Source organism: Hemitrygon akajei, chromosome 8, assembly GCF_048418815.1.
Source record: "Hemitrygon akajei chromosome 8, sHemAka1.3, whole genome shotgun sequence".
Classification (NCBI taxonomy): Eukaryota; Metazoa; Chordata; class Chondrichthyes; order Myliobatiformes; family Dasyatidae; genus Hemitrygon; species Hemitrygon akajei.
In genome coordinates this window covers 102004210-102506240 of record NC_133131.1, presented here as the reverse complement: position 1 = coordinate 102506240, position 502031 = coordinate 102004210, and the positions used below count along the sequence as shown (strand labels likewise).

The window sequence follows — 502031 nt, the reverse complement described above, 5'->3', positions numbered from 1 at the left end:
CCCACTAGTCACTGCCTGCCATTCTGAAAAGGTCCCGTTAACTCCCACTCTTTGCTTCCTGTCTGCCAACCAATTCTCTATCCACATCAATACCATACCCCCAATACCGTGTGCTTTAAGTTTGCACACTAATCTCCTATGTGGGACCTTGTCAAAAGCCTTTTGAAAATCTAAATATACCACATCCACTGGCTCTCCCCTATCCACTCTACTAGTTACATCTTCAAAAAATTCTATAAGATTCATCAGACATGATTTTCCTTTCACAAATCCATGCTGACTTTGTCCGATGATTTCACCTCTTTCCAAATGTGCTGTTATCACATCTTTGGTAACCGACTCTAGCATTTTCCCCACCACCGATGTCAGACTAACCGGTCCATAATTCCCTGGTTTCTCTCTCCCTCCTTTTTTTAAAAAAGTGGGGTTACATTAGCCACCCTCCAATCCTCAGGAAGTAATCTAGAATCCTAGGAGTTTTGAAAAATAATCACTAATGCATCCACTATTTCTTGGGCTACTTCCTTAAGCACTCTGAGATGCAGACCATCTGGCCCTGGGGATTTATCTGCCTTTAATCCCTTCAATTTACCTAATACCACTTCCCTACTAACATGTATTTCCCTCAGTTCCTCCATCTCACTAGACCCTCGGTCCCTTACTATTTCTGGAAGATTATTTATGTCCTCCTTAGTGAAGACAGAACCAAAGTAGTTATTCAATTGGTCTGCCATGTCTTTGTTCCCTATGATCAATTCACCTGTTTCTGACTGTAAAGGACCTACATTTGTCTTGACCAATCTTTCTCTTTTCATGTATCTATAAAAGCTCCGTGTCCATCGCTCCGTGCCCTCCTGAAGTCAACAACCATCTCTTTTGTTTTGTTCACATTCAGAGACAGGTTGTTGGCTCTGCACCAGTCTGTTAGCCGCTGCACCTCCTTTCTGTAAGCTGTCTCATTGTTCTTGCTGATGAGACCCACCACGGTCGTGTCATCGGCAAACTTGATGATATGGTTCCAGTTGTGTGTTGCAGCGCAGTCGTGGGTCAGCAGAGTGAACAGCAGTGGACTGAGCACACAGCCCTGGGGAGCCCCCGTGCTCAGTGTGATGGTGTTGCAGATGCTGCTCTCAATCTGGACTGACTGAGATCTCCCAGTCAGGAAGTCTAGGATCCAGTTACAGAGGGAGGTGTTCAGGCCCAGTAGGCTCAGCTTTCCAATCAGTTTCTGAGGGATGATTGTGTTGAATGCTGAACTGAAGTCTATGAACAGCATCTGAACGTATGTGTCTTTTTTGTTCAGGTGGGTTAGGGCCAGGTGGAGGGTGATGGCAATGGCGTCGTCTGTTGAGCGGTTGGGATGGTACACAAACTGCAGGGGGTCCAGTGAGGGGTGCAACAGGGTCTTGATGTGCCTCATGACGAGCCTCTCGAAACACTTCACGATGATGGATGTGGGTGCAATGGGACAGTAGTCATTTAGGCACGACATTGAAGACTTCTTCGGCACGGGGACGATGGTGGTGGCCTTGAAGCATGTTGGAATGGTGGCGCTGCTCAGGGAGATGTTGAAGATGTCAGTGAGAACATCTGCTAGCAGGTTTGCACATCCTCTGAGCACTCTACCAGGAATGTTGTCTGGTCCAGCAGCCTTCCATGGGTTGACCCTGCACCTGGTCCTTTGTAAGAGGGGTGGACTTCCTCGTTGCCATGTCATTTTCCGCCTCAAAACGGGTGTAGAAGTTATTCAGCGCATCTTTTTTGCTCACATTTTGCAGGAGCCAAAACCCAGGAGTGGGCTGTGGAGTCCGGCATTTTGTGAGTATTCCACATCCCATATCACAGGCAGCAGAGCTGATCGGGTGTATGAATGGACTATTGAAATAGGAAAATATGTTATTGACTCCCAGGTAAATGTCAATCTTATCTGTTCACTGAAAGCTGCTCCCCAGTGCTTACTAGGGAGTGGCCTATTTAAGGAGTGTTGCAAGCCTTCCACTGGCTGCTGTAAGGCATCATAGTACTGGTAGATCCTCTGAAATGATTACACCAAGGAATTTGAAGGTGCTGACCCTATTCACCTCTGATCTCCTGATGAGGACTGTCTAATGGACCTCTGGTTTCCTCCTCCTGAAGTCAAAATTCAACTTACTGGTCTTGCTGACATTGAGTGAGAGGTTGTTGTTGTGACAAGCTCTTCCTCAATTCCCCTCCCATCTGCTGATTAATCACCACCATTGATTCAGCCTACGACAGCGGTGTCGTCAGCAAACTTAAACATGGCTTTGCAGCTGTGCTTAGCTACACAGTCATAAGAGTAAAGTGAGCACAGCAGGAAGCTACGCACACAGCCTCGTGGTGCCCCTGTGGTGATGGAATTTTGTTGCCAATCCAAATTGACTGGGGTCTGCAAGTGAGGAAATTGAAGATCCAATTGCATAAGGAAGTATTGAGGCCAAGGTCTTGAAGCTTATTGATTAGTATTGAGGGGATGACAGTATTGAATGTTGATAGAGAGCATCCTGATGTATGCACCTTTGCTGTCCAGATGTTCCAGGGTTGAGTGAAGAGCCATTAAGATAGCAACTGCTCTAGATCTGTTGTGCCCATAGGCAAATTGGAGCAGATCCAAGTCACTTCTTAGGCAGGAAATGTTATGTTTCATCACAAATATCTCAAAACACTTCATTGATGTGGAGGCAGGTTACCATGTTCTTTAGCACTGGTACAGTATAATCGAAGCCTACTTGAAGCAGGTGGGTACCTCAGAGTGCTGAAGTGAAAAGTGAAAAATCTTTGTGAATATTCCAGCCAGATGATCAGCACAGACCATTTAGCCCATCTAGTTCAGATGCTTTCTGTGGGTTCACCCACCTGAAGGATGCTCTCACATCAGCCTAAGAGTCTACAATCACAGGATCTTTGGGGGTTGTGGGAGTTTGTTGATGGTTCCTCCATGTTACGATGGTCAAAGTAATCATAGAAGGCATTGAGCTCATCTGAATGCAGAGCGTTGTTGTCACCCATGTCACTTGATTTTACTGAGGTGGTAGTATTCAAGCCTTTCCACAAACGTTGAGCATCCTTCGTTGAATCAGGTTTAGTCTGGAATTGCCACTTCATCTGTGAGATGGCTTTTGTACCTGTTGCAACTTACTTGGTCATCGGGCTTGTAGCCTCTGATCTGGCCATCACCAGACTATGGCTCTCATAGTTCATCCGTTTGGGGAAGACTCTGAATGATAATGAGGGGACACACTCGTCTACAATTGTTTTTATAAAACCCATTACAACCATGGTGTATTCATTCAGATCCAAAGATGAGTCCTTGAACACGGCCCAGTCAACTGACTTAAAGTAATCCCATAGCCACTCCTCCTCCTCCTGTTACCTCTATTGTCCTAATCACTGGAGCTTTCTCTTTAGTTTCTGCCTGTATACAGGTAGGAGAAGAACAGTCAAGTGATCAGATTCCCCAAAATGTGGTCTGGGCATGGAACAGTAGGTATTCCTCATCTTAGTATAACAGTGGTCTGGTGTGTTGAGACCTCTGGTCCTATGGGTTATATGCTGATGGTAACTAGGCAGGGATTTCTTCAAACAAGCCTGATTGAAATCCCCAACTATGATATGAAATGTGCCAGGATGGATTGTTTCTTGTTTGGAGATGGCACCATGCAGTATCTCAAGTGTTTGATTATAGTTGGCTGCTGGTGGTATGTAAACTGGAGTCAGGATCATGGATGAGAACTCCCTTGGTAAATAAAACGGACAGCATTTGATTGTTAGCTGTTCACAGTCAGGGAAACAGGGGTTCAACAAAACCACCACATCAGAGCACCACAGAAAGTTTATCATGAAACATACACCTCCATCTTTTGCCTTTTCCAAATCAGCAGTTTGGTCCATCCTGTGCATCAAGAATCCTTTGGCTCTGATTGCCATACTTGGCATACTTTGAGTAACGCAGATCACAAAAATCTCTCATTTCTCTTCGATCCTCAATATTGTTCTCCAGCGGAGAACATTTGCCAACAAGATGCTGGATAGAGACAGTCTCATTCCTCTGTATTTCAGTCTGGCTTGGAGTCCCTCTATCCGCGCCCCACCCCCCCACCTTGCTTCAGGCCAGGGCGATAAACCTTCATCCGCTTAAAGGTACTGTATCTGCTTGCTTGAGATTCAAGTCAGCCAAGTCCTTCAGAAGATCGTGAAATCTGTAGTTCATTAAGTCAATTTAAAAGAACATGGCTTCAAGGGCAGTTCCATGCCACAGGTTGCAGTGAGAGCAATTTAAGAGGTATATTTAGAATTATTGTACGTAGCCTGCAGAGCATCACTGGCACCATCATTGAGCTCGACCATTAACTGTGCTGCCACTTTCAGATCCCTTTGTTCCTCAGTACTCCCGAGAGCCCCATCTTCATTCATCCTCACAAAATTCATCACATCACACACATCAGCATTAACTTCTATCTGCTATTGTTCTGCCTGCCCTGTCAACTCGTTAACACTATCCTAGATTCTAAGCACATACTTCAGACCGTCCATGCACACTGCCAATTCGCGTGTCATCCCTTTTGGTTAGAGAATTCCAGTGAATCACTAACTTTTAGATGAAGAAATCTCATGCCTATTCGAAATTCTTCTCTTTATTTGAAACTTGACCCCTGGTTCTTGACATTCTGGCCTGGGGAAACTTTTTTTACATTTTTTTAATTAGTTTTTCAAAACATTTTACAATCCCAATGAGGAGCATTAATACAGTGCAAAATTAAGCATACGATAACAATATGCTACAAAGGAAGAGAATTTAACAAAAAAGCACCTAAAGTAAAGACAAGTAAGCTTAGTGTCCTCCCCAAGCCCCACAACACAAGATAAAAAACAACTCCAGTCCGACCACAACACAGTATAAAGAGTATAGGTCAGGACAGTCAAACTCCCAGACTGTGAATACACTTAGCAACAGAGGATAATAATGCCTACTACCAGAAAAAAAAGGGAGCTGAAAGCAAGGGGCAAAAAAAAAGAAAAAAAACCCTAGTCAAGAGGAAGGTTATGAAAGTACTCAATAAAAGGTCCCCAGACCTTATGGAACTTTAGATCCGAATTAAGAACTGAATAATGAATTTTTTCGAGGTCCAAGCAGGCCATAATGTCGTTAAGGCATTGCGCATGAGTGGGCAGGGCAACATCTCTCCATCTAAGGAGGATCAAGCGTCTAGCCAGGAGAGAGGCAAAGGATAATATTCGGCATTTGGTCGAACTCAGATGTAAATCTGTCTCGCCCCAGAAACCGAACAAAGCAATTAAGGGGTTTGGTTCTAGGTGCTGATTCAGAATATACGATAACGTAGTGAAGACATCTTTCCAGAATTTCTCCATGCTAGGACAGAGCCAGTACATATGGATGAGAGAGGCCTCGCCCCTCTTGCATTTATCACAGAGCGGGCTAATGCCAGGGTAGAATCGAGATAGTTTAGATTTAGACATATGGGCTCTATGAACAATCTTAAACTGTAAAAGGCAATGGCGAGCACAAAGAGAGGTTGAGTTAACCGATTTGAGAACTGAGTCCCAGCTCTCCTCAGATAAGGAGATATTTAAATCCTGCTCCCAGGCCATTTTAATTTGATCCACAGGGGCCCGTCGTATGGCTGCTAGTTTATCTCGGATAATTGATATTAAACATTTACCTAGTAGATTAATGGAAAGAAATAGGTCCATAGCATTTTTCACAGGCATTTCAGGAAAGTTAGGAATTAAAGGAGCAATAAAGTGTCGGATTTGGAGATATCTGAAAAAGTGAGCGTTAGGCAGGTTGAACTTAACAGAGAGCTGCTGAAAAGAAGCGAAGCGATTATCAATGAAAAGATCTTCAAAATGTCTAATGCCCTTCCTATACCAAACATGGAATACTGAATCGTACGTAGTAGGTAAAAAAAGGTGATTATGTGCGACAGGGCTAGAAACGGAAAACCCCTGGAAACCATAGCATTTCCTAAACTGAGCCCATATACGCAAAGTGTGTCTAACAAGAGGATTAGCTATTGATCTGGGCAGACTGCTAGGGAGTGCAGAGCCAAGAAGTGCAGAGATAGATAATTCTTTAGTGGAGCTCAACTCCATTGCCACCCAGTTAGGGCACTCGGGCTGGCCGTGGAAGAAAGACCAGAAGGTAGCACAACGTATATTAGCTGCCCAATAATATAAACAAAAGTTAGGTAAAGCCATGCCACCCTCTTTTTTAGATTTTTGGAGATGGATTTTATTAATTCTAGAGTGCTTATTCTTCCACAGATATGACAAAATAATAGTCTAAGGAACCAAAAAAGATTTAGGAATAAAAATTGGGATAGATTGAAATAAGTATAAAACTTTGGGGAGAACATACATTTTAACAACATTAATATGACCTACCAAAGACATAGATAGAGGTGACCATTGTACCAGACTCTGTTTTATAGTATATGGAAGATTGGCAAAGTTTTCGCGAAAGAGATCTTTAAACTTCCTTGTGACTGTAATTCCAAGATAAGTAAATTGATTATGGACTACTTTAAAAGGGAGATCACGAAATGTTAGTTCTTGTGCTTCTTTATTAATTGGGAAAAGTTCACTCTTATGTAAATTAAGTTTATAGCCAGAGATCTGGCTAAACTGGTCAAGAAGTGAAAACATTAGAGGTAAGGATGTAGACGAATTTGAGAGAAAGAGTAATAAGTCATCAGCATAGAGAGAAACTTTATGCTCAACACCCCCTCTCCAAATCCCAGTCAATTCAGGACAATTTCGAAATGCTATCGCCAAAGGTTCTATAGCCAAATCAAAGAGAAAGGGACTTAAGGGGCATCCCTGACGGGTGCCACGTTTGAGATTAAATGCCTGGGATTTCTGAAAATTAGTTAAAACAGAAGCAGTAGGACACAGGTACAGCAATTGGATCCAAGAGATGAAACTTTGACCGAGGTCAAATTTTTCTAAGACTGCAAAAAGGTAGTTCCACTCTATACGATCAAATGCTTTCTCCGCATCGAGGGAAATAACACATTCAGGAATCCCAGTTGGAGGTGAGTATAAGATATTAAATAAACGCCGAATGTTAAAAAAAGGGAGACGGTTTTTAATAAAACCTGATTGGTCATCAGAGATAATGGAGGGAATAACAGTTTCTAATCTATGAGCCAAAACTTTAGCTAAGATCTTTACATCAACATTGAGCAAAGAAATCGGCTTATACGAGGAACACTCTGTTGGGTCTTTGCCCTTTTTTAATAGAAGAATAATAGATGCCTCATTGAAAGAGGGTGGCAATTTGCCATAATTAAACGAGTCAGATAATACTGAAAGTAACTGAGGAGAAAGAAGTGAAGAGAATGATTTATAAAATTCTACAGGGAACCCATCAGGTCCAGGAGATTTCCCTGAGGACAGTGCAGAAATTGCAAAAGATATTTCTTCTGATGATATAGGTGCATTGAGTTTGGCTTTGAAATCAGATGAAAATCAGGGGATATTCAGCTTCTGTAAAAATTGATCAACAGAGATATTGTCATTCAGAGATTCAGAGGAATAAAGCTGAGAATAAAAAATTTTAAATGCGTCATTAATTTCTAAATGATCCGATGTAAAGTCTCCGTTCTCCTTCCGGATCTTTGTAATATGTTGTTTGGCTTTGGAACGCCTCAGCTGATTGGCTAGAAATTTACCAGACTTATCCCCATGAATGTAAAAGCGACTCTTGCTTTCAAGAAGTTGGCGTTCGACAGGTTGAGTAGACAGAAGATTAAATTTAGTTTGGAGTTCAACACGCTTCTTGTATAGTTCAGGGTTCTTAGTTTGAGCATATAGTTGATCCAATTCTTTAATCTGGTTAATGAGGTCTAATCGATCTGCGCAGGATCTTCTGTTGAGATTTGCTGTGTAAGAGATTATTTGACCCCTCAGATATGCTTTCATGGCATCCCAGACAATCTGGGATGACACTTCAGGTGATGTATTAGTGTTAAAATAAAAGGTTATCTGATCCTTAATAAATTTTACAAAATCATCATCCGATAATAAAGTTGAATCAAACCGCCAGTGTTTATTCCTCTGAGGGAGACCAGGAAAGTTCAGAGAGAGAGTAATTGGGGCATGGTCAGAAATCAGTATACTCTGATAGTCACAAGAGTAGGCAAATGGAATAAGTTGGTTATCGAGTAAGAAATAGTCAATTCTAGTGAAGGTATGGTGAACATGTGAAAAAAAAGAATAATCTCTCTCCGTAGGATGGAGGAAACGCCATATATCAGAGATACCAAGATTAGAGAGAAACGATTGGATAGCTAAGGCAGATTTAGTAGGTGATCTGGTAACAGAGGACGATCGATCCAGATTAGGATCTAACCAACAGTTGAAGTCACCACCCAGTATAAAAGAGTATGAGTTTAAGTCTGGTAGTGAGGAAAAAAAAATTCAAAAAAGTTAACATCATCAAAGTTGGGGGCATACAGGTTTGCTAGTGCAACTTTAGTGTTATATAGTTTACCAGAAACAATAATAAAACGGCCATTTGTATCAGATATTTTATTATGGAGTTCAAAAGGAATATTTGAGTTAATAAGAATGGAGACTCCCCTAGCTTTAGCGGCAAAGGATGAATGAAAATGCTGACCCGCCCACTTTGACAGAAGCCGGGAGTTATCAAAACAACGAATATGAGTTTCTTGAAGGAAAGCATGGTCAGCTTTGAGTTGTTTGATATGTGAGAATACCTTCCTCCTTTTAACAGGGTGATTCAATCCCTTTACATTCCAGCTCACGAATTTAAGTGCACTAGCCATTATCAATTACTAATGCATAAAAGGCAGCAGGCATATAAAAAGTCAAGCAGTACAATAGCAGTCTGGGAGCAAAGATGTAAACATAGATTCGTAAAATCAAAACATATACATGTCCTGAGCAATAAAAAGAAACAATAAATACAGTGAGTGATGTTGGAACTGGAAAACCCACCCCACCCACACAACCAAACCTAGACGGCTACCAAAACAAGTAGCTAGCTCTACCAAAAAAATTAACCCAAATACAACTTCTAGATCTGTGTCACTAACAACAGTTCCGTATAAATACTATAGCAGATAGTAACTAGTTTATGCACTAGAAAACATAACTACAGATTAGAACACCTTCTGCAGAAATATAAAACGTAATACAGAGAAAATCGGAAGAAAACCAAAACTAACCTACCCGCGAAAAATTATAGAAGAATAAAGTAAGAGAAAGGGGGAAAAAAGGTAGAAAATAAAAGAAAAAAAGGAGAGGAAGGGGAAAATTATAAATTCAAGACGAGTATTTATCAACCATTTAAAGAGAGAGAGAAAAATTCAGAGATTAGAAAAAAGGGGTGAAGAAAAGAAAAAAAAAGATAAAATAAATAAATATAAAAAAGGAAAAATAAATCAGCAATTAAACTGAACCAACAAACAGGGAGGCCTTCACTAAAGACTTCGAACCTCCAAAACAAGTTAGAGTTAGTTGTAGAACTCTGTAGATAAAGTTATACAAGAATAAAAATAGATTACACACGCACCAAATCCCGGGAGAGATTGTCAGCAGCCCTTAGGGTTTCAATGAATAATGTCTGAGTGATTCAAGTGAAGTCTGAGTCCAGAAAAAGTAATTTTACTACGAGGAGTACTTATCCACCATTTTAGGAGGTCCGATCAGATTCCGAAGATCAAAACATAAACATGTCCTGAGCAATAAAGAAAAACAATAAATACAGTGAGTGATGTTGGAACTGGAAAACCCACCCCACCCACACAATCCAAAACTAGACGGCTACCAAAAAAAGCAGCTAGCTCTACCAAAAAAATTAACCCAAATATAACTTCCAGATCTGTGTCATTAACAGCAGTTCCGTATAAATACTGTAGCAAATAGTAACTAGTTTATGCACTAGAAAACATAACTACAAATTGGAACATCTTCTGCAGAAATATAAAACTTAATACAGAGAAAATCGGAAGAAAACCAAAACTAACCTGTCCGCGAAAAATTATGGAAGAATAAAGTAAGAGAAAGGGGGGGGGGAAAGGAAGGAAGGGGAAAATTATAAATTCAAGAAGAGTACTTCTCTCATTTACAGAGAGGAGAGAAAAAAAATCAAAGATTTTTTTTAAAGAAAAAAAATCAAAAAAAACATCAGCAATTAAACTGTGAACCAACAAACAGGGAGGCCTTCAATAAAGACTTCAAACCTCCAAAACAAGTTAGAGTCAGTTGTAGAACTCTATAGATAAAGTTATACAAGAATAAAATAGATTACACAAGTACTATTTAAACATCCATAGGGAAACATTAAGCACAGAATGTCTATTTAAAAAAGACACACCAAATCCAGGGAGAGATTGTCAACAGCCCTTAGAGTTTCAATGAATAATGTCTGAGTGATTCAAGTAAAGTCTGAGTCCAGGAAAAAGTAATTTTACTACGAGAAGTACTTATCCACCATTTTAGGAGGTCCGATCGGGTTCCGAAGATGACTGGATAGCCGGAAGACTTGCCACAAATGCTTCAGCTTCCTTCACTGACTTAAACCACTTATATTTTCCAGTATTAAGCGTGATTCATAAATCGGCAGGAGTGCGAAGAGAGGGTTTAAAACCACGATCATAAAGCACTTTTATTATGCCTTTAAACTCAGTGCGCATCTTTAAGGTCTGGGGTGCAAAATCTTCCACAAAGCGAATGGTTGTATTTTGGAAAGTAAAAGTACCTCTGCGACGTGCCTCCATAATCAGACGGTGTTTTACCTGGTATTGATGAAAACACAAAATTACCGGTCGCGGGCGGGAGCCCAGAATTCCGGGGGGAACGTAGACCCTGTGTGCCCTTTCGAGCTCAGGCGGGTTCGGAAGCAAATCTTTCCCGAATATCTCACAGAGAAACTCGGCGAAAAACTTCACGATTGATCCCTGTTCGGTGGTCTCTGGCAACCCAAGAATTCAAAGGTTACAACGTCTGCTGCGATTTACGAGATCCACCATTTTGGAAAGGAGTTTGTTACATTTTTCCTCTAGGCTGGAACAGAGAGTCTCCAAGTATCGAACACGACTTTCTAAATCTTCAGAAGTCCAATCGATGCAAGATAAGTGTTCAGCATGTTCATCCACTCTATCGTTGATCCGATCCAGTTTAGCTTCCAGCTGTTTGAAAGCGGTTCTAAATTCCTTTAAAATATCGTCTCGGAGTTGTTCCAGCGCAGTGAGGGTCTCAGCCGACAGAGCCGGAACTTCCTTTCTCCCGGATTTAGAACTCTTGCTAGACATTGTAAGGTAGATGTGTTCACAGGCAAGTAAAAGAAACCAAAAAAGTTCCTAACTAAGGTTTAAAAAATGGAGACATTTAGTGCAAAGATGGCGACAATAACGGAATAAAAGTTCGGAGCAGCTAAGCAATCGCCATCTTACCGGAAGTCCCCCGGTGTGCAGTTCTGATCGCACCAAAAAGGGTGCAGAGGAGGTTCACCAGGATGTTTTCTGGAATGGACAGCTTCAGTTATGAGGGCTAAAGTAACACACACAAAATGCTGGAGGAACTTAGCAGGTCAGGAACCATCTATGGAAAGGGATGAAGAGTCAATGACTCAGGCCAAGACTTATTTTGAGTGTGTTACTCAGGATTTCCAGCATCTGCAGAATCTCTTGTGTTTTCTGAGGATCAGGTTGGGGTTGTTTCCCTCAGAGTGAAGAAGGCTGAGGCTGGACCTGATGAAATATGTAGATTTATGGTATGTGTGGGTAATGTATTCATTTATTTAGAGACACAGCATGGAACAGGCCCTTCTGGCTCAATGAGATGCATCGCCCACCCACCCTACTATTTAACACTAGCCCAATCACAGGATAATTTATATTGACCGGCATGTCTTTGGATGGTGGGAGCAAGACCGGAGCACCAGGAGTAAATGCCCCTGGTCACAGGGAGTACATAAAACCTCCTTACAGTCAGCGATGTAATTAAACTCTGAACTCCAGCGCCCCAAGCTGTAATGGCATCGTACTAAGCACACTATCGTGACACCCTATTTGATAGCAAATTTCTCCCATAGCAAAGGTGCATGAAATGAAACGGCATAGGTGTAAGGTAACGGGTGAGAGTTTTCAAGAGGATCTGAGGGCAAGTTGGAATCAGAAATTTGCAGCATGAATGAATGGTGTATCAGATATCTTACAATATTTAATAAGTGTCAGGATGAGTTACCGAGGCAAAGAAAGATTGGACTAAATTTACATTACTGGGATTACTATAGATGGCAACTTGATGGTTGGTAGGAGCAGGGAGTGCAAGAGGATTGTTTTTGGTCATATTACTTTATCCCTGAATAAGGAAGCTCAATTGCTGAGTATATGCATGACAGAGACTGACAGATTTTAGGACTTCAAGAGATACCGGATTCGCCCAGCAAAGTGGTGCTGATGCAAGAGCTCAGCCACGATTTTATTGTAAGGTAGAATAGCTATGAACAACATCAATTTAAAATAAGAATAGGAATTGCTGGAAGTGCACAGTAGGTCAGACAGCATCTATGGAAAGAGAAAGTAAGTTAATGTTTACCTCTGATGACCCTTCATGATACTAGATCAATATCTGCTGAAGGGCAATTCTGTTTCTCTTTCCACAGATCACCTGCTGAGTATTTCCAGCATTTTATGTTTTTTTTCAGATTTCCTGTTTCTATTATTTCTGTTTTTGTGTCCTTGCAATATTATGTTACAAGAGTATCACCCTCTTTTTTCAAAATTAGAAAGGGATACTTCCCACCAAGATACTTGGGTTGAATCATAAGTTTTTATTATTACACTCTGCCCTTACTATATGTACCTCTGCAGGTAGGGGGAGTGCAACATTTGGCTTTTTAACTCCCCCCCCCCCTTTCAGCTGGACAGAAGCATACTACCAAGATAAATCAGAAATTTATGTTTAATGAAGTGTACTAAAAATGGCAGAACATAGATTGATGACTGTATGCAAATTGGGTGGCCATATTAAACAAAATGTCCTTTTTGCCTGCACATGGATCTTCTGATCACGATTGCTAGAATTCTCCTCCTCACTTGTATCAACCTTGCTCTCGATATTGCATTGAACCACTTGGTTGTTACACTGCTGTGTAAGGTCCTCCATCTTTGTATAGAAGGATTCTTCATTGGTGTTTCCATAAGAATTGTTTTTTGACCAGGCAGGGTTGTTAGCCCTGAGCACAATCCCCAAACCTGGAAGACCAGTGGGCCACTCTGTCTGGCCTCTGCCCTTTGACCTCTTTGGCATGGGTGGCCCTACCAAGAGCCAAGCACAAGGCCCTGACTCCAGCCAACATAGCTCCCCAGGTCATTGCAAGCCTCAAAACCCTACCACAAGGCTGTGGTCCTCCTGGAGGATTGCATTGAAGCTGACCGAGAAATGCATTCCTCGAGCCAATTACAGCTTTGTATCTCAAATTGGAGGTCTACAATTTGACACTACGATTACTGACCCTATTTTTATGTTATTGGTAATAACTCTGTTCCTGTTTAAACCTGAGCTAGACCACTCTTCTTTATATTATCCATTACTATTCCTTTGTTCATTAAGCCATCTTCCCTCATAAATTCACTTATTTTCTGGCCTCTTCAATGTTTCCCCTCTTCACTTCCTGTCTGAGTATTTTCTGCATTTTTGTTTTTAGTTCAGATTTCCAGCATCTGCAGTTATTTCCAGGCTTGACCTATTTGTCCCTTTGCCAATTATCTGTAACAGGTTCTAATGTATCCAGTAGATATGTCACACAGAATGTCTCAAGGTAGAGACAGTTCCCAAGGAAGTGATCATCCAGCATGGTTTGGATGCTTATAAATTTTTTAAGTCATGTAGTGCGTGACATATTCAGCATAGATAGATTCCTTCATTGTGGCATTTCTCCAAACACTGTTAAAATGACAATCTGCCAGAGGTACTGGGCTGAGTAGCATCTGTGGGAGGAAAGGAAACACATACCAATAGTTTGGGTGAAAACCCTTCAATAGGACTGATGTAGAATTTCAGCCCGAAACAATGCAAATTCCTTTCCTCCCACAGATGCTGCCTGGCCCACTGAGTTACTCCAACAGATTGTCTGTCATTCCACATTTGCAGCACCTGCAGCTTCATACGTCTACATTCTTGAAACAGAATGTGTTTCCCATCACACTGAGAGCACGTATTCAGCGTTTAAAACCATATTTTCTACAGACAGTAGATCTATATCCATTTGTCCTTCATTCCATCCACAATGTATTTCACTGAAAATGGCAGCAGTTATTTTTGAACAATGTCATTCTGAAGTTATTTCATCCTATACGAGTGTCAGATATTAATCCTTGGATGCCAAAAACATCAGTGTAGCTGTATTCTATGTGATATGTGCAGGGAAATCTGTACTTCAGTCAATAATCCACTGGTGTTATTATCTGTACAACGTTGCATGAAATGTTTTTATGCTGAGCTGCTTCAGTCTTTTTATCAAATCGTATTTTCTATTCTCCATTACTGGTGACTTGTGATAGGTTTATGTAGTACACCATTGAAATCAACCTTGATCTAATAAAATTCTTTGGAAATTGCTGTAAATGGCAGATTTCTTCCAAGCAAGCGCAACACCTCAATGTGTGTGTGAGAGAACATGAACTGCATTTACTGCAGGTGATGTGGCAGTCTTCCAGTACAAATGTCAAATGGAAATGCAGTTGCTATGTGCTCTTTGCATATACCTTCATTTGGAATTGTAACTTTAGGATAACTGCATTTTGGATTCAGATATAAATTTAATCTTTACTCTTTTGTTTAAAATCAAAATGCAGACAAGATACCTTTGTTAGAAGGTGTCCAACCTTTTAAAAATATAATGTATTACTGGGTACATTGCAGGTAAATCAATAATATGTTTAAAGCAGGATAGAATTCAAACTTTCATGGAAATTGAACTGTCTCCTGCTTTAAACAATTGGAAAGTTGGGAGAACGCACACCAGTCATTGAGGGCTCAGCTCAATCACAAACAAAAGGGAATCTGCAGAGGCCGGAAATCCAAGCAACACACAAAATGCTGGAGGAACTCAGCAAGCCAGGCAGCATTTATGGAAAAGATAAAACAGTCAATGTTTCAGGCCAAGACCCTTCATCTGGACTGGGAAAAAAAGATAAGTCAAGCTTCTTTTGACTTCTCATCTTTTTTTCCCAGTCCTGATGAAGGGTCCTGGCCCCAAATGTCAGCTGTTTACTCTTTTTCATTGATGCTGCCTGGCCTGCTGAGTTTCTCCAACATTTTGTGTGTGCTGGTCAGCTTTAAGTATTTGGTTGTCAACATCTCTTAGGATCTGTCCTGGGCTCAACAGATCAATGCAATCACAAACAAGGTATGTCAGTGGCACTAATTTGTTAAGAGTTTTGAGGAAATCTGGTATGTCAAAAACTCTTGTAACTTTATATAGATGTATGGTGCAGAACATTCGGATTGGTTGCATCACTGCCTGGTATAGAAGCTCCAATACACAGGATCCCAAGAGGCTGCAGAGGATTGTAGACTCAACCAGCTGCTTCATAGGCACAACCCTACCCATCATCAAGGACATCTTCAAGAAGAGGTGCTTCCAATAGGTAGCATCCTTCATTAAGGACCCCGCCATCTGGGATACACCCTTTTCTCATTATTACAATTAAAGAGAAGGTACAGGAGCCTGAAAATCCAACAATTCAGGAAGAGTTTTTTCCTCTCTTTCATCAGATTTCTGAATCGTCCATGAGACTATGAACACTACATCATTATTCCTCTTTTTTGTTTGCACTACTAATGTTATAATTTATACTATTTTTAACCTTTGCCCTGTATTGATGCCACAAAACAACAAATTTCACATCATTTCAGGCAGCAGTAATAGACCCGACTCTGATTCTGGTAGGTATCAGCTTGCAGTGTGGAAACCTTCCAGGAATAATTGAAAACACAGCGGTGAACTCAGGCTTGTTTCATGTAAATTGCGTTCAATCCAAGGGAGTGTGTCTTTTGTCAACCATTTATCTCATAATGTTGCTGAGGAACAGGCAAGGAAGAAAGAGGAAGCCAAAGATTTATCTTTGGGGGAAATCCAGAGGTAAAGGCTGAAGCAGGAAGGGACCAAATGCTGGAGATAGACGGTTAGATAGATGGTTGATGCAAACTAGTAACAGCAACTCCTCTGGGCTAGTTGAAATACCAGAGATTTGTTCACCATGCTGCATTTCACTTCGCATTTGTCCTAATTTTAAGTTAATATTTATATTACCTTCATTCCAAATTCTTGATTTTAAAGATTCCTATAATAAATTCCCATCAGTTTGGAACCTATTACCTAACATTTACTGAGCATTTCCCCTCCTTTTTCACAAAAGTAAACAATTTGTAGCATTCATGTGTTCTTATATTCTGTTCAGAACTCTAAGTAACCAGGAGTTTCATGACCGTTTACACAGTTGCACTCTGCTGTTTCACAATATCAACCCCCTATTTCCCTAACGCTGCCAAGTAACAACATCACTCCAGTCTGCCACCCTCAAAGACCTTGCTCTTTGTACATCACTGCTATCATTCTCCATTATTTCTTACTCTCTGATGCTGCTAACCCTTACAATCTCTCAGTCCTAAATACTTGACTGAACCACTGATCCTAAATGTACGCTGCTATTGAAGCAGACAACAACTAATCTACGGGAATTCAGTGGCATGTTTCAGCTTTCTTTGGGAGTTGGGCCTCAGCCTGCTCCAGTCAAAGCCTTTGGCGTAACAGCAGTCCTGTGACACCACTGTCAATGGCCGAATCAAAGGTGGCGACAAATCAGCATTTAGGAGGGAGACTGAAAGTCTGGCTGAGTGGTGCCACAACAACAACTTCTCATGCAATATCAGAAAGACCAAGGATCTGATTATTGAGTTCAGGAGAAGGAAACCAGAGGTCCTCAAAGGAGAATCAGAGGTTGAGGGGGTTGGCAACTTTAAATTCCTAGGTGTTATCATTTAACAGGACCTGTCCTGGGCCCAGGTTGTAACTGAAAGTACAAAGAAAACATGACAGCACCTTTACTTCCTTAGAAATTGTGAAGATTCAGCATGACATATAAAACTTTGACAAATTTCTATAGATGAGTGGTGGAGAGTCTATTGTTTGGCTGCATCACAACTTGGTAATGCCCTTGAACAAAAAAATGCTACAAAAGGTAGTGGATACAGCTCAGTCCATCATGGGCAAAGCACTCCACACCACACATCTACACAGAGTATTGTCACAGGAAAGCAACATCCATCACCAGGGACTCCAACCATCCAAGTCATGCTCTGTTCTCACTGCTACCATCAGGTAGAAGGTACAGGAGCCTCAGGACCCACGTCACCAGTTCAGGAACAGTTAGTACCCCTCAACCATCAGGCTCTTGAACAAGAGGGGATAACTTCACTCACCCTATCACTGAACTGTTCCCACAACCTATGGATTCATTTTCAAGGACCCTTCATCCTGAGTTCTTGATATTTATTGCTTATTTATTTATTATTATTTCTTTCTTTCCCCATTTGTATTTGCACAGTTTGTTGTCTTTTGCAAACTAGTTGTCCGCCCTATTGGGTGTGGTCTTCCATTAATTTTATTATGGTTAATGGATTTATTGTGTATGTCCACAAGAAAATAAATCTCAAGGTTGTATATGGTGACAAATATGTACTTTGATAATAAATTTACTTTGAAGTTATTTGAACCTTGCCCAGCACATGATTACAAGCTGCAATGCGCAGTGAGGTGACGTGTGCTCGTCTTCAGAGAGTGGAAATGTGAAGTCCAGGCTGAGGTTAGCTTTTGAAAAGCTTTTAGGCTTTGGGTCATAATTCTTTGCGTTCATATTCATTTGGCTATCTAAACTATTCTTTCAAAGAAACGTATCATATTATACCCAATAAAGAGATTGTTGGCTTTATGGGTCATGCAGTGCTCCCTGGTGATTGCTACAGAGCTGCTGAAATGTCACGGAGGAAGCTGTGGATGGCCCTGAGGCATAACCCCGAGCAACTCAAGGAAAAGAAGGCCTGGTTCTGGATTACCTCTGAATGAGCAGAAGCAATACTTCGGTAACAAATTACTGCAAAAGCATGAATATACAGGGAGTGGTGAGATCACAAATTCTATAATCCTGAGAGAGTGTAAAGAACTTGTGCTCTTCACGGCAAATATTCCCCTCCATAGACGTTGCTGACATGCTGAGTTCCTCCAGCATTTTGCGTGTGAATCTCTTGTGTTTATGATGGACAGATGTAACACCCTCATTCTCCCTTTGAGCACCAGCCTCAAAAGGTAGTGACACTTTGAACAGTTTGTCGTGCTGATTTTGTCTGCTTATGAGAACTCCATAATGGAGTCTTTAGTTATAGACGTAATACTTGTTGGAAAAGCTGACTTCTGGTAAATTAATGCAGATTTCTAATACATTATCTAATTGTAATATTCAAAATCAGAGTCATGTGGCACAGAGAAAGACCAGGGTGACATCTGTATTGGCTCTAAGAAGGAGTTTTACAACTCAAGTAAGGGCCCTCTCCTAGTATTCACTACTTGTTCATTTCCTTATCATGCAGAATTATCCCATCCCATACTACTATCCTCTTCCCTCAGTAAGGAAGTGGTGTCCAAGACAATTACAGAATTCCCCCTCACTTTGGCTGCTAACCATTGTACTCAGTGTTTTATTGAGAGTTACTTTCCAGCTACTTGATGGTATAAACAGTTTGTTCTCGTATATTTTTTACATTTTCCCACTATATGAACATTTTCTGTGTTCAGAAAAAGAACAGACTTGTGTTGACAGGTTTGCACATTATTATTCAACAACAAATTCATCAACTGAGCAATCAATACCACAATCAATAAAGTCTACATAAAGACTGTTTTGTGCTGCAAAAACTGGAATCTATTGTTCAGTAGGAATGCAGCAATAAGTGAGTTCTTTCACAAGAACTACTGCTCGCAAATAAAAAAGTTTTCAACTACACAGACCAGGTTAGATATCAGTGTTGGTACTAATTAGATGTAATAGTAAAGTGATTCTTCAGGAGTTAGGAAAAAGATTAAGATTGGGACCTCTAAAAAGTAATCTCCAGATCACTCCCTGTACCATGCACCCATAGGAATACGGCAAAGATCACTGCATGGTGGAAGAAGTGGTGCACGAGGTGGGGCTGCAAATTCCTATGACACAGAGACCAGATTTAGTAACGACAAACCCATACAGGCTAAATGGATTGCACTCAGCTGAGATGAAACCAATTACTGGGGCTGGTTACTTGTGCTGTCAGTGGAGGTGATGTTAAATTAATTTAGTATGGGGATCGGCACATAAAAGTATCAATGAAGACAACATTGTGCCAAAAGAAAATTAGCACAAAAACAAGAAATAGGAAGTTTTTTTAAGATTGGACTGGACAAAAAGAGTGCAAGCAGGTCTGAATACACCATTAATATCATCATGGACAAAAAAAAACGTTGCTAGGCCAACCATATATCGCATGTGTGGGGTGGGGTTGTGAATGGGAGAAAGAACAGTACAGCACAGGAACAGGACCTTCATCCAGTGATGTCACTGTTGAATGTTATGCAGAATTAAACTCAGTATCTTCTGCCTGTAATTGATTCATAGTCTTCCATTTCCGTGTCTCCTTCTAAAAGCCTCTTAAATACCAATAACGTTTCTGCTTCCACCACTAACCTAGCAGCCAATTCCAGGCACTCACCGCTGTGTATAAAGAACCTGCCCTGCACATCTCCTTTGACTTTTCCACTCTCACCTTAAATACATGACCAGCCCTTAGGGAAAAGAGTCTGATTTCTATCTCTCATAGTCTTATAAAATTCTATCAGGGCTCCCCTCAGTTTTTGAGGCTCCAAAGTTTGTCTCATACCCTCTAATCCAGACGGCATCCTGATTAACTTATTTTGTACTCATTTCAAAGCCTCCACATCCTTCCTCTATTGTGGTTATCGGAAATGCACACAATGCTCCAAGTGCAGCCCAACCATTGTTTTATATAGTTGCAACATGACTTCCTTACTGTTACACTCAGTGCAATGACCAATGAAGGAAAGCAAGCCATGTGCCTTCATTACTGCTCTACCTACTCGCACGGCCACTTTCAGACTCGAACCCCAGGATACCTCTGTACATCAATACTTTCAAGTGTCCTAACATTAACTGAATACCTTCCGCTTACTTTAGATCTCCCAAAATGCAACACTTCACACGTTTGATCGGATTAAATTCCATCCGCCATTTCTTTGCCCATCCTTGTATTTCGTGTTGTGTATATAACAGAAAGGTCTTGCTATCAGACCCCATGGAACACACTAGTCACAGACCTCTAGCCAAACTAACACCTTTCCGACCACCATCTGCCTTCTATGGGCAAGCCAGTTCTAAATCCAAAATACCAAGACTCCATGGATCCCATGCATTTTTATCTTCTAGATCAGCCTAACATGAAGGACCTTGTTAAATTTTCACCTTATTATAATATATACAGACAGCATCCACTGCCATTATTCACATCAATCTCCTATGTCACCTCCTTAAAAAACGCAAGTTTAAGAACTGACCTGCTCTGCACAAAGCCATCCTGACTGTCCCTAATCAGACTCATTTTCTAAATGCACATAAATTTTGTCCCTAAAAATCCTCTCTAATTGCTTCCCTATCAATGATGTGAGCCTCAAAGGCCTATTGCCTTTCTTGAATAAAGGAACATTATCTTCTTCAGAGACTAGTGATATAAAAATCTAAGTCAAGACTCCAACAACCTCCTTTTTGTTTCCTTCAATAATCTAGACTATATCCCATAAAGCCCTGGAATTTACCCCCCTTGGTTCCCTTAAAAAAATCCATTTCCACCTCCTCATTGATCTCAAAATGTCCTGGCAGATTTCTCACCCTGTACCCCATGTTGTTCTCCTTGGTGAATGTGAAGACAAAGTACTCATCACCTTGTCTATATTCTCTGACTTCAACCATAAACCCCCTCCTTTATCCTTGAGTGATTCTACCTTCTCCCTGGTTATCCCATTGTTTTTAATGCAAATATAAAATACCTCAGGGTTCTCTCTAATCCTACCTACTATGGATATTTCATGGCCATGATTACGTTCTTTCCTACTATCTTTATGGTAGTTCAGAGTTTGAGTATCTTGCAGTGAATGACTCACCTCACCATTGCCAAAACTTTCCCTTCACCATCAAAGCACAGATCAGGAACGCAATACTCTCTCCTTGCCTGATTGAATGCAGCTGCAAATAATAATCAAGGCTCAAAGGAGATGAAGACAAAGCAGGTGATTTGTTTTAAAGTTGCTCCTCTAAACACTCATTCCACCTACCAGCAATGAATTGAGCTGCAGAACATATAATTAACAAACTTCACTCCAGCAACTAACTATGCCTTTCCCAACAGCTTCCCTCAAATCTTCAGTTCCTACAATTTGGAAAGACACAAACAGCAGGGCCATGATGAGACCACTATCTACAAATTTCTCTCAAGCATTATCTGAACTTTCATGTATGTCACCTTTCCTTCAAGTAGAAACAAAAAGGTAGACATTGTTGGCAGTTCATGCAGCATTTGTAGAGAATAAAACAAATTGATGTTTCAGATCAATGATAGCCATTCATGACTTTTCCTTGATTTTTACTAATCTGGAACTCTCCACTTAACAGGAACTTTAACTTACAAGCTATTGTAGTTTACAATGGGCACTCCCCATAACCTTTGAAATGAGCAATAAATGCCACCCTTATCAAGAAACAGAGAGTTCATAAATATTACCGGAAAATATTCTTTTGATAACAAACAAATCTGAAGATTACACATTTTATGTTCAAGTTTTGGCATATTGTATTGCCTGTTGTTTGACTCTTTAGCTACTATTTTGTATTCACTTTGACAACTCATTTTTGCCTGAAGTCATGTATACTATACCTTACAAGTAAAGATTTAGTTGCATCAGCAGGAAAATCAAATTCATTCAATATGCAGTCCTCCTGTCCTATTTAAAGGGATTTGCACTTGGTTACTAAGTTATTTTGATGGATTGCTGTTTCAAGCAAACTATTGGGTGTTTCAACACACCAGATTTATGGCACACAGTGGTTAGTAATTGAAGAAACCTAGGTTCTCTTTAACACTCTGCATTACCTAATTTCACCTCCATGTGGGTGATTTTGATTTATAAATGTGATGATAGGATTACTCATCTTTTTCGTGCGAAAGGAAAGGTGATATGGAGCAATTAAATGCTTGTTCTGTGCTGAATTAATGAATAAGGTGTGTGGTACATTGGTCAGTATTTAAAGTTCGGCATGGCTAAAGGGAGCAGAAGGGCCTATTCCACGTTGGAAATGGTTTTTGATTGTGCAGTCAGCGAGCCTGGTGGTGCTTATAAACTTAGAACTCCTCTGTTGTCCTTGATATTCATCTCCTCAGTATTTCTGCCCATATTTCCTGCATACCGACCTCATCACTCTTCCTTCCTGCCTATCATTTCAGAAAAATAAAGACAAACTTGTGTTGTCCAATACTATTTCTTACTAGTTTATATTCACACTATGTTCCTTCCCTGTTAAGAGGTGTAATTTGGCATTAGAAGGTGATAGAGAGGCTTCAAATGGCTGCAGGCATTCACAAAACTGTGGCTTCCTGCTGAGGTGGGAATCAACTTAATAGGGTGATTTGTGGTATCTGAATAATACAATCATGTAAAGGAGTGTGTTTCATAAAGATTTGAATGAGTGCATGCAAATTGTAATCAATACACTTCTACTGGTACTATACAATTTAAGAACCACACTCCATCCTCAACTTTTCCTCATTTTCTCCATTAAACTAATCAAACTCCAAGACCTTGGCTTCAATACCCCCTTCTACAATTGAATGCTTGAGTTCCTCATTTGCCAGGTTCCAGTCAGTTTGGATTGGCAAGAACATCTCCTCCACAATCTCTATCAGCACAGGTGCACCACAAGGCTGTATGCTTGGCCTCCTGCTCTACACACTTCATTCTTATGTTGGTGAGGATAAGCACATCTCCAACACTATATTTATGTTTGCCAACAACACCACTGTCGCTGGCCAAGTTAAAGCTGGTGATGATTCAGCATATAGGAGGGAGATTGAAAATCTGGTTGATTGGTGCTACAAAAACCTCTCACTCAATGTCAGCAACACCAAGGAGCTGATTATTGACTTCAGGAGTCCATGAGACAGTTCTCGTTGAGGGATCAGAGGTGGAGAGGGTCTGCAACTGTAAATTTGTCAGTGTTATCATTTCAGAGGATCTGCACTGGGTTCCAGCAAATAAGTGCAATTACGAAGAAAGCACAGCAGCGCCTCTACTTCCTTAGAAGTTTGCGAAGATTCAGAATGACATCTAAAACTTTCAGGAAAGTCTATAGATGTCTGGTGCAGAGTATGTTGACTGGTTGCATGATGGCCTGGTATTGAAACACCAATGCTCTTGAATGAAAAATCCTTCAAAAAGTAGTGGATACTGTTCAGTCCATGAAAGGTAAAGGCTTCCCTACCATTGAGCACATCTACAAAGAAAACCTACAGCACAATACAAGCCCTTTGGCCCACAAAACAGAACATGTCCTTACCATAGAAATTACCTAGGGTTACCCATAGCCCTCTATTTTTCTGAGCTCCATGTACCTGTCCAAGGGTCTCTTAAAAGACCCAATCATATCCACCTCCACCAGTGTCACCGGCAGCCCATTCCACGCACTCACCACTCTCTGCGTAAAAAGCTTACCCCGACATCTCCTCTGTACCTATTTCCAAGCACCTTAAAACTGTACCCTCTCATGCAAGCCATTTCAGCCCTGGGAAAAAGCCTCTGACTAGCCACACTATCAATGCCTCTCATCATCTTATACACCTCCATCAGGTCACCTCTCATCCTCCATCGCTCCAAGGAGAAAAGGCTGAGTTCACTCAACCTATTCTCATAAGGCATGCTGCCCAATCCAGGCAACGTCCTTGTAAATCTCCTCTAATGTGAAGGGTTTTCTGTAGCAGCAGTGTCTGGGTTATGGCTAGAGATAACGGAATGTGCACCGTCCAATGAAGGGAGTGTTTTTTTGTTGTTGTGTGTCTGAGAGCAAGGTGATCTGGGTCTTTTGTTCAGCGGAAGATGAGGAGAGAAGATGCCAGAAAGGAGAGGTTATAATCACCAGGACGGAGTGGACTTGGAGTGCGGCTGGGGTCGACGAAGCCCGGGGAAATCGATGGAGGACCAACGGAAGGGAAACCGTGAGCTCCAACATGCACATTAGACAGTTTCATTAAATGGGCCCTTTTCTTTTTGTTTTACTTTACTAACGCTTTAGCCAAATTAAGAATTATAAAGCTAAATTGTTTAATTGTATATGGTGTACTGTCTGCTATTTCATGGAACTGATTTGTGACAGGGTAACACATCACGCAGCATCCACACAAACAGGAGGTTTTAAGTCTGTGCTAAATTATTGTCCGGTAAAGTGATCACGATACGTAGGTATGGCTGCTGCCAGGGTTGAGAAGTGATGTGCATCTACGGGGTTACCGATAACAAATGCGTGCGTGTTGAGTGGAGTAGGTATTCGTACTCTGGATGAATTGTTAATTCGACTTTTAAGTACTGTTAAAGCTGTCTGCAAAGTTACGATTGTGGGACAGAGGTTTGATAAAATGGCAGGCACATACGTTGTCTTAGTTCAGAGTGGCGCTGACGTAACAGCAGTGGAACTGCCTGGTACTATTGGGGCCCCAGGAGAGGGGGGCCGTTGACTGTCCATACCTTCTGGGAGGAAGAGAGTGTAGGTGGGCAGGCCGAATCACAAGTCATAGCTGGAGGCGTAGACTTCAAAGACAGGATTTTCATGTTTCTGCTTAGTGAGGGAAAGGAGTGACCTTAAGACCATAAGAGCAGAATTAGGCCATCTGGCCCAACAAGACTGCTCCACAATTCAATCATGGCTCATCCTTTTTTTCTATCAGAGTGGTCTGATTCGGAATGTCTAATTAGTCCCTGTCCCCCGGTGAAGAGTGAGAGTTCTGAGTTGGAATCAGCCCTTGCCTCTCCGGCGAATAAATGGCCCAGTGCACAGGCAGAGGGTCCTAGTTATCGGAAACTAAGAATATTCTCTGGAATAACGCCCACCCCCGAGGGAGAAGAGGAGTATGAGACTTGGGCGGAGCAGACCTCTCAGTTGCTAGGTGAGTGACAGTGCTCTGATGACGTAAAGAGACAGAGATTGGTTGAAAGCTCGAGGTGATGGGCTGTGACCTTGTGAGAGCCATGAAGTCCCAGTACCCCCTTGCCACTGCTGCCACTTACCTGCAGACACTGGAAGATGTGTTTGGCATGACAGAAGGCCCAATGGAGCTCAAGACAGGGTTTCCAAACGTGTCAGAAGAAGGGAGAGAAGCTTTCTGTCCACATCTTTCAGCTGGAAAGGCAGCTAAATTACTTGTGCCATACAGAGGCAATTCAGGCATCAGAGGTGGATCAGTTAAGAATGGACCAAATAGCAAAGGGTGCCCAGTCCCAGGACCTGATCTGACTATTGAACTGATCAGAGAAGTACGAGAGAAGGAGAACGTGTTGGAGGCGCAGGAAGCTTCTGTCAGCAGGGTACAGTCCTCAGTAGTGGGCCCCCGCATTGAAGTGATCGTGGATAGCCTGCCCCAGGGAGAGGTAGAGGAGATCATGGCAGAGTTGAGAACTGAGATGTGCCGGTTGTTGTCAGCGGGTGTGCCCACCCCCCATATGATGGAATGGATAGAGAGGAGGACCCCCTAAGGGGATGGACTACGCAGGCGACTGCAGGTAACAGGGTTGCACGAGAAGGGGAACAGCTGGTATTGTCTGTTATAACTGTGGTGAAGAGGGACACTTCAGACGGGAGTGTGAATGATGGGAAACCCCTCGGACAGTGAGACCCCAAGTATCTAAGCAGAGAGAGACGTTGGAAAACTTAAAAGAGACCCAGTGCAGGGACACCCTGGTGTATCGGGGGAAACACATTCCCAGCAATATATCGAGGAACACCCTAAAGCAAAAAACCATATTCCTTAAGGCTTAATGGGGCCAAGCTCCAGTGAGAGAGGGTATTTATGCTTGAGCCATACTTGACACAGGGTCACAGTTCACTTTGCTGTGCCGTTCATTTTACAACCAGTATTTGATGCATTTACCATTGATGCCATTCAGTGCACTAGAGATCTGGGGTCTTGGTTCTGGGGATTATCCACATGATGGTTAGTTGTCAGTGAAGCTGGAGTTTTCCGAGGCCGATGTGGGAGAGTCTGAGGTACTTCATACATTAGCGCTGGTTTGTCCAGACCCTGTTGAGATGGGCGGCATTTCAATTCTAGTGGGGAGGAGTCTCATTGGGGCTTGCAAGGAGAAAGCTAGAGAGAGCTTTCTGAGAACATTGTCCATTCACCCAGTGTTTCGATCTGCTTTTGAAGAAATGCGTGGCTGCAGATACTGAATTTGGACAAGGGACTGTGTGGTTCACCCAGTCCAAGCCAATCATGTTGCAGCCCAGGGAAGTAGCGAGAGTAATGGGGACCCCCAAATTTCCTGGAAAGCCTGAGGCAAGGCCCTCTTAGTGGATGCTCCGGAAGACCACGAGGAGGAGACGGGATTTCCTGCTGGGGTACTGGTGAGGCCCGAGTTGCAGAAGCCCTCGGTTGTACAGGCGAGCAGGATGGCAGTGATTGGTTGTCAGGAACACCGTGAAGACGGAGGTCACCTTCAAGCGGGGATGCCCCTGGTGCATCTCTTCCCGGTGACGGTAATGTCTAGCCTCCCGTTGAGACAAGCTGGGGAGGAACCATCTGCAAAAGGGGGAAAATTGACCACTGAGTCATTCAACTTCAGGGACTCCCTGGTACCTGCGAGTAGGAAGAGGAGGTTGATAGAGAAGATGGTGAAGCTGGAAGGTGTCTTTTCCACTGACAAGTTTGATGTGAATTGTACCAAGAGCACTTGTCACACTATCCGGATGACCAAAGACACCTCATTCAGAGAGAGGTCGTGGCAACTGGCCCCTGCAGAGGAGAAAGACATTCGGCACCATTTGTGTAAGTTGAAGGAAGCTGGGATCATCTCTGAGTCCTGAAGCCACTATGCATCCCCAATAGTGGCAGCCAGGAAGAAGTAGATGAGAGGGTACGGAGGTCTCAAGGGATCAGGAGACCACCGGATAGGCACCGGGGGAACAGAGTGTAGCTCCCACTGCTTTGGGGAGCTATGACATTGCCTTTTCCACCTGGGTTGGACTTTGTGCTTTGCAGGAAGGGTTGACAAATTATCTAAATGTCATGAGGACATGACTAAATTTGGTGGGGGGTGGGGGAAGAGTGTAACGCCCTAGGAAAGGTGTCTCTGCTAACATAATGGGTTTTTCTGTAGAAGCATTGTTTGGGTTATGGCTAGAGATAACGGGGCTTTGGAATGTGTACCGCCCAATGAAGGGTGTGTTTGGCGGAAGATGGGGAGAGAAGATGCCAGAAAGGAGAAGTGGTAGACGCCAGGACGGAGTGGACTTGGAGTGTGGTCACGAGTCGACGAAGCCTGGGGAAATCATTGGAGGACCAGCTGAAGGGAAACCGTGAGCTCCAACTTGTGCACATTAGACTCTTTCATTAAATAGCCCTTTTCTTTCAGTTTTACTTTACTAACCCTTTAGCCAAATTAAGAATTATAAAGCTAAATCACTTAAGTGCATATGGTGTACTGTCTGTTATTTCAATAGACAATAGACAATAGGTGTAGAAGTAGACCATTCGGCCCTTCGAGCCTGCACCGCCATTTTGAGATCATGGCTGATCAATTACTATCAATACCCGGTTCCTGCCTTGTCCCCATATCCCTTGATTCCCCTATCCATAAGATACCTATCTAGCTCCTTCTTGAAAGCATCCAGAGAATTGGCCTCCACTACCTTCCGAGGCAGTGCATTCCAGACCCCCACAACTCTCTGGGAGAAGAAGTTTTTCTTTAACTCTGTCCTAAATGACCTACCCCTTACTCTCAAACCATGCCCTCTGGTACTGGACTCTCCCAGCATCTGGAACATATTTCCTGCCTCTATCTTGTCCAATCCCTTAATAATCTTATATGTTTCAATCAGATCCCCTCTCAATCTCCTTAATTCCAGCATGTACAAGCCCAGTCTCTCTAACCTCTCTGCATAAGACAGTCCAGACATCCCAGGAATTAACCTCGTGAATCTATGCTGCACTTCCTCTACAGCCAGGATGTCCTTCCTTAACCCTGGAGACCAAAACTGTACACAATACTCCAGGTGTGGTCTCACCAGGGCTCTGTACAAATGCAAGAGGATTTCCTTGCTCTTGTACTCAATTCCCTTTGTAATAAAGGCCAACATTCCATTAGCCTTCTTCACTGCCTGCTGCACTTGCTCATTCACCTTCAGTGACTGATGAACAAGGACTCCGAGATCTCTTTGTATTTCTCCCTTACCCAACTCTACACCGTTCAGATAATAATCTCACTTCCTGTTCTTACTCCCAAAGTGGATAACCTCACACTTATTCACATTAAACGCTATCTGCCAAGTATCTGCCCACTCACCCAGCCTATCCAAGTCACCCTGAATTCTCCTAACATCCTCATCACATGTCACACTGCCACCCAGCTTAGTATAATCAGCAAATTTGCTGATGTTATTTTCTATGCCTTCATCCAAATCGTTAACGTAAATGGTAAACAGCTGCGGTCACAATACCGAGCCCTGTGGCACCCCACTAGTCACCACCTGCCATTCCGAGAAACACCCATTCACCGCTACCCTTTGCTTTCTATCTGCCAACCAGTTTTCTATCCATGTCAATGCCTTCCCCCCGATGCCCTGAGCTTTGATTTAACCCACCAATCTTCTATGTGGGACCTTATCAAATGCCTTCTGAAAATCGAGGTACGCTACATCCACTGGATCTCCCTTGTCTAACTTCCTGGTTACATCCTCGAAAAACTCCAACAGATTAGTCAAGCATGATTTACCCTTGGTAAATCCATGCTGGCTCGGCCCAATCCTATCACTGCTATCTAGATATGCCACTATTTCATCCTTAATAATGGACTCTAGCATCTTTCCCACCACCGATGTCAGGCTGACAGGTCGATAGTTCTCTGTTTTCTCCCTCCCTCCTTTCTTAAAAAGTGGGATAACATTAGCCATTCTCCAATCCTCAGGGACTGATCCTGAATCTAAGGAACATTGGAAAATGATTACCAATGCATCCGCAATTTCCAGGGCCACCTCCTTTAGTACCCTAGGATGCAGACCATCTGGACCTGGGGATTTGTCAGCCTTCAGTCCCATCAGTCTTCTCATCACCGTTTCCTTCCGAATGTCAATCTGTTTCATTTCCTCTGAAACCCTATGTCCTTGGCCCATCCATACATCTGGGAGATTGCTTGTGTCTTCCGAGGTACTGATTTGTGACAGGGAACACATCATGCAGCATCCACACAAACGGGTGGAGCCAGAGATTCTCTTCCCTAGAGGAACGCCACTAGCCCAAACTGAGGGTTACATTTAAATAGAATATTTGTATTGTATATTCAACAACACTAACCTCTACTGATTGACAAACTGCATGACACTTTGCCTTGGTGAGGTATGTGTCATTATATGGTTTTTCTTCTTAAAAAACATTTCCTTTCAAGCTACCTGATTCAGGAACTAATGACAGAAATCCCCCCCCCCTCCCCAGGAAGAGGACATGATTCATAACACGAGGTTCTAAAATGCTAAAATGTGCCTAATTCAGTTGAGACCAAATGAGAATGGAAGAGATGCTTACCAGCTGATGACACATAGTACATGAATTCTGGGAAGGGTCCTTCAAATGAACAGACATCCTATAACAAATGAATCATTCAATGACACAATGTTGACTTTCTTCTAAACTCTTTGTATAAAGGGCAACAGAAAGGAGGAAAGTCTCTGGCTTTGACATCAAAGAGCTTCATTCTTAGAACAAATCTGGTAAGAAAAGCAATTTTATTCAAGAACTAATTAAAACACAATTTAAGAACTTTACTGGTTAAGCGTAATGCATCATAAACAAAAATAACCACTAGGAAATAAAAATATTGCAAATAGTAGTATTTTCTGAATCACTTAGGGCCCTGGAACATTAATGGTACTTCAGCTATTCTATTTCCCAAGTTTCAAAAGGGGCCAGGTATAGAAAAAATAATAAATCACATTTAAGAAGTATGTTTCCTGAGCTTAGGACATCTCAAAGCCCATTTGCTTTGCTATGGTAAAGTGAGAGAATGTGACTGCTAATTTGCAAATGGTGGCCAACAAATATCTGAGGGAAAAGTGACAGTAAAACTCTCTTACCTAGCTGGCCCAGGACATTGGTGCTGGGCATGCAGATTTTTCAGATAATTGCATGGACAGCACTGGAACAGACCCTTTCACCCATAATCAGGTGCTAAATTAATTAAATTAGTAATCAAATACCCAAATTAACTTATCCATTTTGTCCACAACGTTCACATTCCTATCCAAGAGCCTCCTGAATGTCACCATTGTATTTGCCTCCACCACCACCCCAAGCAATGCATTCCAGAGACCAACCACTCTCAGTGTATAGAAAAATTGCCCTGCACACCTCCTCCTACCCCCCTCACCTGAAATGCATGCCCTCTGGTATTAAACATTTCAATCCTGGGCAAAGATGCTGGCCATCTACTTCATCTCTGCCTCTCCTAATCTTATAAACCTCTATCAGATCTCCCCTCAGCCTCTCCCATTCCATTCTCCTTATGGTGTGTGCCCTCTAATCCAGGCAGTATCCTGGTAAACTTCTTCACCATCCACTCCAAAGCCTCCATATTCTTTCTAGAATGGAGTGACCAGAACTAAGTACAATAGAGTCATAGCATCATGCAGTATAGAAACAGGCTGCTCAGACCAACTGATTACAGCATTCTCCCTTCTAATCCCAAATTTCTGCATTTGGTCCAGAATTATCCAAGCTTTCCCCTTGTACCTATCCATTTTCGTCTTAGATAGAAAACATAGAAACATAGAAAACCTACAGCACAATACAGGCTCTTCGGCCCACAAAGCTGTGCCAAACATATCCCTACCTTAGAGATTACCTAGGGTTATGCATAGCTCTCTATTTTTCTGAGCTCCATGTACCTGTCCAGGAGTCTCTAAAAAGACCCTATTGTATCCACCTCCACCACCGTTGCCAGCTGCCCATTCTACGCATTCACCAATCTCTGCATAAAAAACTTACTCCTGACATCTCCTCTGTACCTACTCCCAAGCACCTTAAACCTGTGCCCTCTCATGCTAGCCATTCTGGCCCTGGGAAAATGCCTCTGACTAGCCACACGATCAATGCCTCTCATCATCTTATACACCTCTATCAGGTCACCTCTCATCCTCCATCACTCCAAGGAGAAAAGGTTAAGTTCACTCAACCTATCCTCATAAGCCATGTTTCCCAATCCAGACAACATCCTTGTAAATCTCCTCTGCAGCCTTTCTATGGTTTCCATATCCTTCATATAGTGAGGTGACCAAAAATGAGCACAGTACTCCAAGTGAGGTCTGACTAAGGTCCTACATAGCTGCAACATTACCTCTCAGCTCCTAAACTCAATCCCACGAATAATGAAGGCCAATACACCATATGCCTTCTTAACCAGAGTCAATCTGCGCAGCAGCTTTGAGTGTCCTATGGACTCAGACCCCAAGACCCTCTGATCCTCCACAGTGCCAAGAGTCTTAACATTAATACTATATTCTGCCATCATATCTGACCTACCAAAATGAACCACCTCACACTTATCAGGGTTGAACTCCATCTGCCACTTCTCAACCCAGTTTTGCATCCTATCAATGTCCCGCTGTAACCTCTGACCGCCCTCCACAAATATCCACAACACCCCCAACCTTTGTGTCATCAGAAAATTTACTAACCCATTCCTCTACTTCCTCATCCAGGTCATTTATAAAAATTGCGAAAAGGTCTCAGAACAGATCCCTGAGGCACACCACTGGTGACTGACCTCCATGCAGAATATGACCCATCTACAACCACACTTTGCCTACTGTGGGCAAGCCAATTCTGGTTCTACAAAGCAATGTACCCTTGGATCCCATGCCTCCTTATTTTCTCAATAAGCCTTACATGGGGTAAATGCCTTGCTAAAATCCATATACACTACATCTGCTGCTCTACCTTCATCTATGTGTTTAGTCACATCATCAAATAATTCATTCAGGCTTGTAAGACATGACCTGCCTTTCTCAAAGCCATGCTGACAATTCCTAGTCATATTATGCCTCTCCAAATGTTCATAAATCCCACCTCTCAGGATCTTCTCCATCAATTTACCAACCACTGAAGTTAGACCCACTGGTCTATAATTTACTGAGCTGTCTCTAATCCCTTTCTTGAATAAGGGAACAACATCTGCAACCCTTCAATCCTCCGGAAACTCTCCCATCCCCATTGATGATGCATAGATCATCACCTCCCTGATCTCAGCAAGCCCCTCCCTTGGCTCCCACAGTCGTCTGGGGTACATCTCATCCGGTCCCGGAGACTTATCTTATTTGATGCTTTCAAAAGCTCCAGCACATCCTCTTTCTTAAAAACTACATGCTCAAGCTTTTCAATCCACTGCAAGTCATCCCTCCAATCACCAAGATCCTTTTCCATAGTGAATACTGAAGCAAAGTATTCATTAAGTACCTCTGCTATCTCCTCTGGTTCCATACACACTTGCCAACTGTCACACTTGATTGGTCCTATTCTCTCATGTCTTATCCTCTTGCTCTTCACATACTTGTAGAAGGCCTTGCAGTTTTCCTTAATCCTGCTCGCCAAGGCCTTCTCATGGCCCCTTCTGGCTCTCCTAATTTCCTCCTTAAGCTCCTTCCTGCTAGCCTTATAATCTTATGGATCGCTATTATGAACCACTACAGTGCATCTTCAACATGAGCCTGGAGCAGAGAAGAGTACCCAGACAGTGGAAATCATCCTGTATTGTCCCAGTACCGAAGAAACCACAACCAAAGGAGTTGAATGACTTCAGACCTGTTGCCTTGACGTCGCACGTGATGAAGACCATGGAGCGGCTGATAACACAGAATCTGAGGCCACAAACCAGGCACGCCCAGGATCCTCTTCAGTTTGCGTATAAGGAGAAGGTGGGAGTGGAGGATGCTATCACGTATTTGCTGCACAAATCACTCTCTCACCTAGATGGGGTCAGTTGTGCTGTGAGGATTACATTCCTTGACTTCTCTAGTGCCTTTAACACCATCCAGCCCAAGATCTTAAGGCACAAACTAACGGTGATGGGAGTAGACTCTCACATGATGGATTGGATAGTGGACTACTTGACAGATAGACCTCAGTATGTGCGGTTGGGAGACTGTAGGTCTGACACGGTGGTCAGCAGCACAGGAGCGCCGCAGGGAACCGTACTCTCTCCGGTCCTGTTCACCCTGTACACATCAGACTTCCAATATAACTCGGAGTCCTGCCATGTGCAGAAGTTCGCTGATGACACGGCCATAGTGGGGTGTGTCAGGAATGGACAGGAGGAGGAGTATAGGAAACTGATACAGGACTTTGTGATATGGTGCAACTCAAACTACCTGCGTCTCAATATCACCAAGACCAAGGAGATGGTGGTGGACTTTAGGAGATCTAGGCCTCATATGGAGCCAGTGATCATTAATGGAGAATGTGTGGAGCAGGTTAAGACCTACAAGTATCTGGGAGTACAGTTAGACGAGAAGCTAGACTGGACTGCCAACACAGATGCCTTGTGCAGGAAGGCACAGAGTCGACTGTACTTCCTTAGAAGGTTGGCGTCATTCAATGTCTGTAGTGAGATGCTGAAGATGTTCTATAGGTCAGTTGTGGAGAGCGCCCTCTTCTTTGTGGTGGCGTGTTGGGGAGGAAGCATTAAGAAGAGGGACGCCTCACGTCTTAATAAGCTGGTAAGGAAGGCGGGCTCTGTCATGGGCAAAGTACTGGAGAGTTTAACATCGGTAGCTGAGCGAAGGGCGCTGAGTAGGCTACGGTCAATTATGGAAAACTCTGAACATCCTCTACATAGCACCATCCAGAGACAGAGAAGCAGTTTCAGCGACAGGTTACTATCGATGCGATGCTCCTCAGACAGGATGAAGAGGTCAATACTCCCCAATGCCATTAGGCTTTACAACTCAACCGCCAGGACTTAAGAACTTTTTAAAAGCTATTATTAATGCTTTTTGAGATAGTGATTTAGATGCATATCATATTTTTTACTGAGTTAAGTATTGTATGTAATTAGTTTTGCTACAACAAGTGTATGGGACATTGGAAAAAAAAGTTGAATTTCCCCATGGGGATGAATAAAGTATCTATCTATCTATCTATCTATCTATCTAGTTTTTTGAACCTTTTGTAAGCTTTTCTTTTCTTCTTGACTAGATTTACAACAGCCTTTGTATATCACAGTTCCTGTATCCTACCATCCTTTCCCTGTCTCATTGGAACGTACCTATGCAGAATGCCACGCAAATATCCCCTGAACATTTGCCACATTTCTTCCGTACATTTCCCTGAGAACATCTGTTCCCAATTTATGCTTCCAAGTTCCTTCCTGATAGTCTCATATTTTCCCTTATTCCAATTAAACACTTTCCTAACTTCTCTGTTCCTACCTCTCTCCAAAGCTATGGTAAAGGAGATAGAATTGTGATCACCATCTCCAAAATGCTCTCCCACTGAGAGATCTGATACCTGACCAGTTTCATTTCCCAATACCAGATCAAGTAGCCTCTCCTCTTGTAGGCTTATCCACATACTGTGTCAGGAAACCTTCTTGAACACTCCTAACAAACTGCACCCCATCTAAACCCCTCGCTCTAGGAACATGCTAATGGATATTTGGGAAATTAAAATCTCCCACCACAACAACCCTGTTATTATTGCACCTTTCCAGAATCTGTCTCCCCATCTGCTCCTCGATGTCCCTGTTACTATTGGGTGGTCTATAAAAAACACCCAGTAGAGTTATCGACCCCTTCCTGTTCCTAACTTCCACCCACAGAGACTCCGTAGACAATCCCTCCATGTCTTCCTCCTTTTCTGCAGCTGTGACACTACCTCTGATCAACAGTGCCACTCCCCCACCTCTTTTGCCTCCTTCCCTGTCCTTTCTGAAACATCTAAAGTAACTATTCCTGCCCCTGAGCCACCCAAGTCTCTGTAATGGCCACCACATCATAGCTCCAAGTACTGATCCACGCTCTAAGCTCATCCACTTTGCAATTGTACCTGTCTCAACTACTTCCTCCTGCAGCTCACTCCAGGTACTGACTGCCCTCTTTGTAAAGAAGTTAACTCTCAGGTCTCTTTGAAATCTCTCTCCTCTTATCTTCTGTCAGTGCCCTTTAGAACTTCCTCTACAACAGACGACCTTATCCATACTCCTCAAAATTTTATAAACTTCTATGAACTTTCTTTCATTTTTCTATACTTCAAGGAATGAAGATATAGCATGGCCAACAGTTCCCTATATCTCAAAGTCCAGGCAGCATCCTTCTAAATCTCTTCTACACCCTCTCCAGCTTGACAGTGTCTTTCTTATAATAGGGTGACTAAACCTGTTCATCGTATTCCAACTGCTGTCTCAACTTGTATAACTGCAAACTAATGTCACTACTTCTAAAATTGATGTCATAATTAATCAAGACCATCATGCTAAGCACCTTCTTCATCACCCTGTTTACTTGCACAGCTGCTTTCAGTAAACTGTGTTTTTATACTCTGAGGTTGCTCTGTTCCACCACACTTGTTAGTGCCCTGCCGTCCACAGTTTGGGACCAACCCTGGTTTGAATGTCCAAAATGCATTTCTTCTGAATGCATCACTTTATCTAATCTGAAATCCAGATGCAGTCTAACTCAAGTTTTATAAAGCTGCAACATAACTTCCCAAACTCAATTGACTCTTGAACTCAATTTCCCAACTAAAGGCAAATATGCTATATGCCTTTGTTCCCATCCTACCAACCTGTGTAGCCACTTTCAAAGATCTATGCACTTGGATCCCAAGACCCCTCTGCACCTCAACACTGTTAAGGGTCTGGACAGTAACAAATACTGTCTCTTTATATTTGATCTCCCACAGTGCAACACTTCACACTTGGCCAAGTTAATCTCCATCTACCTTTTCTCTGCCTATATCTGCAACTGATCTATATGCCTCTGTATCATTTACCATCCTTCTATGTTATCCATGGCACCACTAATACTCATATTATTTGCAAACTTACTAACCTACCCATTTACATTTTCATCCAGGTCATTGATATCACAACAGTAGAGGTCCCAGTGTAGATCCTTGTGGAATACCACTAGTCCTCGAGCCAGAATAAATCCCATTGACCACCACTCTGTCTTCTATGGTAAGCCACTTCTAAATCCAAATGGTCAATTCATGCACTTTAATCTTCTGGAGAAGCCTCCCATGAGGGACTTTGTCAAACACCTTTCTAAAACCCAAGTGGACAACATCCATAGCTGTACCTTTATCAATCACCTTTGTCACCTCCTCTAAAAATTCAATCAAGTTAGTAAGACATGCCTTGCCCTGCTGTCCCAAATTATGACATGGTTTTCTAAATGATCATAAATCCTATCCCAAAAAGTCCTCTCCAGGAACTTCCCTGCCACTGATAGAAGACTTATTGGTCCATGGTTTCCTGGAATATCCTTATTTCTTTTCTTTGATCATGGAACAACATTACATACCTGCCAGTCCTCTGGGCCTTCCCCTGTAGCTAGAGAGGTATTGGGAAACGCCCAGCAATCTCAGTTCTTGCCTCTCTCAAAAACCTGGGATATAGTCCATCAGGTCCTGGAGACTTATCTACCTTAATGTTCCTTAAGAGGTCCAACACTACCTCCTCTATCTCAAACTGCCCTAGCACATTAGCACACTCCACACTGATCTCCCTATCCTCCATGCCTGGTTCTTTGGTAGATACTAATGCAAGTTAGGACATTGAGTACCTCCTCCAGCTCCAAGCTCATGTTCTCCCTTTTCTATCAGGAGCAGGTCATATCTGCTCCTAGTTATCCACTTGCTCTTGATGTATGTATATAATACCCTGGGATTCTCTCAATCTTACTTGTCAAGGACTTTTCATAGTCCCTCCTGTAATGTATGGAGCAATAACTCTCCTTAGCACTACTTATGGGCTGATAACTTACCCATGCACATTGATCTGTTGTCTACACATGCACATTGATCTGCTGTCTCTCACTGCAAAGTGAATATGAGTTACCTTCACCTCCCGTGTTCATGCTTTTATTTAATTGAGATGTAGTTGTAGAAATGCCGCAAAGTGGTGATGAGCATGAACCTGAATGTCAGTGGATATCACCAACTGCACCAACCATTACAAGATGACAGAATTTGGAGGAAGAGAGAGACTGCGAGAGGAAAGAGTGAATCAGTACAGAGAAAGCTGTCACAGACGCTAACAAAGGGATGTGTGAGTAATAGTGCATGTATATGGTGAGAGGCGCACAACTAGCAACGTTAAAATGAAAATAATGTGATGATCGCCTTAGTCAGGAAAGTTGATAAAATTGACAGTGTTAATGAGGACTGGGAATTGTATATCAAGACGGCTGAACTGTATTGTAATGTAATGTGAACAACATGGATGAGGTAAAGGAAGTCTCCACACTTCTTAGTTTGATGGGTGCTAAGATGTACAGACTCTTATGCAACTTAGTAACTCCTGAAAAGCCAACAAGCAAGACATTCAATGAAATTGTTGCAATTTTGCTAAATCATTGGAGCCCCAAACTGCCAGTAATAGCTGAGAGATTTAGATTTCACAAAAGGAACCAGTAAAAGGATGAAAGCATTTCTGAATACATTGCAGAACTGCACAAACTTTCCCAATATTGTGACTTTGGAGATGGACTTTCTGATGCATTAGGGACAGGCTTGTACGTGGCATGCATAGTCAAGGCATCAAAAGAGGCTACTGTCAGAAAGAGACCTAACCTTAGAACAGGCATTGACCATCACAATACCATTGGAGACTTCAGAAATGGATGTGCCAGAACTACAGAAAAATAGTTTAATACAGGGTTTCTCAACCGAGATTGATAGGGGTTCTGTGAGAGATCGCGATTTAAAAAATAAACATCATTTTTGGACTTTGCACCATGTGCGATGCTAGGGCTTGCAGTGGTGGGCGGTGACCGAGCAGCCCCATTAGCAATCTCATTAGAGATCCCTCTGTCCTGTACAGCAGTGCGCAGTAGGATCGTGTTTATTTGGTTAAGACCATTCTCAGTATTTGACACGAGATAGTGGAGGCTGTTGATAATTGGTGAGTGCTGTAATGCTCAGAGGGGAGGACAGTAGGCTGATGAGGGGCGTGAAGTGCATTTTCCAAGCTTTGAATGGTCTCACCCAGCTTGGGCTGTGACATCAGCCTCTCCCTCCTGAATTACCTCCCCCAACTTCCCCTTTTGTTACCCCCTGAGTTTTACAGATATGTCTGATGGTCCAGATTGGAGATTTTTGAAGAGGAGGTGTGAGATGGAAGAGGAGGATTCTAGGCATAGGCCTATGGACAATTCTGATAAGGTTAATGAAGAAGAATAACAATCTTCTGAGTCATTTCATTGCACTAGTGCAACAGTGGACACAAAGCAAGTCAGTCTTTACAAAGAAATCTACTTATACATGGACTGGTGATCCAAGTTGTCCTATTCCATTGTGCCTAGTCTGTGGCAAACAACTTACAAATGCAGCAATGGATCCAGCAAAATTGAAAAGACACTTAAGTACAAATCACAGCTATGTGACACATAAAAGGGCTGATTATTTTGAACGGCTATCGGAATCTCAAAACAAACAGAATAAAGCTTTTGCTAATAAATTCACAGTCAGTAAAAAAATTTCATGAAGCAAATTATTTAGTGGCAGAACTTATTATCCAGAAATGGAAAAGTCACACAGTTGATGAGATTCTAATAATGCCAGGATGTAAAATTATAGTGGGTAAAATGTTAGGACAAGGTGTGTATGAGATATTGAAAAGGTTTCATTCTCAAACAGTACAACAAGCAAACATATTGATAACATGTCACATGATGCTGAAGAGGTTTTGTGTGATAAACTGAAAAACAACAGATTCTCTATCCAGGTTGATGAGTCAACAGATTTCACCAATAAATGTCATGTTGTAGCATTTGTAAGATTTGTAAATTATGGTGAAATTCTAGAAAACTTTCAGTGGCAAAGAAACAAGCAAAGGCCAAGATATATTGAATGTTTGGTATTCATATATGGAGACAAAAGGTCTGTCTTGGAGGAACTGTGTTGGCATCTGTACTGATGGTGTCCCATCAATAGTTGGTTCCATGAGAGGTTTCGTTTCTCTAATAAAAAAAGAAAATCCTTATGTTGTCACAACACACTGCTTGCTTTACAGAGAGGTGCTGATGTCAAAAACTCTTGGAGATGAAATGAAAATAGTTCTGGATGATGCTACAAAAATGGTTAACTTTATTAAACAAAGAGCAGTTCACTTAAGGATGTTTAAAAACTGTGTGAAAGCTAAGCTTAACTTTATTCATGGAAGGTTGGCTAAAAATCTATTCTCTACTCAAAGAACCATTGATAATTACTTCTGGATTATTATATCTACAACTTACTGATCAGTCTAACATACCATGAACTGTAGATATAATAATTTTTATGCAGGGGTTACCTGAGACCCAAAAATTATTTCAAGGGTTCCTCCAGGGCAAAAAGGTTGAGAAAGGCTGGTTTAGAAAGTGAAATGCACAAAATGTCCCTGAATGGTGCAAAAAGCCCAAGATGCTATTGATGTGGCAAATCCTCCCATGATGCAAATGACTGTTGGTTCAAAGAAAGTGTCACAGATGAGGTCACATAGAAAGAGTGAGCAAGTCAGACAAAAAGCACAACCAAAGAGAAAAAACACACGGAGTGAGAAGTTTCAAACACAAAATTAAGCAAATGCATAAAGTGATTGAATGTGGAACTGAATCAGATACCTCAGAGTCTGAAAAAGGTGAGCTATCATGCCTAGAATTGCAGAGCATTACTGAAGCAGATGATAAAATCCTATGGATCATAATAGATGCGTCTGCTGTAAAAATTAAAATGGAGCTGGATACAGGGTCAACTCTGTCTATAATTTCAGGGGCTGACTACAACAGACTGTTTTCTAAGCTACCTTTTGAAAAAGACCTTGATGATGCTAAAGCACTAAACAAGTGAAAACATGTCTCCCAAAGGCAAACCGAAAGTGAATGTGATGTACGGAGGCAAAACACAGCTGTTAGAATTTTATGTGTTGAAGAGTGGAGGGTCAATCAGCATATTTTGAAAGTGAATGGTTGAGAAAAATCCAACTAGACTGGCACACAATCAAAGCTCCCAATGTGTCATCAACAGGCAACTGCAGCCCAAACTGTAGCACTAATTGGAGATTGCCACACTTGCATAATGCTATTGAGAAGGTGTCTGAGGAAAGCATTAGTAAACTCAAAGACACGAAGGCTAGAATGAACTGTATGAAGCAGCAACACTAAGATTCCATAAAGTGATTCCAGAGTCTTATGCACTATGTCGTATAGTGAACTGCAGAGCTTAGATGCGTCTGGCATTCTCTTCAAGGTTGGGTGGAGCAACTGGACCATAGCCATTATCCCAGAGATCAAGAAAGGGAAGGCCAGAGCTGTTTGCATATGTGGTGACTTCAAAGTGAACATCAACCCTGTGCTGCATACTATATCATGAATAGAAGACAAGACATGACATGACAATAGAAGACAAGACATGACAATAACCCTGTGATGAATAGAAGACATTTTTGCATCTTTGACAGGCAGGGAGAGGGTTTCAAAGATTGACTTGTCATAAGCCTATCTGCAAATGGAGATTGCAGAGTCAAGCAGGAAGTTCCTCACAATCAACACTCTCCAGGGTGTTCCAGTATAATTATCTCGTCTTTGGTGTCACATCAGCGACAACAATTTGGCAAAGAGCAATGGACCAAGTACTCCTAGGTATCCCAGGAACACAATGTTACCATAATGACATCATTGTGACTGACAAGAACGATGAAGAGAACCTCCAGAACCTTGGTCAACTGCTTACCAGGCTGAGTGAGTATGGTCCGTGTGCAATGAGAGAGAAATGTGAGTTTTTCAAAAATAAAATCTCATGTTGTGGACATGTTGTTAACAAGCATGGATTAAATATGTCACAAGAGAAGATTGAAGCAGTGCTGCAGGCACCCAAACTGAAAAATGTGTCACAACTCAGGTCAACTTGGGCCTTGTAAACTATTGCCACCGGCTTCTCCCAAACATTGCTACTGTGCTGCATCTATTGAATGCACTGTTACAGACAGGAGCGAAGTGGAAATAGTCAGCAAGATGTGAAAGAGCATTCAAGGAAATAAACAGACTAATAACCTCAGATGAACTGTTCACCCATCATGACCCATCCCTGCCCATCAGACTGGTGTGTGATGAGTCCCCTTACGGCATTGGAGCCATTTTGTCACACACTATGAAAGATGGATCTGAATGTCAATTGTGTTTGCTTCAAGATCACTGATGCGTGCAGAACGTAATTACACACAGATTGACTGTGAGGCCCTTAGTTTAGTATGGGGAATAAAGAAGTTACACCACTACCTCTACAGACAAAAGTTTACTTTAATGACAGACCACCAGACCCTTGTGTCCATTTTCAATCCCAGGAAGGGAATCCCAGTGATGTCTACAACCCAGTTGCAATGTTGGGCACTTTCCCTAGGAGCCCACTCTTATGACATGGAGTTCAAAGGTACCAAACAACACAGTAAAGCTGACCGCCTGTCATATTTTCCACTGTCGGCAACTGAAGAAGAAATCTTCATACTGTGACTCAGCAGAGATGTTCCAAACAACATCGGTGGACCAGTTGCTGGTCACTGTTACGAATGTGGAGCAACTCTGATGGGCCGAAGGGTGCAAAGTCGCCCCCTCCTTTTGGAGAATTGCAAATTGCTACTATTCCGATGCTGTTATCAAGGGAGATGAGAGAGACACAGGATAACAGGCAGTTGTTATAGACAACGCAGAATACACAAGGTGGAATGTCTCCTATCGACAAAGAGAGAGATTACTGCTATTGTCTCTTGAAGGAGGAATTGTGTATTGAGTACTGTACTATTCATTGAACCCCCTCAGGGGGCAGCCAGAGTGGTCTGGTTGAGGGATTGCATCATCCCAACCTGATAGACACCTCAGACCCCTTGAGTGGGGATAAAAGTAGGGTCTGGGGAACACCCCTCAGACGCACCAGGAGAGACGCTACGAGACCGGTGGGGGCTTGTGTGTGTGTCCATCCTTGCCTGGGTGATGAGTCCTCCATGGACCGGTCTAGCTAAAGGTCGGATACGGATCAAAATCGTAACAAGGAAAGTCGGCAAGTTTTTCTCTCTCTCTATCTCTCTCCAACAATTGCCACACGGTGATCAGCAACGACTGCAGCCTGAATGAACTGAACTGAACTTTATATTTCCATCGGACAATTCATTATCCCCTAGACAACGATAGAGCTTATTTCTTATTGATGATTTTTATACCCGCACTTTTAGGTTTAGTATTGATGACGTATATTATCTGTATATTTGCATTGATATGATTTTTGTGTATTTTTACTAATAAATACTGTTAAGACTTCAATGGCTACTCCTATCTTTGCTGGTAAGACACCCAGTTACGGGGTTCGTAACATAACAAATACGGAAATTCAAAGAGAAACAAGAGATGACCCAACATTGTCAAACGTCTATGACATCACCATGCAAGGATGGCCAGCTCGTGGTAATCCCATGTTTCCAGAGTTTGCAGTGAGATGAGACCAACTGTCTGTATGTCAAAGAATGCTGATTGTGGATCTCATATTGTGCTTCCCTCTAAACTGTACTCCAGAGTGTCAGAAAATCTGCATGAAGGACAGTTGGGTACATTCAAGATGAAAAGTCTCACCCGCAGCTACGTGTGGTGGTTGGGAACAGATAGACAGTTTGTAGACTTGACGAAAAACTGTTTGGAATGCCACAAAGTTCAAAACGCACCCCCACAGACACCATTACACCCATGGCAGTCGCCATCTTCACCATGGCAAAGAGTACACATTGGCTTTGCTGGTCCATTCATGGACTCCATGTTTCTTATTGCTGTGGATGCTCATTTCAATGAAGTCAACCACCTCAGAAAAGACTGTTTCTGCTCTAAGGACTATCTTCTCCAGAAATGGCTTACTGGAACAAATTGTGAGTGACAACAGACCACAATTTAAGGAAGTGCCTCCAAAGAATGACTGACAGTTAAATGTGAGAACCCCTCAGCTCCCACCCCCATGTGTAAGCAGCAGCAAAGCAATAATCCCCCCTCCACCACCAGCAAAAAAAAGCATCGGCACCCACCACCGAGCACTCAAGTGTGCAGCAAAGCATCAGCAAAGACACAGACTTACAGTACCCCACCTGAGATAAAAAGGTCATGTTTAAACACCAGAACATCAAGAAAACTTACTTGTTGATGTTCATTGGACTTGGCTTGAACTATGATCTGGATGGGAAACTGCATTTGAAGAAGGTAATCTTCTGCTTGGACCACACGTTTAGAGGACAATCAGCTGGGTCTTCATTCTTTCTAGCCGTGAAGTGTGGTAAAGCTTGTATTCTTATTGTGTGAACTATACACTAGTTTCGCATATACTTTACATGATGGGAGGTGACTGATAGCAGCGGCGTATAGGGCAGATTGACAGCTGACCAGAAACAAGATAATTATTCCTGGCACACCTAAGAAGATTGGGAAGCAGCTGAGGTGGTGGGTGGGGGAAGTAAACCAGAAATTTACAGAGGGAAGGACTTGTATTCGATTTGAGCAGGTACTGCATATTGCCAAGGAATTTACAATATTATTACCAGTTAATTCTGGGAAAAAAATTGTTAATTTTTTTCATGATTCATCAACCCAAATCATCGTTTAATACCCAAGGCAGCTTCCTGGAGTTAATTTAACATTAGTCAAGATGAGACAGTACAATGAAAAAGCTATTTTTAACAACTAATAATTACTTGGAGCCTTTTCTATGTGTTTCCAGGGTAGCAGAGAATATGGTAAAAAGCCTGCAAAATACACACCAATCAAATGTCTTTTGCTACAGCGAAGTGTTAGATATCTGTATCTCTGCATTTTAAAAGTTTTTAAAGATTGCAAAAATCCTAACATTTTACGGATGTGTCTTATGGTTCATAAATAATTGATGATTACTAAAACGGCAGAGGTTGTTAGGATTGTGGCCAAGTTTGTTTTTATTTAACTTATTTTCTATTATAGCATCATCTGCATCATGTTTAAAGAGCTCATACCTCCCTTAACCCTAAATATTGTAAATGTATTCATTCAAATTTTCACTTTAAGCTTTATCACTTGAAGGTATCTTTTGCAGAATTAATTTCTACAACTATTTTAATTAAGTATCCTTTTGTTGCCATCTGCATTTCTCCCATTCCATTGAATTGCTACACAACGCAGCATTTGGTCTTTTTATTTACCTAGTAGGGTGATCACACAAAGGGTAGAAATCCTGCCCTTTAGAGATATGCATTGATCGACCATCATACAACATATATCTTTGTAATCATTGTCACTTTTTTTCTAGGTTCATTGTTGACTATTCAATTCATTGTTGACTAATATGTTCTGCCTGCTTTACCATTAAAGTCAAATTTAAAACTCTGTGCAATCTCTGCCATATGAAAATTGAACAATACGACAAAAAGAACAAAGCAACGCCCACAAAATGCTGGAGGAACTCAGCTGGTCAGGCAGCATCTCTGGAGATGAATAAACAGTCGACATTTTGGGCCAAGACCCTTCTTCAGAATTGGAAAAGTGGGGGAAGATGCCAGAATGAAACGGTGGGTGGAGGGGAAGGAGGACTATTGGGATGGTGATTGGTGAAGCTAGGTGGGAGAGAAAGGTAAAGGGCTGGAGAAGAAAGAATCTGGTATTAGAGGTGAGAGGGAAGAAGGAGGGCACCTGGAGTGGATTGATAGGCAGGTAAGGAGAAGAGTTAAGAAGCAAGAGTGGGGAATGGATGAAGAGGGAAAGGGGTGGGGAAAATTACCGGAAGGAGAAATCAATGTTCATGCCATCAGGTTGGAGGCAACCTAGATGGAATATGAGGCGTCACTACTCCACACTGCGAGTGGCCTCATTGTGGCACAAGCGGAGGCCACAGACCGACATGTCAGAATAGGAAAGGGGATAGGAAATGCCGCTTGGTAGTTGGAGAGGAAGTAGAACAAAAAGAACAGGCCCTTTATCCAACCATGGTGCCGATCAAAGATAATTCCATCTGCCATGAGAAGTCATGTACAAGTAAACCATTAAATTTTACCAGTCAGCAACACACACAAAATGCTGGTGGAACATAGCAGGCCAGGCAGCATCTTTAGGGAGAAACGCTGTCGACGTTTCGGGCCGAGACCCTTCGTCAGGACTAACCGAAAGGAAAGATAGTAAGAGATTTGAAAGTAGTGGGGGGAGGGGGAAATGTGAAATGATAGGAGAAGACCGGAGGGGGTGGGATGAAGCTAAGAGCTGGAAAGGTGATTGGCAAAAGTGACACAGAGCTGGAGAAGGGAAAGGATCATGGGACGGGAGGCCTCAGGAGAAAGAAAGGAGGTGGGGGGGGAGCAACAGAGAGAGATGGAGAACAGGCAAACAACTAAATATGTCAGGGATGGGGTAAGAAGGGGAGGAGAAGCATTAACAGAAGTTAGAGAAGTCAATGTTCATGCCATCAGGTTGGAGGCTACCCAGCCGGTATATAAGGTGTTGTTCCTCCAACCTGAGTTTGGATTCATTTTGACAATAGAGGAGGCCATGGATAGACATATCAGAATGGAAATGGGACGTGGAATTAAAATGTGCGGCCACTGGGAGATCCTGCTTTTTCTGGCGGACCGAGCGTAGGTGTTCAGCGAAACGGTCTCCCAGTCTGCGTCGAGTCTCACCAATATATAAAAGGCCACACCAGGAGCACTGGATGCAGCATACCACACCAGCCGACTCACAGGTGAAGTGTCATCTCACCTGGAAGAACTGTCTGGGGCCCTGAATGGTGGTAAGGAAGGAAGTGTAAGGGCAGGTGTAGCACTTGTTCCGCTTACAAGGATAAGTGCCAGGAGGGAGATCGGTGGGAAGGGATGGGGGGGGGGACGAGTGGACAAGGGAGTCGCATAGGGAGCAATCCCTGCGAAAAGCAGAAAGGGGGGGGGGGGAGCGTCGACAGTGCTTCTCCCTATAGATGCTGCCTGGCCTGATGTGTTCCACCAGCATTTTGTGTGTGTTGCAGTTTGAATTTCCAGCATCTGCATATTTCCTCGTGTTTGCTCTTTAAATTTTACCAGTCACTTTCTCCTCTCTGTGCTGGTCACATTGTCAGTTCTGATGCAGGGTTTCAACCCAAAACATCAACAATGTCTTCTTATACGTTCTCTCCGTGACTACGTGGGTTTCCTCTGAGTACTCCAGTTTCCTCCCACAGTCTAAAGTCATACTGGTTGGTGAGTTCATTGGTCATTGTACCTCGTCCCATGATTAAGCTAGAAATAAATTGGGGAATTGTGGGGCAGTGTGGCTCGAAGAGCCAAAAAGGCCTATTCCGCACTGTATCACAATCAATAAATAATTAACTAAACTAATCCCATCTGCCTGCACGTGGTCTATATCTCTCTATTCTTTACCGCTGTCTGGGAGGGTGAAAAAATTCATGCCTTGCAAATCTCTAAATCTCCTTTAAGTTTACCCCTCTCACCTTAAACTGATGCCTTGCAGAGTTTGACGTTTCCACCGCAGGAAAAAGACTTGACTGTGAGTGACCTGGATGGCTCAGGGGCAGGAATGGTTACTCAGAGTGTCAGGCTTTAGATAGAAACGTAGAAAACCTACAGCACAATACAGGCCTTTCGGCCCACAAAGCTGTGCCAGACGTGTCCTTACCTTAGAAATTACCTAGGCTTACCCATAGCCCTCTATTTTTCTAAGCTCCATGTACCTATCCAGGAGTCTCTTAAAAGACCCTATTGTATCCACCTCCACCACCGTTGCCGGCAGTCCATTCCACACACTCACCACTCTATGTAAAAAACTTACCACTGACATCTCCTGTCTACCTACTTCTGAGCACCTTAAAACTGTGCCCTCTTGTGTTAGCCATTTCAGCCCTGGAAAAAAGCCTCTGACTATCCACACGATCAATGCCTCTCATCATCTTATACACCTCTATCAGGTCACCTCTCATCCTCCGTCGCTCCAAGGAGAAAAGGTTGAGTTCACGCAACCTATCCTCATAAGGCATGCTTCCCAATCCAGACAACATCCTTGTAAATCTCCTCTGCAGCCTTTCTATGGTTTCCATATCCTTCCTATAGTGAGGTGACCAAAAATGAGCACAGTACTCCAAGTGAGGTCTGACTAAGGTCCTACATAGCTGCAACATTACCTCTCAGCTCCTAAACCCAATCCCACGAATAATGAAGGCCAATACACCATATGCCTTCTTAACCAGAGTCAACCTGCGCAGCAGCTTTGAGTGTCCTATGGACTCAGACCCCAAGACCCTCTGATCCTCCACACTGCCAGGAGTCTTACCATTAATACTATATTCTGCCATCATATTTGTTACATACACCGTGGGTATCTTGTGACTGTCTCATGACCATGATGTAATTGAGTATCTAGTGAGCATGATGTAATGGTCTTGTGATGGTGGGGTGATGTAATATCCCACCAGTGTAATGTCACATGATATAATTTTCCCGTCAGTGTGAGTTCATGTGATGGCCTGTTCCAACAGGTATAAAACGGGGAAAGCCTGCTATGATGCAGGAGTTTTTGTTGGGGCGTTGTTTAAGTCGTCCATTACTCCGCTATGCTGCGTATTTGGTTTCATGACGCAGTTTTGTTTTAAAGTGGAGTTTTACCTTCTACTCTAAGTTGTGCCGGCAGTTTTGAAAATCACTGCCAGTTATGTTTGATGTACCTTTGACTTAATTTTAAAGTCTAAGTATTGGAGAATGAAGACTTCAACAAAGTACGGGAACCCGAAAGATCGAGTAAAGTTCGGCGGTTTAATACAGGATTGACCTTATTGGATCTTCGTTCAAGGAAATAGTAACCTGCATCCGAGATAACCCCTGCTGTAAGAGCAGAAAGGGTTGGGGGCAGTGTTATTCACCAAGGAAAAGGTCAGTTCCTTTAAGCCATTTTTATTTCCTTCATCGTGAGTCTTTCAGGCAAGGCATATTTCAACTAGGATCAGCAGTAACGTCATGTCGCGAGGAATTCATTACTTCAGGAAAGTCTCTCCTAATTGACTGTATAAATCATTTAGACTTTCGCTTTTACCACTTGAAGAACTGTGTTCGCATTTATCGCTTTAAGAACTGTTCAAGTTGCCGTATAGCAGTTAACTTCCCGTTAAGTTAGTTGTTTGTTTACTTTTTATTTTTGTTGAACAGATTTAAGTGAAATGTTTATTTGTTTATAAAAAAAATTGTCTCAATTCTATATTCATTGTTGCCGGAGACATACCGTAACATATTTGACTACCAAAATGAACCACTTCACACTTATCAGGGTCAAACTACATCTGCCACTTCTCAGCCCAGTTTTGCATCCTATCAATTTCCCACTGTAACCTCTGACAGCCCTCCACACTATCCACAATAGCCCCTTTGTGTCATCAGCAAATTTACTAACCCATCACTCCACTTCCTCATCCAGGTCATTTATAAAAATCATGAAGGGTAGGGGTCCCAGAACAGATCCCTGAGGCACTCCAGTGGTCACCAGCCTCCATGCAGAATATTACCCGTCTACAACCACTCTTTGCCTTCTGTGGGCAAGCCAGTTCTGGATCCACAAAGCAATGTCCCATTGGATTCCATGCCTCCTTACTTTCTCAATAAGCCTTGCATGGGGTACCTTATCAAATACTTTGCTGAAATCCATACACACTACATCTACTACTCTACCTTCATCATCGTGTTTCATTACATCCTCAAAAAATTCAATCAGGCTCGTAAGGCACGACCTGCCTTTGACAAAGCTATGCTGACTATTCCTAATCATATTAACCCTCTCCAAATGTTCATAAATCCTGCTTCTCAGAATCTTCTCCATCACCTTACCAACCACTGAAGTAAGACTCACAAGGATGTTTCAGAAAGGACAGGGAGGGACGCAAAAGAGGTGGGGTCATGGACTGCTGAACAGAGTTAGTGTCACGCCTGCAGAAAAGGAGGAAGTCATGGAGGATTGTCTACTGAGTCTCTCTGGGTGGAAATTAGAACCAGGAAGGGGTCAATAACTCTACTGGGTGTTTTTTATAGACCACGCAATAGTAATAGGGACAAGGAGGAGCAGATAGGGAAACAGATTTTAGAAAGGTGTAATAATAACAGGGTTGTCGTGGTGGGAGATTTTAATTTCCCAAATATTGATTGGGATCTCCATAAAGCAAAGGATTTAGATGGTGTGGAGTTTGTTAGGTGTGTTTAGGAAGGTTTCTTGACACAATATTTAGCTAAACCTACAAGAGGAGAGGTTGTACTTGATTTGGTATTTGGAAATGAACTAGGTCAGGTGTCAGGTCTCTCATTGGGAGAGCATTTTGAAGATAGTGATCACAATTCTATCTCCTTTACAATAGCATTGGAGAGGGAGAGGAACAGAGAAGTTAGGAAAGTGTTTAATTGGAGTAAGAGGAAATATGAAGCTATCAGGCAGGGACTTGGAGGCAGAAACTGGGAGCAGATATTCTCAGGGAAATGTACAGCAGAAATGTGGCAAATATTCAGGGGATATTTGAGTGGTGTTTCGCATAGGTACAGGGGTGGATGGTAGGGTACAGGAACTGTGGTATACAAAGGCTATTGAAAATCTAGTCAAGAAGAAAAGAAAAGCTTACAAAGGGTCAAAAACCTAGGTGATGATAGAGATCTAGAAGATTATAAGGCTAGTAGGAAGGAGTTTAATAATGAAATTAGGAGAGCCAAAAGGGGCCATGAGAAGCCCTTGCAAGCAGTATTAAAGAAAACCCCAAGGCATTCTGCAAGTATGTGAAGAGCAAAAGGATAAGATGTGAGAGAATAGGACCAATCAAGTGTGACAGTGGAAAAGTGTGTATGGGACCGGAGGAGATAGCAGAGGTTCTTAATGAATACTTTGCTTCCGTATTCACTATGGAAAAGGATCTTGGTGATTGTAGGGATGAGTTACAGTGTAGTAATTAAGAAAGAGGATGCACTGGAGCTTTTGAAAAGCAACAAGTTGGATAAGTCACTGGGACTGGGCAAGATGTACCCTAGGTTACTGTGGGAGGCAAGGGAGGAGATTGCTGAGCCACTGGCTATGATCTTTGCATCATCAATGGGGACCGGAGAGGTTACAGAGGATTGGAGGGTTACAGATGTTGTTCCCTTATTCAAGAAAGGGAGTAGAGATAGCCCAGGAAATTATAAACCAGTGAGTCTTACCTCAGTGGTTGGTAAGTTGATGGAAAAGATCTTGAGAGGCAGCATTTATGAACATTTGGAAAGGTATAATATGATTAGGAGTAGTCAACATGGCTTTGTCAAGGGCAGGTCGTGCCTTACGTGCCTGATTGAATTTTTTGAAGATGTGACTAAACACATTGATGATGGTAGAGCAATAGATGTAGTGTATATGGATTTCAGCAAGGCATTTGATAAGGTACCCCAAGCAAGACTTATTGAGGAAGTAAGGAGGCATGGGATCCAAGGGGACATTGCTTTGTGGATCCTGAACTGACTTGCCCACAGAAGGCAAAGAGTGGTTGTAGACAGGTCATATTCTGCATGGAGGTTGGTGATTAGTGATGTGCCTCAGGGATCTGTTCTGGGACCCCTTCCCTTCATGATTTTTATCAATGACCTGGATGAGGAAGTGTAGTGATGGGTTAGTAAATTTGCTGATGACACAAAAGTTGGGGGTGTTGTGGATATTTGAGGAGGGCTGTCAGAGGTAACAGGGGGACATTGATAGGATGCAAAACTGGGCTGAGAAGTGGCAGATGGATTTGAACCCAGATAAGTGTGAAGTGCTTCATTTTGGTAGCTCAAATATGATGGCAGAATATAGTATTAATGGTAAGACTCTAGGCAATGTAGAAGATCAGAGGTATCTTGGGATCCAAGTCCACAGGACACTCAAAGCTGCTGCACAGGTTGACTCTGTGGTTAAGAAGGCATACGATGCATTGGCCTTCATCACCCGTGGGATTAAGTTTAAGAGCCGAGAGGTAATGTTACAGCTGTATAAGGCCCTGGTCAGAACCCACGTGGAGTACTGTGCTCAGTGCTGGTGTTGGAGGTGGAAATGATGGGGTCTTTTAAGAGACTCCTGGACAGGTACATGGAATTTAGATAAATAGAGGGGTGTGGGTAACCCGAGGTAATTTCTAAAGTAAGTACATGTTCAGCACAGCATTGTGAGCCAAAGGGCTTGTATTGTGCTGTAGGTTTTCCATGTTTCCATGACTCTCATAATTTTATATATTTCTATCAGATCACCCCTCAGCCTATGAAGTTCCAGAGGAATCAATTCAAGTCTGTCCAAACAGTCTTTGTCATTACTGCTTTCAAATTGAGGCAACATCATAGTGAAACTCCCCCTTGTCAAATTCATTGTTAATTGTTTGCAAGACAATTAATCAGATTAATTAGTTCAGAGTCATTACAAAGTCAATTATGGCCTGTTCCTAATCAGTTTGAAAATGGTGATTCCTGGTAAAGGAGGAAAATAATGTGACAGCCTGGTTAATTCCCAAAACATCACCACAAATGGAAAATGGAACACCAATTCACCACCACTAGTTTTACACTACAGTACAGAAATCAAAATTTTTAAGGAAAAAAGTCTGTGCAGAATGCACTTTTTATATACTGTACATACAGTACCTTGCTATAGGCTGTTTTATATTATATCTCTAGTGCAACTATTAAAATCTCCAGTTCTAACGCTTTGCCTTGGCTAAGTGTTGTCTGATCTCCATTTGAAAAGAAAAGAAACATTTGCACTCTTCTGAGCATTTGAACAAAATGGGTCATTTGACACCACATTTATATGGAACAGTTCAAATAGACAGTTCTGAGTTTTATCAATCTATAAACCCTCTAAAGAGCCCCAAATCTATTTTAGGGGGTAAAATTAATCTCTATTCTACGAGAGTAGAGTTAATAATATGACACAATAATATAATTTCAAAATTAATACATTTTTGAAACATTGAACCTAAATCAGTAAGAGGTTCTGGTGATAATTGTTGAGCAGATTTACAATTAATTAAATAGCAGTTAAGTATTTGTAGAACACTAAAATCCTAGACATCATTTCCATCCTTTTCGACACCATGGATTATTTTTAACTGTACATTGCAGTATTACCACAACTGACATCTATTAAATTTAAATGTTATCATAAAAGATGAATGTATAGTTAACTAACTCAGAAATATGAATTAAAATGAATCATTTTAGCAAGTGCAGAATTTTTTGATCAGGGAACTTGAACATCTATAAAAATAGTCAATTTAACACTAATTAAGACCAGAAGGGAGGAATATAAAAATACTCACAGAACAACAAATTCTCTGTGGGATATAATCATTTCTAAGCTAAATGGATCATGGAATTGTGTCAAAAATATTAACTGCTAAATAATTAACTTCATACTGTTGAACAAGTATTGCTCTTGCACTTGATCACCAATATCCTTGCATTTGAATCTGAGGGGTACCAAAATCCTGGCAGGGAGGTTTGCTAAGGATATTGGGGAAAGTTTAAACTAGAATTCATAGGGGGGTGGGAAGCGAACTGAAGAGACAGAGGAAGGGGCGGTTGGCACACAAATAGAGAAAGCTTGGAGACAGTGCGAGAGAGAGGATAGGCTGGTGATAGAGAAGGGATGCACTGATGGTTTGAGATGAGTCTATTTCAATGTAAAAAGCATCATGAACAAAGCAGATGAGCTTAGAGCGAGGATCAGTTCTTGGAGCTATGATGTTGTAGCCATTACAGAGACTTGGATGGCTCAGGGGCAGGAATAGCAACTGGAGTGCCAGGCTTTAGAAGTTTCAGAAAGGGCAGGGAGGGAGGCAAAAGAAGAGGTAGCATGTCACTGCTGATCAGATAGTGTCACGACTGTAGTAGAGGAGGAAGTCATGGAGGGATTATCTTCTGAGTCTCTGTGGGTGGAAGTTAGAAACAGGAAGGGGTTAATAACTCTATTAGGTGTTTTTTTATAGACCACCCAATAGTAAACAGGGACATCGAGGAGCAGATAGGGAGACAGTTTCTGGAATGGTGCAGTAATAACAGAGTTGTCGTGGTGGGAGATTTTAATTTCCCCAATATTGATTGGCATCTTCCTAGAGTGAGGGGTTTAGAAGGGAGGAGTTTGTTAGGTGTGTTCAGAAGGATTACTGACACAATATGTAGATAAGCCTACAAGAGAAAAGGCTGTACTTGATATGGTTTTGGGAAATGAACCTGGTCAGGTGTCAGGTCTCTCAATGGGAGAGCATTTTGGAGATAATGAACACAATTCTATCTCCTTTACTAAAGCATTGGAGAGGGATAGGAACAGACAAGTTAGGAAAGCGTTTAATTGGAGTAAGGGGAAATATGAAGCTATCAGGCTGGAACTTGGAAACATAAATTGGGAGCAGATGTTCTTGGAAATGTATGGCAGAAATGTAGCAAATGTTCAGGGGATATTTGAGTGGCATTCTGCATAGGTATGTTCCACTGAGACAGGGAAAGAAAGGTAGGGTACAGTAACTGTGGTGTACAAAGTCTGTTGAAAATCTAGTCAAGAAGAAAAGAAAATCTTACAAAAGGTTCAAAAAACTAGGTAATGATAGAGATCTAGGAGATTATAAGGCCAGCAGGAAGGAGTTTAAGAATGAAATTGGAAGAGCCAGAAGGGGCCATGAGAAGGCCTTGGCGAGCAGGATTAAGGAAAACCCCAAGGCATTCTACAAGTTTGTGAAGAGTAAGAGGATAAGACATGAGAGAATAGGACCAATCAAGTGTGACAGTGAAAAACTGTGTATGGAACTGGAGGAGATACTTAAAGAACACTTTGCTTCAGTATTCACTATGGAAAAGGACCTTGGCAATTGTAGGGATGACCTACAATGGACTGAAAAGCTTGAGCAAATAGTCATTAAGAAAGAGGATGTGCTGGAGCTTTTGGAAAGAAAGTACATGTTCAGTGCCGCATTGTGGGCTGAAGGGCCTGTATTGTGCTGTAGGTTTTCCATATTTCTATATTTCTATTGTATTGTTTCCAACAACAAAGAAGGAAATGCTTTTTTTGCTGTATAGACTTGCTGTACATTCCCAAATCATAAGCCATGGATGAACCATGAGGTATGTTGTCTGCTGAAGGCTAGATCTGTGGCATTCAAGGCTGGTGACCTAGGTCTGTACCAGAAAACCAGGTATGACATGCAGAGGGCTATTTCAAGGGCGACAAGACAATTTCGAACAAGACTGGAGGCGACTAAGATGTACAACAACTCTGATGGGGTTTGCGATACATTACTTCCGACAAAGCGAAACCCAATAGCATGAATGGCAGCGATGCTTCACTACCAGATAACTCAAAGCCTTCTTTGCCCACTTTGATAGGGAGAATATAACTACAGCTGTGAAGATTCCTGCTGCAGCCGGTGACCTTATGACCTCTGTCTCAGAAGTCAATGTTAGGCTGTCTTTAAAGAGGGGGAACCCTCACATGGCGGAAGGTCCTGATGGAGTACCTGGTAAGGCTCTGAAAACTTGTGCCAACCAACTAGCAGGGGTATTCAAGAACATTTTCCACATCTCACGGTGATGGGCAGAAGTTCCCACTTGCTTCAAAAAGGCAACAATTATACCAGTGCCTAAGAAGAATAGTGTGAGCTGCCTTAATGCCTATCAGCTGGTAGCACTCACGTCTACAGTGATGAAATGTTTTAGGAGGCTGGTCATGACTAGACTGAACTCCTGTCTCAGCAAGGAGCTGGACCCACTGCAATTTACCTATCGTCACAGTAGATCAATGGCTCTTTACACAGCCTTAGACCACCTGGACAATACAAACACCTATATCAGGGTGCTGTTCATCGACTATAGCTCAGCACTTAACACCATCATTCCCACAATCCTGATTGAGAAGTTACAGAACCTGGGCCTCTGTACCTCCCTCTGTAATTGGATCCTCAGTTTCCTAACTGAAAGACCACAATCTGTGCAGATTGATGATAGTATCTCCTCCTTGCTGACAATCAAAACTGGTGCACCTCAGGGGTGTGTGCTTAGCCCACTGATCTACTCGCTCTAAACCCATGACTGTGTGGCTAGGCACAGCTCAAATACTATCTATAAATTTGCTGATGATACAACCATTGTTGGTAGAATCTCAGATGGAGACAAGAGGGTGTACAGGAGCGAGATATGCCAACTAGTGGAGTGGTGTCACAGCAACAACCTGGCACTCAACATCAGTAAGATGAAAGAGCTGATTGTGGACTTCAGGAAGGGTAAGACAAAGGAACACATACCAATCCTCACAGGGGGATCAGAAGTGGAAAGAGTGAGCAGTTTAAAGTTCCTGGGTGTCAAGATCTCTGAGGACCTAGCCTGGTCCCAACATATCGATGCAACTATGAAGAAGGTAAGACAGCGACTGTACTTTATTAGGAGTTTGAAGAGAATTGGCATATCAAAAAAAAACACTCAAAAACTTCTATAGTTGTAAAGTGGATAGTACTCTGACAGGTTTCATCACTGTCTGGTATGGGGCGCTACTGCATAAGACTGAAAGAAGCTGCAGAGGGTCATAAATTTAGTCAGTTCCATCTTGGGTACTAGCCTACGAAGTACCCAGGATACTTTCAAGGAATTGTGTCTCAGAAAGGCAGCGTCCATTATTAAGGACCCCCGCCACCCAGGGCATGCTCTTACCTCACTGTTACCATCAGTTAGGAGGTACAGAAGCCTGAAGGCACACACTCAGCGATTCAGGAACAATTTCTCCTCTGCCCTCCGATTCCTAAATGGACATTGATCCCGTAAGCACTACCTCACTCTTTTAATATATATTTTTTCTGTTTTTTGTATGATTTTTAATCTACTCAATATACATATACTGTAATTTATTTATTATTTTTTTCCCTTCTTTTATATTACGTATTGCATTGAACTGCTGCTGCTGCTAAGTTAACAAATTTCACAACACTTGCCAGTGATAATAAGTCTGATTCTGATTGAGATAATGGGCAGATGAAGCCAAGTGATTGGGGGAGGGAGGGAAAGTGCTTGAGGCAGAAACAGAGACTGGAAGGTGATAAGTGGAATCTGAAAAGTAAGGAAGGTGATAAATGGAATCAGATAAGGGAGGAATGATTGACAGATAGATCATCCTGAGGGAGGAGAACTAGAAGTTGTGCAGGTGATAGAGTATGGAACCAGCTAGTGGAAGAGAATGGAAGAAAAAGCAGAAAGAAGGACAGGGAATGTGGGTTACCTGAGATTGATTAATTCAATGTCCATACCTTTGGATTGTAGATTACACAGGCAAAACATGAGATTCTCTTCTTCGAGTTTATGTTGGAGAAGGCTGAGGATAGACAAATCGGTGAGTGAATGGGAAGGGGAATTGAAATGGATGCAAGTGGGGGTTCAGAGTAGCAATTTAGTATATGTATAGTCAGAGCATAGGTGCTCATCGAGGTCTCATTAACATTGAAAAGGGAACAGCAAATGCAGTGGACAAGGTTGGAGGAGATGCACATAAATCTTTATCTGATGGAGAAAGGATGATTTGGGTCCCTGCAGGTGATGAAGGTGGTGGGGTTCAGACAAGTGTCTCACCTCATAAAGTTGCAGGGGAAAGCACGAGGAGACAAGGTGGGTAAGGATGAGCAAACCATGGAGTCACTGAGTGTGGTCTCTGCAGAGAGCTGATAAGGGGATGGGGGTGGTGGTGGGGTTGGGTTAGAGGAGAGGTGTGACTAGTGGTGGAAACATAACTTGCGATTTGCTGCTAATGTTCTAGTTGTATCACAGGTCTTAAGTGTCTATTTATGGGGTCATTTTAGGTGGTTGAATCCACTTTACATTAACATATCTCTATACGAGCGAAGTTTGTGTGCATATAGGTGGCATATGATATTTGCCTGGACAGACAGTTCTGTGGGCAAGAACGAGATTCCCGATGGTATGTTGCCTTCCGGGTGCCAGGGTCCAGAATACCTTGGATTGAGTCGTCAGTATTCTTAAGTGAGAGAGTGAACAGCCAGAATTTATGGTCCATATAGGTACCAATGACAAGGATAGGATGAGTGACAAGGTTCTGCATGGGGATTTCAGGGAGTTAGGTGCTAAGTTAAAGGGCAGGACCTCCAGGGTTGTGATCTCAGGATTGCTACCCGTGCCATGTGCTAGTGAGGCCAGAACTAGGAAGATTATACAGTTTATATGTGGCTAAGGAGTTGGTGTAGGATGGAGGGCTAAAAATTTTTAGATCATTGGGCTCACTTCCAGGGAAGGAGGGACCTGTAAAGAAGGGATGGTTTGCACCTGAACTGGAGGGGGAACTGATATCCTAGCAGGAAAGTTTACTAATGCTGCACAGTGGGGTTTAAGCTAGAGTTGCGAGACGATGGGAACCAAAGTGCCAGAACAGTTAATGGAGAGGTTGGTAAGACTACAGATAAAGTTAGGAATCAAATGGTTGTGCAAGGTACGACTAGCATCCTGAGCTGCACATATTTCAATAATACAAGAAGTATCGTACGAAAGTGCTGAAGATAAAGTAGATGGTTTAAAACAGAGGCAACATGTAGTGAGGAGAGGCAAATTTACAGTGACCAGGATGATAAAGTACCAACAAAATTGAAAAGGGTGAATACAGGACCAAAGTTGTTATACTATATTTGAATGTGTACAGTATACAGAATAAGGTAGATAAATTTGCAACACAGTTGCCAATTGGTATGATGTTATGGGCATCATTGAATCATGGATGAAAGAAGACTATAGCTGGGAGTTTAATATCCAAGGATACACACTGTATCGAAAGGACAGGCGGGAAAGCAGAAGGGGCGGTGTTGCTCTGTAGGTAAAAAATGAAATCAAATCATTAGAAAGAGGTGACAAGGGGTTGGAAGGTGCTGAATCATTGTGGATAGAGCTAAGGAAATGCAAGAGTAAAAAGACCCTGATGGGAGTTGTATACAGACCCCTAACAGTAGTAAGGATGTGGTCTACAAATTACAACCGGAGATAGAAAATGTGTGCCCAAAGAGCAATGTTATAATAGTCATGAGTGACTTCAATATGCAGGCTGATTGGGGAAATCAGGTTGTGCTGGATTCCAAGTTGTGGAACTTCTAGATTGCCTATGAGATGGCTTTTTAGAGCAGCTCATGGTTGAGCCCACTAGGTGATCAGCTATTCTAGATTGGGTATTGTGCAATGAACCAAAATTAATTGGAGAGCTTAAAGCAAGATAACCCTTAGGGGTGAGTGATCATAATATGATCAAATTCACCCTGAAATTTGAGAAGAAGAAGCTAAAGTCAGACGTATCAGTATTACAGTGGAGTAAAGGGAATTACAGAGGCATGAGGGAGGAGTTGGCCAGAATTGATTGGAAAAGAACACTGGCAGAGATGAAAACAGAACAACAATGGAAGCAATTCAGAAAGCACAGTATATATACAGTCAAAAAAGGAAGAGGTTTTCTAAAGGAAAGATGACATAACCCTGGCTAACAAGAGAAGTCAAAGCCAACATAAAAGGGCATATAATAGAGCAAAAATTAGTGGGAAGTTTGAGGACTGTGAAGCATTTAAAAATCAACAGAAGGCTACTAAAAATGTCATTAAGAAGGTAAAGATGGAATATAAAAGTAAGTTAGCCAATAATATTAAAGGCAAATGTCACTCCACTGTTCAAGAAGGGAAAAGAGCAAAGGAAAGAAAACACTAGGCTAATTAGTCTGACCTCAGTGGCTGGGAAGATATTGGCATCAATTATTAAGGATATGGATTTGGGGTACTTGGAGGCACATGATAAAATAGGCCATAGTCAGCATGGTTTCCTCAAGTAAAAATCTTGTCTGACAAATTTATTGGAAATCTTTGAAAAAATAACAAGCAGGATAGACAAAGGAGAATCAGTTGATGTTGTCTACATGGATTTTCAGAAGGCCTTTGACAAGGTGCCACACATGGGGCTGCTTAACAAACTACAAGCCCACAGTATTACAGGAAAGATTCCAGCATTGATAAAGCAGTGGCTGATTGGCAAGGGGCAAAGAGTGGGAACAAAGGGAGCCTTTTCTCACTGGCTGCTGGTGTCTAGTGGTATTTCACAGGGGTCTGTGTGGCAACCAATTCTTTTCACATTAAATGTCAATGATGGAACTGATGGCTTTGTTGCAAAGTTTGCAGACAATATGATGATAGGTGGAGGGGCAGATAGTTTTGAGAAAGTAGAGAAGCTACAGAAGGACTTGGACAGATTAGGAGAATGGGTCAAGAAATGGCAGATGGAATATAGGGTCGGGAAGTGTAGTGTCATACACTTTGGTACAAGAAATGAAAGGGTTGACTATTTTCTAAATGGAGAGAAAATACATAAAGCTATGGTGCAAAGAGACTTGGGAGCCCTTGTGCAGGATTCCCTAAATATGAATTTGCAGGTTGAGTCTGTGGTGAGGAAGGCAAATGCAATGTTAGCATTCAGTTTAAGAGGTTTAGAATACTTAAGCACGGATGTAACATTGAGACTTTATAAAGCACTGGTGAGGCCTCACTTGGAGTATTGTGAGCAGTTTTGAGCCCCTTATCTCAGAAAGGATGTGCTGACACTGGAGAGGGTTCAGAGGAGGTTCACGAAAATGATTCCAGGATTAAACGGCTTGTCACTTGCAGAGTGTTTGATGGCTCTGGGTCTGTATTCACTGTAATTCAGAAGACTGAGGGGTGACTTCATTGAAACCTATGGAATGGTGAAAGGCTTGATAGAGTGGATGTGGAAAAGATGTTTCCTATGGTGGGGGAGTCTAAGACCAGAGAACACAACCTTAGAATTAAGGGGCATTCTTTTAGAACAGAGATGAGGAGGAATTTCTTTAGCCAGAGAGTGATGAATCCATGGGATTCTTTGCCACAGGCAGCTGCGGAGGCTAAGTCTTTAATATATAGTTTAGGCAGGGGCTGATAGATTCTTGACTGGTGGAGACGAAGAGTTATGGGGAGAAGGCAGGAGATTGGAGCTGAGAGGAAAATTGGATTAGCCATGATGAAATGGTGGAATAGACTCAATGAACCAAATGGCCTAATTCTGCTCTTATATCTTATAGTCTTATGGTCTAAATTACTGAGAAACCAATACTAAGGGTGAAGGCCTTCTGCACGTTTGCACATCTGCACAAGGGACTTCATGTCTGTGAACATAAACATGGTCAAGTTAAGGTTTAGAAATTCAGCAGTTACTGGAGAAAGATAAGATGGAGCAATAGTAAGGAATTCTGAATTACAAAACTACAGAAATTTGAAGATGATGAAATACTTTCCATAATTTGAGAATGTACTGAGATAAAGACAGCAGAGTCTGTGTTGAAAAGATTACAAGGATCTGGAATTATGGGAGATCTTCGCCCAGCTCTTAAAAAATTTATATAAATGAGAAATAAATGTTTTTTTCATCTTTCCAGGAGCAAACAAATGTGGTCCAGATAAAGACAACACATAGAAAGATACAGCAGAGAAACAAACCCTTCAGCTGTGTGAGTCCATGAGGACCAGAAAGCACCCATTTTCATTAATCCTAACCTGACTCAGTGTATTATCTGCACATTCCTTAAATTTCCACCCCACTCCACACCCATCACTCTGGCACATACACACCTCCCACTCATCTAAACACCAGTGGTAAGTTACAGATGTTAAGTAACCTACCAACCTGTATGTGAGTGGAAACCAGAGCCCCCAAAGGAAACCCATAGCACTTAACCTATGTTTAACCATCATTATAGGTGTACCAATAATATAATGCTTCTTCATAGCTTTGGGATGCTTCAGATTGCTTCACTGCTAATAAATATATTAAAAATGAAAATCTCTACCATTATTCTTTAAGTAAAAGTAGCAGAGGCAAGTTAAAATAAATAAATAATTTCAAAGAGGAGTAACAAGGTAGTGTTCTTGGACTCTTCAGAAACCTGCTGGCAGAGGGGAAGAAGCTGTCCCTAAAATGCCAAATGTGTGTCTACAGTCTCCTGTACCTCTTTCCCAATGGTAGTAATGAGAAGAGGGCATGTCTCAAATGATAAGTGCCCTTAATGATGGATGCTGCCTTCGTGAGGCACTGCCTTTTCATGATGTTGTTGATATTGGGGAAGGATGTGCTTGTGACTGAGTTGGTTGAGTGTACAATCCTTTGCAGCTTCTTTCAATCCTCACGTTGGATCCTCCATACCAGGTGGTCATGCAACCAGTAAGAATGCTCTCCACTGCACCTTTGTGAGAAATCCACCAGAATTTTCGGTGACATAACAAATCTCTTCAAACTGCTTAGCTGTTGGTGTGCCTTCTTTGTGATCACATCAACATGTTGGACACAGGATAGATTCTTCAAGAAACTGACACACAGGAACTAGAAGCTGCTCACCGTTTTCACCGCTAACCCTTCATTGAGGATTGGTGTGTGTTCTCCCGACTTCTTTTTCCTGAAGTTCATGATCAATTCCTTGGTCTTGCTGACATTGAGTGCAAGGTTGTTGTTGCGATAGTTTCCATTCATTTGGATTCACTCCCCATGAATCTTGAAATGGCTGAGGGGACTGTATAGAGCAAAGACTACAGGTCTAGACAATGATCCCGTGGTGGTGCTGAACACCTGAACTCCAGAATGAGCTGTTCTCTATCCAAGTGACTCCAGTGCCGTTACAATCTGACAATGGCAGAAGATTGCCTAACCAAGTTCCATTCATAAACGTAAGACAAATGTATGTTTACTGTCACCCTGTTAGGGTGTATTCTGGAGTTATGGAATATACCAAATATTAATTTCAATAGCAACCAGTCTTCAGATCTGATCATGGATTGTAGATTGAATTTATAATGCAGCTCAGAACAATGGTGTTCTTGGAGCTGCTTACTGGGGTTGATTGCAAAATAAGAAACACCCCATTGACCTGAGATTTCTGCATATGCATGAATGCAGCTCAGAGGCAGCAGTGATTAGCGTTCAGTTTGGGGCGTCTTGAGTGTTGGTGTGAAGATCTGGGTGTTTGAAAATTATGTGTAACTCAAAGGAAGCATTATGAATACGGTGTAACTATAGAATTGTCCAGTTGTTACCTTTGATCTTTAACATATAAAAATGTCATATAATATTGGGTCAGCTTATCTCCAGAGTGACTCCAAATGCTGTCAGCTTGCATGTGCTGAATAAAGACTTTCATATTACCAGCTGCATGTGTTTCCAGTGGCTTTCATTGACTTTCACAAAAGCCCCATCAGTCCACTCTCAAGTGATGGAAGCCAACATCAAAAGATAATCAAATGGCATTTACTCACCAGTGACCTGCTCGTTGTTGCACAATTCAGGTGATGCCAGGATGGTTCTGCTCCAGCCCTCAGTCCAAACATGGGGTAAAGAGTTGAGTTCCTGAGACTGGTGAGAGTAATATCAAGGCAGCACTGGACCTAAGGAACACACATAAAATGCTGGAAGAACTCAGCAGGTCAGGTAGTATCTGTGGGAATAAATAATCAGTTGATGTTTCAGGCAAAGACCCTTCATCAACACCACATTAGCACTTGACCTAATGTAGTTTTAAGATGTCCTGATGAGACAAAAGTCAATGGGCATCAAAGGAGAAACACGCCAGAGGCTGGAGTCATGAAGTGCATAAAAGAAGATTGTTGTGGTTATCGGAGGTCTGTTATCCCAGCAGCAGAAGTTCTTCAGGGAAGTATCCTATGCTCAACTATTTCAGCTGCATCATCAGTGACCTACTTTCCAAAATAAGATCAGAAGTGGTGATGCTCATTGAGGATTGCACAATGTTTAACTCCTTTCACAACTCCTCAACAAATAAAGTAACCTGCCTGCATGCAACAAACTAGGCAACATTCAGGCAAGGGCTGATAAATGGCAAGTAACACAAATGCACCTCAAATACACCATCTCTAACACCGTAGATACAATTGCAGATCTGAGGCTGGGTATCCTGTGGGAGCTGATTGATGTTCTTACATCCCTGTCACAGAATAGATCTAGAGCAAGATCTGCAGACCCATTCATTTGAACGGTGATTGTATGGCTATGAAGTAGAACAGTAACAAAGGAGTTTCATTGCTGAAGCTTGTTCTGGACTCTGTACTTTGCCCAGTACCACTGTTACAGGGCCAATCAGCAAGATCAGCTGTATCTATTCAGTCAGGTAACTTCAGGGCAAAGAGCAGAACAAACACTGAGTGCACCCAACAGGACTCACTGAGAAAACTCCAATGTACAATCTTTAATGTCATTGACATTATCTTCATCAGTAGATTCTTGGAATTGAGGATGTCTTGCTTCCGCTCTGGTTTTGTGGGTTCTGAGCTGACTAATAAGGCTAACTGGGGAACAATAAGTTCTTCCACAGATGGAGCAGGAGCTGTCTAATTGGGTGTATAATTAGTGATATTGTGTCCTCCTTCTAACCCCTAAGCAGGACTTTGAAGCGCTCCTGTCAAATGGACTCAATGTCATCCTGAATTTCTTTCTTCATTTTAAGTATGAACCAGAAAGTCCTACAAGTTGGTGGAAATACAGATTTCTTCAACGAGGTTTCATCCCTGAATCTTTTTCTCTGTCTGCATGGTAGTATTTTCCCCTGATAAAGCATGAAGGAGAGTGTCTGTTTGATCTAGTAACATACAGAAAAACAACCTCAAAGCAGTAAAGAAAATGCTCAATATATTGTTTGATTAAACATTCTTTATTGTTTACATAATTCATTATGGGTTATATGTAAATGTACGGGAGTGGCAGAAGTCATTACGCCACCACATTTTATGTCTGCACCTTGCTAAAGTAAAAAATGTTCTCCTGATCTCTCCGTGTTCTTCTTTCAATTAGTTTCATGTTTTGGAGTTACAAAACATAATAAAGCCCATGATAGTAAAAGGACAAAGCCAGCTTCTGTAAGAAATTGGCTTGGTGGACCAGTGTAGGAAATCTTGATATACAGTTGCCACGCAGACTGAAGTGGCAGAAACAATGAACATCCCCAGGAACTGGTAGTAGAGATACCACTATTTAATACAATTCTGTAACTTTTTCATATTAGTACAATTAACACATTTGTGAATGGTATAATTCAGAACTGTAGTAAAGTGCAAGTTTGAACGTAATCGATCAAGAGGATGTAGCCTGTTGATGAAAGTAGGCTGATGCAAAGTCAATGAAATTTTATTCAGTGGAATACAAAGAGATTAATCTTAGAAGGAAGAATGGGGGAACGTAAAATTCTTCCTCAAGTTAAGAGCAGAGGTTTTTTTTTCTTTCTCATTTCTTTTTCCTAACAGCAGGAAGGCTAATATCAATGACATGAAAATTAAACTTCCTCATAAATCACAGAAATAGGATCTTCACCTCTACCACGTCCAGACTCACCAATGAGTACCAATTCATGTTAATTCCATTTTCCAGCACTTGATCTATGGTCTTCTACAGTACATATTGCAGTTTAAGTACTCAAACAGGAATTTATTAATTGTGTGTGAGTCTGTCCCCATCAAGCTTCCAGGCAATGAGATCCATATTCCAGCCACACTCTGCAGGAGAAAATTTTTGCTCAGATCCATTCTGAACCTCCTACCTCTTAATTTATATTGATGGTTTCTCACTTTATACACCTCTGATATGGGAAAAGCTTCTTAGCATCTGCTCTCCGCCCCCACCAGATTTGTTCTTTTTGTTCCAAAGAACAGAATTACAAAATAATAATTATGTATGGAAATTGATTAACCAGACAATTTATTTTCCTGTTGTCCTAATTAGAGTTTTAACCTTAACAGCTGCAAATGAAAAGAAAATATGAAAGAGAAAAAAAACACTTCAGAAAATGAAATGAATGCCTTGACTGGTTGCTTTTCTGAAGAGCTACAAATACAGGCAAAGCTAAAGTTCAAACACAAAAATTTTTCCACAAAGTTAAAAGAATACAACAAATAATAGAATATATGTCAGGCAAATCTAGTGGTTACCCTAAGGCAGGGGTTCTCGACCTTTTTTATGCCATGGACCCCCTAGCATTAATTGAGGAGTCCGTAGACCCCAGGAGGGAAACCCTGTCCTAAAGCATACAAGACAATTCCATTAGCTGCGTCCATTTCTTGCTCCTCTAAAAAACAGTGCTTCTTAAAAGTCTGGAATGAAATGCTTGCTTACTGTAGATCTTTATAATTAATGGAATGTACTGTTTTGTTTGTTATTATACCTGTTATTGTTTATAAGATGTTGGTCTTGCTCCCAACTCCATTTTGTTTCCATAGAAGTAATTGCAATAGTTTGAATAGGCTAGTGTTGCTAAAATGGATCTTAGATTACCTTTTAACTCTAACCACTTAACAACTGCACTGTACTTTTAGTATAGCTTAATGTAACAGTCAATATTTAAAGACCTTGCTGAGGTTTTCTTTGTGAGAATATAATTAATGGAAAAGAACTAAGAGTAAGAAGACTCATATTAAATATACTTAGCCAGACAAACAAAGGTAAATCAGATTTTCAGCTGCCATGAAATTTGTGCAAATAATGGTGCCCATTCCTGTTTTCCCTAAATTTCCAGCTTTGCGCTTGACATTAACAGCATAATTGCATTAGATCCGAAATAACAATCATTTTGTTCTCCTTTACGCTGTGCACTGAAGAATGGCAATAAACAATCCTGAATCTTGAATACAAATGCAATGGTTACAATGACCCCCCCCCCCCCCCCGGAAGAAAAAACAAGTCAATCGAAGTACAAAATGGATAGATGAAATGGGAAATAATACCACACCTTCAAAAGTAATTAAATAGTGTGTTAATCCGGAAGGAGGTTTGATTATGTGTCAACTTTACCAAAATAAATCAATGACACTCCCATACTTCCCTAGGACATAGAATGAGGTCATACAGCCTGTCAAGTTGCAAAGCTCTCCAAGGAATCCAGAAATCCCAATCCTTTGGGAAGTGGAAGCATTCGGGGGAAGCCAATGTGATCAGAGGGAGAATGTACAAAATCCACAGATTCAACACACAGGGCCAGGATTGAACTCAGATTGTAGAAACAATGAGACAGCTACACTGCTCACAGCTCCACTGTACCACCCTCTTGCAACTTCAGTCATTTTAAAGTTAGTTTATGCCAATGATCAGTAAACATTTAGATTCTGTTCAGCAGTAATTGTGATATTAGTTATAATGCCAGAGAGAGCTGCAAATATATTATTATATTTATTATATCATTATTCTTCAACTTACTGCTCATTCTTCAATGTGATGAAAAATATTCATAAACATTATTTCTGGATTCAATGACTGTTCAAATAATTGATTGATTTCATTTGCGTGGCTGGCCTTAATTAATATTTTATTTACTTATTGAGGAGCAATGAAGCAGACAAATAGCATGGAATCACATGATCAAAACTGCACATAAGTATAAAACTAGTTAATCCAGTTTTGCATAGATCCTTGTCACAGAGCTAACATAAATTAGAAGTATAACTATTATGAGCAAAGTGAAATCATTTGCGCCCCAGGCTGATGTTGTTTTTGCTCTCTCCTTCCGTTCATAAACCATTGCAATAGTTCCTTTTCTTCCCAATACTAAATACATTTTCAGTTGATTAACTATTCATTGCCTTTTTGAATGCAGCAATTGATTTAGAATTTCTCTGCTGTTTGTCATTCAGGCATTCATTATTATACTTGTTTCCATTTTATAATGCAGCTCGTTCTGTTTATGCAACATTTACTGGAAATCCAAGTAATCCACTTCCTGTGTGTTGGGCAAAAAATGAGAATCATTTACTTTTATATAGTGCCTTTCAGGACATCCCTAATTGTTTTACAACCAATTTAGTTCTCTTGTAGTGGTGTTGCAACCTCCAGCATCCATAAATAGTTTAACACGATCAGTATCTATGACATGTACGCACCAGAAATATTCAGAGTAGGTAGATCATGATGTCAATCTTTGTGCAACATTATCTGATGTTAATGCTGTTAAATTCATCTCTGGTTCTCTTCCACCACTATTAATTAAGCTTACATGGGCAACTCAGGATTTAGCTGCAAGTGCAAGGAGCCATTAACTGCATAGATGTAACAATATGCAAAATAGTGATAACTCACAGACCCTTTGCCCCTGCTCCATTGCATATAAAGGCCATCCTTGACCTACACTTTAGTACCACCAACTCCACAAGTCTTGATGCATGGTTTTCACCCAAAATGTCAACCATCCTCTTCTCCACAGATGCTGCATGACCCATTGAGTTCCTCCAGCATTTTGGTTTTTAGCTCTAAATTCCATCATCAGCAGTTTCATTTGTTTCATAATTATTGAAGGTATTTTTTTAAATATCCAAATATCGATTGATACCTGTTTTGAATATATTCAGAAACTGAGCCTAGACAACCCACTTGGACTGAGAATTAGACAATAGACAATAGGTGCAGAAGTAGACCATTCGGCCCCTCGAGCCTGCACCGCCATTTTGAGATCATGGCTGATCAACTACTATCAATACCCGGTTCCTGCCTTGTCCCCATATCCCTTGATTCCCCTATCCATAAGATACCTACCTAGCTCCTTCTTGAAAGCATCCAGAAAATTGGCCTCCACTACCTTCCGAGGCAGTGCATTCCAGACCCCCACAACTCTCTGGGAGAAGAAGTTTTTCCTTAACTCTGTCCTAAATGACCTACCCCTTATTCTCAAACCATGCCCTCTGGTACTGGACTCTCCCAGCATCTGGAACATATTTCCTGCCTCTATCTTGTCCAATCCCTTAATAATCTTATATGTTTCAATCAGATCCCCTCTCAATCTCCAAAGACCCTCCACACTCTGGATGATAAAATTTTTGTTGATAATGCTTTTAAATGTCAACATCAACTTGGCATCTACATTGTCAGCCACCTTAAAATTTCTTAAGGATCTCTTTTATATTTGCCAGTTTAATTTGATGAAGAGGCTGAGGACTTTCAATATGCCACCACTCTTGCAACTTTCTACAGATGTACGGTGGAGTGCACTCTGACTGGCTCCAATACAGTCTGGTATAGAGGCTCCAATGCACAGGGTTGCAGACTCAGCCAGCTCCATCACAGGCACAACCCTCCCCACATCTTCAAGATGTGCCTCAGGAAGGCAGCATTCATCATTAATGCCCTCTTCCTGTTACTATCACTGAGAAGGGCTGCAGGAGTCTGAAGACCCAGACTCAGCAATTCAGGAATATATTCTTCCCTCCATCATCAGATTCCTGAACAACCTATGAACCCATGAACTCTACCTCGTTATTCTTTTTTTTCACTATTTATTGTATTTAATTTTTTTAATTTAATGTGATTTTATGCCTTTGCACTGCAAAACAACAAATTTCACACCATATGAGACAGTGGTAAACATGATTCCGATACTAAAAAGTAAAATGCTCTCCCAGTCTGCTGAAACCTTTCCTCTTTTTTCAGTCTCATTGTTTTTTTTGTATTCTGTGTTTTTTGCCTAACCTTTCTCGTTTTTTTTGTTTCCGGGGATGGGGGGTATATTTGACAGTTGATGTGTCTGTTCCATTTTTGTTCGGTTTCTGTGTGGGAGGGGGGATTTGGGGGCCTTCCTTTTCTTTCTTAGTTTGATGGCTACCCGGAGAAGAAACATTTTAGAGTTGTGTTCTCTGATAATAAATTGAACCTTTGAATGATAAACCTGACATCCCAGATATCAATCTAGTGAATATTTGCTATAGATGCAGCTTCACTTGTGCTCTGTATAACTGGAATAAGATGTCTTACACTCAATCTTGTATTCAAATCTTCTTGCAATAAAGACAAACATATTATGTGCCTTGCTAATTGCTTTCTGAACCCAATTAACTTCGGTACTTTGCATGCAAGAATACCCTTGTCATTCAAAACTCTAATTCTTTTCAGTCTCTCATCTTTTAAAAATAATTCTTTGTTCCCCACCCCCCCATGGATGAGCTCACATTGTTCCACATCACACTCCATCTGCCAAGCACCTTGCCCGTACATTTAGCCTGACTATGTCTTCCTGTATCCTTCTATCTATCTGGTGTGCTCCTCTTTAGATAGGGGCACAAGATGGTATGTTAGAGAGAACTACAGCCCAGAAGCATGCCCTTCAGCCCATCTTGTCTATGGTGAACTATTATCCCTCTAGTCCAGGGGTTCTCAATCTGGGGTCCATGGACCCTTTGCTTAATGTTATTGGTCCATGGTAAAAAAAAGGGTTGGAGACCCCTGCTCTAGTCCCATCGACTCACACCTGGACCATAGCCCTCCATATTCCTCCCGTCCATGTATCTTTCCAAATTTAGCTTAAATGTTACAATCAGGCTCACATTCACCACTTCCACTGGCAGCTCGTTCCATACACTCACCATCTGAGCCAAGGCATCCCCCTCATTCTCTCCTTAAAAATTTCTCCTTTTACCCTTAATCCATGACCTCATGTTCTAGTCTTCACAAACTCAATGGAAAATGCCTGTTTGCATTTATCCTAGCTATATCCTACATAATTTTGCATTCCTCTGTCAAATCTCTCCTTAATCTCCAATGCTCAAGTCCTCAAGACTCAGCAATATCCTTATAAATTTCTCTGAGCTCTTTCAATCATATTGATATCTCTGCTGTAGGTAGGTAACCAGACAGAACACCATACTCCAAATTAGGCCTCAAGAATTTCTTATACTACTCCAACATAACACCCCAAATTCTGAACTCAATACTTATGGCATATGAAGGCTAATGCACCAAAAGCTCTCTTTACAGCCCTAACTACTTGTGGCACGACTTTCAAGGAATTATGGCTCTACATTCCAAAACCCTTGTACTACCATACTCCTCAGTGCCGTACCATTCACTGTGCAAGTCCCATCGTGGTTTGTTCACCACATACTAGTCTGCATTAATTGACCTCCTTGACCAAACAGCCATATGGGACCTTGTTAAAAGCTAGCTAATGTTCATGTAGACAACATCCACTGCCTTTCCTTCATCAGTTCTTACTGTGAGCTGTTTTGGGCCTCTTATTTTAGAAAGGATATTCTAAAACTGGAGAGGGTTCAAAGGAGGTTCACAAAAATGATTCCAGGATTGAATGGCTTGTCATGTAAAGAGTGTTTGATGGCTCTGGGCCTGTATTCACTGGAATTCAGAAGAATGAGGGGTGACTGCATTGAAACCTATTGAATAGTGAAAGGCCTTGATAGAGTGGATGCGGAGAGGATGTTTCTTCTGGTGAGAGAGTCTAAGACCAGAGGTCACAGCCTCAGAATAGAGGGGTATCATATTAGAATGAAGATGAGGAGGAATTTCTTTAGCCAGAGAGTGGTGAATCTATGGAATTCTTTGCCACAGGCAGCTGCAGAAGCCAAGTCTTTATGTAAATGTAAGGCAATAGTTGATAGATTCTTGATTGGTCAGGGCATGAAGGGAGAAAGGGAAAAAGCAGGAGATTGGTGCTGAGAGGAAAATTGTATTAGCTATGATGAAATGGTGGAGCAGACTCGTTGGGCCAAATGAGCTAATTCTGCTTCAATATCTTATGATCACATCAACTTTCTTGATAACCTCTTCAAAAAACCATACATAAAGCCATGTGACTATCTCTAGTCAGTCCCTGTCTATCCAAATACTTATATATCGGGTCCTTTAGAATGTCTTCCAGTCTATACCTACAATGCACTTTCTTCTGCTTCTTATCCAGGGCCTCACTATCTCTTAAAAATGAAGGTTCCCTATCCTTACCTTTTATTCTGACAGGAACATACAAATCTTTACTTTCAAAATGTCACTTTTGAAGGCCTCCCACTTACCAAGCACAGCTTTTCCAGAAAACAACCTGTCCAAATCGACACTTGCCAGATCTTTTCTGATACTATCGATATTGGCCTTTCTCCAATTTATTGAATTGAATTTCGGTTTATTGTCATTTAGAAACCACAACTGCAATGCAGTTAACAAATGCAACAACGTTCCTCCAGAATAATAACACAAAAGCACACGACAAAACAGACTACACCAGAAAATCCACATAACGTTTGGCAATCCCCAAATCCAGAGTCTGGAGAGACTGCTGCGTATTAATATCGTGCTATCGTCTTAGCGCGTTCTCCGGAAAGGAGCTCCAAACCCACAAGACTACCCAGACACACCAAGTCAGGAGATCAACTCTACCACCCAACAAACCAAAAACTAAAGCTACAAGACCTACACAAAACCACATAGTTACATATAGTTATAGTTAACATATAGTTACAACAGTGCAAACAATACCATAATTGATAAAAAAAAAAAACAGACCATGGGCACAGTAAAAATAGTCCAAAGATGTTAAAAGACTATAAGTTCAAAAGAAACCACCACACAGTTTCCACAAGTCCTCAGAGTCCCGATAGACTCGTCATCCCACGCAGGTGGCAGAAGGGAATACCCCCGCTATGGACTTCCACGCCGCTGGACTTAGCCTCGCAGATGCAGCACACAGTGAAAGCGCCCAACCGCAGCGGACTCCGAGTCCGTTGAACCTCTGAGCCTCTGACCATCCCCTCCGGTACTGCTTCTCCAAGCTCCATTCTCTGCCGAGCGCACTACGATGCCCCTGCCACCAGCCACCGGCAACGCGACCCCAAAGACTGAGGGCCTGTTCTTCCCAGCAGAGACCTGGACCTCACAACAGCAGTAGCAATGAAGGAGGTCTTCCTGGAGATTTCCAGATGTTCCTCCGTGCTCCCGCGTCCGTTTTTCATCAGATTAGGATTGTGCACGGCACCCCGCTTGACAAATAACAGATATCAACTCCAGAGAGGCCACTGCAAATTGCGTCACGACGCCATCTTGAAGTCTTGAATTTAGAAACTCAGCCAAGGACCAGTCCTGTACTTCTCCATATTTATCTGTAAGTTAATGGAATTATACTCACTAGATCCAAACTGATCTCCTAAAATACACTTCTACTGTCTCATTCCCTAATAATTGGAGATCTGTTATTGTGTTGCTCCCACTGCCAGGGTGAAGGAAATCACTAAGTGGGTAATGACATTCCAAAAGGAGAGGGTGTGCAGTCAGAGGCTGTGGTCCATGCTAGTACTAACAATAGATACAGGAAGACAGGTGAGGTCTTGTAAAGAAAATTTAGCGAGCTTGGCTGAAGTTTGAAATGCATGATTTCTGTTACTGTAATCTTGAGATTATTCCCATCAGCATGTGCTTGTGAGGCAAGAAGTAACAATGTAATACCATTCAGTGCATGGCTAAGGAACCAATGCAGAAGGGAAGCTTCAGGTACACAAGTCATTGGGTTCTCATCCAGGGCACGTAGGACAGTACGAGGGGCTTGGAATGCGCTAATATCTTCACCTGAAGGCCTTGATAATGCTTCTAGGGAGGGTGAGAACCACAGCAAGTAAATGGATCTAAGGGAAAATAGAAATTAGGTCAAGTGAGCAGAAGGGAAGGACAAACAGGTTAATGAAATTGGTGGGGCAGATAGACTGGTGTATTTGTTCAGACAAGGCCTCAATTAGCATGGAACTACAACCCTGTAGCCATTACAAAAACTTAGTTAAGAGAAGGGCAAAACTGGCAGCTCAGTGTTCCAGTATTCTGATGTTTCAGATGTGATAGAGAGGGATCTAGAACTGGGGTGATTGAATTACTGATCAGGGAGAACTGAAGCTTAGAAAGAACATCCTAGAGGAGTTATTCAGTGAAATAAAATGGTAGAGCTCAGAAATATGAAAGGTGCAATGTCTATGATGAATAGGCTTCCCAATAGGCAACAGGAGATACAGAAAAAAATATGCAGGTGGATTATGGAAAGATGTAAAATAATCAGGATGGTTGTAGTGGGTGACTTTAATTTCACCAATACTGACTGGGAGTCCCTTAGTGTCAGAAGCCTAGATGGGGTAGAATCTGTTAGGTGCATCCAGGAGGGTACAGTGTGTTGATAACCCAACAGGGAAGTGGCCATACCAGATCTTGTACTGGGAGATGAGCCTGGCAGATAATCAAAACTTTGGTGGAAATGCATTTTAGGAACAGCGATCAGAACTCCTTAAGCTCTCAGATAGTTATGAATAGGTTTGGAGACCTCTGGGGGAAATGAGTAAGATACTAAACAACTATTTTGCATCATTTATTCACCCTGAAGGCTCTGATATCCTAAGGCATTTTCATATTAAGAAGGAGACTCGGCTGGGGCACTTGAAAAACATTAAATTGTGATAGACAGAATTTATCCCAGGTTACTGAAGGGCAAGAGAAAAGATTGTGGAGGCCTTGACAGATCTTAGAAACCTCTTTAGCCAGAGGTGATGTCTCTAAGGTCTGGGGAACAGCTAATGTTGTTCCTCACTTTAAAAGGGGCAATAGATATAAACCAGGAAATTATGGGCTGATGAGTATCAGTGCTAGGGGAATTATTGGAGAAGATTCATAGGATAGGATTTACTCCCATCCAGAAAAGGATAGACTTATTAGGGATAGTCAGCATGACTTTGTGTGGGAAAGGTCACTCTTTACAAACTTGATCAATTTTACTGTTGTGCAAGATAATTTCTCAAAAAAATTAGTCAAGTTTGTAACATATGACCAAGTTGACTGGTGAGTGTAGAACTGTGGATGTTGTATACATGGACTTCAGTAAAGTTTAAACATGGTAGGCTGATCCAAATGAAAGTCAAATCCATTGAGACTCAATAGATAGGATTCAAAATTTAGACTAGATAATTGTCATATATACCAGGGCACAATGAACTGTCTTGCTTGTGTGATGCTTAAAGAGTAAACAGTACACATTTGAATAATCAAATTAGTGCAGTGTCAAATGTGAAAATTATGGAATTGTGCCAAGTATGGTAGTGCAGAAAGAAATGCTGAAGTAACAATAATGAAAGAGGTAGAGTTAAGGGTTTGAGAATGTGCCAGCATCACTTGGAAGGGGATGTGAATGAGGTGAGAAGCTGGATAACAGTAGGCAAGAAGCTGTTCTTCAGTCTTGTTGTCTGGGGTTTCAAGCTCTTATGTGTTGCTCTAAAGGTAGAAGAGGGAAAGGGAATGGCTAGTGTGGTAAACATCCTTGATGATGCTGTGGTGGTGGGGGGGGGGGGGTACTATACTGACTCAAGGTCTATGACCAAAGGTGATTCTCAAGGATCAGTGCTGCGATCTCTGTTGTTTGTGATATAGATTAAAATAAAGGTGTGTTCAGTAGTAAGTTTGCAGATGACACAAGAATTGGTAGAGATGCGGAAAGTGAGAAAGGTTGTCAAAGAATTCACTAGAATTCAGACCAGTTAAATAGATGTGGAGAGAAATGGCAGGTGGAGTCTAACTTATTCAATTGTGAGGTGTTGAACTTTGGAAAGTCAAATGTTAAAGGAAAGTATGCAGTAAACAGCAAGACCCTTAGGAGCTTTGAGGTACAGATCAATCTTGGGGTGCAAATCCATGGATCCCTAAAAATACCAACAATTAGATAGGTTGAGAAGGCATTTGGCAAGCTTGCCTCCCTTAGACAGACTGCTGAGCATAAAAGTCATGAGGGTATATTGCAGCTGTTGGTTCAGTCACATCAGCGATATTGTGTGGAGTTTTAGAACCTGAGTGTTAGAGCAGATAGTGAGGTGGAGGAGGATTAAGGTCATGCGAGAGCTGCAAGTTTAGTGCATGGAGTAAAGCCAGATCTAACATATAAAGAGGCTTTGAGGAAAGAGAAATAGAATAAAGGGTGTAAAGGTAGTAAGACAGAAGGGCTAAAGTGTGTGTACTTCAATGCAATTGAATTGAATTCAATTCAATGCAAGAAGCATCAGAAACAAAGGTGATGAACTGAGAGCTTGGATACATACATGGAATTATGATGTAGTGGCCATTACAGAGACTCAATATTCCTGCCCTGGTGCCAGCCAAGTCTCAATATTCTTGGATTTCAGTGCTTTGAAAGAGATGGGAGGGGGAAGGGGAGGAGGAGTGGCATTACAATTCTGGGATACTATTACAGCTACAGAAAGGGTGGGTAATGTAACAGGATCCTCTTTTGAGTCAGTATGGGTGGAAGTCAGGAACAGGAAGGGAGCAGTTACTCTACTGGGGGTATTCTATAAGCCCCCTGGTAGCAGCAGAGATACCAAGAAGCAGACTGAGAGGCAGATTTTGGAAAGGTGCAAAAATAACAGGGTTGTTATCATGGATGACTTTAACTTCCCTAATATTGATTGGCACCTGATTAGTTCCAATCGTTTAGACGGGGCAGAGTTTGTTAAATGTGTCCAGAGGGGTTCCTGTTACAGTATGTTGACAGGCCGACTAGGGGGAATGCCATACTAGATCTAGTATTAGGTAACAAACCAGATCAGGTCACAGATCTCTCAGTGGGTGAGCATCTGGGGGACAGTGACCACTGCTCCCTGGCCTTTAACATTATCATGGAAAAGGATAGAATCAGAGAGGACAGGAAAATCTTTAATTGGGGAAGGGCAAATTATGAGGCTATAAGGCTAGAACTTGCGGGTGTGAATTGGGATGATGTTTTTGCAAGGAAATGTACTATGGACATGTGGTCGTTGTTTAAGGATCTCTTGCAGGATGTTAGGGATAAATTTGTCCCGGTGAGGAAGATAAAGAATGGTAGGGTGAAGGAACCACGGGTGACAAGTGAGGTGGAGAATCTAGTCAGATGGAAGAAGGCAGCATATGTGAGGTTTAGGAAACAAGGATCAGATGAGCCTATTGAGGAATATAGGGTAGCAAGAAAGGAGCTTAAGAAGGAGCTGAGGAGAGCAAGAAGGGGGCATGAGAAGGCCTTGGCGAGTAGGGAAAGGAAAACCCCAAGGCATTTTTCAATTATGTGAAGAACAAAAGGTTGACAGGAGTGAAGATAGGACCGATTAGAGTTAAAGGTGGGAAGATGTGCCTGGAGGCTGTGGAGGTGAGCGAGGTCCTCAATGAATACTTCTCTTCAGTATTCACCAATGAGAGGGAACTTGGTGACAGTGAGGACAATATGAGTGAGGTTGATGTTCTGGAGCATGTTGATATTAAGGGAGAGGTGTTGGAGTTGTTAAAATACATTAAGATGGATAAGTCCCAGGGGCCTGACGGAATATTCCCCAGGCTGCTCCACGAGGCAAGAGAAGAGATTGCTGAGCCTCTGGCTAGGATCTTTATGTCCTCGTTGTCCATGGGAATGGTACTGGAGGATTGGAAGGAGGCAAATGTTGTCCCCTTGTTCAAAAAAGATAGTAGGGATAGTTTGGGTAATTGTAGACCAGTGAGCCTTACGTCTGTGGTGGGAAAGCTGCTGTTTGAAAAGATTCTTAGAGATAGAATCTATGGGCATCTAGAGAATCATGATCTGATCGGGGACAGTCAGCATGGCTTTGAGAAGGACAGATTATGTCTAGCAAGCCTGATAGAGTTCTTTGAGGAGGTGACCAGGCATATAGATGAGGGTAGTGCAGTGGATGTGATCTACATGGATTTTAGTCAGGCATTTGACAAGGTACCACATGGTAGGCTTATTCAGAAAGTCAGAAGGCATGGGATCCAGAGAAGTTTGGCCAGGTGGATTCAGAATTGGCTTGCCTGCAGAAAGCAGAGGGTCGTGGTGGAGGGAGTATATTCAGATTGGAGGGTTGTGACTAGTGGTGTCCCACAGGGATTGGTTCTGGGACCTCTACTTTTCGTGATTTTTATTAATGACTTGGATGTGTGTGTAGAAGGGTGGGTTGGCAAGTTTTCAGATGACACAAACGTTGGTGGTGCTGTGGATAGTGTTGAGGATTGTTGAAGATTGCAGAGAGACATTGATAGGATGCAGGAGTGGGCTGAGAAGTGGCAGATGGAGTTCAACCCGGAGAAGTGTGAGGTGCTACACTTTGGAAGGACGAACTCCAAGGCAGAGTACAAAGTAAATGGCAGGATACTTGGGAATGTGGAGGAGCAGAGGGATCTGGGGGTACAGGTCCATATATCCCTGAAAGTTGCCTCACAGGTAGATAGGGTAGTTAAGAAAGCTTATGGAGTGTTAGCTTTCATAAGTCAAAGGATAGAGTTTAAGAGTCGTGGGGTAATGATGCAGCTCTATAAAACTCTGGTTAGGCTACACTTGGAGTACTGTGTCCAATTCTGGTCACGTCAGTGCAGGAAGGATGTGGAAGCTTTGGAAAGGGTACAGAGGAGACTTACCAGGATGCTGCCTGGTTTAGAGAGTATGCATTATGATCAGAGATTAAGGGAGCTAGGGCTTTACTCTTTGGAGAGAAGGAGGATGAGAGGAGACATGATAGAGGTATACAAGATATTAAGAGGAACAGATAGAGTGGACAGCCAGTGCCTCTTTCCCAAGACATCACTGCTCAATTCAAGAGGATGTGGCTTTAAGGTAAGGGGTGGGAAGTTCAAAGGGGATATTAGAGGAAGATTTTTTACTCAGTGGTTGGTGTGTGGAAAGCACTGCCTGAGTCTGTGGTGGAGGCAGATACACTAGTAAAATTTAAGAGACTACTAGACAGGCATATGGAGGAATTTAAGGTGAGGGGTTATATGGGAGGCAGGGTTTAAGGGTCAGCACAGCATTGTGGGCTGAAGGGCCTGTACTGTGCTGTACTGTTCTATGTTCTATAACTTTAAGGTGAAAAAGGGAAATTTGAAGATTTGAGCCAAGTTTTTGTTTTCACATAGTTAGTGATAGGTGCCTGTAAAGTGGTGCTATGGAATGTGGTATTTGGTACTAGTATTGGTTTATTATTGTCACATACACTAAGGCACAGTGAAAAACTTGTTTTGCATACTATTTATACAGTTCAAATCATTTACACAGAGCTTTGCCTTAGAATAAGGTACAACAATAACAATGCAGAATAAAGTGTAAAAGCTACTGAAAAAGTGCAGTGCAGGTAAATGATGAAGTGTAAGATCACAACGAGGTAGACTGTAAGGCCAGGAGTGCATCTATTTGGACAAGAAGCCCAATCAAGAGCCTGATAACAGTGGGATAGAAGTTGTCCTTGACCCTGGTGGTACATGTTTTCAGGCTTTTGTATCTTCTGCCATGAGAGCAGGGGGGTGGAGGGGGGAGAAGAGGGAATATCTGGGATGGATAGTCACTCTGGTTATACTGGTTGCTTTACTGAGGCAGTGAAAAGTATATGACATGAGAGCAAGTTTGAGAGACATTTAGACAGACACAGGAACAGGCAGGGAACAGATGTGCAGGTGGATGGGATTGGTTTAAATTCTCATCGTGGTTGGGATAAACATCATAGACCAAGGTGCCTGTTGTGTGCTGTTCTCGGTATCATCCTCACAACCCACACTGTCATCTAACTTTGGCTTATCAGCAAACTTGACACCTTCATCGAAATTATCAGCATGGATGGTGAGCAGCTTCAATATTGAAACCCGTGGCACCCCGCTGATCATGGTTCCCTAACTTGAAAAATCCCATTTAATGCCTGTTTTCTATTCAGTAATCAATCTTCAATACTCTACACTCTTTCATAATTTCCTGTGAGATTCCTTAAGCTAGCCAATAATAATGGAGGACAAGGAAATGGCGGATGAACTGACTAAGTATTTTGCATTAGTTTTCACTGTGGAAGACACTGGCAGTATGCTGGCAGTTCCACATATCAGGCTTCATGAAGTGTGTGAAGTTACCATTTCCATAGAGAAGGTTCTTGGGAAACTGAAAGGTCTGAAGGTAGATAAGTCACCTGGACCTGATGGACTACAACACAGGATTCTGAAAGAGATGGCTGAAGAGATCGTGAAAGTATTAGTAATGGTCTTTCAAGAATCACTATATTCTGGAATGGTTCTGGAAGATTAGAAAATTTTACATGTCACTCCACTCTTCAAGAAGGGAGAGAGGCAGAAGAAAGGACATGAGAGGTCAGTTAGACTGACCTCAGTGTTTGGGATGATGTTGGAGTTGATTATTAAGGATGAGGACACAGTGTACTTGGAGGCATATGATAAAATATACTGTAATTAGCATGGTTTCCTCAAGAGAACATCTTACTTGACAAATTTGTTGGAATTCTGTGAAGCAATAACAAGCAGGATAGACAAAGGAGAGCTGGTTGATGTTATATACTTGGATTTTCAGAAGGCCTTTGACAAGGTGTCACACATGAGGCTGCTTAACAAGCAAGGAGCCCATGGTATTACAGGAAGAGATTTTAGAATGGATAAAACAATGGTTGATTGGCAGGAAGCAAAAAGCGGGAATAAAGAGAGCCTTTCCTGGTTGGCTGCTGGTGACTAGTGGTGTTCCACAGGAGTCTGTGATAGGACAAATTCTTTTTATGTTATATGTCAATGATTTGGATGATGACTTTGTTGCAAAATTTTCAGACTATGCAAAGATAGGTGGAGAGGAAGGAAGGTTTGAGGAAGTAGAAAGGCTAGAGAAGGATTTAGACAGATTAGGAGAATGGGTCAAGGAATGGCAGATGGAATACAGTGTTGGGAAAGTGTATGGCCATGCACTTTGCTAGAAGAAATGAAAGGGTTGACTATTTTCTAAGTGAGGAGAAAATACAAAAAAAAACTGAGTCCAAAAGGACTTGAGAGTCCTTTTGCAAGATCCCCTAAAGTTTAAGTTGCAGTTTGAGTCTGTGGTGAGGAAGACAAATGTGATGTTAGTATTCATTTCAATAGAACTAGTACATAAAAAAAGCAGAACATAATCTTATAAAGCATGGGTGAGGCCTCACTTAGAGTATTGTGAGCAGTTTTGAGCCCCTTGTCTTAGAAAGGATGTGTTGACACCAGAGAGGGTTCATAGGATGTTCATAAAAAATGATTCCAGGATTGAATGGTTTGTCATATGAAGAGCATTTTATGGTTCTGGGCCTGTATTCACTAGAATTCAGATGAATGAGGGGAGATCTAATTGAAACCTATCGAATGATGAAAGGGCTCTATAAAGTGTACGTGGAGAGGATGTTTCCTGTGGTGGGAGAACCTAAAACCAGAGGACACAGTCTCAGAATAGAGGAGCTTTGTTTTAGAATCCAGATGAGGAGTAGTTTACTTAGCCAGAGAGTAGTGAATCTGTGGAATTCTTTGTCACAGGCAGCTGTGGAGGCCATGTCTTTATATATATTTAAGGCAGAGATACTTGATTGGTCAGAGCATGAAGAGAGATGGGGCGAAGATAGATTGGGGCTGAGAGGAAAATTGGATCAACCGTGATGAAATGGTGGAGTAGACTCAATGGGCCAAATGGCCTAATTCTGCTCCTATATCTTATGGTCTCATGGTCTTATCAAAGGCAATTTGACAATCCAAACATATACCAACATTTGGTTTGGCCCTACTTTAATAACTTATAACCTCAATTAATTCCGCAGATGGGAGACTGAGGGTGAGAACACCATGATGTTCTGATAGCACTGGTTGAATGAGCTGTGCAATTCATTTGCAAGCATCGGTAGATCTATTTTCCAGACTTTACATGAGAGACATCTTAAAATCAGCAAGTAGATTAGCATCATACAATTAAACGTTCATCAGCTTGATGGCCTACAAGAGAGCGTTTTGGCCATTATTAGAGGGGCTGGAACTGAGATTGTGACTGTGATAGGGAAGTTACTAGATGGACTTCTGAGGGACAGAATCTAGTAGCATTTGGATGAACAGATTTTAATTTGATAGGAAGAGCAGGTGCTGTCACGAACACCTTTAACATATGCAGAAGAAAGTAATCTCAAGAATTTAGCAAGGTCCAACACAACGATAAAGCAGGAAGTGGCATATTGGCCTTAACTGCAAAAGGGGTGGAGTTTTAAAACAGGGAGGTTTTGATATAACTGTACAGGAAGAGGGTCAAAATCAAAGTTGAGTTTGTTGTCTTATGCACAATACATGTATGCACCAATGCAATGAAAAAACTTATGTGATAGTATCACGGACACATAGCATCATATAAGCAGCATTCACAACAAAAAAACATAAGAAAACATAATTAGAACAGGCCAGAATTGTTAAGTTGTACTGATTGGGATTTTGCCAGTTGGTTCAAGAACAGAATGGTTGAAGGGAAGTGGCTGTTCTTTAACCTGGTGGTATAGAACTTCAGGCTTCTATACAAACTGCCCTTTAGGAGCTATGAAAAGATGGCGTGGACCAGATGGTGGAAATATTTGATGATAGATGTTGCCTTTTTGAGGCAATGCCTCCTGTAGATACTATCTATGGTGGGGAAGGACCTTCCTTTGATGTATGAGACAGAGTCCACTGCTCTCTGCAGGTTCCTGCATTCATATTGCCAGACAATGATGCAGTCAGGGTATCTTCAACAATAATCTGTAGGTTTATTTATGATTATGATTGCTTCTATGTGCTGACCCAGGGACATTCATCCAATTATGTTCAACCCAGAAATTTACAACTGTTGACTCTCTCCACCACTGATTCCCTTAATGTAGACTGGAATATGTTCACCCTTCTTCCCCTTCCGGAAGTCAAAAAATCAGCACTTTAGTTTTGCTGACGTTGACTGAGAGATTGTTTTTGCGGCAACTCAGCCAGATGACCTATCTTCTTTTTTATTTATTCATTTATGGGATGTGGGCATCACCAGCTAAGCCATCATTTATTGCCCATCCCTAGTTGCCCTTGAGAAGGGCAATGCAGTAAGGCCAGGATTCGTTAGCAATGCTGGTGATTCTTGGGAGATTTTCCAGGAATGAGAGGGTTATCCTGGCAAGGGAGTCTATACAGTTTAGATTTCCATTTTTTGGAGATTAAAAGAAAGAAAGGTGACCCCATTCAAACATACAAGATCTTCAGGGGGCTTGACAAGGTAGATGTTATGGTGTTATTTTTTTCATGGGAGACTCATAAACAAGAGGGTACAGCTACAATAAGTGGCCTGTCATTTAAAATTGTTGGTTGTAGAACTTTGTCCTCTCATCGGGTACTGAATCTCCAGAATTTGCAGCTTTTACAGATGGTGGGGGCAAAATCATTGGACAGATTTAAGGTAGAGATAGATAAATATTTGAAAGATTGAGAAATTGAGGGTTATGGGGAACTGGTATAAAAGAGAAATTGAGGCTAGCATATCAAAATCAGAATCAGGTTTAATATCACCAGCATATGTCATGAAATTTGTTAAGTGGCAGCAGTACAGTGCAATAAATAATAATAAAAACTGTGTTTTACAGTATACATATATATCTAAATAAATAATAAACTCATTAAATTAAATAAGTAGTGCAAAAAAATGTAGTATCCATGGGTTCAATGTCCATTCAGAAATCTGATGGCAGAGGGGAAGAAGTTGTTCCTGATTCATTGAGTGTGTGCCTTCAGGCTCTTGTACCTCTTCCCTAATGGTAGCAATGAGAAGAGGGCATGTCCCTGCGTGGTGGGGGTCCTTAATGATGCATGCTGCCTTTTTAAGGCATCGCTTCCTGAAGATGTCCTGGATGCTACGGAGGCTAGTGCCCATGATGGAGCTGAGAGTTCACAACTTTCTGTAGATTCTATTGATTCTGTGCAACAGGTCCCCCCCCCCCCCCCACCACCAGACAGTGATGCAGCCAGTTAGAATGCTCTTCACAGTATATTCATAGAAATTTGCCAGCATCTTTGGTGACATAACAAATCTCCTCACTCCTAATGAAATATAGCCACTGTCATGCCTTCTTTGTAACTGAACCAAAATGGACCCAGGATAAATCCTCAGGGATGTTGAGACACAGGAACTTGAAATTGCTACTCTTTCCACTTCTGATCCCTTTATGAGGACTGGTGCATGTTCCCACATCTTACCCTTTCTCAAGTTCTTTGGTCTTACTGATGTTGAGTGCTAGGTTATTGCTGTAACAACATTCAACTAGCTGATATATCTTGCTCCTGTCAGCAAATTTATAGATGGTATTTGAGCTGTGCCTAGCCACACAGTTATGGAGAGTAGAGCAGTGGGCTAAGTACACATCCCTGAGGTATGCCACTGTTGATTATCAGCGAGGTGGAGATGTTATTTCTGACCTGCACAGACTGTGGTCTTCCAGTGAGTAAGTTGCAGATCCAGTTGCAAACAGAGGTACTAAGGTCCAGGTTTTGGAGCCTTTCGATCAGAACTGTAGGAATAATTGTGTCAATTGCTGAACTGTAGTCAATAAACAGCATTCTGACATAAGTATTAGTATTGTCTAGGTGATCCAAGGCCGCGTGAATAGCCAATAACCTATTGTGGTGATATGCATATTGCAGCAAATCCAGATTCTTGCTGAGGCAGGAGTTGATTCTAGCCACAACCAACCTCTCAAATCACTTCATCACTGTAGATGTGAGTGCTACTGGATGATAGTTGTTAAGGCAGCTCACCCTGCTCTTCTTGGGTACTGGTATGATTGGTGCTCTTTTGAAGCAGGTGGGAACAGCTAGCTATAGCAATGAGAGTTGATGATGTTATAGAATGGAAAGGTAGGTTTGAGGAGCTGAGTAGCCCTCTCTTGCTCCTATTGTCTAGTGCTCCTGACAAACTAATAGTATGTCTTCAGTGGCAATTGCTCCTCACAGAAATCCCATGTGCAGACTTGGAAAATATTCAGGTATAGGCTGATAAGGAACAAAAAATATTAATGCTATTAGTATAAGCCAATGTCCATCTCCAACAAGCATGATTTAACCAATTCCAAATGGCTTACACACCCAGGGCTGTGGCTGGGATGAACCTGTCACAATCAACCAGAAAACTAACCAGACTTAATCATACAAATATATAACTCCATGAGCAATTCAGAGGCTTTTTTCTTCTTCAGCAAATGACTCACCCACTGACTTCCCAAAGCCTTCCTTTCTTTTACAAATCAGAAATAACAGAATTGCAATCCAGATTCCAGCTCCTGCAGTCTCATGTTTCCACAGAAATAGGAGTGTGAGGGAATTCATCATATTTTTAATATCAAGAGAACTTAGTGTGTTGCTACTTTATTCCAGAGGGAACTATTGGTGAGGAATGGTTCCAAATTTTAAACAGATATATGAAATATAAAATATTAATTTCATATTTTCATGATGTGGACAAATAAATGTTTGGATGCAATAGTAAACGTTTGTAGATACGGTGTTGTGCCATACTGTCAACCACACATATGAAGATGCACATTGTAAATAGGCAGAAAAGTAGTGCTAAAAATAAAATAACAACTGCTGGATAAGTAGCAAACTGCACAAAAAGCCTTAGCCATTGATCATACTCCCTTTCTGCTAAGTGAAGAGACAGGACCATAGTAACAGCATTGTCTGCTTTATACAAAACTTTGATGGATCCTTATAGTAAGCATTTTGCCAATAATCCACGAACATAGAGAGGATTCCCATATATTTTTCATCAAAGTAAACCATCATTTAATCAAAAACAATCTCAACTGATGCTTACAGGTTTACTGGATTATTTACCCCAGCCTACTTTATGGGCTCACCAAACTTAACCTACTTTTACAAAGAAATTATAAGTTTTCATCACACAATTTTTGCTCAGATGATAAAATCCCACATGCTATTTTAGTAACATTGCAGATGCTGGAGAGGCTCAGATTTGCAGAAAATACAGGGAAAGAAAAACAATTAATTTTGCCAAAATCTATTTTCAGAATATTGTGTAGGAAAGGTCAATATGGGTATGAGGCTGAAAGAGAATTTGATTAACTCTGCTGGTGACTATTTTGAGAGATAAATTTGAAGTCATGCTTCTTCATCAGAGTTCTGGCTGCGAATTCATAAAGAATTCCTCAAATTGTCCTTGAATTGTTAAATTGTTTCAATGTTCTGTTTCAATATGTGTGTAATAATAGGATTTTCTACAATTGCTAACATCAATAAAATATAGTGTTCTGCTTGAATCTATGGAAACTGATTTTTGGTTTGTTTAAATTTGATTGGTTCTCTGAATTTAAAATCATCTTCCACAAACTGTATTGCTCACAGGAAGCAGACTCATTGTATTAACGGAGATAAGGATGAGTCATCAACTATTCTTTTATCTCTCAATGTATTCAGCAGCATTATATCAGTAATGCTCTATTTATGTTCCCTGTTTATCTTAAGCAATTTGTAAATAAGCCAGGGAAATAAAATCCTCCTGTACCATCTGCATATTATGTATAGAAAAATATGCATAGTGAAGAGATAGCAGTGAAGGTGGCATTAAATTTCAGGAGTCAGCAAAAGAAGTCACACTGGGAGAAGGAGGTTCATTGAATAAGCTATTGGTATGCTGCAGGAGCACAGGAGTCTGTCCACAATACACATTCAACAGATAACAGATTGCAGTCTGCAATACCTTTCTCAATTTTGTCCTCGGGTAAAGTCTGAAGCTAGAGTTCTGAAAAAAATTGGGGTATACAATGGCACAGTAAAATTAGACCCAAGCCATAAGATCAAAATGTGACAGAATCAATGGAAATAACAAAATGTGTTTTGAACTTTCCGTGTTCTCTAATTCACTTTCTGTTAAAGCTCATCACTCATTAACAGCATTAACAGCTTTATCCAGTGCTTCACTAAATTTCTATAATTCACATTGTATCCAACAAGGTCAAGAAGCATCTCTACTAAACCGTAACAATAAATACATTAACTCTGCACGTTCATTCTCTTACTTCACCTTATCTGCACTGCAGGAAGAAAAGGAAAGGAAAACAAAAATGTTGCTAGATGCAACACACACAAAATGCTGGATGAACACTGCAGGTCAGGCAGCATCTATGGAGGGAAATGAACAGTCAAAGTTTCACACTGAGATCCTTTGCAGGACTAGAAAGGAAGAGAGCTGAAGTCAAAATAAAAAGGTGGGGTGGGGGGAAGTAGGAATACAAGCTGGCAGGTGATAGATGAGTCCAGGTGAGGGAGAAGGTAAGTGGCTGGGTAAGGAAGGATGAAAGGGAATGATGTGAGCAGCTAGGAGGTGAGAGGTTGAACAGGTAAAGGAATGGAGAAGGAGGAATCTGAAAGGAGAGGAGAGTAGACCATGGAATAAAAGGGAAGGAGGTGGGGGAATGGGAGAGGTGGTGAGCAAGTCAAAAAAATGGGTGAGGGAAAGAGGAGTGAGAGAGCCATCAGAATGAGGGAAAACAAAATGGGTGGGGGAGCAGAAGATAGGGAGTAACATAGAAATCTACAGCACATTACAGGCCCTTTGGCCCACAGTGTCCTGCTGACCATGTAACCTGCACTAGAAACTGCCTAGAATTTCCCTACCACATAGCCCTGTATTTTCCTAAGCTCCATGTACCTATTTAAGAATCTCTTAAAAAACCCTATTGCATCCGCCTCTACCACCTTTGTTCTACCACATTCCACACACCCACCAGAATCAGAATCAGGTATATTATCAACGCTATGTTACATGAAATTTGTTAACTTAGCAGCAGCAGTTCAATGCAATACATAATGTAGAAGAGAAAAAATAATAATAATAATTAAATCAATCAATTACAGTATATGTATATTGAATAGATTAAAATTCATGCAAAAACAGAAATAATATATATTCAAAAAGTGAGGTAGTGTTCACGGGTTCAATATCCATTTAGGATCGGAAGGCAGAGGGGAAGAAGAGGTTTCTGAATCACTAAAGGTGTGCCTTCAGGCTTCTGTACCTCCTGGCTGCTGGAGGCCCTTAATAATGGATGCTGCCTTTCTGAGACACTGATCCTTGAGAATATCCTGGGTACTTTGTAGGCTAGTACCCAAGATGGAGCTGACTAAGTTTATAACCTTCTGCAGCTTCTTTCAGTCCTGTGCAGTAGCAACCCCCATACCAGACAGTGATGCAGCCTGTCAAAATGCTCTCCACAGCACATTTTTAGAAATTTTTGAGCGTATTTGTTGACATGCCAGATCTCATCAAATTCCTAACAAAGTATAGTCCCTGTCTTGCCTTCTTTATAACTGCATTGGTATGTTGTGACCAGGTTCGGTAACTTCTCAATCAGGATTGTGTGAATGACGGTGTTAAATGCTGAGCTATAGTCGATAAACAGTATCCTGACATAGGTGTTTGTATTGTCCAGGTGGTCTAAGGCTGTGTAAAGAGCCATTGAGATTGCATCTGCCATTGACCTATTGTGGTGATAGGCAAATTTCAATAGGTCCAGGTCCTTGCTGAGGCAGGAGTTCAGTCTAGTCATGACCAACTTCTCAAAGCATTTCATCACTGTAGATCTGAGTGCTACTGAGTGATAGTCATTAAGGCAGCTCACATTATACTTCTTAGGCACTGGTATAATTGTTGCCTTTTTGAAGCAAGTGGGAACTTCTGCCCATAGCAGTGAGAGGTTGAAAATGTCCTTGAATACGCCCACCAGTTGGTTGGCACAAGTTTCAGAGCCTTACCACGTACTCCATCAGCATCTTCCACTTGGAGGTTCGCCCTCTTTAAAGACAGCCTAACATTGGCCTCTGAGACAGAGATCACAGGGTCACTGGGTGCAGTAGGGATCTTCACTTTCTGTGTGAAAAACTTACCTCTGACATCCACCTTGTACCTTCTTCCAAGCACCTTAAAACTATGCCCCCTTGTGTAAGCCATTTCAGCCCTGGGAAAAAGCCTCTGGCTATCCACACGATCAATGCCTCTCATCCACTGTTGCTCCAAGGAGAAAAGGCCAAGTTCACTCAACCTATTCTCATAAGGCATGCCCTCCAATTCAGGCAACATCCTTGTAAATCTCCTCTGCACTCTCTCTATAGTATCCACATCCTTCCTGTAATGAGGTGACCAGAACTGAACAGAGTTCTCCAAAAGGGGTCTAACTAAGGTCTTACATAGCTGTATCATTACCTCACTGCTCTTGAACTCAATCGCACGATTGATGAAGGCCAACACCCCCACTATACACCTTCTTAATAATACTGTCAACTTGCGCAGCAGCTTTGAATGTCATATGGACACAGACCCCAAGATCTCGCTGATTTTCCACATTGCCAAGAGATTTACCATTAATACTATATTTGGTCTTCAAACTTGACCTACAAAAATGAACCATTTCACACTTATCTGGGTTGAAGTCCATCTGCCACTTCTCAGCCCAGTTTGCATCCTATTGGTGTCCTGCTTTAACCTCTGACAACCCTCCAGACTATTCACAACACCTCCAACCTTTGTGTCATGAGCAAACTCACCCTTCTACTTCCTCAGCCAGGTCATTTATAAAAATCACAAAGAGGAGGGGTCACAGAACATATCCCTGTGGAACATCACTGGTCATCATCCTCCATGTAGAATACGAACCATCTACAACCACCCTTTGCATACTGTGGGCAAACCATTTTTGGATCCACAAAACAAGGTCTCCTTGGATCCCATGCCTCATTACTTTCTGAATAAGCCTTGCATGGGGAACCTTATCAAATGCCTTACTGAAATCCATATACACTACATCCACTGCTCTACCTTCATCAATGTGTTTTGTTACATCCTCAAAGAATTTAATCAGGCTCGTAAGGCACGACCTGCCCTTGACAAAGCCATGCTGACTATCCCTAATCAAATTATGTCTCTCCAAATGCTCATAAATCCTGCCTCTCAGTATATTCTCCAACAACTTGCCCACCACTGAAGTAAGACTCACTGATCTATAATTTCTTGGGTTATCTCTACTGCCTTTCTAAACAAGGGAACAACGTTTGTAACTTTCCAATCCTCTGGTGCTTCTCTAGTCATTAGTTACCAGAAGTTATTAAAATCAATGTTCTTGCTGTCAGGTTCCAAACTATCAAGGCGGAACATGATGTCTTGTAATTATCCTTTTCAAATGATTTGGAAAGGTAGAGAAAGAACTAAGGTGAGTAAACATCCCAGGACAGTGAAAATTTTACAACAGCACACTGCTAAAAACAAATTAGTGAAACACATTGTATACTGGTTTTTTTTATTGCTATTTCTTCCCAATCTGTAGGAATGAGTTCAAGGGGTGGAGCACAGAAGTCAGATTTGGCAGAAACCTTGTCAAGAATAATTGACTAATCTTAAAAAAGGACTGCAACAATACAAGTCCTTTGGCCTTGGTGCATCCAGCAAAGGTTAAATTTTCTCAGCATATTTGTGTAATCCTTGTGCATCACTGATGTGACCACAGTAAATGATGCTTAGTTTGAAGAATTCATACTTGTCATGTCATTCTCTGGGCCCATAATCTTCTAAACTTTTTGACATAGCTTTGAGATTTTGAAGATCTTCCTTCTCATCCTCACCAGTAATAATGATGTCATCTAGGTAACACTGAGTGCCTGAGCAGCCTTGCAGTACCTGGACCATGTCTTTCTGCCAGACTGTGGGTGTAGATGCTACTCCAAAAATAAGTCTATTATAGTGATAAAGCCCTCTGTGGGAGTTTATGGTGAGTTACACTTTGGACTCTTCTTCTATCTCAATCTGTAGGTAGTCTTCAGCTGAGTCTATGTGGTTGAAATGTTTCATTTCCAAAAGGTTTCCAAAGAAGTCCTCTATTCTGGGCAGAGGACATTGATCGACTTTCAGGACTTTATTGATAGTGACATTAAAATCACTGCAAATCGTGACAGACCCATTCTTCTTGGCTACTGGGACCACTGGTACTGCCCATGGGCTCCACTCAACCTTGGAAATAATTCCTTCAAACTCCATGCGAACTCGCTCAATGGCTACTTTATCATAAGGAATTAGACGAGATTAGTAAAACCTTGGTGTGGCATTTTCATTTAAGGATAACTGTTTTACCCCTCGTATTTTTGAGTTTTCCAATCCCATCCTTGAATAATGCTGTGCCATCACCCTGTACCATTTTTAAAATTAGCTTTCAGTTGACTCTATTGCAGGGAATGTGGCATGCAAATTGTAATGGATGTCCAATCAAGTTGTAGTTGTATTAGCCAATCATGGCCCCAGACTGTTTTTACCACACGCAAGCTCAATGTGGCTGGTTGGGTGTTGTATTTCACTATTATGAATGTCATTCCCACAGGAGTTATCATTTCTACAGTACAAGTTCTTGGTTGGATGTCTGCAGGCTTTCGTATCTTTGAAATGCTGTTCAAACTCATTTTGTGGAATGACTGAAAGTCGAGCCAGTGTCAAACTCCATTTTAATTAATTTGATGCTCACTTCTGGTGTGAGCCATACTGCTTGTCTCTTGTTAGTTTTCACATTACAAATCTTAAGGCTACCCAGTCCTATTTTGCTGTCATTATTATCAGATTTTTCATCAACAGCATGCTGATTAGTGGTCTTTTTGAAACTGCAACTTGACTTCTTGTATTTTTCTCATCTCTGTGCAGACCATTTATTTCTGTCTGCCCGACATGCTCCTTGTATATGTCATACTTCGAAGCAATTTCTGCAAGTTTTGTCTTTAAACCTGCATTAGTCAGGTGTATGTGAGATCCTGCCATAAAGTTAACACAATTTGTTCAGCCAAGCAGGTTTCTGTTTAGACCATGGATCTCCAACCTTTATTACGCCATGGACCCTTACCATTAACCAAGGGGTCCATGGATCCCAGGTTGGGAACCTCTGGTTTAGACAGTGCAACTTTGTTCATGCTAACTTTTATTCCTGACTGCAACTCAGTTGCATTTCTGGCTGCTGTTTCCATTGATACAGTGATTTCAACTGCTCTTTTAAATGTGAGCTATGCTTCAGTTAGGAGCCTTTTTTAAATGCTTTCTTGCAAGATTCCACAAACTAAATGATCTCTCAGTACATCACTAAACCCACACTGTATTGACAATGCTCGGACAATTTCTTCAATTTAAAATGAAATGGACTCCCCTTCTTTATGATTCCAATTATGAAACTTGAAGCATTATGCAATCAATAATAATTTCAGTTCTAGATGTTCCTCAGTTACGCTCATGATATCAGCAAAGCTTATTTTGGCTGGTTTGGTTGGAGCAGTTAGCTTCTATGTGAACCATATGCCTTTCCACCTATTGCACTCAGTGGTACTTGCTTTGCATTGGTTATTTCCTTTGCTTCAAAATAACGCTCAATTTTTTTTCAGCATACATCATCGTTATCTGTTCTGCAATCAAACATGTCTATCTTTCTAATGTGGCCAGCCATTTCTACTGTTTTTTTATTATTATTTTCACCTGATGCTCACTGTTTATGAACTTGTGAACTTTATCTGTTTTCTGTCTTTGAAAAAAAATGACTTTCTCTCTCCCCTTCCCAAGAAAAAATTGTGCTGTGTTGTTATTTTAGCTCAAACATTTCTCTCTCTCCTTCTCCCCTTCTGAAGAAATGCATGTGGTGATTTTTAAATTTTAATTCACCAATAATCATATCAACTATTAGTTTATAACTACCTGGGTAGAAAATTTTCATGGAGATTTGAGTTTTGGCTAAATTGCTACTTTTAAAATCAGAAGTCATTTTTTATGTGTAGCTCTGGATTTCCAACATTTGCAGAATCTTGTTTACAATGTTCAGTAATTTGCTTGTTGCTCTGTGATTAACAAGTTACTTGGGCATTTTAATCTTTAAATGTGTGACGGGTTCTCTGGGGCCTGCTTATTTCCAACATGCACTCCAATATCAAGCTCCTACCTACACCTCAGCATAACCTTACACCAGCTCATGAACTGCTATGTTGATGAGTTCACAACTGCAGTTGGCTTGAAAGCCACAGGGACCACCAACATATTTCATCGATCATTAGCTCAAATGTCACTCTCAACCTCTTTTAAAATGCCACAGGAAAAGCAGTTTCTCTACTGGCTAATGATTACAGTATTATTCAGCAGCTGCTAAAATTTGTTTTGCTACTATTTAAGTCATGATTCTTGCAAGGAATGGTAGCGGCATTACAATGACTCTGGGATCTAAGTATACTCAAAGTGTACTTAATGAGAGATAACAAATATGAAATTCATAAAACTGAATATATTGCTTTGTCCAAATGCTGCAAAACATCAGCACAGTGGGGTTGATGATGAGCTTGATAAGCTGCAAAATGAAATTATAGATTCTTACCACTGATCAATGAATAAGTTTCCCTCCCTTGTTTGTAGGTTGGAATGCAACTTTTCCAATTTCCTGTTCATCAGCTGTATTTCAGAGTTTAATTTACACCTGTTCTGTAAAACTAACAACCTTCACCCAAAATTGGCTTCTGTTTGGCAAAAAATGAGAATTGACTTTTATATAGTTGCAATTTAACTTTTTTTAAATGTTGTAGCCTTCATATGCAAACCAACTGGTTCCCATCAGAATAAGATTTTAAATTTGAAGCGTTCCAGCATCAATAACCTTACTATTTCAGAATATGTCAGATTAATCTTCCTAAAGGTAGCTTTTAAGGAGCACTTAAAGGCTGAAAGGTTTACAAAGATACAAACAATGTTTGAGAAAGAAATCCAGAGCTTAGTGTTTAGCTGATGAGGACTTGGCTATCAACGGTATAGCAATTCAATTTGAGCTGCAAAAGCATTGATAATTGATTAAATACATTGCATGACTGAAAGAGATCACAGAACAGACAAGGGCAATGTTTGGAAGGATTTTAAAACAGGGATGAGAAATTTACCCTGTCTAACCAATATGTGATTTCAGACCCAGTCACTGTTAAATGCCTAAAGGCTGATTTATACTTATGCATACAGGCTACGCCACAACCTATGCCATAGCCCTGATTTTCACTTCTGCGTCGCTCTACGCCATAGCGAGCATGCGTTGGTGTGCACCAAAATGCTAGTTGGCGGTGGGGTTTCTATGCCACCGTGTTGAGCTTCTTCGTGAGAGACATGGACGAGGAAATGCATTTCAAACATTTTTGCATGTCAGCAGGTAGATTTGACGATTTGGTTAATCTATTTCGTATTGGTGTACGCACAGCCTACAAACATGGCAGAGAAGAAGCAACTGGAAATGCATAGGAGGAAATGTGATGCTACCAAGCGGACCAATCACAGTTGTTGCGGTCTGCGTCGCTGCGACGCGTGAGTAACTTTTCTGGAGAGGTACACATCACCCTATGGCGTAGGGTACACAATACCTATGGTGTAGATGCGACGCCCAAGTATAAATCAGTCTTTATGAATTGGTTTAGCAACCTGATAACTGATAGCAGTGAAGAAATAAAACTGTACACATCACCTGCATGGCAAAGTCATTACCTACCCTGTCAATGTTGTGGCTACCTCCTCACAAATCCCTAGAGATTGGTGTTACTCAGTCAAGTAACAACCAGACAGAGTCATACACACAGAATTATGCCCTTTCAGATTCCTTGATCTCAGCCCTGGGGACATATTGACCGACCAGTAGCATACAGATGGTCCTCAACTTTGACTCCAGATCCTGTGAATCAAATTTGGACAAATTAACCTTTTTATAATTACTATAGAATATTTCTGCTCAGCCAATGAGACAGACCTCCTTCATGTTGAAAACATTTAGAAAAAAACCCACCGAAAATAGCAATGGCACAGAAGCAGTCTGGGCTGAGGACTTCAATGCCCATCAATGACAGATTTGGTTGCAGCACCATGGACCAAGCTGGCCACAGAAGGACTCAGCTGCCAGGTGGGGTTTGTGGCAGACAGTAGGTAAGCTAACTCAAGAGAGAAACCTATTTGGTCTTGTTCTCTCCAATTTACCTGTAGTAGATGCACAAGTCCATGCTAACCTCAGTCCTTGTAGAGATAGTCCTGTATTCACACTGAGGACATCCTCCATCGGGTTATGTGGCACTATAAATGTGTTATATGGGATAGACTCAGAAGATAGTTATGACTGTTGGTGATTAATCGTTATAGCCCAGGATATTACTGCAGACCTAAACATCAACAACTTAAAATACCTTCCATCATGTAAAAATTGATGTTCACTTATCATGTTCAGTTCCACTTGTAACGCATCAGCAAATAAAAAATAGTCCATGCCTGCATGCAGCAAATGCCTGTCAACATTCAAATAAGGGATGGTAAACATCAGGTAACACTCACAACAGACATACTTTATTGATCCCGAGGGAAATTGGGTTTTGTTACAGCTGCACCAAGAATAGTGTAGAAATATAGCAATATAAAACCATAAATAATTAAATAATAATAAGTTAATCATGCCAAGTGGAAATAAGTCCAGGACCAGCCTATTGGCTCAGGGTGTCTGACACTCCGAGGGAGGAGTTGTAAAGTTTGATGGCCACAGGCAGGAATGACTTCCTATGATGCTCAGTGTTACATCTCGGTGGAATGAGTCTCTGGCTGAATGTACTCCTGTGCCTAACCAGTACATTATGGAGTGGATGGGAGTCATTGTCCAAGATGGCATGCAACTTGGACAGCATCCTTTTTTCAGACACCACTGTCAGAGAGTCCAGTTCCACCCCCACAACATCACCGGCCTTACGAATGAGTTTGTTGATTCTATTGGTGTCTGCTACTCTCAGCCTACTGCCCCAGCACACAACAACAAACATGATAGCACTGGCCACCACAGCCTTGTAGAACATCCTCAGCATCGTCCGGCAGGTGTTAAAGGACCTCAATCTCCTCAGGAAATAGAGACGGCTCTGACCCTTCTTGTAGACAACCTCAGTGTTCTTTGACCAGTCCAGTTTATTGTCCATTCGTATCCCCAGGTATTTGTAATCCTCCACTATGTCCACACTGACCCCTTGGATGGAAACGGGGTCACCGGTGCCTTAGCCCTCCTCAGGTCCACCACCAGCTCCTTAGTCTTTTTCACATTAAGCTACAGATGATTCTGCTTGTACCATGTGACAAAGTTTCCCACCGTAGCCCTGTACTCAGCCTCATCTCCCTTGCTGATGCATCCAACTATGGCAGAGTCATCAGAAAACTTCTGAAAACAGCAAGACTCTGTGTTGTAGTTGAAGTCCGAGGTGCAGATGGTGAAGAGAAAGGGAGACAGGACAGTCCCCTGTGGAGCCCCAGTGCTGCTGACCACTCTGTCTGACACACAGTGTTGCAAGCACATGTACTGTGGTCTGCCAGTCAGGTAATCAATAATCCATGACAATCTAGCATCCAATAGCACTACCATTGCCAGATTCCCCCACCGACAACATCTTCAAAGGCATCACTGAACAGAAACTCAACCAAAACAGCCACAAATTACCCTGGCAATGAGAGCAGCTCTGAGGCAGAGAATCCCATGGCAAATGATGTCCTTTCACCAGCTGAAGTAACATCAGAATTGTGATGGAAGACTAATCAATAGAAAATAGCAACTTCAATGAGACTGAACACTCATCACCATCCAAGAACCTCATTTGATTTTGTATCTCTTCTACAACCTCAAACTTCCCTTCCTCTTATCACCAGACCACTCTGTTTTAAGTGTGTATTATCTAACTACAGTTACCCACTTGCTGACTTCAGCCACACCTTCCAAACCAATGATCTCCACCAGGAAGGACAAGTCCTTCAAGTGCATGGGAACCACAAAGTACATGTTCCACTTCAAGGCACACAATATAACCTGAAACATACTGCCCAACTTATGATGTTAATTAGGGAAAATCTTTGAACTTGCCACTCAACAGCATTGCAGGGGTCCCCTAATCAGAAAGAGAACCTTCTTAAGGGCAAATATAATGCCGACTTTTCCCAATCACCTAGAACCTGATAATGAATAAATAACAGGTTGCTCCTCTCCTTTCAGCTACTTGTCCAGGTGAGCACCATGTACGTCATTTCCTATCCATGCAAGGAAGGTGAACGTGAAACCTGTGCCACGTTCGCACATGCTTAGCTGGGTGCCGAGAGGAAAGGCGGGATGGTGGGGTGTTGAAGGGGTTGGGAGGCGGGGAGATGGAGGCGTCGTCTCCAGTCGGAAGCGCATGCTCAGTGCGACTCCGTGTGTAGGTGCGCGCATGCCTGCTGCGGGTGCCTGAGTGTAGGTACGCGCATGCTCGGTGTCGCACGGTTTTTGGCGTCTGCCTCTCACCTGGGCGTGCTCGGTGCTCGCTCCTCGCGCTGTCGGTAAATGCTCGGACCGTGGCCGCACTCGCTCAACGACACCGAGGCGCGCGGGAGCCGCCAGTGACAGCCGATCGGCCAGTCGCGAGGCGGCGGGGTGGGCAACGGTGGTGGTGCTGGGGGCGAGAAACACCAAGCGGACGAAAATGATGAGGTTTTTGCGGAGGACATTCGGACGCCGCTCAGTTCGCCGCTACATGGACGAACGGGATGGCGGAAGAAGTGGTGGTCACGGAGGAGACCGGGACGCCGCAACTGTTGCTGGAGCCGTCGCTGGAGTTCATGCGGCCACACCTGTGCCCACTGGGACCATGGTCCACATTCCCGCGGCTGGCAATAGTAAGTCGATCCTGACCTGCAGAGTGCAGCTTCTGGATGGAACGGACATCAGCGTGGAATTGCCGGTGAGTTTCTGGAGCGTCAGTTCCTAAGCAGATGGAAATCTGAGTCCACCTGTGCGCAGGTTAGGTTGTAAACTCTTCCTACCCATGCAGGTTCGCCTTGGTTTCGTAGAAGATCTGCTTTCTATCAGTGTAGCTGTAAGTTCCATTCTGTGTATTGCTCAATTTAATACCTGTTATTTGCATCTACAGTATGTTTGTCTTGGTTTGATTCTATAACCATGTGAACCGTAGCTGCGTTTGAGAAAAAAGCGTTAGAGGATCGTTCCAGTTCTCAGTGAACAGATGCGTTGAAGGGGAGCAATCGTGCGTGTTGTCTTCCTGCTTCCTTAAACAAGAGTATTGTATCCTGTGCAGTTCGTTCTTGTTTGACTATTTTCATATCATCCCGAGATCTGTGATTGCGTTTACAATAGGGGCAAATGAGAACAGACCTTGGTTTGTCATCATCCCGTGGGAAAAGACGTATCAGAATGCGAAAGTGCAGGAGAATTTTGCAGCGGGGGGAATGAAAGGAAATAAACCGCCGATCGGGTATGGGGAAGAAAGTGCTTGTGAGCCACCTGTGGGGGGGGGGGGGGGGGGGGGGAGAGAAGAATAACCAGACTGAAATGTGGTTAGTTATGTAATTAGTTGACTTAATGTTTATGCAGTCTAATGCAAATACAGCTAATAACATAAATACATCCTTCTCTGAAAATGCAGAAAGGAAACAGGCAGACTAGAAGTTAAGAACTGTGACGGCTTAGACTCCAAATAGCAACTGATTTCAGGTGAAAGTTTGAAGGATGTTCCTGAATTCACACCAGTGGGTAAACTGCTGCTGAGCCACACACGGAAGTTGTACGCGATGGGGCACAAAATAGGGTTTGGCGGATCTGGTAACGCAATCGAAACTCAGCTACTTGGTTTCTGAGTAAATCTTGGAGCTGTCATGAACCATTTCATTCTGATTTGTATTTGATCAGTGAATCTGAAAACTATTGCAAGTAGCACTATACAGACATGTTGTTTTGCAGCGACGTTTATTACCTCTATTGTCTGCCATTTTCTTCCTTTTGTGTTTTTTGTTTGCAAATATATGCTTTCTTTTAAAATTAATAGATTTTGAAATGGATAAAGTGAAAAACTGCCCGCCGCTAAAGAAAATCCTTAATTATCTTTGGAACCAGAGGTCAGTTTAAGATGCAGTATTTGATTTAGAAGCTTAACCTCGAAATGGAGCCCGCATTCATGTTATTGAATAGAGTCTGAACGTCTCCAAAAAGTTTTTAACCAGAAACTCACAATATCCTCTTCCGCAGAATAATCTCGTTTTTGTGATATCTCATTCGTTCACTTTTGTGGGGGAGTGCTTGTGTTTAAGAGGGTTATATATCCTTTGACAGTTTGATTCATTGCTTGCCTCAAATGTGGCCACTGAACAGTCAAGACCCAGCTAAATGAAGCTAGTTTGAGGATAAGGATGACCTGGTTCTCAGGAAAATTTTCAGTGATTAACTGGAAAAAATACTGCCTAAGATGTTTCCTTTCTGCCATGCAATTTGATGATCTAAGTAAATAAAAATACTCAATGATTTGGCCTCCACAGCTGTCTGTGGCAATAAATTCTACAGATTCACCACTCTCTGGCTGAAGAAATTCCTCATCTCTTTTGTAAATGGACATCCCTCTGTTCTGAGTCTGTGCCCTCTGGTCCTAGACTCACCCACAATAGGAAATAACCCCTCCTCAATCACTCTCTAAGCCTTTCAATAGGTTTCAATGAGACCCCCCCCCCCAAACTCATTTATAGGCTTAGAGCCATCAAACATTAACCCTTTCATTCCTAGGATAATTCTTTTGAATCTCCTCTAGACCCCCTCCAATACCAGCACATCTTAACTTAGATAAGTCATCTAGAACTTCTCACAATACTCCCAAGTGTAGTCTGACCAATGCCTTAAAAAGCCTCAGCATTAGATTCATGTTTTATCTTCTACTCCTTTGTTTTTGCATTTGCCTTAGTTACCACTGACTCAACCTGCATGTTAAACTTTAGGGAATCCATCACAGGGACTCCAGATCCCTTTGCACTTCTGATTTTTGATTTTTCTCCCTATTTAGAAAATAGTCTATGTCTCTATTCCTTTTACTAAAGAGGATGACCATACACTTCCCTACACTATATTCCATCTGCACTACTTTGTCCATTCTCTCAATTTGTCCAAATCTTTTTGCAGACTGCCTGCTTTCTCAATACTACCTGGCCCTCCACCTGTCTTTGTATCATCTGCAAACTTGGCCATAAAGCCATCAATTCTGTCATCCAAATCGTTGGCATATAACGTGGAAAGAAGCGGTCTCAGTACTGACCACTCGTCACCAGCTGTCATATGACGTAGTAGCCACATTTGGCCCATCGAGTCTTCTCTATTTTATTATGGAGACTCTAACCAGAATAGGTCCCCTTTATTCCAGCTCCTGCCAATTAGCCAATCTTCGAACCATGCTGGTATCTTTTCTGTAATGCCATGAGCTCTTGTTAATCAGCCTCATGTGTGGTACCTTGTCAAAGGCCGCCTGAAAATCCAAATAAACAACATGCACTGACTCACCTTTGCCTATCCTGCCTGTTAGTTCTTAAAAACATTTTCTGCCTCGCTCCTTTCAATTTTCCTGTGTTCTCTGGAACCACACCAGAATCTAGTGATTCTTGAAAGATCATTACTAATCCCTCCACAGTCTCTTCAGCTACCCCTTGCAGAACACTGGGGTGCAGTCCATCTGATCCAGGTGACTTACCTACCTTCAGACCTCTCAACTTCACAAGCACCTTTTCTTTGTAATAGCAACTGCACTCACTTCTGCTCCCCCAATTCTCTCAAACTTCCAGCTTACTGCTAGTGTCTTCCACAGTGAAAACTGGGGCAAAATACTTACCGGGTAAGTTCATCTGCCATTTCTTTGTCCTGCTCCAGCATTATTTTCCAGTGGTCCAATATCCACTCTCGCTTCTCTTTTTCTATTTTTATCCTGTGTCTGAAAAAATTTCTGGTATCCTCTTTGATTTTTTTGGTTAGCTTACCTTCATGTATCATCTTTTCTGTTTTTTTTTCAGCTGCCTTCGAGTTTTAAATGCTTCCCAATCCTCTTAAGTTCCCACTATTTTTAGTGATATTATATGTTCTCTCCTTTGGTTTTATGCTGTCGTTGGTTTCTGTTGTTACCCACCGTTGCCTCCTCCCTTTACAATACTACTTCATCTTTAGAATGTATCTATCCTTGGCCTTCTGAATTACAGCAAAAACTCTAGCCATTGCTGTATTGCCATCATCCCTGCCAGTGCCCCCTTCCAATCAACTTTGGCCAACTCCTCTCTCATGCTTCTATAATTCCTTTTACTCCACTGTAATACTGATACATCTGACTTTGTCTTCTTTCCATCTGCAGGGCAAGTTCTATCATATTATGATAACTGCCTTCTAAGGGTTCTTCTACCTTAAGTTTCCTAATCAAATCTGGTTTGCTACGCAACACTCAGTCCAGAATTGCCTTTCCACTAGTGGTCTCAACTACAAGCTGCTATAAAAGCCATCTCATAACAATATATTCCCCCTCTTGGGATCTGGCACCCACTTGATTTTCCCAATCTATCTGCAGAATGAAATCCCTCATCATTTTCATAACATTGCCTTTTCTATTACCCATTGAAATTTATGTCCCACATAATGGCTGTTTGGGTGCCTACGTATAACCTCTTCAGGGTCTTATTACCTGTGCAGTTTCTACCTACAAGAATTCTACATCTTCTAATCATGTGTAACCTCCTTCTAAGGGTTTGATTTAATTTGTTATCAACAGAGCCAATCCACACTGTCTGCCTACCTACCTGTCCTTTTGATACAAGTTATATTCTTGATTGTTAAGCTCCCAACTATGATCTTATCAGTTATGTCTCAGTAATGCCTACGACATCATACCAGCCAATCTTAACTGTGCTACAAGATCACATACTGCACGCATTCAAATATACCACCTTCTGTCCTGTATTCATCACTCTTCTTGATTTTTGCTCCATTGAACACTGTACCTCATTTGACTGACAGCAATTTTGCCCTATCATCTGCCTGTCCATTCTCACAATCTCAGTACACACTTGTTTTCCAGCCTATCACTCCAGTTCCCATCTCTCTGCTAACTTAAACCTTCCCCAGCAACTCTAGCAAATCTGCCCGCAAGGATGTTGGTACCCTCGGGTTCAGGTGTAACCTGTTCTTTTTGTACAGGCCATACCTTTCCCAGAAGAGATCTCATTGATCTAGAAATCTGAAACCCTGCCCCAGTGACCATTTCAAGGTGCTACACAGAAGCAAGATAAGATACAAAATAGGAGAGAGGGGAGATAACCAAAAGCATGATCAAAGATCTGAATTTTAGGAATGTACAAATTAGGAGTAGATTACAGTCCCTCAAGCTAATTTTGGTAAGATCATGACTAACCATTGTAACTTCACCATTTCACTTTTTGATCTCCAGGTGTTAAAGTTTAGTCTGTCCTACATTTCCTCATAATTAGAATGAGCAGTTTGTCTTATTTGACTTGTAAACCTGGGAAGTTCTTCCAAGAATATTTATGACATCTGTACATAAGTTGTAAGTAGTTTGCGTGCACACCAAATTTGGTTTTACCAAGCCCTCTGCTTGTGAACATAGCTTCGCTATTTTTGTGTTGTATTTTTGTATTGTATTTTTGTATTCAACAATAAATGTTCTGTTAGTTTTTGTAATTACTTGATGTACTGTATCTGTATATTAGTGTTTAGTGAATTGTACACTAAGATACGGAGACCACCTTGAAATCTCTCAGCATTCAATATCTTTATTTTCATATTTTTCTGACTATTGTGGTACATATTTGTTATATTTTGCCATCTAGATAAAATCCTATTTATGTCTGTATTGTATCTTGTTAATCAGGAAATTTTTGTTTATTACTGATATTTTCCAGAGGAACAACTGTTGCTGCACCTTATCAAATGCTTTCTTGAAATCTAACTCATGATTACTACCTTGTTACTTTTTGCATCCTTCCAAAATCTGCCTCCCACTGTGCACCTCAGTGTCTCTGTTGCAATTGGGGGAAGAGGTCTATAGAATACTATTGAAAGAGTGATTGCTCCCTTCCTGTTTCTGACTTGCACCCACACTGACTCAGTAGATGATCCCTTCAGTTTGTTTTCCCCTTCAGCAGCTGCGATACTATCCTTGATCAGAAATGCCACTCCCGCAGCTCTGTTACCTCCCTCCCTGTTCCTTTTGAAACATCTAATCTCCAGAACATCCAGCAGCCATTCCTGCCCTTGTGGCCATTACAAAGAGTGGGTTGTCACAACATTGTAGATCCAAGTACTGACTTATGTCCAAAGTTCATCACCCTCGCTCCTGATTCTTCTTGCATTAAAATAGACACGTTTCAACACATCCGACTGACTGCAATTATGCCCTTTCCACTGTTTGTTTCTCACAATTTCTCTACATGCTGCATCTACGTTTACAACAACTGTCCCATTCAACTTGCCTATCACTTTGGTTCCCACCTCCATTTAGATTAGAAAGAAACAGAAAGCAGCATACTAAAGGCATATTGGCTTAACATCTGCCAAAAGGAAAATGTAAGGGACATCATGCGTAACCAAAATGCGGAAGGTGTTTCAGTTGCACCTGCATGGGGTTCTGTAGAGGTTTGTTCCATTGTGGCAGATAGAGTGAAGGAACCTGGAGCATCTAGTCAAGAGGAAGAAAGAAGTGTACTTAAAGTTTAGGAAGCTTGGATCTGACAGGGTTCTGAGTTACAAGATAGCCAGAAAGGAACTGAAGAATGGACTTAGGAAAGCTAGAAGGAGACATGAGAAGGCCTTGATGAATAGGATTAAGGAAAACTCCAAGGTGTTCTATGTGTATGTGAAGTACAGATGTAGTAGGACTGAGTGGGGATTGAAGAAGAAATATGTGCCAGGGGTCAGAGGAGATGGGGGAGGTCCTTAATGAATACTTTGCTTCAATATTCATTAGTGATGAATGTGACATCAGTGTAGAATAGGCTGGAACATGTCAGTGTTAAGAAACAGAATGTGCTGGAACTTGTGAAAAGCATTAGGATAGGTAAGTCCCCAGGACCAGAAGGGATATCCAACGAATTACTGAGGGGAGCGATTGCTGTGCCAGTGGTGATGACTTTTTTGTCCTCACTGGTCACAGGAGTAGTTATCAGATGAGGGTGGCAAAATGCTATTTCTTTGTTCAAGAAAGGTGTTAAGGATAACTGGGAATAAAAATCCTTGAGTCATTTATCAGTGGTGGGCAAACTATTGGAGAAGATTCTTAAGGATATGATTTATGAGCATTCAGATAAGCATAGCCTGATTAAGGATGGTCAACACAGGAGCAGAATTGGACCATTCAACCTATTAAGTCTACTCCTTCATTTCATCTTGGCTGATTTATCATCCCTCTCATTTGATGCCCTTAATAATCAAGAACCTATCAACCCTTGCTTTAAATATACCCAATACTTGACCTCTGCAGCCATCTGTGGCAATAAATGTCACAGATTCAGTTCCTCTTCATCTGTTCCAAAGCACCATCCTTCAATTCTGAGGCTGTGTCCTCTGGTTCTATACTCCCCACTACAGGAAACGTCCTTTCCACGCCTGCCCTGTTGCGGCCTTTTCTATATTCAATAGGTTTCAATGAGATATCTCCTTTTTCCTCTGAAGCCCAGTGAGTATGTGGCCAGAGCCATCACATGCTCCTCATGCATTAATTCTCACTTCTGGGATCATTCTTGTGAATCTCCCCTGGCCCCTCTCCAATGTTGGCAATCCTTTCTTGGATAAGGGGCACAGAACTGCTTACAGTACTCTAATTGCAGTCTGACCAATGCCTTAAAAAGCCTCAGCATTACAACCGTGCTTTATATGCTAATTCTCTGGAAATGATTGTTTACTTTTCATTTGCCTTCCTTACTACCAAATTGACAAGCAAATGAACTTTTAAGGAATCATGCACGAGGACTGCTAAGTTCCTTTGCACCTCAGATTTTTAATTTGCTCCCCATTTAGAAAATATTCTGTGTCTTCATTCCTTTTACCAAAGGAATAAAGGCACAGTCCATACACTTCCCTACTCTGTATTCCATCTGCCACCTTTTTGTCCATTTTCCTAATCTGCCCAAGTATTTCTACTTACTCCATTTCCACAATGCTACCTGCCCCTTCATCTATTTTTGTATCATCTGCAAACTTGGCAATAAAGCCATCAATTCCATCATCCAAGTCATTGACATATAATGTGAAAAGAAGCGGTTCCAACACTGATCCTTGCAGAAACCTACTAGTCACCAGCAGACAGCCAGAAAATTCCCAATTTTCCCACTCTTTGCCTGCTGCCAGTAGGTCAATCTGTTATCCATTCTACTATCTTTCCTATAATACAATGAGCTCTTAACTTGTTAAGCAGCCTCATGTGTAGCACCTTGTCAAAGGTCCTCTGAAAATCCAAGAAAACAGCATCCCCTGACTCTCCTTTGACTATCCTGCCTGTTATTTCCTCAAGGAATTCCAACAGATTTGTTCATCAAGATTTCTCCTTGAGGAAACCATGATGGCCTTAGCCAATTTTATTATGTGCCTCCAAGTACCCTGAATTTTCATCCTTAATAATGGACTCCAACATCTTCCCAACCATTGAAGGTAAGCTAACCAGCCAATAATTTCTTGTCTTTTGCCTCTCTCCCTTCTTAAAGAGTGGAGTGACATTTGCAATTTTCAAGTCCTCTGGAACCATTCCAGAATCTAGTGATTCTTAAAAGATTGCTACTGATGTATCCACAGTCTCTTCAGCTACTTCTTTCAGAATTATTGCAGGGTTATTGCTGAAGACAGAGCAGTGGATGTAGTGTGTATGGATTTTAGTAAGGCATTTCACATGGTTCTCCATGGCTGGCTCATTCAGAAAATTAGGAGGCACGAGATTCAGGAAACTTGGCCGCATAGATTCAGAATTGGCTTGTCCATGGAAGGAATAGGGTGATTGTAGGTGTGGACACTAGAGAGGGTGCAAAGGAATTTTACTAGAATGCTGCCTGGATTAAAGAACATACCGTTTCAACAGTGTCGTGAAGTGTATGGTCATGCACTTTGGTGGAAGGAACAAGAGCATAGCCAATTTTCCAAATGGGCACAGAATTCAACAATCCAAGGTGCAAAGAGACTCGGAAGTCCTTGTGCAGGATTCCCTAAAGGTTAACTTGCAGGTTGAGTTGGTGGTGAGGAAGGCCATTGTAATGTTTGCGTTCATTTTGAGGGGACTAGAATATAAAAGCAAGGATCTAATGCTGAGGCTTTATAAGGAACTGGTGAGACATCACTTGGAGTACAGTTATTGGAAGGAAGAGCAGAATGCTGCATAGTGGAAATCTAAAATAGGAGAATACTGGAACTGCTCAGCAAGTTGAGCAGCATCTGTGAAGAGATGAACAAAGTTAATGCTTCGGCTTCATGACCTTCCATAAGAGCTTTTTTTGTTTCTCTTTCTGCAATTGTTGCCATATCTGACTATTTCCAGCACCTGTGTTTTAAGTCGAGACCAATGAGAAATTCCATAAACAAAATAGGATTATTTGCCTGAGAAAATAAGGGAATGGTTAATGTTGAATAGTTGACCTGGATTTGTATTGAACAGTGAAGATGTGACAGTTTGCTGCTGACCTTGAGGAGAGCTAGCTACATGATCTAGCTAAGGTGATAATGGAATCTATCTTTTCTAACAGACGGACAGTAAACCAGGAAGACAATAGCTTAGTTTTTAGTACTATTTTCAATTAAGTTTGGAATGTGCATTAACTGAAATATAACAGTTTTATTTTTTTAGATACATTATATCTTGTTTATTTGGGGGAATAATAATTTTGCATAAATTTGATAATCTTAAAATTTTTCACATGATATGCCACTTGAACTTGCTTGTGCCATTTATAAACTCCCTATACTTTATATAATTATCTTTTCAGGCTATTTTATGTTGAGTAATTCATTCATCAATTTGCTGATTTTCCTCAGTTGCAACAGAGAAGCTTACAGAGAGCACAGTCTATAGACATGGACTTAATTGACCGCTGCCTGTAAGGAGTTTGTACGTTCTCCCTGTGACCGCGTGAGTTTTCTCCTGGTGTATGTTCCAAAGATGTACCAGTTGGTAGGTTAATTGGTCATTGTAAATTGCCCTGTGATTAGGCTAGGATTAAATTAGGGAATTGCTGGGTGAGTGGCTGGAAGGGCATACTCTGTGCTGTATGTCAATAAATTAAAAAAATTCATCTTCAGAAACCTTGTGATTTTTATCAAGTCAAGTTTACTGTCATTTCGACCATAGACTGCTGGTACAGTACACAGTAAAAACAAAACAACGTTCTTCCAGGACCCTGGTGCTACATGAAACAACACAAAACTACACTAGACTATGTGAGACAGCACAAGGCTACACTAGACTACGTAAAACAAAATAAAAACTGCACTAGACTACAGACCTGCACAGGACTACATAAAGTGCACAAAACAGTGCAGGGCAGTACAATAATTAATAAACAAGACAATAGGCACAGTAGAGGACAAATTACAATATAATAATAAATGATGTAGATGTCAGTCTAGACTGAGTATTAAGGAGTCTGATGGCTTGGGGGAAGAAACTGTTGCATAGTCTGGTCGTGAGAGCCCGAATGCTTTGGTACCTTTTGCCAGATGGCAGGAGGGAGAAGAGTTTGTGTGAGGGGTGCGTGGGGTCCTTCTCAATGCTGTTAGCTTTGCGGGTGCAGCGTGTGGTGTAAATGTCTGTAAAAGCAGGAAGAGAGACCCCGATGATCTTCTCAGCTGACTGCACTATCCGCTGCAGGGTCTTGTGATCCGAGATGGTGCAATTCCTGAACCAGGCAGTGATGCATCTGCTCCCGATGCTCTCGATACATCCTCTGTAGGATGTGATGAGGATGGGGGGTGGGAGATGGACTTTCCTCAGCCTTCACCGAAAGTAGAGACGCTGATGGGCTTTCTTTGCTATGGAGCTGGTGTTGAGGAACAAGGTGAGATTCTCAGCCAGGTGAACATCAAGAAATTGGGTGCTCTTAATGATCTCAACAGAGGAGCCGTTGGTGTTTAGCGGAGAGTGGTCGTTCCGTGCTCTCCTGAAGTCAACAACCATCTCTTTTGTTTAACTAATTGTGTAAAGTAGGAAGTTCCATTCATTTCAAAGTATTCTAATCACAAAGCCAATATTTAATTTTCATTTTGCATCTAGTTGTAGGTCATTCTGTCCTTCAGGCCTGCTCACACGATTGCAGCTGATCATCTTCTATGCTGCCCTGTTCCTCCTTTTTATTCCATGTGCATTGATCCCTTCAGCTTAAAATGTGTCTCCTTCCTTTTTCGATCCAGAGACTCCCCAGGTTATGGAAGACCTGACTTAAGGAAATCTGATTTAATTCAAATTCTCCCATATGTTTTCAAGCAATTTTTAGGACAGGAAAGTTGGTAACAAATGCAAGCGTTTTTGGGAATTAATGAATAGGAGTAGCAGCTAGTTAATTCAAAAGACAACCAGTCTTCAAGATCCATCTGTTCACATGTAATCTCCCTGCAGTTATCAGATATATTGACTTTAAGAATGTAGCTACTGATTCTCAGCAGGCCTCTTGAAAACAATTTCCTTTGGAAACTGACAAGGCAAATCTCTTATATAGATTGTACAATACTTCTGTCAAAACAATATTAGAAGCACTGATATTTTAGCAATTTGAATCCAGCCATTGGATGTGGGATGTGTTATTCTGCACCACTAACTACTTGTGCAAGGACAGTAAATAAAACTTAATGCTAATCAGTCCTCATTGAAAATGCTTTGTTTCTGACTGATAGAAAAATCAGGGAAAAAAGGAACTGCCTGCATGTTTAACTCCAATGTAGCCTTTGGTATAGAATTTCAGAGGTTTATCATCTTTTGTTAAACATTTCTCATAATCTCATTTTTAACAGCATTAGCCATGCCCTGTGCCTGTGGTTCTTTGGTCAAAGGGAAGAATCTGCTCTGCACTTAAGCTGTTATTGCCTGATGGAATGTTGTAGGTTTGTGTAAGTTCACCTGTTGTTCTTCTACATTATAGTCAATATAGAAGCAACTTTTACATGTCAGTCCTGCTGTCCTTGTATCTGTCTGATAAACCTTTGTTCCACTTCTCCCATGGAGACCAAAAGTTCCTGCTGACTTTGTACAGGGGTACAATTGAGAGCATCCTGACTGGCTGCATCACTGCCTAGCATGGGAACTGTATTTCCCTCAATTGCAGGACTCTGTTCAGAGAGTGGTGTGGACAGCCCAGTGCATCTGTAGATGTGAACTTCCCACTATTCAGGCCATTTACAGAGACAGGTGTGTAAAAAGGGCCTGAAGGATCACTAGGGACCTGAGTCACCCCAACCACAGACTGTTCCAGCTGCTACCATCCGGGGAACGGTACTGCAGCATAAAAGCCAGGATCAACAGGCTTCGGGACAGCTTCTTCCACCAGGCCATCAGACTGATTAATTCATGCTGCTACAAATGTACTTCTATGCTATATTGACTGTCCTGTTGTACATACTATTTATTACAAATGACTATAAATTGCACATTTAGACAGAGACACAACATAAAGATATTTACTCAGTATGTGAAGGATGTAAGTAATAATGTCAATTCAATTCAATTTAACTGTAGAAATGTTCTTCAAGGTTGTGTACAGTTGTTGCAAGACATCCTAGGCCCAGTATTTAAATCCTCTTACTGTGAAGGCCAAAATGGTTGCTGCACTTTCTGTGATTGAATGTCTGCTTTTCGACAGTGGTGTAGCAGTACACCCATCTCACCCACTTTAAACTGCATCTGTTGGTTTTCTTGCTTACCCAACTTGTTTGGATCTGGGTGCAATCTAGGTAGTGAAATAATGAGAAGTATGGGATCAGGAGATTTTCAGGGGTTCATGTGGGTATGTTAATTAAATATAATAAATACAAAATAATCAGAAAACATTTTTTTGTGAGTGGCCAGTGAGTGAGTGGGCCAGTGAAGGAGTGGAGATTTGAGGCTTTGACTCGAGAGATTCTGGCAGTTTTGGCAGTTGGACTGTGCAATCAAGTCAATCAAGATTTGAATAGCTCAGCAGAAAGCCGTTGATTAGACAATCAAGATTTGAATAGTTCAGACTCAGCAGAAAGCAGCTGATTGGGCAATCGAGGTCAGGTCACCAAGCAGTTTGAAAGGCTCAAACAAATAAATAGAGGGTTATCTCAAGCGGAGCAGCCTGTGGAAAGTGGCCAGTGAAGGAGTGGAGATTTGAGGCTTTGACTCGAGAGGCTGAGGACGAGCTTCACTCCAAGTGCGGTAAGGCCGAGTAAGTTCCTTTCAAAGGAGAAAGTTTCAAAAGTTGAGGTAAGTATTGGGTAGGTCATGGCAGCTGAGATCGGCCCTGTGGTTTGTTCATCCTGCAGCATGTGGGAAATCAGGGATACTTCCAGTGTCCCTGACGACTATGTGTGCAGGAAGTGTGTCCAACTGCGGCTTCTGGCAGACCGCATTGTGCATCTGGAGCTGCGATTGGATTCATACTGGAGCATCCGCGATGCTGAGAAAGTCGTGTATAGCATGTTCAGTGAGTTGGCCACACCACAGGTAAAGGCTACACAGGCAGAAAGGGAAGGGGTGGCCACTAGACAGCGTAGCAGTAGGCAGGTAGTGCAGGAGTCCCCTGAGGTCATCTCCCGCCTAAACAGATATACTGTTTTGGATACTGTTGGGGGAGATGTCTCATCAAGAGAAGGCAGCTGCAGCCGAGTTCATTGCACCATGGGTGGCTCTGCGGCACAGGAGGGAGGGAAAAGGAGTGGGAGAGCTATAGTGATAGGGGATTGGATTGTAAGGGGAATAGATAGGCGTTTCTGTGGCCGCAAAAGAGACTCCAGGATGGTATGTTGCCTCCCTGGTGCAAGGGTCAAGGATGTCTCTGAGCAGCTGCAGGACATTCTGGAATGGGAGGGTGAACAGCCAGTGGTCATGGTGCACATAGGTACCAACGATATAGGTAAAAAACGGGATGAGGTCCTACAAGGTGAATTTAGGGAGTCAGGGGATAAACTAAAAAGTAGGACCACAAAGATAATAATCTCTGGATTATTACCAGTGCCACGTGCTGGTCAGAGTAGAAATAGGAGGATATTTCAGATGAATACATGGCTTGAAAAATGGTGCAAGGGGGAGGGATTCAAATTTCTGGGGCATGGGAACCAATTCTGGGGGAGGTGGGACCGGTATAAACAGGACGGTTTGCACCTGGGCTGGTCTGGAACCAATGTCCTAGGGGGAGCATTTGCTACTGCTGTTCAGGAGGCTTTAAACTAATGTGGCAGGGGGATGGGAACAAGTGCAGAGAGACAGAGGAGTGTAAAATGAGGGTAGAAGCAAAAAGTAGTAAGGTGAAAAGTAAAAGTGGCAGGCAGGCAAATCCAGGGCAAAAAGCAAAAAGGGCCAGTTTTCAACATAATTGTATAAGGGCTAAGGGTGTTGTAAAAACAAGTCTGAAGGCTTTGTGTGTCAATGCGAGGAGCATTCGTAACAAGGTGGATGAATTGAATGTGCAGATAGTTATTAATGAATATGATATAGTTGGGATCACAGAGACATGGCTCCAGAGCGACCAAGGATGGGAGCTCAACATCCAGGGATATTCAATATTCAGGAGGGATAGACAGGAAAGAAAAGGAGGTGGGGTAGCATTGCTGGTTAGAGAAGAGATTAACGCAATAGAAAGGAAGGACATTAGCCTGGAGGATGTGGAATCGATATGGGTAGAGCTGCATAACACTAAGGGGCAGAAAACATTGGTGGGAGTTGTGTACAGACCACCTAACAGTAGTAGTGAGGTTGGGGGTGGCATTAAACGGGAAATTAGAAATGTGTGCAATAAAGGAACAGTCGTTATAATGGGTAACTTCAATCTACATATAGATTGAGTGAACCAAATTGGTAAGGGTGCTGAGGAAGAGGATTTCTTGGAATGTATGCGGGATGGTTTTCTGAACCAACTAGAGAGCAGGCCATTCTAGACTGGGTATTGAGCAATGAGGAAGGATTAGTTAGCAATCTTGTTGTGCGAGGCCCCTTGGGTAAGAGTGACCATAATATGGTGGAATTCTTCATTAAGATGGAGAGTGACATAGTTAATTCAGAAACAAAGGTTCTGAACTTAAAGAAGGGTAACTTTGAAGGTATGAGACGTGAATTAGCTAAGATAGACTGGCAAATGATACTTAAAGGGTTGACGGTGGATATGCAATGGCAAGCATTTGAAGATCGCATGGATGAACTACAACAATTGTTCATCCCAGTTTGGCAAAAGAATAAACCAAGGAAGGTAGTGCCCCCGTGGCTGACAAGGGAAATTAGGGATAGTATCAAGTCCAAAGAAGAAACATATAAATTAGCAAAAAAAAAAGCGGCACACCTGAGGACTGGGAGAAATTCAGAGACCAGCAGAGGAGGACAAAGGGCTTAATTAGGAAAGGGAAAAAAGATTATGAGAGAAAGCTGGCAGGGAACATAAAAACTGACTGTAAAAGCTTTTACAGATGCGTGAAAAGAAAAAGATTGGTCAAGACAAATGTAGGTCCTTTACAGTCAGAAACAGGTGAATTGATCATAGGGAACAAAGACATGGCAGACCAATTGAATAACTACTTTGGTTCTGTCTTCACTAAGGAGGACATAAATAATCTTCCGGAAATAGTAAGGGACCGAACGTCTAGTGAGATGGAGGAACTGAGGGAAATACATGTTAGTAGGGAAATGGTGTTAGGTAAATTGAAAGGATTAAAGGCAGATAAATCCCCAGGGCCAGATGGCCTGCATCCCAGAGTGCTTAAGGAAGTAGCCCAAGAAATAGTGGATGCATTAGTGATAATTTTTCGAATCTCCTTAGATTCTGGATTAGTTCCTGAGGATTGGAAGGTGGCTAATGTAACCCCACTTTTTAAAAAAGGAGGGAGAGAGAAACCGGGGGATTATAGACCGGTTAGTCTGACATTGGTGGTGGGGAAAATGCTAGAGTCGGTTATCAAAGATGTGATAACAGCACATTTGGAAAGAGGTGAAATCATCGGACAAAGTCAGCATGGATCTGAAAGGAAAATCATGTCTGATGAATCTTATAGAATTTTTTGAAGATGTAACTAGTAGAGTGGATAGGGGAGAGCCAGTGGATGTGGTATATTTAGATTTTCAAAAGGCTTTTGACAAGGTCCCACACAGGAGATTAGTGTGCAAACTTAAAGCACACGGTATTGGGGGTATGGTATTGATGTGGATAGAGAATTGGTTGGCAGATAGGAAGGAAAGAGTGGGAGTAAACGGGACCTTTTCAGAATGGCAGGCAGTGACTAGTGGGGTACCGCAAGGCTCAGTGCTGGGACCCCAGTTGTTTACAATATATATTAATGATTTAGACGAGGGAATTAAATGCAGCATCTCCAAGTTTGTGGATGACACGAAGCTGGGCGGCGGTGTTAGCTGTGAGGAGGATGCTAAGAGGATGCAGGGTGACTTGGATAGGTTAGGTGAGTGGGCAAATTCATGGCAGATGCAATTTAATGTGGATAAATGTGAGGTTATCCACTTTGGTTGCAAGAACAGGAAAACAGATTATTATCTGAACGGTGGCCGATTAGGAAAAGGGGAGATGCAACAAGACCTGGGTGTCATTGTACACCAGTCATTGAAGGTGGGCATGCAGGTACAGCAGGCGGTGAAAAAGGCAAATGGAATGTTGGCATTCATAGCAAAAGGATTTGAGTACAGGAGCAGGGAGGTTCTACTGCAGTTGTACAAGGCCTTGGTGAGACAGCACCTAGAATATTGTGTGCAGTTTTGGTCCCCTATTCTGAGGAAAGACATTCTTGCCAAAGAGGGAGTACAGAGAAGGTTCACCAGATTGATTCCTGGGATGGCAGGACTTTCATATGAAGAAAGACTGGATCGTCTAGGCTTATACTCACTGGAATTTAGAAGATTGAGGGGGGATCTTATTGAAACGTATAAAATTCTAAAGGGATTGGACAGGCTAGATGCAGGAAGATTGTTTCCGATGTTGGGGAAGTCCAGAACGAGGGGTCAAAGTTTAAGGATAAAGGGGAAGCCTTTTAGGACCGAGATGAGGAAAACTTCTTCACACAGAGAGTGGTGAATCTGTGGAATTCTCTGCCACAGGAAACAGTTGAAGCCGGTTCATTGGCTATATTTAAGAGGAAGTTAGATATAGCCCTTGTGGCTAAAGGGATCAGGGGATATGGAGAGAAAGCAGGTACGGGGTTTTGAGTTGGATGATCAGCCATGATCATACTGAATGGTGGTGCAGGTTCGAAGGGCCGAATGACCTACTCTGCACCTATTTTCTATGTTTCTAAATGGATGGAATGTTTGGATTTTTTGAACTTGAAAAAAGGGAAGGAGGTTTGATAGTTACTGTATAATGGCCTGATTAGACTATGTTCAGAGTATTCTAGCCTATTTGGACACCCCACTTGAGGGTTGGCCTTGAAAGGATTGCTTTGCTGATTAATCTGAATGTTGCTGTGGCTACAAGAGGTTGGCTGAGATATGAGAGTACATAAACCAAGATTAAGAGATGACTTGATTAATGTCTTTAATGTCCTAGAAGAAAATGATAAGATAAATAGTCTTTCTGTTGATACACTTTCTAGGGCAAGGAGCCCTTGTTATATTCTGACTAAAAAGGGGAATTTTGTTTAAAAAACCTTTTTTTTTAAAAAAAACTCTTAAAGTTACAGGTGTGGGACTATCCGCTGAAATTAGTCTGTCAGCTCAAATTTTAAATTGAAGAAATCCCTCTAGCTAAGGTATGAAAAAGTTAAAGATCACGGGCGAACTAAGATACCTGATCATTGGCAATGGAGAGGTTTCTACATACTGAATGGCCTATTTTCTGAGTGTGCCTTTGTGTTTGTAATGTGCACATTGATGCTGTTTGAATTTTCTTCCCTATGTTAAACACTATGCAGGAAGGTAGGCCTGTCCACCTTGGTAACCCTATGTCAATGCAGTGTTCTGAAAATTTTGTATTTTTCCTTTAAAAGACAACATTGCTAGTCAGATTTTTAATAATGGTTTCCAAATTTTAACTAACAGCAACTGCAAAAAGTGCCTGAAGAAGAGTGGGGAATAATATTATGGAAAGACATTAAAATGTGTTCTATTCACTGTAATTTATAACAAAAAGGGAAAAGTAACAGATAAAAATGTCATTATCTGAGTTTGTGATCTTACGATTATTTATAGAACAATACAGCACAGGAACAAGCCCTTCGCCCACAATGTTGTGTCAAACTAATTAAAATAGTAATTAAATGCCCAACTAAACTAAGCCTTCTACCTACACAGTGTCCATAATCCCTTCTACACGATGAAGTCTCGGCCTGAAGCTGTGACTGTTTATTCCCCTCCATAGAGGCTGGCTGAATTGCTGAATTCCTCCAGTATTTTGTGAATGTTGCTCAAAGTTTTCAGCATCTGCAACATATCTTGTGTTTGTAATACAGGTAGTCCCCAAGTTACGAACGTCCGACTTACGGACAACTCATACTTACAAACCGAGGAAGGAGAACACTGTCCGCCATTTTAAGTCGTTGCCGTTGACACTGTGTTGAGTGTGTAACTTTGTATTTGGCTTGAATTTTTCTTAGCCAGATTCACCCTGACTCTCTCCCCCCCCCCCCCCCCCCCCCCCGGTTCTGGTCGGCTGGTGGCGCAGTGAGATAAGCGCCGGGCTCAAGAACAGAGGTTACTGAGTTCGATCCAGTGACAGAGTGCTCCCGTGACGGGTTGATGTCAATTCATTGACTCCTGTACCATCCGTGCCGGGTTGATGTCGAGCTCGCAACTCAACCTCATTAAAAAACACTGCCACCTCCAGTTTAAATTCCCATGCGGAATATTGTGGAGGATCAAATACCCAAACCCAGCACAGCCCCCACTTGTCCCATTTAACCTGTCTCAGTGCGGTGGAGTTTAGGGCCCGGAGAATTCAGTGCGGTGGTCCTTAGGACCTAGCAGACCTCAGGACCCGGCAGAGACCGGGACCCACCGCCCGCAGTGTTTCTTTTCCATTGATGGGAAGTGATCGCAATTGAAAATGAAGTGATAATAATAAAGCGTTTGGAAAGAGGTGAAATGTCATCAGTCATTGGACAAGCGTTAGGCTGCAGTCGGTCAACGATCGGAACAATTTTAAAGGATAAAGTGAGAATAATGAAGCATGTGAAAGGCTGTGCCCTGATGAAAGATACAATTATTACTAAGCAACGCGGTGGTTTAATTATTGGAATACATACGTTTCTTAAGTGTTTTATATGCATAGAAAGGTAAAATATATACTATATACTGACAAACGTTTGACTAACTGACGCTAAATAATACTGGATGTACTTGTTCCAACTTGCGTACAAATCCAACTTAAAGATGGACTCAGGAATGGAACTTGCTCGTAACCCGGGGACTGCCTGTATTCCAGGATAGCATTTTTGTGGATATTTGTTCATAGTTTCCTGTGTAGGTATCCCTTAAATTTGCTGGCAAGAAAAGCAAAGACTATCAGCATTGAGACACAAATTGCAATCAGCTCCTCCTATGCAGGCCGTATGATCAACATCCTAAAATAGGCTGTCTCAAGCACTGTCACAGCCAGCGATTACAAAGGAGGCAGTAGAAACTACTCAACAATGTTTTCAAAGCCTCCTTTGGAAAACATCAACACCCCCACCATTTCATGAGAATCCCTTGCCTATGACTTTTCAAACTAGAGAATGAATGTCTCAGGTGGCAGTGAGACTCTTGAGTATCTTTGGAATCATGTGAAATACCAACATAAATGTCAGGAAGATACACAACCTCATAATACATGCTTGACTATCTTGACGAGCTCAACTTACCTACCTGTAGCTGCATTGGATTCATTGACCTCATTAGCCATCAAAGAATTCACAGGAAAGTGAGAACAACTTGTGAGTGAAAGTAAACTGTTCTCAACTTTGAGGTTTGGCCAAGTAACAAAATTGCATTGTATAAGTTATTACCCAGAGGCTGTATGGCTTTTGTGCTTATGTTAGAGGTTTGATCAGCAAAGCCTGTATACAGTTCTTTGCCATTTAACAATTACTAAGTCTTTGCTATAATGAGGGAGTTTTATTTTGCTGTTTAAAAATGTTTCGTTCACTTCATCATAGGGTAGGTAAGATATTTTGCATCTGACACAGTATCTACTCCCAACAGAAGACATTGTTTCTTGATTTAATCTGTTTACACAACTTAATCTCAGAGCATCACTTTACAGCTCTTCAGTGTTCCATATACATCTGAAACTAAGCAGTATTCTTACATATTTTTCTAACCACAACCAATAAGTATGATATTCCAGATGCCCATCATTGTCTGTCCCAGCCAAGAAAAGGAAAGCCATAATATGGGAGATGAAGCTGGATATTGTGTGAACGAAGAAAGAAGGGGAAAAGGAACCTATTATGGTCCAGACATTTGGCATGGTGAAATCTATCATCTCTATCGTGTGCTACTCGATGCACTTTCAGTAGATGAAAATAAGAGGAGTTCCAAAGTAAGAACAAAGAGGTTGCACACCCCAGTTTTCTTTATGGATGATTTGAGTCATTAATTGTGAGACTGTGACAGTGTTATTCCTTTCCTTTTAAATCTTGTCTGGAGGATATTGTTTGTCTGGGTAGTGAAAGCATTGAAGTTTTAAAAAAAAACACTTTTTAAAAAATATCAGATAGACCTGAGTATGACATCAGTATTACAGATTTAGGTATTATTCATATAGTGATTAACTATTTAGCCAGTTATATTCTTAACTGGATATTTCTTGTACACATTGATAGAGGAATGCATGTGTCCATTTGTGAACAATCGTGCATAAGCACAATAGTTCTAAGGAATGCTAGCTCAGATGACTGAGATCACTGCAGATCCCAGCCATCTGACATATGGCATATTTTCAGTAATTTTTTTTGTAATTCATGTTCCAAATGCTTTAGTTGTTTGTAAAATTGATATTTCAAACTCTACTTGGTTTAACTTTATTGCATTGTTTTGATGTCTCAACATTGGAATCTTGGTATTGTGTGCCCTTCTGCTTGTCATAATTGGTGAAATGCAACCTAACTTTCAAAGTATTAAATTGTGACTCAAAATTGTTTGCTTCAAATACCTTCATTGAAATTATCAATATTTCTGAAATCCTAACTGGAAGTTGGGTCATGTGTTAACTACTGATTGAAAATTGTTTGATTGGTTCAGCTGCTAATCATGTAGTTAATTTGACAATAGCACTGTACAGTACCACGGAAATCATATTTTGCCAGTCATTGTGAACATTTAATAACCTAGTTGCTAGGTCATACATCCTGATTTTGGTTTTACAATGCTTTGTTTCTTGCTAAGTTAGAATTTTTGATGGGGGTGTGTTCCTTTTGTATCTCTGCTTGCAAAGGTGTGCTCCGAATTTGCAGACCAAATTTGTTGACTCGCCAATTTTCTCAATGAAGAAATTAAATTTGATGCCATGTGAAATTTATCTCCAAATTTAAGTCCCATTAAATAGTTTGATGGTGTTATGTTTGTGCACATAGTTTATTCCTCAGGTTGGAAGCTTCTCAATGTACTTACCGTAGTTTCAATTGATATAGGAAAAATAAAGATCTGGCTAAATATTTTTACATGTTGTGATATGATTAAATTGAATTATGGTTTTTATATTTTCCTGGTCAGCTACCAAAGCCCTGTTTTTTTTTCTTTGGATAGTTCTGAAGAATAAGAAATTAAATCTGCAAATTAATCTGGGGTAAATGGAAAGGAAATGGTATACTAACAAAAGTGGGAGGGAAATTGTTGAATGGTTTAAGCCACTTTGTCAATAAAAACTATTTATTTGATAGGAAGTATCCACTAAAAGTTTAAATTTAGGTTTGGCAGAAATTTTATATTTTGCATAAGCACTACCTTAATTAGTATTAATTTGAGAATTGTGCACAGTGTTGGAAATGCAGGATGGTGGTTTGTTTAGATTTTATTGTTCAACCGGAGAAATTAAGATGATGTGAGTACAACATAAAATAAAATTTCAAAAAAACTTTCAGGATTGTTGGATGGACTAACTGTGATATGCCATTTGTCCTAAATTATGCTCTATATGAAAAAATAAGTTTGGTTAAACTACTTGTTCATTAGTTCTTTCTGGTTTTTATTCACATGAAGTGGGAAAGGAAATTGTGGATTGTTAATCAGCAGCAATTCATGATCTCCTTGTGTTTGTGTACTTCAAGTAGGATGTTACAAATGAACAATCACAGCTGGAAACATTTGATTTTGTGGGTGATGATAGCTAAGCCTAATAGTTCTGCTTTTAATTTGGCTCTCATTAGTTAAATTAACCCAAATCAAACATGGAATAACTTGGATTCTAATGATTACAATTGATAAGTATTTCATTTGTTATTTCAAAGGGAAAATATAATTGCTCTCTATCACTTAACAAATCTTAGCAAAGTGCATGTTTTATTTTTGGATGTTTTGGGGATGACAGCATTGCAAACAAAATTGTTGAAATATTCAGGCAGCATGTGTAAAGATGAAAAAAGCTTTAAGTTCAATTAACTTTTCATCAGTTGAAGTCATTGATCTGAAGCAATAATGGAATACTGTATATATTTTGTATAATTGGCTATAGATGGAGGATATGCTATACAGGAAAAGAATATACAAGGAAAGTGCAGATAAGTATTCTTCCTAAAATTGCAATCACTGAAATTGGGCATACACAATTGGGCAAGACATCAACTATATTTCATTTGGAGTTTGAAAAGATTTGGCATGTCAACAAATACACTCAAAAACTTCTATAGATATACTGTAGAGAGCATTCTGACAGGCTGCATCACTGTCTGGTATGGGGGGGGGCTACTGCTCAGGGCTGAAAAGCTGCAGAGGGTTGTAAATTTAGTCGGGTCCATCTTGGGTACTTCCCTACAAAGTACCCAGGATGTCTTCAAAGAGTGGTAATTCAGAAAGGCAGCTTCCATTATTAAGGACCTCCAGCACAGACGCCTGAAGGCACGCACTTAGTGATTCAGGAACAGCTTCTTCCCCTCTGCCATCTGATACCTGAATGGGCATTGAACCCTTGGATACCACCTCACTTTTTAAGTATATATTATTTGTTTTTTTTGCATGATTTTTAATCTATACAATATATGTATGCTATCATTGATTTATTATTATTATTTTTTTCTTCTCTATTATGTATTGCATTGAACTGCTGCTACTAAGTTAACAAATTTCATGACACTTGCTGGTGATAATAAACCTAATTCTGATTCTGATTCATTGAACCTGTGTTGGCTAGGCCCTGGCACTTAACACACAGCATGGTAGGAATAGTTGGAACTTGTTTATCAAACAATTACAAAGTGCATCTCACTTGGATTAATCTGACTTCAAAAGACAATTGTAGATTGAGTTGATCACATCCAATCAATTGAGGGAAAACCTGCTGATTGAACTCGTGCAGTCCGATTTTATAAGTTAATCGTGTTGATAAACAACTTTTGTTTAAGAAACCAGACAGAATAGGTAAACACTGTAAAGGGAATAGAATTTTACATAGAATTTATTTTTATTATGCAAACTATACATGCAGAAATGGTGAAATAATAGAGCAACTTTCTTTTTTTTGTAATTTTTTTTATTGAAGTTCATCATCAAACATTTCCATAAGATGTATTTCAGACATTGTACATATATATCATATAATCATATATCACAAATCTCCACAAAGTATTTATCTGAGGTACATATAGAAAAGAGTGGAAAGAAAAAACAAGCAAAAGGAAAACTAAGTACAAGTAGGGAGTGATCTTTTTTTTTTACGACAGATTCATTGATTTGTGAGAATAAAATCGGGCCTATGAGGCATTATTTAGATAAACCATTTTTCCCAGTATGAATCAAATTGTTCCAGCTTATGATTAACAGATGCTGTTATCTTCTCCATTTTGTAAATGTTCATTGTAATTTCCATCCATGTATTTAAAGTTGGGCTCTCCTGTGATAACCATTTGCTAGTAAGAGTCTTTTTACCAGCCACCAACAGTATATTCATTAAATATTTATCTCTTTTCAACCATTCTTGAGGTATATATCCAAAATATATGGTCTTACTCTCTAAGGGTATTTCACATTTAAAGATGTCTTGTAGGGCATTGTATATCCCCCTCCAATACTTTTTGATAACAGGGCAGTTCCATAAGCAATTGAAAGAGGACTAAATGAGAAGTTTCTGACTGTCTCCAGATTGACAAGGTACTCTATTACCTGATGTTGGGGCTCATGATGTATTTCAGCTATCATTGGGTTTATTGAGGTTATGAAAATGAACAGGGAAGAATCCCAAGTCAAGAGAGTGCAATGAAGGTTGTTGCTTTCGTGAATTGAAAAAGAAATTGGTGTAAGTAGATTAGAAACAAACATTGAGATAATTTACCTCTAAGGTTCCTTCAAAACAGAGACTTTTTAGATACATACCAGACACATTTCTGAGGATGAGTGGGAAAATACATTCACAGTTAGAGAATCGTAGATAATCAAAGGTACTGAGATCAAAATGTTTTTTTTTGCAAAAGGACAAAGGTATCAAAGTGGGGAATATACCGTGTAACAGGCTAGAGTATAATAGATCCTCATAAAAGGCAGTGAAAGCAAAGAAGATATATGACATACTATTTGTGGGTAACATCAGGAGAGCTTTTTGTACAAGTCTGCGAATAATAAAAAGATATAAAAAGAAGGATGGGATTGGTTAGGTACTACAAAGATGAAGTATGGAAACAACATGGCTGATGTACTTGTGAGTACTTTATACATCTTGACAAAACCTGGGACAGAAAAGTTAGAGAAATTATAAAGTTTATAAAAAGGCAAAGAGGTACAGTAATCATTAGAGGATTTCAATGTAAAAAAAAAATTGAGTGTAATTCAGAATACTGAATAAATGGGGGGAGAAGTGGAAACTCTATGCACAGAATTTTTCAGACCTGCTTTGATGTGGGCATGTTCTTAGAGGACTGGATGATTGCATCTTCCTGTTCACAAAAGGAGGATGATAAACTTGGGTGGTTGCCAACATTGGTTCGGAAAAGCCGCAGTGGTTTGTAAACTCGGCCAGTTCCATTATGGGCACTAGCCTGTCAACCATTGAAGACATCTTCAAAGCACAGTGCCTTACAAAGGCGGTGTCCATCATTAAGGACCCCCACCACCTAGAATGTGCCCTCTTCTCAAATCTTCCAGCAGATGCCCAAAGACAAACACTCAATGTTTTAGAAACAGCCATATATCATCAGTTTCAGAATGGACAATGAGCCCAGGAACACTAACTTTAACCAGATAACATATAACCATATAACAATTACAGCACAGAAACAGGCCATCTCGGCCCTTCTAGTCCTTGCCAAACGCTTACTCTCACCTCGTCCCACTGACCCGCACTCAGCCCATAACCCTCCATTCCTTTCCTGTCCATTATTTTATTAACTTTATTTATTTATTTATTATTTATTTTATAAAGTCCATTACTTTATTCTCATTTTTTATTGTTATATTTTGTAGTATATTTTATGTATTGCACTATACTGTCAGTGATAGTAAATCTGATTTTGACATGCCATACAGTTATTTGTGAAATAGAAATTCAGATGGCTATTTGGGACAAAATATGTTTTACTTGGGAAATTTGTGTGTGAGTATGCGAAAGCCCTCTCAAATGTACTAAAAACATATTGTGCCAGACAAACTTGAGATTTATTTTTCTTAAATTATAATTTTGAGGGCAAGTTAAAATATATTTGCATATTCAAAAAGATTTGATAAAATGTCATATAATAGATGCTGGAAAAATTGAACCTGTAAGGTTTTAGGGGCACTGATGGTGTGGATCAGGATGTGGCAAAGAGAGACAAAAACACTTTTGTTTGTTAGCCCAGCCAGATGGTAAAATGTTGGTGACATTGCCTGGAGAGTATGAGGACTAATGCCTTTTCAGCTTTTCTTAGATATATACACTATTACTGCCTTCTGCACCTCAGTTCATGACGCAATACTTTGAACTGTGGTAAACAGACCTCATGACAAAAAAAAATTTAAAAACAAAAGCATATAGAAAATGAGATGCAGAGAAATGTGAAGTGATGGATTTTAGTACAACAAACGAGGAGTGCTGATTTGAAATTAATGGTTAGAGATAAAGTGAGTGCAGGAATACGGAGGTTTAGAAATGGCAAAGGCTGAAGCAAAGTATTTACTTTGACAAGCTAGAAAGTATCTGGTGTATTGCATTTAATTCTAGCCTACTACCCTTATGAAGATTGTTAATATGCAAGATTAGTTGGTTTGTTTGAATTGGAATGTATTGGGTTAGGGACACGTTTTTGTGGAAGATTAGGGAAATTAGAATTTTTAATAAAACTGAGAAGGTTAAGTGAAGTTTGATAGAAATGTGTGGATGGGAAGAAATTGCTTTTACTATAATTTACTGTTAATTTATGGGCAGTTTTATTTGTTGAAAAGTTGTAGATGAATATGAAAAGTTTTATTTTAGGAAATGTCTTTATATTATCTGCAGTCGAAAATAATCTGGAAAAATCTGTAAGATTATTCAATTCCTTCTTTTGACAAGGGACACTGTTTGGAAAAATCTATTTGACAAATTCTTTTTCTCTAAAACCAAAAAGAGAGTAATTTTTGTGCACTGAACAATACGTTGTCTAGTTTTATCATTTAATTCATTGTATTTTAAATCTGCTCCTTATTCTAAGTTTGTAATTGATACTGTAATTTTCAAGTCTATTTGGAGTTTTATAAGAAAATTATATCTATGGCCAGCTTAGTTGTCACTCTCAGCTTGATTAAAAAAAAAGACCAACCAAATAAACAAATATTGATGCATGTCATTGCAAATATTTTGTATGAACATTCATACCTTGGTGATAGGATTTGACTAATTTTTAATGCCAAACCAGTTTAGAGTGTCATCACCAAACAAAATTCATTAAAAACTTGATGCAATATGTATTCCATTAGTTTACCGTAGATTTCGCACTACAGAGCGCACCTGATTAAAAGCCACTGGCTCTAATTTTAGAAAGAAAATCAATTTTGTACTTGTACAAGCTGCACCGGATTTTAGGCCACACCGGATTTTCGGCCGCAGGTGTCCCACGTTGTAATATGAGATATTTACACAGAAAGATATTACACGTGAGGATTTTTTAACTTTTAATTAAATCCATATGGTAACATAAACAAATACATATTGCAAATGCTTTTTTTCGAACCGTGCCTGTAACGCGGCTACTTTTAAATATACGTTGCGTATACTTTTTTACTGAACAACATTCCAATATCTCCTAACGACTGGTAAAAAATATATATACTGCAGCCTACCAGGAAAAGTTATTGATCGCCTTTAACTTAAAAGCAGCGTTCGCTCAGATCTAATGCCGCTCGCCCCCACCTTCCCGTTTATCTCAAACCGGTATTTCCCACAAGATGCGGCGAAACTGGGTGTGACGTCATAGCATCCCGCGATGTAGTACAGAAAACAAATATAGTTAAAACACTTCTAACTTTAACTAGAAATGACTAACAAATGAATTACTGAGCGAAAATATTATAAACTAAATAACTGCCATAAAGGCAGCACAATGCTTTTCTTCGAGTGTTTTCCATGTTGATGAGGGTGAGTACAAATGACTGATTTACAATAATTTAATTGAGAAAGTGCGCTTGATTTATCGTACAATTTCATTGGACCTCTGTGAACTACTCATCAATTTTATTGGTCTACTGTTACGAGGCAAAATGTTTTTGGCGGCATGAAAAAAAATCATGCATTAGCCGCACCGTAGTAAAGGCCGCAGTGTTCAAAGCTGTTCAAAATGTGGGAAAAAAGTAGCGGCTTATAATCCGACATCTACGGTAATTATGGGTTTTATTCAGTGAGCATTTGATAAAATGAAAGAATGCAGATTAATACAATATGGATAGCTATAGAAAACAGATATTTCTGACATGGAAAAGACAGTTTATGGGCAGCTCCCAGGAGTGGATCTTTATATAGCTCAGGGACTGCCTGTATTGGTGTTTTTAAAAAAAATGGTCAAGCTATCAAATGGCACTTAGGCTGTCAATTTGATTTGATAGATATATTTGTAATTGGATTATTTGAAGGAAAGAGGCAGGAAAATACTTTGATGATTCATAGAAACTATAGCAATTTTTAGTTTAATGTTGTGGATACTTTTTATTCACTAAAATGAGGTTATGCATTTACCTCAAAGGATTTCAGATTCTTATTTCTTTCTTTCAGGCTAGTCAAGCACAGCATTAATATTTTGTTGAAGGGTAATGCTGCAGTGATTTTCATTTCTTTCATTAGTGCTTTACAGCAATTTTTATTTTGGGTTTTTCGATGATTGAAGTACTTTCGATTTAAATAAAAACTACAAATTGTATTGTGAGCAGAACAAAAATATTTATTCTTATGTACATCTGTTTTCTGTTTCTCAAACGTACAGAATTTTGTTTATTTTTCAATAACTGCGTGTGACTGATTTATACTTAGGAACTTATTTTGAGTCTTGTGCTTTGTGTTCACAAAATTTCTGCTGCAGGGAAGTATTTCTACACTGTCACCACTGTACATAATATTTAGTGACACTTTCAGAAGGGATTTTCTCTTGTGGGTATGTTCCTCTTCTTCCCCACCACCCCTACCTCCTGCATCGCAAATTATCAATGGCTTGCATGCTAGTCCTCAGTTGATTCAGATTCTCAGAGAAATCATTTTGCAGTGCTTTCCTGCATTTTTTAAAGAAATATTACGGCTGAATTTTCCCCTCTATGTGATACAATTTGATCGTTAAAATGTTACCACCTATTTCAGGATTGCTTTTAAAATCAAGGTTTTTTAAATTCCAATGATTGTAAACCTAATGTAATGGTATCTAGAGGGGCAACATTTAACTTAATTGTATTACAGAGATAGGTTTACTAATAATTTTTAAGTATGGGTAATTTACTTGTATATACAACAGTGATGTGATCAAATTATGAAGCTTAAGTATTTAGAGCAGAAGAGTATGCAGCATGGATGTAAATGAAAGGCTAAAAATTTTTTTGTATTTTCCACAAAGGAAAACTGAGGCTATTAAAGCAAATGGATGAATAAAGAGTAAACTAAATTGTGTGAATCATATGTATCATAAATTTGCATTTTGTGAAGGGGGAGAGAGAAATTCTGCAATGTAAAAACAGAAAGAGACTGGTTCTTGGAATAGAAGTTTTATTTTAAATTATAGAATTATACACCACTGAAACATGCCCTTTGGCCCAGGTTGTTCACAGCAACCAACTTTAGGCTTATTGTTATGGGCATACACACCCAGGGTACAAGTGCCATGAAAATTAACTTTTTATATAGCAGCACTTTACATTACAAACATGTGAAACATAAATTAGAAAGCTATTTGTAGCCAACATGAGTTAGAATTACGATTTTACAGGTTTGCTCAAGAACCTGAGGGCACTGGGAAACAGGTCATTGTTGGAACTTGAGGTGTGAATTTTCAGGCTTCCTGTTGGCAGCCATGACCGGGAGGGCATGACTCAAATGGCAGGGATGCCGCCTTCCTGAGATATCAACTCTTATAGATGTCCACGATCGTGGTGGGAGCTGTACCCATGATGGAACTGGTGAAGCCTCTTTTATTCCTGTGTATTGGAGTTTCCATTCCAGTCTGTGATTGAACCACTCAGAATTCTTTCTACTGTACATCTGTAGATGTTTGTAAGAGAATTAGGTGACATGCCAAATCTCATTAAACGTATAAGAAAGTAGAGAGATGGTACCCTGTCTTTATGGTTTTAGCTATGTGCTGGGCCCTGGAAAGATGTTGACATTCAGGGATTTCAAGCTGTTTACCCTTTCCACTGCAGACCCTTCAATGGTGTGAGTTTGCCTGACTTCCTCTTTCTAAAACCCACAATCAGTTTTGGTTGTGCTGATGTTGAGTGGAAGGTTGTTGTTACGACACCATTTGGCAAGCTGATGTATCTCACTCCTGTACAGACCTCATAACCATTGTGATTTTTTTCCAATAACAGTAATGTTACTGGTAAATTTGTAGCTGACATTGAAGCTATGCTTAGATACACCAGTCTTGTGTGTAGAGCAAGGGTAAAGCAGGGGACTACATTGCCTCCTTCAACTAGTCCCATTTGTCTACATTTGGCTTAGATCCCTCTAAATCTTTCCTATCTATGTACCTGTATTAAATGTTTTCCAAGAATTGCGATTGTACCCATCTTTTCCATTTTTTTTTCTGGTAGGTAGGACCAATGCTCATCACTCTCTGGAAAAGCTTGTCCTTCAGTTCCCCTTTAAATTTTTCCCATCTCACATTAACACTATGCCCTTTACTTTTAGTCTTTCCTACCCAGGAAAAAAGGCTGTGACCTTATTTATGTTCCTCTTGATTTTTATGTATCTTAGTCTTCTGTGCTTCATGGAAAAATTAACCAGCATATCCAGTTTATCCTTGTAACTCAAGCACTCGTGTTATAATAACATCAGTGTGAATCTTTTCTGCACCATTTCCAGCTTAATTATGCTCTTTGTATAACTAGGCAAAAAAACTACTTACAATATTCCAAGTGCACTCTTATCAATGTCTCATTCAGTTGTAACATAACATTTCAACTCTTGCACTTTGTACTCAATGTTCTGAATGATGAAGGCAAGTGTGTCAGTGCCTTCACACAATTTTCCTGTGTTTCCACTTTCAGAGAACTACTATATATCTCTGTATCCTTGGGTCTTTCTGTTCTGAAACACTCTCCAGGGTCCTTCCATTGTATAAGACATGCCATGGTTTAACTTGCCAAAATGCAACACCGCACACCATAACAACACACACAAAATGCTGGTGGAACACAGCAGGCCAGGCAGCATCTATAAGGAGAAGCACTGTCGATGTTTCAGGCTGAGACCCTTCGTCAGGACTGACTGCTGTGTTCCACCAGCATTTTGTGTGTGTTGTTGGAATTTCCAGCATCTTCAGATTTCCTCGTGACCGCACACCATAAGATGTAAGAGCAGAATTAGGCCATCTGGCCCATTGAGTCTTCTCTGCCAATTAATCATGGCTGATACTTTTTTTCTTTCTCTTCCTCAACCCCAGTACCCAGCCTTCTCCCCGTAACCTTTGATGCCAAGTCCAATCAAAAACCTATCAATCTCTGCTTTAAATACACCTAACAACCTGGCCTCCACTGCTGCATGTGGCAACAAATTCACCACCCTTTGGCAAAAGAAATTTCTCTGCATCTCTGTTTTGAAAGGGTGCCCCTCTATCCTGAGGTTGTGCCCTCTTGTCCTAGACTCTCCCACCATGTGAAACATCTTTTCCACATCTACTCTGTCTAGGCTTTTCAGTGTCCAAAAGGTTTCAGTGAGATTTCTCCTCATTCCAATCCTTCTGAATTCCAGCAAGTACAGACCTAGAGCCATCAAACGTTCCTCATACGGTAATCCCTTCATTCCTGGAATCATCCTTATGAACCATCTCTGGACCCTCTCCAATTCCAGTGCATGTTTTTTCAGAAGAGGGGCACAAAACTATTCACAATACTCAAGGTGAGGCCTCACCAGTACCTTATAAAGCCTCAGCATCACATCCTTGCTCTTGTATTCTGGACCTCTTCGAATGAATGCAAACATGGCATTTCCCTTCCTCACCATCAACTCAACCTGCAAGTTAACCTTTAGAGTGTTCTGCACAAGGTCTCCCAAGTCCCTCTGCATCTCTTCTACTACCAAAGTGCATAACCATGCATTTTGCAACATTGTATTTCATTTGCCATTTTCTTGCCCATTCTCCTAATCTGTCGAATCTGCATCCTACCTGTTTCCTCAACACTACCTGCCCCTCCACCAATCTTTGTATCATCTGCAAATTTGGCAACAAAATAATCTATTCCACCATCTAAATCATGTAATACAGCATAAAAAGAAGTGGTCCCAACACCGACCCCTGTGGAACACCACTAGTTACTGGCAGCCAACCAGAAAAGGATCCTTTTATTCTCACTTGCTACCTCCTACCAATCAGCCAATGCTCTAACATGTTAGTAATTTTTCTGTAATACCATGGGCTCTTAACTTGGTAAGCAGCCTCGTGTGGTGCCTTATCAAAGGCCTTCTGAAAGTCCAAATATACAACATCCACTGCATCTCCTTCATCTGTCCTCTTTGTAATCTCCTCAAAGAATTTCTAAAGTTCATCAGGCATGATTTTCCCTGAAGGAAACCATGCTGACTTTGTACTATCTTGTCCTGTGTCACCAAGTATTCCATCACCTCATCCTTTAACAATTGACTCCAACATCTTCCCAGCCACTGAGGTCAGGCAAACTGGTCTATAATTTCCTTTCTGCTGCCTTCCTCCTTTGTTCAAGAGTGGAGTAACATTTGCAATTTTCCAGTCCTTTGGCAGCATGCCAGAATCCAGTGATTTTTGAAAGATCATTTCTAATGCCACATTTTCTAGCGGTCCTATATCCACTCTCATTTCTCTTTTATTGTTAACATACTTGCAAAAAGTTTTACTATTTACTTTGATATTATTTGCTAGCTCGCTTTCATACTTCATCTTTTCCCTTCTCATGATTCTTTTAGTTGCTCTCTCTAGGTGTTTAAAAGCTTCCCAAATCCTCTATCTCACCACTAATTTTTGCTTTGTTGTATGGCCCTTTCTTTTGCTTTTACAATAGCTTTGACTTCCCTTGTCAGCCAGAAATGAGTATTTCTTAATTTTTGGAATACACATGTCCTGCACCTTCCTCATTTTTCCTAGAAATGCACGCCATTGCTGCTCTGCTAATATCCCTCCCAGCAACTCCTTCCAATTTACTTTGGCCAACTCCTCTCTCATACCACCGTAATTTCCCTTACTCCAGTGAAATACTGCTTCATCAGACTTTACTTTCTGCCTATCAAATTCCAAGTTGAACACAATCGTGATTACTGGTTCCTAAGTGTTCTTTTACCTTAAGCTCCCTAATCACCTCCAGTTCATTACATAACATCCAATCCTGTATAGCTGCTCCCTGAGTAGGGTCATTGACAAACTTCACTAAAATGCTGTCTCTTAGGCATTCACCAAACTCTCTCTTGAGATCCATTACCAACCTGATTTTCCCCAATAGACCTGCATGTTGAAACCTCCCATGACTACCATATCATTGTCCTTTTGACTTGCCTTTTCTATTTTGTGTTGCAATCTGTGGTCTATCTCCCAGCCACTGTTGGGTGGCCTGTATTTTATTGCCATCAATGTTCTTTTACCCTTGCAGTTTCTTAACTCAACCCACAACGATTCAACATCTTTCTACTGATTTGATGCCATTCTTTACCAGTAGAGCCACACCATTTCCTCTGCCTACCTTCCTGTCCCTCCGATATAACATGTAATCTTGGAATTCAGCTCCCAATCTGAATGAAAATATAGTGGAAATAATAAAGCGTTTGGAAAGAAGTGAAACGCCATCGGTCATTGGAAAAGTGTTAGCCTACAGTTGGTCAACGATCGGAACAATTTTAAAGGATAAAGTGAGAATAATGGAGCCTGTGAAAGGCCCTGCCCTGAAGAAAGCTACAATTATTACTAAGCAACGCAGTGGTTTAATTATTGGAATACATACGTTTCTTAAGTGTTTTATATGCATAGAAAGGTAAAATATATACTATATACTAAGACAAACGTTTGACTAACTGACGCTAAATAATACCGGATGTATTTGTTCCGACTTACTTACAAATCTGACTTAAAGGTGGACTTGGGAACGGAATTCGTTCATAACCCAGGACTGCCTGTACAATGCACATTTAGTTCCACCTTGAGTACCATATTTGCTGTCCTTTCTGACTCTGCATCTCTAAAGATTTGATACTCAGCCTGTTGACTGCAATTAAGTCCCATCACCTGCCCACCCTTCCTTACAATCTGACTGTATGCTATCTTTACTTTTTTACTGTCCATCCTATCCTGAGTCCCTTTACTCCAGTTCTCACCCCCCTGCCAAGTTAGTTCAAACCCTCCCCAACAGCTCTAACAAAGTTGCCTGCGAGAATATTGGTCCCCTTTGGATTCAGGTGCAACCCATCACTTTTGAGCAGGTCATACCTCCCCCAGAAGAGATCCCAATTATCCAAGAACCTGAAGCCCTGCCCCCTGCACCAGCTTCTCAGCCACGCATTTATCTGCCGGATCATCCTGTTTCTACCCTCACTGGCACGTGGCACAGGCATTAATCCAGAAATTACGACCCAGAAGGTCCTGAGGTCCACACGTCAGAGTTAAATTCAGTTGGCATTTCTTGATCCACTTTTTCAGTTGATCTCAATCCTGTTCTAATTTTTGGATGGCTGCCTTCACTATCCACTATACCACCAACTTTGGTGTCACATGCAAACTTCGTAATCATGCCACCTAAACTCTCATCAAATTTGTTAAATTCAATGGCAAATAATGGTGGACTCAGCAAACAATCCTTGTGACACATCACTGGTCACATGCCTTCAAGCTGAAAAGTAGCTGTAATGTCACCAAGTCAATTTTGCATCCAATTAGCTAGCTCACTCTGGATCCCATATGATCTAACCTTCAGGGAATTTTTTTTTTGCCCTTTGTAATAATAGAGTAGTTTGCAATATATTGTGCTCAAACTATATTATTTTGTTGACTGTGCTTCTTAGAACTAGAGAGCCTCCAATTTAGTTTTGCTGCTAGTTAACAATATAAAATCTGTGGCATTTAGTCTTGATAATCAAGTTGTTATTTTAAATGTTTCAATACATATCTGAAAGTGAAATGTTGCCAGCAGGCCTTTTAACGCAAATTGTAGTGTAGCCTCTCCACTCAATGTGAAGGATTTGGTTTGGGTATGAAAAATTGTAATTTCTGCAGTTTGGGTCAAGTTGTATTGCTGTGTTTAGGTCAGATTTTAATTTTATACCTGGAAAGATAGCTAAGGCAAATCCTAGCTTTTGTTTACATCATGACTGAGGTAAGATGTGGTTTACGTAGGAAAGGTATTGTTTAGAAAGAGTCTTGTAATGTGTTGCTGTATAAGATATATCTTGTTACTGGCTCATTTGTTGTAATTCGGTACTAAAATTATGGAAAATGTAAATCAGTTTAGTCTGAGAAAAGTCAGAGGAAAACATCTCTAGTGGAACATTCAAGTCAAACCACATCAAAAACTGCTAAACCTAATTACTTCAGTATCTGCTTAATCTTGTTATGTGTGGAAGTCAGCAAATGAAAGGTTTGACCTTGTTCAAGATTCAAATTTAGTTATCACGTGTACATCGAAACAACATACAGTGAATTATGGCGTTTGTGTTAACAGCCAACACACCTGAGAGTATGCTAGGGATAGCCTGTAAGTGTCACCACAGAGTCTGCTGCTGTCATAAATAGACAAATGGATCTGGGAATACAGGTCCATAATTCATTGAAAATGGTGTCACAGGCAGATAGGGGTATAAAGAACATTTTTGGCACATTGGCCTCAATAGATCAAAATTTTGAGTACAGGAGTGGGATATTATGTTGAGGTGGTGAGGCCTAATTTGGAGTACTGTGTGCAGTTTTGGTCACCTACCTCCAGGAAAGATGGAAATTTTCTCTGTACTCTTTCAATCTGATTTACAAAGATATTGCTGGAACTAGAGGACCTGAATTATAAGGAAAGATACGTTAGAACTTTATTCCCTAGAATGTCAAAGATTGAGGGGAGATTTGATCAAGGTTTACAAATTAAGAGGGGCATAGATAGGGTAAATGCAAGCAGGCTTTTTCCATGAAGGTTGGGTGAAACTGCAATTAGAGGTCATGGGTTAAGGGTGAAAGGTGAAATATTTAGGCAGAACATGAGGGGAAATCTCGTCACTCAGAGGGTGGTGAGAGTGTGGAACAAACTGCCAGTGCAAGTGGTGAATATGATTTTGATTTCAACATTTAAGAGAAGTTTTGATAGGAACATGAATGGGAAGGGTATGGGGGGGGGGGGTGATATTCCAGGAACATGTTGATAGGGTGAGGCAGTTTGAATGACTTGGCACTGACTAAATGTGCTAAAGGGCCTGTTTCTGTGCTGTAGTTATTCTATGACTTTCTCAAAATACGTTCTTTCAGTGATCATGTTTATTTCATCTATGCTCTGGTTTCCTCCCACATTCTAAAGACACATGGGTTAGTAGGTTAATTGGTCACATGGGTGTAATTGGGCAGCAATGGGCTTGTTGGGCCAGAAGGGCCTGTTAACGTGCTGTATCTCTAAATAAAATAAAATAAATAACAGCACAAAAACAAACACAATTCATTCTGCCCACCCACACATATACTCAGTCCTTTAACCCTAGGACAGGCCTCCAGCAAAGTCAGACCCACAGACATGGGGCCTCACCTTCCCCAGCAGACCCACAAAAATTCACAGACTATGCTCCGACCAACTGGCCTTGACTTCTGGACTTCCAATTCAACCCTTGGACCACAATCTATGGCATTGATTCCAGGACACACTGATCACTGAACATCAAGCCTTGTCAATTACCAAACCCCAACAATGGGCCTCAAACTCGGGTCTTGCTGATCTGCAAACTCGGGTCCAGTGGACCTCATTCCTCCAGAACCTGTGGACATCTTGCTGACCCGGGGGAGCCCTTGTCAATTTTCGGCCAGCCCGACATCCAACCACGCATGTTTCATGTCCAGATCATTTGAATGCGGAGCGGATGCTTAGATTTCAGCCGGACCTCTAATTCCCCCACATCCCTGTCTCTAAACCCTAACACCCCTTTCTGTCCCTACAACAATCCTTATGAACCTTAAAAAAAAATCAAAGAACTACTAAATCTGAGCTGCAATCAATGGATGTCGCAGCTCTGTGTCATCTTGGATTGCTTCAGTGAGGTTATAGCAGCTGTTGGAATCGGCTGATCAAAGCAGAATTGCAAAGTTGCCATTGCAAAAGAAATCTGACTATTTGGAGCGCAAATTTTGGATCCAAGAAGTTGTATTTTTGAAAAATTTTAATTTTAACGGTCAAATACCATTAGATTATCAACCATGTCTATTACGAGAGCACACCTGGCATCCCATATGGACATAGGTTCATATGCTATTGACGTTCAAGCTGAGAACCAATGCAGGATGAAGCAAAGGGCACAAATTGAAATAAACATTGCAACATAATGCATCACTACCGATCAACGTATAAAAGGGAGATTGAAAATCTGGCTCACAAAGACCAAGGAGCTGATTATTGACTTGAGGAGGAGGAAACCTGAGATCCTTGAGCCAGTCCTCAGCAACTTTAAATTCCTCAGTGTTATTATTTTAGAGGACCTGTCCTGGGCCCAGCATGTAAGAGCAGTTATGAAGAAAGCACAGCAGTGCCTCTGCTTCCTTGGGAGTTTGTAAAGATTCAGCATGACTTCTTTGGGAGTTTGTCAAACTTCTATAGATGTGTGGTAGGGAGTATATTGACTGGCTGCATTGCAGCCTGGTACAGAAACACCAAAACCCTTGAATGGAAAATCCTCCAAAAAGCATGGATGCAGCCCAGTCCATCATGGATAAAGCCCACCCCACCATTGAGCAGATCTATATGAAATGTTGTCACAGGAAAGCAGCATTTATCATCAGTGATTTCTACCATCTCAGGATATGCTGTCTTCTCACTGCTGCCATTAGAAAGAAGATACAGGAGCCTCCGGACTCGCACCTCCAGGTTCAGGAATAGTTATTATCCCAACTGTCAGGCTCTTAAACCAAAGGGCATAAGTTCATCAAGGGGCTGTTCATCTCATGTTCTTGATATTTATTGCTTATTTATTTATCATTATTCTTTCTTTTTTATATTTACATAGTTTATGTCTCTTGCACACTGGTTGAATGCCCAAGTAGGTGTAGTCCAGTGGTCACCAACCTTTTTAAGCCCATAATCCCCTACCTCGGCCTTAGTGAAAGGCAAGATCAACCTACTAAATTGGTTAGTCACACGCATGCACACCGGGCAGAAAAGACCGGAAGTAAAACCCCGCAACCCAGAAGTAGAAATAATGTATGTACACCAAGGGTCACCACCCTTTTTTGCACCGCGGACCGGTTTATTATTGACAATATTCTTGTGGACCGGCTGACGGGGTGGGGGGGCGGTGTTAAACACCACTGGAATACAGCGACACTCGAAGCAGGTTTCTTATGTCCAGTCTATTCTGCAATTTAGTTTATGTGGCTCTCAGCGCTTGGCTTCTGTTCTACTTGCTCACGTTTTACTGAATGAGCTGTCAGAGGAAGTGGCTGAAGCAGTTTTAATGGTATCATTTAAGAATCACTTGGAAAGGTACGTGGAGAGATGGGTCTTAGAGGGATATGGGCCGTACACAGGAAATTGGGTCAGGTTGTCAGCATGGGCCTTTTGGGCTGGTGAGCTTTATCCATGCTGTACTGCTCTAAAAGATCTCTAATGTTGACAGCAGTACTGGGGGGGGGGAGAGGAGGAAATAATTTTAGAAAGGATAAATGTCATGAGTAATACACATTAAATGCTGAGGAAATGTTGAGCATATGGAAAGGAAGAAACAGTGAATGTTTCGGACCAAGGGCCTTCATCGGGATTAAAAAGCAAGGGGGGAAGAAGCCAGAGTAAGAAGGTGGGGGAGGGGGGAGGTGAAGGAGCACAAGCTAGCAGGTGATAGGTGAAGCCAGGTGAGTGCTATAATACTTTTTGCCAGTCACATATGGCTTGGTGTCTTGTCTCAGATCTTGGAGACCTTGTTCCTGAATCAAGCTGGATGGCCCCTCAGTTGCACCATCAAGACCATCAGCACAGGTGGTGCAGGTGTTAACTGAAATGATTAGCTGACATCCAGATGGCAGCTTTAGGCCTGAATTCTAACTTCCTACCAATAAAGTACTTTGTGCTGGGAGTATGGATTGAAGGAGCTCACGTGAAGGTGAAGCAGAAGCTGATTGCCAAGGTGACATACTCTCTTGATTGCAGAGTAGTACTTGGTCATTGACAATAAAATGCTCTCCATTCTTGCTGTGCCATCCCAGCCTCCTTCCATTTTATCCAGAAATCGAATGTAGCTTGTGTTGGCAAAAAGCAATATTCAAAAGTCCAGACAGAAGTGGAGGAACTGGCACTTAACCCTTGCAAGTGGAAGAAGTGCCACACTTGTTCCTATACCACCTCCTTCATTACAATTCAGGGCCCCAAACAGTCCTTCCAGGTGAGGTGACACTTCACCTGCAAGTCTGTTAGGATCAACTACTGTATCTGGTGCTCCTGGTGCGGCCTCCTGCATATTGGTGAGACCCAATGTAATTGGGAGACTGCTTTGTTGAGCACCTTTGCTTCATCTGCCTCAAAAAGCAGGATTTCCCGGTGGCTAGCCATTCCAGATCTACCTCCCATTCCCACTTGGACATGTTGGTTCATGGTCTCCTCTATAGCCGCAATGATGCCACACTCAGGTTGGAGGAGTAACACCTCGTATTCTATCTGGATAGCCTCCCAGCTGATGGCACCCACATCGATTTCTTAAATTTCCAGTAATTGCCTTCTTCCCTCCCCCCCCCCACCCCATTCTCCATGCTTGTTTCTCTCTCACATCTTCTCTTCTTACAGGCCCATCACCTCCCTCTGGTGCTCCTCCCCTTTCTTCCATGGTCTTCTGTCCTCTCTATCTATCTCTTTCACCAGACAAATTTTCAGCTCTCTACGAGCCAGCCCATCTCCTGATTTCATCCATCGCCTACCATGTTGTACTACTTCCTCCCCTCCTCCCACCTTCTTATTCTGACTTCTTTTCCCTTTCCTTTACAGTCCTGATGAGGGCCTCAGCCCGAAATATTGATTGTTTACTCTTCCCTGTAGATGCTGTCTGGGTTGCTGAGTTCCTGCAGTATTTTGTGTGTGTTGGAGGAACTGAGAGAGGTAATATGCCCTTTGTGGTCCTTATCACAGTAATTATCTTTCTTTGGCTGTGTCAGATTCACAGGCCTTGTGATATGCAAACACCTAACATCACTATGTAATGAGGTTAATTTTATCATGTGTTGTGAAGAGTGGTTCAGATTATGTTGGTGCAGAATGTTCCATTCAGCTGCAGTCTCTTCCTCAAATTATATAAGCAGAAAAGTATCTTTGTGGTCAATCAGGAGTGTTTTGCATGGAATGCTCTTGAGCCTGATGTGAAGTAATGTGAACGTTATTGTATAGCTCCCAAGCTGACTATCTTCAATTATTTGACAGAATGCCTCATAACTGAAATCTCTGAATTCGAATCAAGACTTGCTTGACTGTCAGAAGGAGTCTCCCTGTTAGACCTTTCATGCATAACTGGAGTCTAGGGTCCACTGCATCCAAACCATAAATTGACTGTGAGAAATCTGAGACCATTATCTGTCTCTTCTGGAATGTGTATTTGCCATGGAGGTTTGGAAAGAAATGGTTGTCTTTGTTGAGGTTCAACTCATCAGCTCTTTGTGATATGCTCAGGAACATGCTTTGAGATGATTGCCAACTGTTGGAAGCTTATCAACTTGTAAGAGACGCCCTTTATCCTACCTTGTTGTCTGCCTCAAATCAGAATCAAATTTATTAGCACCAACTTGTATGACATGAAATTTGTTGTTTTGTGGCAATGGTACAGTGCAAAAACATAAAAATTACTATAGATTACAAAATTCTGCAAGAAAAAAGAATTTCAAGGGACTGTTAAGAAATCTGATGATGGAGGAGAAGAAGCTGTTCCTGAAACATTGAGTGTGAGTCTGCAGGCTCCTATAAATCTTCCCCAAAGCCTGTAACAAAAAGAGGCATGACCCGGATGGTAAGGCTCTTTAATGATGGATATTTCATTCTCGAGGCCTCGCCTTTTGGAGATGTTGATGGTAGATAGAGTTGTGCATGTAATGGAACTGGCTGAGTCTATAACCCTTTACAACTGCTTGTGATTCTACAGCATTGTCTGTGATGCAGGTACTATGCATTTACAAATATATGACGCACCCTTCTGTACATTTATAGAAATTTATAAGAGATATGATTTGCACATATCAAATTATCAATAAGATTTGTACATACTAAATCTCCTCAAACTCCTAATGAAGTGGAGGCACTGGTGTGTCGTCTTCATGATTGCGTTAATATGTTAGGTTCAGGATAGGTCTTCTGAGATGCTTGTTCCCCAGGAATTTGAAGCCTCTTGCCCTTTCCACCTTACTGAGAACTAATATGTATTCTGACTTCCCCTTTCTGAAACCAACAATCAATTCCTTTGTCTTGCTGATGTTGATTGGGAGAAGGTTGTTGCAACACTGCTGAATTATCTCACTCTTGTACACTTTCTCATCGCCTTCTGATATTTTCCAAAACAACTGTAGTGGCATCTGCAAATTTATACATGGCATTTGATTCTAGTGGTTATAAATTGCAAGGAGTTGTCTGTGTCCGAAGTATGCAGACCAAAACATTGTCAGATCCAGTTCTACATGGTGAAGGATAGACCAAAGATTATTACAGTTGCCTCAAGAGGTTCCATGGGAAAGGACAGTCAAAGACCAACTCTCTGCTGTTTGCTGAGAGACTAGAATCCATGTTTTTTTAAAAAGAAATCTTTTGTACTATTGGTCTTAGAACATATGGAAAGGAAAAACTGAAGTGCTAAGAAAGTACTTTTAATCTTATGTGGAATGATACGTCTTACCATGGGAACATGAGTATATTCTAGCTAGTTTTTTAATAAATTGTGTTTTTTAAAAAATAAGCTGCTATTGGACAAGTCAGCAGGCAGTCGTCTTAGGATAGGGTGGTAAAGGGAGCGATGGGAGGTGTGCAGCAAAAGTCCAACCACTTAGCAAAAGACCTAACTCCACTACTGTAATCGTTAAACGGTTTCATCCATTGCTCTCGCCAGTCACTGGCTCAGCAATAATCCCAAAACCCCTGCTTCCTTCATTTGCCCATTTCTCGCTCGGTTGTCCTTTGCATGCATATAAACTTATTGGCACTCTCGTCTCCGGATAATGCGCTGTCTTACTCTCAGTAATAAGTTATTTTCATTGAGGCATTCAAATGTATTGATGTTCTCTAGTTATTTGACTGGAATTGTTTTATTATTGTCACATGTACTGTGATACAGTGAAAAGTTTGTTTTGTATACTGTTCATACAGATCATATCATTATACTGCATTGAGGAGACGGTAGAACAATAACAATGCAAAATAAACTCTAATAGCTATAAAGAAAGTGCTCTGAGGATAAACAATGAGGTGCAAAATCATAATGAGGTCAAGAGTCTATCCTGTCATACTTGGGAGCCATTTAATAGTCTTGTAACAGCAGGGTAGAAGCTGTCCTTGAGGTTTTTGTATCCTCTGGAAGAGGAAAAACAAGAAAATGTCCGAGTTGGTTGGTGTCTTTGATTATGCTGGCTGCTTTACTGAAGCAGTGAAAAATATAGACAGAGTCCATGAAAGGGAGGCTGGTTTCTGTGATGTGCTGTGTTGTGTCCAGAATTCTGTAGTTTCTTGTAGACTTTCTGCAAGACGGTAGTAAATTTTATTGATCATAATTTTCAACACTGAAATGTTTGCATCTACTTGATTATGTTGTTGAACCAGCTGCATAAGTTTTGGTGACCATGTTTTGGAGTTTAAGTGATGCTTTGTAAGGTTTACCAAATGTGTTTCTCAGAAACCATAGATGAACTCCCAGATCCAGTTCTTAATCAAGTCTAGCAGGGTGGTGTTTGTCAGGTAACCCTTACCTATACAAGAAATTGAGATACAGTCTTTCTATAGCTATTGGGGATGCAAAAAGGTAAAACCAGTTATAAATAGAGTCCCAGACCAGCTGCTAGTTGTGACAGGGCTTACGTGTCATAAAATGAAGTTGGACAGCATTGCCAGTAACTTATGCAGCCCTTCCTGATGAGCTTGCATGTCTTAAGCACGGGGAATAGAATGTCACCACCTGCTCCAGCAGTCTCCAATGCACCTATACCCACAGTCACTGTTGTGGAACATCAGACTAATCTTCCTGAGAGTGAACCTGCAGAAAGCATCTGGTCTAACAAGTGATTCTGGCTGTGTCCTTTGATCCTGAGCAGATTAGCTGGCAGGGAGTATAAACAGACATTTTTAACCTGTCTACTTCAATCTGAGGCTTCCATTTGCTAGAAGACCACAATCAGAGTCCGGTTTACTGTCATTGTCATATCTCATGAAATTGGTTGTTTTTCTGCAGTAAGACAGTGCATTACATAAAAAATGCTACAAATAAGCAATGCAAAAGAGAACAAAAATGATCAGAATCAAGTTTATTAATTGGTGACATATGTTGTGAAATTTGTTGTTTTGCGGCAGCAGTACATTGCAATGCAGAATATTAAAATAACCTATACATTTAATAAGTGATGCACCATCAATAACTCACTCTGAGACGTAAGAAGTGAGATATCGGCTTTTATTGACTGGAAGAATGAACAACACAACATCCTGGAGAATGAGGGCCGGCCTCAGGCCTCATTCGCCTTTATACAGGGGTTTGTGGGAGGAGCCACAGGAGCAGTCAGCAGGGGTCTGTTGGGAGCAAACCACTCTGGTATATGTAGTTCACCACAATAAGTATATGGAAAAAATAAAATAAAGTAGTGAAAAAAAGGGAGGGGGGAAAATAGTAGGGTGGTGTTCATGGATTCAGTGACCATTCTGAAATTTGATGGCAGAGGGGAAGAAGCTGTTCCTGACAATTCAACTGTGTGTCTTCAGGATCCTGTACCATTTCCTTGATGCAGCAATGAGAAGAGGGCATGTCCTGGATGATGGGGTCCTAAATGATGGATGTCGCCTTTTTGGGTCTTTGCCTTTTGAAGGTGTTCTCTATGCTGGGGAGGCTAGTGCCTATGATGAAGCTGGCTGAGTTTAAAACTTATTGCGTCTTCCCTTCTAGTCCATGGTGGGTGGTTTTCTGACTTATAAACTCTGTGAGTTGTTTAACTGAGTAGCTGATAGGTAGTGTCGTACCCCACCCCCTCTGTTAAGGGATGGGTTTTCCAGTTTGACAAAGATGGCTTCTTCCCAGCCCTGAACAGAGAGGGTGGGTACGACACCACCGACTTACAGTGCAGTCCCAACGTCTCTACCCTGGTGTCTCCACAACAATTCACATCTGCATTGCTGCAAAGATATGACTAATGACCCTCTCATTACCGCTGTGACCCTTAATGACCTTCATGTGATTGTTATACCTTTAAACAATGCACAGACTTTATAAGCCGGAAAACTACCCACCATGGATCAGAACTGAAGAAGAAAAATATGTTCTATACAACACAGCAAGTTCAGTTGACTTGATTTACTACTGCTTGATGTACAATGACCTGGATGACTAAGAACCTTCATAAACAAAATACCGGTCACTTCCTTGGTCAAGGGACCCCACTTAGTACTTGCCCTTGCCTTGGTACATCCCACCTGTGGGTCCAGTTTCCTATGTCATGCTTGGTGGCAGCAGCATCTAATATCATCTGAAATACTTCACCCCTCAGATCTTTCATGACATCCTGCCAAACCCCTGGTTGTGTGGCATCAGGGGTCGCTTTAGCAACAGAGGCTACTACTGAGGACTTTGCCCTGTTGACAGAGGTCTTTTACTCCTTCTCTCCAGCTTCTCTGATTAACTTGGTAAAAGATGGAGGAGGGCACATTTTGTGGGTCATTCGAATATGTAGAGCAATCACATCATGTGACAACATTCCCTTCACAACTTGCTCCATCCTCTGCAGTCTCTCTCAGTTGAATGCCACCTTTGTGGAACAAACAGTGCAGCAGCTTCTCTAACCTGAAAATGTAGGCAACTTTTCTCCTTCCTCCTGAATGTGTGCCTAAACTTCATCCCAAGATCAGCTACAAGAGCATCTTCCATGGCCCTACCTCTCCCAGGTCAGATCCAATCTCATCGTGTCATCATTAGTCTAAACTAAAACCACATCTTTGGCCATCGTTAGGTTGAATGGCTGTTCCATGATCGCAACTCTCCCTAATATGATAACGGTACTTAAATCTCTGATCAACAATTCATCTGGGCTGCGTATATCCACACCACTCAGAACACAAGCAATAGTTATAGGTATTCTTTGTGAAACACACCAATGCTTAACCCCTGTGGTGAGTATATCACGTATCTTAATCACTTTCCCAGGCTTAAACACACAAACCACTTCATTAATTCTTAGAACAATCACACAGTATTCAATGAATTCAATCCAGGATGATAACCCCCTTTTTTACCAGGCATCTCTAGAGGTGTGGGTTGTTAGCCCCTTGCTAATAGCCACCGGACCCAGTGATGAGAAAACCACCTTTCTCAGACTCCATATGTCTAAAGTAGATATGACTTGAGTCCTGCCAAATTCACGAGGTTGGGACGTCTCGTTCACCTGAACCCCAATATGTGTGAAAACTGTAACTTACTGCTCCCATCCAGTTGCCCAGCAGCAAGAAATAACAGACCATACACTGCATAAAATTATATAAAAAGTATATTTATGAATGTTAACTAAACAGTTATTAAAGAAAGAAAAACAAAAAGGCCCATCATAATTAAACAGTCAAATGTACACATAAGTTGGAGCTCTTCTTGAAGCTGTCTTTAACTCGCATGCTGGACCCGCAGTCTGCGTGAAAGCACACGCCACGTTTTGAATGTCGCTTGAAATCCATCTCGAACAAACGGGCTCTCCTAGCGGAGTATTGCTCCTTCCTCCTTGAAGCCATTGATCTACAAAGCACCTTGTGCAACATGGACAACATCCTCAGCTATCTTTCCTCCTGTCTTCTCCCAGTTCCTGCCAAAAAGACCTTAACCCACACCAGTGTCCCATCACAAAAACCTCTCCGCCCAGCTTTCTCTAGAATCTTCTCCCAATCCCACCATCCTGATTGGCTGACACAACATTCCTAAGCTAAACAACAAAGCCCCTCATCTTAGCTCATACTTAAACAGACTGAAAGCCGAACAGACTGGTCTTACAGAACTGCTAAAATGAATATCTACAGCATAGCAGTAAAAATCTTAACCAGGGAATTTAATTACTAGGAATTATTATATAACAGTTTTTTTTTGGTAAAAAAAATCACCATCTGAAAGCTTGGCTTTTTAATTTATTCTTTACTATAAGTTAAGTAAAATTATGGAGCCTTTGACAGGGATGTTTTTACACATCCTGATATTTTCATTAACCACAGTTGTTTCTTAATTCCCACAGAATGTAGTATTGATGGGATGGAGATGGTTAATGGCAGGAAGAGTTTTCCTTCAGAAAGTGAAATTATGTATGATAGTGTTTTATGTACAGTCACCAGATATTTGAGTGTGGTTACTTTTGTAAAGAAAAATGGAAAAATGTTGACGTTCAGTCAAGGTTATTTATCAGCACCTAGTGAATGTCTAGTGTCTTTCCAGATTAAGTGAGTAATTGAATGTTTCTGCTAAATTTATGAATGCATTGATGAGCAATATTTTTTTTTACATAGGAATCTTTGAATTATTCAGTGCTGATGATTCAGTCATGGAAGCTGATTTTTTTAGAGCTGCAGAGAGAGACATAAATGTCAGTTGGTATGTTATATCAGTTATGATATCAGTTGAAGCAATGTGATTATTGACAGTACTTGTACTTTCAGTCTGAAGTAGCTTTAGGTCTGTTGTACGGCTATACCAAGACAATTCCTTGGATAAAATCAACTCTTGATTTGTTGAAATCTGTTAAAAAAAAATAAAAATAAAAATAAAAAAAAATAGAGAATCCATTGTTCACCAAATTTATGTGGCTGTGTGGTAATTTTCCCAACCAGCTTTTATCTATTTTCAGGAAGATAGTGAAGATAATTATGATAATGAATAAAGACATCACAAGGTTTTGGACCTCAGCAGAACACTAAAGTATTGGAAACATTATGCTATGAATATATGTCCCGTTCCAGTAACTTCAGCACATAGTCCGAGGTGACCAAGCATACCGCTAAAATACCACTGTTTGAAGTGGTATTTTCCAAACCAGATTTTGAGCTGTTGTCTGCTCTATTAAGTGGACATAAAATACTGAATGTCACTATTCCATGGCATGTTTATGGCCTCCTACAGTATTTAACCAAGGCCTAACAAAAAAAGCAGGAACATGAGGTCTTGCTCCGCTAACCTGAGTTTGGCCTCATCGTGGCAGTAGAGGAGGCCTTGAGCTAACATGTTGGAATGGGAAGTAGAATTGAAATGGCTGGCCACTGGGACATCCCTGTTTTTGGTGCTACATCTGGGTAGCCTCCAACCTGATGGCATGAACATTGATTTCTCAAAATTTTGGTAACTTCTCCCCATCCTGCCCTTCACCATTACCCATTCCTGTTTTTCTCTCTCACCTTACCTCTGGCCCATTACCTCCCTCTGGTGCTCCTCCCCTTCCCTTTCTTTTGTGGTCTTTTTATTCTGTCCTATCAGATTCCCCCGTCTCCAGTTCTTTATCTCTTTCACCAATCAACTTCCCACCTCTTCACCTCCTCCCTCTCTCCCAGTTTCACCTATCACATGTTACCTTGTACTTCTTCCTCCCTCCCCCCCCCCTTTATTCTGACTTCACCCCTTCCTTTCCAGTGCTTTCCTTGGCCCGAAACATCAACAGTTTACTCTTTTTCATAGATGCTCCCAGGTCTGCTGAGTTCCTCCAGCATTTTGTGTGTGTTGCTTTGCATTTCTAGTATCTGCAGATTTTCTCGTGTTAAGGAATAAAGAGAATCTTTTTTAGCTGCCTGTGTTGGTAATTCATTTTGATGCATTTGTGCAGCTACTGACTACTAATTTGATAAAATAATACATACAAAATGCTTGAGGAACTCAGCATGTCAGGCAGTATCTATGGAATTGAATAAGTAGTCAATGTTTTGGGCTGAGACCCTTTATCAGGACTGGGAAGGAAGGGAGAAGAAGCCAGAATAAGATAGTGGGGGAGAGGGGAAAGGGTACAAGCTTACAAGGTAATTGGTGAAGCTAGGTGGATGGGGAAGGGAATGATGTAAGAAGCTGGTAGGTGATAGTTGGAAAAGGGCCATAGAAGAAGGAATTGGAGAGGAGAGTGGACCATGGGAGAAAGGGTAAAAATTACCGGAAGTTAGAAATCAATGCTCATGCCATCAAGCTGATGTTACCCAGAAGGAATATGAAGTGTTGCACCTCCAATCTGAGAGTGGCCTCATCATGGCAGTAGAGGCAGCCATGGACCGACATGTTGGGATGGGTATGGGAATTGGAATTGGCCAGTGGAAAATTCTGTTCGTTGCAGATGGAGTGAAGATGTATGACAAAGTGGTCCCCAAATTTGTGTTGGGCTAGAGAAGCCATATTGGGCCTTCTGGATACGGTAGATGACCCCCATAGACAGGTGAAATGTTGTCTCAACTGGAAGGACTGTTTGAGGCACTGAATGGAGGTGAGGGAGGAAGTGAATGGGTAGGTGTAGTACTTCTGTTTGCAAGGATGTGCCAAGAGAGAGATTAGTGAGGAGGGACAAAAGGGCAAGGGAATCATGGAAGGAGTGATCTGTGCAGAAAGTGGAGTGTGTGGTGGGGGGGGGGGTGCGGGATGAGGAATCCCGTTGAAGATGGTGGAAGTTGCAGAGAGTAATGTGCTGGATGAGTAGGTTCATGAGTGGCAGGTGAGGTCAAGAGAAATTCTAACCCTGTGAAGGACATGGAATAATGGGGTTAAGATGGATTATCTGAGAAATGGAAGAGATGTTTTTGAGGGCAGTATCAATGGTGGAGGAGGGGAACCCCTCTCTTTGAGGGAGGACATCTCTGATGTTCTGGAAAGGAAGCATTCTCCAATGTGTTTTTAAAATAATTTGTTATTGAGGATAGACAGTGTTTAAGAATAGTGCTTGTTATTTTGCAGTTAGCATTGAAGTAATGGCACTTATTGTTCAATGTACTTAAGCTTGCCTACAGATTTTCTGTAAGCTTTGAGTCTGAGATTTGTGATGATTAGAGAAAACAGAACAGCATCCTTCACAGGAATCTGGGACCTCAGTGAAAAGGGCAAGCAAAGGCATGTGTCATCAGTGAATCAGATCATAAAAATCTGTTCTGGAAAGGTCAATTACCATGTATAAATTGATGTAGAATCAACTACTGAGAGAACAATAAAAGATATAAAAGAGTACAGAGACAGAAGCAAAATGTTAAAGAAATTACTTTATTTAAATTGCCATCTTTGAGATGGCAGTTATTAGGATTCACAAGTATTAAACATACACTTGCAGTAAATGGAGTATCAGAATCAGGTTGGCAAATGTCATGAAATTTGTTCTTTTGTGGCAGCAGTACAATGTAAAGCATAGAAGTTTCTGTAAGTTGCAGAAACTAAATGGGGCAAAAGAGGAATAGTGAGGTTATGTACATGGATTTATGATCACTTCAGCAATCTGGCAGAGGGAAAGAAGCTGTCCTTAAAACATTGATTGTGGGTCTTCAGGCTCCTGTGTTTCCTTTCCAGTGGCAGTAATGAGAAATGGGCACATGCTTGAATAGTGAGGGTCTTTAATAATGGGTACTGCCTTCTTGAGGCGCTGGCCTCAAGAAGGTAGTAAACGTGCTCGTTGTTGGGGAGAGTTGTGCCCATGATGGATCTAGCTGATTCTACAACCCATTGTATGTAGCCTCTTTCCATTTTGCACATTGGAGCTTCCACACCAGTCAATGAGTCACAATCAGAATTCTCTTCATCGTATATCTGTAGAAAATTCTTAGAGTCTTTAGTGACACACTAACTCTCCTTAATCTCCTAATGAAGTGAGCAGCCAGAGGTCGTGGTCCCATGTCAGTACCAATGACATGGGTAGGAGGGGTGATGAGGTCCTGCAAAGTGAGTTCAGGAGTTAGGTACGAAGTTAAAGGACAGGTCTACATGCTAGTGAGTGCAGAAATAGGAACATCATACAGTTCAGCACACTGTTAAGAGATGTTGCAGAAGGGAGGATATCAGTTTTTGGAATCATTGGGCTCTCTTCCTAGGAAGGTGGGACCTGCACAGAAGGTTTTGCACCTGAACAGGTGGGGTACGAATATTCTAGTGGGAAGGTTTGCTATGCTGCATCTGGTGGGGGTGGTGGAGAAATGTGTTGTTAAGCCTACATGTAAAGTCAGGAATCAAAAGTTTGAGCAAGGTGGGACTAATGTTCTGAGCTGCATATATTTCAATTCATGGAGTATTGTAGGAAAGACGGATGAGTTAAGAGCATGGGTCAACAAGTGGATTTATGACATTGTAGCCATTAGTGAGACCTGCTTATGGGAGGGGTAGCACTGTCAGCTCAATTTTCCGGGGTTACGTTGTTTTAGCTGTGATAAAGTGGGAGGGATTAAAGGGAGAGGGGTGTTATCTATAGTTAGGGAAAATGTCATGACAGTTCAGGCAGGATAGATTGGAGAGCTTGTCTAGTGAGGCTTTATGGGAAGAAATGGGGAATAAGAAAGGTATGACCAGGTTAATGGGCTTATATTATAGACCCCCTAACAGTCCATTGGATTTAGAGGAGCAAATTTGTAGAGAGAGCGCAATCTGTTGGAAGAAACGTCAAGTGGTAATAGTAAGTGATTTTAACTTTTTATAGGCAGGAACTTCCATCCTGTAAAATCGCTGGATGGGAAAGTGTTTATCAAATGTGTTCAGGCCCCAACTAGAGAGAATGCGATACTAGATCTCCTATTAGGGAATAAGACAGATCAGATGATAGAAGTGTCTGTAGGGAAACACTTTGCATATAGTGATCATAATGCCATTAGTTTCAAGGTAATTATGGAAAAGGATAGGTCTGGTCCTTGGGTTGAGAATCTAAATTGGAAAAATGCCAATTTTGATGGTGTCAGAAAGGATCTGGCAAATGCAGATTGAGACATGCTGTTTTGTGGCACAGGTGTACTTGGTAAGGAGCAGACCTTCAAAAGTGAAATTTTGCGAGTACAATGTTTGTATGTTCCTGTCACAATAAAAGGCATGGATAGTGGGTTCAGGGAACCTCGGGATTTCAAAAGATATTGAGACCCTGATTAAGAAAAAGAAGAGGTGCCCAGGAGGTATACGTAGGCAGGAACAAATGAGGTGTGTAAGAAATGCAAAAGAACATTTAAGAAGGAAATCAGGAGGGCTGAAAGAAGTCACGAGGTTACTTTACCAGAAAATGTGAAGCTAAGGGCTTTAACTGATATATTAAGAGGAAAAAGATAGCAAGGGACAAAATTGGTCCTCTGGAAGATCAGAGTGGCAATTGATGTGTGGAGCCAAAAGAGGTGGGGGAGATCTTAAATGGATTTTTTGCATATATTTTCACGGGAAATGGATACTGTCTATAGAAGTGAGGTAAAGCAGCTGTGAGGTCGAGGATCGTATGCATATTACTGAGAAGGAGATGCTTGCTATCTTGAGGCAAATTAGAGTGTATAAATCCCCAGGGACTGACAAGGTGTTCCCCTAGACCATGTGGGAGTCTAGTGAAGAAATTTCAGGGCCCTAGCAGAGATATTTCAAACATCTTTAGGTGAGTTGCTGGAGGATTGGTGGATAGCTAATATTGTCCTATTGTTTAAGCAAGATTCTGAGTTGAAACCAGGAATTATAGGCCGGAGAGCCTAATATTAGTAGTAGGAAAGTTATTGGAAGGTATTCTAAGGGATCGGTATTTAAGTATCGTATTTGGATAGACAGAGACTGATTTGGGAGAGTCAATATAGCTTTGTGCATGGTAGGTTGTGTCTAATCAATCTTATAGAGTTTTTTGAGGAAGGTACCAGGAAGGTTGATAAAGGGAAGGCAGTGGATATTGTCCACATGTACTTTACAAGGCCTTTGGGAGGTTAATCAGGAAGTCTGTTAGTATTCAAGATGAGGTAGTAAATTGGATTAGACATTGGCTTAGTGGGAGAAACCCGAGAGTGGTAGTAGACTGTTGCCTCTATAACTGGAGGCCTGTGACTAGTGTTGTGTCACAGGGATCAGTGCTGGGTCTGTTATTGTTTGTCATCTATACTAACACTCTAGATGATAATATGGTAAACTGGATCAGCAAATTTCTGATGACACCAAGATTGGGGGTGTAGTGGACAGCTAGGAAGATTATGAAAGTCTGCAGTGGGATCTGGACCAGCTAGGAAAATGGGCTGAAAGTGACAGATGGAATGTAATGCAGACGAGTGTGAGTGTTGCACTTTGCGAGGACCAACCAGGGTAGGTCTTGCATGATGAGTGGTAGGTCACAGACCACTGTGGTAGAGTGATCTGGGAATACAGATCCATAATTCCTTCAAAGTGGCATCACAGGTAGATAGGGTCATAAAGAAAGCTTTTGGCAGATTGTCCTTCATAAATCAAAATATTGAGTACAGGAGTTGGGATGTTATGTTGAAATTGTAGAAGATGGTGAGTGAGAAATTGTTGCAGCACCATTCAACCAGATTTTAAATATTGCTCCTATATGCTGATTCATCACCAGCTTTGATTTAGCTTCCAGTCAAAGAACTGTGCTTTGATCCTGCATGTTTAATTGACCATATGCACCTGTCAGAATTTGCAAGCCAATGTATTGCCTGTTATGAGTATTGCTAGTCTTATTATTCTTAGACAAAATGCATGTCATTGACTGTATTTACATTTGGTTGGAAAGTAAAATTTGATTATCCTCAGTTTTGCTTAGCCCACTGCCATGCAGTTTATTTCATAAAACAGCATTAGCGGTTTGGAACTGGTCCTGGTGTCATCTATGGTAAAGGGGGCTATGGGAACATGGTATTGGAAATTAGACTTGCATGGCTCCATTTTTCTGCCATGCACTCTTTCCAGTTTTGGGTTACTGTCGGAACCCTCCATCGCATTTTACTGAACTCCAGTATTCTGTTATCAATCTTCCACTTTTCACCATGTTACTGAAACTGAAACAAAGTGTATCTAAAAATGATCTCTTAACTGTATTATGAAATCTAGTCTAATCCATTTTGAGTTGATTGTAGATTTAGGACTGTAGAATGTTAAGTACTTGCACATGGCAAGTCTATTTAAAATGATTGGATTTGGGTATTAGATTAATATACAAAATCCTAGTTTGAGACTGCTTCTTTTGGTTAAAATTGTTTTAAAATCTGCTTTTGGAGTATTATAAACTGAGTGAACATTAAGTTGCTGCCTAGCCTTATTTTAAGCTAGAATTGACACTCTGCAGTTATTTCAGATGGCAGGTAGCAAAGTTGTTGATCTGCAGTATTTGTACAACAAACAAACTGTGAGGTAATCACCAATTTGGAAGTATTTTGAAGGTCAGGGAGTGGTTCAGTGTGAGACCCAATAAAAATTTCAATATTTAACAAAGTTATGTTTAGTAAATTGACATTCCTAACCACATACTTTGCTATAGTTCTTGGCTTATTTTGCCAGCTAGAAAGCTTGTTATCAGCTAAGATTCTTCTGGAATGTTAATAGAATCAGAGTAACTTAAAGCAATGTATTTAATTATTTCTTGGAGAAAATGAGCAGTAGAGTCACATTGGTTGTACCCAAGGGGCTTTCATGCAGAGATTCAATGTTTTCCTCCACAGCAGCCTTCTTCGTACAGCCTGTAAAAGCAGACAAATTGGTATCAAGGGGAAAAGGAGAAGAATGTACCTTGAAGATATCCTGTTTATTTTCATTGAAGTATCTGTTCTTTTTATGTAACTTGCTTCTATTAGGAGAGACTATTCAGTACCCCAAAGTGCAATGTGTTAGACTTGTGGTACCATGGAGTGAACATACTTTTGTAAAAGAATGTATGAATATCTGAGATTACATGATTGATTGCTGATTTGAAGTTTGGATAAATAATGTTCTCACCTCAGTTCCCTTCTGCAGTTTTGGATTTTGGCTGTAAAGACTAAGAGGCATTGGAACATTTTATTAGCTCACAGTTCTCCCACACATCACTGCTTCAAGGTGGACTGGACCTGTAAGCCACATATGAGGCAGAACCAATTTTGATTGAAGGATGAACATCCGAGATTACTGGTATTGATGCTAAATCTTACGGAAATCAAGAACATGTTTAAGATGGGTGAATAAATAAAGTTTGTTGAATGGAATTAAGAGTTTCATAGGAAAACAAAACAGGCGAAAGTAAAGCTATTTACTGAAGTACATTTGTGCATTGTACTAATAACGCAGACAAAATGCTGGAGAATCTCAGCAGGTTAGGCAGTATCTATGGAGGGAAGTGAATAGATGACGTTATGGACCAAGACACTTTATCAGGATTGGAAAGAACGAGGGTAGAAGCTGACCATTTATGCAAAATAAATATGATTTGCTATGCTTATAATTTAGATTCTGAATTGCTTTAGATTCTGAAATGTACTAATTTGGGCTCATTTTTATCCTTGACCCCCATTATTACCTCTCCAGCATCATTTTCCAGTGGTCAATATCTGCTCTCACCTCTCTTTTACCCTTTATGTATCTGAAGAAACTTCTGGTTTTCTCTTTAATATTATTGGCTAACTTACCTACATATTGCATTTTTACCTTAATGACTTTTTTAGTTGCCTTCTGTTGGTTTTTAAAAGTTTCTGAATCCCAAACAGTAGCATGGATATTGGGTGCAAGTTGAATAGGGAGTTAACATTGGCATGTGGCAAAGGTAATGTCGCAGTAGTTATGGGGGATTTCAACATGCAGGTGAAATGGGAGGATCAGGTTGGTGCTGGACCCCAGGATAGGGAGTTTGTAGAGTGCCTACGGGATGCATTCTTGGAACAGCTTGTACGAGAGCCGACCAGGGACAAGGCTATTCTGGATTTAGTGTTGTGTGATGAGCAGGATTTGATAAGCGATCTTGAAGTAAAGGAGCCATTAGGAGGTAGTGACCATAATATGATAAGTTTTTATCTGCAATTTGAGAAGGATAAGGGCAGATCGGAGGTGTCAGTGTTGCAGTTGAACAAAGGAGACTATGGAGCCTTGAGGGAGGAGCTGGCCAAAGTTAACTGGACGGATATCCTAGCAGAAAAGTCAGTGGAACAGCAATGGCAGGTATTCTTGGGAATAATGCACAAGGTGCAAAATCAGTTCATCCCCTGGAGAAGGAAGGATTCGAAGGGGGGAAAGGGGCCACAGTGGTTGACAAAGGAAGTCAGAGATTGCATAGCATTAAAAAAAAAAGGAAATATGACAGAGCTAAGGTGAGTGGGAGGACAGATGATTGGGAAATTTTTAAGGAACAACAGAACTTAACTAAAAAGGCAATACGGGGAGAAAAAATGAGGTACGAACGCAAGCTAGCCAGGAATATAAAGGAGGATAGAAAAAGCTTTTTTAGGTATGTGAGGAGAAAGAAGATAGTTAAGAACAATGTTGGGCCCTTGAAGAATGAATTGGGTGAAATTGTTATGGGAAACAGAGAAATGGCAGAAGAATTTAATAAGTACTTTAGATCTGTCTTCACTAGGGAAGACACAAGCAATCTCCCAGATGTATGGATGGGCCAAGGACATAGGGTAACAGAGGAAATGAAACATATTGACATTAGGAAAGAAACGGTGATGAGTAGACTAATGGGACTGAAGGCTGACAAATCCCCAGGTCCAGATGGTCTGCATCCTAGGGTACTAAAGGAGGTGGCTCTGGAAATTGTGGATGCATTGGTAATCATTTTCCAATATTCCTTAGGTTCAGGATCAGTTCCTGAGGATTGGAGAATGGCTAATGTTATCCCACTCTTTAAGAAAGGAGGGAGGGAGAAAACAGAGAACTATCATCCTGTCAACCTAACATCAGTAGTGGGGAAGATGCTAGAGTCCATTATTAAAGATGAAATAGTGGCATATCTAGATAGCAGTGATAGGATTGGGCCGAGCCAGCATTGATTTACCAAGGGCAAATCATGCTTGACTAATCTATTGGAGTTTCTGGAGGATGTGACCAGGAAGTTAGACAGAGGAGATCCGGTGGATGTAGTATACCTCGATTTTCAGAAGGCATTTGATAAGGTCCCACATAGGAGATAGGTGGGTAAAATCAGAGCTCATGGCATTGGGGGGAAGATATTGACGTGGATAGAAAACTGGTTGGCAGATTGAAAGCAAAGGGTAATGGTGAATGGGTGTTTCTCGGAATGGCAGGTGGTGACTAGTGGGGTGCCACAGAGCTCGGGATTGGGACCACAGCTGTTTACGATTTACATCAACGATTTAGATGAAGGCATTGAGAATAACATCAGCAAGTTTGCTGATGATACTAAGCTGGGTGGCAGTGTGACATGTGATGAGGATGTTATGAGAATTCAGGGTGACTTGGATAGGCTGAGTGAGTGGGCAGATACTTGGCAGATGATGTTCAATGTGAATAAGTGTGAGGTTATCCACTTCGGGAGTAAGAACAGGAAGGCAGATTATTATCTGAACTGTGTAGAGTTAGGTAAGGGAGAAATACAAAGAGATCTAGGAGTCCTTGTTCATCAGTCACTGAAGGTGAATGAGCAAGTGCAGCAGGCAGTGAAGAAGGCTAATGGAATGTTAGCCTTTATTACAAAGGGAATTGAGTACAAGAGCAAGGAAATTCTTTTGCATTTGTACAGGGCCCTGGTGAGACCACACCTGGAGTATTGTGTACAGTTTTGGTCTCCAGGGTTAAGGAAGGACATCCTGGCTGTAGAGGAAGTGCAGCGTAGATTCACGAGGTTAATTCCTGGGATGTCTGGACTGTCTTACGCAGAGAGGTTAGAGAGACTGGGCTTGTACATGCTGGAATTAAGGAGATTGAGAGGGGATCTGATTGCAACATATAAGATTATTAAGGGATTGGACAAGATAGAGGCAGGAAATATGTTCCAGATGCTGGGAGAGTCCAGTACCAGAGGGCATGGTTTGAGAATAAGGGGTAGGTCATTTAGGACAGAGTTAAGGAATAACTTCTTCTCCCAGAGAGTTGTGGGGGTCTGGAATGCACTGCCTCGGAAGGCAGTGGAGGCCAATTCTCTGGATGCTTTCAAGAAGGAGCTAGATAGGTATCTTATGGATAGGGGAATCAAGGGATATGGGGTCAAGGCAGGAACCGGGTATTGATAGTAGATGATCTGCCATGATCTCAGAATGGCGGTGCAAGCTTGAAGGGCTGAACGGTCTACTTCTGCACCTATTGTCTATAATCCTCTAACTTCCCACTAATTTTTGCTCTATTATATACCCTCTCTTTGGCTCTTATTGTGGCTGAAAATTGAGCTGACATTTCTGATTCTTGGCCCATTTTCAGAACTGGAGGGAAGATAGTTAAAATGTTATTTATTTTCAGCAAGTTTGAAGACAGGGAAGGGACAGAATTGTTGAGAAAAAAATTGAGAAAAGTGTGATGGTGGGAAGTTGGACTGATTAAGTAATGAGTGGGCAAGGCAAAGGTAAATGGCAATGGGACGAAAGGAGCAAGAAATAAGAATATCTGGATGCAATACTGTGAGCAGTGACTATGACAAGAAATTGTTAAAATGCGTAATATAAACTGGAAACTTCTAATTAAAAGACAATTTGATATTCATTGAATTTGTTTGAAACAATGTAGGTTAATGGACCAAACAAGTAGAGTGCCAGAGAACTGGATAATTCAAAAGATGTTGAACACCGCCCCCCCCCCCCCCCCCAAATTCCCTCAACCTTATGGCCAGCCCTCAATAATCCCTTAAGTCATTGGACCAACCCCATCCCATGAATCCCTTCACAGCAAGCTGAAGGTCAATGGAGGAGCAAGTTCAATTGATAGTTTCAATCAAACATTAGTCACATTCGTTCATATGTGAAATAATCTTTATCTCCTGCCATTATAAGGGCATTAATTAGTGTTAAGATGAACTTGCAGTTCAAAGGCACCTTCCTTTTTCCATGCTTTTTCCCAGCCTTTAATTAAATTCAGTATTTATTTAAAGTTGGAAGGCCAATAGACAAGTTGGTTTCATTCTGAGTTTTCTAATAATGACTGTGCAAACAGTTATCAAAATTGTATAGGGCCAAAAATGTAAGAATAAACTCTTGTTTATACCCTGGGTACAGGGTATCAAAGGAGTTGAATGACTTCAGACCTGTTGCCTTGACGTCGCACGTTATGAAGACCATGGAGCGGCTGATAATACAGAATCTGAGGCCACAAACCAGGCACGCCCAGGATCCTCTTCAGTTTGCGTATAAGGAGAAGATGGGAGTGGAGGATGCTATCACGTATTTGCTGCACAAATCACTCTCTCACCTAGAGGGGGTCAGTTGTGCTGTGAGGATTACATTCCTTGACTTCTCTAGTGCCTTTAACACCATCCAGCCCAAGATCTTAAGGCACAAACTAACGGAGATGGGAGTAGACTCTCACATGGTGGATTGGATAGTGGACTACTTGACAGATAGACCTCAGTATGTGCGGTTGGGAGACTGTAGGTCTGACACGGTGGTCAGCAGCACAGGGGCGCCGCAGGGAACCGTACTCTCTCCGGTCCTGTTCACCCTGTACACATCAGACTTCCAATATAACTCGGAGTCCTGCCATGTGCAGAAGTTCGCTGATGACACGGCCATAGTGGGGTGTGTCAGGAATGGACAGGAGGAGGAGTATAGGAAAATGATACAGGACTTTGTGATATGGTGCAACTCAAACTACCTGCGTCTCAATATCACCAAGACCAAGGAGATGGTGGTGGACTTTAGGAGATCTAGGCCTCATATGGAGCCAGTGATCATTAATGGAGAATGTGTGGAGCAGGTTAAGACCTACAAGTATCTGGGAGTACAGTTAGACGAGAAGCTAGACTGGACTGCCAACACAGATGCCTTGTGCAGGAAGGCACAGAGTCGACTGTACTTCCTAAGAAGGTTGGCGTCATTCAATGTCTGTAGTGAGATGCTGAAGATGTTCTATAGGTCAGTTGTGGAGAGCGCCCTCTTCTTTGTGGTGGCGTGTTGGGGAGGAAGTATTAAGAAGAGGGACGCCTCACGTCTTAATAAGCTGGTAAGGAAGGCGGGCTCTGTCGTGGGCAAAGTACTGGAGGGTTTAACATCGGTAGCTGAGCGAAGGGCGCTGAGTAGGCTACGGTCAATTATGGAAAACTCTGAACATCCTCTACATAGCACCATCCAGAGACAGAGAAGCAGTTTCAGCGACAAGTTACTATCGATGCAATGCTCCTCAGACAGGATGAAGAGGTCAATACTCCCCAATGCCATTAGGCTTTACAATTCTACCGCCAGGACTTAAGAACTTTTTAAAAGCTATTATTAATGCTTTTTGAGATAGTGATTTAGATGCATATCATATTTTTTTACTGAGTTAAGTATTGTATGTAATTAGTTTTGCTACAACAAGTGTATGGGACATTGGAAAAAAGTTGAATTTCCCCATGGGGATGAATAAAGTATCTATCTATCTATCAATGATAACTAATGTTTCGATGACAACTCTGTCATCCTCTTGAAGGAAAATGGCAGAGTTTGTCATCAAAGCTTCGATTATAATTGACACCTGTACCCAGCTGTAAGCCCGAGAAGAGTTTATTTGTCAAATACTCTGGGAAAGCACTAGATTCTTTTTTCAGTCCTAATAGATTTTGAATGAAATTTTATTTCAACTGTAATATAACTGGATATTATTATTACAGAATTTGAAAAGAGTTAGATCTTCAATATGATTTAATTGTTGAGTTAAATGCCTCTAATCTAATACACTATGTATTACAAGATGTATTCTAACAGATTCTTGTAAGGATATTTGAAGATTCATTATTACCATTAGGTGAAAATCAACATGTTGTGGCGACCCACTTCCTAGCACACTCGAACCGGCTCACAATTAGCCAGCGTGCAGGCACAAAGGCTAGGTCCGCAACAAAGAGAGAAAAGCCTGCGGGGGTTTGTGAGTACGTGTTTCTTGGAGCATCCGCGCCCGGGGGGGGGGGGGGGGGGGGGATGAGGGAGGCTTTAAAGCAAGGCTGTGAAGTTCAAATAAAATTAACTTTGACTGCAGTTTACCGACTCCATTACCATTAGGTGAAAATCAACATGTCACTATTTTCATTGGAGGTGAATTGGTAGCAGGCCGGTAAACAATGGGTGCATCCCAGCATAACCTGGTAATTTTGCCTCTCAGTAGTTATTTACGTTGATTAATATTTATGATGATTGATAGGGGTTAAAATTTCAGTTACTCTTCAGCCCTTAAACTGTCCAGGAACATTGATCTAATGTTTATAAGCCTATTACATCCCATGCTGAGATTACAGGTGTCCCCGCTTTATGAAAGTTAGCTTTACGCCACTTTGCTTTTACAAAAGATCTACATTAGTACCTGTTTTCGCTAACCGAAAGAAATCCAAAGAGGTTTTTCGCTTTTATGAAAAAATGTGCCGCTTTAAACTTTAGTTTACCCTGAAAAAGACGACCATGACTGTGAAGCCTTGCACGGCCAGGTGTGTGGGCATGTGTGTACGTTCCGATTTTTTTTCTCTACAAATTGGTTTTTGTGCTATTTGATATGATTTGGTAGGTTATTTTTTGGGTCTGGGAATGCTTAAAAAATTTTTGTCATATAAATTAATGGTAATTGCTTCTTTGCTTTAAGCCATTTCGGCTTATGAAAGGTTTCATAGGAATGGTCTACTTTCGGATAGTGGCAGAAACCTGTACAATATTAAAGATCATCTTTATTTGTTACATTACATCAAAATATATTTTGCATCAGTGACCAACATAATTTGAGCAAGTGTCATCATGCCTCTAGCATGCTGACAACTCACTAACCCAAACTTGAATTGTACATCTTTGGAATGTGGGAGGAAGTTGGAGCACCTGGAGGTCATGGTAAGAACATGCAGACTCTTCACAGGGAGTGGAGTGAATTGAACCTCAGCTGGTGATCACTGGCTTCGCAAAGATGTTGAAAGATACTTGATACATTATCAGAGCTTTGTTTTGCTGGATTTAAATGGCTCACCTGTCAGCTTTAACTAGATAAATTTAATGCATTATACAAGGCATGAGGAAGTACTACTTTGAATTACCCTGTGCTCCTGTTTCCTTTTTGCTTGGAGACTAATCTTGATACAGTCCACTTTCTTTCAGTGGAAACCTAGAAACAGCAACTCCATATCATGATTTCACTCAGAGCTTTGTTCAGAATTCCTGGTACAAATCTTCAATTTGCCAAATAAAATAATACAATGGTGAAGAATAAAAGAAAAGAACTGATTGCAGTATTGGTATATCAAACCACTAGTTAGCTCAGCATGCAGATGCAATATTCTAGAAATATTCATGATAGTCTAATTTCAGGAAAGACTTTTGGATAAAAGAAGAAGCAGAAATCTTGTTGCAGGAATACGCCCCAGTGTCTGGATGAAATATGTTTCATGTAGGGTTGCCTTGGTGATGTGGCCAGATTCAATCATAAGGCTGTTTGCAAAGGCAGCTCAAGGATTTTTTGAAGTAGTTTTATTTTTCACTAAATCAAAAATAAGATGTCTGATATGTCTGATATCTTCTGTTCATAAATGTATTCAGGTAAAATATTTTAATTAGATTTTAATATTTATGAAGGAATTGAGAAACTGGCTATCTAATGTGCTTGGCAGTATTTAATTCTATTTTATCGACCATAAAATGCAAGAAATGATCCTTTAAGTCTGTGATGCACTGTTTTAATTAGCTGCAGTAGTATGGGTATTGTTAAGTGCACATTTTCATTGTTGGGTTTTTCATCAGCTTTATTTCATTGCTATAATCTTGCAAGTGTTCCCTTATCAATATCCACTTCAAATTCCTGTAAGTTTATGCGTTTAATAATCTTGCAGTTATTTTAAGTCTGAAGCTCCATTTCATGTTATTATTTTCAGCACTTGGATGTTTGACATTGAACAACTTCCCTGATTCTGTATGACACTCAGCATTAAAGCACAAAAATATGACTGTTCCGCATGTGTTAGCACCACATGTGTGCCGAATAAGTTGTTGTGGAGATTTTTTTCAGTGAGTCATCAGAGTTATAAGTGCTGTTTTAGAAACAAATGGGTTCAGGCAGCAGTTATGGAAAAAGTTGGAGACATGTAACCATTAAAGCACGCTAAAGAGGACAACACTTGGAAAGAATTCACAGAACAAAAACACAATTGGAGGTTAAAAATACCCCTTGATGATGAGAAAGTTATTCATCTTTTTTGTTTACATGTAACGCAAATAACTTGTTGGATCTTCTGTTTTATCCATTATGCCACTTTCTGTGTATTCCAGCATTTTGTTTCTATTTCAGATTTGCGGTATATGTAGCTTTTTGTTTTTGTGAAATCATGAATGGTGCCAGTTGCCTGGGTTTGATGCTGGGAGGGATGAAATTTGGTCGTGTAAATGATGGTGATTCCAAAGTCAGAAGTACTACAAGAGGCTGTGGTAGTGTAACAGTAAGTGTAACGGTTTACTGCACCAGTGGTTGGGATTCACTTCCTGCTGAAGGAGTTTGCCCTGTGACTGTGTGAATTTCCTTTGGCTGCTCTATTTTCCCCTCTCAAACATTCCGAAGATGCATGGGCATGAAGTGTGGGCATGCTTCGTTGGCATTGGAAGCACAGCAACACTCTTGGACTGTCCCCCGCACATCCTAGACTATCGGTCGTTGATGCAAACAGCATATTTCACTGTATGTTTCGATGTGCATGTGACAAAGCCAATCTTTTTAAAAAATCTAGTATTAATGGGTAATGGATGAAAATGGATGTTAATGAATGATTGCACAGAGAACTTGAAGAGAGTGCTGTCATAACCGTGTTATTGTGGGAAATTGGTCAATATGGGAATTTGTCATTTTGTGGATATCAATTTGAAATTCAGTTCAGTATCCTAAATTTAATGGAAATTTTACTTGTGATAAAATTTGGTTTTGGGCAGTTACTTTGTAAGACACCTGTTGTTGATAGCTGACAGTTAAGCCCTCAATCATCTGTAACTGGTGAAATGTTAGAGGATGTTTGCAAGGGACTAGCCCAGGACTTGTGAACTTGCATGTGGTTTAAAAGAAAAACGAAAAACATTGTTGTTGATTTGGATTGATCATGGAATGAAACTTAGCAGAATATCGATTTTGTCAGTGTGGGGACTTAGTGCAGGATGAGGGAGTTACTGCTTTATATTTGTAATTTTTGTTCTGATTCATGGGAAGTATAAATAATATGTATTTGCATTTTATCAAGTGATATTGCGTTAGTGTTACTCCTTTTTTAAAAGAAGATCTCTTGCCAAATCAGAAGTGAATGGAAGTAACATCAGCTATTTTTAATAGATAAACTACTGCCTTAAGATTATTAAGTGATTTGAAACCTCAACTATTTCAATTAGTGTGATGGATAGAGGCAAGGCAGGGCATCTCAAATCTATTAAATGCTTATCTTTTACTGTGTTAGGAGAGCTAACTCTATAGAAAGGTTGTCAGTTTGACAAACTCAAGCTTCACATTTCAAAGCCTGTGCTGAAGCTGGCACCTTGTAAATGCATGCTGCAGCAATCTTTGTGGCTAACACAATTAAGGAATTGTTTGTTATCCTGCATTGAAGCATTTGTGGACAAATAGAAAAGTAGTGACCGGTTGAAATCCATGTTGTCAAAGTGAGTGTGGCAGCATTGATAAAGAGTGGTTGCTGATCGTCCTGGATGAAGTGCCAGTGTGCTTAGTGCTAGAACCATTCTTTATTCTGATGTATGTCACTAGTTTGTTTTCACATAAGGTACAGCTTAAAAAATCTAGATGAGTCCAGGCATAAATTGTGGAATTGATGGTGTTGAGCCTGGGATGGCACAAGTGAAATAGTGAACTTTGATGGTGAATGAATAAACTCTTCTCTGGCTTCCAGCTGAGTACAAGTACCAATTATAACGAATGTTTTGATGACAAACTCAACCATCTTCATAGGGATGTTGCCTGATGCCTGATGAAGATAGCAGTGTTTGTCATCAAAAGGTTGCTTATAATCAATACCTGTACCTGGCTAGAAGCTTGGAAAGAGTTTATTCATCATGTACACTGGGAAAGCACTAGATCTTTTTTGAATGGTGAATGACTATCGTCCAGTAGCACTCACATCTATGGTGATGAAATGTTTCAGAGGCTGGTCATGTATCACCTGGACACTACGGATACCTTTATCAGGATGCTGTTCATTGACTATACCTCAGCATTTAACACCATCATTTCTATTCTCCTGATTGAAAAGCAAAAGAAACTGTTCCTCTGTACCTACCCCTGCAATTGGATCCTTGACTTCCTAACCAGAAGACTACAATCTGTGCAGATTGCTAATAAAATCTCCACCTTGCTGACAATCAATATTAGTGCACCTAAGGAATGTGTGCTTAGCCCACAGCTCTACTCTCTGTGTACCCATGACTGCAGTTCGGCATAGCTCAAATGCCATCTATAAATTTGCAGATGAAACAACCATTGTTGGTAGAATCTCAGATGGAGAGTGCGTACTGGACTGAGGTATACCAACTAATTGAGTGGTCTCGCAGCAATGACCTTGCACTCAACATCAGTTGAGACCAAAGAATTTGGTTATGGACTTCAGAAAGGGTAACTCAAGGGAATACTAATCAATCCTTGTAGAAGGATCAAAAATGAAGAGAGTGAGCAATTTCAAGTTCCTGGGTGTCAATATCTCTGAGGATCTAGCCTGGTCCCAACATATCGATGCAACTAGAAAGAAGGCAAGACAGTGGCTATCTTTCATTAGGTGTTTGAGGAGATCTGATTTGTTACCTAAAACATTCAAACTTCTGCAGATGTACCGTGAAGAGCATTCTGACTAGCTGCATCACTGTCTGGTATGGGGTTGGGTAGCTACTTCACAGGATCGAAAGAACCTACAGAGAGATGTAAAAAAAAAAGTCAGCTCCGTTGTGGGTACTAGTCTCCATAGTATCCGAGATGTCTTCAAGGAGCAGTGCCTCAGAAAAGTGGTGTCCAACGTTAAGGACCCCCACCATCCAGGACATGCTCTCTTCTTATTGTTACATCAGGAAGGAGGTATAGAAGCCTGAAGGCACACATTCAGCGATTCAGGAACAGCGTCTTCTTCACTGGCATCTGATTTCTAAATGGCAATTGAAACCATGAACACTACCTCACTACTTTTTATTATAGTTTTTGCACTACTTATTTTAACTACCTAGTATATACATATACTTAGTGTAATTCAGCTTTTTTACTGTTGTACTGCTGCTGCAACATTAACAAATTTTATGAAATATGCTGGTGATATTAAACCTGGTTCTGATTCAACATTAAAAAATACAACTGATGTGTCTTAGTTAAAAGAACAATGTCTTAGAAGACAAGGAGTATTATTAAATTTAATGATTTGCTTAGAGACAGAAAGCAACTATCTTTCAGTTACCCAAAAATATTATAAAAGTTACATTTTTATACTGTAGGATATGTGGGATTATACATTTTTGATTGTAGTTTACATCAGTAATTTAGCTGTAATTCAATTTTTAGCTTATGACCCTGCAATGCACTCCCAAGCTATCAAATATTAAATCATCCATCTTGAAAAGTGGTGTATCAGCAGTGTATCTAGTATGTCAATGAGATCACCTCTCTCTCTCTTCTGAACTCTAGTAAATAATTGCCTCCTTGACCTAATTTCATAAAGTTATCCTGCAGTACCAAGCATCAGTATGGAGAACCTTCAAAGCAATAAGAACTGCACAAAGTTCTCCACTGCTCAAGGTCCTTCATAAGTGTAACATCTGATCCCTTTGTGTATTGGTATTTCAAGTGAAAGTACTGTTGTGTCCGTGCAACTACACATATCACTTAAATAAAAGCACGCATACGGGACATGGCTTTAACTGGTTTATTCACATTGCAGCGAGGGGGGAGAGAGAGAGAGAGCAGAATGTGCATAAATAGACAACAGATTAACGTGCATGCGTAGACAACAGTCCATAAATTACACTTCCTCCCCCTTTAGATTAATGCAACATAAAACTGTATATGTACAAAATATTCAATTTCCCTTTCATAAACTATATTCCAAATAAACAAGCTTTCACAGTAATGGTCCATGACTAACTTCACTATACTAAAGATTTAGTCTTTTGGGTGGTGCTCTGTTTCTTTCAGGATAGCGCCTCTGGACCTGTGGAGTGGCACCAGGTTTGGGTGGTTTCTTGTCTAAAACAATGCTCTCGGTTGCCTGTGCCACATTGCTCTCAGTGACATGATCATCCCTGAGAGGTAAGTCCGGTGGCTGTAACGTGTCAAGTCTCATTGGATGCAGTTGACTGGTGTGTGTTCTTCAGTTGAGCATCAAGTATCTGGTCCACATGACATCTCCTTGTATGATTTCCAACATCCATTGTGTACATCAGTGGTTTAGTTCTTGTAGCTATCCTATTGGGTGTCCACTTGTCTTCTCGGTAATCAAGTGCTGGGACTTCCTGCCCAATCTTGAAGTTCCTTGCTGCTTCACTTGGAAACTAATTGAACTGTTTATCCTGCACTTCCCTCCGTAGATCTGGTTCCAGGAGGGATATGTGAGTTCTCAAATTCCTGCTCAAGAACAGCATTGCAGGTATTTAATTTGTCGTCACATGATCAGAGTTCTGAAATTGTCCACCTTGTGCTGTAGAGAAATGTCCTCCTGGTCTGTAGTTTTAATGGACTACTTAAAGGTTTGGATAAACCTTCCAGCTAACCCGTTCGTTGTTGGATGGTGAGGAGCTGTCTTGAAAGGTCTGATGCCATTTTTCTTCATGTCTGAATTCTTCTGACGTGTATTATGGTCTATTGCCACTCATAATTTGTTCAGGTAGTCAATTCTGGTGAAAATAGTCCTCAGGGTAGAGACAGGTGGTTGACTTCACTGGTATAATCTCAGGTCACCTTGAATGAGCATCTTCAGCAATCAGAAACATGGAGTCAGTGAATGGACCAGCAAAGTCCAGATGCACTCTTTGCTATGGTGACAACAGCTATTCATGTGGGTGTAATGGTGCCTGTAGGGGTGCATTTTGAACTTTGTGGCATCCCAGAAGCTTTTGGCCAAGTCTTCAGATTGTTTATCTATTCCTAGCCAGCACATGTAACTTCGTGTGAGACTCTTCATCTTGTCTGTACCCGAGTGTTCTTCATGCAGATTATCTAAATGCTATGTAGTTTAGAGTGAACCGTAACGCAAAATCCGTACATCAGCTTTCTTTGATATTCTCTGAGTTGGTCTTGTCTTGCTGAGAACTCTGGAAACATAGGGTTACCATGAGCTGGCCATCCATGCATGGTGATGTCATAGACTTTAGGCAATGTCTGGTCATTCCTGGTTTCTCTTTGTATTTCCGAATTTGTTACTGGTGCCTGGTCTACCAATGCTGTGTGGAACACTTTTTTTGCTGGGTCACAGTATGAAGAATTTTCTTCTTCAGTTGCCAACAGTGAAAGACATGACAAGCCATCAGCATTTCTGTGTTGTTTGGTACCCTTGAACTCTATGGAGTGGGCTAGAAGTGGGCTCCTAGGAACAGTGCCCAAAGTTGTAACTGGATAGCAGGCATCACTGGAATTCCCTTCCTGGGATTGAAAAGGGACACAAGGGGCTGGTGATCTGGTCACTAGTGTAAACTTTTGTCTGTAGAGGTAGTGGTGGAACAACTTTATTCCCCATACTAGACTAAGGAAATGTCAATCAATCTGCATGTAGTTGCATTCAGTGCTTATCAATGATTTTGAAGCAAATGCAATCAGATGTTCAGATTCCTATTTCATAATATGTGACAAAATGGCTTCAATGTCATAAGGAGATGCATCGCACGCCAGTCTGATGGGTAGTGATAGGTCATAATGGGTGAGCAGTTCATCTGAGGTTATTAGTCTTTGTTTCCTTGAATGCTCTTTCACATCTTTCTGACCATTCCCATTTTTCCCCTGTCTGCAACAGTGCATTCAATGGGTACAGCACTACAGCAATGTTCGAGAGAAACCGGTGGTAGTAGGTCACAAGACCCAAGTATGTCCTGAGTTGTGACACATTTTCTGGTTTGGGAGCCTGGCACACTGCTTCAATCTTCTCTTATGACTTATGTAAGCCCTGCTTGTCAGTAACATGTCCCCAATATGAGATTCCATTCTTGAAAAGTTCACATTTCTCTCTCTTTGCACGCAGAGCATACTCAATCAGCCTGATAAGGCTTGACCAAGGTTCTGGAAGTGCTCTTCATCATTCTTGCCAGTTATGATGATATCATAAAGGGAACATTGTGTTCCTGGGATGTTTTGGAACACTTAGTCCATTGCTCTTTGTCAAGTTGCTGGAACTGATGCGACGTCAGAGGTGAGACAATTGGGAAGGACCACAGTTCAAGGTTCATCACCAGCAGGAGTGGGAGGGGTCGGGTGGGGAGGAAAATATCTTTCATCAGCATTGTGGATAGATGAGTCAACATGGTGCCCCAAGAGTGGCTGGAAATGTATATACCGTAAAGAAACTTCGGTAAAAGAATTAGAGTCAACGCCTGGATGTTTATTGTTAATAATTTTTATTTTATTGTAAATAAGTCTTTAATCCTTGCCTAAAGTTTGAGTCAATGAATGGTTTATTGTAAACATCTTAAATTTGAATAGGAACAGAGAGCCAACACATAATTTATTGTAAATAACTTTATTGTATAAGGACTCAGATTTAACGAATGATTTTTTCTATGTAAATAACTTTATTTTGTAATATTCCTGAATAAAGTATTTTTGAAGAAAAAAAAATAAATTATACTGTAACAGTCCCTTGTGGGTAATTGTGAGGAACTTCCTGCTTGACTCCTCAGTCTTCATTTGCAGATAGGCATGTGACAAGTCAATCTTAGAAAACCTCTCTTTTTGTGTGTGGGGAGTGGGGGTTTTTGGGGTCATTTGTGCCTGTTCTATCTTTGTTTTTTTGTGCAGGGAGGAGGGATTTGGGGATTGATGGTCGTGATGCCATTCTTTACTTTCTTGCCTTTGTGGCTATCTGGAGAAGATGAATTTCAGAGTTGTAGTAGTGGACAGCTGTTGATCCCAGGGGATCATCGGTTTGTGCCTTTGGTTGGACTGTGTCCACTCCAGGGCGCAAGCCTGGGTGGGAAGATTTGAAGAACCGGCTGTTGCCCATGCAGCAGGCTCCCCCTCTCCACATCACTGATGTAGTCCAAGGGAAGGGCAGGTGTCGATTCAGATTAGCACCAGTGCCATCACAGAGGTTGCCAGAATGAAGCTGTAAACAATATCAAACTGCTTTAGGGACCCTAGCTCCAGATTTATTCCTCGGGCTTTACTCCTGAAGCCTTTCCCATGGGTGGGTATGGCCGCAAGGCAGTGGAGGTTTAAAGTCAGTTTTCCTTTTCTGAGGCGGGCTGTCATCCAAGGCTGACGAGCCCCACTTGTAGTCCACCTTAGCCCCTTCTCTTGTCAGTGGAAACAGTTTCACCAGGCCAGGCCTAGTAGCTGAGCCACACATGAAGGCCAAGAGTTGGACTTGGTTGTCAGAGGCTGTTAGAGTCACATACCATTTGGAGCATTTTATAGGTAGTGGGAGCTTATCCCCACTATCACTCTGGCTATGACAACCTTAGGAACCTTCAGAGTTCTATACTTTGCTAATAAAATGAACTTTTGAACCTTTACACTGTTGTGCAGTTTTACAAGAAAATTAACTTGGCAGGTTGTTCCAGACATCTTGGAGAACTTGCTGCAATTCTTCTGCAGATTTTAGCTGTTTTTAGCTGCTTCTGTCTCTCTAGGTAATCCCAGACAGCCTCGAAGATGTTGAGATCAAGGGTCTGTGGAGGCCATACTATCAGAAACAGAAAAAATCTAGGGTGTACAGTAAGACTTTTGCAGTCTTGTATGGCTGCATGGATATTGAAGCCAGATTCATGCAATAGGTGTAAAGTATTCAATCACACTTCCCATTTTATGTGTTCTTCAGACCAATGAAGATATGAAAGGAAATTCAGTACAATTTAATATTGTACAAATTTCAATTCGATGAAGTGTGAGTACTTATTCCACAAATTGGAAAATTACTGAATAGGGCTCAAGAATTTGAAGAACAATTAAAGAAGTTATAAGAGCATGTAACATTGTCATGGATGGTAGTTGAGGAAGGGATTAATGCTCATCTCACTGCCTTTGAAGAAACAGTGAAAGCTATCAAACAATACACTGTATGCAGGTTAGTGTGATTCATTTCAGATTACAGTACCAAACTGTCAGCAATGATTAAATGGAATCCCTCTTCCATGTAAACTTCTGTAGTTCTATATTACTGTGACTCTGAAAGAGATACTGTACATTGTGCAACATCTGGATTTCTGATGGGTTTGTTTTGTGGCACGCTTATCACTTTAGAACATAGAACATAGGAAATCTACAGTGCACAATGGCACACAATGGTGTGCCGACCATGTAACCTACTCTAGAAGCAGCCTAGAATTTCCCTACTGCATTTCCCTATTTTTCTAAGCTCCATGTACCTATCTAAGAGACTCTTAAAACACCCTATTGTATTCGCCTCTATCACCTTCGCTGGCAGTGAATTCCATGCACCTACCACTCTCTGTGTGAAAAACTTCCCTCTGACATCCCCCTTGTGCCTACTTCCAAGCACCTTAAAACTGTGTCCCTTCTGTTAGCCATTTCAGCTCTGGGGGGAAAACCTCTGGTTATCCACACGACTAATGCCTCTCATCCTCTGTCGCTCCAAGGAGAAAAGGTCAAGTTCACGCAACCTATTCTCATAAGGCATGCTCTCCAATTCAGGCAACATCTTTGTAAATCTGCTCTGCACCTTCGCTATAGCATCCACATCCTTCCTGTAATGAGGTGACCAGAATTAAACACAGTACTCCCAAGTGGGGTCTAAATAAGGTGTTGTATAACTGTAACATTACCTCATGGCTCTTGAACTCAGTCCCATGTTGATGAAGGCCAACACACCATATGCCTTCTTAACAACACTGTCAAACTGTGCAGCAGCTTTGAGTGTCCTATGGACATGAACCCCAAGACCTTGCTGATCGTCCACACTGCCAAGAGTCTTGTCATTAATATTATATTCTGTCTTCAAATTTGAACTTCTGAAATGAACCACTTCACACTTACCTGGGTTGAAGGCTATCTGCCACTTCTCAGCCCAGTTCTGCATCCTATTGATGTCCCACTGTAACCTCTGACAACCCTCCAGACTACCCACTTACTAACCCACCCTTCTACTTCCTCATCCAGTTCATTTATAAAGGTCAAAAAGAGGAGGAGTCCCAGAACAGATCCCTGCAGAACACCACTGGTCACTGTCCTCCAAGAAGAATACGAACCATCCACAGCCACCCTTTGCCTTCTGTGATGAAGCCAATTCTGGATCCACAAAACAAGGTCTCCTTCAATCCCATGCATCATTACTTTCTGTATGAGCTTTGCATGGGGTACCTTATCAAATGCCTTTCTGAACTCCATATACACTACATCCACTGCTCTTCCTTCATCAATGTGTTTTGTTACATCATCAAAGAATTCAATCAGGTTCGTAAGGCATGACCTGCCCTTGACAAAGCCATGCTGACTATCCCTAATCAGATTATGTCTTTCCAAATGCTCATAAATCCTGCCTTTCAGGATCTTCTCCAGCAACTTGCCTACCACTGAAGTAAGATTGACTGGTCTATAATTTCTTGGGTTATCTCTACTGCCTTTCTTGAACAAGGGAACAATATTTGCAACCTTGCAATCCTCTGGTACTTTTCCCATCCCAAATGATGATACAAAGATCATTGCCAGAGGCTCAGCAATCTCCTACCTCACTTCCCACAGTAGCCTGGGGTATATCTTGAATATCCTGGCAACTTAACAAACTGAATGTCTTCCAAATGTTCCAGCACATCCTCCATGCACATGTTTCTACTCTCATTCCTGATTGGTCCTATTCTCACATGGCTCATCCTCTTGCTCTTCACATACTTGTAGAATGCTGTGGGTTTTTCCTTAATCCCGTTCGCCAAGGCCTTCTCATGGCCTAGTTCTCTTAATTTCATTCTTGAGCTCCTTCCTGGCACCTTTGTAATTTTCTAGAGTTCTAGCCACCTAGTTTCTTGAACCTTTTGTAAGTGTTTCTTATTAACCAGATTTTCTGCATCCTCTGTACACCATGGTTCTTTTATCCTACTATCCTATTCCTGCCTCAATGGATCATTGATGTCCAATGTCGATGGAATAATGTCTGAAATAAAAATAGAAAAAGCTGAAAATACTGTAAATGGATATCATTATATCAGAATTAGTCAGTTTGATGCAAACAGAAAAAGAAAATGACCTGAAATTGCTGGACATAAAGAATATCTATATTAATCTTTATTTTTGATCTCAAGCACTGCCTGTTTTGCTGGGCAATTTTTAACATGCTCATTTTTGTTTTAGCATTCAACAATAACTTTGATCTGCATTTGACAGCTTTTACATGTCCTATTATTTGTTTGCTTTTCTGTAACTTCCCCCATTAACATACCAACCAGATGGCTCCATAAACAGTGTAATCTCCCAGGCAACTCTGACCTCGCCCTATCAGACATGCTCTCTTTGTGCTGTACATCCCTTCTCTCTGGAACTGCCACCACCCTGTTTTCTTGTTTTCCCTGCTCTCATGAAAGGTCTCTGATCTGAAAAGCAAACTGTCTCTTTGGATTATGCCTGACTTGCTGAGTGTTTCTTATTTTTTTAACATCTATTTTGGAGATGACCTGTCGTTTGGCTATCAATCCAGTTTGTAGACTTGATCTAAATGTGGTAAACCAATGAATGTGATTTTTATGTACTTACCTTCCATTCACAGCAAATTGTTTGATTTTCATGATTTGTATGCTCTGCCTAGCCTCCCAATTCATTATTGACATAGAGCATTCAACAACTACTCTGTTCTGAAACAGTGTGTAAGAGTCAGCCTAATTTGGATGAATGCACATCAAAAAGTCTTATTCTGGGAGTTTAGTATTTAAAATAATTTAATTGAAGGATAATAGAGACCATTGTTAAAGTGAATAATTCAAGATATTTAGATTAAAAAGTGATGCAGATATGATCAGAGCAATTTTGTTGCATAATCTGCATTCATGTATGCCTTTGTATGGAAATGTATTAATTTTAATGTCATCATATTTCATTATTCTGTGGCAAGAGTTAAGAAAATTGCTAATAAGAGGAATGTTGGGGCTGTGGGATTAGACAGTCATTCCCGTTTAACAGATGTAGAGTACATGAGAAATAGTCTGGATAATTTAGTACTGCGGTTCCAACCCAATGGAAAATTCATTGCCTTTCAAATTGGCAAGGCAAGAGGAATGAATAATAATGCAGCCTTTGGGCTAAAAAAAGAAAACAAGTGATAAGCTGAATTTGATAAGGGAATATACTGCCTGTACAATAATTGCGAGTCAGAACCAAAAGAAATGTTGTACTTTGTGTGTGATGGTATTGGGTTTGCTGACTATGATGTTCTAAAACTCAAAGGAAGACCTTAAGTCCTATCCAATATAAATAGCCACCCGTACTCTTCCTAAAGGAAGGTTATATTGTAACTATATAACCATAGAACAGAGTGATCTAGGAATAATGGTGCATAGTTCCCTGAAGGTGGAATCTCATGTGGATAGGGTGGTGAAGAAAGCTTTTGGTATGTTGGCCTTTATAAATCAGAGCATTGAGTATAGGAGTTGGGATGTAATGTTAAAATTGTACAAGGCATTGGTAAGGCTGAATTTGGAGTATCGTGTACAGTTCTGGTGACCGAATTATAAGAAAGATGTCAACAAATTAGAGAGAGTACAGAAAAGATTTACTAGAATGTTACCTGGGTTTCAGCACCTAAGTTACAGGGAAAGATTGAACAAGTTAGGTTTTTATTCTTTGGAGCATAGAAGATTGAGGGGGGACTTGATAGAGGTATTTAAAATTATGAGGGGGATAGATAGAGTTGACGTGGATAGGCTTTTTCCATTGAGAGTAGGGGAGATTCAAACAAGAGGACATGAGTTGAGAGTTAGGGGGCAAAAGTTTAAGGGTAACACGAGGGGGAATTTCTTTACTCAGAGAGTGGTAGCTATGTGGAACGAGCTTCCAGTAGAAGGAGTAGAGGCAGGTTCGGTATTGTCATTTAAAGTAAAATTGGATAGGTATATGGACAGGAAAGGAATGTGGGGGGTAATGGGCTGAGTACGGGTCAGTGGGACTAGGTGAGAGTAAGCGTTCGGCACGGACTAGAAGGGCCGAGATGGCCTGTTTCCGTGCTGTAATTGTTATATGGTTTTATGATACACGTTTAAATCCAAACAACATTCTTGAAGCACATTTAAAATTCACAGAGGATATCTATCATAAAAGATTTCCAAACTATAAACCATTTCTAAAACACAAGGATCTCCAAATCACAAATCCAATTTGTATAAGCTAAAGAGACGTGCCCATGAGCTACAGATGAACAAGGTCATCCATTGCAGAAATTGAAGGCAGCGTAATAGATTCTAGATCACCCTGTGTTTTTATCATTCTTCTTGATGTTTCTGGACCATTCCTAAAAAGCATGAACCGCTCTCTTCATGTATACTGTCTTTTTACCTTGGGTGATTTCACACACATGTGGAGTCTTTTCCAGATACCTTTTAACACAAGTGGTCTAAAAGCTTTGGGAGACAGAGGTCCTAGGTACCCACTGTGATGCTATGAAGCTGACTGAGTATATAAACCTTCCAACTGTTAACAGATCACCTATTGCTACGCTGAATATAATATCAATATGGTCTGCAAGCTTCCTTGAACTAAACAATTTAGCCAGCATTGTCTAGTTTGAAGTGAGGCAAATTAACATACTCGTTTTCTTAAATTGCACATCATGAGCAATTAGCCCAGGTGCTTTGGTGTCAGCATATCTGTGGCTCTATAGACAGTGTTGTTTGTCAAGCTGTCTTCTCAACTTCAAACTGATTATTGCTTGTCATTTACATTAAGAAATAAAGACAAGCTCCCATTTACAACCAGCAGCTAAACAAAGAATTTTGGTTGGAGATTAACTTGCTCAAAAACAACACTTTGATATTTGGAAGTGTCAGCTGTCTTGTTTAGAAAGCTGAGTTTGGCAAAAAATATAAGGCCCCTTTGATGGTAAATCTCCATCACTTAAGCAGAAAGTTGACTAATAAATCAGGATGCAGATTAGGAAATAAAATTATAATCAGATTTATTTAACTGTAGGACACTACCTCCTCCTTCTTCATCCACTTGTAATAGAAGCCAATAAAATTCATCTGATTAACATACATAGATCTAAAGCATTAACTTTTTGTCTCTCCGTGGAGACTGCCTAATCAGCTAGGTCTTTAAAAGATTTTCTGTTTTATTTCAGGTTTCCTGTATCCAGCAATTTTCTTTTGGATGCCCTATCTCATCCATTTCCTTATTTGATCCTCACATTCTCTGGTTTGAATGCCCAAAAGTCTTTTGATCCCTTCTTTATATGTAGTCAATGACTGAGTTTACTCACTCCTCTGATATCAAGTGTTATGAAGTCTTACAAACCTCTATGTGAAATAGATTTTTCCCCAGTCCTTTCAAAATGTCCCACCCCATAGGACCAAAGCTCCCTAGTTCTAGACCCTCCATTGAGAGGATATGACTTCTTGCCTTAAGTGCTTTAATTCATCTCAGAATCTTGTGTTTTGATGAGATCAATTCTCAATCTGCTGAATTTCAACAAATAACAGAAACTTGTTCTCAGTCTATGCTTAGGATAGTCCCATCATCCCAATAATTTATTCAGTGGATTTGTACACCAGTAACTCCACAGCAGGCATATACTTGCTCACAATACCAATTTAAGGAGTTCAGTGGCTAGTTACACATAATCATGCAAGTGAGATCTGGCCATACTTCTGTATAACCTCAGAAAGGCTTCTTTACCCTGCCTTTCCAAACCGCTTAGAGCAAAGGCAGACTTAATCTGAACTAGCACGTGACAATCTATCTGCACATCAGCATTTATCAATTTTCTATTAATTATAATGTTCAATAAATTGGGTCAGCAACCCTATGGATTCAGATCTCAAAACCTATCATCAAGTTATTAAAGTTAATTCATTATCAATTCATGGATTGCTGGACTGAAAATTCTGATTATTGTAAAACTCTTTATCAGGCTCACTATTCCCATTTAAGGAGGGCTCCTAAAACTTCTATTTAATCTGACTGTTAAGCATCTTTAAACCTTTGTACGTGGTTTGAATCTGTATGGCTGTAAAGACAGTCTCTTAAGCAAGCGCTTGTTTTATTTGCTAATTTCATTGCGTGTACACTTTGAACTAATGTGTTCAAGTTTATTGTTATCATAGGCATACTCATACACAATATAAATGGCATTAAAATTAGATATTGCAGCAGCATCATATTATATTACAAAATGACAAACATAAATTCGTATAATTTTTAATAGCCAATCCTTTTAAACTCTTGGAAACGCTTACTGCTTCATTCTGTCAAATATACTGCAATTTAATATGTAATCCATGCTTGTCTCTTCTTACTAAGCTCCAGAACTTTGGACTTCCTGCATTTGTCCATTGACCTAGATGATCTGTACTCTTTGGATTATGCTCCACTCATTAATATCACTGACCATTTTCATTTCCTGTTAATACAGTTTGGATCAGAGGAGCAGCGCCTCTAAGGTAGGATTCACTGGATTACTTCCAGTGCCTGAATGTGCTGCCTCTGGTGCTGGTAGAGGCAGAAACATTAGGGACCTTTAAGAGACATTTAAATAGGGATATGAATGCAAGAAAAATTGAAGAATCTGGACATTGTGTGGAGATCAAAAGAGATGAGTTTAGTTAGCAATTTGATTAGTAATTGAATTGGTTTAGCATAAGATTATGTGCCGAAGGGCCTGTTTCTGTGCTGTACTGTCTACGTTCTTTGTTTTATCCTCTATCCCATCTGTCCTCTGTCATTTATACAAAGTTGTACTTTGTGATTCCAATACTGACCCCTGTGGAATTGTAAAAGCTTTGCTTCTGAGGTTATTCCACATATAATGTCTCTAAAAGGTATCAATAAATCTCTCTACTTTGCCATTTTATTCATTGGCATACGCTTTGTGAATTTGCATGTAGTAACCCGTCCTAAGGTTTTGGAATAGAACATCAACAGTCTGACCAGAGTAGAGCTTCTCCAAGAAAGTAAGTACATATTTTAATTCCTTCAGAAAATATGTTCTTCCTCTTTACCTGACCTGATCTTCCCCTTGTCAGAGTTTCCACTGCTTCCTTACAAATGATCATATGTTTATAATTTGTAACTTCACCTCTTGTTTCTGGTGAAGTGGGTACAGATGAGAAAGACAAGCTAGATAAAGACCACTGTGTGAAGGGTGAAAAGTTATGATATGTAGAACAAAGGTGAAAGAACTAAAAGTGGCATGTGAAAAGTCTTCTTTAGGCAAGGTTTGGAATGCACAATTGCAATGATGGTGTTTAGAGACAAAGTCAGTTGTTTCAAATAGGAATTGGATGGTGCTAGAAAACAAAGAATTTAAAGAGTTATAGGCAAAAGACGAGAGTGGGACAAGCTATATTGTTATTGTAGAGAGATAGTATAAACACAATGGGCTGAATAGACTTCCTTCTGTACTCTTAATTTATGATTTTAATAGCTGACACTCAAATTTGATAATTTGCGCTATTCTTTTGCGAGGTTTACAATTGTTTTCTAATCTCTATAGCATCTAGTGCAAAATTAAATGGGACTGTAAGGACCTAGAATATTGTTTATGTTATGCTTTGTAACTCCAAAACACAAAATTAATTCAAAAGGAGTCCGAAATGTGAGCCTAACTTAGCTTTTACTTCAAGGTTGGTTATATGGGTCACGAGGTAGTGTCATGACATATTCAATTCATGTATTTTTACATATAATCTGTGATAAATTATTTAAGTAAAAAATGCTGAGTCAACAACATATTTATGTTACTTAAATAATACTGAAATATTAAATACACAACATTCCTCCCTGCTTAACTTTAAACTCCAACTCAATTTAGAATTCATCTTAACTGTATGCACAGTATACTATATAATACAACTGCTATACGGACATCCACAGCATAGTCAATTTTTAAATTGTCCTATTCTGACTGTAAGGTTTAATTGCTCTGGAGGATTTCTTATTCTTGTTGGATAATGTCTTTCCTGACAAAGGAGTTCACACTACTTGGCAGATGAGACTTGTAGCTGTGAAGCAATCTCAGGTTCTGGGTCTCCTCTATGGTGGTTGCAGGAGTTGACTCTGAGACTGCAGAAAGTAGTTCTGACAGCTCTGGACACCCTTTTCCTCCTTCCTTTTTCTTCTAGTCTATGCATCCTGATCTTGATAAAGTCCATTTAGTTCACTGGAGTATTCTTTTGTTAATCCTTCTATTGCTTCCTTTGTGATCTGACCTCATCTGATGAATGCTCTGTATTGATATCTCCATTGACTCCTTGCATTTTGACCTTCCATTCATACATCTGGGCTTTGGTCTTAGTGTCTGCTTTTGCAAGCAACTTTTTGTCTTCCACTTGAAGTTCATGCAATAAACTTAATGCATGCAGAGTAAATTCTGGTTCCTTATACTCACAAAAACCAAATGCTTGCAACTTTCCTGAAGCTCCTTGAACCCTCTTCCACTTTAAAACTAAGCCATGTGTTGCAAGTAATTGCCTGATTAACATATCAGAAGCTTTCTCAGATATATTGCCTACAAAAACTGTTGTGGTTGGGCTACTGCTTTTGTCACTTTCTTGATCCCATGGGGTGCATGGGGGGGTAGCACCTCTAGATGGGGGGCTTGTCGCACTCCTTGGAGTGGCTTGTCATCTTTTGGTCCCCACCAATGCCCAGCTCTCACCTGAGGCTCCTCGTAGCTGTTTGCATGCGACAGCGGCCACACCCCAGGCAACGACTTTGACAGGCCGGCTAAACCAAGTGAGGATAGCCAATGGGTTTGAAACCCTTGGTGAGATAGGAATTTGCTTATCCTAGCATGCGAAGACTGCTTCGGTGGATCAGGTGGAGGAAACCCCGGGGGTTCAGTGGCTCAGAAGGAGTTGCGGCAGTGCATTGTGGAGTGCTTAGGGCACGGCAGAGCACTTAAGAAGATGCAGCCAAGGAAGTTGCCAGACGTAATGTTTCTTCGTGCCACTAGATCCTGACTTCTGAGGCCGAGAGAGTGGGATCGTCTCTGTGCAAGGCTTTTCCACTTTTTCACGCACTGGTTACATTGTGCATATATATGATCCCTCTGAGCATCATAGCCCTTACTTGGTTCAATATGCTTTTCAACCAGAGGCATAGAGGTTGGCACTATCACCTGTTTGCCCCCTGTTGGCAACAGTTCATGGTGTGTAGCATGGACACAGTTGTGGCATTATCCAGTACCTTCCTTAATTGGCTTCCAGTTTATTCTGTCACAGGGGATGTGGCATGCAAATAATGGCAGATGGATCTGCAATCAAGTTGTAGTTGTCTCAACCAGTTATGCTCCCACAATGCTGGCCCTCCTGTTTTAATCACATATGATGTGGCTGGTTGGATATTTACAGGCATCAGTTTAGTGTCTTTGAAATGCCATTCAAACTCATTTTGTAGAATGACTGAACCAGCTGAGCCCATGACCAGTTCCATTTTAATGAATTTGCCATTCACTTCTGGTATAAGCCATATTGTGTCTGTTATTAATTTTCACATTGTAAATCACAAGACGAATCAGTCTTGTGACACTCTCATCACTAGCAGATTTCTAACAATAATAATTACTTTATTGATCCCAAGTGGAAAATTCTTTCATTAACAGCAGCAATATTTAAAAACACAGCAGTGTGCAGACATAACTAACAATAACATAATAATAATATACATAATAATGTAACAATGTGCAATAATATGCAATAATGTTCGAAATAATAAAGCAGAGACTATTGTACTGTGTTGCATGTTCTCTTGTCACTCAGAGATGAACTGTTGTACAGTCGGCCCTCCTTATCCACAGGTTCCGCATGCACAGATTCAACCAACCGCGGATCGGGAAAACCCGGAAGTGCTCCTCCAGCACTTGTTGTTTGAGCATGTACAGACTTTTTTCCCTTATCATTATTCCCTAAACAATGCAGTATAACAACTATTTACATAGCATTTACATTGTATTAAGTATTATAAGAAATCTAGAGATGATTTAAAGTATACGGGAGGATGTGCATAGGTTACCGCAGGTCGGGAATCAAAAAAAATCCAGAAGTTCTCTAAGTTGGAACAGGTACATCTGGTATTATTTAGCGTCAGTTAGTTTCTATGCATATAAAAAACTTAAACGCGTGTATTTCAATAATTAAACCACTGCGTTGCTTAGTAATATTTGTAGCTTTCATCAGGGCAGGGCCTTCACATGCTCCATTATTCTCACTTTATCCATTAAAATTGTTCCGATCGTTGACTGACTGTAGCCTAATGCTTTTCCAGTGACCGATAACATTTCACCTCTTTCCGATTGCTTTATAATTTCCACTTTATTTTCAATTGTGATCGTTTTCCGGAACAGAAACACTCTGGGTGGCGGGTCCCGAGCTCCGCTGGGTCCTAAAGTCCACCTACTTGAGCATCTGCGTTTCTTGGTATCCGCAGGCGGGAGGGGTCCCGGAATCAATTTCCCGCGGATAAGGAGGACCGACTGTATATGTTTATTGCATTTGGTAGGAAAGATTTTCTGTAATGATCCTTATGACAGCGGAGCTGAATGAGTCTTTTTGAAAAGGTGCTCTGCTGCTTATTCAGTAGGTCATGGAGAGAATGTGCCAAATCATCCATAATGGATAGCAGATTGTATCCAAGGACAAAACCAGCCTTCCTGAGGATTTTATTTTGTCTTTTTGCTTCAATGACATGCAGAATAGTGCTGTTTTTGAAATTGCAACTTGACTTTTATCTTTCCCTCTCCTCTGTGCAGCCTGTTTATTTTTGTCTGCCTAATATGCTCTTTGAGTGTGACCCACTTTGTTACATTTTCTGCAAGTTTCACCTTTAACCTGCATTGATCTGGTGTTTGTGAGCCCCTGCCACAATGGTAACACAATTTGTTCAGCCAGGCTGGTTTCTGTTTAGACATTGCAATTTTGTTCATGCTCACTTTCATTCCTGACTGCAACTCAGTTGCGCATCTGCTGTTTCTATTGATACAGCTATTTCAACTGCTCTTAAATGTAAGGTGTGCTTCAATTGGGAACTGTTTTTGAATGTTTTCTTTAAGATTCCACAAACTAAATGATTTTTCAGTGCATCAGTTTCAAATGTGTCAGTGCATCAAGTTGATAGTTACCCGATTGGTCAGGGCATCAAAGGATATGGTGAGAAGGCAGGTGTATGTGGTTGAGTGACATCTGGGATCAGCCATGATGGAATGGCAGAGCAGACTCAGTGGGCTGAATGGCCTAATTCAGCTCCTATCTTTAATGGTCTTATGATCTTTAAGCCCATCATTGCACTGATAATGAGACGATAAGATTAGAGGAACAGAATTAGGCCATTTGGCCCATCGATTCTGTTCTGCCATTTCATTATGGCTGACCAAATTTTTTCCTCATTCCCAGTCTCCTGCCTTCTCTCTGTATCCCTTCAAACTCTGACCAGTCAAAAATCTATCAACCTCTGCCTTAAATATACATAAAGACTTGGCCTCCACAGCTGCCTATGGCAAAGAATTCCACAGATTCGCCACTCTCTGGCTGAACAAATTCCTCCACATCTCCATTCTAAAAGGATGCTCCGCTATTCTGAGGTGTGTCCTCTGATCTTAGACTCTCTCACTATAGGAAACATCCTCTCCACATCCACTCTATCAAGGCCTTCCACCATTCAGTAGGTTTCAATGAGGTCACCCCTCATTCTTTTGAATTCCAGTGAATACAGGCCCAGAGCCATCAAATACTCTTCATATGACAAGCTATTCAATCCTGGAATTATTTCTGTGAACCTCCTTTGAGCTTTCACCAGTTTCAGCACATCTTTTTTAACATAAGGTGACCAAAACTGCTCCAGTGAGGCAGCAGTAGTGCTTTATAAAGTCTTAATATTACATCCTTGCTTTTATATTTTAGTCCTCTTGAAATGAATGGTAATGCTGCACTTGCCTTCCCCATGACAGACTCAACCTGTAAATTAACCTTGATGGAATCCTGCACAAGGACTCCCAAATCCTTTGCACCTCAGATTTTTGTATTTTATCTCCATTTACAAAATAGTCAACCCTCTCATTTCTTCTACTGAAGTGCATGACCATACATATCCGAACACTGTATTCAATCTGCCACATTTTTGCCCATTCTCCTAATCTGTCTGTCCTTCTGTAGCCTCTCTACTTCCTCAAAATTACCTACCCCTCCACCTATCTTCATATCAATTTAATATGTAATCCAAACTTTGCTACAAAGCCATCAATTTCATCATCCAAATCATTGACATGTAATGTAAAAAGAAGTGGTCCCAGCTCGGATTTCCAGCATCTGCAGATTTTCTCTTGTTTGAAACTTCATAATACAACAGCAGGGTTAGACAACAGCAGGGTAAAGTAGAATGTTTGATTGGTGCTCAATCTGTTAGTTCTAAAATGTTAATGTTTCACTAATTTCTCTGCTATCACTCTTCATGTCTTCTATATCATTCTAACCATCTGTTTTCTTAACCTTGCATCCATTCAACCTTTGTCCACCTGGTCTTGATGACAGGTAATGTCAGCAATCCTCTTGGATGTGTTTCACCCCTCTTTCCACTTTTGATTTATGCTCACTTCAAGAAGAAAAATAAATGACATTTCTGTCCTCGGTGTATATTAAATAGTTCCTTTTTTTTGTAATTTATTTTTTTATTGAAGTTCATCATCAAACAAACCTTTCCATAAGATGTATTTTAGATATTGTACATGTATATCATAGTCATATGCCACAAATCTCCACATAATATTTATGAGTTATAGACTTAGAGGAAAGAGAGGAAACAAAGAACAAGCAAAAGGAGTGAAAACTATGTACAAGTAAGGAGTAATCTTTTTTTTACAACATATTCATTGATTTGTGAGAATAAAATCAGGCCTATGAGGCATTATGTAGTTAAACCATTTTTCCCAGTATGAATCAAATTGTTCCAACTTATGATTAACAGATGCTGTTATCTTCTCCATTTTGCAAATGTCCATTGTAATTTCCATCAATGCATTTAAGGTTGGGCTCTCCTGTGATAGCCATTTCCTGGTAAGAGTCTTTTTACCAGCCAGCACCAGTATATTCATTAAATATTTATCTCTTTTCAACCATTCTTGATATGGTCTTACTTTTTAAGGGTATTTCACATTTAAAGATGTCTTGTAGGGCATTTATCCCACTCCAATAGTATTTGAAAACGGGGCATTCCCAGAAAATATGATAATGGTTTGCATTTTGACTGCCACAATTTCTCCAGCAAACAGGGAGGTTGCTATCATAATGGGATTTCTGAGAGGGTGTAATAAAATATGTTATCAAGTTTTTCCATCTGAACTCCCTCCATTTCTGTGAACTGGTACACTTCCATTGATACCTTCATATTATTGTCCATTCTTCCTCAGATATAATTATCCCTTCTTCCTTCTCCCATTTTGTTTTAACGTATGAAGTCGAATGTGTTTTAAGATTTGACAAACCCTTATACACGCTTGAAATTATTCTACAACCGTTATCTGAATTATATGCTTTTCTAAATAGCTCTATCAAACATGTTCTTGCCTTGGTTACATTTTTAACCATCCTATTAACATACTGTCGCATCTGTAAATATCAATAAAAGTCTTGTTTTTCTAATAACTGTTTCTCTTTAAGCATTTCAAAACTGAACAGTGTTCCTTTGTTCAATATATTGCAAAGAACTGTTATTCTTTTAGTTGTCCAGTCCTTAAATCTAGCATCCAGTTTATTTGGCGTAAAATCTTGAGTCATGTGCACACCATTTAAGAATTGAAATATCTCCCTCTAGTTTATTTTCTTTTATAATAGTTTTCCATATTTTAAGAGTCCATTTCACCCGTGGGTTATCAATTGTACTTATGTAACTTTGTAGTTTGTTATCAGCCAAAATTGCCTGTATGGGGATGGAAAGTATCCTCTCTTCATTGTTTTTCCATTGAGCATCATATGACGGGTTACACCAGAATATCACAGCTTGCAACTGTGCTGCAAAATAATCTCTAAGAGAAGGTTAAAAGGTTATCCCCCCTTTTCCTTGGCTAATCCGCAAAGTTTTGAGACGAACACTAGGCCTTTTACCTTGCCGTATATATCTTGATAACATTTTATTCCATTCATTGAATTGATTTTGATTAATCTCTATTAGTAGGTTTTGAAAGAGATATAATAGTCTGGGCAGTATGTTCATTTTAATAGATTCAATCCTTGAACTGAGACTAAAAAAAGGAATTAGGTTCCATCTTGTTAGAGCTTCCTTAATTTTTTTATATATAGGCAAATAATTGCATTCTGATAATTTTGCCAAATCTTTTGGCATAATGATACCCAAATATTTGAAAGACATTGTGTGCTATGCCCAGGGATATCTACTTCCAGTTTCTCTTGGTGGGCTATAGTTATATAAAAGTACTTGGGTTTTATCTATGTTGATCTTCTATCCTGATAATTGACCATATTGTTCAAAGGCTTGCATCAATTTAGGTAAAGAGTATGATGGTTGCCCTAGATAGATCAAAATGTCATCTGCGTAACAGGCCAATTTATGCTCTGCCTCTTTAATAGTAATTCCCCTGATATCTTCATTTTGTCTTATATATTGAGCTAATGGTTCCAGATATAATGCGAAGAGTAGCGGTGACCATGCACAACCCTGTCTCATGCCCCTTTCTAAAACTATTAGATAAATATCCATTGATTTTAATCCTAGCAGTAGGGTTGTCATACAGTGCCTGTATAGTTTTAATAATTGTGTCATGGAAACCAAATCTATGTAAAACTCTGTAAAGAAAATTCCAGTTAACCGAATCAAATGCCTTTTCAGCGTCCACGCTTATCACTATTGCTTCGATTTTATTTTTTTGTATATGATCCATAATGTGAAGTGTTCTTCATATATTGTCTTGTGTTTGGTGTTGTCGTATAAAACCTGTCTGATCCTTATGTATCAGTATGGGTAGAAACTCTTCTAATCTTTTGGCCATGATGGAGGTAAATAATCTATAATCTACATTAAGAACGGATATTGGTCTAAATGTCCTTTTTCTTTTCTAAAGTCTTTGAATGTGTTGCAGGTTACAAATTTGTGCCACTTTTATACGTGAATTCCTCCCCTGTAAGATTTTAAGCCTTCCCACCAAAATAATTCTAATTTTTGTTGCATATTATTTCAGTATTGATGAGATAACTTTAATCATTTCATTGTTGTGGGGACAGCAGAGGAGCGCTGAGTACTCGACCATGTTCTCATACAAATGGGGGGTGGCAGGATTTTGTACAAGGTCCCCAGCAGAACATTCCTATCAGTAATGTGCTCTCTCCCTTTCACTTTCTTTCCCCCCCTTGCCTCCTCCCCTGCTCCCCTCAATCCCCATTCTCCCCCCATCTCTCTTCTTCCAACCTGCTCCTTCCCCAATCCCAGGCTTCCCCACAACCGTTCTGCATACCCCAAATGCTCTGCTGACAACTCCATCCCCCCTCCCCCCATCAGCCATGACTCCCAAAAGGCTAGAATCCGGGCATTGTTAATGTTCCCTTTATTTGGAATCTTATCGTATGTTGCTGAGGGAGTTGGAAGATTATGCATCAGGTTTCTTGGGCATTAGTGAGGCTACATCTGGAGTACCTGGAGTACTGTGTACAGTATTGGTCTCCTTATTTGAGGAAAGATATTTGTGTATTAGAAGTACTTCAAAGATTGCTTACCAGACCAACACCTGAAATGAATAACTTGCCTTGAGGATATGTTGATTCTGCTAGAATTTATAAAATTGAGAAGAGTTTTTTTTATTAGTTTTTTCTTTTTTTAAATTAGTTTTTCAAAACATTTTACAAATTAAAAACCCCAAATCCCAATGAGGGACATTAATACAGTGCAAAATTAAGCATACTATGACAATATGCTACAAAGGAAGAGAATTTTACAAAAAAGCACCTAAATTAAAGACAAGTAAACTTAGTATCCTCCCCAAGCCCCACAACACAAAAAAAAACTCCAGACCAACCACAACACAATATAGAGAATATAAATCAGGACAATCAAACTCCCAGACTGTGAATACACTTAGCAACAGAGGATAATAATACCTACTACCAGAAAAAAAAGGGAGCTGAAAGCAAGGGACCGAAAAGAAAAAAAAACCCTAGTCAAGAGGAAGGTTATGAAAGTACTCGATAAAAGGTCCCCAGACCTTATGGAACTTTAGATCCGAATTAAGAACTGAATAATGAATTTTTTCGAGGTCCAAGCAGGCCATAATGTCGTTAAGCCATTGAGCATGGGTGGGCGGGGCAGCATCTCTCCATCTAAGGAGGATCAAGCGTCTAGCCAGGAGAGAGGCAAAGGATAATATTCGGCATTTGGTCGAACTCAGACGTAAATCTGTCTCGCCCCAGAAACCGAACAAAGCAATTAAGGTGTTTGGTTCTAGGTGCTGATTCAGAATATACGATAACGTAGTGAAGACATCTTTCCAAAATTTCTCCAAGCTAGGACAGAACCAGTACATATGAATGAGAGAGGCCACGCCCCTCTTGCATTTATCACAGAGCGGACTAATGTTAGGGTAGAATCGAGATAGTTTAGATTTAGACATATGGGCTCTATGAACAATCTTAAACTGTAAAAGGCAATGGCGAGCACAAAGAGAGGTTGAGTTAACCGATTTGAGAATCGAGTCCCAGCTCTCATCAGATAAGGAGGTATTTAAATCCTGCTCCCAGGCCATTTTAATTTTATCCACAGGGGCCCGTCGTAAGGCTGCTAATTTATCTCGAATAATTGATATTAAACCTTTACCTAGTGGATTAATGGAAAGAAATAAGTCCATAGCATTTTTCGCAGGCAATTCAGGAAAGTTAGGAATTAAAGGAGCAATAAAGTGTCGAATTTGGAGATATCTAAAAAAAATGAGCATTGGGCAGATTGAACTTAACAGAGAGCTGCTGAAAGGAAGCGAAGCAATTATCAATGAAAAGATCTTCAAAATGTCTAATGCCCTTCCTATACCAAACATGGAATGCTGAATCGTACGTAGTAGGTAAAAAAAAAAGGTGATTATGTACAACAGGGCTGGAAACAGAAAAACCATGGAAACCATAGCATTTCCTAAACTGAGCCCATATACGCAAAGTGTGTCTAACAAGAGGATTAGCTATTAATCTGGACAGACTACTAGGGAGTGCAGAGCCAAGAAGTGCAGAGATAGATAATTCTTTAGTGGAGCTCAACTCCATTGCCACCCAATTAGGGCACTCGGGTTGGCCATGGAAGAAAGACCAAAAGGTAGCACAACGTATATTAGCTGCCCAATAATATAATGAAAGTTAGATAATGCCATGCCACCCTCTTTTTTAGATTTTTGGAGATGGATTTTATTAATTCTAGAGCGCTTATTCTTCCACAGATAATAGCTTATTCTTCCACAAAATAATAGAGTCTAAGGAATCAAAAAAAGATTTAGGAATAAAAATTGGGATAGATTGAAATAAGTATAAGAATTTGGGGAGAACATACATTTTAACAACATTAATACGACCTACCAAAGACATAGATAGAGGTGACCATTGTACCAGACTCTGTTTTATAGTATACGAAAGATTGGCAAAGTTTTCACGAAAGAGATCTTTAAACTTCCTTGTGACTGTAATTCCAAGATAAGTAAATTGATTATGGACTACTTTAAAAGGGAGATCACGAAATGTTAGTTCTTGTGCTTCTTTATTAATTGGGAAAAGTTCACTCTTATGTAAATTAAGTTTATAGCCAGAGATCTGGCTAAACTGGTCAAGAAGTGAAAACATTAGAGGTAAGGATGTAGACGGATTTGAGAGAAAGAGTAATAAGTCATCAGCATAGAGAGAAACTTTATGTTCAACACCCCCTCTCCAAATCCCGGTCAATTCAGGACAGTTTCGAAATGCTATCGCCCAAGGTTCTATAGCCAAATCAAAGAGAAAGGGACTTAAGGGGCATCCCTGACGGGTGCCACGTTTGAGATTAAATGCCTGGGATTTCTGAAAATTAGTTAAAACAGAAGCAGTAGGACACAGGTACAGCAATTTGATCCAAGGGATGAAACTTTGACCAAGGTCAAATTTTTCTAAGACTGCAAAAAGGTAGTTCCACTCTATACGATCAAATGCTTTCTCCGCATCGAGGGAAATAACACATTCAGGAATCCCAGTTGGAGGTGAGTATAAGATATTAAATAAACGCTGAATGTTAAAAAAAGGGAGACGGTTTTTAATAAAACCTGATTGGTCATCAGAGATAATGGAGGGAATAACGGTTTCTAATCTATGAGCCAAAACTTTAGCTAAGATCTTTACATCAACATTGAGCAAAGAAATCGGCCTATACGAGGAACACTCTGTTGGGTCTTTGCCCTTTTTTAATAGAAGAATAATAGATGCCTCATTGAAAGAGGGTGGCAATTTGCCGTAATTAAACGAGTCGGATAATACTGAAAGTAACTGAGGAGAAAGAAGTGAAGAGAATGATTTATAAAATTCTACAGGGAACCCATCAGGTCCAGGAGATTTCCCTGAGGATAGTGCAGAGATTACAAAAGATATTTCTTCTGATGATATAGGCGCATTGAGTTTGGCTTTGAAATCAGATGAAAGAGAGGGAATATTCAGATTCTTTAAAAATTGATCAACAGAGATATTGTCATTCAAAGATTCAGAGGAATAAAGCCGAGATTAAAAATTTTTAAATGCGTCATTAATTTCTAAATGATCCGATGTAAAGTCTCCGTTCTCCTTCCGGATCTTTGTAATATGCTGTTTGGCTTTGTAATGCCTCAGCTGATTGGCTAGAAGTTTACCAGACTTATCCCCATGAATGTAAAAGTGACTCTTGCTTTCGAGAAGTTGGCGTTCGACAGGTTGAGTAGACAGAAGATTAAATTTAGTTTGGAGTTCAACACGCTTCTTGTATAGTTCAGGGTTCTTAGTTGGAGCATATAGTTGATCCAATTCTTTTATCTGGTTAATGAGGTCTAATCGATCTGCACAGGATCTTCTGTTGAGATTTGCTGTGTAAGAAATTATTTAACCCCTCAGATATGCTTTCATGGCATCCCAGACAATCTGGGATGACATTTCAGGTGATGTATTAGTGTTAAAATAAAAGGTTATCTGATCCTTAATAAATTTTAGAAAATCATCATCCGTTAATAAAGTTGAATCAAACCGCCAGTGTTTATTCCTCTGAGGGAGACCAGGAAAGTTCAGAGAGAGAATAATTGGGGCATGGTCAGAAATCAGTATACTCTGATAGTCACAAGAGTAGGCAAATGGAATAAGTTGGTTATCAAGTAAGAAATAGTCAATTCTAGTGAAGGTATGGTGAACATGTGAAAAAAAAGAATAATCTCTCTCAGTAGGATGAAGGAAACGCCATATATCAGAGATATCAAAATTAGAGAGAAACGATTGGATAGCTAAGGCAGATTTAGTAGGTGATCTGGTAACAGAGGACGATCGATCCAGATTAGGATCTAACCAACAGTTGAAGTCACCACCCAGTATAAGAGAGTATGAGTTTAAGTCTGGTAGTGAGGAAAAAAAACGTTCAAAAAAGTTAACATCATCAAAGTTGGGGGCATACAGGTTTGCTAGTGCAACTTTAGTGTTATACAGTTTACCAGAAACAATAATAAATCGGCCATTTGTATCAGATATTTTATTATGGAGTTCAAAAGGAATATTTGAGTTAATAAGAATGGAGACTCCCCTAGCTTTAGCGGCAAAGGATGAATGAAAATGCTGACCCGCACACTTTGACAGAAGCCGGGAGTTATCAAAACAACGAATATGAGTTTCTTGAAGGAAAGCAATGTCAGCTTTGAGTTGTTTAATATGTGGGAATACCTTCCTCCTTTTAACAGGGTGATTCAATCCCTTTACATTCCAGCTCACGAATTTAAGTGCACTAGCCATTATCAATTACTAATGCATAAAAGGCAGCAGGCATATAAAAAGTCAAGCAATACAATAGCAGTCTGGGGGCAGAAATGTAAACATAGATTCGTAAAGTCAAAACATAAACATGTCCTGAACAATAAAGAAAAACAATAAATACAGTGAGTGATGTTGGAACTGGAAAATCCACCCCACCCACACAACCCAAAACTAGACAGCTCCCAAAAAAAGCAGCTAGCTCTACCAAAAAAATTAACCCAAATATAACTTCCAGATCTATGTCATTAACAGCAGTTCCGTATAAATACTGTAGCAAATAGTAACTAGTTTATGCACTAGAAAACATAACTACAAATTGGAACATCTTCTGCAGAAATATAAAACTTAATACAGAGAAAATCGGAAGAAAACCAAAGCTAACCTGTCCGCGAAAAATTATGGAAGAATAAAGTAAGAGAAAGGGGGGGAAAAAGGAAGGAAGGGGAAAATTATAAATTCAAGAAGAGTACTTATCGACCATTTACAGAGAGGAGAGAAAAAAAATCAAAGATTTTTTAAAAAGTGAAAAAAAAAAATCAAAAAAAAAATCAGCAATTAAACTGTGAACCAACAAACAGGGAGGCCTTCAATAAAGACTTCAAACCTCCAAAACAAGTTAGAGTCAGTTGTAGAACTCTATAGATAAAGTTATACAAGAATAAAATAGATTACACAAGTACTATTTAAACGTCCATAGGGAAACATTAAGCACAGAATGTCTATTTAAAAAAGACACACCAAATCCAGGGAGAGATTGTCAACAGCCCTTAGAGTTTCAATGAATAATGTCTGAGTGATTCAAGTAAAGTCTGAGTCCAGAAAAAGTAATTTTACTACGAGAAGTACTTATCCACCATTTTAGGAGGTCCGATCGGGTTCCGAAGATGATTGGATAGCCGGAAGACTTGCAACAAATGCCTCAGCCTCCTTCACTGACTTAAGCCACTTATATTTTTCAGTATTAAGCGTGATTCGTAAATCGGCAGGAGTGCGAAGAGAGGGTTTAAAACCACGATCATAAAGCACTTTCATTACGCCTTTAAACTCAGTGCGCATCTTTAAGGTCTGGGGTGCAAAATCTTCCACAAAGCGAATGATTGTATTTTGGAAAGTAAAAGTACCTCTGCGACGTGCCTCCATAATCAGACGGTGTTTTACCTGGTATTGATGAAAACACAAAATTACCGGTCGCGGGTGGGAGCCCAGAATTCCGGGGGGAATGTAGACCCTGTGTGCCCTTTCGAGCTCAGGCGGGTTCGGAAGCAAATCTTTCCCGAATATCTCACAGAGAAACTCGGCGAAAAACTTCACGTTTGATCCCTGTTCGGTGGCCTCTGGCAACCCAAGAATTCGGAGGTTACAACGTCTGCTGCGATTTTCGAGATCAACCATTTTGGAAAGGAGTTTGTTACATTTTTCCTCTAGGCTGGAACAGAGAGTCTCCAAGTATCGAACACGACTTTCTAAATCTTCAGAAGTCGAATCGATGTGAGATAAGTGCATGTTTGTCCACTGTATCGTTGATCCGATCCAGTTTGGCTTCCAGCTGTTTGAAAGCGGTTCTAAATTCCTTTAAAATATCGTCTCGGAGTTGTTCCAGCACAGCGAGGGTCTCAGCCGACAGAGCCGGAACTTCCTTTCTCCCGGATTTAGAACTCTTGCTAGACATTGTAAGGTAGATGTGGTCACAGGCAAGTAAAAGAAACCAAAAAAGTTCCTAACTAAGGTTTAAAAAAATGGAGACATTTAGTGCAAAGATAGCGACAAGATCAGAACAAAAGTTCGGAGCAGCTAAGCAATCGCCATCTTATCGGAAGTCCTCAAAATTGAGAAGAGTCTTGATTAAAGCAGACAAGATTCAAAGGAATCTTTGCAGGGTAGATACGGAAGGGGTGTTTCCTGTTGTGAGAGAAACGGGAGCTTGGGGGGGGGGGGGGGTCACCGGTCAACAAAGCCACTATTGATATGTGACCCTCAAAAAAAACATGAACTTTAAGATTTGAGGCAGTTTTTTTCTGAGTTTTATGAGTCAACAGCACTTCCTTGAATAAATCTGGAAGCAGAATCTTTGAATATTTTAAGCAGGAGGAAGTACAGTAGATACTAAGTAAACAAGGAGATGAAAGGCTGCTATCTCTCGTGTTGATTTTTGTTCTGTAATTTCTCTTCAGTCTTGTTTTTCCATTTCTTTAAAATTTTACATACCACTATAAATACCAGTGATAACTGCAATTCTGACCTCTTGTGTATCTCCAATTTTGTTTGCTGTCGTCCATTGAGTTGCCTTCCTGAATCTCTCAATCATTCACCCCTTATGTTATGCCACTTTTAGACTTATCCCTGTGACATTTAATTTCTTCTGTTACATTTCCTTCCCCGGTTTAGTGTCAGATTATTTTTACCCTCTTCCAAAGCTTACCACATGTCAGTAAGGTGATAAATATATTTAAACTGGTGTTAGCTAACTAGCATGTACATCCACTGTTCGTTAATTTATAGGTGTTATATGTGTCATAGATACACAGACATGTAAGTGTCATGACATAGCTATTATAGCTAGGTTTTCCTGGTGGTCCTATTTGAACCTAGAGATATTAGCACTGTTACTGCAACAATCATTCCATTATCCAGATGAGGAAAGGTAATTTCCCAGGTATCAGCAGTGGTTTGCATCTTGGTGATCTGGTCCTCTACTTCAAATGGCTGCCTATGGTTCCCATAAGCTGTATGGTGGTCTGAGTCATCTTGGCAGTATAGTAGCAGGGTCTTTTAACAGCACAGCATGAAGACACTCAAAATTCTTAAGGGACACGATAGGTAGATGCACAAAATGCTAGAGATACTCAGTAGGTCAAGCAGCATCCTTTCCATAGATAAAGAGCTGATATTTTCTCTTAATGGGGTGTCCAGAAACAGGGACTGCAGTCTCAAACAAAAAAGATATGGCCATTCAAAACAGAAGAGCAAAAATGTATTCATGATGAGGGCAATGGATCTTTAGAACTGCTTCTCAAGATTGTTGGGAGCTCAGTTGCTACATATGTTTGAAATGGAAATTGATGGAAGTTGAAATATTAAGTGTCATGGGCTAGAAATGTGGTAATGAGGTTAAAGATTATCCCTGGTCTATGTGAATGTTGGATAAGGAATGAGGGCTGCTGAAAAGTCTACTACAGTTTCCTGTGTTTTTGTGCTGAACCCAAACATCTATAAAAGCTGTGACTGATTTTCATTGGTTTTAAATATTTCTATTATACAGATGCTTTTAAAAGCTACTTTAATGAATATTAAATGTAAGAAAAATATCCTTTATCTTCTAAATGCCTCAGCAATCCTCACTGACAAAGAGGTTTCCACTTTTTGATAGGTCTAACTTTGCACAGGATCTGAGAAGCATATTTTTCTCCTCAGTGTAATGTTGGGAATGTTAGGAAGGCTGAACTTTATGCTGTCTAGTGGCAGAGTAGGCAGATAGATTTAAAATTCTGAATTCTTTAAGTCTGAGAGTTTAGCATTGGACAACAAATGTACAGTAATGCTAATCTTCCATCTACAGGGCTAAATATCAGTGATTCCATTTGGACTACTGGATAAGCACCTTACCCATGCTAGTCAGCATAGTAAATAGACTAGGACAGAGGAAGGAAGATTTTGAATGATAGCTTAGATTACCTGCTCACAAAGTGGCACTTGTGCTGTTATTGGTTAAGAATGCTGGACCGACATTCTTGATGGGTCAAGAAGTATCACTCACCTGGCTGTTCACATCAGAGAGTTGGTGTATAAGATTTAAGTAGGGGACCAGCTTATTGGCATTTACACTCCATGGGAGGCTGGTGGATTACTGTAGAACACTGGGAAGTGACTTTTGGGTTTCCTGTACTGGGTATTGTACCTGTGTTTTATATGTAGTTTAGCAGCAAGTTTACAAGGGTCATGCGAGTCTGAGGGCCAGATCGTCACGGTATTGCGACTTTTGAGAGGTGTATGTATCTTATTTGCCATTCACTAGCCGCTTCTGTTATGCTGGTCAGTGATTGATTTGTTTAAAATCGTGAAGCTCTTTTCCCATTAGTTGGCTTGCGTGCCTTGCGTTTCCATTTTCAGGTGTCTTGAGGTGTGAAAAATAGCACGTGTAAGAGGCTTGCCTTCTCTCTCCTTTGAGGCATGCTGCACAGAGCCCTTGGGGAAAATATGCTCAGCATGCACTTTTGACTAAGTGTCTGTTGAATATTTAGTTCTGCAGTTTGTGTGACTTGGGGGAGCTTAAGTGTTTGGTTGATTTTTTTTTACCATTTGTAAATAAACGATTTATGTACTTATTCGTAATCAGTGTTTTCTGCCCCACTCACCAAACCCATGAACCTGCTTCAACCTTACATTCATACACAATTTTAATGTGTCAAAATTGTTGCAAAGGCTTTTGAGATATGTAGAATAGGTTAGATTTTTTTCTCTGGCAAAGGCTAAAACCATTTGTTATCTTCAAGCATTAGTGAAAGAATTTTGTGATGCTGATCACAAACAAGAAAGGAACTCCCAGGGGCGCAGTGTTTATTACTGACGTGGGAATATGTTCTCATTTTTTGACAGGGCATGCAGAGACCTAACAGATTTTGAAGCCACACTCAGGTTGGAGGAACAACACCTTGTATACTGGCTGGGTAGCCTCCAACCTGATGGCATGAACATTGACTTCTCTAACTTCCGTTAATGCCCCTCTTCCCCTTCTTACCCCATCCCTGACATATTTAGTTGTTTGTTTTTTTTTCTCTCTCTGCCCATCACTCTGCCTATTCTCCATCTCCCTCTGGTGCTCCGCTCCCCTTTTCTTTCTCCGTAGGCCTCCAGTCCCATGATCCTTTCCCTTCTCCAGCTCTGTATCCCTTTTGCCAATCACCTTTCCAGCTCTTAGCTTCATCCCACCCCCTCTGGTCTTCTATCATTTTGCATTTCCCCCTCCCCCTCCTACTTTCAAATCTCTTAGTATCTTTCCTTTCAGTTAGGCCTGACGAAGGGTCTCGGCCCGAAACGTCGACAGCACCTCTCCCTATAGATGCTGCCTGGCCTGCTGTGTTCCACCAGCATTTTGTGTGTGTGGTACAGATTTTATATGATGGATTTTGAAGTTTAGCCATTCCAGTTTTCTGAATTGAATTGACTTCATTACTTACATCCTTCATATACATGAGGAGTAAAAATCTTTGTTACGTCTCCATCTAAATGTGCATTGTGTAATTTATAGTAATTTATAATAAATAGTATGTACAACAGGATAGTCAATATAACATAGAAATACCGTTGTGTCAGCATGAATTAATCAATCTGGTGACGTGGTGGAAAAAGCTGTCCTGGAGCCTGTTGATCCTGGCTCTTATGCTGCAGTACAGTTTCCCAGATGGTAGCAGCTGGACATCCGGCTGATACCAAGTCATAGTTGGGTTGACTCAGGTCGTCAGTTATCCTTTGGGCCCTTTTTTTGCACCTGTCTCTATAAATGTCCTGAATAGTGGGAAGTTCACATCTACAGATTCGCTGGTCAGTCCACACCACCTTCTGCAGAGTCCTGCAATTGAGGGAAATACAATTCCTACATCAGGCAGTGATGCAGCCAGTCAGGATGCTCTCAATTGTGCCCCTGTAGAAAGTTCTTAGGATTTGGGGCCCACACCAAATTTCTTCTGTTGTCTGAGGTGAAAGAGATGTTGTTGTGCCTTTTTCGCCACACAGCCGGTATGCACAGACCATGCAAGATCCTCGGTGATGTTTATGCTAAGGAATTTAAGCTGTTCACCCACTCAACCCCAGATCCATTGATGTCAATAGGGGCTAGCCTGTCTCCATTCCTCATGTAGTCCACAACCAGCTCCTTTGTTTTTTGCGACATTGAGAGAAGGGTTGTTTTCCTGACACTACTGTGTCACTGTTGGAGATCAGTTAGGACATGACACTGAGTTTGGAATTAGCAAAATATGTTGATTAATGTTAAAGAAATTACTTGGGTATATATTGGTGTCTTCCTAAAGCTAGTCAGTGGCAGTTTGCAATTTGTATATGGATTGGAGAAGTTTATAAGGTTATGGACTAAATGCTGCAATGGGCACCTTGATCGCATGAACTGTTTCTGAGGTGTACAACTCCATGACAATGGGAAAATAATTTTGACTATTTACTCTATTGATGCTCCTCATAATCTTGCTTACTTTTATATGGATAGCTACAACCTTTGAAAATGGTGAAAAGTATTAAATGAAAGTGAAACTTAGCAGGTCATGAGGTGTGACCCATTTGATTACATTTAAGGAGCAAGGGCCATGTTCTGATTCCCTTGCTTATTACTGCTTATAAGAATCAGTGCTTTCAGGACAAAAGGCAAAACAAAACATTGATAATGTGTAGCTTCCCATCTACCATTTAGTTTAATTGTATTGCCACTACATCTCCAATGACCTGGATTTACGATATTGTGATGTGAGTTCAATTTCATCATGGCATTTGTGGAACTTAGGCTTGATTAAATCAGTTATTTTTGGACAGTATTAGGCAATCATAGAACAAATCAATTTTTGTTTTAAAGTATGTGATTCACTGGTGTTCTTAGGAAAAAAAACATATCACAATTTCTGGGCCATATTTGCCTCCAGACTCACTGCAGTGGCCTTCTGTCATGGACTCAATAGTACATTCTATTTTATCTGTCTATCATCTGATATATCCATTTTTCCATTTGTTCATTATTTATTGGCACAAGATGATTGAAATACCGATTCCTTGTATGTAGCTCTCATGGGCAATGGGTACAATTCTAGACAAACCACCTTCGATAGATAAATAAATGCATATGTGGAGAGTAGGGTGTGATTGTTTGTAGAAAACGGATGTCAAGGGCTCCAGGATATCTTGCGCTTGATTGCTTTTGGATCAGAATATTTCCCATGATTAAATAGGACAAAACATAATAAGAGAATTAAATTGAAAATGAGATAAAAATGTAAAATAGATGAATAGGTCTTATTTTGTACCTTCTCTTGACAAGCAAGTCACAACAGCTTATCAACTGCAGTGAAAACAACAGTTCATTGTGACACTGGATGCACTCTGTTTTATCCGACAGTGTGATGGGACATAGTTAAAATGTATTTAATTGTACAAAGCAAGCAAAGAACATAGCCGAACGAACCAAGGAAAAAGAAATTTGAAATATTGTTTATCCAGATAAACACTGCAGCATTGTTACAGTATCACATATTTCATTTGAAGAGCACTATTTTGATAATTGCCGTCAGTTATTAAATCGATCAGCCTTTAAAGAATTTTTGAAATTCAAAGTATAATGTCAGAGTCCTCAACATTTGACTAGGTTTGTGATAAAGATTTTGACGTCAATTTCTGGCAAGACTTTTAAAAAGCTTTTGTTCATCACGTGGTTAATAGAAGATGCATAAAGAGAATGTAAAATCTTCTTGATATAGTAAACACAAGAAATTCTGCAGATGCTGGAGATTCAAAGCAACATACACAAAATGTTGGAGGAACTCAGCAGGTCAGGCAGAATCCATGGAAATGAATAAGCAGAAGACATTTGTTGGCCTGGAACGTCAACTGTTTGTCTATTTCCCTGGATGCTGCTTGGCCTGCTGAGTTCCTCAGCATTTTGCGTGTGTGGTTCTGGATGTAGTGCTTCATTCCAAATAGACTAGGAGCAACACACACAAAATGCTGGTTGAACACAGCAGGCCAGGCAGCATCTATAAGGAGAAGCACTGTCGATGTTTCGGGCCGAGGCCCTTCGTAGTTTGTCAGTGTCCCCCTTGAATCTGTTGCATCATTTAATGCGATGATGGATGCTCTTATTGTAACCTCTGTAATCCTGAATACCCTTGATAGCCTATCAGTCCTTGGGTTGTCGAGCATCTAGGTAGGGCTATACTCATACTGTACTTGATGGAAATGGACCTTTCAGCCTACTGAGTCTTAGAAGTTTGCAAAGATTTGGCACGTCATCTCAAACTTTGTCAAACTTCAATAGACAAAGTGAATAGTATACTGACTGATTGCATCATGGCAATACCAATGACCTTGAATGGAAAAGGAAAAACAAAAGATATGGATACAGCCCAGTCCGTCGTGGTAAAGCGCTCCCCACCATTGAACATATCTACAAAGAGTTCTGTTACAGGGAAGGAGCATCCATCATCAGGGACTCCCCCTATCCAGGTGTCTGTTCTCACTGCTGTCATCAGGAAGGAGGTACAGGAGCCTCAGGCCCCGCACCATCAAGTTCAGGAGCATTATTTTTCCTTAAACCACCAATGGTTTCTTCAACCATTAACCATCAAATTAGGATTTGAACCATCCTAATTCAAAGAGGATGACTTCACTCAACTTCACTCAACTTCACTCACCCCAACACTGATCTGATTCCAAAATTTATGGACTCAACTTTTGTGTTGCACAGTTTGCTGTTATTTGCACATTGGTTATTTGTCTGTTGATGTTTGCCTATTTTCTTTGATTCTATTGTGTGTTTTTATTTACTGTGAATGTCCGCAAGAAAATGAATCTTAGGATAGTATATGGTGACACATACGTACTTTAGTAATAAATTTACTTTGAACTTTGAAACCATACAGACCACCAACATCCATTTATAGCAATTCCATTGACTACTACCTCCCTGCACAAGCCATCCATCTACACGAAGATAAATTGATGGTAGCAAATTATTTGGAAAGAAACTGGTGCATAAGGAGGAAATCCATGCATTTAAAGACAGAATGTGGTAGCGTGGTGATTAGCACAACACTTTACTGTACTGGTGAACTGGGTTCAATTTCTGCCACTACCTGAAAGTTTCTACATTCTCCCTGTGATCACCTGGGTTTCCTCCCAGTACTCCAGTTTCCTCCCACAGTCCAAAGACATACTGGTTGGTAGGAACAATGTAAGAACATAAGAAATTGGAGCAGGAGTAGGCCATCTGGCCAATCGAGCCTGCATCGCCATTCAATAAGCTCAAGGCTGATCTGGCCATGGATTCATCTTCACCTACCTGCTCTCCAACATAACCTTTAATTCCCCTACTGTGCAAAAATCTACCCTCCACTGCTTCATTGGGCAGAGAATTTCATAGATTCACCACTCTTTGGGACAAGCATTTCCTCCTCATCTCCATCCTAAATCTACTCCCCCGAATCTTGAGGTTATGTCCCCTAGTTCTGGTCTCACCTACCAATGGAAACAACTTTTCTGCCTGTATCTTATCTATCTCCTTTCATAATTGTTTCTATAAGATCTCCTCTCATTCTTCTGAATTCCAGCGAGTACAGTCCCAGGCGACTCAATCTCTCCTCATAGCCTAACCCCCTCATCACTGGAATCAACCTGGTGAACCTCGCCTGTACCACCTCCTAAGCCAATATATCCTTCTTCAAGTAAGGAGACCAGAACTGTATGCAGTTCTCCAGGTGCGGCCTCACCAGTACCCAGTACGGTTGCAGCATAACCTCCCTGCTCTTAAATTCAATCCCTCTAGCAATGAAGGCCAACATTCCATTTGCCTTCTTGATAGCCTGCTGCACCTGCAAACCAACCTTCTATGATTTATGCACAAGCACTCCTGTCCCTCTGCACAGCAGCTTGCTGCAATGTTTTATCGTTTAAATAATAATCTGCTCTTGCATTTTTCCTTCCAAAGTGGATGATCTCGCATTTATCAACATTGTACTCCATCTGCCAGATGCTTGCCCACTCACTTAACCTATCTATATCTCTCTGCAGACTCTCCGTATTTTCTGTGCAATTTGCTTTTCCACTCAGTACATTGCAATGCATAATAAAAATTGTAAATTACAGTAAGAAGTATGTATCGTTGAGTGTGTGCCTTCAGGCTCCTGTACCTCCTTGCTGATGTTAGCAATGAGAAGAGGGCACATCCTGAGTAATAGGGATCCTTAAAGATGGATGCCGCCATTTTGAGACATTTCTACTTGAAGATGTCCTTGACGCTGGGGAGGCTGGTGCCCATGATGGAGCTGACTAAGTTTACAACTTTTTGCAACTTGTTTTGATCCTGTGCAGTGCCCCTCCCCCATACCAGATGGTGATGCAGCCAGTTAGAATGCTTTTCATGGTATATCCGTAAGAAGGGAGGTGTTATGACCCCAGCCCCCTCCTTTGTGAGATTCGCAAGAGCCCTAGTCAAGGGGGGGTCAAATGACCCAAGAGGGGGAGAGACGTGCTGAATAGACACAGGAAAATGGGAGAGAGAGCGGGAGACGTGCTGAAGACCACGTTCCCCCGGGAAGCAGAATAAAGCGACTCTTTGACTATTGTCTCATGAAGACCACGTGTAAAGCCCTCGGGCAAAGTGGGCTGGTTGAGAGAGAGATTGGCACCGGCGAGACCGTGAGGAAGTATAAAGGAGGGTCTGGGGGGGGGAGGACCCCTTCAGACGCACCAGAAGACACGCTAGAGATCCTGTGACAGCGTTTTGATAGCATCAGCCGGTGGTGGGGTTCGTGTGCGTCTTTTCCTTGCCTGGGATTGGCGACCCCACAACGGAAGAACGGCTTAGCTACAGGGGAGGCCACCAATGAGCGTTCATTCCCCCAACGAGGCTCCGACAAACCAAACTCCTACAGGTTGGAAAACCTGTCGGGTAACTGTTTCATTCAATTCTCTCTCTCTCTTTCTAACAAAAGTGCACCAACGCGACACCACAACGACGGCAGCTGGTGGAACTGCAGTGACCGCAAAAGACTTTTAGATATCCAGTAAACAATATATATCTACATTACCCCTAGACAACGATAGAGTTTATTTCTGATTGATTATTACTGTACCTGTGCTTTAGATTGAGTTGTGACGACGTATATGATCTGAATGTTTTGTATTAACCATACGTTTGTGCCCCTTTATAAATAAAAACGTTTGAAAATAGTAGCATCAGGCTTCAGCGGACCTATCTATCTTTGCTGATTAGTCACCCGGTTACTGGGGAACGTAACAATCCGTAGACGTTTTTAAATGACTTTTGTGACATACCAAATCTCTTCAAACTCCTAATGAAATATAGTCACAGCTGTGCATCAGAATGTTGGGCCCAGGGTAGATCCTCAAAGATGTTGACACCCAGAAACTTGAAACTGCTCACCCTTTCCACTGCCAATCAATCACTTGATGAGGACTGGTGTGTGTTCCCTTGTCTTACCCATTCTGAAGTCTACAATCAATTCCTTGGTGTTCATGACAGTGAGAGCAAGGTTGTTGCTGTGACACTCGCTGATCTATCACACACCTGTGAGCTTTCTCATCACCATCTGAAATTCTGCCAACAGTAGTTGTGTCATTAGCAAATTTATAGATGGCATTTGGGCTGTGCCAAAATGGTTGTAGAGGGAGTAGAGCAGAGAATAAGCACAACGTTGACTATCAATGAGGTGGAGATATTATTTCCAATGCGGACAGACTTGTCTTCTAGTGAGGAAGACAAGGATCAAGTTGCAGAGAGAGGTACAGAGGCCTAGGTTTTGGAGCTTTTTGATCAGACTGTCAGAAGGATTTGTTAGAGACCTTGAAGGAATCCTTAGGCAGTGATCACATTCTGACAGAATTCATCCTGTTGTTTGCGAGAGTGAAGATTAAGTTAACCACAGAGGTTTGAGAAGTTTGCTGGCCAGATGATTGGAAGGCATGGCAGTAAAGCAGCAATGGCTGGAGTTTCTGGGAGGAAGATGCAAGATCGGTTTGTCTTTAAGCATTCTAAAGGAAGGATGAGATACCGGTAATTGTGACTGGCCTGAGAAGTGAATGACAGCATAAAAGTAAAACAGAGGGCATATAATATAGCAATAATTAATGTAAAAAGCTTGAGGTTTGGAAAGCTTTTAAAAAAAGCAGAAAGCTACTACAGTGCCATGAGAAAAGATGAAACATGAAAGTAATGATCAATGGATGTTATTCCAACAAACATGTCAACATACTTTCAGTTCACTTATTTAAGGATATTCCAGAGTAATATTATACGTCAGCCATCCTTATCTGTGAGGGATTGGTTCCGGGACCCCTCATGGATACCAAAATTCACAGATGCTCAAGTCCCTTATTCAACCTGTCTCAATGTGGTGGACTTTAGGACCCAGCATAACCCCAGACCTTATTTAACCTGTCTCAGTGCATTGGACATTAGGACCCGGCGCCAGAGCTCTGAATCCGCAGTGTTTCTGTTCACGAAAATAATCACAATCACGATTGAAAATAAAGTGGAAATAATAAAGCGATCGGAAAGAAGTGAAACGCCATTGGTCACTGGAAAAGCATTAGGCTACGTCGGTCAACGATTGGAACAATTTTAAAGGACAAAGTTGAGAAAGGCTGTGCCCCGATGAAAGCTACAATTATTACTAAGCAATGCAGTGGTTTAATTATTGGGTTTTGGGTTTTTGATCCTCCACATCACAGTGTGGAGAGTGCACTTGAAAGCAGTCTGTCACTAGATCGAACTTGGACTTCTGTTCCTGAGCCCGGTGCTGAAACATATGTTCTTAAACGTTTTATATGCATAGAAAGGTAAAATATATACTATATTCTAAGACAAATGTTTGACTAACTGACGCTAAATAATACTGGATGTACCTGTTCCGACTTACTTAGTAAGAGAACTTCAATTTTTTTTCGTTCCCGATCCACGATAACCCACGCACATCCTCCCGTATACTTTAAATCATCTCTCGATTACTTATAATAGCTAATACAATGTAAATGCTATGTAAAATAGTTGTTATACTGCATTGTTTAGAGAATAATGACAAGAAAAATAAAGTCTGTACTAGCTCGAACAACACGTGCTGGGAAGCACTTCCAGGTTTTCACGATTCGCGGATGTGAAATTCGCGGGTAAGGAGGGCTGACTGTACTTTTCCTATTGAATGCTGTAAGTTTAAAAGAAGGACTGGATATAGGGCCAGGTGAGTTTCAAGAGAGCACAGGAACTGGGGCCTCAGAGTTTTGTAGGGGTGCAGAAACCAGTGCCTGGTGTTTGTGGGGGGATCTTAACCACATCAGAGTTTTTTTATATTTGAAGGAACATAGTTGAGTCATAAGGGAAACTATTATATATGAGAACACAAAACCAGTCAGATGGAGAGAGATTTTTTATGTCTACATTAGTAAATAGGCATTCTATGTTGGCTGACTCATCTTATGACCCTAAACCCCTTATATCACCTTAAATGCATAATTCAAGCATAAAATAAAGCATTCAAATACAATTAGTATGTATTTCTGGCATTGTGTTCCAGGTAATCATGGCCCTCAGCGTGGAAAAGGTCCTTCTCAGATCCACTCTTAAAAGCTGTCATTCCATGCATTAAATCTGTGTCCCCTGGTGTTGGTTACATTGGATGTGGGGAAATGTTTCCTGCAGTGTACCCTTAATAATATATACCTCAATCATATCCCCTTTTAATTTCCTGCATTCGAGGGAAAACATACTTGACCTCTGCTCCGCATGAACATGCGTAAAGCAAATGCATGCTGCAAAGCAAATATTTATCAGTGGGCTCTGATCAGAGTGTATTTGTACTTATTGAGGAAAAGAACATGTTAGTCTGAATTGCTTGTGTTTACAGATCTTAACATTTGATGCATTTCTTGATTAAACCTTCTGAACAATGAGTAAATACTGACTTGAAGCAAAAATGGAAATAAAATATTTTAGAATCAGAATTAGGTTTATTATCATTGGCCTGTGAAATTTGTTAACTTAGCAGCAACAGTCCAATGCAATACATATTGTAGAAGAAAAAAAATAATAATAAGTGAATCAATTACAGTATTCATATATTGAATAGATTAAAAATTGTGGAAAAATTAGAAATAATATGTATTTAAAAAGTGAGGTAGTGTTCATGGGTTCAATGTCCATTTAGGAATCGGATGGCAGAGAGGAAGAAGCTGTTCCTGAATAGCTGAGAGTGTGCCTTTAGGCGTCTGTACTCCTACCTGATAGTAACAGTGAGAAAAGGGCATGTCCTGGGTGCTGGAGGTCCTTAATAATGGATGCTTCCTTTGTGAAACACTGCCCCTTGACGATGTCCTGGGTACTTTGTAGGCTAGTACCCAAGATGAGCCGATTAAATTTGCAACCCTCTGCAGCTTCTTTCCATTAAATTTCCAATTTAAAGGTAATCCCATATCAGTATTTCCCTTTATGTTAAAAGTATTTTGAACTGATTACTGGATCATTATGAAATCATTTATATGCTTAATGTATGCTTAAGGCCATTTTTGCTCACTTGCAGGAAATGGTTAGTAGCTGCAGTTTGCATTTTACATTTCATAATTTGATTAGGAGACAACTTTTGATCAAGTATCAATAAACTGTGTCAACTAACCTAAATAAACCATAGGATTTTGGGTCCTGTGTAACTGTATAAGCAAATACTTGTCCCATCAACCATGAAATTAAAAAGTAAACATTAAAAGCCCAAGTTGAAAAATAATAGAATATATAATTAACTGCTACAATATGTACAAAAAGGTAAATGGGAAAGAAAGAACTGAATATAAGAGAGAGGACATGAAAAACTTTTATAAAATATATATAATTTTTTACGTGGTCAGTGCTAATTAAAAAGTTGAGTTAAACTTATTAGTGTTGTTTTTCAGTGGTAGGGAGATTGTTTAGTGCTAAATAATACTTGTGATACGGTTTAAAATTAGCTTGAGTTTGAACAAACAAGTTGTAATTTATTTCTGGCAACGTTGGTCTGCATCAAACGTCATGTCATTTCGTGTATTTTCAATGCCAAGCCTTTTAGCAAAATGCCGGTAAAGCATGGAGTTCAGAGGAGCCACTCACTGTCACCTTAATGATTTTCACATTTAACTATGTTAAGTGGCTGTTTGAAAAAATAGTAACTGCTAACGGCCTCACCACTCTGAACATTAGTTTAACTGTAGCTTCATGGCCATTAAGTTAGCCAGCTTAGAGCATCACAATTTGAAATAAGACCTCTTAGAATCGTAGACTAACTATGGTATGGAAACATGTCCTGTAGCCCGACTCATCCATGCGGACCATGCTTCCCGCCAAGCTAAATCCATTCGCTCGCATTTGGCTTGTACCTCTCCAAAGCCCTCCTATCCATGCACTTTCTCTAAAATGTCTCTTTTACTGTATTGCTAATCTTCCCAGACAAATAGAGCCACAAGCTTGCAGACACTGTTAGCTGATGCAGGGTCTTCATCTGAATTGTCAGTCCTCTTGCTATTACCATAGTGGCTGCTTCACCAATTGAGTTCCGCCAATGGTTTGTTTTTTTTCGCTCCTTCCTAGGTGAGAATGGGTGAATTTTTGCAGAGTTATTTTAATTACTGAAACTTTAGAGGAAGAGCTGTAGAAACCCAAAAAATTGTATAAACCTCAATTTGTTCTCATTATGCTTATGGTCATATCAGATCTTACTACTGTCTTGCATCTATAATGTGTTACTTTAATCTTAATATAGTCAGGTGGTAATTTTTCTTTTTCTTCCCTTCGCTTCCATCCTTCTTCTGTTCTCTGCATCCTAATATCTATTTTCTCCAGCTTTTTCTTGTTTTGATGTTTCAAAGATGCTACTTGATTTGCTGACTATTTCTTTACTATTTCCAGTTTGTATTCTGCATTTCTAGTATACACGGTTTGCTTTTGTTTTATTAAGACACTATATTGTCTTGACTTGTAATTGGAGTATAATTAGAGGCAGCTTGTATTCTTCAAAATGAAATCTTCGAAGACTTGCCTACTTTGACGTAATTTGTTAATTAATTGGTTTTTAATTATAATGATAAAACAAATGATTTACCGAAGTATCTAATTTAATTCTTTTTGTTAAAATCATTAATGATAAGCTCATGCATTTTAATGGTAAGTATTTCTAATCCATTTATATTTGAGTAACATAGCTTTTGAATACAACGTTATTTAAATAAAAATGAAACTAACCAAGTTAGATTGGGACATCAAACTGGGAGAAATCTTTTGTTACACAATTTCAATACATCTGACATACTGCCCAATTTTGTGTTTTTTAAGTTAATTTGCTTTGTTTATGATGTTTTATTCATAGTTGTTTTGGAACATTAAAAATATTGTAATGCTTCTGTGTTAACTGTATTTAAGGTTGGGGAAAAGTTGTGTCTTTGTTGCAGTGTTCTTAAGGTGTTTTCTTAATTTGTTGCTGTTTCCGCAAATATACAGAATTCTCTGAAGCAGATGTAAGAAATAATCTGAAAGATAATTTAGGTGATGACTGAAGTAAGTTTGGTGCAAGAATGGAAAAGGAAAAATAAAGATCAGAATTTTGACTTGAAATAATAGAATCCTGTCCAGATTAGGTGGAAGAAAAAGTAGGAAATTTTTAAGGTGATAAAATAAGTGTAAAGCAGGTACATTTCAGGAGACAAAAAGGGAATATTAAAGCTAAGCTTTCTTGATATAAGAGGAGGCACAAGATACTGCAGATGTTGTAATCAGAAGTGGGGAAAAAAAACTAACTGCGGGAGAAACTCAACAGGTCTACCAGGAATGGCATATATTCTGATTCAGGGTGTTCACCTGAAACATTGACCATCCCTCTGCCTTCATTGTTGCTGTTTAATATAACAGGCTCTGCCAGCAGTCTGTTTTCTGTTTCTTTAACATAACCTTCTTTTGGAACTATTGAGTTGAATTTTTAGCACTTGCAGAAAACCGTTGAAATCTTGAGGCTAACAACCACTCCAATGCCATCTTCAAGTTTGCTGACGACACTGCTGTTGGCCAAATCAAAGGAGATATCAAATTGGCAGATAGGAGGGTGATTGAAAGGTGCCATAACAGCAGCCTCTGACCGAATGGCAGTAAAGCCAAGGAGCTGATTATTCACTGTAGAAGGAAACTGGAGGTCCATGAGCCAGTCCTCATTAAGGGAGCGGTGATGGAGAGGGATAATAACTTTTTTCGCATTATCATTTGAGAGGATCTATCCTTGGACCAATGTGTAAGCGCAATTATAAAGAAAGCATTTCAGCACCTCTAGAAGTTTGCAAATTTAGCATGTTATCTAAAACTTAGAGAAATTTCTATAAATGCACAGTAGAGAGTATCCTGACTGGCTGCATCACAGCTTGGTATTTTAACACCAATGCCCATAAATGGAAAAACCTGCAAAAAGTAGTGGACACAGCCCAATCCATCACAGAAAATATCCTCCCTATCATTGAACACATCTACAAGGAGGGCTGCCACAGAAAAGCAGCATCCATCATCAAGGTTGTACATCATCCAGGCCATGCTCTCTTCTTGCTGCTGTCATCAGGAAGGAGGTACAGGGGCCTTAGGACCCACACCCCAGATTCAGGAACTGTTATTACCCTTCAACCATCAGGCTCTTGAACCAGCGTGGATAACTTCACTCGCCTTAACACTGAACTAATTCCACAACGTATGGATTCACTTTCAAGGACTCTACTTCTTATGTTCTTGTATTATTTAGTACTTATTTATTATTATATTTGCACAGTTTGTCTTCTTTTGCACATTGGTTGTTTGTTGGTCTTTGCTTGTATGTAATTATTCATTGATTTGTATCGACTCTGAATGCCCACAAGAAAATGAATCTCAGGGTAGTATATGGTGACATACACTGTGCATACTTTTATAATAAATTTCCTTTGAACTTCGAAAGATAGTAGATCGATAGCCAGAGTCCCATTTGTGGCTACACAGTTGGAAAAATTAAAAAGCTGATAGTTGTTGTAAAATAGTAGTTGTAGTAGAATTGTCAGGAAATAAGAGGCATTGTGAAAAATGAGACAATACCAGAAATAGTGGGAAGGGAATATTGGGATTAAGATTTATAGTTCTGTTAAAGATTCTAAAGTAAGTTACAGAAGAAGTACAGTAATTTACGTTTTAGCTAAAATTGCTCAAAATTAATTAGAGAGAAAAATTGCTCCAGAGAATTCGAGGTTATAAGAAGTGTTTCCTATATAGGTATCTACCTGTATCATAGGGAAAAAGTAAAAACTAAATTCAGGACAGTAATTTTTGAGATATTGGTCAAATAACAAACTAATATTCCCAATTTTTAGACTGTCATTGAATCAGAGTATTGCAGAGTGGGTAAAATGTGCAAATTTCATGCTCCATTAAAGAACCTCCAGTAGTATTAGTGCCTGCTTGTGACAGGCAGTAAATATCTGAGCATTTGAGGGCAGTTTGGTTCATTGCAGTGTGAAAGTCAGTGGTTTTGGATGGTAAAGGCACTTCACAATATGCCAGGAGAGGTTGGCATGGGTTGCGTGAGTGGGATCTTGATAAAAATGTAGGTGCTTTAGAAAAGTAGTTTTCTTGTTTCAATTGTACTTCCAAATTACTTCTTAATATTTTAAACTTTCTTGTGAAGTGATTATTATCTTTTTAATCATCCTGTTTCAATTATTTAGCTCTATTTAAACTGTCTTTAAATGTTTTGGATTGTCAAAAATATTTAAAGTTAGTTCAAAGTTGTTTTGACAGCAGTGAGCTTTCGGAAGGCATATGACATTCCAAGAATAGGCTCTCTGGTTTTGTTGTCTGTAGGGCTGTTTCAGCACCTATGCCTGGAGCTTGATTGGTTGGTGCACATAGTCGCAAGTTATTCTTATTTTGCATTTGTGGATAAGTAATTTAAGTGACTATTGATTGGATCAGTGAACATTGTTGTACACTTTGTTGTAATTGTGGTGGTACCTCAACATATCATCAACATAAAATTACAAGTAGACTTGCGCATACTATTAAAAGATGATGGCGGCATCATTGCATAAGGAATAGTGTGTGAGATAATTTAATAGCCTTTATCCATAATATTACAAGATGGGAGTTTAGATGCATCTGCATCAAAGCTACATTGGGGCATCTTGTTATCATAGTAGTAAGCATGGTGCTATTACAACGTTGGGCATCGAAGTTCAATTTTGGGTGCTCTCCCCATGAGTGCATCTGTTTCCACTGCGTGCTCAGTCCAAAGATGTACCAGTTAGTAGGTTAATTGGTCATTGTAAATTGTTCTGTGATTAGGCCAGGGTTAAACCGGGAGGTTGTTTGGCAGTGCAGCTCAGTAGGCCAGAAGGGCCTGTTCTGCACTGTATCTCTAAAATAAAATTTAAAAAAGTAACTATGCATGAATGAGTTATTTTATTAATGTCTTAGTGTATTGAATGTTAGGTTTCAATAAGGATTGCTTTGGTTATGTTTTTCATATAATTCAATCTTCAAAACAACAATTCAAATTTCATATGCTCTTTATTTTCATAGAAAAATGCAAAAGGCCAAGATCTCTTTGACCAAATTGTTTACCATTTGGACCTTGTGGAGACAGAATATTTCAGCCTGCAGTTCATGGACGCTTTACAAGTTTCAGTAAGTTATCTTCTGTTGTTTATATTAAAGGATAACTTTTTTACAATTTGTTTCCCCCAGGTTATGTCTAAATAATTCTTTGTTTTCTATTGGATTCAGGAAGGCAGTTAGATAGAAGTTAAATTAAGCTGATCTTAAAAATTGAATTTGTCATTTTTACTGATGTTTCTTTGTGGAATGAGAGAGAACAGATCTGAAAATGCCAACTCAATAGTGAACAAAGTTGATCAACAGCTTAAAAAACTTATGATCGCATAATATTATGTATGTGTAGGTGAAAAAGAACCTCAAATTAAATTAGTGCTCTGTGCACACCCTTCATTTCTTCAACTGATAAGCATAAGCCACTGAAATATTGTCAACTCTTTTAACTAGGGAGGACCCAGTGTGTATCTTTTGAGAAGGGGGTTTTTGACTTTCATTTAAAAGCCTTAGACAGATTGGATTTGAAACGTTCAGTTTGATGAAAAGATACATGACTTGTTGATGCTCAGTGAGGAAGCAAGGTACTGGCATAGTCTAATGCAGAGTAAAGGCATGTTTGAGAGGAATGGATGGATATGGGGTAAAAAGCAGTGTTGTGTTTTGCTTGCCTTTTGAAAGGATTCTCATCATTTGGAAGTATTGTTGGAAGTCTTAGCCTTGAGGATTTTCACTGAAGAAACCCAGGGATAGACCATTGCAAACATAGTACAGATGGCAGACTATCATTTTTCAAATATTCTTACAAGAATAAACTCTTGATTTTCTCTACAAATGCCTACAACAGGCATACCAAATAATGCTAGCTTGAAGTGGCAAAGGGGAGGTACGATTATAAATGGAGCAGAATTGTATGGACTTAAGGTCTGCTTTCAAAATACCATACCTTATTATTGGTTGGACTTCTAGTTAAGAAAACCATATTTGCGGATACAGTAGGGTTTTTTAAATCCTCTTAGATAAGTACATGTAGCTTAGAAATATAGAGGGCTATGGGCTAGGAAATTCTAGGCAGTCTCTAGAGCAAGTTACATGGTTGGCTTGACATTGTGGGCTAGAGGGCTGTAAATCTCTATTTTCTCTATATTCTCTGGGTCAGATGTGCCAATAGGAACCAATCAAGGCAGATCCAGAGTTTTATTCCAAGAACCAGAGAGATTGCTACAGATTAATGGTAGGATATAGTAAAACTTCCTCAGAATCTATTAATTTAAATACACAACTGTAAATGGATTCTAAGTACTTCATTTATTTATTAAAGAGAAGACTTTTTGTATCTCCAGGTGTTTAAGGTCATGTTTTTAAATACTTGATTGACTGTCGAACATTAGCTAAGTCATTAATTTGTCCCATGTATTAATTATAATTCCTCATGTGACTAAGTAGCATTCATTGACTTATACACAGGGAATTCTGACATATGAATTCCCTGTACTGAGCTTCCATTTGAAGATTTTTTGGGCCTGTGATGCTCCAATTTTGTGATTAAACAGGCAATTTTAGGATACTGGTTATTAACAAAATACTGTTTGTTTGTTCCCCGTACCAAGAAAGTGCATAGAGGGGGAAAAAACCTGCAAGGTTTGAAGTCTAAAACAATAATAGAGAAGGCTAGGAAAACTCAACAGGTCATTACCCTGAAATATCGACCCTTCTTGACCTGAAATTTCAACCTTTCTTTTCTTTTTCAAGGTTGCTGCTTGAATTGCTGAGTGCCTGCAGCATTCTCTATTTTTTAAGTAAAATAGTGCCTGGAACAGCAATGCGAAATGGGATTTTGTATTGTTGTATAGGTTTTGTTGGTCAGGGCAGCTAAAGTGCCTGGATATTTGGAAATATTGGGAAAAGCACAGCTGAATGCCAAAATGCCATTTGAGCTCTTTTTACTCATTAATTGAATGTGGCTGTTACTGAAAATGTCAGATTGATAATGGTGAATATATTTCTTGAATCAGTGCAATTTTTTTGCTAGTACTATTAAAAGTACTATTTGGTAGGGATGTTTCAGAATTTTTAACCAAGCCATGATGAAGGATAGGTGATTTGATGTTTGACTTGGTGGTACACCACTGTGCACCTGCAGCAGAGAGCAAGGATGTTGAAGATGTTTGAGCAGGTGCTTTATCCTGGATATTGTTGATGTAACTTAAGCTTTGTTGTAGCTGGTCTAATTTAGACAAGCACATTCCAACACATTCCTGACTTATACTGTGGTTGTGGAATCAAAAAGTGAGTTGCCTTTGATTTGTGGTAGGATTGGTTTATGTAATCATTTATGTAAATAAGGCTTTAATAAAATCTGAGAACTGCATTTCCATTATTTCACATTAGATGAGTAAGTCGACCAGTTATATTGAATACACATTAACATGTGAAGAGAATGACACCACACCATGATAAATGAACAAGTTTCCCTCACCAAGGATATTGTGACACTTACAGTCATCTGAGCAGTTATGGAAGAATATATTTGTGTAATATATTATGTAACAAGAGGGACAAATATGTCTGTTCTCTCAACAATACTTATAAAGATATTCTAATAATCACAAGTGAGCTATTAACAATAATTTGTCAAAACTGTTGATTTCCATATGGAGTTCCCTGATTTGCCATTCTTAAAGTTTGCATTGGGCTTCATTGGCTAAAAGTAAGAACATCAGAATGGGAATGGAATGGAAAATTAGTGACAGGTAACTGGAAGCAAGGGTCACCCCTACTGAGATTGAAAGAAGAGCTTTATTTGTCACGTGTACTTTGAAACACTGAAACATAAAGTGAAATGTGAAGTTTGTGTCAAATCAAAACACAGAGTTATGCTGGAGTCAGCCTGCAAGTGTGGCCTTGTTTCTGGCGCCGAAATAGCACGGCCACAGCTTACTAACCCATACCTCTTTGGAATTTGTGAGGAAAATGGAGGATCCGTAGGAAATCCATGCAATCATGGAGAGAATATAAACTCCTTACAGACAGCTTTGGGAGTTGAACACAGATGTTGTAAAGCAATTGCACTAACTGCCACCCTATCGACAAAGTGGTTATGCAGTGAAAGTGGAGATGTGATTGTATTGAGGAGACAGTATCTGTGCCTGTTTGAGAAAGGTGTAGTTAGATGTAATTAAAATGACTTTATACAGAGAAAGCTGTTGAATTTCTAATGTTGGCATTTTTAGTTTTATGTTTGGATAGATAGGATGATATTGGTATAATTGGTTTTAAAGGATAAAACATTATTAATGATGATAGTCACTGAAGTTGGTGTTACTTTCTTTTATTGAGAATGAGAGATACTTGTTTCCCCTTTTGGAGCTGTGAAATTGCTGAAACAGTTGGAGTTCACTGATTTGTATATTTCATGTATCTATCAATTGCAGTGAGATGTAGTTCAAGATGAAATAGTCCAATATTTATTGTTTCAAAATTTCAGTAAAATCATGATTGAATATGTGGAAAGAATAGGGCACTTTATCTAGAAATGACATTGCAGTGAGGTCTCAAGATGGCGCTTATGGAGTAAACCACTTTTAGGCTTTGCTCCAAACCTTTTACGTCTTTTTAACCTACAAACACCCCTTAAAGGATCTTTTTATACTTATTCTAAAGGGGTCTAAACATACAGAATTTTTCTTTTTAACTATTTGAATTATTCTCAACTTGCTGAAATGTCTAGAGCAAAAGAATCGAAACAGACGAAAGAACCGATAACTTTAGAAACAATTGTGAAGCTTATAGAAGACAAATTTGAAGAACTGGAGAAAAAAATAACCGTAAAGCTTTTTCAGTTTGATGAGCGTGTAAAGTTATTCGAAGAAAAACTCCAAGCACTTACACTGGAATCACAAAAACAACAAGCAAGTATTTTGGCTCTTGAAGAAGCCGCTCGCAAGAAAGATCGTATAATTGAAACTTTTTAAGAAGAGCAAACTTCGACTTCTCAACAGATGGATCGTTATAAATTTAAAATTACTGATTTGGAAAATCGCTCTCGAAGACAAAATCTTCGGTTAATTGGGATTCCGGAAAAATTTGAGAGCGGTGATCTTACCGTTTTCTTCTCTAAATTTCTAATGGATGCCTTTGGTCCAGAGGTACTGGACTCTCCTCCGATAATCGACCGTGCACACCGTGTCTCCCGTTTTCGGTCTGATTCAAGTTTGAAACCACGACATGTAATTCTCCGGATCCATTACCCTCATACCAAAGAGCGTCTGATTCGGGCGGCCCGGAAAAACTCAGTTTTCAAGAGTTTAAATTTCGCATTCTGGAAGATTATAGCCCTGAAGTCTTAAGGGCAAGAATGGCTTTTAGATCGGTTATGTCGAAAATTCACCAGAAAGGCTGCAAGCAAGCGCTGCTATTTCCAGCACACTTGAGAGTTACTCTTGATGACGGAACTTTTTGGCTGTTTAAATCTCCAGCGGATGCTCAAAGTTTTTTGGAACAATGACATTCTATCGGGTTGACTAATGTAATAATTAGTCTATAGATTTGGATCTTTTACAGAACGATGTTTGTTTTTTTTGGGTATGGCTTACATGTATTTTTTATACACGGTTAAAGCTCTTTTTTCTAGGCTTATTTTGACTTTATTATTTTTCCATATTATTAATCTATTAGCTTTGAAAATAACTTATTAGGGTTATTTTTGTTTTTCTTTTTAAGCTTGTATACGCTTTTTTATATTTTTAACATTTAAATATTAAGATTTTTAAAAAGAAATAAAATGTTGTTTCTTCTTCCCGACAGACTTTAGTGCTTGGAACGTCATATCCATTTTGATGTGCTTGAAAGTTTTAAACTCTCATTTAAAATACCAATCCAGTATTAGTCATTTATGGGTTTTATCGTTTTAATTTTTTCTTTTTAACCCTTTTGTTTATATACATTTATAATACTAATTTTATATTTTAACTTTTGTTATACCAACCCTCTCTTATAATGTGGGTTGTTTGTATTTTTTTTAACTTTTTTTTTGTCTGAGTTGCCATCTTGAGACATGGGGGTAATTTTAGTGTTAGATTGCCTGCTTGCCTCTTTTTGGCTTTTTTCCTGGGGTTTTGAGGGTGGAGGGAGGGGGATTTTTCTTTTTTCTTTTCTTTTTGCTTGCTTTTTGCTTAGTTTTATTTCATGGGCTTATATGAAACTACAAAAATGGTTGCAGTGCTGTGACTTCCGGTTTCTCCTTGAACTTACTTCCTTCTTCCGGGTTTATGAGTTCACTTTTTTTTTAAACTTATGTGTTAACTGTAATAAATATTGTCAATATGGATAGGATTATTAATTTTGTTTCTTGGAATACTAATGGTTTAAATCATCTGATCAAATGAAAAAAAAACATTCAAAGTATTCCATAGAATGAATGCCAATGTTATTTTTGTGCAAGAGACTCATGTAAGGAAGGTGGATAGTCAACGATTGTTTAGGTTTTGGAAGGGCCAACAGTATCACTCAAATTCGCAAGCCAAAGTAAGAGGTGTTTCCATCTTTATAGATTCATCAACTTCTTTTATACATCATGAAACAATTGCAGATCCGCAAGGTAGATTTTTGCTTATTACTGGTCTACTTTTTAATCAAAAAGTTGTTTTAGTTAATGTTTATGCTCCAAATACTGATTGTCCTGAATTTTTTAAATGTTTATTTACATCCTTTCCTAATTTGAATCAATATAGATTGATAATGGGTGGGGATTTTAACTGTTGTTTAAACCCTTTGATGGATAGATCCAAGCCCACCCAAACTCTTCCGAATAAATCGGCTTCTCTCATTAACTCTTTTATGATTGATTCAGCTATTTGTGAAATTTGGCGTTTTCTACACCCTAATGACAAAGAGTTCTCATACTTTCCCCATGTTTATCATAATTACTCAAGAATTGATTACTTTTTCATTGATCACCATTTACTTACAGATGTTATTGATTGTAAATATGACTCTATTACCATATCTGATCATGCACCTCTGAAGTTATCTATTAAGATAACGGATTCATATATTAATGCTAAATTTTGGAGGTTCAATCCTGTTTTATTGCAGGATTCTGACTTTGTTAACTTTATTAAACAGCAAATTGATTTGTTTTTCTCAACAAATTCTACAGCAGAGATCTCTAGTGGAATTTTATGGGATACTTTTAAAGCATATATTCGTGGACAGATTATTTCATATTCTACTGGAGTTAGGAAACGAACTAATTCTAAAATATTAACATTAGTTGATAAAATCAAAGCAATTGATAAGATTTATTCAATGACTCCTAGCAAAGAACTTTATAAAGAAAGAGTGGAACTTCAAATGGAGCATAGCTTATTACTATCCTCCTCGATTGAAAGTCAGTTAATTAAATCAAAAACCCAATTCTATATATATGGAGATAAGTCTGGTAAATTACTAGCTAACCAATTGAGAATTGTTTCGGATAAACGACAGATTACCGTAGATTCCGGATTTTAAGCCGCTACTTTTTTCCCACATTTTGAACAGCTTTGAACTTTGCGGCCAATAATCCGAAGCGGCTAATGCATGATTTTTTTCATGCCGCCTCGTAAACATTTTGCCTGGTAACAGTAGACCAATAAAATTGATGAGTAGTTCACAGAGGACCAATGAAATTGTACGATAAATCAAGCGCACTTTCACAATTAAATTATTGTAAATCAGTCATTTGTACTCACCCTCATCAACATGGAAAACACTCGAAGCATTGTGCTACCTACCCTACTTAGTTTAAACTATATTTGTTTTCTGTACTACATCGCGGGATGCTATGTCGTCACACCCGGTTTCGCGGTGTCTTGTAGGAAAATGCCGTTTGCGATGAAACGGGACGGAGGGAGGGAGCGCATTACGCGAGCGGCTTTGGATCCGAGCGAAATCTGCTTTTAAATGCCGTTTGCGATGAAACGGAAAGGAGGGGGGGGAGCGCATTACGCGAGCGGCTTTGGATCTGAGCGAACTCTGCTTTTAAGTTAAAGGTATCAATAACTTTTCCTGGTAGGCTGCAGTATATATATTTTTTACCAGTCGTTAGGAGATATTGGAATGTTGTTCAGTAAAGAAGTATACGCAACGTATATTTAAAAGTAGCCGCGTACGGGCACGGTTCGAAAAAAAGCATTTGCAATATGTATTTGTTTTTGTTACCATATGGATTTAATTAAAAGTTAAAAAAATCCTCACGTGTAATATCTTTCTGTGTAAATATCTCATATTACAACGTGGGACACCTGCGGCCGAAAATCCGGTGCGGCCTAAAATCCGATGCGGCCTGTACAATTAAAAAAATGATTTTATTTCTAAAATTAGAGCCAGCGGCTTAAAATCAGGTGCGCTCTGTAGTCTGGAATCTACGGTACTAGGATTCGTAAACAAGATGGTACTTTGACGATCGATCACAAAGAGATAAATAAAGCCTTTCAAGATTTTTATAATTCCTTATATCAATCAGAATTTACTAAGGACTCTTCTATAATAAATGAATTTTTAAGGAATTTGAATATTCCAGAAGTAACTGTTGAGGACAGTGTATTTTTAGATACACTTATTATGGAGTCTGAAATAGAAAAGGCTATTTTTTCAATGAATTCGGGTAAAGCTTCTGGTCCAGATGGTTTCTCTGCAGAATTTTTAAAATCTTTTTCTTCCATACTTTCTCCTTGGCTTTGTAAAATTTTTAAAGATGCATTAAGTATAGGCAAATTACCACAATCTTTTTATGAAGCTTCTTTTTCTTTAATTCTTAAAAAAAGATAAAGACTCTACTGAATGTGCATCCTATCGGCCTATATCCTTGTTGAATACGGATTTTAAGATTTTTAGTAAAATTTTGGCTATTAGATTAGAAAATATATTACCTCGAATTATTTCTGAAGATCAGACTGGATTTATTAAAAATCGCTATTCATCTTTTAACATTAGAAAATTAATTAATATTATTTATACTTCTTCATCTAAAATACCAGAATGTGTCATTTCTTTAGATGCCGAAAAAGCATTTGATAGAGTTGAATGGCCATATTTATTTAATACAATGCAACATTTTAATTTTAGTTCAAAATTTATATCATGGATTAAATTAATATACCATAAACCCTTAACTTCGGTTTTTACCAATAATCAAAGATCCACTTTTTTTCAGCTATTTCGTGGTACAAGGCAAGGTTGTCCTTTAAGTCCTTTACTATTTGACATTGCTTTAGAACCTTTGGCTATAGCTATTCGTGAATCACCCAATATTCTGGGTGTTACCCATGGGGAGACGACTTATAAGGTATCATTATATGCGGATGATTTGTTATTATATATATCTGACCCTGAAAGATCTATTCCTGCTATTTCTTCTTTGCTCGCTCAATTTAGTAACTTTTCTGGTTATAAATTGAATTTTAATAAGAGTGAACTATTTCCATTAAATATGCATGTTCCAATTGATAAACATTTACCATATAAAATTGTTACAGATTATTTTACTTATTTAGGTATTAAAATTACTAAAAAACATAAGGATTTATTTAAAATTAATTTTCTACCTTTAATTGACCAAATTAAGCAGCTTGCTATTAGGTGGTCTCCACTATCTTTGTCATTGGTAGGCAGAGTTAATGCTATTAAGATGATGATACTACCTAAATTTTTATATTTATTTCAAGCATTACCAATTTTTATTCCTAAATCTTTTTTTGATACTGTTGACTCTAAAATATCTTCTTATTTGTGGCAGAACAAAAATCCTAGACTAGGCAAAAAATATTTACAGAAGCCTAAGAAGGAGGGTGGCTTGGCTCTACCAAACTTAAGATTTTACTATTGGGCAGTTAATATACGGTATTTATATACAGAGAAGCAGTTTCAGCGACAGGTTACTATCGATGCAATGCTCCTCAGACAGGATGAAGAGGTCAATACTCCCCAATGCCATTAGGCTTTACAATTCTACCGCCAGGACTTAAGAACTTTTTAAAAGCTGTTATTAATGCTTTTTGAGATAGTGATTTAGATGCATATCATATTCTTTACTGAGTTAAGTATTGTATGTAATTAGTTTTGCTACAACAAGTGTATGGGACATTGGAAAAAAGTTGAATTTCCCCATGGGGATGAATAAAGTATCTATCTATCTATCTATCTATCTATCTAATATTCTGGACACAAGAATCGACTATAGCTGCTTGCCCACAATGGGTAAATTTGGAATGTAAATCTGTGCAAGATTTTTCACTGATTTCAATCTTAGGATCTTCACTTCCTTTTTCTTTATTCAAAATGAATAAACAGACAACTAATCCCATAGTCAAATATACATTACGAATTTGGTTTCAATTTCGTAAATTTTTTGGCTTGAATAAGTTTATGCTGTCATGTCCTATAATATCTAACTACTTCTTTCGGCCTTCATCTATAGATCAAGCTTTTCTTTTATGGAAAACAAAAGGTATAACATGTTTTCGTGATCTGTTTTTGGATGATAACATTATGTCCTTTGAACAGCTATCTAATAAATATAATTTACCTAAAACCCATTTTTTTAGATATTTGCAAGTCAGAAATTTCTTTTCAAAAGGGTTTAGTAGCTATCATTTATAATATGATTGAGTGTACAGCCAGATGTATCAGAAAAAATTAAGAAGGAATGGCAAGAAGAATTGCATTGTCCTATATCCACTGAGCAATGGGAAATTTTTTTATCATTGGTAAATTCGTCCTCTATTTGTGCTAAACATGCCCTAATACAATTTAAGGTTGTACATAGAGCTCACATGTCTAAAGATAAACTTGCTCGATTTTATTCTCATGTTAATTCAACCTGTGACAGATGTCATTCTGATGTTGCTTCATTGACTCATATGTTCTGGTCTTGTCCTTGTTTACAAAATTATTGGAAAGATATTTTTAATATTATTTCAAGAGTTTTAAATATCAATTTCCAACCGCATCCTTTTACTGCAATCTTCGGTTTACCAATGATAGATAATAATCGTCTATCTGCTTCATCTCAACGAATGATTGCATTTGTTACATTAATGGCTAGAAGATCTATTTTACTGAATTGGAAAGAAATTAACCCTCCAACTGTATTTCAGTGGTTTTCTCAAACTATCTCTTGTTTGAGTTTAGAAAAAATTAGAAGCATAGTTTTTGATTCTTCAGTTAAATTTGAAGAAACTTGGAGACCATTTATTCAACATTTTCATATGAGTTAAATGGTCTTATCCTAAACCTTACTTTTATTATCCTTAATTATTTGGATGGAGGTTCGGAGTTATTGGCACTACTGTATGTATTTAACATTATATAATGCCCATGTTGGTTAGTTTTTTTTTCTCTTTTTTTTTGGGGGGGGGGGTTTCTCCTTTTCGGTTTCTTTTACATAAATACTATGAGTTTGGGAGGCCTTATATATTGATTATTATATATCTGATTGTCTATTTAAACTATTAATTATGTACTCTCAAATGCTTTGTATTCATATTTCATCTATGTTTTTCTTAAAATTAATAAAAAGATTTAAAAAGAAATGACATTGCAGAGAATCTTAATTCCATAAGACACAGAAGCAGAAATAGGCTATTCGGCCCATTGAATCTGCTCTGTCATTCCATCATGGCTAATTTATTATACCTCTCAATCCCATTCTTTTGCCATCTCCTTGTAACTTTTGACACTCTGACTAATCAAGAACATGTTAACTTTTTCAGTTATTTTCAGTTCTGGAAGTTGAAGGAGAGAGGGGCAGAAGGTGGCTTAAAGAAGGGCAGAGCTGGGAGATTAATGTTACTTTAGGAATGATAAAGAAAAGGATAAAAAGGGTGTGGAGTGGCAGTGGCAATATTTGCAGCTCTGTAAATGAACATCATGTTAGAAAGATTATCAAATGAAGTTATGGATTGCACTATAGAATGAAAAACAAATAGTAACAGTGATGGGAATATACTGTAGACAAGCAAAGTAGAACAGATTTCTGATGGCGATAAGAGTTATCATCATAGACTCATTGTAAATGGGTACAGAATCTGAATTCTGTTCCAAAAAACTTTATTAGCAAGCTTACCAAATAAAAAGATTTGTGTTATTAGGTAGGAATGCCATTCTGGGTTTAGTTTTATGGGATGAAGTTTGGGTAGGTGTAAGGAGTATGTTGTGAATTTAATATTTGAGTAATATTGTGAATATATTGTTTAAGTATTCTTTGTTGTTTACATAATGCATTGCAAGTTATATGTAAAAGTACTTAAATAACGTATGTCATTACGCCACCACGTCATATGTACGTTCTTTACTTAAAGTAAAAATGAAGTTAGACTCGAATTCTGGACTCCCTTGTTTTTCTTCCAATTAGTTTTATGTTTTGGAGTTACAAAGCAAGAAGTCAAAGCCAACATAAAAGCCAAAAAGAGTTCATAATTTAATGGGAAGGCAGAGGATTGGGAAGCTTTTAAAAACCAACAGAAGGCAGCTGAGATGTCATCAAGAACGAAAAGATGGAATAAGAAAGTAAGTTCGCCGATAGTATTAAACAGGATCCCAAAAGTTTCTAATGATAAAGAGTGACACAGGTTTGAAAGATGCTGCGTCTTTATGGGTAGAGTTAAGGAATTGCAATGGTTAAAATACCCTGACGTGAATTATATACAGGCCTCTGAAGAATAGCCAGGATATGGGTATAAATTCCAATGGGAGATGGAATAGGAATGTAAAAAAGAAGGCAATGTGTTAGGATAGTCATGGGGGATTTCAGTCTGCAGATAGATTGAGAAAATCGGTTTGCTGCTGGATCCCAAGAAAAGGGGTGCCTACTAAATGCCTTTTTAGAGTTGCATGTGGCTGAGCCTTTCAGGGAAGAGGCAATTCAGTATTGGGTGTTGTATGATGAACCAGATTTGATAAGGGAGCTCAAGGTAAAGGAACCCTTAGGAAACAGTGATCATAATATGATGGACTTCACCCTGCAGTTTGAGAGGGAGAAGATAATGTCAGATGTATTAGTATTACAGTGGAGTAAAGAAAATTACAAAGCCATGAAAGAGGAGCTGCCCAAAGTCCAGCACAGTGAACCACTTCAGACCACTCAGATAGGCCAGTGTGTCCTTGATTCTCGGGACTATATACAGGTTGGGGACTGTACGCCTGTGCAGAGTACAATAGTTTGCACACATTGGTACCTTCCCATTCTTCTTCATGGCCACTGCTATTGGAGACACATAAGGACTTCTAGACTCAGTGATGATCCCAGCTTCCACAGATGCTGCAGAACGTCTTCCACCTCTGTTGCCGCGACCTTTCTCTGAATGGGGTGTCCTCTGTCACCCAGATGGTGTGGCGAGTGCTCTTGGAACAACCCACATCAAACTTGTCACAAGAAAACACATCTTCCAGCTTCAACATCTTCTCCATCAACCTGCTCTTCCAACCTCCAGGTATCAAAGAGTCCACAAAATTGAATGACTCAGCAGTCAACTTTCCCTTTTTTGGAGTGAGTTTCTCCCCAGCTTGTCTCACAGGGATACTAGACATTATTGTCACCAGAAGGAGGTGTGCCAGTGGCATCTCACACCTGAGGGTGACCTCTCTTTCCAAATTCCACCGAGAGCTTCTGTAGTACGGGCCTCATCAATACTCCCAGGTAAACATGAATTCTCTTCATAGTCTTTTGGAGCATCCATGAAGAGGGCCTTGACCTTAGGCATTCTGGGAAATTTGGGGTTTCCCATCACTCTGGCTCACCTCCCCAGGCCGTAACATGACTCATTTAGACTGGGTATACCACACAGTCCCTCGTTTATGCCCATCATCCAGCCCAGTATGGACATGCACTTCCTCAAAAACAGCTCGTTACATAGGGTGAATGGACAGCATTTTCAGAAAGCGCTCTCTAACTTTCTCCTTGAGGGCTCCCTCTACCCTCTTCACATTAGGAGTATTTGTCTCCACAAGAATTGAGGCTTCGCCCTTCTTGTCTGGGTCTGGACAAACCAGCACCAATGTATCAAGGACCTCAGCTACTCTCACATCTGCCTTTGAAAACTCCAGATGCAATGACAATAGATCATAAGATAGAGGAGCAGAATTAGGCCATTTAACCCACTGAGTCTGCTCTGCCATTCAATCGTGGCTGATCCTTTTTTTCTCCTTCTCAACCCCAGTTCCCGGCCTTCTCCCCATAACCTTTGATGCCATGTCCAATCAAAAACCTATCAATCTCTGCCTTAAATACACCCAACAAACTGGCCTCCACTGCTTCATGTGGCAACAAATTCCACAAAATCACCACCCTCTGGCTGAATAAATTTCTTTGCATCTCTGTTTTGAATGGATGCCCCTCTATCCTGAGGCTGTGCCCTCTTGTCCGAGACTCTCTCAACATGGGAAACATCCTTTCCACATCTACTCTGTCTAATCCTTTCAACATTCGAAAGGTTTCAATGAGATTCCCCCTCATCCTTCTGAATTCCAGCGAGTACAGACCCAGAGCCATCAAGCGTTCCTCGTATGATAACCCTTTCATTCCTGGAATCATCCTTATGAACCTCCTCTGAACCCTCTCCAATGCCAGCACATCTTTTCTTACATGAGGAGCCCAAAACTGTACACAATACTCAAGGTGAGGTCTCATCAGTGCCTTATAAATTCTCAGCATCACATCCTTGCTCTTGTATTCTAGACCTCTTGAAATGAATGCAAACATGGCATTTGCCTTCCTCACCACCGACGCAACCTGCAAGTTAACAAGGTCTCCAAATCTTTGCATCTGAGAATTTTGGATTTTCTCCCCATTTAGAAAATAGTCTGCCCATTTATTTCGACCATGCATTTTCCAACATTATAATTCATTTGCCACTTTCTTGCCTATTCTCCTAGTCTTTCTGCATCCTACCTGTTTCCTCAATGCTACCTGACCTTCCACCAATCTTTGTATCATCTGCAAACTTGACATTAGAGCCAACTATTTCATCATCTAAATCATTTATATACAGCATAGAAAAAGTGGTCCCGACACCGACCCCTGCGGAACACCACTAGTCACTGGCAGCCAACTAGACAAAGATACTTTTATTCTCACTAGCTGCCTTCTTCCAATCAGCCAATGCTCTAACCATGTTAGTAAGTTTCCTGTAATACCATGGGTCTTAACTTGGTAAGCAGCGTCATATGTGGCACCTTATCAAAGGCCTTCTGAATGTCAAAATATACAACATCCGCTGTACCCGTTTATTTATTCTACTTGTAATCTCAAAGAATTCCAGCAGGTTCATCAGACAGGATTTTTCTTGAAGGAAACCATGCTGACTTTGTCCTATCTTGTCCTGCATTACCAAGCACTCTATCACCTTGTCCTTAACAATTGACTCTAACATCTTCCCAGCCACTGAGGGCAGGCTAACTGGTTTACAATTTTCTTTCTGCTGCCTTCCTCCTTTTTTAAAGAGTGGTGTGACACTTGCAATTTTCTAGTCCTCTAACATCATGCCAGATTCCAATGATTTTTGAAGACAGTGAAGACAGATGCAAAAATACTCATTTAGTTCATCTGCTATCTCTCATCTTTTTTTTTATTGTTTACACACTTGAAAAAGCTTTTACTTTTATATTAATTGATATAATACCAAATATTTTAACTTGATATTAACTTTAACTTTAATGAAAATTAATTTTAACTTTAACTTTTATAATACTTCATATTTTGATATTTTAACACTTTGATATTATTTGCTAGCTTGCTTTCATATTTTATCTTTTCACTTCTAATGATTCTTTTAGTTGCTCTCTGTAGGTTTTTAAAAACTTCCCAATCCTCTATCTTTCCCGCTAATTTTTGCTTTGTCGTGTACCCTCTCTTTTGTTTTTACATTAGCTTTGACTTCCCTTATCAGCCATGGTTGTACTATTTTGCAATTTGAGTATTTCTAATACACATGTCCTGCACCTTCCTCATTTTTCCCAGAAATACACACCATTGCTGCTCTGCTGACATCCTGTCAGCAGCTCCTTCCAATTGACTTTGGTCAACTCCTCTCTCATATCTCTGTAATTTCCTTTACTCTACTGAAATACTGCTTCATCAGACTTTACTTTTTCCCTGTCAAGTTTCAAGTTGAACTCAATCATATTGAGATCACAACCATCATATGGATGGTTATCTGTCCTAAGGCCTCAGATCTCTGGTGCACAGAGTGGCATCAATGGTAAATGCGTCAATACCTGTTGTAAAATGAACAGTACAGCAGAGTAACCTGAGAACCTGTGTGAAATATGGCTCTAGCATAAATACCCTCAATCCATAGTGATGCACTGGAGCTTGACCCACTAAGCCTTCAGGAATAGGTTTTTTTGATGTAGGGTGTTACCTGATATATTGCCAGGAACGTGTTTCCCCACTCCCCCCCGCCACCCCCCCCCAAGATGCCAGGCTGTTCCCTCACTAGGTCTCTTGTAAGTTTCTTGACGTCTCTCTCCACTTAGGTACCTGGGGGCTCACTTGTTTTCTTGTCCTTTACACTCACGCCTGAAGTGTCCCTCTTCACCACAGTTATAACAGACAATACCGGTCACTCCCATTCTCGCGGGATCCTGTTCACTAGCAGCCCTCTACTGAGTCAGTTCCCCACAAGGGGTCCGACTCCATGTTGGCTTTATCATGCAGGGTGGCCGCACCTGCCGGTAACAGCCAGGACATCTCAGTCCTAAGCTCTGCCACGAGCTCCTTTACCACTCCCTGGGGTGGGCTATCTGTCAGTGGTCAGTTCAGCTAAGGGGGTTACTACCGAGGACTGAACCCTGCTGACGGAGGCCTCCCGTGTCTCCACATTCTCCTCCTCTCTTACTTCTCTGATAGGCTCGACAAATGGGGGGGGGGGCGCATCTTATGAGACACTCAGACCCCAAGTGATTATGACCTGTGACTTTTTCCTGTTGGTCCATTCTTTACTGATTAACCTCAGCCATTTGAATGGGTCCCCTATGCTGCAAAGAACGCAACTGCCCCTCTAGCTGAAAAACGTAGGCAAAATGTTTCTCCTCCTCCTCCTGAAACATGTCCAAAATCCTGTCATAAGCTCCATTGGGCTTCCTGTCACGCTAAAAACATTTTCTACCACTTGCATGTAGCCTGCAGAAGTAGCAGTTCTGTGCCTTTAAGGATCTCAATATGTCAGCAGACAGCCCCCTCAGACTCTCTACCAATCACTGTCTTTTCATGTAATCAGAGCATTGCCACTGATCCAGCATCTGAGAGGTTTGCTTCATCCAAGTCTCATGCTCAGGCTTCGTTCCTGAGAACGTAACTGGGACTTTGAACCTGTGCACTTTGCCATTTATTTGCCAAGGATTAAAGGCCGCTACCAACTCAGAATGCTCACCCCTCGCTGGAGGACTCATTAGACCTTCCTCTTGCTACACAGAAAGATGAGCAACTTGTCTCCACCCCCAGCTTTGGGAAACTCCGCTTCCTATTCAGCATACTCACTTACACTCCCTTCCTCCCAGAAAGTATAGCCTGCCCATGCCCCCCACCCAGGTCCCCAATAATACCAGGCAGATCCATTGCTGTTAGATCTGTGCTAGTGTGAACTAAAACAAAGTCTTTGCCTACCATTTTGTCAAACCTCCGGTCCATGATCGTAACTGTTCCTAATGCTTTAACAGTATTTAAAGTCAGAATTCACAATTCATCAGGGATATGAATGTCTACCCCGTTCAATACACATGCATACATTACCAGTAACCCCGTAGATTCGCACCACTGCTCAACCCGTACAGCGTCCATAACCACATATCTTAATCACTTTACCGGACAATAGTTTAACACAGGCTTAAACACACAACCTACTGGATCAAAGCTCAGAGCAATCACGCAGCATCCAGTGAAATTGATCTGGGACGATTCTCCCACAAATGAAACCCTGCTGGTTTCCTTGCTGCGTAAGTCTAGCGAATACACACGCCAGTCCTGCCAAACTGGTGAGATTGAGGCTGCTCTGCCAGCCCGAACCCGGTTTGTGTGGATGCTGTGTAATTTGCTACCCTGTAGCAACTCAATGCCAAGAAATAAGACAGCACACTCATGCGATAAAAGGAATTATCTTTATGAATCTTAGCTAGGGGTTTAGTAAAGTAAAGAAAGGGAAAAAAAACAAAAAGGGCCCATTATAATTAAACAGTCAGATGTGCTCAACTCTTCCCAAAATTCGTATTCACTGATCCTCAGTCGATCTCAGTGCATCGAATCACAGTTCCCCACCGATTGAATCTCTTGCGCAGTTCTCTCCAGTGTCTGCTCTCTTCATCCCTCAGTGAACAAAAAAACCCAAGGCCAACCTTAGTCTCCCTCGCAAAACCACTCCCCCCCCAGTGTTCTTGCAAACCTTCTTCCAGTTCCACCATCCTAAATTGATGCCACACGTTCCTTAGCATCTCTTAATTTCAACAATAACCCAAACAGGCTGAGAGCAGAACAGACTGCTCTCACAGAACTACTAAAATGAAATACCGACAGCATAGCAGTAAATATGTGAATCAGGGTGTTAACAGCTGCTTAACAAGTTAAGAGAGAATAGTATTACAGGAAAGGTACCAACATGAATAAAGTAGTGGCTAATTGGCAGGAGGCTGAGAATGGGAATATTTCTAGCTGGCTACCAGTAACTATTGATGATCTATTATGCGACCACTTTGTTTTACGTTATATATCAATGATTTGGATGACACAATTGATGGCTTTGTTGCAAAGTTTGCTGACAATGTGAAGGTGGAGGGCTGGGTTGTTTTGAGGAAGTAGAGGGGCTACAGAAGGATTTAGACATATTAGATGAAGATAACATCTGAAGACAACAATTGATCACTTAAGAGCAAAGTCTACTGTTAGAGAAGAAAGGTGTCCAGAGCTATCAGAGCCACTTCCTGCAGTTCCAGAGTCAACTCCATCAACTTCCACGGAGGAGGACCCAGAACCTGAGATTGTTTGACAGCCACAAGTCTCACCTGCCTCATGTCAGGAAAGACATTATTCCACAAGAGTAAGAAATCTTCTGCGATAAATCTTTTGGCCTGTATGTAACAATATAAAGTTTACTTTGTTGTAGATGTCTGTACAGTAGTTGCATTATATATTATATTGTATATATATATATAAGTTGATATGTGTGCATATAGGTTGAGATATATTTTATGTCAATTTGGAATTTATAGCTAAGCAGGGAGGAGTTTTTGTATTTAATATTTCAGTAATATTTGAGTAATATTGAAAATATATTGTTTGATTAAGCATTCTTTGGTTAATTATTGTATTGCAAATTAAATGTACAAGTATGTAAATAGCATACGCCATTACGCCACCATGTCATATGTATGCTCCCTGCTTAAAGTAAAAATGAAATTTGACTGGCATTCTGGACTCCCTTGATTTTCTTCCAGTTTTATGTTTTGACGTTACTAAGCATAATAGAGTACTAGTAGTGAGTATTATTTTTGTTTGGCTCTGATCCATTTAGATTTAGCGTATATATTGGAAACCATATAACAATCACAGCACGGAAACAGGCCATTCCGGCCCTCCTAGTCCGTGCCGAACTCTTAATCTCACCTAGTCCCACCTACCCGCACTCAGCCCATAACCCTCCACTCCTTTCCTGTCCATATACCTATCCAATTTTACCTTAAATGACACAACTGAACTGGCCTCTACTACTTCTACAGGAAGCTCATTCCACACAGCTATCACTCTCTGAGTAAAGAAATACCCCCTCGTGTTTCCCTTAAACCTTTGCCCCCTAACTCTCAAATCATGTCCTCTCGTTTGAATCTCCCCTACTCTCAATGGAAACAGCTTATTCACATCAACTCTATCTATCCCTCTCAAAATTTTAAATGCATCGATCAAATCCCCCCTCAACCTTCTATGCTCCAATGAATAGAGACCTAACTTGTTCAACCTTTCTCTGTAACTTAAGTGCTGAAACCCAGGTAACATCCTAGTAAATCGTCTCTGCACTCTCTCTAATTTATTGATATCTTTCCTATAATTCGGTGACCAGAACTGTACATAATATTCCAAATTTGGCCTTACCAATGCCTTGTACAATTTTAACATTACATCCCAACTTCTGTACTCAATGCTCTGATTTATAAAGGCCAGCGTTCCAAAAACCTTCTTCACCACCCTATCTACATGAGACTCCACCTTCAGGGAACTATGCACTGTTATTCCTAGATCTCTCTGTTCCACTGCATTCCTCAATGTCCTACCATTTACTCTGTATGTTCTATTTGGATTATTCCTGCCAAAATGTAGAACCTCACACTTCTCAGCATTAAACTCCATCTGCCAACGTTCAGCCCATTCTTCTAACCGGCATAAATCTCCCTGCAAGCTTTGAAAACCCACCTCATTATCCACAACACCTCCTATCTTAGTATCATCGGCATACTTACTAATCCAATTTACCACCCCATCATCCAGATCATTTATGTATATTTGATGCACCATCAATAACTCACTCTGAGACGTAGAAGTGAGATATCGGCTTTTATTGACTGGAAGAATGAACAACACAACATCCTGGAGAATGAGGGCCGGCCTCAGGCCTCATTTGCCTTTATACAGGGGTTTGTGGGAGGAGCCACAGGAGCAGTCAGCAGGTGTCTGTTGGGAGCAAACCACTCTGGTATATGTAGTTCACCACAATATTACAAACAACATTGGGCCCAAAACAGATCCCTGAGGCACCCCGCTAGTCACCGGCCTCCATCCCGACAAACAATTATCCACCACTACTCTCTGGCATCTCCCATCTAGCCACTGTTGAATCCATTTTATTACTCCAGCATTAATACCTAACGGCTGAACCTTCTTAACTAACCTTCCATGTGGAACTTTGTCAAAGGCCTTGCTGAAGTCCATATAGACTACATCCACTGCCTTACCCTCGTCAACATTCCTCGTAACTTCTTCAAAAAATTCAATAAGGTTTGTCAAACATGACCTTCCATGCACAAATCCATGCTGGCTACTCCTAATCAGATCCTGTCTATCCAGATAATTATAAATACTATCTCTAAGAATACTTTCCATTAATTTACCCACCACTGATGTCAAACTGACAGGTCTATAATTGCCAGGCTTACTTCTAGAACCCTTTTTAAACAATGGAACCACATGAGCAATACGCCAATCCTCCGGCACAATCCCCGTTTCTAATGACATCTGAAAGATCTCCATCAGAGCTCCTGCTATCTCTACACAAACTTCCCTCAAGGTCCTGGGGAATATCCTGTCTGGACCCGGAGATTTATCCACTTTTAAATTTCTTAAAAGCGCCAGTACTTCCACCTCTTTAATTGTCATAGGTTCCATAACTTCCTTACTTGTTTCCCACACCTTACACAATTCAATATCCTTCTCCTTAGTGAATACCGAAGAGAAGAAATCGTTCAAAATCTCTCCCATCTCCCTCGGCTCCACACATAGCTGACCACCCTGATTCTCTAAGGGACCAATTTTATCCCTCACTATCCTCTTGCTTTTTATATAACTGTAGAAACCTTTCGGATTTACTTCCACCTTATTTGCCAAACCAAACTCGTATCTTCTTTTAGCTTTTCTAATCTCTTTCTTAAGATACCTTTTACATTCTTTATATTCCTCGAGCAATTCCTTTACTCCATGCTGCCTATATCTATTATAGACATCCCTCTTTTTCCGAACCAAGTTTCTAATATCCCTTGAAAACCATGGCGCTTTCAAACCTTTAACCTTTCCTTTCAACCTAACAGGAACATAAAGATTCTGTACCCTCATAATTTCACCCTTAAATGACCTCCATTTCTCTATTACATCCTTCCCATAAAACAACTTGACCCAATCCACTCTATCTAAATCCCTGCACATCTCCTCAAAGTTAGCCTTTCTCCAATCAAAAATCTCAACTCTAGGTCCAGTCCTGTCCTTCTCCATAATTATATTGAAGCTAATGCTATTGTAATCACTGGACCCGAAGTGCTCCCCAACACATACATCTGTCAGCTGACCTGTCGCATTTCCTAAAAGGACATCCAACACTGCCCCATCTCTAGTCGGTACTTCTATGTATTGTTGCAAAAAACTATCCTGCACACATTTCACAAACTCTAAACCATCCAGCCCTTTTACAGAATGAGCTTCCCAATCTATGTGTGGAAAATTGAAATCTCCCACAATCACCACCTTGTGTTTACTACAAATATCTGCTATCTCCTTACACATTTGCTCTTCCAACTCACGCTCCCCATTAGGTGGCCCATAATACACTCCTATCAGTGTTACTACACCTTTCCCATTCCTCAATTCCACCCAAATAGTCTCCCTAGAGGAGCTCTCTAATCTATTCTTCCAAAGCACCGCCATAAGATTTTCTCGGACAAGCAATGCAACACCTCCTACTCTATCACACCTGAAGCAACTAAATCCAGGAATATTTAGTTGCCAATCACACCCTTCCTGCAACCATGTTTCACTAATAGCTACAACATCATAATTCCAGGTATCAATCCACGCTTTAAGCTCATCCACCTTTCTTACAATGCTCCTAGCATTAAAATAGATACATTTAAGATGCTCTCCACCTCCTCCTCTCTTTTCATCCCTAACAATGCATTCAAATTTATTATCCTTTTCTTTCTTCTCCCCTACATCTTCAGGCTGAGCGCATCCGTTCTCCATCACCTGCCTTTCCTCCCTCACACACTGTCTACTTACTTGCTCTACTGGTGAACTAACCTCCTCTCCCATAGTTTCCTCAAATTGATTTCTGCTCCCCCATCTTACTAGTTTAAAGTCTGCCCTGTAGCCCTAGCAAACCTCCTCGCTAGGATATTGGTCCCCCCAGGATTCAAGTGTAACCCGTCTTTCTTGAACAGGTCACGCCTGCCCCAGAAGAGGTCCCAGTGATCCAGAGACTTGAATCCCTGCCCCCTGCTCCAATCCCTCAGCCACACATTCATCCTCCACCTAATTCCATTCCTACTCTCACTGTCGCGTGGCACAGGCAGTAATCCTGAGATTACTACCTTTGCGGTCCTTCTTCTTAACTGCCTTCCTAACTCCCTATACTCTTGTTTCAGGACCTTTTCCCCTTTCCTACCTATGTCATTGGTACCTACATGTACCACGACCTCTGGCTCCTCACCCTCCCACTTCAGGATATCTTTGACGCGATCAGAAATGTCCCGAACCCTGACACCAGGGAGACAAACTACCATCCGGGACTCCCGATCACCTCCACAGAACCGCCTGTCTGAACCCCTGACTATCGAGTCCCCTATTACTATGGTCCTCTTTCTTCTATCCCTACCCTTCTGAGCTAAAGGGCCGTCCTCTGTGCCGGAGGCCCGGCCACTGTCACTTCCTCCAGGTAGGCTGTTCCCCCCCAACAGTACTCAAAAAGGATGATGTTTATTTCAAAATGTGGTATAACCGGTTTTCCTGGTCTTTTAAGGTGATTCAGCAGAAGTCAATTGGAAGCAGCTTCTTGATTATAACCCAGATTCTAAGTGATGAGATGTATTTAAAGAGGTTCAGAGAGATCTGAGTAAACAAGATCTATCAGCCAAAATTAGTTGGTTGCTGAATCTAGACTTCCCTTTACTGAAATGGTGGGTATAGACTCAGACATCCCAACTCTCCCGGAAGTTCCAGGAATCTCCTGCATATTGATAGCGGCTCCCTGATGCCCGCAAATTATATACAATATCCCGGAAATTGATTCTTTTTGAGAGGGAGAGGGAGAGAAAGAGTGAGAGGGAGCATCCTGATTGGTCTCTTCGTGCTAAGCAGACCTATCAGTTTTCTCTGTGGGTGAGCTTTACAGTCGACCTCAAAAATAATGACAGTGTTGCTTGCTGCTCTGTTTGCAATAGTGACTTTTCTATTGCCTATGGTGGGTTAAAATGTAAAAGACATGTTGAGGTGAGTTTAACAGGTGTCATTCTTTTATTAGCATAGCTAACGTTATTTAAACTAGCTGGCTATCTGCGAAGGAGCTACTCTATTGATGTCCAATGTGATTAGGCCAAATTCCCTGTAGACTTGCTTAAAGTTGTAATAGAATAAAAAAAAAAGACTGCATGGTAATATATAATATAAGCACATATTTTAATGTCACATTTTCTGCATATACCTAACTTGGTTTACAGATTAGACAAAATCACTAAACAAAGTATTACATTCACCCTTGGAGGTCGACTGGGGGGGGCGGGGAATGTGGTTTGCCGTGGGTGCTACCTCCCTGAAATGAGTTTTTGCAGGGTGGGATATCTGTAGATTTGAATAATGCTAACTATGGTAGCTGTGAAATTAGTGGGGATCTTTGATGAGACATCTTGACTTCTTGTGGTAGATACTACTTGTGATGGGGAGGAATGTGCCTATGATCTATTGGACTGAGTGCACCACTGTCTGCAGTTTCCAATGTTCCTGTACATTTGAGTTGCCGTACCAAACTATGATGATACTTTCAGTAGTGGATCTGTAGAAGTACAGTGTTCAACATCCCTAACCAGCTCAACATCCCTAATCTCCTACAGAAGTAAGGATGCTGTTGAACTTTCGTTGTGAATGCATTGATGTGACAGGCCCAGGACATGTGATTAGTTAATGCTTGAGAATTTAAAACTGCTGACTCTGTCCACTGCTGATCCCTAAATGTAGACTGGTGAAGGTTTTCTTTCCATCCTCTTCTTGAAGTCAACAGTCTGTTCTTTCATTTTACTGACGCTGAGTGAGAAGTTGCTGTTGCGGCAGCACTCAACCAGGTGTTCCAGCTTGCTCTGTTAAACTGACTCATCACTATCTGTAATTCATCATAGTAAAATCAAAAGAGCTGTTAGGAAAAGAAAGAGAACATTACAAAATATTGTTGAGTAAAAATAAAAATAAATAGATAGGACAAAACGATAGCTAGGAAGGAGTAAAAGCTGTTGGGAGCACAAGGAACAATCTGTGTGGAGGCAGTTCATGCGATGAGGGCTTAATGAGTAACTTTCCACAAAATAAAAGTTAAGGCAAATAAGAATGAAACATTGGATGGGATAAAAATACCAAAGGGCAAGTATCAGGAGAATGGATAAATGTTAAAGAATATTTGAAGTATTGGTTGTTTTCAAGTACGGGCAAAGCAGGAAATTGCAGAAGATTTTGAGTACAGTTTTTTCAATCCGTTGCTGCTAGTGGAGTGTTGCCAAGGGCAGACCTTTAGATATTAGTAGAAGGATTAGGCAACAGTTGAGGAAATGTATTCTTTACTTTGGGGGATCTGGTACTCACTGTGTGAAAGGCAGGTAGTGACAGAGATGCTCACCACATTTAAGCATGATTTGGATGGATCCTTTAGGGTATAGACCTCATGCTAGAAATTGGAATGAATTTGTGTAGGGTTTTGCTTTGACCAGTCCAAGTTCAATGGGGAAAATTGTTTCTAAGATTCTGTCATCTCTGATTTGTCTGCCTGGCTAGGGGGACATTTTTGTACAACTGTTGAAATGTTACATGCTAACCAGTGTTACTGTGTTGAATAAGGGTCTCAATATCATTTACCATTTGACCTTAACAGTCTGAACTGTTCTCTTGCCAATGTGTTTGAAGCTGTTTGTGAGCATGCACAAGCTTGACTCTCAGGAAGGAAGGAGTGGAATCATGCATGCACATAACTCCACCCAGTCTCTATCAGATTGGAAGGAAAATAGTTCAGATTATAAAAGATAAACTGAGAAGCATGAAAGGAAATTAAATCCAAACCAAAGTTCTCTATTTCATGACGAAAAGCGAAAAAAAATGTCGAGCACACTGTTACTAAAGAACAGAAGTATCAGAATACATTTGAATTTGCTTTAGCAGGACCTTAGTGCTGCTCTATGTTCCAAACAAGAAAAGCCAAAGAAATGGTATGTTGCCAGAGCTCATGATCACCCATTTGAAGCTAATGCCCCAGTATTTGTACAAAATGTCACACAAGGAATCTTGCTATCAGGAAGCATCATTGATTGCAGTGATGCAGTTTAAATATGTGCTTTGTTTCAATGTTAGCCATGTGATGAAGTGTCAAGACCACAAGACATTATGCATTATAATATCAAATGGATCGCTGAAGATTTTCTTGAATCGGGACTGGAGGTTTACTCACTTTCAACATGAATGAATGTTGTAGAGGAGGACGCATCATGAGAATATCATCTATTGAGAGTGATATAGTTCTTGTCTATCCAGTTGGGTTTAAGTATGATTTGCTTCCTCTGCCTTACTCTGGGTACTGAGGAATCTGCAGATTTGGATTCAGATTCATTAATTTATCACATTTCATTGAAACGTGCTGAAATGCATTATTTGCATTTACAGTCAACACAATCTAAGGATGCTCTGGGGCAGCCAGCAAGGGTCATAACATATTTTGTCGGCAACATAGTATGCCCACTATATTCTCAGAACAAAACAAGCAGTAGTAGCAATAACAACAACTAAACAGCAACAGCAAAACAAGTCTTATTCCTCCTTCTGAACACGGCGCACACACAGACGCCCTCCAACCCACCAAAGTATGCCCCTCCAGGACCACCGGCCTCTAGTGGACTCAAAGACCCTGGCAGACTAGCAGCCTCAGGGCTTTAGCCATCAGGCCTCGACTGACCATCGGGCTTTGATCTTTGGTGTTGACCGCAGGACTAGCTGATAATGACCCTGAACTTTAGGCTTCAAACTCCGGACTCTCTAATGACTGGAACCTTGAACACTAGGCCTTGAACTCTGGTCTTGCTGACTTGAATGCCTAGGGAGTCACCGGCCTTTGTGCCTCCTGCACGCATGGAACTCCAATCCTGGAACCTGGCTAAAACTCGGGGACCTGAGTGGGACACTAGGCATCATCCTCATTAGTCTGCTGGCCAAATACCTGACCATGTCGCTGGCCTTAAGTAAGGAGCAGAGGCTTAGACTCTGGCCTGACCTCTCATTCCCTTACATCCCTGTGCCTGAGCCCTAACTTCTCTCTCTGTCTCCAGAAACATCCCTACGAACTTAATAAACAGCAATCTGAGCCACAACCTCAACAGAGACTCCATCTTAGCACCATCTTGACCAGAAGCCATAATTTATATAATTTAGTTGCAGCCAAGGTTTAAGCAGGAGATGATTGACAGGACACTGTGGTGAACTACATATACCTGTCTGGACATGCCCCCCCCCCCGCTGATTGCTCCTGTGGCTCCTCCCACGGACCCCGGTATAAAGGTGATTGGAGCCTGAGCCCCGGCCTCAGTCTCCAGGATGTAGTGTGGTGGTCATTTGCTGCTTGTTCTTTCTTCCAGCCAATAAAAGCCTATATCTCACCTCGCATCTCTGAGAGTTATTGATGGTGCATCAGACACCCCGCTGGATATTTTGTGTGATGGTGATGCCATTTCTGCTGGATTTCCAGCTGTTTTCATTGAAGAGACTCAGTTCCACTTCAGATGTCGCTCCCTATTTTGTTTGGTTATTGTTCTTGTGTTTCAGTGAGTCAGAGAAGGTGTGGCATTTTCTTCAGGAAGCCTTTAAGAACATCCTTGAATTCTTTCTCCCTGAAAAGCTTTTGCCAAAGTAGAACTAGAACAGAATACCAGTTTTGGGATTCTGGTGATTCTGGCGCACCTGTGATTTCTCCATCAAGTCGGCTTTGTGAAATTTGACCGTCAATGTTGGTAATGTTGAACTGGGATGTTAATGTTGATTTTTTATTAATCCTGCTTAATTGATATAGAGGTTTTGTAACATCTCTGCAGTGCTTTGACATGCCTTCTGTAGGTCCTGTATGTCTCTGGTACATACTGTGAGTGCGTGGGATGGCAAGATCACTACTGACTGGTAGGACATGAGCATTTTACCAGTTTTGAACTTCATGGTTCACAATGAGCTAGGAAATTATCACATAGACTGAACTTGTTAACATGCAAATTTTGGCTTTGCAGTTGTAGTGATTGGAATTTTTGAGTTTGTTGTACATGTTATTTCATCCACACTAATGAGGAAGAGTTGTAGTATTCCTTAGAAGCAACAGTATTCCTTTAAGAGAGGTTATGATTATTTTGTAATTTTAGTGATTGGATAACATGAATATAAAATAGCTTCACACATAAAAGAGCTTGTTAAACCAGAATGGTGTTATTATGAAGCATCTTGCCAAGAAGCTTGGCATCCTTTGTTAAACAGAATATATGAGTTGGACTCAGCATGTACAACATAATTTGTGAAGCAAAACATTAATATCGATGAACTTTCAGCAAAATTGATATAAGACCATTGACTTGAAGTATTAACCCTATTTCTCTTTCTATGTGTTGACTGTACTGTTAAGTATTTATTTACTCTGTACGACATAAGATTTTCAGCAGTTGCAGTATTTTTCTTTCAATATCTCCTGTCCTTGAGTGCCTCATCCCCAAATCAGATTCCGAGTACTGCATTGATTACACCCCAGGGAACCAAGCCATTTAATTAATATATCTCTATTTCTAGACTGCATTGTAGCCCTAGTACAAATGTGAACAAAATAAAAGCACTGAATACTAGAAGTAAATTGAGAGTAACCTCACTTATCAACAGCAGCACTTGACCCTGTGTGCTACTGAAGAACGCCAATGACAATTGAGAAAACCTTCCATTGGCTGTTGTCATAGTGCAAAGTGAAATGCTATGGCTCAAAGTTCAGAGTAAATTTATTATCAAAGTACATATATGTCACAGTATGCAATCCTGAGATTCATGTTCTAGCCAGCAATTATAATAAACACAAGAAACACAACAGAATCAACAAAAGACTACACCCAACAGGATGGACAACAAACAATGTGCAAAAAAAACAACAAACTGCGCAAATACAAAAAGAAAGGGAGAAAAAAATAATAGTAATAATAAATAAGCAATAAATATCGAAAATATGAGATGAAGAGTCTTAGAAAGTGAGTCCATAGTTTGTGATGTTACGAACCCCGTAACTGGGTGACTTACCAGCAAAGATAGAGGCGTCCATTGAAGTCTGATGATACTATTTTTAACAGTATTTATTAGTAAAAATACACAGAAATAATATCAATGCAAATATACAGATAATATATGTCATCAATACTAAACCTAAAAGTGCGGGTATAATAATAATCAATAAGAAATAACCGCTATCGTTGTCTAGGGGATAATGTATTGTCCGATGGAAATATATAGTTCGTTCAGTTCATACAGGCTGCAGCCGTTGGGGACCGCCGTGTTGCAATTTTTGTTGGAGAGAGAGAGAGATTAGGAGAAAAACTTGCCGGCTTTCCTTTATGATTTCGATCCGTCTGGTGTCTCGTTGTCGTGGCCGTTCAAGTGTGACCTCTCCTTTAGCTAAACCGTTCTTCTGTGGTGAGCTCGCCACCCAGGCAAGGGAGGACGCACACGAGCCCCCACCGGCTTTCGCTATAAGACGCTGTCACGGGATTTCTAGCGTTTCTCCTGGTGCGTCTAAAGGGGTGTTCCCCAGACCCCTCTTTTATCCTTACTCACGGGGTCTCAGATGTCAATCAGGTTGGGATGATGCAATCCCTCAACCAGACCACTCTGGTTGTCCCCTGAGGGGTTTCAATGAATAGTACAGTACTCAATACACAATTCCTTCTCCAAAAGACAATAGCAGTCGTCAGTGGTTCCATTCTGCTGATGTCAGGCGACATTCCAAACCTTGTGTATTCAGCGTCTCCCTCTCTCATGATGTGTATCTCATTTCCTGGGTCCCAGACCCGAAATAATAGCGATCTTGCAATTCTCAAAAAGGAGGGGGGCGACTTTGTACCCTTCGGCCCCTCAGAGCTGCTCCACCTTCGTAACAGTGAGAACAGTTCAGTGATGGGGTGAGTGAAATTATCTACTCTGGTTCAAGTGCTTAATGGTTGAAAGATAATAACTGATCCTGAAACTGGTGATGCACATCCTGAAGCTCCTGTATCATCTTCCTGATGGCAGCAGTGAGAAGAAAGCGTGCCCTGAATGGTAGGTGTCCCTGAAACTGCATGCTGCTTTCTTGCGACAGCAGTCTATTCAGATGTGCTCAGTGGTGGGGAGGGCTTTATGCATGATGGACTGGGCTGTACCCACTTGTTTTTGTCGGCTTTTCCATACAAGGGCATTGGTGTTTCCATACCAGGCTCTGATGCAACCGAGCAATATACTCTCCATCACACATCTATAAAAGTGCATCAACGTTTTAGATGACATGCCAAACCTTCACAGCTTCTAAGAAAGTATTTCTTCATAATTGTTTCTTAATTTTTTGAGGTTAACCATCCAAGCCTTCAGGGCACTGCTAGAATTCAAGAGAATGAGTGGGAATCTTATAGAAACATTAAGTTACGAAAGGGATAGGTAAGATAGAGACAGGAAGGTATTTCTACTGGTGAGTGAGGCAAGAACTAAGGGACGTAACCTTAAGGTTCTGGAGAATAGATTTAGGATGGAGATGAGTAGAAACTGCTTTTCCCAGAGAATAATGAATTTGTGGAATTCTCTGCCCACGGAAGCAGTAGATGCTACGTCATTAAATACATTTAAGACACAGATAAAAATTTGCCATTCAGCGCAGTAAAGATGTATGTGTAAAAGGCAGGTAGGTGAAGCAGAGTCCACGGCCAGATCAGCCATGATCTTATTGATGACAGAGCAGGCTTGATGGGCCAGATGGCCTACTCCTGCTTCTATTTCTTTTGTTCTCATCAGCAACATGATCAGCCTTCAGCAGTCAGGCTATAAATTTTGCAATTCTTTTCCCAAAACCTTCTACCTGCTCACCTTTTTCATCTTTTAAGATTTTTTTTTAACTAAATAACTTTTTTTTCTGGTAGTGGGTTTAGTTTTTTTGTATAATAAAATTATTTCTTTTCAATTTTATGTTTTAATTTATATGGATATGGGATAATTACACTTCATCTGTGATTTCAATATATTGTAATTGATATATATTTATCTTACTGTACCCTGTATTTTATGTAAGAAATTAATAAAAATATTGAAAGATAAAAGAAAGATTGTATTTTTAAAGTTACTGTTACCATTTTTGACTAAGATACTGGTCATCTGCCCAATGTTTCAATGTTATTTTAGTATCGATAAGTTTCTCTGGAAGTTTTTTTTGGAGTGTATTCTGCTTTATAAGATTATAAAATTGAAGATCTATCTGCTGCAAGTTATTTTAACAATAATTTATGTATTTAGATTTCCTTACAAGATTATTATGTACAATTATTTAGAAGTTCAGGTTGATAATTGCAAAAATCTTGTTTAAATAATTCAGTTGGAGATAACTGGTTTCTTTTTATTACTTCATCCTATTCCCAGAATACTTACATTATTCCAAAGATTGTTTCAATAAAGTCACTGTGCAAGTTCACACTTCCTTTTCCCTGTTACAATTCTGTGCATAAATATTTAAAAAGGAGCAGCTCAGAATGCAGGTTAAAATAGAAAAAGTTGCATCTGTTACCAGAAACCAGTCGTAAAGAAGCATAGCGGCATCTTTAACAATGTGTTGATATTTTGTTGCAGAATTCTGATGTTGGAATCTGGCAAAGGATTCTGAAATGAATTTCATTAGCTTGTGACTTCAATCTATTTTGTTGTTGGTATAGTGAGATAATTTTTAAGGTATTAAGACATCAAAGCATTTTGCATGTTTGATGGAGGTTGAGCTGAAATAATATAGATAATAGCACCTCAGATGTTGATAACTTATGAAGTTTAATTTCAGCCTTTCGATGCAATTCTGATTTAGTAGTTATGCATTCACTTGTTAAGCTCTGTAATTTCAGAGCAACAATTCTGATGCTTTCTTCTTTAAGAAGCTCATAAAGACATCTAATTTTGAATTAAGTACTTGGTCATCTGTTCTGAGATCAACTTCAATATCAAGTTTGATATTTTTATTTGTTGATAACCCATAGTATTAGGGATGGTTCATAATATTAAAACCATTATATAAATGCAAATTACTAATGCTATAATCCTTTAGAGAATGAGATTTGCAGTAATTTAGTCAGTCTGCACGTTCTTTCAAAGCTCTATAGATTGAGTTGTATCTGAAAACTTGGGAAATCTGCTCGTATATGTGAGTCTTCATTCTCACACTCAGTGCATCAATGAATTCTATAAAAGTCTAAAAGATACAATTTGCAATAAAAACGGAGAATGCTAAAAATCCTCAGGAGGTGAGGCAGCATCCTCAGAAGGGGATACAGTTGGCATTTCAGGTTAATGACCTCTCCAGAAAACTGATCTGATGAACATTTACAACATTCTCAAAAGTTATTTACAGATAATAAATCCCTAATATTAGCAAAGGGAATGTTTTCTTTACAACCTCTAAACTAAAACAGAATCTTTAGAATATAGGTTTAAAGCAATTTTGTTTCCAAAGAGCTGCATCTATACTGACATGTTTGTGATGTCTTTTTATTTGAACAGCACTGGTTAGACCATACAAAACTCATCAAGAAACAAATGAAAAGTAAGTACCTGTCGTTAAATACAATAGATTCAAAACTCAGTATGTAGTATTTATTTTGATTGATATCTATAATTTGACAAGCATTTTACATGATGTAACATAGATATTTTGTAATGAAATATTTGATAAATCTGATTAAAAAATCATGATCCAACATGGAAAATAATATATTTACTTTTTCCAGTTGGGCCTCCTTACAGTTTACACTTCAGAATAAAATTCTATTCTTCTGAACCAAACAATCTTCGTGAAGAGTTTACAAGGTAGGAATATCATGCTGAAATAATAATTATGATAAATAGCAGGAAGTTTTACCTTTCTAAATATTATAATTGCTTTAGGGGTGTGATTAATCTTGGAAATTATTCTTCATCCAAGTTATCTTAAGATGACTGAGAGTCAAGCTTTTACGGGAGGACTTGAGGGAGCCATACTATAAGTGACTGATTTTCTTCTTTCATTGAAAGCAATAGTGAACCTTTTGAGTATTTAGAAACAAATCAGCAGCTTTCATAATCTCTTTTTCTAGTCATAGTTCAAAAATTATTATATTTAATAAATTTACCGCTTCAGTGATTATTTGAGCATTCTCATTTTGCATAATAATCACTAGCCACCAAAAGCACTATTAAAGGACATACATTTGGGATCTAATAAAGAATGTTCTCTCTTTTTTTTACAGCTGCGTAGACCAACCATTGTCTCAGCAGGAAATTTTTACATGGCCTGAAAACTGTGTGACAGTAAATGTTTAAATGTAAAAAAAAATTCCTGTTGTGCCAAAACAAAGAAGCATTTCAGTTACTGCACAGATGCACAAATGCATAGCTGAGAGGGTTCAGTGCTAGTAAATATATTTTACACCTCGTTACCTATTAACCTTCAGTATTAAATTTCTTTAAAAGGGCAGTCTCTATCAATTTCTCTTTTAATTGTTCATTCCTTTGTACTTAAGCTCTCTTAATTCTCTTCAACATCCTCTACACCCCTTTCCTACCTTCTGGCCATTGTTCATAAAACTTGGAATAATGGAAAGAGAATAGTCTCGTATGTTCTTAAAATCTGGGGTAGTGAACTTTGTCCTGAAATATCAGGACATGATATACTGCTGACATGTTTTTTTTTCATTATGCCTCCTTTCCCATTTGTATTACCACATTGGACAAGTGCCTTTCTCCAATTGTCATTGTGAACTGACATTAATGATAACTGACATTAATGATAAATATCATTATATGATATTTATACCTGATTTGATGCACGTCAAGGTTTCTTGCAACATTTCGCAGCTGACCATTCAGCTGCTCCATTTTATTCTTTTTTTGGGTAACTTCAAAACATTGAAATGAATTCAAAGGACAACAAGTGAGCTGAGAGATGCAAGTCTTAGTTCTTTACTTTAACGAGGCGTACACATATTTCATGGTAGCGTGATGATATATACAAAGATTTCTTACTCTAGTGGGATAACACTTTTCCTAACAAAGGGGATCAGTCTGCTTGGCCGGTGAGACGGCTGTGAAATAATTTCAGGTTCTGAGGCCTCCTCCATTGTAGTTGTAGGAGTTGACCCTGAAACTGCAGGAAGTGGTTCTGACAGCTTTGGACACTTTTCTTTTCAACTGGCATCTCTTTTTTCCTGCTTTTTCTTTTTTGTGTTCCTTCTCAAACCTTTCTCTTTCTTGCTCATGTTCTTTCTATCTACCTCTTCTTTCCCTTTCAATTTGTCTTTTTTTTTGCTTTTCCTTTTTCTTCTTTCTAGGATGTGCATCTTCATCTTTGGAAAGTATATTAGTTCACTGGAGTATTCTCTTATTATTCTTTCTCTTGCTCCCTTTACAATCTGATCTCCTCTTGGTTTCCTCATCCACAACAATATTTGATGAATCCTCTATTTTCATATCTCCATTGACTCCTTTCTTTTTGTCTTCCATTCATACATCCAGGCTTTGGTTTTAGCATCTAATTTTAGAAGCAGCTTTTTGTCTCCAAATTGAAGTTCATGTAATAACCTTAATGCACACAGAGTAGATTCAGATCTTCATATGCACAAAATCCGAATGCTTGTTACTTTCCTGAAGCTCCTTGAACTCTCTTCCAGTTGAAAACCAAGCCACATTTTGCAAGTAACTGCTTGATAAACATATCAGAAACTTCCTCAGATATGTTGCCAACAAAATATTGTATAGTTGGACCAATACTTCATCACTTTCAAGATTACTCTGAGTAACACGATCCTTCCTTGGTCCAATATGCTTTCCAACCAGAGGAACAAAGGTTGGCACCAACACTTGTTTGTCCTCTGTTGAGGAACACTTCATGGTATACAGCATGGAGACAATGGTGGCATCATCCAGTATCTTTTTAATTTGCTTCCAGTTGGCCTCATGTGGAATATAAATGGTGGATGGATGTGCTATACAAATTACGGATGGATCTCCAATCAAGTTGTCATTGTCTGAGCCAATCATGTCCTCACAATGCTGGCCCTCCTGTTTTTACCACATACAAGCCCAATGTGCCTTGTTGGTTGTTGTATTTCACTGTTACAAATGTCATTCCCACAGAAGTTATCTTTTCTGCAGTATAAGTTCTTGGTTGAGTATTGGCAGGTTTGGTTCAGTATCTTTGAAATGCTCTTCAAGCTCAATTTGTGGAATAACTGAAACAGCTGAACCAGTGTCCAAATCCGTTTTAATTACTTTGCTTTTCCTTCCGGTGTAAGCCATATTGCTTGTCTAGTGTTAATTTTCATTTCATTTTTAGAATTTTTTTATTGGTACATAATCTTCTACAGCTATAAAATGATACAAAACTTCAACAAATTGATATATATACAATGAATAAAGCTGAAGAGAAAAAAAAGCTGATCATAGTATATGAAAATGAAAAAAAAATTTATATACAAGGAAAAGAAGGAAAAAAAGAACCCCAACTAACTGGGAAAAAACCCCCACTGACTACAAAAAAGGAAAAAAAAACATTAGGAATCAACCCCCGGAGCAATACGTCTTACTATCATCTATATATATATATATAAAGGAAAAGAATCATCAACTGCCAATTCATGTTTATATAGTATAAGATTGGAAGGAAACCATATAAAATAAATCAAATTAAATGATAATATTTGGCAGAAGAGCCCTATCTTCTTTCAAAATCGAATCGAGGATCAAAAGTTCTACTAATTTTTTCCAAACTGATACATAACATTACCTGAGAAAACCATTCAATTAATGTAGGGACAGAGGTATCTTTCCATTTTAATAAAATAGCCCTTCTTGCCAATAATGTAACAAATGCAATTACATGTTGATCTGAAGATGAAATACCCTGAATATGATGCAGAACTATTCCAAATAGAACAGTCAATCTATTAGGTTGTATATTAATTTTCAGAGCTTTAGAAATTGTAGAAAATAAAGATTTCCCAAAAGATTTTAATGAAGAACATGTAAAAAAAAAAGGGGGAAAAAATGAAGAACATGACCAGAGCATATGTGACAAAGTAGCTACTTCAGTTTTACACCTATCACAGTAATTGTCTATACTAGGAAATATTTTGGATAGTCTCTCCTTTGTTAAATAATAACGGTGAACAATTTTAAACTGAATTAAACAGTGTTTGGCACATATAGAAGAAGTATTTACCTTTTTCAAAACTCGCAACCAATCTTCATTAACAAAGGTCATATTAAGTTCTCTCTCCCAATCTTGTTTAATCTTTAATGAGAGGTTCTCTTTTTGTAGTAAAAATAAATTATAAATTCTACCAATGGAACCTCTCACTAAAGGATTCAAATTCAAAATGGTATCCAACAAATCAGATTCTTGCAAATATGGAAACTTAGATAAATATTGTTGTAAAAAATGTCTAACCTGAAAATATTGCAGAAAGTGTGTATGAGCAAGAGAATATGTTAATTAACTCTTCAAAAGCCATCAATCGACCATCACAAAATAAATCTGTGAAAGAACGGTTCCCTTTATTTCTCCATTGGAGAAAAATGGGATCGGTTATTGAAGGCTTAAATAAAAAGTTTCGATATAAAGAGCTAGACAATTTAAGTTGTTTAAATTTTTTTAAAATTGCGAAACTGAAAACAAATCCATGAGGACTGTTTAATAACAGGGTAAAGATTTAAATTTGGAATTTTAGAGAGCTGTAAAGGTAGTGGAGTTCCAAATATTGAGGTTAAATGAAATTGTTTAACAGCTTTTAATTCCAAATCAACCCAAACTGGTTTTTGGCTCTTGTCGAGCCAATATAGCCAAAAACATAATTGTCTGATATTAACAGCCCAATAATACAGTCTTAAATTAGGAAGTGCAAGTCCACCATCTTTTTTCAATTTTTGTAAATGATACTTATTAATTCTTGGTCTCTTATTGTTCCAAATAAAGGACGAAATAAGAGAGTCAGTTTGATCAAAAAGTTTTTTAGTTAAAAAGATAGGTATATTTTGGAAAATATATAAAAATCTAGGTAAAATCATCATTTTCACAGCATGGATATGACCTATTAAAGAGAGAGTAAGTGGATTCCATCTAGAAAATAGTTGTTTCATGGAGTCCATTAAAGGAACTATATTAGCGTTATAAAGATCTTTATATTTTTTAGTAATTGTAATACCTAAATATTTAAAAGAATTAACAATTCTAAATGGAATATCATTAAATATAAAAACAGGGGCACTTAATGGAAACAATTCACCTTTATTTAAGTTAAGTTTATATCCTGAAAATTTACCAAAATCTTTTACTGTTTCCAAAAGATTAGGAATTGATTCCTCAGGATTCGAAATAAGATAATCTGCGTAAAGAGAAATCTTATGTATGGTTCCATTCATAGAAATACCATGAATATCTTTAGCTTCACGGAGTGTTATGGCCAGAGGCTCCAATATGTGTTTAAATAATAAAGGGCTTAATGGACATCCCTGTCTAGTACCAAGTGAAAGTGGAAAAAAAAAAGAGGACCTGAAGTTATTAGTAATAACCATGGCAATTGGATTCTTATAAATCATTTGAATCCACCTATTGAAATTATTACTAAAACCAAATTTTTCTAATGCTTTTAACAAATATGGCCACTCAACTCTATGCCTTTTCTGCATCGAGGGAGATAACACATTGGGGTTGCTTAGATAGTGATGAATATATAATGTTCATCAAACTCCGAACATTGGAGAAAGAGTAACAGCCTTTAATAAAGCCCGTTTGATCCATAGAGATGATTTTAGTTAAAATATTTTCCAAGCGGTTAGCCATTATCTTAGAATTTTGTGCATCCACATTTAATAGTGAAGTAGGTCTATATGATTAACATTCTGTAGGATCTTTATCTTTCTTAAGGATTAAGGAAATAGAAGCTTCATAAAAAGAAGATAAACTACCCTTCTGAAAGGATTCATGAAATATTTCCAAAAGATATGGAGAAAGTAATCTTTCAGATTTTTTGTAAAATCCTACCGAATAACCATCAAGTCCAGGAGCTTTACCTGATTGTATTAATAGAATAGCTTTCTGAATTTCATGCTCAGTAATTGGAGCATCAAGCATCTGTTGATCTTCAACAGAAATTTGAGGAAATTTAATCTTACGTAAAAAAGCCTTCATTTTGGAGGAATCTGCAGAAAATTGAGATCTATAAAGATCAGAATAGAAATCTTGAAAAATATTATTGATGTCTTCATGGTTACTTGCTATATCTCCATTATTTTTGCAAATCTTTAAAATTTGTCTTTTAGCTCTAGCTGCTCTTAATTGGGAAGCTAAGAGCTTATTATTTTTATTCCCAAAAATATAAAACTGACTTTTCAATTTAAGCAAATATCCTTCAATAGGATAAGTTAATAATAAATTATATTGTGATTGTAATTCTACTCTTCTTTTAAACAAAACAACATTTGGAGAGGTTGCATTGATGTTATCTAATTCTTTAATTTGTTTAGAGATTTTATCTAATTCCATTCTTGTTTGTTTCTTCAGTTTAGCTATATATGAAATAATCTGACCACGTAAATAGGCTTTTAATGTATCCCAGAATACTAACTTTGGGACATTTCCTGTATTATTAAAGAGAAAAAACTCTTTTATCTGAGTTTCAATAAACTCAACAAATTCTAAACTTTGTAACAAATGTTCTGGAAAACCCCAAAATGGTCTGGTAGAAGCAACATCTTTCAGTTCAAATATTAGGTTTAAAGGAGCATGATCAGAGAAAACAATTGCATCATACTCACATTTCTAAACATTAAATAGAAGTCGAGGGTCGACTATAAAATAGTCGATTCTTGAATATTTATTATGAACATGTGAGAAATAAGAATATTCTCTATCACTAGGATGCATATGCCTCCAAACTTCAATTAAGCCATAATCAATTAAAAAGGAATTAATAAGTGATGTAGAACAATTAGGGAGTTGATGTTTGGATGATGACTTATCCATTAAAGGATTTAGACAAGTATTAAAATCACCACCCATTAATAACATATATTCATTTAAATCAGGTAATAGAGCAAAGACAGCTTTAAAAAATGAGGGATCATAAACATTTGGTCCATAAATATTAACCAAAACCAGTTTCCTATCATAAGTTATTCCTTTAACAATCAAAAATCTACCATTGGTATCGGCTATAATATCCTCCTGATTAAAAGGAATATTGGAATCAATCAAAGTAGAAACACCTCTAATTTTACTTTGAGAGTTTGCATGAAACTGAGGATCCTTCCAATATTTAAAAAATCAATTTTATGTGATTTTTATCACATAACCTGATATGCGTCTCTTCTGCAAAGATTATATCAGGTTGGAATTGGATAATTTAAATGTTTTCTTGTGCTTTATAGGATGGTTCCAACCACAGACATTCCTACTTAAAACATTTAACTGTTTAGATATCATCATGAGACTTTGTATCTAAAAAGAATAGTTAGATGCCTAGTTAGTTACGTCGTGAGACAGTCAAACAGCTGTAAATCATTCAACCTTCAGGTTTCAGACGTCAGGGAAAGAGTTAATAAAACGCAATGCTTCGGCTGGACATCGAAAATACAAGCCCCAGAATTTTTGACAAAAAGCCTTAATTTAGCTGGATATTGAAGTGATGGATAGAGCTTTTTTTGGTAAGCTAAACACATGGCCAAAGCGAATCCAGAATGCTTCTTAAAAATTTTGCGTGGAAAATCTTCAAAAGCGAATCTCCAAACTTTGAAATTGAAACAACCTTTGTTTTCTTGCAAGCTTAATAATGCGCTCTTTGTCTCTAAAACAAAGAAAACGCACAACAATATGCCTGTTTTTACCTTGGTCCAAAAGTTTTAAAGCACCGATTCTGTGAGCCATTTCAATCTCCGGCGGTTGCGAACAAGCCTCCAGAAATGAAGACTGAAACATTTTAGCAAAATAATCCAGTGTGTTGGCAGATTCTGATTTCTCTTTTAATCCAACAATTCGGATATTGTTCTGACGCGACCGAGTTTCCAGATCAACGATTCGTTGTTGAGCCTTTTCCAAACGAGAAGAAAGGTCAGCTGCATTTCAACTAACTTCTTTAAGATTGAGGCTCAGAGTGTCAATTTTTTCCTCAAAAGGAAGAAATTTATCTTTTAGTTGAGTTATTTCAGTGCCAATACAGCTGATTTGAGACTCTAAACTCTTCACCCAAGGAGGTTCCTCCAAGAACTCGTCAACTTTGTTAGGCTTTCCATTGTCTGGGTCTGGATTCCTTTTGGTGCTTCTTAGAGTAGCCATAATTATAACTGTTGCTCTACAGATCCAACTGAATAAAGTTGAAATTTCAAATTTTAAGTCGGAAAAGGGAGAGATTAAAGGCGGACAGAAAGAAACTATGTCTTACATGTCCGTGAGCGGAAGGCGGAGTCCCTAGTGTTAAATTTCACATTTAGATTTCAAGGCTGTCCCGTCCTTTGTCACTCTCATCATTGGCTGAATTTGCTCCCTTTTTGCACTACATATTTAATTTGTTATATATAAAGATATTCTTTTTGCAATAATGCAATTTTTATGATTACGTACTGCACCGTACTGCTGCCACAAAACAACAAATTTCATGTGACATATGTCCAGAACACAGAACAGTACAGCAAAGGAACACGTTCTTCAGGTAACTACATCTTGTCCATCCTTGATGATAGTTTAACTAATCCCATCTGTCTGCACATGGTCTAAATCCCCCTATTCCCTGCCTGTCAGATGCTTGGCTAAAAGCCTTTTAAAAATTTTGCTATTGTATTTGCTTCAGTCGCCACTCCTGGCAGAATGTTCTGGGCAAAAAATCTGCCTTTATATCTCCTTTAATTATTCCACCTCTCACCTTAAACCTCTACCCTATGGTATTTGATTTTTCCATCCTGAGAAAAAGACTTTGATTATCTGCTCACAGATAAGAGAAAATCTGCAGATGCCGGAAATCCAAGCAAGACACACAAAATGCTGGAGGAACTCAGCAGGCCGGGCAGGATCTATGGGAAAGAGTATTGTTACGTTTTGGGCCAAAGCTCTATAGCAGGACTGGAGGAAAAAAAAACTGGGGAGTAGATTTAAAAGGTGGGGAGAGAGAAACACAAGTTGATAGTGAAGATTGAAGGGGGAGGGATGATGTAAAGAGCCTGGAAGTTGATAGTTGAAAGAGCAGAAAGTCATGGAAGAAGGAAAAGCGGGGGAGGGGCACAAGAGGGAGTCGATGAGTGGGCAAGGAGATAAGAGAGAGAGAGTAAAGGGAATGAGAAATTATGAAGCGGGGGGTACAATACCGGAAGTTCAAGAAATTGATGTTTGTGCCATCAGGTTGGAGGCTACCCAAACAGAATATATGGTGTTGTTCCTCCAATCTAAGTGTGGCCTCATCACGACAGTGGAGGAGGCCATTTATAGATATACCACAATGGGAGGTGGAATTTAAAATGGGTGGCCACTAAGAGGCAGATGAAGCATAGGTGCTCGGCGAGGCGGTCTCCCAATCTATGTTGGGTCTCACCGGTAATAGAGGAGGCTACAGCAGGAGCAACAGACACGGTAAATGACCCCAACAGACTCACAAATGAAGAGTCACCTCACGTGGAAGGACTGTTTAAGGCCCTGGATGTTAGTGAGGGAGGAGTTGTAGGGGCAGGTGCAGCACTTATTCCACTTGCAAGGATAAGTGCCAGGAGGGAGATCAGTGGGGAGGGTCGAATAGACAAGGGAGTCATGTAGAGAGTGATCCCTGCAGAAGGCAGAAATGGGGGGGAGGAAACGATGTGCTTGATAGTGGAATCTCGTTGGAGAGGGCAGATTTTTCAGAGAATTTTGTGCTGGATGCAGAGACTGGTGGGGTGGTAGGATCGAGGAACGACTGCGCAGGTGCGTGGACATGTGAGTTAGACCAGTGGGAAGAGTATAAAAGGCGATCATTTTTTCTTTGGCAGTTTGATTGAGGAACAACTGCGCAGGTATGGACGTCGATGAGTTAGACCAGTGGAAAGAGTTTAAAAAGAAGACAACTTTAAAGAGCGGGTGTTGGAGTAGTGGTAGACAGAGTTGGAGGGCTTTGGCTCAATGGGGCTTTGGCAATAACAGTTCGAGGCAAGGTAATATACTTGTGTAGAATAGAAACAGGAAGTATGTCTGTTTGGCTGGTGTTCTGTACTGGGTGTCAGATGTGGGATGTCTGGGAAATTCCCAGCCTCCTGGACAGCCATATCTGTGCCAGGTGCATCAAGCTGCAGCTTCTTAGGAATCGAGTTAGGGAACTGGAGCTGCAGCTCAATGACCTTCATCTGGTCAGGGAAAGTGAAGAAGTGATAGATAGGAGCTATAGGCAAGTAGTCACACCAGGGCCTCGAGAGACAGATAAGTGGGTAACAGTCAGGAGAGGGAAAGGTAAGAGTCAGATGCTAGAGTGTACCCCAGTGGCTGTCCCCCTTAACAATAAGTACTCCTGTTTGAGTACTGTTGGGGGGGGGGGCAGCCTACCTGGCGGAAGAAATGCCTCTGGCATAGAGTCCAGCCCTGTGGGTCAGAAGGGTAGGGAAAGGAAGAAGGCAACAGTAATAGGGGTCTCTATGGTTAGAGAGTCAGACAGGCGATCCTGTGGACACAGGAAAGAAACACAGATGGTGGTTTGCCTGCCAGGTGCCAGGGATGGGATGTTTCTGATTGCATCCACTATATTCTGAAATGGGAAGGTGAACAGCCAGAGGTCGTGGTACATATTGGTACCAACGGCATAGGTAGGAAACATGAGGAGGTCTTGAAAACAGAGTACAGGGAGTTAGGAAGGAAGTTGAGAAGCAGGACCTCAAAGATACTAATCTCAGGATTACTGCCTGTGCCACACGACAGTGAGTATAGGAATAGAGTGAGGTGAAGGATAAGTGTATGGCTGAGGGATTGGAGCAGGGGGCATTGATTCAGATTTCTGGATCATTGGGACCTCTTTTGGGACAGGAGTGACCTGTACAAAAAAGACGGGTTGCACTTGACTCCGAGGGGGACCAATATCGTGGCAGGGAGGTTTGCTAAGGCTACTGGGGAGAGTTTAAACTAGAATTGCAGGGTGGTGGGGTGGGAACTGAACTGAGGAGACGGAGGAAGCGGCGGTTGGCTCACGAATAGAGAAAGCTTGGAAACAGTGCGGGAAGGAGGAGAGGCTGGTGATCGGGAAGGGATACACTCAGATCAGTGTTTTGAGATGTGTCTATTTTAATGCAAGAAGTATCATGGACAAAGCGGATGAGCTTGAGAGTGTGGATCAGTACTTGGAGCTATGATGTTGTGGTCTTTACAGAGACTTGGATGGCTCAGGGGCAGGAGTAGCAACTAGAGCGCCAAGCTTTAGATGATTCAGAAAGGACGGAGGAGGCAAAAGAAGAGGGGATGTGGCACTGTTGATCAGAGATAGTGTCACGGCTGCAGAAAAGGAGGAAGTCATGGAGGAATTGTCTACTGAGTCTCTGTGGGTGTAAGTTATAAACAGGTAGGGGTCAATAACTCTACTGGGTGTTTTTTATTGGCCACCCAACAGTAACAGGGACATTGAGGAGCAGATGGGGAGACAGATTCTGGAAAGGTGTAATAATAAGTGTGTTGTTGTGGTGGGAGATTTTAATTTCCCAAATATTGACTGGCATCTCCCTAGAGCGAGGGGTTTAGATGGGGTGGAGTTTGTTAGGTGTGTTCAGGAGAATTCCTGACACAATATGTAGATAAGCCTACAAGCGGAGTGGCTGTACTTGATCTGGTATTGGGAAATGAACCTGGTCAGGTGTCAGGTCTCGTAGTGGGAGAACATTTTGGAGATAGTGATCACAGTTCTATCTCCTTTGCCATAGCATTGGAGATAGGAAGCGACATGTTAGGAAAGCACTTAATTGGAGTAAGGGGAAATATGAAGCTATCAGGGAGGAACTTGGAAGCATAAATTGGGAACAGATGTTCTCAGGGAAATGTATAGAAGAAATGTGGCAAATGTTCAGGGGATATTTGTGTGGCATTCTGCATAGGACCGTTCCAATGATACGGAAAGCATGGTGAGGAACAGGACCTGTGCTGTACAAAGACTGTTGAGAATGTTGTCAAGAAGAAAAGAAAAGCTTACAAAAGATTCAAAAAACTAGGTAATGATAGAGATCTAGAAGATTATAAGGCTAGCAGGAAGGAGCTTAACAATGAAATTAGGAGAGCCAGAAGGGCCCACAAGAAGGCGTTAGTGAGCAGGATTAAGGAAATCACCAAGACATTCTATAAGTATGTGAAGAGCGTGAGGATAAAACGTGAGAGAAGAGGACCAATCAAGTGTGACAGTAGAAAAGTGTGTATGGAACCAGAGGAGAGAACAGAGATACTTAATGAGTACTTTATTTCAGTATTCACTATGGGAAAAGATCTTGGCAATTGTAGGGATGACTTACAGCAGATTGAAAAGCTTGAGCATATAGACATTAAGAAAGAGGATGGGCTGGAGCTTTTGGAAAGCATCAAGTTGGATAAGTCTCTGGGACCGGATGAGATATACCCTAGACTACTGTGGGAGGCAAGGGAGGAGATTGCTGAGTCTTTGGCAATGATTTTTGCATCATCAGTGGGGCAGGAGAGGTTCTGGAGGATTGGAGGGTTGTAGATGTTGTTCCCTTATCAAGATAGGGAGTAAAGATAGCCCAGGAAATTATAGACCAGTGAGTCTTACTTCAGCGGTTGGTAAGTTGATGGAAAAGATCCTGAGAGGCAGGATTTATGAACATTTGGAGAGGCATAGTATGATTAGGAATAGTCAGCATGGCTTTGTCAAAGGCAGGTCATGCCTTATGAGCCTGATTGAATTTTTTGAGGATGTGACTAAACACATTGATGAAGGTAGAGCAGTAGATGTAGTGTATATAGATTTCAGTAAGGCATTTGATAAGGTACCCCATGCAAGGCTTATTGAGAAAGTAAGGAGGCATGGGATCCAAGGGGACCTTGCTTTGTGGATCCTGAATTGGCTTGCCCACAGAAGGCAAAGAGTGGTTGTAGTCAGGCCATATTCTTCATGAAGGTCAGTGACCAGTGGTGTGCCTTAGTGATCTGTTCTGGGACCCCTTCTCTTTGTGATTTTTATAAATGACTTGGATGAGGAAGTGGAGAGATGGGTTAGTAAATTTGCTGATGACACAAAGGTTGGGGGTGTTGTGGATAGTGTGGAGGGCTGTCAGAGGTTACAGCAGGACGGTGATAGGATGCAAACCTGGGCTAAGAAGTGGCAGATGGAGTTCAACTCAGAAGTGTGAGGTGATTCATTTTGGTAGGTCAAATATGATGGCAGAATATAGTATTAATGGTAGGACTCTTGGCCGTGTGGAGGATCAAAGGGATCTTGGGATCCGAGTCCATAGGGCACTCAAAGCTGCTGCGCAGGCTGACTCTGTGGTGAAGAAAGCATACGGTGCATTGGCCTTTATCGACCGTGGGATTGAGTTCAAGAGCTGAGAGGTAATGTTACAGCTATATAGGACCTTGGTCAGACCCCACTTGGAGTACTGTGCTCAGTTCTGGTCACCTCACTACAGAAAGGATGTGGAAACTATAGAAAGGGTGCAGAGAAGATTTACAAGGATGTTGCCTGGATTGGGGAGCATGCCTTATGAGAATAGGTTGAGTGAACTTGGTCTTTTCTCCTTGGACCAGTGGAGGATGAGAGGTGACCTGATAGAGGTGTATAAGATAAGATAAGGTGTAGTCAGAGGCTTTTCCCCAGGGCTGAAATGGCTAACATGAGAGGGCACAGTTTTAAGATGCTTGGAAGTAGATACAGAGGAGATGTCAGGGTTAAGTTTTTTACGCAAAGAGTGGTGAGTGCGTGGAATGGGCTGCTGGCAACGGTGGTGGAGGCAGATATGATAGTGTCTTTTAAAAGGGTCCTGGATAGGTACATGGAGCTTAGAAAAATGGAGGGCTATGGGTAACCCTAGGTAATTTATAAAGTCAGTATATGTTCGGCACAACATTGTGGGCTGAAGGGCCTGTATTGTGCTGTAGGGTTTCTATGTTTCTATGACAAGAGGAGCCCTATCCCTGGTAAGGTGGCAGGAGGATGGGTAAGAACAGATGTGTCTGAACTGGAAGAGATAAGGTTGAAGGCAGCTTTGATGGTGGAGGAAGGGAAGCCCCTTTCTTTGAAAAAGGAAGACATTTCTTTCATTCTAAAATGAAAAGCCCAATGTGGATTAAGAGACCGCTTTGTGGAGTACCTACGTTCCATCCGCCTGAAAAAGCGGGATCTCCCAGTGGCCACCCATTTTACTTACACTTCCCATGCCCATTCTGATATGTCTCTCCATGGCCAGCTCCACTTTAATGATGAAGGCCACACTTTGGTTGGAGGAACAACACCATATATTTTGTTTGGTTAGTCTCCAACTTGATGGCATTAACATTGATTTCTCGAACTTTCAGTAATGCACTCTCCCCCCCCCCACTTCACCTATCCACATCCCCTTTTTCCCTCTCACTTTATCTCCTTGCCCACCCATTGACACCCTCTGGTGCTCCTCCCCTCTTCCCCTCAGTCTCTTTCACCAATCAACTTCCAGGCTCTTTACTTCATCCCTGCCCCTTCAGATTTCACTATTGCCTTGTGTTTCTCTCTCCCCTCCTCCCACATTTTAAATCTACTCCTCAGCTTTTTTTCTTCAGTCCTGCTGAAGGGTTTTGGCCCGAAACATCAATGATATTCTTTTCCATAGATGCTGCCTGGTCCGCTGAATTCCTCCAGCATTTTGTGTGTGTTGCTCTGATTATCTACCTTCTATTGGCTTCTCACAATTTTATCTTCCATGACATTGCCCCTCAGCTGCCAACATTTCAAAAAAAAACATCCAAGTGTGTTTAAACTCTCTTTATAGCTAATACTGTCTACTGTCTGGTGAACGTCTTGTGCACCCTTTCCAAAGCTACACTTCTTTCCCTGATGCAGCCTCCAGATTTGCACACCAAAGTTGGCCTATTCTCTTTGTCCTTCCAAAGTCCAGCACCTTACACTAGCCTGGATTAACTTTAATTTTCTATTTTTCTGCTCACATATCCAGCTACTGTACATTCTTTGACAACCTGCCTCTCTGTCCACAATTCTGCCAATTTTTGTGTCATCTGCAGACATTAATAAGCTGAATATATAACATTTTTCTCCAAATCAATTTGCTTTTCATGAGCAACAGAGGTCCCAGTACTGATTCTTGTGGAACACCACTGGTCATGGTCCCAGAGTCAGGAAAATCTCCTCTACCACTACCCTCCATCTTCCATGGTTAAGCCAGTTTTCAATAGTCTGCTGTCTCTACCGATCCCATGTGCCTGCATCTTCCAGATCAACCTGCCATGAGGCATCTTGCTGAAAGCTTTACTAAAATAATCATTCAACCATACATGAATACCGAAAAATAAAGCAGCCTTCCTACAGGTCCAGGACACAAAACGTAGTACCAAAATTCATGCACAGCACAAGGCACATAGAGCACACTCTGTATAAGATAGCAGTAATTATATAATCATGCAATAAATGTATGTATATTGCCAAAGTCACTGAGTGACATGTCCTGTGAATTTATGATGCGTGGGTGATATTAGCAAGGACAAGCAGTTCTCAGCAGTCCATAGACAAATGCACATATGCATGCAATCCAGCATAGATGCTGTGCCAGTCCCCTCCTGGACTGCTGCAACAGGCAAGCTCTCAGAATGAGGCCTAGTACTCACTGCAGTCTATGTCATGTAGCGCCCCTATCATTAGCCCCACCAATAAACCAGTAAACCACACTCGCGGTAATTTACATTACCAATGTCAAACAGGGTCTTGCGATCGCAAGAAAAATGTCCAAGAAAATCACTGTCAGATTGCACACAGCCTTCGCACACCAAGTCCAGCTCTGCCACCAATGAGCAACTCGCTTTTGGAATAGTCCGGCAGTACTTGAAGCTCTTAATGCCCAGCATTGTCTTGTGATCATAAAAAATACTTTATAAAAAAAAAGGCAATATGCCCTTGAATATCAGCATACCACTCTCTGAACGTACTACCCTCCATGTCTTTTTCGTCGTTGAATACTGAAGTGAAGTATTTGTCTAGAACCTTTGATTCCAGACATAAATTCCGTCCTTTGTCCTATTCTCTTCTTAATAGCCATCTTGATTTTAATATATGTATAAATGGCATGGGATTCTATTTAATCCTACTCACCAAGGATATTTCATAGCCTCTAGTGCTCCTGATCCCTAACTGAGTTCTTTCTCACGTCTGTATTTCACAAAAGTCCTGTCTGATTTCAGGTTCTTAAACTTGCATATGCTTCCCTTTTCTTTTTGACTAGATTTGTTAACCTTGCCTCATTTGCCTTGCTATTGCCCACAGAATATATTGGTCCTAAAGTCTGACCAGTTGGCCTTTGTCAGATGTATATTTAGCCAATAACAACTGTTCCCAATTTACTCTCCCCTGCCCCTGCCTTCCCCATTTTACAAATTTCCCCCTCTGAAGTCCAGCCTCGTCTTTATCCATAACTATCTAAAAACTTACAGAGTATGAATACTATTCCTAAAACATCTCCATTGAAACTCCAATTTCTTGTCAGGCTCATATCCTAATATGAGGTCTAATAAGGCTCCTTTCTGGTCAGATTATGCACATGTTATATCAAAACACCTTCCTGGATCCATCAAATACGTTAATATTTTGTATATTTATTTGAATGTTATATATATTGGGGTATTGATGTAAATTACCAGAGATAAATACAGCCTTTAACAGTGTTGGCGATTGTTTTTCCTTCATGTATGAAGTTGTGAAATTTTTGTTGTGTAACCCAGACTGTTACTTAATTTCTCATAACCAGCTGACATTTGCACCAATATTAAACCAATTATTCTTCATCCTTAAATTTAATCATCTTTCAAATGAGACAAGATAAAACTGTGGTTGGCAAAATAAAATAGAAACAATATCTTAAAGATCATCACCTATCACTCCCTCCTCAACTGGATCTATCTATTGTTTGCCAACTCTTGCAATGCCCCTTCCCTTCACCTTTTAAAACTGGCTTTCTCCCCTCTGTCTTTCAGTCCAGGTTAAGGATTTTGACCCAAGCTGTCCAACAAATAAGTTGCTCTAGCAGTTTGGTTTTAGCTCCAGATTCCGGCATCTGCACTCTCTTGTATCTCCTCTTAAAGATCATTGTTTTCTTTTTGAAAACTTGACTAATTTTAGGTTTGCATACAGAAAAACTATAAATCACTTGTGTTTTGTTGTTGCAATGTATTCTATCATCTGAATTCATTGGTTAGAATCTGCCTTCTATCGTATACCTTATATTCAGAAATACTGACTTCTAATAATCTGGAAATAATGGCATAAATGACTGAAAATGCACAGCAGATATCTCAGTAAAGTCAGACCTTTAACTCAGTGTATTGTTTTTCAGATACCTCTTTGTGTTACAGCTTAGACAAGATATTCTGTCTGGAAAGTAAGTTGACGTCAGACCATCATGTTTCTTCATGTAGAGCCATACACAGTTGATTCCAAAAATATACTCTATTTAAATAAGTAATTTTTGTATATTTAGTATCCAGCCTGTCATGTTATGGCTATTATTGCAAGAACAAGTGTATTAAAAGATCTGACTACATTTAAGTTAGTTAATTTCTTAACACAGCTGATGACATTTTCAATTGAATACGCTGAATGAGGGAAGCTTACAATATAGTTAGCCTTTGAACAGTTGTGTAATGGAACTACATAATAAGATCCAAACATATTTTATTTTTTGCAGATTGAAATGTCCCTATGAAATTGGTGTAGAATTAGCTGCTTACTGCCTTCAATGTAAGTGGAATGTCACTTCTTGATAAAAGGAATGGATGTTATTACTGCTTTTTGATGTAGCTATTTAGGAGTCTTATTGAATTATTTGGGAGCAATACAACTTTCTGACTCGCAGTATGAAAGCATAGTAAATCTTGTAAAAATTCTCAGTTAGTACCTGCTTATCTTCAAGGAGGCCTTGTAATGCCAAGACCTTGACTGAGGCCACTGAGGTATGTTAATCTATGGTTTTATGATTACAAAATGGAAAGGTCATCAATTTAAAAATGTGTATTTGTTAAAATATACTGCACAGTCATTTACAAAACTAAACTGACCACTGCTGAATATTCTTATTGATGGATATGCAACAAGAATCCCCATTTAAGTTTGGCTCCAAACTTAAAGAAAATAACTGAAGCTTTTGTTGACAAATTGATCCAGTAGTTGTAGCACTAAAGAATCTAAAATTGGTCCATTTACCAGAAACTTGTAACCAATTATTTGCCACCTCTGATGAAGATTGTTCTGATTAAGATTAAATAAAGATTGTGTCTTGTGGCCTCTCAATTATCTTCATTAGTAGAAAGTTGATTGAATAATTTTCATAGAAGAATCAAGAATCATAGAAAAATACAGCATAGAAATGGGATCTTATGTTCCACCTCATCCATACTGACTATAACGCTATCCACACTATTACCCTTTGCCCAAGTAGACCCATAACCCTTTGTGCCTTTCTATCTAAGTACCTGTCAAAATGCCTTTGGAATTGCCATTGCATCTGCTTCTACTGCTTCCACTAGCAGCTATTTCTGGAGTTCATCATTGTGTGAGAAGCTTGCCCCTCAGATTTCCTTTACGTGTCTCCTCGCTCACCTTAAACATGTACCCTTGAGTTTTAGACTTCCCTGCCCTGAAAAAAAGATCTGACTATTCCTATCTATGCTCCTCCTACCTTTATAACTCCCTAGAAGGTCACACCTCACTCTCCTTGCCTTCCAGTAAGAATAAACCCAGCCTTTACAATCTTCGCCTGTAACTACAACTCCCCTGTTCCAGGCAACATTCTGGTGAACCTCTTCTGCACTCTCTCTATTCCTGTCATATTCTTCCTGTAGTGTGATGAACAGAAATATACACTATAATTACAGTCTTACCAATATTCTGTACAACTGGAACACAATATCCCATTTCTTATCCTCATTCTTCTATCTGCCATGACTGTGTTCAAAATAATATTCCACTTTTTATCTTCAATGCCTCAGCCTATGGAGGCAAGCATACCAAATGCCTTTTTCACTATCTCTTCAACCTTGTGTCATCACTTCTGGGGATCAATAAACTTGCACCTGAAATTCTCTGTTTATCTCTCTAAGTCTGGAGTCTGTGCTATTTATTTTATACCTGTACATTCTAGCTGACCTTGACCTCCCAAAATACTTGTCTAGATTAACTTCCATCTGCCATCACAGTGTCCAATTTTCCAGGAGATTTGTATCCCACTATATCCTTGGACCAGCTTCTTTGTGTAATACAACTCCTCCAAATTTCATGTTGTCTTCTGATTTACTAATCACACTCTCTACATTCTCATCCAAGTCATTTATATATAGTATGTGACAGGCAGTGTAGGTTCCTGAATCAATACCTGTAGTACATCACTCTTTACAGATTTCTGGTCAAAGAAACAACCTTCTCCCTCCTGTCATCAGGCCAGTTTTGGAACAAGTTTGCCAACACACCTCCGGTTCCTTGTGTTTTAATTTTTTGGACAAGTTTTGCTATGTGGAGCCTTGTCAATAGCCTTATCAGAGCTTTTGTAAACCAAATCTACTGTTCTGATTTAATCATTTCTCCCAGATAACCTCTCAACAAAACTCTTTTATCGGGTTTGTGAGACATCATCTACCCTGCAGAAAACCATGTTTAGTCTTTCTAATCAATCCCAGCTTTTCCAAGTAAACATAAATAGTGTACCTCAGAATCTTCTCTGACAACTTGCCTACCAATGATATAAGATTCATTGGTAACCTGTGGTGGATTCTATCTACCACTGGAGATCTGTTCTCCCTAATATGCCTCATTATGTCTAGTAGATCCCTCCACCGATGTAGTTGTTCTGCAGAGTACCAGTGTGCCCCTCCTTAACTCTCCAGCTTCCATGTCCTTCCTGGTAAATGTGAATGAAAAACAGTCATTTACAATTTATCTCATATCTCCTGGATGCACATGTAAATCATGCCTCTGGTCTCTAAGAGGGTCTGTTCACTACCGTCTTGTGTATCTATATTTTTAATTTTAGAGATTCCTCATGGAATTACCTCTAATATTCTGATGAAAGGTTTTAGGAGTCTTCTTAATCCTACTTGCTAAGATCACTTCATGGCTCCTTTCTGCCCTCCTAATTTCTGAAGTTTTTTTCCTCATTTCCTATATAAACCTCAACTGACTCCTTTGATGCTAACTTCCTATAGCTGATATACATTCCTTTTCTCTGATCAAACTTTCAATATCCTTCATCAACCAAAGTTACCTAAGCTTACCATTTTTACCTGTACCTGACTCTGAACTCTTACTAACTCAATTCTAATAACCTCCCACATCAGATGTTGTTTTCCTCTCAAGCAGTTCCTCCCAATCTACCTCTCCCAGCTGTTGTCTAGTGCTATTGAAGTTCGCCCTATGGTCCTGACTCAATGACCTACTTTAATGTTTTTTTATCATAACTACTGTAAAGATTACCAAATTATAGTCACAGTTTCCAAAGAGCTCCCCCACAGACACTTAAAATAGTTTCCCATCTTCATTCCTTAAGATAAGGTATAAACCCCCCCCCCCCCCCCCCGCCTTGCCTAGTAGGACTGCACACTGCTTTAGAAAATCTTTTGGATTGCTTTTTATGAATTCCTCCTCATCAAAGCTCCTTAAACAATATCCCAGTCAATACCAAGAAGATTAAAATTCCCTGTTTAATTTCAATTAGTATTATTACCTCTACTGACTACTGGGAGGCACATCTACATGTGACCATCCTTTTTTTTGGTTCCTATATTTTGTCTATATAACCTCACTGTCATTCTGGGTGTCACCTCACTGCCTCGCTTGTTTAAACCTTTCCAAATAGCACTAGCCAAAAGGGAGTATGTCCCCCTCTGGTTTAGTACTTAAATAGGTTACCCCTGTCCCAGAAGAGTTTCCAATGATCCAAGAACCTGAAGACCTTCCTTCCACACACCTCTTCAGCCACACATTTCACTGTCCTATCTTCCTGTTTATATAATCACCAGCACATGGCATAGGGAATAAGTGTGAGATTACAATCCTAAAGTTATGCTTCTGGGAGTATGGGTGGGGAAAAAAGTAGAAGTCAGTGAATATTCTGGGGGAATGAAGAACAGTAGTTTGGCAGTCGCGGAAATTGATAGTCACTGGTGGTTAGTAATGGGAAGGTGAAGTCTCCAGGTTTTCCATAGACTTCAAATTTTAAATTTAACGACATATTGTTGATCTATGTAGTACAAGATCTCATCTGTTTAATTAGACATCTTGGGATGTATTTATATCAGTATGTATTGACAGTAAGTTGTTTGATGACTGCTCCAATATGTTTTTATATCACTGAAGCTAAAACCCTGTCTGGAAAGAGTTGGAATGCAGCATATATTAGCCTGCTGAGATGTGGGCACAATGTAGTGGAGTGTTTGCAGGTTCAGTTTAAAGAACAATAAAATGCAGAACAGCAACAGTCCCTTTGGCCCATGATTTCTGTGCAGACTGTAATGTCAATTTAAACTAATCCCATCTGTCTGCACATGGTCTGTATCCCTCCATTCCCTTCTTGTTCAGTTGCCTGTCTTAAGTGTTTCTTAAACATTGCTAACCACTCCACCTCCTCCCCGGCAGTTAGCTCCAAGCATACAGCACTTCCTGTGTGTGGGAAAACTAATCTGCCACATGAATCCTCTTTAAACTTTAACAATTTCACCTTAAAGTATTGACATTTCTGCTGTGGGAAAGAGATTCTGACTATCCAGCCTGTCTACCCTTCTAATTTTACATACATCTGTCCGGTTGCCTCTCTGCTTCTGATGCTGCAGAGAAAATGGTCCAAGTCTGTTCAACTTCTTGTGGCTAAAACACTCTAATCCAGGTAACATTCTGGCGAACCTCTTCCTCACCTCCTTTAAAGTCTTTGCATCTTTCCTGTAAATATAGAATATAGAGCAGTACAGCATAGGAGTTCTATTCAGCCCACAGTGCTGTGCCAAAGGAGCTAAAAAGCAAATCAAAAACACTCAAAAACTAAGTCTTTCTACCTACACCATGTTCATATCCCTCAATCTTCCTTACATCCATGTGCCAATCCAAAGGTTTCGCATTCCAGGCATCTACCACTCTGAGTAAAATATTTACTGTTCACATCCCCCTTGAACCTACCCCTCTCACTTTCAATGCATACCCTCCAGTATTAGACATTTCAACCCTGGGAAACATACTCTCTACCCACTCTCATAATCCATGCCTCTCATAATCTTGTAAACCTCTATCAGATTTCCCCTCAGCTTCTGGTGCTCCAGAGAAAATAACCCAAATTTATCCAGCCACTTGTCATGTGCTTGCTCTGATCCTAATTTCCGAGTCTTTACATATTTTCCCTTTTTTTTCCTTGACTAAATTCATCACCTCTCTGGACATCCAAGGTTCTCTTACTTTTCCATCTCTGTCCTTCCTTCCAACAGGAACATACCTTTCCTGTGCTCTGTGCAATTGACCTTTAAGCACCCTTCACATGTCTGATGTGGACTTAGCAGAGAAAAGATGTTCCCAATTAGTGCTTCTTAGTTCCTCTCTAATGCCCTACTCCCATTTAAAGCTCTCCCACAAGGACCATACCTATCCTTATCTGTAGCTCTCCTAAGAGTTATGGAGGGCATGGTCACTGTTCCCTAATTGTTCACCCACTGAAAGGTCAGTCATCTGGAAAGGCTCAGTATGTCCCCTCCTCTGGCTGGACAGTCCACATACTGATTTAAGAAACTTTCCTGGATACACTTAACAAATTCTGCCCCATCTAAACCCTTTGCACTAAGAAGGTTACAGTTTATATTAGGGAAGTTGAAATCCCCCATGACAATGCCTTATTATTATTAGACATTTCCTTAATCTGATTACGTATCGGTTCCTCTGTGTCCCAGTGGCTATTAGGGGGATGTGTGTTCCCGTGTTCCACCCAAATTGACTCAGTATCTGATCCCTCCAGGTTGGCTTACCTGAATACAGCTGTGATATTGTCCCTGATTAATAGTGCAGCTCCCCCTGCCCCTCTCCTTGCCTCCTGTTCTATCTTTTCTAAAACTTTGAAAATCTGGTACATTAATCACCCATTCCTCTGCCCCTCTCCGAGCCAAGATTCAGTAATGGCTACAACATTGTAGTTCCATGTACTAATCCATGCTCTAAGTTCATCACTCTTACCCATAATACTCCTAGCATTAAAATATATACACTTCAAACTGTCTGACCCATCACACCCGTTATTTCGATTTTGCCTTTCAATACTTTCCCTGACATCTACCTTCTGGCCTGATCCTTCCCTTATTGACCCAGTGCTCTGGTTCCCAGCCCTCTGCAAAGCTAGTTTAAACTCTCTCGAGAAGCATTAGCAAACCTCCCAGCCAGGATGTTGGTTCCCTGATAGTTCAGGTGTAACCTGTCCCTTTTGTACAGGTCACACCTTCCCCAGAAAAGGTTCCAATGATCTAACATTCCAAGTCCTGCACTATTTCCTCAGCCACTCATTCCACCATACTGTCACCCCATTCCTACCTGCACTAGCCCGTGGTACAGGGGGTAATTCAGAGATGACCACCTTGGAGGTCCTTCTCTTCAACCTCTTTCATAACTCCATATACTCACTGTATAAGGGGACCTCCTTCCCCTTTTCTGCCTACGCCATTGGTGCCAATATGCACCGTGATCTCTGGCTGTTCCCCCTGCCCCTTGAGAATATCCTGCAGCCGTTCTAATACAGCATGGACCCTAGTACCCAGGAGACAACACACCATCCTAGTGTTTCTTTCAAAGCCGCAGAATCTCCTTTCTGTCCCCATATCAAGTCCCCTATAACTACTCCACTGTCTGACTTTACCTTTCCCTGTTGAGCCTCAGAGCCGGCTACTTTGCCACCAGCCTCGCTGCTGTGGACGTGATCTGATGGGCCAACGTCCCTCCCCTGCCCAGCATTATCCAGAGAGGCATACTTGTGAGGGGAATAGCCACAGAGGAACCCTGCACTGACTTCTTAATCCCCTTATCTCTCCTGTCCAAAGCCTGTGCTCTGAGTGTGACTGCCTCTTTGAAAGTCTCGTCTATAATATCCTAGCCTCCCGAATGATCCAACTTCAGCTCCAGCTCCTTGACCAGATCAATCAGGTGCTGAAGTTGGGTGCACTTCCTGCAGATGTAGTCATGAGGGAAACCATCAGACATCCTGAATTCCCATATCTGACAGGAGGAGCATTCCATCCTGACTACTCTATACTTAGTAAAGAGAGAGGCTTACCTCTTTTAACTGTTTTTTTTATTAACCAAAATAGACTTTATTCAAAAATAAAATTATATACAATAAACTATTCAATGACTTTCAAATCTTTACAGTGGTTTCCATTACTGTCTTTACATTTTCACGCTTTTTGCCACCCACATGGCACTCTGTTCTTTCATAGTTACACTCAGGGGGTATCCTTCGCTTATTCATGCTGAAGCCTTCACACTCTATCAATGGTATGCTCCAACAGTGGCTGCTCCGCCTGAGCCTACCCTCCTTTTATTTGCAGCTGAGTTCAAGCCTCTGATGCCGACACTTTCCACACCTATGCAGCCCAAAAAGACCAGCCTTGCCCAAATCTGCTCCTTATATCCTCTGTCTCCCAACTTGGGTAGGCTGAGTGCTAAATTAAGACCGGCTTAACCGAGGTCTGCTCTTCTTATAATATGACCAGTACACACAATACTTCTAATCAAAGTTTTATACACCTTCCATGTAACTTGCCAGTTTTTGTACTCTGTTTTCTGACTGATAAAGATAAGTATGTTATACAGCTTATTTGCAACCTTGTGTTGCCACTTTCAGAGTCCTTTGGACTTGTAGCCCAGAATCCCTGTGTAATTCAATGCCACTGAGAAACCTGCTATTTACTGTAAACAATGACTGTCAGCTCTCATTGTCAGGAATCTAAATACTGGATGCTTAATGCTTCGATAGTGGAATTTGCAGCACATTAGAAGTTAGGTTCTTGGCAGCTTCCAGTTAAAAGAGGCAATGGGAACCTCCAGGGTTAAATGTGAAAGTACTTAATTCATTGAGGGAGACATAACATTTGGATATCTTAAATAATGAAGCCATCAGTGCCTTCATGTACAATACTTGGACAGTGTTTGTTGATAAGTTATACTCAAAGGAAAATACCATCTCCAGCAAAGAACGTGTTTGCCTTCCTTTGTGATACCATTGTCAGTGCCTTCACCAAGTGCCCTAAAAGGTGAATTGTGGTATAACCATTGACTTAAAACTTGAAAGGAACATAAATAGTGTAGCTACAAGAGCAGGTCAGTGGCTGGGTGTTCTTTGATGAATGACTCACCATTTATCCAACTGACTTCATGTTGTCATGGATTTTTCAATAGTGTCTCCCAGCTCCCATGATAGTTGTAACCTGGATGGTGACAATTAAGTGAGAGCAGTGCTGTCTCAAAACATCCTGCCTTGGAAGTTTCAGCAAATCATTATTATCACGGTTTCAAAACTCTACCAAATAGTGCTATGGGAGAACTTTATCAGATGGTGTTTAACAGTTCAAGAAGGTAAATCACCATTTATTTCCCAAGGCATATTAGGGTTAGGCAATAAATGTTGGCTTTAGCAGTGATATTCATATCAAGAATGCATATATTACAAAATAATGACCAAATCTAACAGAACAGAAGGAAAAGAGTTGTCTTGAACTGTAAGAAAGTTTTGATGTTCTGACCAGAGTCTGAACTGTAGAAGCTAAATCAACACCTGATCACAAGAGTGTAGCTGGGCTACTGCTGATTATCCTGTGATGGGTACCTCACTTCCTAACCACGTAGAGTAACATGAGGAGTAACCACTGGAACACTGGCCACTACTTTGGAAGGGTGCAGCCAGTAATGTGCACCAAGTTTGATATTGTTCAGCTTATCCTATCCCTGTATTGATACACACCCATCTGCCTTTAGCAAGTAATGGTAGCTTGGATTTAGGATTAACATGTTTTTTTTCCTGGTTAACATAATGTTAAAAATCAGTGGTGAACTAAAGATATTATTGGATTTGGATTTTTAAAAATATGAATTGCTAAAGGAAATATACCCAGAAAACTATTGTAGAGCAGTTGAGAAAGAAAAACAAGGAGAATATTTCCATCCTCCCCCCACTTTTAATGCGGTTTGAGTGTGTTTTTTCTTTACATTAGTTCTCTAATTTTCCTCAGGCAAATCCAATAAAATCACTTTTGTGTGTAATTATTGAGAATCCCGATCAATGTGCTCATGGACTCTGATCCAGCCTCTGTGACTGGCTTTCCTCTTGTTCTTTTCATATAACAGGCTGGGTTCTTTGGTATTCACCAACAGTTGCTTGAGTGTGCTTGGATGTAGGTCCATCATAAAGCACTTCTAAACAACTTCACATCTGACTTCTAGAATGTAATTTTGCAGGTGTTTGTATGACATGTTTTTAATGAACAATTCATTAATGTATTTTCTTAAATCAGTTCTCTATGTCAAGTGAAATGTTTTCCATTGGTGTTGTTAGTAGCACAAAACTTGCTTATAAAACTGGCTTTATAATCTTGAACCAAGTTTAAATATTTAAGCCTTTGAATTTGCTAGCCATTTTTTTTCTTAGCAGCCAGTTGTATGGACACTGCTTTTTGTTTAAATCTTTCATGATTATATTTATATTATACTCCAGTGTGGACAAAGCTTCAGGCAAAAGCATATGCTGAAAAAGACCACCTTATTTAAAAATACTGTCCACCTACTAGTTCCATTAGGAACACAAGTATAGAATTTAAGGTCAGTGTTTTAGAAGCCCTAACATTCTTTAAGCCAAATCAGTGTCCTTGAAAGTTATGGAGAAACACTGCAAATGTTCCATTACTGTTGCTGTCAGTTGGTAGAGGATAAAAATGAAGATTTTTTTATATAAATGTTTACTACAACTTGCCAGCCAAACATAGATATTGTCCAAATTCTATTGTAGAGTCGACAAGCTGCTTTATTCAAATAGTTGTGATCAAACCGAAAATAAACCCCTGAAATTATCACTGAATCTCTTTTCCTGATCAAGAACATTCATTTATGAGGCCACTGAAGGTGGTGAAACTGAGATTAAAAGCAGAAGTTATCAGTGTAGTATTTCTCTTGGAACAACAGAGTTGATTTCAAATGTTATCATTAGATGAATAACCTTATAGTTTTCTGTTTACTGAATAGAAATGAATATAATTTTGTTGTGTAATAAAGGCTGATATGCATTATTATGTCTTTCTCTGTCAACCTGAGATGAAAATTTTTAAAAAACTGGAGATTTAAAAATAACTGACATGTTGCAGATACTCAGCAAGTCATGCTATTTCAACTTGAATACCATTCATCAGAACTGAGAGGGGGAGAAACTTCTCTTTTATGTCTGTTATCACTCTCTGTTTTCATTTACTCATTGACTTGATTATCTTGTTTATTGCTTAGCCTCATGGTCATCCCAGTTTTATCCCGGAGACATACTCCCTTCCAACCCCACTGCAGTTTAATGGTCTTTTCTCTCCTTCCCAGTTCTGACAAAGATTATTCAATCTGGAATATTAACTGTTCCTGTCTCCTCAGAAGCAGACTGACTTCTTGAATATTTCAAGCCCTTTCTATTTTTATTTCATTGTAAAATTGTGTTATATTCTGTGGCAAAAAGTATTGATATAACTACAGATAAAATGTTAATTTTTCTTTAGCTGAGCTTGGGGACTGTGAGCCTCTTGAACATACTTCGGAGCTGGTGTCAGAATTCAGATTTAATCCCAATCAGACAGAGGATATGGAAATAGATATTTTTACAAAGTGGAAGGATTGCAGGTAAATGCTTACAAGAAAAAAATCTCTTAGGAAATAACTTTTGAGCACACTTTTATTGCAAGTCTCACAATAATTTGTAGACAATCAAGCAAGATTTTTACTTGCTAACAATATGGGAATATACCAGTTTTGTATTCTTGATTGCTTTTAAACATGCGTTTCAACCTTGCAAGTTGCAACTGAAAATGGATAGATATGACATTCACAGTATTTCCTTGTAGACTAATTTTACTTTTGAAAAAGAAGCCAATATTAACCTTCTCTGTAAATAAATTTATTTCTGATCGAAAGAAATAGAACTTTGCATGATTAGAAATGTTTAAAAAAAACTTTCAAAAGATACAGGCAAATTGGACCAATTCTAATGGACATCAAGGGTGGAATGGATGAATAGGGCTGGTTTTAATATGTATAACCCTTATGACTGAAGGTCTTACTGAAATTTCATCAACAAAATGCAGCAGCCAATTTGTGTACAGCAAGGTCCCACAAAACATGGTGATGAACAAGTAAACAGTTTTAGTTCTGATTTTTAATGGATGAGCCATGGGGACATTGAATCTTTTCATTTTTCTGAAAGGTAAGATGGTTATTGCTTTAATATCTCATGAAAGATAATACTCTTACTATTCAACTTCATTCATTGTGGAGAAAGGTTAGTGTATACTAATTCAACCAGTGATGTTAGATAAATATAGGTCGTATGCATTGAGGGACTGCAGTTGGAGAAATGAGGAGCATAGAGTACTCATTTGCTGGCATATTTTAAGAATGCTTAGTATAAGAACAAATAAGATCCAGAGAATAAATAGCACCCCGTGAAACTTCTCAACTAATGGAGAAAATAGAATGAAGGAACAAGTACAGGGTTTTTTTGAGAAAAGTAGATAAATTGTAAACATGTGGGAGTAAAATATAATATGGTGAATTATTTTGAATTACTTTTGTTAAGCTCTTCAAAGGGGTTTGGAAAAATATCTTCAGTAAGATCTAGTGTCATAGAGTTATATGTTATTGAAATCTGCCCTACTAATCCATTCCGCCCAAAGTGTCTATCAGTTAGTGCAATTTGCCTGCATTGGCCCATATCCCTCTAAACCTTTTTGATCTCAGTACCTGTCAAAATATCTTTTAAACATTGGCAGTTTGTTCCATATACCACTACCCGCAGGTGTCTTTTAAATCTTTCTTCTCTACTTTGTCTATCTTCTCTAGTTTAAGACTACCCTATCCTTGGGAAAATACTTGTGACAAATCCATCTTCTCATGATTTATATACCTCAATTTAGCCACCCCTTAGCTTGAGTTACAAGGAGATACTCAATAGTCTGGGACTTGTTCTTTGGAGCAAAGGAGGTTGAGTAACATTCCTGGTAACATTTCTGCACCCTTTCAAGCTTAATGACATCTTTCCTATAGCTAGCAAACCTAAATTCTGCATAATATCCTGTGTAGTCTCAACAGTGTTTTGTACAGTTGCAACATGAAATCCAACTCCAGTGCTCAATGGCCTGACTTTTAAGGTGAGCATGCCAAGTACCACATTCACCCTCCCCTATTTGCCTGTATTGCTACTTTCAGTGAACTACATACCCATTTCTCTAGATCTCTCTGTTCAGGATCTTACCATTTGTTATGTTAGTTCTCCCCTGGTTTGTTATACTAAAATGAAACAGCTAACATTTGTCTTGAGTTAAATTCTACCTGCCATTCCTTGACCCATTTCGTCAGTTGATCTAGACCCTGGTATAGTCTTAAATAATCTTCTTCACTGCCCATTAACCACAAACTTACTAACCATGTTAAAAACATTGTCATCCAACTGATTATTATAGATGATAAACAACAGCAAGCCCACCTCCAATCTCTGTGACACACCACAGGTCTTAGCCCCCATTCTCAGTAACACCCCTTCACAACCAACAGACCAATCAAATAAGGAAACACATTTTTGTAAAAACCGTTCAATAATTGGAGGCAAAAATACCACAAAATTTACAAATAAGAACATCCTTCTGAAAATATGCTTTAATTTTGGCTGGTAATTTGAAGATGATGGATGAAATAAGGGCAGCTGTTTCCATTATTTTCTATGCTACCAAGGTTCCACCAAAGTAAAAGCCATAAGAGTATTTGATGGCAAAGTGGGAATTAATATTCTTTTGGAACGATAGATTGCAAAGTTTTGTGTTCAGAGAAACATGGCTGTCTTCTCACAAATTGTTAAAATTTAACATGCAGAAAAATCCATCAATTTGGAAGGGTAGCAGTATGCTAGCCTTAGTTAAAAGAAGATTTAATTAGAGGAGTAAAGAGCACTTCCTAGAACTTCAGGGTGCATGTGTGTCTGCAATAAAAGTTATCGGCCTCTACCTCATTGGCATTTCACAATCATACACAATCACATTTCCTCTTCTAAACACTATCTGCAAAATTAGATTTGTCTGCAAATTTTAGAACTGGCTTATTAATAATGTTTTTATTGAAGAAATTATTGATTGACTATGTCAGATTCCAAAAAAGTGCATGAAATGCAAAAGCACTGCTTGTTCATTTAAAGCGGAATTGTTTAATAAAACGGTAGAAATTGCTACATTGAAAGCTCATGAGGTCAGGAAATTCTGCTATGAGAAATATTTATGTACAAATACAGAAACTGGTGTTACCTGCATGTATTGTCGCAGTGCAAAAGTTGCTGGAAAATATGCAAGTGGGAAGAAGTGGAATGATAGTTGGAAGCATTATTTAGCAAGCAATTCACATATGGATGGTGTGCAAAAGCTCCGGCGAGAAAATCCTTCATTATCCATTACAGGCCTGCTGTGTATGTTTTGTGAGAGTGCAGATGAATGAGAGCAAAAACTATCAAACCCAGAGGAGATTAAAGTTCTTATTGACAGTGTTTTGCTAGGTGTTGAAATGAATACCTCTGCATCTAAAATTCAGTGCACACATGTTATTGTCACAAGATTTTTGCACATATTGGTCATTACAAATTAGAGGGAACATTGATCAGGAGTGTGATATTCATGTAACTTTATGATACTTAAGTGGATGAATTGGGTCATAAAGCATAACAATTAATACAGAATATTGCAGTTCGTTAATATTTAGCAGGTGTTTCTGAAAAAGACACATTTGGTTATTAGTTCAACCAAACTTAAACTTAGTGTACAGGACAAAGAAAGAATTGTAGTATAGCGGAATATTCCAGGTGTTGTCTTCAACCAGTCCTGTATGATTCTTCAAAGTAATCTTTTAATTTAGGTTATTATTTTTTTCTATAAAGACGAAGTGCTAAATGTTTCCTTGGTATATTTGATGGAAATAGCCTGTTCTGACTCTGCAGGATACTGCTGCTAATATTAAACTAGATTTTACAAAACATGCTGAAGTTGTCACTTAAAATAGTTCCTAACACTGTGCTAATTAATTTGAAAATGACTTATTAATTAGCAGTGATTACATTGCTAATTAGACAAGGTGACTTCCAAATGTGCCAAACTTTTCACGCACTTCCATTCAGTATGTGGGTACTCTAGTGGTGCCATCCAAGTTCAAGTTTGTTGTCATTCAGCTGTATACATGTATTGTTATACATGAAACAATGTTCCTCCAGATTAAGGTGCATAACACGGTACATACTGTATAGCTCATACGCAACACATTAAGTACTATTACTTTATCCCTGTGCTTGATGACCACTGGTGCCTCTTGTTCCTCATTTTCAGAACCATTCATGGCCTCATCTTTCTCAATCTCTGTATTCTCCTCCACCCCAGGAAATTCGTAGGGTATGGTTGTGCACGGAGATTAAAAAATCATCTAATGACTCAAGTGCATCATGGCATCTGTCAAATCACCTACCTTTAAAATTGAATGGCCACAGCACTACCATCAATATCAAAGGGTCATCATCGTTCAAAAGCTTAACTGAATTTGACATATAAATACTCTGATTTCAAGAGCAGCTCTGAAGCTAGGCATCCTGTAGCCTCTGCTTCACCTCTCAACACCAAATGCTATCTACAATGAACAAGAATCTACATGTTTGGATGAATGCAATTTCAACAACAGTCTCAAAAAGCTATAGAGCTAGATGTAAAGTCACTTCATCTATTCTGTTGGCTGCATTATGGATACAGCGATCGCTTCATGAAGCAAACTATATTAAAAATTGTTGTGGCCCTACCAGTCTGAAAATACTCAGGTTTTTCCTTTACATAGCTTCTGTCATTGCCGGCCATCAGAGAATGAGGCAGTTTGGAATGTAGACTTCACTGTAGTTATAATTCTATAAATGAACCAAAAATAAAGTAAATATGTAATGACAAGTCCCGAGCCTTGTTGAAACCAAGAACATTTTATCAGCTGATAGGAAATTTAGCTGGAATAGCCTCAGCTTTAAATCCATATTGAATCTTTTACTGATTTCTTCTACATCTACTGAATTGTATAGAAGGGTAAATTTTAACACTTTATGCAAACACTCATGAAGAATTTCTAGTATTAAAGGGAAAACAGTGCTTAATTTATTTTTAAGTTATGGTGTGGAATAATTATATAATAGAAACTGGTGTGAGATGTGATAACACACACAAGGGCCAGGCAGCATCTATAAGGAGAAGCACTGTTGATGTTTTGGGCCAAGACCCTTCATCAGGACTAACTGAAAGGAGAGATACTAAGAGATTTGAAAATAGTGGGAGGAGGGGGAAATGTGAAATGATAGAAGAAGACCAGAGGGGGTGGGATGAAGCCAAGAGCTGGAAAGGTGATTGGCGAAAGTGATACAGAGCTGGAGAAGGGAAAGGATCATGGGACGGGAGACCACGGGAGAAAGAAAGAGGGAGGGGGGAGCACCAGAGGGAGATGGAGAACAGGCAGAGTGATGGGCAGAGAGAGGGGAAAAAAACAAACAACTAAATATGTCAGGGATGGGGTAAGAAGGGGAGGAGGGGCATTAACAGAAGTCAGAGAAGTCAATGTTCATGCCATCAGGTTGGAGGCTACCCAGCCGGTATATAAGGTGTTGTGCCTCCAACCTGAGTGTGGCTTCATCTTAATAGTAGAGGAGGCCATGGATAGACATATCAGAATGGGAATGGGACGTGGAATTAAAATGTGTGGCCACTGGGAGATCCTGCTTTCTCTGGCGGACCGAGCGTAGGTGTTCAGCAAAACGGTCTCCCAGTCTGCGTCAGGTCTCACCAATATATAAAAGACCGCATTGGACGCAGTATACCTCACCAGCCGAATCACAGGTGAAGTGTCGCCTCACCTGGAAGGACTGTCTGGGGCCCTGAACGGTGGTGAGGGAGGAAGTGTAAGGTTATTTGTGTGTTGTTTGAATTTCCAGCATCTGCTTGTTAGATGTTGTTAGATCTGGTGGTTAGATGTAATATCTGGTTTTACTTTCTCATTGTGATAGGGGGAAAAGCCCAGCACAGGCAGAATTATGCTTGTTAGATGTTGTTAGATCTGGTTGTTAGATGTAATATCTGGTTTTACTTTCTCATTGTGATAGGGGGAAAAGCCCAGCACAGACAGAATTATGCTTGTTAGATGTTGTTAGATCTGGTTGTTAGATGTAATATCTGGTTTTACTTTCTCATTGTGATAGGGGGAAAAGCCCAGCACAGGCAGAATTATGCTTGTTAGATGTTGTTAGATCTGGTTGTTAGATGTAATATCTGGTTTTACTTTCTCATTGTGATAGGGGGAAAAGCCCAGCACAGGCAGAATTATGCTTGTTAGATGTTGTTAGATCTGGTTGTTAGATGTAATATCTGGTTTTACTTTCTCATTGTGATAGGGGGAAAAGCCCAGCACAGGCAGAATTATGCTTGTTAGATGTTGTTAGATCTGGTTGTTAGATGTAATATCTGGTTTTACTTTCTCATTGTGATAGGGGGAAAAGCCCAGCACAGGCAGAATTATGCTTGTTAGATGTTGTTAGATCTGGTTGTTAGATGTAATATCTGGTTTTACTTTCTCATTGTGATAGGGGGAAAAGCCCAGCACAGGCAGAATTATGCTATTTGAACAAAGCCAAATGGCTGGAAATGTATGGAGTCGACATGCACATAGTCAAGGTAAGATAATAAAAGTTTTTGTTTAAAAATATTATGCATGTATGTATAAATTTACATGTGTTTATTACATAACTGTTCTGTAATATTTTCTCTTAATTAGGGAAGAGATGGCTATGAATATTCTCTTGGATTAACACCAACAGGCATATTGGTTTTTGAAGGATCAAACAAAATAGGCTTGTTTTTTTGGTAAACCTATTAGAATTCTACATCATATTTTCCTGTTTGTAATTAATATTTTTAGAAAGCTACTTCATTTCCCCTGTAAGCACATTTTCTTTATGTTATGCAGGCCCAAAATTACCCAGTTGGATTTCAGAAAGAACAAACTAACTCTCGTTGTTGTGGAGGATGATGAACAGGTGAGCAGCTGGTGTGAGTCACAGTTAAGGAATCTATACAGGGCAGTGCATTAGAACACAGCAGTGTTATCTTCTGTACCTGATTTGATTTACAAATTTACTTTTTCCAATCATAAGCACAGGATTGTGCAGATGCTGGAAATCTTGAGCAATGCATACAAAAATTGCTGGAAGAACTCTACAATTCAGGCAGCATTTATGGAGGGGAATAAACAGTTGGTGTTTCAAGCCGAGAAGCGTGATCATGACTGGAAAGGAAGGAGGCAGAAGCCAGACTAAGAAGATGGGGGAAGGGGAAAGTGTATATTCTGGAAGATGATAAGTGAAACCAGGTGAGGTGGTTGGCTGGGGGAGGATGTGGGATGGATGTAGTAAACAGCTTGAAGGTGTTAGGCGAAGAGGTAAGTAGCTGAAGAAGAAGGAATCTAATAAGAGAGGACAATGGACCATGGGAGAAAGGGAAGGAGGGGAACCAGAGGGAGGTAATGAGCAGGTGAGGAGATGAGATGGGAGAAGAAGGGAATAATTACCACAAGTTAGAGAAATCATGCTATCAGGTTGGAGGCTTTACAGATGGTATATGAGGTGTTGCTCCTCCAACCTGAGTTTGGTCTCATTGTGGCAATAGAGGGACAGACATGTCAGAATAGGAAGTCAAATTGCAATGGGTAGCCACTGGAAGATCCTGCCTTTTGTGGCGGACTGAACAAAGGTGCTCAATGAAATAGTCCCACAATCTTTCTTGGGTTTACCTATGTAGAGGAGACTGCACAGAGAACACCAGATACAACAGGTGACCCCGACAGACTCACAAGAGAGGTATTTCTTCACCTGGAAGGATTGTTTGGTGCCCTGAATGTTGATAAAGGAGGTGGTGTAGGAGCAAGTGCAGCACTTGTCATGCTTGCAGGGTTAAGTGCTGGGAGGGAGTTCATTGGGGTGGAATGAGTGGACAAGGGAGTGCCATCTCTGAGGAAGGGGGGTGGTGGTGAGGTGGAAGGGAAGGTGTACTTCATGGTATGATACTGTTTGGCAGAACTGGTTCTCACCCTCAACAATTTCTCTTTCGTCACCTCTGTGTCAGTTATCACTGATTGAGGTACAATTTTTGCCACTGTCTCTAAGAAGTTTGTACATTCTCCCCATGAGCATGTGGGCTTCCTCCCATATTCCAAAGACATACAGATTTGGGTTGGGTTTAATAAGCTGTGGGCACACTATGTTGGCACTGGAAGCATGGTGACACTTGCGGGTTGCACCCAGCATCTTTGTACTGTGTTGATCTTTGGGGCAAAATGATGCATTTCACGGTATGTTTTGATGTATATGTGACAAATAAAGTTGCATGGGTCTCGGGTATACCTGCCTTTTTGTTGGCTATGTGGAGCAGTCCATATTTCAAGCCCACACTGGTAACACTCCCCAAATTTTTCTCTCTTACATTGACTCCTGTATTGGTGCTGCTTCCTGTACGCATACCGAGTTCATCAATTTCATCAACTCTGCACCTAACTTCCTCTCTGCCCTCAAATTTACTTGGTGATATAATGAGAGAAGCAGGGATGTTTCCCCTAGATAGTGGCTGGAGCCAAATGTCACTGTCTCAAAGGAAAGAGTGGGGCACAGTGAAAGAGCAGGCATTACTACTCCTTCATGGCTCCAGTGGCCTGGTTTTGATCCTGACTTCCATTGCATGGAGTTTTCAGAGTCTCCCTGTGATCACGTGGTTTTCTTTCAGTTGTTCCAATTTCCCCCAACCAAAGTTGTGCTGGTAGCTAGGTTAATGAGTCTCTGTGAGCTATCCAGACTGTGGATCTATGATAGAACTAGAGTGAAGTTAATGGCCATGTTATTGTAAATAGGGAAATGAATGAAGGAATAGATTGATGGGATTGCTGTGTGTGCTAGCATAGGCACAGTGAAGTGAATAGCTGCTTTCTATCTTTTTAGGAAATTTGAGAGAAGTATGGTAAATCTACACTGTGCTCCCTCCAAAGCCAATATCAATTTCCTATGGTAAAGTCCATAATTGCTCACCATACCACAGGTGTAGTCTAACCAAGGCTTTACATTGATGTAGTTTAACTTCTTACCCAATGCTTTCTGTGCCCCTAGATGTGAAACCAACATTTCATGACATTGCAATGATCAATGTACATGATATCCCAACACTGGTGTTGAGAAAATAGACTTTTTATTTTATCATTAGCAGATCCAGAATGGGTCAATTCACATTTGCTTTCATTGAAGTACTGTATTTTATTTAAAAGGCTGTGTTCCATTAAATTGCATTTCTAATTATGTTCTTTATAATTTTTTCACCTTAATCAAAGGGCAGAGAACAGGAACATACATTTGTTTTCCGGTTAGATAATTCTAAAGCATGTAAACACTTATGGAGATGTGCTGTGGAAAACCATGCATTTTTCCGACTACGAGCACCAACTCAAACTAAAGAAGGACGATCAGATTTGCTGCGTTTGGGATCTCGCTTTCGTTTCAGGTATCATCTTACAGTTTGGTGTTGTTTGTATTTAGCTCTTTTAATGTATTTTATGTAACACTGAACCAATATTTCTTTCAGTGGTCGGACAGAATATGAAGCAACACATAAAAGTAGACTCCGACGGACAAGTACATTTGAAAGGCGGCCAAGCAAGCGATATCCCTCAAGAAGACACTCCACTGTTAAAGGTATTAACTGAGCTTTCAGCTATTTTAAGCAAGGCCCATTGATTATATACTTGCTCTCGGTCATGCGCTGAATGGGATGTATATGTACATCACTGGTGCTATATGGATAAAAGAGGATCAAGTTGTATTTCGGACCATAAGACAGAGGAGCAGAATTAGGCCATTTAGCCCACCGAGTCTGCTCCGCCATTCCATCGTGGCTGGTCCTGGATCCCACTCATCCCTATACACCTTTTTACCATATGCTTTGATGCCCTGACCAATCAGGAAACTTATCAACTTCTGCTTTAAGTATACCCACGGACTTGGCCTCCACCGCAGCCCATGGCAGAGCATTCCACAGATTCACTACACTCTGGCTGAAAAAAATCCCTCCTTACCTCCATTCTAAAAGGTCGATCCTCAATTTTAAGGTGTACCCTCTAATTCTGAATGACCTCACTAGTGGAGACATCCTCTCCACACCCACCTTATTTGGTCCTATCAACATTCGGTAGGTTTCAATGATATCACTCTGCTTCCAAGTTCCAGTGAGTACAGGCCCAAAAGCTGCCAAACACTCCTCGGTTATTAACCCCTTCATTCCCAGAATCATCCTCATGAACTTCCTCTGGACTCTCTCCAATAGCAATACATCCTTTTTGAGATACGGGCCCAGAACTGTTGACAACACTCCAAGTGCGGCTTGGCTAGTGTCTTATAAAAGCTCAGTATTATCTTCTTGCTTTTATATACTATTCCCATTCTAATAATGCCCTCTGTGCATTTGTCTTCTTTACCACAGACTCAAACTGTAAATTAACCTTTTGGGAGTCTTGCATAAGGATTCCTAAATCCCTCTGCACCTCTGATGTTTGTATTTTCTCCCCATTTAGAAACATCTGCATTATTGTTCCCTTTACCAAAATACATTATCACACATTTCCCAACACTATATTCCATCTGCCATTTTTTTGCCCATTCTTCCAATTTGTCTAAGTCCTGCTGCAATCGCATTGCTTCCTCAGCACTACCTACCCCTCCACCTATCTTTGTATCATCTGCAAACTTTGCCACAAAGCCATCAATTCTATTATCTAAAACACTGACAAACAATGTGAGAAGCAGTGGTCCCAATACTGACCCTTGAGCAACACCATTAGTTACTGGCAGTCATCCAGAAAAGGCCCCCTTTGTTCCCACTCATTGCCTCCTGCCTATCATCCATTCCTCTGTCCATGACAGTATCTTTCCTGTAGTACCATAGGATTTTATCTTGTTAAGCAGCCTTGTGTGTGGCACCTTATCAATGCCTTTTGAAAATCCAAGTAAATAGCATCCATTGCCTCTCCTTTGTGCTCCCTGCTTGTTACTTCTCAAAGAACTCTTTCCCTTTATAGAAACCATGCTGACTTGGTCTTATTTTATCATTAGTCTCCAAGTACCTCGAAACTTCATCCTTAGCAATAGACTCCAATACTGCGGTTAGGCTAACTGGTTTATAATTTCTTTTTCCTTCCTCCCTTCTTAAAGAGTGGAGTGACATTTGCAATTTTCCACTCCTCTGGGACCATGCCAGAATCAAATGGTTCTTGAAAGATCATGATTAATGAATCCATTATCTCTTCAGCAACCTCTCTCAGGACTCTGGAATGTAGTCCATCTGTAATAGCAAAGGCACTCACTCCTGCTCCCTGAATTTGTTGGAGTGTTAGTTTGTTTGCAAATGTACACTGCTGTCTCCTTCTGTTAGCAGCCTATGTCTCTAGATTCTGGAGTGGATGAGTCAGACAAAAAAGTAGTAATCAGGGTCAGAATCAACAGTCTATTGTTTCAGTTGTGACTGATTTGGGAAAAAAGTCAGCATGGATTTGCTAAAGGTAACTAGTGTCTAATTAATATAATAAAGTGTCCTGATGAAGTAATATAGAGAGGGTTAATAGACTGTAAGAAATAGAACCAAGGGTAAGTAATTTAATTCATCTTACCTCATCTTTTCTCCTGGTGCCATTTACCTGCACAAATTCCACCTCATTTGATTCCCTAAAAAATCTTTCAAACTTGATCTTGAATGTACTCCAGCCTTTGCAGCCACTTTGAGATTCACCACTCTCTGGGTGAAGAAATTATCTTCTCTTTCCCATCCGGAATAGACGGCCTATACTTACACTCTGTGAACCCACGACCCTCTGCCAATTCCCTCCCCACTCCACCCCCTGGCCACTTAGCCACTGAAACATCAACTCCATATCTATCTTACCATGTGTTGTATATTTTTGAATAACATTGCCTCTTATTTGTCTGAACTCACCTGAGTGTAAGCCCAGTCTGCTTAATCATAGCTCAAATAACAAAACTGTACAGTCAATGGCATTCAAAGAAATGCAGCTGAAGTTTGTATCGAATTTCAAGTCTTTTGAAAGGTTGCCATGTAACATCAAAAAATGAAATTCATTAAATATATACAGTTGCAAGAAAAAGTTTGTGAATAACACAATAATCGTCACAGTAATAGACAAACACAATCTACCTAAACTAATAACACAGAAACAATTGTACTTCTCATCAATACTGAGTACACCGTTTAAACAATCACAGTCTAGGTCAAAAAAGTATGTGACGTAGGGATAATACCTTCTGAAAAAGCTATTTAGTGTCAGGTGTTCCAGTCAATGAGATGAGATTGGTGGTGTGGGTTGTAGAGGTGCCCTTTCCTATAAGAAAGACACACGAAGTCAGGTTACTGACAGAGCCTGTTCTTCTCAAGAAAGATCTGTTTATGTGCACCATGCTTTGATCAAAACAACTTTCAGAAGACCTTTGAAGAAGAATTATAGAGATGCATGAAGCTGGAAAAGGCTACAAAAGCATTTCTAAAGAACTGAATTGACTTTATTACTTACATCCTTCATATACATGAGGAGTAAAAACCTTTACGTAACGTCTCCGTCTAAATGTGCAATGTGCTATTATAGTAATTTATAATATATAGTATATACAACAGGATAGTCAATATAACATAGAAATACAGTTGTGTTGGCATGAGTTAAATCAGTCTGATGGCCTGGTGGAAGAAACAGTCCCGGAGCCTGTTGGTCCTGGCTTTTATGCTGCAGTACCGTTTCCCGATGGTAGCAGCTGGAATAGTTTGTGGTCGAGGTGACTTGGATCTCCAATGATCCTTCAGGCCCTTTTTACACAACTGTCTCTGTAAATGTCCTGAATAGTGGGAAGTTCACATCTACAGATGTGCTGGGCTGTCCGCACCACTCTGCAGAGTCCTGTGATTGAAGGAAGTGCAGTTCCCATACCAGGCAGTGATGCAGCCAGTCAGGATGCTCTTAGTCGTGCTCTTATAGAAAGTTCTTAGAATTTGGGTGGGGGGGGGGGAATCATACCAAACTTCTTCAACTGTCTGAGATGAAAGAGGCACTGTTGTGCCTTTTTCACCACACAACCAGTATGTACAGACCATCTGAGATCCTCGGTGATGTTTATGCCGAGGAAGTTAAAGCTGTTCACTCACTCAACCCCAGATCCAGTGATGTCAATAGGGGTTAGATGTCTCCATTCCTCTTGTAGTCCACGACCAGCTCCTTTGTTTTTGCAATGTTGAGAGAGAGGTTGTTTTCTTGACACCACTATGTCAGGGTGATGAATTCTTTTTTATTTTTTTTATTTTTTATTAGTTTTTCAAAACATTTTACAAATTAAAAACCCGAAATCCCAATGAGGAACATTAATACAGTGCAAAATTAAGCATACAATAACAATATGCTACAAAGGAAGAGAATTTAACAAAAAAGCACCTAAATTAAAGACAAGTAAGCTTAGTATCCTCCCCAAGCCCCACAACACAAGAAAAAACAACAACTCCAGACTGACCACAACACAATATAGAGAGTATAAGTCAGGACAGTCAAACTCCCAGACTGTGAATACACTTAGCAACAGAGGATAATAATGCCTACTGCCAGAAAAAAAAAAGGGAGCTGAAAGCAAGGGACCGAAAAGAAGAAAGAAAAAAAAACCCTAGTCAAGAGGAAGGTTATGAAAGTACTCGATAAAAGGTCCCCAGACCTTATGGAACTTTAGATCCGAATTAAGAACTGAATAATGAATTTTTTCGAGGTCCAAGCAGGCCATAATGTCGTTAAGCCATTGCGCATGAGTAGGTGGGGCAACATCTCTCCATCTAAGGAGGATCAAGCGTCTCGCCAGGAGAGAGGCAAAGGATAATATTCGGCATTTGGTCGAACCCAGACATAAATCTGTCTCGCCCCAAAAACCGAACAGAACAATAAAGGGGTTTGGTTCTAGGTGCTGATTCAGAATACACGATAACGTAGTGAAGACATCTTTCCAGAATTTCTCCAAGCTAGGACAGAGCCAGTACATATTGATGAGAGAGGCCACGACCCTCTTGCATTTATCACAGAGCGGACTAATGCCAGGGTAGAATCGAGATAGTTTAGATTTAGACATATGGGCTCTATGAACAATCTTAAACTGTAAAAGGCAATGGCGAGCACAAAGAGAGGTTGAGTTAACCGATTTGAGAACTGAGTCCCAGCTCTCCTCGGATAAGGAGATATTTAAATCCTGCTCCCAGGCCATTTTAATTTTATCCACAGGGGCCCGTCGTAAGGCTGCTAGTTTATCTCGGATAATTGATATTAAACCTTTACCTAGTGGATTAATGGAAAGAAATAGGTCCAAAGCATTTTTCGCAGGCATTTCAGGAAAGTTAGGAATTAAAGGAGCAATAAAGTGTCGGATTTGGAGATATCTGAAAAAATGAGCGTTCGGCAGATTGAACTTAACAGAGAGCTGCTGAAAAGAAGCGAAGCGATTATCACTGAAAAGATCTTCAAAATGTCTAATGCCCTTCCTATACCAAACATGGAATGCTGAATCGTACGTAGTAGGTAAAAAAAGGTGATTATGTGCGACAGGGCTAGAAACGGAAAACGCCTGGAAACCATAGCATTTCCTGAACTGAGCCCATGTACACAAAGTGTGTCTAACAAGAGGATTAGCTATTGATCTGGGCAGACTACTAGGGAGTGCAGAGCCAAGAAGTGCAGAGATAGATAATTCTTTAGTGGAGCTCAACTCCATTGCCACCCAGTTAGGGCACTCGGGTTGGCCGTGGAAGAAAGACCAGAAGGTAGCACAACGTATATTAGCTGCCCAATAATATAAACGAAAGTTAGGTAAAGCCATGCCACCCTCTGTTTTAGATTTTTGGAGATGGATTTTATTAATTCTAGAGAGCTTATTCTGCCACAGATATGACAAAATAATAGAGTCTAAGGAATCAAAAAAAGATTTAGGAATAAAAATTGGGATAGATTGAAATAAGTATAAAAATTTGGGGAGAACATACATTTTAACAACATTAATACGACCTACCAAAGACATAGATAGAGGTGACCATTGTACCAGACTCTGTTTTATAGCATATGAAAGATTGGCAAAGTTTTCACGAAAGAGATCTTTAAACTTCCTTGTGACTGTAATTCCAAGATAAGTAAATTGATTATGGACTACTTTAAAAGGGAGATCACGAAATGTTAGTTCTTGTGCTTCTTTATTAATTGGGAAAAGTTCACTCTTAAGTAAATTAAGTTTATAGCCAGAGATCTGGCTAAACTGGTCAAGAAGTGAAAACATTAGAGGTAAGGATGTAGACGGATTTGAGAGAAAGAGTAATAAGTCATCAGCATAGAGAGAAACTTTATGCTCGGGTGATGAATTCTTCTCTGTAGATGCCTCATTATTATTTGAAATTCGGCCAATTAGTGTAGTAACATCAGCAAATTTAATTAGCAGATGGGTATACAGAGATTAAAGGAGGGGACTTAGTGCACAGCCCTGAGGGGCATCTGTGTTGCGGGTCAGAGGATCAGAGGTGAGGGAGTGCACTCTTACCACCTACTGCTGATATGACAGGAAGTCCAGGATCCAGCTACATAAGGCAGAGTGAAGGTCGAGGTCTTTGAGCTTCTTGTTGAGCCTGGAGGGGATTATGGTGTACCTGAGTATGGAATTCCATCAGTCCACAGTCTACAAATGGAAGAAAATTCAGTACTGTTGCTTCTCCCTAAGGGTGGCCATCCTGCAAAGATCACACCGAGCACAACATGAAATGCTGAAGGAGGTGAAAAGAACCCAAGGGTAACAGCAAAAGACCTGTAGAAATCTCCAGAATTTGCTGAAGTCTCTGTTCATGTGTCCACTCGAAGATAAACACTGAACAAGAATGGAAGGACATGGAGGAAACCACTGCTCTTTAATAAAAAAACATTGCTGCCTGTCTCAAGTTTCCAAACACCCACCTAGATGTTCCGCAATGCTTCTGGGACAATGTTCTGTGGACAGATGAGACAAAAGTTGGAACTTTGTAGCAGAAATGCCCACCATTATGTTTGGAGGAAAATTGGTATTGCACACCAACACCAGAACCTCATCCCAGTTGTGAGGCATGTGGAAGGAGCATCATGGTTTGGGGCTGCTTTGTTGCTTTGGGTCTAGACATCTTGCATTCATTGAGGGAACAATGAATTCAAAATTGTATCAAGACATTATACTGGAAAATTCAGGGTAGCAGACCATCACCTGAAGCTTAATAGAAGTTAGATTTTGCAACAAGAGAGTGATCCAAGACACAAGAGTAAATCAACAACAGAATGGTTTAAAAAGAAAAAAAATTGTGTTTTGGAAAGGCCAAGTCAGAGTCCAGGCTTTAACCCAATTGAGATGCTGTGTGGCATGACCTGAAGAGGGCTGTTCATGCAAGGTATCCTGGAAATATTGATGAACTGAAACCGTTTTGTATGGAGAAATGGTCAAAAATTCCTCCTTACCATTGTGCAAATCTGATCATCAGCTACAGAAAATTTTTGGTGCAGGTTATTGCTGCTAAAAGAGGTTCTGCCAGTTATTCACGTACTTTCTTCAACCTGGAGTGTGAATGATTAAACAATGTGTTCAATAAAGAAATGAAAAATACTATTGTTTGTATGTTATTAGTTTAGGCAGATTGGATTTGTCTACCAGTGTGACTGAAATGAAGATCAAACTACATTTTATGAATAATTAATGCAGAAAACCACAAACTTTTTCCTTGCAACTGTAACATAGAAAATTAATCTTCAAGGGAAACAGGTTGGAGGAAAGTGTATGGTGGATTTCTCCAGGGGCCGGTATAAAGATAACTATATGTAGTTAGTGTATATTAATTACTTGGGCAAATTGTGCATTATTTACAAATGATAACGTGCAAATTTAATGCTGAGAAATGTAAAGTTAGAAAGAATGAGAAGGGGACGATGTAAATTACATGGCACAATTCCAAAGCACAAGCAACAACAGCTAATTCTGGCAGTAAATATGTATGGTTAGTGAAAAGTGTCAAGATTATTTATTAGTGATACAATGTGGAGTAGGCTCCTCCAGCCCTTCGAACCACACTGCCCCAGCAACCTCACAACGCTGAGTAACCTAATCACAGGACCATTTACAATGACCAGTTAACCTACCAGCTACACCTTTGGACTGTGGGAACCCGGAGAAAACCCACGCATTCCTCAGGGACAACATAGAAAGACTCCTTACAGATGGCGCTGGAATTGAACTCCGAACTCCAGAATGTCCTGAGCTGCAATAGTGTCATGCTAACCACTATGCTACCATGGCACACACACGATAGTTTGAAAATATGGCTTAACAGAATTGAGTGGAATTTATAAGTAGGAACAAGGAGTCATGATGAATCTTTGACATACTGTTTCACCACTTACGAGGTGTTTAGTTCCAGCAGCCACTTTTCAGGAACATCGAAGGGCTTTAAAGGATATGTCTTTAAGAGATTCATTGTATTGATTCTCAGGATTAGGGACTTCCGTGATGTGGATAGATTGGAAAAGCTGTGGTTGTTCACCTTTGGACAGGTTGTTTTGGTGGGATCCAGTATTTTATATTATAAAGGTCATGGGCAAAGAAGATTGAAAGCAATGGTTAACATTGACAGAAAAGTAAAGGAATAGATTTGCAAAAGAACCTAAAGTAACAACAAATCATTTTTTGTAGCTGGCAAGTATTAAGGGTTTGTGTGCACTGCTAGGGTTAGTACCAAAACCAAATTCAAATGTTGAGTTCAAATAGGAGCTTGATAAATATCTGGAAGGAAAGGCGTTAGAGACAACTGAAGAGAAAGTGGAAAGGGAGAGCAGCTTGTTTCTTAAACATGAGATTCTGCAGATGTTGGAAATCTTGAGCAACATGCACAAAATTCTGGAGGAACTCAGCAAGGCAGGCAGCATCTTTGGAGGGGAATGAACAATTGCTATTTTGTGCCAAGATGAAGGATGTCATCTTTATTAGTTAGCACATCCACATTAGTGAATTTGGATTTTGTGATATAGCTGATGATTGCACAGAAAATTCATTGATCTTGGATCAAAAGGATGAAAATGTGTTAGTGTCAGTAATGATAACTGAAATTAAAACAATCTGATTCTCCAAGAAGGCAAATTAGTTAACTAACTGCTCTGGGATATATTGACTTAACTACCTCAATTAGAGCAATTAGAGATAAAGAATAATTGAATGAGAATCAGGTTTAATATCACTGGTATACATTGTGAAATTTGTTATTTTATGAAGCAGTGCATTGAAATACATAATTTAAAAAATTTTTAATTGCATATATAGATAAAAAATTAAATAGTGAAAAAAGAGCAAACAAAAAGAAAAAAATCGTGAGGTGGTGTACATGGGTTCATTGTCCATTCAGAAATCTGATGCTTTTATCCACTACCCATAAGTAAATCTAAATAATTCAGAAAGAAGTTGACAAATATATGCACCTAGATTAGGAAAGCTATAACTTCATTTTTGGATCTGAAGGAATATGCTGTAGTCATCACTAATTTCATTAAGACCTGTGTGGATGAGTGTGTTATCCAAGAACGTACCAAGCATACCTAAACCCAAAGGCTTGGTTGAATTAGGACATTTGCAATCTGCTGAGGGCTAGATCTGTAGTGGTCAAGACCAGTGATCCAGAACCTTACAATAAGTCCAGGTATGACCTATGGAAGGCCATTGTGAGAGTGAAAAGGCAATTCCATGTGAAGTTAGTGATGCAGTCAAATGGATGACAGCTGTCACAGGGTTTTCATGTCATTATTTCCTATAAGGCAAAACCTAACAGCATAAATGGCTGTCATGCTTCACTCTTCGATGACCCCAGTGTTTGAAAGGGTGAATAAAGATGTGTGAACCTAGACAGCATCTGGCAAATCTGTGCTCTGTCTCAGATTCTGACATCAGAACATCCTTCAAAAGAACAACCCCTTGGCGGGTGTCAGGCTCTGGTGGTGTACCTGGCAAGGTATTGAAGACCTATGCCAAACAACTGGCTGGAGTGTTCAAGGGCATTATTAACCTCTCACTACTGCATTCCGATGTTTCCAACTGCTTCAAAAGGACATCAATCACACTGGTACCCAAGAAGAGCAGGGTGAAATGCATCAAAGGATATCATCTGATAGCACTCACATATACTGTGATGAAGTGCTTTGAGAGATTGGTCATGGTTCGCATTATTTCGTGCCTGAGCAAGAAACTAGACCCACTGCAATTTGCCCACTGCCATAGAAGGTCTACAGCGGACACAGTTGTACTGACTCTCCACTCAGCATTGGACAACCAGGACAATAGCAATATGTATGTCAGGCTGCTGTTTATCGATTACAGTTCATACAACATAATCAGAAGCTAATCACTGCTAGATCAGAAGCTTCCCTCTGCATCTAGATTCTTGACTTCCTCAGCAGGAGACCACAGTCAGTACAGATCGGTAATAACATCTCCTGCTTGCAGTCAATACAGGTGCACCTCAAGGATGCGTGCTTAGCCCACTGCTCCACTCTCTACACTCATGATTTGGTGCCTAGGCACAGCGCAGATGCGATCTATAAGTTTGCCAATGATTTCACTGTGACAGAATCTTAGATGGCTCAAGGAATTGTACTGGACCAAGATGGGTGGCTGTTTGAGTGGTGCCCCAATAACGATTGTGAACTTGTGGGGAAGTCAGGAGAATGTACACCAATCCTCATTGAGGGGTCAGCAGTGGCAGTTTGAAGTTCCTGGGTGTCAACATATCAGATGGTTTTTCTGGGCCCAACACATTGATGAAATCATGAAGGCACATCAGCGGCAATACTTCATTAGGAGTTTGAGGAGATTTGGTATGTCACCAAATACTCTAGCAAATGTCTATAGATATACCATGCAGAGCAATCTGATTGGTTGCATCACTGCTTGTTAACAAATTTCAAGACATAAGTCAGGAACAATAATCCTGATTCTAATTCCATGAGGTCTGGTGGTAATATTACAAGACCAAACTCAATATTGAAAGTACCTGCTTTACCCCTATGGCATGTTTACAGATGCACATTTCGTACTTGTACTTTAGTTCATAGTAACCAAGGTACATTACATTTTGAGAAGTTAACAAATCTCTGGAGTTATCTGCTGTGAGGGTGGCAGAGATCAGGTGATTAAATATATTTAGGATGGAGCAAGATAAATACTTTAAGGAGTTTAAGGAATTGGGTTATGGAGAATTGGGGAACAGAAGAACTGAAGCCACCATTGATCATATTGAATGGTAGGGCAGGATTGAGGGACCTGGTAGATAATACTATTTTCTGGTTGTCTTGTAAATATTGCAATGTTGTCTAGCACCCTTTCAATTTTATTAGCTAATAATTTGTTTGTGTTCTGCAGGTTCAAATCCAGTAAAATATGGACACACCAGGTTTGAAATATTTCTTTCTTGTTAAATGTTAAATTGTGTGACAGTTGCTTTTTCTTCACCTAATTTAAAAACAAATCAGCATTTTTATTCACAATTTGCAAACAATTTCAATCAGTTAAACCATTAGATGTAAAGTGAACAAAGTTTAATATTGATAATTGTCAATTAATGCACATCTGTGAAAACATTTTGGAATGCAAAATGAATAATGAATTTAGCTTTTATAAAATTAAAAAGAAGCCTTGGTGGAATTGTGGATGGTTCAATTTATCACGTTCAGACAAAGCAGTAAAGTAATAAACTAATCTGTATCTAGATTTCATACATGGTGCATTGGAGTGAAATTAACTTTTAAGACATAGCAATTGATAATCAATCTTTTCTTGCACATGTCACCCTATTAAAAAAGGAAACTATTTCTATCAGGTAGGAACAATGGTACTATGTCCAATGGAATATGTTTGAGGGATAGTCATTAACAGAAAACCTTAATGTGGCAAACTCCAGGTTATTGCCTTGTATCTGGAGTGGATAAAAGGTGCATATTTTGATGGAAGTGACTTTTGATATATCTCCAAGCCCAAATCATAAATTGTAACTTGGCATGATTCTAGTGTTCATGATACATTTTCAGCATTTTATATTGTTTTATTTCCATTTTTGTAATAGTTTGAAGATTAATTATTGATTGAACTTAATTTCTTTTCACATTTTTCAGTGCACAGAGCAATACAGGAATGTGTGGATACCAGGTAAAAATGGCATTATTAAATGAGTAAATGGCTATTGCACATCTGATGATAATTGTCTTAAAATGGTAGTAATTATCCACTTGAATATCTGTTTTTAGACTCCATATATGTGCAACATTCCCCTTGTTCAGCAGCACTGGCATTCCAGTAATGTAAGGTCAGTCTACAACTTAAAAATCTGATCAAGTTCATAATTAATTTTAACAATAACTATATTCTACATCCTCAGTTGGATTGGCTACTTGGATTGTGCAATGTATTAAAAATACTTAAAATGAAGAACGAATGGTTATATTTAATGACATACTTAAAGATTAACAAGCAGATTAAGTGAATATATATTTTCTAAAATGGCATGAGTGTCTAGAGCAAAGTTCTATTGGTATTTAAGCTTTAATGAATTGCATCAATTGATGCAGCTTTTACATTTTAAGTACTTCCTGAATTGAACATATTGCATGCCAAAGGACAACTATGATAAATTAAGTAAAATAAGTTATGAAAAATACTACTAAGCCTTTCCTTTTGTATTGTAAATTAAATTGTTGAGTGTGATGTGCTGATGGATTGCACTTTTTGCTAAAGAAGTGACTTAATGGTGCTTTGTAAAACAAAATTACTGTTTCTGTTGCTGGGAGTTATCTTTGCTATTCTGGTGTACCTAATCATATGGTGAAGGGTGATCTCAATTTCTTTGACCTATTTAATTGTTTGGTGGAGGGAATTACGTGGTAGAGCAATTCATTCAGTTTTACAACTATCCTTCCAAATGGCTTAATTTTGTGTGTGTTTGTGTATATGTGTGTGCACATCCACCAGCGTGGATGTGGTTGCTTCAGTCAGAGAATTTGATAGCTCTGCTATGATAAATTATTTTTAACTCTTTGAACTTTATGCTTATTTACTTGTTATCGACATTAGTGAGTGAAATGAGATAAAAGAGCCCATGAGCCTCTTCAGGTTTTAAACAAAACAAATGCAGCCTGTTCAAAAAAAATTAGTATGTATGGAATTTACGGGAGCCCAAGCCTTTGGGAAGGAATGTTCTTTACAAGTTGAATTTTGCATGTCCCTGCATGTGCTGGAAACTAACTTGTCTCTTTGCAAATCTCCAAAATTAGAGCTTCAATCTGCAGATTGTTCAATGCATGACATAGTAATCTTGTGCTGTGCTACTCACCTTTGAACTGATACTTTAGTTATGTTAGAAGCTGGTACCTACACCATGGAAGCTATTTGGGACAAGGTTACACTTTAACAGTTATTTGTATTTATTTCTATATTCTACCTCTTATGCTTTTTTGTCTCCCTCCCACAATTTGTTTCATTTTCATTTGATCAGTAACCACATAAGTTGTGTAAAGTCTTGTCTCACTAATTGCTCACTGTGCACATGGTACAGGCCACCACCCAGTGATGCCAGGCAAAAATATTACAACCGGACACCAGCATCAGAAGGAAATGGGAGAAACGCAAGATATGTTCAAGAGCAGAATATGAAGAACATGGGAGGCAGGATGCATAGTATTGATCAAGATAAACTCATGACTACACTTTGAAAAACAAATGGCAAAGTGTTACCCCACCTCTGGTTTGGAACCCCATACTCCCACCCACCTCACATTTTATTCAAGCGGTAATCCAGAATTGTGAAGAAAAATTACAAGTGAAAAGAACCACATTTCCAAGCATGATGTACAATTCCCGTTTAACATCTCTGCATACTTTGAAGATGCTAATCACTTCAGTGCGTTATATCACAAGTTTTCAATATTTCTATGAAACATCTACAAGACCTTTTAAGTTGCCTGGATATTCTTGATACAAAGTGCATCACACAGGACAAGCAGTTCATCTTTTTCATGAACCAGATCTATGATTGCTAAAGAAGTTTGAGCAGGCAAAATTATTTGCAAAAGTTGGGCAATAGCTAATGCAAAGTCTCATTATTGTGGATTTGAATAAGACTATAGATAATAATTAGTGTCTAGATGGGCTTTCTTCAGATATTCTGCCTTGTTCTTGGAATTTTATTTGAAGTTGTACTTTCGGAGTTTAGTACCCTTGCTCTATCTGAAGGTGAATGTTACATTTAATGGGATAAGCTGTGATTGCTTATGAGCATCATGTCTGTTTATCCTGATTAATGTTAAATTAGAACTGTGCTTATTAACATCATTGTTTTTATACTTTTGCTCCATTCTTCAGAGGCTTTGCTATATCACTTAAGTGCCATCAGGTATCAAGACAAGGGGAACCACCATTATGCTTTTAATCTACAGCTTTTTAATCAGTTGCAAGTAGATTTATAAGGAATAATCTTAAACAAATTAAAATATTTTAAGAGTATTCTTTTCAGGCTCCAAGAGCAAAAGCATCTAAATGCTCATGTTAAGACTTGCAGGAAATGAAGGTCACACATTCAACTGTTCTCATTACATTGAAACCAGTAGAAAGTTTTTGGAAGCTGTTTCAATTATTTAATTCTCAGTTCCCATGCTGGTGATTCCAATTGTTGCTTATTATGCAGTGACCCTTGCTGAAATTAATTAGTGTCAACTGTGATTTTTCATTTCTTGATGGGAACATTTTACTGTTTCAACACACATGAAGAATAACCATATGGGCAATTGCCCATCTTTTGGCTTTCATGACATTGGACCTTCACGAGACCTATCAACTGAAGCATGAGTGAACATATTTGGTAGAGGCTGAAGGAGAAATATCAGTATTCTGTAAGGATGCACATAGCCTTCATTGTATTTACATTGGAGCTGAGAATGTGAAATATTAAAAATAGGATCAAGTAGGCTTGTATACTGTTGCAATGTTCTGGAATTTCAGTTTTGCCTTGCTGCTTTAATTAAAAATGAATTTAAAAAAAACTAAATTCATGACTTCTGGCCAGCTGGTGTTAATCTATCACCTTATAAATATGGACTGAATTGAATGCTTCCCAGAACAAATATTTCTAATGCTTTTGGAGCTTATTTATTATGAAACTGAATATGTTGCTAAATGAGTATATTGCTAAAAATTATTTCTTGTTAATTTTAAGATGGCCCCTTTTTGTTAAAATCAGTATGTAGCACGGTTTATTTCAAGAATCATTTGGCACTCAGTCTATGTTCTAGGGCTTGATTAAACAGTGCTATGAGTTGCCTTTATATTTGTTAGACCTGATATGAATGAATCAAAACTTAGGTAGTATGACACTGATGAGAGCGATGAGTAGTATCAAATGGTTCTCGTGCAATAGGTTAAAAAATCCTTTTTAAAAGGAAGCATTTTAATTTATGCCTGAGGGTGGTTGCATTGAAGTAAAGGGAAACGGAATAAATTAGTCCAAGTATTTGTTGCTGAGCATTATATATTCTATCATCTTGGATACAAAGCAATATCTCAAAAGTTTTAAATAAAATTTTCTTCCCTTCCATCCCTGCAAGCAGTCCAGTGCTACATGGTGACTATTTGGTGAGCAATTTAATTGAACATTATTCCTTAGTCATCAGTTCATGATAGTTAATTCTTCAGTTATAACCCATAGTGTTTTTAATTAGGCTAAAACAATTATATAATGTTAATTTCTAACATGATTCAGATTGAATGTTTTTTTAAAAAGTGGAGTGTGTGAGGTAGAATCAGAACATCACATTGATTGTAAAACAAATTTGTTGTAAAAATGTACATTTTTATGACTAGAATCAGCAGATTGTTACATCTAGAAGTAAAAATTCCTTCCTTTCTCAAAGGGTTAACAAAATAAGATTAGTGGCAGCATACATTAGTGTTGATCCAGCAGAAGTCTAATCAATGTAGATTGTATCATGTCACTTGTTCTTTATGTATTTAGAATTAGATTTCGTAACCTTGTATTTACTTGAGCTCACAGCCATTGGCAGTAGAGACAACATTGAACTTTACTATTCCTCTCCTAAACAAAGTCATAATTTCACAGTTTGGAGTCTTTTTGGTTTTATTCTATCAAAACTTGTAGACGACATAGCTATTGGTTATTCATTTTAAATCCTGTCTGGAACAATTTTGTTTTATAATCATATTGTATATCTGTGGAAAGTTTTTAATCAAAATAACTGTGATATTCACATTGTAAATATTCTCTTGTTTTACACACACCTAAACGTTATTATGCATGCTGGGCAGAAGTATCCTAGTTGCTTTTTATGCTTATCTACTGGCTGTAGATGATGGTGAGCCATTGATGAGAAGTGTATAGTTGCTGAAGAGACACCCCCCCCATGTTGCCTCCAGTGTGAGATGTTAGAAGGGGTATATTTTTTCTTTAAATAAAGAGCTTCAGATTATTGTGAACTTAAATACTAGAGCAAAAGCTTCTGTGTTCATCATTAAAACACTTCATGGAATATGTATTATGAGAAAGTGACTGTTGACGTCTAGTTACTTCAATCGAAGATCTGAACGTGATTTTAAAAAATCTTTGAAAAACTTCTGTCCATTATTTATCACCCAAACAGCCAAACAGTTTAATGTGATTCTTACTAAAATTAGCTGGCAATATTTCATCTTGAATATCAATAATTTGAATTCCTACATGCAGTTCTCAGTCTTTGTTGCATATTGACCAATTTCTAAGCATTTAACCTTCAATTTTTATTCTTCAGAGCAAAATTAATAATAATGAAAGCAGTTACTTTTTTGTAACTTCAAGGCTCCCCCTCTATATACAAAAAAAAGGGACAATTTAGTTGCCTGTTTTCTTCTTAGCAGCACATGCTTATGACAGAATAGGCTTCCATTTGTGCATAAATATTGTTTACCCTGGTCTTTGCAAGGAACCGTCTCAGACAATTAGTAATGCTTGAAGTTAGTGTCTTTCTTTTTGTATATGTGTACCAGTGGTCCCCAACCACTGGGCCGCAAAGCATGTACTACCGGGCTGTGAGGAAACTATATGATTTGGCGATATGAAACAATATGAGTCAGCTGCACCTTTCCTCATTCCCTGTCACGCCTACTGTTGAACTTAAATGCACGCAAGGTCATTACCCATGCAAGGTCATCAGTTGCCTAAGCACAGTGATAACCTAGTGCTAGGGATCACTGGTTGGCCTCAGGTAACCGGCTGGCGAGACGTGCCGTTGCTACTGGCCTGGAGCGCAGACAGATGGGTGCCGCCTCTAAACCTGTTTTGCACACCGAATGTTCATGGGGAACCCAGTGCTAAAATATTCGCAGATAACCTAATTCGGGCTCAGGGTTTCATAAGTAACTGAACAGCTACCTCGCTGCGGTCTACTGAAAGTCTTCCCTTGAGCCAAACTTTTGTCAGCCAATAGATCCTACCTGCCTACAAGGGGGGGCGGATGCATGCCCTGTCGCACTCCTCCTTGCTTGGTCAGTGGCTCTCTCCGGACTGCGATCGCCACGGCCCCAAAACAGGGACCTCCAGCCCTTACCTTGTCCTCTCACCCCACCCATGACCAGCCGCACCTGGCCAAGGCTTCTGGCAGCGGGCGGGTGGGAGGCTGGAGTTCGGACCCGAAGACTGTCTAATGAGGCACTGAAGCCCTCAAAACTGCTTCGGCACCTTGAGTCCAAGCACCTGCACTTAAAGACAAACCCCTTGAGTTTTTTGAGTGAAAAAAAACGTGAGCAAGCAGGACAGAAGCACGAAGCACGAGAGCCACGAAAACTAAATTGCAGAATAGACTGGACATAAGGAACCCCCTCCGAGTATCGCTGTCTCCCATCACAGTCCTTGATGGGACTGTCTTGTTGCAGGGAAACAAGCCCAGGGCTCCCACTGATTCAGCGATATTGATGTGTTGCAATGATTTTACATGTCCATGTGAGGAAAATATGTGCTGTGTGTTTAATATCCAAACGTTACTTAAAATGTTATGATGCTATTGACTTATAAGTGACATATAATTGACTTATCACTATATTCATGCGAGGAAAATATGCGCTGTGTGTTTAATATTAAATTCATTAGATAAACCCTTTTAGAATTGAAATTGAGTGTATTAACCACTTATAAGTGACTCATAGTTGACTTATCACCTATATTCCAGTGGTGATTAACACCACCACCCCCCCCCACCAACCCTGTCGGCTGGTCCGCAAGAATATTGTCAATATTAAACCAGTCCACAGTGCAAAAATGTTTGGTGACCCCTGATTCATACTACCTTCTAAAAGCAAGGACTTTGTCTCCTTAAATTATTTTGAGAGCCTGTTATTGTTTAAACTGGAGGGACATTGGAGAAAGTAACAGAGAATAATTTCAACAGCATACTCAAGATTCAAGATCATGAATTACTGTGACGCTTCATTCACAGATGAGCTCAACACCTTATTCACACTTTGAAAGGAAGAATAAAATTATATCTGTGCGACTCCCTGCAGTGACGCTGTAATCTCTGTCTCAGAAGTCGATGATAGAACAGCTTTCAAGAGGGTGACCCCCACAAGATATTAAGCCCTAATGGTGTACCCGGTAGGGCACTGAAAACCTGTGCCAACCAACTGGCAGCAGTGTTCAAGGGCATCTTCAATCTCTCACTGCTGTAGTCAGAAGTTCCCACCTGCTTCAAAAGGGCGACAATTATATGAGTGCCCAAGAAGAGCAGGGTGAACGTTCTCAATAACTATCGCCCAGTACTCTCACATCTACTGTGAAGTGCTTTGAGAAGTCATTCATGACTAGAATCAACTCTTGCCTAAGCTAGGACCTGGACCCATTGCAATAATTCTGTAGCAAATACAATATCACTGGCTCCCCACTCAGCCTTGGATCACCTGGTCTGTAGTAATACCAACGTCAGGCTGCTGTTTATTGATTACAGCTTGGTATCAAATACCATCATATCCTTAGTCCTAATCAACATGCTCCAAAGCCTGAACCTGTGTACCTCCCTCTCCAATTGGAGCTTTGACTTCCTCACTGGGAGACCACAGTCTGCAGATCGGAAACAACGTCTGTTCCTCACTAACAATCAATACTGGCACACCTCAAGGATGCGTGCTTAGTGGACTGCTTTACTGTCTCTCTAGCCACGATTGTTTGGCTAGGTACAACTCAAACATCATCTATAAATGTACAGATGACAGCAATATTACTGAAACAATTTCAGATGGTGACCAAGAGCTGTACAGGAGTGCTATTAATTGGTTGAGTGGTGTCATAACAAGAACCTTGCCATGTCACCCCTTCTGCCTATCTTCCCATCCTTCTGATACAACCTGTGACCTTAGACATTCAGCTCCCATCTACAACCATCCTTCAGCCTGACTCAGGGATGGCTACAGCATCATACCTTGCAATCTGTAATTGTGCAACAAGATCATCCACCTTACTTCTTATACGCCGTGCATTGAGATCTAACATTTTGAGTACTGCATTTGCTACCTTTTTTGATACTGCACTGATACTTATCTTGCTGGCTGCAATTATGTCCTGTCATCTGACTGCATGCTATCTTTGCCATCTGCCCTATCCTGAGTCCCTTCACGCTGGTTCCTACCCCACCCCACCCCCACCAAATTAGTTTAAACTCTCCCTCACAGTTCTAACAAACCTGTCTGCGAGATTATTGGTTCCTGTTGAGTTCAGGTGCAACCTGTCACTTTTGAACATGTCATACTTCCCTCAGAAGAGAACCCAATGATCCAAGCACCTAAAGCCCTGCGCCTGCATCAGCTTCTCAGCCACACATTTATCTACCAGATCATCCTCTTTCTACCCGCATGGCGCGTGGCACCGGCAGCAATCCAGATATTACTACCCTGGGGGTCCTGCTTCTCAGCTTTCTACCTAGCTCTCTAAATTCTCTTTACAGGACCTCTTTGCTCTTCCTTCCTATGTCGTTGATGCCACTATGTACCAAGACATCTGGTTACTCTCCCTCCTTCTCCAAAATGTTGTGGATGCGATCTGAGACATCCCTGACCCTGGCACCTGGGAGACAACATACCATCTAGTTGTCCTGTTCATGTCCATAGAATTTCCTGTCTGTTCCCCTCACTATTGAGTCTCCTATCACTACTACACCCCTCTTCTCCCTCTTACTCTTCTGCATCACGAACCCAGGCTCAGTGGCATTCCCCTAGGAGGTCATCCCCCACAACAGTATCCAAAGCGGCATACTTATTTTTGAGAGAAATGGCCACAGGTGCCATTCTGCCTATTCACATTTCCATTTCTTCTGACAGTCACCCAGCTACCCGCCTCCTGCAGCTTTGGGGTGGCTGCTTCCCTGTAACTCTGATCAGTGATCTCCTGAGAAAAAGGGAATCTTAACAGAAACTTAACCAGAGCTCGTGGCTTTTCTGAGCCAAAACCTCCTTTGAGCCAAAGAGCAACACTCCTACTCTCACCACTGGCCTACTTGCTACAATGGCTGCCCTCTTGTTTCTTCTGTACTTTTAAACAAGCATCACCGACCTGCGAGAAACCTCGTTGCTGTGGCCTGCTCCTGCCAGTGCTTGGGCCTTCGGATATTATGATATTAGTAATGATACCTTATTATTTCTATATTAAACTAGAAACTCTCAATGTCAGAAAATATGGATAATTACCTTTGAAAATAATTATGCACTTTATTACCACATTTATAACAGTAGTTGCTACCCCTGTCACTGCTTTAATTTGGCTTTATTTGATATCTTAGTATTTAGCTTTGAAATCTGCCCAGGTTCTCATTTTGTTGATTCTGTTGCTGAGGAGCCTCATTGCCTGATGTAGTGGACCAGAGTCAGGCAGGTAGTGAAGGCAGAAATTATGTTCCTTTCAATGTTGGACAAATTAAGAGAAATACACAGGATGGGTAGGTGAAGGTGTGCACCTTATAACTCAATTACTCTCATTTTCTTTTTGGTTTTGCTGTACATGAAGAATATCTAGTTTTTGATAACTTTGAATGTGCAGAGTTTTTCTGAAGAATATTTTCTAACTTTTAGGTATCAGGTGAAGAATTTGTTGCACCCTATCAACTTTAATATCTTTCTGATCTACAATTTTTTAAATTCCTGCAATAACTAGAGCCCAGCTAATAACTAGAACCCAGCAAAAATTATCAAGGATACCCAATAGTGCCATGCTATAAAGAGAAGACAGCAGTTCTCTTTTAAGAACTAACATGTTGTAAAAAGGATGAATGGCAAGATAATTTCTTAGCTAATGGAGCTTTTACTCCTATGCTGGTATCTACTTCAAGATCTACTGAGTGTGTTTTGCTCTGAAGCTCCCATTACACCTATTCAATTCTAAAAAAGACAAACTTTTTGAGGAAGAGCATCGATGGAGGCAGCTGGTCAGGCAATGCACAGAGTGCTTGGCAATAATCTGTTGAAGGCTTCAACACATTTTAGTAACTACCAGTTTGTTAGGGACATTAAAATAAGAGAAGGCTTCCTGTTGCATCGTACAATGAGATCGTGACCAGTCTGAGCTTCTACTCTTTTATCATATTAGCTCTTTATCCATTTGGCATCATTAGCAAGCCAAAATCAATTGAACTTGGATTTAAAGGTTTTATTTGAATTAAGGAGCAGCACAATGGCTCCAGTGACCCTGGACCCAATCCTGACTTTGGGAGCTGTTTACATGAAGTTTACATATTTTTTCCTGTGACCAAAAAAGCGGAACTCTGGAAGAACTCAGTAGTCTGGCAGCATCTGTGGTAGCAAAGTGTTTAAGCTGATGTTTCAGGTCAACATAGAACATAGATAGTACAGCACATTACATGCCCTTCGGCTCACAAATTTGTGCCGACCCTCAAACCCTGCCTCCCATATAACCCCCCCCCCCACCTTAAATTCCTCAATATATCTGTCTGGTAGTCTCTTAAACTTCACTAGTGTATCTGCCTCCACCACTGACTCAGGCAGTACATTCCACGCACCAACCACTCTCAGAGTGAAAAACCTTCCTCTAATATCCCCCTTGAACTTCCTTCCCCTTACGTTAAAGCCATGTCCTCTTGTACTGAGCAGTGGTGCCCTGGGGAAGAGGCGCTGGCTGTCCACTCTGTTCCTCTTAATATTTTGTACACCTCTATCATGTCTCCTCTCATCCTCCTCCTCTCCAAAGAATAAAGCCCTAGCTCCCTTAATCTCTGATCATAATGCACACTCTCTAAAGCAGGCAGCATCCTGGTAAATTTCCTCTGTACACTTTCCAATGCTTCCACATCCTTGTGAGAGAGTAGTGAAACAGAGGCTGGTAGGTGATAGGTGGAATCAGATAGGGAAGCAACTGTTAACCTCCATAGATGCTACTTAACACAATGAATTCTTCCAGAGTTCTGTATTTTGTTCCAGTTTCCAGCATTTGTGGTCTCTTCTCTCTGACCATGTGGGTTTTCTCCAGCTTCCTCCCACATCCCAAAGACTTGCAGATTGGTATGTTAATTGACCACTCTGTAAATTGAGCCTAGTGTGTAGGTGAGTGGTAGTATTTGGACTGAATTGATTAGAATGTGGAACCAATAAAATAGCTTCATGTTAATGGGTGCTTGAAAGTTGGCACAGACTCGGTGTGCTGAAAATTATGCTTCCATGATGTTTCTCTACCATTTTTGTGAAAGTAAGTATTGCATTTAATGCCTCCAGCATCAGCAACCAAGCCTTCAATTACCAAAGTGGTCAGGTCTACAATTCCATCCTGGACTTCTCTTTTTTATTTCCTTCCTTCTCTAAGACCCTCCTTTAGACTCTTTTTAACCATGTTTTAATGACATTTTAATCTTCTGACCAAAAATAGGGCTTGTGGTCAATCTTTGTTTTGTAGCACTCATGTGGAGTGGTGTTTGCACATCTTGCTGTACTTTAAAAATGCCAAACAACCACCGGTTACTATAACTTGCAAAGAGCACTTTGCATTGGAAACTATTGGTAATACATTACTTCAAACAAATCACTGCCCCACATTACCATTAGTCATCGCTATAAGGTGAGTATAATTTCAGGAAACTTGTGATGTGAGGACATCCGGGACTGCGACTGAGGACATCGGTTTACGCACATTCATAAAGCAAATGAAGAAGTGTTGCCTGCTGTATGAAATACCAAAGACTGTAGGACAGTGTTTAGTAATTTTTGACTGGCAGTTCTTCAGGGTCCATTTACATCTGTGTGAATTTATGCATGTCCTTGATCTATTCCATTATCTGTCAACATTAAGTGAAATAAATGCACGAATGTACTGCACATTTGCATACAGTACAAATTTCATTAAGTAATTCATGTTCATAGGTTAAAAGAATCCTTCATTTTTTAGACAGTTCTCCATGCAAGTAATCTTTCTTCACCACATTGATTGCTGCAAACACAGCATTTTCCCATTTTCTTTTATGATATCTAAGATTCCACTGTCCCTTGTAATCTTCCCCCATTGGCTTCAAAAAATCCATCCGCAGAAGCATCATCCCCCTATATACTTCATTAATGAATTCCAAACTTAACATGACATTGAACTATTCTGCTGCCAACTATATGTGTGCCCTTTGCCCAGCAGACTTCACTACAGACCACAGATGCTTGTTCTCTGCTGTAGAATTTCCATTCATTTTGGACCTCTTCCTTAGATCTCTGCTATCGATGAAACATTGCATTTGACTTTTCATTTGCCTGGAGCATTGACTGCTTTCCTTTCTGCAGATGTTGCTTGGCCTGCTTAGTATTTCCAGTGTTGTCTGTTTCTGCACCATACTGGTATTATTTGGTTGAAAACGTAAAGGATTTCTGTGGTTCATGGTTAATCAACATTCTCAGAAGATTCACCTCTGGCTCAGGTGGTACCAATGTACTTTCTCAGATCTTGCAAAGTAATGTCACTATTACTTCTTCTATTAAAGAAATTGTAGAGTTCATATATAAGCTATCAAAATAGTATTTATGTTGTGTAGCTAAGTTTGGTATGCATTGTATAGCAGCCAGAGATCTGGAAATGTATTGATTGTAGTACAATATTGTCTCACAGTAAAATCTATTACTGAAAGCCTCATAGAAGATGTCAAAGGGGAATGGGAGTGGGCTAACTAAGATACATGAGAAGGTCATTCATGTCAATGTAGTCTTAATGGTCAATCTGGTTTATGTATTAAGTCTACCTGTTTTGCTTGTCATCAACAAAGCACCATGAAGTACAGTACTTTTTATCAAAGGAAAGATCCCCCATTCATCCTACTTTGTCATACAACTTCCAAAATGCCCAAGTATAGTGACTGGATCAACTTGAACAGCATTGTAACTTCATTTGAAACCTTACAATGTCATCACTTTTACCATCAGATAGCCCTTCATTGTCAGTGGTCAAGTTTGGACTTATGGCCCTGATTGTGTACTATCTTCTTAAAGTATCATTTGATTGCTGAGTTTCCGTGATGCAACTGGTTACTGTATCTCAGTAGAAATCTTTGGAACTAAGTTGTCACAAGAGAGAAATATCTAAATTTTGAGGTACTTCCTGTGCAGTCTAGGTTCATCATAGCCCTGTCTCTCTCCCTTGCTATATACACCCCTATGTACTTGAGGACAACATCAAAATGTGTACTGCTATGCAGAGAGAGATCATCTTCTGAGCAAATTGCTGCAAATACTGTTGGAGGAGTGGCAAAGGGTATTGCACATTCCACAATCTGCAGCAGAACAGACTTGGTAAATTCAGTGAATTCCTGAACTGTAACTTCATTGCAACAAAGAAAAGCTTTCATGAAGATTGAAGCTGATCGCCGCTTCCCAGAATATCACCCAAAGGAAAGCAAGATGACTGACTGACAAATTGCATCTTTTTGGTAGCATACAGGTGGATAGATTTGGGGAAGGATTAAAAAAATGAACAGTCAAAAATTTAACTATTTAACATTCCATTTTTGCTTTTGAAGATGCGAAAATTATGTAAACTGTGAGGGCAACTAGTGGTTGCTATGGTAGTGCTCAACCTAGCCGGTCAGATTATAATGCAGACATAAAAAGAAATAGGAATTTGTGCCTATCTGTGACAAAATTCATTGACCAACCTTTTCCTTATATTCTTCAATTCAAAAGTGTTATTATTTAAAATTATTAAGTGTTGGATTCTCTTTTGCATGGAGCAGTTGAAATCCTTCTAAACTACTCCTGAATAGAGATTTACCAGGCTAATTGCTGGGATGAGTGGGTTACCCTGTTAAGAAGGGATAAATGGTTTAGACTGGTATCGACTGCAGTTTAGAAAAATGAGGGGTGAACTTATGGAAGCATATAAAATTCTGGGTGGTCGTGACATGATAGATGTTAAGATGTTTTCACTACTAGGAGAGTTTTGAATAAGGGAATATTATTATAAGAGGCCAGTGACCAATATGGGGTAGAAAATTCTTTTTTCAGAAAGTAGTGTATCTGAAGAACTCCACAGTCCAGAGTTGCAGAGGCCTGATCATTAGAAATACTTAAAATGTAGATTTTTTAGAGAGTGCTATTAAGAGTTGTATGGAACTGTAACAAATGAGAAAGTGTTCCTATTTGAATAATGCAGCTTAAAATTTTAAAACTCTGTCACTGAGTCTGAAACACCCCAACGTAAAAATAAGTTGTCATAGTTGGTTTAGAGTCATGGAGTAATACAGCATGGAAACAGCCCTTCAGCCTAACAGGTTCATGCTGACCACCACATCCTCCCCGCTAATCTGAGTTGCATGTATTTAGTACAGAACTCTCCAAAACCCTCCCATCCATGCATCTAATTAAATGTCTCTTAAATGTTGCATTTGTACTTGCCTCAACCACTTCTCCTGGCTGTTCATTCCAGGTACTCACTACCCGCTGTTTAAAGAAGTTGCCTCTTGGGTCTCTTTTAATCTCTGTCCTTTTGTGTCTGTGCCCTCTAGTCTTGAACTTCCCACACTTGGGAAAAGACTATGACCATCCATCTTAGCATACCCTAAATGAATTTATAGACATCTGTCACATCACATCTCCTACATTCCAAGATATAAAGATTCAGCATGACCAACCTTTCTCTATAATTCAGGCCACCTAGTCCAGCTAGCATCCTCATTAATTTCTTCTGCACCCTCTCCAGCTTGGCAATGACTTTTCTATAACAGAGTGACCAAAAACAAACACACAATGCAGCACATACAGCCTCACCAATGACTTGCATGACTGCAAGATAACATCCCTACTCCTCACCTGGCTGATGAAGACTAGCATGCTAAATGCCTACTTAAACACTCTGTCTACTTGCACAACCACTTTCAGCAAATTGTGCACTTGTCCTCCCAGGTTCCTCTGTTCCACAACACTTATCAGTGCTCTGCCATTTATTGTACAAGTCCTACCCCAGTTTGACTGTCTAAAATGTATCCTCTCACACTTAGGTAAGTTGAAATTCCTCAGCCCTATTCCTCATTCCTATTCCTATTCCTCAGCCCATTGTCTAACTGATCACGATTTCTTTGCAATTCATTATAACTTGCTTCACTGTCAACAAACCCCTCAAATTTAGCATCATCATCAAACTTGTTAATTGTGTCATGTACACTCGTATCCAAATCATTTCACTATTGTTCAGTGTGGACCAGATGTGCTGAAGGGCCTTTTTCTGTGCTGTACTTTTCTATGGCTCTGTGACTCTGTTTATATGCAAAATGAATAACAGATTGCCCTTTGCTGCATCCTGCTAGTCACAGGCCTCTAGCTGACCTTAAACCAATACCCTTTGCTCCCTCTCATTGAGCCAATTCTGAATCCATTTCGCTAGCTCCCCCTGAATCCTTCCATATCAGCCTGCTATGCAGCACCTTGTTAAAGACCTTACTAAAGCCCATGTAGACAACATCCATTGCCCTATCTTCATCTATCCCCTAGGTAACGTCTACAAAAAAAATCCAAAAATTAGTGAGACGTGACCTCCGATGCACAAAACCATGCTGACTATTCCTGATCAGGTGCTGACTCCTCAAATAATGGTAGATCTTTTCCCTCAAGATTCCCTACAACTGAAATCAGGCTCACTGGCATGTAGTTCCCTGACCTGTCCTTGCTACCTTTCTTGAGCAATGGAATAACATCTACTCTTCAATCTTCTGGAACTTCACTTGTGGCTAATGATGAAGCAAATTTCTCTATAGTGATTTCTCCCCTGGCCTCCCACAGTGTTTGGAAGTGCACTTGGTCGGGCCCAGGGATTTGGCCACCTTAATGTACTTAAAGGCTGCAAATACTGTACAGTACCTCCTTCATAATAAACCTGTGATGCAAGACCTCACGACCTATTACTTTCATATCTTTGGCATCAATGATATTCTCCTAAGTAAGTACTTGAGAATTAAAAATCTCGGCCATCTTCTGCAGCTCCACACACAGGCATCCTGATGGTCTTTACGGTGACCAAGTCTCTTCCTCATCACCTATTACTTTAAACCTGTGTGCCAAATCCATCTCATAACACCTTTTCCTCTTCTGATTTCCCTCTTAAGCCTGCCCTTAAACAACTTGAGGGATTTATTTGTACCTAGAATACCACATACAAAATACTGGAGGACCTCAGCTGGTCAGGCAGCATCTATGGAAATGTATCAACAGTTGACACTTTGGGCTGATATCCTTCATCAGGACTGATCTTCCAGTCCTCTGGCACTTCACCTGTGGTTAGGAAAGGTTTAAATGTCTCTGCCAGGGCCCCTGCAATTTCTGCACTAATCTCCCATGAGTCTAAGGGGACACCTTGTCAGACCCTAGGGACTTGTCCATCCTAGTTTGCCTCAAGCAGCTAGTACCTCCTCTTTAATTTGGATATGGTTGACTACCATTTTACCTCAGTTTTATAACCTCTGTGTCTGCCTCCTGAGTAAATACAAATGCAAAATATCCCATCTCTTTTGGCTCCATGCATAGTTGACCACAATGAGCTAATTTTGTTTTGTGCTATCCTTTTGTTCGTAATATATCTGTGGAAGCCGTTGGGATTCTCCTTCACTTTGTCTGCTGGAGCAACCTCATGCCTTCTTTTAGCCCTTCTAATTTCTTAGACTTCTCAAGTACCAGATTTGTTCAATGCTGCTTATACCTGATATGCACCTCCTTCTTCTTAACCAGTATCACACATAATATAATGCCATTAACATGGTCATACCTTTTTTATTTCTCAGTTCCACCCATATAGCCTCAGCGGATGAGCTCAACAATCTGTCATGTCTGAGCACTGCTGTGACATTTTCCCTGATTGGTAATGCCACCCCTGGCTGTCTATCATGTCTAAGACAACAGAATCCCATAACACTGAGCAGCCAGTCCTGCGCCTCCTGCAACGAAATCTCTTAAGTGGCTACAATGCCATAATTCCAAGTGCTGATCCATCCTCTTAAGTTCATCTGCCTTACCTATAGTATACCTTGCATTGATATAGATACAACTCAGAACATTCCTCCCACAGTGCTCAACTTTTCAGTTACTGCCTTTGTATGTAGGTTTAATATTCCCCATAACCTCTCCACTAACTGCCCTCACAAAATGCTGGAGGAACTCAGTAGGCCAGGCAGCATCTAGGAAAAGAGGCCTGAAATGTCAACTGCACACTTTTCCTAGATTTTGCCTGCCCTGCTGAGTTCCCCCAGCATTTTGTGTGTGTTGCTTAGATTTCCAATATCTCCAGATTTTCTCTTGTTTGCCGCTAGCTGCCCCGGCACTTTGGTTTCCATCACCCTGCAACTCTAGTTTCAGCCCCTCAAAGTAGTACCAGTAAACCTTCCCTTGAGCATATTGATCTCCCCCCAGTTCAGGTGCAGTCTGTCCCATTTCTACAGGTTTCATCTTCTCTGGAAGAGAGCACAATGATCCAAAAATCTGAAGTCCTCTCTTCTGCACTTATCTCCTCAGCAATGTGTTGGCAATGGCACAGGTAGCAATTCTGAGATTAGCACCTCTAACTTGTCTTGTCCTTTAACTTAGCAACTAACTCCCTGAGCCCACATTGTAGGACCTCATCACCCTTCCTTGTCATTGATACTGACATGGACCATGAACTTTGGCTGCTAAATTTCCCCCTTAAGAAAGTTGCAGATTTGCTGTAAGGTGTCCCTGATCCTGGTATCTGGGAGGCAGTATACATCTGGGAATCTTATTCTTGTCCACAGAAACTCTTGTCTGTTCCCCTAACCAATGAATCCCTATCACTACTGCTCATCTCTTCTGAGTCACAGAGCCTTGCTCAGTGCCAGAGACCTGAATGCTGTGGCTTTCCTCTGCTAGGACATTCCCCCCCCCCAACCCCCTGTAGTAGTATCCAAAAGCAATATACTTTCACTGGGGAGATCAGCCCAGGTGTACCTTGCACATTGTTTCCCTGTCTGCTACCTTAGGTGCAACTGCTTCCCTGTACCTCTTGTCAATCAACCCCTCAACCTCCAGAGTGATCCAGAGTTCATCCAACTCCCTAATATGGTGTGTAAGAAGCTGCTGCTGGATGCACTTCTTGCCAGTGTAGTCCTCAACGATAATGGAGATCTCCTTGTTAATCCACATCCTGCAAGAGGGGCACTCCACTATCTTGACTGTCATTTCCACTACTATAACTATGCAATAAGAAAGCAACTTACCAGAAGCTTACTTTAGTCTCTGCCTCTTCTCAGATCCCCACCCTAACACTGACCCACTTCAACAAAGCTTAAAAGTAACTTCTTGTTATTGGCCCTGCCATGTGCCTATTACCCAAAGCAATCTCAAGCTCCACCAAAAGTCCTGACAAGACGTGGTCGCTTTTTTAATGTTGTGCTTACTCACCTCAAGCAACAGCTTGTGCAAACTCATATTCCACCAGTAATTAATGTTATATTTCCCTCCAATGTATGTTCTCCATTTAATTTCACAGCACTTGGTTGTGATCTGATTGGGGCCTCATTACCTGTGGTATCACAGTCACACACTCCTGCAAAGTTTATTCTGGACTGTAACAGTGTTTGCTTTTGATCATGTAGGAAGTTCTTTGTTATATATTTTTATTTGAAATGGTTAACTTATTTGCTCCAGTTGAGATCCATTTGTCATGATTTTGTCTATTAACAGTCCTGTGGTTTGGTGCTTTGATTCAAGTTGAATGCATTATCACCAATCTTTTTATTGTTATAAACTTGTATGAATGACTTTCTATCTCATCAGCTGACTAATATATGACTGTTCCTCAGCATGGATCCTGAATGATTTTTCTACCACAGGCATCCTTGCAACAAACCACACCAGCATCAATCCAGTTTGATTAACTGACCATTAACCTGACCATCAATCATCTGCCTTTTAATTTCCTGCATTAAATCAATTCTTGCTTCTGGCTTCAGGAGCTTCAACTTAGCTGACAATTTAGTATTATGGACTTTATGAAATGTCTTCAGGAAATCTATATGAACAAACACTCATCACATTGATGAACATTCCCTTCTATGTCATCAGATGACACAACATTCATAATCTCTGGTGACTCAGATCAAAGTGATTAGCTTTTCTATCCTAATAGGCTTTAATTATTTTCTAAAAGTGCTCATAGGATGGTTAATAATAATCTTCTGCTCAGCATCTTGCAATTTTTAATGAATTTTCTCAAACTAACCACCATTATAGAACATAGAATAACACAGTACAAGAACAGGACCTTTGGCTTTCCATGTCATTATCATCCATGATCTAACTAATCCCATCTGCCTGACCTGGATTTCATTGCTCTGTTCATTGTTTATTCAAGTTGATCTATCTGCCTCTTTAACATTGCTGTTGTATCTGGTTCTACACCTCCCTTGGCAATTTGCTGCTCTCATTTCCTTCAAACTTTCTCCTCTTGCAATAAGCCTATAGCATTTGTTAATTCCATCCTGGGGGAAAAGAACTATCTATCCTATCTATGCTTCTGGTTTTATATACTTCTGTCAGATTACCACCTCACCCCATAATTCAGTTGAGGGGCCACATTGCTTTTGACTGCCCTTTCTATAATATTGAGGGAAAAGTTCACTTGATACCTCTTGCATTTTTAAAACGATTTTTTTTGCTGTATCTCCCCTAGTCACCAGGGTCTATAAATTGGTACTTGCCTTTTGTAATTATTTTGGTCTTTAGTCTTGTACCTTTAACTCTTCAATCTTACCCACAGTGTTGTCAAATAGAGCTCTTGTCCTTTTTGGATATGAACTCATCCTGAATCCTATTCACTCTGAACAGCTCCTACTTCTTTTTGGTTGTATCTGTGAGTGGATTTGTCCAGTTAGTTCACTGTAAGCAGTCAGTCTATTGTATGGAAGGCAGACTTCTCCAGATGTAGAATCTTGGTAGCTCTGCTTAGTTTTTTTTTTACAGACACTACGTTGAACTCGATCACATTTTGATCATTTGCTTGCCCTCTTGTTTGTTAGGCTAGTAAATCTAATCTGATTTATTGCTTAGTTTCACAATGTGTTACCGTACAGACTCCCGAAATGTATCTTCTTTCAGATGTGAACTAGGCTGCTTGCGCTCTTCACTGGTGATTTATGATTGCACATTACGCAAAAGGGAGCCTTACAACAAACTGGGAAATTATCTGTTACAGAAGTGCCTTACTCTGCTATGGATCTGGAAGGTGTGACTAGCTTGATTTATTTATCTGGATGTGACAGTGAAAAATATGCTGCAGGTATTCAACAAGTCAGCATTTTGTACTGATGATGATATTAACTTCGAGAAGATCAATGACTTGAAGATCTGTTTTTCTCTTTTTAATGGTTCCTGACTTTTTGAATATTTCCAGTGTTTGCTGTTTTTATTTCAGATTCTAATGTCCACATTATTTTGCCTTTCAAATTTTATGTAACACTACAATGCTGTGAATTTACTACACTGACCAACACTGGGCATCATCATAATGTTTACTCAGAAGCAGAAAAATAAACTTTTTTTAAAAATACTGATAAACTGGCACTTGCCCTTAAAAACTTCTCTTTTGACTTTCTTGGGACTAAAGGTGTAAAAGTCCATCAGGTAGGCCTCAAGGCGCTCTGCTTCATTTAATACAGACCAAACTAATTCCCCTTCACGACCACCACCTTCCTTTGTCTGGCAAAACTGACACTGCCCTTAAACAGTTGCTCTTTCAGCTCCACACACAAAATGCTGGAGTAACTCAACAGGCCAGGCAACATCTATGGAAAAGAGTACAGTTGACGTTTTGGACCGAGACCCTTCAGCAGGGCTGAAACATCAACCCGAAACATCAACTGTATTCTTTTCCATTCTTTTCCAGTCTGGCCTACTGAATTCCTCCAGCATTTTGTGTGGGTGGCTTGGGTTTCCAGCATCTATTTGTTTTCTGTTTCAGCTTTTCCCGCCTTCTTCCGGAATAAGGGTTTAGCCGTGGCACTCGCATGGAACCCAGCTATGCCTGCCTTTTCAATGGCAACCATATCCCAAACCTACACATGTAATGCTCCCAACTTTTTCTCCATTACATTGATGACTGTACTGGTGCTGCTTCCTGCACCCATGTGGAACTCGGCAGTTTTTCTCGAATTTTCCAGCAACTTCCACCCTGTCCTCAAGTTCATTTGGTCCATCTCAGACACCCCTCTCCTCTTGCTTGATCTCTAGGGATAGATTATTTATTGATGTCCTTTACAAACCCACTAACTCCCACAGTTACCATGGCTGCATCTCTTCCCACTTGTCACTGACAAGGATTCTATTTCTTTCTCAGTGCCTCTGCCTTTTCCATGTCTGTTCTCATGATGAGGATTTCTATACATTTTTTTCTCAAAATGGGGTTCCCTCCTCCATTACTATCAATGCAGTTCTCACCCACATATCCTCTAGTTCCTATATAGTGGCTTCACCTAATACCCTCCACCACAACATTACTGGGATAAGGGTTCCCCTTGTCTTCACTACCACCTCATGAGCTTTCAAATCCAACATATCATTCCCCATAATTTCTGCTGTCTCCAAAGGGATACCACCATCAGGCTTATCTTTCCTTCCCCTCCCCTATCCTCTTTTGGCTTTCTGCTTGTCCCTCCCCACAGATCTCCCTGCTAGCACTTATCTCTCCAATCATTCCAAGTATTACACCTGCCCCTACACCCTCTCCCTCACCACTATTCAGGCCCCTGGCAGTTTTTCCTTGTGAAGCAGCATTATGCATGTGAATCCATTGGTGTCCTTTATTGCATCTTCTGCTTCTGGTGCACTCTTCTGCATCGGTGAGACCCATTGCAGATGGGGGGGGGGGGGTACTTCATCGAGGACCCTTGCTTCACTCACCGTAACAGCTAAGATCTCCCAAGATCTCATCATGGTCCAGGGATTCCAAAGAGAACACTTTTGAATCATTTATTTGTTGACCTGGTAATTATTTTGCATGGCAGAGCTCAAAAATGGGAATGTAAAGGCCTTCCCCATTGAAGGTGACTATCAGTATTTAATGCTTCAGTGATAGTTTTTGACCGGGCAGAGGACTGGATTTGGGAGTGCTGGTATGGTTTGGGTCTCAGAAATGTGTTGGAAGGCAGGGATTAACACTGCCTGAAAGACTGAGAGTTTTATGCCAGGTTTGAAATATTGATCTTCAAATGTTTTTTCCTCTCTCAATTTGTGAAAGGCTGTGCTGGAATATTGAAAATCACCAGTGTCTATCTTCACTGAAACATAACTCCTGAGATGTGGGAAATGATCAATGTTTTCTGGTTATCACAATGAGTCTGTATCTTATGATAGTTTTGTGTATTCGAGGCAGTTCGGTAGATGAATGAGTTGATAAAAACTTAAAACCTGACATTGCATCTAGGTGTGTTGTGTGCAACTCGACTACTGACATTGGCATGACCTTGATTCTGAGCGGAGTTGATGCAGGTTAAACGGTTTCTGATTGGTCCTGTAGATCAGTTCCACTGTAGGAGTTTGGAAGCTCATGGGGGCGGGGTGGGGGGAAGGTCTATGCATTTGGTGAGAGCACACTGGTTGTACAACCAGACCCTAGGCTGGCAGGGGTCAGAAACCAGAGTGATAGGGCTGAGCATGGGCAGTTGGTATACAAGTAAATGCAGTGTATAGTGAGGCTGTGAGGGAAGAGAGGCAAATCATACAGGAAAATTGCAGTCAGTGGGATGAGTTGAAGTGTAACATGGGGGCAAAATCCAGAAAAAGTGGTGAAAACAGGACTGAAGGTGTTATATTTGAATGCACGCACTGTACAGAATAAGGTAAATGATCTTGTACTGCCATAAGAGATTGGCTGGTATGACGCTGTGGCCATCACTGAGACACGGATGAAAGAAAATCATAGCTTAACCTTTCAGGATACACCTTGGATCAAAAGCACAGGCAGGTAAGCAGGCGGGGGGATGTGTGGGATGGCTCTGTTAGTTAAAAAAAAATCAGATCCTTAGTAAGAGGTGACATAGGATAGGAAGATGTAGAATCCTTAAAAGTCCAAAAGTTCAAAGAAAAATTTATTGTCAGAGTACATACATGTCACCATATACAACCATGAGATTCTTTTTCCTGTGGGCATACTTAGCAAATTATAGAACAGTAATGAAACAGAATCAATGATCAACGAACTGTGCAAATGCAAATATAAATAAATAGCAATAAATAACAAGAGCATGAAATAACAAGATAAAGAGTCCTTAAAGTGAGACCATTGGTTCTGGGAACACCAGAAGTAGAATGAGTGTATATATCCCCTTTTGTTCAAGAGCCTGGTGGTAGAGGATAGCAAACATGAGGAAATCTGCAGATGCTGGAAATTCAATCAACACACACAAAATGCTGGTGGAACACAGCAGGCCAGGCAGCATCTATAGGAAGAAACACTGTTGACGTTTCGGGCCGAGACCCTTCGTCAGGACTAACTGAAAGGAAAAAGAGTAAGAGATTTGAAAGTAGGAGGGGGAGGGGGAAATGCGAAATGATAGAAGACCAGAGGGGTTGGGGTGAAACTGAGAGCTGGAAAGGTGATTGGCAAAAGGGATAAAGATCTGGAGAAGGGAAAGGATCATGGGACGGGAGGCCTAGGGAGAAAGAAAGGGGGAGGGGAGCACCAGAGGGAGATGGAGAACAGGCAGAGTGATGGGCAGAGAGAGAAAAAAAGGGGGAGGGGGAAAAAAACAAATAAATCAGGGATGTGGTAAGAAGGGGAGGAGGGGCATTAACGGAAGTTAGAGAAATCAATGTTCATGCCATCAGGTTGGAGGCTACCCAGACGGAATATAAGGTGTTGTTCCTCTGTCCTTTCTCTGTCCGCCAGAGAAAGCAGGTGAGACCGTTCCGCTGAACACCTACGCTCTGTCCACCAGAGAAAGCAGGATCTCCCAGTGGCCACACATTTTAATTCCACGTCCCATTCCCATTCTGATATATCTATCCATGACCTCCTGTACTGTCAAGATGAAGCCACACTCAGGTTGGAGGAACATCACGTTATATTCCGTCTGGGTAGCCTCCAACCTGATAACATGAATATGCCCCTCCTCCCCTTCTTACCCCATCCCTGACATAGTTGTTTGTTTTTTTTTCTCTCTTTCTGCCCATCACTCTGCCTGTTCTCCATCTCCCTCTGGTGCTCCCCTCCCCCTTTCTTTCTCCGTAGGCCTCCCGTCCCATGATCCTTACCCTTCTCCAGCTCTGTATCCCTTTTGCCTATCACCTTTCCAGTTCTGAGCTTCACCCGACCCCCTCCGGTCTTCTTCTATCATTTCGCATTTTTCCCTCCCCCTCCTACTTTCAAATCTCTTAGTATCTTTCCTTTCAGTTAGTCCTGACGAAAGGTCTCGGCTCGAAATGTCGACAGTGCTTCTTTCTATAGATGCTGCCTGGCCTGCTGCGTTCCACCAGCATTTTGTGTGTGTTGGTTGAGGATAGTAACTATTCTTGAACCTGGTTGTGCGAGTCCTGAGGCACTTGTACCACCTTCTTAATGGCAGCAGTGAGAAAAGAGCATGGTCTGGGTGGTGAGGATTTTTTGATGATGAAAATTGGATAGGGTTTTCTTCAAATAGGCCTAGTTAAAGTCACCAACTATAATGTGAAATGCGCCAGGTTGGGCTGTTTCTTGCCTGCAGATGACATCGTGCAGTTTTACAAGTGCTTGCTTATAATCAGCCACTGGTAGTATATAACCTGCAGTCAGGGTAATAGATGAGATCTCTTGAAGCAAATAGAATGGTCTTCATTTGATCGTTAAGTGTTCTAAGTCGGGAACAAGAGATCGATATAACCCCCAATTCAGAACACCAAAGAGAATTGACTAAAAAGCACACAAATCCACCTTTTTTCTTACCAGAGTTCACGTTTCGATCCATTCTGAAAATTACAAAACCATCTGGTTGGATAGCTGCGTCTGTCATATTTGCTGTTAACCAAGTTTCGATGCAACAACCAATTGAGATCTGCCTCTGATACAGCAGCCTTGCCTTGAGATCGTCAGTCTTATTTCCAGTGACTGCACATTCAACAAGATACTGGGTAGAGCAGGCCTTATTCCTGGGATTTTAGGCCTGGTTTGAATTCCACCTCTCCTGCCACATTTCTATCCATGGCGCTAACCTTTAAAGGTGCTATGCTTAACTGCTCCGCTGGAGCTCCTGACTTCTGCTCCGCATTCAGTTGTCGATTGCGAGATCTGAAGATCATTGATGTAATTTCGTAGTCCGTTGTTAAGAGGAAATCTACATGCTACCGACTGCAGCAAAAGTAATTCAAAAGAAGTATATTTAAGAGGATTTAACAACTTTCTGCAGCCTGCACAGAGTCACCGATGTACGCCAGCACCAGAATTAAGAAACTGCAAGAGTAAAAAGACCCTGTTTGGAGTTATACACAAGCCTCCAAACAGTAGCCAAGGTAGGGGGTTTAAATTACAACAGGAGATAGAAAAGGTATGAACAAAGTGTAATGTTATTGTACTGTAGTCATGGGGGATTTCAATATGCAGGTAGATTGGGAAAATCAAGTTGGTGCTAGATCCCAAGAGATGAAATTTATAGAATGCTTAGGAGGTGGTTTTTTTAGAGCAGTTTGTGGTTAAGATTAATAGAGAAAAGTCCTTCTGTAGCATCTCTACTTCCTGAAAAGTACCTGCCCCTCCTCCTTTTTTCATATTGTCTGCAAACTTTGTAACAAAGTAATCATTCCATCATCTAAATTATTGACATATAATAATAAGCTGTCTCAATATTGACCCCTGTGGAACACAACTAGTAACTGGAAGCCAACCAGAAAGTCTCCCTTTCTTCCCAATCTTTTCCTCCTGTCAATCAACCACTGCTTAATCCATGCTAGAATCTTTCCTGTGATTGTAACTTGTGAAGCAGCCTCATGTGTGACCCCTTGTCAAAGGCCTTCTGAAACTCCCAAGTACACAACATTAATCAAATCTCCTTTGTCTGAGGAAGTGAGGCAGAAGAACAGAAATTATAGGTCAGTTTGCCTGACTTCAGTGGTTGGGAAGATGTTGGAGTCCATTCTTAAGGATGGGTTTCAGGGTATTTGCTGGCACACATTAAAATAGGCTAAAGTCAGCATGGTTTCCTTAAGGGAAAATATTGCCTTACAAATCTGTTGGAATTCTTTAAGAAAATTAACAGGCAGGATAGACAAAGGAAAGTCAGTGGATGTTGTTTACTTGGATTTTCAGAAGGCTTTTGACAAGGTTCCACTTATGAGGTTGCATAACAAGATAAGATCCCAGGTTATTAGAGGAAAGATACCAGCGTGGAGAGAAAATTGGCTGACTGGCAGGAAACAAAGAGTGAGAATAAAGGGGCCCTTTTCTAGCTGGCTGCCGGTGAATAATTGATGGATTTGTGTCCAAACTTGCAGATGATACAAAGATAGGTGAAGGAGCAAGTAGTTGTGAGGAAGCAGGGAGTCTGCAGAGGACTTGGACAGATTAGGAGAATGGACAAAGAAGTGATAGATGGATGATAGTGTGAGGAAGTGTATGGTCATGCACTTTGGTAGAAGGAATAAAGGCATTAACTATTTTCTAAACGAGGAGAAAATTCAAAAATCACAGGTGCAAAGGGATTAAGGAGTCCTCATGCATGATTCTCTTAAGGCTATCGTGCATGTTGAATTGGTGTTAAGGAAGGTAAATACAATTTTAGCATTCATTTCGGGAGGACTAGAATATAAGTGCAAGGATGCAATGCTGAAGCTTTATAAGGCATTAGTCAAACTGCACAGAGTATTGTGAGCAGTTTTGGACCCCTTATCTAAGAAAAGATGTACTGTAATTGGAGAGGGTCCAGAGGCACCCTGGACCTGTTATGGAACCACCAATGCCCTAGAAGGAAAAGTCTACAAAAAGTAGTGGACACAGCCCAGTCCATCAAGGGTAAAGCCCTCCTCACTATTGAGCACTACCACATGGAGTGCTGTTGCAGGAAAGCAGCATCCATCCTCAAGGACCCCCACCATTCAGGCCATTCTTTCTTCCCACTTGATGCACCATCAATAACTCTCTGAGACGTGAAGGCGAGATATCGGCTTTTATTGACTGGAAGAAAGCACAAGCAGTAGTTGACCACCATACTACATCCTGGAGACTGAGGGCCGGGCTCAGGCCTCAATCGCCTCCATACTGGGGACTGTGGGAGGAGCCACGGTCAGTGGGAGGGGCCACAGGAGCAGTCAGCAGGGGGCATGTCCAGACAGGTATATGTAGTTCACCACACCACTGCTGCCATCAGAAGGTGGTACAGGAGCCTCAGGACCCACACCACCAGGGTCAGAAACTGTTATTACTTCTCAACTATCAGGCTCTTGAACCAGAGGGGATAACTTCAATCGTGCCATCATTGAATTGTTCCCACAACCTGTGGACTCATTTTCAAGAACTCTTCATCTCATGTTTTTCCTTCCCCCTCCCCCCCCATCGGTTGTTTGTCCGTCCTATTAGGTGCAGTCTTTCATTGATTTGATTGTGCTTTTGGGTATTTACTGTAAATGTCCACAAGAAAATGAATATCATGATTGCATATAGTGACATGTATGTACTTTGATGAATTTACTGGGAACTTTGAGGATGTTCATGAGAATGATTCTGGAATGAAAGGTTTAACATATAAGGAGCAGTTGATGGCCAGTACTGGCTGGTATTTAGGTGAATAGGTGGGTATGGGGGGTTGATTCTGCTCTTGTGTTTCATTTTCTTACAGTAGCTATTGGGGCCAAGTGTCCAGCTGATGCATGATTGGAACAGACTGGGTTCAGTTGGAGCTCGGCAAAGAACAGAGCTAAGTATTCTGCTAAGACATGGAGGGGAACAGGTTAAATGTTTATATGGGGTATGGCATTGAATGAAAGTAGATATGTGCAGAGTATGGGTGGAACCATGAGCTGGTGTGATCTGTGAGAGAGGTCTGGGACCAGCAGAACATGATTAGGGCTCAGCTCTTGAGACTGAAGAACAGCTGAGGGGTGTAGTTGTAGATGAAAAGAAAGTTGTATAGCAGATTGAGAGGAGATCACAAAGTAGTCGTGTGGCTTGAAGGAGCAGATCAATATTCAAAGAGTAAGTATTCCGTGACTGGGAATTTGATAGTATATTTGTGGCTTCAGGTTTGAAATTAGATCCAATCAAGTAATAAAATAAATTTCATATTTCTAATAATTAATTCAAGAATTACTTGTTAAGATTCAATTCATGAAAACCAGCTGTATGTTAATTTAAATCATGAATAGTGAAATAAAATCATACAAGTTTTGTATGTAATTAATTAAGGGTTGTCTCATTTCCAATTTTATGGCTAGAATTTCTATTTTCCTTTTAAGTTATTATTCAGATCGGATTGTCAGAGAAGGTTCACTCATTTAATGTCAGATACAGTGCCTTGAAAAAGTGTTCAGCCCCCAACCTTGTTCACGTAAATGAGAATGACAACCAGGGATTTTGATCAATTTAAGTAAAAATTATTATTTGTGAATCACATGCTCCTTTTATCACAGTAGAGCTCAAAAGGAACAGGGAAAATTGCAAAGCATGAAAAACTTGAAAAGTGAGCAATTCAAAAGTATACACCCCCCCCCCCCCCCCCACTTTGCTCAGTACTTAGTTGAACCACTTCTCAGTGATATTACAGCTAGTAGTCTCTCTTTTTGGATTAGTTTCTAGTAGTTTTGTTCAACATTATGGAGCAGTATTTGCCATTACTCCTTGCAAAATTGTTCAAGCAGAGCCAGGTTAGTTGGGGAGTGGTGGTGGACAGCAGCCTTGAGGTTTTGCCAGAGATGTTCAGTCGGGTAATGGACAGGACTGTGACTGGGCCACTCAAGGATATAAATTTCCTTCATTTGAAGCCATTCCTCGGTTTCTCTGACAGTGTGCTTTTGGGTCATGGCCCTGCTGAAAGATGAAGTTCCTCCCCAGTCTAAGCTTTCTGACAGAGGCTAGTAGGTTTTTGTCCAGGATCTCTCTGTATTTCACAGCATTCATTTTTCCATCAATCCTGATGAGCTTTCCAGTCTTTGCTGCTGAAAAGCATCCTCATAGTGTGATACTACCTCCATCATACTTTACAGTAGGGACAGTGTTAACTGGTTGATGCTCCAACGTATGTTCAGTGCCTTTGAGATGATCTTGTACTCTTCCCCAAATTTATGCTTCTCTATTATCATTTCCCTGACTTGTCTTGAATGCTCTTTTGCCTTCATTTTGGTTTGGTCTGTTCAAAATCTACCATACTGTAAGACCTTACAGAGAGAGTAGTGTATTTATTCTTATGAATTAATAGAAAACAGGTGATGCTCCAGTTTTCTACATCAACAGATTGGGTGAATTAGTAAGGTAATGTTGCACCTGAAGAATGGTAGTGTAGTAATTACAAAGGGGATGAATATCTTTTCAGTCTCATAATTTTGGTTTTTAATTTTTAGTAAATTGTTGACAGGATTTAGAACTTTTCTTTTGATATGATACATAATGTTTTGTAGATTAGTTCAAGAAAATCAAACTTCAATATATTTTAGATTCAGAAAATGAGACAGTAAAATAGTCCCGCGCTAATGATGGTAAGAATAGCAGAATTAAGCAGATGAATGTGTGGTGAAGTAACTGGTGCAGGGGGCAGGGCTTCAAATTCTTAGATCACTGGGATCTATTTTGGGGAAGGCATGACTTATACAGAAACGATGGGTTACACCTGAACTCAAAGGGTACTAATATCCTGGCGGGATTGTTTAATATAGCTGTTAGGGAGGGTTTAAACTAATGTGGCAGGGGGATGGGAACAAGTGCAGAGGGGAGTAAAATGAGGGTAGAAGCAAAAAGTAGTAAGGTGAAAAGTAAAAGTGGCAGGCAGGCAAATCCAGGGCAAATGGCAAAAAGGACCACTTTTCAACATAATTGTATAAGGGCTAAGAGTGTTGTAAAAACAAGCCTGAAGGCTTTGTGTGTCAATGCAAGGAGCATTTGTAACAAGGTGGATGAATTGAATGTGCAGATAATTATTAATGAATATGATATAGTTGGGATCACAGAGACATGGCTCCAGGGTGACCATGGATGGGAGCTCAACATCCAGGGATATTCGATATTCAGGAGGGATAGACAGGAAAGAAAAGGAGGTGGGGTAGCGTTGCTGTTTAGAGAGGAGATTAACACAATAGAAAGGAAGGACATTAGCCTGGAGGATGTGGAATCGATAAGGGTAGAGCTGCATAACACTAAGGGGCAGAAAACGCTGGTGGGAGTTGTGTACAGGCCACCTAACAGTAGTAGTGAGGTTGGGGATGGCATTAAACAGGAAATTAGAAATGCATGCAATAAAGGAACAGCAGTTATAATGGGTGACTTCAATCTACATATAGATTGGGTGAACCAAATTGGTAAGGGTGCTGAGGAAGAGGATTTCTTGGAATGTACGCTGGATGGTTTTCTGAACCAACATGTCAAGGAACCAACTAGAGAGCAGGCCATTCTAGACTGGGTATTGAGCAATGAGGAAGGGTTAGTTAGCAATCTTGTTGTGCGAGGCCCCTTGGGTAAGAGTGACCATAATATGGTGGAATTCTTCATTAAGATGGAGAGTTAATAGTTAACTATTAACTTCATAGTTAATTCAGAAACAAAGGTTCTGAACTTAAAGAAGGGTAACTTTGAAGGTATGAGACGTGAATTAGCTAAGATAGACTGGCAAATGATACTTAAAGGGTTGACGGTGGATATGCAATGGCAAGCATTTGAAGATCGCATGGATGAACTACAACAATTGTTCATCCCAGTTTGGCAAAAGAATAAACCAGGGAAGGTAGTGCACCCGTGGCTGACAAGGGAAATTAGGGATAGTATCAAGTCCAAAGAAGAAACATACAAATTAGCCAGAAAAAGTGGCACACCTGAGGACTGGGAGAAATTCAGAGTCCAGCAGAGGAGGACAAAGTGCTGAATTAGGAAAGGGAAAAAAGATTATGAGAGAAAGCTGGCAGGGAACATAAAAACTGACTGTAAAAGCTTTTACAGATATGTGAAAAGAAGAAGATTGGTTAAGACAAATGTAGGTCCCTTACAGTCAGAAACAGGTGAATTGATCATGGGGAACAAGGACATGGCAGACCAATTGAATAACTACTTTGGTTCTGTCTTCACTAAGGAGGACATAAATAATCTTCCAGAAATAGTAGGGGACAGAGTGTCTAGTGAGATGGAGGAACTGAGGGAAATACATGTTAGTAGGGAAGTGGTGTTAGGTAAATTGAAGGGATTAAAGGCAGATAAATCCCCAGGACCTGATGGTCTGCATCCCAGAGTGCTTAAGGAAGTAGCCCAAGAAATAGTGGATGCATTAGTGATAATTTTTCAAATCTCCTTAGATTCTGGATTAGTTCCTGAGGATTGGAGGGTGGCTAATGTAACCCCACTTTTTAAAAAAGGAGGGAGAGAGAAACCGGGGAATTATAGACCGGTCAGCCTGACATCAGTGGTGGGGAAAATGCTAGAGTCGGTTATCAAAGATGTGATAGCAGCACATTTGGAAAGCGGTGAAATCATTGGACAAAGTCAGCATGGATTTGTGAAAGGAAAATCATGTCTGACGAATCTTAAAGAATTTTTTTGAGGATGTAACTAGTAGAGTGGATAGGGGAGAACCAGTGGATTGGTATATTTGGATTTTCAAAAGGCTTTTGACAAGGTCCCACACAGGAGATTAGTGTGCAAACTTAAAGCACATGGTATTGAGGGTATGGTGTTGATGTGGATAGAGAATTGGTTGGCAGTCAGGAAGCAAAGAGTGGGAATAAACAGGACCTTTTCAGAATGGCAGGCAGTGACTAGTGGGGTACCGCAAGGCTCAGTGCTGGGACCCCAGTTGTTTACAATATATATTAATGATTTAGATGAGGGAATTAAATGCAGCATCTCCAAGTTTGTGGATGACACGAAGCTGGGCGGTAGTATTAGCTGTGAGGATGATGCTAAGAGGATGCAAGGTGACTTGGATAGGTTAGGTGAGTGGGCAAATTCATGGCAGATGCAATTTAATGTGGATAAATGTGAGGTTATCCATTTTGGTTGCAAGAACAAGAAAACAGATTATTATCTGAATGGTGGCCAATTAGGAAAAGAGGAGGTGCAACGAGACTTGGGTGTCATTGCACACCAGTCATTGAAAGTGGAGATTGCAGGTACAGCAGGCGGTGAAAAAGGCGAATGGTATGTTGGCATTCATAGCAAGAGGATTCGAGTACAGGAGCAGGGAGGTTCTACTGCAGTTGTACAAGGCCTTGGTGAGATCACACCTGTAGTATTGTGTGCAGTTTTGGTCCCCTAATCTGAGGGGAGACATTCTTGCCATTGAGGGAGTACAAAGAAGGTTCACCAGATTGATTCCTGGGATGGCAGGACTTTCATATGAAGAAAGACTGGATCGACTGGGCTTATACTCATTGGAATTTAAAAAATTGAGGGGGATCTTATTGAAACATATAAAATTCTAAAGAGATTGGACAGGCTAGATGCAGGAAGATTGTTCCCAATGTTGGGGAAGTCCAGAACAAGAGGTCACAGTTTAAGGATAAAGGGGAAGCCTTTTAGGACCGAGATGAGGAAAAACTTCTTCACACAGGGAGTGGTGAATCTGTGGAATTCTCTACCACAGGAAACAGTTGAGGCCAGTTCATTGGCTATATTTAAGAGGGAGTTAGATATGGCCCTTGTGGCTAAAGGGATTGGGGGTATGGAGAGAAAACAGGTACAAGGTTCTGAGTTGGATGATCAGCCATGATCATACCGAATGGCAGTGCAGGCTCAAAGGGCCGAATGGCCTACTCCTGCACCTATTTTCTATGTTTCTATGGGAGCTGAATACTTTTTCAAGACACTGTACATCAATCAAAAATTATACAATATTGGAATGGAGCAGGAACCTTGTCTCAATATCCTGCTTCTAAGAATGTAAACATAGGTTTCAGACTGACTTTGTTCCTTCATGTTCTTTTATAAAGATTCTATTAACGTGAGTATATTAATTGTTAAACATAGCCTTTCCTGTGGAATAACACTTTTTAATGTAATCCCGGTTAGAATTCTGTATTGTTCTGTGAATTGGATTATTCCCCTGGAATTGAACAAAAAAATTATTAAAATTAAAAACAGTATCCCTACAACCCACATGAGGATTGGGAAAGAATGGCTTTCATCAAAATAAATATTAGTGTAATCATCAGTGCTCGTGGGAAAGTCATATGAAAGTCATATTCAGCGCTTGGTGCTGAATTCACCACTTGGTCAAGCCGCAGAGCTGTTAGGAGCTTGGCAAACTTACTATTGTGGCATACGTGGCCACAACTAGAGAGTGAGTGGCTGGCAGATGTTGACATAACCCATTATCATGTTTTGAATGCAACATTGAAATACTTATGACTGTGCTTGTATTCTCATGTTTGTCATATTAATTATATTCTGATGGTCATAATTTGCTTATTAAGAGATTTTGGACTAAATGCATACTGCATACTTCCAAATGTCGTAGATACATTTGTTGCAATGATTCAGACGCACTCCATTTCGATCAATTAAATTTTGGCTCCATTTCCATTCATGATGAATAATTGCAGTGGTCCTGTCTCTGGCACTGAGGTTGGACTCTCGACTAGGAAGGGGAGGAGGGAAGAGAAGAGAGTGGTAGTGATAGGGGATTCTATAGTCAGGGGGGCGGATAGGAGATTTTGTGGGGAAGATCGGGAGTCTCGGATGGTATGTTGCCTCCCTGGTGTCGTGGTCCGGGACATCTCAGATCGGGAGCAGGTTATTCTCGAGAGGGAGGGCAAGAACCCAGATGTTGTGGTCCATGTAGGGACCAATGACGTGGGTAGGATGAGTGAGGGGGTCCTGCGTAGTGAGTTCAGGGAGTTAGGTGTGAAGCTGAAGGGCAGGACCTCCAAGGTAACAATCTCAGGATTGCTACCTGTGCCACGTGCGAGTGAGGCAAGGAACAGAAGGATTATACAGATTAATACGTGGCTGAGAGGATGGTGCAGGAGGGAGGGCTTCCGGTTTTTAGATAATTGGGCTTTGTTCCAGGGAAGGTGGGATCTGTTCCGACAGGACGGTTTACACCTGAACTGGAGCGGTACTAACATTCTTGCAGGAAAGTTTGCTAGTGCTTCTCGGTGGGGGGGGGGGTGTTAAACTAAATTTGCAGGGGGCAGGGATCCAGAATGCGGGAGAGGATAGCAAAATGAAGAATAAAGGACAGGTGGGGACCACATGGTTCTGGAATATTAAGTGTGTAGTAGAGAAAGGTGAGGCGGAACAAGTGATAAGGAAGATGCATGTACAGAGGGATGGTCTGATGGAACATGGAGTTAAATGTGCAGAAAGAATAAGTAAATTTAGGAAGGACAACAAAATTCAAGGGGCATATAGCCCAATGGGAGGTCAGGGAGCTGGGTTAAGCACAATAGGCAGCAATTTAAACAGAGAGAGGAGAAATGGGCTAAAAATTCTATATCTGAATGCACGAAGTGTCAGAAATAAGGCGGATGAGCTTGAAGCTCAGGTGCGAATGGGTAACTATGATGTTGTTGGGATAATGGAGACATGGCTGCAGGGAGATCAGACCTGGGAAATGAATGTACAAGGGTATACGTGCTATCGTAGGGACAGAAATGTGGGCAGAGGGGGTGGGGTGGCCCTGTTGGTGAGGAATGAGATTCAGTCCTTTGCAAGGGGGGACATAGGATCAGGAGAAGTAGAGTCTGTGTGGATAGAACTGAGGAACAGTAAGGGCAAAAAGACCCTAATGGGTGTTGTCTACAGGCCACCAGTAGCATGGATATTGGGTAGCAAGTTGAATAGTTGAATGTGGCAAAGGTAATGTTGCAGTAGTTATGGGGGATTTCAACATGCAGGTGAACTGGGAGAAACAGGTTGGTGCTGGACCCCAGGATAGGGAGTTTGTAGAGTGCCTATGGGATGCATTCTTGGAACAGTTTGTACGAGAGCCGACCAGGGACAAGGCTATTCTGGATTTAGTCTTGTGTAATGAACAGGATTTGATAAACGATCTTGAAGTAAAGGAGCCATTAGGAGGTAGTGACCATAACATGGTAAGTTTTTATCTGCAGTTTGAGAAGGATAAGGGCAGATCGGAGGTGTCAGTGTTGCAGTTGAACAGGGGAAACTATGGAGCCATGAGGGAGAAGCTGGCCAAAGTTAACTGGACGGATATCCTAGCAGAAAAGACAGTGGAATGGCAATGGCAGGTATTCTTGGGAATAATGCACAAGGTGCAAAATCAGTTCATCCCCCGGAGAAGGAAGGATTCAAAGGGATTCAAAGGAGGGAAAGGGGCCACAGTGGTTGACAAAGGAAGTCAGAGATTGCATAGCATTAAAAAGAAGGAAATATGACAGAGCTAAGGTGAGTGGGAAGACTGATGATTGGGAAATTTTTAAGGAACAACAGAACTTAACTAAAAAGGCAACACGGGGAGAAAAAATGAGGTACGAATGCAAGCTAGCCAGGAATATAAAGGAGGATAGCAAAAGCTTTTTTAGGTATGTGAAGAGAAAGAAGATAGTTAAGAACAATGTTGGGCCCTTGAAGAATGAATTGGGTGAAATTGTTATGGGAAACAGAGAAATGGCAGAAGAATTTAATAAGTACTTTAGATCTGTCTTCACTAGGGAAGACACAAGCAATCTCCCAGATGTATGGATGGGCCAAGGACATAGGGTAACAGAGGAAATGAAACATATTGACATTAGGAAGGAAACGGTGATGAGTAGACTGATGGGACTGAAGGCTGACAAATCCCCAGGTCCAGATGGTCTGCATCCTAGGGTACTAAAGGAGGTGGCTCTGGAAATTGCGGATGCATTGGTAATCATTTTCCAATGTTCCTTAGATTCAGGATCAGTTCCTGAGGATTGGAGAATGGCTAATGTTATCCCACTTTTTAAGAAAGGAGGGAGGGAGAAAACAGAGAACTATCATCCTGTCAGCCTAACATCAGTAGTGGGGAAGATGCTAGAGTCCATTATTAAAGATGAAATAGTGGCATATCTAGATAGCAGTGATAGGATTGGGCCGAGCCAGCATGGATTTACCAAGGGCAAATCATGCTTGACTAATCTATTGGAGTTTTTCGAGGATGTGACCAGGAAGTTCGACAAGGGAGATCCAGTGGATGTAGTGAAGCTCGATTTTCAGAAGGCATTTGATAAGGTCCCACATAGGAGATAGGTGGGTAAAATCAGAGCTCATGGCATTGGGGGGAAGATATTGACATGGATAGAAAACTGGTTGGCAGATAGAAAGGAAAGGGTAACGGTGAATGGGTGTTTCTCGGAATGGCAGGTGGTAACTAGTGGGGTGCCACAAGGCTCTGTATTGGGACCACAGCTGTTTACGATTTACATCAATGATTTAGATGAAGGCATTGAGAATAACATCAGCAAGTTTGCTGATGATACTAAGCTGGGTGGCAGTGTGACATGTGATGAGGATGTTATGAGAATTCAGGGTGACTTGGATAGGCTGAGTGAGTGGGCAGATACTTGGCAGATGACGTTTAATGTGAATAAGTGTGAGGTTATCCACTTTGGGAGTAAGAACAGGAAGGCAGATTATTATCTGAACTGTGTAGAGTTAGGTAAGGGAGAAATACAAAGAGATCTAGGAGTCCTTGTTCATCAGTCACTGAAGGTGAATGAGCAAGTGCAGCAGGCAGTGAAGAAGGCTAATGGAATGTTGGCCTTTATTACAAAGGGAATTGAGTACAAGAGCAAGGAAATCCTTTTGCATTTGTACAGAGCCCTGGTGAGACCACACCTGGAGTATTGTGTACAGTTTTGGTCTCCAGGGTTAAGGAAGGACATCCTGGCTGTAGAGGAAGTGCAGCGTAGATTCACGAGGTTAATTCCTGGGATGTCTGGATTGTCTTACGCAGAGAGGTTAGAGAGACTGGGCTTGTACACGCCGGAATTAAGGAGATTGAGAGGGGATCTGATTGCAACATATAAGATTATTAAGTGATTGGACAAGATAGAGGCAGGAAATATGTTCCAGCTGCTGTGAGAGTCCAGTACCAGAGGGCATGGTTCGAGAATAAGTGGTAGGTCATTTAGGACAGAGTTAAGGAAAAACTTCTTCTCCCAGAGAGTTGTGGGGGTCTGGAATGCACTGCCTTGGAAGGCAGTGGAGGCCAATTCTCTGGATGCTTTCAAGAAGGAGCTAGATAGGTATCTTATGGATAGGGGAATCAAGGGATATGGGGACAAGGCAGGAACCGGGTATTGATAGTAGATGATCAGCCATGATCTCAGAATGGCGGTGCAGGCTCAAAGGGCTGAATGGTCTACATCTGCACCTATTGTCTATTGCACTCTATACCATTCAGAAATTCAATCCGGCCATGGGATAATTTAATGTTTCTCAAGATAGATGAAATTAAGATGTGTAAAATAGTCATAACATCAAAAACAGCATTGCAAACATTGCTGATATGAATAATATTTTGTGAATCCGCTGTCTTTGCATACAAATCAATAACTGTAAATCCAGTGAGAACGCGCTTGAAACCACAAGCATCAGAAATCTTAGTTTACTAAGACAAGTAAACATTTTTTATACTGTCATTTTCATGAAATATGTTTTGTTATCAAGAATGAACTACTCTGGCGTCTTATTGCCTTTCCCTGTAAGGTAAGTAAATATATCTTGACCATCCAGCTCACTTCAAGACAGAAACATCATGATATGGTCATCAGAACAGTCGAGGAGAATTTCTACTTAAACCTTGCATAAAGTCTGCTCCACATCTCTAAAGAATACAAACTGATTCTGATACAAGGGATACCAGAAGGTGCGATGCTCTGGAAGCTGTGATGGCATCAGGAAAGCTAACTTCTGTAGAGTACTCTTGACAAAATGCCTGAAGTAGAGATTTGTCATAATTAGTGCAATTTCATCAGAGACTTGAACGTTAAACCTCTTTGCACAACAGATCCAAGCACTGGTACATGTTAGATTATATCAATGCCTGGACAACACATTCACATAATCCATGTCTTAATCGATGCCAATGACTGTTGGATTGACCACTGCTGTTCTGCTGTTATATCTATCAGCCTGGCAACAAATTTGTCTGAATGAAGTGGCATCTGATCGATTACAATTTGAGAATTACTGGGTTCCAGGAGCTAATTAAAGCAAATTCAATATATTCTCAGTCATAAAATCCACTCAGATTTGTGAGAAAAGTTATAGCTGTATGGGCACCTGAAAATCCATAACTTGAAGAGAGTAGGAGGTCCAGCAAGTTGCTGACATGTATAATGCTCATCGATCCTTCAGTACCGTTAAAGCACTCCACAGACCATGCAACCTAGAGCCCAAACCACTGAAAACTAACAACAGAGGTGAACTTATCAAAGGTAGAAGCAATCAACAACTTAGTATGAACAATTTGATGAAAACTGTGACATTATCCTTGACTCTATCCTCTGCAAACTATTTAGTCCAGCTTCATCACCAGGTTTGAGCAATAAAAGATTGTTAACTCTATTTCAACTGAAAAATGAGAAGGTCTTGGGGAATAAAGGGTATCTTTGCTAGTTCTAAAACTTAATGGTGAAGAACTTCTGAGGTAAATCCACAGCATGTACTCCCATGTCTGAGAAGACCATAATCATGACATTTACTTATCAGTTTTTTGCACTGTGGTGCTATTAGCTGTGGTTTTTCCATTGACTCTATTGTTATTTCAATGTAACTGCTGATTAACACAGTTTGGAATTGTATTGTGTTATTCAATTCTTAAATCCTATCTACAAGACCTCTTCAGAATCAGGTTTCTTATCACCAGCAGGTGTCAAGAAATTTGTTAATTTAGTAGCAGCAGTTCAATGCAAAGAAAATAAGTAAACAAACAAATAAATAAATAGATTGCAGTATACATATATTGAATAGATTAAAAATTGTGCAAAAGCAGAAATAATACATGTTTAAAAAGTGAGATAGTGTTCATGGGTTCAATGTCCATTTTGGAATTGGATGGCAGAAGAGAAGGAGCTGTTCCTGAATCACTGAGTGTGTGCTTTCAGGCTTCTATACTTCCTACTTGATGGTAACAGTGAGAAAAGGGCATGCTCTGGGTGCTTAATAGTACCTCTGCAACAGTGCCTCTTTGCTCCTACATTGTGGAGCTCAATACATTTTCCTAACCATTGAGATTAGGCTAAATGGCCAATAATTTCCTTTCTTTTGCCTTCTTCCCTTCTTAAAAGAGTGGAGTGACATTTGCAGTCTTCCAGTCATCTGGGACCATGCCAGAATCAAGCGATTCTTGAAAGATCATGACCAATGCATCCATTATCTCCAGCAACCTCTCTTAGGACTGTGGGATGTAGTCCATCTGGCCCAGGTGACTTATGTACTTTAAAAAAGTTGGCACTTTTTCCTTTGTAATAGCAACGGCACTCACTTCTGCTGTCTGACACTCATGGACCTCTGGCACACTGCTCGTGTCTTCCACAGTGAACACTGATGCAAAGTACCCATTAAGTTCATCTGCCATTTCTTAGTCTCCCATTACTACCTCACTAGCATCATTTTCCAGTGGTCCAGTATCAACTCCCACCTCCCTTTTACTCTTTATATAACTGAAAAAACTTCTGGTATCCTGCTTTATATTATTGGAAAGCCTGCTCTCTTGTTTAATCTTTTCCCTTCTTATAGCTTTTTAGGTGCCTTTTGTTGTATTTTAAAAGCTTTCCAATCATCCAACTTCCCACTCACTACTGCTACCTTATATGCCCTTTCATTGGCTTTTATGCGGTCCTTAACTTCCCTTGTCAGCCACGGTTGCCTACCCCTGCCATTTGAGACCTTCCTCTGTGAGACATATCTATCCTGAACCTTGTGAACTATTCCCAGAAACTTCAGCTATCTCTGTTGTGCTATCATCCCTGCCAGTATCCTCCTCCAATCCACCTGAGCAAGCTCCTCTCACATGCCTCTGTAATTCCCTTTATTCCATTGCAATTCTGATACATTTGAGTTAGCTTCTCCCTCTCAAATTGCAGTGTGAATTCAATCATATTATGATCACTGCTTCCTAAGGGTTCTTTTACGTTAAACTCCCTAATAAGATTTGGGTTATTGCACAACACCCGATCTAAGGTAGCCTTTCCCTGAGTAGGTGTAAGCACAAGCTACTCTAAAAAGCCATCTCATAGGCATTCAACAAATTCCCTCTCGTGATCTGACCCCCATCCGATTTTCCCAATCCCCTTGCATATTGAAGTCCCCTATTACAACTGTGTCATTACCGTTATTACATGTCTTTTCCAGCTCCCTTTGGAATCTCAACCCTACATCTTGGCTACTATTCGGAGGCCTATTTGATTCCCATAATGGTTTGTTTTTCCCCTTGCAGTTTCTTAACTCCACCCACAAAGATTCAATTTTCTCTGACCCTATGTCACCTTTTTCTAATTCTGTCTCTCACCAACAGAGCCACAACACCGCCTATGCCTTCCTGCCTGACCTTAGACATTAAGCTCCCAACTATGGCCTTCTTTCAGCCATGACTAGTGATGCTCACAACGTTATACCGACCAATCTCTAATTGCGTCACGAGTTTGCTCACCTTATTCCGAATGGTACGTGCACTTAAATATATCACCTTCAGTCCTGCATTCTTCACCCTTTTGAATTTTGCCTCTGTGGTACAATTTAATTCTTTTTCCTCTCTTTGCATTTGTACCCAATCATTGGCTTGTTTTTCCATACGTTCATGTTACATCTATCATCTACTTGTAAACCTGCTGGCTCATCCTCAGCTCTGTCATACTGGTTCCCATTCTCTTGCCATATTAGTTTAAACCACTCCCAACGACTGTCATAAACCTTGGTCCCCCTTGGATTCAAGTGCAACCGTCCATTTTGTACAGGTTCTACCTGCTCCAGAAAAAGTCACAATTATCCAGAAATCTGAATCTCTGCCCTCTTGCTCCAATTCTTCAGCTCACATTTATCTGCCACCTTATTCTATTCCTATCCTGTCGCATGGCACAGGCAGCAATCCCGAGATTACTACTAGGTTTAAGATTATGAAATAACTAGGAAACAAAGTAATTGTGTGTTGGTTTCTCACTGAAGATTGTTGAACTCTGTTTATTTGGACTAATTAAGTATTCAGTACGCATGTGCACAGGAAGAGGAACTGTGGGATGTAAAGCTGATGGCCCTCAGGTAATGAATGGAGACGTTGAAAGGAAAGTTGTTTAAACAAAAGAATAATGTGTTCTAATTTGGGTGTTAACAAAAATCTATCAAGGATATGCATTGTACACATTGCCTTTAATGCAGTTAAAACATGCTGGAACTGCGGCTCAGATGCTGGGGGATTTTGGTGAGAGGTACCCTGAGGTATATATAGGTTGCGGTCCATGTTATCCAGAGTTTTGTGACAGAGCTTCACCATTCCTCCCAAACCCATTCTCTTGCCTTCTCCACTTTACCGTTGACACCATTACTAATCAAGAACCAGTGACTCGGCTTCCATAGCAGTCGATGTCAGTGAATTTCCACTAGCTAAAGAAGTTCCAGCTCATCTCTGTTCTATCCCTGTATCCTCAGACTGTACACTCTAGTCCTCGACTCACCCACTTTTGGAAATGCCCTCTCGACATCCACTCTATCTAGGCCTTTCAGTCAGTTTCAATGAGATCCCCACTCATTGAATAATGAGTCCAGCAAGTTCAGGCCTGGAGCCATCAAAAGCTCTAAATATGTTAACCCTTTCATTCCCAGGATATTTCTCATGAACCTCTTCTGAACCCTTTCCAATGCCAGTACACCCATTCTTAGATATGGGGCCCCAAACTGCTCACAATACTCCAAGTACAGTCTGATCAATGCCTTATAGAACCTCAAGATTACCTGATAGAGGTGTATGGATAGCCAGAGGCTTTTTTCCCAGGGCTGAAATGGCTAACATGAAGGAGCATAGTTTTAAGGTGTTTGGAAGTAGATACAAGAGAGATGTCAGAGTTAAGCTTTTCACACTGAGAATGGTGGGTGTGTAGAATGCTCTGTCAGCAAAGGTGATAGAGGCAAATACAGAAGGGTCTTTTAGGAGACTCTTAGATGGGTACATGGAGCTTAGAAAAATAGAAGGCTATGCGGTAGAGAAATTCTAGGCAGTTTCTAGAGTAGGTTATATGGTTGACACAATGTAGTGGGCTGAAGGGCCTGTAATATATTGTAGATTTCTATGTTTCTTGCTTTTATATTCTAGTCTTATTGAAATGAATGCTAACATTGCATTTGCCTTCCTACTACTGATTCAATCTGCAAATTAATCTTTTGGGAATCTTGCACAAGTATTTTAAAGTCCCTTTGTACCTCTGATTTCAGAATTATCTCCCCGTTAACCATTTAGAAAATAATCTACACACTTACTTCTTTTACCAAAGTGCATGTTTTTATACACTTCACTACCCTATAGTTACATCTGGCACTTCTTTGTCCATTTTCCTAATCTGTTTAAGTCCTTTTTGCAGACTCTCTGCTTCTTCAACACTACCTACCCCTATACCTATCTTCACATCATCTGTAAACTTGGCTACAAAGCTGTAAATTCCATCATCCAAGTATCTGACATACAGGTTTCCCCTGCCATCCGAAGGTAGAGCGTTCCAGTGAAACCGTTTGTAATCCAAAATGTTGTAAATCGAAGAAGCAATTACCATTAATTTATATAGGAAAAATTTTTGAGCGTTCCCAGACCCAAAAAAATAACCTACAGAATTAAAGCTAATAACACATAAAACCTAAAATAACACTAACATATAGTAAAAGCAGGAATGATATGATAAATATACACCCTATATAAAGTAAAAATATCGTAGGTATGGTGCAGTTTCACTTATCAAACTCGGAAAGGCAGCTAGCCAAAATTGATTTGGAGAAAAAATATCGGCACATACACGCATACGCACGTACACGCATGCGCAAACAACTGCCCACACAAGGCTTCACGATCATTGTAGTCTTTCTCAGGGTAAGCACACATATAAAGTGGGCGTCTTTTTTTCGTAAAAATGAAAATCCTCTGATTAGCGAAAACAGGTGCTAGTGTAGGTCTTTCGTAACAGCGAGTTGTCGTAAAGCGAACGTTCAAAAAGCGGGGGCCACCTGTATAATGTGAATAGAAGCAGTCCCAAAACTGACCCCTGCAGAGCACCACTAGTTATTGGCAGCCAACCAAAAAAAAGGCCCCTTTGTTCCCAGTCTTTGCCTCCTGCCATTCAGTCAATCTTCTGTCCATGCTGTTATTTTTCCTGTAATACCATGAGCTCTTACCTTGTTTAGCAGCCTCATGTGCAGTACTTTGTCAAAGCTTTCTGAAAATCCAAATAAACAACATTCATTGCCCCCCCCCTTTGTCTGTGCCTATTATTTCCTCAAAGAATTGCAACAGATTTGTCAGGCAGGATTTTCCCTTAAGGAAACCATGCTGACTTTAGTCTATTTTATCGTGTGCCTCCAAATACCCTGAAACCTCATCCTCAATAATGGACACCAACATTTTTCCAACCACCAAAATCAGGCTATCTGGCTGATTATTTCTTTTCTTTTGCCTCCCTTTTTAAAGAATGGAGTGATATTTGCAGTTTTCTGGTCCTCCCAAACTATTCCAGAATCTAATGATTCTTGAAAGATCACTACTAATGCCTACACAGTTTCTTCAGCTACCTCTTTCAGAACCCTGGGGTGTAGTCCATCTGTAGTTCTTCTGTTGGTTTTTAAAAGCTTCCCAATCCTCTAGCTTACCACTAATTTTTGTTATATTGTATGCCCCCTCTTTTGGTCTTTTGCTATCCTTGACTTCCCACAGCCATAGTTGCCTCATCCATCCTTTAGAATACTACTACCTAAGGGTGATTGATGAAGGTAGTTCTGTACCAGGACTTCTGCTGTTTGTGATGTATATAAATTGCATGATTGAAAATATTGATGGAGGCATTAGGAAGTTTGCAGATGGTATTAAGATTGGTGGTGTTGTGGTTATCACAGAAGTCTGGCAAGGAATACACAGGATATAGATGAATTACAGATATGGGCTGATTAATAGCAGATGGAGTTTCGCCCAGCCAAATTGCAGCTTGATAAGTCAAATGTGAAGAGAAAGTACACTGTTAAGGGGAAGTACTGATGAGCAGAGGGAACTTGGAGTCTAAGTTTATAGCTCTCTGAAAGTGGCTACACAGGTTGATAGGGTGCTTGATAAGGCATATGGCATTAGATGAGGCATTGAGTTCAAAAGTCTGAAAGTTATGTTGCAGCTTTATTAAACTCTAGTTGGAGGGTATGTGCTATTATGAGAGGTTGGACAAACTTGGGTTATTTTCTCTGGAGCAGTGGAGGCTGTAGAGATCTGTTAGAGGTTTATAATTTTATGAAAGGTATTATTGAGTAGACAGTATCTTTTACCCAGGGTTGAAATGTCTTATACCAGAGAGCATGCATTTTAAGGTGAGAGGGCGTAATTTCAAAGGAGATGTGAGGGGCAAGTTTTTTTTACACAAAGAGTGATGAGTGCTTGAATGCACTGCTTGGTATGGTGGTAGGGCTGATACATCAGAGACTTTTAAGAAACATGTAGATAAGTACCTGAAAGGAAAATGGATGGATGTGTAGGCAGAAGGAATTTGTTTAGTTGGCCATTTGATTAATAATTTAATTAGCTTGGTACCATGTTGTGAGCCAAAGTGCCTTTTCCTGTGCTGCACTATTCTATATACATGGAATGAATCTATCCTGCACCTTTTGAATTGCCTCCAGACACTCTGACCATCATTGTTCTGCCGTCATTCCTGCTAGCATCCACTTCCAGTTAGCATTAGCCAGTTCTATTCTCATGCCTCTGTAATACCCTTTGCTCTGTTGTAATACTGATGTATCTGCCTTTAGTCTCTCCCTTTCAAACTGCTGAGTGAATTCTATCTTACTATGATTATTGCCTCCTTAGGGTTCCTTTACTGTAAGTTCCTAATAAAAACTGGTTCATTACACAACACTCAATCCAGAATTGCCTTTTCTATAGTGGGCTTAACTACAAGCTGCTCTAAAAAGTCATCTTGTAGGCATTCTCTCTTTGGGGATCCAGAAGATTCACCTGGTTTTCCCAATCTACCTGTATATTGAAATCTCCCATGACTATCATACATTGCAGTTTTAAATTCTTTTTTTAAAAAATCTCCTGTTGTAATTTGTACCCCACATTCTGACTACTGTTTAGAGATTTGTATACAATTACTATCAGGGTCATTTTACCCGTGCAGTTTCTTAACTCTACCCATAAGGATTCCCAGTGACAGTCAGCATGGAAACCTCTTTATGGTTACCACATATTGAGTTACCACATCTCCTCTCATTTGTGGAGAATGACTATGGATAAAAATAGAAAATGAAGCTGAGTCAATGTGTCTGTTTCTGATAAATACTGTCTGACTTGAAATGTTGATTTGATTTTCTTTCCACAGATGCTGCCTGACTTGCTGAATGTTTTAAGAATTTTCTGTTTCACTTCAGTTTTCAGCAGCTGCAGTGTTCTCAGTTTTAATTTACAGATGAGATCATGGATTTGTTCTCACTGATTTTTAGGATTTCATTGGCAATATTGATCTGGATGTCTTGTCATATTTGTTAGTTAGGAAACAAACTTGTTGGTCAAGAGTGCTGCAAGGCTGGCCGAGATAAGCTGCTGTAAAATGGATCCAGCTGTGTTAATATCAGTTACAGAATGATTGTGGTACTGAAGCCACCATTGAGACCATTGTTTACACACTTTCTCCATAACAAAATAACTCAATTCTCAGTATATTGGTCACAATGCAATCTTCTTCCTCCATGTCTGCTGGCATTGCCATCCATATTCTAACTACAGTGTCTATAACAAGTATTCACCCCCCCTTGGAAGTTTTCACGTTTTATTGTTTTACAACATGGAATCAGTGGATTTAATTTGGCTTTTTTGCCACTGATCAACAGAAAAGACTCTTCCATGTTAAAGTAAAAGCAAATTCTTACAAATTTATCTAAATTTATTACAATTATTAAGCAAAATAATTGATTGCATAATTATTCACCCTCTTACAGTCAGTATTTAGCAGATGCTCTTTTGGCAGCAATTACAACCTTGAGTCTATGTAGATAGGTCTGATGATGTGCGGTGTTTGGCTTACACAAAACATAGCATTTAGTCTGATGACCAGAAAGCTCAATTTTGGTTTCAGCAGATCATAGAAGCTTCTTCCAGTTGACTTCAGAGCCTCCCACATACCTTCTGGCAACTTTCCATTTTTTGATGATTGACTTAATTGTACCCCAAGGGATATTTAATAACTTGGAAATTTTCTTGCATCCATCTCCTGACTTGGGCTTTCCAATAACTTTTTTGCAGAGGTACTTGTAGGTTTTTTTTGTCTTCATGGTGTAGCTTTTGCCAAGATACTGACTCACCAGTAGTTGGACTTTTCAGATACAGGTGTATTTTTACTACAATCAAATGCCTTGACTGCACACAGGTGATCACTATTTAACTAATTATGTGACTTCTAAAACCAATTGGGTGCACCATTGATGATTTTCTGTGTCATATTAAAGGAGATAAATACTTATGCAATCAATTATTTTATGTTTTATATTTGTAATTGACATATCACTTTGTAGATATCTTTTTTCACTTTGACATAGAACAGTTTTTCTGTTGATCAGTCTCAAAAAAGCCAAATTTAATCCACTGTGAATCAATGTAAAACAATAAAACGTGAAAACTTCCAAGGGGGATGAATACTTTTTATAGGCACTGTATATGCACCGCTATCATTTTCCCTCATCTTTCTCTCTTAATTTCTATTCCTTTATTTATTACCTGAGACCTCTTGTCCTCGATTTCACCCCTCCCATGAGATCTCTTCAGACCACTTTTTATTTATATCTTATAAAATCTCCTGTCAGAATTCTCTAAAAAGAACATCCCCAGCCTTTAAAATCTACCCTTGTAACGTAAGTCCCTCAATCATGGAGCAATACCTTTAATATCATAACAACACAATATACAGGCCAAAATTTTATTATTGTTTAGCCTGACTTTCCTACTTTTATACAGCATATCTCTATTGATCTGTTAATGATCTTTGTTCATTATATATGCCTTATTCAGTACTTCCTGCCCTGCCACTTCTAAGTATTTATCTTCACTGATCCGTCAATCAGAATGCTCTTACATCCCACTTAGAAGAGTACCTCTAATTCTCCTGATTTTCATACAAAAATGCATCATATTTCTAAATCAGACCTCATCAGCCATGCATTTTCCCATTCCAATTGTTTATTAATATCTTGTTACAACATATCACTTTTCTTAAAATTCATAATATTACCAAATGTGCCACCTGCAAATTTAAAAATAGTGGGATAAATAGCATTGAATCCAACACTGATCCCTGGGGAATGCCACTATTTATCTTTCTCCAGTTTAAGAAATGAACATTCACCAAAATTCCCTCCATTGGTAGCACTGAAAAACCCATGCATGTCGTGGCTGTCAGTGAGTTTCTGCACCACCTCCTCTTGCCATTCACCACCTGTTGATTGGTTTTTCAGATGGACCTTTGCCTTCAGGTGTTGTGTTCTTTATATTAATACGTACCGTAGGTTTCTAATAAAGAACCATGTTCTGGAAGAAATAGAACTTTTATTTAACAGCAACAACCACACGTGTCTTACAGTGCCATGCTTTCAGATCTTTCTATCATTTCTGCGCATGCTCAGAACTCTCTCCAATCGCGTTCTTATATGTGATATCACCACATCTTCCTTTCCTTAAAAAGAAGACCAATTAGCAACATTGACCAAAGCAAATGCACAATTTAACATGTCTCTATCAGTCTTTCTGGGGGTTTATGAACATGAGTAGACCTTCTCAGTGGTTCACACAGTTCTTGTGTTTCATTGTTATTTCCATGTTTTGTCTGGTGTGCATCAGTTAACTGAGACTCTGAAGTTGGCTCTTTCTTAAGGTCTTTGTGATTTCTTCTTAACACTGCTCCTTCTTCTGTTTGGACCATGTATGATCTGGGTTGTACTTCTTCAAGTAATGTAGCTTTCTTAATTCCTTCTACTTCCATTTGTAATGAAATACAAATCTTCTTCATCTAATTCATTCATTAACTGTGTAATCTCTTTTTTTATGCTGAGACTTCATCATTTCAATAAAACTTCTCAATTCCTTCACTTGTGCTTTCACTTCTTCCATCGGATCCTGATTCTTGTCACTCTTTGGCTTCAGATCAGTATTGTACTGTACTGGCAAGTTTGGCCTCTGTCCTCCTGCAGAGGTGAGATTGTGATGGAATGCATGGTCCATTGATGCATGTGCGTTACTTCCAGAGGGCAAAATTGGAACTCTTGGTTTTGGTGGCAATGCTTTGTCAGATGCTGGTAACAAAGGGATGAGTCTGGGAGCTTTCTTTATGACTTCTAGCCGTTCCATTCTGTCAAGCTCTGTTTTCAGTTGATGACGTAATGCAAAAGGCACTTTTCTACATGGATGTACTACGGGTGGCACTGTGTTGTCAAGTTTAATCGTGTGCTCTCCTGGAAGACAACCAAGCCCTTTGAACAAGTCATCATACTCTTTCATCAAGTCACTATATTCTGACTCTGTGTCACTGTCCAGGACTAGATAGATAGATAGATAGATACTTTATTCATCCCCATGGGGAAATTCAACATTTTTTCCAATGTCCCATACACTTATTGTAGCAAAACTAATTACATACAATACTTAACTCAGTATAAATATGATATGCATCTAAAATCACCCTCTCAAAAAGCATTAATAAATAGCCTTTAAAAAGTTCTTAAATAGTTTACTAAAATACATTGAATGGTAACTTAAGCTCAGTCATAACCCCGGCACTTTAACATATCTTACCCCTGGCGGTTGAATTGTAAAGCCGAATGGCATTGGGGAGTAATGATCTCTTCATCCTGTCTGAGGAGCATTGCATCGATAGCAACCTGCCGCTGAAGCTGCTTCTCTGTCTCTGGTTGGTGCTATGCAGAGGATGTTCAGGGTTTTCCATGATTGACCGTAGCCTACTCAGCACCCTTCGCTCTGCTACCGATGTCATACTCTCCAGTTCTGTGCCCACGACAGAGCCCGCCTTCCTTACCAGCTTATTAAGACGTGAGGCGTCCCTCTTCTTAATGCTTCCTCCCCAACACACCACCACAAAGAAGAGGGCGCTCTCCACAACTGACCTATAGAACATCTTCAGCATCTCACTACAAACATTGAATGACGCCAACCTTCTAAGGAAGTACAGTCGACTCTGTGCCTTCCTGCACAAGGCATCTGTGTTGGCAGTCCAGTCTAGCTTCTCGTCTAACTGCACTCCCAGATACTTGTAGGTCTTAACCTGCTCCACACATTCTCCATTAATGATCACTGGCTCCATATGAGGCCGAGATCTCCTAAAGTCCACCACCATCTCCTTGGTCTTGGTGATATTGAGACGCAGGTAATTTGAGTTGCACCATATCACAAAGTCCTGTATCAGTTTCCTATACTCGTCCTCCTGTCCATTCCTGACACACCCCACTATGGCCGTGTCATCAGCGAACTTCTGCACATGGCGGGACTCTGAGTTATATTGGAAGTCTGATGTGTACAGGGTGAACAGGACCGGAGAGAGCACGGTCCCCTGCGGCGCTCCTGTGCTGCTGACCACCGTGTCAGACGTACAGTCTCCCAACCGCACATACTGAGGTCTATCTGTCAAGTAGTCCACTATCCAAGCCACCATGTGAGAGTCTACTCCTATCTCCATTAGTTTGTGCCTTAAGATCCTGGGCTGGATGGTGATAAAGGCACTAGAGAAGTCCAGGAATGTAATCCTCACAGCACCACTGACCCCATCCAGGTGAGAGAGGGATTTGTGCAGCAAATACATGTTAGCATCCTCCACTCCCACCTTCTCCTGATACGCAAACTGAAGAGGATCCCGGGCGTGCCTGGTTTGTGGCCTCAGATTCTGTATTATCAGCCGCTCCATGGTCTTCATCACGTGTGACGTCAAGGCAACAGGTCTGAAGTCATTCAACTCCTTTGGTTGTGGTTTCTTCGGTACCGAGACAATACAAGATGTTTTCCACTGTCTGGGTACTCTTCTCTGCTCCAGGCAGATAAACCCAGTATTGACTGTACATTCCTTGGCACCACCACAAATGAAAGCGTATGCAGGATATTTTTGTGATACTTTTGCCACACATGTTCCTTTAACTGGAAGGTCGGCACCTGAATATCCAGTCACTTTTATATTTGTCTTATGCAACTTTGGTCTTGGCTTTAATGCATTAAACTCAGATTCTCCCAGAACATTTACTTGTGCTCCAGTATCAAGTTTAAACAGAATATTGTTTTGGTTCACTTGCAATGGAATAGTCCGGTAATTCTTACTTAGTTTGTTTTCACAAAGCACATCTATATAAAGCTCCTCAAGTTCATTTTCAAGCACTGCTTTTATTTGTTTTATTTTCTTTCTTCTTCTGCAACAGCGTGAAAAATGATTACTCTTACCGCAGTCATTGCACATTTTCCCATATGCTGGACACTGTTTTGGCCGATGCTGCTGCCCAGTTTTTTCCAAATCTAAGTCTTGTTCTCTTAACAGTCTTTCTCTCAGACCATTATCCAGAATGCCACAAACAATTCTGTCCTTAATGAGAGAGTCTGTCAGTTCTCCAAACTCACATGTTTTACTCCAGTGTCTCAACTCAGTAACATATTGATCAATAGTTTCACCAGCTCTCTGCGTACATGCAAAAAATTTATATTGCTCATATGTCACATTATGCTTTTGTATACAAAATGCTTCAAATTTGTCCATTATCGACTTTAACTTTAAATTATCTCCATTTTCAAAAAAGAAATGGTTATATACCTCAATTGCATCATCACCTGTTACGTGGAGTAGAAGCACAGCTTTCGTTGTTTCTGGTTTTTTATCCACTTCGATCATCGATAAATATAGTTCAAAAGGTTGCTTAAATTTTCTCCAGTTCTCAGCTACTTTCCCAGACAATTGAAGTGTTGGTGGAGGTTGCAGCCCTTCCATTTGTAAAACTGCTAGCAAACACCAAAACAGTTCGAACTCTTTTCGATTATCTTCGATTCTTCCATGTTAGGTAATGTATTATTCTTCCAGACCGACTTCTGGCACCATGTTGTGTTCTTTATATTAATATGTACCGTGGGTTACTAATAAAGAACCATGTTCTGGAAGAAATAGAACTTTTATTTAACAGGAACAACCACACGTCTTTCAGCGCCATGCTTCCAGATCTTTCTATCATTTCTGCGTATGCTCAGAACTCTCTCCAATCATGTTCTTACACGTGATATCACCACATCAGGTGCATGTTATACTGCTTCATTTTCTTGACTAATAGAGGAACTACCAATTCAGAAATTCACATTAAACCATTCCTGGTTCTTTTTTGAGAGGCCAAAAGTATCTTCCCAGGTGCCAGTTATGGCTGACTTTAGGGCAGTTTGTAAGCAGTGGACAGTTTGTGTTTCCTGCAGCTGAAAAGTTGTTAAATTGTTTGTGAGGCACATTCTGAGAAGAGTCAGCTTTATAGAGTTAAAATGGAGAAATGGAATGAAAATTACCAGTTGAAGACTCTTCAAAATTTTGTTTTTATTTTTGATTAGCATCTCTTTGGTTTGTTTGGTTGATATCTTTGTGCTCACAGAGAGGTTGCAGGTAGAACCCCAGTTTGGGATCACGCACAGATGAATGGATTCTTAAAGGTAAACCAACAAATCCACTAAGTAACAATCAAGTACTTTGAAAGTGACAATTAAATCAACTTCTGATTTGATTACCTTCTAGTTTTGATTTAATTGACTGATTTAATTTTGAAGGTTAATGCATCTGGAAAGATTGGTTGATTAGTGGTAGTCAGCATGGCTGTCTGCATGGGAGATCATGTCTTAGGAACATGAGTTTTTTGGTGAAGGTTGATGAGGGCAGGGCAGGAAATTTAGTATACATGGTCTTTGATAAGGTTCCACATATTAGGCTGCTCTGGAAAGTTAGGTCATGTGGAATCCAGTGAGACTTGGCTAAGTGGATACACAATTGGCTTGATGGTAATAATGGAAGGTTTTTTCCCTTGGTAATGTGCCTCATGGGTCAGTGCTGGACTCATTGATTTTTGTTATCTATATCAAAGATTTGGATAAGAATGTATAAGACACTGTTAGTAATTTTGCAGATGAAGCTAAATTAGGTGACATAGTGGGCAATGAAAGATGTTATCAAAAATTACAGGGGTTCATAATCAGCTGAGTAAGTGGACTGAGGAATGGCAAATGGAGTTTAATTCAAATATACATAAGGTGTTGTATTTTGGGAAATCAAATTAAGATAGAACTTTCACAGTTAATGATAGGGCTCTGAGGATTGTTGTAGATCTGAGTGACTTGGATTTCAGGTATGTTGCCCTGAAAGTGGAGTCACAAGCTGAAAATGGTTTGTAGCATGCTGGTGTTCATCAGTCAGGACATTGAGTATAGAAGTTGGGAGATAATATTGCAGGTGTACTAGACACTGATGATCCACACTTGGAGTAATGTGTTCAGCTCTGATCACCCTCCTAAAGGAAAGTTGTTATTAAACTGGAAAGAGAGCAGAAAACATTTACATAGATGTTGCCAGAACTTACGAGACTGAATTATAGGGAGAGATTGAACAGGCTTAGATTGTTTTCCCTGGAGATTAGGAGACTGAGAGGTGATATTACAGATGTGTATAAAATTATGAGGAGCATAGATAGAGTGAATGCACTTGTGTTTTTTTTCTTAGAACTGGAGAATTAAGAACTCGAAAACATTGGCTTAAGATGAGAGGGGAAAGATTTACTAGGAACTGGAGGCACTGTGGTAGCATAGTGGTTAGCACAATGTTATTACAGCTCAGGCTATCGAAGTTAGGAGTTCAAATTTGATGTCATCTGTAAGGAGTCTGTGCATCTTCTTCATGGAATGTATGGGTTTACTCTGGGTTATCCAGTTTCCTCCCACAGTCCAAAGATGTACTAGTTAGTAAGATAATCTGGTCATTGTAAATTGTCCCGTGATAAGTTTAGGGTTAAATCGGGTGTTAATTGGAATAAAACATTTTATTTTACACAGAGGAAAAATCATTGGAGAGTACATGAATGGTAAATTTTTAAAAGGCTATATGCAAAATGTTCTCAGATGGGACTACCGTAGATTAGCATCTTGATACAATGGACCAGTTGGATAGACAGACCTGTTTCCATGCTGTACGACTTCATGATTCTAAATAAGAAAGATGCGTCCAGTTGTCTTGGCATATTTTCATTTCCATTGATTTCAGTTGGGCTCTTATGTGCAGGTTTAAGATGAAGTAGGTTCAGTGGGAAAAATGCCCCAGCTTGAAAGCTATAAAATATTGAAGTCTGTACTGCGCTGTTGTACTCCATAGGGAGTCCACTAATCCAATATGGGAACAACCTAAATCATTACCAACTGAAGCCAGCAGACTCTGGGAATTCAAAGATACATGTGCATGTGCTCAAGTGGAAGATTGAACAAAGGATGACAAGTGGCAGATGGGACTTAATTGAGAAATGTAAAGTTATACATTTTAACAAAAAAAGAACAAGAAGAAGCAATGGAGGTGAAATAGCACAGTTCTAAAGTGTGTGCAGAATATGTAGATGTGCATAAATCTGTGAAAGTGGCAGATGTGTTGAGAGAGCAGTTAGGAAAGCATATGCTGTCTTGGCTAAACAGAAGTGAATGTGTTTTTTTATTGGGTTGCAGGCAGGGTTTTGGCGGTTATGTTGAGTATTTAGAAAACATGTTTAAAGCCAGTACAGGTATGTTTGTGGGAAATTGGAACTACTAGAATGCAGATATCTAATCAGCCAATCTTGTGGCAGCAACTCAATGCCTAAAAGTATCCAGACCTGGTCAAGGGGTTCAGTTGTTCAGACCAAACATCACAATTGGGAAGAAATGTGATAGAAGTTCAGATTCAGAAATTCAGATTCAGTTTATTGTCATTTAGAAACCACAAATGCAATGCAGTTAAAAATGAGACAACGTTCCTCCAGAATGATATCACAAAAGCATATGACAAAACAGACTACACCAGAAAATCCACATAACGTTTGGCAATCCCCAGTCCAGAGTCCAGAGAGGCTGCTGCGTATTAATATCGCGCTACCGTCTTAGCGCGTTCCCCGGAAAGGAGCTCCAAATCCACCAGACAAACAAGACCAAAAACTAAAGCTACAAGACCTGCACAAAACCATATAATTACAACATATAGTTACAACAGTGCAAACAATAGCATAATTGATTAAAAAAACAGACCATAGGCACAGTAAAAATAGTCCAAAGATGTTAAAGGACTGTAAGTTCAAAAGAAACCACCACACAGTTTCCACAAGTCCCCAGGGTCCTGACAGACTCGCCATCCCATGCAGGTGGCAGAAGGGAATACCCCCGCTGTGGACTTCCACGGCGTCGCCCGACTCAGCCTCGCAGACGCAGCACACAATGAAAGCTCCGTTGAACCCAGCCTCGCAGACGCAGCACACACCAAAAGCGACTTGACTGCAGCGGACTCCGAGTCTGTTGAACCTCCGAGCCAACGACCATCCCCTCCGGCACAGCTTCTCCGAGCACCATCCTCTGCCGAGCGTATTAAGACGGCCCTGCCAATGGCCATCAGCAACGTGACCCCGAGGACTGGGGGCTTGTTCTTCCCAGCAGAGTCCCGGACCTCACAGCAGCAGCAGCAACGAAGAAGGTCTTCCTGGAGATTTTCTGATGTTCCTCTGTGCTCCCATGTCCGTTTTCAATCGATTATGATTGCGCACGGCACCCCACTTCACAAATAACAGATAATCAGCTCTGGAGTAGCTGCTGCAAGCTGCGTCGCGCCACCATCTTGGAAATTAAGTGAGTTTAAACATGGAATGATTGTTGGTGCCAGGCAGAGTGATTTGAGTATCTCACAAACTGCTGATCTCCAAGGATTTTCATGCACAACCATCTCTAGATTTTGCACAGAACGGTGTGAAAAACTAAACAAAACAGAGTGGCATTTCTATGGGCAGAAACACTTTGTTAATGGGAGAGGTCAGAGGAGAATGGCCAGACTGGTTCAAGCTGACAGGAAATTCAACAGTAACTCAAATAACCATGCCTTACAACAGTGGTGTGAGAAGAGCATCCCTGAACACACAACTGATCAAACATTGAAGTAGATGGGCTACAGCAGCAGACAACCAGACTTGGCTTTCACTGTTGTCAGCTAAGAACAGGAAACTGAGACTACAATGACCACACGCTCACCAAAACTGGACAATGAAGATTGGAAAAATATCACCTGGTCTGATGCATCTCGATTTCTGTTGCAGCATGCAGGTACTAGGGTTAGAATTCGGCATAAACAACATGAATCCGTAGATCCATCCTGCCTTGTGTCAATGGTTGAGTCTGGTACTCGTGGTGTAATGATGTGAGGCATGTTTTCTTGTCACACATTAGGCCCCTTAATATTAACTGAGCATTGTTTAAATGCCACAGCCTACCTGAATTTTGTTGCTGACCATGTGCAACACTTAATAGCCACAGTCTACCCATCTTCTAGTGGCTACTTCCAGCAAATATCATGCCATGTCACAAAGCGCATGTTATCTCAGACTTGTTCCACAAACATGACAATGAGTCCTGTGTACTAAATGGCCTCCACAGTCACTAGATCTCAGTCTAACAGAGCACCTTTGAGATGTGGTGGAACTAGATCTCAATTCAATAGAGCACCTTTGGTATGTGGTGGAACGGGAGATTCGCAGCACGAATATGCAGCCGACAAATCTGCAACAACTACATGATGTTATCATATCAACAGGGACCAGAACCTCTAAGGAATGTTTCCAGCACCTTGTTGAATCCATGCCACGAAGAATTCAGGCTGTTCTTTGATCAAAGGGAGTCCTACCCAGTACTAGAAAGGTGTAGCTAATAAAGTGGCCATTGTGTGTACATCATGAAATTAGTTGTTTTGCAGCAGCGTCACGTTGCAATGCATTGAAATTAAAGCACTATAAGATCACTAAGAAACATATATGTAAAAAAATAAGTAGTGCAAAGATAGTGAGGTAGTGGTCACAGATTTATTATCCATTTAGATCTAACGGTGGAGGGGAAGAAGCCGTTCCTAAAACATTGAGCGTGTGTCTTTAGGCTCCTGTACCTCTTCCTTGATGGTAGTAATCAGAAAAGGGCATATCCTGAGTGGCAGGGTCCTTAATGATAGATGCCGCCTTTTAGAGGCACTGCCTATTGAAGATGTTCTTAATAGTGGGGGAAATCATGATGGAGTTGGCTAAGTTTACGTCCCTCTGCAGCCTTTTCTGATCCTGTGTATTGGCACCTCTGTACCAGGTGGTACTGCAACCAGTTAGAATGCTCTCCACGGTACAAATTTGCATGAGTCTTTGGTGACATACCAAATCTCCTCAAACACATAATGAAATACAGCTGCTAGTTTCCCCCTTCGTTGTTGTATCAGTATGTTGGATCCAAGATAGATCTTCAGAAATGTTGACATTCACGAATTTGAAACTGTTCATCCTTTCCACTGCTGATCTTTGTGCTAATGTGTGTTCTCCTGACTTCCCCTTCCTGAAGTCCATAATCAGTTTCTTAGTCTTACTGAGGTTGTCAGTGCGACATCTCTCAACCAACCGATCTATCTCAGTCCTGTATTCCTCCTCATCACCACCTGAGATTCTGCCAACAACAGTTATATCTTCGGCGAATTTATAAATGTGTTTGAGCTGTGCCTAGCCACAAAATCATCAGTGTAGAGAGAGTAGAGCAGCAGGCTAAACACATATCTTTGAGTTGCTCAAAATTATTTTTTAAAAATCAGTCAGACCACCTGGTGTTAACCTTGGAATTAAATTTGGACCAAGCAAATACCTTGCACAATTCTTTTCAAACATCTGTGAATAAATTGGGAGTGCTGTCCCAAAGACTAGTTAAGCATGATATAATCACACTTACAGAATTTTACTTGAGGGGCAGACTTCCCTGTCATGATCCCTGGATATAGTGGTGAACAGTGGGTATTTTGGTGACCACCAGTAGCCCATGTGAACCAACATAGCCCATTAAAATTATATGAGCCCTTTTGCCTTCCCTTGAACAACTTCTGTGACTTGGCGGAGCTTTAAAATACCTGCTGTGCCTGTCCATTTGTGGAATACGTGAAGCAATTTTTCAGTCCTACACGGGTTGCTTCATCACCCCTTTCTTCTGCGCATTGATGTTTATATCAGTATCATTTCTTGTTCAACCTCTGAACTAGAACAATTCATAAACTTTTGCAGCCAATTTTCACTGTTTGCTAATCTTGATCATTGTCTGTTTCTTCAGTTTGATTTTGCCCTCTCCATTTTCAGGAGATAAACTAGTAATTAGTATCCATTGACTTCCACAACTACATTCCTTCCCACACCAGTTCTTGTAAAAACTTTGTTCCATTTACTCATTTTCTCTTCCTCCATCACATCTATTCTGAGAATGTCATCTGAATGCCTGATTCTGCACTCACCAGCATTTGTAAAGAGGAGCAGCCTTAACATTTCATGTTATTGACATTATTTTTATCAGTACAAGCAAAGTTTTAATATTTTTATCTTCTTCTATGCTCTATCTTTCTCAGTTTTGAGAACATCATGCTCGTAGAAACATACCTCCTATGCTTTTTCTTTCTCCACAGATGCTGCCTGGTCTGCTGAGTACTTTAGCAATTTCTATTTTATACTTACCCTCTGATTTTTCCCCACTCCTTTTTACCCTCAGCTGAGGATTCCAATCCAGCATGGTTGCAAGGCAGGCCCTTTAATTTGGTACGATTACTGAACTATTTTTTATTTTCTCCTTATGTTGAGGACCAAAGTAGTTTTTTCCCTGCCCTTACTCAACATCTGATTTCAAATCCAGCTGGAGGATTATTCTCCTAAATTTTAACACTTCTAACCTTGTGGCACCACAAAGCATTTCTTTCCCGGACCTCACTTTCCAACAGTTTGCACATAATGTTCCTTTTGTGAGGCATTAGTTACCTTCTCGATTTACCCACTGTTCTTACTATGGCGCCTTGTTCAAACCTGCAGGAGATGCAATACCTGTCATCTCTGCTTCTCCCTTTATACTTTCCATGCCTAAAATTCACTTTCCAGGGGAAATAATAACATGATCTACTTTCAATTTTATATATTGTGTTGGTTACTAATTATCTCTTTAAACTGGGGGACAAAGCAGTAATTGGAACAGCTCCATTTAGTTTACATATGACTCTGGATCCCAGCTATTTATCTCTTTAATTCTCTCTCCCACTCATACTCTGACCTTTCTGTCCTTTGCTTCTTAAAATGTTCTGAGGTTCATTGCAGGATTGAGCAACAGTATTTATCATTTTCAACTTATTTTTGTTCATGTTTCAAGTATCATTACGTCCCCCTGAATACCTGAAATTACCAAAGGAAAATAAAGATTCTTCTTCCCTATTTACAATATGAACAGGCTAATATGTTGTGTCATTTGTCCCATTATCACTACCTTTAACCTTGCTCCATTGTCACTTTAATTTGTAATTTAATCTGCCTCATGTAACACCACATTCAATTTCATTCATTTTATTCTCTTTCCCAATCTGTGTGTCATATAACTGTATCATCTAAATTTAAATGAAGTCTGTCTAATTTATTTTAGAGTTTAAACATCTGCACTAATTTGCTTTTATATAAAGCCCCAATACTGGATTTTTAGATTTAGAGATTTATAACAGCGTAACAGGCCCTTCTGACCCAATGGGCACGTACCACCTAATTATACCCATGTGACCAATTAACAGACAAACCCATACGTCTTTGGGAGGAAACCGGAGGAATCTCATGCAGTCACGGGGAGAGCGTACACACTCCTGACAGGCAGCAGTGGAAAATGAAACTGTTGCTGGTACCATCAAGTGATAAGCAATAAATGATGGCCAGAAGTACCCAATCTTAAAAAAAATTCAAGCTAAAACAGAAATAAAAATGTGTGAGAACACTCATGACACTGAATGTTGGATGTTTATATAGATAATGATACAAAATTTAAACATAATGTTAAATGTTGCAAGACAAGAATATGAAAAATATGAGCATAGTACATATTCATGGTTTTATCCTGCATTGATTTTGGATCGTTGTTTTTTTCCATTCACTGTAAAACCTTCTGCTGAAAGAAGGCTGCGGCACTAAGTGCTGTAATTTTGACCAGGCTTAGTCAAAGTAACACATTTATACTAGTGCAACAAATATGCATTCATGAGCATAACCATTCTAGTCAGTGGTAAAATATAATTAGTAGCTTGTCATTTTCTCCATTGGGCTTTAAAAGTTATGAGCCACCCACCCTTTCCCTCCTTTGGAAGCACATTTACATTTCTAACTGCACATATCTTGTTTGCGTGCTCTTCAGATATTGAGCAATGTGCCATGAATCACTGATCTTTGTCCAATAACACATTGATTTAAAAATTTATATTTCTGTCTGAGTTATCCTAAGGAATTGCATCCCCCGCCCCCCCCCCCCCCCCAATTCCACTACCACCAACAGCCCGACAATCTTCCAGACTATTTAAGTTCTGGGCATTTATAATTTTCATTTCATTACCATTGGTAATTTTGCCTTCTGATGTCAAAGGACTCAATTCTGGAATTTCCTTGTAAACCTTGCCATTTCACTACCTGCATCATGTCTCATGAGACAGCCCTTAAAACTTGTTGCTTTCTTGTTGAATATCTTTGTTCACCTTAATGCCATATTTTATCTTCTCAGATTCTGGTAAAGTACCTGGGAGGTTCTGAGCCTGCTAAAGAAGTTAAATGCATGTACACTGTTAAGTTGTTGATACTGACTGCTCTTTTATAATGATAAATAGTTATTAGTTGTGATTATATTCATTTTTAAAAACCGGATATTCAAAGATAAGCAGAGACTAATACAGTAGAAAATCAAGCTGCGTACAGGAATTATAGGGAAATATGAAAGAGGAAAAGAGATGAAGAATATATCAAAGTAAAGTAACAAAATAGAATGCAGAAGCATTTCAGTGTCAGTCAAAGTATGAATGGTGTTGATTCCAGGCTTGGTGATCTTGTGGAGGCAGAGAGCACTTGAATTTTTAAATGGTTCATTACATCAGTCTAAATGGAGGTGATGCTGTGAAAGTCAAGAGGAGGTGGCAATTGAGAAATTGGATAGGTTAAAAATAGCAGATTCACTGTTCAAAGTAGAAAAATATCAACTTGTTTAAATAGGGTGTACCTTGAGGCTTATGGTCGTGGCGTAGGAATTTAGCATATTTAGGTCTGAATCCTTGCATATACAATCTGTCTCAGAAAAATACACATTTCAAATCTTGCTCACTTTCAAAAATGTAATGGATAAACCCTGTGATATGGTAGGAAGAATTTGAGATGTTAATGCTTTAAAAATAAATGGTACCTGAGGAGTGTGTGTCAATGAGGGAAAGGCAGTAGAGATATTTCTTTGTACTTGAAAGATTTTGCCAGTTCTGATAAAGGGTCTTTAACCTGAAATGTTAACTTTTGTTTCTCTTCCCATAGATTCGACGTGATCTGCTGGGCATTGTTTTGCATTTTCTCCCTATATTTCATATTTCCTAAATCAGCAATTTTGTTTTCATTTTCACTGAAAATGTAACTTGTTATTGGATACAACATTGACTGAGAGACAGAAAGCAGAAAATAACAGTAAACTTATTTTTGGAGACTGGTGCCAAATACATTGTTTTGCCCACAGTGCAACTGGTGTGTTTTTTTAAAATACATTAATAGCCTGGAATTTGATAAAGGGGGAGAAAACAGAATGTTGAAAACACTCAGTAGGTCAAGCAATATCTGAGGAGAGATGGAAAAAAATTAATACCAGTACTTCCCTACTTAGTAATTGGTACCAGAAAGAAGAACAAGAGTAGTTGTGCTCGTGAAAGGAAACTGGGATTATTCTCCTCAGGTAGATAAGGCAAAAACAGTCTTAAGTAAAAACAAACTGCCGAGGAACTCAGCAGGTCAAGTGCCATCTATGGAGACAAGTAGATGTTGATGTTTCAGGTCAGCAATCTTTTTGTATCTCCAAGCACTGTTTTAACTTAGGAACACTGAATGAAACTGTTTGTTCCAAGAGTTCAAAATTTTGAAGGATTTTGTTAAAACAGAGAAATTGCTTCTAACAGCACTGGTGCTGTGAATGAGAATGTAGGTTTAGCTATGAGTAATTCACAAAATAATCTGAGAAATTAGGCAAAATTCATTTTCAGATTAGGTTGCTATTACTCTCCTAGAACAGCCCAAAAGAGTGATGGCTCAATTCAAAATTGACTTACAGAGGCAAATTACATAAATAATTAGCAAAGAAACTATTGTAGGGTCATGATGAAATGGAAGTCATGTGGAACTAAACTGGATAGCATTTTAAAAGAGCTGCTACAGGTCAGTAGACCAGATAGCACTTTCTATGTTTTATTATTTTTTGATTTGAGGAAGAATGGCAAGTAAAGGAATTTATTTCCTAACTGGTTAACTGATAATCTGCATATTAAAGCTGCTTAATTCTCAATAATACCTAAAGATAAGTTGTAGTTGAACATTGTGTTTTACTCCAAAATTATTTAGCTATTAGTTCAGGAAGCTGAGGATCAGTTACTATATAGCACCAAAGAAGATTTCTTGGCCCAATGTGCCTCTGCCATCCCTTTGTAAGCTTTTCATTTAATTCTAAACTCCTGTTCTTTCTCCATGGCCCTGGGGATTTTTTTTAATATTAAGGTGGCATCACTTATAGAACTATCATTGAAGTATGGAAATTTGTATGTGTACTTTTCTTATGTGGGGGAGCAGAAACTCTCAGAATGTGAATGAGAGCTATGTTCGTAGCTCGATGAGGGAGGAATCAAACTGAAATCTGTTACATCGCCTTCCATATGAAATGCTAGAGGATACTGTACTGTTTGTATTCCTACCTTTTGGGCAAGATATTACAAATGTCTGTCTTCATGGTTTTAAAAATGTCACTGTGCCATTCAGAGAACATCTTTGTGAATAGTTACATCATCATATCCTGCTTTTCCAAGAATATTCCTCAGTGATTTTAATGATGATTCAAAATTGTGTAATCTCCAGGTAATGTGAGATTATCCATTTTGGCTGGAAAAATAAAGAACCACGTTATCTGAACATTGAAAGATTGCAGGGTTTTGAGTGCAGATGGATCTGAGTGGATGATTTGATTTTTTTTTTTAATATAGGCTAGTATGTACGATGTAATTGCATTGGTTCAGGTAAGATTAATAGGCCAATGGTCTTACATGAAAAGGTTAACCAGGTTAGGTTTGTATCCATTGGAGTTTACAAAAGGTGACTGAGATCTTGATAGAAACACAAGATCTTGAGGGTGTATGTAAACGGGAATGTCTCCTTGTGGAAAAGTTTAGAACTGGAGTCACATTGAGGGGTCATTGATTTATGACCAGAATGAAGTGAAATATTTTCTGAATATTGCAAGTGTTTGGAACTTTCTTCCTCATAGGATCAAATACTTTAAATATATTTAAGAGTTACGTAACTAAATTATTGTATGCAGGGTGACAAAAAAATTACTGTTAAAGACAGGAATATTGTGTTGAGGTTATTTTCAGGCCAGTCTTGGTCGATAAGTGGTTAAGCAGCATCATGTCGCCCAATCTTGCTTCTGATCTGTTTGTTCATTTTGTATTCCACCCTATGAAAATCTTTGGTTGACTTAAGTGCTGTTCATTGGAAATTAAATGTTACCAAACTGAGATAAACTGAAAAGCTTGGTTCAGAGGTTTGCAAAGATTCATTCACTTAACTTTTATATGACTACCACCAACTATTTGATAACTTTTAAGACACATAATTCACAAGTTTTGTTTGATTTCTCATGGAAAGTGTTTTTTGACTCTAATGTACATAAAATTACAGCCATCCTTTGGTATCACCACTATTAAACAGCGTGAATATACAGCAATTCAGTGTAGAAGAGAACGGGGGAACACCATTTACTGGTTCAGCCACTGGAAGACATCATCTCCCAAACCATGGTCTGATTACTTTGGAGCTGGAAGACACAGATGCTTACTCTGGAATGCCAAGTCCAACTAGTAAGTTTGAATACCACCTTGGGAGTTAAGTTGACTGATAACCATAAAAGAAAACATTATAATTTGTGTTTAAAATAATACTGTGAACATAGGTCTTGACCCAAGATGTTATTTATTCCTCTCCATAGATGCTACCTGACCTGCTAAGTTCTTCCTGCACTTTGTGTGTGTTCCTCAAGATTTCCAGCATCTGGAGAATCTCTTGTGATTATGAACATATGCAGACAGTTAGAACTGTGGCATATTGTGTTCTGATCCTGTACTTGTAATGCACGTTTGCTGCAGATGGCTCAACACTTACATTACCTTTTATCTTAAAGATGCTGAAAGTATCTCTGATCTTTACAAATGCAATGACAAAATATTTTGAAAATAGGTCATTTAACTGAAAAGTAAGGTTTCTTTTTGGGATGTAAACAAACTTATCCTCCATCATATCCATTTACTAATTTAAATGTTACTAAAAGCCATTTATGCTTTTCATAAGCACAAGAGATTCTGCAGATGCTAGAAATCCAGACTAACACACACAAAATGCTGGAGAAGATTAGCAGGTCAGGCAGCATTTATGGAAATCACCTCATTCCCCCACCTACCTACCTTCCCCCTCACCTGGTTTTACCTAACGCTTTTCAGCTTACATACATTCCCCTTCCCTCCCCACCCTACTTTCTTATTTTGGCTTCTTCCACCTTCCTTTCCAGTCATGGTGAAGGGTTTTACCCCAAAATATTGAGTCCTTATTCCATTCCACATTTGCTGCCTGGCCTGCTGAGTTCCTCCAGCATTTTTTATGTTATATGGTTTTCATTGCAATCATCGTTCCTGTTAACATATGACATAATTTCAGCCATTTGTCTGCAAAAGCTCTGTTTTAATTCCCATTTATTTATAATATGAATGTTCAATTTGGGAATTTTGAATCCTTGTCTTGCAAGAAATTTGAGTCTTTATTTTAATCAGTGCCATATTTAATATTGAAAACTTAAGTTAGCCTGTTTATTTTTTTAGTGTATTGAGAACAATTCAAATGAATGTAACAATTATTTATTTCCATTATACTTAAGGGCAAGATCATCGAACATGTGGTATAGTGACTCCAAAAGATTTTGGAGAACATGGTTAAACAAATTTTATAATTTGTGTAAAAAACACAAAATGCTGGCAGAACTCAGCAGGCCAGACAGCATCTTTTATTTATTTATTTCCAGCATCTACAGATTCACTCGTGTTTCCTTTATAATTTGTGTTCTTACTTGAGCCATTCAAATACCTGCAACGGATTTGCATGCAAACATCCACCAATAGTAAAGGTGATTATGATTACCTTTTCTCAATTGGTGATGGTTGGAAATTAAGAACCTCATACTTTACATCTTTGTGAACAAGCAAATGAGGCTTATGCTGCAAATATCATCCTTAAGCATGATAGCCCTAATGCAGAATGCCATCAGCACAACATGAGGTTTTAGTTCAAATTAAGTGATACAATCTAGTTTTGGCTCTTTGTTCACAGTATGTAGATGTTGCTGACGAGGCCTTCACTAATTCTCCATCCTGATACCTCCCAACTACTTTCCCAGCTTTGTGCTTTGCTGGGCCATTTAAAAGTCAGCCATATTTAATGTCTGGAGTCGCATATGTTGGTCATGACTTTACAATATTTTGACAAAATGAGGTGCTTTATAAATGGAGGCAACATGTCATGCAGATCTTTACCTGACTTAAACTAGGCCAGAGAAATGCAACAGAGGGCTCTTGCCTTGTATAATTTAAACATCAACTAATGTGCTGGCAGAAGCTAATTAGATGATATCTGCTTTCCTGCTGCTCCTGTAAAAGGTTCCATTATCTGAACAAGCTCCTGTTAATTAGTTAATGGGAGGATGATCTATGACTTGACTCTGGATGTAAAGTGAGTTCACTAACTATTAAGCCAACTGCTTTATAAATATTCAGTAATGTTGCTTTTTGATTTTATACTCAGATCATTATCATCAGCTGGCAGCAATAATGTATAATATTCTGATAGGATATTAGGATGAACAGTGACATCATTCCCTTTTAGTCCTGAAGTCATAGAGTTAATTACGCAAGTTGCATTTAAGGATGACGAGCACTTAATTGTAATTGAGAGAAAATACTAGCCGCATTCAGAATAGCTATCTGTAAAATATCAAATGAGTTTGGTTTTGTCAGGCAGACATTATTTAACATCATTGTATGGATTTAAAACCTGCTAAAATAATACCAAAATGTAATATGGAGTCACGTTTTAGATGATTTGTTTATGTATATATTTGTCACTAGATAGTAAGTGCCTATTATGCTGTATCATTTAAAGCCTGTTAGTGCTCTGGATTTGGTCCTGCTCCTCCTCCTCACTGACATTTCCTATTGAGTGTTCCACTCTTCTGACGGTTGTTGTATAATAGATCTGTCAGGTATTTCTAGTTGGCCTTTTAAAATCAAATCTATATTGAGAGAGCCATTTTATTTCTCACTATGAGCAATGACTCATAGGAGAATATCAGATGCTCCTGATTGCTGATATTTTATTTTAAGCTGCATTTTGTGTGTTGTGAAGGGTTAGTGGCAAAAGCTCACCCTTACTTCTGGTTGAAGTAATTTATTTTAAATAAGAAAGCCAAAATATATTTTCCATTACTGCCACATTCAATTACTGCGAATGAAAGCAATTAAAACATAACTCATTTGGAGAAAATAGATTTTGTTGGAGTAATTGATTCACTTTGTGGTGATTATCCCTTCTCTTTGTTACTGATTACAACCACCTCAGTTTGAAAGCCCCATCTTTGAATGTCCTTACCACCATCACCGTCAATGCCAACAGCCTTCTGGACATGAGCTATATACAGTGCTGCATTTTGTATTTGCTCTTGTGTAGTAACCGTAGAGTTAAAGCAATAATTATGAGAATATGACCTATAAATTTAGAGCTAAAGCAGTCATTAAAAGGAGTGAGGCAAGACAGAGAGTAATACAGCAGGATTAGAGCAGAGTTAATCACGGACCAAAAACTGTCCATAAGGCCATAAGATACAGGAGCAGAAATAGGCCATTCGCCCCACTGAGTCTGCTCCGCCATTCCATCATGGCTGATTTGTTATCTCTCTCAACCCCATTCTCCTGCCTTCACCACATGGCCTTTGATACCCTGACCAATCAAGAACCTATCAATCTCCACTTTAAATATTCTCAGTGACTTGGGTTCTACAGCTCTCTGTGGCAATAAATTCCACAAATTCAGTACCCTCTGGCTAAAGAAATCCCTTCTCATTTCTATTCTAAATGATGTCCCCCAATTCTGAGGCTGTGCCCTCTGGACCTAGACTCATCCGTTATAGGAAGTATCCTCTCCACATGCACTCTATCTGGGCTTTAGAATATTCGATACATTTCAATAAGAACGGAGATTCCACACCTCCTCCATTCTTCTAAACTCCAGCAAGTACAGGCCCACAGTCATCAAATGTTCCTCATATGTTAACCCTTTCATTCCCAGAATCATTCTCGTGAACCTCTTCTCGATCTTGTCCAATGCCAGCACATCCTTCCTTAAATAAGGGGCACAAAACTGCGCACAGTACTTGAAGTGTGGTCTGACCAATGCCTTATAAAGCCTCAGCATTCCATCTTTGCTTTTATATTCTAGACTTGAAAGGAATGCTAACATTCTATTTGCCTTACTTGCCAAAGACTCAACCTGTAAGTTAACCTTTTGAGAATCCTGCATGAAGTCTTATAATTTTCTCCTTGTTTACAAAATAGTCTCCACCTTTATTCCTTCTACCAAAATGCATGACCGTCACTTCCATAAACTGTATTCTATTTGCCACTTCGTCCATTTACCCAATCTGTCTGAGTCCTTTTGTAGTCTCCCTGCTTCCTCAACACTACCGTGACCTATCTTTGTATCATCCACAAACTTAGCCACAAAGCCATCAATTCCAACATGCCAATCATTGACATATAACATGAAAGGAAGCAGTCCCAAAACTGATGCTTGCAGAACACCACTAGTCACTGGCAGCCAACCAGAAAAAGGCTCCTTTATTCCTGCTGTTTGCCTCCTGCCAATCTTTTATACATGCTGTTAGCTTTCCTGTAATACCAAGAGCTCTTAGCTTGCTTAGCAGCCTCATATACGGCATTTTGTCAAGGCTTTCTAAAAGTCCAAATAAACCACATCCACTGACTCTCTTTTGTCTATTTGCCTGTCATTTTCTCAAAGAATTCCAACAGATTTGCCAGGTAAGATTTGCCCTTAAGGAAGCCATGCTGACTTCAGCCTATTTTATCATGTACCACCAAGTAGCCCAAAGCCTTATCATTAATAATGGACTCCAGCAACTTCCCAACCACTGAAGTTGGGCAAACGGACCTATAATTTCCTTTCTTTTGCCTCCCCTCTCTTATAGTGGAGTGACATTTGAAACTTTCCAGTCTTTTGGAACTATCCTTGAAAGATCACTACTAGTGCCTCCACAATCTCTTCTCCTATCTCTTTCGGAACTCTGGTGTATATTCCAGCTGATCCAGGTGACTTAGCTACCTTCAGATTTTTGAGCTTCCCAAACACTTTCTCTTTAGTAATAGCAACAGCATTCGCTCCTGCTCCCTGACACTCTCAAATTTCTGGCATACTGCTAATGTCTTCATCACGCAAGATACTTAGTAAGTTTGTCCGCCATTTCTTTGCCCCCATTACTACCTCTCCAGTGTCATTTCCCAGTGGTCCAATATCCACTCTTGCCTCTTTTTTACTCTTTATATATCAGAAAAATATTTTGCTATCTTCCTTCAAATTATCAGCTAGCTTACCTTTGTATTTCATCTTTCCTTTCCTTATGGTTTTTTAATTGCCTTTTTTCGGTTTTGAAAAACTTCCCAATCCTCTAATTTCCCAATAATTTTTACTATGTTATATGCCCTCTTTTCCTTTTATACTGTCTTTGACTTTCCATATCAGCCATGGTTACCTCATCCTCTCTTTAGAATACTTCTTCACCTTTGGGATGTATTTATCTTGTCCCTTCCCAATTACTCCCAGAGACTCCATCCATTGCTGTTCTGCCATCATCTCTGCTAATGCCCCCTTCCAATCAACTTTGGCAAGCTGCTTTCTCATGCCCTTTATTCCACTGTTATAGTGATACATCTGACTTTAGCTTCTCCCTTTCAAATTGTAGGATGAATTATATCATATTATGATCGCTAATTGTTCTCATAATTGTTCTTTTACCTTAAGCTCCTTAATCAAATCTGGTTCATTACACAGTCAAATGAACGAAATCTTTAAAAAATAATAAAGTAAGATGTCATGGAAAGAGAACAATCAATAAGATGATGAGCAAAATGTCATTGATTTTAATAAGTCTGCTGATATTCTTCCAGGCAAATGTAGATTTTGGAATATTTCAGTCATACAAGTTAACAAGGAATATGTAATGAATACCTTGTGTAAAATTTAGGAGGTTACACATTTTCTATGTATTCTGTTTGTTTGTTTGTGTGCACTCATATTGAATCTCTCATGATGTTACTCCACTTTTACGCACAATGCCTATAATAAGTATTCAGCCACCTTGGAAGTTTTCATGTTTTATTATTTTACAAAACTGAATCACAGTGGATTGAATTTGTCTTTTTTTTAACATGATCAACAGAAAAAGACTTTTGTGTCAAAGTGAAAACAGATTGCTACAAAGTGATTTAAATTAATTACAAATATAAAACACAAATAAATGATAGTATAAGTATTCACCCCTTCAAGTCTGTATTTAGTAGATACACCTTTGGCAGCAATTACAGCCTTGAGTCTGGTGGATAGAACTCTATCAGCTTTCCACACCTGCCATATTTTCCCCCATTCCTTTTACAAAACTGCTCAAGCTCTGGCAGATTGCATGGGGATTGTGAGTGAGCAGCCCTTTACAAGTCTAGCAACAAATTCTCAATTGGATTGAGATCTGGACTCTGACTTGGCCACTCCAGGACATTGTGGTTTTTAAGCCATTCCCAAGTAGCTTTGGCTTTATGTTTGGCGGCATTGTCTTGCTGGAATACAAATCTCCCAAGTCGCAGTTCTTCTGCAGATTGCATCAGGTTTTCCTTCAGGATTTTCCTGTAGTTTGCTGCATTAATTTTACCTTCTACCTTCACAAGCTTTCCAGAGCCTGCTGCAGTGAAACACCCCACAGCATGATGCAGCCACCATCATGTTTCATGGTAGGGTTGATGTGTTTTTGATGATGTGTGGTGTTTGGCTTATGCCAAACATAATGTTCAGTCTGATGGCCAAAAAGCTCAATTTTGGTTTAATCAGACCTTAGAACCACCTTCCAGTTGACTTCAGAATCTCCCACTTGCTTTCTGGGAAACTCTAGCCAAGATTTCAGGTGTTTTTTTTTTAAACAGTGGCTTTCTCTTTCCCATAAAGCTGCAACTGGTGAAGCACCCAGGCAACAGTTGTTGTATACGCAGTCTCTTCCATCTCAGCCACTGAAACTTGTAACTCCTCCAGAGTTGTCATAAGTCTCTTGGTGACTTCCCTCACTGGTCCTCTTCTTGCATGGTCATTCAGTTTTTGAGGATGGACAGCTCTAGGCAGATTTACATCTGTGCCATATTCTTCCAATTTCTTGATGATTGGCTTAACTGTATCCAAGGGATATTCAGTGTCTTGGAAATGTTCTTGTATCCATCTTGGGACTTGTGCTTTTCAGTAACCTTTTTGTGATGTTTGGAGTGTTCTTTTGTCTTCATGGTGTAGATTTTGCCAGGATACTGACTCACCAGCAGTTGGACCTTCTAGATACAAGTTTTTACTACAATCAATTGAAACACCTTGAATGCACACAGGTCTCCAAAAACAGATCTCCATTTAACTAATTATGATGTGACTTCTAAAACTAGTTGGTTGCACCAGTGCTGATTTGGGCTGCTGTAATTTGTAATTAATTTCAATCACTTTGAAGAGATCTGTTCTCACTTTGATACAAAAGAGGCTTTTTCCATTGATCAGTGTCAAAAAAAGCCAAATTAAATCCATTGTGATTCAATGTTGTAAGAGAATAAAATAGGAAAACTTCCTAGGGACGGTGAATACTTTTTATAGGCACTGTATGAGGTTTTTACCTGTATCTACCATTGTGGCATTCATACAGCACAGCAACAAGCCCTTTTGGCTCACCATGTCCATAACAACTACCAAATATTCATCTATTCACATCTTATTTACCAGCATTAGGTTGTAGTATCCTATAGAATTCAAGTGCTCATCTATGTATTTCTTAAATTTTGTCAGAATGCCTGCTCTCATCGCCCCTTCAGGTAGTGTTTTCCAGATACAAATCAGTCTCTTGGTGAAAGTAATCTTCCTTGGATCCTTTAGACCTCTTGTCTCTTACCTTAAGCTTGTGTCCTTGAACTTTGAGCACCTCTGCTGTGAGAAAAATTTTCCTACTATCTACCTAATAATTTACATACCTTAAGGTCCCTCTTTCGGGCAGGTAGAGCTCGTCAGCCATGGTTGGGTGCTCATCTAGGAGAAAGAAAACTCTAATTTCAAGCCTCCATGGCCTTGCGGCTATACCCACTCATGGGGAAGGTTTCAGGATTAAACCTTAAGGGAAAATTTGTTTGCGAGGGGGCGGAGGGTTGGTAGGAAGAAAAGTTGTGTTGATAAGTTAAAACTGTCTGGCTCTTTATGTTTATTACCAGTATTACTTACCTTCAGTGCCTTTCCTATTCTTCTGTGTTCTCCTAAACCTCCTTACTTTCAAAGTAGAGACACTTGATCTGCTGCTAACCCTTCCTCTTTGCCTACTAAGTTAAACTGGTACCAATGACAAAGGAAGGAAAAGCAAAGAAGTCCTGAAAAGAGAACTTAGAGAGCTGGGCAGAAAGCTGAGAAGCAGGACCTCCAAGATAGTATTTTTTGGATTGCTGCTTGTGCCATGTGCTATTGAGGGTAGAAACAGAATGATTTGGCAGATTAATGCATGGCTGAGAAGCTGGTGCAGGGGGCAGGGCTTCAAGTTCTTGGATCATTGGGATCTCTTCTGGGGGAGGTATAACTTGTACAAAGGTGCACCTGAAAATGACGAGGACCAATATTCTTGCAGGCAAGTTTGTTAGAGCTGTTGGGGAGGTTTTAAACTAATTTGGCAGGGTTGTTGGGAACCATGTGAGGGGACTCAGGATAGTACAGGTGGTAAAAGAAGAGCAAAGATAGTTTGCAGTCAGACTGTCAGGAAAAGTAGGCATCGGATCGGGCAAAATTGCAGCCAGTAGGGTGAGTATCAGTGCATTAGATTAGATTAGATTCAATTTTATTGTCATTGTGCAAAGTACAGATACAAAGCCAATGAAATGCAATTAGCATCTAACCAAAAGTGCAAAAGAATAGTGTTATTTACAAAATAACTGTGAATAAAAAGTAAGTACTACAGCATACAAATATAAAAGTACTGAGATAGTACAATATGGGTGCAATACTGCTTAGCGCTCTGATGTGAGGTTCAGCAGGGTCACAGCTTCAGGGAAGGAGCTCTTCCTGAGCCTGCTGGTGCAGGAGCGTAGGCTCCTGTAGCGCCTACCAGATGGGAGGAGAGTAACAAGTCCATGCTTAGGGTGAGATGCATCCTTGATAATGCTTTTCACCCTGCCCAGGCAGGAGTGCAGAATCAAAAAGGGTAGCAAATGGAGTACTCAAAGTGTTATATCTCAATGCACGGACTATAAGGTAAATGATCTTGTTGCACTGTTACAGATTGTTAGGTTTGATGTTGTGGTCATCACTGAATTGATGGTGAAGAATGGTTGTAGTTGGGAGCTGAATGTCCAAGGTTACATGTTGTATCAGAGGGATAGGAAGGTAGGCAGGGAGGGTGGTGTGGCTCTGCTGGTAAAGAATGGCATCAAATCAGTAGAAAGATGTGACATAGCATTGGATGGTATTGAATCCTTATGGGTCAAGAAACTGCAAGGGTAAAAGAACCCTGATGGCAGTTATATACAAACCTCCCGACAGTGGCTGGGAAGTGGAACACAGATTACAATGGGGAATTGAAAAGACGTGTCAAAAGAGCAATGTTATGACAGTTGTGAGATTTCAACATGCAGGTAGATTGGGAAAATTAAGTTGTTAATGGATCTCAAGAGAGTGAGTTGGTTGAATGCCTACGAGATGGCTTTTTAGAGCAGTTTTTCATTGAGCCTACTAAGGGATCAGCTATACTGAATTGGGTGTTATGTAATGAACTGGAGGTGATTAGGGAGCTTAAGGTAAAAGAACCCTTAGGAGGCAGTGATCTCAATATGATTGAGTTCTACTTGAAATTTGATGGGGAGAAAGTAAAGTCTGACGTAGCTGCATTTCAGACGAGTAAAGGAAATTACAGTGGTATGAGATGGCCAAAGTAATTTAGAAGGAGATGCTGGCTGGGATGACAGCAGAACAGCAATAGTGTGAGTTTCTGGGGAAAATGAGAAAGGTGCAGGATAGATGTATTCCAGAAATGAAAAAATACTCAAATGGTAAAATAGTACAACAATGGCTGACAAGGGAAGTCAAAGCTAATACAAAAGCAAAAGAGAGGACATCCAACAAAGCAAAAATTAGCAGAAAGATAGAGGATTGGGAACCTATAGAGAGCAACCAAAAGAATCATTAGGAGGGAGGAGATGAATTATGAAGGCAACCTAGCAAACAATATCGAGGTGGAGAGAAAAAGCTTTTTCAAGTATAAAAAAAGAGATGAGAGTAGATATAGGACCGTTAGAAAATGAGGCCAGAGAAATAAACTAAATGATGAGCTAAATGAACTAGCAGATGAACAAACTGAGAGTTTTGCATTAGTCTTCACTGTGGAAGACACTGGTAGTGTGCCAGATGTTATAATGTGTGAAGGAAGAGAAGTGAGTGTAGTTACTATTAAAAGGATGCAAAACTGAAAGACCTAAAGGTACATAAGTCACCAGACCAGATAACCTGCAATCTAGGGTTCTGAATGAAGTAGTAATAGAGATTATGCAGGCATTAGTAGTGATTGTTCAAAAATCATTGGTCTCTGGCATGGTGCCAGAGGACTGGAAAATTGCAAATGTCACTTCATTCTTTAAGAAAGGAGGAAGGCAGCAGAAAGGAAATTAAAGACCAGTGATTGGGAAGATGTTGGAGTCAATTGTTAAGGGTGAAATTGTGGAGTACTTGGTGACACTGGACAAGATGGGACAGAATCAGCATGGTTTACTTCAGGGAAAATCTTGCCTGATGAACCTGTTGGAATTCTTTGAGGAGATTACAAGTAGGATAGTTAAAGAGATGCAGTGGATGTTGTATTTTTGGATTTTCAGAAGACCTTTGACAAGGTGCCACACATGAGGCTGCTTACCAAGTTAAGAGCCTATGGTATTACAGGAAAGTTACTGGCATGTTTAGAGCATTGGATGATTGATAGGAGGCAGTGAGTGGGAATAAAAGTATCCTTTTCTGGTTGGCTGCCAGTGAGTAATGGTGTTCTGCAGGGGTTGGTGTTGGGACCACTTCTTATGCTACATGTTAGTGGTTTAGATAATGGAATAAATGTTTTGTTGCTAAGTATGCAGATGATATGAAGATTAGTGGATGGGCAGGTAGTGTTGAGGAAACAGGTAGGATGCAGAAGGACATTTTCAGATTAGGAGAATGGGCAAGGAAGTGGTAAATGAAATACAATGTTGGAAAATGCATGGTCATGCACTTTGGTAGTAGAAATAAATGTGTAGACTATTTTGTAAACGGAGAAAATCCAAAAATCTGAGATGCAAAGGGATTTGGGAGCTTTTGTGCAGAACACTCTAAAGGTTAACTTACAGGTAGATTCAGTGGTGAGGATGGCAAATGCCTTGTTAACATTCATTTCAAGTGTTCTAGAATACAAGAACAGGGATGTGATGCTGAGACTTTATAAAGCACTGGTGACGCCTCACTGGAGTATTGTGTACAGCTTCAGCCTCCTTATCTAAGAAAAGATGTGCTAGCATTGAGGAGGTTCACAAGTATGATTCTGGGGATGAAATAGTTATCATCTGAGGAATGTTTGATAGCTCTGGGTCTGTACTTGCTGGAATTTAGAAAGATGAGGGGAGATCTCACTGAAGCCTTTCAAATGTTGAAAGGCCTAGATGGAGTAAATGTGGAAAGGATGTTTCCCCTGGTGGGGGATTCTAGGAGAGGAGGGCACAGGCTCAGGATAGAGGGGTGTCCATTTAAAACAGAAATGCTGAGAAATTTCTTTACCAGAGGGGGTGGTGGATATCTGGAATTTGATACCACAAGCAGCTTGGAGGTCAGGCTGTTATGCGTATTTAAGGCTGAGATTGATAGTTCTTGATTGGACACAGCATCAAAGGTTATGGGGCGAAGGCCAGGGAGTGGGGCTGAAGAGGGGAAAAAAGGAGCAGACTCAATGGGCCAAATGGCCTAATTCTGCTCCTATGTCTTACAGTCATATGATCCTTTCTATCCTAGCAGTCAGCTTGTGTATCTCTGTAACTGATTTTCACATTCCTGCTTTTGCCCACCATCAACACCACTACTCGCCTCCCATGCCCCCCCAACCTCTCTCTCCATATCTGTCGCATAACATCTGTGAAAAGGGATTCTATTATCCCCTTTCACTATCCCTTTGAAAAAGATTAGGAAAAGAAAGAGAAGCAGTATGATTAGAATGTGAATGTCAGAAGTATGATGAATTAATTGGGGATGAGGAAAAGCCAAGAATGGACAAAAAATCTCTGTGGGTAGGTTGAGGAAGAAGAAATCTGGAAAACTGTTCAGGATGTCACGCGAAGGAGAGGGAGGAGGTAGCAGAATTTCTCAGCTGAATTAACTGATTCAATGTTAATTCAATTTCTTAAAGCCTTATTTAATTATTTCAAGTGCCTCTAAAATTGTAAACTGATGTTTCTGTGTTCTCTTTGCAGCAGCTCTGAGATCCAAAAGATAAAAGGTCCAGATAGCAGATTGCCTCTTTGACTTTTTCTTATTGAAATGTAGCACAGTTAGACATTAAGAAAATGTCCATTCATTAAAGCTAGTTATTTAGAGACCTCTGATGGTAGGCATTTATTGATATTATATTTCTTTCCTTTGATTTACATGCATTCCATAAATTAAAACTGTTAAAGGTTTAATGCAAGATACTAACCTGAAGTTTTTTTTCATTATAATACATTAAATGGGACTGTTAACAAAATCAACTAAATAGATTAATGTTCCTGAGCTGCAGTTTTCCAAACAATAGTTTTGACATTTTCTAATTATTTTCATTAAAATACTAACTTATTGTTCTATCCACTTAGTGCCATGCACACTAAATGTCAAGATTAAGTAGTGGTATGTACTGGACACAAACTGGTGCTGATGTTATGTAGTTTGTCTGATACCATTTATCCATCATCAAAACAGCCTGCCAAAAGTATGAAATTCTAATCTAAATAAAACTAGCAACAGGATGGACAGATCTTTGAGAACTGTAGAATGAACACTGAAAGATGGTGTTACTATCTTCTTCTGCGGCAGCCCCACCTTCTCTCTGTTTTTGTGGGTTCTGAGGGTACTGTTCAGCCAGTGTGGGAACTACAATGCTCTAATGGGCAAGAGGAGGTAGTTGATGTGTTGAGTAGTCTTTGAAATGGTGTGCTCCTTTCACCACTTACAATGTGTTCCTGGTACACAGAGCTGAGATTCTCAACATCATTTCAAATCTTCCTTCTCCGCTTTGTGCCGTTATCACAAAGAGAATTTCACAGGATTTTGTGGGGAGGTTGAATATGTTCAAGAAACTCTTAAGAACAGCCCAAAATATTTTTCTGTATTTGTATTGTAATCTTTACCTATGACAGACATTGGAATGGAATATCTTGTTTTAGGAGTCAAGAATTGGGACGTGAGAGTCCATACCAGGCAGATCCTAGAGACATAGGAAGGTTGAAGTTAAGGAAATCTTACTGATGTTCTAAATTTTCTTGAAAGCATTTTATAAAAAGTCCAGATCAAAGCTTATTGTGGGAAATAAAAGTTCATGGTGTACCAGATAATATGCATAATAAACTGGGGAAGTTATCAGTAAATAGAGAGTTGATATAAGAGGATCTTTATTAGTTGGTAAGATGTGATGGGTGGTGTACCATAGGGATTGGAGCATGTTGCTTCAACTTTATTGATTTATATGAATGGTTTGGATGACGTTGCCAAAGATATGGTTGTTGAGTTTACTTGATGATACAAGGATAGACAGGAAAATAAAGTATAAATATTACGACAAGGACATAAGGAGGCCATGGAGGGATAGTTAAATGAGTGGGCTGATATATGTAAATGGAGCACAATGTGGGACAGTGTGAAATATTCCATTTTCGTATTAAAAGATACCTGAAAAAGTATTATCTGAATGGTGAGAGATTAAGGAGCTCTGAGATACAGAGGAATGTAGGTGTCTGAGAACATGGAGTTGTAAAAGGCCATTGGGCACATACAGCAAGCACTTTACAAAAGCTAATAAATGTTATTGGTAGATAAATTAAATAGGAAAATAAGGAGGTCTTATGCTCCAGTTATGTATCGTTTAGGTGGAAGTGCGCCTGGAATATTGCATATAGTACAGGTCTCCTCCTCAAGGCAAGGTAAAAGGCAAGTTGGAGATTTATTATAGTAATAACTAGAATGAAGAGAAGAGACTGCAAATCCTTATCTGTATCAAAAGCAAAACTGCTTAAGTATTCAGCGGGTCAGGCAACGTGTGGAGCAGAAGGATGGTTAACATTTTCGGTCAAGACCCTGCAAATATCTTGTTACAGAAAGATTGGATAAAGTAGGTCTTTATCCACTAGAGTTCAGAAGTGAGAGACTTCAGTGACACACGGATTCCTGAAGGGTCTTGACAGATTGGATATGAAGATGACTTTTTCCTTGTGCGGAAGAATCTAGCAATACCAGTCATTATGTAAAGCAAAGGTGAGGTGAATCTTTTTTTCCTCTGAAGATCAAAAGTTCTTGAAATACCTTTTCTCAAAGAGAAATGGAAGCTGCATCTTTTGTATGTTTTAGGCAATAGTGGATAAGCAAAGTAATTGAAAGGTAACGATGGGTAAACTAGAATGTGGAGTAGAGATTGTGATCAGATCAGCCATGATCTTATTAAATAACAGAATAGACATGCCATGCTGACTATCCCTATAATCAACTAGTCTGTCTAGATGTCCATGTACCTAATTTCCCCAAAATCATCTCTAGTAATTGATCTTAGACCTACTGCTCTATAGTTTCCAGGTTTTCTCTGCTACCTTTCTTAGTTAAAGGCTGAATGTTCACTACCCTCTGGTCCACTGGCATCTCACCCATGGCTAACAATAATGCAAATATCTCCAGTAGGGCTCCTGCAATTTCTTCTCTAGTCTCCTGTAATGTTCTTGGATAAACCTGGTCAGGCCTTGGGGCTAGTCTGCATTAAAGTTGAGGAGGTGTTGGATCTCTTAAAAGGCATAGAGGTATACAAATCTCCAAGACCTTCACATTTACTTTTTCTGGTTCTGAAGTTTTCATGTCTTTCTCCTCAGTTAAAAAGAGGAAAAATAGGCATTAAGGACCTTGCTTATCTCCTGTACCTCCACACACAAAAAAATATTTTGACCTTTGATGGGCCCTATTCTCTTGAGTGACTCTTTTTCTTTTAATATAAAGACTTCTTGGATTTTTCTTAATCTTCACAATATTTGTCTCATGTCCCCTTTTTGCCCTCCTGATTTCCTTCTTGAGTACACTTCTGCATCGCTTGTACTCCAGGGATTAACTTCATCCCAACAGTCTTTGTCCTGACCCACATCTCCTCTCTCCTGACCAGTGCCGCAATATCCCTTGTCATCCAGTGTCCTTAATCCTATCTGCCTTGTCCTTCACTCTCTAACAGGAATGTACAGACCTTGAGTTCTCTCTATCTCACCTTTAAAAGCCACCCAGCCATCCGTTTGTCTGCAAACAACCTACCCCAAACAACTTTGCAAGCTCCTGTATCATATTGTCGAAATTCACATTGCACTAATTTAGCATTTGAACCTGTGGATCAGTTCTGTTTCATTCCAGAACTATTTTAAAACTATTAGAATTATGGTAACTGGTCCCAAGTTCTCCCTGGTAACACCTCTGTTACTTGCCTGCCCTCTTATCCAAGAAAAGGTAGGACTTTGTCCTTTCCCTGGTAGGGCTTTCAATATATTGCATGAAGAAATTTGTCTGAGTACAATTAACAAATACCAATTCATCTAAGTCCTTGACAATCCCCTTCTATATAACCCTATTATTTCATTGTACAATCTCACTGCATATTTGTTCTTCTAGTTCCCGTTGTCTGTTCTGGGGGCCAACAATCCTAACAAGGTCACCATTCACCACCTTATTTCTCAGCTCCATCCATAAAGCCTCATTGGATGACCCTTCAGTAATTTCATCTCAGAGCGTTAAGCTGTCTGCCCTGTCCCTCCCTTAGACATGTATCCATAATGGTTATAATATCCCACTTGAACATAGCTATCCAAGCCCCAGGTTTATCCACCTAACCCATTAGACCTCTTGCATTAAAATTAATGCAATTTAATCCAATAGGTATTCCTCATTCCATACCATTTTCTTGCCTGTCATGCTTATTAAGCTTCTTGTCACTGACTTCTGCATTGATTTCCAGTCTCTCATTTGCCTCTCTGAATCTTGGGATCCTACTGCCCTGCCGATATAGTTTAAACCCATCCAGATAGCGCAAGCAAATCTGCATGCCAGGACATTGGTTGTCCCTCCAGTTCAGGTTTCCTGTGCCCCAGAAGAGATCCCAATGTTCCAAAGATAGGAATCCCTGCACCCTACACCAATTTTTAAGTCATATCCGTCTATTCTTACCCACACTAGCACATGACACTGAAAGTAATCCAGAGATTACTACCCTCAAGATTCTGCTTTTTATCTTGTTCCCTAGCTCTACGTATTCACTCCGTAGGACCTCATCCTGTTATCTACCTATGTCATTTGTGCCAACATGCTGCTCACCCTCCCCCTTGAGAATGTTCTGTAGCTGCTCTGTGACATCCTAGACCATGGCATGGGGGAGGCAACACACCATTTTTAGAGTTCCTTTTGTGGACATAGCATCTCATGCTTGTGGTCTCCCCCCTTACCCCTAACTATTGAATACCCTATCATTGTAGTTCTTCGATCTTCACCCTTCCCTACTGAGCTCCAGTGCCAGTCTTGGAGCCACAGATCTGGCTACTGTGCCTTTTCCTGGATGGAAAACCTCCCTAATAGTGTTCAGAACAGTATCCTTGCTTGAGGGAAATGGCCACAGATGAATCTTGTGCTAACTGTCTGTTTCCTTTTCCTGGTGGTCACCCAACTACTTTCTGCCTGTACCTTAGGTGTGATCACCTTGCTAAAACTCACATCTATGAAACTCAGCATCTCAGATGATCCTGACTGTGTCCACCTCCAGCTCTTTCACATGGTCAGTTAGGAACTGCAGCTAGACACACTTCACACAGATCTTGCAGGAGGAACATACTACTGCCATAACTGCCATTGAATGCTCTAAGAGGAGTTTCAAGGTACCGTACCTGCATTTCATTTGCTGAAGCTCACCAGCCAAAGATGCTTAACTTCACAATTGAACATTGATCCACTGTCACAATGGCTGTGATCATATTGAAGGCTTTGTAGTAAATGTAAATTTGGTCGAATGAATAAAAAAAATGCCGAAGTTACAAAATACAGAGTAGTAGTGAAAATTGTTAATTTTTTCAGACTGTAGGAAGATGTTCAATAGTATTTCCTGGACATTGCTTTATTTGATTTATTTAAGGCTTGGGCTTGGAATTACAGAGCATAGTTTCCAAATTTGTAGATGACACAAAATTTGATGAGAAAGCCAATTATGAGTAGACTTCTGAATGAGATGCAGACAGGCTGGTAGAAATGTTGGATAAATTGAGAAATGTGTATGTTACATTTTGGTAGGCAGAACATGAAGAGACAATATAAACTTGAACTTAAACTAGAGTGCAAAATTCTAAAAGGAATGCAAAAACAGAGAGATCAAGGGAAATACGCTCAATGAAAATGACAGTGCAAGTTGAAGTGGTTAAAAAGACATACAGGATCCTGAGCTCTATAAATATAGGCAGTGAGTATAACAGCAAATAATTCATGAAGAAATAGTCACTGTTTAGTCTACAACAAAGGGTTTTAGGAAAGATGCAAGCTTACCAGAATGATTCTGAGCTGAATGAATTTGACTGACTAAAAGCTGGGATTGTTCTTGGGTCAAAAGTACTTGTGGAGTAAGAGGTATTTAAAATCATGAAGTATATAGATAGTGTATGTTGAATCAAACTAGTTAGTGTATGCAAAGTATAGGAAAAGTTTTAAAAAGTAGGGGGCATACAATGAAGGTATTTGGCAAAAAAAAAAGCCCAAAGTAACATGAGGGTTATCAAGAAGGCGTATGGTATGCTTGCATTTATTAATCAAGACACTGAGTTCAAAAGTCAGGAAGTTATATTACAGCTTTATAAACTCTAGTTAGGCTGCATCGGGAGTATTGTATACTGTTCTGGTTGACCCATTATAGGAAGAATTTTGAGGCTTTGAAGAAGATGTAGAAGAGGTTTACCAGGATACTGCCTGGATTAGACGACATGTGCTACAATGAAATGTTGGACAAACTTGGGTTGTTTTCTCTGGAGCATCGGAGACTGAGTGGAGATTTGGTTATAAGGTTATGAGAGACTTTTAAGAGACATTTAGATAGGCGCATGAATGTGAGGAAGATGGAAGGATATGGGCATTGTGTAGGCATAAGGGATTAGATTAGCTATCTTTATATTCAAAAGATGGTTAGGTAGGTACATGAAATGAGTATTTTCAGAGCAGTAAGATAAAGTTTGTAGAAAGGGATAGGTAGAATGTTCCAATAAAGAGCAGAATATACTGTGACCTTTCTGTAATTTTGAGAATCTTGCATACATAACACCACTGGGACTTGACAGACTGAGGTCTTAGTCCAGTAACAAGGGATTAAAGACAATTGGTACCAGGCTCTGCTGCATGAACATGTGCTCTCTTGCACATACAATGGGTCTGTGTACAGTCTTCTGTTGGTATACCGTCTCATGGGTTAAGGTACAGATGAATTTGCTTACTGCATCCCAGACCTTAACCCCCCATCCACTCCATCCTTGTTCCTGAATTTCATCAGCCTTAGTGTCCCCAATTTATCACCAATCTTCTTCCTCAACACTTACTCAGTTCCTTTTACTCTTGAATCCTGCTGGTTATCTGCTTTGCAAGTGAGATACCATGACTCCCACCAGATGAATTATTTGATATTGCAATAAAAAAGGTTCTTCATGTTTCCTCTTTGATTAAGTGGTGTCCTTTATTCAACTTTTCCTTGAACCAGATTTCTTCTGAGACAATATTACTAACAGATGTAAGAATGTCATTTTTGTTATTCCTTTGTTACTTATAAAGCTTGCACTTGCAATATGGTTCTATTTTTATATAAACTTTATATTTTTTTAGAGTTGAGCTCAACTGTTCTTCCACACTATGATGAGGTTGGAGTGTGTTTTAAGCAGTTGGAAGCTGATTCCAGTAAGGTGGTTGGGCAGTGGCCCTCATTGCATATCAACATAAATAACAAGGTAATTCATTGCACTTAAACCAGTTATATTGTTTCTTTCTTGAAGTATGTATTGGGTGTGTTAAGCCAAATAAATATTAATTATTTGCTTCTCTGCAAATATTAACATGTCTCACACTGAAAATGCTATTTGCTTATTTCCTAGTTCCTGGAGATAATGATGTTTTGTGATTTATTTGGTCTTTCATATAGTCTGAATTTGAGCTGGATTATTTTGCATGACAAACATACCTTTGTACAGGTCTATTTCTTAAGGAATAACTGTTTTTGGTCCTGATGTAGCTTTGAAATGAAATTGGGAACATTTAATGGTGTTTATAATGTACGGCACAACTTCAACAAATGCAGATAGCCTTTGCTTGAAGAAATGCCTGTGAACAAAAAATGAAAATGCACTGGGGATCATCAAGCAGCAAAAATATCTCATCAATGTGTGACTTCTGAATAGTTAAAAGCAAGGATATGTGTAGTTAATTACTAAAATTTGCATTAGCATGGCCACTTCTGGATAGCAAGGATGTAATGTTGAAACTTTATAAAACACTGGTGAGGCTTCACTTGGAGTATTGTAACTAGTTTTAGGCTCCTTATCTTAGAAAAGATGTGCTGAAACCAGAGAGGGTTCAAAGGAGGTTCACGACAATGATTCCTGGATTGAATGGCTTGTCACATGAAGAGTCTTTGATGACTCTGGGCCTGTATTCACTTAAATTCAGAAGAATTGACACCTGTCGAATGGTGAAAGCCCTTGATAGAGTGGATGTGGAGAGGATGTTTCCTGTGGTGGGAGAGCCTAAAACCAGAAGACACAACCTCAGAATAGTGAAGCATCCTTTTAGAATGGTGAGGAGATATTTCTTTAGCCAGAGAATGGTGAATCTGTGAAATTCTTTGCCACAGGCAGCTGTGGAGGCCAAGTTTTTATTTAAGGCAGAGGTAGATTCATTCTTGATTGGTCAGAGCATAAAGAGATACAGGGAGAAGACAGGAGATTGGGGCTGAGAGGAAATTTGGATCTGCCTTGATGAAATGGCAGAGCAGACTCGACGGGCCATATGGCCTAATTCTGCTCCTAATTCTTAATGGTCTCATAACATTGATGAAAATATGCTATTCAGACATCTTTAAAATGATACTTAGGGTGAAGTGGAGATTTGGAAAAGAATTCTGTAAGTTGGACTTGGGTAAGTAAGTTTTACAGCTGAAAGGTAAAAGACTACGAAACAAAATGAGAATGTTACTTGTAAAAGCTTAAAGGTAACATTGATTATAATAAGATTGTTGCAGAAGGAACTTGTGCATCATTGACAGTAGTAATAAAGGTGTGAGTAGAGTTCAGAAAGGTGGCATCCATTATTAAGGACCCCCATCACTGAGGAAATACCCTGTTCTCACTGTTACAGTCAGGAAGAAGATACAGAAGTGATTCAGGAACAGTTTCTTCCACTCTGCCATCCGATTTCTAAATGGACATTGAACCCATGAGAGTACAACCTCACTTCTTTATCATTTCTGTTTTACACTACTATTTTTAATTCAACTATATAATATACACAAATATACTTACTGTAATTCATTTATTTATGATTTTCTATGTTTATCATGTATTGCTGCCAATAAGTTAACAAATTTCATGATGTTTGTTGGTGATATTAAACCTGATTCTGATTCTGAGGTTATGGGGTGTCAAGGTTGAATTAAGTTTAATAAAGGAAAGGAACAGAGCGTGAAGTGTTGAATCCGGTAACATATGAAACTAGTGTAGTATAGAGTGTGGAGGAAAATAAATATTTTGTTGTTGAAATCAATTTGTGCCATGGAATGCATATGTTTGCATTCTGTGTGGCAAGGATAAAGTTTTCAAAGATTAATATTTCTGAAGCTGATAGACTGTATGACTTGTTTAAGCTCAACTTTAGGTGAGGCAAAATTGCATACTGAAGTTTATCTGATGGATTCAGCATTTGAGGTTTCTGATATTTGTTGAATGTGATGGCTCTGGTATTAAGTTGGGGTAATCATTAAAAGGTTAAAATCATGTTATTAGTTTAACTGCAATTACAGAACCATGGTTGTAACAGTTGCAAGTCAAGGTTACTCTGAACTGTGTTCTCCATTGAGGCTCAGACTTAGTTGTTTTTTTTTTAGGTTTGTAAAGATGGTTTTGGGGACAAAAATGGGGTTGGGGTCAGAGGAGTTCAGGGACAAGGATGTGGCGAAGTTAGAGGTCAGGCCAGAGTCTAAGCTTCTACTCCGTGCTTCCCGTTCTGTGTTTGAAGGCCAGTGTCATGGACATGACATGAAGGAGTCTGTGGATGGATGTCAGGCTGGCAAGTGCTGTGAACAAAGACCAGTAAGGCAAGGGCTGGTGGCCCTCTAGGTCAGAAGATACTAGTATCAGAGATCTTGCAGACAGAAGTCTGCGAGTCCATGGGTGCAGTCAGAGGTTTGAGTCCTCTAAAGGCATGTCCTAGAGTTGGAGCGCTGTCTGTGTCTGTGAGTGGGTGGGTAGGAGGGAGGTATGTGGTTTTTTTGCTGTTGTTCTGTTGTACTTGCTTGTGTTGTTCTGTTGAACATTGTAGACATGCTATGTTTGTGCCAGAATGTGAGGTGACACTTATGCCCACAGCACCCACTGAGGTGGTGTTGGTTGTTAACATAAACCACATGTTTCACTGTATGTACGGTGTGCATGTGATTAAATAAATAAATCTGAATCAGAACTATAACGCTATGGCACATACACACTTAACACCTTGGCCCTGACATTCCCAATGCACTCTTCTAATAACTTTCCAAAACTTGGCTGGATACATTTCCTTCTTTACCCTTTCACTATCATAGATTATTTTCACTCCCTGATTCTCTTCTTCATCCAGATTTCTTCCTGCATTTATCTTTTCATCTCTCCCCTTAGCTTTGTCTTTCATTTCTCTCCTCTTCCATTCTTTCTCCCTACTTTGCTTCTATGCTTTCCTTTTCCTGCCTTTCATCTTGATCCTTCACCTCCCCACCTAGTATCCATCCACCCCTTCAGCCCTTTGACCCTGCCTGAATTAAAAAAGAGAATGTCCTTGCCACCACTGTATAATGCCTCGAGAGATTGTCCTGTGATTACACGGTTTCATTGCCTTCAGAAGAGTAAGATGCAAAATCAAATAACAATATCACTCTGGATAAAATAACATACAATTAGAATGGACAGAGAAACCTACCAATATAGTTGAATGGAAATCTTAAATAGTTCATATCTAATATTGATGGTTTATCTACTTCTACATTATGAATACTGACTGTTAGTTATTTTAATCCACATTATGACTTTTTTTCCAAATTGGTTGAAGTTTGAATTGAGTATATTTGCTTAAAAGTCAAATGTTTCTTCAGACTGGGTCTGAAGTGAACAGTCATTACATAACTGTGTTGATGTAGAACCAATTAACACAGATTCATTTTTTCTAATAATTATTATGGTGGAATAACATTAAACCAGGCTATTTGTACAGCTCTCCTTGCAGCTGTAAAAAGGTTTGTAAAAAGGTCAAAACCTTAGTGTAAGAACCTTTATTTTGATTTGTTAAAACAAAATTCTGTGGAGCCTCTAACAATTATCATTGTCATAGTATCTGAAGACATCTAGCTTAGATACAGGTTATTTGCCCCACTACATCCACACTGATAAGTGAACACCCACTAACATTCATTCTGTCTTTCAGCACTTGGCCCATAACCTTCTTTGCCTAAGTGATTCAAGTCTAGACACTGCTTAAATGCCATTAGTGGTCCTGCCTCAGGCAGTGCATTCCAGGTACTTGAAACACCTTTGGTGAATTAAGGTCCCCCTCATATTCCCTCTAAGTTTCTTCGTCCCTATTCTAGATTGATGTACCCTCATTTTGTTTAACCTCTCATGGGGAAAAGTTTTCTGTACTTTATCTATAGCGCTAATAATTATGTTCCAGTCATGTCCCTTCTTCAAATTTGCCGATGATACCATTGTTGACAGAACTCAGATGGTGATGATATGTTCAAGAATGAGCTAGATCAGCTGGTTGAGTGTGTTGCCTCAACAAGCTTACACTCAACGTCAGCGAGAACAAGGAATAGATTGTAGACTTCAGAAATAGGAAGTCAGGTAAACACGCAGCAGTCCTCATTGAGGGGCAATGGTAGAAAGAGTGAGTGGCTTCGAGTTCCTGGGTGTCATGATCTTAGAGGATTTATCTTGGGCCCAACACATTGATGCAATCAGTGAGAGGGCACACCAGCAGCTCTACCTCATTGGGAGTTTGAGGTGATTTGGCATGTCCCCAAAAATTCTTATAAATTTCTATAAGGATGCATGGCAGAGGGCATTATGACTGGATGTATCATAGCCTGGTATGGAAGCTTCAATATGCTGGATCACAAGAAGCTGCAGAGGGCTGTATATTCATCCAGCTCCATCACAAACACAACTCTGCCAACCATCAAAAACATCCTCAAGATGATAGCATCCATCATTAAGGACCCTCACATTCCAGGACATGCTCTCTTCTCATTACTCAAGATCAAGATGATAGCATACATCATTAAGGACCCTCATATTCCAGGACATGATCTCTTCTCATTACTACCTTCAGGGAGGAGGGTCAGAAGCGTGAATACTCTCACTGAATGATTCAGAAACAGCTTCTTTCTCTACACCATCAGATTTCTAAATGCTCAGTGAGCACTGCCTTGTATTCCTTTTTATTTTGCACTATATGTTTTTATAATTTATAATAATTTTGTGTTTTTGAACTGTACTGCTGCTGCAAAACAACAAATTTCACATCATATAATTCAGTGATTAACATCCTTTGCTCCAGAAAGAACAGACCTGTCTCCTCCATTCTCTCCTCTGAACTAAAAGGTTGCATCAACATCCTTGTGAATTTTGGCTGTACTGATCTCTAGTGCTACATCATGCTTCCTGTAAAGTGGCACTCAGAAATCCTCCAGTGGAGGCTGAACCAAAGGTATATGAAATTGGATATAACCTGCCTGCTTTTGTATCCACTGCCCTGACAAATGAAAACCAGTATCTCATATGCCTTCCTAAGACCCCAGTCTGTAGGACCTGTCTCCCATGTCAGAACTTGTCATATAACTAATCAATCCATGTAACTACATCTGTTGTTCTCATCTCTTTAATATACTTTTGTTACCAATTCAAAAAATTCCTTTGGATCAGCTAGACTAGATCTGCCCTTGAGAATGCCACATTAGCAATTTCTGGTTAGATCTTGTCATTCTAAGAGATCATTAATCCTGCCCTTCAGTAGTTTCTTCTGTAAGTTCCCTACTACTGATATTAGACACACAGGTGCATAATTATTTTACCTTGTGCCCATCTTGAAAAGGGAGATCACATTTGTTGTTTCTAGTAAACTGAATCTCACTCATCAGTGAGAATTTAACAATCTCAGTTGAAGAACCCAACAACCTCTTTCCTTGCCTGTCATAGCAGCCTGAGATAAATTCTATCCAAATCTTTATCCATCTTTAAGCCCACTAAGGCATTGAATATCCTCTTTATTTGAGACTTGCACCATGCCTTTGCTAAACTGTTCAAATAAAGAGACCATTTCCTTAGTGAATACTGATGAGAAATATTTGCTTAGTATTTAATCATCAAGTTTTCATTTGTGTTTATAAATCATTAAAGGTACTTACGGTTTGTAACCACCAGGGTGAGGAAAAGAAACTGCTCGAAAAGGCCCTGCATTCTCCTGCATCACCCTCTTCTCATCCTGATCAGATGAAGAGCAACATCATTAAAGCTCAAATGGATGCTGCACTGAAGGTGAGCCTCCTGATGCATTATTGCAATCCACAGCAAGTATATGTTTCTACCCTTTGTTTCCTTCAGTTGCATATGATACAAATGCAGCAGCTTTCTGGACAACTGGATATGTACTTCTGATTAACAACAAACAAAAACAAACTTCTTGCATCTAGTTGTTTCAAAGGTGTTAAAACAGAAAAATATCAAACTTAATTGCATCAGGTAATATAGAAAGTAGGGTGATTATTTGTTCATTATCTGCATCGTGTGATACAATTTTTAAAAAAAGACATTCAATAGGCTAAACAGCACAATTCTTAGCTTTCCATTTAATGATTTTACTCTTCAGAATTATCCCTCTAACTACAAGTAGCTGAAGAAATTGTAATCTATTAAACAAGGAATGAGGAACTATGATTTCTAATCTCATCCAACCCCCCAAAGTATAACAAAAGATTATATGAGTGGCTTAAAAACATTCAGGGTTGATTAACTAATAATCATACCCACCTATTTATGTTTTTAAGTGCAGATGAGGATTGCACTTTACAGCTGGGAATAATTAATATTCCAAGGTTATTAACCTGCTGTTATTAACGTACAACCTAAGGTAATGTTACATCTAAGAGAGGCTCATTTCATGGATTTCGATATGTCTCTTGTGCTGTTATAATGAATAATAAATTACAAACAAAAGAGAATCTGCAGATACTGGAAATGCGAGTAATGCACACAAAATGCTGGAGGAACTCAGCAGGCCGGGCAGCATCGATGGAATAAAGCACAGTCGACGTTTCGGGCCAAAACCCTTCAGCAGGACTAAATTACAACAATTAATTGTTCCCACCTGTGAAAACATCAGTATTTGGATGCTTTTAACTAAAATTATTTTTCTTTGTTCATTTGTCCTAATATTTATTTTTTACAATTATTCAGATCTCTGAATAGTTTTCAAATGTATCTGACTCACAATACAAAATCTGTTAAAAAGCACTTTACAGATTTTGATGGCTAACAATATGTCAAAAAATGTCAGAGATTTGTGGGGATGGCCTCAGGCTTCTGCGTTGGAGTCCATCTTGTCATTCTGAGCTCATGAGCTTGTTGAATGCCTGTTTCAATGTCTGTAGACAGCCAGTATCTTTTTCCCAGGGTTGAATTGTCTAATAACTGAAGGCATGCATATCAGGTGAGAGGCTATAAGTTCAAAGCAGATATACAGGGCAAGTTTTTTACATAGAGATTGGTGAGTGCTTGGAATGTGCTGCCTAGGGAAGTGTTGGAGGCAAATATAACAGAGGCATTCAAAAGATTTAGATATGCACAGTTTTGTTGGACAGTTGATTACTAATTAATCAGTTAGGTACAACATTGTGGTCCGCATGGCCTGTTCCTTGCTATACTGTTCTATGTTGTATTATTTAAATTTAAATTACTTCTTTTCTTTGCATAATTGTTAGGAACTGCTGAGTTGATGCTCTGCCACTGGGCTCCATAAGGAGCTTGATGCCTGGATGTAAATAGGAAAACTGCTTTTGAGAGCCTGTCAGTACTTTTAATACTTGCATGGTGTGTCCTACGCTTCTTGATGACATGGGGGGAAATGAAGTCAGTTTCAACATCTGCCAACATTTCTCAACAAAAGCTAAGCCATTAATGTTTGCATTTGTTTTTTTTCCTGTATTGTGTCCTGTTAACAATGTAGACCTTGGATTGGAAAAGCATGATACAGAAAATATGTTTCATATTCATGTTTTAATACAGTGTGGAGGCTGTGCTGTTTGCAATATACTAACTTATGTGTTTTATTAAGATTTATGGGTACAAGTGTACAAATTTAATAGTTTGTCTCTACAGCAATTTTCTCACCTTAATGGCATAGATCGAGTGTAATGGGAGAACAATTTATTTTTGCATTACATAGTAGAATACTGTCACTACATGAAGGAAATGCAGTACTTTGTAATATTAGAGTAATACTTGTAATATATGAAGTTTTCTTGCCCAGTGAAGGCATGAATATCAATTTTCACACCATTAAATGTAAATAAAAATATCCATTTTTTAGGGAAATTTATTCTTTGACAGGAGCCTGACAATTACAATTCCTTGAGTTGACCTCAACAATTCAGATCAAAATTCAACTATTTAACTTGCTTAGTTAAGACAATAAAGTTTAAAAATCTAGATTAGCAAAGTGATCCTCAATTTGATAGCTGTTTGGAATCAAGGATGATTTGTATAGACAGAGGATTCCGGTTAATTAGCATACATCAGGACCTGTACATTTTGGCCCAATTAGCCAAAGTTTCATGGAAATAGTTAAGGTTTAATAAAAAAAGACAAATTACCATTTAACTGAATAACACTTATGTATTTAAATAAAATACAGAACAAATTAGAACACTACTAATACTGCTACAGTACTATAACACTGTATTAGTTCCTAATAGTTATCAATGGAGAAATTCATCTAGTTTATGCTGGCATTTTCTTTTGATTGACTGTAAATGAACAAATCCAGCGCAGACACCAGACTTGCATCATACAATGCTTTCAGCGACTGCATTCTCCAAACCTTCATTTTAATTGTAACATTGAATAATAATTGTTGATGCCTTCAAATTCTTTGTAGTTCGTAACTTATTGAAGTAGTGAAATTGTTTCATTTTCACTTCTGGCAGTTTCTGGCAAGTCTAAGCTTGGACGCTTGAAACCACAGTTAACACAGCAGTTATGAATTGTCTTACTGCTTTCTGTCACCAACTATCAATGACAAAAAAGCATGTTTTTTGAAACAAGCACTCGCAACTGACACTAGTTTAAAAACTGTTTGCGCTAAGCACGGCGTAGTGTCTAACAGCCAAACGTGCTCGCGACAGTTGTTAGTTAAAAACTGTTCAGCAACAGTCTCCTGTTGGAATCCAGTGGCATGCATCCCAAATAAACAAAGCGAATTTTAGCTATTTTCTCAATTAATTTTTGTTCTTTAAGAGTTGTCCCAAATCAGAGGCTGCCCTGGTTAAGTGATGGTCCAATTATCTGGAATCCACTATATTCCAGTGCTGCAGTAACTGAGGAGGCAAATATGGAATACAGTGTTATTACAGATGAGACATCTGGTGCCTGGTGGAATGGACGATAGAATGTGAGAACATGCACACCTTCCATTTTTTGCTGCACTTCTTTGTGTTCCCAGTGAAGGGATTTGAAGTTCTTGGTGCTATCCTGAATGTTCCTTCTCCATTTTGAACAGGTGTCTGCAATTCTGTGGAGTCATTGTTCAAGGAAGACCTGAGAATATCGTTGATCTTTTATCTACATTATATGAAAATCAACAAAATATTTTCTTTTTAAAATGATAGAAATACTCAGCAGGCTAGGCCACAACTGTGGGAAAGGAAACATAGAGTTAATGTTTCAAATCAAAGATCCTTTGTCAGCTTCATGTCTCAGAGCACCTGGTTCTGATGTTACTGAAGCAAATTTGATACAGTCATTTAGGTTTATTTGGGATGTCCAATACCATTGGAAGCAAAAAAAATTTCATTAAAATGCATGCATTTTGAAATGTGTATAATCTAGTGCTTTTGTGATGAATAGAAATGGGTAAAACAACCAAATTATCTCAGTGCAATGAATGGTAGTAAAAATACAGAGATTTAAATACTAAGTTATTGCTAGTCCTCAAAAATAAATTTGTATAGACATTGGAGCATATTTTATAAATAACAAGAAACTTCTGAATGTGATGTAGTAGAATGCCTCACTTCCTTCAGCATCAATGCTGCCCTCAACCATCTCTTCCAGTTCACGTACATCTGCTCTTGCCCCATCCTCCCGCCACCCTACTAGGGATAGGGTTCCTCTTGTCCTCACCTACCACCCCACCATCCTCCGTGTCCAGCACATAATTCTCTGCAACCTCCATCATCTCCAACAGGATACCACCACCAAGCACATCTTTCCCTCCTCTCTTCCCCCCCCCCCCCAGTTTCTGCTTTCCACAGGGATCGCTCCCTATGCAAATCCCTTGTTCATTCATCCCTTCCCCCGATCTTCCTCCTGACACATATCCTTGCAAGCGGAATAAGTACTACACCTGTCCCTACACGTCCTCCCTCACTACCATTCAGGGCCCCAAACAGTCCTTCCAGGTGCAGCAACACTTCACATGTGAGTCTTTTGGTGTCATATCTGTGCCTGGTGCTCCCGGTGTGGCCTCCTGTATATCGGTCAGACCTGACATAGATTGGGAGACTGCTTCATCAAGCATCTCAGCTCCTTCCGCCCAAAGAATGGGATCACCCAGCGGCCTCCCATTTAATTCCACTTCCCATTCCCATTCAGACACGGGTTTCCCCTGCTATCCAAAAGTAGAGTGTTCCTATGAAGCCGAAATGGCATAAAGCGAAGAAGCAATTACCATTAATTTATATGGTAAAAATTTTTGAGCATTCCCAGGCCCAAAAAATAACTTACCAAATCATACCAAATAGCACAAAAACCGATTTGTAGAAAAAAATCGAAACGTACACGCATGCGCACACATGTTCCCGTGCAAGGCCTCACGGTCATGGTAGTCTTTCTCAGGGTAAACACAAGTTTAAAGCGGGTGCCTTTTTCGTAAAAGCGAAAATCCTCTTTGGATTTCTTTTGGTTAGTGAAAACAGGTACTAATGTAGGTCTTTTGTAAAAGTGAAGTGGCGTAATTTGAACTTTTGTAAAGCGGGGGACACCTGTATATCTATGCATGGCCTCCTTCACTGTCTTGATGAGGCCACACTTAAAATGGAGAACGACACCTTATATTCTGTCTGGGTAGTCTCCAACCTGATGGCATGAACATCAATTTCTTGAACTTCCAGTAATGCCCTCCCTCCCCTTCACCTTTTCCCCATCTCCTTTTCCCTCCTTCACCTTATCTCCATGCCTGCCCATCGCCTCCCCCTTTTCTTTCTTCCATGGCCTTTTGTCCTCTTCTATCAGACTTCCCCTTTTCTAGCCCTGTATCTTTTTCACCAATCAGCTTCCCGACTCTTTACTTCATTCCTCCCTCTTCAGGTTTCATTATCACCTCTCCCCTCCATCCACCATTTTAATCTACTCCTCAGTTATTTTTTTCCAGTCCTGCTGAAGCGTCTCGACCCGAGTAGTCGACTGTACTTTTTCCATAGATACTGCCTGGCCTGCTGAGTTCCTCCAGCATTTTGTGTTTGTTAGTAAAACACTGGTTCACTAGGGATGATTAAAAAAATAGGAGGTCAAATGGTTGTGCTCCACTATGTTGCTCGTTTCTACTATGATAATTGGAGAAAATGTATGTAGGCTCATGTTCTGAAAGGATAGTGTTGTGCTGCAGAAGGAGAGGAAATATTGGATGGAGCTACAGTTGTCACTGCTGAATATTGGCAAACTTTAGTGAGAATAAGAAGCAATTTCTGAAGTAGATACCTGAAATTCTGGGGTTTTTTCTGTTCCTAAAACCCAACTACCAATGTAATTATTTGAATTTGAACTCCCCATGTGCTATTTTGAGATTCAAACTCATGTTTTTGGATAAATGATGCAGAACTATGGTTGTCCTCCATTAATTAAGTTACCATACTATTAAAAACTTTTTAAAGTTGAAATCATTTACCTGAAGCAGTTGATGGTCATATAAGCAAAATTGTACCTTATCAGATGTCAATAAATTCAAATCAAAGTGATTCAGAATTTTTTTTTAAAGTGAGCTGTTTTTAGAAGCTGTATTCATACAACCTTTGAATTAGATTGAATTTGCATTTTCTTTGCTTCTGTTTTATGTAATAACATATTTGTACAAAGGAATGGCTGATGCAGGTTATCTCCATCTTGCTGTCTTCTGTTGTCTCAGATGTTACCCAAAATCAATTAATTGTACATTCGTACATTGGTAGGATTAGAGCTGCTGTTGATTCTGGGTAACAAATTAAAATAAAGACTATTTTTATTACTAATTGTTCATTTTCCTTCAACAGTGTAAGAAAGAGGAGCCAGCATTGAGCAGCAACAATAAATCCTCAGGCACATTGACAGATGGTTCAAGGTCAGTCAGAACCTTTCAACACAGATCTTCTTATGAGCAAAGTTCCCTAAAACTAAGATTGGTCAAGTTAGCCTTCCTCTAAACTGGTGGTAAAGGCATGAGCACAAGTTTAGTTGCAAAATGTCAAATGTTCCAGAACTGAATTATTTTTTATGCTTATATCAAGTTATAATTTTAATACAGCTTAAACATGCAATATTTCATCGGTGATAAGTCAGAAATGATTAGTACATTAGCTTTCAAGTTTTTTTTGCAACTAGCATTACCAAAAAAGATTATATTATGCCTCTTGAAATTTAAGGAGCACCATGCTGTTAAGTATTAAAAAGAGTCGATCCTCTGTCTCTTGTACTGTACAATGTGCCTCAAGTTCTGTATAGCAATGATTTGGTAACCAGAGTATTAGTCTATATTTAATGTGCTCAGGTCATGGCTAGGAAGCATGTTAGAGTCCTGTGGAATGCACATAAAAAGCTGAAGGAACTCAGCAAGTCAGACAGCATCTATGGAAAAGAGTATAATCGATGTTCCAAGCAGGTCTCAGCACAAAACATTGACTAAACCTGCTTGGATTTCCAGCATCTGCAGATTTTCTGTTGTCTTTGCATGGTATGTGGAAACCAAAAGATGTTTCCTCAAATAGTGTCACATTAATGTATTTTAGAGATCCCTTTTTCTGTGAGAATGCCTAAGGATCATGTATTCATTTGAAGTGACAAATTCCTTATTGTGCTAGTCAGGGCAGGAATAGGTGATAGTACTAATGAATGAGTGGTTGAGGAAGTGATGCAAAACCTTGGGTTTCATACTTCTGAATTATTGGGATTTCTTCTGGGGAAAGTATGACCAGTACCAAAAGAACAAGTTACACCTGAACCCAAGGGGGACCAATATCCTTGCAATCATGTTTCTAGAGCTGCTGGGGAGGGTTTAAATTAAGGGGAATGGGAACTGATGAGCTGAGGATGAAGCAGTTGGAGTGTGTAACGGGACTGTGAAAAAGGACAGGCAGATTATAGGGCAAAATTGCAGTCTGTGGATGTTGAAGTATAGCATGGGGGTGAAATTGAAAAAGATGATGAATACAGGGCTGAACGTGCTATATTTGAATGCATGCAGTATACAGAATAAGGTGGATGATCTTGTAGTGTAGTTAGAGACTGGCAGGTATGACACACTGGACATCAATGAGTCATGGCAGAAAGAAAATCATAGTTGGGAGCGTAACATCCAAGGATACAACTTGTACCAAAAGGACCAGTATGTAGGTGGGGGGTGGTGGCTATATTGGCAAAAACTGAAATCTAATTCTTAGTTTTGACATAGGGTCAGAAGACGTAGAATTCTTTTGGGTGGAGTTAAGAAACTTCAAGGGTAAAAGGACCCTGGCAGGAGTTATATGCAGGTCCCCACACAGTAGACAGAATGGGATTTAAATTTCAATGGAAAATTGAAAAGGCATGTCACAAGGAAAATGTTATGATAGTCATGGGGATTTCAATATTCAGGTAGATTGGGAAAATCAAGTTGGTGCTGGATCCCAAGAGGAAATTTGCAGAGTGTTTATGAGATAGCTTTTTAGAGCAACTTGTGATTGAGTCCACTAAAGGAAAGGCAATTTTGGATTGGGTGATGTGTAATAAACCAGTATTCAATAAGGAGTTTAAGGTAAGGGAATCCATAGCAGACAGTCATACAGTAGAGTAAGGTGAATTACAATGGCAGAAGAGCGGAACTGGCCAAAGTTGATTGGAAGGGGACATTAGCAGGGATGATGGAAGAACAGCAATGGCTGAGTTTCTGGGTGCAATTCAAAATATGAATTGACCAAGTATATGGAGGAATTTAAGGTTGGAGGGTTATATAGGAGGCAGGGTTTAAGGGTCGGTATAACATTGTGGGCCAAAGGGCCTGTACTGTACTGTACTGTATTGTTCTATGTTCTAAAAGACGCAGAAAAGATGTATTCCATAGATGAAGTATCCTAAAGGGAGGATGAGGCAATAGTGGCTGACAAGGGAAATCAAAGATAGCATAAAAGCAATAGAGTGGGCATATAGAAATTAGTGGGAAGTTTTTATAAACCAACAGAAGTCAGCTAAAAAAGCCATAAGGAGAGAAAAGATGAAGTATGAAGGTAAGCCAACCAATAATAATAAAGAAGATACAGAAAGTTTTTTTTCAGAGATAAGAGTAAAAGAGAGATGGGAGTGGATACCAAACCGTTGGAAAATGACAGTGGAGAGGTAGTAATGGCGGATAAATGTACTAAGAATTTTGCATTAGTCTTGACTGTGGAAGATACAAGAATATGCCAGAAATTTGAGAGTGTCAGGGGGCAGAAGTGAGTGCAGTTGCTATTACTAAGGAGAAAATGTTTGGGGAGTTGAAATGTCTGACACTAAATAAGTCACCTAGACCAAATGGACTGCACCCAGGGTTCTGCAAGAGACAGCTGAAGAGATTGTGGAGGCATTAGTAATCGTCTTATAAGAATCACTACATTCTGGAATGGTTCCAGAGAACTGGAAAATTGCAAATATCACTCCACTCTAAGAAAAGAGGGAAGCAGAAGAAAGGAAATTATAGGCCAGATAGCTTGACTTCAGTGGTTGCAACGATGTTGGAGTCCATTATTAAGGATGAGGTTTTGGGTATTTGGAGGCGCATGATAAGGTAGGGCAATGTCAGTATTGTTTCCTTAAGGAGAAATCTTGCCAGACAGTGGATATTGTTTACTTGGATTTTCAGAAGGCTTTTGGCAAGGTTCCACTCATGAAGTTGCTTAACAAGATAAAAGCCCATGGTATTACAGGAAAGATAACAGCATGGACAGAAAATTGACTGACTGGCAGGAGACAGAGTGGGAAGAAAGGGGGTCTATTCAGGTTGGCATCCTGTGAGAAGTGGTGTTCTGCAGGGGTCAGAATTGAGACTGTTTCTTTTCACGTTGTATGTTAATAATTTGGAAGATGGAATTGATGGATTTGTAGCCAAATTTGCAGACGATAATAAGATAGGTGAAGGGGCAAGTAATGTTGAGGAAGCGGGGAGTCTGCAAAAGGACTTGGACAGATTGGGAGAATGGGAAAAGAAGTAATAGATGGGATATTATGTAGGGAAGTGTCTGGTCATGCACTTTGGTAGAAAGAATAAAAGGGTAGACTGTATTCTAAATGAGAGGAAAAATTCAGAAATCAGAGATGAAAAGGGACTTGGGAGCCCTCTTGCAGGATTCTGTAAAAGTTATCATGAAGGTTGAATCAAGTAAATGCAATGTAGCATTAATTTCAAGAGGACTAGGATATAAGAGGAAGAATGTGATACTGAGGCTTTATAAGACATTGGTCAGACTGCACTTGGAATATTGTGAGCACTTTGGGACATCTTATCTAAGAAAAGGTGGACTGGCATAAGAGAAGATCCAGAGGAGGTTCATTAGAATGATTCCGGGAGTGAACATATGAGGAGCATTTGATGAAACTGGGCCTAGACTCGTTGGAGTATAGAAGAATGAGGGGTTATCTCATTGAAACCTATCAAAATGCCTTAATAGAGTGGATGTGGAGATGATTTTTCTTATATTGGGTGAGTATAAGACCAGAGGACACAGCTTCAGAATAGAGGGACATCCATTTAGAGCAGAGATGAGAACGAATTTCTTTGGTCAGAAGGTGGTGAATTTGTGGAATTCATTACCACAGATAGCTATGAAGCCAAATCATTGGGAATATTTAAAGCAGATGGTCATAGATTCTTGGTCAGTCAGGGTGTCAAAGGTTACAGGGGAAGGCAGGAGAATATGGTTGCGAGGGATAATAAATCAGCCATGATGGAAAGGTAGAGCAGACTCAGTGGGCCACATGGCCTAATTTTGCTCCCCTGTCTTATGGTCTTATGAAATATTATTTCAATTTTGTCACTACAAGGCTTGTTCTTTCACGACTACCTCCAGTTAGGAAGTTTTTTTTGTGTTAATTAGTTTTTGTTAGGGTTATATAAATTCATTGCTAGACTAATATTTTATCTAGTGCAACACAAAAGGAAGACATTTGTGTAATGAAGTTCATGCTGACTCCTGGCAGACAAATCTCTCCAGCAAACCCTGCATGTCCACTTCTTTCTTCCCTGTGGTTCTGCAAGTTATTCTATCACATTTGCCTAGCTACTCTTCTTTGATTATTTGACACTTAAATCTACCAGACGAATATTAGTTGTTGATCACCTCTAGGCTAAGAGAGGTCTCAAGACTAAAATTTTTGAGGCAGATAGAGATTGGAAAGGCTAGTAATACAGGAAACACAAGACTACAGATGCTGGAATCTGCAGCAACAATCAATCTTCTGAAGGAGTTCAGTGGGTTAAGCAGCATCTGCAGGAGGAAAAGTACCTGGTAGGCTTCTGGGTTAAAAGCCTGCATCACGATTGCATGTAGAGGGGAGATGCCTAGTACAAAGTGGTGAAATGAGCTCAAGGTTTGGCACACTAATGAAAGATGATGTGCAAATTGAGCCATTTCGCGGGGTAGAGCTAGGGTACTGCAGGTGGAAAATAGATGGAGGCAGACAAAAACTAGTCAGGTGGGGGAGGCATTGGTGGAGACAGCTGCTGGAAGGTGATGAGCAAGAACACATAAGCAACCAGTGTGATAATATAGTGACAGTGGGAACCATTTGGGGAGAAGTGAAAGGTAAGTGAAACCTGAAGCAAATGGGGAGAGGGCTGTTTATGTTCTTGGATGGAGATGAGGGACTAATGTAAGAACAAGTGTTGTACCTCCAATGGTTACAGGGGAAAATGCCAACAAACAGAGAGGAGTGGTGGTGGTGGGGGAGGTTTGAGCAGACCGTGGAGTCACAGAGAGAGTGGTCACTGCGGAGGATGGATAGGGATGAGGAGAAAAAGATGTCTCCTAATTCCACCCCTTCCCCTCCTTTCCCTAACATGATCCTTCGACTTCAGTCCTAAGACATCTCTAACCCATATCTCATCACTCCCCTGTCCTTTATACTGGTTATCTCTCCTGTACACTTTGTTCTGACTCAAGGGTTCAACACCAACAGTTCTGCTCACTTCCCAGCCCACCCATCCACCATTTACCGCTCAACCCAATGAGTTACTCCAGTGGCGGGGAAATAAGGTGGGAAATTGGTGGGTGGAATGTGTGAGTAGTAGATGAAGCTGGAGGGCAGGTGAGTGATGGGGTACTGAGAGGTGAGAATGATACAGCTACAGGAAAGAAGGAGCATGCTACATGATGGAAGCATAGTACAGATCAGTAAAAAGAGGCGTGGTCCATTTTGGGTGGGAGGTGAAGCCCAGGGATCTTTGAAGAATACCACAGGGAGCGAGGCTGCAGAGTATTCAATTACAGAGTTAGTGGTTCTGATTGCTGGGGATAGCATCACTTGGGGAATGAAATGGGGAATTAACTTGGTAGTTTGAGATGAGGTAAAGCATTTTAGTACTAGAAAAATATTTTGAACTCTTTCATCTCATGTTCAGTCGGTTAAATTAACCAGTGTTAAATCTGGAATTAGAATAACATCTTAAATATACCTTAAAAATTTCACAGCAATATTACATAAAGGAATGCCTCAAAACCAGGTTGGATTCCCTTCCATCTTTTTTACTTTTGTTAAAACTTCAACTGAACAGATACATTCAGTTTCACAGTTGACCAGCCCACCCTCTCAATTGTTGGAAATTAAGTGTGCTTATTTTGTATTCAAAGGTGATGTAAAAAAAAATAACAGGCATTGTAAAATACCCCTTCAATAAATACTGGTGTAACAGCAGAGGATTAAAGTATTTCTAAGCATATTGCCTTTTTATTTCAGTTTTCCAGAATCCACGTTTCCTTTGAATCCATCATAATCTGAATCCATCAAACTAGAATCAGATTATTTTGTGAAACTTGTTGTTTTGTGGCTGCAGTACATAGTACAGGTAAATTTATGATGAAAGTCACCATATTTAACCCTCTGATTCATTTCTTGTGGGCATACTCAATAAATCCATAATAGAATAATAACCATAATAGAATCAATGAAACACCACATCCAACAGGGCAGCCAACCGGTGTGCAAAAGACAACAAACTGCAATTACAAAAGAAATAATAATAATAAATAAATAAGCAATAAATATCAAGAACATGAGATGAAGAGTTCCTGAAAGTGAATCCGTAGGTTGTGAGAACGTTTAAATGATGGGACAAGTGAAGTTGAGTGAAGTTATCCCCTCTGGTTCAAGATCTGGATGGTTGAGGGGTAATAACTGTTCCTGAACCTGGTGGCGTGGGTATAGAGGCTCCTGTACCTCCTTTCTGATGGCAGCATCAAGAAGAGAGCATGGCCTGGGTAGCTGTGGTCCTTGATAATGGATGTTGCTTTCCTGTGACAGTGCACCATGTAAATATGCTCAGTGGTGGGGAGGGCTTTACTGGGCCATAACCACTAGGAATGTTTTGTTCAAGGGCATTGGTGTGATGCAGCCAGTTAATATATTATCTGTATATAGTTTGTCAAAGTTGTAGAGGTCATGCCGAGTCTTCTCAAACGTCTAAGGAAGAAAAGATGTTGTTGTGGCGGCCTGCACACACAGGACTCGAACCGCCATCGGGAGCCGCGGGCAGACACGCAGTAGCGCATTTGGAACTACCTGCTCGGGGCGGACCTTCCGGGGACAGTCTGATGTCACGTCTGCCCCGTGGGTCGCAGGGACCCATGGGAGGGGAGATTTAAGTGTGCGATTTTGAATCAGTAAAGGCATTCTGAGTTCAGCTCTCTCTGCCTCCATGTGTTTCTTTAGTAGCGCGTTGCGCGCAACTACACTGTTGTGTTTTCTTCATAATTGCACATGTTCTGGGCCCAGGATAGATCTGTTGAAATGATAACACCAAGGAATTTAAAGTTGTTGACTCTGTCCACCTCTGATCCCCCAATGAGGACCGGTTCATGGACCTCCAGTTTCCTTCTCCTGAAGTCAATAATCAGCTACGTGGTCTTGCTACATTGAGTGAGAGGCTATTGTTGTGGCACAACTCTCTCTCAATCTCTCTCCTATATGCTGATTCATCACCACCTTTGATTCAGTCAGCAATCGTGATGTCATCAGCAAATTTAAATATGGCATTGGAACTGCGCTTAGTCTCACAGTCATAAGTATAAAGCAAGTAGAGCAGGGGGCTCAGCACATAGCCTTGTGGTGCACCTTTGCTGATGGAAATTGTGGAGGAGATGTTGTTGCTAGTCTGAACTGACTGGGGTCTGCAAGTGAGGAAATCAAGGTTCCATTTGCACAAGGAGGTATTGAGCCAAGGTCTTGAAGTTATTGACTAGTTATGAGGGGAGGATGATATTGATTGCCAAGTTGCAGTTGGTAAAGAGCATCCTGATGTATGCATCTTTGCTGTCCAAATGTTCCTGTTTTGAGTGAAGAGCCAGTGAAATGGCATCTGCTGTGGACCTGTTGTGCCAGTTGGCAAATTGGAGTGGATCCAAGTCATTTCTCAGGCAGGAGTTGGTATGTTTCATCACCAAATCTCTCAAAGCACTTCATCACACTGGATATAAGTGATACTGGACCATAGTCATTGAGGCAGGTTACCATGTTCTTCTTAGGCACTGGTGTAAGTGAAGCCTATTTGAAGTAGAGGTTACCTCAGACTGGTTAAGGATATCTGTGAACAATCCAGCCAGTTGATCAGCACAGGTCTTTAGTACTCAACCAGTTACCCCATCTGTGCCGGATGCTTTCTGTGGGCTTGCTCATGAATGATGCTCCCATGTTGGCCTCAGAGACTGAAATCACAGTCATCAGGGGCTGCAGGAGTTCGTGAAAGTTCCTCCATGTTTTGATGATCAAAGCGAGCATTGAAGGCATTGAGTTCATCTGGGAGCGAAGCCCTTTTGTCACCTATATCACTTTGCTTCCCTTTGTAGGAGGTGATAGCATTCAAGCACAGCCACAGATGCTGAGCATCCTTCAGTGATTCAGGTTTGGTCTGGAGTTGGCAATTCACACATGATACGGAAATTGACAATTCTGGACCATACTTCAATCACTGATGGTAGGAATGAGAAGAGGGCATGTCCTAGGTGGTAGAAGTCCTTTATGATGAATGCTGTCTATTTGAGGTATCATCTTTAGACAATGTCTTCAATGGTGAGGAGGCTCATGCCCATGATGGAGCTGGCTGAGTTTACTGCCCTCTGCAGCTTTTTCCAACCCTGTGCTTTGGTGCCACCATACCAGATGGTAATGCAACATTAGAATTCTCTCCACAGTACATCTGTAGAAATTTGCTAGAGTCTTTGGTGACATATCAAATCTCCTCCAACTCCTAATGAAGTATAGCAGCTGGTGGCATGCCTTCTATATAATTGCATCAATAGTTTTGGCCCAGGATACAGTTGATCTTCAGAGATGTTGATACCCAGGAACTTGACCTGCTCACCCTTTCCATTACTGACCTCTTAATGAAGATGTTCTCTTGACTTCCCATTCCAGAAGTCCACAATCAGTTCTTTTGTCTTACTGACTCCATGTGCAAGGGTTGCTGTTGTGACACTGTCGTGGTTACTTGAAATGACTTGGAGACACAGACAATTCTTCAAGAAAATTAAACCTTTATTTGCAAACAAAGGCTGAGGCAATCAATGAACTTGTCACCGAAAGCCCACCGAGCCCCGGTGTACAGCATTCTTTATAGTAATTTCTTATCTCAGTTACATTTCGGTTTTATCAGCACACCCAATCAATTTTTAGTTGCATATCATCTATATATGAATTAATTAATCGCTTTTGCCTAGCCCGCGGTACGTCACCATTGTTTTTCACCCGTTCGCATTGGGGCCTTATTCGTGGCCAAGATTATGTTTTTCAGACAACCTCCCTCACAGTACATTCCTGCTCGCAGCATCCTGTCCGCCACCGTTATCTCGTACTAAACAAAGGCTGAGTGTAATACATGGGATACATCGCAGCTAATGGTGTTGCAAAACAAGCAGGTGTACTGTAAGTGCCATAATATGCAGCTAAGAGAGTACAAAGTATCTAGTGAAAACAACACATAACAAAATGTGCCTAGTAAAATAATACATATTAATATTCGGTACCTAGAAGTGATTACATAGTATAGTAAATAGCTAATACATAGTGATTATAGTTCAGGTATATATAATGATTATATCAGGTATATTTCTCAATAACACCACTTATCCAGCTGAGCTGTCTCACTCCAGTCTGCCTCCTTGCCACCATCTGAGATTCTGTGGACAAAAGTTATGTCATCAAAAATTTATAGGTGGGATTTGAGCTGTGCCTAGCCACACAGTATTGGTGCAAAGAGAAGAGTAGTGGGCTAAACACACTGCCTTGAGGTGTGTCTGTGTTATTACCAACTGGCATTGACAGTTGTATTCCAATGAGGATGTCAAGGATCCATAGAACACTACAGCACAATGCAGGCCCTTCAGACCTCCATGTTGTGCCAACCCATATAATCCTTAAAAAAAAAGTACTAAACCCACACTACCCCATAACCCTCCATTTTTCTTTCATCCATGTGCCTGTCCAAGAGGTTTTTAAATACCCCTAATGTTTTAGCCTCCACCACCATCCCTGGCAAGTCATTCCAGGCACTCACAACCCTTTGTGTAAAAAAAACTTACCCCTGATGTCTCCCCTAATCTTCCTTCCCTTAATTTTGTACATATGCCCTCTGGTGTTTGCTATTGGTGCCCTGGGAAACAGGTACTGACTATCCACCCTATCTATGCCTCTCATAATCTTGTAGACCTCTATCAAGTCCCCTCTCATTCTTCTACGCTCCAAAGAGAAAAGTCCCAGCTCTGCTAACCTTGCTTCATATGACTTGTTCTCCAAACCAGGCAACATCCTGGTAAATCTCCTCTGCACCCTCTCCACATCCTTCCTATAATGAAGTGACCAGAATTGAACACAATACTCTAGTGCGGTCTCACCAGCGATCTGTTGAGTTGCAACATGACCTCTCTACTCTTGAACTCAATCCCCCTGTTAATGAAGCCTAGCATCCCATAGGCCTTCTTAACTACCCTATCAACCTGTGCAGCGACCTTGAGGGATGTATGGATTTGAACCCCAAGGTCCCTTTGTTCATCCACATTCTTAAGTAATTGACCATTAATCCTGTACTCAGTCTTCTGGTTTGTCCTTCCAAAATGCATCACCTCACACTTGTCCGGATTGAACTCCATCTGCCATTTTTCTGCCCAACTCTGCAGCCTGTCTATATCCTCTTGTAACCTTCGACGACCTACAGCTCCATCCACAACTCCTCCAATCTTCGTGTCATCCGCAAACTTACCCACTCATCCTTCCGCCTCTACATCCAGGTCATTTATAAAAATCACAAATAGCAGCGGTCCCAAGACAGATCCCTGCGGCACTCCACTAATCACTGACCTCCAGGCAGAATACTTTCCTTCCACAACTACCCTCTGCTTTCTTCCTTTAAGCCAATTTTTTATCCAAACAGCCAAGGTTCCACTTATCCCATGCCTCATGACTTTCTGGATGAGTCTCTCATGAGGGACCTTGTCAAATGCTTTGCTAAAGTCCATGTAGACCACATCCACTGCCCTACCCTCATCAATTTCTTTTGTCACCTCTTCAAAAACTCAATCAGGCTCATGCAGCACGATCTTCCCTTCTCAAAGCCATGTTGACTATCCATGAGTAGACTGGACTTCTCCAAATGCTCGTAGATCCTATCCTTAATCCTTTCCAGTAGTTTGCTTACCACCGACGTAAGACTCACTGGTCTATAGTTCCCAGGTTTCTCCCTATTACCTTTTTTAAACAAGGGAACTACATTTGCCATTCTCCAGTCCTCCAGCACATTCCCTGCAGCCAAAGAGGATTCAAAGATCATAGCTAAGATCCAGTTGCAGAAGGGGGTACATAAACTGTAATTTTGAAGCTTGTTGGTTAGTATTGAGCGGTGATAGTGGTGAATACTGAGCTGTAATCAATAATTGTCTCACAGTAAAGAATTGAGTTCCAGAAAACGTGTTCAAGTGAACTAACCTCATTTGTTTGCCAGAATCGTGTTTGTGTATGTTTTCCTTAGCTATTGTGCTTAATTTAATATCTATTAATATTTTGCTTTTCAGATTTTTATTTGCTTTTGTTCATTTGTTTCTTTTATTTTATTTATTTTTCTTTTCTATGACTACTTGACTGTATTTTATTGCCTTTATGTCATTGGTTTTGCAATCTTACATTGCATTAACAGGCCTTTCATCCCATCTAGTCTGTGCCAAACAGTTTAGTCCCTTTGACCTGCACCTCTCTCACCCTTGACCTTTGACCTCTAGTTCTAGTGTCATTCAACCTCAGTGGAAAAAGCCTGCTTGCATTTACCCTACCTATACCGCTCATAATTTAATATACTTCTGTCAAATCTTCCCTCATTCTCCTACGCTCCAGGGAATAAAGTCCTAACCTATTCACCCTTTTCCTATAGTTCAGGTCCTCAAGACCCAGCAAGATTCTTGTAAAAATTTCTCTGTACCCTCTCAATCTTACTGATATCTTTTCCATAGGTAGGTGACCAAAATTGCACACAATACACCAAATTTGGCCTCACCAACTTCTATATAACATCCCAATTTTTGTACTTGATGATGATGAGTCCTTCGTCGGTCAGCATTGACAGTGGATTTTGTATCCTAGCTGTCTGGATACGCAAGCCAGGGCAGTACAAAATGGAGAGCAAGCTCCCTTTCTCCATGCATCTGATTAACCCAAAGGAATGGTAGAGACCGATACAGTTTGGCACCAGCAACATTGCAGGAATTGCCAGTCAGCGTTGAACAGCCTCAGGAGCTTCAGCTCTGGAGTTTTTCCTCGGGGTTTACTCCCAAACCCTTCCCCATGAGGGGATATAGCCACAAGGCTGTGGAGGTTTGAGATCAGAGTTTTCCTTCCCGTAGATGAGCTGCCGACCATGGCTGACAAGCCCCATCTGCCCAAAGTGACTGGTTTTAAGGTACCAGTAGACTGCCTTTGCTCCTTCTCCTGTCTGTAGAAATGGTTCTGCTGGGCATGCATGAAGGCCAGGAGCTGGTCTTGGTTGTCAGAGGCTGTTTGAGTCGCACGCACTGGGAGCATGTAATAGGTAGTGAAAGCTTGTCCCCATTACCAGTGCCTGCTGTAACCACCTGAAGGAACCTTTTGTACTCAGAACTTTTGACTTATGAAGGCCAATGTGCCAAAAGCTCTTTGCAGATCTCTTTGTTCTATCGCACTCCTCTAATCACTGTTTGTCCTACATTACTGTATGGTACTGTTTTATATATACATGTACGTATATATATATATATCTATACACACACACACAGAGCGAAAAGGGTGTGGCATAGTGGCGGAGAAGTCAAGGTCATTTGTTTCCAAACAATTGGTTTATTGATCATTACAGAATGTCTCTCTGGTGCTTCCTAATCCTTCCCCTCTCTCTGCCACCCTCCCACTCTCAGTTCACAATAGAGACCCATATCAGAATCAGGTTTGTCATTACTCACAATGTCATGAAATTGTTTTTTTTTGTTTGCAGCAGTAGTACAGTGCAATACATAAAATTACTACAATATTGTGTGAAAGTCTTAGGCATCCTAGCTCTATATATGTGCCTAAGACATTTGCACATTACTGGACTCTGGTTTGTCCTCCCAAAGTGCAACACATCACACTTGTCTACATTAAATTCAATCTGCTATTTTTCAGCCCATTTTTCCAGCTGGTCCAGATACCGCTGCAAGCTTTGATAGTCTTCCTTCCTGTCCACTAACCCTAAATCTTGATGTCATCTGCAAATTTGCTTATCCAGTTTACCACATTATCAACCGGATCATTGATATAGATGACAAACAGCAACATACTCTGAACTGATCCCTGTGGCACATCACTAGTCAGAGGCCTCCCATCAGAGAGGCAACCATCTATTACCACTCCTTGACTTTTCCCACAAAGAAAATCTTAAATCTAATTTACTACCTCATCCTGAATGCCAAACGACTGAACTTTCTTGACCAAACTCCCATGAGGGACTTTGTCAAAGGCCGTGCTGATGTCCATGTAGCATGGACTTTTATTCTAACGCGAACATGTGTACAAGCTATGTACTCTCAATATTTCACTTTTGAATGCCTCTCACTTCATAAGCATCCCTTTGCCAGAAATCTTCATCACCTCTCTCTTCCTGTAATTCTTTGTATTGTGTTTTTCTAGGCTTTCACTGTTTTGTATGTCTTTTTTCCATTGTCCCATTTCTGCTCTCCTATCTCCACTTTGCTTTCCTTCTGTGTATCATTAATCATGATTTGAGAAATCATAGAAAATTAATAACGATAATAATAACTTATTTATATAGTACTTTTCATACGGACGCTATAGCTCAAAGTGCTTTGCAATGGGGTAAAGTCTGTGTGTATATACGTGATGGGGCGCCCTAATAATGAACGTCACCTTTTTGAGGCACCACTCCTTAAAGGTACCTTACATACTCTGGAAGCTAGTACCCAAGATGGAGCTGACTAATTTTACAACTTCTTATAGCTTTAAAGTGTCAACTGAGTTTGCATCTCTTATAGGTTCAGGTATTGAATTCCACAGTTTAGGAGTATAGTTCAAAAAAGCTGGCCTGCTAATTATCTTTTGAGGGAGATTGTTTAAATTTAAGAGACCAGTGGAAGAAGATTTGAGAGCTCAAACAGGGTTATAAAATGAAAGTGATTCTGTGATGTACTCCAGTCTCAGACCATTGAGAGCTTTAAAAACAAGTAACAGAACTTTAAAATAAATTCTAAAAGAAACAGGTAGTTGTTAAGCTAAGCCAGAGCACTGATGGGACTAGGCTAAAGTTGTCCTCAAAGTTCGTGAGAGAGTATGCAGCAATTACGAAAAAGAAGAGCAAAGTGTGTGGAGCTCAGAAGGAGTGCAGGAGAGGGAAGCAAGAGAAGCTTAAAAAGGGCATGGAAAAATGGCTTTCTGGTGGGGGTATCCAGAATTAGAGGGCACAGCCTTTAGAACAGAGATACGGAGGATTTTTTTAAACCAGAAAGTAGTAAATTTGTGGAATGTTTTGCCACAGATGGCAGTGGAGGCCAAGTCTGTGCATATATTTAAGGCAGAAATTGATAGTTTTCTGATCGGTCAGGGCGTAAAGGCTATGGTGTGAAGGCAGGTGTATGAGGTTGAGTGGAATCTGGGATCAGACATGATGGAATGGCAGAGAAAAGTGATGGGCTAAATGGCCTAATTCTGCTCCTATGTCTTATGGTCTTTTTCTCTGTCTTAGGGATTTGTCTAACTGTGAATGAGGTGATCAAAGAGTGAGGGAACCATGAGGGACAATGAATGAAGGAATCGAGAAAGGCATTTGGGGGAAGATGATCAAAAATAGAGAAACTGAGGGAGAGATCAATTTTGTGGGGTTAGGATACAAGCTGTGGAAAACAATGTATGGATGATTTTGTTCCTGTGTTCATTGTGAATGTATGCTCAGTGTTTGTCTATGTGCATTTAAAATGTGTGCATGCACACCCATGCTCTAAGTCTGTGCAGCAGAGCATGGTCTCCAGCTGCCTTGGAACCTTCTAACCATTGGACTAAGACACTGTTCATTAAGACAATGAGGCTTTATTCAAATTCAGCTTCTTATTCAATGGAGACTGTCTATCCTGTTGTATTCTTTTTCCATTTTAGCATTGTAGAAGTGTTGTATCGGAGTCGCCTGCTAGGACAGTTAAAAGGGTATCTAAAAGTCAATTATATGAATCAAGTCTGGAGCTGCAGTCACTTGCAGACTTCCTTTCCATATTAACAATGAATGGTGCGTAACAGTACGATTTAAACAGCTCACTTTTTTATGGTCATAATTACTCATGTTTTTTGTTGTCTTTCAAATTCAAAATGATCAAATAAATTTAAATTCCACAGCTACCAGCATAGGTTTTAAACTATGATCTCTGTATTGTTTATACTGGCTTTAGAGTTATTGGCCTGGTAACAACCACTGTCCCATCACTGTACCCATAATGGTCTACAAACAGTAATCACATTTGATTACTTTTTAAGTTAGCTATTAAGTCACATCCTTGTAGTTCAGTACTTGCTAACTCACAACAAATCCAAAATTGGGACAAAATGTTTCTACAAGAAAATGAGCACAAATTACTGATACAGATTGTTGTCACAATTCTCTAGAATAGTAATTTGAAATTGCATTAAATTATGCTGAAATAATGTCTGATGATTGATTAATTTCCTAGGCCTAATAACTGCATACATGTGTTAAAATAGTAGAGAACTTTCACTGAATTTTAAGTCTACAAAGTATGATTTCCCAGAACTCTAACTTCTATTATTAAAGAACACATGCTGTAATCTTGCTACTAAATCATTAAAAAGACCTGTAGTTTTATTCTGTATGCCATTACATTAAACCCAAATCCCTCTGTGGTTCTTTTTACACCATAATTCCTCCTAGACTACCTTCCTCACAGTTTGAGCTTTCACATCCTAAGGTACAGTAGATTTCTATAGGATTTTTTTTATGAACATACTACCTTTCATGTTAACCAGTGGATTTTGTCAGCTGTATCTTTTCCTGTAAAACGTTCTTTTTCTTCTTAAAGTTTGCTTTATAGTGGAAGTAGCAATTTTCTCTATTTGATATATCTTTTGAATGAGAATTATTTCTGAGAACATTCGCAAAGTGGTGTAGTTGAATTCAGTCCAGGTTTATTCATTTTCATACAGGCACATTTAATTGCAAAGAGTGCCCTCTGTAGTCAAAACATTCATCCAGCTTCATTGCTTGAATTCACATACAAACAATGAAGCTATTCAATTTAACAAATTTGATTGTCTCATATGGCAATCTGATTATTGCCCCAATTATTTTTACCAATAACCTATTCTCCCCACACCCCCATCGGTTCTATTATTCACCTACAAATAAGGGGCAATTTAAATCAGGCATTTGCCAACCTGCTTGTCTTTAGGATGTGGGAGATCACTGGTGCATCTAGGGAAAAATACCTGTTTACTCAGAGAAAACATGCAGCTTTTAACTCCAGTGGTCAGAAACAAGCTGGAGCTGTGAGACAGAAACACCTCTGAGATGGGCAATTCCTGCAATTCTGTGTGTTATTTGGTAATTATTACTAATTCAACCAACTTTTCTGGTATTTTCTAAACCTGGTGTATAAAACATTTTAGATTGATGACAACTATGGTAAATATTTCTTTAAATGCCCAGCTTAGTAGTACACAAGAAAAAGAACTAAAGCTCTAATTGTTTTTTTTCATCTTCATTCAAATGATGGGAGCTTCACAGGCTGAGCCAGCATTTAATTAATCCTCTCTAGTTGCCCTTGAGAATGTGGTAGTGAGCTTCCTTCACGAACTGCAGCAGTCCTTGATGTGTGGTTGTACTGTCAATGATTTCGGGAAGAAAGATTCAGGATTTTGACCCAGCAACAGTGAAAAATGGTGTTATATTCCCAGCATTAATTCAAATCACTTACATCATTAAAGCCTTGTGGTAAAAGGTGCCTGACTTCCAATTATGTTGAAGAAAGTTGATTGGACTATAGGTAAGGACGAAAATAAAAGCCTGTTATTGAAGTTTTTGCGAAAAAAAATAACAAGGGAAAGGCAGGTTTAAAATATGTGGCAAAAGAGGAATTTAGATCCATAGAATTTTGCGGAGTGGGAAAATCATTGCAAAGGTTTTAAGACTTGTAGGAGTATAAACCTGCTGTTAATTGGTAAGCATTGTGGGAGCAGACAGGTGTTTTTATAAATGAGATGGTAAGTGCAGTGATGAAATATTTTCTGTGGAGAATGGAAGACTGGCAATGAATGTGTTGGAGCCAGGGTGAAATACCATGATGAAGAGCAGAGAGAGGTAATTATTACAGAGGTACAAGTAGAGTAAGTGTTTGACAGGTATGGATTTTGATGTCAAAGTTACATTGGTGCTGTCTGCAGCACCAGCTGGGAAAGGCTGTACATCTATGTTGTTAGTGCTGAAATCCAGCATTGGTCTTTGTAATGCTATGACTGTATCCAAGACTAAATATCAGACAGAGAACTGACAACAGTGGTAGAGGTGGTGGTGCCCTGAGTGATATTGATTGCTTCTGGAAGAACTCATTTCTGTAGGTGTTGACAACAAGAAGCAGTGTATCAATAAGCAAGAGGACAGATTGCAAAACAAGCCACAGAGAACTGCAGCAGAGGGTAAAATAAGATGCTGTTTATTTGGACTGGCAAAACTCTTGAAGTTTTAAATGAAGCCATGCCAAGAAAATTCCACTGAGTTGAAAGGTGAAAGAAGAATTAAAGGAAGATAAAAGGTGGATTTACAGTGTGACATGCTTTGGAGAGGATGTGACAAGATTATGGTCACAAGTAACTGAGAATATTTTTTACTCTGATTGGAGCTATTTTTAGTAAAATAAAATAAAGGTGAAAGGACAACAGAAAATACTTGCAAGTAGAGCAAACCAGAATATGGGAATGGATAACTGGTGTAGTCATGTTTGTAATCCTGATGGGGATGATGCTGGCTACACTCAGGGTAAATGGGGGAGAAATTGTAGCAGGAATTCATGCTCTGTCAAGAGTCGAGCTGTGAAATTTAAACATGTAAGAGTGCAGCTTTAAGGGACTTTGGATATTTTCCATGAACAAGAGGTAACAACAGAGTAGACACAGGCACTAGCAAATGAAGACCATCTGCAAGTGCAGATGGTCGCCTTCTGCACTTAAAGACCATCAAGTGATTGACTGTACAGAAGCAATCAATGATTCGGCAGAATAATGAAATTTATAATTATCTAGGAAGGCTTTGATATAAGGGAAAAGAGTCACTGCCAATGAATCATGATTTTATCAGTGCTAGGAAATCAATCAATCATTCACTCTGCGGTTATGAGGAACAACAGGTTTCAGATTGCTGGTGGTCTTATTTGGTATACACAGAGCATTGGTACAAGTACTGTAAGGTGCACAGCAAGGTAGTGGGTAAAATAAGTGAGGCAGGTAAGAAATTCAAGCTCTAATAATTGCTGAAATTTGCCCCATGTTACTGAAGCAGGGAAAATTTCCAATATTGTTTGTTACTGAAATGTGTGCACGTTATGACAATCAATGAAAATGGATTGTGCACAACCTTGTTTCTTTTTACATCCAACTAAAACATTTAATTTCTTAAAGGATACAGTGGGATCAGGTTAAGGTATGTTGGTTGTTCCCCTTGGAACTGTATAAATGAATACTTTCAAGAAATATTAAATAAATTCTACAATCTGTGATATTGTTTTTACTTCTGAATTCTTCCCACAATCTTATTGAAAAAGTAACTAATATTTTTGTAGTATCTAAAGTGTAGAATCCCATGCAATCCCAAATGGAATTGTATGGATATTGTATATATCTTTATAATATAGTGGTGCTGTGGATCTTTATATAAAGAATGAAAGTGTATTTCTACTTTCCATTTCCAAGAGAGTTCTTGAAAGTGAAATGCTGCCTGTCTATTCTTCACATTCATGAAAAATTATGATGGAATTTGTGTCATTTTTGTATAATATAGATGCAGTACATTTTCACAAAGTAAGTGTTTCTTTAAAGATGATTGCCTTCTCATTATCAATGGTAAAATTATTTAGACATTATGATGAAAAACAATTGATATTAAGTGAACTGTTTTTTGAAGTGAACAAATCAAAATTTGACTGTACTCTTAAACAATGCTAGATGCCTGGATACATCACAAGATAGCACAAAAACAACTGGTGTTCAGGAAAGGCCACGATCAAAAAGTTCCCGTATCAGGAAACTGACAAGACAATACAGCTTGTGAGTATAATGACTTGGTAAAGCTTTTAGCATGTTCTGTTAAAGATTTGAATGTTCAGATTAATCACCTTAGACCATAATTGAATATTCCAATCCTAATTTGGTCTGTTGTAACAGAACCTCATGCGTTATTTGTTATGCATTTAGTGTATAATGTATGGCAATATACTGCATACCATATAACGGATGGATTAGTTCATTTAGATTAATGAGGTATAATTTTAGTGTACATGTGAACCTGCATGACTTCCATTTATCAGCCATAATGTTAAATTGTTTCTGAGGTCAAAGAAAAAGTGATCGACAGAAATACTTCTTGCTCTCAGGATACCTGGTCAATATAACATGTAGTCTTTTTGGATCATTTTGCAATTTAACTGTATCAGTCTTTCATATTGCAGTGTCATAGAACATAACTGTCCATCTCTATTGATTTTACCTAGATAGCCTTGGGTGGGGAGGCTCTGTCTTTGACTAAGTTTGTTGAAGAATTCATAAGGAGATTGATGGTGGGGGCGGGAATAGTGGATGATGTCTACATGGAATTTATTAAAGCATTTGGCAAGGTCTGTCCTGGTAGGCTAGTCCAAAATATTGACTTATTGAATGACTTGGTAATTTGTATACAAATAGGTTTGATCTTAGACAATAGAGTGTAATGGTGGAGGGTTGTTTTTCTGACTGGAGGTCTATGACCTGTGATGTTCTGTAAACATCAGTGCTGGGAACTCTGTTGTTTATAATATGTATAAATGATTGTTGAAAATGCAGGTGATCTAATTAGTTAGTTTGCAGACAATATGAAAATTGATGTGGACTGTGTGACCGAGGAATACAGTAGGATATAGGTCCATTGGATATCTGAGGGAAAGTTGGGTTGAACAAATGGCAAACAAGACTAAAGTGATTTATTTTGGGAGGGCAAATGCAAAAGGAAAGTATGCAATAAATGGCAAGACCCTGAGGGGTATTGATGTACCGAAAGATCTTGAGATGCAAACCCCAGAAAGTGGAAAATACGGCAAAGAAGGCATATGACATAGTTGACTTCATTGGTTGGATTACTGAGTATGAAAATTAGCAAGTCATGTTGCAGCTGTTTAAAACTGTGGTTGTGCCACGTTTGGAATATTGTGTTCAGTTCTGTAAAAAATCATTCAAGTCCTTACAAAAGTTCCCAGCCTGAAACATTGACTATTCACTTCCTCCTATAGATGCTGCCTGATCTGCTGAGTTCCTCCAGCATTCTCTGTATGATCTCTGGGGAACCTCTGGGGAACTATAGGGATAATCTATGTGTGTGGAGCCAGATAATGTCATCAGTATTCACTTAGGAGAAGGATATGCAATGCAATAAGTTCAGGAAAGGGGAAGTAGATCATTTAGAGAAAATCAGTATCAGGTTTATTGCCACTGACTTATGATGTGTTTTGTTCTTTTGCAGCAGCAGTAGAGTGCAAACACATGGAATTACTATATTGTATGAAAATATATAAATAATGCAAAAAAAAAACAAAACAATGTTCACAGATCATTCAGACATCTGGGTCACAGAAGGAAAGAAGCTGCTCTGGAATCATTGAGTATTAAATATTAATATTAAAAAGAGATTGATAGAGTGGATGGGAAATCTTCTTTCTGGGCCATGAGTGCCAGGAACAAGAGGGTATAGGTTTAAGGTGTGAGGATTGCATTTTAAAGGGAATTTGAAAGCAATGTTCTTTTTTAAACAGAGTGGTTATTATCGGGAATTTGCTGTTGGAGGAGCAGGTGGAATCAGATACCGTCATAATGTTTTAGAGACATCTGGACAGGCACTTAAATAGGAAGAGATAGGATATAGTCGTAATATGGACAAGTGGTGTAAATGTTGCAGTAAGTGTTCATCTTACCCGTTCATTGAAAGCCATTCCCTGTGCTAACTAGGGATTGGCCTGTTTAAGGAACACTACAGCCCTCCCCCTAGCTGCCATTTAGCTGATGACGTCTCAGTGCCGGTAGAATTTAAATTTAATGCACAGAAACCACACGCTCTCTTTTTGCTCTCTGGGTCACCATGGGTCAGGTCATAGACAGTGGCATAGAAACAGTGGAAGTGTGCTGCAGTGAGAGAGGGCCTAGGTTCACACTTGGCCTAAATACTTAACTGAAGTGTTTGCCAATGTGTGTAACTTGAATGGGTTACTGAATGACAAGTGCCCATCTTGTCCTGTAAATAAATAGTTAACTTACATACTGGCAATGACCATCTTCTGTCCTCATTTGCCAAACCCCTGAACCCATGAACCAAACCCATAACCAGTAGATAGGGGAAAATGGATGTGGTTATCTGTAGGACCCATTTCTGTGTTGCACAGCTCTATTATTCTAAGATGAAATATATTAGAAAAACTAAGCAGATCTTGCAGCATCTGTGGAAAGAGAAGTCCTTAGCAACATAAAATAATAGAAATAAATTAGTGTAGGTAGCAGCAAAGTGTGGGTAACTAAATAAAGCGTGGACTTCTGGATCATATTAATGAGAGAAGTAAAGCTTATATTCTAAAACATCAGAAGTTTAGATAGAAGTGTTATCCTGCTGTTCTTGGCAGCAGAGCATTTCAATTGGCATTGGCACAGTAGTGCCACAGTTAGTGCATCTGCCTCTCAGTTTCAGTGATCAGGTTTAAATCTTATCTCTGGTACTGTCTGTGTGAAGTTTGTACATTCTCCCTGTGACTGCACAGATTTTCTGTTTCATCCCAAAGACCAGCATTGGTAAGTTAGTTAGCCAAGTAATTCCCTTATTCGTAGTTGGATAGTAGAGTTAATGAGAATTTGGGAAATTATGCTGCAGGTAGAATTGAATGGAGGGGAAGAAAGCATAATACTCAATAGAGCTAAATGACCAATCATGTCATCTGAAAGGATGAAAGAAAGATATAATTTAATAGTTGAACAAGAAAACTAGCATAATTGTGTAAAAGCCTTAATGCTTATCAGCAAAACTGAGTGGAAGACATACTGGTCATATTTTTATTTGCGAAGGTAATAGTTTCTTTTTCTAAAATTTATGAGTTTGTGACATTGCGAAATCATACACTTTAATGTTTTTGATAAGGAACAAGAAATGTTAATACTATATACAGTGGATTCTGGTTAATTGGGGCAGCTGCTTATTTGGGCCAACTCTTAATGAACGAAAACTAATCAAGAAAATCGCCAGGACTCCCTTCATTTACTTGAGCAAAGGTATGTTTGGAGAAAAAAGGGTGCAGAATTTCATGAAAAGAACACCTCTCCAACTGTTAAGCATGGGTGTGAATCAGTCATGCTTTGGGTTTGTGTTGCAGCCAGTGGCACAGGGAACATTTCACTGGTAGAGGGAAGAATGAATTCAATTAAATACCAGCAAATTCTGGAAGCAAACATCACACAGTCTGCAAAAAAAAAAGCTGAAGGTGAAAAGAGGATGGCTTCTACAACAGGATAATAATCCTAAACACACTTCAAAATCCACAATGAACTACCTCAAGAGGCGCAAGCTGAAGGTTTTGCCATGGCCCTCACAGTCCCCCCACCTAAACATCATCGAAAACTTCAAAAGAGCAGTGCATGCAAGATGGCCCAAGAATCTCACAGAACTAGAAGCCTTTTGCAAGGAAGAATAGGCGAAAATCCCCCAAACAAGAATTGAAAGACTCTTAGCTGTCTCCAAAAGCTGTGATACTTGCCAAAGGAGGTGTTACTAAGTACTGACCATACAGGGTGCCCAAACTTTTGCTTCGGGATCTTTTCCTTTTTTGTTATTTTGAAACTGTAAAAGATGGAAATAAAAAAGTAATCTTGCTTAAAATGTTAAAGAAATGTGTCATCTTTAACTTTATGCCTTTTGGAAATCAAGTCATCTTTTTGAATAGCTTAGCTATTCACAGTAGCAGAAATTTTGACAGAGGTGCCCAAACTTTCGCTTACCACTGTATATGTACTGTATATACAGTATACCATGTTATACAACTACTATATACAAATAACATTATAGTAAATTTTAAATTGTCCCATTCAGGCCTGAAGATTTAATCATTGTTGTGGATTTATTACTCTTGTGAAATAACATCTTCCCTGACAAGTTTGGGGGGTGGGGGGGCGGGGTTGGTCACTCTGCTTGGCAAGTGAGACTTGTGGCTGAGAAGTAATCTCAGGTTCTGGGGCACCCCTCATACAATTTCTTCTCCCTCCTGCCATCTGGGAAAAGGCTTCGAAGCATTCGGGCTCTCACGACCAGACTATGTAACAGTTTCTTACCCCAAGCTATCAGACTCCTCAATACCCGAAGCCTGGACTGATACCTTGCCCTATTGTCCTGTTTATTATTTATTGTAATGCCTGCACTGTTTTTGTGCACTTTATGCAGTCCTGTGTAGGTCTGTAGTCTAGTGTAGCTTTCTCTGTGTTTTTTTTTACGTAGTTCAGTCTAGTTTTTGTACTGAGTCATGTAACACCATGGTCCTGAAAAACATTGTCTCATTTTTACTGTGTACTGTACCAGCAGTTATGGTCGAAATGACAATAAAAATGATTTGACTTGACTTGACCCTCTGTGGTGGTTGGAGGAGTTGACTCTGGGACTGCAAGAAGTGGACTTGCGAGCTCTGGACACCTTTCTTCTCTAATAATTGACTTTGTTTTCCTCAACTGATCAATGTGTCATCTCCAGATGATGTCAGACACAATCTCCACTGTGTAGGAGAGTGATCCAGTTCTGTTCTTAACCTTTTCAAGTATCTACTTTTGATATACTCTATAGTGCTTCACCAGGACTGCTTGTCCAGGAGTGAAACATTAAACCTCGTGATTTGAGTAGTCCTCAATTTGTCTCAGCTGTTTATTCTGCATACTCTTTCTGAGATTAGATTTGAGGAGATCCAAGCAGGTGCATAAGCAGATGACCCAGGAACAGCACAACTGGAGAGTTTTTGTTTGTGGAGTGTGCTGCATTGCAATATGCAAAGAGGAAATTGGCAAGCTTCTGATTCAGTGTTGTGTAGTGTGTTGTGCTGATATTATTTGCAATACATTCTTTAGGCTCTGGACAAACCTTTCCACCAAGCTGACTGGTACAGTGCAGATGTAATATGTCTTATTCCCTTCATTTTCAGGAATGACTGAAACTGTTCCACAACAAACTGTGGTCCATTGTCACTGACTAATTGTTCTGGAACACCAATATTTGAGATGAGGCTTCTCAACACATCTACAGTGTGTGAAGCTGTAGTGGAGACTGTTGGGAACACTTTTGGCCACTTTGTAGCTGCATCTGCCACTATCAAGAAATTTGTGCCTTTGAATGGTCTGGCAAAATCAACATGAATCCTTTGTCTGGGCAGTACAGGTCATTCCCAGGGATGGAGAGACACCGCTCTTGACATCTTTGTTCATATTGGCATCCTGAACAGTGCATGGCAAATTGTTGATCTATCCTAAGCCACCAGACATAGCTTAGAGTCAATGCTTTAATTTTGACCATGCCTAGATGACTGGTATGTAGCTCCTCCAACACTAGCTCTCCGCTTGGATGGTACAACAACTTTTAATCCCCACATAAGGCAAACCCCCATCAAGGGCAGGTTCGTCCCAGTGCTGGTAAAAAGAGAGAACTGGTGTTTCTGTTGCACATTCAAAGGTTCATTTATTATCAAAGTTTACAATACTTCTCCTGATAGCCATGAAACCAGTAAAGAAAAGAATAGCAGCACGATTAACAACCCCAAATCCCTCCTCCCCACACAAAATACAAACAAAAATGGAACAGTACATCAATCCCCAAATCTCCCTTTCCTGCACACACAAAAATAGAGAAAGATCAGGCAAAAAAAACACAGAATATAAAAAAAACTATAAGACTGAAAAAAAGTTTATAACATTCCAGGTGGCCGTGTAGACCTGAGACAGTGTGTTTTATTTTCTGGTTTCTCTTTGGATCACCTCTACTCTAATAGGGAGACTTTCGATTTACATTAGGGAGAATACATCAAGAGGAGTGTATATTTTTGTAAATTTTTCAGGTACTTCCTTTTCCAAGGCTAAATGAGACAATCCATCAGCATAATCGTCCTCTTGAATTCAATCTTGTAATTGTGTTCTCCAAGAAACAGAACAAATCTCTGCACTTGTGCTGCTGCTGTTAGTAGAACACCCTGCTGTAGACTGAAAACGGACGCAAGTTGTCGACAATCAAGTTTTCTCTGCAACGGTAAGGGAACGTGATGCAAAGACTATGGGTGATTCACTTCCACCACTCGTACCATGACATGACTGCACCCTATACCATAAGGCGAGGCATCACAGACAAGCTACGCTAGATGATGTGGATCATAATGTGTGAGTACTGTGCCTGACCTCACCATTTCCTCTACCTTTTGGAAAGCCACCTCACACTGCTTTGTCCATTGCCATTTCTTCCTGATCTGTAGTAATGATTCCAAGAGGTGGAGCAGCATAACCAGATTTGGCAGGAACTTGTTACAGTAATTGACAAATCCTAAAAAGGATTGCAACTGTGACATGTCCTTTGGCATTGAGACATCCACCACTGATTGAATTTTCTCAGCACACTTGTGTGTCAGTTATGTGACCACAGTGAGCAATGCTTGGTTTACAAAATTCACACTTGTTGCATTGTGCTTAGAGCCCATAATCATGTAATCTTTTTAACACTGCCTTGTGATTTTGGAGCTGTTCCTTGTCAACCTTGCTGATAACAACAAGTGCCAGGGCATCCTTGCAGCACCTGGTCCACAGCTTTCTGCCAAGTGCAGGTGCAGATGCTGCTCCAAAAATAAGCATAGTGTGGCAATAATGCCCTTTGTGCGTGTTGCTAGTGAGATATACTTTGGGCTCTTTCTCCATCTCCATCTATAGGTAGGCTTCAGCTACATCCACTTTGCCGAAGTGTTTTCCTCCGGAAAGGTTTGCAAAGGTATCTTCTATCCTAGGTTGATGGTGACCTGTAAATCACCATAGATTCTGACAAGTCTATTCTTTTTAGCTACTGGGGTCACTGGCATTGCCCATGAGATCCACTCAACCTCGGAAAGAATTCCTTCAGCCTCCATATGATCCAGCTCAGTGGCTACTTTATCACAATGGTATAAGGAACTGGATGGGCTTTGTAAAACTTGGGTGTGGCAAGTTTGAGTTTTCTAATTCTACCCTTGAATACTGCTGTGCAGTACCTTTCTTAATTTACTTTCGGTTGACTCTATTTTCAGGGAACGTGGCATGCAAATGGTGGATGGATCTCCAATCAAGTTGTAGCTATCTTAGCCAATCAGGCATCCACAATACTGGCCTTCCTGTTTTTACCATGTACATGCCCAATGTGGCTTGTTGGTTGTTGTATTTCACTGTTACAAATGTCATTCCCACAGGAGTTATTTTTTTCTCCAGTGTAAGTTCTTAGTTGAATATTTGCAGACTTTAGTTCAGTATCTTTGAAATGCCATTCAGACTCATTTTGTGGAATGACTGAATAGCAGAGCCAGTGTCCAATTCCATTTTAATTAGTTTACCGTTCAATTCTGGTGTAAGCCATATTGCTTGTCTCTTTTTGTCCAGTCCTGATGAAGAATCTTCACCCAAACTTCAACTGTTTACTCTTTTCCATGGATGCTGCCTGACCTGCTGAGTACCTCCAGCATTTTGTGTGTGTTGCTTGTTTCTTGTTAGTTTCCATGTTGTAAATCTGAAATCTACCCACTCCTGTGACACTCTCATCGTTATCAGATTTTTGATCAATGGCATGTAAATTAGTACTTTTTGAAACTGCAACTTAGCTTTTTCTCTTTCCTGTGCAGTCCATTTATTTTTACCAGCCTGATAGGCTCTTTGTACTTTGTTGCATTTTCGGTAAGTTTCACCTTCAAGCCTACATTGGTGTGATGTAAGTGAGCTTACAAGTGGCACCAGTGTGGTGCCACAATGATAACAATTTGTTCAGCCAGGGAGGTTTCTGTTCAGATGTTGCAAATTTGTTCATGCTCATTTTCATTTCTGACTCAACTCAGTTGAACCTCTGGCTGTGGTTTCTAGTGATAACAGCGATCACAACTGTTCTTTTAAATGTGAATTGTGCTTCAGGTAAGAGTTATTTTTGAATGCTTTCTTGTAAGAGTCCACAAACTAAACAATCTCTCAGTGCATCATTAAGCCCATCATTCAACTGACAATGCTCAGACAATTTCTTCAGTTCAGCTACATAAGCTGAAATATATTCCCCTTCCTTTTGATTCCATTTATGAAAATTAAAGCATTCTGCATTCAACAATTGTTTCGGTTCGAAGCATTACTTTCATGATATTTCAACTAGCTTGGTTGAAGCAGTTAAACTTCTAAGCAAATAGTATCCTCTTCCACCAAATGCACTTAGCAAAACTGCCACTCCTTTCTCATTGGCTATTTCTTTTGCTTCAAAATATTGCTCAATTCGCTTAGTATACATCACCCAGTAATCTTTTATGCTGTCGAATGTGTTAATCTATCCAATGTAGCCAGCCATTTCTGCATTTTTTTGATTTATTATTATTATCACCCACTACCCATTATTTGTGAATTTTGTCCATTTTGTGCCATTTTTATTTACTCAACCATCTCTATCCTCTGGTGAAGTAGAAAGGTGCTGCGCTCTTTTTTACTCAAATGTCTTGCTACATTTCAACAGGTACTATGTAGCCATCTGAGGTTCACTTTAAATCATCTTCATCATCACTGTTATGTAGCTCCAAAACGTAAATCTACTTGAAAGAAAAGCACAGAGTTTTTACTTACCGTAGATTCCGGACTACAGAGCGCACCTGATTAAAAGCTGCTGGCTCTAATTTTAGAAATAAAATCAATTTTTTAATTGTAAAGGCCGCACCGGATTTTAGGCCGCACCGGATTTTCGGCCGCAGGTGTCCCACGTTGTAATATGAGATATTTACACAGAAAGATATTACACGTGAGGATTTTTTAACTTTTAATTAAATCCATATGGTAACAAAAACAAATACATATTGCAAATGCTTTTTTTCGAACCGTGCCCGTAACGCGGCTACTTTTAAATATACGTTGCGTATACTTCTTTACTGAACAACATTCCAATATCTCCTAACGACTGGTAAAAAATATATATACTGCAGCCTACCAGGAAAAGTTATTGATCGCCTTTAACTTAAAAGCAGCGTTTTCGCTCCGCCGTCCCGTTTATCGCAAACGGCATTTTTCCCACAAGACACCGCGAAACCGGGTGTGACGTCATAGCATCCCGCGATGTAGTACAGAAAACAAATATAGTTAAAACTCTTCTAACTTTAACTAATGAATTACTAAGCGAAAATATTATAAACTAAATAACTGCCATAAGGCAGCACAATGCTTCGAGTGTTTTCCATGTTGATGAGGGTGAGTACAAATGACTGATTTACAATAATTTAATTGTGAAAGTGCGCTTGATTTATCGTACAATTTCATTGGACCTCTGTGAACTACTCATCAATTTTATTGGTCTACTGTTATGAGGCAAAATGTTTACGAGGCGGCATGAAAAAAATCATGTATTAGCCGCACCGTATTAAAGGCCGCAAAGTTCAAAGCTGTTCAAAATGTGGGAAAAAAGTAGCGGCTTAAAATCCGGAATCTACGGTAATTGAGGTGCACACATATGATGTGGTAGCATTATGACGTTTACCATTCACGTACTTTTACATATAACACGTAATGAATTATGTAAACAATCCTTAATGAAACAATATATTTACAATATTACTCATATTACTGAAATACTAAATACACTACACTCCTCCCTGTTCTAATTTGTTTTGTATTTCATTTAAATACATAATTTGTTACTCAGTTAAAAGGTAGTTTTTTTAAAAAGCAAACACGAGGATATCTGCAGATGCTGGAAATTCAAGCAACAGACACAAAATGCTGGTGGAACACAGCAGGCAAGGCAGCATCTATAGGAAGAAGCACTGTCGACATTTTGGGCTGAGACCCTTCGTCAGGACTAACTGAAAGGAAAGATAGTAAGAGATTTGAAAGTAGAGGGGGAGGAGGAAATGTGAAATGATAGGAGAAGACTGGAGGGGGTGGGGTGAGGCTGAGAGCTGGAAAGGTGATTGGCAAAAGGGATTAAGATCTGGAGAAGGAAGAGGATCATGGGACAGGAGGCCTAGGGAGAAAGAAAGGGGGAGGGGAGCACCAGAGGGAAATGGAGAACAAGCAGAGTGATGGGCAGAGAGAGAGAGAGAAAAAAAAGAGGAGGAGGGAAAAGCTAAGTTTATCAGGGATGGGGTAAGAAGGGGAGGAGGGGCTTTAATGGAAGTGATGAGACAGCCTACAGAGGAGAGGTTGACATCCTGACACAGTGGTGCCAGGATAACAACGTCTCTCTCAATGTCCAAAAAACAAGAGAGCTGGTTGTGGATTACAGGAAGAATGGAGACAGGCTGGCCCCGATCAACATTCACTGGTCTACAGTTGAGAGGGTGAGTAGTTTCAAGTTCCTGGTTATACACATCACCGATGATCTCACCTGGACTGTACACACCGGCTGTGTGACAAAAAAAAAGCACAACAGTGTCTCTTCCACCTCAGGCAACTGAACAAATTCAGCAAAGGCCCCCAAATCCTCCAGACCTTCTACAAGGGCGCCATTGAGAACATACTGATGGGCTGTATCACGACCTGGTACGGGAACTGCACCAACTTTGATTGCTGGCAATGGAATTGCAGAGAATGGAATAGACAGCCCTGCGCATCCGTGGATGTGAACTTCTCTCCACTGAGGATATTTACAGCAGCAGGTGCAGAAAGAATGCCTGGAAGATCATTGGGGACACCAGTCACCCCAACCATAATTTGCTTCAGCTGCTTCCGTCTGGCAAACGCTACCATGGCATTAAAGCCAGGACCAACAGGCTATTGGACAGCTTCTTTCTACAAGCCATTCACATGTATATACATTACAATGGAGTCATAATGCAAAGGTTTTTACTCCCTCATGTTATCGGATGGATTCTAACTTGTATTTTCCAATGCTTGGAGAGGTTGGATTCGTGCTGAAATTTTGTTACTTTAGTTATTGGTACTTACCACCACCTTCTCTTTTGCCTTCCTCACCCCACCAGTTTCTCAATAATGTTTGCTGAAAATTGGCAGAAATCTGTACATGCATGTGAGTGAATCGACTAACATTTAAAAATCCAAATAAATTTATTTTTCTTGCCTGGCTTGTATTGAAAACTGCTCTTTTTAAAGGTTCACACACAGTGATTAATAAAATTTGATTCTTTATGGATTGAGTAGTTCTTTAGAAACCGTAATGTTCCTTGTTGATTACAGATTGATAGTAATGTCCTTTGTCTTATCTTACAGTAATCACAGTGATGAGGATGACCTGCCACCTGCCTTAGCTGCAGCCACACGGAGCAGTCCTCCCCCCATCAGCAGACTGTCCGCTACTGATGTTCAGCAGTTACAGTACCCCACCTGCATCAAGGTATGAAGTTTACTTTATTGAAATCAACGTAAAATTCTTAAAGATTAAACTGTCACAGTGTAGAAACATTTTGAAACACAACAAATTCACAGATCAATAATGAACTAAATGGTTATTTTAAACTATAGTGTGAACATAGCACATGTATTTAGCTAGTGTGCCCAACTTTTGCACAGTTCTGTAGTAATTTTATGCATTGTATTGTACTGCTGTTGCAAAAAACAAGTTTTATGACATATGTGAGTGATGATAAACCTGATTCTGATATGGGTCTCTATTGTGGACTGAGAGTGTCAAGGGGTCCTGAGAGGGGAATCATGGTTAGGAGAGGAGAGGGAGCAGGAAGCACTAGACTGACATTCTGTAATGATCAATAAACCAATTGCTTGGAGCCATATGACCTTGCCTAGTGTCTCAGGGCTGGGTGCGTTTGCATCAGCACCTACACCCGCTCCTTGCGTTCCTTCTCTTCCACTCGTCCCATACCACTCCTGCTGTCCCATCCTTTGCTCCCGCCAGATTTACAAACTTGCTCTCCACTCCATGTTGACAGGTACAGTACTGTACATACTCTATAGTGCATAAAAGAAGATATGTCTGGGATATGGTTGATGGGGAGACCCAGTAATCGGGAGCTGTATTAGGTCTGGAGTGAACCGAGCCCTTGTTCTGGGAGTTCAGTCTAGTCGGCGATCAAGATGAGGTGAGGGTAAAAAGGCTGGAGCCTTTACCTTGATGGGGTCTAACTAAGGACCAAGGATGAGACTGCAAGGTAGAGTAATGGGTACCATTATAGGAAAGACTTAGTCCGGAAGGAAGGGAGTGTGTAATGTAATTGGATTGGCTGATGTTTTTGATTGAAGGCTGTCCTAAAACAATCTACTGACAGATGCTGTCCAGACAACATGCACTACCTTTGCCATAATATTTCAGGTGCTGTCTGGAGAAGGGTGTTAATTCATATGTACCTGGTGTAGAATTTGCATCAGGAGTGTAAAGGTGAATCTCAGTGGTACCACCTGGTCAACTTCCGGGACTAGTGTGATTTGAACTAGAAATTTATCTCTGAGGTGAAAAGTTGATTTATATAAACATGATTCTATGGTTTTAAAAATTAAGTGTCTAAATTTCTGCACCCAAGAAAATTTCCTTGATTTTCAAATAATCTAGAATGGGTTTTGTCGGCTGCAGCCTGCAGTTAAGATTATGGTTTAACGACCCAAGAAGAAATCAATTACATAAGCATTTTTGCTTTTGTACATGTGAGGCAGAAGAGGCAAAAATGTCTTCTATTCACACTACATCCATGTCCTCTTGACCTCTTTCCCTATTTTATCTACACTGCCATTCATTTCCAAGTTCATGGTAGGTCAGCCAGTCAGTCTGACTGGGTTTGAGATTACAGTAAGCTTGGAACTACTTTGAAAATATTTAAGGCATCCTGCAGTTCTAGGCTTTTTTTTAACATGCATATACGTATCTGTGAACATATTGTAGTCTGAAGTGTCATTGTGACCCTTGAGAAATAAAATTCCAGAAGTAGCAATTAAGCCTCTAGTTTATGATGAAAGTACTGTATGTACAAAGGAGCAGTACAAAGGAAATAAACCCTTTGTTTCATCATTCTGCAATTAACTCCTGGAGTAATCTGTCCACGCTTCAATGCAACAAAGTAGCAGTTCCATTTTCTCCTCAAATTAATCCATGTGACTCCTTTCAGTAAAATGCTGTATTTCTGGCAAATTACGGGCAGTTTAATTTTCCACTTTAAATGATAAGACAAGTGACAGACATCACCAACGTTTCTTTCTCAGCACTTCAACAATTGCAATGAATTAATGTTATTTTCATACAGTTTGATTCAGATTTATTTGTTATCACATATATCTAAACATAGGGTGAAATGCACCATTTACGTTAACAACCAACACACCCAAGGATGTGCCGAGGTTATTAAGCAAAATTAGCCAAATTTTGAATTTTGGACTCCCAGTATTTGTGGGAAGAAACTGGGAAACTGCTCAAATTTAACAGCAAGTCTCCATCTTTTGAATCTTGAGCGACAATCTGCAGGACCAAAAGAGTCATCAGTTTCTGAAATGTTGAAAGCCACTTCCTTCTTGTAGATGCTGCTCAACCCACTAAATTCTTCGAGTTGGTTGTTTATTGCTTTAATTTTTAATTTTTTTTCTTTTCTGCTTAGCAACTACTCACAATCAGAACCCAGATAGATTCCTGGCAATCAGAGAAACTAGTACGGTGGGAGGGGAAATGGCACAGCTGATTTGTGAAGAAGTGAGAGTCAAATTGTGGCACAGTAATAGGTTATTGATGGGAGACAAAGTTTGCAGGGCAATAGTGAGTTGAGGGGATATAGTGAGTGAGAAAATTAGGGCTCATTGCACTGGTAATAAGAGAATAAGGGAAGGATGAGGCCGTGCGAAGAGATATAAGGAGACTACAATTGGCTTGAGGGAACAGCTGAATCACTGTTCTCCTTCAGCCTCATAATCAGTGTTATAGTGAGCTTTATCCTGCTTTTTCTAGTTGTTTCCATTTTCAATTTTAGTTATTTTTAATTTACTGTACATCTCACAGTAATTTAGAATGCATCAAAAGTTTTATCTAAAATTAATGAACTTTTTTAATAAATAATGGTTGAAAAATTGGGAAAAGCCACCTTGTATGTGCATATACAATGACTAGTTATAAATTTTATTACACTACCAAAAATGCTAGGTAAAACTGGGTTTATCTTCTGGAAATTTACAAACTAGCTATTTTTATTTGATCTTAGAGGGGCAAGACTGTCTGTGAGAGAGATTGTGGCTCTTTTCCTGATATGCAGTGTATCACAAAATGGTTACTACAGTGACTACCAAGTCAATAGATGAGCAAAACAGCTGACCACATCTCCTCCCTCTTCCTTCTAAGTCTTGTAAATATTTGTTTGTCTTTCAGGTATTTATCCAGATCCCTGTGGATCGTTGCACTTGCATCTGCTATTCCTACTACTGTTAGAAGTTATTCCACATCTTAACGTACAAAACCAGTACATTTTTTTAATGTCATGTCATATAGTAATATAGAACTACAGCACAGAAATTGGTCCTTCAGCCTACTGTTATTCTACCTAGTCAGGTCAACCTACACCTGAGCCATAGCCCTACATTCCAAGTATTGGTCAGACTGCACTGAGTATTGTGAGAAGTTTTGGGCCCCTTATCTAAGAAGAGGTGTGCTGACATTGGAGAGACTAGAGGAGGTTCACAAGAATGATTCTGGGAATGAACAGGTTTTCATATGAGGAGCATTTGAAGGCACTGGGCCTGTACTCGCTGGAATTTAGCAGAATAAGGAAGATCACATTGACGCTTATCAAATATTGAAATGCCTAGATAAATGCCTAGATGAAGAGGAATTTTCTTGTTGTGTGGGAGTCTAGGACCAGAGGATACAGCCTCAGAATAGAGGGACATCCATTTAGAACAGAGATGAGGAATTTTTCAGCCAGAGGGTGGTTAATCTGTGAAATTCATTGCCACAGATAACTGTGAAGGCCAAGTCATTGGCCTCCACAGAGGTCTTAAAACAGAGGTTGATAAGTTCTTGATTTGTCAGGGCGTCAAAGGTTACAGGGAGAAGGCAGGGTTGAGAGGTATAATAAACCAACCATGATGGAATGGTGGAGCAGGGCTCAATGGGCAAATAGCCTAATTCTGCTCCTATGGCTTATTTCTGCAAATGCTTTATCCCATCATCATGAGAATTTTTGTCTACAGTATGTGGCCTATAGCCTTTGTGATTTTTCTCACTCAGTTCCCCACAGGCTCATGATTTCCAACAAGAACAACCCTAGCTGTTCTAGTCTTTCCATGTATCTCTGGAACCTTTTGGTTAAATCTATTCTGCTCTGTCTTAAAAAGCCTCTCTTAATTATTTACAGGTAAACTTTCCAGTGAAAGACTAATTTCTGTTTGTTATCTAAACCTCTTTCTTTCATTCAGTCTCTTTGGTACCAATAAAAATCGAACCTGCAACAATTGATGTCATAATGAATTGACTAAGTATGATTCTTTGGCCTTGTATTTCGTTTCTGCCTCTTGTTTGTGACATACAACGTTTCAGAATTAGGACCCAGTTACTTACTGTAAATATTTATGAGCACACATTTGCAGTTCAAGAACATTTTTTTTGCCATTTCTTATGGGGAGTTTTATAAATTCCTTGAAAGAGGCATCACATATAGATAGGCTCATAAAGAGGTCTTTTGTACATTGGCCTTCATAATTCCAAGTATTGAATAGAGGAATTGGGATGTTATATTGAAGTTGAATAAGACATTAGTGAGGTGAAATTTGGAGTGTTGTGCCCAGTTCTGAACATCTACCTACAGCAGTGGTTGCCAACCTTTTTAAGCCCAAGATCCCCTACCTCTGCCTTCGTGAAAGGCAAGATCGACCTACTAAATCGTTTAGACACACACATGCACACTGGGCAGAAGGGACAGGAAGTGGAGCCCCTCAGCCCCGGAAGCAGTCTTTCTTTGCAGGCGGCTTTCCATAGCTGGAGTGTTGCTATGTTACCATTATTTTAATTGGTATTACTTATTTTTATAATGCTCACATTACAACACCTTTAATTCTATGTTTTATTATTTAATTTTATTTTAACACGAAAAATAAATGAATAAAAATTGACTGTTGCACTCAGTGTGATGACTGGGGCTGAACTCTTTCTGCTAGTTCCCTGAAATTTGGCTCATAACTACAGAGAGACAGTCTGTGAGGTGTCTGTCAGTAAGACAGCTCCTGTACTTAGATTTAATAATTTTCATCTGTTGCAGCACAGCACCCTCGCAAACCTCCTGACAGACTGAATATTTGAATGGATAGTTTCCTTTGTTAGACTGAATGTTGAATCTGCCACGTTTTTCAGGTGTTTTGTATCGGTAAGCTGGTACTGAGACACTAGTATAAGTTTTAGAGGTACGCAACCTAATGACACCACTGTTTTTTCCCAGTTCTTTTACATTTGGGGAATGTTGAAATTTAAAGGGGGAGTAGTGTTGTAATGTGAGCATTATAAAGATAGGTTGATGCTGATTAGGATAATGGTGATGTAGTGGCGCTCCCGCTGCAGAGAGCTGTTTGTGGGGAGAGGTTGTTTCCGGGTTGCGGGGGTTTGCTTCCGGTCTTTTCTGCCTGGTGCACATTTTCCATTTTTTTCCAGGATCTTCTGGGAAAGTCTCAAAGATCGATCGGTCGACTGCGATTGACTGGTTGGCGACCACTAAGCTACAGAAAAGATATCAGTATGATTGAAAGAGTACAGAGAAAATTTACGAGGATGTTGCCAGTACCCAAGGACCTGAGTTATAGGGAAAGATTGAATATATTAGGATTTTATTCCCTGGAATGTAGGAGAATAAGGAGAGATTCATTAGAGCTACACAAAATTATGAGGAATATGGATAAGGTGAAAGCAAGCAGGCTTTTTCCACTGAGGTTGAATGAGACCAAAGCTGGAGGTTAAGGGTGAAATGTGAAATATTTAAGGGGAACTTGATGGGGAATTTTTGTAACTCAAAAGATGGTGTGAGTATGGAACTAATTACCAGCAGAAATGGTGGAAGCAGGTTCGAATTCAGCATCTAAAAGAAATTTGGATAAGTACTTGGATGGGTGGGGTAAGGAGGGCTGTGGTCCAGGTGCAGATCGGTGGCACTGAAGAGAATAACAGTTCAACATGGACTAGATGAACTGAAGGGCCTGTTTCTGTGCTGTAGTACTCTACAGCTCTGAATGTAATGTGAAATAAGCCCAAATTGTTTGAAACATTTATTTGTTTATATTTATAACAATTGTATTTTAACAGAATAATTCAGAAGAAGACCAAACAGATTTAGCTTCTCCGGGAGATCTACTGATGGACTTCACTGAAGCTACTCCTCTGGTTTGTATTTGGTGTCTGCAGTTTTATAAATTCAATTTATTGACCAAAATACTGATTGCAAACATCACCTTGTGAATATTCAAGGAAATAATACTATTTTGCTATTTCTCAAATCTGTGCCCATATACAGTCCTATGCAAAAGTCTTGGGCACATGTAAAAAATCTGTAAAGTGAAGATACTTCCAAATAATGAAATGGAAAGTTCCTAAATATCAAACAAATTACTATAAAGTACAGTAAACAGTAAATAAAACTAAATCAAATCAAGGTCAGGCATGGTCTCCTTCTACCTTTAAAACTCTATCATTTCTCTTTGTTGTGCAGTTTTATAAGAAAATCAGCTGGTCAGTTTTTCCAGACATCTTGGAGAACTTGCCATAGCTCTGCAGTCTTTTGGTATCTTGCTTGCTTCGCAGACAGCCTCGATGATGTTGAGATCAGGAATCTGTGGAGACCATACCATCTGTTGCAGAACTCCTTGTTCTTATTGTCACTGAGCATAGTTCTTAATGACCTTGGCTGTGTGATTGTGGTCATTGTCCTGCTGCAGAACGAAATTGGGACTGATCAGACTCCTCCCTGATGATATTGTGTGATGGATGAGAATCTGCTTGTACTTCTCAGCATTGTGGCTTCTATTAATTCTGACCAGATCACCAACTGTATTTGCAGAAATGCAGCCCCAAACCTGCAGGGAACCTCCGCTGTGCTTCATTGCTGGCTGCAGACACTCATCCATGTAGCTCGTCTACAGACAAACAGCCTCCTGTTAAAGCCAAGAATTTCAAATTTTGACTCATCAGTCCAGAGCACTTGCTGTCATTGTTCAGCACCCCTGTCCTTGTTTTGTTTTTATGTCCAGTTGATTCTTTTGGCTTTGCTTCCACTTCAACGAAGACCACTTCTGACAAGACTTCTCTGGTCTATAGAGGGTTGTACTTGGGTTCCAGTGGTTGCTATGAGTTCAGAGCTGAAAGTAATGCTAGACGACTTCTCCTTTCAAAGGGGCATCAATTTGACATATCTCTTGTCTGCTGCACTCAGTTTCTGTGGCCGACCACTATGTTTCTGGTCCTCACCCTTGTCAGTTTCTTTGTGCTTTTTCACATCATGAAACTCCTGTCTGCTGAAAAATTTCTGCTTGGGAGAGAACTTGCTGGTGTAGGCTGACCACCTTGTGTTTTGTTGCTATGCCCACTATTGCCATGGTGCAGGAACTGATGATTTGAAGGTTAAACTGTTACATCTCCCACACCCTCACCTTTTAATTCACCCAGTCTGATTCCTTCTACACTCATTTCTGTTTCAGTTAATCAGTTTAGTTTAGTCAACTCATTATGTCTTTGATCATTAGCACCTGTTTGTTATCTTAGTTTAATCATGCACTATGTTGTATGCCTACAAAGTGATCATTTTTATCTGAAAAGTGGTCTATTACTGAATGTTACTTCCGTTAACAAAATTCAAAACTCTTTCTGTAACATTTAATTTTTTGGGGAAAAAAGTTCAGAAATCTAAAATTTGCTCTTTTCTATTGACACACTAATGTAGAAGACAAAAATAAACATCTATGACTAAATTTATATAAAAGATCTAGCGTGCCTATGACTTTTGCACAGTACTGTAATTTTCATCCAGAGTTTCTGATATTTTTGAATCTCCTTTTGTGATACAAAATGGCATCAGAGTTGATGCTCAAAGTCTGGAATCCTGAATAACTTCCTCCCCTGTATTCTCCTATAACCATATTAATACAAGTCCATTAGTGGGAAGAACTTTTTGCTTGGCTGAGCTTAATTAATTCAGGACTGTCCAGGAATTGATCTGAAACTACTTGGTCTATTTTGCTCAGATATATATCCATTAAGTTTAAAAATTAAATTGTAAGTTCTTCTGTGTTAATTTTGCAACCTTTTATATGTTTCTATTTGCATTTATTATTAAGAAATTTATTTAAAGCATAAACAGCGATTCTAAAACAGGGATGATTAATTTGGCAGAGACTCTGAGAACAGTTCTGTGAAGGTGCCTCGGCCATATATCATTTTGGAAAGAATTGTATGTTAAAAAATAATTACACTTTGTTCTGTCATTTGAATATTATTTTGTAAGTTTGAGGAACTGAGGGTTTAGAGAAACAGAGAATAGGAATTGAGGCCAGTACAGATCAGCCATGATTATATTGAATAATGGGGCAGGCTTGGTGGATTGGTGGACTTCTGCTCCTGTTGTGTTCTTGAACGGACTTGTAATAGTGATTGAATATATGGTTAGATGAAGAGAATGGAGGATTAAAAGTGGATCTTTCTAAATAAGATTTGATAATGTGAACCATTAATATGGAATTAATTGGTCTGCTTCTGGAACATGCCAATGAATTACTGTAAAACTATTGTCCATTAGTTGAAGGTTTGCTGTTTGTATTGCTCATTAGCCTGGAATATGTGCTAGGGTCAAGTGCACCCTAGCTCATAAGTGATCATAAGTAACATGTACATATTTAATGTGTGTAGAATGTGGCTGGGCCCAGAGCTGGGATCTGGAATGCCAAGGGTCAGGAACGAGGGTAGGTTTGCAGCCAGAGCCAGAGTCCAGAGTGCATGTCTATCTCACACTTCTTTTAAACTCACAGATGAAAGTGTGCTTATTTATTAGTGGGAGTAACATGCAATAGTTATGAAAATCTTACAGTCCAGCACCATCAAAGGCAAAATGTTACCAAAGTGTTATTATAGTTCTTTAATAATGATTTATCTCTGATGTCTCCCTTGAGTCAGGGTCCATAGTGTATGTATATTTTTAGCTTCCTTTAAAATCACTGGGTTCACATTTGCGAAGTCCATTGAAATGTAGTAATATACTACTAAATTGAAGTAATATATATCCTTTAAGGCAATATTGCCTTATTACTTTTTCTTTCTTGCAGGTAAGGTACTGTATGGAAACTAGGAGTCAATTGGAAAATTTAAGGTCAATTTGAAGGCATTTAGAAGGATATGAATTTAGTTTGCTTGTTGTATTCACAGATTTGGTTCCTTTTTCTTAAGATCTCTGTCATGACAAAATGGTAAATAATGGTTTCTGTGCAATTAATTGCAATACTGGTGTTTCACAAGATAGCAATATCACTACAGCACCAAACTTGGTTCAGTGTTTTTTTGAGCTTTCCTTAATTTTGCAGGTAAAGACTGTGCCAGCTCATCCTTTTTCACCTGTACAGCAATTTCCAGTAAGTACTTGGCAAACAAGAAAGTAGTTAATTGCTAAGTTTTGTTTTAACACTCAGCATATAGTATATTGAATATGCTGCTGGATATGTTTGTCATTTTTCTGTCTTCATTCATCATAACTTTTGCCATGTTGCATTTTCAGGTGTTACTACTGTCTTCACAAATTTCTGCAATATGCATATTTATAGAATATAGATCTTTTCCCTTAACATAATGGATTCCACTGTGTATGTTAAAATATGGTCGGTTATGTTGCAATTTCTCATCATTGTTATCCATTATTTCCAGGTTGAACTAACAGACAACATTTTGCAGTGTTTTGACTTCCCACCATCACCAGGAAAATCCTCATCCACAACACCTTTGAATGTAGCTAGAGCTCCAAGCGACCCCTCAACCATGACATACGTACATGCAGCTAGACCTTCAACTAATCCAGGAAAACCATCGGTAACATCTTTGCATGGCAACAGGCATCTGACTGATCCAGGAAAATCCTCATCAGGGCTGCCTTGGCATGCCACAAGACCCCTGACTGAACCAGGAATGTCATCATCAGTAACACCTTTGCATGCAATCAGATATCCAAGTGATCCAGGAAAATCATCAGTAACACCGTTGCATGCAGCAAGACATACGACTGATCCAGCAGTTTCTACATCAGCAATGCCTTTGCATGCAATTAGGTATCTAAGTGATCCACTCCCACCAGTTCAACATGCCACATCTCCAACAGACAGGTAAGGGAATATGATGGTTCTGTAATGGAATGATGTTTGTATTGAGTCATATCTTGTTTCAGAGTATACTTCAAACATGAAGGAGATAGGCAAAGATTATTTCTCCTCTAATCCATGATCCATGAAGAAACACTTCAGAAATTGAATTAGTTAATGGGGATGTTTGGGGGTAGTCCACATTATAGCAGATAAGGTACTCGGTACCTTTAAAGTATGAAGGCAGATAAATCTCTGGGACCTGATCATGTATATCCAACAACACTCTGGAAGCTAGGGAAGGAATTGAGGGAACCCTGGCTGAGCTATACTGTATGCAGGATTGTTAGCAACAGGTGGTGCCAGAACGCTTGGTCATGGGTAATGGTGTGCCCTTATTTAAGAAGGCCTGCAGCAAAAAACCTGGGAACCATAGACTGGTAAACCTAACATCTGTGGTAAGTAAGTTAGTAGAGGAGATTCTGAGGGATACATGTACTTGGCAAGGTGGGTTGATGAGGGATAGTAAGCACAGTTTGGTGCATGGTTGATCATGTCTCACAGATTTGACTGAGTTTTTTGAAGAGATACCCAACCAAGAAGGTTGTTTGGAGCAGAGCAGTAGACATGGTCTATATGATGTTTATTAAGGTCCCTATGATAAGGTTCTACAAGGCATAATGCTATGGAAAGTCAGAACACATGGGATCCAGGGTGACCTGGCTAATAGGGTCCACAATTGGGTTGATGGTAGGAAGCAAATAGTACTGGTGAAAGGTTATTTCTTGCACTGGAGACCCATACTTGAGGTGTCCTTGGGGGTCAGTGCTCAACCCATTGTTATACATCATTTATAATGATAGAATGAGAATATATCAATATGATTTGTAAATTTGCAGATTACACTAAAATAGGTGGAGCAGTGAACAGTGATTCAAAGTTCAAAGTAAATGCATCATCAAAGTGAGTATATGTCACCATTTCCTACCCTGAGATTCGCTTTCTTGCAGGCTTTCACAGTAGAACAGAGAATTACAATAGAATCAATGGAAAAACTACACACAAGGACTGACAAACAACTAATGAGCAAAAGAAGGCAAACCATACAAATACAAAAATCACGAATAATAAATACTAAGATCAAGAGTTGTGGAGTGCTTGAAAGTGAGTCCATAGGTTGTGGAATCAGTTCAATGTTGAGGTGACTGAGGAACCTCATGGTTGAAGTGTAATAACTGTTCTTGAACCTGGTGGTATGGGACCTTAGGTTCCTGTGCCACCTTCCTGATGGTAGCAGCGAGAAGAGAGCATGGACCGGATGGCGGTTATCTTTGAGGATGGATGTTGCTTTCTTGTGGCTGCTCTCTTTGTAGATGTGCTCAATGGTGGGGAGGGTTTTTCCTGTGATGGACTGGGAGTATTCAGCACTTTCTGTATGCTTTCCATTCTGGGGCATTGGTGTTTCCATACCAGGCTATAATGTAACCAGTCAGGATACTTTCTACTGTGTGTCTATACAAGTTTGTTAAAATTTCAGATGACATGCCAAATTTATGCAAACTTCGACGAAAGTAGAAGTGTTGCCGTGCTTTCTTTGAAATGGCACTTACGTGCATGTCCCAGAATATGATACGATATGAGAACACCATATGATGATACAATCTGAAATGATAACACCAAGGAATTTAAAGTTATTGACCCTCTCCACCTGCAGTTTCCTAATGAGAGCTGACTCATGGACCTCTGGTTTCTTCCTCCTGCAGTCAATAATCAGCTCTTTTTGGGTTTACTGACTTTGAGTGAGAGGTTGTTGACATTATTTGACTATATTTTCAATCTACCTCCTATATGCTGATTTGTCACCACCTTTGATTTGGCCAACGTCAGCAAACTTGAATATGGCATTGGAAGTGTACTTAGCCTCATGGTCATAAGTATAAGATGTGGAGACCAAGTGGCTAAGCACACAGCCTTGTGATCCACCTGTGCTGACGTTGATTATGGAGGGGATTTTGTTGCCAATCCAAACTACAAGTGAGGAAATGAAGGATCCAGTTATACAAGGAAGTACCTTGAAATGTATTGGTTAGTTTTGAGGGGATGATAGTGTTGACTTCCAGTCATGATGGCACCTGCATAAAATGCTCTTTTGATCAACATCATCTGGATAGACTATGGAACCAGCTTTTTCCACTTCTTTTATGGATTTTACATTTGTTTCTGGTCTTGAATGTGATTGTGGAACTGTTGGAGCCTGTGTTTTGCTGTTTGCAGTCTCCGAGAGGATCCTGGTAGGCAGAGACAGCGTGAGCGAACCGCTTAGCGAGAAGGCTGCAAGATGGCATGTGAGCTGATGGTTTACCCCATTTCGCCAATTTTAACTTCTATTGTTTGTCAATTAAAGTGATGAGGACAATTGAAATGTCAAGGCGAGTGCGGAAGTTTGGAGATCATTTGGGTGTTTCAGCACTCTGCAGTCTCCAAGAGGATTGCAAGAGGCAGTGTGCACGAACCTTGTAGCAGGCAAGATGGGGCACAAGCTGATTAAATCAACAAAGGAGATTGAAGCATCAAAGTGAGTGCAGAGGGTGAGCACCGGCTGCTTGCCTTTGGATCAATTACTCTGTACTGGTGAGAGGAGAGAATGCCACTGTGCCCAGAGGGTGCTGCCCAGGTTTTTTGCGCATTTTGGATGTGGACTTGGACTATAGACACTTCCTTTAAGTCTTACAATTTTTATTCTGTGTTTTTCGTCTTTTTTTAAAATCTTTCTTGTTATTTTGTGCGGGAGGAGGGATTTAGGGGTTGATGTGCCTGTTCCAATTTTTGTTCGTTTTTTTTGCGAGTTGGTGGGATTTGGGAGTTGATGATCGTGCTGCCTTTCTATTCTTTCTTGGTTTCGTGGCTACCTGGAGAACTGAAAAACTTTAGAGTTGTGTACTTTGATAATAAGTGAACCTTTGAATGCTGAGCTGAAGCCAATAAAGAACATCCTGATGTATGTACAGAATCTTTACTGTTCAGATGTTCCAAGGCTGAGTGAAGAGCCAATGAAATGGCATCTGCTGTGGACCTGTTGTGATAGTAGGCAAATTAGAGTCGATCCAAGTCACTCCCAGGCTAGAGTCAATATGCTTCATGACCAACCTCTCAATACATTTCATTATAGTGGATGTAAACCAAGTGTAGGTTCGTGGTCTTCTGCTACTGTAGCCCATCCACTTCACGATTCAATGTGTTGTGCATTCAGAGATGCTCTTCTGCACACCACTGTTGTAACATGTGGTTATTTGAGTTACTATTGCGTTCCTGGCAACTTAAACCTGTCTGGCCATTCTTCTCTGACCTCTCTCAATAGCAAAGCATTTTTGCCCACAGAACTGCTGCTCACTGGATGTTTTTTGTTTCTCACACCAATCTTTGTAAACTCTAGAGACTGCTGTGCATGAAAATCCCAAGAAATCAGCAGTTTCTGAGATACTTAAACCACTCCATCTGGCACCAACAATAATTCCATGGTCAGGTCTCTTAGACCACATTTTTTCTTCATTCTAATGTTTGGTATGAACAACAAATGGACCTCTTGACCATGTCTAGCTGATTAGATATTTGTGTAATGAGCAGGTGTAAAGGTGTACTTAATAAAGTGGCCACTGCCTGTAAATGCCACTGGGCAATCGAAATTCAGGCAGGTTACCACATTCTTCTTGAGCACTTGAAGCAGGTGGGTTCTTCAGACTGCCGAAGCGAGAGGCTGAAGATGTCAGTAAACACTCCAAATTAGCATAGTTCTTCAGTACTTGGCCAGATGATTATCAGTGAATATGGTTATCAGGAATTACAGTGGGATTTTAATCAACTTGTTAAGTAGACTGAGGATTGGCAAATGGAGTTTAATTCAGATAAATGCAAGGTCTTACATTTTGGAAAGATAAATCAAGATAGGACTTTCACAGTGAATGATATGGCCCTGGAGAGTGTTGTAAAACAGAGATATCGACGTATACATTTCCTGAAAATAGTGTCTCAGGTTGAAAGGGTGTGGAAGGAGGCTTTTGGCATGCTGGCCTTCATTAGTCAGAGTATTGAGTATAGTTGTGATGTTATGTTACAGTTGTACAAGATGTTGATGAGGCCACATTTGAAATATTGTGTTCAGTTTTGGCCACTCTGCTGTAGAAAAGATGCCATTAAGTTGGAAAGAACACAGAAGAAATTTACAAGGAGCAACACACGCATCTAGCCAGAGTACGCTCGTGACACTAGCAATAACAAAAGGTCACGTAAGTCAAAAAGAAAATAAGGGTCTGGGGCTAAATTAACGAGGGACCGAGGCTAAATTTACATAACAAGAATAAACTAACATAACAAGGATGACGTTAATTGGAACTTTTACAGCGTTTGATAGTGGCATTGAAGACTAGGCAACTTATATTGAAAAAATAGAGTTATATTGTGATGCTAACGATGTTAATGAAGAAAAGAAAGCCAGTGTCTTACTTAGTGTAATGGGCATGAAAACATACGGGCTGCTATGGAGCTTGTTAACCCCTGAAAAGCCAGCTGACAAAATGTTTAAGCAAATAGTAGACACTCTTCAGCAGCACTTAAACCCCAAACCATTGGTCATTGCTGAAAGATTTAAATTTTACAATGGAAATCAGAGCAAAGGTGAAAGCATTTCTGAATATTGTACTGAATTGTGTAAATTATCAGAACATTGTCAATTTGGAGCGGGTCTATCAGATGCATTGAGGGATAGGTTAGTGTGTGGCATGTACTGTGAAACCACACAGAAGAAGCTCCTGTGTGAAAAAGACCTTGCATTCGAGAAAGCGCTAAACATCTCAATATCATTAGAAATAGCCGCATGAGGTGCTTCAGAGATACAACAAAGATTTCTGGAATACACTACGATTAAAATGTCACTGAGCAGAAACAAAGGAAAGAAATGTAACTGTTGTGGGGACATGCTGAACAGAAATGAAGGAAAAAAAATGTTACCATTGTGGGAACATGTCACAAGACCCTGATTACTGTTAATTTAAAGACAAAGAATGCAGGAACTGTGGCAAACAGGGCCACACTGGCAGAGTATTCAAAGCTAGTAAACAGCAGGAAAAGGGCAAAATACAGAGAAACAAGAAACCCCAGGAAGGAAAATACAACAAGGTACACAAAATGGAAGAAGGCAGTTCTGAAGAAAGCAGTTCTGATGAAAACGACTCAGACAAAAGTGAATTGTCTTGTCTGCAACTTCACAGCATGAAAGAGATAGGTGATCGAAGGATCGCTGCACAAGTGGCAGGCGTGAGACTGAAAATGGAGCTGGATACAGGCTCAGCTTTAACAGTGATCTCTGTACACAACTACAAACGACTGCTTTCTCACATACCTCTGAAATGAACTAAACTACTGCTAAAGACTTGCACAGGACAGAAAGTGCGTCCCAAAGGTAAAATTGAAGTGACAGTGACCTATGGGGGACAAAACCCAGCAGCTGAACCTCTATGTACTGGAAAATGGAGGACCACCGTTGCTGGGACGTGAATGGCTCAGGAAAATCCAGTTGAATTGACACACCAGCAAGGCACTAGATGTGTCAACAAAGGAGGGCACCTCGGTGGGGAAGATGTCCGCAGCTCTCCTCTTACCCATTGTCAACTATTACAATGACAACGAGGAGCTAGACAGAGTCAACAGGGAGACAGATATTGCCAATAGGCAGGATGATGAAGATGACCTGGAAGTAAAAGAGCAGATGTACCAGGAGAAATTGACATCTCTCAAAAGGCAGCTACAGCAGTTACAGGAAGGCACTTTGCAGAAGTATCAGAAAAGGATAAAGGAACTAGATCACAATACAAGCAAGGAATACGAAATGCAGAGCTTTTTCTGCAACTGGAGACAGAAAAAGTGGACAGGAATTATATTAGAGGGAAGAAAGAAGCGGAGAGAGTGCAGAAGCCCCCACCTCAGACCGGCCCAAGCCGCAACCACCTCACGCAGCCCACCAACACCATGAGTGAGGCCAAGACGGAGCAGCAATCAGAACAGCAGCAGCAACAGCCAGACAAGCCCAAATCCCTGGGGAGAAGAAAGTCATCGCAACGAAGGTTCTTGGAACAGTAAAGTGGTTCAACGTACGAAATGGATATGGATTCATCAACAGGAGTGATACAAAGGAAAATGTGTTTGTACATTAGACTGCTATAAAAAAGAATAACCCATGGAAATACCTCTGTAGTGTTGGAGACGGTGAAACTATGGAGTTCAATGTAGGGGAAGGTGAAAAGGGTGCCAAAGCAGCAAATGTAACTGGTCCCAGAGGAGTTCCAGTCCAAGGAAGCTGATATGTCAAGGACAGAAATCATTATCGTTGCTGCAACCCTTGCCACCAAGGTCCACCATGTAATTACCAACAGAACATTGAAGGTGGAGAGAAAGGAGATGGAGCAGAGTCAGCAACAGATGGAGAAAACCAAAATTATCAAAATCAGCAACATCATACTCCTTACAGAAAATAGCGTTACCCGCTTTACTTAGTTTGTTGTCGCTATGGTCGCTGCCCACAATATAGCAACCAGCCTCAGAGAAATTACTGACAGTGATGAAATAAATGGAAACCAAGTTGCTGGAGAAGAAGGTAAACTTAACAAAGGACAAAATCAATTCCATTCAAACAGAACAGCTTTCGCACAAGGTAAATCTTGAACCAACTTTTTCCTCCATTGAGAATCATACACTTAATCCTTTGTGGGAAAGTTTCTTTTGCACGTACATATTTTGAATCTTCAGCCAATGTGTCTTATTTTTTACAAAGAAGTTGGGAAACAGCAGCATCAAAGCAGAGGCAAATTATGGCAACAAACTGTAAGGTTTCTGTTATTGTATTTTCACACTTGTGCTGAATGTGCATCTGAAGGAATTCTCACTCTGAGCCAGACAGATAGCACTGCAGGTAATCTTTAATATAGGCAAAACTGTACTTCAACAGCAGCTTAAGAACAATGGAACGAACAACAGGATTTCGATCAACTGCTGCATCAAATGGTGAAAGATTACTGGTAAAGTACTGATCTTTCTGTAAGTCATTTTATTGCCCCGACTTTTGAATAACTAGTAGAGACAGCAGATCACCAACCACTTCTTTTGTTGGTGGCAAGTCATCTTTGAAGCAGACCTTGGAAACTCCCTATGCTCAGAGGTCAACTTTTTATGACTTTTATATGGAAATCTGTATTAAAACAAACAAGTTTATTGACAGACATTACTCAGAGGGGCAGAGAAGACCCCCCCAAAAAGACCTGAGTTATAATAATAATTATTATTATTATTACATTGTTATAATTTCATGTTATTAAGTTACTAATTAAACAGTGGGTGGGCGTTTGGATATTAAGGGTACACATACAGTATTTGTTTAGCGTTTAAAAAAAAAAGTTGATATACTTTTTAAATAAAAGGGGAGGAGTGTACCATATAGCCTACTGTATAATATTTTATGTCGTAGTAACACATTATTGAGCATGCACTATGGGGCATGTATTGATCTGTATATAAGTTTTCAGTTTGGTTTTAGTTAGTAAAAAGAACCCTGTTAACGTAGCTCCAGTCTCCAAGCGTTTTTATTTATGATATTGTTGTGTAAATGGTCACATACACAATGCAAAGCAAAACCACTGGGAGACTATGCCAGGACATCGACATTGTATGACGTGCTTTCAAATAACAAAGTTCCAAACTCAAAAAAACATATGTTCAGTCTTTTAATACAAAACCACCAAAGATGAACTATCTTGTAACAATTTTTTAAAAAGTGAAACTAAATTGGCAATATAGCAATCTTAGTGTTCAAAGCAGTATAACTAAGTGTTCTAATTAGCAATATTAGCATTCTAAATGTATTTAAGCGATCTAATAGTGTTCCAATTAACAGTCAAATAGCAGTCACGTGGCTCACCCCCTCTCCACTAACAACTAACTAACCCAAAGTGTGGATATATAAATATACTCATTGGCTTCTACCACACCCCAACCCATGTGGCAAGTTACCATAATAAATGTGCCAAAAATACAATACAGGCAGAAAACAGATACATGGCTCCTACATCCCAGTCCCTTAATTATTACACTATAATAATTACAACATAATGCTAAAATAGGGACTTAAAATCTTCAAGGACAAACATCTCAACATTTATACAAATGTCCTCTTTCTTCTTTCTTCTTCCAATCAAGTCATGTAACAGTCATCTAGGCCAGGGGTTACCAGCACTTAGCCAACTACAGAGTGACTTTTACCATCACTTTCTGTCAAATCAGTAAGTCAAGTCAAAATCACGAAGCTTCTAGAGTTGCAGCTCCTGAAAACTCTGCCTCCTGTAGAAGACAGATCTTGGTTATAGGCCTGTCCAGACATCTGGTCTTAGCTTTGATGTGCACCTGCGCGCAAATCCTTTTCTATCTTGAAAGACGTGAATGAATCTTCCCACAATCTATGAGCGCAATGTCTCCTGGGAGGAAACTGCGTTTTATACCTGACAATTTCTGACATTCCTGTAACTGTGGTAAATACTTCTTGACCCACCATTTCCAAAGCAAGTTTGACATGTACCTGCTTCCATCTACGATGAGCATAAATGTCTTCCTTTTGCAACTTCCTGGTGGTAAGGCTGATGAGGCCATTAGAAGAAATAGTTGGTTGAGTGTTTGTACTTCCAAATCATTGGGATTGGAGGATGTTTTCGTAATTGGATGACCATCAATAATAGCCTCTACTTCACAATGAAATGTGTGGAAACCCTATTCATAAAGATTCTGTATATTTATTTGGTGGGACATGAGGACCTTTTGCACAGACCTGATCAACCTCTCCTGTTTTCTCCATGATGTGAACCACCTAGAGTGTTAGAAATCCACAATTCCTCTTTGAAGAAGGACATCAGTGACCCCACTTCTCAATGACTTTACTCAACTCACACTCAGCTCTAACAAAGTGTATCGCACTATCAGAGAGCAATTCACGAAGCTGTTCCCATCTTGCTATAAAGCGTCAAAGTGCATTGACAAAGGAATCTGTGTCTAAACAAGATACCACTTTAATGTGAACAGCTCGTATAGCTTGTCAGGTTTCTTTTGTTGACAAAATGCAGCGGTTACTTTAAAACAAACCAAAACCGCTGAGAGACTAACCCAGGAGATCAACACTGTATGACACATTTCCAAATAACGAAGTCCCAAAGTTGAAAAAGGTACATTTGATCCTTTCTTTTCATATCTTTTTAATATTATTATTATTATTATTATTATTCAAAAATAACACAAGTACATCGAAGTAACAACACTTACAATGCCTCCAAAAAAAATTCTTAAAGATTGAAAATTTTTGTGAATAAAAAAAACCCTACTAAGCAAGAAAAATGAGAGAAAAAAAAGAAACCCATTAGGGGTACAACCCCGGAGCCATGCGTCATACAAAAAGCTTCTAAAAATAAGCATCAAGCCACCAACAAGAAAGAAAAATATATCAAGAAGAAAAATTTACACAGATTGTGGAGGAAATCTATCAGTTAATTGCAATGATAATAACGAGCAAATGAGGCCCATCTCTTCTCTAAATCAAATAAAGGTTCAAAGGTTTGACTTCTAATTTTCTCCAAGCTAAGACACAGCATCACTTGAGAGAACCATTGTGACAAAGTAGGAGCTGATATATCCTTCCATTTCAACAAGATGGCCCTCTTAGCTATCAATGTAACAAACGCAATAACATGTTGGTCAGACACAGAAATACCATGGATATTTTGAGGAATTATTCCAAAAAGCACAGTCAACTCATTAGGTTGTAAGTTGATTCTGAGTGCTTTAGAAATTGTCGAAAAGACTGACTTCCAAAACTGTTTTAATATAGAACATGACCAGAACATATGTGTCAGTGTAGCTATCTCAGTTTTACATCTATCACGATACTTATCAACATTGGGAAATATTTTAGAAAGTCTCTCCTTTGTAAAATGGTAATGATGTACTATTTTAAATTGAATCAGTGAATGACTAGCGCAGATCAAAGAAGAGTTAACCAGCTTCAGAATCCATGTCCAATCCTGAATATGAACCCTTCGATAAAAGGTTCTATTGGAAGAATTTATAATTTATTATTACAATGGGATAAGCATCCTTTACTTAAGATTAAACAGGATTTGGAGAAGGAACTCAATTTGACTTTTTCCTTCTCCAAATCCTGTTCAATCTTAAGTAAAGGATGCTTATCCCATTGTAATAATAAATTATAAATTCTTCCAATAGAACCTTTTATCAAAGGGTTCATATTCATAATAGTATCTAACAAGTCAGCCTCCAATATGTAAGGAAAATTACTTAAATATTTTTGTAAAAAATGTCTAACTTGAAGATATTGTAAAAAGTGTGAATATGAGAGAGAATATTTATTGACTAATTGTTCAAAAGACATCAATGTGCCTTCTTTAAATAAATCCAAAAAGAATTTATACCTTTATTTTTCCAAAGTAAAAAAATTGGATCACTCCAGGAAGGTTTAAAAAAAGTAATTACGATAAATTATACTACAAAGTTTAAATTTTTTATGATTAAAAAAAATTGCAGAACTGGAGCCAAATTTGTAAAGAGTGCTTAACCACAGGATATAGGTTTAAATTAGCAACTTTAGCTAATTGTATAGGTAGAGCAACTCCTAATAACGAAGTTAAATAAAACTCTTTCACAGCTCTCAGTTCCAGGTCTACCCAAATTGGCTGATCATTCCTATCACTCCAATATAACCAAAAGGACATATATCGCAAATTAACAGCCCAATAATACATTCTTAGATTAGGCAAAGTGAGACCTCCATCCTTTTACAACTTTTGCAAATGACATTTACTAATTCTTGGTCTTTTATTATCCCAAATAAAAGATAGAGTAATAGAATCAATCCGATCAAAAAACAGGAATATTCTGAAATAAATATAAAAAATTTTGTAAAATCATCATTTTAACTACATGAATACGACCAACAAGTGAAAATGTAATTGGGCTCCATCTACTATATGAGTACTTAATAGAGTCCACTAAAGGAGGAAAATTGGCTTTATAAAGATCCTTATTTTTTTGGTAATTATGATACCTAAATATCTAAAAGAATCTGTAACTTTACAAGGAATATTATCATATATAGAGATAGATTCATTTAAAGGGAGTAATTCACTTTTACTAAAATTTATTTTATATCCTGAAAAGTCTCCAAATTTGTCAAATAATTATAGCAAAGCAGGAATAGATTCTTCAGGCTTAGATATATATACCAATAAATCATCAGCATAAAGAGAGATCTTGTGTATGGTCTCATTCACAAAAATCCCATGGGTATTTTTGGCTTCACGAAGAGCCAGGGGTTCTAATATTAAGTTAAATAACAAAGGACTTAATGGACAACCTTGTCTTATCCCCCATGATAGCTGAAAAAAAGACCTACAATTACTAGTGACAACGGTAGCAATAGGAGCTTCATATATCATTTTAATCCAATTATTAAAATTAATACTAAAACCAAATTTTTCTAAAACATTAAATAAATATTTCCATTCAACTCGATCAAATGCTTTTTCAGCATCCAAAGATACAATGCATTGTGGAGTTTTAGAAGAGGGCGAATATATAATGTTAAATAGTCTCCGAACATTTGAAAAAGAATAACAGCCCTTTATAAAGCCTGTTTGATCTTTAAAAATGATTTTACCCAAAATACTCTCCAACCACTATCTTTGAGAGAATCTTAGCATCAACATTCAATAATGAAATAGGTCTATATGAGGCACAATCAGTAGGATCTTTATCCTTTTTGAGAATTAAAGAAATAGAAGCCTCATAAAAAGTAGAGGATAAATCACTTTTCACAAAAGAATCTTTAAACATCTCCAACATATGGAGAAAGCAATTTTCCAAATTTTTTATAAAATTCTACAGGATAACCATCAAGTCCCGGGCGGGGCCTTACCAGATTGCATTGAAAAAATAGCTTTATGAATTTCAGATTCAGTAATTTGAGCATCAAGAGTTTTTTGGTCCTCAGCAGAAATTTTAGGAAAAGCAATCTTTTGTAAAAAAAAACATTCATTTCAGAAGAATCTACTGGACATTGAGATTTATAAAGTTCAGTATAAAAATCTTGAAAAATCTTATTAATTTATTCATTTTCCCAAGCCAGGGTACCATCCTTTCTACGAATTTTCAAAATTTGCCTTTTAGCTCCAGCTGATTTTAATTGAGATGCAAGTAGTTTATTATTTTTATCTCCAAACATATAAAATGGGCTCTTTAACTTAAGTAGATAACCTTCAATTGGATGAGTTAATAATAGGTTATATTGTGACTGAAGTTCCATCCTTCTTTTAAATAAGTCAATATTAGGGAAAGTCACATAGATATTATCTAAATCTTTAATTTGTTTTGAAATTTTATCTAATTCTGCTTTAGTCTGTTTTTTAAGTTTAGCTGAATAAGAGATAATCTGACCACGTAAAAATGCTTTGAATGTATCCCATATAATTAATTTGGACATACCTCCTATATCATTAAAAAGAAAGAATTCTTTTATATGGCTTTCAATAAAACTGATAAAATCAGAGTTTTGCAATGAAGTCTGAGACGTGCGCCATGGTGGACAGGCAAAAATGACATCAAATTCAAAGGACAAACTCAAAGGCACATGATCAGATATAACAATAGCATCATATTCACAGTTTTTAACATTAAGCAAGAGGCCGGAATCAATTATAACATAATCAATCCTTGAATATTTTTATAGACATGCAAAAAAAAAGGAATATTCTCTGTTATCAGGGTGCAAATGCCTCCATAATTTGATCTACCCGAAATCTGTCTAAAAGGAGTTAATAACTGACGCAGAATGATTTGGAAGTCACTGACTAGTTGAGCTCTTGTCAATCATATGATTTAAACAACAGTTAAAATCCCCATCCATTATCAACATATCTGGCAATAAAGCAAATACTTTTTTTTAAAAAGGATCACCTAAATTAGGGCCATACAAATTGACCAAAACAACCTTTCTATTATAAATCAATCCTTTAACAATTAAAAATATATCATTAGAATCTGATTCATTATCCTCTTGAGTAAATATATTAGATTTAATAAAGATAGACACGCCTCTAGTTTTACTCTGAGAAGTAGCATGGAGCTGTAATCCATTGCACCATCCAAAAAAACAATTTTGATCTCCCGCCTTGATATGTGTCTCCTGAGCAAAAGTTATATCAGGTTGGAATCGATTAATAATTTTAAAAATCTTTTTTCGTTTAATAGGATGATTCCAACCACGTACATTCCAACTTATTACATTAATCCGTTTAACTGCCATACTATAATTTTATTCTAATTTACTTTATACATGCGCAGAACACATACCAATACGGGATTATCAAAGATGACGATGATGAAGAATACAACCATATAGAAAACACGCATGCTCCGGAACCACCCAATGGGAAAAAACTCCTAACTCTAAACCCACCCACCCTCCCAAAAGACAAGCGAACTAAGATAGAATACAAAGCCATGGGCCGCTCTGTCGGTCTCGTCTCTCCCTCCCCCCAGCCAGTACAGAAACAAATAAAATGGCCTTGCAAGAAAGACAGTAATGTTTCAACAAAGGAGAGTGTTTACATTCCATCATATATTAAACAAAAAAAGAACCAAAATAATATAATTTCTTAGAGAGAAAAACCAGCGCCATCTTAAGTTTAGTTTTAAACATCTAAGAAAACTTTAAATTCGGTTATAGGACACTATAATCAAACAGATAAAAAAGGTTAATAGTATATTTAACTGAACTAAATTTACAAAAATATTAATTAGTAATATCATATGTAGCTAAACCCTCCCAGAGATATATATATATATAAAGAAACCCTGTTAATAGGAAAAAACCTACCAATTAGTAAATTAAGAAACAACAAAAAGAAACATCAAACCAAATATTAGATAAAAGGAACAAATCCTTTTATCCTCTTCTCAGTCAAATATCTAATTAGCCATTTAAACAGTCAAACTTGAACCGTAAATCTTCTTTCCATAAAAAAATCCAATAGGATGTAATGATGAGCAGGTTTTCTTATCTTCTTTTATTAATCTCTCAATGAAATATCCAAATAGCCTTCATATAACTTCATATATCTTCTTTTCAAAATGTGAATAATATACAGATTATCAAACATCTTTTCAGATAGTTCATTAGGTAGTAATGTCAGTGACGGTGACAGGTATAGCCTGAACAAAATCCAGTGTGGCTTTTGGGTCAAAGAAAATGCGTGGAGAAGAATTAGGAGAAAAAACTTTCATTCTTGTCTGGTAACTCAAAGAGGGAAATAGTTTCTTATCATATGCTTGTTTCATTACCAAAGCAAATCTTGATCTTTGTTCCATTACTTCTTTTGGATAATCTTCATAAAAACGGAGCTCAGACTCATTGAATTTGAAAACTCTCTGTTTTCTTGCCTGTCGCATTATTTGATCTTTAATTTTAAAGTGATGAAAACAAACCAAAATAAATCTTGGTCTGCTTGAGTCTTTAGATTTCGAAGTAGACAGCTCTTTCAGTAGCAGGTGGCTGTGATAAAATAGTTGGAAATAGAGTTTGAAAGAGCTTACCAAAGTAAACCATTAAGTCTCCATTTTCAGTTCCTTCTTGCAATCCAACGATTCATATATTGTTTCGGCGAGACCTAGTGTCCAGGTCTAAAATCTTATTTTGATATTTTTCCAAACGGGTTGTAGTTTCAGACAGTTTTTGCTTAGTTAACTTCAATTCCTCTTCATGTTTAGTAACTTGAGTTTCCACATCTTTAAGTTTTCCCAGAAATAACTTCATTTAATTATTATTCTTTTCCAGTTGATCTTTAATTGCCCTGTTCTGATCTTGAATTGAATTGTGTCCGAACGATATCTTCCGCCCATGATGGCAGTTCATCAAATCTTTCCTTTTGCACCTTTCCTTTTCCATTACCTTTATCAGTAGGTTCATGCAGATTCTTCCCACTTCTCGTAGACGTAGACATATTACTCCCCTTCAAGAATCAGCAATTAAAAATTTTAAATTCAAAATTTAAACTGGGGGGAGAGAGAGAAAACTAAGAGCAGCACAAAATTACTGCTACTCCATTGACAGAGGCGGTCTCACCTACATTTGATCCTTTGTTACAAAATCAGCAAAGACTAATGATCTTTTAACGATTTTTTAAAAAACGTACAAAACTAAATTAGCGATGCAGCGCTCTTAGCATTCAAATCAGGGTAACTAAGTATTCTAATTAGTGATACCAGAATTAGCATTCTATACATATTCAAATGATCTAATACTGTTCCAATTAATGGCCAACTAGCAGTCAACAGAAAAAAATTCCCATGGCTCACCCCCTCTCCACTAATAACTAACCCAAAGCAAGATATGTAACTACTCATTTGCTTTTACTACACCCCAACCCACGTGACAGATTACCATATTAAAAACACCAAAAATACAATACAGACAGAAAATAGATATATGGCTCCTAGAGCAGGTATATTAACAACATTTAATAGCAACTTGGACAAGTATATGTAAGAAAGATTTTGAGGGATACAGGTTAAATGCACAGTTAAAGATGATCTTACCTGACAAGTATCTTTATTTCACAAACCTCCATATAAATTCTTAAAGATTGCAGTCTTTTACTATGCATCTTCAGTGACTGTTCTGCCTCATTCTTAGTAGTTCATAAACCAAGCAGGCAGATCTCCATAGTCCAAGAAGCTTAATTCCATGTTATGGGAACTTCACTTTTCGTTGGGGTTACTGGTATGCAATATTTCACAATGAGCTTTGATGAGTTTGCTCATCACTTCCTCCAAGTGATAGAATATACCTTCCTGTAAATGAAAATCAAAAGAGCTTAAAAGATGTTAAAAATCTGAAATAAAGGCTGAAGGTCCTAGTTAGGCAGCATCTGTGAAAATAGAAGCATGTACCATTTCAGGTTGAGGACCCTTCATTAGACTGGGAAAGAGAAAATAGTTAATCTTTGGTTACTGATTAAATGAGGGAAATGGGTCAGACAAAGGAGATATTTGATAGAATAGGACTGTAATGTGGCATTTTAATATTATTTAAAGTCAGAGTTAAACTTCTTTGTTTTTGTAATGTGTTGCTAATGGACAGACCCAATGCTAGAGGAACTTAGCAAGTCAGGTAGAATCTATGGTGGGAAATAAACAGCGGATGTTTTGGGGTGAGACGATCAGAGACCTGATGAAGGGTTTCAGTCCAAAGCAACGTCAACTGTTTATTCCCTCCATAGATGCTGCCTGACTTGCTGAGCTCCTTCAGCATTTTGTGTGCATTGCTCAAGGTGTCCTGCATCTGCAGAACTTTTCATGATTACCAGTTCTGATGAAAATTGTGATGTGATTCAGGTGATACAGAATGAATGTTTATGATATTTTTGCTTGTAATTTGGACATTCTATCAATATAACTTACTTGAAATAAAATGACAATTTATATACTTATAAATTTGGGAAGAATTAGGCTTTTGAGCCCCTCAAGTTTGCTCTACCATTTAGTAAGATTATGCCTAACTAAGGTGATTGTAATATCAACATATTCCTGTTTAACCACCCTAACTTTTCTTTTGGGAATCTATCTATTTCTGTCTTTAAAGTATTCAAAGACTTAGCTTCCCGTAATCATTGAGGAAGGAAGTTCCAAATGCTCATGACCCTTGGAGGAAAGCAAAATTCAAAATCTATCTATGGTACATAAGTAACCCCTTATTTTTAAACAGTGTTCTAGATTTTCTCATATAAGAGAATATTCTCTTCACATCCACTCTGTCAAGAGCTCTTAGTGTCTTTTATACTTCAATCATCCTCTGCTGCTCTTCTAAACTCCAGCAAAAACAGGTCAAGTCTTTCATCCTTTCCACATATGACAATAAATGTGTGTCTAATATTATTCTAATAAACTTGTTCTGATCAGTTTTCAAAGTATTAATATATTTTTTTAAATTAGGAGACCAGCATTGTATTCCAGATGTCCCACAAGTACAGCATTTGTATTCAATTCCCCTAACATTCTGCTAGTTTTCCTAATTATATGCAGTACTTATGCATATTGCAAATCATGAAATGAAATCCCCATATCCTCTACATCTTAAATTTCAAGGGTGCCTCACTAAATTATATATGTTTTTTTAACATTCACTGTCAAAATGTACAATTCCACATTTTCCCACATTATAGTCCATTTCCCCACATTATAATTCGTTTCCCAGATCTTTCCCACTCATTTAACCTCCCTACATTCAATTGCAGTCTCCTTATGTACTCTTCGTTGTATACTTTTCTATAATCAGAAAATTTAGCTGGTGCCTTCATCCAGATCATTGTGTAAATTGTGAAAAGATGAGGCTACTGTACTTGATACCTGTGGTTTACAACTCTTTAAACCTTGCCAATCAGAAAAAAAGATCTCTTTATGTCTATTCACTATTTCTATCCATGTCAGTATATTACCTCCCACACCAAAAACTTTCATTTTCCACAATAACCTCAGCTGCATTATTTTACCAAATACCATCTGCAGATCTGAGTTTAGTACATCCACTGGATCGCTTGTATCCACAGTAAATGTAATGTCTTCAAAGAATTATAATAAATTACTCACACACGATTTACATTTTACAAAGCTTGATTTGATTACTCTAATTTTTTTCTGTTCTGTAATATCTTTAATGTCACCCTTCCTGCCTAAGTCATTGGTACTGACATGGGCCACAACCTCTGGCTTCTCACCCTTCCCTGTCAGAATGGAATGGATTCAATTAAAGACATTCCTGACCCAATTACATAATGCACATTACAATATCTTTGCCTTTTGGCTTGACCATGAAAAGTTTTTCATTTGCTTTCTTTATCCTTATTGTTCATTGTGATTTCATCAGATAGATACAGTATAAACAGCCTAATTTTAATTATAAGAATTTAAAAGAAGTGGCCAGTGAGACAGACAAAGCTTTACAGCACAGAAGCAGGCCCTACTCACCCAAACAAGGTGCCTACCGGACCGAGTCCCATTTACTTGTTTGGCCAATATCCCTCTAAGCTGTTCCTATCCATGTATGTACCAGTCCAACTATCTTTTAAACTGCCTCTACTCTTTTATCCAGCTGCTTGTTACATATACCTACCACTTCTGTGTGGAATAAATTGACCCTCAGGTCCTCTTTAAATCTTTTCCTTCTCACCTCTTAGTCTCCCCTACCTTGGGAAAGGACTGTGACAATCCACTTCATCTGCGCCCCGTGATTTTGTATACCTCTCTAAGTTCACCCCTCAGCCTCCTTCATTCCAGCCTATCCAGTCTCCTCTTATAACTCAAGACCTCCTATACCAAAAAAACCCATGTGAGGGTCAGGACTGGCATCTTAATGTCCTGTGTTTCTTTTGTTTTAGACATGGTAGAGTGGGAGGTATTAAAGGGAACAGGTGGCATTACTCATCAGTCTAAATGTCTCAGCATTGATCAGAGAGGACATATTGGAGGGCTTGTCTACTGAGGCAAGATGGTTGGAACTGAGGAAAAAGAAAGGGAAAACCACATTAATGGGTGTATTATATTCCTCCCAACAATCAGCAGGATTTAGAGGAGCCAATTTGTAGAGTGATGGCAGACAACTGCAAGAAAAATAAGGTTGTGATAATAGATGAAAAATGGTGCTGGGTGGAGGGGGGTGTCATTTCCAGAAGTTTGAGAAATCAATGTTCATGCCATCAGGTTGGAGGCTACCCAAACACAATATGAGGTGTAGTTCCTCCAACCTAAGATGTAGATTAGGAGACCGCTTCGCTGAGCACCTACGCTCCATCCACCAGAAAAAGCGGGATCTCCCAGTGGCCACCCATTTTAATTCCAATTCCCATTCCCTTTCCAAAATGGCCATCCATAGCCTCCTCCACTGTTGTGATGAGGCCATACTTAGGTTGGAGAACAACACCTTATATTCCGTTTGGGTAGCCTCCAACCTAATGGCATGAACATCGATTTCTCAAACTTCCAGTAATGCCTCCCATTATTTCTCATCCCCTTTTTCCTCTCTCACCTCATGTCCTTGCCCACCAATCGCCTCCCACTGGTGCTCCACCCCCTTCTCTTTCTTCAATGGCCTTCTGTCTCTTTCACCAATCAACTTCCCAGCTCTTTACTTCATCCTTCCCCCTCCAGGTTTCATCTACCATCTTGTGTTTCTCTCTTCCCTGTCCCCACCTTTTAAATCTACTCCTCAATTTTTTTCTCCAGTCCTGCCAAAGGGTTTCGGCCTGAAACAACTTCGACTGTACTCTTTCCCTAGATACTGCCTGGCCTGCTGAGTTCCTGCTGCATTTTGTGTGTGTTGCTCGGATTTCCAGCATCTGCAGATTTCCCCTTGTTTGTGAGTGGATTGGGATAGATTGTTTTCCATCAAAGGGATGCTTGGTAAGAGGGAGGCCTTCAAAAATGAAATATTAACAGTACAGAATTTGTATGTTCCCGCTAACAGGTTTAGGGAACCTAAGAGTCTGGTTAAGAAGAAGAAAGATGTACATATCAGGTATAGGTGCTTAGGATCAAATGAGACATTTGAAGAGTAATATCAGGAGGTCTTAAAGAGGACATGAGGTTGCTCTGGCAGACAAGATGAATGAGAATTCCATGGGCTTCCACAGATAAATTAAGTGCAAAAGAATAGCAAGGGAGAGAATTGGTCCTCTTGAAGATCAGCATAGTCATTTATGCATGGAGCTGGTTGAAATCTTAAATTATTATTTTTGCATCTGTATTTACTCAGGAGACAGACACAGGGACTGTAGAGCTGAGAGAAAAGAGTATTGAGGTCACAGAGCATATTTGGATTACAGAAGAGGAGGTGCATGCTGTCCAGAAGCTAATTAAGGTGAATAAGTCCACAGGACCTGACAAGGTGTCCCCTTGGACTTCGTGGGAGACTAGTGCAGAAATTGTAGGGTCCCTGTCAGAGCTATATGAACAATCCTTAGTGATGGATGAGGTGCCATGTTAGCAAATGTTGTTCTGTTATTCAAGAATCTAAGAGCACCACAGTAGGATAGCAGTTAGCACAATGCTATAACAGCTTGGGACATCAGAGTTTGGAGTTCAATTCCAATGCCATCTGTAAGGAGTTTTGTGACCTTCCTGTGAACGTGTGAGTTTCCTCTGGGTGATCTGGTTTCTTCCCACATTCCAAAGATGTACCAGTTGGTAGGTTAATAGGTAATTGTAAATTGTCCTGTGATTAGGCTAGGGTTAAATAGATGGGTTGCTGGGCAGTGTGGCTAGTTGGGCTGGAAGGCCTTTTACATGCTGTATTGCCAAATAAATTTAAAAACAAATAAGCAGGGTAGTGAGCATGACATCAGTTGTGGGTAAATTATTGGAAGATATTCTAAGGGACTGGATATATGGTTATTTTGATGTCAGACAAGGTCTGATTAGGGATAGTCTATCTATCTATCTATCTATCTAACTTGGTAAGCAGCCTCATGTATGGCACCTTGTCAAAGGCCATCTGAAAATCCAAATGTACACCATCCACTGCATTCCCTTTATCCATCCTATTTGTAATCTCCTCGAATTCCAACAGGTTTATCAGACAAGATTCTCTCTTAAGAAAGCCATGCTGACTTTGTCCTATCTTATCCTGTGTCACCAAGTATTCCATAACCTCATTCTTAACAATTGACTCCAACATCTTCCCAAACACTTGAGGTCAAACTAACTGGTCTATAATTCCCTTTCTGCTGCCTTCCTCCTTTCTTAAAGAGTGGAGTGACATTTGCAATTTTCCAGTCCTCTGGCACCATGTCAGACTCCAATGATTTTTGAAAGAACATTGCTAATGCCTCCAAAAATCTCTACCGCTACCTCTTTCAGAACCCTAGAGCATTCATCTGGTCTGGGTGACTTATGTACCCTTAGGTCTTTCAGTTTTTTAAGCACCTTCTCCTTTGTAATAGTAACTGCACTCACTTCTCTTTCTTCACAAACCATAACATCTGGCACATTGCTAGTGTTCTCCATAATGAAGACTGAAGCAAAATACAAACGTGTACTTATTAGTTCATCTGCCATCTCCTTGCCTCCCGTTATTATTTCTCCAGCCTCATTTTCTAGCAGTCCTACATCCACTCTCATCTCCCTTTAATTTTTTTACATAATAAACTACTGCAGGCAGTCCCCAGGTTATGTCAGGGTCCTGGTCCTGAGAACTATTTTTAACCCATACTGTTTGTAAGTCACACAGTGAGAGTCTGCTCAGCGCTTCCTGCTCTTGCTCGACTTAGCCCCTCCTGTTATGGTTCACGTAAGAAGGAGGGGGTGCACTGAGGAGAAAAAGATTGTGGGTTGCCCCATTCCCACTTTTCAGAAGATGCCTGCAGTCCATGGCACTTAGCAAATTCCACCAGGTTCCTAGATGCTCATTTGTTATGTATGAACAGCCCTTAATTCAGATGTTCATTTTACGGGGAGATCCTGTACTATTGTAAAATAATTATATTATTATTGTACAATGCTACACTTAAGATTTGAGTTTTTAACAAAGTTATCCTTTTTTTTGCAGTGCTGATAATTTGAGGCGTGAGCTGGATCGAGAGAAGATAATGAAACGTCTTTTAATGACAGAATTGTGAAAGCGTAGCTTGGATCAAGTTGCAGAACTGGATCAGGGCCTCTGTGTGCCTTTTGTCTGTTGGCATTCCTTTTGAATGTCAAAGAAGCTTTGATGTGTGTAGTTTGTTACACTTTCTTCATTGTGATTCATGGAAAAGCATTTTTTATCATACTGAACTAGATGTTTATATTACTTTCCTGCTATAATCAGGAAGGGCTTGCTTTACAAGGGTCAGCATACATTTAATCCCTGACACTGCCTCTGTAACCAGTGTCACCAATGCAACAGTTTGAAGGTTTGCTTTGGGGGAAAAAAGGCCATTCACAAAAAATGTTGTACACAGCTTATTTAATTGTAAGGAAAAAAAGTTTGTCTATATTTGCACTACGTTTTGGAGAATATTTTCATAGGATTGTGGAAAACCGTCACTTTGTATATCTGGAGCTATTACTGAGCCACTACATTTTGATGGTCTAGTTTTAAGTGAAAGGAGAGAGTAAACTATAATATTTAATATTGTTAAAAAAAATCATTTGAACATAAATTGTATATTCTGCTGCCAAATTAAATGTCTAAATAATAGGATTGAGATGTGCAATACTCAAATTTGTATTTAATATATTTACATATTCCCATAATGTAGTAATCTAGATAAATCTAAAATTGAGACATAGACTTCGGCCAGATATTTGTGCTTTACATACAATTCATAGGATGCTAACAGCATACTACAAGAACTTCTGAACCATGAATGAAAATCTTTACTAAAATGCCCTTTAACTGATATTTTTCCAAAAGGAAAGTTGACAAAAGGCCATGTTCAGTTAAACCTATTTTCAAATAATTTTGTAGTATTGTTCATTGTTTACTGTAAGGCAAGACAATTCTGTCACAGGACTTTTTTTTAAAAGAACAGTTCAGGTACATTTTTTCTCCAGTTATGTGTGTATGTGTACAAAATGGGAGGATATAGGTATACATTTTATAAATAATATTTTTGAAAATCAGATTTAAAGATTTTTAAAATTCAATTGTAATTAATTTTATTTTAGTTTTTTTTAAAGACTGGTCCAGGAAATCACAACTATACTTGGGTTATCATATACTAGTGCTGATGCAGAATTGTTTAATCTTACAGTAACACTCAAATTTCCAAAATGTTTTTCATTACAATTTACTAAACCTAGTTTGTAGATATTTTCTTTGCACAAGAGTGTGAATGGGGATGGGATCTCTTTTTTAGTCTTCAAAACTTTGGTAGAATGCTCAGACTGTGGGTTCCGAAGAAAAGTTTGGAAGGTAACTGAGAAATCCTCTAGAGCAGTGATACTCATATGTCTGACTTCTGTATTAGAATATGAAATTTTATTGTATTAGAGTATAATAATTATACTGTATTTTCCATTATACATTGCTTAACACTAGGACACTAGTTTAAAAAATGATTCTTTGAACAATTGTTTACATTCTTCTTGTGGACTGCTGTATGGTTTTGCATTTGATGGAATGGTGCACATGGCATACAGTAAGCATATGACTATTTTAATTAATGGAGATTGTGAGTGCGACTCCAGAGTCACATAACTGATCATTTTTGATCCAGAGGAAATTTCCAGTGATGATGTCTTAAGATTATTTGATTTCATTAAGATATTTTCACAAATATATGTTGAAATATACCAGTACTGTGACTTACACATTGAAGACAGGAGACTTCTTCAATGATTCATTAATCATTTTCCAGAATGGTACTGGCTGTTTTTACTGATATGCAGTGGATTCCAGTTAATTGGGACACATTGGGATCAGTACATTTTGGCCCAACTAAATGGCTGTCCCAATTAGCTGAAGATTCATGGAAGTAGTTAAAAAGGTATAAAAAAGATAAACTGAGTAATAATTTATGTACTTGGATGAAATACCGAATGAATTAAAGCATGACCAATACTACTACAGTACTATAAAACTGTGTGTTAGTTCCTAATAGTTATTGAAGGAGGAATTCATCCAGTGTGCACTACCGTATTCTTTTGATTGATGTAAATGAACAAAATTAGCACAACACCAGGTGCAGATAATGGACTGTCTTTTAACAATACTTTCGATGATTGCATCCTCTAAGTCTTCATTTTCATTATCACATTCAAGATTATTGTCGATACCTTCGAATTCTTCATAGTTCCTAACTTGTCCAAGTAGTAAAATCATTTCACTTTCACTCCCAGCCATTCCAAGCCTGAATGCTTGAAACTACAGTGAGCAAAAGTTCTGAATTGTCTTACTGCCTAACTCTCATCAATTATCAGCGACAATAGTCACTGTTTTTTGGACAGAAATATACTCAACTGACATTTTAAAAACTGTTCATTCTAAGCATGTTGTAGTGTCAAATGCCGCACAAGTACACACATCTGATGCTAGTTAGAAATTGTTTAGCAACAGTCTCCTACCCCAATTAAGCAGGATAGAGTCCCAAATAAAGGAATTCTGGCAATTTTCGCAATTAGTTTTTGTTCTTTGAGTTGTCTCAAGTAAGCAGCTGTCCCAATTATCTGATGGTCCAGTTAACTGGAATTCACTGTATTTGCACATGCCTGACAGTGCCAACTGAAGCCAAAAAAGTTGTGATTATAAATATTTCATTGTAAATAATATTCTTTGAGAGATTTGTCTAAACAAATTGGAATGATTTTTAAAGTGTTTAAAGATGTGAAACTGGTTGCTTTAATAATTTATAAATGTTATGCTAATGGAACCAGAAATTTGAGAGCTTTTGCTTGGAGGTTATGGCAAATATGTACTGTAGGTAATTATTACAAAGATGTATGAAAGTGTAGATTATCATGTATGATATAAAATCCATATTTAATGTCATTTTGGTATTTCTAATTCTTTAGGGGAAGTTTCCTTTAACAAATCTGAGGGTAGTCCGCCATGAACTGTTTTGCCATGTAAACTAATGGGTTGAAATGATGAGCATTAACTCCAGTATCTCAATGCAGTGATACCTCAACAGGACTGTGGATTATATTTTAGCTTGATAACCTCAATTTACATTATTGGCCAAAATAAAACATTAACAATGGGGTATTCTGTGTTTCAAATGTACAATAGCTGCCATCATAACTAAATGTTTTGTTATTTGCAACTTTGCAATGATACCATTTTTGAATAGAAAGTCCTCCATGACTTAAAACTATTTCTCAGCTACAAAGGGACATGAAGATGAAATATTAACATGACATAATTCTGACCTAAAAATAGAAAATACATGTTAATTAACATCAAAAGGCAATACAAAAGGCTACAAATTTTTGTTGGGATTTATCCTTATATACATAAGGTTTAACTACATTTCCCAGATGGCTATTGCCCTATTTTCTATCTAGTCTGATCTAGGAATTGATACAATTTATGGTTTGATCATGATCTCTGATTTACTACCCTGTAAATGAATTTTAAAATGCTATGAATTTCATCACATACCCATTTCCTTTTTTGAAAAAATGAGACTTGACTACTTCTAACTACCTTGTCACATACTTTCATAATTTCAACTGTCTTCATTTTTTTTGCATTTCCTCAGTTTGGGTGGCTTGCAGATGAATTGATGGTGTCTCCTGAAAGTTACAATGTTAATCTCCTTTTAGAACCCATATGTACAGCTCATGAACACTGTGCAGATTTCAGTATTACCTCTGACTATATATTGTAATGAGCCTGAACCATCTGATACTAGATCCCACCTGATAAATACTTTATATAATTGAATTAATCTTCATTTCCAGTATTTTACTTGTTACCTCACTGGTCTATTGAGAGGAAAGGTGGTCTCAAAAATCATAACATTTATAGTTACAAGCTAACAGGAGAAATGATCTAGAACATGTAGTGGATGCTTTCATGGTTCTTCATTATTGGTTGCTATGAAGTGATTTGCTACACATGCTAGATCAAGATCCAATAGGCAGGATGTGGGCTACAAATTATACCTGGAGGTAGAAAAGGCACGTCAAAAGGGCGATGATATGATAGTTGTGGGGGGAATTTCAATATGCAAGTAGCTAGGGAAAATCAGGTTGGTACTGGATCCCAAGAGAGAGAATTTGTAGCATGCCTCCAAAATGGCTTTTTTTTTAGAGCAGCTAGTGGTTGAGCCCACTAGGGAATCAGCTGTTTTGGATTGGATGTTTCCTAATGAACCAGATTGGATTAGGGAGCTTAAGGTAAAGGAACACTTTGTAGACAGTGATCCTAGTATGATAGAATTCACCCTGCAATTTGAGAGGGAGAAGCTGAAGTCAGATGTATCAGTATTATAGAGAAGTAAAGGGAATTACAGGGACATGAGAGAGGTGCTGCCAAAGTTGTTTGGCAGGGAAGACAGCAAAGCAGCAATAGCTTGATTTTCTGGGAGCAATTCAGAATACACAGGATAGATACATCCTAAATAAGTAGTGTTCTAAAGGGAGAATGACACAACTGTGGCTAACAAGGTAAGTCAAAGCCAACATAAAAGCCAAAGGGAGAGCATGTAATAGAGCAAAAATTAGTAGGTAGTTAGAGGATTGGGAAACTTTCAAAAACCAACAGAAGGCATCTTAAAAAGCCATAAGGGGAGGAAAAGATGAAATATGAAGGTTAATTAGGCAATGATATCAAAGAGGATACCAAAAGTTTTCTCAGATATATAAAGAATAAATGAGAGGCTGGAAAATTATGCTGATGAAGTAGTAATGGGGGAAGAAGCAAATAGCAAGCTAACTGATTAAGTATTTTTTATCAGTCTTCACTGTGGAAGATGTTAGCAGTATGCCAGAGCTTCAAAAGTATTGGGGCAGAAGAGAGTGTGGTTACTATTACTAATGAGAAGCTGCTTGGGAAATTGAATGTTCTGAAGGTACATAAGTCACCCGGACCAGATGGACTGCACATCAGGGTTTTAAAAGATATAGTTGAAGGGATTGTGGAGGCACTAGTAATGATCTTTCAAGAATCACTACATTCTGGAATGGTTTTGGAGGACTAGAAAGTTGCAAGTGTCTCTTCACTCTTCAAAAAAGGAGAGAGGCAGAAGAAAATAAATTATTATAGGCCAGTTGGCCTGATCTCAGTGATTGGGAAGATGTTGGAGTCGATTGTTAAGGATGTGGTTTCAAGGTACTTAGAGGCATTTGATAAAACAGGCCAAAGTCAGCATGGTTTCCTTAAGCGAAAATCTGTTAGAAATATCTGAGAAAGTAACAAGCAGGATAGACAAAGGAGAATCAGTGGATGCTGTGTACTTGAATTTTCAGAAGGCCTTTGACAAGGCACATGAGGCTGCTTAACAAGAGAAGAGTTCATGGTTATTACAGGAAAGGTACTACCATGCATAGTGCATGAGACTCAGGTTTGCTCAGTAGTTTACATTATATTTACTCACTTAGCTGTTGTGAAAACTTTAATCTGAGCAATAAAACAAAAAAATTCAATTCAATGAAACGTAATTTTACCTGACTTTTGTGGATTAAGTAAGCTTTTGGCAAAAAAGTGACCCTGACATTTTTGCCATATTTCACCAGAGTTTATTAATACAAAATAACCTGCGTTGTTAATTCTGTTTCTTTTTCCACAGCTACTGCCTGACCTGAATTTTTCCAACATTTGTTTTTCAATTTTAGTAGCAGCAGTTTTCAAATCCCATTTGTTGGCCAGAAAGAATAAATTATTCTAACACATTTATTAATATGGTTGTACTATTTAATCAAAGTAATACCAATTATCACTACGCAACCATTTTCCTTTAGTACATTGCTGTATAGCAGCTTGGATAGCATTTTCTGTTTAAAAATAATGTTTATTAGTATTAATCATATGTAATTCACTCAAGCAATTTAATGATAACCACCTACAGATGAGTTTAAAATACAGAGATAATTTATTCAATTAGCAGCATCATTTTTATTTTGCTTCAGAAATGTCTTAATGTAATGGTATACTGGAAAGAAAAGAGATAAGATGTTCACCATCAATCGCAAATTACAGAGCAAAAATTATTCAGTGAAGCTTGAGGAAGTATGTGCATATACTACAGGTTTATATCAGTAGTGAAATTGGTATGGTCAGCATAAATCTACTGAGGATGCATATTCATAAGTATTTTTATTGAGAATTTTTTCCTCAGCATCCATCTTTGTTTTCTTGGAGCAGTCATTGGTAAACCTATTCACCCAAATTCCTATTCCTTTTTAAAAATAACTAGAATATTCCCTGAGTCCATGACAATATTTTGTACAACAAATGAATTGGTATATTGGTTTATTATTGTCACCTGTACCAAAGTTTGGTGAAAAATCTACATACCACCCACACAGATCAATTCATTACAATAGTGCATTGAAATATTACAAGGTAAACTATAGCAGTGCAGAATAAAACGTTAACAGTACAGAGAAAGTACAGTGCAGGTGAATTTAAGGTACGATGTCACAAGGTAGATCATGAGGTCAAGTCCATGTTATCATACGAGGCAAACAGTAGAAGCTGTCCTTAAACCTAGGGGTATGTACTTTCAAGCATTTCTATCTTTTGCCTGATGGTACGTGTTAAAGAGAAAACAGCAGGATGAATGGAATCTTTGATTATGCTGGCTGCTTTACTGAGGCAATGAGAAGTGTAGACAGATTCCATAGAGGGCAAGCTGCTTTCCATGATGTGCAGAGCTGTGTCCACAACACACTGCAGTTTCTTGCAGTCATGTTCAGAACGGTTGCCATACCTTCCTGTGATGCATCCAGATAGGATGCTTTCTATGGTGCATCAATAAAAACTGAGGAGGGTCAAAGGGGACATGCCAAATTTCTTTAGCCTCCTGAGGAAGTAGAGCATTAGTGAGTTTTCTTGACTGTGGTGTCAAAGTTATTAGACCAGGACAGGCTATTGGTGATGTTCACTCCTAGGATCTTGAAACTCCCAATTCTCTCGACCTCAACAGTGTTGATGTAAACAGGAGCTTTTGCACAGAAATCAATGACCAGCTCTTCTGTTTTGCCAACATTGAGAGAAAGGTTGTTATCATGACACCATATTACAGGGCTCTCTATCTCCTTTCTATACACCAGCTCATCATTATTTGAAATACAGCCCACTATGATGGTATCATCTGAAAACTAGTAGACAGTTAGTGTAGAACTTGGCCAACAATCAATTGATAAGTTGTATTTATTCAGTAAGATATTAATAAGATCAGGCTTTGTGTAAAATTGTTACTGTGTTTGCCTACTACTTATAAGTTACTCAGGCAAATTATTTTGGAATGTTTCAGGAGATGATAAAACACCAGTTGATTCCTTGCATGGCTTCTTGAAGGTTGCTGTTCATTTTTAACATAAATATTTCTGCAATGCTTTGCAAAGAACATTTAAAGTTTTTCATCAATTGCAGCATGAGCCAATTACTATAATCTTAATCTTATTCTCTATGTTCATTTTGACTGGGGGGGGGAGCAGAGAGTAAAAAAACTGGCTAAAATTTGTCAACGTTACTCAAAAATCACAGGTCACCTGACTGATTGTTGAATCAGCAACACTTAGGGTTTTCAACAGTAAAGGACACCTTGATAACCATTCAGCAAACTGTGGGGTAGAGCATTGTTTTGTTCTACAATCTTGCCATAAACACTTCATTATAGCTAAAATAACAGCAACAACATAATACACTCATGTTAATATGGAGTGTTCTTAGTTGGCCTGAATGCTGAGAACCTATTTAATATTATGGCATGAAAAAACAATTGCAGATACTGTTTTGTAGTGATAGGCCATTTCAGATCAGTAGCATTTTGACTTAACATTAAATTGCTTGCCTGTCAAATATGCAAAAAATATAATTTCAAATTAAGTGCCAACAAGACAACTGGATATTTATTGGCTCAAAATAATTAGTAAAGTTATTTAAGTATGTTTCAGGCAGTCCAGTTAAGATGCCAAAATGATATGTAAATTGGAAACAACATCAAATTAGTGACTCAGGTGTCATGTTTTACTGTGTTGTATTGATGTAAAAACAAACTAAAAGTGGATTTGGTCTTAAGTGCTGATTTTATTTTGTGTTGTGAAAGATTAATAGTTCTATTGCAAACTGTAAATGTTTTATCCTGTGAAAGAGCCAAAATATTACAAAATATGGTTAGATCTGAACGATTCAGGAAATTTGTAAAATAATATTGATATTTTTGAGAATATTGCCTTTACTTTCAATTTACTTTTTTTACTTTTTGAATTAATAAAAGATCAACAATGATAAGTGGAATGTTTACAGTGAAAATACGCCTTAATTTGTTAATTTTAAGTAATGACATTTGATAAACCTAGCAATTTTAGTACTACTGTAAAATACTGTGTATGTCAGTACCCCGGGTATTAATGAAATTATAATTTTCACGAGTTATCTTGGCAATTCTTAAGTGGAGAATTTAATAGAATGCATTGATAATCAGTAATGAATCAGGATAAATGCTCAGAATTTATTGTTTTACTTTATTTCCTACCCAGAGGTCAATGAGGCATTTAGGAATCTGATTTCACTGATACTGGGAGCTCTTCACTGCAGAATCCAAGTAGCCATTAATTTTGTATGCAAGTCTAGTAGATCAGCAGCCTTTCTGACTGTGGATAGCACAACAGATAACCATCACCCTTTTCAAACTTGACCTACAGTTTAAAAAAATGTCTCTTTGTCAATAAATGTTTCCCAGTACCTAAATGAAGAGCATATGGTTCTATCTGCCCCTGTGCTGTCCGCCTCTACCTTTCTTTCTCCTTCTCAAATCCTTTTCTAGGTAGTTCCAAAGCCAATCATAATTAATAATGGTCAGTACAGACCAAAAATACATGCACAGAACCATCTGGACTGGCATAGCCCAATTTTATGTAACATTTATCCATTGAACTGTTAATGGAGACCTCAGGATTGCAATTAACTGTGAAACATTTTAATGAGTGTGTTGGGGTTAAAGGTCTATGTCATTTAAATTTGGTATTTCCTTTAAATCACAGTTAATTACTGCTATCAGAACATACGATTTTATATTTAGTACTGATCTTGCTCCACTATTGTACACAACGTTCTTCAGTACTTATTTCCACTTTAGTAGAGTATCAGAGTAAATAAGTGGGTCATATGTATTTTAAAAAAATGAAAAGAAAGGAATGACGTGATGCTCAACTAGTTAAAGTAGAATATTAAAGACTTTTTACATGATGTGTATGATTTACAAATGCTTTTTATTTTAAATCAGCATTTTTTGTTGGAAACCAATTTTCTGGAGGCTTGGTATTTGAATAATTTTCAGAAAGAAATTGTAAAATACCGGTGTTGAATTGTATGATGATTGTACCTGATTGATGGGTGTTTTGCTGGGCTGTAGCTGACTGATGAATCTTCGATGGACTGTATTTTCAGAATGATAATCGGAAAAAATTATATCTGTGGTGCCATTATGAAAATTTCATTGTTAAAGCCCGTAAATTTTCTCCATGTGATATTAGTCTTGTACTGCTTTTATGACTCTAGTTATTTAGCACTTAAAGGTTATGTCAACAACTATTGTGCAATTCCTGCATTAAATACTGTACCAACCCTACAAAATTTGCATTGTGGTACACTGCTGCTAATAGCATTTATTTATGTGTGCTGATCAATGTTGATTACACACAACCTTGTACCAATAAAATGTTCTGAAATTGAATACAGTCATTCTATTTCATGTAAAGTATTGAAATGAGTTATGCAGTTTTTTTGAATGTTATTTGCTATTAAAGTCAAAAAAATGTTCTCCAACTCTGGTGTTAAAATGAAAATTCGAAAAAGATTTCTTCCACTACTCTCCAAGTTAACCCTCAAGGCAGCACGAACACTTACCTTCTTTGGGCAATAAATACAAATTGACTCAAATGTAATTGATAATGTACTATATAGTTAAATGTAATTAATGACATCGGTTATTTGAATCAAATTTATTGAGCTTTAGCAAATTAAATCTAACAGGAAACACTGTCTATCAGTAATTGACATTTTTAGAACAGCAAATAAGAAACTAAAAAGGAAACCCAAGCAAAAAGATGGAAAAATGTGGTTAAAGTTAAAAAGTAAACTTTAGATTGCTTTGCAAGAGAATATATAGAAGTAAAAAAGGAAGTGTGTGAAATATTGCATACAATAAACACAAAAAGGCTAGCAATGTGTATTGAGACAAATTGTCAGTTTTTAAGTAAGGAAAAGTAACGTCGACTGATTTTTTTAAATCTTTATGACAACTCGAGAGCTGTAAGAACATTAATCACAGAATTGTAATCGTGCAGGAGAAGGTAATTTGACCTGTGAAATCCACAACAGGTTTATCCATTCAGTCCCATTCTCCTGCTGTTTCCAAAAATTACTTTCCCTGGTGCCTATCTGATTACCTTTCAAGTACTCTGATTCTGGTTTTGCAGTCAGTAGGGTCCAGAGCAAACAACCTTCTGATTTGAAAACAGTTACCATCTTGACCTGTATCATTTTCAAGATTCTAGATGGTGTAATGTCATTTCCAGTACACAAGTGTAAAGGAGAACAAAATAATTGTTACTCTGGATGCAGCACAAAAAACACAATAAGAACACAACAATTAAAAACATGCAAATACATAAGACAATCCACATGGATTAATTGTATGTACATGAAGCAATGCTAGGTAGAGGAGTGCTTGTACATAAAGTAACTCTGACAGGAATTAATTGATTTGTTGATGGCTGTGGAAGAGTTGATCAGCCTTACTGCTTGGGTAAATTAACTGTTTTGGATGTGGTGGTCCTGGTGTGGATGCTACGTACAATAGTCTCCTCCCTGATGGGAGTGGGACAAACAGTGCATGACTAGGATAGGTACAATCCTGCATGATAGATAGATAGATAGATACTTTATTCATCCCCATGGGGAAATTCAACTTTTTTCCAATGTCCCATACACTTGTTGTAGCAAAACTAATTACATACAATACTTAACTCAGTAAAAAATATGATATGCATCTAAATCACTATCTCAAAAAGCATTAATAATAGCTTTTAAAAAGTTCTTAAGTCCTGGCGGTAGAATTGTAAAGCCTAATGGCATTGGGGAGTATTGACCTCTTCATCCTGTCTGAGGAGCATTGCATCGATAGTAACCTGTCGCTGAAACTGCTCCTCTGTCTCTGGATGGTGCTATGTAGAGGATGTTCAGAGTTTTCCATAATTGACCGTAGCCTACTCAGCGCCCTTCGCTCAGCTACCGATGTTAAACTCTCCAGTACTTTGCCCACGACAGAGCCTGCCTTCCTTACCAGCTTATTAAGACGTGAGGCGTCCCTCTTCTTAATGCTTCCTCCCCAACACGCCACCACAAAGAAGAGGGTGCTCTCCACAACTGACCTATAGAACATCTTCAGCTTTATAGAACATCTTACTGGCCTTTTTCCAGCACCTTTCTGTATATACTGTATGTTCTTGATAGCAAGTAGGCTGGTGCCAATGATGCATTGGACACATGACTACCCATTAAAGACCCTTCCACATTGCAGTTTCCGTACCATGCAGCGATGGAGCTTGTTAGAATGCTCACTACTCCACATCGGTATAAGGTTATGAGTATTGACGTGCATAGTCCAGCATTCTTCAGCTTTTTTGATTATGTAGGATATATTCTGGGACCATGAGAAATTGTGCAAGATGTGCACTCTCAAAAGTTTAAAATTTTTTGCTGTTTCCACTGCTGTGCTGCTAATGTAAAGAGGTATGTGAGTGGTGCAAGTTCCCCTAAAGTCAATAACCATCTCCTTTGTCTTGTTGACATCAAGAAAGAGGTTATTTACCTAGCATTTCATCGTTCTTGGTAACGAGCCCCACTACTTGCATGTCATAAGCGAACTTGACAATTTGATTACTTGGATGTTTCACTGTGTAGTCATGTGCAAGCAGAGTATACTGCATGGGCTCAGCACACAGTCCTGAATATGTATGCCCTGGACTTTGTATCTTTTACCTGTAAGAAACCCCTCCATCACTGTTGTGCAATGGCTGCAATATGCATCACCTACCAAATGAATGCAGTTCACTAAAGACTTAAACCAGAATGCTAACAGCATCACTTCTCAAACTCTTCTATCAACAAGATGGACAAGGATAGTAGATGCATACAAACACCACCAAGACATTTCACAAATTATATGCTATTATGATTTGGAAATATCTTCAGTTCTTAATTATTATTATGTTTAAAACTTAAAATTCCCTATAGAACAGTATTGAGGCAGTACCTTCACCAGGCTGACTACATTCGGTCAAGAAGCCTCGAGAGCAATTTAAGATTGAGGGGGAAAAGAGCTGATGCTGGCAGTCACTCGCAGTTTCTGGAAAATGAATAAATAAATAGGGTAAATAGATTAACTTTCTTTCTAACTAAACCAGTTATAAATCCTGCATACATCCATTAAAATGCCTCTCAACTTTTTGCTCTAAAGCAAAATAACCTTGGCTTCTGTGTTCTAACTGTTGTTTCCTACATCTTCTCCAGGACTTCTTTTTCCTTAAGTGTGGTGACAATGGGATATGGTGCTCTAGTTAGTGCCAGTACTTTATGACAGTTTATTGCAGCCTTGCTGGTTTTGTACTGGCTAACCAGTTTTTCGACAAGTCCTTTCAAAGATTTATATAAATGTACAGCCTGTTCCCTCTGCTTCTGCACACCATTTAGACTCTGTCTTTTCACTATATGGTTTATTCTCATTAACCCTTTGTCTCTAAGTTTTCCTAGTCTGGTTATGTCTTCTTGTAGTCTATCATAATTCTCCTTACTACTTTTAGGTATGGTGCTGTCTGAAAGTTTTGAAATTCACCCACAAGCCCAAATCCAAGTCATTTTTGTTACTTCATACTGTATAAAAAATCCTACCACTTCCCCGGTGAACATCAGTACAGATCCTTCCCAGGTTTCAAATGCCTGACTTATTCAGACTGTACATATGAATGAGTATCTGGGAGACTCATAGGATGGATTTGCCAGCTGTTGCTGGGCTTCTGGCATCTTCTGCCATTTGGGAGCAGGGTGTTTCCACACAGATTCCCTTACCACCCAACCCCCTCACATCCTATTCCAATTCTAGTTCAAGTAATCGAGGTGGGTTGAGCCAAACAGTGCTAGGACCCCTGAGCAGATTCATTCTCTCATACACCAAATCTGAGAGTCCAGCTGGTGACTACTCTTCCCACACCTGCTCCTTACACCTGTTTCTGTGACCCTCTCCCACACAGTTTTGTTCATTGTTGACTTGTGAACAGTTAGGATTATGTACAGTTCTCTGTAACAGAACCATGTCATAATCTGAAGCCCTCATGTCTGACAAAGTTTTACAAAGACTCTCTGTGTTCTGTCTCAGGTTCATGCCACTAATCCTTGGTATGAGACTTTATCAAATAAATTCTGGAAATCAGATAAAGGCCCTCTGTTGGTCAAGATCAACTATGGATGTTCCATCCCAGCCATTGACGTGATACACTAGCCAGGGCAGTATGATTTGGAAAGCAAACCATTCCCCATGTAGCAGGCTGTCTCTCTCCACACTACTGATATAGCTAAAGGAACGTCAGAGACCAATACATTTTGGCACCAGTGGTGTCACACGAGTTGCCAGTCACCATTGAACTCAATGTCAGACTGCCTTATAGACTCCAGCTTTGGATTATTCCCTTGGGGTTTACTCCCAAAGCCTTCTCCATGAGTGGGTATAGCAGCAAGGCAGGGGAGGTTTGAGATCAGAGTTTTCCATCTCCTAGATGAGTTGCCAACCACAACTTATGAGCCCCATCTGCCTAAAACAACTGGCTTTAAGGTGCCAGTAACCTGCATATGCCCCCTTCTCCTGTCAGTAAAAATGGTTCAGCCGGGCTTAGAGGCTAAACCACACATGAAGGCCAGGAGCTGGACTTGATTGTCAGAAGCTATTTCAGATGCACACAATTGGGACCATTTAGTAAGTAATGGGAGCTAATCCACACTACCTTCCCCCCACTATAACAACCTTAAGGAACCAGAAAATCAATATACAAGATATCTCTAAGATTCTCTCCACCAATATTCCCATTTATTAACATTCAATTCTGCTAGTCAGACAAAATTCATTGTTAACAAATCCATGCAGAATCTTCCAAATAATTAAAACTTCACTAAATATCTATTCTCTCAATTGCTCAATCCTTAAGCCAAAAAACTGCAATATTCTAATTTTAATACTCTTTTCTGAGGCACCTTGTTGAAGGCCATCTCAAGGTCAAAATACACCCCAATGATTGGTTCACTGTCATTTATTCTGCCAGATAAAAAGCTGCAACAGATTTATCAAATCTGATTTTCATAAACCCATGTGAAATGGCCAACTAATAATAAATGAGAGTAAGAATATACACAAAGGAACACAGATGTTGCAAAATGTAGAGCAGGAAGACATGCCCAACTGGCCAGGCTAGGCATATTCCCCTCACCCAGAGGAAAAAAAATAAATAAAAATGGGAATAAAAACCATAAACAAGCTGAGCCAACATCACAAATGGATGGTTCATACAGACAGTTATCCTAGGTTGCAGAATTCAATATTAAATCCAAAAGACTGCAATGTCCTCATGCTTGTATTGGGCCTCAATGTTAACAGTACAGGCAGCCACAGATAGACAGGTACTGTTACAATGAGGCCAGTTAACCTTGTTTACAGATTATTCCTATGATCACCCAGGTTTTACCATGTCCGAGACATCATCCACCCTCCCTGTAACTTAAATCAGCTTTTTTTGTCTCCTTCCTAGTTCTGACAAAGAGTCTTAATGTTTTGAGTTGAATTGTTTCTTCCTCCTCCCACAGCTATTTCCCAAATTTTCTGTTTTATTCTGGACACAAAATCTTAACTTCTCTGTTATATCATTATTCTCCACAATTTATAAGAAACACACATTAGCTACTATTTTCCTTACAAACATATCCATGAGTACTTGAGTGGATTATGTTTTAAGTTTCTCACTAACTTTTGTATTCTAATTTTTACTGATTCATAAGATTTGACTCTTTACTGTATTCAGAACTTCCAGAGGTCACTGCTTTTATGGAAACATTTGAGGCCTTTTCCCTTGTTCCAATACTATCATTAACTCCTTTTGACTGGACCACTGCTCCCCACTTTACATCTGAAAGTTCAATTGTGAGTTACACCTCTCAAAGCTTAACACCTCACATTTATCCAGGTTTCACCCCACCCCACCTAACATTTCCAATTGGTCAGGGTTCTGCTCTTAACAATCTTCTTCACTAAAAAGCATTCTGCCAACTTTTGTATCATATGCAGAATTACTGAACAGCTCAACTACATCTTCATCCAAACCATATATATAATAGAGATCTCAGCAACAATCCTTACAAAACATTACTAGTCACAGATCTCCAGTCAGAAAAACACCCATCCACTTTTATCCCTTGTCTTCTATGGCCAACTCTCCATGGATCTTAAGTGCTTTCATCTTCCAGATCAGCCTACATGTGGGACTTTGTTGCAAGCTTTATCTATGCACCACCCTACCCTCAGCAATCATCTTTGTCACCTCTTCAACAAAACTATTAAGTTTGTAAGATATGACATCTCTGCACAAAGCCATATTGACTATCTCTCATTAAGTCTATGCTTTTTCAGATGTGTACAAATCCTATCCCTAAGAATCTTCTTCATCACCACTGATGCAAGGCTCATTGGCCAACAGTTTTGGCATTGGTCTCCATTATCTATCTTAAAAAGAGGAATATCATCAGCTAATCTCCAATGCTCTCAGAGCTTGCCAGTGATTCAAAAGATATCACATGACGGCCCATGCAACTGCATGTTTTTCTGCTATTGTAACTTTACAAGCTAGAAAATGCCGTGTGCGACTGTTAGTACTGTTTTGCACCTTGGCCTGATACGAATGCTGTTTTGTTTAGCTGTATACATGTGTATGGTTGAATGACAATCTTGCTCTTTTGCTTTTCAATAAAATGTATCACATAAAGATGGGGGAATTATCAAGTTCAAGTTTGTCATCTGACTGTACAAATATACAACCAAACAAAACAATGTCCTTCTGGACCACAGTGCACCCACAATACATATGACACATACAGCACAGAAAACAAAACAATAAGTTAACAAAATACAATTTTAAAATACTTTTAGAGCACAGTACAGGTAAACAGTAAACACTCGCTGTCCTAGTGACGAGATCTCGGTTGTGGTAAGGTATTCATTAGTCTCACAGGCTCAGAGAAGAAGCTGTTAACCAGTTTGACTGTACAATTCCTGATGTAGAGGGTCAAAGAGATTGTGGGACAGGTTGTAGGGATTCTCAACAATACTTTGGACCCTTTGTGTACAATGCTTCTGGTAAATATCACAAATAGGGGTGAGGGAGACACCTGTGATCCTCTTGGCAGTTTTTACTATCCTCAACAACACACACAAAATGCTGGAGGAACTCAGCAAGCCACCCAGCATCTACGGAACAGAGTACAGTCGTCATTACGGGCCGAGACCCTTCATCAGGACTGGAGAAAAAAATCCCTGTCTCACTTTGACCTACACCACACCCCCCCCCCCCCCCCAATGATCTCTGCTGGCCTCCAACTTTTCGACCATGTGATCAAAGGCAAAGAGTGGAGGGTAGCAGAGATCACAGGGGAGGGGGGTGAGAGCAGTAAAATGGTTTTTCCTCCAGTCCCGATGATGGGTCTCAGCCCAAAATGTCTACTGTACTCTTGTCTGTAGATGCTACCTGGCCTGCTGAGTTCCTCCAGCATTTTGTGTGTGTAGCTTGGATTTCCAGCATCTGCAGATTTTCTCTTGTTTGTGGTTTTCTGTAGGGTCTTGTGGTCTGATGCCTTCAGCTTATCTATCTTGATGCTCTTCAAGAGCTCCAACACCTCTTCATTTTGGATATCAACATGCCCTGGAATATTAGCATACCTCTCTTTGATTTCTCCATATCTTTCTCCTTCACGGATAATAATGCAAAGTGCTAATTTAATATCTCTCCCACATTTGTTTCCAGATATAAATTTACTCCTTACTCCTTGTGTGGTGCTAACCTCTCCCTAGTTACCCTTTATTTTAAATGTATGTATAAAGTGCTTGGGATTATCTTTAATCCTGCTCACAGAGAACATTTCATGGACCTGTTTAGCCCTCTTGATTATGTGCTGCTTCCTTTTTACTTCTTAAAGGCCCTAATTTGCAAGGCCAGTGATGTTGTGGGGGTGGAACTGGACTCTCTGACGGTGGTGTCTGAAAAGAGGATGCTGTCCAAGTTGCATGCCATCTTGGACAATGTCTCCCATCCACTCCATAATGTACTGGTTAGGCACAGGAGTACATTCAGCCAGAGACTCATTCCACCGAGATGTAACACTGAGCATCATAGGAAGTCATTCCTGCCTGTGGCCATCGAACTTTACAACTCCTTCCTTGGAGTGTCAGACACTCTGAGCCAATAGGCTGGTCCTGGACTTATTTCCACTTGGCATAATTTACTTATTATCATTTAATTATTTTTGGTTTATTTTGCTATATTTCTACTCTATTCTTGGTTGGTGCAACTGTAACGAAATCTAATTTCCCTCGGGATCAATAAAGTATGTCTGTCTGTCTATCTGTTTGATTTTAGCTTCCTAAACATTGTATATGCTTCATTTGTTCTTTTTAAATTCAGATATCTGATAAATACTGGATATCTCCATGACATTTTTGTTTTTCTTTGTAGCTAAACAACAGTTAACAGGAGACAAATGCATTCTTTCAATGAGTGTTGCAGTTTGCAGTCATTTTTGCATGGGCAGCTAAACATAATCTTATTTGGCTGTTTTAAGTCACAGAAACTGATGAATGGTTAATTTCATAATGGTGTGTAATAGTAAAGAGGAAGCTAAAATGTAAACAATGGGGAAATAACATATCCATTATTGTAAAGCAATATACTGTACCTACAAATAATTGGTGCAGGTATTTAGCCTCCATTCACATGTGCCTGTTGACTATAGAGACATCACAGTGCATAGGATAGCAGGAACCAATACACATGTTTATCTCTCTTTGAAGAGAAATCCTTCTTAGTTATAAAATTAAAATTTGAGCAAGGCTGAGGCCTTGGAGAGGTTCCCCCGACTCCTGTCATCTCTCGTCGGCTCTCTGACCACTTGTCCAGCTTGCTGTCTGACCAACCACTGGCAGTGACTCACACTGACCTGCAAAGAAGGCACAAGAGACTGCAGATGCTGGAATCTGAGGTAACATGCAGAACACTGGAGGAACTCAGCAGGTCTGGCAGCATCTGCGGGGTGGGAGGGGGATGTGTAGTCAGCCTGCTGAGTTCCTCCAGCATTTGTGTGCTGCTCCAGATGGGCAACCTGGTCCCTGACAACCATAGAAGTGGAATTAGGCCATTCCCCCCTTTGCGTCTGGTCCACCATTCCATCATGGCTGATTTATTATCCCTCTCAGCTCCATTCTTCTTCTTTCTCTCCATATCCTTTGACACCCTTTCTAATCAAGAACTACTAACCACCAACTTCAAATATATCCAATGGCTTGTCCTCCATAGCCAAATGTGGTACTGAATTCCTCAGATTCACCACACTCTGGCTAAAGAAATTCCTCTTCATCTCTGTTCTAAAGGAACATTGTACTATTTTGAGTCTGTGCCCTCTGGTTCCAGATTCCACCATTATAGGAAACAACCTTTCAGCGTATACTCTATCACAGACTTTCACTATTCAATAGGTTTCAATGAGATTTCCCTCATTCTTCTAAACTCCAGCAAGTACAGGCCCAGAGCCATCAAACACTCCTCAGACGCTAACTATTTTATTCCCAGAATCATTCTCATTAACCTGCTCTGGACCCTCTGCAATGCCAGCACATCCTTTCTTAAATGAGGTGCCCAAAGCTGTTCACAGTACTCCAAGGGTGGTCTGACCAATGCCTTATAAAGCCTCAGCATCACATCCTTGCTTTTATAGTCTAATCCTCTTGAAAGGAATGTTAACCCCTGCAAGTTAATCTTTAGGGAATCTTGCACAAGGACTCCAAGTGCCTTTCCACCCAATTTCTGAAATTTTCTCCATTTAGAAAATTGTCTACATCTTTATATGTACCTTCTTCCAAAGTGCACAAACATACACTTCCTTACACCAATAGCCCATCTGCCACCTCTTTGCCCATTCTAATCCGTCCAAGTCCTTCTGCCGACTCACTGCTTTCTACTTATTGTTGTATGGTCCGAAACCTGGTCACAAAACCATCAATTACACCATCCAAATCATTTCCATAACGTTAAAAGAAGCGGTCCCAACACCGACTTCTAATCACTGGCAGCCAACCAGTGAAGGCCTTCTTTATTCCCACGCTTTGTCCTCTGCCAGTCTATCTTCTATCTCGGAGAAATCTGGAGCGGGAAAAAAAACTGCAGGAAGAAACAGCGCGTCGAGTAGCCTCTGTGGAGCGGAAGGGAGAGGGACGATCTTCGTGCTGAGTCCTTACTGCGGTTTGCTTTTCGCTCAAACTGACTGGCCGACACAATGTTATCCCCACATCCACGCAGCTCTCACTGGGTCGGTCTGTCCAAGGTGTCGCCGTTAACCCGCCGCGAACGGGGGCGGGGGGTGGGGGCGCAGCGCGCGCGCCCGCCGCCCGCCCGGTCCCGATGCGTGCGTCCGCGCGCATTCAGCTCCGCCGACTGATGCTGAGACAAGCCGTGGTCTGGGTCTGACCCGTCCTCCTTTGCTCATTACCTCGCCGTCTTTCGGCGGTTGTCTGCCGCCACCATGTCGGTGACATGGGCGCTTGTCGTCTCTCTACTCGCCTGCGCTGGTGCAGCCGAGGAGCCCCTACCGCGCGGTGCGATGGCGAGCGAGCCCGAGCTGGAGGAGCAAGGCAGGGTGGCCTTGGAGGAGCTGGAGAAGAGCGGGCTGCAGCTGGAGGACTCGGGTGCCACCGAGAAGCACCAGGAATCCTTTAACACGTTTGCGGCGGAACTGTTGGAGCCCCGTTATTGGGGGGATGAAGGTTGGTGCAGTCGTTTCGTTGTAAAAAGGAAGAAGGATTAATTTGAGTGAGGGAAAAGACATAATTCGGCCGCGTAGGAATTTGAAACGAGAAAATCTGTAAATGCTGGAAATCCAAGCAACACACACAAAATGCTGGAGGAACTCAGCAGGTCAGGTGGAAAAGAGTACAGTCGACGTTCCGGGCCGAGACCCTGAGGGTCTCAGTCCAAGACGTCAACTGTACTCTTTTCCATAGATGCTACCTGGCCTGCGAGATTTCCTGCAGCATTTTGAATTCGTACCGTGTTCTGTATTTGGCAGTTATGTTTCAGGAGGCTTTACTCTTTTTCAGCACCAAGGGACGTGAAATTTTCATCCATCACAGTTGCTCAACGTTGGGTGTTTTGGCCTTGAGGTTTCTGAAAAATGTTTGTTCTAAATTCTGCATTTCGCTTTGTACCCCTCTAAACGTGATGCCTGCGGATTCATATTAGATGAAAAAGCTTAGCTACTAACTGAAAAAATGTTAACAATTAGTAGCAGCAAAGATTCTAAATATAGATAATTACCAATAACGGGAGCGAAGAGATCAATAAAATTATAAGTATCCTTTTCATTCGTTGCAACTTAATTAAAAATAAAAGCAGCAATAGGCCAATTGCCTCCTTGTGGCTGCTCAGTCATTCAGCTCAATTATGATCTTTTAATTCAGCACCAAATCCATATCCTTAATTCCCTTAATAAAGAAAACTCCATTAATCCTTGTATTGCCAGTCACTGTATTCTTTGAGGAAATCAGATGGTAGCTTTAAGTAACAGTCACACTGGGCAGCAATTTTTTTTCGAATGTGTTGTTTCCTCAGAATTTTTTAAATGATAGACCTCTTGAAGCTGAATACAAATATAATTTCAGACTATTTGTATCAGGTAGGAATCTGGAGAAACAAGAAATTAACTTTTATTGAATATAATGTATTTAATTGCATAACAGTGCTGGCACTTTGCTATAGTTCAATTAAGCTACAAATGTTTTGTTGATTATCTTCGTTTGTACTCTGTATCTGAGGCTTCCTGCTTAAGTGTCCAACAATAATCAACCAGCATTGTTAGATTCCAGTTGTCCTGGTACCTTTCCTCCATGATCGCAATGGCCTGGTGAAACCTTTTACCATGCTCATCATTGACAGTGCCAAGATTTGCAGGGAAGAAGTCTAAATGGGAATGCAGAAAATGAATCTTTAGTGATGTGTTGCACTTCATGCTTTTGTATGCTTGAAGCATGTTGTCAACCTGAATGCCTTCCATGCAATTTTCTTGAGTCCCACCAGAAGTTCCTTGAATTATTTGTCATTGATGACCTGTTTGATTTGTGGACCAACAAAATTGCCTTACTTAATCTTGGCATCAGTTACTCTGGGAAACATCTGTCTCGTATCCAAATCATTCACTGAAATTTTTGTGCCTAGTGACAGCAGATTCCATCCTTGCAGTCTTAAGCCCAGTAATTCTGTTTTACCCTTTGACAAACCCAGGCCTCCAATCAGGTTATTTAACACAGATTGAGTTATCAGCTGAGGCTCATTTGACATAAAAGGTTCAAAATCTATATCAATATTCGTGTCATCATCCATTCCTGGTCTGTGCATCATGGCATCTTCATCTGCATCCTCAAGACTCCATGTCTCTGGGGGCTTCGGTACTGAAAGACTATCGTCATGCGGCACAGACCTCATGGCTGAAGGGAGATTGGGATATTCAATGGATTTCCTGTTTTTAGCAGAGAAATCAGACACACTGGTCAGACTGAAGAAGCAGTCTGTCACATAATCCTGCTGTTGCCAACTTTGGGACAGTGAATGGCATTGATTTCAGAGTACTTCTGAGCCAACCTCTAAGATTGACAATGCATGTTGTACAACAAATGTGAGGAGCCCTGGCTTTGTCTTGGTTACCAATTTTACACCCAAAATAGAGCTCATAGGCTTTCTTAATAAGAGGAGTTGTGCTCCATCTTTGAGATTTAAGCATACACTCGCCGCAAATAACAGAAAGTATTGCGGCTGTTGTGTATTGCCAAGACATTTTACTACCACAAATACTCCTGAACATACAGTTAGTTTATTATAATGAAAAACACACAATATGCTATGCATGTAGAGCATGCACATCAAATTGATTGCAAATGCAATGTGTAGGATGATGTGTGAGTGACGCTTTTATAGCCTTTCTAAAATCTGCCCTGCTGTGCAGCATCTGCCCTGGCTAAGCATGGTAGAAAACTTTTCAGCTTACATTGTGGGCAACATTTTAATTCACTTGAATTATGAATATATATAACAAATATAGGCAATTTCAAAAACATGGTAACACACAAAATGCTGGAGGAACCCAGCATTTCAGGCCAAGACCCTTCGGCAGGCCATGTGATCGCAGGTGTGTGCATGATGCATTTATACCCATTCTAAAACCTGTCCTGCTGTGTTGTATCTGCATTTTTCTTGTTTGTGATTCAAAATCGTGGTGCATAGTAGGGAAATCTCATGGTCATTTTCATAATCAGCAGCCCAAAATCCATAAGATACACCCAAAGTTATTCAGGAAGCAAAATCTTTGTTGTCCAGTGTAATTCATCTGATGTAAAAGCAAAACAGGGAGAATAAAAGGAAGCCAAAGCTAGTGGGAAGATAGAGGATTGGGAAGCTTTTAAAACTTGCAGAAGGAAACTAAGCAGGTCATTAGGAAGGACAGGATGAATTATGAAAGGAAGCTGGTGACTAATATCAAAGAAGATGCTAAAGCTTTTTTAAGTATATGAAGGGTAAAAGAGAGTTGAGGGCAGATATAAGACCAGTAAAAAATGACACTGGGGATATTATAATGAGAAACGTAGAGATGGCAGAGGAACTGAATGTGTATTTTGCATCAGTCTTCACAGTGGAAGATATCTGCAGTATACCGGACATTCAAGAGTGTCAGGGCAGTGAAGTATGTGTAGTGAAAATTACGACTGAGAAGGTGCTCAGGAAGCTTAATGGTCTGAGGGTGGATAAATCTCCTGGACCTGATGGAATGCACCCTTGGGTTCTGAAGGAAGTCACTGGAGAGATTGCGGAGGCATTAACGATGATCTTTCAAAAACTGACAGATTCTGGCATTGTGCCGGATGACTGGAAAATTGCAAAAGTTACTCTGCTATTTAAGAAGGGTGGGAGGCAGCAGAAAGGAAACTATAGACCTGTTAGCCTGACATCTGTGGTTGGGAAGGTGTTGGAATCGATTGCTAGGGATGAGGTTACAGAGTACTTGGACGGACATGACAAGATGGGCCAAAGCCAGCATAGTTTCCTGAAAGGGGAATACCCTACTGCAATTTTTTTGAGGAAATTACAAGCAGGGTAGACAAAGGAGATGCAGTAGATATGGTGTACTTGGACTTTCAGAAGGCCTTTGACAAGGTGCTGCACATGTGTCTGCTTAGCAAAATAAGAGCCCTTAGAATTACAGGGAAGTTACTAGCATGAGTGGAGCATTGGCTGATCGGCAGAAAACAGAGAGTGGAATAAAGGGATACTACTCTAGTTGGCTGCCAGTTACCAGTGGAATTCCACAGGGGTTGGTGTTGGGACCGCTGCTTTTTACAATGTATGTGATTTGGACTATGGGATTAATGGTTTTGTGGCTAAATTTACTGCTGATACAAATATAGGTGGAGGAGTGGGTGGTGTTGAGGAAACAGAGCCTGCAGAGAGACTTAGCTTAGGGGAATGGGCAAAGAAGTGGCAAATGAAATACAATGTTGCAAAGTGTATGGTCATGCACTTTGGTGGAAGAAATAAATGGGCAGACTATTATTTAGATGGGTAGGGAATTCAAAATGCAGAGATGCAAAGGGACTTGGGAGTTCTTGTACAGGATATCCTAAAGGTTAACCTCCAGGTTGAGTCAGTGATGAAGAAGGTGAATGCAATGTTGGTATTCATTTCTAGAGGTATAGAATATAAGAGCAGGAATGTGATGTTGAGGCTCTATAAAGCACTCATGAGACCACACTTGGAATATTGTGTGCAGTTTTGGGTTTCTTTTTTAGAAAGGATATACTGACATTGGAAAGGGTTCATGAGAATGATTCCAGGAATGAAAGGGTTACCATATGAGGAATGTCTGGCAGCTCTTGGGCTGTATCCCCTGGACTTCAGGAGAATGAGGGGGAGATCTGATAGAATCATTCCGAATGTTAAAAGGCCTGAACAGATTTGATATGGCAAAGTTATTTCCCATGGTAGGGGAGTCCAGAACAAGAGGGCACAACTTCAGGATTGAAGGATGTCCATTTAGAACAGAGATGCAGAGAAATTACTTAAGTTAGAGGCTGGTAAATCTGTGGAATTTGTTGCCACAAGCAGCTGTGGAGGCCAAGTCATTGGGTGTATTTAAGGCAGAGATGGATAGGTTCTTAATTGGCAGGGGCATCAAGGGTATGTGGAGAAGACGGGAGTTGGGATGACTGGAAGAATTGGAACAGCCCATGATTGAATGGTGGAGCAGACTCGATGAGCCGAATGGCCTACTTCCGCTCCTATATCTTATGGTCTTATGATAGCTGGCTGTACCAAGAACCTGTAATTTTTTCTATTCTCTAAGGCTGTACTTTAGTTAGATATTCCTTTCCAGTTCTAAATAGTAAATTGTTCAGATGCAACCCCTTTCCTCTTCCAATGTATTAGTAGGGAATAACAGCATAAAGATTGTAAAATGTGTGCAGGATAGTTTTTTGCAGCAATACATAGAGGTACCAACTAGAGAAGGGGCAGTGTTGGATCTCCTGTTAGGGAATGTGATAGGTCAGGTGACGGAGGTATGTGTTGGGGAGCACTTCGTGTCCAGTGATTACAATGCCATTAGTTTCAATATAATTATGGAGAAGGATAGGACTGGACCAGGGTTGAGATTTTTGATTGGAGAAAGGCTAACTTTGAGGAGATGCAAAAGGATTTAGAAGGAGTGGATTGGGACAATTTGTTTTATGGGAAGGATGTACTAGAGAAATGGAGGTCATTTAAAGGTGAAATTTTGAGGATACAGAATCTTTATGTACCTGTTAGGTTGAAAGGAAAGGTTAAAAGTTTGAGAGAGCCATAGTTTTCAAGGGATATTTGAATCTTGGTTCGGAAAAAGACGGAGATCTACAATAAATACAGGCAGCATGGAGTAAATGAGGTGCTCGAGGAATGTAAAGAATGTAAAAAGAATCTTAAGAAAGAAATTAGAAAAGCTGAAAGAAGATATGAGGTTGCTTTGGCAAGTAAAGTGAAAATAAATCCAAAGGGTTTCTACAGTTATATTAATAGCAAAAGGATAGTGAAGGATAAAATTGGTCCCTTAGAGAATCGGAGTGGACAGCTATGCGCAGAGCCAAAAGAGATGGGGGAGATTTTGAACAATTTCTTTTCTTCAGTATTCACTAAGGAGAAGGATATTGAATTGTGTAAGGCAAGGGAAACAAGTAGGGAAGTTATGGAAGCTATGACGATTAAAGAGGAGGAAGTACTGGCGCTTTTAAAGAATGTAAAAGTGGATAAATAGGTCCTGACAGGATATTCCCTAGGACCTTGAGGGAGGTTAGTGTAGAAATAGCAAGGGCCCTGACAGAAATATTTCAAATGTCATTAGAGACGGGGATGGTGCAGGAGGATTGGAGTATTGCTCATGTTCCATTGTTTAAAAAGGGTTCTAAGAGTAAACATAGCAATTATAGGCCTGTAAGTTTGATGTCAGTGGTGGGTAAATTAATGGAAAGTATTCTTAGAGATGGTATCTATAATTATCTGGATAGTCAGGGTCTGATTAGGAACAGTCAACATGGATTTGTGTGTGGAAGGTCATGTTTGACAAATCTTATTGAATTTTTTGAAGAGGTTACGAGGAAAGTTGACGAGGATAAAGCAGTGGATGTTGTCTGTATGAACTTCAGTAAGGCCTTTGACAAGGTTCCACACAGAAGGTTCAATCATTAGGTATTAATACTGAAGTAGTAAAATGGATTCAACAGTGGCTGGATGGGAGATGCCAGAGAGTAGTGGTGGATAACTGTTTGTCAGGTTGGAGGCCGGTGACTAGTGCTGTGCCTCAGGAATCTGTACTGGGTCCAATGTTGTTTGTCATATACATTAATGATCTGGATGATGGGGTGGTAAATTGGATTAGTAAGTATGCAGATGATACTAAGATAGGTGGTGTTGTGGATAATGAAATAGGTTTTCAAAGCTTGCAGAGAGATTTAGGCCAGTTAGAAGAGTGGGCTGAAAGATGGCAGATGGAGTTTAATGCTGATAAGTGTGAGGTACTACATTTTGGTAGGACTAATCAAAATAGGACATACATGATAAATGGTAGGGCATTGAGGAATGCAGTAGAACAGAGTGATCTAGGAATAATGGTGCATAGTTCCCTGAAGGTGGAATCTCATGTGGAGAGGGTGGTGAAGAAAGCTTTTGGTATGCTGGCCTTTATAAATCAGAGCATTGAGTATAGGAGTTGGGATGTAATGTTAAAATTGTACAAGGCATTGGTGAGGCCAAATTTGGAGTATTGTGTACAGTTCTGGTCACCGAGTTATAGGAAAGATGTCAACAAAATAGAGAGAGTACAGAGAAGATTTACTAGAATGTTACCTGAATTTCAGCACCTAAGTTGCAGAGAAAAGTTGAACAAATTAGGTCTTTATTCTTTGGAGCGTAGAAGGTTGAGGGGGGACTTGATAGAGGTATTTAAAATTATGAGGGGGATAGATAGAGTTGACGTGGATAGGCTTTTTCCATTGAGAGTAGGGGAGATTCAAACAAGAGGACATGAGTTGAGAGGTAAGGGTCAAATGTTTAGGGGTAACACAAGGGGGAACTTCTTTACTCAGAGAGTGGTAGCTGTGTGGAACAAGCTTCCAGTAGAAGTGGAAGAGGCAGGTTCAATTTTGTCATTTAAAAAAAAATTGGATCGGTATATGGACAGGAAAGGAATAGAAGGTTATGGGCTGAGTGCAGGTCGGTGGGACTAGGTGAGAGTAAGTGTTCGGCACGGACTAGAAGGGCCAAGATGGCCTGTTTCCGTGCTGTAATTGTTATATGGTTATATGGTTGTAAGATCACTTAGCAGCAATCAGTAATGTAGCCTGCTAACATGAACTTAGCTTTCTAACTTAAGAGCAAAAGGACAAAGAGAAATCTTTGTTTAGCAATATTGTTGTTTCAAACAACATTGATTTTCTACTGTACAAAGTTAGGTATAAATGTTAAATATTTAATTCTAGTAACTATACAACTGTAGCTTGTTTCAGGACATTGAAATTAAGTTAAAATAATTTATAATTCACAGACTAATAACTTCATTTACATTTAATAGATTGTTGAATCATTCATATATTGACAAACACTCATTTTTATAGTCATCATAGTAGTAGTTTATATTTTGGTTTTGCAGGTTATGCTTTCCCATCCCCTCCTCCAGTGGATCCTTTTGCAAAAATACGGGTAGATGATTGTGGAAAAACTAAAGGCTGCTTTAGGTGGGTATTTGAAGTGCATGTTAATTTTGTAAATGTCATCTGACAAAATAATATCCATGCCATTCCCTCCCATTCCACACCTGAAATAGCTGCACAGTTTTCTTTATAATCCAGTTCCCTTCGCCTTGCTGCCATTCACAAATACATTTGAGAAATAAATATATGAAGTCAAAGTTGTAGAGATACAAGGACAGAACAGGATTCTAGGATTTTCCTGCAATTAATACAAAAATTTACCACATCAAAAGTTCCAAACTAATATTTTGTGACAATGCATTATAGAATCTGTGATGGTATTGGGTTTGCTAACTGTAAAGTTTTAAACTCAAATGTAGATTTTAAGCTCTTTCAGATATAAATAGCCACCAGTACTCTCACTAAAAGTAGTAACTGCCCAATCTTTAAAAGCTAGTTTACTTCCCTATTTATTCTCCATGGCAAATCTAGTTGTCAGTACCCACTATTTGAGCAGTGGGTTACCATCTCCCTACCAAGGAGAAGATACTTCCAGTTAACAAAGTAGTTTAAAGCACAGTTCATTTATTTTCAGTGATACGTGTTTAAATGCAAACAACACTTAAAACAGAAAACTCAGAGGATTTCTATCTTGAAAATTACGCATCATGTTTGCAAAACTGTATTTTTAAACTTCAGATTACTGCTTTACATTTACATTTTACATTTACAGTTCAACTATGCCATGGGTACGACAACTATAATTAATTCATGCAAAATATACAAATAGCTGCAACAATTTTAACTACAATTCTCAACATTGCAGGTCAGCAATATCGCAAAGCAATAAATCAACTTACCAAAACAAAACCAGAATGTTGGTAGAATTCAATGGTTTATGCAGCATCTTTGGAGGCAAATGTTATAAGTCTATGATTTGGGTTGAGGCCCTGTATATCCAGATTGAGAGAGAAGAGGAAAGAATGCCAGTATACTGTATATTGTTTTGTATCCCTTTTCTTCCCTCTTGATCCTAATGCAAAATTTTGATCTGAAATGCCAATGTCCATATCTGCCCCACAGATGCTGCTTGACCTGCTGAGTTTTTCCAATGTCTGTTTTTGGTTCCAGATTCCAACACTTGCTGTGTCTTTTGTCAATATCTCAAAGCAGTTGAGGTCTCACATTGGTTATTTGCCAAGCTGATTCTTTCTGTGCAAGACTCATTCTACTTGGGATACACTATCTTAAATTACCTTATAATTTTATCAATGCAGCAAATATGAATGTTAACTTCCAATTACATTTAAATTGTGAAAAAGTTTAAATTAAGTAGATGTACATTTTTTTACCACATTGAGATTTTAAGTATTTAGAAATTAATGACAACTGAAGAAAACAAAAAGCCCAGCTTTTTTAAAAAAATGGAATTGCAGTACCAATTAGAAACATAAGAGGTGCAACAATACTTTCCAGTTTGTGTTCAGAGATGCAACTGAACTAGACCAAATAAGAGGCAAGATTGTTATATGTATAATTCTATCTGCCCAGTCTTCTCAATACCTTTTATTCAAGCTTCAAACTCTACACAAATTGACTTCTAAACACAAAACAGATCACAGTCAATAACTCCAAATACAAATACCTTCCAGTTGCTGCTGTTTGGAAGTGGGCATGTCCTGGATAGTGAGGGTCCTTAATGATCGATGCTGCTCTCTTGAGCACCACCTTATTCTTGATGGTGGGGAGGCTAGTGCCATTGTTAGAGCAGGTTGAGTTTACAACCTCAGCAGCTTTTTCTGATGCTGTGCATTGAGCCTCCATAGGAGGAGGTTATACAGTCAGTCAGAATTCTCTCTATCGTACATCTGTATAAGTTTGTTAGAGTCTTTGGTGATTACCAAATCTCCTCAAATTCCTAATGAAGTATAGTCACTAGTGTGCCTTAATGTGTGATCAAATCACAAACAAGAGAAAATCTGCAGATGCTAGAAATCCAAGCCCCCCCCCCCCCCACACACACACACACACGGCAAGGCAGTATATATGGGGGGTGAGGGGGGACAGTTGACGAAGCCCAGGGTTTCGGCCCAAAACATCAACTGTGTTTTTTTTCCATAAATGCGGCCTGGCCTGCTGAGTTCCTCCAGCATTTTGTCAGTTTGATTTAATTTGCTTGAAAGTAACATTCCTACTTAAGATTCCAGGTGACCTTTTAAATCAGCACCTCATATTATTTTGATAGCTTGTTTTTGTATCATTACACCTATAACAATCTTTCCCATCATTCTATTATCTCTTTCACATAATTTCTAACTCATTCTTCCTCCATTTTGTGACAAGTTGCTCACATCCCTTACCTAATAACTGGTTAATTCCAGGTTTGAGTTGGCAAGTAAACAGGCAACTGATTGCACCAATGGTTGGTCCATATAAAGGCCACTTTAATGATGCACCTCATCTTAGTTCATTGTGTCTCCTTAGGTAATTACAAACTGACGATCGGTGTAGAAGTTAACAGAAGTCTACATATTAAGCTTGCATATTAAGTATGCAGTTACATAACCCTTAACTAATCTAGTCAGACTTCCCATTTTACCTTAAGTTCCCAATTGTACAAACATTAACAAGTAAAAGATTAAGAGTGGTTTGTTTGACACCACTTTCTCTGTCTTCTGCTCCTTTGGTTCTTTAGACTTCTCATGATATTCAGTGACACCTCATGTTGCAGCAAAGAATGGAGAAAACATGGCCCCCATCCTTTACTCTCCATTTCTACCTGCTCTCTCTCATTTATTCCCACCTCTTCATTTTCTGGCAGTCTTTCCCATTTATTTTACTCCATTCTCTATTACATGCAAAACCTTCTATGATCCTGTTCATTTATCCACATCAGATGAGGTGTCCAGTCGGAGCCATATTTTCTCCATGCCATATCATAAATAGAAATCTACATTGCAGCATGTGTTAAGGACCATATGGACATAGATTGTGGGAACTTTCAAGGGGATTGAAGAGCAAAGTTAAGCACATAGAGGAAGAATCATATAGGTTTAGCCCTACAGAGGAAGGCAGGAAAGGAAACAGATTAAAGACATCACACACAAGGGCATAGTAGTGGTTATACTTCATTAGGAATTTGAGGAGATTTGGTAATCACCAAAGACTCAAGCAAATTAGATAGATAGATAGATAGATACTTTATTCATCCCCATGGGGAAATTCAACTTTTTTTTCCAATGTCCCATACACTTGTTGTAGCAAAACTAATAACATACAATACTTAACTCAGTAAAAAAAATATGATATGCATCTAAATCACTATCTCAAAAAAGCATTAATAATAGCTTTTAAAAAGTTCTTAAGTCCTGGCGGTTGAATTGTAAAGCCTAATGGCATTGGGGAGTATTGACCTCTTCATCCTGTCTGAGGAGCATTGCATCGATAGTAACCTGTCGCTGAAACTGCTTCTCTGTCTCTGGATGGTGCTATGTAGAGGATGTTCAGAGTTTTCCATAATTGACCGTAGCCTACTCAGCGCCCTTCGCTCAGCTACCGATGTTAAACTCTCCAGTACTTTGCCCACGACAGAGCCCGCCTTCCTTACCAGCTTATTAAGACGTGAGGCGTCCCTCTTCTTAATGCTTCCTCCCCAACACGCCACCACAAAGAAGAGGGCGCTCTCCACAACTGACCTATAGAACATCTTCAGCATCTCACTACAGACATTGAATGACGCCAACCTTCTAAGGAAGTACAGTCGACTCTGTGCCTTCCTGCACAAGGCATCTGTGTTGGCAGTCCAGTCTAGCTTCTCGTCTAACTGTACTCCCAGATACTTGTAGGTCTTAACCTGCTCCACACATTCTCCATTAATGATCACTGGCTCCATATGAGGCCTAGATCTCCTAAAGTCCACCACCATCTCCTTGGTCTTGGTGATATTGAGACGCAGGTAGTTTGAGTTAATTAATTAATTAATTCAGATCTACAGTACCATAGAGAGCGTTCTGACTGAAAACTCCATGCACAGCATCAGAAAAAGCTACATTGGGTTGTAGACTCGGCCTGCTCCATCATGGGCACTAGCCTCCCCACCGGCAAGGACATATTCAAAAGCTGGTGGTATAAGAAGGCGGCATCCATCATTAAGGAGCATCACCATCCAAGACATACCCTATTCTCATTAGTACCATCAGGGAGGATGTACAGGAACCTCAGGACATACACTCAAGCTATATGCATTGTGAGATACTAGTTTAGAGATTATTACCTTTAAGAAACAGATTATTTTTATAACTGTTATCCAGATTCCATAACATGTATCACTTTTTTTCTCTTTTTCTTGGGAATCCTGAGACTTTATTTTAATGAAGAATGGCAATAGACTACTTAAAAACATTTAACAGATATGGTAAACATTTTGCAGTGTAATATAAGCTAACCATGAAGTATGAGGTTATGTTTAGAAGATATAAGTGTAGTAAATGTTCCAATTTACAAATTACATCTCTACAAAATGATTTAAAGAATCAGATGAAGGAAAGTGATTTGTATGTTGTATGAAGATATTCTGTTCCTGTTACAGGTATGGAAAACCTGGCTGTGATGCAGACACATGTGATTACTTCCTCAGTTATCGCAGAATAGGTGCTGATGTTGAATTTGAATTAAGTGCTGACACTGATGGTTGGGTTGCAGTTGGATTCTCATCTGACAAACTGATGGTAAACCAGCTCACCAACATATTTAATAGAAATATGGATGAAATGTGAGAAATAAATACATAAACATTTTATAATTTTTCATTATTTATAAAGTAATGCAAATGAATGGATTATTCATTGGGGTTTAAAGATACATTGTCTATAATTTTATCTTTCCACAGTAATAAACAGTTTCAAAGGTTCAATTTAATGTCAGAAAAATGTATACAATATACATCCTGAAATGCTTTTTCTTCGCAAAACATCCACAAAAACAGAAAAGTGCCCCAAAGAATGAATGACAGTTAAACGTGAGAACCCCAAAGTCTCCCCCCCGCTCCACCTTCCCGCGTGCAAGCGGTGGTGAGCAGCGATCCCCCCTCCCCCACCAGCAAAATAAAAAGTGCACTCGTTACCGAGCACAATTGTGAGCGACAGGTGTCCCCCGATTTTCGAACGTTCGATTTACGACAACTCGCTGTTACGAAAGACTTACATTAGTACTGTAAGCGACAGCAAAGACACAGACTTTGCAGTTACCCCAAAGACTATCGCATTTCATCCAGCATTCGTCAACCCATAGATTCTCTCTCTCTCCCCATGGCAAGGGAGAGGGAGGTTTCCCCCGTTTTCACAGGGAGTGGGAGACATAACAACAACCCGCTGCTTTACGATGTTAAAAAGTCCGTTTTGTCACTTTTTACGAGCTCTGTGCCCAAAGATCACAAAGATCTCGGGTCTTCGGGCCCACAGTGAAAGATTTTCTGGCCTCCCCAGCGACACACGAGTCTCTTGCAGTGACACTGACCCTTGATCCGCCCGTCTCCAGAGCCCCGAGATCTTAGGCTTCTGAACACTAGGCCGCCTCTCAGGCCTACCCCTTGTCATGCTGCACATCAGCCAGTCTTGAATCCCCGAGAACGGGTCCCATTCCTGCAAAGAACCAAAGTCAGCATGTAGTTCCATGTCAGTGTCTTCAAAAGAACCCTGAAAGGGAAAAATAAAGATATTAAGGATGGAAATATAGCTGTTTCTGAAGATGCGAGCAAAGGAGTCACTGTTTAGTGCCATCTTAACTCTGCCTCTGTCTCCATCTCAGTTTGAGTTAGCATCCCCTAGATTTTGTTTTTTTTAAAAAAATAATCATGAAGATAGATTATTAGATAATACAAACTGAGGCCTTGGTATTTGCTGAATACAAGTGGCTTCTGTTATCAAGTTCAAATTAAGTTGTCATTCAGCCACACAGGAATACAGCCAAAACAAACTGATCTTATGGGGCCAAGGTGTAAAACATAGTGCCAATAGTCACACACAGCACATATAGTCTATATAGTTAATGATATTTTGTGCAGATATGCATGAGCTGGTGAAATATTTGATTGCAGAAGGATCACATTTGAGCATTCATATGCTGCCATCACCTAACTATTCTCACGGACAGATTAACCACAACTGATAGTACTGATGTATGTGAGGAAATGTGGGAGGATATATAAAGTACCCATACCTTGGGGATTTCAGAATATGTTAGTGATCATACGGTATAATTAGGACTCATTAAAATGTTGTAGTTGTAGATGTATATCCTGAAGTGGCATATTTTTCAGCATAGCAACACAAACAAAGGTTTCAATTTCCGTTCTTAGAACCACAAACAGCTGACACTTGGTGGCCTCACTAGACTGGCCAATTAAAAGCTCCACATTACATAGCATCTCTTGCATGTCTACACACTTTGTCAACATATTTAATATTGCCTTGAAGCATAACGTTTTGAAGTTATACAGAGGGAATCCTTGTCCATGCTGACTTTTTTTTTTGCCCATCCACACTAATCCCATCTGGCTGTATTAAGTCCATATCCTTCTATGGCTTGCCTATTTAAGTGCCTGCCAGACTCTTACCATCTCTTCTGGTAGCAAATTTCAGATCACTACAGTATGTAAAAATAATTTAAAATAAATAGCAACAAATCCATGCTTAAAACTACTTTTTCTCACCAAACTGATACCCTCTCATTCTAATTATCTGTACTCTCTCTAGCACAACCACACCCTTCATATAGCGTGAGCAGAACTGCTCATAGTACTCCCAGGTATGGTGCAACCACCTTTTGTAGACTTGTAACATAAAATCTCAGCCTTCATGTTCTGTGCCTCGACTACTGTAGACCAAACATGCCACAGACTTGTATGGCAGTTTCTGGGAAATGTGCACTTGAACCCCATAGTCCCACTATTCATCAGCATTCCTTTGTGCCTTACGATTTACTGTGTATGTCCTACCTCTATTTAATTTCCCACCTCACACTTCTTGGAATTAAATTCTATCTGTGAATCCATCCAACTATCTATTTTTTATATTCTGCTATAGCCTTGAATAACCTTCCTTGCTATCTGGAATACCAGCAACTTTCATATAATTCCAAGTTACGAAATGTACTGCCTACATTTACATTTATGTCATTAATATGAATCACAAATAAGAATTTCAGCACTGATATCTGCAGTCCAGTACTGGTTACAGACTTCCAGTCAGTAAAGCACATATACAGTATACAATATGATATCTGTATTGATTTGAATGCAGAAATATTCCTATTTTCTTCTTGTAGGGAGGTGATGATGTAATGGCTTGTGTGCATGATGACAATGGCAGAGTTCGAATCCAACACTTTTACAATGTTGGACAATGGGCAAAGGAAATAAAAAGAAATCCAGCCAGAGATGAAGAAGGTATTTTTGAGGACAACCGAGTAACTTGTCGATTTAAACGACCTGTGTATGTTCCTAGAGATGAAACAATTATCGACCTTCACTTGAGCTGGTATTACTTATTTGCATGGGGCCCTGCCATACAAGGTATGTCAACGTTTTAAATGTTGCAGGAATATTATAAGTAATTTATATTAGCTTATCAATGATATCTTAATATTTCTAAATGATATCTAATTATGAGTATATTTGATGAATTACATAGTGTGCAAGTCATTCAGACCATTTTAAAAGGATTTACAGATTTAATTGTCTATTCAAATATCGCAAATCTATAGATATCCATGGATAATAATTCTTTTGGTATTATATCATCAATTCAAAATAATTTGAAATGAGGCCAATTATTTTAATAAAGTGAGTATTTTTCTACTTCTAGTGCCATGTGCATTGCCACATGTGCTAAGGAACCTGGTGTTTCTAACAGTGACTCCATATAACTACAATCATACTTAAATTTGCTTTGCATTTTCCAATTACGTCCGCTCTTTCTTGCACTACAAGTTTACAAAAGTTTTAACGGTGCCAGAATATCAGAACTGGTACTACAATTTGCCTTGATCACTAATGCTTTTAAGTTATTGCATCAATGTTAGCAGTTAGTAAATGGCTGGTTTTAGAACATAAGAAATAGAAGCACGAGTTGGCATTTCAATGAGGTCTTGATTTATTTTCTACTTTCTGACCATATCATTTCAAGGAATATGTTAATAGGGTCATTGTAAGTAGTCGTAAGCAATTTTAATACATAATGATATATTTGTAAGACCATGGGACATAGGAACAGAATTAGGATACTCAGCCCATCGTGTTTGCTCTGCCATTCCATTATGGCTGATTTATTATCTTTGAAAACTAAGAACCTATCAACTTCTGGATTAAACGTACTTAATGGGTTAGCCTCCAAAGCCATCAGTGGCAATGAATTACACAGATTCAGCAACCTCTGGCTAAAGAAATTCCTTCCCATCTCAGTTCTAAATGGATGTCCTCCTATTTTGAGGCTATACCTTTCCATCCTGGAGTCAGCCACTAAAGGAAACATCTTCTCCACATCTACTCTTGTCAAGACCATTTAATATTGAATAGATTTCAATGACACCCTCCTTCATTGTTCTAAACTCCACTAAGTATGGGCCAGAGCCATCAAACACTTCACGTATGTTAACCCTTGCATTCCCCAAATTATTTTTGTGAATCTCCTTTGGACCCTCTCTAATGGCAGCACATCTTTTCTTCGATAAGGGCCCTAAAAGTGATCACAATACCGCAGATGCAGTTTGACCAATGCTTTATAAAGCCTCAGCATCACATCCATGCTCTTACTTTCTTGTCCTCTTGAAATGAATGTTAACATTGCATTTGGTACCAACCTGCAAGTTAACCTTTAGGGAATCCTACACAAGGACTCATAAATTGGCACCTCTGATTTTTTAATATTCTCCATTTAGAAAATAGCCTACGCTTTTATTCTTTTTACCAAACTGCATGACCGTATACTTCGCTACACTACATTGGGATTGGAAATGCAAATAGGCAGTTAGAGCAGAGCACACCTGTGGCCATTTCCCTCAAAAATAAGTATACTGCTTTGAATACTTTTGTGGGGGATGACCATCTGGGGGAATGCCACGGCAATCAGGTTACAGGCACCGAGCATGGGTTTGGGTGCAGAAAGGAAAGAGAGAGAAAAAGGGAGTGGTAGTGATAGAGGACTCAGTAGTGAGGAGAACAGACAGGAGATTCTGTAGACGTGAATGGGACACCCAGATGGTATGTTGCCTCCCAGGTGCCAGGGTCAGGGATGTCACAGATCGTGTCCACAACATCTTGTGTGACGTAGGTTTGGAAAATGTTGAATCCTTGTTGGTTGAGTTAAGAAACTTCAAAGGTAAGAGGACTCTGATGGCAGTTATATACAGGCCTCCCAACACTGGCTGGGAGGTGGACCACAGATTACATCAGGAAACAGAAAAGGCATGTCAAAAGAACAATGTTATGATAGTCATGGAAGATTTTAACATGCAAGTCAGTTGGGAAAATCAGATTGGTAATGGATCTCAAGAGAGTGAGTTTGTTGAATGCCTAAGAGATGCCTTTTTAGAGCAGTTTGTTGTTGAGCCTACTAGGGGATCAGCTATACTGGATTGGATGTTATGTAATGAACGGAGGCAGTTAGGGAGCTTAAGGTAAAAGAACACTTGGGAACCAGTGATCACAATATGATTGTGTTCAACTTGAAATTTGATGGGGAGAAAGTGAAGTCTGAAGTAGCAGTATTTCAGTAGAGTGAGGGAAATTACAGTGGTATGAGAGAGGAGTTGGCTAAAGTAAATTGGAAGGAGTTGCTGGCAAGATATCAATAGAGCAGCAAGGGTGCGTGTTTCTGGGAAAAATGAGGAAGGTGCAGGACATGTGTATTCCAAAAGTCAAGTAATACTCAAATGGCAAAGTAGTACAACTGTGGCTGACAAGAGAAGTCAAAGCTAATGTAAAAACAAAAGAGAGGGCATACAACAAAGCAAAAATTAGTGGGGAAGATAGAGGATTGGGAAGTTATTAAAAACCTACAGTGAGCACCTAAAAGAATCATTAGAAAGGAAAAGATGAAATATGAAAGCAAGCTAGCAAAGTGGATAGTAAAAGCTTTTTCAAGTATGTAAAAAATAAGAGAGATGAGAGTGGATATAGTACCACTAGAAAATGAGGCAGGAAAAATAATAACGGGGGACAAGGAGATGGCAGATGAATTCAATGAGTATTTTGCGTCAGTGACATGAGGAAATCTGCAGATGGTGGAAATTCAAGCAACACACACAAAATGCTGGTGGAACGCAGCAGACCAGGCAGCATCTATAGGAAGAAGCACTGTTGACGTTTCGGGCCGAGACCCTTCGTCAGGACTAACTGAAAGAAAAGATAGTAAGAGATTTGAAAGTACAAGGGGGAGGGGGAAATCTGAAATGATAGGAGAAGATGGGAAGGGGTGAGATGAAGCTAAGAGCTGGAAAGGTGATTTGCAAAAGGGATAGAGAGCTGGAGAAGGGAAAGGATTATGGGACGAGCAGCCTAGGGAGAAAGAATGGGGGAGGGGAGCACCAGAGGGAGATGGAGAACAGGCAAAGAGTGATGGGCAGAGAGAGAAAAAAAAAGAAGGGGGGGTATCCTACATTAGTCACCCAGACCAGATGAACTATACCCTAGGGTTCTGAAAAAGGTGGAGTTAGAGATTCTGGCAGCATTAGAAATGATATTTCAAAAATCATTGGAATCTGGCATGGTGCTATAGGATGGAAAATTGCAAATGTCACTCCACTCTTTTAAAAAAGGAGAAAAGCACAGCAGAAAGGAAATTATAGACCAGTTAGTTTGATCTCAGTGGTTGGGAAGATGTTCGAGTCAATTGTTAAGGACAAAGTGATAGAGTACTTGGTGATAGGGCAAAGTCAGCATGGTTTCCTTAAGGGAAAATCCTGCCTGACGAACCTGTTGGAATTCTTTGAGATTACAAGTAGGATAGATAAAGGGGATGAAGTAGATGTTGAATATTTGGACTTCCAGAAGGCTTTTGACAAGGTGCCACACATGACGCTGCTTACTAAGTTAAGAGTGGTGTTACAGGAAAGATACTAAGATGGTTAGAGCATTGGCTGATTGGAAGAAGGCAGCGAGTGGAAATAAAATGATCCAAGTCTGGTTGGGTGCCAGTGACTAGTAGGGTTCCGCAGGGGTCGATGTTGGGCCCACTTCTTTTTATGCTGTATATCAGTGATTTAGATGATGAAATAGATGGCTTTGTTGCCAGGTTTGCAGATGATACGAAGATAGGTGGAGGGGAAGGTAGTGTTGAGGAAATGGGTAGGATGCAGAATGACTTAGACAGCAAGAAACTGGCAAATGAAATATAATGTTGGAAAATGCATGGCCACGCACTTTGGTAGTAGAAATAAATGTTCGGACTATTTTCTAGACAGGAAGAAAATCTAAAAGTCTGAGATGCAAAGGGACTTGGGAGACCTTATGCAGAACACCCTAAAGGTTAACTTGCTGGCCGAGTCGATGGTGAGGAAGGCAAATGCAATGTTAGCATTCATTTCAAGAGGTCTAGAATACAAGAGTAGGGATGTGATGCTGAAGATTTATAAGGCCGTGGTGAGGCCTCCTCTTGAGTATTGTGTACAGTTTTGGGCTCCTCATCTTAGAAGATGTTAGCATTAGAGAGGGTTGAGAGGTGGTTCAGAAGGATGATTCCAGGAATGAAAGGGTTATCATATGAGGAACGTTTGATGGCTCTGCCTCTGCAGTCACTGGAATTTAGAAGGATGAGGGCGGATCTCATTGAAACCTTTCAAATGTTGAAAGGACTGGACAGAGTAGATGTGGAAAGAATGTTTCCTCTGGTGGGAGAGTCTAGGATGAGGGCACAACCTCAGGATGGAGGGACATCCATTCAAAACAGGGCGGAGAAATTGCTTTTGGCGGAGGCTGGTGGATTTGTGGAATTTGTTGCCACATGAAAACATGGAGGCCAGGTTGTTGGGTGTATTTAAGGCAGAGATTGATAGGTTCTTGATTGGACATGGCATCAAAGGTTATGGAGAGAAGGCAGGGAACTGGGGTTGAGGAGGAGAAAAAAGGGTCAGCCATGATTAAATGGCAGAGCAGACTCGATGGACCAAATGGCCTAATTTTGCTCCTATGTCTTATGGTCTTATTCCATCTGTCACTTCTTTGCCCATTCTCCCAACTTGTCCAAGTCCTTCTCTACACTCCTTGCTTCCTCAACACTGCCTGGCCCTCTAACTATCTATGTATTGTCTGCAAATATGACTACAAAGCCACCAAATCCATCATCCAAATTATTGACATGTAATGTCAAACAGAAGCAGTGGTAACACTGAACCATACGGAACATCATTAGTCACTGACAGCCAACTTATTCCCATTATTCTCACTCTTTGCCTCCTGCCTATCAGCCAGTCTTATATCCATGCTGATATCTTTCCTGTAACATAATGGGTTCTTATCTTGGTAAGCAGCCTCAGTCTGGCACCTTGTCGAAGGCCTTGTGAAAATCCAAGCTAACAATATCCAATGACTCTCCTTTGTTCTATCTTGCCTATCATTTCCTCAAAGAATTCCAACATCAGGCAAGATTTCCCCTTAAGGAAACAATGCTCACTTTGGCCTACTTTATCATATGCCTCCAAGTACCCCAAAATCTCATCCTTAATAATGGATTCTGACATCTTCCCAACCCCTGAAGTCAGGCTGACTGGCCTATAAGTTACTTTATTCTCCCTGAAAGAGATAGGTAAAGGTGACTTATATACTTTCAGCTTCCTAAGTACCCTCTTCTAAGTAATAACAACATTCACTTCTGCCCATTGGCAGTTGAATTTCTGGCATACTGCCAGTGAAAACTGATGCAAAATACTTATGCCCGTTTGTCCCCCATTACTACCTCTCCAGCGTCATTTCTAGCAGTCTTATATTCACTCTCACCTCTTTTACTCTTCATATATCTGAAAAAAATTGGTATCCTCTTTAATATTTTTGGCTAGCTTACCTTCGTATATCATTTTTTCTCTCCTTATGTTTTTTTAGTTGCCTTTTGTTTTTAAGCTTCCCAAACCTCTAACTTCAAACTAATTTTTGCTGTATTACATGCCCTCTCTTTTGCTTTTATATGGGCTTTGACTTCTCTTGTCAGCTGCGGTTGTGTCATCCTGTCTTCAGAATACTTCCTTTGGGATGTACACGTCCTGTGCCTTCCAAAATGTTCCCAGAAATTCCAGCCGTTGCTGCTCTGCCTTCATTACTGCTAGTATTCCTTTCCAATCAATTTTGGTCAGCTCCTCTCTTTTTTGACTCTGTAATTCCTTTTACTCCACTGTAATACTGATACATCTAACTTTAGCTTTTTCTCAAATTGCAGGGTGGATTCTATCATTGTATGATCACTGACCCCTTAGGGTTTCTTTACCTAAGCTCTCTAATCAATTCCAATTCATTATACAACACTCAATCCAGAATAGTTGATCTCTTAGTGGGCTTAACCACAAGCTCCTCCAAAAAGCCATCTTATAGGCATTCTAGCTATTTTCCCTCTTGGGATCCAGCACCAACCTGATTTTCCCAATTTACCCACATACTGAAATCTCCCTTGACTATTGTAACATTGTCTTTTGGACATACATTTTCCATCTCCTCTTATAATTTGTAGACGTCCTCTTTACTACTGTTTGGGAAGTCTGTATATAACTTCCATCAGGGTCTTTTACCCTTGTAGTTCCTTAGCCCTACCCACAACAATTCAACACCTTCCAATCTTTTGCACCTCTTTCTAATGATTTGATTTGTTTTTTTTATTAACATGAATTATATTGAACATATTATAATAAAATTACATAGCATTGTAACTTTTCTGTTATCAGACTAATCTTCCAGAAAAAAAGTGCTCAGATTATAGAAATGGGTTATTATTCATAAACTTATACTTTCACAAAAGTATCAGCTCATTGGAAATATGAGAAAGTTGCAACAAAACATCTTGTTCTTGTGTGTTGTCTAAATGCTTTATAGATTTTATATTTTCTCCCAGCTCTAACATAAATCTTCCATATATAGGTCAGAGACCTAACTCCTAATTTTCTCATGCTCCACATGACTATTAAGATTTATGATAATTCTGAAATGATAGACAAAGCACTAATGCTGCCATCTTCAAAAAGTATCTGTTTCCCATTGCTGTACTGTAGGGATTGTGTTTTAACAATATTATCCTGTCCATTACAAGCTTAGAGATCGAAACTTACTTTCCATTTTTGGTCATATCAGTTGAGCTGGCCAATGTTCAGTTTAAACATAATTTTAAATTCAGAAACCATATGCACCGACTTGCAGAAATACGAAGCATGTATTTTTGTGGTTTAAACTAAATTTAATTATAGGTGATGTTGACTAATCTTCAAGAGTTACAGAACACAGTATTATTGCTTGGCATCACAGATAATTTCATAACCCATTGAACCATTTCTGCATTGCCATCATACTATTATTTATCAATTACAATCAAATGTTCTCAGAAAATCAATTGAAATTTTACAGCAAAAGCATTCATTGTTTTAAGGTAAAGATTGCAAAAACACACTATTGGGTAATCTTTGGTGATTAGTCTTGATATTCTGCTTTCCTTATCAAGAACAATGCAGTTTCAAATATTCAACCTTACTGCAATTACTTGGTTAAGCAAAATTACAGAATGTTGAAAGTCAACAAATGGGTATTCTGAAAATCTGAAATTAAAACAGAAAACATAGGAAACACTAAGAAATGAAAAGAAAAAGTGGAGATATCAATGTGATGAAGGGATTTTGACCTGAAACATCAATTTATTTTCTATTTGTTAGGTTACTTGCTGGCCTACTGAATGATTTCAGCAGTTTGCATTTCAGTTGAAAGTTGTTATCAGAGTGATTTCTTTTTTAGGTTTGTTTACAGGATGTGGGCATTGCTGGCAAGTCTAGTATTTGTTGTCCAAGGAGGACTGGATATTTTAGAAGGGAGTCAAGGTTCAGGATTCACAATTGTTTAATGTTATTTCCAGTACACAAGTGTAAAAGAGAACAAAATATTTATTGTTACTCCGGATCCAATGCAGCACAAAAAAACCCACTAAGATAAAGAACACAATAAATATAAGTACGCAGGTTAGCTTATAAGCATTGATGTCCATAAAGTGACAGTAGGCACAATTACGTCTGTACATAAAGTGATTGACAGGAAATTATAAAGTAGTAGTGGTTGGGGGTGTAGAGGGTGGGTTAATGGCTGGAGGAGTTGATCAGACTTACTGCTTGGGGAAAGTAACTGTTTTTGAATCTGGTGTGGATGCTACATAGCCTCCTCCTCTATGGCACTGGGGCAAACAGCCCATGAGCAGGGTGGATGAGATCCTTCATCAAGTTACTGGCCCTTTTCCAGCACCTTTTTGTGTATATATACTTTTGAGCAGGTAGGCTGGTGCCAGTGGTGCGTTGGACAGTTTTAGCTACCCGTTATAGAGCCTTCCTGTCCACTACAGTGCAGTTTCCATACCATGCAGTGATGCAGTTTGTTAAGATGCTCTCTATTGCACATCTGTAGAATGGTGTGAGTATAGATTTTCATAGTCGAGCTCTCTTCAGCCTCCTCAAAGTAGTGACATTGGTGAGCTTCCCTAATTATGTTTAATGTTTTCTGACACTGAGAAGTTGTGTGAGATGTGCACTCCCTGAAGTCTAAAACTGTTTGCAGTTTCCACTGCTATGCTGCTGATGTAAAGAGAGGTGCGAGTTCTTCTTAAGTTGATAGCCATCTTTGTCTTGACATTGAGGAAAAGGTTATTTGCCTGGCACCAAGCCTCTAGCTCTTCTACCTCCTCTGTGTAGGCCATCTTATTGTTGTTGGTGATGAGCCCCACCACTGTCATCCATATCGCTGTGGGTTTAGAAACAGGTTTAAGAAATCACTTAATTATTTTTAAATGAAAACAGTAATATTATGAATAATCAGAGTGACAAAGAAGAAGTAAAATATTTCTTTGTAGCAAAAAATGTCAAAATCCTTGATTATACCATTGAAGGCATCTAAATTCAATGAAAATATCATGATGTTTTGTTTCATTTTTTAACTTTTTCCTTTCTGCTTTTTTGACTTGAAAGGCTCGATTACCAGGCATGATATTGACTCTCCACCAGTATCTGAAGATGTTGTCAGCATTTACAAGTATGAAGATGTGTTCATGCCTTCTGCAGCTTTTCAAACCTTCTCTTCACCTTTCTGCCTGCTATTAATTGTTGCTTTGACTTTCTACATATTAATGGGGACTCCATAACTAAATTGTTGCAGAAGAATATTAACATAAAAATATTTGATCTTAAAATGAATGCAAATTTTCTTTTCAGAATAGTTTTTTCACTGGACCCTCAAATGAATGTATGACTATACATTTGAATAATAGTCAGCATTTGGACAAATGAAAATGTGAAAAATAAGAATTAGAGTTGCAAATCTTCGTTTTGTTTGTGGAGCTCTGGCTGATCAGTGGGACCATACTGAGTGCTTATTTGGACAGAGTAAGAGAGCATCTCTACCCCCACCCTATTGCCAGGTTTTCTTATGCTGCATGTGCCAAGCGGTCTATAACTGAACAATTACTAATATTACTGTGAAAGTAATTTCTGAGCTAACATGCTACTTAATTGATAACTTGATACACTTGTAGGATAGTTTTATTTTGCATATTTTGTTAAATATTTATTGTACCAGATATTTCATTTTAAACTCTGTTTTGATCAATGCAAGACTTTGAATTAAATAAGTTATTAATTTTGTGTAAATGTGGAGTATTCAAATTGTAGTGGCATTCAGTCCAAGCTTTTACCCTTTATAAAGAACTAACAAGCTAACAGGAATAATTGTCTAAAAAATTCAAAACTAACTGAATATATTTTTCATGAGTATGTACAGTAAAATAATCATCAATTGAAACAATTATTATCTTGTGTCTCTTGAGGGACAAAGGTTTTAAAGAAAAGATTGAAGTCATACTTCATTACAATCATTTAAATATGTAATTGCAAAAGCTAAAAAAATTATTTAGCAGTGAGACATAAATCAGTCACAATGTTCCTAAAATTTAATAATTCCTGCTATGGATTTTGTACTACAGTCGGCCCTCCTTATCTGCGGGGGATTGGTTCCGAGACCCCCGCTGATACCAAAAATCGCGGATGCTCAAGTCCCTTATTTAACCTGTTACGAACCCCGTAACTGGGTCACTTACCAGCAAAGATAGAGAGGTCCGTTGAAGTCTGATGGTACTATTTTTAACAGTACTTATTGGTAAAAATACACAAAAATAATATCAATGCAAACATACAGATAATATACGTCATCAATACTAAATCTAAAAGTGTGGGTATAATAATAATCAATAAGAAATAGCTGTATCGTTGTCTAGGGGATAATGTATTGTCCGATGGAAATATAAAAGTCACTCAGTTCATGCAGGCTGCAGCCTTTTGGTTGGAGAGAGACCGATTTTAGAAACTTGCCGGCTTTCCTTTATCCGATCTTGATCCGTATTCGTCCTTTAGCGAGGCCGTTCCGTGGAAGACTTGTCATCCGGGCAAGGATGGACACACACACAAGTCCCCACCGGTCTCATATGTTTCTCCTGGTGCGTCTGAAGGGGTTGTTCCCCAGACCCTCTTTTATCCTTACTCACGGGGTCTCAGATGTCAGTCAGGTTGGGATGATGCAATCCCTCAACCAGCCCACTCTGGTCACCCCCTGAGGGCTTCAATGAATAGTACAGTACTCAATACACAATTCCGTCTCCAAGAGACAATAGCCGTTATCAATGGTTCCGCCTTGCTGAGGCCAGGACACATTCCAAACCGTTGTGAATTCTGCGTGTCTCTCCCTCATTTCCTGGGTCCCAGACCCGAATTAATAGCGATCTTGCGATTCTCAAAAAGGAGGGGGCTACTTTGTACCCTTCGGCCCCTCAGAGTTGTGGCACATTCGTAACAAGCCTGAATCAGTGCAGTGGTCTTTAGGACCTAGCAGAACCCCGGACTTAACATGTTCAGAGCGGTGAGCATTAGGATCCGGCATAGCTCTGAATCTGTGGTGTTTCTATTCATGAAAATAATCACAATCGCGATTGAAAATAAGGTGGAAGTAATAAAGCGATTGGAAAGAGGTGAAACGCCATCGGTCATTGGAAAAGCGTTAGGCTACAGTCAGTCAACGATCGGAACAATTTTAATGGAGCATGTGAAAGGCCCTACCCCGATGTAAGCTACGATTATTACTAAGCAATGCAGTGGTTTAATTATTGGGTTTTTGATCCTCCACATCAACCCGGCACAGTGGAGAACGCACTCGATAGTGATCTGTCACTAGATCGAACTTGGGAAGTTCCCGAGCCCAGTGCTGAAACATACGTTCTTAAGTGTTTTATATGCATAGAAAGGTAAAATATATACTATATACGAATGCAAACATTTGATTAACTGATGCTAAATAATACCGGATGTACCTGTTCCGACTTACCTAGTAAGAGAACTTCCGATTTTTTCGATCCTAATCCACACATCCTCCCGTATACTTTAAATCATCTTTAGATTACTTATAACAGCTAATACAATGTAAATGCTATGTAAAATAGTTGTTATACTGCATTGTTTAGGGAATAATGACAAGAAAAAAAAATCTGTACATGTTCGAACAACAAGCTGGAAGAGCACTTCCGGGTTTTTGCGATCCGCAGTTGGTTGAATTCGCGGATAAGGAGGGCCGACTGTACTGTAACCTAAGGTCTGCTGTTTGGGTCCCAGAATAACAAAAGATGCAAAATTTCAGGCTTTAAGTAAAATATGGTATTGAGCAGTACCATTTTGAAAAGTATTAGAGAAAAAGTGTGAATATTCAATATCAAAACACATAGAAATGCAGCAGAGAGAATCTGTAAAAGATGTGGATTGAGTAAGGCATGTTTTTCTTTCATCTTTGTAAGTTTTTCTTTATGTCTGTTTCATTTTGTAAAAATGATAATCCATAATGCATGGCAATGCTATCTACTGCACATAAAAATATTAGGAAAGTCATTTGGTCCAATTATCTGGGTTTGATGAGCAAATAGATTAACTCTCAGAATGTTAAACCTTTGATGTCTACTCTTTCTTGGCACTTTAACTGAGTAAATACTTGATGTTGGTTATCAAAATAGTGTTATAAAAGTTTAAAATGAAAGTAGCTGTATATGAAGGATTATATTTAGGTGAGGGATGATAATGTATTAATGCTTAAATTTCCATTAGAAAATATTTTTTTAATAAATTGATGTATGTAATCTCTTACTAATAGCTTCAGTCCAGCCATCCTTGATTTACTTTCCTATTTCACTGAATAATAATATCACAATCAGATATAGAGTTTCCACTGTTAGTTAAGTTTTTAATTCCAATCTCTAATAGTAATGTTTTATTGATTATCGAGGGATATGTATTCAACAGCTATTTTGAGGATTGATAATTTAATTTATTATTGAAATTTAATATAAATAACATTTAAAACTTTGTGAAGTAAAAGCAAAGTATTGTAATCAATCAGTAGGGTAGACAGCATCTGTGGAAAAAGAAACAGTGTCTCTTCATAAGAATGGAAAAGAGAGAAAACAGCAGCAAAGAAGGTGGTTGAGGATGGATAGAATGAAGGAAATAGTTCTACCAGATGGACACCAGACCACAGTAGCAGTTAAAATCAGATTAAGCTGCTTTGTCTGCGTAATATGTTGCCAATAATAGAAACTGTAGGATGTGCCCAATAGATCACACAATACAAAGGAATAGGCAAAAAAGAGCCAAAATGATGATGTTACTAAAGCACTTATTGCATTTGTTGCCTCTTGAACTCTTCAGACCTTAAGCCTGCTACTTGATGGTGAGAAGACCATATTAAATCTGGAGTTTGGGAACCTTGGATGACAAGGGATGTTGCACATTTAGTCAAAAGAAAAAGGAAGAACATACTGAATAAAAGGGTGTCGCGGTAGCATTTCGGAGTTCAGTTCTGGTGTCATCAGTAAGGAGTTTGCATGTTCTCCCTTTTGATGCGTGGGTTTCCTCTGGGTGCTCCAGTTTCCACCCACAGCCCTATCATATGCCGATGGTTAATTGATCATTGTAAATTGTCTTGTGATGAGGCTAGTGTTAAATAGGTGGATTGCTAGGCAGTGTAGCTCATTGGGCCAGAAGGACCTGTTCCACTCTGTATCTCTAAATAAAATAAGTTTTCAGAAGTTGAATCGTACAAAGCCCCTGAAAAATATTAAGGAAGCAGGAATGAACTTAAACATGGAATCAGGGTGACAAAAAGAGGCCAGGATGTGTGCTTAGCAAATAGGATTAAGAAAATCCCCAAGGTGATTTATGCATATACTGTATTTAAAAACCAGGGAAACTAGGGAAAGGATAGGTTCACTCAAGACCAAGGTAAGAAATTTATGCCTCAAGCTGGAGGAAGTGGGCAAAGTACTAAATGAATACTTTGCATCAGATATTCAATTCACCAAGGAATAAGACATGGATGATAGAACAGAGAAGTGCAAGTTGATATTAAGGAGAAAGTGTTGGATCTCTTGAAGAACATTAAGGTGGATAAATGTTCACCTATGGGGTCTATTCCAGGAAACCAAGTTAAGCAAGGCTGGAGATTGTTGGGGCCTCGGTATTGATCTTTATATTCTTTTTAACCACAGGTGAAGTCCCAGAGGATAGCCAGTTTTGTTTCATTGTTTGGAATAATCCAGGAAATTATAGGCAGATGAGCCTTACTGATCGGGAAGTCATTGGAGATTCATATGGACTGTAATTATTCTCAGCTAGAAAGGCATAGACAGTAGAGATAGCTTGTTCATGTCTCTCAAACACAATTAAGTTTTTTGAGAAAGTATACAGAACAGTACAGCAAGAAACAGACCCTTCAGCCCATGATCTCTCTGCCAACCATGATGCCAAATTAAATGAGTCACACATGGTTCATATCCCTCCATTTCCTGCATGTTCGTGTTCTTGTCTAAATTCCACTACGTTCTAGGCACCTACTACTCTGTTTAAACAAAATCTGTCCCACACATCTGCTCTCAAACTATCCCCTCTCACCCAAAAACTATGCCCTCTATTATTTGACATTTCTACCATAGGAAGAGGGCTCAAGCTATCAACTCTATCTGCTTCTCAAAACGGGCTTAAGCCCATAACTTAAGTTCTCCCCTTAATCTCCAATACTCCACAGAAAACAATCCAAGTTTACCCAACCTCTCCTTATTCCTAATTTTCTAGAAGGCAGAGTGTATGGTAGAAGAGTGTAACTCTATTTGGAGTTCTATGACCTACAGTATTCCACAAGGATCGGTGTTCAGACATCTATTGTATGTAATATATAACAATGACTTCAATTAAAATGTAGGTGGTCTGATTACAAAAATTGATGAAATTGCAGATGGTGAGGAAGGTTATCAAAGGATACAGCAGGGTATAGATCTAGCTGGAAGACTGTTAAATTAGATTTAAAGCAGACAATTGTGAGGTGATGCCACTCCCTGAAAGTGGCAACACAAGTGGATGGGGTGGTGAGGAGAGCATTGGGCATGCTTACCTTTATTGGCGGGGGCCCTAAGAGTCTTAGATATATGGAGCGATTGGATAATCTTGGATTGTTTTTACTGAAGGGTAGGAAGTCAACAGGCAATCTGATAAATGTGTAAAATTATGAGAGGCAGAGACAAGGTAAATCATCAGCATCTTTTTTGCAGGATGGAAATGTCAAATACTAGAGGGCACATGTTTAAGTGAAAGGGGGAAAGTTTAAAGAAGATTTACCAGACAAGCCTTTTTCTAAGACAGGTTCGTATGTGCCAGGAACATGCTACCTGGGAGGTGATGGAAGCAGATATGATAGCAATATTTAAAAAAATATTCAGACATAAGTATGAAAAGGTAAAGAGTAGAGGGATATAGATCATATGCAGGCACATAGGGATAAATAGATTGGTACTGATGTTGTGAGTCAAAGGATTTGGAGTATTCTGCAGTAGGGATGCAGTGTTGTCGAGGCAGCAAATCAAGACCATCTTCTGCAACATCAGGCTCCTTGCCAGCAAATTTCCTGATATCAGTACTTGGAGAGAATTATTTCAGAGTAAACGTTCAAAGTGTTTGTGTAGACTTTTAGTCATGGGTGTATTAGAATATGGAGTAAATGTATAAAAATAAGTTAATTTTGTGTAAAATAAGCACAATACCTTGTGGCTTACAGTAAAAGTTACATGCTAACATTGTTTATATTGTCAAATTGCTCGTGCTAATTAGTGCTTTACTAGTGTATGCTTTACTAGTTATATGCTTACTACTATATATATGTGATTATATTCTACGAACTTCTGTCAAGATTCCTAATTGATGGTCACAGGCTATATCCAAGCACTTCACAATTTCAAATGGCTACATTACAGTTTATTTTTAAAATAATATAAACCAGCGGATCAATTGAGCAGGACATTAAATGGTCTTAAAAAACTCCAACCAAATACACAAATCCAACAAACTTCTTGCTTCACTATCTATTAAGTGGCTATTAAGAATTGGATCAGCCCATGATTGAATGGCAGAGCAGACTCGATGGGCCGAATGGCCTACTTCTGCACCTATATCTTATGGTCCAAATCTATTGCCTCTAACCTGTGTACAATACTTGGTTAAATTTCAGTGCTACTGTTTCTGACCTTCAAACTCACTTAAGTTTGCAAATTACAGTGGATCTCAGCTTAAAACTGCAATGAAAGTAGTTAAAAGGAGAAGAATTCAAAAAATAGGGAAAACAAATTATACAACCCAAGAAATGGAATCAAGCAAAGAAGACTAAGTGGGAGATGCTAATGGTATGATACCTCAACCAAGAATCTCAAAATAAATTTGGAGTTGACAAATGTAATGATTCAGGCTTTCTAAAAAGCAGTTCTGATATTACCTACTATAAAGTGGCCACTGAGTGCTTTTCATGGTCTTCTACTGTAGTCCATCCACTTCAGAGTTTGATGTGCTGTGCATTCAGAGATGCTCTTCTGCCCACCACTGTTGTAACACAGTTATTTGAGTTACTGTTGCCTTCCTGTCGGCTTGAACCAGTCTGGCCATTCTCCTCTGATCTCTCATTAATAAGGCATTTTCAACCACAGAATAGCCTTTTTTTTTTGTTTTCGCACCATTCTTTACATTGCTTCACAACTGTTGTGCATGAAAATCCTAGGAGATCAGCAGTTTCTGAGATACTCTAAATACCCCATCTAGCACCATAAATCATTCCATAGTCAAAGTCATATAGATCACATTTCTTTCCTGTTTCGTGTTTGGTCAGAAAAACAACTGAATCTCTTGACCTTGTTGGCATGCTTTTATGCATTGAGTTGCTGCCACATGATTAGCTGATTAGATACTTGCATTGATATGCAGGTGTATCTAATAAAGTGGCCACTGAGTGTTGTTATGATACCAGCCCCCTCCTTTGTGAGAATTGCAAGAGCCCTAGAAAAGGGGGGTCAATGACCCAAAAGAGAGAGAGAGAGACAGGCTGAATGGACACAGGAAATGGAAAGACATTCCACTGGGACAAAAGCTGGTGACTGTGGCATTGTTCTCAGGAGACACCTGGGAACTGCAGACGTGCCAACTCGCAGGGACATTGTAAAGCCCTCGGGCAAAGTGGGCTGGTTGAGAGAGAGATTGTATCACCTGCAACCTGATTGACACCTGAGATCCCGTGAGGCAGTATAAAGAAGGGTCTGAAAGAGGACGACCCTCAGACGCACCAAGGAGACACCAAGAAGCACGATACCGCTTCCCATGGGAACGGGAAGCCATTTTGAAATAAGCCACGTGCGTTAAATTCCGAATGCGGGGTTTGTGGCTGGAACCAACGGAAGATCGCTTTATTTAACACCAGGGAAGCCAAATCCCCTGAGGCTGAGGATTTGATTCATAAAGACAACGGCAAGTGTTATCTTTTCCTAACAATCTCTCTCTCTCTCCAACACGTGAAACCAAAAAGGGAAAAGCCTGCAGACTTCAGAGTGACTCTTTATATTTCCAATGTTTTGGGGCAAGTTTTTCCGTTTTATCTCTCTCTCTCTCCAACACGTGAAACCAAAAGCCTGCAGACTTCAGAGTGACTCTTTATATTTCCAATTGGACTCAGTATTATATACCCTAGACAACGAAAGAGCTTATTTCTGATTGATTATGGTTACACCGGTGTTTTAGATTGAGTATTGACGCATGTTATCTGAATGTTTGTATTAACCTTAATTTTTGTGCCCCTTTATTAATAAAACTTTTGAAAATAGTACCATTCGACTTCAACTGACATATCTATCTTTGCTGGTAAGTGAAACCAGTTAGTGGTTTCGTAACAGTGTAAATGTGCACTTAGTACAGGAGTAAAAAGGAATATTTCCATATCTGGTGAGATTCCAGTCCCCGAAATTTATATTAATTTAAAATCCCAATGATCTGCTTATCTTCTATCTTTCCAATCTTGTATCTAATTATCTTAGGTGAAATTTATTATATAAGCTATCACATATAACATAAACTGTGAAGGTAGTGTACTTGTCAAAATCTTGACAGTGCAGACTTAACTTTTACAGGAAATTACACAATACTCAATTTTATATTATTTACATGTTCATCTATAATTATGTAAATATCCAAATAAATCATTACATATATACCATATATTTTCCTTTAACTATCCATTTGAGGATGACTCTCTTTCTATTTCTGAGGTATTAAAGAGTCCTGTGCATGAATTGTTACCACATCAATACAACAGTGTACGATCTTGGACCAGTGGTAAGGAGTCTTAGACAATTAGCTACCAGGTCCTCACAAGTTCATGAAATAACACAGATTCTAAGCACACACAAATGCACACTGATCACACACTCATATAAGAGAAAATATGCACATGCTGGAAATCCAAGCAACAAACACAAAATGCTGGAGGAACTCAGCAGGCCAGGTGGCATCAATGGAACAAAGCACAGTTGATGTTTCGGGACAAAATGCTTCAGCAGGACTGGAGAAAAAATAGCTGAGGAGTAGATTTGAAAGTTGGGGGAAGGGGAGAGAGACACTAGGCAATAGGTGGAACTTGGAGGGGGGAGGGATGAAGTAAAGGGCTAGAAAGTTGATTGGTGAAAGAGACAGGGCTATGGAAGAAACAAAAATGTGGAGTGGGTATGAGCACCAGAGGGAGGTGATGGGTGGGTAAGGAGATAACATGAGAGAAAAAAGAGAGGATGAGAAATGGTGAAGGGGGGGCATTACTGGAAGTTTGAGAAATCGATGTTCATGCCATCAGGTTGGAGGCTATCCAAACGGAATACCAGGTGTTGTTCCTCCAACCCAAGTGTGGCTTTGTCACAACAATGGAGGAGGCCATGGATGGACATATGGGAATTGGAATTACAATGGGTGGCCACTTGGAAATCCCGCTTGTTCTAGTGGATGGAGAGCAGATGCTCAGTGAAGCAGTCTCCCAATCTACGTCAAGTCTCGCTGATATACAGGAGGCCAAACCAGGAGCACCGAACATAGTATATGACCCAAAAGACTCACAGGTGAAGTGTTGGCTCACCTGGAATGACTGTTTGGGGTTCTGAATGGTAGGAAGGAGCTGTAGGTGTAGCACTTATTCTGCTTGCAAGGATAAGTGCCAGGAGAGAGATCAATGGGGAGGGACGAATGGACAAGGGAGTTGCATAGGTAGCAATTCCTATGGAAAGAAAGTGGGGGGAGAGAAAGATGTGTTTGGTGGTGGGATCCATTTGGAGGTGGTGGAAGTTTTGGAGAATTATGTGCTGGACGCAGAGACTGGTGAGGATAAGAGGAACCCTATCCCTGGCAGGGTGGCGGGAGGATGAGGTAAGAGCAGACGTATGTGAAATGGAAGAGATGTGGTTGAGGGCAGCACTGATGGTGGAGGAAAGGAAGCCATTTTCTTTGAAAAAGGAGGACATCTCCTTTGTTCTGGAATGAAATGCCTCATCCTGAAAGCAGATGTGGCAGAGACGGGAATTGAGAAAAGGGGATGCTGTTTTTTACAAGTAACAGGGTGGGGTGAGGTATAGTCTAGGTAGCTGTGAGAGTCCTTTGGTTTATAATAAGCACCGGTGGATAAGCTGTCTCCAGAGATAGTCCAGGTAGCTCTAACCTGATAGCATGAACATCGATTTCTCAAACTTCCAGTAATGCCTCTACCGCCTCCACCCCCCACCCCTTCACCTTCACCGTTTCCCATCCCCTTTTCCCTCTCTCATGTTATCTCCTTGCCTGCCCATCATTTCCCTCTGGTGCTCCTCCCCTCTTCCTTTTTTTTACTTTCTTCCATGGCCTTCTGTCTCTCACATCAATCAACTTCCCGGCTCTTTACTTCATCCCTCCCCCTCCATGTTTCCCTATCGCTTGGTGTTTCTCTCTCCCCTCCACCCACTTTTCAAATCTACTCCTCAGCTTTTTTTCTCCAGTCCTGCCAAAGGGTTTCAGCCCAAAACATCAACTGTGCTCTTTTCCATAGATGCTGCCTGGCCTGCTGAGTTTCTCCAGCATTTTGTGTGTGTTACTCACTCATACAAATGGAAACAAACACATGATCTTACCAAACCACTCTTCTTTGGCTCCATTCCCTCACACCCATCCTTACCCTGATCGCCTACCTTCTTTAGTTTACTCTACCTTTGTCACCTACTCTGCCATCAGTTTTCTTCCTTCTCTGTTCCCCCTACATCCCCCACCCAATTCTCCACTTCCCATCCCTATTAGTACAAATTAGTCGTCACTCTTGGTGAGGACAAGACTGCCTTCCCTAATTTCCAATTTCTTAACTATGGCTGTTTGCTCATTTCAGGTGTATCCCCTTACTGCTAATCACGTTTCTACCCAGGCCAAACATCCCAATGTTTTGCAGGCAGGTTACAGTTTGGTTGTGGGCTTTTTCCTAGCATATGAAGGCAGACTTATCCTCTCAGAGAAAGAGCAGCTTCGTGGTTGCCAGTATTACTCAGCATTGTTTAGCTTATTTTCCCCCTTTTGAATTCATGTGCATACACACACAATAATTTTAAATATTGTATGTTTCTTATATACACACACACATACATACACCAATTAAATTTGGACAATTATATATAATGTTTTTATACTTGATTTTTACTGTTTCAGCTATTATAAAACTGACCATTGCTATGAGAACTTATGAACCAGGTTTTTTAAAGAAATATTGACATTTCCAATAAAGCATTTTCTAAACTAAGTTTTGGATTTCTGCTCATATTTGCATGAACACACGAATCCTAAAATAATTGGTAGTTGTTTATCTGTTATTTCCTGATAGTGCTCCAATGTTAGACACCTGAGTCCGTGATGGCTTGTGGAGTCCAGCCTTAGAGTGCAATGCACCTATGCTAGGAAATCTGCTTAAAGAGCCAGTACCAAATTCACCCTGGTATAATGGAGAACAACTGTGGGAAATTAATGTTAGCATTTTTGGATTATAATTATGTTTATTTAACTGCTTTAAGTGTTCTTTTTAAGGTAACTAATTCTTTACTTGACTTTGAATATTTTTGTAAGATTTTAATAGCTTGGGAATGTTTTTTGCTGTTTCTGGATGCCAAAAAGAGAGTTTCAATAGTTTGAAAAGCAATACAGCATGACATACTGCTGTCAGTAAGTTTTTTCCAGCATTTGTTTGGGCCCCTTATTGAAGGTAGAACGTGGTCTTAGGAGATCTTTTCAACACTAAGCTGATGACTGCAAATTCCACTCTAATGTTCTGGAAACAATCGCAATTTTATTAATTAAGAACTTGCAGTGAAAGTGACACAGATATAAATTTGTTTAACACCTTAAACATAATATTTTGCAGTTTCATTCCAATTTATTTCCATTTGAAGTCAATTAAGTCCTCAAAAAATGAGAAGCTTATTACTAAGACCCATGAAACCCCAGTATATCTCTCCCATTTTAAAACTTACAACAACCATTACCTTTTGCTTTCCCACCTTTCAATTTTTCCGTGGAAATAACAGAGACGTGGAGCATTTTTAAATGGTCAGACTTGAGGAATAATAGTGTTTCAGCTGAGCAGGGTGTCCTTGTACATAAAACATTGAAAACTAACGTACACCTGCAATTTGACAACAGGAGTAAATAATTATCATGGCAATTATACAGTATTAGAATCAGGTTTATTTTCACCGGCATGTGTCGTGAAATTTGTTAACTTAGCAGCAGCAGTTCAATGCAATACATAATATAGAAGAAAAAAACAAAAAAAAATAATAATAATAGTAATAAATAATTAAGTAAATCAATTACAGTGTAAGTATATTGAATAGATTAAAAATCATACAAAAAACAGAAATATATATTAAAAAAATATACAGTATATTAGGTAGTGTTCATGGGTTCAGAGTCCATTTAGAATTCAGATGGCGGAGGGGAAGAAGCTATTCCTGAATTGCTGATTGTGTGCCTTCAGGCTTCTGTACCTCCTACCTGATGGTAACAGTTAGAAAAGGGCATACCCTGGGTGCTGGAGATCCTTAATAATGGACCTCCAGCACCCAGTCTCATAGTGAAACTATACTAGTAGTACTACTCCATAGAACACAGAAATATTTCCCTTGCACCTACTTCCAAGCACCTTAAAGCTATGTCCTCTCATGTTAGCTATTTCAGCTCTGGGGGAAAAAGCCTCTGGCTATCCACATGAACAATGCCTCTCATCATCGTATACACCTCTATCAGGTCACCTCTCATCCTCCACCACTCCAAGGAGAAAAGGCAAGTTCACTCAGCCTATTCTCATAAAGCACACTCTCCAATCCAGCCAACAAGCTTGTAAATCTCCTCTGCACTCTCTCTATAGTATTCACATCCTTCCTGTAGTGAGATGACCAGAACTGAATACAGCACTCCAAGTTGGGTCTAAGGTGTTATGTAGCTGTAACATTACCTCACAGCTCTTGAACTCAATCCCACAGTTGATGAAGGACATCACAGCATACGTCTTCTTAACAACACTGTCAACCTGCCCAGCAGCTTTGTGTATCCTATGGACATGGACCCCAAGATCCCTCTGATCCTTCACACTGCCAAGAATCTTACCATTAATATTACCTTCTGTCTTTAAATTTGACCTACCGAAATGAACCACTTCACATTTAGCTGGGTTGAACTCCATCCGCCATTTCTCAGCCCAGTTCTGCATCCTATCGATTTCCCACTGCAAACTTGTGATAGTCTTCCAGACTATCCACAACACTCTCAAGTTTTGTGTCATCAGCAAACTTACTAACCCACCCTTTTGTTGTGTTCTTTATACATACCATGGGTTTCTAATAACAAAACATTCTAGAAGAATAGAACTAGAACTTTTATTTAACAGCAAACAGCAACCACGTTTTCACTATACAAGCTTCTGGATCATTCTTTCATTTCTGCGCAAGCTCCAAACTCTGTCCAATCACGTTCTTACATGTGACACGTGATATCAGCACATCTTCCTTTCCATAAAAAAATTAAAGCAATTAGCAACATTTATCAAAACAAATGCATAATTTAACTTGTCTCTATCAGTCTCTCTGGGGGTTTACGAACATGAGTAGACCTTCTAAATGGTTCATACAGTTCTTGTGTTTCATTGTTATTTTCATGTTTCGTCTGGTCTCCATCAGTTAACTGAAACTCTGAAGTTGGCTCTTTCTTGAGGTCTTTAAGAAAAAATTGCAATTCATTCACTAACTGTAATCTCTTTATTATGCTGAACCTCCATCAGTTCAATAAAACTTCTCAATTCCTTCACTTGTGCGTTCAATTCTTCATTGGATCCTGATTCTTGTTACACTTTGGCTTCAGATCAGTATTGTACTGTACCGGCAAGTTTGGTTTTGGTGGCAATGCTTTGCTAGATGCTGGTAACAAAGGGATGGGTCTGGGATTTTTCTTTATGCCTTATTTTACTTTTGCTGCATTGGGATCAAATTCTGTTCTCTCTTGCTCTTTCATCAAGTCACTGTATTCTGAATCTGTGTCACTGTCCAGGACTAAGAATCTTCTCACCAAATTCAATCTCTAACAGGCAGAAAAACCCAATATTGACTGTACATTTTTTGGCACTACCACAAAAGAAAGCGTGTGCTTAATATTTTTGTGTGATACTTTTGCCATACATGTTCCTTTAACTGGAATGTCTGCACCTGAATACCCAGTCACTTTTATATTTGTCTGATGTAAATGTGGTCTTGGCTTTAATACATTAAACTCAGATTCTTCAAGAACATTTAATTGTGCCCCAGTATCCAATTTAAACAGAATAATGTTTTGGTTCACTTGCAATGGCATAGTCCAATCATTCTTACTTTGTTTGTTTTCACAAAGCACATCAATATAAAACTCCTCACATTGATTTTCAAGTGCTGCATTTACGTGTTTTATTTCCTTTTTACTTCTGCAATAGCATGAAAAATGATTACTCTTACTGCAGGGTTTGCACATTTTTCCACACGCTGGACACTTTTTTCAGGTCGGTGCTCCCACCCACAGCGATCACAAAGTTTTTTTTCTTTCAGAAGACATCTTGCTCTCTGTCGGTTTTGTTGCTGCTTTATTATTTTTTCTAACATCTTTGCACTTTTCCACAGCGTCTACGTAGCTCTCAATAAAAAGCTCTTTAGCCTGCAACGTCACAGTCTCTGAAGCTTTGCAAAGAATCAAAGCTTTTTCCAAATCTACATCTGGTTCACTTAAGAGTCTTTCTCTCAGACCATTATCCAGAATGCCGCAAACAATTCCACTTTTAATGAGAGACTCCGTTAGCTCTGCAAACTTGCATGTTTTACTGCGGTTTCTCAATTTGGTGACAAATTGACCAATAGTTTGACCAGCTTTTTGCTTGCATGTAAAGAATTTGTACCGTTCATACATCACATTGTGCTTTGGTATACGAAATGCTTCAAACTTGTCCATTATCGCTTTTAGATTCAAACTATCTCCATTCTCAAAAGTAAAATGGTTATATACCTCAATTGCGTCGTCCCTATCACGTGGAGTAGAATGGCAGCTCTTGTTTTTTCTGATTTATTTTCTGCTCCGATCGCCAATAAATAAATTTCAAAACGCTGTTTAAATTTTGTCCCCAGTCAGCTGAAGTGTTTTCGGAGGTTGCAACCCTTCCACTTGTAAAGCTGTTAGCAAACACTAAAAAAGTTTGCGCTCTTCTTTTTCTTCGATTATCTTTGATTCTCCTGTTTCCGTATTATTCTTCCAGACTGACTTCTGACACCACGTTGTATTCTTTTACATACCATGGGTTTCTAATAACAAAACATATTCTGGAAGAATAGAACTAGAACTTTTATTTAACAGGAAACAGCAACCACGTTTTCACTATACAAGCTTCTCGATCATTCTTTCATTTCTGCGCATAATCCGAACTCTGTCCAATCACGTTCTTACACGTGACACATGATATCACCGCACCTTCTACTTCCTCATCCAGGTTATTTATAAAAATCACAAAGAGGGGTCCCAGAACTGTAAATAATGTTGGTCTTCCTACATAAAGAAAGATGCACTTGCAGTAATAGTTCACCTCTGATCCTAGACCTCTCAAATGAGATGAGGTTTTGCAAGATAGGCCTCTATTCCTTAAATCTGTGAACAGACAGCCGTATTAAAGTTTGCGACATTCAAAGGGTATGTGGTTGACTCAAACTCGGTGCAGCCACCGCAAGGGCCTGGTGGGGAGGGACCACAGTCTAGGGTTCTTCTCCCGTGGGAGTTGAGGGGTAGGGGGTTGGGGGTATACCCCACTGAATGTAAATATGAAAGAACAGAGTGCCACGTGGGTGGCAAAACCTTTGAACTTTGGGAATGTAAAGACTGTAATGGTACCGACTGTAAAGAAGTGGAAGTCTTTGAATGGTTATTGTATATAATTTTATTTTTGAATAAAGTATATTTTGTTTAATTAAAAAAAATGTGGTTGATAGGTTAATTGGCCAATGTAAATTACCCCTAATGTGCAGGTGTGCAGTAGAATCTGGAGAGGGGTTGATGGTAATGTAGGCAGAATTTTTAAAAAACAGCATTAATGTAGTTGATTAATGGCACAGACTTGGGTGGTCTGCTTACGTGCTATTCAACTTTATAACTCAATGAAAATACTCCGAGAGCTTCACTAGGTTAAAAACGGAGGATGTTCCCTCTTGCCAAATATGGGATAGGCTCTTTAGTACTGAAATAAAAAAGCACTCAGATTGGAGATGGATCTTTGGAATTTTCTACCCACAAGATTCATGAAAGCTCAGTCATTGATTACATTTCAAATGTGATAGATTTCTGAATATCACAAATATCCGGGAGATTGGACTATTACAGGAAAGTGGTGTCGAGGCAGTAAACAGCAATGTTTACTGTTAAATAGCAGAGCACTTGCAGGGGCCAAGTATTCTGCTTCCATGTCATAGATTCTATGTTACCACCACTTTCCTTTGAACCCCAGGACCTTTACATTCCTTACAGATCTGTCATGTGGAACTTTTCCCTGGCACTTGGCTAAAATCCATGCTTGCCACATCAAGTGCACCACCTTCATTAAGTGTACTTGTTAAAGTTTAGACTATTTAGAACTCAGGCAAAAAAAATCATGGACGAGTGAACCTTTGGAATTCTTTGCTCAGGAGAACTGTGTTCATTCAAATTCATAATTATTAGGTTCTAAGCAGATCCTCTAAGTATCTTAAATAATGTGTTCTGAGAAACAGACCTAGAGGGAAATGGAAGTTGAGTTTGATTTCAGGCATCGCTAGAGTTCAGGCTGTATGGTTTATATCAAATTCAATCTTCGTTTGCCAAGTTCTGGAGTAATTCCTTGTGCCT

The 502031-nt window shown here is 39.8% G+C and overlaps 2 protein-coding genes and 1 pseudogene across 2 annotated transcripts; all 3 read left to right on the top strand.

Moving 5' to 3' along the window:
* Positions 1-96545: 96545 nt before the first annotated feature.
* Positions 96546-451133, top strand: LOC140732124 (band 4.1-like protein 4B). Its single transcript, XM_073054310.1, has 25 exons — positions 96546-97003; positions 206010-206114; positions 237574-237616; positions 237801-237879; positions 254575-254619; positions 254926-254978; positions 264995-265115; positions 271123-271210; positions 271311-271399; positions 271503-271572; positions 273906-274075; positions 274157-274266; positions 285052-285082; positions 285801-285834; positions 285933-285991; positions 348476-348654; positions 367289-367410; positions 373123-373236; positions 379221-379288; positions 398107-398208; positions 409606-409729; positions 415607-415684; positions 418867-418914; positions 419204-419655; positions 441326-451133. The coding sequence occupies exons 1-25, from the start codon at positions 96746-96748 to the stop codon at positions 441393-441395; spliced, it is 2712 nt and encodes a 903-aa protein (XP_072910411.1). The 5' UTR covers positions 96546-96745; the 3' UTR covers positions 441396-451133.
* On the top strand, positions 425264-426272 carry LOC140731506 (Y-box-binding protein 1-like; annotated as a pseudogene).
* Positions 451134-461145: 10012 nt separating the features above from the next.
* Positions 461146-493431, top strand: frrs1l (ferric-chelate reductase 1-like). Its single transcript, XM_073054293.1, has 5 exons — positions 461146-461498; positions 468953-469037; positions 473581-473719; positions 476316-476562; positions 485181-493431. Exons 1-5 carry the CDS (start codon positions 461258-461260, stop codon positions 485351-485353), a joined length of 885 nt encoding a protein of 294 aa, XP_072910394.1. The 5' UTR covers positions 461146-461257; the 3' UTR covers positions 485354-493431.
* Positions 493432-502031: the final 8600 nt, after the last annotated feature.

Coding starts and splice junctions, on each gene's coding strand:
- LOC140732124 (XM_073054310.1), top strand. CDS start 96,746: ATGATGAGGTTTTTGCGGAGGACATTCGGACGCCGCTCAGTTCGCCGC. Junction 254,620..254,925: donor CAAGATATTCTGTCTGGAAA/GTAAGTTGACGT, acceptor TATTTTTTGCAG/ATTGAAATGTCCCTATGAAA. Junction 285,083..285,800: donor GTAAAATATGGACACACCAG/GTTTGAAATATT, acceptor CACATTTTTCAG/TGCACAGAGCAATACAGGAA.
- frrs1l (XM_073054293.1), top strand. CDS start 461,258: ATGTCGGTGACATGGGCGCTTGTCGTCTCTCTACTCGCCTGCGCTGGT. Junction 469,038..473,580: donor AAAACTAAAGGCTGCTTTAG/GTGGGTATTTGA, acceptor TTCCTGTTACAG/GTATGGAAAACCTGGCTGTG. Junction 476,563..485,180: donor ATGGGGCCCTGCCATACAAG/GTATGTCAACGT, acceptor TTGACTTGAAAG/GCTCGATTACCAGGCATGAT.